At 32.5% G+C, this 502,231-nt stretch overlaps 5 protein-coding genes across 12 annotated transcripts; 3 read left to right on the top strand and 2 right to left on the bottom strand.

Annotated features, from left to right (window-relative positions):
- Positions 1-27,759: 27,759 nt before the first annotated feature.
- LOC130445133 (uncharacterized) lies at positions 27,760-458,299 on the top strand. Of its 4 annotated transcripts, none has more exons than XM_056780651.1 (11): positions 27,781-28,054; positions 58,484-58,623; positions 62,136-62,214; positions 192,978-193,125; positions 218,692-219,055; positions 223,469-223,777; positions 230,236-232,026; positions 422,780-422,964; positions 451,667-452,024; positions 453,257-453,438; positions 456,281-458,299. In XM_056780651.1, the coding sequence occupies exons 5-11, from the start codon at positions 218,724-218,726 to the stop codon at positions 456,550-456,552; spliced, it is 3,429 nt and encodes a 1,142-aa protein (XP_056636629.1). In that variant the 5' UTR covers positions 27,781-28,054; positions 58,484-58,623; positions 62,136-62,214; positions 192,978-193,125; positions 218,692-218,723; the 3' UTR covers positions 456,553-458,299. The 4 variants fall into 4 exon arrangements, with proteins under 4 accessions (XP_056636628.1, XP_056636629.1, XP_056636631.1 ...); XM_056780653.1 differs by lacking the exon at positions 27,781-28,054 and adding an exon at positions 44,947-44,992; XM_056780650.1 differs by lacking the exon at positions 58,484-58,623 and having other exon boundaries at positions 27,760-28,054.
- LOC130445184 (SAFB-like transcription modulator) lies at positions 43,805-71,143 on the top strand. The gene is made up of 3 exons (XM_056780724.1): positions 43,805-44,059; positions 69,622-69,769; positions 69,831-71,143. The coding sequence occupies exons 1-3, from the start codon at positions 43,805-43,807 to the stop codon at positions 71,141-71,143; spliced, it is 1,716 nt and encodes a 571-aa protein (XP_056636702.1).
- Positions 420,015-474,995, bottom strand: LOC130445134 (probable leucine--tRNA ligase, mitochondrial). Of its 3 annotated transcripts, none has more exons than XM_056780657.1 (11): positions 474,812-474,995; positions 474,535-474,750; positions 474,257-474,480; positions 473,669-474,183; positions 471,911-472,103; positions 471,288-471,793; positions 468,780-468,971; positions 467,487-467,719; positions 465,234-465,464; positions 464,349-464,630; positions 420,015-420,278 (listed from the first exon to the last, which is right to left on the bottom strand). In XM_056780657.1, the coding sequence occupies exons 1-10, from the start codon at positions 474,899-474,901 to the stop codon at positions 464,388-464,390; spliced, it is 2,643 nt and encodes an 880-aa protein (XP_056636635.1). In that variant the 5' UTR covers positions 474,902-474,995; the 3' UTR covers positions 420,015-420,278; positions 464,349-464,387. The 3 variants fall into 3 exon arrangements, with proteins under 3 accessions (XP_056636635.1, XP_056636634.1, XP_056636633.1); XM_056780656.1 differs by lacking the exon at positions 420,015-420,278 and adding an exon at positions 461,951-462,330; XM_056780655.1 differs by lacking the exon at positions 420,015-420,278 and having other exon boundaries at positions 464,264-464,630.
- Positions 474,996-475,187: 192 nt separating this feature from the next.
- Positions 475,188-481,488, top strand: LOC130445492 (U4/U6.U5 tri-snRNP-associated protein 2). 2 transcript variants are annotated; one of them, XM_056781128.1, is made up of 8 exons: positions 475,188-475,655; positions 475,710-475,760; positions 475,814-476,065; positions 476,135-476,310; positions 476,745-476,970; positions 478,317-478,603; positions 478,777-478,967; positions 481,047-481,488. In XM_056781128.1, exons 1-8 carry the CDS (start codon positions 475,601-475,603, stop codon positions 481,291-481,293), a joined length of 1,485 nt encoding a protein of 494 aa, XP_056637106.1. In that variant the 5' UTR covers positions 475,188-475,600; the 3' UTR covers positions 481,294-481,488. The 2 variants fall into 2 exon arrangements, with proteins under 2 accessions (XP_056637106.1, XP_056637107.1); XM_056781129.1 differs by lacking the exon at positions 475,710-475,760 and having other exon boundaries at positions 475,467-475,655.
- Positions 481,460-499,669, bottom strand: LOC130445491 (tyramine beta-hydroxylase). 2 transcript variants are annotated; one of them, XM_056781126.1, is made up of 10 exons: positions 499,572-499,669; positions 495,962-496,176; positions 493,660-493,806; positions 492,166-492,432; positions 490,527-490,724; positions 489,061-489,145; positions 486,749-486,915; positions 484,128-484,313; positions 481,844-482,031; positions 481,460-481,738 (listed from the first exon to the last, which is right to left on the bottom strand). In XM_056781126.1, the coding sequence occupies exons 1-10, from the start codon at positions 499,633-499,635 to the stop codon at positions 481,501-481,503; spliced, it is 1,755 nt and encodes a 584-aa protein (XP_056637104.1). In that variant the 5' UTR covers positions 499,636-499,669; the 3' UTR covers positions 481,460-481,500. The 2 variants fall into 2 exon arrangements, with proteins under 2 accessions (XP_056637104.1, XP_056637105.1); XM_056781127.1 differs by lacking the exon at positions 484,128-484,313 and having other exon boundaries at positions 499,572-499,649.
- Between the last annotated feature and the right edge of the window lie 2,562 nt (positions 499,670-502,231).

Below are 502,231 nucleotides of genomic sequence, written 5' to 3'. Positions count from 1 at the left end.
GCGTCTTTTATGTCAACGTTCTGAAAAACTTCCTCACAAAAATAAGTACCAATACTTTTATTAATAACTATCTACAATTTTAACGACTCTCAGAAACATTTAGACAAAATGGAGCCTCAGCAGAAAACATTATATGAATAACAAAAAAATACACTTAAGCAAATGTGGCAATGTATTGATATGACTTCCACAAAAATCTGCCATCGTTGACTGAAAGGTGGAATAAAGGAGGCATATTGTATGTCTATGACTGTGCATTATGAAATCGACTGGACTGGGAAATCACACAGGAACGGACCTGTCTGCACTCACTCTCCAAGAAAACAAATCAAATATCAATGAAAATCACTGAAAATCCTTGTAATGATTACAGTAAGTGGTCGCTCTGATTTAACGGTGGCGTCTGGTAACTATGTAAGTCGGTCCGTGTCCGAAAAATATATAAAATTGAAAGTCCAGCTTGCTATCAATCACAAGACAATGGCAAATCACCGACAGAATAATGCTTCGATAGCGTCTTAAACTAGACGTTCAGATCCGTCTTTAAATTGTGTAAAAGCAGATTAAAACAGGTTGAACTGAGAGGTTTCCTACGTCCGATCTAATACATGAAATAAGAAGAATGAAAATTTTAAAACAAAAATCGTTATTCGTTAAATAGATCATGAAATTCTTAATGGATATCATTCAATAATTAATTTAGTTCTTACAGTTGGCAGATTAATGAAGTGAATTTAAGAGTGTATATAACTAACTTTAATAATATTGGTAGACTTACTTGCGATTACTCAATTGGGTCCTATTAGAGTAAATATACGAAGAAGATAGTTCTTCAAAGACACAGGTAAGTTTAATGTAACTAACCTAACTGCTGTGTAAGAAGCATTTTTTTTGTGTTACTTAAACTGCATTTGTGCCTTAGCACTCAACTTTTTAAGCTGTGGATGAAGTTCCAGACCTTTCAGTAGGACTATTAAAAAGTAAAACAAGTAACAACTATACAGTTTTGAAAGGTGTACGAATATACCTAGTTCTTCACAGGGCTTTCAAATCTTTTGTAAATACTCCGTTTTAAATTGGGAATAATAAGGAAGTGTAGTCAGCCTTTTAAACAAAATGCCAGTAATATGATATTATAGACTGCATGCAGCTCGATGTATTAATAGAAAATCTATTCAATAAATTATTCACTTACCAACTTAGAGATCACCACTAAAAACAAAATACGATTAAATACAATTATTCTCGACTAAACTTGAAAGTTCTGATGTAAACAAAGCCCTCTATTTGATGATGTCACTTTCCGCCTTCGATGCCGTTCTGTGTCGTTGGGCAGCGGGTAGTTGCATTCAACTAATAAATTTTTGTTTGTAACTGTAGCCTAAATGACGTATCTTCGAAAGAAGCAGGTCAAGAACGAGTCATTTAAACTAATTTAAGGTACCCTTTAATAATAACTTCAGGATAGGTATTTATTCTACAGTGCGTTAATAAAGTAATATATGATAAAGATTTATTAACGAAATGTATAATATAGACAAAAATAATGTTGATAGTACAATACAAGTGGATTATTCTTGGAATTTTTTGCAAGCACCAGTGACAAAGAAGAATTTTATAAAGGTCTTATAAATTTCAATTCTAGCAATATTCCTTCATGCGGGAAAACTTTGTTCCAAAAAGTTTTACGCACCATATTTATAAATGTAATGTGGTAAAATGCCACTGAGCCAACTTGTTTTCATTTGAACCAACAGAATGTGGATGGCAACTGAATCAAGAAAATAAATTGGAACCATTGTGGTATAAAGGCCCAGCAGGACCTTCAAAAGTTGAAGAAATTCTTAGTGGCCAATTAAACGAAGAAGAAAGTGAAGAATCAGAAAATGAAAACCGTTATGATATAGATGAAAGAGATTCCGATGATTATCAATAAATAAACTAAGCTTAACAATAAACTCCCGTCAATTATTTCAATATTATTTCATTGTTTCAATTATCTAAAATGATCATTCTCCTATTATTCCTTAAATCATATTAATCCTCATATTCTTTTGAATCTAAGCAGGAAAAAAGACATTTTACAAAAAGCATTTACTCCAAAATAAATGTATTGAACATCATACATTTTGGAGTAGATGCTAATATAGTTTATGCACTTCAAGATGGTATGCGGGTTTCTTCCGGCAGGTTTTGAGTGCACATACCAAGATATTTTTAGAAATTACATAAAAATGACTAAAACAAAAAAAAAGAGTTTCCGGCATGATGGAGAAAAGTGGTTTGCGTGATTTTTTCTAAAAGCCCATAAAATTTATTGTCGAATACATAAAAAAATTCATATCCGTGATGATGGTAAAACATTTTTCCATTTTTTTAATAATTTTTTTTACATTGTTTCGGCAATAGCAATCCACGCATACCGATCTTAATTTATTCCTATACTTACGTTCTATTTATTTAAATAAAAATTTTTTGATTCCGCTATGACGGGACTTTTAGTGTTAGCGGATTATATTGAGCGCATGGTATTTTTTTCTAAATACTTTTGGGTAACCTAGAAGTTAGTATAGTGAAATTACGCTCCTATTTTTCCATCAACACACTAAAACTGATGTTAGCAATACAAATGAGGCCCGAAGAGACGTCAAAAACATAACCTCGCAATACGGAAGTCTTCACTATCTAATGAGCATTAGTTCATTCCATTGTCATTAAGTTGTCTCCCACTTTTTTCTTTTGTAAAAAAACATATATTTACATGGACTATAACTTTGGTCGAAAAAATGGCAAAGCATCTACAGTGATATCGTTAAAAAGATCTTGTCACAACTGATTTTAGAAGCCTATAGAGGTAGATGGGGATATAGACAAAATATTCCATATAATCCTACAATTTTATGTGGATAAAGTGGTCAACTGCCAGAGGGACCATTCAGTTATAGCATGGATTTCAATTATTCGAATAAATTTATTAGATTGGGATACTAATTTCGTATCTTTCATACTAGGTTATCGATTAGTATGATAAACTTCAGTACTTCGTTAGTCCTTTGAAATATCAATTTGAAAATTTGAGAAATTATAGGCATCATTAGTTTCATATTTCAAAATTATTTACAAAGCAGAATGCTGTGCCATACATTTTTTAAAATAAAACACCCTATATTTTTTTCCATATTTAGAATAAGATTAACTTCCTTATTATAATAATATTGTGTTGTGATGTGTTCTATGGTAAAAATCGGAACGAATTCAATACCTTGTAGAATGTAAGAGACATTCAAGAATGAAGATCTGTTGCAGCCAAAGCATTCGGATACTAGTAAAAACTGTGAGTTAGCTATGATTCATTTGTCAAAAACTGATATTTGAATTTGAGAATGTCATGGCATGACAATATATACATTATTGTTTTTTTAATTAAGCATTTTGGTACATTTTTTGGTGTTTTGAAAAACTGCTTGCAGGTAATGAAAACCAACACACACGGTGTGCAAAGAATCCTTGACAATAATAATAAGAATGAACTGAAAGTTTATTTTGAAAAAGACTAGCTTTTTGTAGATGGGCATCTATTTGTAAATGAAGCCACGTTTAATAAAAATGGTATATCACGGCCGCTGAATTTTTGTGGAGGTATTGTTAGGGAATATATAGTAGGACCATATTTTTTTGTAAAACACTCTACTGAGATGTGTTTAGATTTTCTAATAAGCCAATTACCTCTTTCATCGGAAGAAGTTCCACTTCGTACACGTCAAAGGATGAGGTTTTTGTAAAATGGTGCGCCTGCTCACTCTAATCAACTTATTACTGGTGAACTGAATAAACTATTTCCTGGAAGATAGATCGGTAAAAATGATCCACTACAGTGGCCACCAAGGTAACCAGATTTTAATAAAATGGACTTATTTTTCTGGAGTTACATAAAGTGGCTTAAACTTTATAAATCCCCTCTAGAACACTATATTATGGGGAAGTTAAGCTGATTCCAAATATACAATAAAATATAGGGTGTTGTAACGTTGATATGGCACAGCATTCTAGAACACCCTGTAAAATTATAATTAATGTGAGGACTCAAATTTTCAAATTGATATCTCAAAGTACAAAAGAGGCACTGATCTTTATCACACCAATCAATCAATTTGTATAATGCTCTTCTCTTCATATCAGCATGTTTTCCCTATTTATATAAATTAAGTTTCGACTATCATTATAAATTTTAAATGTATTTGAACCACATAGATTTCTTAGATGAAGCCCGCCTAACGACCGAGCGTTAAAAGTAAACGTCAATATGAATGAAATTTCTTTATGGTTCGTGCAATTTTTGAAAGGTAATAACCCCGTATTTTGCCGGTCAAATTTCAAGTAGATTTCAACAGAATATAAATGGATGACTTTGTCTGGACAAGAAATGAAAAAACCAATTCATCGACCTCTTCTATTGATTTTTGTTTGCTAAAACATCGATTCAAATAAATGTTTAGTTGTCATCTTTACGATAATTCATTTATGTTAATTCGTTTGAAAACTTTTCAAAAAAAACACTACAGGTCATTGCACGAAAGCAGTATATCAAAAAATACCTTGACAATTCATTAACTGAAAAGGAAGAGTGTGATGAACTATACGTAATATTTCGAGGACACGTAGAGTTCGTTTATTTTAATAAATCAATTTCTTTCAGTTACGACGATAGACAGTTTTACTTTATCTCGTTACCCAAGAATCAAGTAAATGAAAATTGTAGAAAATTTAACGGAAATTTTTTCCCTTAAAAATTTCTAAAATATATTGATCTTACTTCTAATGAAAAAATATATTTTTATTTCTATATCGTTCTTTTTGTAATTGTTAAAGCGAAATATTTGCTGAAGGAAGAAAATAACAAAAAATAACAATTTTAACATAACTAATTGTATTATAAGAGATAATAACTTATAAAGTACTCAAGTAGAATATTGAAGCATTCTAAAAATGAAAAAGAAAATAATTTACTGTTCATTACGATTTCCGGTGAAGCTTTGGAAAAAAATCAAATAGCTGTAGGTAATGAAAAGATCTAAAATTTTTGTATTCGCACTTTTTACACCTCACCTCAAAATATATCTGAAAAATTATAATAATAACATGATCTCTCGTTTAATAAAAACAAATTTTCAATCGAAAATTTTTTCATCAAAATATCAACTTTAAACAGTTAATGAGCGTTTTGTAGATTGAAGTCTCTACTTTCTGATGGTATAAAAAAATATAACCATCATCATAGTGAATTTCCTCAGAAAAAGCAAAAAAAAACGGAAAGTCTCATCCGAGATTTTTTTTAATAATTTGTACAATTTTTAGTCATTTATTGAAATTCCATATTGCATTGATAAATCTAAGTAAGTAAAGTGTGATATTTTTAAAATTATCTAAAATTTCGAATTCGAGTTTTTTTGCCTTTTCTGAGAAAATTTACTATAGTTATGGTAATATTTCTTACACCACGAGAAAGTAGAGATTTTAATGAATAAAAAACTGAACAACTTTTATAAATTTTGACGGGAGAATTTTCGATTGAAAATAAGGGTGCTTTTTCGATATTAAATCAAGTTAAGAAATAAATATTTATTATAAAATAAACTACAGTGTATTTGGGACATGAAAAAAAATTATCAGCAAAATTCGATGAAAAAAAAAGTTTTTTGTAAAATAAAAAAAATGGTTTTTTGAATTTTTCACATATATTCTGAGGTTATAGGAAAAACTGCGAATATAGAAGTTGTAGATCTTTTTATTACCTACAGCTTTGCAATTTAACTTTTTCCTATAGAAATTGTAGTTTTGCCGGAAATCGACATAAACCGTTTTGTACTCTTGAAATCCCCCCTTCTGAACTCAGGCTCGTAAATTATTTTTCCTTTCATTTTCATCATATTCTTCTCCTTTTACAATGGGTTTTATTCTGCTATTATTTCCTATCACTTTTTTATAATTTTTAAAAGGCTTTTACCCTGGTCTAAAACTACCACTGTCAATAGTGATATTTAAACTGAATATTTTATTCCATGCCAATAATGAGTCGGCTTATTTGAAAAAATCTGTCGACATTTTTTATCTGAGTGATTTTAGAAGCTATTAATTAAAAAAATTCTAAATACTAACGAATAGAGCTCAATTTTCCATTAAAAAACAGAACCTATCAGATGTGCGAAAAAAGTAGAGAAACAAACTTTGAAGTATATCAAACGAATGATTTGATTCATATATCTATATTTTAAAAAATCTTTTCTATGAATGACAGCTATCCTCTACCCCGAATGGACGATACATTGAGCACTGGCATGCTGTTATCTATCTTGGACTTAAAGTCTGCATATTGATAAGTAGAGATGGCCCAAGAAGATAAGGAAAAGACTGCTTTTATCATCGGATCTGAGCTATGGCAATTCAACGTCATGCCATTCGGCTCCATAATGGTCCCGTGACGTTTAAAAGACCTATGGAAAACTTATGAAGAAGGTTATCATGAAAAACATGCCTGGTCTATACGGAAAAGCTGAAGAATTTACAAGACGTATTCAAACGACTCCAATCTGCCCAGTTTATGTTGAATCCGGAGACGTGTTTCAAAACATAGTCAACTAACTAGGTCATATAATGAGTAATGAGTTGGAAAATGATTATTCGAACTAATGTCTTGTAGATTTATCGACAGTCTAAAAAAAAAGGAAACAATAAAGAAGTTATGGAAACCTTCACGACATTAGCTTCATTATTCGACACAGCGTTTTCGGAATATTTTGTCACCAAAGTAGCTTTTAAACCAAAAATTTTATATTAATCTACGTTGCACAATAATAATAATGATAATTTTCTACCTACCTAAGGAAGTTTCATCATATTTTTTTCAAAGAAAAAAATCGAGTAACAGCAACAGTGATGTTATGATGATGAAGATGTTTTTTCGATTGAAATTAATTAATTAATATTTTGGTACACCTAACATAGTTAAATCTTTGGCGCTATGATAAGAATTCTACTTTTTGCTCAGTCTAAACATATAAAAAATCAGGTTATTCTGAAGAGAGATATTTCACATTAAGGACGTACTTAGTTTCATTACGAAAATGACCATGAAACCTTAAGCATAAGGAATATTCTAAATATTATTATAACCTTACTAGATTTTTCTGAGACACGTTCAATCATTAATACTATTTTTTGTACAAAAAACCTTATAACCTAATAGACTTCTAAAAAACTAATGACTCGATAAAAAAAGTAAGCATAACATAATCTAAACTCAAGTACCGACATATTTGAGTGTTTTATCAAAACTTGGTCTTGTAATGCATAATAACAATTAGTAAATTGAGAATTTGACACCTAGCTTATTTGATCAATACTTTTATACTAAAAGTTCTTATACATTTTCTATTTTTTTACAGACTAGACCTTTAGGCAATATATGGTGATAACATCTCAAAATTGATCAAAATGCGCTGTCATCTTATGCATAATTGTACCACTATACCAACACTCACCTTCAGTCTCTAAAGACGATAACTTGGTTATCAAAACGCGTGTCAGACAATGTAATTGTGAGTGTTGGTGTAGTGGTGGTTTAAACAGTATATTCAGTATGAATTTCGCAAACGGCTCCAGAAATTCCAGCTTAGTTCATAATTGCCCTGTTCATTCACGACATGGAAGTGAAGCCGATCCTGTTTAGTTATAGTGGAAGTCTGAAATTTGTTGAATACGCTGGTTCGCGGAATTCGAATTTATAGAAAGGCTTTTTATTTATTTGTTCGTTTGTTTACTTTCTAGAATTCTAGAAATTCCTTTCTGGTGTAAATTCATGCTTGCTTATTAGCAAAAGTCAGTTTATAAATCTTAGTCATAGTGAATGCAACGAAATAGTAAAAAGTAAACTGTGAATTCGTATAAATTCTAAGAGTAGTGGATATTTGATTATATAAGTAGTGATAAATTAATTAATATAGTATCTAGTGTAAGTATGTAAATAGATTAAGTAAGTTAGAGAGAGTATATATAAATTCACCCTACCGTTAGAAATAGTTTAAATAAATAAGGAAAACAGTACGTTGAATATTAATACAAGATAAAATATATTTTATTAATGCATCTAAATGTTCTTGATTTTAGGTCTGTTTTGTTTTAAAATTAGTCGATTTTTGTTTAAGTCATTATCAAAATATTTTGACAGAAGATGCCTAAAATCAAGAACATTATATTAATATATCAAAAGGTCTAAGATATAAGAAATTGAAGAAAATTTTATTATTATAATATATAAATTATATTATAGTTCCATTCATTAAATAAACATAATGAATACTACAATTATCAAGGTAATTTTTTTGCCCGTAATTCGACGCAATCCTTTGAATACCACTCGACCTACTCTTTCTTGATTTTTTGCAGATTACGTCTTGTTATACGTAAAATAGTAAATTATTTTCGAAGCTCCTATAATATCATAATTGATAATTATAACGCATTGTTTTGTACAATATGACCTACAAAAAATATATACTATTTGGTTCATCCAGTATAGTAATCAACACTCGTATTAACAAATATGTTTGTTGATATAATTCATTTTATCAAATTTTTCCATACATTTAATAACAAAAATAAGAATGTTATTAAACTAGATTTTCAATAACCGATAAACTAGATGAATATTTCAACATTTTTTTCTTGTAAATAAATATATTGCACATAATATGTAAATATATCAAATGATTTAATGAATTCAATTGGTTCTTAGGACATTACAAAAAACTTTATTTACTTACTGTGTTATTCAGCATTTCTAACATCAAATTGCAACACAGTTGAAAGTTCATTTTTCAAATAACTAGGAAAAAACCGTGCTTCAAAAAGTAAATCATGGAACTTTTTTTAGCTTTGATATTTGGACGTGAATATTCAATAACAGATGAATTTCGTTTCAGTGTCAAAATTACGTACTTTATCAAATAATTAAATAATTGGTTTTTTTATAGAAATTAATTTTGACGCTGATTCTATTTCGGTCCTTTTCGAAATATTACCAAGACCAAGACATTCAATCTATCAAGTACTGGTAGGATAGGGAGTCGAACCAAACACGGTGGATTGGATTATGTCCACTCAGTATCAATCTACGTGATAAAGCAATAATTGTAAAGCAGGATGATACAAAGTTAGCTAAAGTCTGCGGATACGTTGTTGACCTGGTGATAATATTGTGGAGTCAACATGATAATACCGCAGGGGATCAAATATAACCTGCCCTAACAATCGTTTAGAAACAGTGTGTTAATAAAGGTCCAAGCACAAACCCATCAAAAACCATTCTAGTTCTATTCACATGGAGGAACATGTATGTTCAGAAATTCCTCATAATTAACAGTGTTGAACTAACCTTTAAGTAAGATACTACATAACTCAGGTAATCTTTGATCAAAGATTGCCCAGAAGATAACACTTGGAAACAGTGATGAGGCACAAAACTCATAAGCTTTGCAGCATTTATTTGGTGGCCAAGAACAAAAACTAAATTTGAGGAAACAAACCTGGTTAGCGGCAATAGCAGGCACGTCATTATCAGTTCCCACGGTAGCGCTACGAGTCATTTTGGATTTGCCTTCATGGAAAGTGAATCAGTTAAGTGGGCAATAAAGGCAAAAAAAAATTACAACTACGCCGACGTCCATCTAAGCATTCTAAAAGAATGTATGTTGTCCATGATATGATCACGAATACCATGTCTTCAAGTCAAGCTTTACCAAATCTAGATAGACATGATAACATGTTGATAACAAGGCTCATTGTTATTGTATACTGATGGCTAGAAAATGGCAGTAATATATAGCCCCAGAACCAAACTCGGAAACATAAGTTGTTATGGACCAACGCAACCATCGCAATGCAAAGGTATTTATTCCGACAACAAAGCAACAGCCTCCCAAGCAATTGACTCATATAGATGAGAAAAAACTAGTGTGAGAATGCACACAGTCCTCGAACTCACTGGTAGGAAAAAACAATGTTAATCTAATGTAGGTACTCGATGGAACAAGTCCTTTCATAGGACTCCACAACTTTTTATAGGTTTCTCAAAAAGCCATCAAGTTATGAGCATAAACAGTGGGACTAGAAGTAGAAATAAGAGAATCAAAAGCACGGATTAAGTTCCCTGGTTTGAAACAATGGAAGATGTTTCTATCTTATTCTACCTACTGGTTCCAAACGGCCCTTTTATTAGGCAAAGATGAGACAGAGTTACTGGTATGCTTATAAGATACATTCCGGTGAATTACCATCTAAAGAGCATTGCAGAAACTCACAACTGCCCTTGTCGTTTCTGTTAGAAATGAAAGGAAACCTCTTCTGGGAATGCCATCGACAAAGGCTGCAGTAGTCACACAAAGTTTTTATAGCCAGGAAAGATAAACCACATAGCATCGTGGTAGGTAGCTCATTTGTAAAGTCTTTTCTGTATGACAGGTAAACAGTTAGCCCAGTCATATTAGGTAAAAAAATAGGTCAACCTCGGAATGAAAGATAATAAGCTGTGAATTGGTATAAGCCTTTGTTTTGACGTTCTAAATGTTATCTCAAAAGTCACAAACATTACGTGTTCGTGTCTTAAGATATTGAAGGTCAAAGGTCATAAAAATCGGTTTTTCGCGATTATCTCGGATCCTATTACTTGATATTTGCACTTATTATGAAAGTTTTGTATGAACTTTTGTTATACGATCAACCGTTTTTGGGATACAACGCGGAGAGTGCTGTACAGTCATATATGGGCCAATGCAAGGTCAATCGTGAGTTACAGTTATCAATACGTTGCATAAAGTCAATTATTTACTAAAAAATTATAATTATTAAACGATGCCTATTATTTATGTACTAATTATTAATTATTTATATTAAACTAAAAAAACATAAACTGTCACTAGAGCATTGGAGAAAATTCCCAATTTGGATAAATTTGTGAAAATATTTCAACAAGAAAAATGCCCCATAAAAATATTATTCGAAAATGGAGTGCGCATCTCGTTGGCATTATATAATGCTTCCAAATCTGAGGACAACATTGTCAACACTTCCACCAATAAGTGTAGCAGCTCATCAACATATAAATTATATTTGCTACCAGATTCAAACTTGGGCTGGGTACTCGAAAATGAAATCCTGAAGCCCATAAGAACGTTATTTCCTCCAGCACCAGCCGAACTACTAAACCATATTTTGAAATTGCAAAAATGATTGTGGTTCCCGATGGGGATGCGGAAAATCAGGGATACAATGTTCTTGTAACCAGTGCAATGGACAAGCTTTTCTCAACCCTCAACTATATCCAAGTATTCCCGATACAGAAAGCACTTACCTAAAATTCCTAAAATTGTGGAAATTTTGGAGATGAACACCACCGAAAATGAGGATTATGACAATGAATTGAGCATTTTTGAGCAACAACAAGAAGAAGATAACGAAGAAGAAAAAGATATCTAGCTTCCATTAACAATTTTTTCATAATCAAAATAAAAAAAATCCTCTTAATATTTAAAATCATATTTTAATAAATGTTTAATTTGCAATTTTTAAAGATAAATAAAGATGTGTATTCCCTTTCTGTCTTTGATTTGAAATATAATTTAAATATATGATACAGAATTAATAATATACTATAGTTAGATATAAATAATTTAGTTACTTATTTTATTCAGATAAAAATAATCAATAATTAGTACATAAATAATTGGCATTGTTCAATAATTATAATTTTTTAGTAAATAATTGTCTTTGTACAATGTACTGATAAGGGGTCATCCATATATTACATCACACGATTGTCATGATTTTTCGCCCCTCCCCCCGTCTCTGTCACAGCTGGTGACATTTGTCCACCCTATTATGACGTCACATAATTTGCAAATTACATTTAGAAATTATTGAATGAAATTAGTGGTTCCGAAATCAGTTTTATTTCCATATAAATTATTTTTCAATAAAATTAACATCAAATCAAACAGTTACAAAACAGAAACGATTAATTATATTAATTGAAGAAATTAACAAAACAAAAGATATTAATAGAATTATATTAAAGTTATAAACTTGAGTCCACTCCTTTCAATTATTTGTAACTGACATAGCAGCCACTTCTTTCTCGTTTGGGTTGTTAATGTGGCTTTGTATGGTAAAAAATATAGTCTATAGTTTTTTGTACATTTTAAACTTGTTTCGTAACTTAAAAATCACAAAATAGTAAAACTAAGAACGACGTTCTTTTATACGCGAAAGTCAGTGAATGAAATTGAATCAACTACTAGCGCAATGCGCTAGGCAGTATTTATCAAGGGCGCAAAGGCGGACAGCACGAAACACTAGTAGAGAGAGTGGTTGATAAAACAATTGGTATCTTATATTTACACAGATAAAGTTGTATATGTTTTTGAGGTTTTCGTAAAAGTTTAAAGTTCGTGTTTTAACATTTAGATTATAATACATTTTGAAATGTGACATCACGAAATTAAGAGCCACTCCCATCTCTTTGCCACACAATATCACACTTCGTCGACCTCCGCCCACCTCCTTAACGTGTGACGTAATTTATGGTTGGCCCCTAATCATAACTCACGCTTGACCTTGAATTAGCCAATATATGACTGTACTGAAATCTTCGCGCTCTACCCCAAAAAACGGTTGTACGTATCAAAAAAAAAACTTTGTACTAAAATTGTAGAGAATTTTATATTCTACAACTTTCATAATAGGTCCAAATCTCATTTAAGTAATAGGAACCGAGATATTCGCGAAAATTCAAATTTTTGTGACCTTTCATCTTCAATATCTTAAGGCGCGAACACGATAACATTTGAGACGTTTGAGATAACATTTAAAATGACAAAACAAAGGTTTGTAGCAATTTATAGCTTATTACCTTTTATTCCGAGGTGAAACCCCAATATGACTGGACTAAATCGAATGTACACGATAGATAAATAGATGAAAGTGAAAGCGAGATAGAATCACGGCCTTTACGTCTCATGTGCATCTAATCTAATCCAATATAATCTAATTTTCATGAAGAATTAACAAAGTATCCATCTCACATTACCTTCTAAAGACCCTGTAAAAAAATTCTTCTAAGAAAAAATTATTGTAGAAGAGTTCTGTTAGTCAATATACTTGATAAAAACCTGATATCCACGTGTTAAAATACTCGTATATTCATCACGATTTCATAAATATTATTGTTTTAAAATTACATTATTTTCAGCTATAAGGTTTATACTAATTATAATATTTTTTTAAAGGAAGTTATCAGATAATTAATATAAATGTATACATAGTGCAGTGAACAACGGTAAAAATATGTTATTCCCTCAGAATTCAATCAGGATGCATGGATTTGCATGAAATTTTGGAATTAAGTTCTATTTATCCTACTATGCCATTATTTGCAAATTTTTGTATTGTTTAAATTCAATAAAATTAAAGTTATAGCAGTTGGAAAGTTAAAAAAATATGAAGGATTCAAATAAAGATAGCTTGATATTTTAGGATACGATTTATATGTTACAACCCTTAACCAAGGTATTTAAGTCGTTAAAAATCGAACCCCTCTTATGATAAAATTCAAAAAGAATATAGTACTTTGTTTTAATTTAGATTAAAAGTGTTATTTTTATAGTATTCAACTAAAATGTATTTTTATCACAAAAAAGAAAATTTATAGAATTAAAAATAATACTTATATTAAACTGATATTTTTTGTAGTGCTGGATTTGAGCTAGGTAGTAGATTAAAAATCCATTTTGTAGGAAAATTTTTAATCTTAATCTTAATTTTACAATAAGAAGGTTTGGAATACATCGAATCCTTTATTTTTAAAAGGGAAACGTACAAAGGGCTACAAAACGGTACCAGTTACACGCTACTGTGAACTTTGAAAGGTTATATCTCGGTTAATTCGAAAGTTAAGAAAAAATAAAATGCTTTCTCTATTGTAACCATAATTTTTTTGAGAATCAAGCTCTCTAAACCAATCTTCTTGATTCTATTATTTGTATTCAATTAAAGTGATTTACAAATTTATAAAATTTTATTTAAATTAGGGTGGCAATATCAAGGGTAGAAATGATGTTTTTTCTATGAAATGAAGGGATTCTATCTTATTTTCATTATAAATCCCTTATTTTATGTATTACATAGTCGCATAAAGATTCATTTCAATGGTTTTCAAAGTTCTTTAAAAGTTGAAATACATTTTTCAAATTCAAAATTTTAATCACGAATAAGTCAAAAATTATTGATTTTTCGAAAAAACTTCATCAAGTAATTTGTGCTTGGAATGCTTTTCATATCGATTTCTACTGTTAGTTTTACCAAAAAAATTAACACCCCCTAGTTGTGGTGGTATTCACCGCTAGAGTAAAAGCACATATCGGCATAGGGTTGACTTCCCTTTTTAAGGTATATTTTGAAATTTCAATCAAATCGATGCATTTTGATGAAAATATGAAGTAAAAACCGGTGTTCACTGGACTAGAATTAAATTTATTAATTTGATTGGAAAATAACGTGAATGACCTTGTCTTTCCCTAGAATAATTCACAAGCTGACTGTTTAATCCTACCATTTCATTAACATCATGTATAAAATAAAATATTCTTATTGGAAAATTAATTATAGCTTAGAAAAAAAATTAGAAACCACGCTTTTATAGTGAATCAAATGAAATAAAAAATATAAATGTCACTATTGTCACTGTTAGTTTGGAAAAATTTAAAAACCACACTTATTTGAAATGCAATGGAAAAATTTCGGCGTTAATCTGGGTACAATTTGTCTAAGAATAATTTAGGTACGTGAAAAATTTGCTGAAAGTAAAAAATAACAAAGGAGATTCTGTCACCTTCAGCGGTATCCTATTGTTAAACCAAGTTGTATAATTATAGACTAAATGTTATGATAGAAGTTTCATTTTGAAATATAAAGAAAAATTTATCAACATATTAATTTGAACAGAAAGAGCCTTTGGGCTGGAATCGTGAAATTCATTATTATTTTGGCGATACGGGTAGTAAATGATATTAAAAATAACAAGTCTAAATTTTGGCATGACCTGACAGAAACAGTAGAAAATGCGAAAGGAAAAAAAATATATCTAATAGGGGAACTTAACGGAAGAGTGGTAAAGCAAGATTAAATTTGTAAGATCGTTGGTAAATATGAAGAGGAAACAAGAAACATTAATGGAAAGCTGCTGTTTGACTTTTGTCTTCTACATAACCTGACACTAATAAACATATGGCTCCCAACACAAGGAAAGTGAAGAGCAGAGAGAAAATATATATTGTTCACAACTTTATAATGGAGAGAATAGCTATAACTGATAGTAGAGTTCAACGCAGAGCTGAAATTGACAGTGATCTCTTCTATCAACAAAATAATGACACCATAGTGGAAGACCCAGAAGAAATAAGAAAGAAAAAAGAATCGATATATGGCAAGCAGAACAATAGAAAACTATAATAGTACAAAGAACAGGGAAAAAAAATATACGGTAGTCGAAGCAAAGAAAACGAGTTGGACTGACTTCGGTAAAAAACTGGAAGGAGACAGTAAAGGAAATCAGAAATATTTTGTAAAACAACTAAATCTTCAAGAAAGGATAATAAACAAGACACGAAATATACATAATGGATAAAAATGGTAGAATTTTAACAGAAGAGGTAAAATAATGGAAAGATGAAAGTCGTATTTTAAGCAACTACTAACGGGAAGAGAAGATAAAAGTGAACTAAATAAAGAAATTGATAAAATAATTAGAACATATGTTCACGATTGAAACGAAAAAAGGATAACGAAGGAAGGAGCGAATGAAATGCCTAATAAATTGATAAGATTCGATATTCAACAAAATAACACCTAAAATGTTGAAAGCTAAGGGAGGGAGAAGTATAAAATTCACAAAAATATGCAGCTTAGCTTTGAATAAGTCAAAGATATCAAAAGACGCATTGTTACTACCATTTGTAAGTCCAAATACAGCATGCAATGTAACAACGATAGTTTACGAGAGAATCCTAGATTACAGCATGAGAACAAAAGTAGAAAATACATCAAATGATGGACAAAAAGGATTCAGCACAGGTAGTGTATAAGATCACGTATTTACCATCAAACAAATTATAGATAAAGCTGTCAGCCAAGATATAGATGAATTATTTCCATTTAATGATATGGACAAAGCTGTTGACTAAGTGGCGAAGGAAAAAATATGGGACAATTTAGAAAGAACTAAAAATAGATATTGACTTACGAAATGCAATCTTGAGCTATAAACGAAATGTCAACCATTGTATCAGCAAAAAACTAATTTCAGAGGCTTTTCTAGCCACAGAAGAAGTGAGACACGATGGTGGCTTCAGCCCATTGCTTTTTAACTTATTTATAGATTATTTAATTAATATCTTCCTGCAAATGGGAACAGTATCTGAGGGAGCATATTCTGATTAAATAGTCCTTATTGCAGGAAACATCAAGGATCTACAGAAAAACTTCGATATCTGAAAAAACACACTACAATAGTTTAATATGAGAATAAATGTAGGAAAGCCTGCAGTAATGGCGCTCAAACAACAAACATTAAAGATAGAAATAAAAGGACATAGAATTAAAATGGTGAATACATTGGAAGAGGCATAGAAAATACAGGCAAAGAAATAAGAAGCTAAATATTTATAGTGCAATTCACAGAAACATGGACTCTCACTATAGAAAAAAAATTCGTTGTATGATTCAAAGATAAAATATTCAAGTCTTGTGAGGGGGTTACAGAAAAAGAAAGAATAACAAATAACCAAATATGACAAGATCTGGGAATTATGTCACTCATGGAATTCATTAATCAAAGTGAGTTAAGTTGGTAGGGTCATTTACAAAGAATGACAGAGTTCAAGATCAGTGAGGAAAGTATGGGAAGCAAAATTAGGCAAAAACAGAATTCACAAAGTAATTTTTGAGGTTTTCAGGTGAAATAGAGATTATGCTCGATGAAGAAGCCTTATTTCTTAAATTATTCACAATGGACCATGTTTCTTTAAAAACATTACGAGAATTTGCGAGTCTACTATTATAATGCAAAAACTGGTCAAGTTCCTGTAACAGTTAAGCACATCGTCACCGACTGCAGAGAATATTCTACCGCATATCAACAGTTTGATATAAAAACCAACTTCAAGGAGACACTTAACTGCCCGACGGAAATGCGGAAAATCGTGGAGTTTCTTAAAGCCACCAAGCTGTATGAGAAAATACGACTATAATTAATTTATGTACTGCAATAGATTTTGTAAAAGACCTTTATTTAACTTATGTATCTTATGATTGTTTTTGTGTGCCAATGACCAGCGCTGCCGAGGACGTTAAACTGAAATGAAAAAAAAATCATAATAAAGAGCTAATAAATTATTTTTCATAATGTATTTGATTATTAATATATATGTTTATTATGCATTAACGAGAATTCCTTTATCATAGTATTTTATTGCAGCACAGTTAATATATTTGTATGATGTATCCTTCAATTTTCGGATATTTTTAATACATTGTAATCGTCCTCCTTCCTATCCTATATAACATTATCGTAATCCATTTAAATATATTCGATCTGTGATTCCCTTTAATTACAGGATATGCCATTACAGTAAATCTTACCGCGAATGTAAAAGTCAACTAATAGCTTCTCTATTCGCCGTTAGATGGCGGAGGTTATTTAAATATTTGACAAAATTCACTGATGATAAACACATGTATTAATTTGTCTCAATGGGATTACAAGCTGTAGTTGATAAAACACAAACATACAATTTTGCAATTTATGAACAAAATAAAACAAAAGTTTCCTAAACATTTTTTGTATTAATTTGAAAAAGTGTTATCTGATATTATCATAACTCAAGTAGCACTAGCTTTATTAACGAAAAATAACCGTTTAGATAAAAATTTTCAGAAGCTGAATGGTGTTTAAAATAGTTGTTTATACATTATTTAAATATTTATCTGAATAAGAACTATTTATCACTTTTTACTTATCATTTGAGGGAGTTGCTGGTTTATATAACAGCTATATAAGGTGCATGTGAATAGTATAATATTCAGATTTCTGTTATTTTTTCTCGATCATGTGTGGCGTCTATATAATAAATATTATTGATCATGAAACGTTGAAGAATTCTTTCACCAAAATTTATCAACAAAATCGACTTTACTGGGAAACCCCAATCTTTAAAAATACGACCCCCCATTGAATGTAAGCAAGTCAAATCATATAATAATTCTTCCTAAAAAGGAAATCAAAATGTTAATGCCGTTTATGACTTTCATCAGCATCAATGACAAATTACTCGAAAAATGAATTCGTTCTGAATAAGTAAAAAAAATTATCGTGAAAATAATATGATAACCAACCAAAAGTGTTATTAGTACCATCATTAAGAATTATTTTACATTGAAAGAATATTGCTACAGTATTAGTTTTGCTCTGTACTTCTAAATAACCCTTACACAATGTGAACGACCTAATGCGAAAATGCGAAATCATTATTATATTATTTTTAGTAATGTTCAGTTAACACTTCGGTGAGGAGACTCAAATGGCACTATCACTAACTTCTTTTTTAAGTTCTGATCGTTCTATAATCAATATGAATGCCAATATCACAATGACATCACATTCTGCTGATTTTATTGCGATAGGTCGTGATATGAATCGATTTAGAGAGAAAATGGAAAATGTCGTATAAAGTAAATCTAAGTTAGGTTGATGGAAGCGCCAAACTACAGGTACAATAAAGCTGAAATAGATAGATATTATAGATTGAACAGAAAGCAACGATGCGAGTAACTGTACTCATGGACCTATTAAATGACTCTAACGTTTTTCTTTAATCTTCCAATAAACTAAAATAAAGCTATTTGATGAAAGCTTGGGAATCAGGTAGAATAAACGTTTATAAAACATACACTTATATGATATTTATAAAACAATTCGGTAAAAAAACTGTGTGTTACCTGGGAAATGTTTTTTGTCTTTTGGTTACGTACACTTATAAGTGTATAAATTAGAAATATATTGGAGGAGTGTTTGGTGTATTGTATTCAAGTTTTATACCAATATGTTTTGAATGCTGATACATCCTATGAATTTGTTTTTATGTCTGACTCTCATAGAGGGCGCCAGTTACACGGTTCGTACCAAGTAGTAGTGATATTTTGATATATTGATACTTTTTCAATATTAGATTTATTAAGCAGAATTTCAAGTGAAACTTAAACATCATTCAATTCTAAACCAAAAAGGTACTCTTGATAAAACTCAATAATGTGTACAGTTTTCTGAATATTTTGATTTCAAAATTATGAAGTAATAATTGATGCTGTTTAAGATTGATAAAGTTATTAATTATTATTATTATCAATTAGTAAGCATCATGTGAATTGAAAAGTTGTGTATGTACATAAATATGATTAATTAATAATAATAATAATAATAATAATAATAATAATAATAATAATAATAATAATAATAATAATAATAATAATAATAATAATAATAATTAGTAAATTTATACTTTATACGTACATCGGCTATTTCCTTATAATTTTCAGATCAAAATATTCCGAAAACAGTGCACATTATCGAGTTTTATCAAGAGTATCTTTTTGGTGTAAATTTAAATGATGTTTAAGTTCACGCGAAATTTTGCGTAATAAATCTAATATGGAAAAAGTAGTGATCAATAAGTTATGGTACGAACCGTGTAACTAGCGTCCTCTATGAGAGTCAGACATAAAAAACAACTTCCAAAACATATTCGTATATAAATTTTAATACAATGTTGATAGTAGTTGCGGCAAAATCGTAAGCAACGTGTATATATAATCAAACATCAAATATTTTCCAGTTTTCTATCTATCCTAGAAACGGGATCACCATTTTTTTAAACTCTCGTAGAGGATGCTAGTTACACGGTTCGTACAAGTAGTATTAAACATAACTTTTTCAATATTACATTCATTAAGTAAATTTCAAGTGTATTCAAACATCATCGTTTCCGGTGGCGATGCCTTTCAGACACTAATTCGTGTGAACTGGAGGTCGTATATTATCGGTCGTGAAAATCAAGCATTCGAGTAGTATTCTCGCCCAATTTACGACTTTGTGTGAACCCGCCTTAAGGTTATTACGTTGTGGGTAGATTCATGCACATGGTTTAGGCCACTGAATGAAGCGTACTACTCACAACGCGATCTATACAAATTAAATTCATTATAGGGAATAACGAACCAGTTTGGAGCTGTTGATTACATGTAGTAACTATATTTCGGATTATTATTATTTTCTAAAAAATCAGGGAAACCAATCGCAGAAGAATCATTCTCCACCACGACAATGCGAGCTCTCATACATCAGTTCAAATAAAAACGTTTATGAACAGTCGAAACATCGAATTGTTGGGTTATCCGTGTACATGTTGTTAATCCAGTAAAACGAACGGTTTAGGAAAAGATTTTTTACTGGGATGAAGCAAACTGAAATAACAAAAGTATGTTGCAAACAAAAACGTCGAAAGTTAATATATATATAACTATATGATGACTGTACTTTGTTGACAGTTAGTGTGTCTGTTCACAAAATAAGTATTAAGGTACGTAAAAACTTTCAATATTATTTCAAAAGTATCACCGAACACTTAACATTGATGAAAGCTTACCATTCATTCAACTTTTGAACTTCATAAACAGGAATAACATAAAATATAAACTAGGTTTATCCAACACGAACGTTAAGTTTATTGCGAGAATATTTCAGCTTTGTCGCTGCTAACGGTTTGGAAAGTATATCAGCGATTTGCTCTGTTGGAAAATAATTCAACTGTAGTTTATTATTATTAACACATTTCCTGACAAAACGATACTTAACATCTTTATGCTACTTCACTTGGTTTCTAATGTCTTAGCAATTTTTATATGGGATTTGTGTTTCCCATCGCTATATGTGCCCGTTCAATTCAATATTATTAGATTATAACGGTTTTCATCCAAATCAGTTTATATATAACACAAAACATTCAAAAAATAAGAGGTATCTTTGGAGGCATAATTGTACGACAACGACGTGGATATTAATCAGTAATCCGAATCTCACAATGTATCCGATCCAATTGAACCGCATATATGTAATACTTCCATATGAACAGTTTCTACAAGTGGAACCTGTTCCGACTAAGAAAGATAGAATGGCAACGATTTCTGTATCCTCCGAGGCTCCAGCTCAGTTCTGCGCATTCTCAAGCATGCTCAGTATAGATAGAAGTGTCTCGAACGAGACAGAAAATTAATATTGTCGACACCGTAACATAGGGACGTTTTTTCCAATACCAACTGTCCATATAGGAGTATTACATATACGTTGAAACGGTTATTGGCAGTGGCGCTATCTATAAAAAATTGGCATATTGCAAAGTTTTCGATTTTATTTTACTGGCTTAGACAAGGAAAGAAGAATGGACACATACTAACTATTAAATTTTGTTACCAGCTGACTTCTATTATGTACTACCAGTGGTGGAGCACAGGGTAAAGTGAAGGGTTTTTATTTTCGTGTTAAAATTGTGTGAAAGTAGTGAAGATTTTAGAAATAATAGGCAAATATGTTGATCGAACCAGTTTTTCAACAACTGAAAAATAGAATGTTATGTATGATTCAAAAATTGACCAAATATAAAATAAATAGTATCGGTGTTTCATTTTGTTTCTTATATAAAGTTATGAGTATACTTTGTAGAGGAAAATAAGTGGATAGGAAACAATAAAATAAAAAATATATAATATGACAAGCTTTATTAGGATTATTAAAATAAAATGCATTGGCCCTTGAACAACATCAATTTGGTGTAGATTCACTTCGCCTTTTCACAATAAAATGAATTCTAACCTCTATTAATTTTACACACACAGACTTTATTGAAAAATAAACATGATTTACATCATTTTCAATAATATGCTTATCAGGCGTTTGTAACAAATTTATCCCGATACTATTCAGTACATTTTTACTGGTTAATATATTTACAAATTTTTTCCGTTTTATATTATCTTTGAACATTATAATTTTTCTCATAATTTACATATTTCAATCACATCTGCAGATGGATAAATAAGACCTGTGAGACCTTAGAGAATTTAAATAGTTCTCTCTATTTCCAGATAAAGCAGCAATACCCTTCTCACATTTTATAGTTGTTTGTAACTTTTCAACTAGAAACTTTGCTATATAAATTATAATTTCTTGGCTACAATTTGAAAGCATCGTAGGGTTTATAATATATGTGTGATCATTGAAAATATTTCCAAATGTTTCTACAACATTCTGTACTTCTCTGTGGAATTGTGGTATTATATCATTAACTTTTTTCGGGGCTAACATGGTCGATTTTACCGCTAGATGAAGAATATTCATTTGTTTAAGAGGTATACAGTTACTCATACCTCCAATACCTCCAGTTCTTAACAGTAATTGTCTGTAGGAAGTTCGAAATTGACGTGCAGAAGAGTTATTATTTCAGACACCTCTTGATCTAATTAACGAAGAAAAAAAAACAAGAACCAAGTGGACTTAACTGTTTTTTTGTAGTCTTTAAATTCACAAATTCAATACATTTTCTAAGTCTATTATCAAAATAACAATTCCAGTATGCCGAGAATTAAGTAACTACAAGTTCTCCATTAGAAATTTTTGATTGTGAAGTCATGTAATGAATTCTTTTACATATTCAGTAATAGTATTAATATTTTCTGAGTACACTGCTTTTTTGAAACCCGTATAGCGATCGCATGTCTTCAGATTTGGGAAATTTGAAAAATAATATAAAACTATCTGAATCAATCATGTTATATTATCGTCATCAGCGTAAGAAAAAAAATTTTAATACATTGCCAATGGAAATCATCAGTGAGTTACTTACGCCCATGGTATTTACACTATAATCTTAGAATATAGGCATATAACTTCAGGAAAAGGTAGTAAAAATATCAGATAGATTCGATGCATAAAAAAATGAATATATTGTATATTTTGTAATCGAGCCAATTCAATACTAATCTCTTCATACTTGTAAAACGATAATCCTGGTACTTATTGATCATTTCTGTTTTTGCCAACCATATGCAACACACTGTACCATTGTTAACAAATTCAATAAGTCCAAAATAAATTCTACGTAATTCAATAATCACAAAAATAAACACACGCTACAAGAAAAATATTGATTTCTGAAAAATGACGTCCGTCTAATTTTGGTAACAAATCTTTAGCGTGCTCAGAGTCCAATAATACGTGTCCATTAGTTTTTCTTTGTCTAAGCTTACTGGTTTCCTTCTTATTTTTCTGTCAATCTTATGCTAATTGACTTTTTGCAGGTTATTAATTCTCGATTATTTCTATGGTTTTTACCTATAGATAGATATCTGTGATATTTTTGTTTTGTAGAGCGTTGGTGTTGATGTCGATGGTTGTGAAACGCTATTTAAAAAATGGATAAATACGAAAAGCAATCTTGAAAATCTTATAATTCGAACTGAAAGTACAGAAAAGGAGAACAATCATTTGAAAGACAAATTATATGTGTTGTAAAAATTCAGGTAATAATCAATGGAAAATTACTGATAATTGTCGAAATCTTTTGGAGTAAATTTAATCGGTTTGAAAATATCTGAGCTTAGTTTAAAACAAGAGAAATTTATTATACATTGGCGTCTCTGTCATTCCAATGAATTTTATAAATTGCTGAGGTAGCTCATGCTTATGGTCGCAATACGTCTTCACATTGGAATTTTCCATTCAAAATTGTTATCTCGATAAAATTCTTGATTTTCTTGGCTGAAAGTCTGGTACTGTTGCAAAGTCGTGGTGGATTTATGTTTCAAAGAATGATGGGTACGCCTATTTTCGACAGTCCTTTCAATTAATTCCATATAGTGCCGTAACAGTTTATGCTTATTTGAATTAAAACGAAAACCGAAAATGAATTTGCATTGAAAATTTGCGTGCTCATCATTTTATTTCGAAACATAATTGCATTACTCAGAAACATTGGCTCACACACCACAACTTTGCTAACAATCATCACATGATCGAATGCATAGTTTACGATCCTATGAAGGACATACAGACCAACATTCTTTTTCCATATATATGTTATTGTGAATGTCCGAAATGCAGTATATTTTGAGATACTCTATTGCCTGTTTACTAACATCCACCAAGGTAGTTGGTGAATGACTGTTATTTATCCTTTTCATGACGATTTTGGTCATTCACCGGTGACTGTTATCATATGTAGACCACGACGACTTGGTCAATGTTCATTATGACCAAATTAATGATGCCTGTCTGATTGATATAGAGAAATAATGATGTGTGGAAACAGAAATCACAAATTGTTACAATAAATAGAATCATAAATAAATGCAAATTGTTTATTAATCGAAATCATTGAAGGTAGGTAAATTAGGTTAGGTTAGGTTAGGTTAGGTTAGGTTAGGTTAAGTTTGGATTAGGTTAGGTTAAATTAGGTTACATTTTGGAATTCTCGTATAACATTTTGTATGACCTTGGGGGTTATTTTGTTTATTTCTTCCGTTATCCTAACTTTTAAATCAGGTATATTATCTTGTCTATTAAAATATACTTAAAATTAAAAAAATAACCCCATAAGAAGTAATCGAGAGGAGTCAAATCGGGGGATCTAGCCGGCCATTTAGTCGTTTCTCGGAAAAAATGCGGTAGGGCTCTGTCTTGTCGGCAAATAGGCCGATCTATCTTTATTGGAGTTATTTAAAAAATCTAGATAAACCTCACCAATAACTGTGCCCCCAAAAAAATAAAGGCAAATAATTTTATTATTAATGATACCAGCCAAAACATTCACTTTTTTAGGATATTGAGTGTGAGCCTTACAAATGCAGAAAGGATTTTCTCTGCTACAATATCTACAATTGTGTTTGTTAACCGTTTCGTTTAAATAAAACGTCGCTTCATCAGAAAAAACTGCATATCTGCGTTCATTCTGTCCATCATCAAATCACAGAATTCTGACCATCTTTCATCTTCATTGGAACCAACTGAACTTTGTAAGGGTGGTATTTTTTATGCAAAACTCTTTAAATAAATGATTTTCTTACATCATTACCGGCGGCAAGTTCTCGAGTTATGCGGATTTTCCTGAATTTCTAGAAGTAAATTGAAAATTTCTACCTGATTTTTCAATATTTTCCACATGTCCAGCTTCACGAAACTTTTTTTTAAATTTTGTCAACTGTAGGCTGCGAAATTTGTAGACCAGTGTATTTATTATTAAAAATTTAACAAACCTCCTTTTGAGTTCTTGTTTTATTACTACAACCAATAATAATTGAAATCTCTATTTTCTGAGGCTCGGATAAATGAGCCATAATTAAATTTAATACGAACACAAATATTATACTGACATCTTTTAGTAACTTCCAATACTTAAATGACAGCAGCCTACTAGATTCATTTCAATTGTTTATTTGACTTTTTGACTAATATTTTAGTATCTTCAAATATTTTTTCCTGATGTTTAGCTGAACAGTAACGAAAATAAGTCCTGAGGTCATACACAATGTTATACGAGAATTTCAAAGTCGCCACGGTTATTGTCAAGAAGTATATTTAAGTAATTCAGAGGGGGTGCTGGAGGGGGATTATATTTTCATACTGCAAATTGTCAATTTAAGAATAAAAATCGAGCTGTTTCAGGTTTTTTTCACATAGTACATAATTGAATTTATTCTATACATATGGACCGCATTGTATAAATAGTAAAAAAATATATTTTTCTACGACCGTGTATTTTAATCCACTTTCCCGCACGCATTTTAGTGTTGAAAGTGTCACTTTCCCGCACTAGTGCGGGAAAGTAAAATTATGCACATTTTGACCATATTAGATAGTTTTTCACTTCTGAGATTATAACTATTGTTACTACAGGTAAATAAATATTTACGAAATAGTCCATCAAACAAAATTTAAACCTTTTCTAGCTTTTTGTAGCATTTTTAATTTTTTGAAAATATGAAATAATACAGATATTTTTTATATAACCATGTAATTGTTACTAAAACGTCAAAGTTGCTCAAAACGTCTTGGAAGTGACCGAATAAGTGCAATCTTCTTCTAAATTAAACCACATTAAACCGAATCCGATACAATAATATTAATTCATCATCAACCGAGGAAGAACTTCCCGAAGCCATTTTGAAGGCTGCAAATGAAACTAATTCCTGCCAACTGACTTAAAACCGTTGCCGTCACCGTCATCGTCATCTTTATGCGACCTGCAACCGATGCCATCCATCCTCATCGACGTGATCTACCTTCCAGTTGAAACCAAATAACTCCTCTGGATCGGCAATTCTTACTAGTCTACAGAATGCAACAAATTGTGTTTTCAATATTAATATTTATAATAATTAGTAGTTTTTAGTTACAGTTTTTTATATTGTGATGTTTGTTGGAATAAAATAATTTTTGAAAAATGGGTTGGTATACTTTTTTGTATATACGGTCGTAGAAAAAATTATGTTCCTAACACATGCGTAAAGTGTCTTTCCAGCACTTGACCGCTTGCCCGAACTCCGCTCCGCGTCGTTCGGGACAACTGCAGTCCAGTGCGGGAAAGTAACACTTTCCGCACTTGTTAGGAAAATAACTATTTTCACACTGTTTTACCTTACAAAAAAATAAACATGATAGAGCATAGTGCTTCATTTATAAAAAAAAGTGCAAGTATGTCTTAAAAAACGTGAAATTTCTGTTTGAAAATTTTTAATGTTTGCAAAAAAATTAAAATCAAAATTGTATGTTGTGAGAGAAAAAAATTTTTTTATTTTAAAAACTCATGGACGTAGGAGTCTGATATTTCAGGGTAAGTTTTCTCTTAAGAAGGTGATTTCATGTTAAAAACATCAACATAACTTTTCCGAGGGTCATCAGACCCATGCTTGTCTTGTCATACTCTCGTCATTTCCCGAATACTTCAATTAAGTACAACCAGCGATACTCTAAAAAGCCCTGGAACAGACTAAAAACAGAGTATGTTTCGTCTTTATCAATTATTTTTTAAATAATAAATTGACAAATACACATCAAGTTCATTACTTAAAAGTTAATCACCCTGTATTTAGAATCTGAAATGAAGGATGCCATCTTTATTTTTATTTTTGTGTAATATCTCTTTTCAACATTGAAATATTAGTAGAATTTTAAACTTTTCAAAAATTCTAAGCAATAATTAAAAATTTTTGTACAAAAACAGAAACATTTTCACACTTCTTATGCATGGAAATTTTATTTTTCTATTAATTACATCAAGGTTAAATTCCAGTCTATTCATTTCAAAAAGCAACTCACATTCAGAATATGGAATTTCTATCCAAACAAGTAGTCGTTTTGCCTAGTTGCAAAAACTCTACATTCCTAAAAGGTACCGAATAGAGTACAAAAACAGTTTTTTTTTATATTTTTATCAATTTTTAAAACTATCCTCTCATTCTCATTTTGTAAACGCGTCGGCGTTGTATCCTTAGCAACAGGAAATCGGAGGGGATTGTATTCCAGCACGGACCTTTTGATAAAATAATTTTAGTTTGCGACGAAATCACCGGGAGAAAGTGTATGTATTTTATGTAGCGACATCGTGTATTTGTTTCGTAAACTAGAACTATCACTCTAACAGAGCACAACGAACGCAATTAATTTGGCGGAAAGCTGACAAAAACTAGAATAGTTGGCTTTGAGCTTTATTGGCAGGAGTTAAATTGTGAATATTGTGTATTAACTGAAAAGTTTAGTGTACATTACGTTATTATAAGAAATTTTATCCATTAAGTGACCCGACTAAAAAGACCTGTGTGCTGCCAAAAGATACTCATTAACTTGGTATGTACTTATAACTTTTAAAATTAGTTTTTTATGAATTTCAGAAACGCCAATAAGCTTTTGTGAGGTTAGGTGATACTTATTCACAGGTTTTACAAATTAATTATGTATTTTCATTATTAATTGTTACTGATATAAACTTATTAAGCTATATAATTTGATTTGTGATATCACAATATATTTATTATTCTTTTGGTTAATTTATATAATGAAGCCAAAATTTTTGGATACATCCTTAATGGCAGACTTTTTATATGAAATAATATGAAAACAACAGTACTTAGATGCGTGTTGATGGTTTCTTTTGGTTCAAATTGGTATACGTACCTCATGTTTACAAGTATTTTCACTTTGTGAGCTTCTAGGTAACATGGATAACAAGGTGGTGAATGCAATCTTATGTGAAATTGTATTATTTAGAAGTGTAATTAATCTCTCCCAAATAAATTTAAATTATACATTTTTAAGTTGTGGTGAAGTATTAAGCCATTGTTATTTTTGACAAGTCATATATTTAAATAAGTCAAACTTCAAAAAGCATCATCACGAAATACTCAAATACATATACAAGGTGGTATAGAAATTTACATACAAATATACATCAGGATAATTTCAATTTCATGTGAATAGAAAGTAGTTTATACAAAGTTCCGGAAATAAAATTAGATTACTCATTCAATGAAAGGAACATTTTGCAAATTACCTATAAAATATTAATTTCTCTGTTAATTGAATAGGAAGTATTTTATGAAGTTAACCATTATGTAATTTGTGGGTAGTATTATTCATTTGCAGATGTCTTAATAAGGTTTTCAATGAACATCTCCAAAAGTTTGCATTTCACTTATACAGTGTACAGAAAAAGTTAATTTTGCAAATTGTGCATGGCGCAGAATTATATATATCAAAATTAGGTGAATGTTTGAAAGTGGGTTCACCATATTTTTATTCATAAAAAATCGAAATACTAAAATTTTCAATTATGTTTTCATAATTTTGTTTATTTTTATGGCGTATTTCAGATAAAAATGAGGCTTAAGTTTGAAAACTAGAATTTAAATACGATTAATAATTTTGGGTGAACGTTTGGGTGGGGTCCACCCTATACATGGTCATAAAAAGTTAAAAAATTGATATTTTTTAAAAATTTTTTCAACGCTTTCTTCTATATTTTGCGTGGTTAAGGTTGTTAGTGGAGGTGGGCGTAGTGTTGCATTTTTTGTAAGAGCAGAGAACAGGGAAGTGATCATTGAATCTGGATTCTTGGATTGTTCTCCACGTACACTCCAAAACTAAAGAAGGTGAGGTCATTGTAATATCCGGACAGTTTTTTTATAGATGTTTGGAGTCGGAATGCGAGTTGGTCAGCCATCGTTAAGAATTGTGGGTCGTTCTAACAAATGAATTTGGAGGCAAAGCGAATTGGTGATCAAAAAGCTTGCAGCGGATCGAGACCGTAGCTATAGTGTCGATCATTACTGAAACAACTAAAGCTTTTCATTTGGGTAGGCTTTCCTGAAGCTAGCCAGATTTCATTTAGAAGTACATTATTAACATCTCTTATAAAAGGACTTCTTTGTTAACGCTAAAACTACGAATATTCCATTGAATAAAGTTGTATTTGAAGAAGTTCATTATCGTTGAATTTTGAATAATTATTAACAAGGAAAAACCAAGGAGAAGTACTTAATATAAGTGTAAACATGGGAAAGAAGATTGTCTCAAGGTTTAGTGATGTTATGGTTGGTTAATTATCGTAAATTCAAACAGTCGAGAGTTTTGGGAGCTAGATATAAGTATGTGATTATTAGACGTGAACTGAGTAATAGAAGATGTAAAATCCATATTATTATCTTCTGTAAGTGAAGTTTTTCGTGTATGTATTATTTTTTATTTATGAATCTTTATCAAATCCAGTTATTTTTTGTAATACCGTAAGACGTTGGAAGTGCTTGCGTTGGACGAAGATGGAAAGTGAAGAATGATATATATGGAGTTTTTGAGTTTGGTTTTGAAGGGGGGAAAGAGTTGGAACGCTTCATAGTATGTGGGCAGTCTAGAGGATTTGTACATAGCTCAGGATGAAGAGTTCCACATGTGTTACATCTTTTAGTGCTACGGCAGGAATTCGCAGAATTTTTGCAATGAATGAATGGACTTGTATATCTTTCAACTGTAACTAGAACGGAATAAATTTCAAAATCCCTGGGACGTGGACATCCCTCAAATGTATAAGAACTGTAGTTGACGAGACATATTTGAAGGAGTCATCAGGTTTTGCGCTACTAACTTTTTTATTTAGGAGATGTCATTTTTGTATAATGTACTCTGATGTGATGGAAACGCCCATGTTTTTAACAATTCCTAAAGGCTTGGTTTATCATTAAGATATTATTGGCATCCAGAGAGGCTTCGATGGTAATTCCGATTTTATTTTTACCCTTCTTTTGTATATTTTTGATATTCTGAATGTTCAGTTAAGTGTGTCTTGAAGTAGTGCAGTCTGCGAACTTTAGATCAATTTTCACTATGAATACTACATGTTTTGACAAATAAACACTTCACTTATAACTCATTGCACCGATAAGAATGAAGCTATATAAATTATTACAATTTCTAAATTTGAATAATTCGGAGAAGTTCCGACTGACAATCGCTCTCGAATTCACGATTCAAGTCTCTTCTCGGAACTGATAATATATTCCACAGTTTATTTTATGCCGCGTCTTTTCATACACTTTCATATAACTTGTTCTAATTTTTTATAATATTTTTCTTCAACTAACTTTGAACAAACTTTATGACAGCTGACACTAAAGTTAGCATAGCAATATGAGCAGACAGATAAAACAATAAGCGGAACATTAATTGTTGATTAAATGCTAATTAAGTGCCGTATTACGAAATTTTCCACTGTGCATGTTTTTGGCTGTTCTGCTAACTTTAGAAAACAGCATAGCCGTGTAATGTGCAAAATCAAAAGATTATTGAAGTAGAATTTTTCCATAATCAAATACTAATTAAATGTTCTCCTGTGGCCTCGTTACGGTCGGTATAATTAAATGTCTGCCCCACAAGTCTATAATTCTTCACCAATGGTAGTGTTCTGCTGAAAAAACTGGAGAAAAGTCATTTTTTTCGTGACGTTTCCGAAAAATTCATTTTTCGGCAATACTTAATTAGCATTAGTCCAGCACTTAATTATATAGGCCCTAACGAGGCCATACGAGTCTATAATTCTTCACTATTCTTCTTTTTCCTCTTCCGTGTATTAGACGTAGTCGCCTGTTTTATCCTTGCCTCCTATCATGCTTCAAGGTTGTCGCTCCACCTTTTTCTGGTCGGCCGGTACTCCTTCGGCCCAATGGGGATTTAACGCGCGCTATCTTGACCACTCTGTTGTTATCCATACGACTTAGGTGCTCGTTCCATTCTTTCTTTCTTGATAGAACCCATTCGTTGACGTCATCTATTTTGCAAAATCTTCTGATATTCTCACTTCTTTCCTTGTCCAGTAGGGTTTTTCCGGCTATCCTGCGTAGCACTTTCATCTCTGCTATTTCCATCATTCTTTTGGTTTTCGCCGTTTCTGGATGTGTCTCTGCGGTGTAGGTCATTATGGGTTTTATCGTGGCCTTGTATAATCTCGATTTGGCTTGTATTCCGATGTTTATTTCGTCATATAGTTTCGTTCAAATATGCTGCTATTCTTAAGGCTTTATTTATTTGCTCTCTTACTTCGTTTACTACGTGTTCAAATCCTGAAATCTCGATTTCTAGTCATTTGAATTCCATTACTTGGTGAATTATCTGGTCGTCTACGACTAGTTTACATCTTATCGGAGTTTTGGATGTGGTTATATACTTTGTTTTGGACGTAGATAATATCATATTGAAAGATTTAGCTGTGCAATTAAACACATGTAAAAGCCTTTGAAGATCATCCTCATTTTTTGCGACTAGAACAGCATCATCAGCGTAACATAATATTGTAACATTTCGATCCCCCATCTGGTAGCCCCTTAGCTTTCTTACTTTCTTGATTATTTCGTCCATACTCATATTGAAAAGCAAGAAGCTTAAGGTGTTTCCCTGGCGAATCCCTTTGTGTACTGCTATTTGCTTCGTTAGCACTTCGTTCACTTTGGCTTGGATTTTGTTGTCCATGTTTATATTTCCAATGGTTTTTATCAAGGGATTTGTTTATCATATAGTAGATGTACTACGTCTTTTATTTGTACTCGATCGAAAGCTTTTTGTAGATCTATAAAGCACATAAATGCTGGTAAGTTGTAATTAATCGATTTTCTGTGATCTGCCTGCTGACGAAGATCGCATATGTGCACGACCTTCCCGTTCTAAATCCCTGTTACTCATCTGTTAACGTGATAAGACTGTTTATTTTATTTGTGATGACTTTTGTTGTAAGTTCTACCCAGCAAATTGATTCCTCTATAGTTAGATGGTATTTTTTATCTCCTTTTATGAACATGAGAATCACAGTACTCGTTCTCTAATCGTCTGGGTTTTTTTGATGTGACATGATCTTGTTAATGAAAGTTGTTAGTTGCTTGGCAAGGCTTTCTCCCCCGTATTTGATTAGTTCTTTAGTTATGCCATCTTGACCTGGGCTTTTTCTGTTTTTGAGCTGTTTGATAGCCGATTGCACATCTGTCAATTCAAACTGTATATTATCTATTTTCATCTTCACTCCCGTACAGTTCTTGGAGGTACTTGACCCATACTTCCTTTTGTATTTGGTTTGTCTCGAAGAGCACATTGACTTCTTTTCTTTACTACTTTATCATTCGATATATCTGTTTCTGGAGGCATTAAAAATCATTATTCATCTGTTTGGAAAATCTATCTAGTTAGTCTAGACCAGTCCCTTGCATAAAAAAAATTGCGTTACCATAGCAACGAACAATAACTTATTAGAAGTCTCAGTGTAAAGTTTGAAGTCAAAAAAGTAAACCAGATTTACGCGATAAATTAAAAGAAAAAAGATGAGTATGGAGTCATCATCAAGTATCTGTATTTGAAATGGTAAAGCCGATTTACGAATATATGCTTAATACCGTTGGTGATCAATGTCCTTCGTATGCGACCGTGAAAAATTGGACTGCAAGCTTCAAAAGAGGTAAATTTTCCATTGAAGATGATGACCGATCGGGAAGGCCAATTTCTGTGTCAGTCCCCGAAAATATCGATGCAGTTCATAACATGATTTTATCAGACCGTCGAATTAGTCTAAAACGGATATCTGAAGCACTGAATATTTCATACGAACGCGTTCATCATATAGTTCACGTCAATTTGGACATGAGAAAAATTGCTGCAAAATGGATCCCCAAATGTTTGAATGTTGACCAAAAGCGTGCAAGGGTAGAAGCATCGTGTTCGATCTGTGCTCGATTTGAAAACGATGCAGACTTCTTAAAACCGAATTGTTACTAAGGATGAGACTTGAGTACATTTCTACGATTCAAAAACAAAGCAACAAAGCTATCCAAAGTTGTTTTGTTTTTGCAGGACAACGCCCCTGCATACAAATCTCATGTTACCATGCAAAAAATTCGTGATTTAAGGTTTGAATTACTAGAACATCCCCCTTATTTACCAGATTTGGTTCCGTACGACTATCATCTCTTTCCTCAACTGAAAAAAGTTTAAAAGGACGTATATTTTTTTCCAACGAGGAGATAATAAATGCTGTGGAGGTCTGGTTTGCAGAGCAAGAAGAAAAATTTTTTTAAAGGTCTAGAGACGTTGCAGGTTCGCTGTTATAAATGTATCCAGTTAAGAGGAGAATATGTTGAGTAATAAAATATTTTGACATTGAAATTTTGTTTGGTCCTATAGTAGGCTAAGAATTTTTCAATATATCCTCGTAGCTCTCACTTCCTTACAGAACCATGGTATTTTAGTTCTTTTCCTATTTGTTTAGTTTACTGCCCTGCATCTAAGTACCTCCGATGCCTCTTGTTTGATGTTTGTTTCTATCTTTTTCCAACTGGTGTTCACGATTTGTTTATTTTCATTCTTATGTTTCCCAGTAACAGACTATGTCATTGTTTTCATGAAGTCTCCTAAAAATTCATTTTTTCCGCAACTTTTAATTAGCATTAGTCGATCACATAATTATATATGCCCCAGGTCACACGAATCTATAATTTTTCACCAATGATAGTGTTCTGCAGAGAAATCTGAGAAAACAGCCAATTTTTCAAAATTTCACACAGCGGAAAATTTCGTAATGTAGCACTTAAATAGCATTTAAATAGCACTTAATTTTCCTCTTATTGTTTTTTCTGTCTGCCCATTTTGCTCTACTAACTTCAGTGACATTGAAATTAGTACTTATCGCAAGTATGGAGTGTAAAAACCTTGGTCACTCCATATCGCAACTGAACGAAATTAATAACATTAATTGTAACTGATGAAGAGGTTATGTATGGTTAGTAAAACGAACGCAACTCTGAACTAGTGTTGACTTCCATAATTGAATATACTTCTAAAACCTATTTCATTTAAATGTTGAGTTTGAACAATAATTTTTGAATAAAAGTTAACTTGACCAGATAGGAGCAAATGAGGCAGTAAGATTTTTTTACTCACAAAATTATCGACAATGTTATAAACAATTTATGGTATGGCAATTTATTTAAAAGACAAGCTTGATGTCCATAATATGACCATAAAAAATTCAATGAAAGTATCTCGAACAATAACAATTTTATGATTACACCGATATATAGAAATTTCAACGAATTAATTTGAGTTTACAATACATGTTGTTCCAAAGGAAATTTTAACTCCCAGAAACTCCATAACTATTCAAAATTTAAACAAATACGTCAAATTTTATTGGGAGAGGAAAGAATTCCATTTTTTGGTATGCATTAAAGTTTATCATTTTTTTTACATTTCCATTTTCTGGGGGGTGTCAAGTTTTCGTTGGAACGCCCTATATACCCCGTTTCATTGCATCATGTACTTGCAAATTCATATTCATCATCACTTTCTGATATTAGAGAGCACATTATCAATTTATCCTGCGAAGTGAGGTACATTTTAATTGAATGGATGATAATAGTTTCTGAGTTAATAAATGTATTTCAATTCATTAAAGTATAGAGTACTTTTATGTCAATATCGCAGTGTTTGGATAATTGTATAATAATTATGTGTTTGATCTAAATTCTCCGAAATTATTCCAGTTGAAGAACAAATACAAGCGCTCACATTAAGGTTTTGTTAAATTTCGCCCGCATTCATACTCAACTCAAGTTGTATGTCAATTATTAATTTCTAGTTTTCGAAAGCGCCCGCTTCTGAGTACTCGAGAATTAAGTTTTTTTCGAGTGCGGCAAAATTGCAGTGGCGTCCATTTCAATATGTGTCATTTTAATCTTTCATGATCGTATAGTATTTAGTCGCGTTTTCACAGTTCCTGTATGATTATAGAATATATTGGATTCATCTATTTAAACCACTATTCTCGTTGATTTGAGGGAAGATGATTGGAAATTATTCAATTAAATAGATTCAGTTACAAATATCATTCCCAAATCAACAGTAAAATACTAAATTATCCGAGGTAATTGCACAATTGCATCAAATTAAGCATAGTTCGACGAAGTAGAACTTTGTTTGTGAAAATATGAAAACAAACGATTGCAATTTGGGAAAAAAATCACGTTGATGGAAAAAATTATCTACTCATTTTGATGCATGATTGTCATTTATTTGAATACTTCCCAAATTGAGAGCTAGCTCGAATCAAGTTGATACTTTACTGATTAAAAAATACTAACAGAATGAAATTGAAAGTGAAAACAATAGGGTACTTGGATTTTTCATTTTATTTATTTTTTTTTTCATCTCTCTTCTCTTCAAAGTTCTAGATGTGAAATAATGTTGGAAAGTACAATATTTACTTGAAAGTGAAAAAATAATATCCAAATATTTAATTGAAAATCGCAAAAATTTCAAATTTTTAACTACATAAGAAAACGATTCTCTTTGGTTTTCAGTTGTGACGTTATAGGTTTAACAAAACAAAAACTTTGAACAGTTGTCTCCTTGATGATCACGAGGTTATCGTTGCCGGCAACATAGCGTGTGCTGTTATATTTCAGTTCTTATCAATTGGTTACGTAAAAAGAAAACATTTTTCAATATATAAGGATAAAGTGAATAAACCTTCTATAGGTTAAGCTCCTACATTGTTACATAATCACGTTAAAAATTAAAAGCATAATAAATTTGGTTACTATGAAAGATTAAGATAATCTTGAAGATCACTTACATTAAAATAATCCTGGCAACAAAAATAATTACATCCCACAGGTTTATTAAAACGAACAACACTTTCAAATACAAAACTTTCAAAGTGTTGGTCGTTTTGACGATCGGGAGAGTTCTAATTATTTTTGTTGCCTGGATTATTTTAATGTAAGTAAGATTCAAGATTATTTTAATATTTTATAGTAACTAAATTTATTATGCTTTTAATTTTTAATGTGATTATGTAATAATGTAAGAACTTAATCTATAAAACGTATTTTATGTATAGAAAAATGTTTTCCTTTATACGTAAATAATAAATAAAAACTATATTATAACAGCACATGCTACGTTGCCAGTAATGATAACCTCGTGATCATCAAGCAGAAAACTGCCTAATGTTTTCATTGAACCTATGACGTCACATCTGAAAACCGATGAGAATTGAAATTTTTGCGATTTCCAATTCCTAAATATTTACATATTTTTTCAATTTTAATTAAAAATTCTATTTTCTGACATCATTTCTTATCAAGAACTTATGAAATAAACAAAAAAATAAATAATTGTTAAAAAATGCAACTACCGGTGTGATTTTGCTAAAATTGCACTCTCTTTACAAGAAATAGATTCCAATCTTTTGAAATTTATCGCTGCTTAACAAAAGTTTAATTTCTAATATAATATTCCTCGAAAATTTCCCAACAAACCTTCTTTTAAGTGAGCTGTCTTTTATGTGGCAAATATGAAAAAAAGTTATTGAGAAAAGTTCCATCTAAGCCCATATATCAAATTTCGAAATTAGTTGTCCACAATAATTTAAAATTTTCATTAGAAAACATTCATACTTTGCTTATTACAATAGCATTAACACTAGTTCGTGGTAATTGAATCAAAGGACGTTGAAAACCTCGCTTTAAATGTTAGACTACAATAATCTCTCTCCTGTATACGCGCATTTTTCAATACGTATTCAACGTGACCTTCTTATTCGATTTCCTAGTGAAATTTTGGGATCTTCATACATTTAATTCCTAGCAACTAAAGGACCTGCATCAGATTCCATCATAAGCTTTTGTATCTTTCATCTTATAATAAATATGCCTCCTGTTGTAAGAAATCTATTGATTAAGTATTACTTAAGTATTTGGATATATTTTACTGAACCGAGCAATCACCAGATTTATTGATCCCCAACACCAAATCACATAACTTTTTCTCTGATGTTAACATTGTGTTCAAAATCAATCAAGTCTTATAATGTAGTGACTGAGAGCTTCTTTTTAACAGATTAATATTTTTATGGACACAACTTTGAGTTTAGATGGCAGTCTTTGCTGCAAATATTAGTTTTTGATTTGTTCCAAAAATCAAAAAAAACTTATATCAATAACTTTTCCAAATACTTCGTTTATCAAAACAAAACTTATTTTGGAAATTAGTCTTTAAACAAGCAGTGCTGGGTTCTAAAAATGTAAATTTTTTACAATAGTCGTTTCACCCATCCTGGCACACGGTATACAATACGGTCCATATTTATTGAATAAATTCAATTTTAGCGTTATGTACTATGTGAAAAAACCCTGAAACAGGTCGATTTTTATTCTTAAATTGACAATTTACAGTATGAAAATATTATCCCACTCCAGCACCCCCTTGAAATTATAAGCATCCCCTCGAAAAATTTACATAAGGAAGGGGGTCGTGTGGCACCTTGTTGAAATGGGATTTTAGTCATTTATTTAGCAATACAAAGTTTTTCAATTTTGTGTAATCATAACTAAGAAAATTAATTTTTCAGATGTAAAATTTTGATAATTTTTCTTTCAAAACTTTACGTAGAATGAAGATAATAATGTCGCAAAATATTTAGAATGCGTTTTTCAATGTGTTTTAAAATTAAATTAAATGTTCAAAATGGACACCATTCACTCCTTGACAATAACCGAGGCGATTTTGGAATTCTCGTACAGTTTGTATGACCTCAGTGGTTATTTTGTTAATTTCTTCCGTTATCCTAACTTCTAATCAGCAATACAGGTATTGTCTGGTCTATTGAGCCTCGCGCTCGCTTCTATAGCTACCATGCATGCTTGTCAAACAAGGGGTTGGAACTATTAAAAATGACTGGTTAATGAGGAAATATGATCTAATTATTACCCAACTATTATATATAAAAATCAACTTTTATACTATAACGTAAGTAGAAATATAATTTAATGATCATTAAGGTTGTCTGGCAAGGGGTTGTCACTATGTTAAGTGTCTGGCAATGAATAACGTGATCTTTAAAAATATTATGAAGGCAATACCGAGAAATCACACTTATTGATGAATTTATATCAGTATTTTACAAACCTTTAGTACAATTCACCTGCCAAAATCACGGTAACCCAAACGTTCGTTGGAATCATGCGCTAACAAATTTTTGGCATTTATAAAATAACAAAGGTCTGGGGTTCACGGATTCTTGCTGTATAAGTCGAATAAGAAGCCCTGAAGACCATTTTTGATATTTCCTGGATAAACAGTGTCTTCTGTGTTTGGGTGATGAACTATATCTGTCCCGAGCATCAAACGTTCCAACTTGCACGTTTACTTAGGTTGAACCATTTGCTCCGCCCTTGATTCATGTATGAATCAATACAATTACCATATAATCACGCTAGAAACTGAAAGTGAACCTATTGAACCATGTTTATGTAAATACTTTCAAAAAAATCCGATCCGAACGCAAATTCACAAGGATTTGGAGGATACATTAAGGGAAACTGTAGTATCACATGATGTAGTGAAAAGGTAGTAGATACACAGTAATGTACAGACGAACATGCAGGTGGAGTTCCAGCACACGAAAATGTTCTTGTTTTTGACTATCCGGTATATTGGGAGAAGCCCTATCAAAACATCTTGAATGCAAATATTAAGAAAAGAAATTACCATATCTTTCAAGTTACCATCTGAATCCACTGAAAAAAATTTATTATTAAGAAGCAAGATCCGTCTCATATAATCCCGCTTTTGGAAACCACCCTCTCTTCTACGTTAAGTGTATTTGCGAACGTAATTATCTACCCAATTATCTCGAAAAGTAAATTCATTATAATATTTTGTCAGAGTAAATTACGAAGTTTCGAATCAATTATAAAAAGACAAGAAGATTAAGTTTCTGTTTGTTTAACTTGATAAAATAAATTTCATGGCTAGTTAATGGAAAAAAGGGGGATTACTTAAAACAAAAGCTTTGGCATCGAGTGTTTTTTGTGACACGCAGAAAATGGAAAAAAATAACGCAGTGTCATAGAAACCAGAAATTAATATATTGTATACAAAAAAATGTTCATTACAAAAATCTTGAAACGTATTTAGAATTTTACACTAGCATTAGAAATCTTTCGGCTTCATTTCTTCGTTTGTTGTAAGAAGCTGTCCATTCAAATAACAATATACACCAATTTCTATCTCTAAGAGTATATTACATCTAGAATGGGAAAACAAAACTTAGATTATCAGCAACCAATTAAGTTAGATACTGGTAGAGTTTTTGGCCTTCAGATAGCTGGAATTTCTTTTCAATAAATTTCTAGGATAATATGGACACAGAAAAAACAGAAGACCTGAGAATATTAGATTTGAGAGAGACAGTTTCTCATCGACATTAATTTCAAAATAATACACTTTAACAAATTTCTTTTTCATATTGTCAAGCGAAGGTCGGAACTGTGTCTCAGAAAACTTGAAAAAATCTGTTTATACAAGGGCATGTTTATATTTTGTCGGCGAGTACGATAAGTTAAAATTTGCAAGTACCTACTGACTTGTTTATTATTCTTTAACTGAGGATTACTTCTTCGGTATTCATGATTGTAGTTTAATCCCAGTTAACCCAGTGAGACGCAAGAACGTGCTGTGATTTATACTTTGTAGGCCAAAACATCTTGGTATGCATCCTCTAGGAGATTTGGCAATAGAAAACGTTCAGGGCGGCCTTGAAGGTCTAACCTAACCACAATCGCTGAAAATAAACGTATTGTATTAATAAGTAAACGTGATTGATGACTCCCGGGCCCAGAGGTAGCAGGTGAGATCAATGAATGAGGCGATTGAGAGAAGTGTGCCTTTTTGACAGGTTGGCAGTTAACAAACATCTTTTAAGACGTTAAAATAAAATTAAGAGGTTGCGGTAGGTTCATATTGTCTCTAATTCTTGTGTATCTTGCAAACTCTAGGATGGGTAAATTCTTTTGACCGGTAGTATATGTGCCTGAGTTATAAAATGAAGCCCAGATCAGCTGAATATATGTATGGAAACGATTGAGGAGAAAATTGACATACGACAACCAAATGAATATTTTCAAAATATTGTATGTTTTTCGTATTTATTTACACTCTTTCTATTCGTTTGGTGAACTAATAAACACTGTCTCTTAGGTTCTTTATTTATTTACACACTATACAGTACACATAACTCATAATAATGTATTTATAAATATCAATTAAATAATTTCTACAATTACTTTTACTAATTCGTTTATTTTCACTACGACTATTTATTTAAAACTAACTAACTGCGTCTACACAAATCATTTATATACCTAAATATAATTCTACAAAGTTCTAGAACAAAAAGAAATAAATAAAAAGACATTTCTAGAAATTATTTAGAAGAAATACTGTACCTAAATAAACCGCCTGCTACTAAGAGAGAAAATTATATACAAATTCAACATCAAACGAGTTCCATCATTTGTAAAAAAATTTCAAAATAGTAGCTGGACAGGGCCGGCCTAGAGAACCATTTTGCGAACTTGTTCGTAACAATATAACCACACAGAAATCGGTTCTATTCTGTCCCTTATTTTCACGTAATCACTAGTGAAATTCACATATAATTTTTTATAGAAAATCTAGAAAAGAATCTAAGTTAGAAAGATATTAGAGAAAAACTCACCAGCGAGTATAAAAAATAATCACTTCAAATTTAATTAAATATACTGTGATTTCTTCCTGAGGGGCCTTCTTAAGGACCGCGTTTTTACATCAGGACAATGCACCCTTTCCGACCTCCGCACTGCAATGGAGGAAGAATTTGAAATTCTCCGTTTCTCCGTTGAGAAACGTTGCCTTAAATGCATTGATCAAGATGGGTATCAATTTGAATCCCTTCTTTAATTTCGTTTAATGAAGTCATTTTGATACCACTTTTTTCTTTTAAATCAAATTTATTACCTGACTTATGCCGACCTCTTTATAATAAAATGGATCTAAGCAGCAAGCTGCAACTTTCCGTAAAGCTTGTTGACACTTTTCAATGTATGCATGAATACATGTGATAATGCTTCTTGCAAATTACAAAATCCCTTAATAGAAATCAACAGTGTCCTTCGATTTGTCTGAATTCCGGTTAGCATTTCATACACACGGTTGTATAATTAATCCTTTTGCTTAATGTAGGAATAACTCTTTTTAGTCGAGAGAAAATCCGACGAATTCTCGAATAAAAGGGTAATTAAAAGTTCGTAAGCCCAACGGCGGTAACGCAATCAGTTGTTTTTCCTTTTTTTATTGTGTGACAAAAAAATCTCTCCGAAAGAGATTAATGTGTATTCTATTCCCATTTGAATGAAAACCGTCTACCCTATGTTAGTATTTATCTATATATTTATCCATTTCATAATTAAACAGAAATTGATCATACGAGGGCTCTTTGCTTTTTGACGGGGGGGGGGGCGGCTTTATAATAAAAAAGTTATACATATTACTGTGAAAAATAATCAACTTTTAAATATAATATGGTTTTTAACTTCGTACACTCAGTCTTAGGAGTTCCTCATTTCCACAAACCATCCAAAAAATAATCTGTTGGAAGTTCCACAAAATACGAGTTTGTCTCTGACATCACCTCTTTGTTTGACTGGAATCGCTTTCCACCAAGCCAATGCTATAAGTGAGGGAACAATATATGATTATTCTTCATCAAATGCTATCAAATGCTATCGAAGTTTATCAATAATTGTTAGTAGAGTAAAATAATATTTTGTTACTAAAATTTCATCTACCGTGAAATATCGATTTAAAAATCCCAATAATCGTTCGAAGTTTTAACACGAGTAAGCGAAACTATTAACAACGTCTGACAAGTGACCCTTCTGTGAAACCGTCCCTGTATACGATCGAAACTATATCCATTTCACAGAATGTTCACGGAATGTTCTCGATATATTTAGGTGCTTTCAATTTTTCCACAAAAGAATCTGAAGCCAAAAGTTACAACAAATGAAAATGACGCAAACAATATAAAACGTCCAGTCAAATTGAAGTGAGATTTATATTCATCAAACAATAGTTTTTGAGACGTATCAATTATTTTTTATTTTTAATCTGGCAATAGGTATATACTGGTGTAATATACGTACATACCACATCTACATTACCTCGGGCAAAGTAGTTTTACATTATTGTCTACCGATACATTTTGAAATTATTCATTATACATTCAATCACAGAACATGGTATTTTTTGGTCTACGTATTATGGAAATATTTTGGAAATCACAAAGTAAGCCTGCTCAATATATTTTTAACCAAGCCTCTCTGGAGGTTAGGTTAGGTTAGGTGCCAGAAATAGAATTTCGACACTTAGATATGGCAAAATTTCTCAAAGGCTTGGACGTCAATAAAGCTGCTGGCCTCGATTCGATTCACAAGAAATGCGCATTTGAACTAACAAGTCCGCTATGCATCTATCATATAAATACCAATTGGAAAGTTGCTTCGGTTCAATCCACATCAAAAGAGGGAAAAAGACGGTTCCCAACAACTACCTAGATAAATATGGGAAATCCAGAGCAACCACACTGGGCATATTGAAGACTTTGGCATGACAACCTTCTGAATAAATTAAGATCGTACGGTTTGTGGTCCTGACTTATCGATTGGCTTGGTAGCTATCTCAAAGACCGATCCATCCAGATCACTATCGATAGATACACCTCAAAAAAGTTTGAGGTCAACGCTAGTGTTGCCCAGTGATGCATTTTGTCGTCTATTCCCTTCTGAAAATTAACGATCTATTTGACAAAATTGCAAATACGATCTATAACTTCGATAATAGCACACTGGTATCGCCATTCAAATGAGCCGCCCCAATAAACTGGACAAACATCCAAATCCGCAGCTACAGATTACCATCATCTATACTGATCTTGAAAACATTCTGCAATATGATTGAGTTTAATGCAGCAAATAAGGCTATCACTGCAGATCATGGTTTGGTCTTGTCTGGACATAAAATATCACCATCACCGCAAATTTTCTTGTTGGATGATTAAGTTGGGTGCAATATTTCCTGGCATACTCACGTGGCCTAATTAGCGCTAAGGCAGCTTCATAGAAACTTTGATTCCTCTTAAAGATCAAAAAGCTATAATCCGCAATAGCTTCGGACAGGCAGACGGTGCTCATGAATACCGAGCTCACCAACAGACGTCCAGAACCTCAGAATATATCGAGACTCCTTTCTTTGGAAAAGTGCAAACCTCTGGAATCAATTACCAGGGCAGGACTTTTTCGAACATTACAACCTATAGAAGTTCGGGACATAGTCGAATGTAATAGGGGACAGAAGACTTTACTCCGTCCAACTTTACCGGAAAGTACTGGGTTTCTCTGGCAGATATCCTTGTCTACCCATACTTTATTTACAGTATGGCCTGTGGTAATCTCATTTGAATAAAAAATCTTATAGTTCATATTTATTTCGTTCCTAAATTCACGCAGATATTTAGATCTTCAAACGAGAATGACAATTGTTCTATTCTTGCATATATCCATAGTTTTTACCAAAAATATAATTTCTTCATCAATAAGTCCTTTGGTTGTTGTTTGAATAGGATTTTGGTGTGTTGTTCATAAAAACGTTTTAAGATCCTCCTTACTTACTAGAAGCTTTTGCAACAAATTGTACACATTTGGTTTTATTATCTCTTCGATGATGATATTGCAAGTAAATTCAAGAAAAATTATTCATTTATCTTTATGGGAGGGGATTCACAATTCGCCATTTCAACAGGTAACTCTCGTTTTTCATATTAAAATATTGAAAACATAATATGCAAAACTTCAAAATGTAACTGGATTTAACTTTAGAAACCAGTATGTACACGCTAGTGAATTAAATATGCTTTTTGACTGGGTAATTTCAATATTACGCCATCTATAGTCTTCCTTGTATATAAAAAATGTTCTGCTCCAAATATCCCAAATAATATTTCTTTTAGTACTCCACTCACTTTACATATTCAGTATATATCTCTAATAAACATGTGCTAATTTGGGTTTATTAAGAGCCGATACCAAATTCTCTACTGATTAAAGATAACAGTTATCGATTCTTGTTCTTGTTAACCGTATACCGTCATCAATCAGCAGTGACAAAAAAAACGAAATCAAGCCTTCCAACCTTCAGCATTTTTATCGGATTTCCTTTTTTTTACTGTTGGTTAACCAATTTGTATTTGTTTTTGTAGCATCAAACAGTCCCCGTTGCATGTAAAGTGAAATACACACATGGGTGTTTGGAGGTTTCCATCGGAATTTTTGGAACGGAGAAATACAAAGAGCCCTTTGTTACACGATCACGCCCGTACAAGTATGTACAAATAGAAGGAGGATTGAGTTCGATATCGAGAAACATATATGTGGGATTAAACCGATCAAGTTGGAGGACCTTAACTTAAAAAGGAATCCTTAGATATTTGAACCCTACGTATTTAAAAATCAACGGGAGCCTATAAAAATATTTCAAAAAAATATACTATTCTGTTGAGGTTTTAGGGAGAAATAGAGTATTGTAACTGAAGATTTTGTTACCCATATATACGATAATTGTCTGAAAAGTTGCCGTGATTTTTCTATTTCTACTTTTCAACATTCATTGTCTCCTTCTGTACACTTACTGATTACACTGTTCACACTAACACTCACAATTACACTGTCTTATGTGCGTTTCGATAACCAAGCTACCATCTTCAGAGGCTGGAACTTAAACCTAACTTTAAACTTCACCTACCTACTTATACTAAATTTTCCCACCAATGAACTTCCTCCTGCGAAAAATAATTCCAGTGGGAAAAATCTCTTCCGCGGAAAATTTCATTTCGTCCCTTAACTACCAAACTTTAAAGTGGGGTGCGTAACCTGTGTAAACTGTTTTTTCATTTTACAATTTCAATGATTCCAAAAGTATTTTACATTATTTTACATATTCATTTCATAATTATAACTGGCAATTTTCTCAGCAATATCCAATTTAAGGTCTGTGTATTTTGATTGAGCTTTGTGCTCTATAAACCGGCCTTTAAAGGGTCTATTAGACTGCCCAAAATACTTTCTATCGCAATCATTACAGCTTATTCCATAGATACCATTTTTTACCAAATCTGGTGGTTTATCCTTGGGGTTATCCTTTCGCGATTATAATCGTTGATCTGAGTTGTTTCAACAAGTTTGTTGTAGAATGTTGATTCCAAAAAAAATATTTTTTAGGAATTTTAAGAAAAAGAATTATATAATTGAACTAGTATCCCATTGCCACAACATTTTCGAGAAATCGCTATTACATGAGTTATTCTATCTTTTTCCTAGACTTTTGCGACTGCTTTTGGTTTTTTTAGGTTTATTCTACTTTTTCCAGAGCGGCATAAGGCCGAGAATAAAACTTTTAAAGAGAATTGAAAAACAATTCTAATTTTCGAGTTGTAGCAGCGCTTTTTCGAATTATTACAATTTTAGCGGTTGATTGAAATTGAAGTTTCAATAAATTTCTGAAAAATAGAGCGAGCTTTTGTAAAAGAGAGTAGGGAATCCTCAATGAATCTAGGAAAAACACACAATTTAATAAAGATTTCTCGAAATTGGGGTGGTAGTGACATATTAGATGAATAATGTAATCAATTTTCTTGAAATTTCTGAATTATTTTTTTTTCAAGAACAATATTATAGAACAATTTAGAACAAATTTATAACAATTCAGAACATTGGTTATAATCCAGAAATATCAAAAATGTGATGCAGGTTTAAAAATTATTTGTCGCGTGAACAATAATTTTTTAAAGCTATATTTTGGAGCAGTATAGAGCAAACATAGAACAAAACAGAATAACTGTCAGAATCACAATACCTTGAAAATGCAATACCAGCTTTAAAATCGATTTATTTTTCAATTTGCTCTAAGTTTCATTCTCACCGTATGCCGTTGTGGAAAAAGGAGTACAAACCTTTAACTTGGAATAACATTCAATATGTTTCATACCGCATTACTCATTTTTTTTTATTTTTAAAAAAATATTCACAGTGACTTACTTATACCATTGTCAAACAGAAACTGAGCATCAAAAATTGCTGAAATTTCAGTGACAATCTCTCAACGCATCTCTCAACTTTTAGGTTTTGAATAAAAATCAATATGTATAAATGGATTTAGCTGAAGCGTTTTTGAAAATATTCTCCATTAAGACAAATACACTTTTGCATAAGTTCGAAGCATTTTTTCCATTCCGATTGAGGTACCTCCAAAACCTGTGATTGGAACCCACTCCTTCAGGTGTAGAAAAACGTTGACTGATCTGAGGAAATAAAAAGGAATCGTTGGGTGCCAAACTGGGACTGGGGATGATTCGTCTTCTGCAACTTGTTTCCCCTGATTTTTCCGAACACTTTTGGCGTACAAATGCTGGTGTACTATCCAGAATTGACCGTTGCGTTAATGTAACAGTGGTGACATTTCCAGTTATTCTGAAAAAACACTTGACCATTTTGCTTCGAAGTCGTATATCCATGTCACGATCTTATAGACGTCTTTGAAGTACCACGATTGAATTTTTTCAGAATTTCTTTGCATCAATCGACGCGAAATTTTTTGAACGATTGTCAAATTATGCGTTAACGCGAACAAATGTTTTTGACAGCCAAATACTCATGCAATATTGAATGTATGCGAGTGGAACTAATGCCCAAGTGTACCTCGATCTAACGGTATGTGTCCTGACGATCTTGCAATATCGGTTTATCATTGATATTTTCTGGCACGACAGCCAATTTTGAATGACTTTTACGAAATTCATCCTCTAGGAAAGTCCGACCACATATATAAAGGCTTTAATGTTCAAATACTTTTGTGAATAACCTTTTTCCATTGTGGATATGGAGAAAAAAATAATTTCTACTGATTGAACATTATTTTTCACGTGGAAAAACTTGAATATGGAAATTTGGAAAAGAACAATTGAGTAAACCGGAAAAAGTTATGTGAATGTTATGCATTGAAGGTTTCATAGTTATATGGAAGGTGGATTCCGCGGTTACTTATTGCTGGTCAATAGATCGCTCGTATTAAAAATTCGAACAAAATAATTTTTTCTTTGGATATGTCACAGAACATGAAACTTGGGTGTATCATTATACCTTAGAAACTTAGATACAGTCGAAACAATGAACTTCGTCTGGGAAATGTACTCCAATGAAAGTAAAAATCGTGTATTTTGGCCAATAATGACATAATGGTATGACAAAGATGTATTTGTTTAGAATAAGGGGTCAATGTTTTGCTAATTTACTATCATGAACTAACATTGAGAACATTAAGAAAAAACGAACACGAATTAATCGGATCGTGTTACAACTTGAATACTATACTTTATCTATGGAACTGAATTATGCAAATTTATTGTTTTTGGTTTTGTTGCTTATATGTTGTTGATGTACTAACTGATTAGGGTGGTGTAGAGCTGTATATTTTATTTACTGTATCTGCTTGTCTTGTCGGTGCAGTTATATAGAGCATCTACTAATTCCGACGAACGGCTAAAACAACCCTGCAGATTAATTACGGTAAAAATATAGAAATGCCTTTCCTCGTTGTTCTGAATTTATTTTGTAATGTTAATGTTCATTCTTTGTGAGGTATATTTTCCATTTTAAAATTTAGAGAGCAACATTCCTTGTGATAATATCGGTGGAATGTAGGTGTCTTTATTATGGTACAAAAATTATTATCCGTAATAGTGAATTATTTGAAATTTTTTCTTATATTTGGTACACTTACCAAAAAATGAACCTGTAATTTGCATCGAGTGTTATTCTGTTGCCTGACAAGCGTGCATAATTCCCATTGTTAAGATAACCTAAAATAAATTATGTAGTTGACTAGATTATAAAAACGGCTGAATTCTTGTGAGATCGATATCGAAAGCCTCCATCATAACATTATCCAGCTTCTCTCTTTAATTATATATTCCTCTGACTGACGTTTAAGAAACGCATGTTGTTTCAAATAGTTTTCTATATTGGTACCATTATTTATGTTGAGTGAGTGTTTTATGTGACGATGAGGAGGCAAATAATCATGCATGAACTTGTCTAACTTTGTACATTGAACACTTCTTCCAAAGTACCTTTGTTCAGTTAGGAATTACGTCAAGTAATAGATTACGCCATCATGCTTCCTTTTTGTCCAGTCCTTTACGCTCTTGATTAGCCTGTGGGTCTATCCAGCTGCTCTCTCATCTTTGTTGCAATTGTCGATTTCTGCGGCGATAAATTCTCGTTATTTCGTTTGGTGGAATGGATGGAGCCGATACGGTGCAGTAAGTGCTGCGGCACCCCGCCGCTGCTCATACTCAACCTTATGTCTATATTTTTCAAATCACATTGATTCTCTCCAGATTTTAGCCCTATATGGCTTTGATAGTATGCATCATGTGGCCTTTTCCGACCTCTCCTCCTGACGTGTTCTCAAAACTTCTAACGTCACCCCTAAGTAACTTATTTCAAGTGCTGTCATGACAATTAGACCTCAGAAATTCTCTGGGGTGATTCGACCAATCATGTTGGTGTTTAAATGCACTGCCCCATGTATGTCTGCTGTTGAATCTGTCCTTCACAGCTTCTTCAACACAATATCCTGTCCCCATGGATCATTGTTCACTCATTTCATCACTTCCTTCCTATTGCTTGAGATGGCGTTCCTTAGAGGTATCCTGAAAGTTTTATACTGCTCTAGCTTAGCTTCAAAGTCTAGGGAGGGGCTTCATAGGGGTAGGTTAGGCGAATCTTCTTATTCTAAAGCTACTTTTACGGAATTCGAAAATTTTTTCGTTCCACCATTAATCATGGAGCAGAAAATCCTTAGAGGCGATGCTTTATATTTAGTTGGACAAAAAGTACATATTTTGTTAACGATCCCTTACTGCTCTTACTGATATTCCAAACTTAGAATGTTTTTTGTATAATATGGAAGTCGAGGTAATTGGAGAAATTGCGACTTAATGATGTGGGTGGTAATGATCAATATAGGAGACAAATTTATTGATCATACATTAAAAAATATAAAATATAATAACGAAAATAGTTTGAGTCATATTTGAAAATCCTATCAAATGTAACAAATGTTTTATCTGATGTTAAAAAACTTAATCCTATGTCAATCTCTAAAGAAGTAAGTAAGAAGTTCGTTCAAAATCTCTGCTATTGTTTGGCCAATTTAATTACAATCGAAGTTCCATTAAAATAACGTGGCTTTCCGTTGTAAATGACCCATAAACCGAAAGACTCTTAAATATCCAGGATATACGTACAAGGTTAGATGGCGTAAGACGTGTTGCGGCCTAGCACTTGCGGTAAAGGGGATGCCGTTCCCTTAGGACTTGTGGAAAAGCGAACATACCATAAGTCAGAGGATTCGTCGTAGCACATCGCGAGGAAATAAAACCGAGTCGAATGATACGTACATCTGCCGCAGATGCCGCGATTCTACGGCTAACGTTGAACGAAACTAATTATATGCCGCCCTGGGGACATTATCGACCAGTTGCTGTTCATCAACGAAAGTCCCGTTGTGCAATTTTATTATAAGGACGATATACATCAGGAGAATAACTTCTGAAATATATTTGTTTGGAATTTTTAAAAAGAATATGATTTTGGATGTATGGGACAGATAAAATTGCTTGTATTTGGTGCCCTAGAGCGACTGTTGCTAGAAAGAATGCGAGAATCAGCAGTCAAGAGAGTGGGTCTTGAAATTTTGCTTGCTTTAGTTGATATTGCAACAAATGTCTAGTTATACAAGGTGAGTCATGAGGAACTCTTTATACTTCTATATGTAGAGTCTCTCAGGGATACCATGTAACTACTAAAAAGTGACAACTCCTCTTCTTTATTAATTTAGAGGGTGATTTGTGAAATTGGCGAAATTGGCTAAATTTTAATTGGCTATAGTGTATACACAGCTCAATTGATTTTTCAAATTTTTTAAAGATGCAGTACAATACTATAAAGTATTCGACTGGTATTTTTTTAAATACAATAAGTAATTTTCTAACTACATAAATACCCAATGAAAACGACATTTGAGACCAATTGTCGCATTTTTATAGAATTTTGAGTGAACGATCAAACCTTATGAAAAATAAAACAACCATAATGACGTTACAACCTAATCTAATAAGAATGTACGAGGGCCGTTTTATTTTAAACCTCCGATAGGCTATAAATAAAAGACAAGATCATATAAAACAATAATTTTATTATCAGTACACTTAACCATTCTGTCAACTTGTTGAATCAGGTCATCTCAGACGATAGATTTGCGTCCTTGGCCCCCTTTATCATGGACATAATTATGGTCATCTTTATACTTTCTACACCATTCACGCATAACACCATCACTCATGAAGTTTTCCCCATATACACGATTCATTCTCCGATGGATTCCTGCAGCACTATTGCCTTTAGCATGTAGAAAACAAATCACACTTCAAAATTCACACTTTGAGCATCAATATTGGCGAACATGTTTATGTGGCTGTAGCACAACGCTGACTGACGCCTGAATGTCAGCAATGGCGTAGTATGTAGTAAGAGAGCTTCGCAGTCGCCTACAGCGCATGCCCCCCTTTCTTCTGCCCGCGTAGCGTCAGCACGGTGCGATCGGAAGTTGAAAAAAACGGCCCTCGTATAATCTTTAAGGGCAGAATCAATTGTTTTTCAATTTCGAATTTTCAGGCAAAAATCGAATTGGGGTATTTTTTTCAATAAATAATAATAAGCAATGATTGTCAATTTTATATCAGATAATACGAGTTTGACATGTTTAGTGGTGAGCGTACTCATACTCGTTATACGAGTGCTGTTTGAGTTGTTCACAGCCTACTTGAAACATTCATCTTGGTCTAAAAATGTAAATAAAACGCGAAAATTTTCTAGCTATGATTTTCTTTGACTTTCGACGTGGATTAAACCAACAGCAGTGAGTCGATAAACATATATCTTGGTCGAAAAATAACATCAATGTCGATCAATTCGCTTCGGCTTTTGGTGGTGAAGCACCGTGTTTCACTGGTTTTTCGAATTTAATCGTGATCGTATTTGGCCACAGGATGAGATTCGTGAAAGGTCGTCCAAAGTGATGTGCCAGAAAACATCGATGCTGTGCGTAAACTGAGGTATACTTCATTCATTCATTTGGCTGTCAAAAAGATTTGTTCGCATTTGATGCCGCATAATTAACAATCGCTCAATAAAAGCTCGTTTCGAGTGCGGTAGTTCAAAAGACGTCTATAAGATCATGACAGGTGACGAATCATGGATCTATAAATATGTACCCAATAAAAACAACAATCATCTATTTGAGTCTTTCAAGTCAAATACAACAAAAGTTGTTCGTGCATGAAGCACTTCGAAACAAATGTTTGCTTGTTTTTCTCGGTATAACTGGGGAACCAATCTTAGAAAATGGATAATTATCCACCATCAAGCTCTCGCACCTCAGTTCAAACAAAAACGTGTTTGAATACTCAAAACATCTGTCATGTTTATTTGGCACTCAATTTTTTCTTTGTAATCCCGCAGATCAAAAATTAATTGTCAGATCAACGTTTTTCTACATCCAAAGAAGCGATTTATGCGGTCAAATCACATGTTTTGAAGGTACCTAAATCGGAATGGAAAAAATGCTTCAACAATTGGTTCAAACGCATACAAAAGTGTGTTGATCTTAATAGAGAATATTTTGGAAAACAATAAAGCCATATCCAATTATAAATATTCGTTTTCATTCGTTTATCTCAAAACTTGGTAGCAACCCTCGGAGGGCAGTCAAGTAAAGTAAAATATCGGTTAATCGTGAGGTTAGGTGCATTGTATCTATCATAAAATTGTTGATGAGTAACGTTCAATTAGCATAATGACGTAAAATCTAGATTGGTTCAAGCTTTGATTTTTCTTTCAACAAATGAAGATAATCGATTTATGTTCATCAGATCTGTCAATTTGTATGCAAACACTTTCATTATAGCTTATTTTGAAGTTTTTTTTACAAACTTTTATCCCCTATTCACATTTTTAATTCGAATTTACAAAATTAAAAAATATGTAGTCATTATTTTTTAGTTGTAATTCTACACACACTTTGAAGATCTTAACTTGGAAATAAACGTACACGTACATACCAACTCCTATCGCCAAACATAAAATTGAAAGATCATAATTTGAATTTTGAACAAATTCTCTATTTAAACCATTTACGTGCGGTCGTAAAAGTTTTATTATATTTATTATATTTAGAACTATTGCTCAAATAATGAACGTACGGTGTTAAATTATCGTTGTCCAGTCCAGCATCAGTTACTGAAGGATCTAAATCATTGATATTTGACGAATGGAAACATTTGGAAAGTGACTGTTGATTTGAAACTGTCATTATAGTTGCTATTTATTCTAACATGGATAACGTCTATTTACTAGAAATCTAAATTTTCTTTTTCCTCTCTTAGATTGTAACTTCATATATTGTAGTTCGAGGCAAATGCGCCGAGTAGTTAATTTGTGGGCTCCCATTGATACCGCACCTGCAGGTCTTTACATCGACAAAGTATTGAATGTAATTCGTTTGTTGTGAATTGATAGTTGTCATTAATTCGGCTTTAATAGCATTATCGCCGTATCCGATCGTTGTTCACAGATTGCTGCATTTCTGCTTTTCTATTGTTCAAAAGGGGAAATAAGTGCGAGTTTGAGAGGACTTGGTACCTCAAACTGAATCTAAGTGTCTATCTAACTAGTCTTTAGCTCTTTAGACTAATCTTGCTACTCTAGAAATCACTTCCTATATGAATTACTTATTGATACTTCATATACAAGGATGTTCCCAAAAGTACCTGGAAAATACAAAAAAATTTGAGAAAAAATATATTTATTTTTCAATGTAAACGGAAAATAATCCGAGGCAGCTAAATCTGACGGAATAGCTGGTATACGGCAATAATGCAAACTTCAATTCATTAATTTTGGCCATTGCAATAACGGATGTGTATGCTGGGATCCATTGTCTTTATAAAACAACACTTTGTTCTTAGCCAAATGTGGCTAATTTTTGCTTAATTTTGTTTTTGGAGTTCTTTGGAGCCGATCTCCCTTTTCAGTCCATTGTTTTGATTCTTCTTTTATTTCGAGTGTGAAGTGATGGACTCACTTTTCATCGACGGTTATGAAACGGTGCAAAAATTCGGCTCTATTTCTGTAAAACATTGCCAAATACTCGATGGAAATATCTTCACGACGCTGTTTTTATTCCATTGTGAGCAAACGCCGCACCCATCTTGGGCACAGCTTTCTCATGTTCAAATTTTCAGTTAATATGTGATACACCTCACTTTTTAAAATGCTTACTATATATGCTAGCTCGCGCACTTTCAGTTGATGATCATCCACTACTGGTTTGTGCATTTCCTCCAACATTTATGACCTCTTTTAAACTCTGCTACCCAATATTTTATTGTTGATAATGAAGGAGCAGTCTCACCCAGAGTAGAATCTAGTTCAGCTTTAATATTGGTTGGGCTAAGACCTTTCGAATAAAAGTATTGTATCACATAACTATGAGCATTTTTATCCATGTTCACAAATTCACTGACAACGTTCACTATTGTTGGCTGCCAAACAAATACAAATCAACGTGGCGTGTTCAAATACGAAATATTTTCTTTATAGATTGTGTACTTTCTAATACAGTGGTATTTTTCAAGAAACTACCGCCATCTCTACATCGGGCTAAATACTTCTTGAACCATCCTTGTATTCCAAGTATTTTCAATACAATCTGTCGTGTGTATCATTTTGTATTCAACCAAAGCCATTTTTCGTATCCATGGCTTTTATTCCATTTTTCATGTACTACATGAGTTTTTTGAGCAATAATAATTTGACATCTGAACAAATATGTTTTCATTCATGTTCATATTCTATCTATTCAGTTGAATTTCATTGAAAATTGGAATGAACCTGGTGCTTTTTCTTAACATTTTTTTTTTCAATTTCAATGTCATTTATTAAATGACTTTAATGAAGAACGATTTATCATGACAAAACATTTCCTTCTTTAAAAATTTCAGCTTGATTTAGTATCTCTCGTTTACACTTTTATGTAGGTATTTCAAGAGAAATCAAAAGATTTCAACAACTGTGAGTACACAATGACATATCAAATTCGTAGGATTGAGATTAAGAGATTGAACTATTTTCCTGAAACTCGCAAAGATCTTTCGGCAGCTTTCTCACGTTCTCCATGTTAAACGACAGTCGAATGATTTTTCTTAAACGGAATCGATTTATTCAAAACCATGCCTCGAGTAAAGCTGTTTCAGTTTTCAGTCGGTTGGTAATGTTTCATATCAAATTTGAAATTTAACGAAATGGAAATAGCATGTATTATGTAGAAAATATCATTAGTGAAATCTACAGAACGAAATAATAAGACTACTACATGCTATGCATGAAAACTCATTTTATTTATTAATGATTTAATGATATCTTCTTCCCATATTTCTATTAAAATTTAGTTTTGACATTGAATGATAGTAATATCTATGTATTTTTGTTTTTTTTTTCAAAAATCTTTTAACAATTCACTTCCACTTGCTTTAATTTATTTACCGGTTTTCTAAATCACTTTTTCTGAAGTAATTCGTTTGTTTTCAGCTAACAAAAATAATTTTCAATATTGTTTCTCTTTCTTGTTATGCTTATGCAAAGAACGTTGTTATGTGTATGTATATTATAGTTAAGTGTCTCACCACTGAGCAAAAAAGTTTATCGTTAAACATTGTTTTCGTTCGTGCGGAAATGATAAATAAGGAGGACCAAGTGTGAGTTTGTGACGAAAAAATTTTCTGTAAAAAGGTTATGTTAGGTGTATTGTGTTAACAGAAGAGGAGTTCTGGTAGACCAGTAATTGAGAAAAATGAATTAGGTTTTGCAATTGAAGTTTTTGGATAGAACAATCAATGATAACAGCATGACGAGGCGACCAGCGCTACTCCTCGACAATCGACTTATGGAGGTCGTATAATTTCCCAAGTTTCCAATTTCAATTATCCATCAAATTCACCTTATCTTACACCACCAAATACCTACCACCTAGTGTGTATGGTGAAGGAGAAAGACTACAGTCTTCTGCAGAACTACTTTATTCTCTAATTTGACATAAAATTTGCGACACCGTTACGAACAGTGTATACAGCGCAACGGCGCATATTTTGAAGATGTTTCTTACTATAACAGGGTCCATGTGACCTTGTCTACTGAATAATCCAACTTTCAGCCTTAAGATACCATTTAAATCTATGGTGGCGTCTTATAGACTATATTTCCTCAAGGCATTGCAGGTTGGAGCAAATGGCAATGCGGGAATTTGGACACAGGCTGTAGGTATTGATGGACACCGCCCAAATGGCGCATGAGGTCGTTAATAATAAGGAGTTCGAGGTCTATACTACTGACAGAGAAAAGTAAACGAGGAACTTTAAGTCTGCAATACTAAGTAAAGGATTGCTTCAGGATGAACGTTTTGGCCGGACTAGGTTTCTGCGTATGACACCCTATTGACGTTAAAACTTCAAGCCAAGGTGCCGGATCAGCTTTCACAAGAAAATGCGATTTTGAAATTAGTCACGACAGATCTATTATTAGGAATATATGCGCAACGGTTGTCGAATGTGAAGGTATGAGGGTTGCTACTTAAATTTTGATATATGGCAACGCTTATGTCATTATATTAAAAAAGACTTGGTGACGAATCATGGATCTATGCATATGAGCCCGAAACTAAACAACAATCAACTGTATGGGTGTTACAAGACGAGCCAAATCCAACAAAAGTTGTTCGCGCACGAAGCACACCAAGCCTGTCGCCTGTTTGTTCGTAAAAACTGGACATATCGTCACCGTTCTATTAGAGCAACGTTTAAAGGTCCATTCTGAATGACATACCATCATTAGTTGGACGGAAGTGTTCGGAAAAATCATGGAAACCAAAAAACAATAAAAACATTGAATTAATGTGTCATCCGCCTAAGCGTTTCATGTGATTTTTATTAATTAGAGATTTTTATCATAAGAACAAGCAGCGTCGAACGATATTCGTTCGAAAATTTGAAATATGTTTCAGCCAAAGGGTGAAAAATCGCTAAAACGGGGAGAAGTGGTCATGAAAGTGAAAAATAAATTTAAATAAGAGAAAGAAGAAAATAAAAATGTTGATGAATTTCGATACGATGTCGGATTTATGTTTTTAAATGATTGGGCACGCTGTAACATAAATTTTGCAATTTACCGCATGTCTATAGCACTCATTAAAATTAGAATTTTTTTACTCCGCCCCCATAGCTTGCCGACGTCATCAACGCCAAGTTTCGCTCGTTAAGATACAGCAGCATCAACACCACGTTTTATTTGACCATCCTATCGCTTCGAGCCGTATAAGTCATATTTTTTGTTAGGATGTCGAAGCCTGGATCGGCAAAGGCTCGTTATAAATATTGTATTGTACCAACACCACTATAACTGCACCAAATAAAGTATTTTTAAGTATCCCTAAGGGAAAATAATTTGGGAACCATAAGAGGAACACTGTTTCATGAAAAGGGACTCTATTTTTATCAGCAAATCAACTCTTTGTCGTCAAAATAGCGACAAATCACTCTAACATTTTTTGAAATAGGCCACTCTCCTACACAATTGGCACTGATGATGTAGTACCTATATGGAACGGATCTCGGGCGGTATAAAATATATTCAGACTCCTAAACTTTGTAAGTTTGTAAATACCAATCCTATGGACTTGAAATAAACACCATTATTAAGAATTCTGAATCAAATGAAAATCAATCTTATTTCAACGGTCCGTAGAGTTGCGGGTTTCAATTCCGATTCAGAACTTTCCGAGTTACTACTTAACTCGTTCACTAAATTGACTGAAAGTTGACAAAACCTTATTATATCAATAATTTCTTGGCATTATGTGTTCAATTTCCTACAATGACAGAATCAAATAATTAACGGAGCAGACCAATGATGATTATATTATAAATTTTTCAGGGATAATAATTTTAGATTTAAGAGATACAATATATCATTTATTAATTCAGCTGAAATGAATTATCAAAATGCTGACTTTCGGTTTCTTCACATACTGGTATATTACGTATAACTTTCGGAATAATTCTATTAAATTCAGTCTTAGAACTTCTCATATTTTGCGGTTTATCCACGTAAAACTTTGATTTCTAATAGAAAAAAATCAGAGGTTTAAGATCTGGACATCTTAGGGAACACTTTATTGATCCCCGTCTACTACAGAAAATACTTAATATCAAACTTATCGACCGTTATTAACTCGAATGGGGAGAAGACAGAAGAATTTTAGTACGAAAATTGTTCAGTAGATATTGACCAACTCGGTGAATAGATATATCAAGCCCTGCAAAATATTTGGGTTTGATATTAAGAAAGTAAAAATAACCATTCTTTCTTATCGTTTCTCCGCTGTAAGCAATTTAATCAAATTTGGAGTAGATACACTGTCCACCAATATATTTTGATAAAGACTTAAAGAAAAGTGGAAACATAATATTTTATCTTTATACATAAAGCCGATCCTGCTTAAATGTATTGAAATTCTAAAATTTGGCGAAGGCGGCCGCGGTACCTTTGACTTACGTTTTATTAACCGCGGAATCAGTTTGTTTTTATGTCCGTTATAGCAAGCGGTTTATTTACACATTTGTTTTGTTTTTTATTTTTCTAGAATTCTTGAGAATTTCATTTGGATATATATGCGGGTTCGTTCAGAGCAGTTCAGTTTATACTAAATACTCGTAATGAACAGACCGAAATAGAAAGTAATCGAAGATTTTAAATAAATTAGTAGTGAGTAGAGTGATAGTGGTAAGTGAATTATCATAAGTTATTGTAGTGTATAGTGTTTAAATAATTTAAGAACGTAAGAGACAGTGTCTCAATTCACCCCACGAATATCAATGTGTAAATAAATAGGAAAAACATTACAATATTATAACTGAATATACATCGTTTAGAAATTCTTTAATAATATAGTATTTGTTCCAGTACGAAGATTCATTATACAAACTTGTAACAAAATCCACTTAATACAAAATTCAATTTTGTTTCTAGCGGTAACGTTATATCTTCATAATACCTGGTCTCATTTCGATTTTGAATCCTCGTTCGGAATAAGTTTGTTAAGGTGATAATTGGAAAACCGGATTAGTCGGTTAATTTATATAATCCACCACAGTCAGGTACTAGGAAGGCTATTTGATCAGCTTTACTCTTTCGACGAAAAGTAATTTGGTTAAGTTAGGAAATTTGATAATTGGCAAGTTTTGGGAGTAAGCCTCATTCATTAATAGATGACATGCATGCTCGAGTTACAGTTAGTGGAAAGTTGAAAAATTGATGCTTCGCAAAAGACGACATATACAGGGCTGCTACATATGGGCATATCTCACTAACGGAAAATGATATAAACAAGATTTTATCAATTGTCGCATAGTTGTCGTTCTTTAGAGTAAAAACAGAAGTACACGGCGGTCCTGGAAATCGTAGTGACTGCACTTTATTCCTCTCTATAATGGTTGGCGACCGGTTTTGTATGAAGAAGAAGAAGAATGAAATATTTAACCGGCGTAACTCCCATTATTGGAGTGATGTGAAAGACAGTTTCAAGGGTACTGGAATTTCAATGTTTTTACTGCAATAAAAAATGAAAGTATGCTGGTGGTACATAGGAAAATTTGAATGGTAATCTTACTATTTAAATTTGAGGATGAATTTTACTTCAAATTTTTGTTTATTTCATGTAAGAGATATCTGGAAATATTAGAAACTTATTGACACCCACTAAATCTGAATTGAAATCAGCTTTGGTATCAGCACGACGGAGCCCCACCAGACGGTAGTGCGATTGTAAATAACTTTTTACAGACAAATTCGAAACGCTACTCAGCACGGGTTTTTAAGAAGAATCCATAAAAGATGGGGGTATCCATTTCGAACATTTACTAAATATTTTTTAATCGACTAGAGTATTTTAATTTTTAATACGTTAACTTTTGTTATTCGTTGTTCGCCATCGGCAGGTAACAATTGAAAACCATGAAATTTTCCGTTTTTTTAAGTTTCTACAAAAACCGTTAAATTGAGATATATAAATTTACTAAAGAAGTCCCCTTAATTTAAAACGAAAAATGAGTGTTGCCACTTGAAAAAATTAAGTTTTCGAGGTTTTTAGATAGCGAAATTCGGCATCATTTTCTGAACACCCTATATAAATATTTGTCAAGGTTTTCACAGGTTTTGAAAGCTGTAAGTGTTATTTGTCCAAATCCCAAAAATAGTTTTTTGGTGGAGAGCTGCATGTGTCTAAAAATTTCGCAAATGTGAAATAATTAAAAAATGGTGGACTTTAGGCATGCTATGCCTTAAATAAAGTTGAATTGAAATTTTGCGTAGATTCCAACATTTTAATAGAAACCATAGCATTTCGTTGAAAATAAGGAAGTTTTGGTCCACTTCTGGTATAACTAGTTTCAGGAAACTGAAATTAATTTAGCTGAAAAGAGCATTTCGGAAAACCCATGCAAGAAAATGTTCAGAACACTAGTCGCAGTAGGTACTTGACCATATGCACATCGATTCAGCTCTTCGTGAAGGACCCTGAACATGCCAAGGAAACCGTTTGCCATAAGCCATTTAAAAGAAAACTAATATAAATTGTAATTATTTATTGAAAATACATTTGATTATACATTTGTTGGAAAATTGCTGTTTATTGATGAAGGTGATTTCACACGAGACGGTTTTATTAATTCCGTTAACTTAGATTAATGGGCATCGATTTTGTGTTAATGTGTGGGCAGGATTGGTGGATAATAATTTAGTAGGTCCATAATTTTTCGATAAGAACAGTGATACTTAGAATTTCTCCAAAATTATGTTAAGTGATATTCCTCTGAATTTTCGCAGACATGTGGTGCATGCCTGAGGGAGCCCCTTCCCACTTCCTAAATGATGTACTTTCGCATGGCCACCACGATTCCCTGATTTAAATAAAATGGCTTAATTTTTTGAGGATATCTTGAAAACTGAGGTATATACAACACCAGTACATACAACGAACGAAATAATCGATAGAATAAACTTTCATTGTGATGCTATAAGGTAGAATCTTGGAAGCAAGTTTAAAAAAATATCATCCGTAAACAGTACAAGGTGCCCACTTTGAACATTTATTATACTATTTTTGTTTTTATATGATAACCAAGTAAATTTTTCTACATTTCCATATTAATACGGTGTTAAACAATCTCTCTATGGCGAACGATTTCCTTGGCATGTATATCGATCTAAACGATAAATTTGATCGAGTTGAATAAAGAGTACTTTTTGATGAAAATTCGATTAAAAAATTCATTTTTGCTATCATTAGATTGTACAGGTTGTTCCTGTAATAGTTGCGGAGTGTTAACCATTTGTCATGAACCGCCCCTGGCCTTCAGATAGAGTGTAGAATTATTTATTCCTTCAAACACACTACATAGATGTACGTAATAATCTAGTACAAATTCATAATATAATTTAGAAAATATAAGTTCTGATTTCGCATCTTTGAAGGCATTTAACAAAATTTTTTGCCACATCATTATTTTCACGTCATCTACTCACTCCCGAATTTTTGGCATCAAGCCCTGGAACACTCTGTATATAATATAGATTATAAAATGTATATAGATTAGTAAAAATTCACCTCCATATGTTTTGTTTGCCTGATCACAATTTGACACTAAAAACGTTTGCACACACATTTCAAAAATTAAAATATGTATGTGAATAAATCTAAAACACTTCTGTACTACTGAACAATTGCAACAATGAAGTAACAAGTTGTTGTAAGTAGGCAGTCTGTTCTGTGATTTGCTGGACACTATAGCCCCTAGTGTTACCTAAGTATTAGTTGTGCTAATGTACCCAGGAAAAGCGCTACTTTTCATTTTATCTTATCTTATCTTATCCTGGGTAGGCCCAAATGAAACAAATCGTATGGAGTCATTTTATTGCTCCTCGATACCCTATCTATTTCCGTGGAAACATTTTATCTATTCAATAAGTAGTGCATAGATTCTTTTGAAAAATATTTATTAATGTTTTTGATAATTTCATCAAAGCGATTATGTGATTCGATCATCTACTGCTACTAAGTTAGTTTTGTGGAATTATTTTTGTCCAAGTTAGCATAATCTGAAAATTAGTGATGCTGATTCCACAATTTAGCGGCGTACCTCTACGGTTGAATCGTATGTTGGTCTTTATAAAACAGACCGCTAATAGTAAGTTGGTTCATATCAGTGATTTAATAATTTCGTTTGTTTTTGTTCTAGATTTGATGAGAAACACCCATTAGAACTTAGAAAGTTCTACGTTCCATCCAGGAAGTAGGAAGATTTACAGTTCTTATAAGTATGTAGCTATTAAAGTAATATTGATAATCCTCTCCTTGTTTATTGTTAATATAATTCATAGGCAACAATAAAATAGGCCAACGATATAATGCTGGAAATTCAATGAATGATTTTCAATATTTTTAATATGATGATATCAAAAAAGCGTCAAAAAGTCTTTAGCAAAATATGATATTGACACTGACAATTTGCGTATTTATATTGATCAATAAATCACCTTCATCATAAATATAAAAATAAGAATAAAATCAAAATTGAAAATGTTCTAATAAGAAAAAATTGATTTTTCCTTATATCTCAAATATATAGCAGTAATCAATCAAATTATGGGAATTTTACTTAAATTATTTAGGTCTTTATTATTTATAGCATTTTCGTTTTTATGAATGGAAACCATTTCTGAAAATTCTTTTTTTCGTGTATTAGATTCCGTTTCAAGAATTTTTGAATCTTTATAATTTAATTTATGTTTTTTTTTGACATTTCATGGTTCGTTAACGCAGTTTTATTTTTCTTATCGTATTGATGCCGTTTTAGTCTATTTTCTAAATATTAAGAGTTCTACAATTAGTACAAGGCACTTGATATATAATATTACTTCTTCTGTTTTTTTTTTGTGTTTTAGATTTCAATTTAGTGAAATATTTGGATAACAACAACGTACTACAAATATGAAAATGAAATATACAAACAAATTGATGGTGTTGCTATGTGTTATAGCACAATTTCAAGTGTTATAGCACAATTAGTGATGGAAAATCTCGAGTAAACTGTCCTTAAAAAACTTGATATAGATATTCTATGTTTTTCCGATATGTAGATGATTGCATTACTGAGTACGAAAGAATCAAATTGAAAACATAAATAAAAAATTCAATTCTTATCATAAAATACTTGTGATGTCACATTGTATAAAATTAAAAACATAAATACAGAATGGTATACGAAACCAACTTGGTCATAAAGATATTTGAACTTCAATTCATGTCATCCTATGTCACAAAAATATCATTGACAATAAGTTTGGCCGATAGATCTATCCAACTATCAGATCCTGAATTTAGATGCTTAGCTATTCAAAACTCAAAAACTGCATTTAGAGAAAATAATTATCCGGAAAAAATTATAAATAACATATTCAAGAAAAGGATAAACAGACACTACAATCAATTTAAAAACAAAACAGGAACGAAACATCAAAATATAAAACATTTTTTCTTACCATATGAACAAGGACTATCAAATTATTTTAATAAATATGATATCAGTATAAGTCATAAAGAACATGATACGTTATCCAAATATTTCACTAAATTAAAATCCAAAACACCAAAAAACAAAAAAGTAGTATTATATATTAATTGCCTAATTGTGACGCTGTCTACATAGGGCAGAACTCTTAATAGTTAGAAAATACACTAAAAAGGCATCAATACGATAAAAAAAATAAAACTACATTAACGAACCATGAAATATCAAAAAAACTTGAATTCGATTATAAAGATTCAAAAATTCTGGGAACGGAATCTAATACACGAAAAAGAGAATTTTCAGAAATGGTTTATATTCATAAAAACGAAAAAGCTATAAATAATAAAGACCAAAATAATTTAAGTAAAATTTATAGTTCTATTTTGTAAATTCTAATAAAACTACATATAATTTGATTGATTAAATACTTCTGCATATTTAAGATATAAGGAAAAATCATTTTTTTCTTATTAGAACATTTTCTATTTTGATTTTATTCTTATTTTGATATTTCTGATGAAGGTGATCTATTGATCAAATTGTCAGAGTCAATATCATATTTTGATAAAGACTTAAAGAAAAGTCGAAACGACAAATTTGATCTTTCTTCCAAAAATTATTAAAAAAACTAATTTTAAAGCAGAAGAGACCTAAAATCAAGAATATTTAGATACATAAGCATATCAAAGGGTCTAAGAAAAAAGAAATTAAAGAAATTTCTTCTTGGAGAATTCCAAAATGATTGTAGTTCATCATGACTGATTTAGACTGTTCGAGGAAGCTCTAGAAATTTATAGAAAATGAGTTTATGCATTATAAGCGAAATGTACAGATAAAGTAAAGTTAATTAGTTCATTCTACTAGAAATACTCCATATACACCACATGTTTAGTTGTCGAATAAGTCTCTCAATATTGAAAATAGAAATCTTGTATCTATGTAGTAGAAATTTGTTATGAAATCCACAAAATTTGAAAATAAAAATTTCGATAGAGAAAATCTGGGGGCTGTGTTGAAATCCGTAGCCAAAAATTCACGAGAGTTGAAAAATTGCGGACCCTAAAATGTTTTTTGGCTTCTGTAATATTTAAATGAATAAAGTTATAGACAGAAATCATAGTTAACCTTTACTTTAGCTTAAATTGCCTGTATTGTAGATTCCAATTACAAAATATGTCTGCAAAATTATTTGTTATAATGAATAATTTGGATCTAGAATGAATATAATTAATATAAGCAACTATGGGAAACAATACTCATTTTCTGTAGCATCAAACTTTCCACTATAGAAAACTTGGAATCCCAATAATACGTTTGAATTATTCTAATACGGATTTATTACGTACATGAATATTGCTGAAAGTTTGTTTGAATATTTCAAGAGGATTCAACGTACTTGATGCGATAAATTTCGAAATATATTGAGAACAAAAAGTTAGTTTCTGAAAGGGAAATGGATAAGTATAAAAATTGAAACTCCGGCTTTGCAGGTTTTTTACTGTTTAGTCATAAGTCACTGCATACAGTTATCCCATCATAAAGAGTATTGATCATATTTGTCAAACTTAGGTGCTATTCTATTGAGAATACGATAATACAGGTAGCACATGACTTTTGTTTTTTCTTTGTACCTCTTAATTATATGTTCCATAAATACGACAAAAAGCAATGGACTTAATCCTCCTCATTGTCTCAATCTTTCCTCTGTTGTGGATGTGTTTGACTTTAAGTTTTTGCTTATAACACAATTATTAAGATTGCTTTTGTATATTGTTTTTACTACTTTTATTAGCTTTTCTCCGCCGTAACCTTTCCCAAACTTTTGCTCTTGGAACTCTATCGAACGCCTTTCCCATATCGATAAATGAGAAATGCACACTCCTTTTCGCTGTGAAAGCTTAGTTTATTTTTTTTGTTGTAAAAATGTTGTGTACTTCGGCCTATTCTAAAACCACAAACCCACTTTCTGCTATTGTTGGTCCGAGGATGCATGTTACCATCTTTTCTTTTATCTTTTTGCATACTTTCATCACTATACGAGGGTTGATGTGAATATGTCAAATCCGGCATCATACGAGTGCTATTTGAGTTGTTCACAGATTCTTGATCATTCATCTTGGCCAAAAAATGGACTTAATCGTGAAAATTTTCGTGCGATGATTTTCTATGACTTTCGACGTGGATTAAATCAATAGTAGCCACCATGTTTCGCTGGATTTCCGAATTCAATCTAGGTCGCACTTAGCTACAGGATGAATTTCGTTAAGGTTGTCATTACGTTGTCGAAATTATTTGTTCGCGTTGGATACCGCATAATTTGACAATCGCACAAAAAAAGCTCGTGTTGATTGGTGCATAGAAATACTGAAGAAATTGAATCGCGGTGCTTCAAAAGACGTCTATAAGATTATGAGAGGTGACGAATCATGGATTTATGCATATGAATCTCAAACTAAATAACAATAGACTGTATGGGTCTTTCAAGACGAGTCAAATCCAACACGAAGCACTTCGAAGCAAATGGTCGCCGGCTTTTACGAAATAACTAGATATGTCGCCACAGGTCCATTAGAGCAAGATAGATCTGTCAATTCTAAAGGGTTTTAGGGTTTCGAAAAAATCAGCGAAACCAAAAGCAGAAGAGGAATCATTCTCCACCACGACAATGCGAACTCTCACACATCAGTTGAACCAAAACAATTAAAACATCGAATTGATGGGTCATTCGCCGTTCAGTCCTTGTTTGGCACCCAAAGTTGTCTTCTCATTTCCGCAAATCAAAAATAAATTGCGAGGTGAACGTTTTTCTACACATTTAACATTATTTTTACTTCCCAAGCTTTGTTTTCAACATTTCAGATGTTATTTTATCCTCGCTGACTTTTTCCGTTCTTTAAAGAATGAATTGCTTCTTACTGTTTTCTTTTGTTATCTCCTCATTTTCCTCATGGTCTTTTTTGCAGTTATCTCTTTGTCCTATAGTTTCTTCTTTCTTTATTATATCTTCCCACCGTTTTATTATACTCTTTTCTTCTGTAATCATGTCTCCATTTTCGTTCTTGGTTGCCATCGTGTGAGTTATTCTATTTACTCGTAAATTTTTCAGCACTCTTTAAAATAATTTTTGGTTACCTTTACTATTCAATTCCAATCTTTCTCCAAGCATTTTGTTTCGATACTTTCACCAAATTTTTCACTTTCCTCTCACAGCCTTTTTAATTATGATTAACTTTCTATACACCACACGTTCTTCTTGGAGCTGTTAGTATTGTGTTCCTAAAAGATAACCACAATGCTTCCAGCTCCCTATTACTACCATTCTTCTCGATTTATATCAATTCTTTTTCTACCATTTCGGTAGATTCTCTAGCTACATTTTCATTTTTGAGTCTGAATGATGAAAAAATGAACAAAAAATACAGCGTTCAAGTGGTCAAAAGTATTTACTACAGAATCCACGCAAGCTGCAAACCATATTGAGAAAACTCTTGTATAGTTCACCCCAATTGTTGCTGATGTAATACTACGAATGCGTTCTTTCAGATCATTCAACTACACAGATTTTGTTTGATAAACGAAATCTCCGTGTTTTAGGTTGATACACCTCAACTATATATACCTTGTCCTCTTGTCATTGTTTGCTTTTGTATTAAAAAAATGCTTCCCATTAGTACAGGTACGTTTCTTAAGTAGACATACCCTCATAAAAGTACGTTCCAATCAAATAATCAAAAGATCATCGAATAATTCACACCGCACACAACTGTTTGAAGACAAGTTGTACGAATTTATGAAATTAGAACTGACCAACAGTGCATATTGTTTGGAGACGGAAACAATACTCCATAATATTTGATTTAACAGCAGGTGATTATCGGCAATCGGCAGCGCTTTTGCTTATTGTTAATACACAGATTTAAAAAAAAGTGAGGGGTTGCTAACACAGGGCTTTTCATACGTCATTAGGCATTTATAGAAATAATGCATTAAAATTTATAAAATCATAGAACTGTACATTTTATTCAAATTGTTCAGTTTTTTGTGATTGAGAGCTTTCTAGTTCCTATGTAAGTGAATCATTTCTGAAATGTTTTTTCCTTGTATTTAATTCGGTTTTTAGGCATTAGTATGCAACAAACAACAATTTGAGGATCATGTATTACGGTTCTGGGACTCAAACTGTTTTTTGTTTCATACTAAAGCCCCCAATAGCTGAGTACCCATGATGATTCAACTTTGAATTTTACACAGCAATAACATTTTCTCTGAGTTTGTCATTAAAAACTGTCATTCATTGATAGTTATAACGTTGAGTGAATAATAATTACATTTATGTAACCTTGTTATTTGTTAAATTAGATATTGTTAAATAAATTCCGGTAGGCCAAGACCAACAAGAACCATTTCATACAAAAAATATGATTTTACATTTACTTAATCAAATTCCAACAGTTAGCGTAAGGAATGTGGCAAGACAGACAAATACATCTTCTTCAACTACTTGAAGGATACTTAAGATCAACAGCTACATCCTTATCATTACAGACAACTCCTAGAGCTCTTGCCAGATGATCTACCGGTTAGAGTGGATTTTTTACTGAGCAAACCCCAAATATTTTTTAGTTTTATATCTATCCTAGAGACAAGATCACCTTTTTTGAAACACCATGTATGGGAGTGTTGGTAGATTTAACTCATTTACAATCGTAGATGCTGCAGAAAAATTGTGCATTTGGTTCGCAATTATTGCGATTGCTCGGTACTTGTATTCTTACGAAATAATTGGCTTCCGCTACTGTGTGTACTTTTCTTTTATTACTCTTAACGAGATTCCTTGCTGCTGTGCTGATGAGATCCATAGATTATGAATATCTGTAATTGCCAACCATTAGTTAGGGGATTAAATTCGATATTTGTTGCGCTATATGGTCAAGAAAGTAGTTGTTTGTAATTTTTAAATATATGAGGTGTAATTCTTAACATTCAATATGTTCAATAGAATGAACTAAGAAGAAGATATGGCGAGAAAAATAAACAGACAATCATAATTCAAAACAATACACTAAGCAGTGATGTAGTGGATTTGAATTGGAAGAACAGCTTCTGATATTTTTTTATGTTCGAAGAAGAAATTTTGGAAACACGCCTTTTGATAAACCGAGATTTCTTTTGTTATTGTGCTATCTACATATTCAGATATGCGATCCAGTTTTCCTGAATATTCAATCCATGATACTACATAATTATTGAACGATGAAAATCCATCAAGTTAAATACACAAAGCAGAATTATTTCATCTTGTAGCAGTCTCCAAGCAATAACAAATTCTCCATTGCTTAGATAGTTTGTTTGTTGAGGCCAATCGTTTCTCTGATTTGGAAGGTTATCATAGGAAATTCGTTCGAGAGGATTACCTCTTCTTCGCGATGCGATAAAAAGTTGAAAGGACTTTTATATAAAACAAAGATTGTTCGAATCAAATGAGGAAGAAACTGGTAGTGGTGGACGAAGATTCTCAAAGTGACGAAAATGACGTGAGAGATAGAGTCACATAATTTTTATGAATTTCTGGAGGTTGTTTTTGGTATTTAGATCGCTGGTTGGTTTGTTTTTGCAGTTTTTCTCAACACATGTTCAGTTATCAAGACTACGAGAGCAATCATGGAGGAATGGGGAATTCGATTTTCAGAAAATACTAATAATTCCGAAATATAGGGATATTATTGTCAGGGCAGTTATAAAAGGAAATACTCGTAAGAATGGAGAGAAATGGATAATATATATTTATTCCATTTTTTTTTTGAAGTTTCGCCCAAATAAACTTCGTATTTAAGCGAAGTATGTCATTTAGAACTAACTCTCAGGGGTACCAATATATTGTTACTTCTGAGCAAAAACGAAAAAAGATAAATGATGTTTGTATTTTATTATAAAGAAACTTGTTAAGGAAAAGCTGATTCTGAAGTTGATGAGAATAAAATATTTACTTATAATTTACGCTGCCCCATTACAAATATTTTAACGTTATTTTTCATCGCCACGTATTTGTTGAGAGTGTATCAAGATTTTGATTGTTACCTGGCTAGAAAGGAGGAATTTGAAAATAAATTTTTACTTTTATCATCGTTTTTAACTGTTATTATTTTGTATTCAGGTTAATTATCGAAAATTCTCTATCGAAATCATGCCACATGAAGTTTTGAACCAGGATTCATCCAAAAAACAGGAATCTTCGACCCAACAAGAAGTTGATCTGTTCAAATTAGATACGGAAGATGGCGAAATTCGGGACAACGGTGATGGTAGGGATCATGGGATATTTTATTAATAACATAAAAAAAATCAATGAATTGTTTGTTATAGATTTGAAATTATGTATCGATGGAAATGTCGGTAATACTGAGCAAACAATAAAATTAGATGAGAATAAAACTGAAGAATCTAAATCTGAACAAACTGATATCAAAAAAGTTATTGCAAATAAAAATTTTAAATCCAACGGAATTTGGGTATCCAACATAACTCGTAGCATAAAGGCAGCTGATCTAAAAAATCTCTTCAATAATTTAGGAAAAGTAGTATCCGCAAAGATTTTAACTAATGGCAAGAGCTTATACGGCTTTGTATTGATGGAGAATTCAGAAGTAGCATCGAAATGTGCATCAGAGTTCAACAACACCGTTTTTCACGATATCAAATTAACTGTTTCTAAAAACAGACCTGATATTATAGCAAAAACCCCAGATTCCGGTAAGAAGAAAACTGATAGATCAAAAAGATCGAAAGTTGAACAATCAATTGAGAACAAAAAAAATGAGAAGGTTAGAAACAAAGCCGATAATAGAAAAGATAATATGCATAAAGATCGAAAAGCAAAAAAATCATCAGAAAAATCACCACCAGCAAGCGAAATCAATTATGAAAAAAAAGTTATTATGCTTCGATCGAAAATAGATTCTTTATATCAATTGAACTGTAAGTTGGAAAGAAAATTAGACAATATGCAACGTCTCTACAATGCCGAATCCAAAAAATATAGCAAACTAAAAACAGAAATGAAAAAAATTCAAGATCAGAATCGTGAAGAACGCAGACGTTTGAATTTGGACAGAGAAAATTTCGAAAAGATGAAAAAAATCGAACAATCCAGATTGGATCTCGATAGAATGACATTGAATAAAGAGTTATCAGACACAAAGAAATTAAAAGATAACCTCAAGTACAAACTAGATGAAATCAGATTCGAAAGAGCTTCAAAACGAACTAGATCTCCGAGTCCAAGACGTCGAAGTCCTGTAGGATTAAGAAATGTCGATACATACAAAGAAAAGAAATTCAAACGCGGCGATAATTACAACAGAGACAGAACTCCTTCTCCTCCGAATCTTAGTTCCGAGATATCGAAGAGATCTGGAAATGTGAGTAGTGCGTCAAGTCGTCAAACATATTATTCTGATGGAACGAAAGCTCCTGCTGCAGTTTATCCATTCCGACAAGCCAACGTGTACGGGCAAAACCATTGGGTAGGAGCACATCCGAAGGATCAAAGACGTAATAACGTCATACAAGGTAACAATTTCCATAATTCGAGATACAATGGTCCTTCAGCAGCTCATCCATCATCCTCGGTAGTCGTACCTCCTAGAGCTGGCAATATTTATTATCAGCATTGGTAGTTAGTTTTCGTTTTTTGTAATTTTCATTCAAATCTTCAAGTTACTGTTTAAAATTATTTTAGTTTACTTAGAAATTATGGATTTAATTTAATTTGTCTTAATATTAAATTGTTATTCTATAGTTGATGAATTATTTCACTTCCCAAAATTTTTCACTATAATATTGCTTCTAGACTATAGAAGATTTTTTAAACATGATGATATTGAAAGGAGTTATATGTTAGAAAAAAATTCTTTTGAATGAGGAAAATTTCATACAGGAGTGCCTTGTCAATGCGAAATTTATTTTATTATGAACTATTTCATTTTTTATTAGAAGATCCTTTTAATGTGTCGAAAGTTACGGATAATACATTGTCTTGGTTATCATCTCTTCATTTGTCTAAAGCCATTTTTTACAAATGAATTGTAAGGATCCCAGATTAGGCGAATATGACGGGTAAGGCAATCAATTGTAACGCAGTTTTTCTAATGTCCAAACAAATAGACAACCGCATAGTCGGGATGGAATATAACTCTTTGAACCAATTATTGGGACAATCTACAGAGTCTATGACAGGCAAATATTCTTTTGGGAAACTATAACCAGAGTAGTTCTGCTGAATGTAAGAACAATCTACGAATACTAAAGGAGTGTTATCGGGGCACTGTCGCTTCAATAAACACCTGAAAACGCTAGACCTAGCAGATAATGCGGCGTGCAGATTTTGTTGCACAGAGGTCGAAACCTCTATCCACCTTCTCTCGAAGTGTGAAACACTAAGGAACTCCAGAGCACTATACCTGAGGGGGCTTGCAATAGAAGATGAATAACTATGGCAATTAAAGCCATCCCACATTCTAGACTTTCTAAAATGAATGGGATTGATGGATCAGCTGTAAACACGGGGTTCCCCAGTATCGCACTAAGAAAGGGGAACACATTAGATCCTTTGGGTCGCACTGTATACGAGACCTCAAATCCATACATATAACATAACTCTTTACCCAAAGAATTTGTACGTCCAATTTCTTGGCAGTACGTTCAACGAATAAGTCCGTCGTATCGATTATTTTTGTTTTCTTGGATATAACTTGGATTAAGTTTGGAGTCTCTAAATATCTGTTTAACCTTTTGAGTGCGCAAGGCGTTTTGAGATTGATTCTAGTGGTTGTGTATCTATTAGTATAGATCAGGATATAATCATTTTTTAAATTGAACATTCACAGATTATTTTTTATTCTTCAATAAAAATAGTCACAAATGTGAAGAAAATTTGTGCTCTTAACACCTTACATAAAATCCATGTTTGATAGAGTGAAAAACCTTATAGTCTGGTCAATATATAAATTTAAAATAACAGAAATTCCTGGAAAGCCAAATATTGGTGGAGAGCTGGGGTTTACCATTATAAATAAAGTTTTGAAAATCCCCATCGATCGTATGTGTGCTACAAGTGTTATTCGGAGTCAAAGGTCAAAATTTGAGGTTTTTTGGATTTTCTTGTTTTCTGTTTTGTTAAAAAATACCTCAAACTAAAGTTTTAGATATTAAAATTCTCTACAAAAATGGTCTCTATGCTTTTTTTTCTAAGAGTTACCATTCCTTAAATATCACAAGATTTGCTATGCTTTGATATGTACAGATTTCCACGCCACGTGAGGTAGTGTACTCAGTGCGCTTTTTTACCGTGGTTTTCCCTGTAGACCTTCTCCACTATCATAACAATTTTAGGATAATTTGAAGGAACAATACCCGTCAAGTTCTAGATATTTCCTTATTATTGATATTCATATTGCTATTGATTATTGGGTTAACTATTGTTTTGATTTCTTTAGATATTTTAATCAGATTCATAATTTTGTAAATCTACTTCAACAGTCGTGTCATCTTCGATTTCTTGATGTTCATAAATTGTCCAAATGTGGCTGAGTCATTGGTCTCTTCATTAAAATCACAGGAATCTTCCTCTATTGTACTTAACTGGACATTTGAGCAAGACTGTCCTTGGCAATTGTTACACGCTGAAGAACACAGACGAACAAGACTTTTTTACAACCACATTTAGAACTACAACTTTTTTTGCAATTGAACTTGTACTTGTTACTTGTTTCGCGTTTTTTTTACAAAAGTTAAGTATCGGTATTTATCAATGCAAGTAATTTTTTTGGATCTCCATAAAACGCAAGAAGAAAGCGAATTCCTTTGGTAATTATTGCTTGAGGTGTGGAATCAATTTCTGTAAATACTTTAGCGAAGTCGGTGAAATCTTTTTTTTTTTTTCGAATAATTAAAATACTCACGTTAGGTCCCTCTGTTAATTGCTGACGAAGGTCGCAGCCGGTTATCGCATGTAAAAATAAATTAAAAAGTTTTCCCATTTGGGATAAGCAGTTAGACTTTTTGAAGAATATTTTTCTGTTTGTTATTGAGCCCTTTCAGGTTTCAGAAAATAAATAATTTCATCCATTGGAGTCCTTGCAGAAGAAGTACTAAGAAATCAACATCTTCATCAACTACAATTGTTGTTTGTTGCATAAAATTTTTCTATTGCTGTTTTGAGACACAAATAGGTATTTATATTTGTCTTTAAGTGACTGATATGTATGTACGTAGACTTATATGTGCATATCATGTATAATGTGACACTTAGAATCGCGATATCTCAGGAATGGTAACTCTTAGGAAAAAAATTTGGTTTTACTTTAATTTTTGTTATTTGACCACTATTTTTATGTCTAAATTGACCGAACATTACATCAAATATGTAACTCGATTCCTCATGCTTTTTCTTTTTTTATGGATACAATACAACGTTTTGTCGGGTTCGGTTTTGGTACTGTAGACGGGAATGTTGGAAAAAGTTTATCTGTTAAGCGTAGTAGTGAATTGGCACTTTCTGAACACCTACTGGATTGACTGCGTTTTTAGTGTGTATGTTATGCATGAGAAGATTAAAGCTTTTTGAATGCGGTTTTCTTCTTAAAATGGCGGCTGCTGGAAAACAGGTTCTCAAATCGCGAAAGGTAAACGGCTGACATCACTGCCCTGATCTATTGATCTAAAACACAAATTCAAAGCATATTATCAATCTGTTATCCTTTGGTCATAAAATGACGGATGAGTTTTTCGTTAAGTGAAAATTTCGGAAAATGGCGGCAATTTAAAAAAATGGAAACTTTTCGTTTTTTTTCGCATAAAAAGATAAATAATAATATAAAAATATAGCTATCGAAAAAACGATCCGTCATTCCGTTAAGACATATTTGCTCTCCAAATATCATGACGATATATTAATTACAGCGATCCCGAGAATGTCGACCATCACAAAACATATTTTCGAGGAAGGCGCGTTTAAATATTTTCTAGATCTTCTAGATCCATGGCAATTAACAAAGATTCCTCATATTTTTTGAAGATAATCACTACTAACTCCGAGGCCATATTGACCACATCTGCGCCGGAATAAAGATGTTTGGACGCAAACATCCAAATCATATTATTAAGTGATTCATCACTGTTTTGAATATAAGCAACCAAACAGCCTTCGAGCAAATCGTCCGCCGACAAGTTTTTGTAAATTGTCTCGATAGCCTTCAGAAAAATGTCAATAAGAAAATCATTCCGTTTATATAAAGACAAAGTATCCAACGCTTCAGCTTAACTTCACGTACATCAGCTGTTTTCTCCTGGTTGGCACTCCTGAAACTGTGGTTTTCTATCGCGTCCTTCATGGCTTGCACAGAATGTGAATTTCGGCGGATAGCAAGGTCATAATATTTAGTAAGTTCTCCGATCGTTTTATCTGTGAGTTTGCCTGCTCCATCTCCTTCGAGTCCTCTGGTTCCTATTTTGATACCCCTCAACCTCGTCCCTATTCTTTTTTCGACGTAACCAACGCATCCTTTTTTTTTGACAGTAACGTTTTCATAGGGATTGGTTTCAAGCATTCCTTTGAATGGTTGACTGTCACCTAATGAGACTAGTTACTCCAATGAGAGATGAAAATCTCCTTTTTTTCCACGTGCCATCTCCTGAAACGATTAAGTGATCTTCCTGTAGTCCTCAAGAAAAGTTATATTTCTTCTCTTCTGCTACAACTCTCTTCAGAACCATGCCGTTAATCGATTCGTATATTTTCTACACATGCATAATATATTTTGATCATCCCATAGCAAATGTCCATCATGCCACAAAATCTGCTCAAACCGTTTATTCCGAAGCCTAATAATAAATGCAAAACAAACACGATTCGGCGATTTATTTCATAAGCTTTACCGATAAGTGAATACAAGCAACACTTTTTCCCCCATCTCGCATTTTAAATTCAGTTTGAAACCGATGCCTCATCGGTCACGCATGAAGCAAGCGAATCATCCGTCGCATTCTTTATACAAAACTTATCGAATAAAAAGTTAAAACTAATACGAAGTTCAAAAAGCAGTACTCGGAATCGACACTTAGATCATAACTTACCAATTTGCTACTTTGTAAAATTTTCTGCGCTAATGTCTTTATAAATAACTTACTCTTGAAATTCTCAGTGATTGGGGGGTTATGGATGCGATCTTTTGCGCCCATACTGTGCTTTATCAAATTTATTTGAAATTTCCTTACTGGTTGTTAGTTTGAATTAAGCTGATTATGGAATATTCTTCTTCTTAATAAAAAATGAGAAAAGGTTTTTTTATACCATTTCACTGTTAGCATCATATCAGTCTTGTCAATGGAGTCCATGTGTTTATTGTAATCTAAATGAAGAGTGGAGTGTATTTTTAGCGGAATTTCGATCAACTTCATTAGAAGGCGTCATTTCATAAGTGTGCTTTGAAGATAATATCCCAATATCTCTCTTGTCAATCTATTTGGTTGCCAAGACTTGCTTTCAATGTCACCTGATTTTAATGTCTTGTCCATAAGTGGCATATTCTTGCGACTTGCTTTTCTGTGCCACATGCATTTGTTCTATTTGCAAATATTTCCCAATTTACCAAAATTTGTAGTGCCATATTTTACAATTTCTGTCACCGTGTGAATAATTAAATCTGAAATGTAACTCGTTTTGTAGTTACACATAACAAAAAGTTACACATAACAAAAGTTACGCTTGATGATATGTGTTATTATTATTTGAATAACAGAAGATTATAATCAATATTATATTTATATGGAATTTTCTCTAAATTCTCATTCCAAATGGTCAACAATAATTCTGATTTTACCTAAAAATCCACAGAAATTGTCAGTAGAATGAATTAGCCGCTAAGGCAGCAAATTATTTTACATCCGAGACATTAGAAGATTGGTATTGAGACAACAATACATTTCTTTGAGTTCCTTATCCTTCCAATGCTTGAGACAAGATTGAAGTTTAGTTGGATTTCGCGAGATTAACAAATTCGAAATATTTTGTCACTTTGTCTTCTAAAAAAATTTTTTGCAGCACTATCATTCGGTAGAACCGGCCTCGTAGGGCCAGAATGTCTATCGTGGAAATCATGAATTTTCGGAATCAAATATTTTGCCTCTTTCCATTTATACTTATTCCTTATTACTCGTTCAAAGTCATAACCTGTTTTATTAGATTCACAGGTTTACTTATTAACATCACTGTTTTCCTCTGATGAATAAAATATTATTCCTCTTCGCTATCTGTCTGCATTGATATTTCCTCCAACTCCATCAGCAGGACTTCTTTTTGCATCCACCTTCGATTAAAGATTTAAAAATATATATAATTATATTAATAATGCTTTAAGTGAACAACTTGCAATAAATTGTAGACAATGTAAATATTTACCTATAACTAGTATTCCGATACCTACTTCACAGAATATTAGAGACAACTATTTGTATACGTCTCACTAAGTCAATTTTTCGTTGGATATACGTCTATAGCAGTCAAAAGGTTAATATGAACGAGATTTTAATCAGCATCATGGCACCCAATTTTCAAATCGATTTTATTATTATTATTAATATGTGAATATTGAAGCTGTCAGATTTATATAAAGTGTTGATAGATGACATAAGAGTTATAGCAATATAATCACAATAACGTAGGTATTATTAACCTCTGAAAAATCCCTCTTTCGGCAAACTATCCTCAAACGTTGTATTACTGTGACATTATCAATGAATCTACTTACAGAAATCCAGAGACTGGCTTTGCTTGGTAGTTAAAAATCCTTAATATTAACAAGAACAATCTATAATATGTACTACCGTTTTCGATAAAATGGATTATTCAGGAGGAATTTGAATTTTTAGAATGTATTATGGAGTCTTTGTCATATTCTATGGAAATAGGCATTTTCAATATTAATGTCTAATTACTCATAATTTTTAATACGATTTTGAATGTGAGAATACAATGGCGAGCAAAAAATTGAGGTCACCTTAAAATTATCATGATCTTTGAAATTTCACGTTTTCAGATAGTATTTGCATACTGTACATCATTGCATGTGCTTTTGTAAGCTGAATGTGATACTCTATATTAGAATATCACATTTTTTTCTTGGATTTCATGATTTATTCTGAAAAAGCAACAAATTAACATTTTGGACGAAATTCAACATTTTGTTGTTAGGGAAGATATGGAACGAACAAAATAAAATAAGTTGATACTAATAACGTGTATTCTCTTCTCTTGTATTGATGTCTGCTTGAAGTCGGCGCGACATACTTTGAATTAAGTTGCGGATCACATTCTGGTCGATGTTATCCCATTCATGCAACAGGAATCTTCTTAGCTCCTGGACAGTTCTTGGTGCTGGTGTGTGTCTGCGGATCAGTCGTCCCAACTCGTCCCAGACATGTTCTATGAGATTCATGTCTGGGCTGCGGGCTGGCCAGTCAAACTACCTAATTTCTACTTCATCCAGATACTCCCTGACAATTCTAGCTATATGTGGTCTCGCATAATCTACATTCTCATTCCCATAGTCACCATAAAAGGCATAACATGGTCTTCTAGCACCTCCGTAATGTACCTGTGAGAGCTTGGGGAGCCATTTTTTATGAAGACCAACTCTGTACGAGCTTGTGCAGTGATTCCCGCCCAAACCATATCTGACCCACCGCCAAATGGAAGATGTAAGGCAAAAACGCATCTCATCTGAGAACAATACCCAGCTCCAGTCATCATCATTCCAACGAACGTGATCTCTGACAAATGTCAATCTTGCAGTCCGATGCTGGTGTTGCAACGGGGGACCTGTAGCCATTCTTCTGCATGACCGTCCAGCAGCATGAAGTCTTCTTCTAACGGTCCATTCACTAACTTTGATATTTCTCACTTCTTCCAACTGATTTCGCAGTGAAACCGCAGTAGCTGTCCTATTCCGCAAACTTGTGGACACAAAAACACGGTCATCTCCTTTAGTGGTAACTCTTTTTCGCCCAAATCCTGGTCTTCTAGTGATCAGGCCAGTCTCCAGAAAGCGCAGTTTCACGTTGCCCCCGACCATCTAGTAACAGCGTAACAATTATTGCCACAACAATCGGATCTAAAGGCATTATGGGCTTGTTAAATCACTACACTTTTCAATCATTAGGTTTTACACAAAGAATCAATAGTAAACTGGAAAACAGACAAGGAAAATGTGAATGTTCAATTAGCGCAAAGACACATTTTTCATCAAAATCGTACTCTAATACATCGAATGACAGCTCTCAAGTGTCGGAAAAAATTTGCTTTAACGCCTACTAATCCTTATCAATATTGACGCTAAAATTATTCGCAAAAAGTGACCTCAATTTTTTGTTTGTCAGTGTATATACCTAACTTAAAATGATAACTAACCTAACCTAACTTAAAATGCTATATTAAAGTTTCTGAACAACTTGCTTTTTTATACAGTTTCTGAATTCATAGAGGATATTTTTCACATCGAGAAAAAACCATTTAAATACATGTTGAAGGATTTGACAATTATTGACTATCTTTTCTCTGTACTGTTCACACTGAATGTACTACGATCTGAAAGTTCAACTTCAACCAATGAATATTAATATTTCATTAAAACTTAATAATACGATGTATAACATTGGAATTATAATAATTGTCGTAACAGCATCCGTTTTCAAATTACGAAGCATACCAACAAAGAAAAATAAATTAAAATGCTAGTTTTATCTGGAAAAGGAACTCAAAAATGATTTCGAGAAAGATTTGAAAAAGCTGTGAAGAACATCTCTTATAACGAAGTAAATAACTAAATGAATGCTTGACGAGTATTTGTAACAAGTCTGTTTTACCAAACTTAACAAATCACGTCAAATTTTTGTCTGAAATAAATTTGTTTTGAAAAATCTCAAGTATTTATGAAACTCCAGTTTTATTATCAACATGTTTTCTTAAACCATTTCATATGTCTCCTATATTCGTATTTCGGAGTGCCTCTAATCAAAGACCAGTGGTCTGTAAAGAATTGTTGGTTTCCATTTTCCTTGGTAGTGCTTTTCAATTTTGTCGAATCTTGATGAAAGCACTCGTCACTTAAACTTCCCATAATTTCCGGAAAAACTTAGGTGAGAATGTAAAAAATATATTTTCAAGGACATATTCCATCCCAATTTATAATGTGCATTGAGCATTTTTTTACGAGGAGATTTATAGATACTCAAAAAATTTTCGGTAACTTAGATAAACGCCATCCAAGTTCCTCATTATTTTCATTTAATGTGGTAATGAGTGCCGGATCTCTAATTAATTTTTGGTCGGGCTCAACAAATACATCTTCCCTTATTTTCACATCACTCAAAGAAGCAAATTTGTTTTCAAAATTTGAATCCAGTTCTATCTTGGCCTATGGTTTTTGGAAAATTCTTATTAGCCCTAATTTGATGTGCAAAGGTGGTGATATTTTTTTTTCGGGGTTAACCAAAGGTTTTTTTTGCTCAGTTATTTGCAGTATTCTATTTTTTCACGAGTTCTATAATGCCATATGTTCCTTTCAAATGATCTCCGTAACCTTAGGGTAGTGATGGAAATTGATTTTCGTCATGGAGCAGTGCAATATTTAGATTTGAGGAATCAATGAAGAATCTCTATTCCTCTGACCTATGTTCACAGCCCAGTTTCAACATCAAGCTATCTGTTTAAAAAACAAAAAACATATAACGAATTGTGACGTTTGCGGTACCCAATAACTCCCGTCTTAACTAGATTCCACTGTTTCAGTCCTCTTAACAGTTCAAATTTTTATTTGGGCAAATCCAAATTTATTATGAGATCATTAATTAAGCTACAATTTGTTGATACTTTAGGACGGACAGGAGCTGTAAATTCTGTTTCAATTGCTTCGTTTTTAGAACAGCTTGAACATCATTCAATACCATAATCTGGAACCAATTGAGGTATTGGTTTTGTTGCAGAAGACATACCTGTGTATTTTACTGTATACTTCGATCTCCTCGAAAAGTCTTTGATATTGGTAAAGCAAAAATAATAGTCGCTTATGTGATGGGTAGATTTATGCCATAACCTTACCAAAAGGCATTGCTAAATATTTTCTATTAAATCAATCGGTCAAATTTCTGTGATATATTAGATCTGTGGCACCAAATACGTATCCTGGTTGCGACTATCCAGGTTGAAATATGCATTTTTTTGGCTTTTAGGTGTATATTCACCGCAAGTATAAATAAATAAGTTGGTAGAATTAGCACATTTGCGTAACGTTTTACTTTGAGCGCCAGCCAGTTAAACAATATTTTTATTATATTTAATAGAATCTTCAATTACAATTAAAATATTGATGTGGAATCGACTTGTGTAGAAGAAGCAATTCTTGAAGTATTGTTACTATGTAAGCAAACTACGATTTTTGAAAATAAGTCAAAACAAGTCGGATACCATGTAAATAAATCGGAGATTTTGACGAAGGAGTATGTAGAAAGATTTATAAAAGAGGACACGAAATATTTCTATTTGCAAATGTACGACTTAGTTCATGATATATTTGTTATTTCTTATTAAATAAATCTGTTCTTCTCAATGATAATAGGGATTGGGGAAGCCCACAGATAGGCTGAACTGACGTTCCTACGAGAAGGGGATGTATTTGATGGAGGCATCTTTTTTGAAATTACATTTCTAGAAAGCAACACATACGTTATTCGTGAATTTGTAGTCACTCTTGGAAATATTGCTAGTGTCAATCTTGTTGACCTTCTCCAAAAGTATAGAAATATCTGACCTCCTGCTGTAAAGCGCGACAGATTTCTTTTTCCGATCTATCTAAACCCTTTACAAGTGTCATATGCAAAAAATCCCTTCGTCTTTTTAAAAAAAGTAATTAATTATTATTATTACTTACTGGTTATTACTCCAGCAACCAGTAACTGAGTGGGAAACTTCAAACATTATATTGGATTAGAGATAACGTTGATTTCAGTTGCTGGTTTTTCTTATAATTTGTTCATCTATTATCTGACTTTATCTATTTGTTCTGATAAGTTTTCTCACGTGTTCTTCTTTTGATTATTTCTATTTCTCTCCTTTTCACATAACTAACTCTCACTTATTTTTTTTTATCTAATTTCGCTATCAAATGTGAGACTTTAAGACACTCCTTGACATTACATTTTCCATAACCTTCATATATCAGTTATGTAAAAACTTTACGTCTAAAACAATCTCCTGTGAATCTTTTAGCATTAGATAGATCCAGGTACTGAGCAATCTTTGCTGGTGATTTTCCCATGGTATTTATGCCCACAGGTTGTATGCCACATTTTTCATTATATCACACAAAAAATGTGTCGTGTTCACAGCCGGAGCAGTGACGACAAATAACGCAAATAACGTGTGTGTTGCCTTCTAGAAATGTAATTTTAAAAAAGGTGCCTTCATCAAATACGAATGTCTGATTTTCTATCTGAAGACATTTCATGTAATTACTTACGTAAATATGTTATGAAAAGAGCGATATTGTTCAACTCCTGTAATTTGCAAAACTGGCAGGCGCTGGTTTCGGCACTTGTTGAAAAATATCGCTCTTTCCATAACTAGTTACGTAAATAACGTAAATTATACAGAGTGTTCCTGGACTTAATGCAAAAAACTCGGGAGTAGATGACATGAAAATAATAATAAAAAACAAAACCCTGTATATTTACTCTTGACTACTTGTACTATATAACTTTATTAGATTTTCTCAATAACAAATTATCCATAAACTTATTATCAAATGTTATTAAAGATCTTTTGGTTGCTTCTTTATATTATCAGAAGTTTCTCTTCAGGTACCTTTTGTAGCATTTGCTGCATATATTTATCGTTGTTCATTTTAACTCGACATATTTACAGTATTTCCTCAAATTTCAAAATACGTTACTGCACCTAGATCATAAATCTGCGGTTTATATAACTTTTCTTTTTATATTTATAATGTTAAAATGTGCAAAGCGTAAAGAGGCGTGTAATCGAGGAGATGATTTTAAATTTCATTCCGTTCAATCATATTCTTGCAAGTTATTCACAATTAGATTAAGATCTTCGATATTTGAGATCGTACTTTCATAAACTGATAGAATTTTAAAATTTACGATGACCGATTTCTTCTTGCAAATAATATGATTTCGATAAATTTAAATGGAAAAGTATTCTTTTGGAATTGGAAAATATGTACTGTATGTGAAGTATCAAAAATATGCAATCCGGACATATTACGCCTCGTGTCAGTAGCATGGTAGCAATGGTTCGAGCTTTCATAATTTCTCTAGCCGCTTACGAAGTTCGATCGGTGGTAATGTTTTGGAATACCCAAAGGCCCCTTTCACACTAAACGAATCCGAATCAATCTGGATCACTCTGAATCAAGTTGAATCTGATTCGTAATCTCGATTCTTTCACACCAGCCGAATCAACCTGAATCTATAAAAATCCTTTCATCTGATCCTCATCATCATGAGTACAATATAATTCTTACCTGGAATGTTTAATTCTTCGCCAATTTTCATCCACACAGAAGATATGAGATTTCTGTTGCTGTGATTTTTATCACTGGCGTCATAAATCGCACTATTTTCTTTAACTTTTAAAATTAATAACTCCACGTCCATCTCGTATGGTTGTTGATTCAAGACTGACCGGACGAGGAATCTGACAGGTTGAATCAAGTGCGACCTCGAATCAAACCTGATTGAACCAGATTCGTCCGGTCTGAAGGCGGGAAAAGAGTCCCTTCACATTTAAACGGAGCGCTCGAAGCCGAATCTTGGTCAATCAGATTCAACTTGATTCGGAGTGATTCTGATGGATTTGGATTCTTTTTGTGTGAAATGGCCCAAAGCGTTGCAAGAAGCACTGTTTTCTTTTTAAACTAAAACATCGTTACACACCCTTTATAATTTTTATTTGGGAAGAATGTGCCTTTAAAAATACAAATCGACATGTCCAAGCGATTTTATTGACACGTTCGCATTTATTTATTTAATGAATTTATTCCATTTGGCTGTTCCACACTGTATGTTTGTTTGGTAATTCTCTTGAATGTTAAATGTGTTTAGTGCGTATATATTTAAGATAAAATGGAAAATAACTACAACAAATTCGAAAAAACGACTTGCATTCATGTATTGCCCAACATATGAAATAATTTTAAGTAAAATTAGTTGAATTCGTAGAACTTTTCCATGAAAAATTCTTTGTATCATTTTGAGGTGAAATAATCTTGGTATCTACTAGGATAACATTGTAATGAAAAAGCCGGTACATATTATACCTATAACCGAGATTGATACAAAAGCTAGTAATCAAAATGAATTGTTTCTAGTGTAATCGACTATCATATTTTCCATTAATGTGTCCGTAACGTATTAACGGAGAATGGATGGAAAATATATGACCATTATCAATGATTGATGCTGTGTATTGTTGGCACGAAAATCACCAATTTTCAATCGTGGCAACTACGGAAAAGAGAATGGGTCGATGTAATCTGCCTTATAAGAAAATGCGAAATCCATCTCTACTTAAAGAAATGAATTGCAAAAAAAGTTTAGCGTTATGGATTCTCTGAAAAATGAGGAAAGTTGAAACGAAATATGGGTTTTGATTGTTTTTAGAAATGATTTTAATCAATCACTTCTGAAATATTCTCATATTCCTTTATTGTTTCTTTATGTAAAATTTTCTATTTTATTCATAAAAATTGTATCTTTCAAGAACGAATTAATCATTACAATACTTTTTAAATATTTCTTGAGAAACAAATTATCTTAAAAAACCTTAAAAAAGGCATTTATTTCGGTAATCAATTCCTCAGTGCAACCATAAATCTATTTAACGTGCATTTATTGAGATCTGATAAGAAGTCCCAAGTTTATGATGTCATGTTATGATACTTTTAAAAATAAAACTGGATAATTATGGAGAAAACGAATTGTTAATTGAACGTTATTTTTAATTGGAAAAAAATTAAACCTAGGAAGTTATGTGCTTCATTCCGTTGAATGATTCTCTGCTTATGAAAATGGCCATGATACTGAACGTCTGTGACCATCATTTACTGTTAATAGTGTTGCCAGTTCGCCAAATCTAATAGCCGGATAGACCAGACAGTTTCGCCGGACATTTGGGTAGAAAGGCCGGATACCCTACATTAGTGAATATTCTGTCTCATTATTAATACGGTACGACAGGTAAAACCAAGATTTTTGTATTATTATCTTGTTAAATTATAGTGAAACAAAAACGAATGCCAAATCAGTATTTGGTAGGTATTTTGACATATTTGAATTCTTTTTAAATACTAATGAATGGCCCAAATACTACTTTTTTAACTGAAAAAAAAATAATCAGAAACCTCTTCACTTTAAGTTAAACAATAAAATAACAAAAACTTCTTCTGTTTGAGTTGAGCTCAGTTGCTTTCAAAATGTTTTTGTAACATGTCAAATGTTAAAATTTTAATTCTACGACCAACATTTTGGCAACAGTGTCAACATGTAAGTAATCTGTTACGTTCTTTCGTCCAATGCTGACTTATCAAGGAAAAAGTAGTGAGATAGCTAATTGAGTAAATAGGGGGTGTCCCGCAAAGAATCAATACTGAAATCTATACCCTGAGGAGTTATAGGGTTTCAAAGTAGGACCCAAAACTTCGAAAAACTAATTTCTTTGCATGAGATTGAGTAATGATAAGGAGAAGGCGATAAAACGATTCTGAGAGATTATTAAGGTAATAAGGTAACATTACTCTAAAATTTCACAGAACTTTTCTATCCGTCAATTGGTGTAAAAAAATATTTTCATACCATATATAATTCTATTCTAAAACTTAGTCGTGCCATTTTAGTTGATTCGAAAATTTAAGAAAAATTTTATTTCAGATTCAACAAATTAATAGATACATTTCAAAAGAACAATTTATTCGAAATACAGATTAAAAATATTGTAAAAACAACATGAACATGGATAATTCAAAGAAATTAATTAAATCGCCAAATAAAAAGATGTGTTAGGCTCAACTGCGAGCATAAAAGAAATATCGTCCTATTTAAGTAGAATCGAACTGAAATGTGAAATAGACAAATTCATTTCTTTTAGATATCAATGAAATAGGAAAAATATCTAACAAAAAACTCGACCGGCGTTGTTTGATTAATGTATAATATATTTAATATTCAATTATCTAATATGATATTAGAATAAGTCAAAATACACTATCGAAATAATTTATTAAAATAAAACTCAAAACGCCAAAAAGATATAGTATATATTTAAAAGTAATATTATATGAGGATTAATATGATAATTAACAGTCATCAATACGATGAAAAAATGAAGATATGGTAAAGAATGGAGAGATCCTTGGAACAAAGTCAATGACAAGATTTTTTAGTGTCCATCAATGATAAGAAAGAAATTTGAAGACAATTTATTATTCTGTTTTATAAATTCCTATGTAACTATGAATTTTTATAAATTCCTATGTAACTGTGAATAATTTGAATTGAGATTGAGAATTCCATGGTTAAAACAGATGACCTAATGATATAAGTTTTTAATAAGCGGTTATATCTTGATATAGACCTAAATTAGGTCGAAACTTCTACAATATTTTATATGAAAACATACATTATTTATTGAGAGAGACCTAAAATCAACATCATCTATCCACGAAAACATAAAAAAAGTCTATAATAGAAGGACTACTCACGAGAGCTAAATACACTTCAATGTGGTCCATATTAAAATCGAAATCAAAATAAAGTGGAGAACCCGATGTTTCACACATTCTACCAGTTTATGTTAATTAGACATTGAATCATGACCGCGAACTCCAAAATAACGGTGGAAATATAAACCTAGTCATAAATACCAACTAATGAGAAATGAAATAGCGAATGACGTGACGATTTCCTGAGTTCAAACTGATTTTTAACTTAGGAAATTATTAGATTTTATTGAGGCCGACTTTACTTGCTTTTATTTTGAATAAAGTCGACTTCAAAAATAGAGTTATCGGAAATTCGTTGCATTCGACACCTAGATGGTATTAATAACGTAAAACTCAACTAGCTATCGACAAAAAAACCATTTAAACCCATTTTAATGAAAGTAATGCCTTCCTTTATCAAAAGACGGCACTAACTTTATTAAAAACACTTTATTAATGGTGCCTTATGAGCGTGCGTACCTTTCAGATATGTCACAGATGAATAGATTCAGTTAAAATCTGTGTTTGTACAAATAAACTATTTGAAATTTTCTGGTCCAATTTTTCGTGAAGTATAGGTAAGATACGCTCCTCTTGCTTCTTGTATAAACGCCACTAGTTACAACCAGAGGCGTTAGATAAGGGTAAGTGAAAATAGTGTAGAATTAAGGAAAGATCAACTAGTTTCTTGTCCCGTTATACTTATTGTTTATTTAGCTAATAATTAATTTATCCATTACTTTCATAACATTTCAATTTTTTGATCCTTGATTAGCATCATGCCACCATCAAATGTTTTCTCTGAGGTTTTTTTCATTCATTTTATATGATGTTTCATTATTTTGATAATATATTCTTATGATATAAATGAGGGCGTGCTGGGAAAATCGTTTGGATACGTCAGTTTGTATTTTTAAATGCGCATTAAAAAATTATGTCATGTGACACGTGTGTCATGTGACAGCGGATAATACCAACTATCTTATTTAAAATACAACCCCTTGTATATTATTTATTTTTGGGATTCTCCAGAAAACTCAAGAGGTTGCATATAAAATAAGAACGTTGGTATTGCTCTCATGATACACCCTGTATAATTTTTTTCAAAAAAAGGCGAAAACAAAAGTACAAATTGTATTTTCCTATTACGACCTTGTTTATTTTTAACGAATTTATTCCATTTGGCTGTTCCATACCGTATATGTTATCTATTACAATTTTATATGTACGCATATGAACTCTAAATGCATTTTGGATTCCTTTTGCGTTCTATACGAAAATCCCGACTATCTAGATGATTGAGGAGATCTGTCGGAATCACAAGACAAAAGACTATCGGCTAATAGCTTTGACCTCGACGGAAAGTTATCGGAAAACCATTAGGTGCACGGAGAAAATCGTGGAAAATGGGTTAAGTGCAGTTTCTTATTACCCTTTCACAACGTTCTGATCCTCTTTGTTGGCTTTACTCGCTTTGGTTGTTGTGGTTTGTATAGGAACGCTTTTAAGAGAATATGCTGTGTATCACATAATCTTAAAGGAAGTGTATCGGCCTTATTTGAATTTCGAAAAACTTTCCAAATAAATGAGTGTACCAGTAAATTGAAAGAACGATTTACAATTTTTATCTCTTTCACCAGCGAGCGTACCGATCTATTTGGACTGAATACAAAAAGAATTGATAGTTACGAGGCCACTTTATTATGAAAGCAACAGTAATATAAAACTTATTCTGTCAAAAGTATCAAAATAACACATAGTGTTCTAGTTTGGAATGCAGCAGCTATTTCTAAGGAATTTTAACCCGACTGAGTTTAATACTGTATGTTGAAGTCACACTCCAAATGACGAAACCAACTGTCAGTCAGTCTATTAGCAGTTTTCCCCCATTAGATAGGCAATTAATTGTTGGTGTTGTTGATCATATTTCAATATACATATGTTCTATATATGTATGAAGTCATGTGTACAATACAAATTTAAGGTGGGATAAGATAATTTGAAATTCATATTTTTAAACAAGTTAATACACTCAACAGATGCATGACGTCTGTGGCACGAATGACGGTTGTTTGATAACAATTTCAACTGGGATAACCTTAGAAAACTTTGTGTCTACAGTGCACCGTATTAAATTCAATCGGGATAAAATTCCTTGAAAAAAAAGCCGCTGCCTCCCGTACTATTATTTCAATACTTTTGAACCTTATATATTCATTAAAATTTCATGCGTAGTTAGTCTTGCCTTTGGTTTTATCCACAATTTGTTGAATTCAATGTTTTAGAACTATCTTTCCGGTTTTCCTCAAAATGACGATTAATAAGAAAAGTTAAAAGAAAATTTACATTTACCTTGATGCTAAACTAGTGCTTTTTCCCCGAGTCTGGTGGCTTATATGGTTGAAATATCTGTTACGCCTTAGAATCGACAAGTCTATTATCCGAACAAAAGCAAATAAAAGAAACACAACTTTTCTTTTCCAAATAGTCACGCGTATTCTACTGACAGCGCCAGTTAATACTTATGAGAATAGAGTTTGGCTTTTAAAAATATTTTAAATATCGAAATATTTTATCAAGTACAAATTCTAGACCAAAGTAAAGACAAGACTAAATTCACAATGAATTTTAAAGAATATATAGTATTACAAAAATATAAATATAACACTAAATTTCTGGGTATGTGTTTAGTTTTACTGTAACCTTCATGAAAAGGTGGCCCCGTAACTAGCTGACTAAATGTGATCATAGTAAGTGGTTTACCTAGCACATAGCGTCAATAAAGTAATAAAGCCTGATTATCAATGTACCATAGCCGATGGTATAGTGGTCAACTTAATACTACTAAGCAAGTTGCTATTTGCTAGAAATAGTTATTGCTTTAGAAGCATGAGGTTTTAAAAGATATATATACTTTTAGATCAGTGACATCAATGTCTTGTCAGTCGTTTTATTCTTATGTTAAAAATTATTTTGTCTCGTGTATTAATAATACATTTTGATAATTAAGTAAGTACAAGACGGAGCTTCTAGTGCGCGTAGAGAGTAAGTATTCAGCCAGACTCGGATGGAATTTACCCGAACATCAACGCTTTATAATCACTTACTAGATATTAAAATGTTTACATGTTGTCATTATGTGATTGATCAGAGTAAAATAGGGTTTTTTTATAATATTCCATTCCAAATCGCTATCTTATAAAGTGAAGACAAGTTGTTGGGATTAAGGATTTGGTAACGGTGTATTTATGGAAAAAACTAAATACGTTATCAATTGGAAGATTATTTCAGTTTTACTAAAGTTTCAGAGGTATGTCCTTACAATGTTAAAAATCGGAGAGAACTAAGTACCTACTACCTAAACTTAATATATTATGGTTTTTATTATCGATTTTATATTTAAACTTATACCTGGTTGTGTGACGTGTAGCTCGGAAAACTTTTTTTCCTTATTTTAGGAAATACCGAAATATATTCTTTAACAAGTTAAAAATGTATTTAACAGATATTTTAAAAAGGAGAACCTAACCTAACCAAAATTATTTTTTCTTCTATGATAGGTTCTCAAGGATAGAAAAACGGGAAGCATTGTTCTACAATTGAATATTGTAAATTTAAATTGTACTTTCGTAACCTGTCGCTTATGCCGTACATTATGCGATAATGAAGTTTTGTGAGACCTTCATTAGGTTCCTGTTACACATTAGCAATTGTTTCTCGATTTTGACTATCAATAACTCGTCGAGAATTTGCTTATAAACATATACTTGTTATTATTTCTGCCGAACTGATGTCAAGTTACTAGCTGATTCAAGACTTGATCTAACTTTACTGTGTAAGATATCGTTCTAGTAGGATTGCGGAAGGTTTTTTAGAACATTCATTGGCAGATAAAGAGAATAATGGCTCCTGCATAGATAGCGGTATTTACTGTTGAACCTGTGGCACATGATGATGTCCACAGCCAAATTATTTCAGAAATGTCTGTTTAAGATGAATGTCAAACAGAATTATAGGAACCTCTCAAATACCACAATATAATGAAATTTACTTGTTATATCACATTACGTAAACAATTTATTTCAAGAAATACTTACCCGCAACCTTCTTCATTTGATTCTATCATTTGCTTCCTGTTTAGCCTGTCTGCAGTTTAGTCCTCTCTTTTCCAGGTTATTTGCTATTTCTGCATTCAATTTTCTTCTGGGTCTACCTTTTTCCTTCCTTTTGTTGGTTTCCTGTATCAATTAATTCGTGTCTAATTGTTTCATTATTTATTTTGCCTAGTTTCTCCATCACTTCTATTTGTCTCAGTACTTTTCGCGTAATATTTTCTGCTTTAATTTATCGGTTAGCACCCAGAATTAGCAACTATAGATCAGCATTGGCGGTAGTATAATTTATAGATTCTCGTTTTTGTACGTTTTGTTATAATTTTTTTGTTAAAAAATACTCTGAAGAGATCTACATATGTGGATATTGCCTTATTCGTCATTCGGCGATTCTTCCATCAGGTCTTACTATTCTCCCTAGGTACTTTAGTTTGTTAACACTCTTCTTTTCCAGTTCTTGTATTTGCACAATTGTTTTATTTGGTTTATTTGATATTTTCATTATATTTGTCTGTCTGTTTATCTGCCGTATTTCTTCATTCTATTACTCCACTCCACTCTGTTTTGTAGACCCATACGGGTTGCTAATTAACTTTTGTAGTAGATAAATAGAAACAAATATTTATTATTGAATATGATTTTATTGATCTCCAAAATATTTTCCATACACATTTCTTCAAGCGTTTGAACCAATTGCCGAAGCATTTTTTCCAATTTATTCCAATTGGGGTATCTCCAAAATATATGATTTCTTTTCTTCAAGTGTAGAAAAACGTTGGCCCTATTTTTGATCTGCGTGAATAAGAAGAAATCATTAAGTGCCAAACAAGTACTGTATGGCGGATGATGCATAAAATCGATGTATTGACTGTTCAAAAACGTTTTTATTCGAATTTATGTGTGAGAACTTGCATTGTCGTGGTGGAGAAGGATTTGTCTTCTGTGACTCGTTTACCTGATTTTTTTTCGAACAAACGCTGGTTTACCAGTAGCACTCATATGACAACACATTCTGAATGAGTTCACGTCAATTTTGACTTATCCACATCAGTGTAACAATGTAACAGAAAGGTACTCTTTGTTTAATTCGATAAGATTTATGGTTCGGGAGATATGTAAATTTTTAGATCGTTGTACATGCCAAGGAAACCGTTCGTCATAAAGAGACATTCTAAAAAAAATTTGTAATTTGTAAATTGTAATTAACATTAAAAATACTTACAGGAGGTATTAAAATACAATCAAACATTTCTAATTGAACTGCATACTGTAGAACATCGTGTTACTTACATAAGGAAGAAATTAAAATGTAGAAAAATTTAGTTGGTAAGCCTATAACTCATCAAATAAAACCAAAAAAAACTATAATGAATATTCCAAGTGAGCACCTTTACACACTTCCGGAGTCTACGGAGGATATTTCTTTATACTTGGAAGAGCATTCCAAAATTCTGCCTTGAAGCGTCACATTAGAAGTTTATTCTATTGATAATTTTGTTCATTGGGTTTACCATTGTTGCATATGTGTACCACGCTTTTAAGATATCCCCAAAAAAATGTATCCAGTGTATTATAGTCAGGGAAACGTGGTGGCCATACATGGACCTCCCCGACCAATCCACTTATTGGGAAAAATGTTATAAAGAATATTTAGGATTTGGGGAGGGACACCGTGCATCACCCACATCTTTCTACGAATGTTAACAGGAATATCACATAACATGTGTGGGAAATCATTTTGGAGAAATTTCAAGTATCGCTAACCATTCGGGTTGTTGCAGTTTTTATTTGAATATTCATTTGACAGTAGCCTACTAGATTAAAATTAATCATTAATCTCTTTTATCTCTATTTATTTATTTATTCATCAGTTCTCCAAGAAATGTTTGATTGTGTTTTAATACCCTGTTCAATAAATAATTATAATTTATGATAATTTTTTCCAGATTGTCTCTTTATGGCGAATGGTTTCCTTGGTATGTACAATGATCTAAAAATCTACATATCTGCTAAACCATCAATTTTATCATGTTAAAAAAATTCTTCAGATGGTAGTTTAGAATTATATAGACATACATGATCATCCACTAAAAATTCATAATGTATAATTTAGAAAATATGCGTAAATATATGTTGTGATTTCGCAACATTGAAGACTCAGAAACGAGGGATCGTATGAGAAAGTTTTTTCAACTTACAGCATAATTTTTACGCCATCTACACGCTACCGAATTGTTTGCATCAAGGAACACCCTGTATATATCGAACACGTATGTGCCATTTCAATTTTTTACATGCGACACATATGAAGAGGTTTTCTGAGTTAAACTATGAATCTCTGAATATGTAGTTAGATTGTACTGGTTGATGAGATGTTTTTCTCAAATGCATATTGTTGTAAGAGAAATTTATACGAGAGGTGATGAGTTCTAAGTAGTATCTTTGAAAGTTTTAATTGTTTCGATTCAATGTAGTTGATTTTGTGTAACCCCACCGATCGACACTCTTTCATTATTCTTTAAATTTTATTCTGTTTAACAAAAATTCCCTTATTGCCTTGTAGAATTCACAGACTTAAATATTTTTGTTTTTTCCGTAGAATCGACAAATCATATATTAAATGATCCTTTCTATTTTTCCTCTCGTTAATAATGTTTGTTTTTGCCGATGTAACTTCAAAAAAAATTATGATAATTTAGAAACTTTTCTTCTTATTCATGTCTCTAGAGCCACATTCGACATATTTATGCCTCTAAATCAACATAAAACTCCGCCGCTTCTAAGAGAAAAACAATATTTCCTTTCGGTTCACTAATGAAATTTGAGTTGGTTCTCAAGAAGCATGTAGATTGTAGACGCAGAAGCGTGTTTGTTGGAATTTCAAAATCTGCCCATTGCTGTTCTGAATTAATATCACAGCAAACATTTGTTCAAAAGCGATTGGTAAAAAAATTTATTAACATAAATTACTAAAACAGATACCATGTTTGAAAAAGACCTCAAATAATTTCTTGGTTGGCTAATTATTTTGTTTGTTTTTAAATCAATATAAATTCTGGTTCAGAATTATCGCACTGTTATAAATTTTGTGATTATACGAGGATGGTCCCCGAAGTACCTGGCACCACAAAGAAAACAAAAAATTGGGGAAAAAATATATGTATTTTTAAAAGTAATGTCCCTTTAGGTCCATACACTTTTTCCAGCGATGTTGAATAAGTTAGATATCCTTTTTATAATAAGAATCGACAAACTACTTAAAATAGCCATTAACTGCTAACATAACCCCAACTTTGGAAATTCTTCTACCACTGATAGGATCTGAAGGGGATATATCTGTGGAATAGGGTGCACGAGGTAGCAATTCAGACCCTTCATTCATTAATTTTGACCATTGTCATAACGGATGTGTGAGCTGGTGCATTGTCTTGATGAAACAACACTCTCTTATTAGCTAAATGCAACTGTTTTTGATTGATTTCTTCGCTCAAACGTTACAATAATTGTTTTTCTTTTTTCAAGATAGTTAATGAAACTTATCTCACACGCATCCCAAAAAAACCAACGCCATGACCTTGTCTCCATATGGAACGGTATTTTTCCTCTTTCGAGCCGTTTCTCCCTTCTAAGAGCATTGTTTTGATTGTTCTTTTATTTCGGATGTGAAGTGATGGACCTATGTTTCATGGTTATGAAACGGTGCAAAACTTTATTTCTGTGAAATACTGCCAAACACTCGAAGAAAACATCTTCCCGCCGATGTTTATGTTCCATTTTTAATAAACGCAGCATCCATCTTGCGCACACCTTTCTCATGTTCAAATTTTCAGTTAATATGCGATGTACCGCACTTTTTGAAATATCTACTATGTCTGCTAGCTCGTGTACTTTCAGTCAACGATCAACCAGTAGCGCTTTGAAGATTTTTTTTTAAACATTTCTGGAGTCGACACTTCATTTGGTCGACCACTGTGAGGCTGGTCTTCGCAGGTCGTACGACCTCGTTTAAACTCTGTTACCCAATAGTTTACTGTTGATAATGAAGCAGCAGTCTCACCCAGAGTAGGATCCAGTTTAGCTTTTATATTGTTTGGAATAAGGCCTTCGAAATAAAAGTATTGTATCACATGATGATGACCAATTTTTTCCGTGTTTACAAATTCACCGAATATGTTCCAAATCGATGGCTGACAAGCAAACACTAAACAACGTGGTGTTTTCAAACTTGAAACATATGCAACTATCGCCAGGTACTCGTACTTCTGAGATCATCCTCGTATCTTTATTTTTACAGTCTTCACATTCATTTAGAGTTAGTACAATACTTTCTCTTGCTTCAACCCTTGTATTATGAAATTTGCAAGGATATCATTTTTTGCGTCGATTGTCTAATGAGTCCCGTATGAAGATAACATAAAAACATAAAACATAAAAAAACATAAGACGGATACTGATCTAATTCTAAGTAATTACTGTAATTATGCCTTCATTATCCCAAAATACAAGTAGTACGACCTCCCCTGATGAAGGAACTCATGAGTTACAAGAAAATTTTCTTCATCTTGTTTAAAAGACAACAGCAAATGTCTTTTAGAATTTATTTGAACTCATCTGTTAATATCGTGGTAACCATCATTCAGAAAACTTTCATGTTCACTTATATCATGTACCTCAGGGTGTTATGGATTATTTGTTTGATAGTGAGTCACACCATCTTATTGCACGATATCTTGTATATTAGTGTGTACATAACTATCTACAACATTTAAACTCACGATACAATACAGTAGATTCCCCTAATGTAGTCACTAAATTTTTGTGATTTTAAACGCAAGTATTTAATCACCACTCGTTGCTAGACCCCATCTATTTTGATACTGAAACGCGACTCTCTCGAAATCTGGATTCTATTGTAAGCACGCTTCAATAAGCTCTCGACTCGATAAAGAATTCATTTTAATTTGTATCTGGAAATCAAATTTACGAGGTATATGTCTGCAAATGTCCCTTTGAAGTAAACTTCAACAAAAAGAAGAACGAAAAACCCACTAAGCGTGATAAGGTCATAATTTGTAAAACTGTCCGCTAGTCTTCACATTAAGGAGTCACGGAGCGTACGATTCAAACGTAAAAAATTCATACAGATGGGCAAAAACGTTAAAATGCAGTGATTGAGCTGTAATATACATTCAACTGGAATAATTTCTGTAACTTAATAAAAAAGCTGCCTAATCTAATAGGTATCCTCAATATATCAAATTTTATGTTCTGCGGAAAAAGAGGTTTGATCATTTCTCTAATTAATAGTGGGGTCACAGTCTCTCCCAAATGTTCATAATTAAAAAATAGTTCACTTATTTCTTTTCTTACACTAAAAAGACGAGGAAGTTTTCCAATACAACTTTAATGCAACACATGCTCAAAATTCCCTCCAGCTTAATACTGAAAGTAACCTAATTGATACTAAAAAATATTTTTAAATTGAAAAATAAGCAGATTAAAGGTAAGTTTATGGACTTTATACCAAAAGTATCTTATGATAATATTTAGTGGAAGTATATTTTACAGCTAAATAGGAACACAACATAAGTAATCATAAAAGGTAATTCAATACATGTAAGGGGAATGGGAGACTTAGAGGTATGATGAGGAAATTAGTTCATCAAAATATATAACTATCAAATTAATATTCTCCAAAGTATTCCAATTATACTAACATTAAATCCATCGTTGCGCGTTGGAAGCATTCCTGAAAGGATCCTTCCAAAATGGGTTCCAAGGCTGATGTGTTTAACAAGCAGAGTTTTAGAGATCAAAAACTAACGAACTAAAATCTACTTGGGGCACAACGATTACGACTAAAGTGATGAACAGGATAACGCATATATAAACTCTTTTAAAATAATTTGAATGATATTGGCAACTTTGGTTTTTCATACAAAACACGTATCATTCACGCGCAAGGAGACAAGAATTGTATGTAGTTGTACCACAAGTGTTGGTTCCAGCTTTGTCGCAATGTTGGGCATTCATAAAGCCGTAATATGTACCACTTTTTAATATGTTCAAGAACCTACCTTTCCCTGAAATTGTAGAAAGAGTCACACATATCAATGGAAATTTATTGCCATCTTAGTTAGGATTAAGAACATGCCTATGTACAATCCATGTATTGAAAAACAAACTGAAATCCTTTCCTGAGAATTTGTTAATAACTTATCTTGGTGTGCTCTGTACCAAATTAAAATCCAGAACTCCGTGTTCCACACATTCTGAGCTCCGTGGAACGCTACTAGCAAAACATGTTTTCAACATTGCTACTTATTGCAAATTGAGAGTTTTGTTCAGGAAAGAATCAGTTAATTACATCGCAAAAAAATCCAACGTCCTAACCAGGGACAACATTGATATATTTCTATATAATGAATTCTATTTGTTAATAAAGTTTTTTAAACATGACTTCCAACTGAAATTTATATTTTTAGACTGCTTTTATTTTTGGAATTTCTGGATGTATACGGAAAGGTAAACTTTGAACTTTCAAAGGTATTGATATTAATATTAATCAGTATTAATTGTCGATGTGTCTTTAACTAAAACAAAATAACTTCGATAATTTGTTGTTACCAACAATTCTTATATGATTTGTAAAAAATATACAATCTAAGGCCTACTTGAATGACTAACAAAGATAAAAAATTCAACTATCAAAAAGGAAAATGCACAAAACGATTTGAAGGCATCGATAAATTTGGCAGATTGGTCCAAGACATCTCTAACTTTTTCTAGCTACCTAACCCAGAAAGAAACTTGCACAGGATGCTCGTACAAAAGAACATCAACAACAATTGTCGCCAACAAAACTGGTGATCTTCCGGCTCGAAAACGCCATGGTGACTCTGAAGCGCCATGGTGGATGGCAATCCAGAGTATATGCTGAAGTTCCTCTCATGTATCTTGTTCAAGCCAACCGCAGCCATTTTGTGAACCTACACTTGCATACCAGAAATGAATTGTCAGTCTGATACCTATAAAATTCAAAATTTTGTATCGAGTAACACAAAATGGTCAACAACCGTCTACAAGCAGCACCAATTTATTTTTCAAACTGTGCTATTCGGCTTTAGATTGAAGCTAGAATTTTTTTATCTAACAGGATAATCAATTAATTACACTTTCAATTAATTCCAGGAAAATGATTGGTTTATAAAAACTGCAGAGGAAAATAATGTAGAAAAGGCATCACCAAAAAAAGAAACATTAGGAAAGACGATCCTGGTCATCGGTACATAATTTCACTCTGTCTTTGTAGGGATAACTCCTACGGTGAATCGATTTTCCTTTTAACATATTTTTTTAAAATATGAGTATTGTATAAAGTACCTCCTTCACGAAAAATCAGATAATTCCACTTCAAGGCACGTTTTAGTTTAGAGTTCAAAAAAAATAGTCCACATGTTGGATTGAAAAATATATTGATCTCCAAAAACGATACTGTGTAATGGAGAGTAAGTATTCTCAAAATTAATAACTACGTGATCTTTAATGCTTCAATTCAGTAGAATTACCCAGAAATCTCCTATTTTTTACACGAAATCCAAGTTTATATCGTCGGGAAAGCGTCCACAGTCTATTTTGAATGCTGGCGTTGTTTTGCATTTCAATCAAGCAGTAGTCATGCAGCATTGTACCAGTAAAAACGTGCAGGACATTTTGAGATAGATTTCACGGCGAATTTCTAACGCTGTACTCGTTTAGACATATAAACTGAAATAATTCAATCTCGGGGGGCATTTCTAACATTGATGTACGTTCAATATTTGAAATACGTTCTCTTAATAAGAGACACCGTGCTAGGGGAGTCTATTGGGAGATAAACTCATGCTTCGAAGCTTTTTGTTCATTGTTTAGAAAAAATTAGGCTTATGGATAGTCAGAAGATTCACGTTTTGAAATTACTTTGCAATATACGAGGGTTGATCCCTTTACTCCAATCCTGACCGATTTTAAAATTGGAACAATTGTTAATCATGTCACATTGTAACATATGACGTAAACGCACACAGATTGCAATAATCACAATAACTCAGGCAGGCTTCGAATTATTGGAAAATAAAAATATTACCTTTGCTATTTTGTTATGGTGAGTCAAAGACGTAATAAATGGATCAGTCCTCTACATATAAAGAAATTAATTTCTTAAATAAATCAAATTGCTCTGAGCTGAGAGTTGCTGTAACATCGTTTTTAGTGATTGCTTGTCGTAGCTATATAATTTATAGCTACTTATAAGCTTTTATTAATATTTTGTGATGAAGTATGTTAGTATAATAAAAAGAAACTCTTATTTCAGACACACTGAATTCTATTTTTGCATTTACTATCAAAAGAAAAGTAAATCGTTTATAAAAGGACATTTAAGTGATATATAAGGAATTGGAATGTCTAAATTGAAGTTTTCAAGTTAAGCCAACAGAAGACAGCAATTGTAATTTCATAGCCTTAACCTCGATTCGAATTGAAGAAGATAAAATGTTTTTGATACCGAAGTGTCAGTCCAGTCCACATCCCTTTATAAAGAAATGTGCACTCCAAATAATTTTACAAGAGTGAAAAATACTTTGGATGAGAGATATCTCAGCAGAAATGTTTATCTCGAGAAAAGATATGAAAAGAACATATTTTGGCGATGATGGTAATATCATCTTTCAATATGAGTATCCGGAGAAAGGATATGTGAAAAATACCGACATACGTGTTTGATAGAAAATTTTTCAGGTGCTAAAATCAGCAGAAGTATAATACTTAACACACTATTTACACTACCACTATACCTATACTCACAATTATACTATCTGACGCTAGTTTCAATATCCAAGTTACCGTCTTCAGAGACAGAACGTGAACTTAGTCTCTGAAGACGATACCTCAAAAATCACTAATACAACAAAAAATATGATGTAAGTTATAAACAACTTAAGAACAAAATTAATAGAAAAAAAATTAAAACTTTAAGAAACACGGAACAATTTATCAAATCAATTAAGATAATCAGTGACCTCCTTAATTGAACAATACATTGAGCAGAGTTCCCTTCTCGCCTTTACATAATGGATATAGAGCATATTTCGTTATATTCATCGTCTTGAATTGCTTTGCCGTATACCAGTTGCTAGTAATCAAACCAATGATTAGCCTTAATCGATTTCTCTTCAGTTGGATGAGTTTGTTCACCAGTACCTTGGTAGACGCTATGAAAAAAAAATCTGTGAGTCGCATACCGATGACTTGAAGCCACTTGTTCATAAAGCGGTATCCAGCTCTTCTGTTTACTAGACTTCTTGTGAAACCATCGATTAGGCTAATTGAGGCACCGGTACCCCACGCTAGGTTGGCATAGTTATTCGTCGACACTGTTTGGAGTGACTCGAGACCTGTCATATGGATGTATTTGTTTCTGTGTTTTTGGTTGATTATGTATCCTGCTTGACAGAATGTTGCCAGGGAGTCGAGCCTTTGAGTTTCCACCATTCCCAACCCGTCACTACGAAAAGCTGCCCCCAGTTGTATCTGTGTACCAAATGGGCTATTTTGGACTTAGGACTTTAAGAGAGACATCTTCGCGGTGCCTTTAAATTTGTTTCTGAAATTGTAGCAGTTGGAACGATGACGATGACGTTTTTGCTGATCTCCAGAGTCCTTGTGATTGCATCCTCATCGCAGTTTTAACCGTTAGCTTTTCTGCACAAACATTCAGGGGCCTCTCGTTTAGGATGGCCCTCATTGATAATGTGAGGGTGAAGAATTTTTAGTAGTCTAAAAGTTCACGAACTAGCTATTCGTAATTTGCATCCATATTCATGTCCAAAAATCTCTGATGATATCTGAGTTGTTACGTGGCAAGCTGCTTTGTAAAATTAATATCGCCCAAGAACTTTCTAGTTTGTGGCCCAATAAAAATACCGTTACTTAACTGAGAAAATAATGGTCTCAGGTATTTAAAGTATTCATCCTCTTTATTTATAGCAATGTTCTTCATTTGTCCAATTCTAATGTGAGGAGAGAAAAAGACTTTTTTTGTGTATTCGGTTAAATTTGTCTCACGCAGTGTTCATTCACTGCACGACTCTTCCACAATCACGAAAAAAAGTAATATCCCGGAGTCTCAAAAAAATTTTATTATTATTTTATTTGTAACGTTTAAGGTGCACATTTCCATAGTTTTCTTTCACTTTTTCTGAATCCGCGAGTGTTATATATAGTTTTAAATTTGTATTATTAATTTTCACAGCTTTCAACCTTTCTTTTGATGAATCTATGAACAGGCGCAATTCACAAAAAGATATCGAGTTCCTACATTAAACCATCAGCTTCATTACAGGCCCATAATTAGCCATATAGTAAAATGTGAACAAGTTCCACTCCTTAAGACGGATATTCGATCTTACGCATGTCTTTTTTGAAATATACTTCAGCATTCGTCATACATAAATAGCAATAATCAAAATTGTTGGTGGGTTCTCGTCATGCATTTCAAATTTTATCGTCCACTGAACTTAACAGCTTACAAAGAACACATGAGTTTACTGTTTCTCTTTATCCCCAATAACAACTCCAAACTATATGGAATCGGCCTTTTTTTAGAACATTCTCTAACTTGTGACTTTATCTTAAATTCTCCATATGACTTCTCATTATTGTCGTTAAATAAATGTTCACCATTTTCTCTAAAACTCAAATGTAAACTGGGTCTAGGAGCCTTGAAAATCGGGAAAAAGACGGAAAGTTCGCAGAGTCGAAAAAAACTGGGAATTTTCTAATAAACCAGGAATTTTCTCTGTAATTTTGAGTGCGCCCACCAGGCATAGCAAGTTGGTGTTGCCGTTGACTGATGTCGAAAATCGCATCATCCAATCGAAATAACCTGTTGAACCTCTCTGTTAACTGCACTCTTACGGGCTATGATTGCCTAACTTAAGAGCATTCGTTCAAAAACACTCCTTTCAGACGAGGAATGTTCTTATCCATTACTTGTTGCTCCGAGTTTTCTCCGACATTCCGCTTAGTACGATGGCCAGAAAACATAAACCGGGAAAATGTGAAAACCACCAATGATAAACTGCTAGAAAGACGGGAATACTCTATATTCTGCGCATAAATATGGGCTAATTTAATAACTTCCTACCTGCGACCAAAAAAGGATCTGAAGAACATATTGAAAAGTACGTTTATATATTTTTCCATTCTATGGAAGGTATTAGCATTGTGGAAATATTTGTTATCAACATTGTAGAGGCAAGTGTTTATATTTTTTAAACAAAACCTAACAGAAATTAAATCTTTCTAACAAATTAGTAAATAACTATAACCCTCAAAATAAATATAACGTTTATTTGTATTATCTGCAATTTTGAAATTATCAAAATCTGTATGTAAGATCTTGAAATTTACTTGTTTCATGTGAATGTTAAATTGAAATAAAACTTCGAATAGTATCTATCCAAAGCGAATGTTCTATTTTAGGATGTGCTGAAACTATTGAGGCTTACAACAAAAAGTATTTCGTTACTGTCCACCCGAGGAAGCTTTCGCAAGATTACACACTCAACTGAATTGAATTACGGAAAATGAACTTACTTTCCGCTTTTTTATAGAAAGAATGACATCTTTTCCGTAACAATGGCATCAATTATTTTAAATTGAGAGTAATTGCGTTCATATCAAAAAAATTGCGGTAAAAAGAATTCCCCTCCTCGATCCAGAAACATTAGACCCATATTTTGTTTGCCGAATCAAAGATTTTTGCTTAGTCAGCACCCCAAATTTCCCTTTTTTTGTAACTTCACTCTCTGCCTTCTATATAATAAAATAAAGTTTGCACGTATACAGAGTAGAGTGTAGGGGAGCATAACAAGTAAGCAAGAGGGTAGATGGAAGGCTTCAACTTTTAATAACCAGTTAATGCAACTTTTGCGTAAGTAATTTCAAATGTGAATTGTTGTACATAAATAATTTCGGGAGAATTAGGTGTATATTAGACGGAATGCACTTGTATCACCAAATAGTCGAAATTAAAAACATAATTTGTTTATACAGGGCGATTGATTAGTGTGATAAAGCTCAGTCCCTACTTTATCCTTTGAGATATTAATTTGAAAATTTGAGGAATAATAGCGATCATTAGTCTTTACATTTTAATTATTCACAATCTTATAGGGTGTCCCTATTGCTGTGCCATATCAAAATTAATTTTTTTTAAGAAAAAACCTATACTTTATTGCATATTTAGAATCAGCTTGACTTTCCCATTACAATAATATATCTGATTGTGACGTGCTCTGCGGAGTATATAAGATTTTCTATAACAGTAGTAACAAGTTCAATATCCTGTACAATGTAAGAGAAATTCAAAAATTAGGATCTGTTGCGACCAAAGCGTTCTGGAAAATTATTTATTTCGTTGATATGCATTAAATATGATACAGAGTGAATCAAAATATTAATACTTTAGGATTCTCGGTTTTTCCGAATGAATCACCCTGTTTTATATGTGAGTATCAAAAAGTTCTACCGGTATCCTTTTTTATCAAGCTTTCCTTAAACCTAACATTATTACCTCTTGAGATATTTTCATTTTTCTGTGCAAAACAAGATTATGTACCCACATGATTGGCTATGATCTATTTGTCAAAAACTTACATTTTATCATTGCTGTTTGTTACTGTAGAGGGTGAACTTCAAATACAAAGAAAAAACGAATATATTACAGATTAATAACAGGAAAGAAACAATGAAAAACTATCCTATTTACTTGAGTATAGGTACATGTCTTGATAATAAAATAATTGGTAATTTGTTTACTTGGAAATTTAAATGAATCTCAGCATTCAAATATCCTAAAAAAAATATGGCCCTACCACATATTCATCAACAATACCTCCCCACGCATTCATCGACCATCTAGTTTGACTGTGTCACTATGGATTACTTAATGAATAATAGTAAAAGCTATACCTGTTAACATAGCGATTTCTATCAAACGTGGCTTCATCTCCAAATGAAACCTCTCGAAAAAGTCTCTCTGTTTATTAACTCTTCTTAAAGCCCACCAATAAAATGCTTGCCTTTTTTCAAAGTCAACTTCGGTGAATTCCTGCTGCAGGACTCTTTGAACTCCGTAGGTAGCTCAGTTCTTATTCGCTGGAAAACATCCTTACACTTCTGTGTGTGTTTTCAGAAATAGCCAGCAATACATTAATTTCCGTGTTGTGCGATTGAACCGTTCCATTAATCTCTCCAAGATTGCTTTTGTAGGTTGCTGCCTTTCAAAAAATTTATAGTAAACTCTTGCTGATCGTCATCCGTTTTAATTGAATTCTCCCAATATACAGATCATATCAATCATCAAAATACCAAAAAATGTACCGAATCTCTAAATCTCTAACCAACATTGACATGTCATTGTCAAATATCAGTTTTTGTCAAATAAATCATAGACAAGTCACTTAATTGTTAAATGATTAGGTTGTTTTGCACATAAATCTCCTCAAAAACATTTTTAGGTATGAGGAATGATTATTAAAAAAGAAATATGTTGGTAGTAATTTTCGATACTCAGTAAAATTCAAGATGAACTAAGGCTATAAGATTGTGAATAATTTTTAAATGTTAAGACTAATGATGGCTAATATCACTCAAATTTTCAAATTGATATCTCAAAGGACAAAAGAGGTGCTGAACTTTATCACACTAATCAATCAATCAATTAGATTATCTAAAAATTATGTGGGTGGTGTTATATCCAGAACCAATATAGTTAAGAGACATTTTTGAGTGATGATTAAATCAAGACCTAGTTTTAGAGGGACTGTTTTTGAGGACTTAACTAAGAGCCATTCGTGAGGATTATGGTGATACCGGGTGTAAGAAAAGATGCATCTTTTCATTATTTAGTAAGGGCTATAATTTCTCTCAGTAGTCGTCGACAATCATCGATGTAACATTGGCAGATTTTAACTGACAGAATGACTCGAACATCTCGTATGTCCACCCTTATTTTCTCACCCCCATCGCTTAATGAGTTTCTTTATGAATGCTTTAAATGTGAATAATAAATTTCTCTCGACTAAATGAAAAAGAGTCTATATTCATCTGCTCTAATAGCTTCGAAAGTTGACGACTTCGAACGTACGGCATTAGTTCCCCATGCACACGTATGCTAGGAATATAACTCACGACATTTTTAAGGTTTCTGACTACTCACTTCCTAGATTAATTGTAGAGATTCCTAGCAAGTTACTTTGCTCATCGTTGGTCGCTTTCTTGCGTCGCAATAGAAACCTCAAACAATTCAATTGTGAAAACTGAAATCATTAAGTGAATAACTAATATAAGCTTTGTTCGTGGCTCTGATTCCGAATCAGTTTAAGAACCGATCGCATTTGCATTTTCAAAATTGTCGTTCGCGGGGGAAGTTATCAGAGCCGCGAACAAGCTATTATCAGATATCTGTTCGTTATTATCGTTTCTATTAAATGATGGATATCACCGATATCGCTTCAAGTGGTGTAGAACTATTATTAGAATGTACGCCGGCAAATCAAATCTAATGATTTCAATTAAGTTTTGGTTTATTCCTCTCTATACGAATATCTTCTGTTGGCCTTTTTTATTTATAGTATCGAGGCTTTTTCAAGATTGATAAAACACATCTATATTCCTGTATTCTCGTATTGTTTTCTTCTCGGTTTATCTCCGTATGAATATCGCGTCTTATGTCCATCTTTTGATTCGGAATCCAAACCTTTTTTCTAGTGTTGTTTCTATTTTTTCCGTTAATCTCTTTTCTATCATTCTGAAAATATTTTCGCCATGTTACTAAGGAAGGTAAAGGCTATGTAGTTATTACATTGTTGGTTGTCTCCTTATTTAAATAAAGGTGATATAATTCATATTTGCCAGTTTTTGGGAACTGTTCTGGTTTTCATTATAATATTCATTAGATGTCGTAAATACCTAATAGGTACTGTTTTTATCATTTGTTAGAATATCGTGTCCTGACGCCTCTATGTTAGTAGTTACAAATTGAAGTTTGTAGTTTGTTCTTTTCGCGTTATTTCATATAAAGTAAAAGCTCCTTATTCGCGCTTCCTTCATTCGCGTTCTCACTATACGCCGATTGAAAAAATGCGGCCCTATATTCCTATATTCGCGGCTAAAAACTTCTTTCTTTGCTGATTTAATAAGCAGGTACATAATGATAGAAGGATTCCAATAGGTATCCAACCTAATATCCCTTGTAAATACCCTCAAATGGACTAATAAAAAAAGTAAAATAGATCCTATTACAACTTTGCCTAAATGATATTGCAAACGACTTTGACATAGGCCGCCTTCGCCACGATCTGTGATTTTAAGACAGATTGGAAGCAACTTCTTTACTCAATGAATGAAGTATATTTTTAAATGCTTCTGTTCCGTTCTATGGTTAAAGCCGCATTGCGAGTTTTATTGTTTTATCTTCACATTCGTTAAAAAAATTGTGTACGAGTAACACCTACCAGAGTTCCTACCGCCCTTTTTCTAATTTATAAAGTCAACTAATAAAAATGAGAAATGATTGTTCGTAATCTAAAAATAGAAAAAAAGGGCGTCATTTTGGATCGAATACCGCATCCAAAAAAGAGTGCCCTGAGGGGTCCAATGGTCCGGCAATAGGCAAAACGTCTTTGCGCTCATTTTAAATATCCTGATGGTAGTTGTAGTGGTCAATGTACAAATGGAGGATTTCAAGCATCGGAAGGTTGGTTCAACAAATGTAAGGTGAGACAATAATTGCATAATATTACGATATCTTTGACTACAAACAGAGCCGAAATTACGAATGGAATAGCACGAGATGAGTTCGAACAAATCTAATCAAGTGATATTCAGGAATTCCTTGATTCGCAAGATGAAAATTTGACAGGATTCAACAAGCACTGGAAACGTGACATTTGATTTAAAAAAATTCATTGCCTAAGCTTTAAGATAAGTAATCAAAATGTTCTAAAACTTCAATTAAACTGATTTTTTTATATATTTGTTTCTTTTATTTCCTTCCCTAGGAACGCATCCCTTATACGAGTAATGCCATTTAAATTACCATTCCGTACTCACTCACACTTATTTTATAACAATTTAGAATAACAACACTTATTATATGACTTGATTCGGGCTTCTTTTTGTAAACAATATTTCAAATTTGGTTAGTTGATGGAACATTTTCAAGATTACTAGTCAATTGATGTTGATTTAAAATCAGTTAAGGACAAATCTTCATAATGAATTTCTTGTAACAAAGTTAATAACTCAAACTAAATATGCTCCTTAACTAGGTTTAATTGTAAATAAATAAAAATTTGAAAATATTGAATCAAATTGAAAACCTGGTGTCCAGAGTAGCCGACATATAAGGTAACGGTACGAAAATATGATATGAATGAATAAATAAGTTTAGAACATACGAGGATGCATTGATATCTAGTTAGCCTAGACCAGTTCCATATATAAACAAAATATTGCGTTACCATAGGAACGAACAATAACTTATTTGAAGTGTCAGTGTAAAGTTTGACGTCAAAAAAGTAAACCAGACTTACGCAATAAATTACAAGAAAAAATATGTCCACCGAAATTGTGAAAATCGAACAATTGGAGTATCAAGTAACTGTATTTAAAAGGGTTAGTAAGCAGATTTACGAAGATATGCTTAATAACCTTGGTGATCAATGTCCTTCGTATGCGACTGTGAAAAATTGGACTGCAAGTTTCAAAAGAGGTAAATTTTCCATTGAAGATGATGATGATCGATTGGGAAGTCCAGTTTCTGTGTCACTTCCAAAAAATATAATATGACATGATTTTATCAGACCGTCGAATTGGTCTAAAACGGATATCTGAAGCACTGAATATTTCATACGAAAGCGTGAAAACTTGCTGCAAAATGGATCCCCAAATGTTTGAATGTTGATCAAAAGCGTGCAAGGGCAGAAGCATCGCGTTCGATCTGTGATCGATTTGAAAACGATGTAGATTTCTTAAACCGAATTGTAACTATGGATGAAACTCGGGTACATTTCTACGATCCAGAAACAAAACAACAATCGATGGTATGGCGACACTTTGGTTCTCCAAGACCTAAGAAGTTTCGTGTTCAAAAATCTGCTGAAAAAGTTCTTGCTTCAGTTTTTTGGTTTGCCATGGAGTAATCATGATTGATTTTTTTGGTTATGGTAGAACAATAACTGAAGATTACCATTCGACATTACTGACCACTCTACGGGACAAAGTTAAAGAGAAAAGACGCGGAAAACTATCCAAAGTTGTTTGGTTGTTGCAGGAAAATGCCACTGCACACAAATCTCATGTTGCCATGCAAAAAATTCGTGATTTAGAGTTTGAATTACTAGAACACCCCCTTATTCACCTGATTTGACTCCGTCCGACTATCATCTCTTTCCTCAACTGAAAAAAATTTTAAAAGGTCGTAAATTTTCTTCCAACGAGGAGGTAATAAAAACTGTTGAGGTCTGGTTTGCAGAGCAAGAAGAAACAATTTTTTTGAAAGGTCTAGAGACGTTGCAGGTTCGTTGTAATAAATGTATTCAATTGAGAGGAGTCTACGTTGAGTAATAAAAGATTTTGACATTGAAATTTTGTTTGGTTCTATAGTAGGCTAAGAATTTTTCAACATATTCTCGTATATCCGTTTGACATATTTGAAATATTAGAAGGAACAGTATAAAAACCAAAAGTGAATGAAACTGAAAACTAATTGTATTATTAAATATTTAGGTACAAATAGTGACAATAACCTAAGGAAACGTACTTGCAAAACTTACAATGAACATAAATGTGTTAATAAACAATAGTGAAGCACAATCTAAGGACATACATGTGTATTCACTCATTTATATACAAAATTACTAAGAAATTAAGATAAAGCGAGGTCTACACAGGAAACTATGAACAGATATTAGGTTGGCAGCCCTTTCGACAAGCCAATCCCTATTCATTTTGGTTGTATAATTTCATAAGTAAGTTCATTACTGGTAATAAGAATTTTTTGCATATGTTCGTTGGTTCCTCAAAGTCCTACCTTTAACAAACATAATGCAATTATTGTAATCAAATACAAATTGCGGGGCAAAACAAAATCTTTAATATAGACTGGAAGTAGTCGAAACGTCAAATTTTTCTCTGTCTCTTAAACATTATAAAAAAACTAATTTTATAACAGAAAAGACTTAAAATCTTGGCGATGGAAACTAAAAGAACAGCATTCAGTCCCCATAAAACTGATACAATTCCCTTGGCTCGCGAGCATCTCAAAATAAAGAAACGGAATTACAGTGCAGCATAAAAACAATTGAATTAGTTTTTTATTATTTTCTTGTGAAAAACAAATGAAAATGGAAATGAACTAGTTACTCGGGGTTAAACCTGCAATCCTTAATAATGAGAACCTCATACACTCTTTATGTGATAATATTCATTTTCAGCGACCTCCAAAACCCCAGGACATATAAATTCAGCCAATTTCATAACAAGTTTCCACCGGACCTCAGTAGATGACCTAAATGTTGTCCACCCTGGGCACCAGTACCTTGAATATCCTCCAAGTAGTAAAATTGAACTTTTCTCGGTAATATTTTAAAATTTTTTTAAGAATTCGAAATGCAATTTCTGTAAAAAAAGTTTCCTGAGGCTCTCCCGAATCAAATGCATCTTGATCCGTCTTTCTGCTCAGAAATTTTCAAGTTTTGTTCTGTATTCCTGGACTAATACCACGTACTACAAATAGTGTTTAATAAGCGGTAATGTAGGTTATAACTCACGTACATAAGTTGAGGTAGTGGATCGCTAACTGCCATGGCGCTTTTGTGCAGATATCCACTCACAGCATCTACTAGTAAAGTTACCATCGAGTGACGAAAACAATGCCCTGTTAATTCTGAAAATGTAACGTTGTCCATGATCTACTAAATCTGTGATTTGCAAAGACTACACTTCTGTTGCATTGCGAGATCTACTTCTTTTGTCGCCAGATGATTATTATCAAGAGCTTCGTTTGTGAAATTATTATATTAAAAGAGTTTTTGTCTTCTTATCCACTTGTTTCTTCACATCAACTACATTATTTATGTTGTCAAGTGTGATTTTTGGCATGAAGTAGAAAGGAGCGATGCTTGATATTTGCTGCAAGTTCGCTAAAATATGCCAAAAGTATATTTTCTGTAAAAGGTGACATAATGTGCTACACCAATCTTAAAAATTGTTGTATAAACGTTTATATTTGTTTTTGGACAAAATTCGGGCAACATTTTCTGAATGATAAGGTCTTACTTCCGGAGGTGTATATATTAAATTATTTTCATTATCTGAGTATATCTTTTTGAGAAAAAAATTTCAATAACCAGTCATTAACTTGAAACGTATTTATGCTGAATATTCACAACTAATAATGCTTCGTTTTTTTATAAATATGTATAATAACCTAAATATGACAATTTGAATTTTCCACATTTTATGCCTTCCTACATTACTTCCTTCACAAACACATAAAATCTTTTCTACGTGAAAATTAATATTTTTAGCTTTTGAGGCTTGATATTAAATGTTTTACATTTGAGTCTTGATGTATATATGTTTAGTACTAGTCTTACTTTAAGGGTAATTTAATCTATTTAATTGACGTATTGAACGTTTGAAAGCTCATTTTTATATCTTTTATTTTGTCTGTAAATTCGTACCATCAAAATTCAAACACCCAACAAATATTCAAATATGGAAAAATTGAATTACATCATTTTACTTCATTATTTTCTCCTTAAGATCATAATCTATAGAATCTTTTTTGATTGGACTCAATTAATATCACTACTTAGAACACATTGCGCTAAATGCATATTCTTGTATTATTAATGATGTAATCCCTCTTTGAACGTCGATGCTTTGAAATGAAACAACCTCGAGGAGCTGATGTGCATTCAACGATTCCTACGCCATTCTCCATTCCGGGAGCATCCGACTGTCGTTATTATAATTTAATAGATCGCTTTCCGATTGCGAAATCTAGTGGAATACCCTGAATTGAAAAACCTATTTGTAAGACTCGTAGGTAAAGGAATCAACAACGAACGTAAAAAACGAATTGAATTGCAGAAAAAGCAGGGAGGGACAAATCATGGCGGAAAATTGCCAACTTTCGCTTGATTACTTTCCCCCGTTTTATTCATTTCGTGAAATACCTTCGGAATTCGCATGAAACTTTCAGATTCATTGAAGTCAAAATTACCCTGTAAGATGTTCTTAATGAACGGAATGAAATCGACAAATGAAAAAATTTTTATTTGTAGCGATATCTTAGTTCGAGGAGGAATAAAGATACTAAATATTGTAATCAGTAGAAACTTTAATACGCCATCATCATTGATTTTTCGAATTATATATACACGATGAATAACAGTTTAGTGGCATAATTTGGTAGAATAAAACGCCCAATTTTAGTAGCAATGGCGCTAGACACTATGCAACATCGAGTGTTTGATGTTGATAAATATATTTTAAATCATTTTTTTTTTCTTCTATAAACTCATTTCGTGCGACAGGATCAGTTACAAGAACTACATCGTCGTGTATAGCGTGAACTCCGCAATATGTTGACAAATCGTCAGTCCTCAAACACGACTAGGCGATGTAGCCTTGGAGATAGTACGTCAAAGGCTACAGCTCATCCTATGTCAGTCGAAATTCCATCCTCATGGGATTTGACAATTTAGCAACTTGACGAACGTGATTTCAATCAACGAATTTTTTTGAAAGAACTCTTGATAACGTCTTCAACACCGAAAAGTTATTTTTTTTTTCAAAGTTTGTTAATATATTGTGGAGAACATAAATATATTAAAATTAGCTGCGAATACCTGCGAATTCGGGTTTTGTACTACTTTTGCACGACAAGTTATAAATTCGCCATTTTGTTTTTGAAAAACTGTTGACGGATTCGTAATCAGCTACATCGAAAACCCTCGTATACCGAATGTTGATAAGAATATAATGATTTTTCACCACATTTCGGGCTGCCATTTTCAAGAAGCCATTTAGTTTTTTAAAAAACTGTTGTCGTATTCCTTTAAAACACCGTATAAAAAATCTCAATACTCAATAAATTATCTCGATTTCTTCTACTTATGGCCACGTGTTCGACATTTGGAACCGCTGTGCGTTTTGAATAAAATGATGATGAGTCATGGAATTTACTTCTATTTGAATAGATCTGATAAGCTGATTTGGACAACCTACGAGAATTGCATCAAAAACCATTACACATCCTAGTTTAGTGCTAGATCACGAAAATTGGTATTGTTGGTTAAACTATCGCAGTTAATTTTCAAATGGAAATGCATATATATTTGTGAATCATACAGTTTGTGAATACTTTGATGATAACGTTTGCGGTCCTTCGTATTCACAGTTATATTTGGTTGATTTCCAGTTGCCACGAAATTTTGTCCAGCGTTTTAGTCACTAGTAGCTTTAATACTGTAGGATGATGATTTGTTGTGAACATGAAGAAAATGATGTTGATAGTTGAGATCTCTCTGAAGAAAACATTTGAACTACTTCCATTTTTTATTTGATAAAATTGTCACTGTAGCCCTCCGTAACAAATGAAGATCTCCAACCTTAATGTAACCAAGTTATTGGCACTGGTCCTCCGAAAACAGTGACCTGTATAATGCTCAGAATCAGGCAATTTCACATATAGAGCGATGAAACCTGGCAATTTTTCAATGGGAGATAAGTGTTAAGGTAGTGGGTTTCAGATCAATATATTTTTTTACAATTTCAATCCATAAATCTTGTGTAATTGCAAATAACCTTGACATATTGTTTTTCGTTTTAAATATTATAATCATTATGCCGCTAAATCTATTGAATTATGGCTATTGCTTTCCGCGCCTACAAATCCCTTTATTTGGTTGGTTTAGTTCCTTTGTTCTTTTTGTTACACGTTTTCGTTAGTCCTGACTTCGTTTCTCACTTTTTTGCATTTTGCTTTCCAGTCTGCTATTTCTAGGATTCTGGTGACTTCTTCAATTTGGTTTCTCCAGGTATTTCTTGGTCTGCCTCTTGACCATGATGTATCCTACCCAAGTTAGTCATTGTATTTTTATAAACATTATTATTATATTTTTTTCTCCCAGTTCTTCTACTATTTCTTTATTTTTTTCAATCTTCTATCTCTATTACTTGTAATATTTGGTCAGAGTAGAGTTGTTAATATTTTTCTTTCGATTATCTTCTTTTTATTTATCACTGTTGTTTTAATTATATATACCATAATAACATCAGCTTTTATTCCAAGATCGTCTAAAGACATCTTAGTCAGCTCTTCTTTTCGAGAAGCACCAGCATAACCAATAATGAGAATGAAAGCGAAGTCTTGAATATTTCGGAATATCAACATTTTTATCTACACGCAACAGACCTCCAACTTCAAATATGTAGATCACAAGATAGATGATTCTTTTGCTACACTCGGAATTTTTGTTTGCGTCGCGCCATAATCGAAATTTCTGATAGTCTTTTCTAAACGGTGCGCGACTTTTTTGGAAGCAAATTATTTAACTGCTACCACACAAAATGTTGCAAAATCAACGCATGACTATTAGACCAATAGTTTTACCCGACAAATCATAAAAAACATGTTCGCTCAGTGGACAATGACGAAAATTAACAGATGCACACCACCATACTCGAAAAGAAATTTATATTCGTTTTTATTCGTTTGTTTTTTAAAGCAGCATAAACAAGACACAGAAATGCAATATTAATAATAAAATATCAGTTATGGATCTACCAATAAGTTATGGACAAAAATTCAGGAGGAAAGAGTGGAAATATCGAGATTCATTATTTGTGAAAAAAATTCAAGATGCAATCTTTAACCAAGAAAAATTAATCTAATCGTATTTTAACATGCTAAAGGTGTCATTTTGATAGATTACTTCCATGAGTCATAAGTACAGATGCTTATTATTCCAATTTAGTCCCAAAAATATTGTACTTTCTATTATTAGATCTGTCGCTACAAGCAAAAACTCTAATTGGAATACCAAAGAAATAGCTATTAAATACTTTGATTTAAAAAAAGACTTGGCTAAGCAGGATGGAGACCATAGGGTCAAGAAGATAAAATTAATTTAAAATATAGTAAATGAAAGTCGTCAATCACAAAATAACACACATTTTCTATATTTTTCAAATAATTAAAGTTGTTTTTTGTTGTCGATTCACTTTTATAACGATTAACAAAAACAGTTAGTCTGGTTGGAAATATTCAGATACAAAACCCCTTATTTATGTGTTATATGTAAGGGGGTAGTTCCATATAATGCAAAATGTATAGGTTTAAAACATTTACCTATATATGATTCGCTCACAGAAATAATATTATTAAATTGATAAATTTCATAATTTTGCTAATCATATTTTGAATGATTTCTTATTCCACGGAGCAGGCAGGAAATTATATTCTTTGTAAACTGCACGCGGCCTTTAGAATGTGAAATTCAACAGATAAATTCAATAACCATATAAGTAATACATTTATAGACATGTCTTTGTTTCAAATATTACTTTTTGAATCAAAATAAACTTTATAACAAGTATACAGCATACATTAAACTTCACATTTTGATTCCAACGTAACGTCACTTTGTGCCAATTAAGTGTAAGTGACCCTGATAAAAGGTTATCTACCTGACTCACCAGTATCAGTTAGTCATCAAACGTAAACTGATACACATCTCCGTTGACAACGAACAAGAATTCTATCTGAAAATGAACTCAACAAGTGATAAAGCTTCTCCAGCGTCACACTATTGCCACAAGGCCAGGTCACTCTGCTGTTTCCATAGCTTAACGTCATTAGTCGAAGATGCGGTTCCGGAAGAAAAAATGTGCATACACCAGAGAGATGATCTATTCATTGCCAGCAAATCGCTGAGAAATTGGACTCTCGCTGGCGTTCAATTCCAACAAGAGTTCAGAGAAACACGAGGAATGGCTGTACAGTCAGAAGAAGACTTCAGGTAGCTAACCTTGAGCTCAAAAGGCCAGTTACTAGCCGCATTTGCCAGAGAACACGTTAATGGGGTTTTCTTATCAGACGAAAGCAGTTCGTGCCTGCATGGTAGGGATAGAAGAGGATGAGCCTACAGAAGACCTGGAAAAAAATTCGCGTAATGTTTTTGAGGAGGTTCCTGGATGGTTTGGGCAGGCAATTCAATGGAAGCAAAAATCGAATTGGTTCTTATTGAAATTGGCGGTTGGGCAGGGGGTTTAACAGCGAATCAGTACACAGAAGAAATTTCAGTTTTTTTTTCCTATGTCAGTTTTATCAGCGAAAACTTCATCCTAATGTAGGATAATTCCCGTCCACATATTGCAGGTTCCGTACGGCAGTATTTACAGGATGTCCGAATTACCACCATAAATTGGCCAGCGCGTAGCCTGATATCCTATCAGGCATTTATGGTTTGAAATTAAGAGAAAGGTTTCGGCTAGGAGTCCTGCTCCAGTCATGAAATTGGACCTCAAAACGGCGCTCACTGAAAAATGGGATAGCATCGAACAAGATAGAATGAAGAAACTTATTCGATCTATGAAAAACAGATTGGAAGCTGTTATTAGGGAGGACGGAACACTAAATATTGATTTCATGGTGATTTCAAATAAATTATTTGAACAAGTTTAAGCTTGTATTAACCGTTTTTCATTGTTTAAAGTTCCTTTCCATTTCAAATTTTCTCTATACCAAAAAAGTAACTCACTAACAACATACACCCCTCATTATAAAGCTAAGTCTAATGGTTTTTGAGATGCTTGTACTTGTACTTTCACAAGTGTAGAAGTACTTACACTACGTACAATTTGATTATCTCCAATAGTTTTCCTTTGACCTTAATATAATTTATTTTCATATTATTTTAGTTATTTTTTGACGCCAAATTAATAGTAACGAGGTAAAAAATTCAATAAAAATTCCAACAACTTTTATCTTATTTACAAATTTCCAGCTCTCGGTTTTCACATAGACATAGATTATGTCTCGTTAGTATGAAATATTCAACTAGCTAACGGCGGTAATATATTAACGTTTCCTAAACCAAATAAATCTTTCTGGAAATGGAAGGAAGAACTTCGAATTACTAAACTAGTTGCCGACAATTCGCTGACAACGGACGCTCATTGTTATTAAGTGTTAACATCGCTAGTCATGCTACGATTCTGACTAATCGTTGAATTATAATCGCCCGGCTAGCCGGCAAAGTTTGCATTTTACTGAAAATTGTCATGAAAATGGATTGGATGGTTTACATTCACTATGCAGGTACGAGAGAGAATAACAAATCCACAGAGAACACAATGGACGATCTGTTTTCGATAGATTCAAAAGTAGTAAGAATTGTCGATAAATATGTAAATCAAGCAGATATACAAACAAGCCCTTACATAATATTTTACTCATGTTTATACAGTATTATTGTGCCAACATTATTCCAAAAATAGACTTGTTGTCGTTGCCAATTATTGACTGGGATGACAACACAGCGAAAATAACCACATATAATTTGTTTGACATACACACGCACACATACACATGTATATGAAGATCTATTGTGCGATACTGGCAAACCCATTGTTTACTGCTGATCCATGTATCCCGATTTGGAGATTCATTCAGAATTTGGGATAACTTTAATTTTCCTTATTGTTTCACACTGAGAGAAGATGGATAGCGGTTTCCTCCTCTGTGTAACAAAATCTGCACGCCGCATTATCTTCTAGATCTAGCGTCATCAGGTGTTTGTTGAGGCGACAGTGCCCCATAGAACTTCTGTTAGTATTCGTAGATTATTCTTACTTAGATTGATACATTCAGCAGATCTTATCTGGTTACATTTTTCCAGAAGAGTCTCTGCCTGTCTCAGTTCCTACCTTATTTTCCAGTGCTCTTCCCAATGTTTTGTAGCTGATACCACAGAAGGGTTCAGGTCTCATGAAGGGCTTGTCTGCCCCCGCTTTGGCGAGCTTATCAGCTATTTCATTTCCTTGGCTTCTATGTGTTCCGGAATACATTGTAGGATAATTTTATTTTTCTTGTTTAGCTCGTTTAATTTTTGTAGGCAATCCCAAACGAGTTTGGATTTTATGAATAGTAATGTCATAGGGGCGTGAAACGTAAATTTGTAGACAGTTTTTACTTATAGCTCATAAGTGATAATATATAGAATAGCAAGAGGCTCAAGAAAGGAAGAGGAATGTCGAATCAGATATTTACCCTCAATATACCGAGCTACGGACAAAACCTCAGTACCTTTACAAAACAATGGACATATTAAGTTACTGATGGAGAGACATAACATTAGATAATATAAGACAATGGTTTTACCATAAATAAAACAATAGTGGAGAGCGTTGATCCATATCTATATGGACGAAACCTACATCCATTTTTCTGACACTCATCGAAAATTTGATAACGGAACGTTCCAAAAATATTTTATATTCAGATGATATGCTAAGAGTTGATTCATATAACATCCTTCAGATATTTGAGTCAAGGTTTGAGACATGAAGTTGGTAAAATTTCTCTTTGAACGGCTTGAGAACTACATTTACATTGTCGGGTGTCGTAGATTTAGAAGTTTTTTGACAATTTTTCAACTTTCGAAAAGTCGCTACCAGCATGATCTAAAGGGTGAGAAAGATTTTTCCTACGACCGGTATCTTAAAGTCATTTTACATAAATCATTATTGCTAAGAAAGCTAATATTTTCATTGTCAAGCGGAAACTAGAATGAAAAGGGAAATTCCTGTGTGAAAATGATAGTTCTTTGTAAAAATCAACATATTGATATTTCAACCAACAGAGCAAAAACATTTCCTGACAACTCTTTAAATACCACAAACTCTTTCCAACACGTGCATAACAAATAACTTTTCTTAAATGGGAAACAACTATAGATGTATCAATGGATTAAAATATTATCAATTTTGATATGGATAACATTTCCAATAATGAGGGAGTGGAAATAGTGAATTCGATGGTAGTAACTCTTAGAAATCGAATGTGCATAACATGCAGCTTAAGATTGAGCCCTAACGAGTAAACAGTTCCAAGAACCCCTTAAATATTTAGCGAAGAACGTTCTAGGGTAGAATTCTTTTGACAAAAAACATTTCAGTAACTATATTTAATAATTTCTTTATGTTGAAGCATTCTTAGTTACAAATGTCGTTTAATATTTCAAACTTTTGAAATTTTAAGTGTGTGTAAATTAGTAGCTATCTTAATGAAAGACAAAAAATTCACATACTGAACTTATGTGTTTTTTATTTTGAATAATTTATTAGTTATTGATTATTTGATTTGGAAACTCAAATTTTCATTTTATATGTCACAAAAATCGGCTCAAATGTAACATCAAAAATGAATATCCCTTTCCTATCAGTCATATTAATACGTTCGAATCATTTCATTATCCGAGTTGATTGAAGTGCCGCAAATTCGAAGAGCTACACAGATAAAGGCGTTGGTGCATATATGAATTTAATTTACTGTCATTCTCTACATATTTCCTATGATTAGTTTAATCTATCCTCGACATACGGTATCAACAAGCCATAAGCTTAATGAAATAGAGGGATGGGATGGGGTGATAATAAGATAGTAGTAAATTATTATTATCTATTAAGTCCAAAGTGATGAGTTAAATAATAAAATGCCTGATCAGGAAATTAGAAAAAGCACGTATTTTGGTTGTAATGGCATTTCTTTATGAAAATTATATGTTGTGGTAGGTCAGTACTTTGTGAACTGTATGAATATTGGAAAATATTTTGTATAAAAAGAACAATAACTCAACAAATGAAAATGAAGAAATAATTCGTGCTTCAAGTACGTCACATTGTAGAAAGATTGTTCACAAGTTGGAGCCAATACGCCAAAGATGCCACCGTTGGCGCTCGGAACTATCAATTGGCGTAATATTGGGGCTTCAATATAAAAATCACTATTCTATAAAGAAATGGCTGCTAATGAAATAATAAAAATAAATACAAACACCTTCCATAAAAGCTATAACAGCTGATACGATGAGCTCTACAAACTCTTGTTCGTTTAGGTGCCCGATCATTCAGACAACAGAGTTAACGACGAGGCTGACTCTCCCTTTTCTCTCTACAAATTTTTATAAAAAAATTTACCAATTGGTCAAAAAACAACTCTGGATATAGCAAAAATAGTTGGCTATCTGAGGATGGATAGAGACACCTTGCATGAGCCAAGCTAGAGCACACACGGAAAGGCTTTCTGCCTCTCTTAACAACAACTGATACCTGTCATGGTCAAAGATGCCATCTTCTAGACATCACGAAACAATCGGAATGCCGCTAGTGCATGGATGAGGAAAAAACTGCAGAGGTTCAAACACTTGGACAAGCATCATAGTTTAACTTGTGACGTCAAAAGATTCAGTCCAAAATGCTTGTTTGGCAGCTGGAAGCACATAGTTTTGGAAGTTCCCAGCGGGGCACGATGTCTTAAGAAATATCTGTATATAATATATACTACCGGTCAAAAAATTTTGCCCACTCTATAATCCATTCATTAAATTTTAAAATAATAAACTTTATCAAGTTTTTCTTTTCATTTTGTTAACCAAAAATAACAGTGTCCGTTATTTGTTTATTTTATAAAAGTTATTTATATTTTGTCGATGAGTGCAACAAATTAAAACTTGCAAATACCGGTTAATTTGTTTATCAATCTTTAGTTATGAATTATTTTTTCGATGTTTATGATTGTAGTTTTCTTCCAGGTAGCTCTTTGAGTTGTAAGAACGTTCAGAGCGGCCTCGGAAAAACACAACTGCATGATTAGTTGTGGAGTGGTAGTTATGGAATGATGAGTCAAAGATTGGCGCCTTTGTGTCTAAGAGTAGAGTGTTTGTGCGCAGGTCAAAGGAAGAAACGGATGTTAAATGCATGTGTAATTTCGACTATAAAATACGGCGAAGATTCGGTGATGTTTAAGGTATGTTTTGGAGAAATGGTGACTGCAGATCAGGTAAGAATTGAAGAGATTCTGTAAAAGAGCTACGAGGATGGTCCCAAAAGTATTCTGCCTGACCTGGAGATGGCGGTAGTTGCTTGAAAAATACCACTATATTAGAAAGTACACAATCTATACAGAACATGTTCCAAGTTTCAAGACGCTACGTTGTTTAATATTTGTTTTATAGTCATCAATAGTAAACGTTTTCAGTGAATTTGTAAACATGGATAAAAATGGTCACAGTTACGTGATACAATACTTTTATTTGAAAGGCGTTAGACCAACCAATATAAAAGATTCTACTCTGGGTGAAACTGCTCCTTCATTAGCAACAGTAAACTATTGGGTAACAGAGTTTAAACGAGGTCTTACGACCTGCGAAGACCAGCCTCACAGTGGTCGACCAAATGAGGTGAAGACTTCATAAATGTTGAAGAAAACCCACATAACGGTACTGGATAATCGTCGATTGAAGCTAGCAGACATAGTAGACATTTAAGAAAGTGCATATTAATTGATCACTTTGACATGAGCTATTACACAAGATGAGTACCGCGTTTACTTACAAAGGAACAAAAATACGAGTAGTGTCGTGAAAATGTTTCCATCGAGTGTTTGGTATATTTCACAGAAATAAAGCCGCATTATTGGGTCGTTCTATAACCATAGATGAACGTGGGTCCATCACTTCATATCCGAAACAAAAGAACAATAAAAACAATGGACTGAAAAGGGAGAACAGTTCCATCTGCAGGAAAGGTCATGGCGTCGTTGTTTTTTAATGCACGTGGGATAATTTTCATGGACTATGTTCAAAAAGGAAAAACTATTAACGGCGAGTATTAAGCGATTTTATAGCAAAGTTTAAGCGAAAAAATCAAGCAAAAACGGCCGCATTTGCTAAAGTGTTGTTTCATCAAGACAATGCATCAGGTCACACATCCGTTACCACAATGAACAAAATTGATGAATTAAAGTTTGAATTGCTACCTGATGCACCCTATTTGCCAGATTTGGATACCTCGAATTATTTTCTGTTTCCAAACTTAGCTTGATATGTCATAAATTTTGTGATGTCGGTAGTTAATAGTTATTATAAGGAGCTTGACTATCGAACTTATTGAACATCGCAGCTAAAAGTTAATCTGAAATAATAAAAGCAAAAGGGGTTACATAAGTGAATCAAAAATTCAAATGTGTAACAGTTACATACTGTAGTTTTTTTATTACTATATTTTTATCTGTACATGTTCCTTAAAAATATGAATATCAAAATCGATAGTATTGTTTTTATTACTTATGTAGCACGTAAACTTTAGGGTGGGTAAAAACCTTTGACCGGTATTGTACGTAATGAGAAATTAGTTAAAAATAAAGAAGATCTATAAAATTTGAGAAAAATTCTTATTCTACTTTATCAATTTCTTGTATGTTTCTATCGGTATTTTGATAATTGCTTTTTATATTACAAAATTTGAATAAATCTTCGAAAAATTTCGTATGATAAATTCATATTTGGATTGATAAATTCTTATATATGAGTTGTTTAAGTCAGCTAATAGTTTGATAAAGAACGAAATCATCGTTATGTTAAAAAACTTATCTCTAATAGAAACATTTTGTGCGTTTTCCACACATCGACACCCTGAAAGTTCACTTTATAATTTTTTTCCGTGAAGAGTCTACAAAAAGAATGATTTGAACAATTTTGAATGTCAAGAACGTTTTCTAGCAGGGTTTCAAGTTCATCTCCAGTTATTTATTTCGACCAAAACCATTTGTGTTGTTGATAATGAACCAAGATACTTTTTTCTTTATATAAAAAATTTATTGCTTGTTCGACATACATTATTTATTAAAATTTGCTTTTTTGGATAATAAAATTAAAATTCATCCAATTATTTGGTTTTCACGTGATTTCTGATGCACACGGGGTTCACAATATTAGATTAATAATTTTATAAAGACAAAAGTTAGGCCAGAGCGTTGAAATTATTTTCTTGAAAAGTGGTAATATTTATGAGAATACACCAACATTTATCAAAGAAAATTAATTACAGGTATAACATCATTTTCAAGTGGTTCATTCCGAAATGAATTTAATTTCATTCGTTTTCTGAAATGCCTTTTGTCAGTATAGGACATAAAATATATTTTCTAATAAAATCCCACAAGAAAATTTGATGAAGAAATAAGCATTGAAACGGGTCGTTTTTTCGGAAATTGAGTGAAGGAAATTAGGTACAGACGATAAACATTAAATTGTGCAGGAAATTTATCCAAAAATTAAAAGGTGTAACGTTACATAAATTCTAATTCAAATTTTCTAATTGATCGGAAAATTAAGCAGAGAGGAAGATGAAAAAATTCTAGTGAAAATATCTTGATAAAAGCTTAAAATTAATCGAAACGTCAATTTTTATCTCTCTTTCAAAAATTAATAAAAAAACTAGTTTTGAAAGAGAAGAAACCTAAAATCAAGAACATTTAGAAACACACATGTCAAAAGGTCTAAGAAATGCATTTTTCCTTGCATCTTAAATATGTAGCAGTAATCAATTATTAAAACTACAAATAATTTAATTGATTACTGCTACATATTTGAGATGTAAGATCTAAGAAAAAATTCATTTTTCTTATTTTGATATTCATGATGTAAGTGATCTAGTGATTAATATGAATACGCAAATTGTCAGTGTAAATATCATATTTTGAAAAAGACTGAAATAAGTCGAAACATCATCTTTCTTTAAAAAAATTATTGAAAAAAATTAATTTTAAAACAGAAGAGTCGGCATTTGTTACAGACACTATTACTGAAGTATCACTCACAATTCATTCTGTTATATCTGCTCACCAGAGTTTCTCCAACTAAATTTGGGCGGATTGGTACAGAAACCTTTTGACGGACTTGTAAAACTCGGGGCACTTACTCTGCTCCGTATCTCCGCTATAGACTGCGTGGTTAACGGCTGTTAGCCTTCGCTCTGCTACCGCTGTTTCAGTTCTACTAATCCGTTGGATCTGCGTGGTTTCCGGTCGGGACTTCTACTTAAACGATATTCCTTGGTTGGCTTCTTGCTTTGTTGAGGACGGCGGAACGACTTCTTGACAAAAAAAAAACAACAAAACAAATGAATACATTATCCTATGTGGCCAGTACCTCCATAACCCTTCTGGTCTTGGTACCATCACTTTTATCGCTGTAAGCGCTTCTTTTTCTCTAGCGGTGTGAAAGGTAAAGTTGGTTTGGCTACGGTTTCCTGAGTTTCGAAGCGAGAGATTGAATAAAACTTGTAAATATTAATTTCGGGACCGAACTATATTTTACATTATACCTGGCTATTTCTCTGATTATACTCGAAATGGAATTACATTTTTACGTTGAAAAATAACGGATAAATAAATTTACATTAAAAATGGGTAATGTCATTGCTTTTACGTCTTAGAAAAATAGTAACTTTGTTACAACTTCTAACAACAATATCCAGTAGCGTCCGTTACCACTCGTACGGATAAGATAGACATTAAGGTACCTTACATTAGATAAGATAGCGTGTGGGAAACGTTTTATACTACCACATTGGTAATAATCCTAAATGTCATCATCTTCCTCGACAGTGAAAATATTTAATGTGTTTACCCAAGCGAGTCACGGCGTAAGTGCTGAAACTTACTAGAAAGATGACAAATTTGAAAAGTTTGTTGTTGTTGCAATCCATAACTCACACATTCCCAATTCGTTTAGATTGAAATATATCTCTCGATCTACGCGTGTTAAAAATTGCTCTACCCAATTTATTTGGAAATAAAATTAATGAATACTACTAATATTAGCCTTTTGTATGTTGTGCAAACATGTTTTTATATGCTCACATTAATTTATATATTATTTATTCAACTATTCCTAATAACTCACTATAATGAATTGGAAAAGACTCTTTCAATTATTAACGAACCGAATATTAAGATTTTTCTGTACTTCTGTACAAGCCGATCGAAAATACTCCATTATAGTTTTTCAGGGAAGAAGTGGAATATTTTTGACGTTGTTAAATTAATACCTAATTAATGTAAATTCCGTGTTATTCTCTATTTGGAAAGAGCGTAGAGTAATAAATGCTCATTATAAATGCAATACTCTGAAATTTTTATTACGGTACTTTACGTCCAAAATTTGGAATATTTAAATATGCCAATGATAAATAAGTAACTGGACAGAGATATATTTTTCCCATAATTGACCGTACTAAAATGTAAGCGGTTACCTAGTTAATCCGAATGGCCATCCTTTTCTTTCCACAATTGAAGGATATCTTTATTTCTCTTTCTCTATTTAATACTTTCACACCAACTTCTGAATCTCCCTTACCATCATAGCCGTTGCAATGGGTTTTTCGTAATTAATAAAATATTATTACTTTTTAATATATGCAGTTATTTTTATTTAATTATTTACAAATTCGAGTATATACATATTAGTATGAAAAATAAAAATACAAAATATACTAAACTACACATTCCTATATTATATACAACAGTTTACAAATATTTCCCGTAACATATTTAAAGTATGTACATATTTGCATTATATACATGTATTTTATTCCTAAGAACTAGTGGATAAATTGTTTAAATTTTATATAACCTATTTTAAATTAAATTGTTTTTCCCAACAAAAATTTAGTTCATGTAGAACCTGCCAAAGCTTATTTTTGCTGATTGGTGGCCATCCGTCTTCCAAAAAGCACGGCAAAATTTGATCAATGGTAGGAATTTTCTTTTTAAAGTAAAATGAGTGGGCTTTCCTGCGGATTGCATATTTGTAATCTTCATCGATGTAAACCTTTGGCCATCCTGACCGAGACTTTGGACCACTTAAACCTCCACTTGTTTTCCTTTCCTTAAGAAGTTTGTAGACCATTGATTTTCCTAGACCTGTCAGCTTCGAACACATATTTGTTAGATCATCCACACTCACTGAAGTGTACTGATATTTTAATGCGCCATATACATTTAAGGCCATGGCTTTCTCGTTAACAGATTGCATGCGTCTTCACTTTATTTATTGGAGTATAGTTTTCAAAGGTCGACATATTGAATATTCACTAATGTTTTGTAAATGTTTCTGTGACAAACACTGCGCTAGGTATGCAATTGCGTACTGGGAATTTTCTTTTATAGGACTTTTTGTTATAAACTGAAACTTGTCAATAACCATTTATGTATACCTCATATTTTAATCTTACATTACCCTCTTGCAAAATGAAGCTAATTATCATTTTTCCCAGAAAACATTTTACTAATCGTTTTCAAATCAACCTGTCTGGTATAGGTATATACTATAAAGGGCGTGAAATATTTGCCTGTCGACATCATTCCTCTCTTAAAATACCCCAAAGGAATTGTTTTGGCCGATAAGTAAACATAGTTGGAAATTTGAACTTGATGCAATAAATTTCTTAGAAAATAAATGTTGGATTCATTTGCTAAGGTTCAATAAAATAAAATAATAAATTGTTCTTAAATGTGACTACGGCTATCGCAGCCAGGAGAGGGATTGTTTTTCACTCTACACTCTTTCCAAATGTTAGAAGGGTTAATTCAAATAGTGAAGATGAATTATTAAGTGCATCTCCAGAAATGAGACATGTTATCATGAAAAATGTTTTGCCAAAAAAGTGCAAAAACAAATATTGTTAAGATTGGTGTAGTAGTAAGAACATCGTCGTTTACAAAAATGACCAGGTAAAAACGGCCGTCTGCCATATCTGCCATAGGAACGGATTACATTACAGCTTCAAGGCAAGAAATTATAACAAAAACAACTCCGAAAAACATGTGCCGGGCAACTATCATGTTGTGAGAACATGTCACGACTGGCTAGGTGTTTGTCCTCTAAAAGAAGTGGTAATTCGTCTCTCAAGTCTAAATACCTTTTTCCTTTAACTGCCTCATTAAAATAATGGCCCATTTATTTGTCCGCCTAGAACCCTATACCACAGATTTACAGACCAACGACCCTGATGTTGGATTTCCGGCATCCAACGGGGATTCGTTTCGGACCAGTAGTGCATAAAATGGCGATTTACTCTACCATTACTGTGAAACGTAGCCTCATTTGTCCACAAAATTCGTGAAAGTAATTCAGGATCATGGTCGTAATAGCCATAATAGCCATTTGCAATAATTCAGCCTCATATCAAAATCTCGAACATTCAGACTCTGGTGTTGATCATGACACATTACCTAGTTATCATACCACTAAACTAACCTAGTTATCATTTGAACAGCTGTAGTGATGCGTTTTATTAAAATTGACATAAAATACTTTACAACTTTACATTCAGATAATGCACGTCATGTAGCGGCAATAATGATATTATTATGAGAACAGTTTAATTTTCTACAGGTAGGACAACATAAGAATAAAGTTCCAATTTCCGCTTGGGCCAACCTTAAGATATCTCGGGACAGAAAAAAGATATCGACATGCGGTTTTCTCTATTTTAATATTAATTTAGTTTACTTTTGACTTACCTATGTAAACTGCTTAACTGCACAACTAAAAAAAATTGTTTGTGTCAGCTCCGACGCACGACTGCAGTTTACTCCTTAAGTTCGATAGTCTAACCAGACGCAAAAAGAGTTTATTTAACTTAAAAAAGATTGATACTATATAAAAGGGTAAATTTGTTAATTAATGAAAATAATATCCATATATATATATATATATATATATATATATATATATATATATTGCAATTTATTCATTTCATATACATTTATTATAACTTTTTACAATAGTCAATAATCTCGATAATTCATATTGGGTTGATTATCTAATTTTATGTGTTGTTTTCAAATATATATTTATATGAACTACATCGATAATTATTAAAATATTCAATAAATACAAATTGTACATGCTCATACATATAATACATGAATTATAACGTACCTTGCAACCACGTGTTTGTTAGATGTTCTGGCAATATCAGCTACACCTCTTTCTGCCATAGTTATTTGAAAATACTTTCAGCTCACTTTAGCGGAATACAATGATAAAAATTAAAACTTCACAATAACAATATTAATTATTGATATTTATAATAAAAACAGCAATATAAGTATGTCGACACTGATAGAAATAAACAAACCCAATAACATATAGGTATAGTCGCTTTGCAGTATACCCTATGCACGTGTCCCTTTACCCTACACTCACAACCAAATTAGAAAGTTGCACATCATACGGTGCGCACCAAAAACGTAACGAGTTCATTCATCGATAGATTTTACTCCTCACATTTTTCTCATACCGGGCCCCTTATATATGCAAATCGATTTTTAAGGAGTAAATTCCAATAAATATCATGGAATAATACACGCTCAAAAAACTAACTAAGGTCAAAAGTTCTTGATGATCATGTTTTAAAATTTAAATTTACAACGAACATTGAACGCGACGTTAGGAAACACCAAATCTTGTTCTTAGCTTCCGAAAAATCCCTGAATATTCGCCATTCGCATTCGCGGATATTCGAATATATTTTCATATTCGCATTTGCATTCGCATTCGCAAAATTTCTGCGAATATAAACATCATAATAAAAAACAATTTGAAGAAAATAGTAGGTTAATAAATTTCTTAGGTTTTAAATGCAGGGGAAAGTTACTTAATATCGTGATCAGTCTTTAACAAAGTATGACTTCATATTGACAACTTATATAACATATAACATTTTCTTTTAGAGACCCGACACCAAAAAAATTTTTGGAGAACTCAGGTCCAACGGAAAAAATGGCTTTTCTATGAAATAGTACCCACATCATTATCAAAGAGTATATCAATACTTATATGTTTACTTGTCCTGCAATAGGTCTCGCAACAATGCATACATCTGCTGCGGTTGTCAAGTGTTGACCCACAAGTAGTTTAGTGCCGGCGAATGGGGCCTCCCTGCTCAACTTTCTGTAAATCTCTTTCGGCGCTTGATGTGTATAAACTGTTCACGCAAGATCTTCAAAAATTATGCGAGCTTAGCCGACCAATCAGAATGCGCAGCGCTCTTTTTTCCCAGATGTTGAACTTCCTTCGTAAGTGCACCATTTGCTTTTTGTCCAGTTTATTACTCCCAACATGGATCAGTGGCTAAAGAAAAATCTAGCAACTTCTCAACAACCTTTAAACCAAGGAAACTTGAAATTAATGATGAAGGAGGATGGCCAAATGAAGAGCTACGTCGGATCTATTATGCGAAAACTCTGCAAGTAGGTACTCGATTAGTTATAGTGCCCTTAGGAAGTGAAATATCTAAGACTCGTAAGTGCAACCAAAGCAATTTACAAACGGGCTTTATCATTACAAAGGAGCGTAATACTCGGGGAATATTTCCGAACAGTTCGATGGTTCCAGTTAAGTCCTTGCTTTATTGTTAGACTGTAATACCGGTAATAGCAGAGATTATTAATGTCGAAAACTGGCAATGAATACTTGCTTATTTGGCAATTATTTTCTCCAAATTGAACGAAATAAATACTGCAAGGAAGAACTATAAAAATGTTTACTGCAAACGACAAATTCGAGCGTTCGAGAAGAAAATTTTTGGGCCGAGAGTTTGGAGGAGGAGAAGGTCGAGAGTTTACCTTCTAAACGATTTTTTGAAAGACAAGACATTGCAGCTTAGGAACAATTTGTTCCTTGTAATCAAAGAACACCTTCGAACTTAATGTCATCATTTGGAGCATTGTTTCTGAACAGTTTTCAATTGAAGCTGAATTTTACTAGTTACTGCGCGCTTGGCTGGATTTTTGCCTGAAAAAGGGGTCCGCCACTTAAAAATGTAGGGAAGCCCTGCAGTACACTATTTTGAGGATATGTAAACATCGATTCACCTGATTTTTTATCCTCATCTGTTTCTTTTCAGGGTCTTGACTTTTATTGGATTTCCATTTTCATGTTTCCTATTTCTTTATTCCATATATTCAATAGCTTATGAATCTTATTTATGGTACTTGCTATAAATACTACATCATCTGCAAATAGTAGTGAATTCACTTGTTCTAGTTTCCGAGTGAATTTTATTAGTACGCAAAATCCAAAATCGTAAAAAGCCTCTTATTTGCAATTAATATTCCAATAAAACATATTCTAAATATTTAAGATTTTATTCACAAATGGAAAATCTGTAATTTGACGGACAAAATATGTTCAACTTACACAACGTTTGTGATAAAATATGCTGGCCAAACTGTCCTCGTTATGTACATTCATGAATATTAGATTAATGCAGTTTATAGAGAATAGATAATCATGCAAACTTTCCACTATCCACGGCTCATGTTGTTGCAGTTTCATTAAATTATCACTGCGGAAATTAAATGCACATTAAATGTTGCTGTTCGAAAGCCAACTTACACAGTGAAACGTCCGACAGAGAAGACGAATGGGAAATTTTATTTCTTGATAATTTGGAATAGTAAAGAACGCTGCAATTATTCCGAAAAGTAATGTCTTTATCAAAAAAACAGCAGTGATAATTTTCATGTAAAACTGTCAAGCTTGAAATCAGAATATGAAAAAAAGCAGCTAACAGTAACGAAAATGAAACAAATTTGTAGGTAAGAAAAGTCCTCGAGTGAAACAATGATAATAGAAGACTTATTTAAATTCATATTACTATATCAAGGTCAAATATATTAATGAAATTTAAGTTCTACATTTTAGCAAATACTCTAAACCATTCCTAGTAATTTTCTTGCTCGAACCATGTGTAAAAAAATCTTGTAATATATAACAAGTGAGGATTGCATCTCCCACCCTTAGATATAGAAGAGGATCTCACTAAGTCAGGGTAGCCGTGAATACGAGAGTCTGTAACCAGTTTTAGTTCGATCGTTAGAAATATATATCAATAAACAAAATATATACTAAATACAGTCCTTATCGTTTTAACAAATCAGTCCAAATACAAGCAAAACCATTTGTAAGGATAAAAGAATATTGAAATAAAGAGGTTGAACTCAACTATCAAGTTAAAACTTTTCATTGATCCAAAGTCCCAGGACTAGACAACCGCCTGGCTTCCCAAGGGTAATAAAGAATGTTCTGTCTACACCTTATAGATACATGCATGTTGTATGTTAGGTAGATATTATAACATAAGAAAAGGTGCAAAAACGGACATATTTTCTTTGAAGTTACACATATCGTACCTCCTCGTTGTAAGAATCGCGCTAGTTATTTATATACGCTTTATTTTTTTCCTATAACCTTTTTGATTCTAATTATATGGTGCAAAATATTAAGATAAAGACCGCAATACTGAAAAATGAAGCCACCTAGTACACGGATGGACCCAAGAAGAATGGCTTGGTTCAGGATTCTGCAATGACAACAAACAATAAGCGGTGGAAACACGGCACCGTCTCCCAAGTCGAGGTATTTGTTGTGATGATGAAAACACAGTAATTTCAATCTGCTCAGACAGCAAATGAGATGCTATTGAAACTGAACGTCTGAAATGGTGTACCCTAGGCTTATGCTATAGTAGAACAACTTTGGTGTTGTCAAAAGTTTCTACGAAGATAGATGGAAACATCTGACATAAGACAGTGAGATCTTCTGTCAATCATACTAACCAATTGCTTTATTTGAATAGGTGCGAAATTCGACTGGTCAGTGGAAGAGCAAACCATGGAAGAGAATGTACTGTTGGCTGTTATTGTTTCGACGTATTTACGGAAAAAGCGAAGGAAAAGAAGATATAGTATTCATCCAGTTAACGGAAAGAGACTTTCACGTCGACAGATTCACATATTATTAGGCATTCTAAGAAATCACGAAAAGAGGTTTTTATGTTAAAGAAGGTTAATATAATACTGCTTACTTCGATCCATAAGTTTCCCTTGATGTCTCTATTAGAATACTCCTTTAACTTCACTTGAATTTCATTTATAAATACCTTAGTATTAAGGATAAAACATTTTTTTACTCTTAACATCTCGCGATCTTGCCTGTTAACAGACTGAATAAAACAATGCTCATGAAATGTCGAGTGTCGCTTTGGATCGCTAAAATGACCATCGATATAAGAAAATGTGAAGAGCGTTTTTGTCACAGCGTCCCAAAACGCTCATAAAAGCGTTTTCAAAGTCAGTCGCGGTCGCTGGTTGCGAACATGTCCATTTACATAACAATCAATGCAATTATCATTGCGACCTGGGCATGGCCGTAGACTTATATATAACACGGATGAACCTTACCGTCGCTGGTGAACAAAGAGATATAAATTGCATAATACGTCATCGGGGAATATTCAGTACAAACACACTCGAAGTTGAAAGAGACAAGCCTTACAGTTCACCCAATAAGAGTGCTTCAGCCACTGACTCAACCATGAACTATGCCAATTTATTTAAAAAATTGCGTGAGGCAATAAAAAAGTCGGAGGAAGTTGCACAAAGGTGTCTGTTGCATCAGAAGAACGTACCTAGTCACAGACCCGTCTTTGCAACAACCAAAGTATCCCAGAGATGCTTCGAATTTGCTGGGTACTTGCCATATGCTCCAGATTAAATACCCAGCGGTTACCCACTGTTTTCAAACCAAAATACTCGCGTACTAGTCGATATGTTCATGATAAATGAAAAAAATGGATGAGGAAAATGTCTTAGTTTCAGTATAGGCTATATTGAAAAATGAAAATTATATCTTTCACAAGTTTTTATTTTGAGTGGGTCTGAAGCAGGTCTTCTTTATTAGGACTAAACCAGTGTTTTCACTATAAGAGTACATTTATTATTTCGTGGACGTTAATCTTTGTATCAAAGATAGTAAAGATGTAGCACAATAAACAAAGGTCGGTAACTTAAACAAAACTATATACACAAAAATATATCCAACGAAAGATTAAACTACGTCGTGCGAGCTGAATCTATGGAACGGCGTAGCTTCGCTCGTCGGTCGAGGTCTGATCGCTAATCGACATAAATAATTTCTCCTCGATTCCAAACGTCTCGCCTGACTTCATGTAAGTATGTAACAATGTGAAGATAGAAGGCAGTTATATTGGTTTTTCCCAAAAAGTGTATGAAGTATATCGGGAAGCATTAATTTAAATAGGACATTGAGAAGTTTGCAGGGATCGGATTATCGGTTTATTTAGGAAGATTGTTGGGAGAAATGTGTACCTGTATCAAGTATTTCTAACTGCAAAGTCACATGGTCTGGTCGCCACAATTTTTAGCTAAGATACAGAGTATTTGGTGCATGGACCGTCAGTATTTTTTGAAGTGTTGGGAAGTTCGTGTACTAGTTTTCTCCGATACATAGACACTCAAAATCTTGTCACAAATAAATATTTTTGTATGTCATTAAGCATATCATTGAAAAGTATAAGAACTTAAGAACTTTTTTCAAAGTAAACTGATTTCAAAACAACTGCAAGTTTTTTGCTATGAATTTAGAAGTTGTCACTTTTCATAATATTTAGACAGATTTACGACTTCGTAAACTCAGCTCAGTTTAGCTTGTTTTTAATATGAACAGTATCAAGTCATTATTTATCTAGTATAAGAATATATGGTTCAATAAAAGCATGAGCTATTCCGTTATATAACGATGATTTGAAAGAACGATTATGCTCACTCCCAACAAAAACTAAAAAAAGTATTTCTACATCATATTTGAAACGTAGAGTTTATCTGTGTAAATTAATGTGTGAGCTATTTAACTTACCAAAAAATCGGTTCATGCACCAAACACCCTATATAGCATTTATAAATTAGTTTGAGAAACCCAGTATATAATACTTAAGCTTGTTATAATGCTTGGATCCATTATTTTTTGTCCCAAAAATTATTATTATCAATGTGTACTTTTCTGAGTCGAAAAATACAAAAAACATGTCGGCTATTCTACATTAAAAAGCAGATTCAATTTAATTATTGACAGCGCAAAACGGAAGTTTTGATTAATAGCGGTTTCCCTAATGATACTGGATAAGCCCACAACAACTGCATAATAACTGTTATCATTAATTACAGCGGTATCAAAATCGCCGTAAAGAGTTTGAAATGACAACAAAACGCAATCATTTATAATTTCATAGGAGCCACTTTTTATATTCATAATCGGAATGTCTCGAAATTTCAATCAATTCATTTCATTTGATGATGGGGCAATAGTCTATAATTTTTTTCCTAAAGTGTATCTCTCATCATAAAGCGGAGGAATTGATAATGAAATTGAGCGCTCAGTTATTCAGCTATTATGTCCGGTCTCTATGGAAGACAATTCATTGGTTGTCGCACAAATCATGGAGACCTAATTCGTGTGCTTATAGAACAAACCTATATACATTTATCCCCTTCATGTGTTCTCTCGCACTTCTTCATAGGATATCCTCTCTAATACCACGGATAGGAACGCAGTTGAACGATACGTGGAGTTTTCTCCTTTGCATCTTCGACATTGAGCACGTTGTGTGATGCACATCGTTTTTAGGTGCTGAACACACTATTTACTGCTACCATTGCACCAACACTCGTACCTATACAGTCTGATGCACGTTTCAATAACCAAGTTATCGTCTTCAGAAACGGAAGCTAATCTGTTCACCTGAATATGGAATACGATCACTTTGTTATAGTAACACGCTTCAGATTGTAATCGCGAGTGTAAGTGCAGTGGTAGCAGTGAACAGTGTCTTAATTATGAATATCAAAAACGGTGTCTGAAAATCCAACTTAACGTATACGAGACGCCAGATGATGTCTAATGAAAGCGACAACTCACAGTTTTCGAATTACCTGATCCTTTCTCTCAGTACCTTGGATAGCCCTTTAAAGAGGGTTCTCAACCATTTGTCAAAAAGCTGTCTCCAACTCTTCGATTAGACTTTTGATGAAATCATTGGGTACGGAAATTGGGAAGACAGGTAGCGTCCACGTTGCAACATTTTTTGCAAACCCTACTCCCTTCCATTTCTCTTGACATCTGGATATACAGATACCTACATAAGCTTGACATAGTTATTCATTAGCAATTTCCATTTTTATACCACCCAAGCGGTAAGATTGACCGCTATGACTAACTCAAAAGTTTGTTAGCTATAGCAGCAGGTATATTTGTGTTTTATAAATTGCATATATATCTGCTTGAAAGATTATAGCTAAGGGGCCGAGCATTAGAGCCATTCACTCTAGTTTCATCTCCACACAAAGCTACTCTTGCTTCGAGTTGTGTTTTGTACCTCCTGTACAAAACAACGACTTTTTGGTTTGGGAAAGTCCCTGAAATTAATATTGCTGTACACCTATACCGTGCTGCACTCCAGATTACTTGAGCCTATCACAGTTTTGAAGTTTCTGCATAAAGATTTGGGAGCTTCACGTTTAGGATGACACCCATTGGTAGTGTTTTATCATTCTCGTGATACCATGTAACGCTAGTTGGCAGACCTTATTGAGTAATTTAACATTCACTTCGTAGCAAATAAAGAAAATCCGCAGAAAATAAACAGCGAACTGAGCTGTGTAAAGCTAAGATCTCTCATTTTGGACCACAGTCGATGAAACAAGTTTGCTTAGATAATCTAGAACCCAACCTAATCTAACTCATTTCGTCGCTATTATAATATGTCTAATAATAATCTTTTAGACAAGTTGATGATTTTTTTTGTTGATATAATAGTAAGGTAAGTTATTGTTCGATGAAATAAAATGGCCAAAAAAGTATCAGAGGGGCACAGAACACCAAAACTGAAACGCAAAATTTATAAAGGACATTTAATTCAAATTTAATTTCACTTTCGAGAATTTCCCAAAATGTTATTTCCATTTTTATTAAACAAATTAATCGTATTTTGAACAAAAAGTATTGAACATACTTTTGGAAATTGGTTTTATGTCAATCATTCATTGGATTATTCTATCCCCTCAAAAATGTATAAGTTTCATTCATTAAAACAATAAAACGTTTTTCGTTACTATAAAACTGTATTCGTCTTAACAATTGTATTCATTAATGTTTAATGGATTGCCGTTCTGTTAAGATTTGACGATTATTTTTGATTTCACACCAACGAAACACTAACTTATGGATATCTTTCATTAGCGTCTCTTTATTGCCCTGATAGCCGTCATATTTTTTATGGGTTGACTTTATATCTGATATGCACTTTATTGTAACATAACATTGGGATTATTATTTGGTCACATAAAGGTGGTTTTGTTTTCTTGGACACATGTTAATCAAATTGCTTTCAAATATTACCATTCATTCTTAAAGTATATAGTTGAAACATAACCATATCGGATGAATTGATAAATATTTATTCATACAAACTACTCATAGAATGATCAGAAACACAACTCAATACGTCGTGTGACTGTGTGACACACAGATGGCGCTGCCATTGTCAAGTCCATAGGACGTTTATGAAGTACCAATTTTCAAAAGACTATAGATAAGATTTCGTGACATTTCGATTAGTCAGAAAAAAGTGACAGCGATTTAAGTCATTTTCAAAACAATGGATTCAAAACAATTTCATCATTGCTTCTTGATGAAAAAAAATGTACAAGCTCAGCAATGGCTTCAAAAGTGTTATCCAGACTCAGCTCCATCGAAAAGAACCATTGGTTATGGGTTTGTTCAATTTAAACGTGAATGTACAGACACCGATGATGGTGAAAGTTCTGGTCGTCCAATTGAGCTGGTTACTCCAGACAGTCTACAAATTGGTTATATCTAATCGTAAATTGGAGTTGCGTAAGATAGCTGAGACAGTAAAGATATTAGAGGGCAGTGTGTTCACAATTGTGCGTGAACATTTGACCACGAGAAAGTTTTTTTCAAAGTGGGTACTCATAGTCGACCATAAACAAACAAGGTGTTAATGATTCAGAGTATGGCCGTGATTACACGTAATAATCAGATTTTTTGCGTCGATATGTGACAATGGATCATAGATCTATCACTTCACTCCGGAATCGAAAAGATTATAATCCGAGTGGACTGCAGCCGGTGAACCAGTCAGCTGGGAAGCTTATGACTTCAGTATTTTGAGAGATGCATGGAATATGGTTCATCAACTATCTCCAAAAAGGAGAGACCATCAATAGCGAATACTATATGGATTTGTTGGATCGTTTGAGTGCAAAATCGAAGAAAAACGACCTCATATGTCGAATAAAAAACCACTGATTTACAAGTTGAGGGCAACGATGGTTAAAATGATCCAATCACACTTCGAATTGCTTCCTCATCCACCGTATAGTCCAGATCTGCCCCCCAGTGACTACTGGCTATTTGCTGAAAAAAATTCTCGCCAGCAAGAAATTCAGCTAAAATGAAGAAGCAATTGCTGAAGCTGGAGCCTAGAGACAAAAAACAAATCCTTCTACAAACACGGCGTTGAAATGATTATATTGCCCTTGAAGAAGATTACATTGATGACTAAAATCAATTTTTGGCAAAAAAATGTTTTTTTGTTAGTTAGTCAGACGATTTATGTTACCTTTAATTTGTGTAGCTTCCCATTATAATTTTCAACTTTTCATAAAATCATCTTTTTATCTTCCAATATTAAAATATGACGCCACTGAATTACATTCCAAATTCTACTTCAGAACCGTATTTTTTGTGTGTTAATTTTAGTCTGTGATTTACTAAAATTAATGCACTTCTCTTTTCTAACATATCATTATGAAAAGCAAAATGCACTGGAGTTTACTACTGAAAACAATTGCCATTATCCCGGAAAAACAACATAATGTTCTTTTCAAGTGCAGTATACTAGACTATGTAGCACGAGTTCCGCTAAAAGAGAGGGATTCAAGTGGGTTCCCAACAAAATAATAAAAAGAAAATAAAAAGTCAACCGTGGCTCTATCAACACGCTAACGTTGAAATAAAATTGCTCGAAGCTCTTTCATTAAATTGACCTACATGCATTTCGTTCTCAAATGAGTACGAGGATTGATTTTTATTTAATTTCTGGACGGTTATAAATAAGAAACGTATCAAAGTAACAATTATTTTCTTACTAATTTTCACAGTCATAGCTACTAGTATTTTCTTAAAAGCCACTATAAAGACATTTATATACCTAAGACAGACCAGCTATTCTATACCATCCGTTAGGTTTTTATAGCGTCTTCAAGCTTTTCGTTGGTAGAAGCGTTTTCCACATAACCACGCCTGCATTTCTCGGAAAATATGATTTCACCGGGTGCTTGATACGGACTTTAAGGTGAGTAATCAAGTCTTCTTACTTGTACTTGGCACTACTATGTGTGCAATTATTATAAATCATAACTACTATGCCTCTCCATTTGTCTTGTATCTCTCTTCAGATGTGTCGTAGATACTCAGAGTCAATTGCATGTTTTACTGTTTTCTCAGTTTCATGGAATCTAGAAGAAGTACACCTTTTTTGTCCAAAAAACTATAGCCATTCTGTTTTTCTTGACCAAACTTTGTGCGATTTTGGTTTTTTCCTTGGGAATATGCTGAAGTTTATCGTTTGCTCGTGGCTCCAACAGCGGTATGAATTGGAAGGAGAAAGTTTTTTTTCCGTAATATTAACCCAGATGAAGCTTAGATGCACCACTATATTACGGAAAGTAATCGCGCGTCTATGGAGTGGAGGAAAAAATATAAAGTTAGAGCAAAGGTTAATCTGTCATCGAATAAGGTGTTGTATACCGTGTTTTGAAACATGAGAGGAATAATTGCAGTTAATTTTCTTATTGAACAACGAACTGAATGTGAAGCATTATAGTAGTATCCTAAAAAATACGGTGAACCTGAGTAGAGATCAAAACGATGCGATATTCCAGTCCGTAGTGCGATATTGCTGCAAGACAACTCCATACCGCATACTGCTTACGATGGAAACTTTGAACGGATTGGGTTGGGAAACACTGGAACACTATCCTCATAGTCCCGATTTATCGAATGCTACTATTATTTGGTTTATTGACATAGGCACTTGGCGGACTGCGATTCGAAGGCACCGAGAGGTTTTTACGAAGAAGGCATCCGAAAGCTTAAGGATAGGTGACAAAAGTGTGTAGAGTGTGACGGAGACAAACTAGAAAAACTAAAAAAATTCAGTTCTATAACTTGATAAGAAAATAATAAGATCCGGCTGCTGGATTAGTGCGATAATCGGTTTTTTGCTAAAATCCATATTTTTGTGCATAGTCATAATCAGGTCTATTTCTACGCTGCCAGGTGTAAACAGGTGTGATTTCGATACATTCATACGTTCATAACGTACATTATTTAATTATATATCAAAGTAAAGATAATTGTTTTCTATTTATTATCATACATGATTACCTAATTAAATCCGGCTGCAAATAAAGGTTGCTGGCTATGATGATGAATATTTAACGTAGAGTGAAAGAGAATTAGCGCGTAATATCATTTGTCATACGAAGCAGCGATTGCCCACTATTTAACGCTTTTAAGCTGTGTTCACCATCTAACGTAAAAAGCAAAGTACTCCACTTTGATAATGCATCAATCAAAAAGTGCTCGCTAATGTTATTGTTTCGTCTTAAAAAAAAATAAAAATCATGACTAACTAACATACTTTTTTGGAAATAATATGAACCATTTTTTAAATTAGTGAATTCAAAATTTAATGTTTTTGTAATTTCGAGTATATATTACTCCCTAGTAGTTAAAGACACTTGCATTGGACGCATGCGTAATGGATTAAAAGCGTCGCTTTGCTGGCAATCACTAACTTCGTCTGACAAATGAGACGATGCGCCAACTCTCTGTCACTTTACCTTAACTATTCATCATCAACAGTCAGCAACCATTATTTGCGGACGGATTTAATTAGGCAACCATATATGATAATAAATGGAAAAAAAATAGCTTTAATTTGATATATAATTTATAAAAGTTACAATATGAACGTATAATTTTATTGAAATCATACCTGTTTACACCTGGCTACGAAGAGGTGCGGCCAGGTGCCCAACGGCAACCGTAATTTTCTAGAACCCTTATATAAATTGCCGTGATGTAGACGAGATTTCATTTTGTGTTCGGAATTTCTCCCAAATATAGAATAAAAATAATTTAATGAAAAATACTAGTGGACAAATTTTTATATATATACTACTAATTATAAATATTGATGGCTTATTATAAATTTGACAGTACTAGAGTTAATCTTGTAAAACTCCTGACATGACAATTAACGTCTAACAAAACCCGAGGGAGATAACTAAAAATAATCAATGACAAAAACAGTAATGCGATAATTCTCAATGGAAATCTTGTTTTAGAGTGCTTTTTAAATTTGCAAAAGTTCCCTTGAGCAAAAACCGCGGAATTTAGAAAATTCTCTTGTCATTTACACCGAAAGAATAAAGTTGACGCTTTATTTATAAAAGACGAGAAAAGTGATTCTCCCCGTTTTCTATTCACTCAATACTAACAAGGCGTGATAGTTTTATCCCAGGAATATCATCCCCATTAGCATGAAGTGTTTTGTTTCTAGCTCCAATTCGAAAACATTATTCACAAATATAGCTCTGGAGATGACGAGGCATAAGCCGCTGTTTTGTATCCGACCAGAGACGTTACTTACAAATATTTCATAAGGGAGTGCCTACTTATTGTGGCTCTGAATGTAAACAAACCATCAAATTTATCTCCATCATCAACCATTATCTCTGAAATGATGAAATGATCTCTATTGTGAGTACATTGTTATCACTTGATTATGTACCAAAGAGACATTAATTGAATTCCATTCATGAAGTTTCGCTCCAGAAGTTTTGTTTTTTTGAATATTGACAGTGCCAATTTGAGATTTATTATATGTATAATGTAAGTACGCTAGTCAGATTATCAAAATTACTTTATTTATTTTTTTGCTTAATAAATTCGATTAATAAATTAAATCGAACGTAACAATTTTGTTCCAAAGATTGATTGGAAATCGTTCGTGAGTGTGTGGATTAGATTCCTAAGAATCGAGAATCTCATCCATGGAGAACCACTACGACTTATCACAACGTCTAGCATCTGAAGTTGCTACGAACAATGCTCAGCCTTACAAGGAATTATTTCACTTTGTCATTCGATGTCTATCGATTCTTTCGGTGATTCAAACTTTGATAACTTAATCGATATTCCTAGACCAGAGAAAGAAAGCTGTTCTAGGTTCAATGAAAAATTAAAAAACATAAATATTTAATTCAAATATAATTGAAATAATATAGCAGATTTTAAACCAGTTTATTTGAACTCCGAATTGTTAACCTATTGAACTCAATAGATACTTATCTGTAGGCGAATCACTAATTAAGAATTTTTATCATAGAGAACCAAATCATTTCCAAAACTTATTTTTTATAAATGCTATCTAGATGTGAATATTGTAATAATTTCTAAATGTAAATATTGTAGTTGTAAATATTTGTATATCAAAGACACGAGGCCTGTTTAAATCGTGATATATTTATAATGAGAAAAGAAAATAACGAACGACCTCAATATTTCTATGAGAGAATTTTACAAATTTTCAATTTAATTTGCAGTTACGTTGAGTTACATGAAACAACACATCATGATAAATTGTTAAAAAAGGATAATAATTTAGCTTTGAAAACCTTCCTGTCAAGTCTCAGATAGCTGCTTGGAACAACAGTACGCTGTATGAAGCCTGACTCTCTCAACCAAGACTTACAATATGTTTTAGATGAAGATAATATTCAATATTTTCAAAACCAAATAATAACTTTAACAATAGGAATACTTTTAATAATCGAGGCAATTTTAATAACAGAAATACTTTATACAAACAAGGTCATGGTGTACAAACTGCAAACAATAATAATTTTCCGAATAATAATTCCTTTCAAGCCCAAAACTATTTCCCGATGAAACCCGTAAATATTCAACCAAAGCCACCAAGAAACCAAAATTTTATAATCAACTTCCAATCTTTTAATCAAAATAGAAATGTCAACGTGTTTAAACTCAATCAAATACCCAAATTTACGGAATCCAACGCCAATGTCCGTTTCAACACGTAATACATTTCAAAAAGGTATCAAGAACGGTATAAATTTTGCAAATTATATTAACCGAAATCAACATCGAAGAAATTTCTTATCCAAATAATTGTTCAATGCAGAATTTTATCCCTATAATCCACATGTATATAATTCTAGAAATGATCTAATGGATAATAACGTTGGGGAAATAATTTTTCAAAGCTAGCCTTGTAAGAACCTCATAGAACCAAAAATAATAATATAAATATGTAATAAATAATGTAAATGGAAGTGAATTGTCCTATATATATCTTCCTGAATACAAATTGAAATTTTTAATAGATTCTGGGTCTTCAAATTCCTTCGTTGACCTAAATGAAGCACGTTATTATATATAAGTTATTTTTATTATCTAAGCATATTAAAAATGACCCATTTAACATATCAACTGTTCTTCAAAAATCTGTTCATAGATATGGTACTTTAATACCTATTTCGAACATATTTAAGTTATCAGAACCTTTCTTTTTGTTCAAATTTAATGGTACGAGAACGTATTGATATCTAGTTAGCCTAGACCAGTTCCACGCATAAATAAAATATTGCGTTACCATAGCAACTAACAATAACTTATTAGAAGTGTCAGTGTAAAGTTTTGACGTCGAAAAAGTAAAGAGAGTTACGCAATAAATTAAAAGAAAAAAGATGTCCACCGAAATTGTGAAAATCGAAAAATTGGAGTATCAAGTAGATATGCTTAATACTCTTGGTGATAAATGTCTTTCGTATATGACAAAATTGGACTACAAGCTTCAAAAGAGGTAAATTTTCCATTGAAGATGATGACCGATCGGGAAGACCAGTTTCTGTGTCAGTCCCCGAAAACATTGATGCAGTTCATGACATGATTTTATCAGACCGTCGAATTGGCACTGAATATTTCATACGAACGCGTTCATCATATAGTTCACGTCAATTTGGACATAAGAAAAATTGCTGCAAAATGGATCCCCAAATGTTTGAATGTTGACCAAAAGCGTTCAAGGGTAGAAGCATCGCCTTCTATCTGTACTCGATTTGAAAACGATGTAGACTTCTTAAACCGAATTGTTACTATGTATGAGACTTGGGTACATTTCTACGATCCAGACACAAAGCAGCAATCGATGGAATGGCAACATTCTGGTTCTCCAATACCTAATAAGTTTTGTGTGCAAAAATCTGCTGGAACAGTCCAGATTTTCTATTTTTTAAACTATTCAAAAAATATTTCCGCAAAATAAGCGTTTGATATCGTTTTCCACCAAGCCATTTTATTGAGTATGGGAACAGAAAGTAACGGAAAGCCGTATTGCCTTGTGAAAACAAATATTTTTTCTTCAGAAATTGAAATGACATTTGGCCTTAAAATGTGTCAGAAATTTAACCATATTGGGCAGTTATTGTTTTCTGTCTGCTCATAATCTTTGAATATTTCACGATTGGAATCCCAAAACACTATGGCTATGGTCTTACTAGCTGAATTGGGTAGTTATTGCTTCTTTTGTAGTACATTCCCTAGTTGCATACCATTCTTCCGACTATATTTCTGTTTTCAGGTATAATAATTTACATACATGTGTTTCATCCACTGCGATGTATCGATTGGATCACGTTTGGAGATATCCAAACAGTCGTTTGAATTTTAAATACGTGTAGTGTAGCTTTTTCATAAATAATCTTTTATAAAAAATAATACATATCCGTTCGGTTAAAATGTTTACTTTGTTATCCATCTTCCGAAGCAAGTGGAGAATACCACAATAAAAAACTGGCGTTCGAGGTAATCCTATACCTGAGCTAAGGCGTCAAACCGTCACGTAACGACGAAAGAGCGTTCGAATGTATGATTATTGCCAATTTTCGATCTTCAACGTCCAATTCCACTTTAAGGTGGTATATTGTCCTTCCCCTGTTTCAGATATGCCGATATGTACCTGAAACAAAAACATTTTCTTTACACTCTGTAAGTATTTTGAGATTTTATCTATCTCTTTCATAAATTCCAGAAAGCAATATCCATCAAAATATCAGACTACAGATATATCGAAAAATGTTTTTGAAAACGTATATCTCTATTTTTATTATCGCTCATACGTAGTTCTGCAGAAGAACGAACTCTTTTCAAGCTAAAAGATATTTACACCGAACCGAGCAACTAGAACGGAAAGATTGTGAGTTGTGAAGGATATTCCGGTTTATCGTTCACCTGCTCATTTTATTTTGAAATAAAGAAAGCGCCGAAGAATTATTGGTCGTGTTTTCCGCGTGCTTCCTGCCATTCTTTGAAACGTGTAGTGCTGTTTGGTCCAGATAACAATTTTTACGATCTCTAAAATTTCTGTGTACACTTGAAAATTCGAAGGAAAATATGTAAGGGAGCATTTTACGATGTATTTTATATTTTGTGAGTAATTTTTGTTAGATGTATATTTTATTACAAAGGTCTTGTAGGAGTTATTAATAAATAAAACAAGCTGAAATTTTCGCACGATATTACAAAGAATGCTGAAATTATTTAATTCAATTTTTTATAGTCAATAATTTATACAATTTGTATGAGAATTGAAGTGGTTTTGTTTCGAAATAATTTTCAGGCACTTATTACTTTCATAGACTATCAGAAGGTATTTCAGTCAGTTTCAGGGGCACTATCCAATAAAATTCACCTAAATTAAAAGTTATTTTTACTGTAATTTACAAAAAATCATTAATCAGACAGAAAATTTTATCTGTTTGAAAGTTATAGAGGAAACCAAATTTTTCAAAATGAAATATTCTATACAAATGTGGAAAAATAGTGTCATGGATATTCTATATCCACTTTATTGTTTATTGTCTACTTTTTGTTTCACAAGATTCGCACAATGTCAACTACAAAGTGAATGAAAATCACTAAAGCTTCATATAATGGCCGAAATTCTTTATCTAAACAGTTTGAACATTATCGCTAAAGAAAAGTTCAGGGAAAGGTTTCTACGAAAACAATATTTTATATAGGAAATATTTCGAGGAAGCGAAACCAAAAAATTATAAAACTGACAATTCTACCGGTACTTTTTTGCATAATGAAAGTACCAATAATAAATGTGATTTTCGACAGAAAGTACTCAATAAATTGCAGGTAGACAAAAAGTTTTTCGAAACGAAAAATATGAATAAAATTATAAACGACAAGAAAACTAATAAAGAAAAAATGTCAACTAATGAGTGAGTATTTTTCAGTATATAAGTGGCAAATTTTGCTCTTAAATTTAACATTTTCTTTTTGTTGGATCCTTGTTTATAACTATTTGGATAATACTAAATTGGAGATGAATATCCAACTTAAAATAGTTCATAGTTGAACAGTGGGCGGTCAGATGCCTAAGTGTCTGAACTTCGCACGTGTGAGTGCTTCAAATGCAGTTTATTCTTCTTCCTTCATGCACCAGCGACATTTCGGACTTCCTGTAATCCCTGTAGCATGGAGATAGCGTCCTATATGATCGCGTTTAGTCAAAAAGCCATTCACCGGCCGAATGTGAATTCTTCTCTCCGTTGTTTGTTGGTGAATTCGAAATCTCACGTCAAAATTTTAATTTTGATGTACCTAAACATTCAAATCCTTCTTCAAACTTAAAATACTTATTTCAAATAGATATAAGTTTTTCATTTGCATTTTATAAATTGATGAATCATTCAATCTTTAAACACAATAATCAATTAAAATAAGTACGTGAAAATGATTTTTTTTCACAAATACGAGTATCTACTACACAAACTTGATGTTCAACCTATCACATTTGACCCTCAATTGATATTATATATGAAGAACTGAATTTATTGAGATACCTTTCCTTTTCACTAAAATAAATTAATCTTCCTTTAATTACGGAAAAAAATACTTCACAAGAAACAATAATACCCTCGACGTGTAGTGTTTATACTGGTGAATTATACAGTATCCTTCAAGCTTTCAAATTTATCTCTTCACGACTGTCATTAATCTTGATTTAACAGTCTAGCTTCCATCGCACACTGGAATCGCTGGAAACGTATCTGCAGATCGTCATGCCAAAAAAAACCGCAAAGAATTTTCCTGAAATTCCAGTTCACCTTGCCAATGAGGACTTCAAAAACCTCATTCAAGAATCTTGGCGCGATTGATGGACCAAGAGTAATACAGAATTACTTAGTACCCATCTACTTCTCACCTGCCCCTAAACTTTCTAAGTAGGAGGGAAACTTTGACAATAAGAAGACTCCGCATCAACCACACAAAACTTACTCAAGTCTATTTGATGTCGTCAGAAAGTCCCCCTGTCTGCCATAGATGTCACATTCCTATGTCTGTTGAGAACATTTTCTTTAGAAGAAGAAAATACTCTACTGCTTACCAGCAGTTTGATATGAAAACCATCCTCAAGGAGACACTTCACTGCCCGACGGAAATGAGGAAAATCGTGGAGGTTCCACCAAACTGTATGCGAAAATACGACTATAATTAATTTATGTATTGTAATAGATTTTGTAACAGTCTTCTATTTAACTTATGTATCATATGATTGCTTTCGTGTGCTAATGACCAGCGCTATCGAGGCACGTTTAACCAAAAATTTTTAAAAAAAAAACAAATATTCTTGAGTCGTTATTAAATGTAAATCTAATTTCTCGTAAACAACAATCAGTTTCAAAAATTATGGAGCTGGCTAATGTAAAGAAAATTTCTTATGCACAAATTGATGTACATATATATAATTTTCAATACCTGGCCACAGACATTCCTTATAAAAAGTTTCTCTTCAGATAAGTATCTTCGTTATACAAAAAAAGTTGAGGAAGAATCAATTTCCAGCTGCGATTCTAAGGAAAACGAAGATGTCATTTGCATGAGATTTAGTATGGTTATTTTGTGTATGGAAATATGAAATAAGGTCAAAAAAGAAAGGAAAAATAGTTAAAATTCAGTGAAAATAATAAAAAAAATGCTAAGCTACATGAGAAAGGAAAAGAGTATTTAGGGTACAAGTTAGAATAGAAATGGCAAAGTTGGTCTTCTTTGAGTTGAGATAAAAAGTTTTTTCATTGCTTTCAATATGAAACACCAAAAAGAAAACTATCACGTAGATATGGTAGTTTTCATGACTTATCATTCAGACAATTTTTTGAGCACTTTAGGTCTTTCTGCTGTTCAACAATGGTTAAAACAAATTGTGAATGATGGAAGAAGGAAAAATATACCAAAAGAAAATGTAGAAATGACCGCGTTGAACAGTTTAAAGTACAAAGTCGAGTTTTGGATGAAGAATTGCAAGTATTACCTGATCAACCTTTTTTCTAAGTAAGATCATTTATGAAATAGTTCTTTGAACTGAATGGAAATACGTCTACTGAATGAGATTTGGGTTTATATTTCAAAAATAGGGTCGGTGTGAAATCTCTATTCAGTATGAACAGGGTAATTATCTAAAAAAAGAAGATACTCAATAGATAACTATTGATTGATGATAAATTTGAAATAAACTTTTCATATCAAAACCTAACCATTTATAATATTCAAAACTATAAAGCTTGTTACTGGTTCACAGAAATTGATGAAAATTTTTAAATGCTTCCATCTTTGTATCCTGCCTGCTCGATTATATAACATAAACCTTCGTACCACTCTATTTATCATAATATATAGTGATGGCTCACTTTCTACAATCGAACTTCTTATTTTCTCAACGATCCGTGATAAAGAGTGTCCCAAAAGCTTGGGGACCGCTGTACGAAAATGTCATCCAAAATGTGGTCGGTACAGTGTTTTAACTTCGTCAATTGAGAAAATATTGAAGATAAAATTTCAGGAGATGGAATCCATTCAAAATGCCAAACACACTAGTCGTCCAAAAATCATTCGTTCAAATATCAATATCGGAGCAGTTCGTGAGAGTGTCGATGATAATCAGGGAACCTCAATTCGGCGTATACTCACTGAAGTTCTGCGTGTTAACACAACATCTGATCTAATTACCACGCACATCGAAGAGAGTTTGTTGAGTGACCGAAATGTGGTTTCAACAAGACGGTGCCATATGCTATACAGCCCATGAAACTCTTTAATTAGTGCATGAGATATTTCCAGGTTGTGTACTCTCTCGTTTAGGTGATTAGAATTGGCCCTCTAGATCATGTAATTTAACACCATTAGGTTTCTATTTATGGGGTTATTAAAAATCACAGATCTACGTCAACAAGCCCACAACCAGACGTGTATTAAAGGGGGAGATTCAGCGTTACATCAATGAAATTCAGTCATATTTGAAGAGAATGGTCATGAAAAATGTTTACAAACGATTGCGTATGTGTAAGAACAGCCATTTGTCCGATGCGTTTTCCATAAATAATCCTCCCCTATGTTCTTTATGATTCAATGATATAATTACTGTAGAAAGACCAAAAACTGTGTTTTCTATTTGATTCGAAGCTTGTATTCATTTTGGGTCACCCAATATATCCATTATACAAAAATATCTAGAAAAGGGGCAGTCTCAAATAGTTGTGAATTCATTTCACTGCTGCTTGGAAGAGAATCTATGAAAATTCCAAAATTCACTTATCTAGTGATTATTTGAAAGCAACAGGAGAAGCGCGAACATCCGAAACTTCACAAAGCTATAAAGCCAGAGTAAGATTTTTTTAGAGATTTACTCTCAGGTTGAAACTTTTTGATACACTTCTTTAAGACTGCGGAAAAAAACTTCAGATCCATCAGTGACGAATATTTTTACAATGAAGTATTGAAATATCAATTTACTGTTTCAACTACATTTTAATGAGGACTGGGAATTGCTTTCTCTTAGAGTTATATATCCAATTTTGTTATAACTTCAAGTTCAACTCCACAATTTCCTACTAAAAAAAATGTTTATATTTGCATAAATCAAAAAGTGTTATTCCACAAGACTTCTTCGTATGTTGAAATTCTTTGTGTATTTTAAGTGAATAAAAAAATTTAATTGCAGATATTTTTGGTTTATTTTTCAAAAAGATAGTTCGATTTTTGTATTAGTATTAAAATATTTTACAATAAATTTGACAATAAAGGGTCTAAAAGTTTCAATCAAATATAGTAATATATATTACTTGAAATCAATATTCAAAAACTCATTGAATTTCCAAAGTCCGTTCAGAATCCTACATTATTATTATAGAAAAAATATGAATGAAAAAAATATGAATCGCTTTTGTCTTCTGAAACATAGAAGATTTTTTCACATCACTGACAATATAATGTTTATTGATAATCAAAGTGTATTTGTAATTTATTGACATACACGAGGGTTGTTACTTAAGTTTTGAAATATGGCAACACTGATGTGGATATGTCAAATCTGCCATTGTAATCATAAAGTTGGCATTTTTAATAGTGAACGTGTTGTCATACAAGTGCTATTTGAGTTGCTCTCAAATATTTGAAATGGAATTAAATCGCGAAGATTTTCTATAACTTTCGGTGTGGATTAAACCAACAGCAGTATGCCGATCAACTCGCTTCGACTTTTGGTGATGAAGTATTAACTCGAGTCATCGTGCCTCGGTGGTTTTCTGAATTCAATCGTGGTCGCACTTCGCTACAAGATGAATTTCGTGAGTGTCGTCCAAAATTGGCTGTTGCACTCGAAAACGTCGATGCTGTGCGTAAATTGATATTGCAAGATCGTCATATGACATACCGTGAGATTGAGGCATAATAGGGCTGTGTGTAAAAATTGCCTTCACATTCAATTTTGCATGAATATTTGGCAGATCTGTTCGCTTTGGATACAGCATATTTCGCAACCGCTCAAAAAAAAGTTGAAAGATATTAGTAGGGTATATAAAGTCAGGAAAACCACAACGCCGAACAAGGAAAGTTACAGAAACAAAGAGTTATTGGAAAAGAAGAAATGGAGACACAGGAAAACTTGGCTGATACAAGTTACACAGGAAGAAGGTAGACAGAGGAAGACAATATAGTAGATGAATGAGGTACCAAACAAACGAAAAGAGTTCTAGAGAAGAAGTAAAAGGAATTTTTTATTTTAGATGATAATCTCGGCGTTCGCGTCTATCATTGTAAAAATGCGTTTTCCGGTCTGCAAATCTTCTTGCGCTATCACACTGCTCATTGTTGAGATCCCAAATAACTAATAAAAAAGTTTCGCGCGCGCACGTTCTGAGGTTTTTCAGATGAGTTTTTCGGTAATTCCGATCACTTCTTACGAGAGTTTTCCGGCCTGCAAAATTTCTTGCATTATTACACCGCTCTTATTTGAGGTTTAAACCGCACGTTACAAAAGGTTTCACGCGCGCCCGTTATGAGGCTTTTCAGTCAATTTTTTCGTTCGGGAAAACCGGCTGGCATTTTCATATCTGACCTGTGCTGACTTGACGTTTGATGATGTACTAAGTTGGGGCCGCCACTTCACAAGTTAAAATGGCGCGCACCTTATCGACCCTTTTTTTTGTAGCAAAAATATTGACAAAGAGTCGATATCCACGATTATATAAGTATTGAGTATTATAAAGAAATACTAATATTGATATCGCATAATTGCAAAATACGTCTTGTTCCTGAAGACATCTTATAATTCTCTAAGCAACTATCCATACATTGGAGAAAATTATACTTGCACTTTACGAAGACAACTAGAGACACTAAACTGTTGATCAAAAAATCAAGTTCTAGAATTGTAGTTCAAAACTACTCATTTAATATTGTAACACACTGTTTATCTTACCACTATACCTACACTCACAATTACTGTTTGATGCGCATTTCGATCACCAAGTAGTCGTCCTGAGACACTGGATGTAGACTGTAAACAAGTTTGATATATGAAGAAATTCAATCGGTATAATTGTAATTGTAATGTTCTTATTTAACTAAATAGTTTTAGTCACAAAATGGGTGGTATTAATTTATACACATAGGATGTTAATAACGTTATTTTGTTATATATATATATGTTATATATATGTATAACTGCGAACAAAATAAAAGGAGGGAGAAATTTTTTCAAAATATAACTAAACAAAAATCTGTTCTATTCTATTCGTTCTGTTCCCCAAATGAATAGAAAATACGAATTTATATGAAAAGTGTCGTACAAAATTTGCTTAAAACAAAAGGAATCCTTAGACATTTGTGTGAGTACAATAAAAAAAGGGAACAAAAACTCACTAACCAATATAAAGAACCAAATCTCCACAAATTTTCTAAAATTCACTTTGATGGATATAGTGTAGATAGGTAGAGGAAGAATTCGAATCAATTTCGAGGTTTTATTGAATTTTTTTAATAAAGTGGGAGGTAGATAACAAATTAATTTCTTCAAAAACTCAAATTTTAGAATAAACACATTCGAAGTGACTACTTTGCCACAATACTGGAACAAAGGAATATTCCAAATGTTGAAGTAAAACGCATGTTACACACATGATATAAAATTGTACATTAAATCCCTTGCTGCTAGAGATTTATTTTATATAGTATCATCACATCTAGAATCTCCGTTTCTGGGAATTACTAATTTACCGCAAACAAACGAAAATATCATTTTAGAAATTGTCTCTAAAAATAATGTAAATATATCACAAATCATAATGTAAATACAAATAGCCAAGCGGGTCCACCAATATATTGGAACAGGAACAAAGTGTGCTTCATGGTCTATATGCAACACTCACAATTACACAGTCTGCCACTTAAGACAATAACTTGGTTATCTAATCGCGCGTCAGACATTGTAATTATGTGTTAGTGGTAGTGTGTTTCGGTCTAAATATCACTAATAGTTCTAGAAATTCTAACTTAGTACCTACACATGTTGAGTACTTAGTTGTTGCTTCACTTGTGCTAGGCTGATATGTTGATTCAATAGATATGTCACCTTACCCAGCTATGAACGAATTTGTTGTCTGATTATAAACTTATCTACATATACCTAGTTGTTGTATATTGTAGACTTAACGGGATTATACTTTGCAGTTACCCACACTTCCGGGAAAATTGATCTGTGTTACGAACTAAAAATAGTTTTTTTCGCTGTTTAAGTACGATTTTATATCATTGCCTTAATTTTATATTAAAATTTGATTACATATAAATAATATTTCATCTTATTCTATTGGAATGAAAACAATTTTGAGTTGAATCCTAAACCTCTGCCTCCGCGACGTCCATGTAGAAAGCGATTTGAGCCTACCTTTAACTTCATAAATTTATTCATGAGCATTCATCTCTTTGAGATACCATCTCATTGTTTAACACTTCTAAGTAAATAGAGTTTATCATCGCCTTATATAAATTTACAAATAACTGCAAATTAATTCACAAATTGAGTTATTCCTCATATTTACATAACATTTGGAATAAATACAAAATGTAAGAAAGAAAACAAATAGCAAGATCACCTTTCAATTTGTATCTGTTTTATCTCATTTGAATTTGGAGAGATAGCTGTTAAGATATTTGTTTTATAAATATGATGTGTTCGAAATAATGAAAAAAAGCTCTCTATATTATATGCTCATAGCGCCATAGGGTCTCATAAATATTCCAAAAACAATCTGTGCCTTCTTTTCAAGTCTGTTTTATGTAAACTTGGGGTGTTTTTGAAATATCATTGATGATTGTGGAAAGTGATTTCGATTCGCCAAAGGATACTTTATAACTCAAGGTATACCAATCAAAAAGTTTAGTTACACAATTTATTTTATAATGCGTGCTCCAAGTGAGAACCAAACCTATTAGATAGGCAACCAACCTCATGTGCTTTTATATTTATACCTTTTTGAAACAATATATACGTCTCACCTACTAATAATTAATTTCAGGGTTTTCTCTCTATATAGCCGTATGTTTCCTCTTTCTCAGCTGCTTACGTACATGCGTTTCGTTACTCCAAACAATAGTGATTTTGTTAAGTACTTTCAAGTCATTTACGCCTGCTTGGAATCATTGAATTTCCTTAAGATAATAATTGATATGTTATTAAATAACTTAGATTGATAAATAAACTCGGTGAATATAAGTTTTACTTTATGTTTTCTCATCAAAAGATTACCTCAAAATTATACATAATCAGTTGTATCGGTAGTATTAGGATAATTGAGAAAAGATATAGAAAATAGAAATGATGTAGCAAACAATGAGAAAATATCAGTAATTGTCCAATACGCGGAAGCGAAACGCTATCCTTAAGTATAAATATTCGTTTATAATCATTTTTTCCGCAGTGCTTCACCATCTTCAACAAATTCTGTAAAGTTTATTTTCTTTTTGCTCCCAGTTACTTAATTTTCTAAATTTCCGTTCACAATTTCTTTCAGTGCCTCTACTTTTTTTCTTGTTCATTTCTATCACTTTATTTTACGATTCGTCTTTACTAGATACATGTATTTTAAAGAGCTGTCTTTGGGCATAATCCACATCGGCGTTTTCATTCTTTGTTCTTGTTATGTACCCTATCAGCCTAGAGACTGAATCTTTCATATAGTGCCTTACAAATGGTCTTTTCTGAGTCTAGTACTAAACCCACAAGTATGCCAACCTGTTATAGTGAAAGTTGACAGATTCCTTTGTCAACCCAATCAATTTTAGATATTTATTGAGTTGGAAATGTTCAAGGTTCTTTTCTACCTGACAAGATATGTCGTCTCTAACGGGTTTGTAAGTCGTATCCTGGATATAAAAGATGAACATTGGATGTTGTTGAGCTGATCTTTGTTTCTGGTCCTTCTACTGTAGACGTTAGTGTACAGCGCTTATATCCGTGTTAAGACCTCGTATATTGCAGATGCCTACCTTGAAAATTTTTTTGGCTGATCGGCCTCCACCCGGAGATTCGAATAGGTGGCAATTATAATTCAATAACCTTTTGGTGTAGAAGATGCCATCACGTCACCTGGATCCGAAGCGGTGGAATCTCACCGGGAAAGGCGATTGGGCCATATCTACCACTCCTAATATAATTGATTTAAATACATTGAAATACCTACCTTATATATAATCATCTCTATATAATCATTATTCCTATATAAGTTCAATCGAAATTTTTTAATACATGGCACTATTAGGGTATTATAACTTTTTTCCTGCATTTTTTAAATAATTCTAACTTGAAGCACAATATCTAGAAATAGTTCTATCTCTCAAAATCGGAGTGCGTCGCGACACACTGTATTACAATCATTCACAAACCCATCAGTGTGAAATTCGCGATTAGAATTCCTCTGTGGACAGGGCGATCCACCAACGGGTAAATAAGTAATATTGATCAAATTTTTAGCAGATGTTGCTATCAGAGGTTAACATAACAATTTGCGCCGCACTCAGCAGAATTTGGTAGTCATTTAATGAGAAATTTATAATAAAATAAAATGTTAAAGTATTTTTAGTTTGTATGTATTTCAGGAATGGGACAATTCAATCGGAAGTCTATATTGAAATGAAAGCGTTAAATTTAATTTATATTTTGGTTCCATATACAAATTTCCAACTTCAGTTTTTCAATTTTCGTTTATCGTATTTTTTTGAGGTTTCACTGAAATTCTATTTTATATAACATGGAGAAGATTTTGGTTCAACAGGTTTACATATTGGAGGTGGAGGTACACAGGTAGGTATAGGACAAGGAGGGCGTGCAGGGCATGCACCTAATAATTGTAGTAGCTCAGACATATCCTTCAAAAGCAATTGTCTTTCTTCTTGCAATTTCTTTTTGATGTCTTTCATTTTACGTTTCGTTTTCCTTATTTTACGTGTTAAAATTTGCTGGTATTCCTCTTCTTGATTCAGGAATTTAGCTAAGCAGCTATTTTCATCTAACGAATTCATTTCTATTTATGGATTTCTATTGCTTATATATTCAGTGATAAATGGTGTATTTGTGATGCATTTTTGATGATACAATTTACGTTTCAACTAAACATCGCGCTGGAATTTTGAAAATGATGTGAATGTCAATTTTATTCTGTCAAAATTGATATTTTTGAAAGTTATTGAAGACTAGAAGTGAGTAAGTTAAGCTAGTTAGACTGACAGTGTTCACTTCGGTAAGAAGTATATGATATACCACATGATATGAGAGACCACTATCTTACAACTTGAGATCAACCATTTTTTTAACATTTTCATGTGTGGTAGTGGTTATGAAAGCCTCATCTGCATCTTCTTCTGTACATAACTGTCTACCAGTTTCTCACTATGTCATGTGTTGTGTATATACTAAATCTTTCTCAATTTGCACTGGAATCAACTTGTCCATCGCTCAAGAATTTAATCACTGCGTGTTATTTGAGTATTATTTTTATAGAGTTAATATTAGAGACAGAGAGAGCGGGATATGGGAGTGCTGATAGAGAGAGAAATAATATCGTTATACCACTTTCTATTTTTGTTTATGGAACGCCATGACATCGAAGTATCGAGTGTTGGAAATAGTTGGAAATTCGGAGTTTTAATCTCAAAAACTTTTCTGAAAACAACAAAAACAAGGATTGAACAATTTTTGTGATACTTGTATGGATGTATAGTTTCTTCTATGTATCCTACTGCTACGTTGGAAGAACGCCACCCTCTTGCCTTTTTAGAGGGAGTAAATCTGCGCCGCTTTCCATCGACATGGTTGCCGTAGAACACTTTAGCCCATGTCCGGTATTTTCTTCGAGATTTTTTAGTTTCAGGTATTTTGCAACAAGTTTCAAATGTACATCCTTCATTGGTAATGATAATGAATTTTCTTGACATACGCTTTTCTCCAGCTAGCAAAAACACAACAATAAAGTATCTTCCACATCGTCTAAACTCAAACGAATGAAATCATCTCTACGATTTACGCCAAAGATTTCAAACACCAAAATCACTTTTGCCAGAAGATATTGTTCACGTTAAAATATGATCATTTGTTTTGCCGTTAGTACCCTGAACTTTTTTGGTATAAAACCAACAGTCAGACGCTTTAAAAAAGCAATCTTTTTTTTTTGGATATTTTGTGTCGCCAGAAATTTCTTTATAGGTAAACAACTTATGAGCAATGAGAACCAACTCCATAACATGAAAGATTTCATATTCTTGGCTTTTTTAACAAAATAAACTAGAATATCGTTACCTACAATTACTTACACCAGTACAATATAAAATAAATTGACAGAAATGGATTTTTCCGTGCTTGTATGACTTCCCGTCGAAAACGAAGCCGATAATTTAACCCGCGCACACAGAAAAATCCTTATTTCAAGAATGCTTATGAAATATACTTTCCTATATTCCAACTCTGAAGCCCTCCCACAAAACCGTCTATATAATCAGTTTGTTGTTTTCTTTCCAGTTTTTCAAGCTTCTTCTATTGAAAACTCTAGTTTTATTTGCTACAATTAGAGAACAAAAGGCTATGAATAGAAACCTAATTTCTCAAGTCTTGATATCCTAAAAAGGCCACTTTTTCCTCCTGGTAACACGCCAAAGATAAGAGCTCGATAAAGACTGTAACTAATGAGAGACCTCTATATTCGAAGTATGGGCGAGAATGCTGAGACCATCATCAGATTTTTTTGCGAGAGAATCTTTTTTATTTGTGAAACGATAATTAGAAAAAATATCATCATTATGAACAGCGTGGTCCAACAAGAAACGCAAGTTAATTATTAGGGACAGCTCGTATCGAATTTTTATACTTTTATGCTAATAATAATGTGTGTACTGAATAAATTATTAAATAAATTTATTGAAAAATAATAAACTCTGATTTATTTTTAATAAAGAACAGAGACGTATCGTTGGAAAGCAGCCCTCTACTGAGTTCCAAATTGTTAAGTAGGGTTTTGATGTAGTGGTGCAGCGAACTTCCATATTGGCAACTGTAGAACTACAGAAAAAAAAATAAAATGTGTAAAGAAATGGGAACACAGCTGGAAATTACTAAAGAAGGAACAAGTAAGTAGAACAGATTTGTATTAAAGGGAGCCCATGCTCGAAACATGAATTCATATTTTTTAAAAGATAACCATACAGAAATCTGTTCTATTCGTTCTGGTCCCCAAAATAAATAAAAAATACGAATTTATACGGAAATAAGCATACAAAATATGCTTAAAATGACAGGAAAATATGAAAGATAATGCATATTTTGTGAGCACTACATATAAAAGAAAAAGTTTAATAGATATTTGAAAAACTTAGAAGCGAATGTAAAGAATAGTATCACCACAAATTTACTTTGATTTTAACCTAAAGTAGGCATTGTAAAATGTAGATAGAGGACGTTTTAGATGTTAGAAATAAAATAGAAGTGAATACTGAGCCACATTGAGTGAACAAATGAATAATCAAAATATTTAAAAAAAAAGGTTTCGGTCCGAATGGTATGTTACGAAAGTTACTTGAAAATTCAAATAGTGAGATTGTTGAAGTATACTAAAATGATTGCAGGAAACAGATTTGCAAAAAGGGTCATTGAAAACAGGAACAGAGGCGAAGAAAGAACAGGTATACAAAATAAAAATGGTTGGAAGATATTAGAGAGGTAGAGCGAATGTTCAGAATCGCAACACTTGGAGATGAATTGTGACATCAGTTGAAAACCGATGGGAAAAGAAAAATAATTCATGTGCCTTAAAGACTTACTATAAATAAATTTCTTTATAGTTTCTTTGCTTCTGCCCACTATAGCTCAAGATCTTCTGCTCTTTCTGCTTCTATAAATTTTTCATTTGCTGATCTCGTATAATGTATATTCTCATCATATGTTTATCAATTCATATTTACTTCGATTATTACTACAATCTTTTGTGTTTTCTGCCATTGAAATAATGTTTTAACATAATTGCTTCCATTAATTCTCTATGTTTAATTCTTCATTTTTAATTCAGTCTACGAGACAAAAGAAGAGGAAGACAGGAGAAAATGGTTGGAAGCAGCGTTGTAATATATTAGAGAAATTCAGCGAATTGGAGTGCGAATGTTCAGAATCACAACCTATGGAGATGAATTTAACAGTCGAAAAGCGATGAAAAAAGAAAAGTAATGGGCATTTAAGATCTGTATTACTTTTAATAAAATTCTTACTAGTTTCTTCGCTCCTCTCTGTTCCACTATAGCTCAAGATTTCTCCTATTTCTCTTTTTATAAATTTTGCTTTGGCTTATTTCTTATTTTGTATATTCTCTTCTTTTTTATCAATCCTTGATTTACTTAGATTATTACTGCAGTCTGCCATTGGATGTTGGAATGTAATTCTTTCCATTAATTCTCTAAGTTTAGCTCTTCGTTTTTTTCTAATCCTGGGATTGTTTCCTTCTTTTAATAAATTTATGTTTGACTGTTTCATTTTTAGCCCTTGCCGAATGTCAGATCACTGTTCTAAATGATTCTACCTATGTCGGTCTTCCTCAAAATATTTTTGTTGTCATGTATTTCTTTAGCTTTGTATATTTTCTATTCCTCTTGCTATTTTAGCTTGTTTTTTACTAGCGTCTCCTTATAAATCTTCAGAAATATGTAAATTATTTAACAAGGTATATTATTGCCCAGAATTGTTAATTGTTTTGCTTCTTCTGGTGTATATCCCATATATTCTAGCTCTATTCTGGAAGATTGGTTTCCAACCATCTTAATAGTATTTGTAACTCCCTTATTGCTGTGGCCACCAAAGTCCGGTCATTTGATCGTTAGATATTGGTGATTATTTCGAATATAGCTTCCAATATTCTATAGTCTCGTATTATCTCCTCCTACACTAAACTGAAAAGTACTGTGGATATAAGATCTCGTTATTAGGGTGAAATTATACATTCACTCTTGTCGATCTCAAACTTGCTTCTGTATAAAAGACATTTATACAAACAAATCTTTTTTCACTTCTAATCTCTTTTATTTGTTTCTCAGATGTTATTTTCTCACAGGAATTGCGAACGATTAAGGAGAAGCAAGAAGAGAAATGATGGTCGATTGTATAAAAACTATGTATTTTTTGTAAGAGATGGAAAATTAGGTAACAGCATATTTTGAAGTGAATATTTAAAACTCCAACTTGATATATATGGTGTATCAAGAATAAATGAAATGAGTAGAATCTGATCAAGACACTGGTTCTATAAACTTCTTTTTTATATTATCATGAAAAGACCTCAACTCATGCACGTGGGAGTCTAGAGAACTAAGGTGTAGAATAAATCTGAATGCTTTAAATTATGAATATAAAATTTGTATAGAATAAAAAAAATTTTGCGTAAATCTTGATAGAATTGGAATTAAAGAATAATTTAAATTATAAATGACAAATTTATAAGTATATTGTGACTATATAAGTAGAGAAATGTAAAGGAGAGCTCTAGTAATTAGCTGAAAATCTTAAAAATCAGTCTTGAGTCCCACACTCCTTGAATTAGCCAAAAATGATATGATATGCTCTTCAAGTAACCCTCTATTGAGATCTCTGCATATACAGTGAAAATAATCAAACCCCAATTCAAAAATCTATAAATTCAGCAATGTATAAAGACCTCACATATCTTCCAGTTTGGTACGGACAAACATTTGTAGAACCTGGGCTCCCTCAATTGGAAAATAATGAAAAAAATTCCTGCTACAGGTGTACAAATCCCCATTCGTACTAAGCAATTCATAAGTTAGCAAGTCAAACTGATCAAAAACTCTTAATTAACTATAGATGCTGAAAGCATCTATAGTAAATCTATTGAACCCTATGGCTGAAAAAACTGTACAAAAATTTTAGCTTTACCTGATAATCCACATTATACTCTAATCAAGTTAAAACAGTTATTCTGGCTCCAATTAGTTCTGCCAATCCTATCACTATTCATAACCAATTTATCTGAAACTGTCATCGTTCCTATCTCATCTTATTCTATGCTAAGTTAGATAAAACAACGATCAAAAATCAATACATCTCTAAATATATTCCCTAAGCAGCTTTACACATGTATGGAATAAATTCAATTTTAGCGTTATTATGTACTATGTGAAAAAAACCTGAAACCCCTCTGAATTATAAGCACCTCTTTCGAAAATTTTAAATAAGGGAGTTGTGTGATACCTTGTTGGAAAGGGATTTGGTCCTCTGTTCAGCAATATGAAGGTTCCTAAATTTGGTGCTATCATAAGTAATGAAATTAATTTTTAAGATGTGAAATTTTCATAAAGTCTATCACAAAACTTGAATTCAATTGAATGTTCAAAATGACCACCATTCATTTCTTGACAATGACCGAGGCGATTTTGGAATTCCCGTACAACCTTTTGTATGACTTCAGGGATTATTTTGTTAATTTCTTTCGTTATCCTAAGTTTCAAATCAGCAATATTGTCTGGTCTAGTAGAATATACTTTAAAATCATCAGGTATTTTCGTATCTGTTCTGCTAAACATGAGGAAAAAATCTTTCACTCAAAAGAAGGTATGTAAAATTTCTAATAATAAATACCCTGGTTAACATGTTTCGCAGTCTACAGTTAGCAAACCTGAATAAAAGTTTCTTGAAACTAGACATGTAAAAAATATTGAAAATCAAAGAAGGGCTCAATTTATTGATGAAAAAAAGGTTGATATGCTTCTAGAGATTGAGTAAAATCCGTATAAGACAACTCGAGAACTAGTCACCTACAATGATGCAAGTAAATCATCTATTTTGGGAGTTTTGTCATGTCATCAATACCACCCTTACAAAGTTCAGTTGGTTCAGGAGTTAAATGAAGATGATCCTGATAGAACGCAAGATTTCTGTGAATTGATGATGGACAGAATGAACGCAGAATCGCAGTTCATAAACAAAATAGTTTTTCTGATGAAGCGACCTTTCATTTAAACGGAACAGTTAACAAACAGAACTGTAGATATTGGAGCAAAGAAAATTCTCACTGAATGAATGAGGCTCACACTTAAAATCCTAATAAAGTTGACCTTATTTTTTTGAGGGCATAGTTAATGTTGTGGATTATCTAGATTTTTTTATTAACTTCTCAGTACCTACATTACAAAGACTTTTTCTTGATGTTAATCATCCAAATAAGATAGATCGATCTATTTACTACTAACGAGACGGAACTCCACCGCAAATTGCACGTGGAACTATCGAATGGCCGGCTAGATCCCCCGATTTGACTCCTCTCCATTCTAAAGTATATTTTAATAGACCAGACAATATTGCGCGAAGTTTAAAAATTAAATTGCTCAGTTACGATTTCACCAAATTTAAAAATAAAATTTAATATTGCTGAACAAAAGACTGAAATCCCTTTCTAACAAAGTGCCACAGGACCCACTTCCTTACTTAAAATTTTCGAGGGGGTGCTGGAGGAGGATAATATTTTCATACAGTAAATTGTCAATTTAAGAATAAAAATCGATCTGTTTCATGTTTTTGTCGCATAGTATATAATAACGCTAAAATTGAATTTATTGTATACATATGGACCAGCATTGTATATTGAAACAACGATTTCTTAATATTATTAATTGAACTGAATATAATAAAATTTTTTATAATAATACACCCTATTCTGAGGCCGGCATAGGCTCCATCAATTAATGAAATAAATTCGTGTACGCTAGCGTCTACACAGGAGAATAGTATTCGATTCTCCAAGCTCTAAACTCTCTATCGCCTTACTACAAATAATGACCTATTTATACAGACTCTTTTACGTTAATAAACTCTACATTCAAAACAAATATAACCCGTACATCCTATTATTAAGAATATTCACTACTCTATGTTCCGTCTTACAAGTTCTGGTGTAACCATTACTCTAATCTAGGTACTTACACTGGAATACGTGGGAATGAACTTGGGGTCATACTGAAAAAAATCCTCCACGGGGACCTGATACCTAGGAAAATACGTTCCATACGGGACCGATCATTGAGAAAGTTGCGACACTACCTAACCAAAAAATTCAACGGTTCATAGGATCAAGACCAGTCACATACCAACAAGTTGTTGACAATACTTCCATAAACGCCATAATCACTAGCAAGGAAATTCGTTTACAAGAAATATCAAACATTCCGGAACAGTTACCACGCCTAATCCATTATTTCAAAGGCATTAATATAGGTAATGAAATATAACTTCTGAATATAATCTTAACAGTTAATCTTGATGTGTCGTAGTTAAATTGTAAGTTAATAATTGTATCATAACTACGAGTGAATTATCTCAGTAATCAAGACACATCAATTCAAATATAAAAATTAATAGCATCATCTTCTTATTTTCCTTTAGTGCCATGTATAAGTGAAATTTCAAAGTTGGTTTTGAAAGCTTTATAAGACTTTTATACATATAAAATTTAAATAATACACGCGATATTATTAAATATTCCATCATTTCATTTAATCAAGAAGGTCAAGTATGCGACAATCCAACTTAATAGGATGAGAAAAGTAAAAATCAAGTTCAATAAAAAAAATCACTAGAAATGATACTGAATGTAATACCAAGTAATTAAATAATAGTTTTTTGTAAAATTCGAGGCTAAATCTTTTAAAATATGAAATGTTCCCGTTTTCATCAGTAAAAACTAATTGTGTGATTCTCTTTTGTAAGAGTATAGTTGTAACTACATTTTGCAAATAATTAAAGATTTCTCTTTATCCAAGATATTTTTTTACTTTATAAATTGTGGAAATTATACCAGTGAAATCCGGTTTCACAAAGAACAGATAATCAGTACTGACTATCAGGCGCAACGGATCGTCGGAAGCAGTTTTGTTTCCACATTATCGTGTATGGTCAGTCGTTAACATGTTCTTGACGAGACCACAGCATGGCGCTGTGGTTACTGTGTGCGTAATAAAGCGATGACTCATAGAGTGACGAAAACTGGAACCGAAGTCCAGAAATATTTGGGTTTAGAAAAGTCAATAAAAACTGGTTTGAGAAAACATCCACGCATAGTCCTCGTGTATTTTCGAATGTACGTGGCTTATGTTGAACTATTTTGTATTTCTGTACCATATCGAAATTTCTCATCCGTCATTTTTAATTTTGGAAAACACAAAATAACCGACACCGTATTTAAAAATGCTACTGATGATATACCGCATCCGAAAACTCATATTTGTCATGCGATTCTTTGGATGTGAAGCTGCGCCTCTTTAGTTCTATACGGAAATGCTATTGATTTTTGCAAAAAAAATATTTGAAAATCGTTTTGAAAGTATTAACGAGAATTAGGCATCTATTCTATCTCTCAGCGACTTGTACCCGCTTTTTTTCGCCTTCTCTACGGTGACACACACTAATGATGATTGTTTTATGCGTGCAACTGAAAATTTGTTTCATGATTTCAAAAATAAAACAGAAATCTAATAATGTTAAAAGATTTGTCATTATCCGCTAAAACAGTAAAACATGGAATATCTAAAATGTGTTCAAATGTAACATATTTACTGGTGGAAGATATTCTACTTTCTTTATCATTTGCTATCGATGAGTTGTTACATAAAAGATACGACACAAGTTGCTGTTATTGTCAGATATATGTCTTCACAAAGTACAAAAGAAGAAATACCGCGCCTTGGACAAACTAGAAGGGAAGATATGGCAATTGCCGTGAAAAAATGCCTTGCAGACAATGGGGTCAATTTAAATAAAATCTTTCCAATAGCTATTCATGGAGCGAGAAGTATTACAAGAAAAAATTAAAGGGCGATTCTTCAGGGCAAAATAAACCACGAAATTCATAAATTTCACTGCATAATACACCGATAATCGCTTTGCGGACAAAATGGTTGAGGTTATGAATTTGGTAATTGCAATTGTTGATATTATTTTGTCAAAACCAACACCATTGCCAACAAATAGTTGCAAAAATTTCACATTATGGTAGATATCACAGAGAAATGAAATGGACTAAATCTAAAATTGCAAGGAAAGGGGAACCCAGCCCATGTTTTGGTAGAAATATTCGTTTGTTTTCAAGAAAAAATTCCTTTGGTAGAAGATATTTCATATCACTAAATTACTTCACTTCCAATTTTTAAAGTTATATCGCCAGTGAAAATGTTGACACGAATTTCTTCAGTATACTTAAAAATTAAAGATTTATTTGTTGACAGATTTGAACAATTCAAAATGAACAAAACTACACTAGCATTCATAGTAAATCTTCTCAATACAAATAGTAACGAATTCTGCATTGAGACATTCGGCATTGAAACTAGATCTTTAGATATGCAATTAATCGATTTAAAAAGTGAAGAAAAAGTGAAGAGGTCGAGAAATGTATGTACGTAATGCAACAAAGGTAGGTAGCTTTGAAAATATGCAGCGAGTTGAGGATCTTATATTCAACGCATTGAATACTGTTCCAGATTGCTACAGTGAGGTAAAGTTAGCATTTGGAATGAACTATCTTCGGATCGATATATTCGTGCATATAATTAAAAGTAAAGTAAGAAGCCAACTAACAATTTAAAATTTAGAGTCACGTTTGAAACTTTAAACAAGTTATGAGCCAAATTTATCCAAACTTCTCAAAACCATGCGAAGCCAACGCTTCCTTTGAATTTGTTTGTTCAAATATATGTTATTGTTTTTTTTTTATTTCAAGTACAAGTTACATTGTTTACATTGTAAAGCTTAAATTTTCTACTCAAAAACCATGGAAAACCATCGCCCCTATTAGATTTGTTTGTCCAATTATTTTATGTTCAAGTTGTGAGTAAATGTTCAGTTGTTATATTTCTTTACTTGACTGATACGTAATTATCTAATGATTCCATATAAATATGTACGTATACTATTCAATTTGTTGTGAAAAACACTACAAATTTATGAATAAATAAATATCTTTTCCTATTAATAAAAGATTAGTTTTTCACTAATAAATTTTACTTATGCGAATATTATCTATTATATTGGCAACAAAAAAATTGGCTCTTTGAAAAGTTTTGTTAGTTGTAATTATTGATTCTCCTGACTCAAAAAGTTGTCGATCCCTGGCCCTGTGGAAACAAGGCAATAATACCGCACGGATAATCAGCATTGATTGTCGGTCCTTTTTGATACAGACCTTAAGACTGGGTAAGTGATTTATACGATGTTCCCCTCAATAACTATGTTCATAGAATTTCAGAGTCAAAAAAAAATATTGTTATATCTTCCTATAAAGTCACAATTCATTACACACCATCGAAGATATTGGTTTTAATCTCAGATCATTAATAAAAATATGACATGACCAAACAAGTCTTTTTTTCATCGTATATATTTTTCTGTAGCGGAAAAATTCCGCTTTTTGACCAATAAATTTCATCCTTTATGACGCTACGTAGGTACAATAGAATCGAGTATTTATGTTTGATGGGACATTATTTTTTTCCAGAGCGGTCTTTTTGTTTATGGACTTTTCCGTACACTAATAACGTGGATATTTACCGGGTTATGAAACACATAAATAACGTTCCGTGTGCCTCATTTTTCAGGTAAACGTGTCCTAAAAGAAATACCCAACATTCCATAAAACGAATTCGATTTTATCTGTGAACATAAAACGTGAATCAACAAACTATAATGAATTTTTTGCTTTCAATATATTTTGTTGAAAATTATTTTCAATTTTCTGTCAGAGTTCCTAAGGTTCTAGTCAGCGTTGTTATAGAAAGGATAAGATTTTCATAAGCTCGTTGTCAATATAATTTCGTTAATATAGGATCATCTGAAAATTATTTTCCAATTATCAATTTTTCAATAAAATTCTACTTCAATGAACATCAATTCTATTCAAGTACGAATGTGCTATTATTCTTATAATAGACAGATCGATTTTTACTCTTAAACTGACAATTTGCAGTATGAAAATATTATCCCCCTCCAGCATCCCCCCTTTGAATTATAAGCACCCCTTCTGAAATTTTATATAAGAAAGGGAGTCGAGTGGCACCTTGTTGGAAAGGAATTTCAGTCCTCTGTTCAGCAATAAAAAGTTTTTAAATTTGGTGCAATAATAACTGAGAAAATTAATTTTTAAGATGTAAAATTTTAATATATATATATATATATATATATATATATATATATATATATATATATATATACTTTAGATTTCAAATAACCCCATAAGGGTAATGGAGATGAGTCAAATCAGGGTATCTAGCCGGCCATCGATGGTTCCACGTCTTCGAATCCACTTATTGGGAAAAACCTCGTACAAATAATTTCTTGCTGTACGGTGGAGCTTCGTCTTGTTGGTAGTGAATAGATCGATCTATCTTACTTGGATGATTAACATCAGGAAAAAGTCTTTGCAATGTAGGCACTAAAAAGCTAATAAAAAAAAAACTAAATAAATCTTACCGTTAACTGGCCCTCAAAAAAATAAGGGCCAATAATTCTGTTAATACCAGCCCAAACGTTCACTTTTTTAGAATATTCAGTGTTCGGGTGTAATTCGGGCTTTTACTGTGCATATGTCAACAAATCAACACTGTAATTTGCAAATAATTTCGTTCTCGTCAAAATAGTGGCTCTAGCCAGTAGAATTTTGTAAAACAAGCCGGTCGTTCTCATACACAATCGGCGCTGATGACGTACTATCTATTTGGAACGGTTCTGCGGTATAAAATATATCCAGACTTTATAAGTTTGTTAATACTAATCATATAAACTTTAAAAAACAACCATTATTTTAATAAAATTAAGTTGTATATTTATTTTTGTTGAAGTCGAATTTGAAAGAATAGGATAGACAGAAGTCTAAGCCAAATGTTTCGCACACATTTGACCGAAGATTAGAATAATATTTGTCATTGGGTGCAAAAAATGATGAAATAAGAAATCCAAGAATATTTATTCCATTAATTTATAACAATGTTTCCAACTAAAACTTAAAGAAAATTTTTAATGAGCGATAGCAATTTATAAACATGGCTCGAAATACCGAAAATAGACTTAAAACCATAAGTATTCTGAAGTAATTTTCTTCATAATTAGTTTTTTTTATCGATTTATCAATGCGGATGAAGTTGGAATATCTGGGACTGTTGGTGACCTTCATACTAAACACACTATTTACGTTACCGCTACACCAACATTCATAATTACACTGTTTTGTTTTGATAACCAAGTTATCAGCTTCAGAGACGGAAGTTCACCTTTAGTCTTTGAATTAACTGTAAAGGAAGGACTTGCTTATTCACAAACATATGAATGCAAAATGCTTAAACACTAATAAACAGTTTTAATGCCAAATGAAAGTTATGCCAAATAACTTTTGCAGTGAAATATATAGAGAGGAGACTGCAGAACACAGTTCTCCATATTTGTCAATATGAATAAGATTTCAAGGACAAGCTCGTTGGTTTTTGTTCTTAAAAACATTGAAAAATGGTAGTTCACTACATCGGGAAAGGTGTGCTCCTAAGTATAAAGATCAATTATTTCCTTAATATTACTTTCAACAAATAATGTATTCATGAAAGTGATACATTTTCTAGTTGACAAGTCTTTATTGAAAAAAGTATAGTAATATTTTTATCACGTTTTTCTTTGTAACATCTATCATTTTTATGTAGTTGTCGTCGTATATCCATAATCTGGAAAAAATTTTGAATATATAAGTTTTGTTTTTGCCATTGCTGAACATAACCAAAGAAAGGCATAAAAACGCCGTAAAGAATATATTGCTTTAATATTTCAGTCTCTTATAAGTCACCAAGAGCAACAAACTGAAAACCCCCACAAGTTTATATCAGGAAAACTGTATCCATAAAACGTTTTATTCAAATTCATAGGTAAGGCAATATAAAATTATATGTTAAAATATGCTCTTTTCGCATTCAACTCCAAAAACTTGGAATCATGGAATCGAGAGTTATGGCTTTAAAATGAAACTCTTGAGATATAAATCATCATTCACTTAACGCCTTTTTATACCAGCTATCAGATTTGCAAGAGGACACTGATGGAATAACGGGTTTCCCTTCAGTGGAATTTTTCAAATTACATTCCGTTCTATCTCCTTATCTTCCATAAATCTTCCGTAAGCTTTATATTTGACACTATTAAATATCTGAAACTAAAAATTCCAGCTTTTTTATTTGTAAATAAATTATAATCTGTACGTATAAGTGGGCAGAATCTCTCGAAAAACTCATAGTTATAATATTCTCACCATTTGAAAATACTGTGTGTTTGCGAGTTTCGAACCAAACCAATATGTTACGTCACGAATATTTATTAGTTGGGTTTTTAATGCATTAAATCACTAGTGTCGTTTGTATAGGGCTATCCAGGAATTGACTGGAACTTAACAATTATGCGAGTCAGTATCAGAAACAAACATAAAAGAACAAGAATTCTGATTATAAATTTCTTTATGGTGTAAATCGTATGTCTGTCATAGCTACAACAACTCAAAGTCGTCCGTGAAAGAAGTCACTTTATTTGAAATACGTCAAAGCTTGTTCACATTGTTTACAAGTTCTAAAAATTCCAACCAATTACTTGAGATTATTTACTTTGAAATAGGTAAGTGACAGACAGGGACAAGTAGCAATAAGCATTTTTTTATTGCTAGTATTGGTTCTTAGGAATCAGCAAACTGATGTAAAAGTCTCTCATTAGACTACAGTGAAAATATTCATCTTAATATTTTCATCCCTTGTGTGTATCATATACCTCAAATCAATATGAATTAAGAGACAACATTTAATAGGAGTTTCAACATATCAGTAAATTGTGCATAGCCAATGTTTTTTTGTATTCTGATAATGAACTATCAGATTTAATAATTGAGCAAAGTACAACAAAAACTTTTGTAGCTCAGGTGTTTCTTTGGTTTAAGGTCTTTCCTGAAAGATAGAAAGTTATACCACGCAGCGGACAACCTACAAGAATCGTTTCAAATGTCGCTAGAATCCGATAACTTTTCCGTTCGGATCGTCATTTGGTGATCGGGGAACAGTTGATTTCGAGTCACTACTGTTCACCAGATTTATACTAATGAATTGGACTTGAAAATTTTCTGCACAATGTCATTAAAACAATAAAATCATCTTTATGGCTCCTCAAATACCTCATCACATAACTTGAGTCCTCATGACTTTTATCTTTCCTCAAAAGAAAACTCATCTAAAACGACAGAATTTTGTGATATTAGAAAGTATTCAAACTTTGTATCCGACCAACCGAAACTATTCCAGTGGAAGAATCATAACCAATGTTCCGTGGCTTCATAAGGAAATTACTGTGAAGGAGAAAACACCCAATTGTAAATCTAAAAGAATGAAAATAATTTGAAAAAATAGTTTCATTCCTCAATTTCCACACTTTGTACAATAAGAATTCGATGTCCACCATGGAATTATAATTTCACCAGAAAAAAATATTATATAATTAATGATTTGGATGGTTATATGACAAGTAGGCACCTTTTTTGTATAATAATGAAAAGATTTCTAAAAACTTCCATCCCTCCAAACTCTGTGGTAATTGTACCGATGGTGTTTTGATCGACAGTTACGCTTTTTACTAAGCCATAGCTTCTTTGTGGGCGCTATCTCTGAATAGTAAACTTTCGCGTGCTATAATAGCTAGTGTTGTTATTGTTGATGTGTCTATTCACCAAAAGTTTATCATCCGGGGTGGATACCAAATATTTAACTCCCTGTTTTTAATCCCTACACAATTATATTTTTCTTACTGCCGATTTATCAGGGTTTATCAACCAAAATATCAAGCATTTATAGTGTGTCAAACTTACCAAGTTACTTACAATTCAACTTTAAAAGAAAATAAAACATCTCAAAGTAAGAACTTCGTAGCTGCAAAACTTGAATAAACTTATAATGGAAAGACCTACGGATTTTGTAATACCGACGGAGCTGTTAACAAACATTCGTTAAAATATCTTAAGATGCTTGAAGATCTTTCCCACACTGTAATGGTGGCAAGTACTTTAATTAAACTAGTTGTATCCGAGTTGAAAGTGTAATAATAATTACGAATTTAAGGAGATGTTTGTGAAGACATTATATTCATGATTACTATAGTTTCCATTATAACGCCATTGCTCTTATTTTATCTTTCTTCGTATTTAATTTGGCCATTCCAATAATGCCGAGGATTTATTATCTCACACCCATTCTGACAATTACGCATACGTACGAAATATTTACGTTGTATTAGTATAGATTATTCAGAGACTTTGATAATATAAAGGGTTTACACATTCCATCACTAATTGACATTCGATATTCTTTTGGCTCCTCTAAAAGTATTTTCGGAACTATTTTTTCACACCTTTTTCATTGCAAAATCTTCAGATAGAATTCGTTGAAATCATTATGACGCAATTTTTGTGTTATCATTGTCATCAGTTGTAATAACTATTTTAAAACTTCGTTGTCACCAGTGTAATAATTGGTAACCACGGTAATAATTCTTGGATTTGACCCTATACAGCAATCAAACCCTTCCTTCCTGTATAGGTTGGCAGCTGCTGTGACCAGTGCTAGAATGGTACAAGTGAAAGATAATAATCTGTTACCTCTTTAAGTAAAAAGTGAGCCGTTGAACCGAGCGAAAAGGGAAATCGTTAGGGGGTTTCTACGCTCTCAACGAAAAAGTTGTGGGTCACCAAGGCTTACAAACGCCTTGACGCGATCTCTATGGTTCCTTGACGAAGTTTTTTACTTCGCCCTCACTTACCTCACCCTTGGTAATCTAATGATAACAATTATATAGCAACGATAAAAATTAAATAAAAAAACAAATGAGCCTAAATGAAAGATACAAAAAAAGAAACAAAATCTACAAAGTTATATATATCTGGGCCGAGACTAACTGTTGAAATCTTCCTTTGGGTACAAAATTCGTACATCCCTGTATAATGTTATAACAACTCGAAATAAATTTCTTCGAAGCAACCTTGACCTAAGTCGATTGTTACCTTGTAAGTGAAAAACTTGTACATGTATGTACATGTGCATGTACAGATAATAATTTTTCTACATTTCAAACTTATTATTCGATTAATCTACTAAACATTTGAAAAACAATTATATACAAACACTACCTAAGATGTCCCGCTTGTGAACATTTAATTTTGAATTCTTTCTTTAAATTATTCACTCAATATCTTACAAAATAATATAGGTATAAATATACGGGTACTACTTCTCGTAAATATTCAATCTTCAATTCTTTCTTTGAATTAATTATTCAGTAAACGCAACAGAATATGTATATATAGATATGGTTATTCCAATATCAATTGTAGAATTAAGAAATAAAAAATAAGGTTTACCCCCCGTATAAAATTCAGTAAACATTTAACAAACCGTCAGTCCACGTGGACTCACCTTCTTCACTGTTTACTAATGAAAGCATCGAATTGTAAACATAAATGGATTTCTATTTGCCGAAGGTGTATGTACAAACAGCTTGCGATAAACATTGACGTTCATAAATTTCTTCAAATAAATAAAAATATGGCGTTCTTTAGGCCACGGGCGCATGAAGACAATAACAGAGTAGCACAGTGTAGTGAGAATAAGACAGGTATGAATTTAATAATAAAGATTTAGATATACAAACACATCAAGTTATTTTAAATATATTCGAATGCTTGAAAAAGGAAAATATTCAGCAATCTGATAATGCAATCATAATAAGAATTGCTGAATTAACTAGAATAAATGAATTCTCCATTTATCGAGTATTTACGAAAGGGGTTGCAGTGGATCGTTCACAGAACCGAACAAATAAAGAAAATTATACCAGTTTAGAAACATTGCGTCAAGTTTTGTTAGAATGTGGTTTTAAACACAAAAAAAATTAATGAACGGCTGGCAATAACCGAATCGTCAAGGATCGTTCGATGACGACATGATTATTTTCGTCAGATAAAAGACTACCGAAGTACTAATACATACATAATTTATCTAGATGAAAAATGGTTTCACAGTCACGATGAGCTAAATTTCCAATTATTTGAAAAGTGGTTTATTGAACAGCTTCTACCTAACATTCCACCACAATCAATAATCGTTAAGGACAACACATCCCACCACTCGCGGCAACTTCTCAAGATACCAAATAGTAGTTTTAACAAAGCTCAAATTTTAGCATTTATGTCTGAAAAGAATATCCCTTTTCCTGTCCGCGATCGTGAAAAAGGCCCAACAAACAAATAATTGCTTACTGAGCGAACGTAAAATAGTATTACGAAAATGTAACCAGTCTACAGAACTGAGTAAAGAGGTTGTTGAACTCGTAAAGAAATTTCTAGCATCATACAGCCAATAGATTTGGAAAAACTGGATTGAACATGTTATCAAAGAAGAAGATGAGTATGTGGTATCATCCTCTTTACAACCCATCATAATTCAATCAAATGATGACTCTAATTCAGACGATTCTGACTATTATTATTATTTATAAAGATACCTTGGAACTGAAATGTTTTTTTTCTTTGTTTTATTTGCAACGAATTTATTTTCGTTTATTGTTTTTGCTTTGAAATTCTGTTTTCCAAAAAAAGCGAGTGGGATACAAAAAGAGCTCAGTTCACGTCTGGTACCTTGTTTAAACCAAACTCCCTTACAAACAGGTACATTTTACTCGTCTATTTACGTTTAAAATTTAATATTCAGTTGTAGCAGCTTAACGAGGTATAATATTGCTTATTTTCTAAGTTCTAAGTAGGACTACAATTAAGTGCATATGTCTAAATAACGTCGCTTAATACCGTCCAATTAATAATGATTCGATTGCCTTTTAACAAATACTTTCTTGCATAAGATATACATATTTTTAAAAGTGTTTATAAAAATAAAAAATTAATAAAATGAGGTACTTACGCCTATAGTAGATGAAACAAAATTGTCGGCAAGGGTTTTTATATAAGTTTTCATAATCTGCAATTGATACTGGAAGAACTATAATTCTTAAGGTGCACCCGTTCATAAACACGGACATATTTAGGTATATAATTCTGTATGAAAATTAATCTATCAAAATAAAATCTTGTGTATTCGCCTGTCCAACGAAACTATATCAGCCTAACTAAAAAAATTTCAAATTCAACTTACATGAAATTCCTCCTGTATGCTACTGAACTACTCTCGTGTTCGCCCAAAAAACTCATTGTTACATCACCACGAAAACTGACCTCTTCTGGGATCGTTTGCAGTCGCGAAAAACTGACTCTCTTGCAGTCGCGGAACCAACCTTTTTTTTCGGAACTTACATTTTATAGAAGAACTTTTTGCTGAATGAGATAACCGTGCCATTTGATTTCTTGGGAAACGTGAAATACATACTTATCGTCAGTTGTTTAATAACAATCCTTACTTTGTTGATATATTTCTCCATATATGTCTAGTATTTGTGGGGAGATGTCGTGAATCGAATACTAGCTCAACGAACGATTGGGTTCGGAACCTAGTTATTAGTCTTTTAGCGAGCGAGAACACAATTGAACAGAGATCCAGGAGATTAACTAATTTAATGGTAAGCTTAGGACACCATACCGAATATTCAGTTTAAGTTTAATAATATTAGTACTATTAAGAATACAAAATTACAACTAATGAGAAGTAACAAATCTTGGACAAATACTAATTAAGACAAAGCTGTAGGAAATAATTGCAGAAAATTGGGAATGATTCCGGAAAAGGATAAACAAATACGATAACCAATTAAGAAATAAACCGAATCTAAACATTAAAATGTGTGACATCTTTCTCTGCGATATGTACAAGAACTTTGTCAACAATTCTTGTAGTTTACAAAATGTACCTTTAGCCGCGTATTTTGTGGTTGATAATATTAACTTGAGAATTGCTTTTGTCAAATGTTATATGAACAGAAAATATGTGTTTAAAGATAGAAGAGGTAGAAAAAGTATATCAGAGTTTATGAAAAACATCAATTTTGAGTAGGTATTTTGGAATAATCTTAGATAAAAATGAGGAGGAAACAATTTTCACCAATTTTCTCTTCATATTTCTTATTTCATTTGTTGTTAACAATCATCTGTTGATTTTTTAGGCAAGTTTCTCACTTTCTACTCTATAAATGTGGTATTTGGCCATAAATCAATATATTACAAAAATCCTACCTTCTTCTTTAGCGTTATTATATATATTACAAAAATTCTTATGCTCATTATGATTAAAACATTTAAAAGAGTTATGAGTCCAGCCGTACACACTGACAAAAGGGACGTCATCGTAAAAACACTGAACAAACAAATGGCGCTGCCATAGTCAAATCCACGTTCATGGAGTACCACCTTTCAAAAGACTGTGTAAACTTCGATTAGTCAGAAAAAAGTGACAGCTATTTAAGTGAAGATACTTTGGTTATTTACAAAATAATGGATTCAACACAATTTCGTGTGATAATTTATCATTGCTTCTTATTGCCTCCATCGAAAAGAACCATTTGTTATTGGTTTGCTGAATTTAAACGTGGACTTACAGACATTGATGATTGTGAACGTTCTGGTCGCTTAATTGAGGTGTTTAGTCCAGAAAGTTCACAATTTGGTTGATGATTCAGAGCAGTGCTGGCAGAGCTGCATGTTTACACGTAATAAATCATATTGAATGAAACATGGATCCATCATTTCACTCCGGAATCAAAACCTTCATCATCTGAGTGGACTGCAGCTGGTGAACCACGTCCAAAGCGTCCGAAGGCACTACAGTCAGATGGGAAGGATATGGCATCAGTATTTTGGGATGCGCATGGAATATTGGAAAGACAATCAATAGCGAATACTACATAGAGTTGGATTGTTTCAATATAAAAATCAAGGGAAAACGGCCTCATAAATCGAAGAAAAAAATCACTGTTTCACCAAGCAATGTACCGATTCACAAGTCGGTAGCAACGATTGTTAAATTGAATGAATTACACTTTATTACAGGCCTCAAATAATTATTAAAAGAAATTAGTGATTCCATTTGACAGTTGTAAAGCTTTCCGAATTTCGTCTACTGTTGGTGCTTCTACTTCTTGGTTATCAATTTGAATATCATTATACCGTAATTCAAAGTATGTTCTCTTTTCCGTCAGCATTTGTTCGTAATGATCCTTATATCGAGGATATATTGATAACTTCTTAGCCTACTGTAGAACCAAACAAAATTTCAATGTCAAAATATTTTATTACTCAACGTATTCTCCTCTTAATTCGATACATTTATTACAGCGAACCTGCAACGTCCCTAGACCTTTCAAAAAAAATGTTACTTCTTGCTTTGCAAAGCAGACCTTCATAGCTTTTATTAACTCCTCGTTGGAAGAAAATTTACGAGCTCTTAAACTTTTTTTCAGTTGAGGTGAGAGGTGATAGTCGGACGGAGCCAAATTTGGTGAATAAGGGGGGTGTTCTAGTAATTCAAACCATAAATCACGAATTTTTTGCATAGCCACATGAGATTTGTGTGCAGGGGCGTTGTCCTGCAAAAACAAAACTCCTTTGGATAGCTTTTCGCGTCTTTTCTCTTCAATTTTTTCCCGTAGAGTGGTCAGTAATGTAGAATAGTAATCTCCAGTTATTGTTCTACCCTTATCCAAAAACTAAATCATGTTTACTCCATGGGAATCCCAAACTGAAGCAAGAACTTTTCCAGCAGATTTTTGGACAAGAAACTTCTTGGAGAACCAGAGTGTCGCCATGCAGCAATTTTTCTCATGTCTAAATTGACGTGAACTATATGATGAACGCGTTCGTATGAAATATTCAGTGCTTCAGATATCCGATTTAGCCCAATTCGGCGGTCTGATGAAATCATGTCATGAACTGCATCCATCCAAGGACTGACACAGAAACTGGCCTTCCCGATACAGATACTTGATGATGGTTCGATACTCCAATTTTTCTATTTTCACAATTTCGGTGGACATCTTTTTTCTTTTAATTTATTGCGTACCTCTGTTTTACTTTTTTGACGTCAAACTTCTAATAAGTTATTGTTCGTTGCTGGTCTAGGCTAATTAGATATCAATACATCCTCGTATATGTAAAAGCAAAAATAAAAACTTTACCGCAAGTATAAATAATAATATCACCACAAACAGTATTACACGGAAGTGAAAACTGTACTACAAAAATTGATTAACGAAACGAGAAAAATATTTGACTGAAAGTACCTATTCACAAGTTCTTCAAAAACCCAAAACTTAGTGTTTGAAAAAAGAAGACTGGTAGAGTTGCAGTTAAGAGGTTGGAGAGAAAAATTTTTACTGGCACAAATACGTCAAACGTTAAATTATTTCAGGTGGTTCAGCTCTTTTTTTTTGTATTATTCTATGTTCGAAGAATAGTTCCACTAATCATCCTCTCATTATATCTTCACAAGTCAATATTTAAATTTCATAAATATTTTCCTCTATTATAGTTTGTGCATTCGCAAACAAACAACTTTAGAATCGTCGGCTTAATTCTGATTTATTGTATTAACCACTCTATTCATAAACTCCGCTTCAACTTCAAAAACTTCACTGGGTCGAATGTTTGGTATTGTTCCGTCAGATTTATAGGTTAAGATTTCTTAGCATAATCCTGTTAAAGGAGAAATTTATTAATATATTAAAGCGAATTTTATGTAAATAAACAGGGATGTTGTGGGTTCTCGCATATATTAATTTGCTTCTTAACTCAAGCGTACAGAATATGAAAACGTTTCCTGCGAACTGTAATTTTTTACCCAGAGCGAAGCAGAAAATAACGCTCGAATTTATCTTAGGGGTTGATTATAATTTAAACTGTCAAAAAAATATCTAAATTCTCATTTTGTGTGAAATATAAATTGAATTTACTTCACGATTACTAATGTATTTTACAAAAAAGTTAAAATATGAAATGCATCAATCACTTCTAAATATACCTGTTACTTCAACGAATTCTTCTCATTTCTGTTATTTGAGTTGGTAGTTCAAGATTTAATATTGTACTGGCTTCAGTCTTCTCTTTTGGGACATTGATTTAAATTTTGAGACTCGTTTTGGCCTTTAAATGCCATAATAATTATTTACTTTATCCAAATAAGTGTATTTCGTTAGGGACTACATACAAAAATATGCATATTTCGCGGCGAGAAAAGTTTTAATTTTTTTCTCCAAAAATTTGAGAAATTAAATTCAACACCAATCACTATTTATAATATAAATATCAACACCATAAACTTGATATAGCCGATAATCTCAAAAAGCAAACATATTGTCTAAATAGAAAACACACCCGTGATTCTTATAAAGATGTTGGAGTATATCTAAAAGGCACCAAAAATAGTCAATAATCTCCAAATAGTAGTGCCCAATATCAATGAACCAAGCTGTGATTAGAGAAGCTTATTGAATGAAGCAGAGTTACCAAGTATATGTGGCTTTCATAGGGGTGAATAGCTGGAGACCAGCCAAATATAGAGAAATTCAGGATAGAATGCGAAGGAAAATGCTATAAAACAACTTCCACGAAAATTCTACAAGTTGTAGTCAACAAATTACCAGTATCTTTGATAATAAAGAAAAGAACTGTCAATTGTAACGTAGGCAAGAAGACAAATCTCTAAAAACATATGTAAAAACAAGTGGAGTAGATAACCAAGTCGCACAATGGGCTAAACATGACTATATATAAATAATCATCGAAATATAAAATACTTTCTTGCTGAATAAGGTACCTGAGTCGAATACGGACAGGAGGTTTGACTCTTATTTTTATAAGTTTGAAAAAATTTAAACATGTCAAATTTATGTCATTCTATAATCTATTTATTTAGCTTTAATATTACATTAAAATATTCAGCACACACCTTTTAATTATTTATTCTTTATGTTTTTTTAAAAAAGGGGGAATTCGACGAATTTTCGATGGGGGCTGTAAATAGGCCCATAGGTGTGGCCATTTTTACAGTACGAATAATTCAAATACACATAATACCAACACTGTATTTAAATAAAAGAATTCATTACTAGCTTCGACAATTGAATAGTCTAAGTGGCATTTTGCGCCATCGAATACAAGAATGCAAGTTTGAATCCAATCTACTTTGTTCCCCGTGCAGCCAAGACTTGTAGTGCATTGTGTAACTGCCTAACTGGCATCCTTCCTCGACAATATTAAAAATATTGTGCCTTTCGTTTACTGATATTTTTGTAACGCGTCAGAAACCCTCTTAGCCAATCGCGACCGATCATCACTTCTTTGCATTCAACGTTTAAATTATTTTGATCGCAGAATTTCTTGACGCATATACGTAATACTTTTTGTATCCTTTCCTGTTCAACGTTTAGTAAAGGCCTTCTACCCAATTCTTTGTTCTCTTTATATCTCTCTATATCTCTTTATATCGTTTCAAAGTTCGAAGTGTTATTTTATGTTTGGCGGCCTTATATACTTTCATCACTCCTCTCTTAACTGCTAGTATAGCAAGGTTCATACCATCTTCCGTCCAATTTCCCCAAATCCCCTTGCACTTATATCGTCCCATGACCTAAAACAAAAATAAACAGATATTGCTTAAGTATCACTTACGAAATTTATTGATAGGCCAGTAAAAAAAAATATTCTTGGGGAGTTTGAAGTGTGGGTAGAAATCAAAACTACTTAATGTACAATTTTTAATAACTTCAAATATAAATAGAGATAGACGGGTAAAGAAACTTTTTATAAAAAGGATACAACTTGTTTTTCAAGTCAATAAATGATTTTCAAATTTTCATACTGAAAATCCGGCTAAACGACAGCCATATTTACGGTCAATCTACATTTCGTTTTGATTACGATATTCACAAATCACTTTGAGCCGTTCGGATACAAGCCTCGACCGCTAACAATTACTGCTGCGTTTAGTTTAAAATGGGCTTTGGCTACAGCAATACTGGCAATTGGCCATACTGATCGGCTGGCCATACTCGACCCAGGTACGTTATTCATCATATCATTCATCATATCATGCCTAAAATGTTCAGATATAAAAGGATTTATATATGAACTGTTAAGCATTTGGGTAACCATTAGCCTTAACCAACTACATAAGAATGAACAAAGTTCGTCAAGAATGAATTGGGATTTGAAGTTGTAACTTTCTACCGTGAATATATACAATGTACAGCAATAGTTAGGCAACCAGGGCCAACCTACCGGCGGTACTAGAAGTAATTTTGAGTAAATCTTCCATCTAACCATATTTAAAATGTTCAGAGAAGGACAACTCAAAACCACCGTCAAAAATGACCAAATCTGGATCATGCTCTGGGATGATATATCGAAAAAGTTTAGCTTTGAGTAAAGATTTAGCTTATAACTCAGTTGTAGCTTTCAAATGGTATACGAACAGCAGATGAAACCAAACACTTGGAAAGTTTGAGAAATACACCAAGTATTATAAATAAATACAATTGGAAAATGTGTACAGTTCAACTTCAGAATTATCTCAAATAGGAGATTATTATCTTATTATATATTATTATTGGAGCTTTGAATTCTGATGTCATGAGATCTAAACTGGTTTAGGAATATCTGGGCAAATTGAATGAGCTACGCAAAACTAATATATTTACTCCCCAAATGATTCCAGAACTGAGTGGAGTGGAGGAAAATGGAATAGCGGACAACTAATGAAGCTAACGGAAAAACCCTTCGTTGGATCTGAACACTCTTCTGAGGAATTGGCTACAGAAAAATAGAGAAAAAAGTAGAAAATTGAGATAGGAAAATAAGTAGTTACAATGGAACAATCTTCAGGGATTGATACAGGCTGAATTACTCCTGGAAACTATAACCAAAGAAGATTTATCGAATGTATCAACCTAAGTTAAGAATAATTTATGAATATAAATAGGAATCCTGTCCTGGAAACTATAGTTAAAGAAGATTTAGGTATCTAAGTAAAAACAATCTGTCGGGGAATTACTGTGTCAATGGACACCTGAAGATGCTAAGTTCAGCAGACAATCAACCGTGCAGAATCTTCTACGTAAAAATGCTTATCCACATTCTTTTTAAGTGTTAAAGACTATGGAGCTCCAGAGCATTACACTTTCTGAATTTCTGAAAGTAGTGGAATAAACAGATCATCTGAGAATCTTCAGTGCCGCAGCAAGAAAACGGAACCCAATAGATGCTTTGGGTGGCAGTGTATGTTACAGTCTAAATAACATACATACATATATCTAAGATTTATAATAAATCATTGATAATGATACTTGAAGTAGAAAAAACATACGAATATGTATAATTGAACTTCCAAGAACTGATTTGTAAACACTCAGCTGAAATTTTGTATATCCGTTTTCTTTCAAGGACTAGTCATACTCAATACTCATGATGGCGGGAAGTTATTTTTAATGTATTTCTATAATATGGGTACTAATTGAAAATATTTGATGAGAAAGAGCATCCAAGATGGCGAACTAGTTTTTTTAATGCATGTCTACAATATCGGTGTTACAACTTTTACAACGCATCGTCGATGTTACAGGTTTTCTGCAGTTTTTCTGTAACCTGGTAAACCGGTTCACATTCCAAATGGCTTACGATACAAAATAACGTAGCTGCATCTATACCCACTCACCCAACTACCCTTATTAAAACTATAAAATACAAAATAATAAATAGCAAATAAAAACATATAACAAAAAAAACAAAAAAAAGAGAAAAAGGAAAGAACAAGAAAGTAACAAAAAATAGATGTCTGAGAAGAACCATTTTTTTTGTATAGGGCGTCCCTTTATTCTCTTCTTCCCTTCGTTCTAATTGTTCGTTCACTCTAAAACAGTGCAAATCACACTACCATTCACCATAAACCCAGCTCCGCAGAGGAGTTATCCTTATATCAGGGTCAAACTTAATAAATTCCATCCTCATAAAAAATTATCTCAGCCTAACCAAAAACACCAACATACCTATATTTCCCTCCTGTCCAACGTAGCGGTTAATGAAAAGTGGAAAATAAATTGAAAGTAGAAAAAAATTCAAAAATGTACCAAAAGGAATGAAAGAACATTTGTCGTAAAATTTCTTTAGACAATTTATATGATGCAAAAGTTTGCGAGTTTAACCTCTGTTGATAAATAAGTAGATTGAATAACTTGATATAATTTTCTTATTTTCCAAACAAAGTGAATACGAGTACCTAGGAAGGTTGTCTGAAAAGTTTTCGACTTCTATAAACTCAGTTAAGTGATGTTCTAAACTCTTTAACCCTCCCAAATAATAATAGCAGTCTTCCTCCTAGTTATTTACGATAAGTCCCCGTTTGATAAAGATCCTTTTCCTAAAAGTGGAGCTTTAAGGCTAGGAAATAGGAAACAGTCGTTAGAGAATAGATCTAGTGAATACGTTGGGTGGTCAATCAATTCAAAGTGCAATTCGTGAATTTTAACCATGGCGATCACCGAAGTGTGAAAAACTGTTTTGTCCTTCATCGCCATCACTTTTCTGGTCCATGAGACCGTCTTTGCCCTTTGCGCCACAGTTATAAATCGACGCAAAATAACCGATTTATTTTGACAAAAACCGCGTCAATTAGATTTGGGAAATGTTCATTCGAATACGTTTTTGGTCTATAGTATATCAACATTATTCTTCAGACTATATATGGCAAATTGGCTATTTTGTTATACCCATAGCCTTGTCTGACGTTCGTTCAGTAGGTACCATTTGCTGAATTGTTTTGATACTATCGCAAGTTGTTGCATTTTTTATCGTTCCGAGTGCTCGTTGCTAGTCATATAAGGCCTCGTTTGAAATCAGCTGCATAACATTTTACCTTCGTGAATGATATTACAGAATCTCCTCTTTTATTTCACAACGACTCATTTATATGATGCATTATAATTTAAATGAAATGTTTTTATTTCTAAATTTTTTACATTAAATCTATTTATAACAGATTTTGGTATCAAGTCAAGTTTATCTAATTCTAATTATGCTGCGGATAACCGCTAATGTACCTCCAGATTTTATGAAATGTCAGAATAAGACAATCTTCTCATCCAATTTTTCTGCGTGATGCTACATAACCCTCTATCTGTTTGGGGATTACTCTTTAACCCGCCTTACTCCGGTTTATTTCGGATAAAAACGGCGAACAAATCTGCTCAACGAATTAGGTTAATGCATCACGTCTGCTATAAAATATTTCCAGTGACCTAAAAAGTTCTGAATGAAAAAATCATCATCTCTCTTTCGACTATCACGAAACCAGTGTTTCGTTACATCTCGTGATTATATACTAGAAGAATTGGAAAAAGTCACATATTTTGTCTTTCTTTTGGTAATAAAACGCAAAGTCCTTCGGGCGTATCGGATACGATTGAGTAAAAAAAAATTTACGTCAAACTCTACAGAATTTTTACGCGTGGAGCAAACCGAAATAATCTAGCCTAGTCTAACTATAAATTTCATTCGTTATAAAACACTGCTGTAGAATTTATTCGTACAATATAATACTTGCATTCAGATAAAGATAAAATACCAGCAATAATATAAAACACTAATTTCAAATACTAGAACTTATACGAGAGTTATAATTTATGTATCAAGAGATGGCAACTTTAATTTTGCGTGGTAAAATATGTGATTCTCATTTTAAAGTTATATTTTACAGTATACGAGAGACTTGAGGTTTGAGATAGACGAATAAAAACAAATATTTATAATTTATAATGACTTCATTGTTTTTAAAAATATTCTCCATTAAGAATAATACACTTTTGCATACGTTTGAACCAATTGTCGAGGCATTTTTTCCATTCCGATTGAGGTACCAAAAACGCAATTTATTTTTGATCTGCGAGAATAAGAATAATTCATTGAGTGTACCAAACAAGGACAGTTCGGCAGATGATTGATTAATTCGATATTTTGACTGATTTTCGTCTTCTGCGATTGGTTTCCCTGATTTTGTCGAGCACTTCTGGCAATCAAATGCTAGTGTACCTCAGAATTGGCCGTTCTAAGTTGCTCTAATGGAACTGTGGCGATATGTCTAGTTCTTCCAAAAAAACAGGCGACTTTTGCTTCGAAGTGCTTCGTGCGCGAATAACTTTTGTTGGATTTGGCTTGTACTGAAAGACCCTTACAGTCGATTGTTGCTTAGTTTCGGATTCATATGCATAAATCGATTATTCGTCGCCTGTCACGATCTTATGTACGTCTTTTCAAGCACTGTGATTGAATTTTTTCAGCACTTCTTGCACAAATCGACAAGAGTTTTTTTGAGCAATTGGTAAATTATTCGGTACCAACGCGAACAAATCTTTATGACCACGAAATGTGCAATATTGAATTAATGTGGGTGAAACTAATGCCAAAGTATGCCTCAATCAAAAATCGAAGCGAGGTGATCGATACACTGCTGATGGTATAAAGTCGAATCGAAAATCATAGCATGAAAATATTCGCGATTGTTTCAAATATCTGTAAACAACTCAAATAGTACTTGTATGAGAACAGATTCTGAGTACGTATGCCATTAAAAATATCAAATGATGGCAATTTCAGATTGACGTATCCACATCAGTGTTATCATATCTCAAAACTTAAGTAGCAACCCTCATAATTCCTACAAAAGGGAAACTAATAGTAATGTCGCTGCTAAGAAATTTTCAACAACTTTTGAAACACAAGACAAGTTACTCTAATAATTACTATCATTAATAATTACTTTCTCGACAGAAACATGGCTCAGAAACAAAATACGGAGCGGTGAAATTATATATCTAAGAATGATAGACTCTACGAACCAAGAACAGTAGAAATAAAAAGAGAAACCAAGATAATCTTGGACTATGGAAGTAAAGTTGAAGAAAGCGTTGAATAGAATGATTCTTAAGTCTTAAGGTAAATATTGTCATAAAAGTTTTCCCTTCCATGGAATGATTTAAAAGTGGATATCTGCTTTTAAAAGAGATCGTATGGTTGAACTTCCGGGACCGTCTTTTACTATAGCTATTCCAGGATTGATTAATAATATCCGATCCCTTATATTCAGCAATTTTGAATGGAAGTACTTTAGAGAGATATTTCCAACCTGATTACATTGCGCAATGTTGATCAAGAGCTAACTTGCTTTAAAAATTCAAAAAAATTTTTGGATTTCTACAAACTAAATCCAAGTAAACGGTTTCGTCAATATGTTGAAATTAAGGAGATTATGTCGAAAGAAAAATTTTTTACGCTACTAAGTCGAATTAAGTCGAAATTTGCTTTTTCTATTAATTCATCTCGTACATAAAAAATTTAATGTCGTTAATATATTATAAATTTACAAATTATTTATTGCGATAATATTTCAATGTACTAAATTTGATCAAAATGTATAATTCCATTTTGTAAATTTCAATGTTAATATAATTGATCATTTCTTCTTTTTCATATACTTCAAACAAAATGCACTTCATTTTCGTGTAGTGAGTAATTTATAACAGCGATTCACGATCAAACTGAAAGGGATTATGTCGAGCTACAGGCGGTGATTAAATTCTTGCGCTTAAAAGAGTTTACCTCAACGCAAAATCGTTGAGATTTGGTAGATACATTTATGTATTCTGCAGTATCATATGACATAGTGTATTGAAAGTATTGAAAAAGTGTATTTTTTAGTTGATACTTGTATATACAATGTGTCTCCGTGTAGTAGAAGAGATAAAAAATTGTCGATTCCAACTTTTATTTTTCAAGGATTAGTCCTGCCTGACAAAAAATTAACGTCTTACTCAATTTTTTAAAAATGAAGGAAATTTCCAAATATTTCTCTATAGTGAATTTTACATAGTGCTCTCTTAGCCTAACATTAAAAGAAAGGTCATAAATTGTGATCATTTTTCAATATATAAACCCTTTATTTCCACATACTCTGACTAATACTTCTATGCCACTATAAAAATATGATGCATTTTTAGAAACTAAATGTTTCATCGTCGTTGCAAACAAAAAATAGTCAGACGGGGTCAGGTCAGAGCTATATGATGGGTGTTCAATCTCTCTGAAGTAACATTTGTGTATAGTAGCCGTGGAAAGTAGTAAGGACTGGAGCATTGTCACGAAGCAAGCAATTGCTTTAGTAAATCAGAGTAATATGCTGCATTCGCGCGGATTCTACCATTGTTTTGGTGCTATCAGTCACCTTTACACTTTTTTGCACGGGAAATGACAAATACAAGTCACCATAAACAGTCTCCTATCTTTATTTGATTTGTGTGTTGATTTGATAGCGTGAAAATCAATTTGAGACATTTTTCAAAACAACTTGACTTAGTGATCGTTTGAGTTATAATATCGTCTGCTAAAATAACGAATGTGAAAAATCGCGTTTTTCAAGTTCGATGGTTTCCCGTAGTACTAAAAAAGGTCTACATGCCTACCACAGTTAAACAAATGAAAAAATTTCCCAAACGTTATATTCTCAACTAGCGACAATGCCAGTTTCGTTAAATTTCGTAAAGGAACACATAATGTCATTTCCAGCTGTGGAATCACATTACTGTAGGAAATACAGATACTAAGATGCAGATCTAAATATTACATCTATGTATAATTTTTATAAGGATAAGTGTCATGCTGAAAATAATATGAAACCTTGTTGTATGGAAACATAGCGTAAGGTTTTTAGAACTTTCAAATTAACATTTCATCGACCTAAAAAAGACTTTTGTGAGACATGTGTAAAATTCGGTGAAAGTAGCCAGAGTCTCTCATAATGCTCATTTGCATCGTAAGGAATGCGCCAGAATACGTAGGTATGAAGACAAAGCAGCAGCAACTGAGGATTTTAAAGCTCTTTCCTCTAACTTTGACCACCAGTCTGTTTTGTCCACGCCTAAAGGAGCAGCTGGGCCGTTTTTTTACGTGCGCAAGCTTGCTATTTATAATTTGACTAGATATATTTTGGGGAACACAGAAGTCAATTGTTACACCTGGACGAAACTGAGGGGAAAGAGGGGTAGTATTGAAATTTCTACATTAATTTTTGACCACCCTGAAGTAACCAAAGCTCGCATGATGTCAGTTACGGAAGGCAAAAGAAAAATTTTAACTTTCGTCTGTATGCGTTACAAGTACACCTTCATTTAGAAACTATTGATCATGTTTATTTTGAGTCAGGCCATTCGCAAATGGAGTGTGACTCGGTCCCCTCTAAGATTCAAGCTAAAGCAAAAAATATACCAGTACACATACTCTCTGACTAGAACCAATTGATCAGATTCGCGCGTACAAAACCCAAACCTTTTAAATTTTAATCCTATGAAGACAAATTTGTTCCAGAAACCACTGAGAAAACGGAAAACCCGAAAAGTTTAAATTCTTGTGTGTGATTTTAATAACAGAAATCTGAACCGAATAAAATTTTTGTCAAAAGTAATTTTGATGATATTGATTTCGATGTTTTGATCCGAAAACGGAAACGAGGGAAAAAATCCATTACTCTCAATGATATCCCTCCTGAACCTTTTATGCCATACGATAGTCAGATTTGTATATCAAAGGTTAAAAAAAAAAGATTTATGGCAACTATGCAATCAAAGGGCTAGCTCCCAAGGCATCCAGGTCTTTCTACGAGCAGCTTCCGAGTTCCAAATCAGTCCGCGATTCTCTGGCAGAACCCGATAATACCGAAATTGAACAGTAAATTTATTTTTTGTGTATTATGTGTTGTCGAGGAATCGTTTGTAAAATGTAACTAATTTACTTAACTGATTATTCACTTTCCATTATTTATATTATATTTTTAAGGATTTATTGCCTTATCTTGTGTTCAATAAAAGTTTTTCTTAGTAAAAAACGTCTTTTTATCTTGTTATCCATTGTTATTAATTTTTATAGCAATTTTGTATCCTAGATGAATGTAAAGTATCGAAAATGAATACCATGAAACTTGCAAACTATTGAATATTTTCTATAATTTCATATTCGATACTTTATATTCAATTCAGTGACTTTCGCCCAAAAATGTCCATTTTGGTAAAGTATCGAATATTTTTAAACAATTATTATTGATGATTTTACAAATAATTAAAATTAAAATGATACCTTCGAACGATAGTTTTACACTTAAAGATATCATTGTATTAAAATTTAAAAATTGGAAATATCCAAATGCAAAAAAATTATACTCAGTGTTTTGGCTCCCCTGAAAAGTGCCAATTTTAACATTCGTAATTTTAGCATGGTGCCGACGATATATGGATCAAAGGAATCGAAGCAGTAAATTAAAAATTTTTGTGAAGCTTGTTGGGTCATGTCACTAACGCATGAAGTAGAATTTTTGTGACAAAGAACTCATGGAACGCACTATGTGTTTGGCGAATATGTAAAAAAGTTATCAGGAAAGGTTATTGAGGTTAAACATTTATATCCATATACCAAATTTCAAAATTTTTTCAATTTTTTATAATGAAATTTTCGCACTTATTACTACTGCCCAACAGTAATTAGTGATAATTAATTAAAAGGCCCCACTAATCCTCTCTCTATATCTGAGTATTTTTCAAAACGTTTCCGGGGTTGTTCAAAAGCTGTCTTTACTTGTTTTATAGTAATTGATCGCACTGCTTGACTGTTTTTTAATATTTCACTATCATTCGGAATTTGTTCTTACCATAACATTTAGTTTACCCTTCGCTATACTGCTTTCTTGCTTTAATCAACTAAGTGGAATTATCATTTCTCCGATATTGATTGAACACCATTTGTGATAAAATTACTTTCATCAGAAAAAAACAATAATTTATGAGGATTCCTGCATTAAAGTTACGTCCTGTAAAGACAAACAGAACTACAGTTCGCCTTGCTTCGTCCCCTTTTTCTAAAGTGTGACAAATATTTATTCGGTAGTGATAAATGCTGTTAACTGTACTGAAAAATCATATCTTCACCAATTTTTCATTATGAGTATAGGTAGAGCAATAATATAAGCTGCTATGTTAATACGAACTCGAAATTATATTAACCTCAAGAACCCGTCGAGAAAAGTATACATCTTATTCTAATTTTTACTTTACACGATCATAATCCGAATAATAAATTAACTTGCTATCTAATATTGTTATATACCTACAACTAGAATTAGGTATTTGGCTAGCGGTTCCGATTTCGGTTATGAATAAGAGGAATCTCGATTCAATGTAATCACAATAGTTGATATTCCGAGCATATAAGAGTAGTTTTTAGATCTGGAAAATAAATTTGCCGTATTGTGTGTGATAAATGTTCTCTTGTACAAAAATTATTCAAATGCTTCATCGAACGTCATTGAAGAGAAGTTTTTTAACGAAAATTTCTCTCGCCCAAAATCTGAAAAATTCAATCGTTATGAATTTAGTCCCGATTCGGAGTAGGGGTTTCCACTAAATTACTGTCGTAATCTCCCAACCTAAATTTCAACTAAACAAATGATGTTTTAAATAAAGATGTATATAAAACCTCGTGTAACTTTATAAATGTACAAAAAATTTTTCCAGAAAAACGCCTCCCGGTTCTACAAACTGGGGCGGGAAAATCAACAGATTAAGGTTATATACATGCTTCTGTTAAATTCAATTTTTGAGGGTTATGTGTGCCCCAAGCGTACCTTACATCACGCCTCACAATCCTGAAATCAATTCAACCTACCCTTAGGATGTGCTTTATAATTTTATTCATAACTCTATAACGTTCCTGGAACGACAGGTTCGTATTTTAAGTTAATATACAGGGTTTATCGAGTTAATTCGTCATATATGTTCACTGTACTACTATACAATGTTCTCGTTAATACAAGGATATTTCAAATGACTCAATGACTGATGGAAGTACACAAGATACACAGCCAAATTCTTCAATATACTTCCGTAGTATATCTCTCAATTTGCTTCCATTGTTTAAAATATCAACCGCTTCGGCTTTAACCTTTTCTGCAGCAAATTTTGTGCTCTTCGCCGTTGACTCAAAAGTGTGAAATAGAGAAAAAGTCTCGTGAAAATATAGGGGAATTATCCAATACTATGGTGCTGTACTATATGAGGAATGCCATCACAAGGTTATTGGTAAATGATCTTGGGCTTAGTCCTCCGCAAGTCAGATATTCGTCTAGTCACGTGCTACCGCAGGTTCCTAGAATCGGAGTCGCTTAACGCCCATTTTTCCAATGTGTTAAGTTAATGAGCTATCAGGATCCGTCATGCACTTCTGCTTTTTGATAGGCCCGTTGTAACCTAGTTAAAACTACCAAAAACCAATGTCCTTGGAAAATCTGATAAGAACATCAGCTTGAACTTTAGTACGTCCCTGGAAGAACTGTAAAGATTGCTCATGTGCTTGTACTTCGCACGTATGAGTGTCATAAATGACCGATTAAAATACCAGTCGCCAGTCGAATATGGCGCGTGTTTAAGAGAAGCACTTTATTGGTAAGACTGGCATAGTCGCGTTTCCCAGGAGAGTTGTGTGTGGCTGAGCTCTACCAAAACGATGAATCCGGACGTCGAATGTCTTTTAGAACAGTCGAAAACTTAGACTGTGTTACTTGGTCTGTTCTTGACAAGTCTGACATGTCTATTCGGAAGCGTGCTTTAAGATTTGGGACTGCACACCTACAAAATTCAGTTGGTACAAGAATTGAAACCTTAGGATACAGCTCTGTAGATTGATTTCATAAACTAGATGATTGAGCGCTTTGTAACGTTCACCTACATCTTAATTTCGAATGAGGCTCATTTTCATTTTAATAAATACGTCAAAACACAAAATTGCTGCTACTGCAGAAAGGGTACATACAGTTACAGTGATTCAGAGCGTTATGTGCAGATGTTAGACGACTTCTTTGAGTCTGAACTACAAAAATTCAATGAATATAACCAAAGAACCTGGCTCCAGCAGGACAGAGTAACTTTACACGCGTCAAATAGATCTCTACCACAAATTAATCTCCAGGAGAGGTGACTTAAGTTGGCCTCCTCAACAGCTATGAATTTTTTATCATTGGTTATGTTGAATCTAAAGTCTACGCTACGACAAATCGATTTCTGTCGCATAATTAAAAGAAAATATCTGTCACGAAATGGCAACAATCACGGAGAATATCGGCCGAGTCGCCATAGGTAATTCTAGTGCTCGGTTTACGGTTTACATTTGCACGACGAAATGAAATCCTAAGCAATGTATTTTAATATGTGATGAATTTTTTTCAAACTCATTACTTTTCTTAAAATTATTTTTTTAAATGAGAACTTTCTTTTGAGTAATTGTTATTCCTTCTATGCTGTTTAAAAGCTATTTACTAAAACAAAACAAACCGTGAAGCTTTTCCCTAAGCAAAAATCTTGCCAAGGGAAATCGAGTGGGTCAGTTAGATTCCAATTCATTAAGTAATTGACTCTGATTTGTTCATCAACGTCAACTTTGAAGGGTATGTATGTAGGAACAGAAAATTGTTGAAGCGAAACACGTCAGATTTTCAATGCCTTAGGGACGAAATCGGGGGCTAAATTCATGTTTTCACGTTCTTCCCTTCCTTTCCTTTCTCATAGAAACGCTGGTTTAAATGAGAAACTGTCTAATGTGGCGTTCCGCATCCTCCGAAGTTCATGCTACGGAAGTTTATATGACACGTTCATAGAGAAATTGTAAAATGTTTTCTGAGCATAGGTAATCAGTTTCGGTGATAGTTCGAGCGGCTAGTAAACGGATATACTAAAATTGATATTAAAACTGCTCAACTCGATCTCAAATATAATTAAAAGGGAAAATGTAATTCATTATTCAAAATACAGGGTAATCAGAAAAGCTATCCTGGATTCGAAGTATAATAAAAAGAATTATAAATGGTGGAATATTTATATTCGTTCATCAAAAGATGCCCTTTTTGTTAAACTATTTTAAAATCATATAGTAAGGATACAAAAAAGAGTTCAATAGCATCAAAACAAAATTTCTCATTGGCACAAAACAGAATTTGCCGCAATCCAACAATCAGAAAATGTACTTGCCTTTCTGATCCAGTGTAATGCATTCACGATATCATCTTAATATCTAAACGCACGGCAAGACCACCATGTTATTAGTCTAAGATCTCAATATAAAACGGGGTACGTCGAGTTACGAGTGAAAAATATTAACAGATTATCTTCGATTTCGAATATCTAGCGAATTTATATTTTTCGCAGAATGCCGAAAACTGCTTCCAAACCTTTTTAATCGTGCTTAGAGGCATTAGAGCTCCAATTACTTAGATTATTTCTAAGCTTGAAGCTTTTTAGAAGCAATTGATAGTGATTTTAAGACGTTTTTTGACTTTTTGAATGATTTTAAAAGGCGAATCCACCGAAAAAACGTAATTCAACCGCTTATCGTTGCGCTGTGATCAATTCATAATTTATAATGACAAATTTTATTATGAATTTAATCATATAAATTACTCAAGAGTACCGAAATGACAGGATGATATTCTCCTTCAACCTAGGACGCAAAGATATTGAAACATTTCATCGAAAAACTAGCGATTACTCCCAAAATTGTAATTGTAATAATTTTATCATTTCAAATCAATGAATTAATATATTTGAGTACCTCTAAGGGACATAAAATGCGACAAACTAATCTTTCATATTACTTAAATGAAGTTACTGCTTTTGCTTTGGTAAAGGTATTGGAGTACTGCAAGAAACATAGCGTCATTTAATTTCAGTCCGCCGGTTATTTCTAGTTCCTGTTAATTATGATAAACTGCATAATTTTTTCTGTGTTTTAATGATTTTGACGCAGTGAAGTCTAGATTAAGGCTCTATAACTTAATTGCGTTTACATGATTGAGGAAAAGTAATCTTACACGTATTGAATAAATCAAGTCTCTCCCTATCATAAACATAAGAATGTTGTTATTTTGTTGTATCCTCGTCCCCCTCATTAATTAGTAACAATTTTATTGTTAAAAAAATAGAGCCGACATGATTTTACTATATGAGCAAAATAAATATATAATACTTAATAACTGATTGTAATAAATAAATAAATATCAATTACAAATTATTCTAATGAGTAAAATATGTAAGTATGTGTGTAATATGTGTATACAAAATGAATTATTGAGAAATTTTTTGAACGATGATACTGAACTTTATAACCTTAGAGCGGTGAACAATTAATATTAAATTGGACGCCACCAGCTTTTCAACGAACGACGTTAAAAGTTAATAAAAAAGGCGGAAAAGCTGGAAACACCTTATTAATTAAATTAAGAATAAAAATTAAACAAACTCAATATATCTCCGAACACGATTATCCAAAACGAATAAAAGCAGTTATAAATTTGAAACATATATTAAATATAAGACTGGGACTTATCTAAGGAAATCTGGGATGGATGCAGTTCTCAACCCAGATGTTTCTTGTGGTGTATCGGTTGAGTTGAAACTCCAACCTGGTAGATATAGAATTGCGGGAAAAAAATAAAATGAGGAAGGAAACACAGATGGAAATTACTGAAGAAGTAATGAGTAGAAAGAACAGATTTGTATAAAAGGAATCTGTCTATTCTATTCGTTCTGTTATAAAATCACCACAAATACACTAAAATTAACTTTGATAGGTGTAGTGTCGATAGGTAGAGGAAAAATTCGAATACATTCCGAGGTTTTATTGAATTTCTCGAATGAAGTGGGAGGTCGATAACAAATTAATTTCTTCAAAAACTCGAATGTTAGAATAAATAAATCAGAAGTGACTACTGTGCCGAATGCCAAGTTACAACTTAAAAGCAGTTCTACCTTGCTGGAAAATATATATATATATATTTGTTTCCTTTCTATTTACTCAACGTAAAGAATACATACATTCCTGGCATGTAAAGATAAACAGTATTGAAGGTTCAAAGTCTCTTCGGTGCTTAGGGAGAAGTTTAGCTTTTAGCTTCATGAGTAAATTAAAAACTAGAAAACCTCCATATAACTTCTCAAAATAACGCAATAAAGAAGACTTCCAACTGTTAAGTAAAAGCGGTGAATCAAGCAGAAACTTAAAAATCTACATAAATAGCCAAGTAGCTTTAAAAACAATATCATCAAAAGAAACTCCAAAGCATAGAGGCACAAAGATAGTGGAGGCTGAAGAAACAACTGTTGCCGCAAGACTTCAAAAATGTGGAGTGACAACTGAAACTATTGCAATAATTGTAACGAAGGAGAAGAGACGATCAAACATCTTTGCTGGTACTCTGTTGGTACTTTGCCTTGACGGAAGAACGACATCAAATTCTGGAAAACGCCGTAATAGTTTCAAAAAAATAGTAGAATAAGAAATAGAAAAAAAGCATTATTCTGGTTTAAAAATAATAATGAAATAATAAAAGAAAAAGATGGGGGGTTGTTAGGTAATTAACCAAGCTTCCAAATTGCAGAAAATAAAGAGTAATACAATAGTTTCAAGCATTCTAGTGAATCACGACTAATTTTAACTAAAATATATCTAGAAATCACGCATGATGAGAATTTATCATTGCACAGTCTAATAACGAATTATTTAACTCAAGTATTTCAATATCAAAACAGAACATAGAACCCGAAATGAAAAACTACAGTTTAGTAATAATAATATTAAATATGTTCACATTCTTTTTTCATGTCGTTGCTAAATCAACTTCTATTATTTACAAATTGGGGGTGTTTAGGTTAAAATTGGCGTAGTGCTTAACCTTTAAATACGGCCAGTCCCGCACGAATCCTTAGAGAACGTCCAAAAAGGCAATTCTATTGGGGAATTAAGATAAGTAGTCTACTGAATGCGGATCCACGTCCTTCAGTTCTTTTTCTACGCATAGAAAACGTGGAATTTAGAATCAAAGAGAATTTAATTTGTAAACATTGATTCATTGAAAGACTACTTTTAGTTGCTTTTGCTTATATACCTTAAACATTCAATTTACTGTTACGAGTAAAAATATGTGAAGGAAAAAATGGGAGAGTAAGAAGTTATAAGAATTTATAGTACATCAAAAATGCCAATATATCGTCTTTTGGTTGATTGTATTTCCGTATATAAAATTTATGGTGATTGAAGGGTTTTTCTAGTCAGACTTTATGAAAACAATAATTTATCTGGTTCTGAAATAATTGTCAAGATTATTAAATCATTAATAATTGTAGGACTAGACGATATTAATTTATGTATTGATTTTATCGGCTGCCATGGTAAAATATGGAAGAGCAGGTTCGGCTCAAGAAATAGAATTATTAATCTAGATTTCTGTTAAATTAGAGCAACAATACATAATAATTGATCCTGTGCTACTATATAAATAATCAGTAATTAAAAAGATTTAAATTCGTTCTAATAGCATTTCTATTGTTTTCAGATACCCAAATAAATCACTGTCCCAAGAAAATGCTGACAGTTTTTCGCCTGAAAATGTCCCAGAAGTCATTAGTAGCGTCCATCAGGAGAATTACCTCACAAATTCTACTCGCAATTTACATGGAGAATCACTTCCTATAAGACCTCAGGTAATTTCCAGTAATATCCCGTTTTGGGCGTTTCCCATTATACATAAATTTTCCAATGTACCGTTCATGTTAATTGGAAAGATGGAAACTTAATGGAATGCACTGAGAGAATTTCTAAATAGTTTTATTGGCATTGAACGGATTCATTCACTTTGTTGTATCAATAAGTATTTATAAATTGTTCTATAATTAAGAGTATTTCTTTTAATGATATTATTTATCAACAGTTATTTACTAACTTCAAGAGCCCTACACCATGGAAAAAAAAAGTTATACAATCATTAATAAGCAGAACATAATACAGCAGAAGTCAAAATCCGCTGACGGAATAATATTGGCAGGGTCCGCGACAAAAACATGTTCGGTTAAATGAAGATGGTCCCAGAAGTACCTGGCCCAACAAACAAGACAAACAAAAATTTTGGAAAAAAATATATTTATTTTTCAAAGCAATGTCCTCATAACACCATACACTTTTCCCAGCGATGTTCTATAAGTTCAATACCATTTTTATAATAACTGCCACTTTTCCAAGTCTGGAAGCAGAAAATCATCCGAGGGGGCTAAACATGGCGAATAGGGTGCATAAAGTAACAGCCGTCTTTGCTTAATTTCTTTGCTCAAGCGTTGCAGTAAGTTTTCATAATACTCGCCATTGATAGTTTTTCCTTGTTCTAGATAGTTAATGGAAATAATCCCACGCGCATGCCAAAAAACCGACGCCATCATCTTGACCGCAAATGGAGCCGGTTCTCCTTTTTCAGTCCATTGTTTTTTGTTCCTGATGTAAAGTAATGGACTACGTTTCATCCATGGCTATATAAATTCGGTTCTATTTCTGTGAAACATTGAAACACTCTATCTGCACGACGCTGCTTTTGATCCATTGTGAGCAAACGCGGCGCCCTTCTTGCGCACAGCTTTCTTATGTCCAAATTTGATTTCACGAATGATTCGTTAGGTTGTTGATTCTATATTTTGCGTTGCGATGGCTTGATCTCCAGTATCTTCCTCCTCCATCCACCAGCGGCATTCCGGATCGCTCGTGATGTTTATACTGTTCAATTGAAGTTGTTATTGATTGTAAGAGAGGCAAAAGGTTCATCTATGTGTGCCTAAGCTTGTCTCCTACCAGGTGCTATCATCCATCTACCATTTTGCATGCAGATTTCTTAGAGAGTACTTTTGGCTACACCTAAAGCTGGATTTTTTCGCCGTTTCATAACCAAGAATGGAACATGGGATCATTACTTCACATCCGAAACAAAATAATAGACTGAAAAGGGAGCACCGGCTCATTACGTCGTTTTTTTTTTGGATGCGCGTGGAAAATTGACTATCTTGAAAAAGAGAAGCTATCAACGGCGAGTATTATACGAACTTATTGCAACATTTGAGCTAAGAAATGTTGCTCCATCAAGATAATGCACCAGCTCACACATCCGACCAAAATTAATAATAAATAAAATTGCTACCTCATGCACCATATTCGCCAAATTTAGCTCTCCCGCATTATTTTCTGTTCCCAGGCTTGACAAAAAGGCTTCTGGGTCAAAGATTCTCCAACAATAATTAAATAATTTCGGCAATTAATAGCTAATTTGAGAAGCTTGACGTTTCTAATTAAAAAAGGTATCGAACTTATTGAACATCGCTGCGAAAATTGTATGGAGCTAAAAGGACATTACGTTGAAATGTATTTTTTTGAGTTTTCTCTGTTGGGTCAGGTATTTCTGGGATCAAGAAGTGAAGTTAGAAATAGTAATTCTATCAAAATATTTTTTAGGGTGATTTTCTTTCACTATGTGAGGATTACTACCCTAGAATTGTATTCTGAATTATCACATGCACTTTAGGGAAGGAACATATTCAGGCTTAGATGCGTGGAAATCACTCAAATCACTTAGAGTTTCACTCGCCTCAGCGGCATATCTAATATACTATAAGTTATTTTAGTCAAGTGACCCACGAAGACATTCATGAGATGAGATCATAGTTCGATCAAATTCCTATACTAGAGAAGAAATTCATATATTATCCAAAATTGTAGTCGTGAGCTTATGCTGCATCAAACTCTTTATTTTTAAATTACCGAAAAGGTTAATGCGCCATACAAAAAGCGTAAATAAATTCGCTAGTATGGAAAAACAAATGGTATGTTTCTAAAACTTCTGATTCAGTTCACATCCCAGCTGTGAAAAAAACTAAGAGGATGGATATCAACCGCAGTTACTCAAGGTTACATCGACGGCAACATAAACAACAAATTACAACAAGGAAAGAAAATTGGGTAAAAAAGTGATTAACAAATATAACTTAGAGTGGTTAGGCAAAATATTTATCTATATATTGAAAAAATATATTGTCAAATTTGAGCTCTTTTAATATCAATTTTAAGTACTTACAATTTGAATAGTTCTACCATTTAGAATGCATGTAAAATTTTATGCTCTTTGGTTCACCAATAGGAGAAAATGTTTTTTTCAAAAACTGTGTTTTAACGACTCCTATTGGTGAACCAGTGCAAGTTTCACAAAAAAACTGAAGCGATTCCAAAGAGAAAAAATAGCACACAAGGTCCATCAAACTGATTTGCATTATTGTAAAAAGTGAGCTAGAAATTTGGAAAAAGAAATTTTTTACATGCATTTTAAATGGTAAAAAATCCATATTCTAATTATAAATATTTAAAATTAATATTAAGAGCTCAAACTTTGTGGGAAGCTTTTTTTTTCTAGATGAAGATTAATACTTTGCTTGAGCAAATTTTTTTTTCAGTAATGAACATCCCTATAAAGTACCATACAAAGTAGTACAAGTACTACACATAACATTTGAAGAACATCCACCTATAACTTTCAACAACTGTTGTAATATCAATATTAATTATAATTTGTTCGCAAAGATTAATAATATATTGTGTTTTATCTGTAGTATAGTATTCTATTTAGGAGTAATAGCTATTACTCGTTCACTGAATACTATAATATTTTTATATTTGATATCGTTATAACTATAATTTATAATATTAATTTTACTATATTTTTTTTCGTTAAGTTTGATGTCTCAACTTTGACAATTAAATTGGTGAATCGTCCGATCCCGTAACGTAAATTATAATACTCATAATAGCACAAATCGTAATTGAATAACAGTTTGATTGAACAAGAAGTTAGTAGAAGGAGTTACACCTACTTTGAATCCCAAATAGAATTTCTCTAACATTTATAGTATTAATTCAGACATTCATCTAAATGGAAACATGTATATTCCTTACCTTTGTAAACTCGCGAAATTCAGATCTTCTATTCCTCCCCTTCTTCCATAAACTAGAAAGTTTCTACAATACGTTGAGCGGTGGTGATGTCGTTAACATCCGAATTAACAAAATCACTTAATGTAATCTAAGAGCTCGGAATTCCACTGGCGGGTAACGGAGCCTTTGATGGTTTTGCTGTCGGACGACTGGAGGTTCCCACAATGATTTGAAAAAAAATATTTTAACAAATTCATAGCGAAGAAAATCGGAAATTATATTTTTCTGTAACAACGAGGGAGCAATGTTCGTGCAGGAACTAAAAGCTAAAATTCGGGGACGAGGGGGGCAGAGCTCATGTACTAAATGAAAGTTGTAACTCAGGATAGTGCTTCTGAATACACCAACAACAAAGCTACCAACTAAAACCCTTAATCTCATCAACTATTTGGGAATGACTGGCTACTCCTGGATTAGTCTTACTTCGGAGTGGTCTCTTTTTTGTCCTGGTCCTATTCATGCTTTGATTGGTTTCTCTGTTGTAAAGCTTTGACAGGCTTCTCTGTTGTATATTATTTCGACACCTTTTCTTTGGAGTTTTCCAATCTCTCTCGCATTCTCTGTTCCATGTCTTTGAGCTTGAGCAATACAAAGGTGCTTACAGCGTCCCATATATCCTTACTTTCTATCATTTGTCGAATGACTGTCTCAAGGGTAAGTCCCCTCCCAACGTTACTTGTATTCGTCATCTATTGACTTTCCGACCTGTCTTAGAAAGCACCGGAAATACTCATGTCCCGTTAGGTATTGCGTCAAAATGTTCCCTTTCTATCCAGTTTTTCGCTCTTCTGATTAGCCCGTGAGTCCATTGTCTTCTAGCTTCGCTAATCTACTATTCTGCACGCTTAGGAGTATTTTTTCTTCGCCTCCTCTTTTCTATGTTGCAATACTCGTTCTGCGTCGTTCTTTCTTCTATCAGATGATCTATTGGGACAGTGCTGTTGTGTGTTACTTTAATGGCTGGGACCAATACGGAACAGAAACTGTATAGGAGTGTTGTATTCAGCATAAGTTTAACAAATTGTTGCTTGAATATGAAATTATTGTAGTGGAGTTATTCCAAATATTATTCCAAAATAAAAACTGCTATAACGTCATCAAAAAATTTTTCTTTTCAAATGGAAGACAAAATTTTTTCATATGATTTGATAAAACTTGTTTTTTGCGTTTTAAAAAAAATCATTTAATTAGGGATAACATCAAAAAAGCCAGAAAATTGATTAGAATAACCAAAACTATTTTATAGAAAATTTTCAAACGGTGTCCTTTTCACTATCTGACATAGGCCAAGGCGATAATAGATCAGCTTTCCAAAGTTTTCGATCGTCTGCGGAGTTCTACGAGTCATTATACATTGTCTTTTAGTCAATGTCCTAACAGAAAAAAATCAAGTGGGGTAAGTTCAGGTGATCTTAACCACGACTTCAAATCCACCTTCCATGGTTATTCAGAAAACCTCGAAAATTAAGAAAAAAATGTGGTTGTGCACCATCTTGTTGGAATCTAATACTGAGATTCAAGCTTTCTGGATCTAGAAATTCTACAATGAGACCATACGAAGATATTTCAAATATCGCTCTGCTCTAAACTAAAATGTAAAAGTAATAAGAGTCAATGATCAATCTTCTCCTGGCGGTTTCTACCCAAACATTCATTTTATGAGGGCGCTGGATGTGTTTTTTCTAAATCCAATGGAGAATTTCAAAAGCACAGTGGTGACAATTGTGTCGATTCACTTCAAAAAAAAAACGTGACCTCATCTGAAAATACTACATTACAAAACCTTACGAAGATTTCACAAAATTCGAAACTTCTGTTCAGATCATCTGCTAAGAGTTGATTGAACTTTGTATGGGTGCAGTTTTTCTATTTAAAAAAACTGAATTACAAAAGACTGATTAACATTTTGTTTGAAGAAATTCCTGTTGCAGTTGCATGAGGGTTGTGTTTTAATGACAATAGAATATCTAACTTTGCATCTTCTGGTCGTCCAAATTTGGGAGCATTCTCCACACTTCTCGTTCCAATAAATTTTGCAATAATTCTGCTTACTGTGCTTATAGCAATTGAAAGTCTTTCAAAATATTTGACAGTCCGTCGTCGTAGCTTACTGATCGGAATTTATATTCTTTCTCTTCAGGTTAAAGGAGCTATAATAATAAAATTGATATGACGCTAATATTAAAACAAACAGTTGTATAAGATAATTTGAAAAATTGATAAAAACAAACATTCTTACTAGATAACTCATAGGCTTCAACAATAAATTCAAAATAGCTATACTTGGTGAGGAAGGCTGGAAGGCGAGTGTACCCGTTCAGGCGGAAAGAACTTGGTAGACGGAGTATAAATATAAATACTTTGGGATCAAATTAGTGGCTATCCGAAACGGCCTTACTGGAAACTTCAACGGTATAAGTCATGACTCATATTACTGCTTGTTAAATATATCTACCATTACCCTTTTGAGTTCAGTTGTGATCTACGAGTAATTCATTGTTTTAAAACTTATAAAATTTCAGCCACTAAATTTTTCAATTTAATTCATGACTTGTGCTTAGAGTTTGATATTTATTACAAATATGAACTAGCTGGAACTTAAACAGAATTCCACAACACCGACTTTCATCGTAACGTTTAATACGTACAATGTTTTAACCATCTAAAAGATAATACTTTAAGCAACATCCAAGTTGTTGAAGCTATTTAGATTACCGCTTTAACGTTGTAAGGCACAACTGTTCCACTTTCGAAGTAAAGTCATAACATTAAATAATTTTAGATTGACCCACACTTGTACCATACAAAGTTTGACCGATCAATAGATATTTCGTACTTGTGTTGTTGATACGAATGCTTTATTTAAATTTTGGTATTATTTAGAGTGACGCCACATGAAAACATTTTTCTCATTCAATACCTTAGTTGAATAAATTGAATTCACTTAAAGTAAAATTAATCCCAAACATATGATACATGTTATAAGCTTAATTCCGATATAATGGACTACTTGATCGCGCGAGATATCAAATCGCGTTCCAACAGAATCAAGTTATTAAGTTCAAACAATGGATGAAAAGTTTCACATTACCAATTTCGCGAATTTTTTGAAATATTCTACGTCGAAGTTATTGCTCATTTCGGCTTCCCAACCGTCATCTGATATTTTTCTGCTCAATCACCCAAAATTCTTCAATATGGCGAACCTGGGGAACATTTGTGGGATTATCTTTTGTGCACAAATGGTATGTCGTGAGGCACTAACCAATCTCTCGTTATTGTGGCATAGTAACAAGAAATTAGATCCGGCCAATATATTATTTTGTCATTGCAATGACCAACCAATTTTGGAAGACATTACGGGAAATGCCTACTTCGGATATGGCACATCAGACCAAAACTTTATCTTAAAAGTTCTTTTTGAATTTATATTTCACATTATTGGGACAATTTTCACAATTCATTATAGCTTTTAATTTCTGAATGTGATAAGTTGATTAATTTACATCATCCATGATCACAACTTTGTTCTCTTTGAAATAACGTCTTCTTAATGCACGGCAGCATATCGGAATTCTGCGCAACTGATTTTCAGTATATGTTGGACATTTCTTTTCTTTTCCAATATTTAAATCCCTTCTATTATTTTGATAAAGCGCAACAGATCGAAATGTCTAATTTTTATCTGTCTTTAGTAAGCCAAAATCAAGACAATTTAGAAACATAAACTTTTCCGGGTATCTAATTTGTGTGCTATAACTAAGTAAAAAATTGACAGAAATTGACGATAATTGAAAATTGAAACATAACAAATACTGTAAAAATTAGATTATAAGTTATTTTTCTTCAATATCTTATTTCTTAGACCTTTTGATATGTTTAAGTATCCAAATCGTCTTGATTTTAGGTATCTTATAATTTAAAATTGAAATTAATTATTAAAAATATATTTTGATAAAGATCGCAACAACTCGAAACATCAAGTTTTTTTCTGTGAAAAATTATAAAAAAATATAATTATATATCAGAAGAAACGTAGAATCAAAACGATTTAGAAACATAAAAATTAAAAGTTATTTGGAATTAAAGTAAGTCAACGCATTTTTTCCGAAAACTTGTGATACATATTGTTACGAACTCGTCCCTGAAATGAAGCCGGCCCTATCCAGTAATGATGGAATTCCAAAATTTAGCGTACTCGCGGCATGCTTGAAATATTTTTTATAAACAGCGGAATTCGTTTGAGGTTTGTGTTCATATAACAGGCGGTTTGTTGATATTGCTTCTTTTCAATTAATTTCTAGGAAGGTATTTTTATTTATTTGTTTTTGTTTGTTTACTTGCTAAAATTCTTGAAATATCGTTTCTTGTATATATATCGAGCATGTTTAGAGAAAATAGTTAATTTATAATCAAAGTTCATAATGAACAGAACGACATAGAAAATTAACCGATGAATTTAAATAAATTATATAAGTTAGTTAAGTATTAGTGGTAAGTTAATTATTATAATCAGCTAAGTCTAGTTTAAATGTTCAAATAAATTAAGTACGTTAAATACAGTGTGTATAAATTTATCCCATCGTTGAAAAACAGTTTAAATAAATTAGAAAATAAAAAAAAAACATTACAATACGCTAGTTATGTATCCCGGCAGATTAAAATAGCTTTAAAATCGAATGGTTTGCGTTATCGCTTATTATTATCTGGAGAATAACGTTAACCGAATTATAACTAGGAGTGGATAAAACTGCCTCGAAATAATATTAGTCATAGGTGGGTTACCTGAGGGTAACTCACTCCAAACTGTAGAAAATCTAAATAAATCCGTATTTTTGTTTCAAATAAGCAATCAAATGTACTTGATATTACCAAGTCTATAAAAAATCAATTTCAAAGTATTATATTTGATTCTAGTACCTAACCTAACCTAACCAAATCCGTTAAAAATGAAATTCCATATTCTTGTTTCAGTTCGGCTTGAGCATGGTATGACCGAATCCATAAGAAATCAACTCAAAGTACTTGGTTCAGTTATATTTGAATGTAGTATGCCTACTGAATAACTCAATCGAACTTATAGTTTCCGATATACCATCATGACCTCCACAACTGTAAAAAGCAGAAGATACTTATCTTTCACATTTTTAAAGAATAAAAGTTCAATTTTTGGTTAGGTCTTAAAAGTTCTGTTTTATCTTTTATTTACTTATATATTTATTTTTAACCGTCAATATTAAAATGTTGGGAACATTTAATTCTGTATTATTTGATCTGTTTCTCAAAATTTAATATCAATCATTTCGTATTATTTGCTCAACTCGTGACATTTCTAATTAACCATCGCCAAACTGATATCATTCTTTGTCGTGTTACTTCACTCTCATAGCTGAGTCGGTAATCGGTATACTCTCGAATGAAAAATGAAAGGTTATCGTTACGTCTTTGAAAATTAAACGTTTGCAAACTTTGAACTGCATAAATACTTTACAAAGATCAAAAGAGATTTTCGAATTAACTGGATTTTCTGCTTCTCAGTTTTTGTTTTTCAAGCGTCCTTGATATTAATAAGCTGAATAGTATTTTAAGTGATGATCGTCTCCAAATAGAAAAATAATTGGAAAGTTTTCGCTACTTCATAGATAAAGGCGACACTAGATTTAGTGAAACCTGCAGATTGTGTGTCTGGAATGAAATTATTCTTATTCAACCAGTAATTGAAAACAACAAAGGTGAAACGCGTGAATTGAACTTGGAACATATCTCTAGTTAGCGAAATGAATTTTTTCCTCCATCTGCTGCAACCCTATCTGACTTTTTAAATTCTATAGGTTCATTGTTCAAAAAGTTAGTTAAAAATTATATCGCCATTACCCTTACCATTACAATTTTAACTTTTTCATTTATTATGTCCCCTTACTATGTACCAGTCAGGAAGAAACGACTTTACAAAATGTCTGAGAACTAGGTGGCTTACCTTTTCTGGCCTTAAGGAGCTTGAGGTATTCGTCTGTTTTCTTCAGTTCCTTACAGAAACGAAAAGAGTTGTCGGGAATTTATTTTATTATTTATTTTACTTACTCACTGAATAGGCTTTTTGGGACTAGTTGGTACAATAAGAAAGAAATCTCCTCGATTGTTTCAGACCTGGGGTCTTACTCCATGCTGATTTTTTCTTATTGTCCCTATTTTTATAACCATGACTACAAAGGATAATAAGGTGGAAAACACACGTTTCAGGACAAAAAACGAGGAATATCATTTTGAAAAAGTCCTTCGACTAGCTAGGTGTGTTGATTGGGGTCTTTAAAAAAAGCAGCGCTTGTCCTGAAAGAAAAAGACTTCCTGCACTTTTACGAAGAATGGAAGATTCCCATGGAGCCATGTAGGAATAGAAGAGGGGTTTTGAAGGTGATAATTTGATATCACCATTCTTGTTATTAAATAGCCACACCTCGTATTACAAAGTGTTTTCATATCTGAAACTCATAAAAAAGGCCAAGTGCGATATATTCAGAGAAGTAGTTAAACGCTCTTTGAAATGAGGTAACAGTGAATCCCCCTTCCCATTTAGGATTTAAGGGTGTGCTCGCCCTCGAGGTTTGATGTAATTTAGTTGAAAACCAGCCTACAAACCGTCCCTCTTAAAAATAATTGCGACGTGGCTTTGTATTTATTTGAATTTTCTATAGGGGGTGAAATATAGAGAGTGGTAAATTTTCAAATTAAAGGATTATTAATGTGGATAAACGGTAATGGAAAATAAATAATAATCAATTAATCTTTTATTTCCATCAAGATGGTGTAGTAAAAATCATGTACTAAAAGCAGCCATTTAACTTTTAGTTTTGTCTTCTTTCTGAAGTGGATGTGTGCTAAAATAAAAGTGCTTCTTAACGGAAATATCTCATGGACTGAAGTAAACCTTGTTTTTCGCAATGCTTTCTTTTGTAATCGATCTATGTAACAAACACTTGTTTGGTGTTTGGCACTCCAGCATTTTCTCTGAAACCCTCAAAGTGAATAGACACTTAAACGAGGAAAACAGCCATTTTATAATGAAACACGAGTCCGAGTGGCTTTATTTTTGTGAATATATTGACAACTACAACTAAACATACAAACGAATAAATTGAAATGAAATTAATAGCTAATTTTACGACTAAATTATGGAATGAAATTATTATTTCGGAGGTGATGTATGTTTTAAAATACTTAATCATCTTATTTAAATTTTGTAAGTAACCGATGGTATTGTGGTCATGTTATAGTTAGTTTTTTTATAATTTATATTCAATAGAAAGATTTGTAATTCTCCATTCAATTCCATTTAAGTGTTTAAACTTGTTCCGCTTAGAATAATAGGAACCAAAACAACGGAGTATATTTTAAATAGATAGCAGTGAAGAAGGGACTTCAATCCCGTAGTGATTAGTGATACTGGGCTTGATCTTGCGGCCTTGGTCTTGGTCTTGCTGAAAAAACATGACTAATACCAGGACAAACATTTTGCGGTGCAAAACTTACCAAGACCGAGTATGTAAGTCTCTTTAATTTGCTCAAATATTGTTATTAATTTTAGGGTATAAATATACAAGAAAAGTTTCCTTCAACCGTTTATCAAAAATGTATACATGAAGCATCATTCTGGCATGGGTTTTTCACATAGTATATATTCGAAAAGAATATTTGGGATTTTGTAAATTATAAGAGAGAACAAATTGTTAAATGAAAAACGTTGTAATAATTTTATTTTTATAATAAATTTATAACTCATTTCGTAGTGAGCTTTTATTTTATCATTTCTAAAAAAAATATTTGGAAAAACTATTGGTTTTAAATAATTTTCAATTTTCATCCTTAACTTGTCTTACGCAGCAAAACATTTTAATTTGGTTGCTGTTTTTTGATTAACAACAGTACTTGAAAGGTTTTTGTTTTTTGGCTTAGGCTCCCGTTTCAAATTATATACAGGGTGTTTCGAAAGAAGGTGATCCTGTCTCTAGAATAGATAGAAAACCGAAAAATATTTGGAATTTGCTCAGTAAAAAATTTCGTAACACTATATCTATCAAGATAAAGGGCTTTGAAGAAAAAAAAATATGCTACACATTTTTACGATTTTGCCGCAACTACTGGCAACATTGTATTGAAATTTTATAGTAATATGTTTTAGAAGCTGATATATCCAATGAATCTGTTTTCATGTCTTACTCTTATAGAGGGCGCTAGATACACGATTCGTTCCAAGTAGTACTGAAAATAACTTTTTCAATACTTGATTTATTAATCAAAATATCAAGTGAGCATAAACATCATTCAATTTACTCCAAAAAGTTACTTTTGATAAAACTCGATACTGTGTACAGTTTTTGGAAATAATTGAGATTTGAGAATTATAAAGTAATAAGCGATGCTGGTATAAAGTATCGATAAAGTTATTAATTATTATTATTAATTAGTAAGCAGTATGTGAATTGAAATTTTTTTACCTCTTGCACTCTGGTATCTTCCATGCAACTCGTTTCAAGAGTCTGTCTTCGTCCATTCGTGCTAAATGACCTAGCCATTGTAACCTTCTTGTCTTTATAAACGATCTGATTGGCGACTTATTGAAAACTGTGTAAATTTCATTGTTTGATCTTCTCTCACATCCTAACTCTGTCTGCTTTCCTCCCAAAATTTTTCTTAGTATTTTTCTCTCCCAGATTTCCAATTTTTGTTTAGTTTTATTCGTCATTATTCAAGTCTCACAGGCGTGTTTCAGAGTGGGTAACAAAATTCAAATTATAAAACTGAGTATTCTCGAGGTAGCATTCTACTCTTTTCAGAACCATAAAAATTAATATGATTCGAGAAGTTGGCCTGAAAAATAATCCCACAAACACGTGAACACTGGTCATTGTTAATACAATTTCTTCAATCTATAAAAAACTCCTAGAATTATCCTATACACGACTTGACTACACAATACTTGACTTTTGTATGCCATTATTGCTTTCAGTTCATACCACCACAAAATCTCACTCAACTCAATTCGTCAGACTCCAATATATCACTAAAAAGCCATAATTGGTCTGAAGAGGAACACAATCCACTACAAACAGCAAGTTCCCACTTTCGTAGCTATCGCAAGACGGCTGGCTAGTTGTGGTACCTTCTCGATAGATTTTTGAACCATTAGAATTTTGTAGTGACCAGAATAGTTTCACAAAAAATGATGAAAGCTCACTTCTATATACATATATTCCGAATTAGAAATTAAAACCTTTATTTATTTTATTTTAAACAAAAATACGGTGGCTGTAATTTGCCCAATGTTGACGTTGTTACTTCAAAGGTTATAGATGAAAGAGAAATCAATTAATTGATAATTTATATCAAAACAAATGCTGTTCCAAATTTGCAAAGTTGTAACTCAATATCCTTAACAGCTTGTATTCTCTAGTAAGTTTCTGACCCGTGACTCTATTTTGTTTTATTATTGATAAACTATTAGTAACTAAGAGAGAGGGAGAAGCTTTACATCATGTAAGTGTTACTATAAGCAGGTGTGCCAAATTAACTAACAAAATTACCGCGCTGCAGGGATTGGAACTTTAACAACGCAAATTGAGCGAATAAAGTTCAGTAACTGTACGTTAAATAAATGTTCCCTGTACTCCGGATTAAAATAGAGAGAAATATTGAGTTTAATATTGTAAACTGTAAATTTACAAGACATCTGCGTTTAATAAGCCGAATAATCATTCTAAAATGAAGTAGCTGTTCTGTAGTTAACTGAAATACGTTATAAGTTTTATATTTAGAACCATATATCACTCAACATCAGCCTACAAGGATTAATCAGTTTTGTTTATATCGGAATTCTTCAGAATTTCTCAGTTAAGTAATTTTATAAGGTTTGCTTAACAATCAGGCTAGGAAGATCCAGCTAAAATGAGTTATTTAGAGCGTTGTTTAATTTCTACAAATAAAAGTTCTGTAAGTAAATATTTGTTTCGAAAAATATCATTATTAAATAATCGCTTATTTACTGAGGTCTTGAAGTGCAGATAAAAAATCTCTTTCTAAGTATTTATGAACGCAAATGTGAAATCTTGGAATACATAAACTTTTGTATATGAGACTACACTTTAATAATTTTGGGTAGTGAATAAAAAAAATTTTCACCAAACTCAGATTTGCATCAAATTTTAACAGATCTCTTGACTAGAAATCATGCATATTTTCTCACTCTTGATGGTAATAAATGATTCAATAAAAAATATTGAAATTTTTATTCACATCGCATACGTTGATTCACTAAATTCGAATATGGAACAGAATGTTTTAGAATTTCTAAATCATACTTGTAAATTTCACAAATAGATGGTGCTATATACTTTTGTATATATCAGCTCTACAGGCCTATCTGGCCCCTTGGCTTCGAAATCTTCCACTCTGTTTTTCCGATTTTTTTTTCAGTTTTCTTTCCTCTTTTTTTCATCCCCTCAATCCCACTGATCTTGAATCTGTTCACTTACTCCAACTACTTTTTCTTCGGTCTTTTTCTTTTTTCTTCCACCTTCTCCACCATCTAGTACTCTTTCTGTCAGAAGATAGATGGGTATCTTCTGTCATTCTACCTCTATGTGCCAACCATGTCGCTCTTTGTGCTTTTGTTATATGAATAATACTTGGTTGCTTGAGTCTGCCAATTCTCTATTTTCACATGCGGAGGTTACTTATGGTCTTATTATTGTTTGGTATATTCTTATTTTAGTAATTCGTGATATATCTTTTGGTTTCAACATTTTTCATACTATTTGTTGTCTCTTGCTATTCTTTTTACTATTTCCATCCTTCCGTTTCCTTTATTTGTCATACCGACTCCCAAATATTCGATTTGTTTCACTTTTTCTATTCTGTTGATATTATTTCTATTACAATTTATAGTCAAATCGGTTTCTTCATTGTCTCTTCTCACCAGGTATTTTGTTTTTTCTTCATCGATCACTAGAAATATTCTCTCACAATAGTTTAGACAATTTCAAGTTTTTTACTGGATCTTGCCAGAGTACTATGACGTCGGCAAATGCCAGTTATTGATGTTTATTTCTATAAATTGAAATTTGTGTTTTTATACCACTTTCTCTTTCCACTAGTCTCCTCAATTTATCTGATTTATTCCAACTTTTCCACTTTTTTCTCTGAATGGGGCCATATTTGTAGGTTTCTAAAAATTGGAAAAATTCAAAAACTGTATTGCAAATTGTCTAATTCTAATAAAAGTCATAGCCTAAATCTTGACTTTTGTCTAACTTCTGAATAACACTGTTGAAAATATCTTCTTGGTTATTGGAATTTTCCTTGAAATTGACAAAGTTTTATGGAAAATTACAACAATGAAAAACGTTTTGAAAGCAAATTATCCATGGTATCAAAATATAATTTTTTCTATCAACTGGGATAGTTCGATTGCTTTTTTCGAAATTTTTGGCCCAACTTTGAAGCCTTATAACTCTTCAGGGATGCAACACTTCGGATCTGTGTCGGCTCTTATGGGAAACACCTTGTTCATCGATAACTAATAAGCAGTAATAATGACTGTATTTTGATTCTGGTCCTTGTTGCCCATTTTAACATGCTCTTTCCATCTTAAATCTAACTTCCGATGTTTAAAGTCATACCTCAATATTTCGTACCCTGTCTATAAGTAAAATTTTAGTCATTTGGTTGCAATTTGGGTACTTTTCATTGAATATGTGAGCTATCTTATTATTAGGCTCAATCAACCGCTAGATTGGAGTCAGCCTAATATCCATTCTTGGTGTTACTATTCCAACTCTCAGCAGTCTTCTCGCAAAGCAGGCTATGCGGAAATTAATACCTGGTATGGAAAAAGATAAGGCACACATAGATAGGCCTTTGCTTCTCTTGTCAAACAATTGCTCCACTTAAACAGTTGCAAAACTGCTAGCAGGCCTTTTAGCTAAACACGGTCATCTAAGACTTCATCTCCACACTATGGGAATCACAGAAGATCCGGAACGTCGCGTGTGAAGAGATTCAAGCCTCAGTTGTTCTAACGCAATGGTCTCTGGTAGGCTTTTGTACTAAATAACACCACCAATGACGTCGCTGAATCTGTAAAATTCTTAGGGTTTGTTGTAGACAAGTCTTTGAAATGGGAGTTACATATCGCCAATTTTTCTAGAAAATTGATTTCTGTCTGACTTGAGCAAAAATCAGTTCCAATAGAAATGAACTTGACCTCTAAAGCAATTTATTATGCCCTTTTTGAGTAACATCTCCGATATGTCCTTCCCTTTTGGGTAATTTGTTGTCCGATTCATTTTGAGCGATCTTCAAACTACAAAGAAAGCTATTAGATACTCGTACTTACTCAAAATATTGACCCTTATTTATATTTGAATACGTTTGCTTAAGCACACTCTCCTATTTTAGAAAGGCCATTGCACAGCTATCTTCCTAGGAACGCGGAGCACGATCTTTTTCTATCTACTGCAATTTTCAGAGTTAGCTAAAGGCTCAATACTGTAGAATGTAAAAAATGCACAATAATTTGCCAATTGAAATCAAATCTATTACATGTTTTCCCACATTTCGCTAGAATTTGAAGGAATATTTACTGGAAAGTCACTGTAAACAACATGTATTATAAAACTGATTCTACATATTAGTTTTATATATTGATTGTTAATATAAATTATTATACGGATTGCCGTATAATAATTATAAGGTTCATTCACATAATTGAATTTGTTTTGTTGTGACAATGTACGTTTTAAAATGTTTCCAAACGCTTGTCTACAAATTGTAACACTATCATAGTATTGTATTGTAACACATCACCATAACCTCTTATCATATATCGCAGTATCTACAATAAATTTATTAAAATCAACTGAGGGTAGAAAATTATAATACTATCAAAATAAAAATTTTCAATAATTTGGCCTGAGTTATTCGAAAAAAAAAACAATTTCAAACCTAATAGATATCAAAATATTACGTTACCTAATAAACACTCTTTATTTCCTTTTAGTTGGCAATTGAGTTGATACACTGGCCATCATAAACTGTTCTATAACATCTGCATTACTAATTGCCAGTAATCGTTAGGTCTGGTACCACTCAGTTTTAGTTGGCAATCTTTTTACTTCTGGGGCTTAATATGACAGCGAGTAAGTTATTTTCAAAATGCCGAAACGTTAAAAACCATATCGATAAAACAAAACACGTTATTTATTGAAATAGATCGAAAATCAAGAACATATAACTATATAACTATAAAAAAATTTATTGCAATTTCTCTAACAAGAATTTTAGTGTTACGGTCCTGAATTCATATATTCCCAATGCTCTAAACCATTTAGTCACTGGTTACTTTAGATAGAGGATAACGACTTTATGTCGATTGTGAAAGATCCCTTTTATCCCCATATGCAGGGGGAGAAAAAAGGAAATTTCCTATTTAAAGGATTATTTTGTTTTCCTTTCCAATTTCGTTTCTACACGATCAAGCGTATACTCAAAACGCTCACTTTGATGGAGAATTAGGATGAATTGGGAACGATTATATTGAGAAAATAAGGAATTAACTTTGTCATTATATAAAACCATTTTATGTGCACAGTACTGAATTCATTTGCAAAATTCACAAACATCTAATCCAGAGAAGTATTATACATGAATATAACAAAAAAAATTGATAAACAAAATAACAATGTCGCAGTCTTGCTTGTCTACGTTAGATTTTTTTCAAGAAGTTGTACTATTTGCAAAACCTTTGAAAACCTACACAACTAGAGAAGCGATTTTAGATATGATCAATGGATTTTTGAATGGAATATCTGGTCTTATTGTGTGAGTGTGAGTACAGATGGTGTAAAATAGATGACAAGAAAATTTTCTAGTTTTGTGGCACGGGTGAAGAAGATCAACGAGAAAATTCAATGGACTCAATGTTAAACTCATAGATAAGCTTATAAAAGCGCGTGCTACAAATTGTCAACTATTCCGTACGCTTTGTAAGGATTTTGGAAGTTCACACGTTTTTTTACTACTTCACACAGAAGTTAGATGGCTTTTCCGTGCAAAAGTTTTAATGCGTTTGTTTGAATTGAAGTCCGACGTTTCTTATTGATCATCCGTTTTACTTGTCTTCTTGTATATCCAATGTTTTTTGGCTGTAAAAGCTTGCTGACATTTTTTGTGAACTGAATGAATTAAATATGTCTTCACAAGGCGAGAGTGTCACCATTTTCAGTGTACATGATAGAATTGGACTATGTTGAAAAAGATCAATTTTTGGCTTCAATTCCAGCAGATGTGTGGATGTTTCCATTCAGTCAGCACTTTTATATCAGAAAATTCAATTAAACTTGACAAAAATATTATAGGAAGTATATGTGAACATCTGGAATATTTTTGATTAACTTTCGATGACTATGTTCCCAACAGATGTAATTTATCCATCTCAAACTGGTTACGTAATCCATTTCAAGGAAATGTAAGTTCAGAAACCTCTCTATATATACTGGAAAAAAAACTCATAGAGTTATCTTGTGACAGTTCTCGAGAAGCAATTTTTAAGGATCAATCTTCAAATAACTTCTGGCTCAGTATACAAAATGAATATCATGTTCTGACAAAAAAGCCATTGAAGTTCTATTACCATTTTGCACAACATATCTATGCGAGAAGGGATTTTCAACATATACTTATCTGAAAGATAAACCCAGAATCTGATCTAAGACTTAAATGTCAGATATTAAGCCTAACTTTGAATTGCTTTGTTCTATCATAAGCCACAAATAGTTTTTCCAAATGTAAAACAGAAGAACCAGTTTCACGATTAATATAAACAATATGACAAATATATATTCTATCAAATTTTATTCCTTCTATTTATCTGTCATTAACGACTACATAGTGGGTTCCTGAAATTTTTTAGTTTCTGCTGTGTACGTCATTATGGGTCTGATTACAGTTTTGTAGGTTCTTGACTTGGCCTGAATAATATCTAGGTAAATAAACAATGTTTTAAACCTAGGCACATTATATGGAACTATCCTCTTTGAAATGAATGCAACAAACACGCGCTAAAATAAATAACACATAAATAAAGGGTATCTGAATATTTCCAACCAGAATGAAAAAGTTTTTGGTAATAATTCTACGAATGAATCGACAACAACATAAAATAAGTATAATTATTGGAAAAGAAAAGAAAAGAATTTTTTTGTGTTATTTTGTTATTTACGACATGGATTTACTATATTTTGAGTTAATTTTATTCTCTCGACCACAGGGTCCTATCCACTGCTTCGTCTTATTTTTTTGGAAATCAAAGTATTTAATACCCGTTCCTTTGGTATTTCTATTAGTATTTTTGCATATAGCTACGGCATTATGATCTCATAATAAAAAGTACAAAATAATAATAGTTAGGTTAGTTCAACTCTATAATAGCTGCCGACAAGTGTATCTGTATCTTGCTAAATTGCTGCTCTTTCTCAGTTTGTTTAAGAATTAATTGATTGTTATGTTTTATGTTGATATCTTGCTCACGAACCATTAAGCTATTGAAGCTATTTTAAATATATATAATTTAAGTCACAAAATATCGTTATGAAATTTGTTGTTGAGCACAATCTTCATATATTTAATTTAGTTCATAATATTTAACAGCCAACAAAAATTTAAATGGTGCCAATGCTATTAATATACTTAATTTTTTTTTCATCGTTTCATTCAATTAGAAATATCACTTTAAAATTAGTAACGCTGTATTGAGTTTGTTTCTTATATTACCATCTATTGGAAAAAGTTTGATTTCAAAATTCTTCAACAATCTGTATCATATATTTATTATGTTATTAAATATTTCACCAATATTCATATTAAATCATGAATTTTGTCAAAGATATCGAGAAAATATGCGATATTTCATGTCGATATGTTAATTGAAAGCTGGGGAAAATCAATACAAATTACCTATGAATAAATAATAGAAATAATATACAATAAAATAATATAATTAATTATAAATTATGTATAAATTGCCGAAAAATTTTTCACACTGGATAATAAATTACATTTTAATGTGATACATGGCTGTATTATGGGTTGCATGACCAGAAGGATAGGATATCATTTTTCAAACACCGCTTGGAGAAAAGTAGGATGTGTGTCAATGATCAGAAGCGAGAGTGACGTACAATGATCGTTAAGTCACTTCATTTCAATTTAATATAATAATTGACATTAAATTCAAGTGAATTCTTAACTTACTTAGGACAACAGATCTTTATTTTTGCATATACTTACATCTTATTTGATTCCGTTAATGCAATGTATACAAAAATTGTATCAAACGGTTCTGATCTTGCATTTATTATTATTATTTTTTGGTTGCATCTGTAAGGTGCGTTTAATATTGACTATATAAGAAAAGTGACATTTTTAAAAAACTAAACTAAACAGTTGTACCCCCTAGGGTGTAAGTACATGGAAGGAATTGAGAAAAAACATAAACAAGGATTAATATATTCCAGTCCCTAAGATTAATGAACATTATATTTGTTAATAATAGGATCTAATACATAAATAATAATGTATTTGTTTTCTTATTTATTTGTACGATTTCTGTTTGTGGAGTTAATTAATAAACACCGTCTTAATTTATTTAAATACTATACGCCACACTTAACTAACTAATAATAATTCACTTATCACTATCAATTAAATAAATTAAATAATCTATTCAAATTCTTAGATTACTGTGCTAATTCGTTCTGTTCACTACGACTATTTATTATAAACTGAAACTAAACTGCGCTAAATTGAACGGTTTATATATCCAAACGAATATTGAAAATTCTAGAAAAATTAAGAAACAAAACAAATAAACAGATACTCCTTCCTAGAAATTATCGAAAAGAAACCATGTAAATCAACTGCTTGATATAAAAACGTATATTAAAAAACAAACATCAAACGGATTCCGTGGTTTATAAAGAGTAAGTCAAAGGCAAGCTTTCGCCGAATTTTAGAATTTCAATACATCTTGGCAGGAACGGCTCTAGGGCGGAGACACGTTCGTAATTTGGATAGACTTCTGTAGGCTACCCGCTCTAGAATCATAATAGAAACAGTAAGTTAAGCCTTCTTAAGGTCGAAGAATCCATTTATCGAGGTCCGAAATGTCGGTAATTACTCCGGTTTTACAAATAATTGGATTGCCTCCGGTTGCGCGCTTTGAACTGAATTTTATATTAAATAGTAGGTTTTATTTTAGGGGGACTATTTTTAAGAGATGGAGCTTTATTGAAGAGAGGAATATGACAAACAGCAAAAAAAGTCAAAAATAATTTCACCTCACTTTATTTGCTTCAAAATCAATACATGCAGATCCCATCATATGACTCAGAAATTGCTTCTACTCAGGCCAACTTCACCCACTGTCCAGAATAGACTTGGTATACCCTGTTTCTCGCAAACGAGGCTCTAGCAAACCGAATATGGGCGGTATAACCCTACATCAATGATAGAGGAAATACAATCATGATGCAAACATGTCACCCTATCCAACCCACCCCAGCTAGCCTGGTTGGTAGGAATAATTATTTCTCATATATATCCTAGAAATTCATGGCTCTCAGACTTCGATGGCCTGATGATTTCCGAATAAGGTAGCAGCCGGATCTGTCAGGGTGAGAAGAATCCCCTGGTTAAACCAGGCTAAATGAACGAATCACAATTCACTCAAATGTTTTCTGATGCACAGAAAATACGTTCCAAAAGTTATACAGTTCAAGCACATTAATAACTAAGTGATATATCTTTTCAACGAACTTGACAATAGAGACTCTTTGAAAATAATAATAATAATAAAAGTCCAACTGCATAGATAGTGGAATAGAAGATTTTCAAGAAGACGTGAATACAGCACCTTAATCAATACATGCTCATTACATATTAAAAATTTGGAATTTAAAAAACTGGGTCATAGAGAGGTACTTAATAGGGAACGAGAGAATGTGTTTGTTGTTCTGTTTGTCTCTAGCTAATTTTAGAAAAAATAAATTTCAATAATATTATTCTTTCTGAGAAAAGGACTTCTACTACAAATGGTGTACCATCTTTACAAAACTGTTGGAGCAAAGGCAATCCTCATTACATAATCAAAACAATAAGGCAAAAAAAATGAATGTTTGTTGTGCTTTGTCATACGAGCTAGGAATTACCAGACATTCCTTTATTGAAGAAACATTAAATCAGTTAACTTAGAAATTCTGCAAATCTATTGACGAACTTTCTTTAAATATTAAACAGAATCATTTCTTTCAACATTACGGCTTTTTCTTTACAAACGATTACTAACTGGATAACTAATCAATTTGGTGAAAAATGGTTTGGGAAAATGAATGTGACATAATGGCCTTAATATACCCAGACCTTGAAATAATGGATTTCTTTGTATGAGGAAAAATAGATAGTTCAGACAGATAGTTCAATAAGAATATAGTCCAAATGAAAGTGACATATTAAAAAAATAATATTTTTCTCATATTTGCTACAATAAAAAGAAAGAAGATAAAAAGGTTTTCTGATAAATTTACAGAGGTTTACTGGATTTTCCAAAACTTAAATTATTCTTTTGTTGTAGGACTAAACTTCAAAAAATTAAAATTAGAATCAAGAATTTTTTTTCTTTTATCTGGGTACACATTTTACTATGTATGTAGAATTTTCCACAAGCTTGAAAAATATTTTCTGTACTATTCAAAACAATTTCATTTTATTCAGTGAACATCCTGAAATTCTAAAAAATACAAAAATAGTATTATACAGAATTCCAACAATAAAACAATAAATATTACAGTGTATTTAATTAAAAAGCGAACACATTTTCATCGGCTGACGTGACGCGTTATTAATTATAAATTTAAAATTTATTTTTCATTAAATTTTGACGTGGTTGAATGACTTTGTGAACGCTATTAATTAAATATGTTATAGAGTGAAATTTGGATCAAGCAGACATATTCAGGAGCTGCTCATTTTAATTAAAATGGTTTTCAATACAGTGTCGTAACCTGCGACATTCAACAGATAATCCACACCAACAATTTTAAGAAAGTTCATTATATACATATTCTGACTCTACTAATTGGAAACATGACGTTCTCTCTCTATCAAATGAATATCTATATTGAGTGTGAAGTAATCAAAATTTCACTCAAGCACTATTTTTACCACACTTTATTTAACTTATTCAGTTTGTTTGTCTGTTAGATGGAATTTTATAATCAAATTTTCATTCACTTTTAGTCAAACCATAGACTTGAAATTTCGCTCATTTTCTCGCTTTTCATGACACCACATGAGCCGATAATAAGTAGGTGAAATATACGAATTAATTACTTAAAATCTTATAATTTGCATTTATGTTAATTTACAGGTTACTCCGGGACTTGATGTAAAGAATTCGGGAGTGAGTAGATTGCGTGAAAAAAATGCTGTGACATAAAAACATTTTGTCATACGATCCCTCGCTTCTGAGTTATAGGCATTAAAAGTTGTGAAAGCAGAACTTTATTTTCTAAATTATACATTCGAACATTATGTATTTTTGATGGATGATTACGTATGGCAATGTACTGTGTTTTTCGGAGTAAATAATTCTACACTACTAACTGAAGACCAGGGTTTGCACTTGCTGTAACTACTACAGGGACAACTTGTACAATCAAAAAATAGAGAAAATGAATCTTTCAATTGATTTTTCAACAAAAATGTACTGTTTGTTCAACTCCATAAAATCTATGGTTTAGGAGTTATATAGATTTATAAATCGATGTACATTCCAAAGAGAGATTCTGAAGGAAATTATCATAACTTGTAATTATTTATTGAAAATACAGGTTGATCGCAGCTTACGGGAAACAGAAGATCAACAACGAACTATACCAGCTTCAGAGCAAAATACACTTGATGTAGTTGATACTTATCCCACAACTAGCGTACGTAAAATATCACTACAATTTAACGTATCAACGACAACTATTCATAGAATTCTCCAAGACCAACTTCTCTGTCCCTTTCATATCCCTTTTTTTCATGGCATGTACAACAATCTAAAAATATACACATCTCCTAAACCAAAATACCTTTTTGTTGACAAATCTATTGAATATTTCAGTAGAAGTTACGAATTGTTAACCATTGGGCATGAGCTGCCCCTGGCTTTCATATAGTGGTGTAGAATTATTTATTCCGTCGAAACACACTACATGGACATCTTCCATTAAAAATTCATAATGTTCGAATGTATAATTTAGAAAATATATTTGAATGTAAGTTCTGATTTCGCAGCTTTAAAGGCCCATAACTCAGAAACGAGAGGTCGTATGAGAAAATTTGGTAATTATCTAGATTATGTTACACACACCCCACCGATATATATATATATATATATATATATATATATATATATATACATATATATATATATATATATATATATATATATATATATATATATATATATATATATATATATATGTAGGGCGCGGAAATCAATTCTATCTCTCAATGCCGTTTATAGTAAGGCTTGACCATAGCGGCGATCTGTGCTTTGTAGTAAACGACTGATTCTGAAGAAGGAATACTTTCAGATTCAAATGCAGTTAAATATTATATTGTTACAAAAGCAGAGCAACTTTTCTGCACACCCTATAAATACAAGGTACATGTTTGGAGAATTTTATCATCTTAAACATCATAAACAATTGAGGGAACACCCTGCAAAATTTATGGAATATATGATGATGGAAATAGAATAACTAAGAAAAACACATTTTTTTTGCAAAAAATCGATTTTATTCATCAATATAATCTTCAGGAGCAATAAAATCATTGCAACGCTTCTCTAACTTCTCGGTGACGTGCTTGTAGAAGGATTTGTCTTTCGCCTTAAAATAGGCTTAAGTTTCAGCAACTGCTTCTTCATTTGACCTGAAGATCAGTAGTCACTGAGCGCCAGATCTGGACTATACTGTGAATGAGGAAGCAATTTGAAATTAATTCATTCAATTGAACCATCTATGCCATCGACTTGTGAATCGATGCATTGTCTTGGTGAAACAGTGGTTTTTTTTTTCGACATAGACCAAAATACTAAAGCCATAACCTTCCCAGCTGACTGTTGTGCCTTTGGATGCTTCGGACGTGGTTCACCGGTTGTAGTCCACTCAGATGATGCTCGTTTTTATTCTGGAGTGATGGATCCATGTTCCATCTATTGTCACATATCGACACAAAAATCTGATTTATTACACACTACAAAACTGCTCTGGATCATCAACACGTTGTTGTTTTTGGTTGGCTGTAAGTAAACGCTTCACCCACTTTGTGAAAAGCTTTCTCATGGTCAAATATTCATGCATAATTGTAAATACACTGCCTTCTGATATTTTTACGGCCTCAGCTGTCTGAACCAATTTCAATTTACGATTAGATATAACGAATTTCTGGACTTTTTTATGTTTTTTGGAGTAACCACCTCAAGTGGACGATCAGAGCGCTCTCCATTATCGGTGTCTGTACCACCACGTTTAAATTTTTTCGCTATTAAAACGCTAATATCGTTTATCGCAGCTCTAACATAAACACAGCTTAAGACATGTACCTGCCCATACTAGTAGTTGCATAACTTTTCTATAAAGATAATTTTGGATAATATTGCCGAAAATTCCTTGAGGATAAACTTACTTCTGCAAGTTCTTATTATCCCACACTTGATAAAGAACAAATTTCTCTTCATGTTTATGGTGCATGATGACCTTTTCTACAGTAAAAAAGCCTCACTAGTATATTAAAACGTTAGTAACAGAAATGACTAATAAGATTGTAACCTTGAATGCTACCTGTGAAAACATGCGACAAATTGGCCTAATCGGATTTGTGCTTCTCGATAATGTGCCATTAACATTTACTCTGAAAATAGGAAATTGATTTTTAGATGATTTATTACTATGTATACGGGATTTTGAGAAATTCGAGCATAATTGAATTACCGTTTTTCTTAACCTTCAAGATTAATCGTTAAAAACAATGATGTCTCACTTTTTAACGTTGCTCTAAATTTAAAAGCGGAGCTGTACCCTTTCTTCTTCTTCCTTATTAAATTTTTCGAATTTATATCAGAATTCTAATTATTTCGTTTTTGTTTTCAGAAATGATCTAATTAATCAAACCCGATGATTAAATGGCAACTTTCAGTCAAACCCCGGAAAAAGGCCGTCCGCCTGATTCCCCAACATCGGCTACGGGTTTAAAACTATTAAACAGGAAATCGAGCTCGAAGTCTACATGGCACAGTAACCCGAACGACAAACATTCACCGTATCTTTGTTCGAACTCGAATCCATTGCCTAGAAACTTCGACGGCAACGAGTTCTTTGAAGTAGAAACGAAATTGACAGAGGATCTCAACAAAAATGTACAGGTCGCCGTCAAAAAGATGGAAAAAACTAGCTTAAAACAAAGTTTACCTAAATTACTTTGTTTGACTAAGTCGCCTGTTCGTTTCAATAAAAGGTAATCGAAGAGATAATTATATAGGAGAATTATTATCACTGATGTTAGAGCTTTAAAAAAATGTAGTAGAAAACACTTCTAGAAGTGTGATATCAATTTTTTCACCAATTATTTTATTGTTATATTTCGATTTACTACAGAACGCGGTTGAATCCTATGAAATTGGTTGGCCCATGTCAAAAAATAGAAGGCTTTTAGGTGCGCAAATCAAAAAAAGGTTTTGAAAAATTAAAAAAAATGTTAACCAGGTTAACTAAAAACAATTTTGTGCCTTTTGTTTCACATAGGAATTGATTGCTTATAAAGTGCAACAGATTTTTCTCAGCAAGTATTCCATATTCAACTTTTAACAATTTCTTAACAGACTTTTACTTGGATGACATCACTAGTGGTGGATCTTGATGAGTCGGGTGCTTGTTCCAATGTCAATGATCGTAATTAAAATCATTCCATATTTATTTTGTTCCTTAACTCATAATATAGGTTAGGTTAGGTTAGGTTAGGTTAGATTAGGTTAGGTTAGGTTAGGTTAGGTTAGGTTAGGTAAGGTTAGGTTAGGTTAGTTATCTAGCTTAGTTTTCTAGCTTTTGATATTTAATCGAGCATCATCCAATGGTCTAAGCAATAATTCATTCTAACAGGATCAAGTGCTCATTGAGTGTTAGAGATTCCAGTCAAGAATAATTTTACATTCAACTTGTAGCCATAAAAGATGACACTGGAACATGTTTCAAAGTAAAATCTTATTTAAAATCGATTTTATATTGGAATAAGCAACCGTCTCATCAAGATCCACCAATTATAGAAAGGTCATCGAAACAAAAGTCATTTAAGAAATTTTCGAAGTTAAAAGTTGAATATAAAATTCTTCTCGCATTTAATGAGCACTTAAGGCTAACCTAACCGAGCCTAAATTATGAGTTGAGGAAAAAATCAAGATCCACCACTTCTTGAGAGGTCATCGGAGTAAAAGTCATTCAAGGAAGCTTTGATGGTTAAATGTTGAATATGGAATACTTTTTGAGAAAAATCTCTTGCACTCAATAAGCACTTAATTCTTATGTAAAGCAAAAGGCACAAAATTATTTTTAGTTAATTTTGATGAAACAGATTAATTATTCTGCCACTAATTCATTTTAGATAAAAAAGTGTTGGTAATGAATTTGGCAGTAACATTTTTAAGTGCCTAATGCTTATACAGGGAGAATCAGAAGTACCTAATATAATTTATTCAGAGAATAGTTGTACAATAAAATTATTGAATAATTAATTAATTAGTACATAATAGTTCTCCTCTAATATCTACTGATATTACTCCAATTTCGTTCTAAATTTTTTGAGTCTTACGTACTTTTCTGTCATATCTATTCTTGTAAATACCAGTTTTGGTCCCCACTTCTAGAATTGCATTTCCAAAGAGCTTCAGAGTTTGAATATGTTTTTTCATATGGATCAAATTACTAAATTGTTCTAAACATGATTTATTATTCAATTTTGAGCTTTTTTGTAATATAAAAGCTCTTATAATAAATTAATGAACTATTTATAATTTAATAAAACGATGGTGTGATTGTAGACGTCACTATGCTAGTTGCCGCAGTTATAAAGATAATTTCTCTCATGCTAACAGTTTCTGCTCGACTCTTTCAATATAGGTTAATAGAATAAACCCGATATACACATTTTAATTATAATAATTAACAAAATTGTTTCACATATTCCACCAATAACTGCTTCATACAAATGAAATATTGAAACAAAAATGAGACATTATATTGACATAGGAACGTCCCGCAAAGTTGGTGTTAATATCCCAAAATCTCAATTTAATGAGTGAAGATAATGTGTCAATTTAAATTCTGCTTCTGAGAATTCTTTTTTGAAGAAACATTGGTATCCACTTTTCTGAAGTAATAAGGCGACTCAGGATCTACTCTGCTAAAGGAACACGGAGATACAGAATCTGCTCATCTGAAGCAATACTATGACACAAAACCTGAACTGCTAAATGAAGACGGGGACATAAAATCTTCATGTATCAGCAGTAATTTCGATTTAGATTCAACTGTGGTCTCCAGAGCGCGATTTGGGAAAAGAGTGAAATTTAAATATTTCCTCCAGGTTTTTGATGTTATCTATACAAAAAGATTTTTTTCTACATTTATTATAATTATTTCAAAAACTTTGCAGTTTTTTAATTTTTTAAATGAGCTTACTTCTATCTTCTAGTAGCTTGAAATTCTAAGTTTTCCATAAATTTTCCCTTTATCTTAACTTATTATTATTTCATCTTATAATTAGAGTTTTAATTTCACTCTAGTTTCTTCTAACACTTTTGGATTAACCTCAATATTTTTCAAAAACTGTCGTATTATAATTTTTCTTCTTATAATTTGTAGATTCAAATTCCAATTACTTTTTAATGTCTTCTAATATTTGTGGATGAACTAAAATGTTTCACAAAAGTTTTTTGTAGTGGACAAACGTTAAATCACTAAGGACTCTTCCACTAAACTATTGACTGCGCCAATTAAGGGTTACTGCCCCTAAAGTCATTTTTTAACAAGATACTTTATTGAAACAGTTGTACAACATTAATTGGATTACAGTGTGAAATATTGATTATAAATCAATCTTATATACGAAAATAAATGCCACCAAACTAAACTCAAAACACACAATTCTGCGAAATCATCAGTTCAGTGAAATAATCAAGTTTGTTGTATTTTGACTCAGCAACTTATATTTGTTATGGTAGCTTAAAGTTCGATACCTTGTACTTGCCTTAGAAAACACAGATTTGATAATGTTTCAATTTTCATATGTCATTTGAACTTTAACTTAGTTGTGGCGTACAAGTTAGATATCCGGAGACGTATATACAGTTCAGTTGAACAGTGAAACTGACATTGTGAATATGTTTAGAGAGTAGAAAATTGTACTTTCGATCGTTTATAAAACAATAAGTGAATGTAAACAAGAAATACCTTTCAAAAAGTGGGCGGCATAAAGCTTTGACTAATTTTCAGTCAAATAGATTAGTGGAATGTGCAAAAGACAAATTAGGAACATTGAGATGAAGGTTGGCTCTCCGATTTCAGGTTTGTCACATGATCTTCAGTCGAGAACCAATGAGAAAGGGATTTAAACATCAGAAAAGAAAGGAGTGTACAAAATATACTGAAAATGAGTTAACAGAGAACAGAGTTGTGATCATGGATGGCGAACAATATTTCACCTGATCACATTCAGAAATTGAAGGCACAGAGGGATTTTATAAGGATGACATGTCCCAATGAAGTGAAATATAAAACGAAAAAAAAATTTAAGATATAGTTCAACCCAATGACGAAATAACATTTTGGCCGGATCCAGCCCCTTGTCATCACGCTAGAATAAGAGGAGATTGGTTAGAGGCTTACGACGTACCATTTGTACTGAAAGAAGAAAAAATTCCCTCAAATGTTCCCCAGGCACAGGAAAAGTTTTGAGCAGAAAAGTGGACGGTAATTGACAATGACACCGTCCCGTAGATGATGCAGCACGTTAAGCATAAAATTACGAGCCATTGAGGAAAATGGCCCTTCAAGTATAATTCCAATTGTGTTTATTTTTAACTATATACCATGAGAAAAAATGATGATTAAATGAATTGTCAATATTATTTCTTTGTTTCATAATTGCACTCTACAAGTTTTTTCCGAAAACGTTTGTTACATACATTATTTAGACATATTTAAACCCAACATAACCTAACGCAAGTGAATGTTTCTGTCAATCTGTTACAGTAGATGAGTCTTAGGTACACCATTCTACCCAAAAAACAGCAGAGTTCTAGGAAAGCAAAAATTGTTTTTCCGTCAAAAAGTTCATGGTCATTGAGATTCCTAAGGTGTAATCTTAATGATTATTTAGAAAAAACTGAAACGATAATTGTCCAATATTATGTTGATTTGCTAACATATTTTGATGCCGGATGGAAAAAAACGACTAAACTTATAGAAGGAAAAAATTTTGATGATGACAATGCGCCTCCCTATTGTTCCTCTATCGTTGTAAAAAACTTAGCCAAATTACGTCACGATTTATTGGCTAATTAGCCATAGTCACCTGATATGCCTCCTCCTGCTGGCTATCAAATATTAAAAGGTGGAAAACTATTTCAGAAAAATGAAGAAGTGACACAAACGTAGATATTTTAAAAAATTATTTTTGGAATAGATTTGTAATCAATCTTGCTGGACTTTATGTGTAGAGTTGAAATTTTTTTTAATATTTCATTGAAAAGTAACTTTCGGTCAAACAGCCCTCGTATGTGGTTTAATTGTTGACTTAGGTATCATTGAGGTTATTAATTTTTTTATTTATTTACGTATCTTGGATCATTTGAGTAAATTAGTATTTTTTTTGCAGAGAGACGACCAACATAAATGCAATGAAAACATTGAACGTAAAAACTTTGAGTATGGACAACTACGAATACGACGAGTATATGAAAAAAAGTGCCTCTGGTTATCTGAATAATTCAAATTCGGTGAATGACCAATGTGATAATTCAACAAATACGTCGTCTCAGTTCTGCAATAACAGTAGAATAGAAAATTCGAAGAAAAGCAGAAATAGTTTTCATCAAAACGTTGAAGAAGCTTTAAATTCTCTATTGTGGCAGCCCTATGAATACCAGGGAACTACGAGAAATTCTCCGTCAATTTCTCCGTTTAGGTGAGTTAACCAAATAAGTATTAAAAAACTGGTATTTTTAAAAACAAAAAATAGCTTCTAATTACATAAGCATTTTAAGTAACATTTTATTTTGTGGATGAAAAGGTTGCGAAAAAAACGAAGAGATTCAATCTATTTTATTAACAAAATAAAATTACTCTTAACACAAATATATCACACAAAGTTTTTTGTATAACTTTCGTATTATGATATTGAAGATAAAAGTTATACTCTGTTTAAAGATTGTAAATCACTTCAATTGCCAATTAACAGTATTTTTTACAGTTCACGCATTTTTTTAAAAGTTCTTGCTAGTGCTCAATATTAATTTCACATAATTAGGCATAGTAATGAATCGTGTATTCCTGTTGATATTAAAAGGCATTAAAAGAACTTCATTAGAATTATTACTGAAAAAATCGACTCAGCAATATGTTTATTGTATATTTCAATTTTTTCAAGTAGTGTAGAATGAAAAAGTTTTAAGGAAAATTCGCTGAACTCTTTTGTGGTATATGTAGTAGAGACATCAAAAGTATGGATCTCGTTTTCGTTGAATGTTGTCTCATAAATAATAACGGTTCAACTTTCAATTTATTTTTTCCCTAAATTATCATATAAAAAAGCCTCAGTATTCGAAGTTATCTATAGCTCTTACCCAACGTTCAGCGAGCTGTTTGATACTTTGGTAGAACCATTGTTTCAGCTTGGATGCCAAAAATTGACCCACAACTTTTGAATTTCAATTTTTCGCACGCAATAATTTAGCTAAGAATGCAACCACTCCTGAAATTGCTTTAGTTATGATGTGTAACTTCTAGATCGTACTCCTCTTCTTAATTTTGATTTTTATCCGGTGGTTTGGAATAAGAATGTAACCGTAACTTGTGGAATTACCCGTAATGATGATAGAAGTTCACCAAACTGGTCACTTAAGTTGCGAGATATAAATTTTAGCTCGTAGGGATTTATGGGTTTTATATTGGTTTACAGTTTTTGCTGCATGGGTGACACTTCTGAGATAGAATTACGTTTGTGTGGTTGAGGATATAATTGAGTGCCTTTAGCTGTTACTGGTAATTTGTTTGTGAACTTTTAAGTGGGGAAGGGAAAGACTTTACCCTCCGTTTCTTTTGCATAGACAACTCGAAATAAAAGTAGAAATTTATTAGATATATTTTGGGTCTTATTATATAGGCAAACCTCTATACAAGTGAGGACATAGTTCGAACGAAATGTTTATTGTTGGTGGTGGAGATCTCCATCGGAGAAAGTTGCAAAGGACAGTAAAACTTGATCTTTTCCGTCTTAGTAATGGAAGAAAAATATCAATTTTAAGAAGTAGTTGAAACTAGGCATTGTGGCATCGCTCGGAGGAGTTTTTTTCAGCCTTTCTTATAAAGGAAGTAGACCAGAAACACCTATATAAATTTCACAAGTTTTGATATCGCTTTTGAGTGATAATTTAGTGGAGAATTTCGACTCGAAAAACCGTTGTCACGGATTGGAAAATAAATATTCAGACTTCAGACAAAAAAAATTCGAAAACATACCATAAAGGGAAAGAGGTCTCCAAAAATGTCACGAGGGTTTTGGTAACTGATTGATTTTCCTTTTTCTTCCATCCCCTGATGCTATAAAGCATATAAAGTAACTGTACTGGTCAAATTTTTTGAGTTTCTGAGAAACCGTCCTGACCAAGTTTTGGTAATTTTTTTATATAGGGTACAGTAAATGATACTTGGCTACATTTGTATTATTTTTTTTTGTATAGGGATCCCAATATATCCTGATTTATTAATTTTCTGTGGGAATTTATTATATTCCATTCGCAAATTTTACATCTATTTTCAGATCTATTTTTTCCACCATGATTTACAGGGATGTGGAGATGGCGTCTTAGATGACAGAATCCGGTTAAAAGTCTGGTCACTAGTTGTATTTCGCGCCCATTTGGAGCAGTTGTTTGGTTTAAGACGCACAAGGTCCATCTATGTGTGCCTTCGCTTGTGTATTGCCAGATATCTCTGGCGAGCCCACCTTGCAAGTGGGCCGTTAAGAGAGAGGCGATAGCAACACTCTTGTGAGTGAGTTCTCCGACCCCAGTCTGATGAGTGAGTCCACCTCGTCATTGCTTTTGTTGCCCGAGTGACCGACCACCCAAACGAGCTGGATCTTAGAGATTTTGTAAGACTTTCTTGCACACCAGCACTAACCTAGAGCACACCTTTTCGGCCGTTATAGCTTGTATGGAAGCGTGTCCGTGTTCCATCACAGAATACTTCGAGTAAGACGGCAAAATGTTCCCCAAGCGAAAAAGATTCGCTTATTTTGGGGTGTCCTCCGCAGATGTTTGCTCCGGCCAAGCCATTCCTCCTGAAGCCGTTTGTGTACCATGTACCTTGGCCGCTACAGTCTCGACAACTACGTTGTTTAATTCCGCCAAAACTAGGCTGATTGAGAGCATTGCCCTTATCCATCTTAAGAAACAGAGTTTGTATTGTTTAAGTAAATGTTGTCGAATGCCCCTTCAATGTCCGACTTTTCCACAGCTTAATGAGCTCTCCATTTTCTTCACCTGAGCCAAGTCCGTGGATTTGCCAAATGGTATTGTTGAGCATGTAATGGTATTACGACCAACATATTTTCCTTCAAATACCGATCCAGTAATATCTCTATTATTTTCAGTAGAGGCTGATTGCTCAATACGCTTTGGGAACGGTGTAGTCGTTCCTTTCTGTTTTTGGAAGTTTCCGATAATGTCTTTAAGAATACACGAATTTCATGTTTAACACACTCCGTACTATTTATTATGAAAACGTACTGCGTCCTCAATAAACAAAAACAGAATGATTAGGAGCAAGTAAAGCGATTGTACTACTCTTCATAGAATTAGTAAAATATTTAAATTGAGGAATAGGAACTTTCACATATGTAAACCGACATTACTTATGAAATATCCTCTGTAGTATTTTTGAGTGGGCAGCGAATTTTATGTTCACATAAATATGTCGTCCCCGGGTCAAAACAAAATATAGGGTCGAATAATAATTGTCTATTGTTTAAATTTTGTAAATCCAAAACGTAACACATTGGTGGTTCTCCAACATATCCGGCACAGAACGTTGTTACTTTTTTTGTTTTATTCTGACCCGCCTTTCTTCCATCTCTTTGGGATAATATAACAGTTGGAACAAAAACGCCTCATTATATGACTTGATGTGTAAATGATGTTTTAAATTTGATGTAGTTAATGGAACATTTTCGATATTACAAGTCAATTGCTCGACAAGATATTTTTTAAAATCAATTATGGATATCTTTGTATATATTTGCTGCTGCTGAGTATGTTGTACTCAGATAATGACATCACTGCTCAGTGAATGAAAGGAACGCGTAATAAAATTCACTATTATCATTGGTGATCCAACTGTCTGTTACTCGCAGCGAAAGAAACGACGTAATTAAAATAATATTATTTAAAAGATTATTTACATCAATGACAGTTTGCAATCATTTAGTATTATGTACGTTACGTACTTGCTTATTTTGATGACAAAATATGACAAGGTGACGTCCTCAACCTCACTTTAAATCTGAGTTCACAAAACTCACTAAAGCACACGGTCTGAAGCTTGTACAGATTGCTGGTAAATCTCACTTAGGAGACTGGAAAGGAATGTAATTGAACTGAATATGATGCCATAAGTGAGACTAATCTGAGTTTTGATGTAAAGGAAAGCAGCTACTATGTTCATTTACTACTAAGTAGTAATTCAAAAACTAGTTTTTGTCACCACTTTAGAGATTTACCTATGCTAAGATTTGTTGCACTGATTTATTTGATCAGAAATATCAACTTCTTTACCTTTATTATAATCTAAAATAATTTTAAGTTCTAGCTTAGTTCTTTCACTATATCTACTTCTTGTTGCTCTGTTGAATGTCTTATGTACGTTTCTTTGAGGTTTTGAAATTAAAATTGTTATCCCATGTTCATTTCATTTTCGTTATTATAGTATTTATCTCTTTTCTTCATCTTCATGTTCATTGCTACCACGCCCTTAGGCAAATGTGTATTATCATGTAATAGTCTATTAGCTGAGTCTATCAGTTACCATTACTCTACCCTTATTCAGCAGGTCACCCGCATTTTTACCATCATAAACTTTTAAGTTCTAGGTGTAGCCCATACTACTACGTATTTTTGTAATTTGAACACTTTGATTTCGTATTCGTGTTTTAGTTCATTGTACTGTTTCATAATAAGTCGTCCTCTAAAGGAAAACACTGTTTTATCCATGCAAGTTGACTGCTGTATACGAACATATCGACTACTGTTTGTATTTTATATAAACTACCTCCTTCTGGACATTCTTCGTTGTTGAAGAAATGAACTATTGTTAAAATGAATTCAAATCGATCTAGAGACGTTTTCAATTTACCAAATCTAACTTCATACGTAGATTTTTGGCTCCAGTAGTCCCTACCAGGCTGCAACTGTAGATACCAATCTCATTCATAGTATCAGTCCACAAAATGTCTTCATTTCAGCTTCACTTACCGGATTCCATTCGTGTAGGCGTCATTGTGGAGCGATATCACTATCCATAAGTTGCTGAGTTCATAAAAATTCGTCTGGTTAACGTTAACAATTATAATTTGAATGCAATCATCAACAACACTATTATGAATATAAATAGTTCTACGGTTTCTTAGTAACCCAGCAACATTTGGATCAATACCTCCACTACCTTCAAATTGTTTTAGCTTAAGTTCATTAACTACATTTAGTATAAATTGGACATGTCAGGGAAAACAGGAAAAATCCTCACTTCTGAAGAAGTTTAAAGGTTTAGACGCCAGATGGAAAATTCTCGTTGATATAAAAGATGCTACCATTTTTGATTCATTGATTTTACAAATTTCAAATACTAAAATGAGTATTTTACGTATTTCTAAAAAACGATCCAAGTATTTCAAGAGTGACTGAGAAGCAAACAAGGCGCGGGGGGCGCGCGTTTTTTAAATTTTTAGTTGCCATCATGACGTACTGGAAACACTATTGGCGAAATTCATCACGGCCGTCCAAGGACAGCAAGATCGCCTGGAAACATTCAGTCAGTAGCAGATTATGTAAGCCGAGAGCCTCGACTCAACTGGGATTATCAAGAGCGACAATTCATCCCATACTGCGATTTGAATTACACCTAAAAGCCTATAAAATTCAGATTGTGCAAGCTCTACATGAAAATGATTACGTTATAAGATTGAATTTTGTGAATGCAATGTTAGAGAGATTTAACAATTTCAATGTTCTTCAGCGAACAGGCACATTTTTATAACTTTTCAACTGCATTGCATGAATTGTTCCCAGAAAAGGTGATTTCACGAAGAATTGATATTGAATAGCCCTGACTTGCCCCACCTGATTTTTTCTTGTGGCGTTATCTTAAGAGCGTGGTCTACCAGAATAATCCACGAAAGTTGACAAGATTCAAGAAACAATATTGAAGAAAAGATAAGGAGTATTCCTCGACCACTTCTTCAAAAAGTTTTTGAAAATGTACACAAACGGTTTGAAGAGTACCTTCAATGTGAGGACCGTCATTTAAACAATTTTGTGTTGAAAAAGTAAAATGTTTCTTATCTTTTCATTTATAATATATAAATACATATAAAAATAAGTATAATGTATTTTTTTTTCAACTAAAGTAGTTAAGTAGTTATAAGACACCCTCCTGTATATTGACTATTGTAATAAATAAGATGAATTGCGTCCTATTTTTATGAATACACTGCAGTACGTCCTTTTTTCCTGGAATACTCAAATTATAAATGTACTGCGAATCCAGTTGATATAAGTACGTCAGGAAAAATGCCCTTCTAGAGACTTTCAGTAACTTACTCCATTTCTATTGTTTTTATACATATTATTGAACCTAAAAATCTGTTCATATTTCCAATTTTCAATAAAGTTTGTTAATGTACCGTTTAGAATATATTTCTTATTAGGCATAGCCATATTTTTCCTTCTTAGAATTTCTAGATTTTTGTCATTATTTCCCTATAGTTTTATTTTCAAGGTTCCTTTATTTATTTTATTATTTCTATATCAATATTGCCATTATTTCTAGTATTCTAAAGCGAACTATTGACTTATTGATAAAAAGCTGAAAAATTTGATTCCTCGATCTCTCAAAATCAAAGTTTTCTCTAAAATGGTATCATGGATTATATTTATATTATTCATAAATAAATTTATCACAAAATTTTATCGTTAGAACCATAAACTTACTATCTATTACTCGTTAAATTATTCCACTATGATTTTATTCATTTTCTAACAACTTACTGAATAATATAAAATAACCCCGTATAACACATCAATACGCATGTTGTGATTAATGAAAAACATGAATAATTTAAATATAATAATAAAAAAATTTCTCTTTCAGCTCTTATAGTAGTCCATCTTCATCTTACAACGACCTTGAAGAGCTTACAAAGAATGATGGTACTTCAGAGCCATGCAGTTTTAGAGACCTACATCTACAATCGTCGACTTCGGATTCAGAAATGGTTATTAACCTGCGAGAACCCATCGTGACGCACCAATCACAACGTGTATTTACGTCACATGACCCTCGTACAATTCGTTCAACAACTCGACTAAGCGATGTATTCAGTTTAACGGAGATTGCGAGTCAGCGTGTTTCACGAGTCGACGTCTACGGCGATAGTGATGTAAACTTTTGTGATATGCAAGTTAGTGTTCCGTTAAATTCGTCCTGTGCGCCAGAAATCGACGCTTCACCGGTTCCAATTTGTGACAATGGGGTGAACAATAGTGTTACGACGCAAACTATTTTTCAAAATATTAACGAAACAAATTTAAGTACGGCTAATGTCGTTGGATTACCGAATCACGCGAGATATTCCTCAGTGCCTGTTAGTACTATACAGACCAGAGCTACCAATAGTAGCACTCTAGTACCGAAACACTCAAGGAATATATCGGAACCATCTAATCAATTTTTCAAATGTCAAAACAACGTCTTCGGTTCTCAAACCACGAGTTCGAATATTTATAGACACACTACACAAATTGATCATCCGAACGTACAGCAAATTAATACTTTCAGAAGTACTTCAGTACCCAAGAATGTGCCAGTCATACCGAGACATGAAAGTACAACGGTTACTACTACCACGACGGTACCCAGTACTTTTATAAATAATTCTAGATTTAGTCAAAAAATAAATACGCAGGTGTCAAACGATGTCAGTAACGTCAATGTAAATTTTTATAGAGCAGTACCTGTTAATGTCATTTCTTCGGTACCTACTATTCATTGCTTAAATACTTTAAGTAATGTACAAGGGAATGAAGTATCGAATGTTCAAGTACTTCCACTAGGAAATCCCCCAAGTTTAGTATCTACAACTAGCTCTCTTGTGGTCGGTACTACCCAAGTTATTTTACATAATACTCAAGCTAGTATCGGCAATATCGATAGACCGAATCTTTCTGGTTTGCAGAATAGTTCTACTTCAACTAACACTAGTACTAATACTAATGCAGTAAATAATTTCTATCCTCAAACATCGACAAATCAAGTGATTATTCAAAATAAACCTTCACATTGTACTACCGTTCCTTTTGTTAATAATCAACCCATTTTAAGAACCAATGTTCAGGTTGAATCAAATGTTCAAGCTTCTCCCGTAAGGCAGCAGGGAAACGAAAATAGATCCACCACTAGAACATTTACGAGTACTGAAGCACAAACTGATGAAATATCAATACTTCCTCCTACCAACGAACAACCTACAACGAGCAGGGAAAACAGACGAAGAGAACGACGTGAAAGAAGACACCAGAGGAGATTAAATAATAGATACTCAGTGGATAGTAGTACTCACGTTAATAACCAAAATGATAGGCTTCCGGATTTACTTAATAGTCATCTACCACCCCCTTATTCACCTGTTACTGGTAGCTCTGGTCCTAATATTGGCTCGGTCAGTCCAATGTCGCCTCTAATGGCAAATTCTGGAATATTACCGCATCCCCATGGCACAGTTCTACCCACTGTGGTACCTAGTAATATAGTGTCTCCTAGTGGATTTGTATTTCAAGGTCCTCCACCTGTTGGACAAGTGCCTCTTGTTCAAGGGCCAGCACCTGTAGCGGTGCCACCTCCGACTGGTTTCAGATTCCCATTTCCTGCTACTGGATTTAGAAGGTAAGATTTTTAATCATTCATTTCCGGGTAACTATCGGAAAAGCCTAAGAAGCGCAGCAGTTTTTTTAATTACAAGCTCATTACACAAGTATTTATAATACTATGTGATAATAACAGTGTTGTTATATTCATTGAATTCATTTTCAGGGGAAATGTGATTATCTTTCATCTGTATATATAAGAAGTGGAGTATTTGTTATTAAATCGATCAAGTATTTCAAATATATTAAAATTATTACATTAAATATTCACATCTGTCGTAAAATAGGTTTGTAGATCTCGATTTTTCAAGTGGGACTTCACGGGAAGACATAAAAAATAGTTCTTTCTTTTTTCTTCAGGTTAGTACTATAAATTTACTCCTTTTTAATATTCTTTTTGGTTTCTTTCTAATTTCATTGTTGACGATAGTCCAGCTGTTTTCTCGGCCCTGGATCCTTGGCTGTCAGTTTCCTCAACTGGATGTTATAGTGGAACATCTGCTTTTATTAGCAGTTTTATTCATAATTTCTTCTATTTTCTCTTGATCCAACTCTCAGTATAGATTTTTTCACAATCTAAAAAAGTGACAAGCCTCCAGTTGATATATAAGATGCAATAGTATAGACTTTACCCTTACATTTGTACCTTATGTATGGTCCCAACGTCACTCATTATCCGTGTCAGTTCATTCCGAGACATGTAGTCCGGGAGGCAGCGTAGCAAATCACACAATAATTTCAGGTCGATTAAGTCACATTAAAGTTGAATGTTTATTATAAGTTATACAGTGTTTTGAAAGTCAGCAAACTCCAGAAGGGTGGGTGGGCTTGATACAAAATTGTGGAAACTCCCCTGCTCACCACCTTAGCACCTTCAAATAACTGACTGACATTTTTTTTATGAATTAATTGGTAAAACGAGTCATCTGTATTAATTTCACACGACCTGAAATGAATCGAAGGTAATTTTTTCTTAAATCAGGTGTATAAAGACAGCGTACATATAATCTCTTCTATGCTGATGATTATTTCGAAAATTTTTTATACCATCTAAACAATGACTCAATAAATTATTGAGCGACAAGAAAAAGTTTTTGTACTTTTTCTATTTTCAAACGATCAAAACTTTTTATCTAACCCACCCACATTAGATACGCCTGCTGAATTCTATTCCATTATCATAAAATTGATCGCAGTGAAATCATCATGAAAAATGCAACGTTATCTCCCGGACTAATGAAACAGTGTGTATTATAAAGTTCGATAATGTCTTTTAAATGTCTACCAAATGGCCCAAATGTCTGCCCTTTGAGGCAAAAATGATAGTGAAAATACTTTTCATTGAAAGAGGCTTCAGCTTTACCGAGCATCCTGAAACTACAGTTATAAAACTTATATGAATAATTTGACAGCTCCTAAAAAAATCAAAAGAAAAAAGATTTCTTTGAAGAAGACTCAAGTCGCCGCAATCTTCATGGAACGTATGCATAACAAAAAGTGCCAATGTGATTATCGTCTTCACGGAGATTGTTCCAAGAAATTGATGGAGAGATTAGTTATTCCCCTAAAATATGTTGTACTAAAAGAATTGACAAAATAACAAGTAATAATGAAGTCACAGCGCTTGCAGAAACTCAAAATAGAATAACTCGAAAAAATATATACAGCTAGATGGGAAAACCGAATGATAATCTACTTAGATGAGACTTGGTACGACATTCATGATACCACCAGTAAAGGATGGATTGTTGGCTCAAAAAATTTTACACGTAGCTCCGTATAATGAAGGTATATTACATGTGGGGTCAGAGAAGGATGGATACCAAAATGTCAGTTTTTAGCAGCCAAAAATATTTCGATTTCCAGACTCAACTATCACTGCGATACAACCGCGGTAGCTTTCGAATATTGGTTTCAAAATAAATTAACTCTGTACCACTGAATAGCTGTATTGCTCAAAAAAATTAAGATACCAGCCTCCAGTAATAAGAAAAGTGGAAAACAAGACTTTTTGTGCGGACGTGACATAATCTTCCACGAAAATTATAATTTTCAACAATTGTTGGAAATTGTGTAAAGTTCTAAAGGATCACGTTTATGATATAATTTCAAAGGAGGCAGGTCACGAAGCAATTCGTATTATTGTATTTTTAATCCGGTGGAGTTGATATGAAATAAATTAGTCTAATGTACATGATCATGAATATATGAGCATAGAAAGTAAGACGCGAATCTACAAGACCTGTATCAGACCCATACTAACCTATGCCGCAGAAACAAGGGCAGACACAACACAAACAAAGAGAAAAATGAGAACAGCAGAGATGAAGATATTACGAACAATAAAGGGTACCGCACTCCACGATAGAATACCCAACACAGATACCTTAAGAGAACTGGGAGTACAAGATGTCGTTAGATGGGTAAGAGCAAGACGCCACCAATGGAGAGACCATGTAGAACGAATGGCTCCAGAACGGATTGCCAAATGGGCCAAAACACAGAAACCAGACACAAGACGCCCAATCGGTAGGCCCCCAAAACGCTGGTACGATAGCTGGACATCGGCGTCACAAGAGGGCAGATGACAGACCTGACAGGACCTCGTCCTACTACAAGAAGAAGAAGAAGAAGTACATGATCACAACAAAACACCTTCTTCAAACAGTGGTGTGATCGAGTTGATAAAGAAGGAAGTTAAAAATGTAACCGCTGAAAACTGGAGAAACTGTATTCAACAGGTGAAAAAAATTGAGTTGGATGTTTATAAATATAAATTGCTTAGAACTTATTATTGATTTGCACTATAATAATATCTTGTAATAAATAAAATGTAATATATGTATTTATCTATCAATATATGGTGTATCATTTTTTAGATTTAAGATTAAATTCAACAGTCCCATCATATTGAAATTTTAAACCCAACAATGTGCACCAAATATACCCTGTATTAAAATCAAATGAATCTAATAAAATTCAAATTGCTCTTTAAACTATGATGACAATGCGAAAAGTATTATAATATTATAGTGCGACTCTGCACAATGCCCTCCTAATAAATTGCCATAAATTTACGACTTTTGAGTCTTACTGAATTTTACTATACATCTGTTCATATGTAATGTGTTAATTATTCTAAAAATAAAGATATTTTACCAGCTTCGTATTATTACGTCCATTATTTATTTAATTGAAGCATTCATAAATGATTCCACAGCTCCATTGACAGAATATTTTCAAAGTACTACTTTGAAAACAGATCTATTAATTTTACGTTTTTTAATAATAATCCCTCCCAGTAATTTTATAATAAACAATAATATTTTCATTAAAATTAAGTCTGTATTCTTCCCATGCTCTAATTGTTTGTGATTCTATTCAATTTGAGTAGATTTCTTCGAACATTTTTCTATGATTCTGCCTAAGCCACTAATCATTGAAATATTCGTCCTCTCACTTTCACATAGATTTCCAAAAAAACTATTTTAAAATGTGAATTAAATTCGATTTCACTTAAAACTATTTACGAGGTGACTGTGAATTATTTAATTTAGGAGTAACTGAAGAGGTTACTTAAAATTAGAGTCAATCTCCATCTTTCACAACACACATTGCAAAGAAAATCTCACCATTAAAGTACAAGACATTTAGATCAAAAAGATGCAGTATAAGTACTTATTGTTTTGAAAATTAACAATTGTAACAACAAAGATTTTCAAAACAATAAAAATGTACAAATTTCGTTTATATGTGGTATATATAGGGTATAGGATTTCCTTGTAGGTAACGTTCAAATTTTACTGATTTTGAACAGACCTTCTGCAGCTACTTTACTAACATTTTCCAACAAACCAAAAATAATAGCGTTTCTATTATTGTTTAACCATGAATTATTTCTTCGGTGATTATGATTGTAGTGTAGTCCTAGTTAGAGACGAAGACATCTTTTTGTGAAGTATACTAGAAGACTTGTTATCGTTCTCGCAAATTCAGATTTGTGACTATCAAAAAGGGTAAACCAAGGAACTATTATTCGAAACTCGAGGTAATGGTAGTCCAAGCAAAAGTAACCGTACCATTCCAGCCGAATTAAAAATACCGACGTACCTTGGACTGCAACATGAAAAAATATGCATCCACCAGAAGCTTTGGCGATATAAAATGTCCAGGACGGCCTCGAAAAACCACAACCGCTGATGATAAACGTATTGTATTGATCAGTAAATGTGATCGACGACTCACGGGCCCAGAGATAGCAGCTTAGATCAATGAATCAAGGGATCTGCCTTTGAGTAATTCTAAAATGAAAAGGAGATTGATAAAAGCTGATCTTTTTGGAAGAGTGGCAGTGCAGTAACCTCTTTCAAAACGTTAAAATGAAATTGAGAGGTTGCAGTCTGCTAAAGAAAATAAATAAAACATAAACTGCTGATTTTGAAGAAAAAAGCATGACAACGATCCAAGCATTTTTCGAGTTGTGCATTTGTGTATTGTACATTGTGTATTAGAACGAATGGACCAAATAGACGACGATTATTTGTCGAAATAGTGACACAGAATGCTAAAATTATACACTGAAACAATAAAAATAGGAGGTTACATCGATGAATCAAAAATTTATATATGTAACAATTACATCTGTTCCTCAAAGTATTAATATCAAAATAGATCATATTGTTTTATTTGTGGTGTATCACACAAAATATAGGGTTGGCAAAAACTTTTTACCGGTAGTGTATAAACGCTATTGCAGTAATTATAATTTTATTGTTGACTCTATGGATTGCTTGTACACCTTGTATAAATTTGAAAAACTTTTTAACTAACACATCAAGGGAAATTTGAATATGGGGTCATTACTTTAGAGTGACTCACTCTATATGTTTCATTTAAAAAACAAAAAATAGTTTATGTTTAAAAATTGGTTGTGTAGGAATTCCCATATATTTATTTAACTTATAACAAATTTATGGTACTTTGTATAAACAGGAAAAAGAGACTTATTTGATTTAGTACATTTTCGTTTTGTTTGTTGTAATATATAGAAAAATTTTGTATAACATTAGGATGTAATAATAAGTGTATAAAATAGAAATATTTAGTTCCATATAAAAATTATGGAATTTATGAGTCATGAAAAACTGTCAACTGGTATTTTTACATATAATAATAACACGCATATACTTAATACTTAATATATTGTTGTATAAAAAACAAAGGAATATAAATATTATTCGAAAAAAGTGATTAAATAACCGGAAATCTGTTAAGGAAATAAAAATTTCTAATATTCATTGATATAAATACATAATAAATTGCCTTTGAATTGACCATCACTTTTTTTTGTTTTCTTATGAGCATGCGGTTCCACCAAGAGAGCCGATGGATATGTGAGTATCCCGTAGCCTACCCACTAAACCGTCATCTTCTGTCATCTCCGTCCAACTTGGTGCTATCGCGATATTACTTCTGGTTGGTGGGTCTGCCGTGTATGATTTTCCATATGTTACGCTTCTATTATGATATCTTCATACCAGGCAGCCGTCTACATTCTTTTGCCTAAGAATTCTCTCTATATAGTTAGCAATGAGTTGCCAACATTCTACTTTGTGCAGTATCACCTACTCGATATTATTAGAATTTATGCTGCCGACAGTCTCCTCTACCTCCTCTCTTTAATCTCTCCAGTGGTTACACGCGAAGAACGTGTGTTCGGCATGTAGAAGTTCACCTCTCCAAACTTCTTTTCGGTCCACAGTCTAAGGTCTTTTAGTAGTCGTCACGTTCATTCAGCTGATTTCTCTCCTATCCATCGTTGTTGCTACATTCGTATTGTTCTACTGCGTGAGATGGTTGCCGCATCCCGTCTGGTTAGATCAGAGCTGCTTCTGTATATCCTCTTACGCTAGAAACCAAGAGGTCTACGGGAATTATACCCGCCACCACTAGGACAGCTTGTGCAGAGACAGTCCGGTAGGAGCTGGCGGTTCTTAGTGCACTTTGTCTCTGCACCATCACCATCATGTACTGTCATCAATTTACAGAATTTTTCAATTCTCAGGGCGTCTGACCAGACCTCTGCCCCATATAGAAGAATTGATTGAGTTGTCGCCATCAGTAGCCTCCGTTTCTCCAGCCGTGGTCTGTTAATATTTGCCATTAAGCAGCTTAAAAGTGACCATTACATCGAGAAATTCATTTATTAAAGAAATTTTCAAACGCATTTTCAGAAATCGATTCAAGCACTCACTATTTTTTTTTTCTATTTTATAACTTCTACCGACTTAAAGCGGGCACTTAAGATTTGTAATTTGAGTTCTGGGAATATAAAAAAATTGCTAGATCTATATCATGGAAATAATAATAGTGTCTCTCTACCTTTTCAGTAGTATGATACTACTTTATAAGGATGATGTTATTAAAATGAGGTTATTAGAAATCAAATGAATTTAAATGAAATTTTAACCAAAATATTTGATTCATATATGCTTATAAGTTGATTCTTGGCAAAATTAAGTGCAGGTTTTTTATAAATTTTGATACAAATATAGTTTCTTATGTGATTATGCTAAAAATGACACTTATGTGCTCAAAAGTCATCAAGATGAAAAATTTATTATCTTGAACCCGTCATCATATTTCGTGTTTTTCAAAAACGTTTCAAATATTTATTTCAACAAATTGACTCTAAAAATTTAATCGACTATATTATTTCTCAATTCTACTTGAATCATATAGTCCAGTCATTTTCGGTATTTTTAACCCCAATCTGCAGAACAATTCTTAGTGAATTGAATTTTTGTATACACCTTTACTACGGTGCTGTAATGAAGATGTAGAAAATAGACATCGATATCGTACCGGCCAAAAAAGTTATAAAGGTCAATAGTTTACGAAAATCAGTTTTTCACAAATATCTCGCGATCTATTGCTCTGAGGTCAATAGAGGTTATTATAAAAATTGTTCTTAGTAAAATTATGTACGAAAAATTTCTTTCTTTTTATGTAAAATCAACCGTTTTGGATACAGAGCCCTGAGAAAACAATTACATATAGTATTGTATAGCATATACCAAGGCATAAACTGTATTTTTTTATATATACTTATCTTAATTTACTTATCTTATAGAGGTTTAGGAACTTAATGAAATCTACTATAACTTATCCAAATGACCTTCTCTGGTAGATGTTGCGATACCCGTCCTTTTATACCTGCTACTGCTTCAGTGCAGTTGAAAATTATTTCTTGAATGTTAAACACGTTCTCATAATGAATGATACATTGGTACACAAACAATTGATCAACCTATATCCTTTTTTTTATAAAAACAGGAAAAACAATGTTGAAACAAAAATATACTTGACCGATAGCCTCAACAAGTATTCACATTGTAAGAAAAATATTCTGTTTCTACATGCCATGACCGGGTGTTATACAACTTCAGCACTTTTTGGCAAAGTAAAATTGTTATGAAGATGTTTGAGAAAAGACTCGATTTGAACAATTTTGCAGCAATATTGCAACAAGAAAGCTGCTCTCAGGATATCATTGTCCCATGCTGATGTACATTCTTTACTAGCAATATACGGTGCTACAAATTCAGAACAATCGATAGATAATTATAAATACTATAGCTTTCCTAAACAAACAAGACAAAGTACAGCTGTGAAATTTCAATCATTCGCCTACTTCTTCAGCAGTTCATTTGTAGAGTATATTATCAAATACAACCCTGGTTAGGAAAAGAAATTGATCCAGAACAATGAGGTTGGGAGGGGAATAATACACTACAGCCAAGAACGACTTTATTACCACCAGTGCACGATTATCTGCTGAACACTATCTTTTGTAATTGTACAAAAGGTTGTGGCGACATTGCCGTGGCCAGTCATGCTTAAACGCAGGTTCAACAAATGATGGAAATGTCGAAGATGTAGATGTTAATTTAGAAATGAATCCACTCTACCTTTGTAAGTAACTATTACTAATAGAGAAATTGTAGATATCGAATTCCAATTCCAATAAAAATTATTGATTCTTGAATAATGATACCTTTTATTGAATATCATGGGAAACTACGGGGGAAACTATGTAAAAAACGCGGCATGCATCCTACCTCGTAGGCGATGAGGAAACGAATACATCGTCATGTTATAGTCATTTTTTGTTAATATAAACTATCAACAGTCGTTTTAATGTAAAAAATATGTTACCAAAATCAATCTTTGCTGCATATTCACCTATTTGTGTTTGCATGGGGAATTGTTGTGGCATTTTGAATTGCATTGAACTTTATGTTTGACGCAGTTAGGTTAGGTTAGTTATATTAACTATTAACTATATGGATATAGAACATATATAAAACATATATAAAAACGTCATTAAACAATTATTCGAATAATGAGTATTGTACTACTTTGTTACCAAATGATTATTAATAAGTAGCATTATATTACGTGAGCTGACGTCTTCTAAATCTAAAATAATTTCATTCGGGTTCTATCTATATCAGAACAGCCACAACACATTCTGGCAAACGCATAGCGCACAGAACGCGTTGTGGCTGGCCACTGGCCGTTTTCGGTCTTTGAGCGTAACATATACAAAAATTCAGCTCACTAATAGTGAACTAATATTATACTTTAGGACTGTGGAAATAAAAATGATTGTATAAAACTTATGTATTTTCAAAACACCACTGAAAACGTTTTTCTACTTTTTTTAACTGTTTATATTTTCAATTGATTTTTGAACTTGTTGTTGTGTACAACAATTATTATTTGGAAAATGGATGTACTAGAGTGTTCCAGAACTACTGAAGTTTGAAAAAAATTTAAGTCAATGCATAATACATTAATGGATTACTCATTGAAATGATTTAGCTGAGTTGTGTTCCAGATATACTGGTATTTGTGAACCAAATAGATATCTAATTTCGAAAAAGAAATATGCCGTAGAAAAAATTTATAATTAAAAGTAAGAATTTTGAGAAACAGCATAAATCATGGTAGATATTTTATTGAAAAATGGCATTTGCCTTACGTGCCTATTATAAATAAAACAACAATTTGGAAAATTTTGAAAAGTTCATTTTTTATTATGGTAAGGTGAATGGAGGTTAAAGGCCATATGATCTCCAAAAGTTTGGTAAGATGCGAACATTAAAAGTTCTCTTCAAACTTCTATGAAAGGTTGGTGAACATTGATCCCAGTAAAAGTTTGCTAAATAACTGTTTTACATAATGGACGTGTAGAATGATTAGATTTGTAGCCTTCTGGGATTTGATTCGAAATAATTAGCTGCATTAGAAAAATAATTTGAAAACATTTTGTCACTCTTTTATCGATTATAGAGGTGGAACTTGCACCTTTATCGTCTTCGGAGACCTTACCTCGAGGTAAACTTCAGTCTATGAAGATGATAACTTGGTTATCGAAACGTGCATCAAACAATGTAGTTGAAAGTGTTTGTGTAGCGGTAACGTAAAGATTGTGGTCAGAGTGAATACAACTAACGGTTCCATAAATTCCTACTTCGACTTAGATAATAGATATAGATAAAAGTTTACAATTAAGCGAAGTTGAATAAAAGCTCGGATAAAATAATAATATACGAGGACGGTTTCAATTTTTCAATACGCTCATTATATATATTGTCAGTTTCTGACATGTGACAGATAGATTAGTTTTAATATTCATACAAAGAAAACTGTTTTCGTAGTTGGGTAAATTTCGAGTGCATAATTGAACATTGTTTTGCACATTTGAAAATTAAATGAAGAAATCGTGTTTAAAAAGCTATCTCTAAGGTGGGCGATGCGATTGCTCAATACTAATCAACATTTGGCTTGAATTAAATATTCTAAAAAATGTTTGGATATTTTTAAGCGTGAATTTTTTTTCGCAGTAGATATGGAAACATAGTAAAATATTTTCCATTGAAAATGAAGTCTATTAGTTGTAGATAACTTCATTTAATCACTACTGAATACGAGTAATTACAAAATTACAAAACGATAAAAAAGTTTTTCTTTATGTTGAAAACAGTGCTGCCAACACCATCCACAGAGGTCTGTGGTCTGATAACTATAGTTATAGCAACTGGAAAATAGAATTCAAATGAGACCCGGGATTAATTTGAACAAAGCAAGATTTTCTGACATACAAAAATTATTGTGTTTATCATATGGCTTGACAAATAAACATTTATCACTTGAGCTACCATATCTGTTATTGGTTCTTAAATTTCAATTGATTGCACTATAAAACAAGTTGAGCAATTCTAAATTTAAATGGAATTTATATCAATAATTTTATTTAATTTTTGTACAGCATTTAATACTAATAAAATAGGATTTTGTATTTCTATTGTTAATTGTAATTTGCAAAGATTTACCATTTTATTCGTAGCGCCTCAAAAATTAACAGAAAAATATCAGTTTTTGTGATAAATAATAGCCAAGAAAAAGGTTATTACACCTTTAATTAAGAAGTGCTATCGTACATAGTTCAACCTGGATATTCGCAACCAGGATAAATATTGGGGCCACATATCTGCTGTATCTCAAGTCACAGAAATTTGACCGGATGATGGACAATATTCAGCTATACCTTTTGGTTAACCAGAGAAATGGCACGAATCTACAAATCACATAAGCGACTGTTACCTTTGCTTCACCCATATCAAAAGTTTTTCGAGGAAATCGGAGTTCGTGTGCCTTCTGCATTTTATGGTGTTAAAGAAAGTTCAAGCAGTACTAAAAACGAAAAAATTGAAACAGGATGTACAGCTTCTGTCACTCCTCAAGCACCGCATTTGATTGACCAATTATAGCTTAATGATCTCATAAGAGATTTGGATTTGCTTAAAGAAAAAGCTGTCTCAAGTTCAAAACAGAAACAGTGGAATCTGCTTTAGACGGGAGTTAAAGTTACCGTGTATCATAAACTTCACACTTCACATGTTGCTTTATTTTCGAAAGAGAATGACTTAGTGTACTGTGATGACATCAAGGGCTTAATGTTAAAACTGGGTTATGAATATAGGTCAGAGGAATGGAGAGTTTCCTCAAGTCAACTCTAAAGGCTGTACTGTTTCATAACGGAAATAAATTTCCTTTGCCACCTTTAGCTTACGGAGCTCTTTCAAAAGAAACATACGACATTATAAAATTAGTGTTAGAAACGATAGAATACTCCAATGGTTAATTTGTGCAGACTTGAAAGTTGTTGCCTTGTTTTACTTTTTATACAAATGGAACAACCAAGAGAGAAATGACCATAATGTACGAGCAATATGGCCAAGAACCGTTTACGTTTCTAGCCAAAAAAATGTGAAAAATGAACTTTCAGTTAAATTAGGGTTCATCAAAAATTTTGTACAAGCCATGGACAAGATGGAAATGGTTTTAAATTTTTAAAACAAAATTTCCTTCTTTGAGTGGTTCTTTTCAATTCAAAGATCCGGTATTCATTGGCACATTAAGTGGAAAAGAAAGAGAAGCTTGGATGGCGTTTGTCAAAGTTATTGGAAACTTTTTGGGTAACTACAGATCTTCTTTATATTCTAACCTCATCAAAAAAATACTCAATGCATATTATAAATTGAGATGTAATGTGTTCTTGAAAATACACTTTTAACATTTCTATCTCAATTTTTTTTCCGGAAAATATGGGCGCTTAAAGCGACGAGCATGGAGAGTGCTTTCATCAAGACATTGCCGTAATTGAAAAGCACCAAAGAAAATGAGAACCAACAACGCTTTCAGACTACTGATGGTCTTTAATTAGAGACACTCCGGACATGTTTTTTGGTTCTGATATTTCTGATCGAGAGTTTCATAAATACTTGAGATTTTTCAAAACAATAAATTTAGTTCTCACAAAAATGTGACGTGACTCAATATTTCTTTTCGCCTTTTTTATTTATTTTTTTTATAAGAATTACGAATCACATGATTTTATCCACGAAAAAATTTTTTTGTTGCCTAATGTTATCGTGAAATATTTGTAAAAATAATTGTTTAATAAATATTTTTGAATTCCTTGTTTGCATAATCAATTAAAGAGTGATGGATAGTTGCAATTATTGAAATATTTACATTTACAATTTAATGTATCGGTTTTATCTCATTCTATACTATGCACATTTAAATCAAATGATACGGTATATGTGCCTTTTTTAAAATATAAATATTTAAATTAGTACCAGGTGTTTAATGATCTCCAGTGCTACCGTTGACAGAATATAATGTCAATAAAACTAAACAAACAAAAATATGTTAAACATTCTGGCCTTATTTATATTAGTTTTGCTTCCTCACTCATTGAGACAGGAAATAAATGTAGTATTAAAACTAAATTGGTGTTATTAAACTTACACAATATCTGTTATTACCACTAAAATTGTTTTTATAAATATTTTTAAATGGTAATGTATTTTATAAGCTATTTGTCAAACACATAAAATATTTTGTTTTTGAAGAGCAATGACCATTGGAAAAAATATTACTCCGTGTGGAAATATTGATTTACTTGCATTCACAATCTATTTCTGAAATAAAAATACCAATTAAAAGTGTTAATAAGCAAATATACACAAGAAAAACTTATTGTCTTCTATGCTTATTCAGTCATCGATTTAGGATACTGTGTTTTTTTCAACCTGTTTTGTATACATTCCTTTTCCCGAGAAGTACTTTCATTTTCTCGAAAGTTTTCCTTTCATTTCGACGTATTTCCTCTACATGCTCAATTAGAGATATAAAATTCTGGGTAATAATCTTTAGGAGAATATTCGAGAAGATTCCCACAAACTTTATTTATAATACTAATATCCTTTTGAATATTTTATGTATTAATTACTGACTAAAAAATAAAATACGGGGCGTTTATAAATTCTGAAACATAGTTCAGGAGGTTATTGCTCTTACCAAGATGGGTTCACACCTGCAATGAAAATTTAGTGGTCCAAAAGAACCACCTAAGTTATAATTTAGTGGTCCAAAAATATAACGTAGTAGACAAAAGTAAAAAAATTAATATATGCATGCTACACACACTTTTATACATATTTTTACGGCATATATAAATTCTTTTATGCAAAAACAGCACAGTAAATATAAAACATAGGTTTTTTTAAAAATATTTTGGGCGACAAATTTGTCGTCGATGTGTATGATTTTGGCGACATTTTTTGATGATTTGGCGACAATTGTCGCTATTTCGCCATGCTGGCGTGAACCCTATCTATAACAAAATTTCCTTAGCACACCCCTTTAGATATCACCCTTAAAAAGTTTTAACTAAAATTGAATTTTCTATTCTTTTTCTAAAATTTCAGTAAAGCTAAAAACCACGGGTATATTTTCAATATTCCTGTTACATTATAAGGGTTTGAAATTAGTTACCCCTACTATAGTTCATATCAAAAATTATAACTTAAAATCCTTTTTTTATTTAAAAATATTTTTTATTGTTAAATTTTTCTCCAAATCCAAAAGCTGCAGATAAAAAAATAAACACCATAATTTACAATTTTTTCAATCAATAAATTGAGTGGAGAACAGAAAAGATGTAAAATGTAATACGATTCATAATAAATATTGGAAATGTAACAAGAATATTAAAAAAAAAATACCCGCTGTTAGTCCTTTGCAAGTGTACGATAATTACAGAATTTCAAGTTGGCAGCTTCAACGAAATTCTATAAAAAAACTCAATTTTAGTCACCAGCTTTAGATGGTAATATCTCGGAAAGGGGTGGGATGAGGAAATCTTGTTATGGGATAGACCCATTTCAATTTCACATGAGCAATCACCTCTTGAATTTTGTCGCATTAATTTAGAAACCCTGTATATGTTGAGAAGAAAAGGAATTTTCTAAAAAACAGAATAATAAAATGAGGACCAAACAATTTCATCACATTGTTTGAAAAAATATATTATAACATATAGGGTGAGTTATATGAAACTTTACATACTTCTACTAGGGGGATATCACGTGGCTATTAAAAAGTGTCTCCTCTCTTCTTCTCTATTATTTTACAGGGTGATTTGTGATATTGATCATAAATTTTAATAAATTTCTCCATAATGATTGACACTAGTATCAAGCATTAAACCGGTATTAGTTAAATTAGAGGACCGGCTTTGGATCATCATATCATATTATAAAAAAAGTGATTTTCAAACTATATAAATAACCTATGAAAATGACATATACGGAAAAGTTGTCGAATTTTTATCCAACTTTTAGTAAACGATCAAATGTTATCAACCATAAAACAACTATAATGATGTATCAAATAATGAGGTGTTAATTTATATTATATAAGTGTTATAAATTTCGAGTATTTTAACTAAAATATTAAACTGTATCGAATTACAATAACGGCAAACACCAAACAACAAAAAACAGTAACTAACAACAATAACGAGCAATAATTTCAAAACAATAACTAAAATTATGTAGTTAAGGCGTATAAATAAGAATAATAATTGTAACGAAATCAAAATAATTCAAAGTAGATTCTCGAAGTACAACCCTGCAGCCTCAACACATTTTTGTTGCCGAATTATTAATTGCCGTATTGAGTTACAGATACTCTTGATATCGTTCCTAATAGTATTACAAAAAAGTATAATTCTATGAATTAATTGTTGTCATTTATGAATATTTTCTATCGTACCCACGTGTTGTCTAAACATTATTTAAACGTTGTCTTACTCCCAGTGAAAAGTGAGCTGAAAACACATCCCTCGGATTACTTCTCCAATCTCCCATGATAATCTCTAGCTACAGTTCTATTACCATTACAGAACCCATAAACAAAAATTATGTTGGTATATTCAGTGGTCGAAAACTCATCTGGCATTTTGAACGAAAGTAACAAAAGCCTCAATTGCCTTAAAACAGTTATAATTATACCTCTGCTTCTATCATTTCTGTTTAAATATAAAATACCTACCTACGCATAATTTTGGGTTTTTAAGTAACAAATGCACAAATGATGTTATAGTTTCCCTCCTAAATGTCTACTCCAGCCTAAAGAGCCATCACTCCACTGCAACAACTTTTTGTAATCAGTGAGACTATCCATTGTGCTAATAATATTTTAACAAATTGCCGTACTACGGTTTCAGGGGAACACATCTCGTATGGTTTAGGTCATACCTCATCAAGAAGTCAGCTTATAAGGGATGGAGTGCCCCAAGTCTTTTACTAGGCCCTATTTAGTTTCTTTTGTTAATACACGACATTGCCTATCTAGACATCAGTGGTGAAATATGTGTTTTTGCAGACTATACTAGTTTCTCTTGGAGCAACCCTGATCTCACGGCACCTCATAGGACTAATCTAGTGACCTAATCACCCTTAAATTGTAAAATTCTTAGGACTTATTGTGGACAATTCCTTGAAATGGGAGTTACATATTGCCGCCTTATCTAAAAAAATAAGTTCCTCCTTTTTTAAGCTGAGATCAGTTCTCAGAGAACTGAACTTATCTACCTCCTTAACAGTTTATTATGCCCTTATTGAGTCGAATCTCTGATATGCATTTCCCTTCTGAGGTACGTGTGGTGCGACTCAATTTGAGCGAATCTCCTAACTACAAAAGACTTTTTTAGAAGATTAGAAATTCTGACTCTTCTTTCTTTATTCATCTTTGAATCCGTTTGTCTAATTCGTAAGCACGCTTCTCCAATTTCAGAAAGATCGTTGCACGGCTATCCACTTAGAAACGCGGAGCACGACCTACTCCACGTTCAGAATTAGTTGAGGGCTCAATATTTTACAATGCAAAAAAATGCACAATCACTTGCCAATTTAAATCAAATCGATATCATCTTATCCCGCATTTCGCAATAATTTCAGGGCATATTTACTGAAAGTGCCTTCTACTCTGTAAACGACTAATTCTGTATATTGAAATTTAATTTTATTTATGTCTTTATTTAGTTATTTTTTATCGTTTTGCAGAATTTACAAGCTTTTGTGTACAAATTGTAATAACCCCAATGCAATTTTTCCCTAAAAATTCAAAATAGAAAACATTGATTCTGTCCTTGGGAATAATACAAAGTGACAATAGTGACGACAAAGATGTCGTTGAATTTATGTTGTAGATAACCTTTTCAGTTAAAATACGTTACGTTTTCATTGGTTATTTATCTAGTTGGAAAATCAATTATGGCATCAAAAAAATATCATATAAGGTGTAATATTCAATGCGAATTCCTAAATGGATTGTTCCAAAGCCCGTCCTGAAATTTCAGTTCAGTTTAGTTATTACCAGTGGAATGCTTGATGGTAGTGTTTTGCATTATGAAAAAATTTAAAAAGCCAAATCACAACTGAATTAATAAAGAAGAGAAGTTAATATTTTTTAATAGCCTCATGATGCCGTCCCTGAGGGGCTCTATATATGGTAAATGTATGTAAAGTTCCTCAGGACTCACCCTGTATAACTAGTTGGAAGCCAAACCGTTTGAGTTTAGAAGTTTTTTTAAAATGCTTCTTCAGAAGTTATTAAGTTATTGAAAATACTTAAATAAGAAACTTAACATAAAACTATTCAACAATCATTGCGCCGCTTTAATGTTTGGCTTTAGAATATATAATTTAACTCTGTTAAATTAACTTACTATTTCTTACGGGCAATTTAGCTAAGGATCGTCAGGTGGTTATCGGCATCATCAAAATAAATGTGGATCTATCTTTCTCTAAGCCTACAAAGCTTGTTTGTTCTCGTGTAGGTAAATGAATACCTCTGAAACACTAATGAGCTATTCTTGCTTGTAAATTGTTAGCTCGAAACTCAAACTGTGAAAAATATAGAATGAAAGATCGTTTACATACAATTAAATCATTTGTTATAGAATATTTTTATGGCGTTCTATTCATAGCATTTATTAAAATTAAACGATTCGGAATTGTTTGCAGCGATCATATGAAGGTGAAAAAAACTAGAAGGAAATTGAATATGCTTAAAGTTGAATCACGATATTGATATAATTATTTTTTATTGATCTATATAAATGGTTATTATGAAGTCAAATTATATTTTAATACGACTAAATAGATTCATATACAGTGCTTTTCAGATAAAAGTATCCACCTTTAATAAATTTTGTAATACTGGTATTTAGAAAAAATCCAAAATCACGTCAATTTATGTTGGAAGGGGCAAGCATTATGGCTTATTTAAACTTACTGGAAAAGCCACCCCCTCACCCCTAGCAGCATCCCCTTTATTTTTTTAAATTACTTTTCATATTTTTTATGTAAAATTTGGATACTCCTCTTTGAGCTGATTTCAAAAATGTATAATACTTGTAGGTTAAAGTGGTTAGTTTATGAGATAAACAATTTTTCTTTTAAGAGCACAAATTTTACTTATTATTTACTTTCACCTTATTTGCCTGTACTAAATTGGGTTGAACAACAGTTCAAACTCTTTAATCTTTTTAACTGTGCTATTTATTCTACTTAAAAAATCCAAACAACAAAAAACTCTACTTTTTATTAAAGTTTGACATTGTCAACTAGAATTTGTAGTCACTATTGATAGTGTAATTTGATACATTATTTATTTTGTTTCTCTGAAATGGTTTACTCTTTGCAAGAAAGAATTGAAATTGTAGGTTTATACTACCAAAATAATAATTGTGCAAGAGCTGCTGCTAGAATATTTAACGAATTACATGACGGAAGACATGCAACTCATAAGTATGTAATTCAACTGATGGAGAAATTTACCACAACAGGGTCTGTTTGCAATAAAGTGCATAAGCGAGAGGGACTCGTAAATAACGAAGCAATCCAAGTGGCAATTTTAGGGCAAGTCAGCTTAGAGGCTCAACAACCCCAATCGTGGTCAACAATAAGTAGAGCGATCGGTGTTTCATCTTCTACAGTTTTCCGAGTTCTACATAAATTCAAGTACCACCCATACAAAGTTAAGTTGGTGCACGAGTTGAATGAAGATGATTTTGATCGTCGTCTAGAGTTTTGCGAATCAATGACGCAAATTATCAATAACAATCCACAATTGTTAAACAATATTTGCTTTTCTGATGAATGCTCATGGTCATTAAATGGCTTAGTAAGTAGGCATAATTGTAGATATTGGGCTGAAAGTGATCCACATATTATGCGTGAATTCCATTCACAACATCCCCAAAAGTTAAACGTTTGGTGTGGTATCCTAGGTGACCACATTGTCGGACCTTTCTTCATCAACGGAAATTTAAATGGTTTAAATCATATCTTGAGTTACTCAGGGAAGGGGTTGACCCACGTATTACAACAATAATAGAAAATGATGATAACCTTTCCGAAGATTTACTGGTATTTCAACAAGACGGAGCTCCTCCACACTATGCTATGCCTGTCCGACAATTTTTAAACGAAACATTCCCCGCTCGTTGGATAGGTAGAAGGGGGCAGATGATGGAGTGGCCACCTAGGTCACCGGATTTAACACCCCTAGACTTCTTTTTATGGGGGTATTTAAAAACAAAAGTTTATGCTACCCAACTAGAATCTCTGGATGATTTACGAGAGAGGATAGAAAATGAATGTCGACAATTAAATCCAGCCGTATTAAGCAATGTCAGAGAGGCATTTCAAAATAGATTATACCATTGTATGGAAGTGAATGGTACTCATTTTGAACACTTATTGTAACTTCATAATAAATAGCACAGTTAAAAAGATTAAAGAGTTTGAACTGTTGTATAACCCATTTTAGTACAGGCAAATAAGGTGAAAGTAAATAATAAGTAAAATTTGTGCTCTTAAAAGAAAAATTGTTTATCTCATAAACTAACCACTTCAACCTACAAGTATTATACATTTTTGAAATCAGCTCAAAGAGGAGTATCCAAATTTTACATAAAAAATATGAAAAGTAATTTAAAAAATAAAGGGGATGCTGCTAGGGGTGAGGGGGTGGCTTTTCCAGTAAGTTTAAATAAGCCATAATGCTTGCCCCTTCCAACATAAGCACTTTCCTCGGATCAACATCATTTTATACCCAAATTTCATCTACTGTGATATATCCGTGGAAAAATTCACTTTGAAATTATCCATTCTTTTGATCAGCATTAAGTAATTGCGTCACCACACTCAGATAACTTTTTCATATGTAATCTTTCATGCAAAATTTTGCACACCCGTTAGGTTTAATCAACGATAGATAAATACATGGTTAAGCATTTTATTAACAATATCTAAAGTAGTTACAGTGAATGACGAAAATAGACGTTCACCATCATCCGTGTTTTTTAGAGAAAGAATCATTCAATTCGATCGACGAGTACATTCAGGATGATATTTGCGTAATTTATATATTTACACAACTAATAAAACAGTTGTCTTTATATGAGTAATAAGAAAACTAATGAGATTAGTTGAGTCATGTGAAATTTTCACAAGGGAAAACAGTGAAGCGCTAGTATTGTCAACCTAAAAAAGTCGCTCTTTTCTCAAACTTCCCTCGTTATTATTGATTTAACTAGCTGAACCGGCAGATTTCGTACTGCCTCAATCGATAAATAAAAGACCTAAACTTTGGTATAAAATAAACTCAAAATAAACAAAAAGAATCCTTTTTTATTGAAATTAAAAATGCCCGGTATGAATACAGTTTTATTATTATTTTCGATTAATTACACATGATGCTGCTTACTTACAAAATAGAGTTTTCTTGAAATACTGGTTGTTTATAAGGTTTTAATTTGATATTGACAGACACACACAGTTATGATACAGTCTGTTAATCAATTTAAAGCTTTCTGATAAACTATATTTTTTTGTTTCGTGGTGCGTAATTAAACAAAGATGACGGTCTTAGGATGCGAAAACACGCGACGTATAATTGTCCATGCGCTAAACAGGGAAACTCCAAGTTGATTCCGCAAACATCCAACGATTGGTCTTGCGATTTATTTATGGTCATCGCAAAGTCCAGGCGTACCGGAAATTGTAAACGTTTAAAATCGAATGGTAAATCCGTCGGTATACGGGGGATGAAGACATCCCAACATCCCTTTACGATTGTTGCCTCAATGACGTTATTCATCACCGTTTTGTACAGCGTCTTATTCCATTGTTTATTAATATTACGCAGCATGATGACAACGGATCCTACTTTTAACTGCAAATTATGAGGTGGTAATCCAGGAAATTCCAGTGAATTTAAAAATTCCGTGGGAGAGTTGACTACGTCATTCTGATTCATAACATTGTCGACTGATTTAAAGGAAACCAACTTACCAACTATTGAACTGTATATGAGAAAACACCCTGAATAAGCTCCTGTTCTGAGTCTGTGATGTGACAGATATCAGTAAATCATTTCAACAGATGATTTGCAAATGAAACGTGTTAGTACTAATTTTGTTCTAAAACTTGCGATGGTTGAACAAATCCCGATTTAATTTGCTAGAATTGACAGATCGTCTTCATGTACGTAATGGTCATTATTTCATTCATTGGTATATTGCCAATATTCATTCTAAGTCGTTCAACTGTAACTGAAGGTTTTACTGGACAGTGTCTCCTCATTCGCCTTATTCATCAGATTAATATAATGCGACGTTTGGCTCTTCTCGAAAATAAAACGTGTTTAAAATAAAACTATTACTTATATCGAGAAGGCCACGATAAATGCCATTTTGAAAAAATGTTCCACCTAATATATAGGGTTAACAAAATTTTTGGAAAGAATCACAATCTTGTGGCAAATTTCAATCTTTATATATAAAAAGTAATTGCTGTTCGATAGTCCCATTAAAACTCGAAAACGGCTGCACGATTTGGCTAATTTTAGTTTTAAATTATTTGTGGAAGGCCAGAAAGGTTTAAAAGGTGAATAAATATCAAAATGCTCGGAATTAAATGAAACCAACAATTTCATTATGTTGATCTTTTGTGATAGTGACACTTTAATGCTAAGTGCGCTAGAACTTTTCTTCTTACTTTAATTAATTACAATTTACGATGCCGAGGAGAAGACCTATCGTGCTAACTGCACTGATATCCAGAGAGAGACAGATCAAGAAAATAGTCGTATTGCTATGTCAGAGTTACGTTCTTTCGTAAGTGACAATGAAGTAGATAGGCTTAGAATGCAATAATAATGAAGTCTCACTGGACACCTCGACCGGATTCATCACATTACCCACAGATTTCTGTCACATCACAGAGTCAAAAGAGGAGCTTAATCATCGCCTTTTCCCAGATACAGCGCAACAGTTTAATAACCATAATTGGCTGGGTGAATGAGCAATATTTGCGGCCAAACCAGGATAACGTAGTGAACTATACCACGGAGTTTTTACATTCACTGGAATTTCCTGGATTACCACCTCACAATTTGCAGTTAAAAGTAGAATCAGTTGTCATCATGCTGCGTAACATTAATCAACCTCGGCTATGCAATGGAATAAGATTGGCTGTGAAAAAAGTGATGAATCACGTCATTGCGGCAACAATCATAAAGGGAAAATAAAAAAGGAGAGGATGTCTTGATTCGCGTATACCGATAATTCCAACGAATTTACCATTCGATTTTAAACGTTAACAATTTCCAGTACGCCTGGCTTTTGCGACGACTATAAATAAATCGCAAGGCCTGTCGTTGGATGTTTGCGGAATCAACTTGTTTCGCGAATGGACAATTATACGTGTTCGCGCGTCGAAAAACAAAACAAAAAATATAGTTTATCAAAAAACTCTAAATTGATTAACAGACTATAGTATCATAACTGTGTGTGTGTCTATCAATATCAAATTGAAACCTTATAAACAGCCAGTATTTCAGACAACACTGTTATGTAGGTAAGCAACATCATGTGTAATTAATCGAAAATAATAATAAAACTTCATTAATACCAAGCATTTTTTTTATTTGTTTTAATAAAAAAAGTTTGTTTCAAGTTTATTTTACACAAAGGTCTTTTATTTATAGATTGAGGCAGTACGAGGTAAAGAAAGCTGCATCTACTTTCAGTCTAATGATTTTCTAATTTTGAAGATATAATAATGAATTATCTTTGTGTGAACTTGATATATTGTAAATAATACGTTATTTATACTTTCACTACCATAGAAACTATCATCAACTACTTCTCATCACATTTTATTGTTTTAATATAATTTCATATGTCTGAAATCGTATTTACTTCTTGAAAACATGATTAAGATATTAAGATTACCATTAAAGACTACCTTTTCTGTAAGTTTTCTCCTTAAATGCTAGTTTTCTATCGGAAATGCTCATGCTAACGATCATCTCATACAGAACAATTATATGAAACAGAAAATACGAAATTAGTTGAAGTTGGAAAACGCGATGATGAAAACGAATATTTAAAAATGGAGAAAGGGCACTAAATGAAGTGTTAAATAACGAAATCAGGGGAATGAACATTGAAAAAGCCTGGAAGTTGAGGAAACACAACAAAGTGCTTGGACGAAAAAGGACGATAAGAAAGTCCACAAGGGAATATAAAAGAACTTTGCAAATAGGTATAAAAACACTGTAATAGTATTAGGGAATGTGAATGAGAGAATAGGAAATGAAATGGGAAATTTTCAAGAAGTAACAAGTGAAGAAAATGGTACGAGATATTTGTGAAATGATGGAATCTATATTTATAAATTTGTGTAATTGATATTATTACGAGGGTTGCCACTTAAGCTTTGAGATACGACAATACTGATGTTGAACGTACTCATAACGTGTTGTCATACGAGTGCTATTTGATTTGTTTACATATACTTCAAACATTTATCTTGGTCAAATAGTGGAATTAAATCGTGAACCGTAAATTTAATCGCGGTGCTTCAAAAGACGTATACAAGATCGTGACAGGTGACGAATCATGGATCTTTGTACATGAATCCGAAACTCAACAACAATCGACTGTATGGGTCTTTCAAGTCGAGCCAAATACAACAAAAGTTGGTTCCCCACGAAGCACTTCGAAGCAAACGGTCGACTGTTTTATCGGAATAACTGGATATGTCGCCACCGTTGCATTAAAGCAACGTAGAACGGTCAAGTCTGAATGGTACACCACCATCTGTTTGCCAGAAGTGTTCGAAAAAGTCATGGAAATCACTTGCAGAAGACGAATCATTTCCACCACGACATGCGAGGTCTCACACATCATTTCAAACAAAAACATCAAATTGATGGCTCATCCAGTCCTTGTTTTGCACCCAATGATTTCTTCTTATTCCCGCAGATCAAAAATAAGTCAACGTTTTTCTACACCTGAAGAAGTGGATTCCAATCACAGGTTTTGGAGGTACCTCAATCAAACCTTCAACAGTAAATTCAAACGCATCAAAAAGTATATTAATCTAATAGACAATATTTTGAAAAACATATCCAATAGCTATCAATTTAATCTTGTGATTTGATTTAAAAATGTTAAGTTATTTTTTATACTATAAAGTAAAAAATGGCTCATTTTGATTTTTATTGACTCCAGCGGAATTAGTAGAAATACTCAAAGTAGCGTCACAAAAATTATTGAGATGAATGATAGATGAAAAAACATGATTTGGAAGATGAAAAAAACATGCAGGTATTTTTCGGAGACGGTGTTATTGGCTTATTTTTCGAAATTGACATAACAACAAAAGCCATCAACAGTATTGTCGAATTATTCAATGATTAAAAATATGTTACGATCCAATAATAATGTAGACATTTCAAAATATTTCAAACTAATTACATTTCTGAAACAAAATGGGAAATGGTACCAGTCCAAGATAACTGCGATTTTTACGAGTACTCAAATTAGTGGTTTTTAAAATAAAGGTCAAGGTTGTGGTTGTGGTTGTATTTCGGAATGCAGGAGCTTGTCGAATTTGTGAAATTAGCCAGGTAACATTAGATTAGTGATTCTCAAAGTGGTCTAGGTGCACCCCAAGGGGTTTACGGTAAGCTCTGATTTTTTAACGAGTTGGTAATATGGTGTAAATGTATCAACTAAAACTAATATTTTGAAAGTGTTAACGAGGACATAAGTTTGGGAACTTCTACTTTAGATGATGTTGAAGATTCGGGAACGTTATTAATTGTGAAACTTCAGGGAACAAAGAATGATGTAAACAGGAAATTTATAGTTACTAAAAATATGTCAAATTTTACCGAATGTACCAACCCTTCGTCCAGCAACAGCTCCCTCCCGTTTTATGTATATCACAATGGAGAATGTTTTATAAGATTCCCTAATTTTCTTAAACTTGCTAACTGCTATACAGATCATTAATTTCGAAGATCGTCTGCATCACTTTTAGTTGAATCTGATGGAGACTTGATGACAATAAAGAAACATGTCGGTTGGAAGTGCTTAAGTCCGAAAGGTATGTTGATGAATCGGTAGCACACATGACAGCAATAGCTAATAGCTAAGTGTTTACACACTTGTGGTAATGCTGAAGTTACAATAGATTTACGTCCAAGCACATCAACGAGAGTTATGATGGCAGGACGAAATATAATTTCAACACATGAAGATTCTACTGTTGTAGTGAATAGATGCAATACACATTTATTAATTGTACTTTTGATATAAAGGAAATGTAACTTTATTATATGATAAAATATTTTAAAATTAAATATCTACCTTTGCTTATGTCTTCATACAATATCCAGGAAAATAGTTATTTATATACCAAGGCACTAAAGTTATACTTTGTGTCACAAGGCTTGTGATTAGTTGAACGCCTTGCTAACTGACCAGTCGAGTGAAAAAAGAGACTTTAGTGTCGTGTTATATATTAATTTTTTTTTTTTCGAAATTGTTCAGATTCAAAAATACTTGCGATAATATTTGAAATTAAGGCGAGCAGAATAGGTTAGGATTGTCGCGTTTAGTTACATATTTTTTGAAAATCAGCATGTTTATCTCATTTCTTTTCATTTATTTATATTAATGGTAACAGAACAATTTGAATTTTCATTGATGTTAAAAGGCTGACGTGTAATCAACTGCGGTCGATCATGCGGCACTAAAAAGCGATTACACTGCTGCACTCTTTCGACCAATCAGCATTAATGATTCACTTTATTGCCGATTTCGGAAAAAATAATTCTTTTATTTTGTATGTTGATTATTGTAATAAATCTGAAAACACTTAAGATAGGTCTAGGACATTGTACATGAATTATATCTATAATTTTCTGAAGAATCAAAATAATGCATAATATACTTAAAGTTCCATTTAAAATAAGGAACTTGGTATTGATTACTGGTTACATGACACACTCTGTATAATCCGTTTCCGAAACAATACAACACGCCTTCATTTATTTATTAACGAATTTATTCTATTTAGCTGTTCCACACTGTATAGGAAAATACGAAGGTAGTTTGTGAACATCCAACGAATAAGTTATTTTACTGTAGAAAATATTTTATTTTCAACTTTACACAGTTAGTTCAGCAAGCTTATTTTCAATTGAATCAAGTGCTTTCCAACAAGCCATTTCTTTGACAATGGAAACAGAAAGTAATCTGAGAAGGACAGGTCAGGTAAATATAGAGGCTGAGGGGCTACATCTTTTCTAGCGGTTCGGATAAACGTGATGGAACAAACGCGGCAAATTAACATAATATTCATCAGTTATCGTTTTTCTTTTTACTAAATAATCTATGAAAACTAACTATAAATAAATGTATACGTATGTTCAGTATATTTTTAAACCCACCCAGTATGCGGAAATGTTTTAGTTGAAACTTTTAACTAGAACGAACGAAACACGATTAAAATAAATGCGGGTTAGCTGCCGGTTTCTATGCTTCTAGACACCCTAGGCCTGCAAAGCATAAATCACACCCTCTTTCTTTGGTGTCAAGCGCACACAGATGCATTTTTTCAAAATGCGGCATTATGTTTTAGGCCAGTTTTTACAAGAAATCGAATAATAACTTTTTGTTGAAAGATTTATTGTGAAATATAGCCCTTATTTGGACCTATACTGACTCTAAATGTATGTAATATACCTATTATTAGAAAACGGGATACGGTAGTATCAATGAATCCAATTTACGTAACAAATAAACTTTTCTTTAACCAAAAATGCAGTACTCGAACTTTGTTTTGAAAATTATGAATTAAAGATTCTGATTCATGGGAATGATTTGGTTTTAAAGCTAACTTTTTTTCACTTCCTCCTATGTTAGCAGTAGGTAAATATGGGTGAACGTATTTCATCAGTTTCCTAGTCTAAGAATATACACTACCCGTCAAAAGCTCATTAAATTTAAAAAATACACTTTAACAAATTTCTCTTTCATATTAGCAATTGAAGGTCGAAACGGTGACTTACAAAACAAAAATAAGAGTATCCGTTATTTGTTTATTTTATACCAAGGAATTTTTATAATTTTTCGATGAATGCAACAAGTTAAAACTTGCAAGTACCGGCTGATTTGTTTAGTATTATTTAACTGTCAATTATTCCTTCGGAGTTTATGTTTGTAGTTCAGTCCCAGTTAGCCCTGCGAGACGGAAAACGTGCTGTGATTTATACTTTTTGGTCCAAGAAATGTTTTACTGAAGTATACTTATACGAATTGTTTTCGTTTTTCAGTTTTGTAAGTTTTAAAATAGGTAGAACCAAAGAACTATAGGTATAAACTCATGAATTAATCTCAAGTCTTCATAATCTAAGTAAAAGTAAGTATAACTGCTGCCGAAAATTCCTCAATATACCGTGGACTACAGCGTGAAAAAATATGCATCCACCAGGAGCTTCGGCGATAAAAAACGTTCATAGCGGTCTCGAAAAACCACAAGCACTGACGATAAACGTATTGTATTGATCAGTAAATGTGATACAGACTCACGAATCCAGAGTTAGCAGCTCAGATCAATGAATCTAGGAATCTGCCCTGCCTTTAAGTACTTCTACAATTTAAATCACATCGAGATGGCCTTTTCGGAAGGGTGGCAGTGAAGAAAGTTATTTCGACGTTAAAATAAAATTAAGAGGTTGCTAAGAGGGTGCTAAAGAACCAAACCAAAATTTGATTATTGAATGGAATCCTACAAAACAATTTGAGTGCTACAGTTTAAGCTTGACATAGGTTAGAATGAAATGATTTATTATATGCCGAATACAATAATCTATAATATATTTTCTAACAGATTCACTCTATTTTTCATTATTTTATGAATTGCTCGTAAACATTTAACTAGGAAAAAACCTTTTTAATGGAATTTATAGTTCTAATAAAACATAACGATAAAACAATAATATGGCAACTAAAACGAGTTACGGTTATGGTTCACAGTGGTACTGGTGATTACTATAATTAATCAAAACATAATTAAAATGGTTCGGTTATACAAGGATACACAAATATTTTTCAGCATAATCTTTAACTATTTTAACAGTTTCTTGAAATTTCTTTCCAGCAAGGAATTTTTCTCACCATTTCTTATCTTTTTATTAGGTAAATCAGCATAATATCGCATTACCCTTTTTTAACTAATCTATTAAGATTATCTACAGTGTGGGAACCCAAAAACATTTTAGCCATCAACTTATCAGGCGAAAGAAAAACTGTCTGCTTCCTCGGGAGCACGTTTTTTGTGTCGAAGTCCATTGTTTTTGGGGTGTAATGGTAAGGTTAGGTTAAAAACACATCAGTAAACGTAGCAATCAGTTTTATAGAGTATAAACATATTAGTTGCAAAGCAGCATATTTATAACAGATAGTTTTGACAAAAATGTGTCTGTCTATTTGACCATGTCACCAAATCTTTTTACTGCAATAAAATTTTGTTTCTTCTTAATGCTCGGTCTAAGAGCTTCAACATATTCAAATTACAATTTATGAAGGTACCTGATTCGAAATGAAAAAAATGCTTCGACAATACACAAATGTGTATGTGTATGTATTTTGTCTATCCCGAAACTTAAGTAGCAACCCTCGTACATTATTTTTTTGTTTACAACTAAAATTAAAATACATTGTGATTCTTTGAAATGCGTTGTTCTTGTTTATAATTATCCTTCCTAGCCTTCACGTATCAATCACAAATTTTGCAAAGTGTTAGAATTAAAACAAGTAATCTCAACAGCCTCGTCAAATTATATTAGTCCAGTTGAGGTTTCAAATGCAAACATAGTTGAGTACCTTTCTAGTATAATGAGTCAAGTGATGTAATTTCAACATTTTGTTATTCATAAAGACAGTAAATCTTGAAACCATAAGTAATATAATATTAATAAAATGACATAATTTTCACAACATTTTGATGAAAACTATGGATTTTATTTTACTACTCACTATGAAAATAACAAATACATATACAAGATATGTCATTGGGGAAACATCAGGAAAATATTTCATAGGAAGCTTCCAATCCTCATTAAAAAATCTATAACTCATTTCGAATGAATGACATGTAAGCCAATCTTTTTTAATGGATCGACATATGGATTGAACAAATTACTTGGATTACGTTTCATGATACATTCGTTCGAATTTTTATTGTGTGTTATTGCTGCACCCATCTGACAATTTTTTTCTTATATAATCTTCCACGCAAAATATTGCATCCCCCTTCGGTTAAAATATTCACTTCATTAGCTATCTCACATACTTTTTTTGACTATCACTTAATATAAAGCCATTTCTGGAATACTGGTTGGCAAACGTAGAAAGACACCTGAAATACGCAGAAGATAAACAGAGAGTTCAGCTGTGTAGAGGATAACAAGTCACTATGGGAAAGTTTAGTCCATGAAACAAATTAGGAGTTTTCGCCAAAGTCAGATTTCGTTGCTATTCTGAATTTCAATAACAATTGTTTACTATTTAAAATATGATTATAATTTTTTGGTGATATAATTATAAGGTAAATTATTGAAATCGACAAAAAAGTATCAGTAAAACATAGATCCAAAACCCAAACTTTCGTAAGAATAAAAATCGTTTTTAATATTTTTCTATTTAATTTTAATTTTCTTTCAAGCCGCTGTAGAAAGTAAAGTTATTGTATTAAAAAATTAATATTTTTTGACACAAATTAAAGTGTAGTTTTGTACAAAAAAAAAGTTATTTGATCACAAAAAAGTGAAGCCAAAAGAAATTATTTCTTCTCAAAATATATTACTTAAAATGAGGAAAATGAACAAATTGGGGGAAAATAGGAGGAAGAGAATGGAAAAGGTTTCAAACTCAGAACTATTATTATACAAAAGGATGATTGAATGGAATTAGAAGTAAACCGTAAATGAAATTGTTTGAAATAATTATTAATTACCTGCCTATTTCAACATATTCAAAACTTTGATTCATTAACAGAACCCACAGGTGATAAAACCGAACTTCAGTGAAACCTTATGTTTGTCAAATTTCCTCTTTCACTTGTGGATAGTTTGTTTTAATCGGAAAGTCATTCAATGATTGATAAATCTGAATAATCACCATTTTAACTGATATCGTTGGCCTAATCTTACTTACTTACGACATTTGGTTTGGCAAATCACTTTTGAATAATATACAAACTAAAATATTTTTTCCGAAACTATACCATCAATACGAAGTGCACGAATACAAATTTAAAATGCATTTACAAGATACTGGAGCTGGTTTGTCCACGCACATCAAAAGCTCAGGTACCTGCGGTAACTAGCAAGTTATATCACAGCTATGAAGTAGGAAGAAACAGAAACTATTTTGGAACAAACATGTGATAAAATCTAGAACGAAGAGGATTGTGATGAAACTGATAATCTCATTCCGGACTGTGACTTCGATTGGTTTCACAGACAATTAATTCGCTCTATCAACGGTTGATACATAAATTGTAGGTGACTATTTTTATCGTAAAAATCTGCTTTTAGGCGCCATTTTTTCAATATAGCAGTGCGAGTGGCAGAAAAACGAAGTGGTAAAGCTGAAATTCGGAAAGAGCACATCAAAATGTATGAAATTAACATTTTCACAACTTTAAAGTAACCAAATGACTGTATTAAATGAATGGAACAATTTTTGAATTCATTGAAACTGAAAAATAAAGACGCAATCGTTCTGATGGAAGAACTCTCTTTCAATCTTTTGAAGGATCACACTGAGCGAGTAATTATCACTTTGGTAATCTATTGAAATGTTTTTCTAAGTTTTATCGTAATTTACAGGGCAAATTCTAATTTATTATTCATATTTCTTCAATACATAAAATATTATCAATTTATTCGAATTTGAAGTAGAGGTAAATAGTTTACTTGTAATATTTTAATGTTATTGTTATTTTTGTATGTTTACTGTCGTTATTTCATCTTCTCATTATTATAATACGTCATATCCTGTATTCACAGAAGCAGATGAAACTAAAGGGGAAGCAAAAACGTGCATCTGCATTGGCTTTAACAGGCCTACATACATAACGGTGTATAGAATTTTTTCCATTCGTTGCCTGGTTGGACTAAATCGAAAAAGATACACGTGGAGAAGTGACCGACCGACCCTTCCAGCGACGTAGATGGCAGAATATTCATTGTAAAAATTTAGAATTCCGAAAAGGGTACCATAAATACAAGCCTCATTAAATTTTATTTTTAATTTATTCTGAATGGCTGGTTACAAAAATACTAATACAGATACGGAATGGGAAAATGTCATAAAACCGCCAAAGGTTGAATAAACAAAATAAATGACAAATATTAATAATGTTAAACAAACAAAAATTTGAAGTGTCGTCGACTTCCGCATTTTGGAAAGTGGTGTTACTGTCGAAGACCCTTCAACGTCAACTGTTCGTTAACGTTCATGAATTTGCCTGACACTGGATGACGTTAGAGACAAACTGACACCACTTTGTTGAGAAGAGGCCATTTTAGAAATTCCAGGGTCACGTATTATTGCCCTGTGAAAACGAAGCTTCATATTGGGTTATATAATAGGTTAATTACATTAGGTAACTTCAGATCTAGCGAAAGAGTTGAAATATATGTCAGTCAATCACATAGGCAATCCTATATTACTCCAAGACTCAGTATTTGAAATAATCAAAATACTAACACATTATTTCAATTAATTTATTACGACCGACCATGTTTCGTAAAAGCGAACAAAAGCCTTGTATATTTTTACAAACAAATCACTGCTAATGTAACATCTTGTTTAGAACGGTTTAATGCTTTTTGTGTCCTACTTTTTCTATCCAAATAAAAATTAGAAGTTGCGTGTTGCATTTGAACAAATGTCTTGTATGTTGACATCACGTACATTTGTTACATTATGTTAACGATTTAAAAAAAAGGCATTAAGGTTATACGATATGTAAACCATTTTTGGTATGCGGGAGAATCGTAATAAGAATTTTTAATTGTTACATAATGGTGTTATGATTAATATATATATATATATATATATATATATATATATATATATATATATATATATATATATATATATATATATATATATATAAAGTTACGTACTTAAATTAGCAGTTTTCTCCCGATAAAGAGTCAATATTATCAGTTATATAATTGGATATACAATCATATCAAGCAAACATTACTCTCTATGTTTGCAAAAAGAATATGGGGTCTTTCTTTTGAAATTGTGTGCTGGGTCTGCATAGCCATCGCCCGACCCATAATAACTTACAGTTCTCTGGTATGGTGCGAGGAACATCCACAGTTTGTATTGTATTTAACTAGCTTTAAAGAAATACAATATTATCGGGGTACTATCTGCAATCATTGCCTTGCACGTAATTCTACCACCTTTAGATATTTACAGCCAGATTCAGACCTTGGTCAACTATTACATTAGACCAAACAGCTCTGGTGAAGAAGAACTATATGATATTGAATTTCTAAAAGTTACAGAACAATAGAAGAATCATTAGAAAAAAAGTATAGAAAGAAGGAGTAAATCAATTACTAGAACAACCTATAGAGACAGAGACAGGCAGACTCTTCTGGAAAAATAAAACCAGAGAAGATCCGCTGAATGTATCAGCTTTAGTAAGAAAGATTTACGAATACTAACAGGAGACCATTCGGGGTACTGTCATCTCAATGGACATTGAAGACGCTGGACTTAGCAGATCATGCTGCGTGCATATTCTATTGCGCAGTGGACGAAATCTCTATCCATATTCTTTCGAAGTGAGACACTACAGAAAACTACACCTGGTAGCGTATTAAATAGAAGACGAAGATCTCTTGCAGCTACAGTCATTCCATATTCTGAACATTCTAGGTGAATAGGGACAAACAGATCAGCTGTTTATATGATACCACAATATATACACACATACTCTGCCACTTGAAAGTTTCAGGCCACATTAAAACAACATAATTATCTACCAATTTTAACAAAATAAATAAAAGAAATGTACAACTACATATTCAAAAACCTGTGATTATTTTTAAATATATTCTCCTTTTATATCCAAATACTTTCCAAAATGTACATCTAATGATTTAAATGCCACTATAAAAATTTATGCATCTTTTGATCCAAAATATTTAATTCCATGGTCGCTGTTAAATACTTTACCCCTTAACATGGGCTTTGCTAACAAAAAATAGTCGGTCTGGGCTGGACCATTACTATTTGGTGGGTGTTCAGTCTCTGTGAAGCCATATTAGTGTACAATAGCCTTAGACAGGACTGGAACATTCTCATGGAGCAAGCACAAAACTCTGCTGATTCTGCCGCGCCTTTTGTCGATAATTTTTTGACGCAACTTAGTAAGTCAGAGTAATATACTGCGTTAACAGTTGTATTTGATTCCTTGAATTCAATCAAAAGAATACCCTCGCAGTCCCAAAATATTGTGTCCATCACTTTTTTGGTGCTTTTCGTCACCTTTGTTTTTTGACAAGGGCTCTCTTTTTTATACCTCTCAATGTAATCTCTTTTAAATGTTGAATCATAGTCAAAGACATAAATTTCATCAATCGTTACAATTGATCGGATTACACTTTCTTTGTCCCTACGGCAAAGCTCGCTCAAAACATTCTACTCGACACTGTTTTTACTTTGCGTTAAGAAGTCGATGCACTCATTTTGCACTAATTTCAATCGTATTTAAATGCTCAGGTAGGATCCTTAGAACACTGTCGTTGGAAACGCCGGTCTGTGCTGTAATTTCTTTCGTTTTAAGGCGCCAGTTACTTGAAACAATTTGGCAATGATGGCAGTCACCGTAAACTGCCTTTATTCTGTTTTTTATTTGTATTGGTGTTAATCCTTCTTTAGTCAAAAATTTCATAACATCGCGAAACTCAAGCTGAGATATGTTTCAAAACAACTTTACTGAGTGATATTTCGATTTCTACTATAATAAAATAGTTCGAAGCAACACGATGAAGCTTTGTGTAAAGATTGTTGGGTCTTGTCACTGACACGTGCATAAATATGTTTGCGAACGCACTCTATTTACTGAATGCGTGCATCGAGCGCATATTTTCAGATATAAAAACATTGAATCGAATGAGTTTAATCAATTTAGGACAATTTGCAAAAATGGCCCAAAAAAATTTACGAAAAATTATCGATATTTTTAAATTTGTATCTATTTCCGGATCGAGGGTACTATTTTTCTATTTAACTATTACCTTGTTAAACAAGTTAATTAAAAAAAGATCATTTTGAAGTAGAAAAACAGCACTTGAACTACTTAGTATGTGTCACAATTTCTTTAAATGGACAATTTTTCCGTTTACCATCTCACAGTCATCTTGGCGCCAAGCGTATAAACGTATAAATATATTTTGTATATTTTTAGTTCAGCCACATGGAAGATAGATACTAAGTGAAAGTTAATAACATGTTTATTAAGCAGATACAACAAAACTTCAGGTTAAATTAAACTTTCACAATTTTTTTTTATATTATAATATGGCGTGAAGAAACCATGTCAACTAATAGACAATGTTCAAGTAAAATAGTAACACTGAAGAATTACAATACTGCGGTTTTGGAATTTCTAATAAAAACTATGGGGAATTTAACATAACGGTCCAACTGGTGTCGATTTTTGAAACGTTTGACATTCTAAAGTTCAAAAAGCAATAAAATTAGTTCATACCAGTTGTAATTCTGAAGTGCTTGCTGAAAATATTTTGACTAATACATGTAATACATCACAAATAAGCGGTACTTATAGTTCACGCCATTATAATTGTGACCCAAGATGATTTATGTGCTCTTAGAGCCATTATTTTCCACGAGGAATTGAATAAACAATTTCATTTCAGAATAATCTAGGATTAAGAAAATTTATAGTAGACGAAGGGCTTGGATAAACTTTATTAAAATGGAAAAACTTGTAACTAGATATATAGAAGGAGGTTTCCTCCTTTTCAACAACTTATGATATCTATCTGCTCTATCATGGTTTTTTATGAAATCTTTTTATAATTGTTCATCAAATCCGATCGCTAATTTGCTAACAAAAACCGCAAATAATTATTTATTTTTTCTTATATTGGAGTATTTAATAATGATAATGTTTAGAGAAGAAGTCATCGGAAAATAATCAAAAGTGGGACATGCTTAAAACAAAACAATGAAAAAGTTTAGCTTTGAGAACAGATGAACCTCAAAACTGAGTTGTAGGAGTGAATAGGATCGAAATACATCATTAGAAATAAACAGAAATGCCATCATATGTTATAGAAATGGCTATAAAACAGCAGACAGAACTGTAATAGGAGCATGAAGGTTGCGAACTAACCTGGAAGCTTGGAAAGGAATTATCGCAAATTGAAGATTATCATCATGTTGCTATTAAGGCATTGAGCTCCAATTCTTTGAAAAATTGAATGTCTTGGGATAAAAAGTTACCATACAATTGATTTTATTACACACCGTAGAGAAGGGCAATGAAAATAATGTAATGGAGGAGAAACCAATTGTACGACCGGAACCCCTCTGTAGAATACACTACAGAATAATAGAGAAAATAATAGAAATATAGGTACAGACGAAAAAATCAGGAACTGGAAAAATATATAGGGATTGAGACGGGTAAACATTAAGACCCTATAACCAAAGATCTATTAAATGTATCAACTTATGTAAGAATAATTCACGAGCATTTACAAAAGTGTTGTCAGGGTGTTGCCGCCTCAGTGGACACCTGATTTACACCTAGTTTTAGTAAAATGTGCAACGGGCAGATTCTACTACGTAGAGGGCAGATTCCTTTATCCACATTTTTGAAAAGTATGAGAGACAACGGAACTCCAGAGCAATACTTCTGGAAACGTATGAAATAGGAAATTACTATCTTTGGTAGCAATACACATCTCATAACTTGAACTGAAATGAGAGAATTAATAGATCAGCTGTAAACACTGAGCATTCTCATCAAAAAAAAGGGACACAGTAGTTCTTGCTTTGGATCCCATTTTATATGGCACCGTAAACTAACATAACTACCTAAATATAAAACACTACATAAAAAATATATAAAAAGAGTAATTAATCGAAAATATGTAGTAAAAATTCGAAATAACTTTCGTCACTTTGGCGCTAGCATTTCAATTCACAATTCAGATACAACTTGTATGTATTCTGAGCGTTTCATATAAAATATGCCCAAATTTCTGAAAAAAATTAATACTGCGTAGATGCCGAATTTTCCTTTTTATATATTATTTGTATAGTATTTTCATTATAATTCATATTAAAGCTCAAACTAGTGTATACCGTAGAACTGAATATGGAACTCTGCTGTCTTCCCCAAATCTACTTTCCTAAAAAGGGAGCGTCCGTTAAAGTAAAGACGCCACGTTGTTTAGAATTTGTTTGCTAGCTATTAATAGTGAACGTTTGCAGTGAATTTGTAAATATGGTCATCGTTATGTGATACAATACTTTTATTTGAAAGGCGTTAGTCCAACCAATATAAAGCTGAACTAGATTCTACTCTGGACTAAGACTGCTCCTTCGCTATCAACAGTAAAATATTGGGTAGCAGAGTTTAAACGAGGTTATACGACCTGCGAAGACCAGCATCGCAGTTATCGACCAAATAAGGTCACGACTCTAGAAATGTTAAAGAACATCTACAAAACGGTACTGGATGTACGCGAGTTAGCTGACATATTAAACATTTCAGTTAATATGCGGTACATCGCATATTAACTGAAAATTTGGACATGAGAAAGCTATGCGCAAGATGAGTGCCTCGTTTGCTCACAATAGAACAAAAACGTCCTGAAGGTGTTTCCATCGAGTGTTTGGCAGTGTTTCATAGAAATAAAGCCGTTTCATAACTATTGATGAAAAGTGGGTTCATTATTTCACACCCGAAACAAAAAAACAATAAAATCAATGGTCTGAAAAGGAAGAACTGGTTCCATCTACAGGCAAGGTCAAGGTTAGGTTAGGTTAGGTTAGGTTAGGTGTCGGTTTTTTGGGATGCGCTGGGATAATTTAAAATATGGGCTTTACGAAAAGTTAATCAACAGGAAGACTTTTTCGACTATGATCTATTTGAATATGAGGCCATGTTAAAAAAATGGTTGTATTAACAGGCATAACTTTCACTATTATTCATCAACCAATCCATATCACATAGTGACACATAGTTGAACTGGATGGTCGTTGAATATGTGGAAAGGTATTGTTGGTGAATATGTAGTAGAACCATATTTTATGACAAACATTCAAATGCTAGTATGAAATAAAGTGTGATTAATTTAAAAAAACCGAGAAAATAAAGTATTAAGTAGAATATTGATTCACCCTGTATTAGTTTCTCTTACAGGGTACAGGGTATTGAAGAATTTTTATAGAGAATTGGTTATAACTTCTCAAATACCCCGTAGAACGTATAACAACGTAAGTAATTTAATGTTGGTGATGATTACTTTGACTATTGTAAACGAAGGATCAAAATTATTTTCGATATTTTCTATTGTCAACTTTTCCTAATGTTGGTTTTCTTATTTTTCAGGTGAGCAATCAGTTTATAGTATAACAATATAAAGTAAGTTTTTATAGTTGATAATATTCCATTTTTTTTAATTAAAATTACAAATATTCAGACAGGAAGGATCATTGTTATTTCATGATGATCATTAATGCAAAAAAATAATAGTGGAGCTCTAATAATAATTTGTGTAAATAGTCAATATGTGGAACACTATGTACGTTGATTCTAGGAGAGCAGGTCAGGTGAAAACGGTATTTACCATCTAGCAGATTGGATTATAATCGTAGTTTGAGAAATAAGTTGTCGATGTATCAGTATGCAGAAGTATATATGCGCTAGATACATGTACCGGGTGGATAACTAAAACCCGCTTGCAATTATGCAATACAAGATGCAATATTTCTGATCAAAAAAATGCGCAGATGAAATTCAGCTAATGCTTTCATACAAGATCTCGCACTTACAACATTATCGATTTGTGCCGTTTTTATTGCGTGCAATTCTTCTAGTTACTTTTTGCATAACAACCAACCTGTTCATCGAGCTGAAACCTCAATGTTCATTTTTTGCTTATTCATTTCACTTAGTTTTGTTATTTTCATATTTAAACCGGTAACAAAATATTAAACAAAATTTGACGTTAAGAATTTGGTTAGTTTACTTATGAAATATTTGTTAGGCCATGATGCAGTGAGAGAGACGCAAACGACGTGCAATGTTAATCTATGAATTATTTTGACTTTTGAAAAAATTATATGCAATTTTTGCACGTTGTCTTGCACCATGTCCAGCTGCCTTGAGAACGGCCGACGAAAATGCTAAAATTACATTGTTTCCACAAACCCATAGTTGGGAGCGAGGTCTCCTACTTCCAGATAATGAGATTTTCCTATTTCATTTTTGGTTATGCTATTGTGCTTTGTCCCTTTGGGCGGCACTGTACTTTAATCGATTCAAGGCTCTCCAGTATTACAGCAAGAAAGGGGGACACATAGATCCTTTGGGTCGCAATGTATACATACATACATACCTTTATCGGGCTTTAATCATTTTTATTATTGGCAAATATTAATTGATTCTTATATATTCCTTTTTATCCTCTACACGGCTTTTGATGCTTTTAACTTATTTTTATTAAAAATCCATTTTAATGTATAAACATAATTTGCACCTTGAAAACGCCACTCAAACTTTACTGAGCTTTTGGTTAAAAATGCGTTCACAATCACGGAATAGAGCATCATATAGTGCCTAATTGAATAAATGTAAACGAAAGTCACTCTTAGGCCGAATACTTAGGGATCAACTCAAAAGAATCTCATTTCTGACGAAAATCTCTAACCAGTTTGCAATGAGTAACAACCTTTGTAATAGAATGGGGCAACTGGTTGCCAACCAGTCGACAACGCGTTGGCAACCGGCTTAAAGAAACTCGACCTGTTGATTCGCAAGCAACTTGATTTCAAGCTGATCACGACAACGCGATTTTTTCTCTTTAACAGGTTATTAATGCGTTCTAATAAAATTACTGTCTTTGCTATTTTTTTATGTAAAAAGCAAGCACAAGAGAGTAGACCCTTTTACACTCGACTGATTCGAGCGGTGCCTGTCGTGTGGAGATACCTGTCGATATTGACCTTGAGCTTCTGTAGATTGTAGTGTTCGGAGAAGACGTGTCTTGGTAGCTGATTCCATAGAATTGTAATCTTCCAAAGAAAGGAGTCTCGATAAATTGACGTTCTAGGCGTCTGGTGCTCATGAGCCACGTCTGTCTATCGAGTAGGTCTTGCAAATACTGCTAAAGGTGGGGTTAAGTTGGACAGCTCAGAAGTGCATCTGCTACCGGTAGTACCGGTAAAACACGTCAGGTCAGTGACCTTTCTTCTATGCTCCAAGCTGTCCAAGTTTCTGGTCAACTCTGGATCGCCTATAAATCGAATTGCTTTCTTCTGTATTGGTCGAGCATCCTGAGAGTATGATTGGAGGCGAGGAATATTCCAAAGATGGACAAATAGGATAGTTTCTAGATTTGCAAGAGGAGTTTGGAGTGGATTTTCTGGTTTGTCGTCTTTGTCTTTTATATAGTTAAACTTGAAAACCGGATGTAGATTAGCTCCAGCCACTTTGTTCATATTACACAATATATATGTTGTTCTAATAAAAGTATTTATTATTCATTTGAAAAAAAGTCCGGAGAGCTCAAAATTGTTGAAAATTTTAATTACCTCAAGTTGTCATAAAATAAAATGAACTGTTCACTTTTGAGTCAGTCACAATTGAGTGCGGTGTGTGCAGAAATATGTCACTAATCAGTTGATAATCAGTTAGTGACTTCAGTCACTTTTAAGTTCAGTTTATTCTCAGTTGCTCCATGTGTAATGGACTTTAAACTTCAACGACAGTTTTCAGTCACCAGTTATTTGATTTTGATTTGATTCAGAACGACGCAAATCATCCACCATGTTGTCAACAGAATAAATGACAGATGACTGTGAAACTTCCTATAAGGATGTTGCTTAATCGACAATTCCTCTCACTTTGCTTTGTAAATTATTTGTCCCATTACTTTCGTTACTATAAAATTCATCGTTTATTTTTGGAAAAATTTTAAAAAAGTTACTTTGGTTTATATATTCTATATATACAAAAACATAACGGTTATATCGACATCTGTTATGTCGCAAACAAACATTATTTGGGTTTTATTGAGGTCGATAATTTGTAATTTAGTTTCGTGTGCAGAAAACTGTTATGTCCATAGGTAATTGCACTTTTGTTTGCAATTTAAAAAGTTAGGTACCATCTAGTTGCGACAACGCGAATATTTTTTTTATGTTAACCCAGTTGCAGCGTCGGTGATAAATTGAAACTATATGTGACCGTTTTATTGCTTTTTTGGTAATAAATATTAGAGTTTCCATTAAATTTGGCCTAACCAAGAGAATAAAAATTTTACGAACATTTAATGTCTATTATAGATCAGCTGGAAAATAATCAAGCAGATTCGGACGAATCTTTATCAAGTTTGAAATACTAAAATATACCAAAAATGTGTTTGTCAAGTTAGCGGGCCAACTTATAGAGAAATAAATTCTGACAAGCTCAACAACTGCCGTTTTTAGTCATGTAATTACAATAATTTGCTGTTAATTACAAGAATTTACCGTTAATTACAAGAATTTGCCGTCTAATTACAAGAATTTGCCATTAATTACAAGAATTTGCCGTGAAATTACAAGAATTTGCCGTTAAGTACTTTTAAAAATAAAGAGGTGGACCGCCAACTTGAGTATTAAGATAGCTGGCCATCCCCTAGAATATGGCTACCCTTTTTACAATAACTAGAACTATTTACATAGATAATTGCTGCTGGGTTTGCCGTTCAAGAAAATATCATTGCTGACATCGGGACATACCTATTTCTACGAAGAATTTTTCAATGGTAAATTGTTTTTTCTCGATTTGCCCCGGATGTCGATGCGCTCTGATGTCGGCCATGTCATTTTCTTAAACGGCAGATAAAGCGTCAATTACCTACTCTATTAGTTTCAGCTATTGTAAAAAGGGGAGCAATATTCGAAGGGGTGGCCGACTATCTTGATACTCAAGGTAACGGGTCAACCCATTTTTTTTAAATAATTAATGGCAAAGGCAATTTTTCAGCTAGTGAAAAATTATTTCTAGTTTATTTACGAATAGTTTATCGAAAATAACAGAGTTAGGCTGTTTCCTAAAGTTCACGTCGTTGGGTCTTGATTTGCATCATTTGATATTTGGGGGAAAATCTCATAGATAACTCGATCAACTAAGTTCAGAGTTCTTGGTGTTTATTATTTGAAAACTCGCCTGTCGCAGAATAGATCTCGCCAAGCAGAGAAAATGTAGACCCGTGCCCAACACATTTCCCAGGCCAGATAATAATATTTTCGTAAATGGCAAGAAGAGCGGCAATCATTCGATTATTGATAATGCATGGCCACACGAAGAAAAGCAGCACGGCAGAAAGTAGCATGCCGCGCTGATAAGCACAAACAACCCAAATACCTTCTCTTCTTTTTTCCTCAAATACCAGCGTGTCGTGAACGTATCTTATTGAATGGCAATTGAAGCGGCAATATCTATGATTTCAGTTTGAATATCATTACAAAAGGAAGCAATTTTCCAGGGATTGACCAGCTGACTTAACTATGAATGTAGCGAGCCACCCCCTGGAATATGAATTCCCTATAAAACAAACTCTACAAGTATAATAAATCACGAGGATAATTAATGTCTTGATTTATTTTTTATCGCTTGATATCCGTTCTACTCTACTTCTTTTCACCACTTTAATCTTCTTATTTTATTTCCTGGACCCCAGGAACTCATAATAGCTACCGTGCCTTCACATGCTCTTCACAGAATCAATCTAATTCATATTTTTATTTTTCATATTATATCTTTCACTTGAGGTTTATCCTTAATCATATAAATCATACGTTGCCTGTATAAATTTTCATAAATCTTGATTGATCCTAATTCTTATTATTTTTCTTTGTTATCTTATCATTGTTTTGTGAATATTCATTTTGGTCTTCTTATTTATTATTGTGCTTCTCAAGATCTTATTTACATGATATGGTCTATTAGTTACTAATATTTTTCCTTTTATTCCACTTTTCTCAATAATGTTTGTTATTATTTCCAGAAATTTGGAGCTTGATACCTCTTCACATTCTAATCTCCTATTCAATTACTTACCATGCTTCATAATTCTTGTTTTATTTTCATTTATTATCAACCCTATTTAGTCTCCCCCTTTTAACAGTTTCTCCAACATACTTTCCATTATTTTTCTTCTTTTTGTAATCGAAACTATTTTATCTACGTCTGCTATTATTCGAATCTGTTTACAAAATTTTCTTCCCTTATATTTCTCAATACGTGCTCTAGCGATAGATTTAATAGCGTTGCAGATAGTGGCTCACTCCACTTTATTAATTGGAAATTTTTCAGTTCTCCTTCCGCTGATCATTACATTTGCTTCTGACTCTTTTATAGTCATCGCGATCAGTGTCAATTTCGTTTCTATCCTTTGGTCTTTCAAAGCTTCAACATCTTTTGTTATCGATTAAGTTAAAAGATTGTTGTAAATCTACAAACAACATGTCAATATCGATGTGGTTTTATGTGTTTTCTAACTATCCGTTGTGTAATTTATTGCTTTTATTATGGATTCAACTTGCATTAAGCCACATTGATATTTTCCTACAATATGTTGTGCTTTAATTGAAAAGCGTATTTCTATTAAAATAGACATTATTTTAAAAGCTACATTGAGAAACGGAATTCCTTTGTAGTTTTGGCACGGTTTTTGATCTCGTTTGTATGTATTATAACGATTGGTTCATTTTACCTTTCTTCTAGCGATTGAATCTTTTAGATTTCGATTCTCCAGTATTGCTAAAATTAATTCTATTGTGTTGAATTCACAATGGTAAGCGGACAAACATACCCTGAGTTGTGTAATTGCAGCATTCTTTTCGACATTTCTAATTTCATTTTTATAAGTCTTCTTTATCCGTCGTTTAACTCCGCATGTTCACGTTCCTTTTTCTGATGTGACCCCTACTTGAAATATTTTTCTATAATGCAATAAACAAGCTTTATCAAATAATGTGAAGAATTCTATTTAAAAAAAAGACGCAGAATAAAATAAACTGTTTGATATGCTTTTACATTTTTTTCAAAAACGAACATCGTACTTCTGTCCATTATTTTGTCATATGCCTATCATATAATTTTACTTTGAGACGAATATAAGAAGAATGTTGGAAAATCAATTTTTAATGTTATTTTAAATACTAAAACGTTCAAATGTTTCAACATATATCTGCAAAAACTGCTCATTTTTAATCATAAAATACTGTAGTCAGAAGATGAATCCTTCAAAAGATAATAAAAAAAGCTTTTAAGTAATTTATTTATTTCAAACATCCTTTGAAGTCTTATTTCATCATTCCAAACGCTAACATTTACGTATCCCTATAAATCAAGATCCCCGATTATTAAAAGCGATCAAACATTGTTTCAATAATATTTGCATATCAAAAGTAATTTGGCCTCAATAACAAGTGATTCGGATTAAATACCTACATTTTATTTATCACCTATTCAAAATGCACTAGTTTGTTAATATATAATCTTTAAATTATTATGTGTAAAACAAAAAACAGGTTTGAAATAATCAGGGCTCAAGATTCACTTGTACTTACAAGTGATGTTGCCACGTCTATAGAAAAATAATTGTTTTTAACCCAATAATATAAACGTGTAGATACAGATTGAATCTAATTAGAAGGAATATCTGTATAATCAATAATTCTTTTATTAAAAACATAAATATGACTTCCTTATCATGCCTGTGGCGGAAGTGGATTGGGTTTTATATAACTTGCAACCATTCATTGCGGAAATAAAAGTGATTCTATAGTTGTAATTGGTGAAAAAAAGTAATTAAAATCGCATAAATGGCAGAGTTTGAACCGATACTAGATTGAGCCTAACCTAGCCTAATCTAACCTAACTTAACTTAACCTAACCTTACCAAACCTAATTTGACCAAACCTAATCTTACCTAACCTAACCTTACCTAACCTAACCTAAATAATATTAGTTCCTTTTTAAATTTTAGATTCGAACCCAGAACTTCAGGTTACGCAATGTAAAGCCCCTTTATCAATTTTGCTATGTATGTGTTAAATGATATTTCTGTGCTAAATCTGTAGAATACGGTGGATGGGGCACCAATATAGTAAATGCAAAAGCACAGCCGTTCGATAACTACATAAAATTACTATACAAATATACTAACTAACAATATACACAGAAATATATACAAAACGTAAAAAATTGTGCATGCTGAATCGTTAGGAACAGCGTAGCTCCGGTAATGTTTATTCATTGTGGATGTACTCCCTTCGCTGTCCCGAGAAAGAATGAACAACATACTGTGTCATCAAGTATATTTGTATGCTGGCTTCTACTTAAAGGTGCTACTATGTATATCGTAGAGGAGAACTTGCTATTAGAACATTAAGAAGGTTGTTATAAAAGAAAGATAATTTAAAATTCCCAAAAGAAGGTAATTTGGAGTACTTGTTGAACTAATTTTTGACGTTCGTTATTGGAGGAGAACAGTTACCATATACAGCATCCAAATGCAACGCGCGATTTCTCTTCCAAAAACAAGAATTAAATCACCGATCGATACTCATATTTTTTAATTTTTCCTAGTTTAACCTAACCAATATCCACAGATTTTCCCGCTTACTCAGCCCACGGTAGTAACAAAACTACGAGTTCGAGAAGTCCGGAATTTCGACACTACTGAAATTTTTGTTTGGTGTAAATTTCATTCCCCGAATCACAAAATTTGATGACACGTTTCTCGACATTTCGCTTCTCCATTATTGTGACGAGCTTACACATGTATAAAACACATAGCTAAGAGAGAATTAATTATCGCAAGTAGTTGATGTATGTATAGAGTGCTAGATGCTACAATTTTCATCTATCCATGTTTACCTCAAGCTCGCAAAAAATTGGTCTTATCATTGAATATTGTCGTAAATAAAAGTTTCTGCAATAGTAGTAGATGAATGGAGTGATACAACAGAACTCCTCCCTCCAACAAATGTGGTTTCTTTTCTTATATTCACCCTACGAGTTTTTGTAAACTCAAGTTTCATCTACTATAACGTATCGACAGACAAACTGCTTTGATATATATCCATTTCATGTATTTTTTTTTTCGACAATCACAGTTTTATTAACTAATTCTGGAGTAGATGACGTTCCCGGAAGTTGGGCATAATGAAAACTTTAAAAATCAGTTAATTATGTATAAATCATTCCATACGATGCAGCACTTTCACAGCACTGTAAAATTTTTACATTTTGGTATCAAAACCTGACGAAAGTCATCTTCTGAAACATTATCTTCCGTCATTGTATATTGTTTTATTTAGAAGCAGATTATTGTTTAGTAACCAATAGATTTTTGGTAGTAACGTATTTTTTACATGTCCGTCCGTCTGTCTATCTGTGTGTAGCAGCATTTCTGGATAGCTGTAGATGTGCCGAAACGAAAGAAAGGTTAGGAATTATTAGAAAAAAAATTAATTGAATCAACCAAAATGTGATCCCATTAGCCAAATGACCTCAAATCACATGAATTGACGTGAATCAACATCAATAGACATCATAAGACTTCGATTAACATGAAATGACAAAAGACGACAATTGGCTTCAATGAATTTGAAGTTATTTTTCATTTCATAAAAAATTATTAGGAGAGTTGTCATTATTAAATAGATAAAATTATTTATTTTGTCTTGTTTTATTTTTCACGGAAACTTCGTTTTGTAAATTAAATTTCTTAATATCTACTGATTGCTAACGGTAGATAATGCGCTAAGTCTGTCGCGCCGAAATTGCGACGACTTTTTTACTTATTTATGATTAAAAATCTCAAAAAAAACTAGGGAGGAAATTTGTTTACTCGGCAGATAATCTAATTCTTCAGTGAAAATTATAGAAATTCTCAAACCCATTTCAGTTTTTGAATCCAATAACTACACTTACATTTATTTACATGTTTAGTCGCTAAATAAATATGTATTAGCAAAATTGGAGCCGACTATCCAGATCATCGTTGTTTAATTTGTGATCTAATCTTACCTTTTAAGGGTAAAATTTATGGGATCTCGCAATCCGATGAACATTAAATGCTAATACACCAGATGCTCGAGATACTTACCTAATGGATTGTCAGTTGACCGTCCCAATTCAATTATAAGATGTAGCACTGGACGTTTAGTTTTATGTTGATAAATGAAACTCGTCATTCCACTTTTATTCAATTTTTGAAACCATAAATTTTCCTAATCTCATAATATGTGAAATGTCCATTGCTCTTTATGTTTTTTATAGTAAATTACGGTCAAAAATACAGTTAGCTTGCAAAAAATATATATATATTATTATTGTAAGCAATAAAACTTGATAGGAACGCAATATAGTCATTATTACTTGAAAATATCTTGGTAGAATAAATATCAAAAACTCCTATCAGCTCGATGAACACGTGCTTTCGTTGTTCTTTCAAATATTGGACTTTCTCACGATCGGCAACACTGTAGTGTGGTTAGATTCATTCAAAATAGTTTCGTGAGTCACAGTCGTAATGCATACATAGTAGATGTGGATGTACTGGAGGAACTGGTTTTATGGTTTACTCTATACTTGTTCGTATATATATCGGCAATCTTTTATTTCGATTCTGAATAGCCGTTGAATTTCAGGTTTATATGAATTATATCACGGCAGCAATCAGCGAAATCCTCTTTTATATGCGGAAATGAAAATATTCAATTGTTCTTTTTTACGTTTGTGAAAACTTTATCTTTTTACCAAATTTTATTATTCGCCACTTTTTTCTACTATTCACTTTTAATCAATTGAATTGTAGCTTCGCATATTTTCTCGCTCTTGATGACAATACTTGATTCAATAAGAAATTATGGAATTTTTTGTAATTTCATTAATTAACATAATTTTTATATTGTTATAGAATTTTAAATTTTAACTTTCAAATATAACTAATAGATGGCGCTACGAGAAACAAAGATTTATAATTTTACCAAAAGGTAATAATACAAATTTCAAAGTGATATTTACTAAGAAAAAGTCGCTCAACGATTTATGACAAGAATGCGTTGACGATCGAGTTGTTTGGTCGTCGACTTTGTACAATTTTGCATTTTTGTCATTCTACAATAGTATTTTTAATAACACTTGACTCAAATCAATAAATAAACAAATTAAGGAGAATCCTGGGAAATTGTGCTACACACAAATGATATTCCTAAATTCGTACATATTTTTTTTATAATGAACATTTTTGGAAAATTGTGATCCAGAAGGTTTTCCGCATTTCATACTTTATTCCTAGTTAATGAAGAATATATCTATGCAACACACATTATATTTTACTACAGCTATTCACGTTATCAAGATGTTTCGCTGTTTCTCTTCAAAACAGAATCAGACATGTGTAAGTACTCATCGAAACAAGTCTAGAATTATATTCTAAATTTCTTCTTCCCTATTTTGGCTTATGAAAAATCTTTTCATTTTCATTCTTTTTATTTTTTTGGCACATTTATAATAAAAATGATACTTAAGTTTAAAAATCAAAATTTCAACATTTTTTTGGTCCATTGGTTTTGGTTGAAAAAAATAAAAATCGTTACTAATCGTATTATGACTAAGAAACAAGTTTTCATACACTAATTGAGTTATAGTGAAGACCATGTAATGTCATCAAGAAAGCATGAGGCACGAGGAAAGAGAATTTTATCCTAACATAACTAAAAAAAATTGATAATTCGTGAAAAATGTTTACATTATGATATTCAATTGTTTTTTTAAACCAATACGACATTCTTCAAAAAAAGTACAGTTTTCGAAAACAAATCGGGAACTCTGTGGTTTTTGGATTTTTAATTGGCATCATTTTGTTTAAAGAAAGAAGTACCAGCAAAATCATAGAGTTGCACAGTAGTAAAGAGCAGTACTTGTCAATGTAGTACCGTTAGCATTTTGTAAAAGTACAGTCGCTTATCGCAACCTTTACCGCCACTTTAGGAGAGTGCAGTGTTGTCCTAAAGGTTTTCAGAAGACAATTTTGCTTAATCTGAATGAAAATGCGTTTCTATGCCGAATATTTCGAAACTATCTTATCCGATGAAGTAGCTAATACTCAATTTTCAAGATCTCTGTAATAAAAATCTGTAATCAGCATGTCGTTTTCGATAAATTCAAGGCCGCTGCACTTTCTTGGACCGACGAGAATTAAACGTTAGAGGCACTAATACGCTATATATTTTCATAATTTTTCGCAGTGCTGAGCTGATCCTATAGGCTTCGTATCCATAGAGGCACATACATTCCTAATTAAGCTTGTTTAAGTATGTCGTGGAGGGAATAATAGGCTCGATATACACCTCAAAAAAATGATTATTATCGTAAAATGATGAAACGCTAAATCGTTCGATTGTAACTGATTTTCAGGTCCCTGCTTCGATTTTCTATTTAACCAAACGCCCCCATTCCCACTACTTTCCATAATATTTGTCAAAAATATGGGAATATTAAATAATTGTATGAGATGACCAACTACCTAGTCGGGGACGATTACAGCAGAAAATATACATTTGTGTTATTCCATTATTGTCTATTGGATTTGGAAACTCAGAACGCATAAGAAGTTGAGGCAGATCATCAACAAATGACAATGAATTTGTCAAAAGAAAAGGTGCGCCCTACGATCTTCTATATACTCAAGGTCGGTTTAAGTGAACAACAAAGTCTTTAACGGTTGCAGGTGGTGGTGTGAGGCAGTCCTCACATGGTGTATGTAACATCTGTGTAAAAAATAATAGTATTGAAAAAATAATTGAAAAATTGCTGTGCATTACAAAACACCGTGATCTTTTATTTAAATTGAAAAATATTAGACGGATAGTAAATATAGAAAAATGTCTATAAATATATAAAAGAATTTGCTTAGAATCCTCAAGGATGACCAGTGAAATGTAAACAAATGTGATACATGATAACTGCAATAATGAAAATTGCTAAAATAATTGAGTATTAAGATGATTATCTAAAATGAAATTGATAATAATCAGATTGTTAAGCATATCAAAATTATTTAAAACTTCCAATTCTTATTTTTTTCATAATTTTTAGGCACCTATTGATGTAGTTATTCAAACTTATGACATAATTCTACAGGCACGTAGATTTATTATTATTTCAATTTCTCATCCAAATCAACAATAATTTTTAATATTACAGATCTACCCCTACCGTTTTGTTACATTTATTTGCTGTTCTTGTGTTTACAATTGTAGCAGAAGATGTGAACATGCTTTTTATAAAACCCAAAGAGTGCAAAAGACCAATCGTTAATTTCCTTATTCAGTTATGTTATTCTTAATGTAAAACATATATGTAAACATATACTACTCATTACTCCCTTTTTTACCGTCACTGCATTTATCCATTAATTCCTCTTATCCAATTTCCACCCCGTTACTGTTTGCACTCAACAACGCAACAACTATTATGAACTATTTGTTTCCACGTGTTTATTTATATTAATAGCACGATTTGATGATAATTTGACCACATCGAGTACTGTGATCGATTCAGTGGTCCCCAGTTTATATTTCAAATTCAAAATTCAAAAAATGTTCTTCGTATGATCGAAGAAGATCCAACGTACAATACATCGTGGGATTGAAGCAACTCTTTGTGTTAGATCCGCAACAGTAAATTCATTTTTAAATGATCATCTAATTTTGGTGGACATCAAATTCTTATAATAGTAACAGATGTTTGAGTATACCATTTTATGATCTTCTAACTGCCATAAGAGCCGTGTGTGGATTAATACAGGATTAAGGAAATCAGTCGATCTTGAAGATCAACGTACAGTTAAGGCAAAATGGTACACCACAACATGTTTACGTACAGTCATTGAGCCAGATTATATTTGCAGATATATGTTGCACAACAGACATTTGAATTTTCCCATAAAATTCCTTGAATAAGCACCCAATTCGCATGATTTCACCATGTGTGATTTCTGTTTGTTCCTTAACTTGAATGAACGATTACGTGGTCGACGTTTAAAGTCTTAGTATGAGATGGGTGAAGCTAATCATATGTTTTTTGAGAGCATTAAAAAACTTGACTGGCTTTGAGCTTTAAAGTTGTAAAAGCTACTTTTACAAAAGTACATTGATATAGGTGGTGGTTACTTTAAGCATAATTAAAATCATTTTCCTAAAAAAAGGGTTACCCTCGTATTAAAAAATATAATAAAAACCGAAAATAATTGAATTACATCAGATTTATATAAGAGGATGGAACCGACTGATGCATGATGATGTTAAAATGTGAATGTCCTATATACCTCCGTTTTCATAAGACATTCAATAACTTTCCAGTCTCTAATTTCAAAAATATCATAACAGTTTCAAAGTACAATAAACAATAACCATTAAACTAATCTCACTCTTTTCATCAGGGCGGATGTGTATGCGTCTTCTAACCAATTAATCAACATTAAAGTTGAGCAGGTATTTGGGTGCGTCTCTGTGCATGCATGCGGCTATTAAATGTATAAAAAGAAGGGTGGATAGAAAGAACTGTAGTTTAAACAAGAAGCTCTAACAGTAGAATCACTAGAAAATTAATCGCTTCGTTCGGTTGTGTTGCATAAAAGCACTTAAATATAATTGATAAACCCTTTTTTAGCTACACTTTTAACTGAAATAATGTTTACTTAAAAATAATTTCTTGGACACAAAATCGTTTTGAATCAAGTCAAGTACTTGAGACTAATATTAATATTTTTAAGTAAACATCTTGAAGGAAAATAGAAAGAAGTTTGTCTATTATTAATTTATTTATAAGTTATACATTTGCTACTGAGCTCTACATAGTATCTTTAAGGAAAAATATAATAATTCACTACTGAAAATATATGCTACTTTTTCTATAACTTTTAAACTGATTTTTATAGAAACCAGACCTAAAATCCTGAAAATATTGGAATAATTTCAACGTTTTCTAATTAAATTAATACCCAATGATTCTAAATATTTTACTAGAAAAGTATAATGCAGATAGCGTGGAGAATAATTATGTCAAATTTCAGAAGACTAGGACGAGTGTTGCCGATCTAATAAAGAAACAAGACATTTTTGTCTCATGATTATTTTTATTTTTCTACATATTCTCCTTTTGAGTCTATACAATTTTTCCAGCGATGCTGTAAGCTTTTAAACCCTTCCAAATAGTGGTAGACATCTTTCCCCACAACATAGATGTTTACGTATGCAATAACATTCTTGTTTGAAGAAAATATCTCACTTGCAATTGAAACTTTGAGGTTATAATACAAAAAAAAGTGGCCGGGGACCGGATCTCACGAATACGAAGATCAACAGATTCGAAATAGTGTTTGTTGTTCACGATAATCTCGTTTGCGAGAGACTCGTCTCGCTTTCGGGGAAGTAGAAGTGATTGTTTGTATGTTATGATTGATTTTCATTTTTTTTTCTAGTTATATTGTTGGATTACTATGTTTTTGTTCATTAAAAGAAAAAATTTATCTGTGTATTTTAGTTAGATAGGAAAAATATAAAAGAGATCTCTGCTTGATATGAGACGAGACTTACCACAACGAGATTGCGTTTCGTCTCGAAGGTAACACTAATTCGAAATGATAAATAGAAAAGCACTTTTTTCTTCAAATGCGGTAGATTTTTCAAAATTTCTTCCTTCACTTTATCAAACGTACAACTGTACTGTTATTGTTATACTTTTTTGAAGATGTTGATTGAGCTCAATCCCATAACTATCCCAAAAAAGCCATCCTTTTCCGGTCGATGAAATTTACTTTACCTTTTTCATTCATCCACTGTCTAGACTATCTTCACGTTACCAGGTCTAATCTATATTTATATGCAAAAAATCCCACCAATTTTGCTTAAATCGCGTTAATAAGACCTGGGAAATGTTCATTCGGATGCGTTTTTGATCCAAAGCAATCAAACGCGACATCCAACGCGCAAAAAGCTTACGCATGCCTTATTCGTCACTCAGTATGTAGCAAATGCTTTCTTTTAATTCCTTTTCGGCTGATCTATTTCTCTAACCTTAATGCGATGATTGTCCATTACAATTTGGTGAACTTTTTCAATAACATCGCTTGTTGTCGTAGTATTTGTTCCTTCAAAATAATATATCATAATTAATAAAAACAATTTTTGCACCTTTTTATATATATAGCTGTTTTTATAATTTTTTTCTGTTTCCGAAAAAAAAATATAACGTCTGCCAATATTTGTTTATAACCAATTTTTAAACTAATAAACAATAAAATAATAAAAAAATTGTTTTATCCAAACTATTTAAAAGTGTAAATTGTGATTTTTAAGAGCAAAATTATCTCTTAACTAAACAATTAAAGTTGAGTAAATTTTTTTTTAAATCATAATTTTCTCTGGACAACAAAATAGCAAAAAAAATTTCCAAAATATGGAATTTCTTTAAAAACAATTTCATAAACAAATTACTCAATTACTCATAACCTGTTTATTATGGCGATTATTTAATATGAAAATAGGTATAGCTAAATATTAATTGAAATTTTTATCAACATTTTTTAGATTTGTAATTTTGGAATAGGTATAAGAAATCATAATTAACAAATGAATAATCTTTTATGAATATTTATCGTAGGATATTATTAAGCATATGTATGGAAAGGGCTCCACGAAGTTTAAAATTTATAGGCCACTTATTTATACCTTTCATCCCATTATTTATGGCTACGAAGATTAAAAGAAAATTTGTTAGTTAACAATTGAATAACTGTTTGAAAAATAGTGATTAAACTTTTTTTTTCGAAGCTCGATTCTTTCATGTATTAAGAAGTTATAAGAATTTTTTCAAATTTTTAAAATGACATTTTATCTTATGAAAAAATGATTTTTTTATGAATTCTCTTTAGTAGACGCACGGAGCCCTATTTTGAACATAAAATTAAACTTATACATAATGGTGATAGAGCTCCGGGAGTTGGGAGTGTTTTATCTGAAATTTCCTCCACTTTAACAAGCTTTTTTCAAAAGTGCTTAGATATCAATATTTTCCGAGCTATTAACGGAAGACTAAATACAATTTTTTCATCTTATTTTGTTAATAACAATTACAATTTTTTACCTAAATCTTTCAAAACATTCTTCTATCGGTGATTCTGAATGAAATGAGCTATCGCTCATATCTTTATGACTTTTGTCTGTATTTTTCACGTTTTTGAACTTGTTGTCGAAAACTTTCAAGTTAACCCTCGTAATATTCGACTTGTGATAACACAAACTTCATCTGCGTGAGTTATAACATCACCACTCTTTAAATAATGTACTTTTACAGACGTTTGATAGTACCTTCCGTAAATAACGTGATTTTATTCAAATAAAATATATATAAAAACTATAAATATCAATTTTAATATAGTTTCTCTACTAATTTATCACCTACCAGATGTTACTGTTGTACAGGAAAACTTCGGCACAAAATACGTATATTATGTAACTTAAAATACTTGTAAAGAATATTTCTCCTTCTTGAGATACAGAGTGTTATATTATAAAAATCAAACTCATTTAATTCCTTGTTTTAAAATCTTACTATAGTTTTTGTTTCGATTTATCAAACAGTTCACACATGATACTTTGAAAAATGTTTTTTATCACCAAAGGAGTAGGTACTTCCTTTTTTCCTTTTATGTCCGATTAAGACTATCGCAAGGCGTCTTCTAGAGCATCTCGACACAAGTCATAGTGAGCGGAAGTGACAGGAGTGCCGAGATGCGAGGCGAGTGAAGGCGAGTGGAGACGAAAGCACTGTCCCCACACTCGCATTCCTGTATCCTCGTGAAAAGTGTGAAGTGTGGCATTAGAAGTTTGAACCTATTGCTTGTCAATCTGCTACTATAGCCGATTTTTGCGTTAACATTTTATCCATGAAAAAGCTTTACTAGAAATGATGATGATTTAAGGCGTTCTTTGGATATGTTTGAGCAGAATAATCCGTGAGAATGAATGTTAGATAGATTAATTACTGCACTCTCAAATCAAATAAATCATGAGCAAAGTGAGAAGTAGCTTATATAAGCCACGAAGCCACTCAAATTGTACAGAAACCCAAACATCGAATGAAAAGGTTATGACATTCGTACTTTGAGCCTATAACTCAAATTTAACAAATTGCTTGACCACTCAGCGTATTCTCCTGATCTGATTACTACCTCTTCGTAGATCTCCAAAAAAATTGTTTAGGAAAGGAGGTTTGGTTCCATTTGAGTCCAAAGCAAAATCGTTCTACAAAAAGCTATTGAAACGTTGGATTACGTGCATCACTCTTTAAGTACAAATGTGTTTTTACTGATTATGCCCTGATGTACTAAAATTATATAAAATATATACTCCATTCATAATTACTTATTCTTCTTGTGTTTATTTAAGGCTATCCAGGAAGTGTTAATTTAATGAATATAGAAAATCAAGTAATTGCGTGTACATACCCACGTCATTATATAATTTTCTTCAATTTAGGAAAAGTCCTTAATTAAAATGTAGAATTTAATTATGGAGTAATACACGCGGGACTAGTAATTAATAGAAAATTATTTTAAAAAGTAGCATCGATATCGACTTATAGATAGTTTCTTAAATTGTACCAGCTGTCTGATTACATTACGCTCAAGTCTATGGACATTATGTTTATAAGATTCCCAACTGTTTAAAAAAGTATTTCCTTAGCCCGCTTTCCAATAACTAACTAGGGATTTTCCATTGATCATACTACTTTCACTTCACCATCTCTAGCAATTACACACCCGCGTTTCGATAATCTAGTTATCTTCTTCAGAAACCGAAGATGATAACTTGGTTATAAAAATGCGCGACAGACTTTGTTTAGTGGGAATAGTGAATAGTGCTCAGCACTAAATAACAGTTTTGAAACAATTCATGATGACATTACAATTAATCCAAGTAATGCACATAGCTAGCAATTCTGAAATCATAACGGAAAGCATTTTTGGAAAGCTTATCTGTTCTATTCGTTAGATTTTTTTTTATTTTCAGTAAGACTCATAAACCATTGTGCTAATTTCGCAGACAATATGGACAAAAATATGTATAAAAGCAACTCGTGGATCGGTGTTATGTAACCCATAAAAAGGAAAGCTGTTGATCTATTGTTCAAGTCTCATTCTTAAATCATCGTTTCCAAAGACTTTTCAAATAGTTAGGCGTCTAGTTAAACTAACAAATATTTCAACGTATTGCACATTTTCATCTGTTTTTGAAATCGAACAATGTGTCGGTCGTTCTTCGTCCTGAATTTACCAATATCCATTCATAAATCACTCTTGCCATTACTAAACAGTTCTCAAAGTTACTGTATCAATATTATAGACAGTTTTTAACATTGAAATGCTACCTATGAAACGAGCATTAAGTAGACTCAATCAATTGGAATGGCAGGCCACTATTTATAGATGTTCTATATCAAAATTCATTCACTGTATTTTTCACCCCTATAAAATTGGTTGACCCAAGTAAAAGAATAGACTAAAAATTTATCGTAAATAAGGGGCTTTTTGGTGCTATTTAGGTGCGCAAATAAAATATAAGTGCATTTATAGTTTTTTATTCAAAAAAAGTCTACCCAGTTTTTAAAGTATTGCCATCCGTATTTAAATAAAATTAATTTTCTTCAATTTCTTATTTCTTAGACCTTTGGATATTTTTATGCTTCTAAATGATTTAGTAGTATCTTTTATGAAATTTTTATGTGTTTAAAAAATTATAAAAGAAACTAATTTTAAATCAGAAGTGATCTAAAATCAAGAGCATTTAGAAGCATAAAAATAATTTGTACCTTTTGTTTCTCATAAGAATTAACTGCTTTCCATATGCAACAAATTTTTTTCAAAAAGTATTCGATATTCAACATTTAACCATCAAAAAGTTCTTAAATAACTTTTGTTCCAATATCAAATCGATTTTGAATAAGATTTGATCTTGAAGCATGCACACATCAAGATCCACTTCTAGTAAGGTCATTGAAGAATTTTTTATGGTAAAAAGTTGAATGTGAAACTTTTCTCTCTCGCACTTAAATCCCGTTTGATTGGATTGTTGCTGAGACCATTAGACGAGAGATGGTCAATGAAATATCAAAAGCTGAGTGACTAACCTAACGTAACCTACTCTGACCAAATTATGAGTTAAGGAACAAAATAAAAATGGAATCGTTTCTAAATACGATCATTGATATTGGAAAAAGCATGAGTCTCATCACTTGTAGTGAGGTCGTCGAAAACAAAAGTCATTTTTTGATTGTTAAATGTTGAATATGGAATACTTTTTGAGGAGAATCTGTTGCAATTAATAAGCCTTTACTTCTTGTGTGAGACAAAAAGCACAAAATTATTTTGAGAGCAGCCCTTCAGGGTGCAATTCGCGCTTGTTAAAATACAACACTTTGAATGGGTCAAGAATAACTTTCATCTTTTTATAATATTTTTCTTCTAACAGTTTACTTGTTAAGTTCCCCATGGTTTTGACCGTAGTTTCTTTAAATTCTGTATCATCTTTTCTTCTCATGTTCAGAGCCCAATTCTTTAAACTCAACTCCAATTCTTCCGCCGTCCAATTTCCATTTAATTGATACTTTCTATCATTGCATAGTCCATAAATGTTTTCAATACAAATTTTTTACTTCAAACGGTATTTTTTGATACTTTTCATTCTATAATGTCATTATCATCATCACTTTAGCCGACTACTCTGCCATATTTCTTATTTCTGACCTCATCATGATGATTTTAGCACACAACTAGTATCGAGACGTATATACTTATAATTTTCTAATTTATTTCTCAATTGTAATTGATTTCATTGGATTTTTACTGGAGCACAAAATTTTCAATAAAATAAATACTCTTTCCCGCGGCTTATTCATGATAGTTTTGTCTAATTTTCTATAAATAAAATTTAATAGTGTAGTTTCATGGTTTGAGAAAAAATTAGTTTTGGATAGTTTATATACAACGTTTAATAATAATTCTCTTTTTAATTCTTCGATCAACATTTATAGAGAAAAAAATTATTGAAAATTAAAAAATTTGTAGGTAGTTTAAACATTTCAGTAAGGTCGCCATATGTAGTGACGTCATAGGTATAAAATAAACACTGAACGTATGATACAAAGTAAACACTACACTTATTCTCTAGGTTAAACTTAAATAAGCGTTATTATTAAACTTTGATTAATCCGAAAAATGGTATATAAATCGTGTTTTGTGCCAGGATGTAAAAATACCAAGACTAAAACACCCGATAAAGTTTTGTATGATACCAAGAAATTTGTATATACATCAAAAATGGTTTGAGTGTTGGTCGTTTTGACGATCCTGCGAGATGTATTTATTTTTATTGCTAGGATTTTTTTAATGTGAGTAAAATTCTAGTTTATTCTGATATTTTATAGTAATTAAGTTTATTATGCTTCTAATTTGTAACGTACTCTGTAATAATGTAAGAACTTAACCTATAAAAGATTCATTCATTTTATTCTTATATATAGAAAAATGTTTTATTTATACGTAAATAATAAATAAAAACTGTATTATAACATCACACAACATCCTACGTCGTTGCTGGTAACGATAAACTCGTGATAATCAAGCAGACAACTCCTCAATGGTTTTATTAAGCCTATGACATCACAACTGAAAACCAATGAGAATAATTTTCTTATGTAGTTGAAAATTTTTTCGATTTTCATTTAAATATTATTTTTTCACATATAATCAAATATTTTACTCTCTGACATTATTTCATATCAAGCTCATAAAATAAAAAAATAAATACTTTTTTGAAAATGCAAGTATCCTATTGCTATTGCTATAGATCGTCATATATATCGTCTAATATTCGTTTATTGGGAAAATTAATGGATTTCATATAAACATTTATTAATGTTCTACATTTATACATCAAATACAGATAAATCAATTTTTCCACATCATCCAAATTCAATTAAAACCGCATTCTATTCAGCTACTCTACTAATAATAGTTATAATATCTATTATTATAATAAAATTTAAATATAAAAACCCTTAGTTCACCCACATTTGCATGTATTATAAAAGGAAATGACACGTCAATAAATAATTTTGATAGAATTGACATCAAAGAATATCTCATTATGAACACGTTTTGAATTTAATTAAAATAATTTAATGTGTCATGTGATTGATATTATTTGTGTTTGTTCATTACAAGGTTTCCTTCTATAAATGATTTCGTTTTATGTAATCAATTTCGTTAAATGAATATTCAAGTTCGTTAACACACATTCGATTACAAACTTGCAATATAAGGAGAAAATGTAATGCTGCCTTGTTTCGATAAGGACGTAAGACTATTTTGGTTGCGTGTCAATAAAAAGTTTGACCTTTGATGACCAGAAATGCGACGAGTACTGAAATTATTCTGTTTCCTAATGGGAGAAAGTGATGATATTCATTTGCAATTACAATTAATTATTAAACACAGACAAAACGTTGTAATGCAAGAATAAAAATTTTGAACTTATCAATGCTATATACTATATGTCCCGCTCTGATAGATGAGTTTTTGTTTTTTTCCGGTGAAATTCCGTCGTTGTTTCACGAGTTTTCTTTGCAGCCAACTATACGTCGTAAAGAGAGTTCATAGTTGTACATCGGTTTGGACTCTTTAACGTCATTAGGCAATTTTGTAAACCCTTGTGAAGTTATATATTCTTTTACAAAATAAACTAAACTTTTGCGAAAAAATGTCAATATGGAGAAATATAATGATATCATAATACATATTTCACGATTCTGAAACGAAGCTCCAAAATTTATTCAAATTTTATTCAACTATTGGAAAGGTCACTTAATAAAGAAACTATTAACAAAAAATTGTGATGTAGGTATTTTTTTTAACGTCTCAAAAATTTAATTAAGTTTACGTTTGAGCGCTGACGCACATCGTTCGTTTTGATATAAAACCTTAAAAATTTTGTAAATTTCAATAAACTATTGCAAAGGACATTAAATAAGGAACATATTAACAAAAAATTGTGATGTAATTATTTGTATTTAAATTTAATTATTACATAATTCACATATATGTGTACACTACGTTACGTCTTTGTTATTTGCATATATGTAGAGAAATACAAGAAACGTATTTTATTTTTTCCGTTTTATTCACAACAGTATAGGCATTTTTTTGATACAGCATCCGTGCTCAAATGAATGATGTATTTCAAGTATTGCCGGTAGTCATTCGGGCTAAAATCCATATCTACAATAATATTTTTTATAATAATTTCAGCGTAATATACTATATACACTCCACAATTCCAGGCATATTTGTGAAAGGGATAATTAAAATGTATTAATTCTAAATTAACATATCTGCCGTTTGTTGGACTATTGTTATTGCTATTATCCTTTCAAAGTAATATTTTTACTTTTTACAGCAACTGACCAAAGGGTAAAAAAAATTAACTACATTCTCTTCCATATTTATATAAAGCAACATCCAATGATAACAAATTAGAATTGGAAATACCTTTTTTTTCGTTTCCAGGATTTCATGTCTCAGTATGGAAAAATTTTGGGGCTTCTATATTAAAACGGACGATGCGCATCAGTACTTAAACGTAAACATCATGAATTTTTGTTGACATTATAAGAAATACTTACATGATAATTTTCTGTTCATAACTTCCTTATTAAGTGTCCTTTGTAATAGTTATAGTAAATTTAAAAAAAATTTTGGGGCTTCCATTCAGAATCGTGAAATATGTTCAAAAACGCGTGTTTTAAAAAGTTTTATTTTTTCGCAAAAGTTCAATACATTTTGTAAAAAATATTCATGGTAGAAATCCGTGGACAACTTCACACGGTTAATTTGTAAGGCCAGCTCAAGTGTTAGAAGCTCGCACATGTGAATACTGGACACCAACCGATGCTTAAAGCATGACCATATCCAATTTAAAAAACCGTTCACCAATCGAATTTAACACCTGTTTAAATGTTGTTTGCGATGACAGGTAAGGATCCATTTATGTATGCCTTGGCTCTTCTCGTGCAAGGTGTTTTCATTTCAAATCTCTCAAAAATGTGATAGTTTCTCTTCTGTCAGAACAGACTACGATTACTGTTTTCATATAGTATCGATTAGGTATCGATAGAGGGTAGAATTTTTCCCATACGAGAAAAATTCGCTTATTTTGGGGTAATTCTTACAGAAGCCTGCTCATGCAGACATTCTGGAGCTAATTCGTTTATCATAATTTAGTATTTCGAGCTTAGAATCCCTTATCCACTATTCTATGTTGCTGGCTTCGAATTGTATCGTTAGGTCCAGTCAATCTTCAAGGGCATTAGTTGGGGTCGTACGCATGAAGATACGCGAAGCGCTAAATTCTACTGAAACTGTTTGAAAACGGTTCTTCCACCACGTGCAGGCATAGGTACCGCATGGTTACGCTGCTCCACGCACCTTATTCTCTTGATCTGGTCCCGTTTCACTTGTTCTTATGTTCACGCATGAAAAGAGGTATAAAATAACACCGATTCGACATCTAAGATGTCAATAGAACATTGTGAAAGGCTATCGGCCATTTCTATAGATAAGTACAAAAAATACTTTGAACAGTGGGGCAAATTATCAATATCTGGAAGGGGATAACGTTGGGGCATCATTTTTGGAAACCAAAATATATATCGCTAATGCTGAAAGCTTTAATATCTTTAAAATCATTCAATTGACCAAATTTACGTGGGTAGATCACCTCAAGACTTACGTAGAGAAAAATTTGTTTACTATTTGATCGAACCAAGTTTTCTTTTCAGAAGTTGTTTTATTATAAAATGTCTCTTGCAAAGAATATGAACAGTGCATTTTTTGTCGTGTTACTAGAATGGGCGAAGAAAAAAAGATTTTTTTCAAATCTTGCCGTAGAAAACCTGCAATAACTGAAAACAAATTTTTAAAACCTTTTTCTCCAATTAAAATATGTCCGTATTTGATTAGTAATCAAATTAGGAACTTGAAACATATAGACTGCAGTCGTCCAAAATTTGCATTATTCTTTATTGGTAAACCGACTATTCAGTTTTTTGGCTTAGATAACAAAAATTTATATACTGAAGTTTTCTTTGTTTTTGATATTTAATTTAAAAGTTATCGATTTTTCATTCCAATTAGTCATTTCCCAACTAATATCAACAAATTATTTTTATTTGATGACCATCGATACTAGAAATGTTTGTTGACCTATTTTATGTTGGCAATTAGTCAGAATATGCAAACAACACGATTAAATGTTGAGAGTTTGTTTATATTGCTATGAAGAGAAAACAAATAAATTTTGCCTTACAGACATAGACATAAATAACGATTTGATTTGCAAAATGTTGATAATACTATTCGTTCATTTTGCATATTCTTGTTGAAATTGTAAGTAAAATTATCGATATCATTACATGAAATGAGAAAAAAAATTATATACACTAATAAATACAGACAATCTGAATAAATGAATTTTTTCAACAGCTAGTACTGGTTCCACGTCTTTCGAAGCATTGACAAATTGTGATCTATCTAAATTATGCACTTTTTATGTTAATCTGATTATCAGTACGTTTTATCAGCACTGCAAAGTTGAAAGAATTTGACAAATTTACCTAAAACAGACGAAAATCACACAAGAATGTGAAATATGGTTAATGGTAACCTAAATCATTTTAGATATTAAGAAATAATAGAGATTTCCTCAATTTTTCACATCTTACACTCTTTTATATGTTTTTCTTAATAAATCGTCTTGATTTTAGATCTGCTTCGATGTAGTCCGGTCTTTACCAAAACAATTTGCATAACCTATGTTATGTGGGGCAATTTTGAAACAATGAAATATTGTTAACAATCATATAATTAACAAGAACCACAATTCAAATTATACTTGAAGGGCCATTTTTTTGTGCTTAAATTTTGTTTAAAGAATTGCATCATATGCTGAACGATGTGTTTGTCAATTTCGCAAATTTATTGTAATATTCTACATCGAAGATGTTACTCATTTTTGGCTTCCAATTCATTCAGTTTTCTACTCAATATTATCAAAAACTCTTCAATAGGGCGAACCTGAGGAACAATCCTGGTTAATCTGGCATGGTGAAGAGAGGCTAGATTACGCCAAAATATTGTCATTGGGATGATGTGTATTAACATAATCAATCGTTTTTGGCAGACATCTCCCTGTATAAATATGTGCACCCATCGCTTCACCTCTCAAATACTCGACATAAGACGTGAAATGCCTCATTCGGATACACCAGATCGAAATTTCAAATATCACGCCATTGGGATCATATTCCATATCATCAGTGTAAAATTAGTCATTGCCTTTAATTTCTGTATTTGATAAGGTGAAATATTTTCAGTCTCTATGATCACAACTCTATTCTCTATGTATAAAATGCACTTCTTAACGCACTCTTCTTAATGCACGGCAGCATATCGGAATTTTGCGCAACTGATCTTTAGTATATCCTGGACATTTATTTTTTCTGGTATTATTAATTTACCTTCTCTTCACTTGTAGACCGATGGTCACTTTTTGGAAGGTTTAAACATAGTATTCCTTATTTGTTTCATACATCGTCGAAAGTGCAATATTCTGCTCTCTAAGTATATTCACAATGTCAGTTTTTGACAATCGTCTAACTAAACTGTATGAAGATGGTCCCAGAAGTACCTGTCATGATCAGATAGGCCGTGAACGTTTTCAGTGAGTTTGTAGTAATGAAAAAAAATTGTAATACAATATTTTTATTTGAAAGGCATTAGCGCAACTAATATAAAAGCTGAACTACATTCTACTCTGGGTGAGACTGTCCGTGGGTCCATCATTACACATTGACTATATTTAAAAAGGAAACACTATCAACGGCGAGTATTATGCGAATTTATTGCTCCTTTTGAGCGAAGATATCAAGCAAAAACGACCGCATTTGGTTAAGAAGAAAGTCTTGTTTCATCAAAACAATGCATCCGTTATTGCAATGGCCAAAATTAATGAATTAATGTTTGAATTGCAATCTCATGCACCCTATCCGGCAGAACTAGCCTGTATCATTTTCTGTTCCCAAACTTGAAAAAATAGCTCGGTGATCGAAGATTATCCAACATTGAAGCAATGATTTCGGCAGTTAATGGCCATTTTGAGGAGTTTGACGATTCTTATTATAAAAAGGGTAACGAATTATTGAGCTAAAAAGAGATTACGTTGAAAAATTGATAAATTTAGAAGAGTAGATGTCACGGAGAATAACGACGCGATAATCGGTTTGGAGGGCTATTACTTAAGGTAGCCGATCACTAGTGTGTCTATTCAGAGCAATATGAGAATATCTTGTTATGTAGATGATATTCTACAAACCACTTCACTCCATCGTCTAACTTTTGTCAAGTTATTGTTTTGCTGTGAGATGAAGAGGGGAATATCTAATTTACACTACCACATACTTTGGCTGGTGTTAATTCAAGTTAAACTTGCTAGGAACGAGACGTTACAAGTAAATATCGACTTTTGTTGATACCTAAACGTATTCAGAAATGTATCCAGCTTCGGATTCACCTAACACATTAATTATTATTTTTTCTAAGTATAATTTTGTTCAAAAAAATTAGTTAATAATTTTCAATGAATAAAATTATTGAATAAAAGAAAAATTTCCGATTTCGAAACTATAACTTCGGTTCGGCATGGACGCCTAAACCTTTGAAGTTGCTAGTATATCATTGTAAATATTTAATATTTAAATATTTAAGTGGTTATGCATATTTGTCTTCACAATGTTTTTCAAGGTTAAAGATAAAATAAAATACACGAAAGTAGTAAACCGATATTAAAAAAAAGTGGATAAATATTAATTCTGAAACCATCACACTTCATATCTGATTAGGTAATTGATTCTATGATATTTAACGTTTTCCAAATAATACTTCTGGTAAATATATTATTGACTTGTAAATTGTAGATTGTTTGGGGAGTAACCTTAGGCTCTAGACCCCATGTCTTGCCAACAAGATTACGACAAGACCATATAGCTGCAGTGGTTCTTGAGATTTCCTTGTCTATATAATTATTCCAAGTATCTGTTTCATCCGAAATGACTTATAGATATTTTACTTCATTGCAAAGTATCATCATGGAACTACCATTAGGGATAGATGCCCTTAAATTATTGCATTATTATTAATCCTTTTTTAGAACGATTTAGTAGGAATGTGTAAACTTTTTGGAGGAAAGAGAATATTATGAACAAGCTATCTATGAATGTGTAGGAGTCCAAGAAAAATACTTGTCTATATGATTTAGTAAAATTTCTCGATTTTTAAAAATTTATTTATTTTCTATTTTTGATATTTTTTAGTAATGTAACTTAAAAGATTCACTGCGCGGCGATGCGTTTAAATTCTGATACGACCGAGCCGAGTCGATTAAGTGCATGTCGTACTTTAGTACTTATCGAACTGCTCTCGTATTTAGTATCGTCACACAGTACGCGTAGAGGTGATCAAATTATTTTTAGGTAGAAATAACAATAAACATGTTTATTAAAAACGAAATTGTACTCTCATTAGCAAACAATATTATACGAATCTCTTTTTATTTAATTCTTGTAAGATCCTCAGCCATTTCATCCTCTCACTCAATTACTTCCAATTTTAGAATATCCAGATTAATTTTTCATTACTAGTACTAACTTTTCTCGTGGTGAAAAATCCCAATGTGATGTGAGCGTTTGTGAGTGAAAAATGAAATAACTCACGGTGTTTTTTGTATAATCGGCTTATTTTGATAATAAATAGGTAAAATTAGAGAGAAATTCAACTTCAAAATGCATTTTAATATTCAAATAATCACAAGGTTGTTGGGAATGGTAAACGTTGCCAACGCTATGGTTGCTAACAAATGCTTGTTTACAAATAAAAAAGACACTCTCATTTAAATTGCGATCTTCTCCAATTTTTATTTTTGGTACGTTACTGCTTAATATATTTGTCTATGGAATAAATAATAGAAGTGTTGATTTGGTTGTTCCTGTGGATATTAAATCATACCCAAATATCAAAAATTCTCATAAATGGATAAGTTGAGTATTTTCTAAACGAGACCCCATATGAGAAATGAAGATATCGAAATAACAAATAAATCATTGGTCGTTCTTTTTGTATTATTTTATTATATTATAGTTTATTGACTATTTCCGTAAGTACATGGCACTGTATCCTTTTTTATCAAACATCGTCGTTTTTTCCTTAAATACATGTATAAAAAATACTCAGCCAATCCAGTTGGTATAAATACATTTGGGAAAATACCCTCTATTACTGCCAAATTTTTAAAATTGTCCGAACAAAGCACTAGACAGGTCACTGTTTTAGTAGATTATCCGCTTATGTGCTAGCAGAACATGAGCAAATATTACCGAAATAGAAAAAATATATAAGTTATAGCAATGCCATGCGGTGTAAATTCTCCCAACCTCTAACAACAACAGATTTTAGAAAGTAATCATCCTCATCAATTCATCATTGCTAGATATTGATAATAAAAATTTGCAAATTCCTAAAATCATCATAATTTTATCTGATTCCATGAATATTTTTAACACTGTTGACTGACATGAAAAGTATAACTTTTAATGGTAGTTGTACAACAAACTTTTTCTCTATCCAAAATCGTCTGACGGATATAGTATTTATCTGAATTCAATATTTAATAAAAAAAATTAGCTTTCATAATGATGAAAAGCAATTTAATGGGTGTTATAAACCAGATTGTGACAAAAGAGTAAAATACGTACCAGAAATTAGAAATCATGTAAATCCTTCTTTTAATTGACTACCCACCGAGAGTACCTTGAACTTTTCATTCTATTTTTGTTGCTGGTTCAATAGATTGGAAAGTGAATGTATAGAACATAGAACCTGATCATACCGCATTCTATTGCATTATTATAACTGGTGAATTAAAGTCGGCGGTACCACGCTAAATCTTATATTATACAGTGGGTCTCGAAGAATATTCCTTATAGTTTTGATTGATAGAACTGAAGATCGCAATTGGTATTAGCCAGGGCACAATGAAAAAAGTATCAAGCAAGGCAGAAACTTTAAAAAGGGTAGAGAACATCGGTCCATACAGACAGCTCATACTCTTAGACGCCTACACCTAATGGTTGGTGAGGACTTGGAAATTGTCAGTTTCTACAAAAGAACTAACAGCAAGTTACTTAGGGAGCGACTTAACGTTAGAGAGTTAAGGACTATATTTTACGAGGAATAAAAAGTACTGTGAGGAAAATCGACTCATTATATACATGGAAAAAACGTACACACTTACATTCTTCTTACTCTAATGAATATTTTGTTCTGATAACAGACAGTGTCGAAAGGATAGCATTTAGTCAGAGTTCATGCAGGATGGAACATGTTCTTATCTGTTTCGGTATTAGAACAACGTTATTCTTGAAAGTATTTTCGTGTAAGAATGGACTCCATTCTTGAGGGATTTTTGGTAATTCTCTGTTGTGGTTGGTGCCCGTGAATAACAGTTTCATTTTGACAGCTGACTGGACGATGTGTAAGGTTATGTCAATTTTAAGATATAATTTACAATAAATTATAATAAGTTGAGAAATTTCTTGAAAAGATCTAACCTTAAAATGAATAGATGGATTAATACATTGAAATTATTATGTGTCACTATCTAAAGAGGTAAATTATTTATGGCGGTAGAGGCCAGGTCCAATTCTGGTGGTGTAAATTGAAGTGTTTCATCCGACATTCCGCTTACAGGATGATTTTTTTCCTGACTGCTTGAGTCTTTTTGAATCCAAATAATGTTTCCTAGTCATCTGTCAAATATGAATCAGTGCTACCAACCGACCACCTACGTTACGGTGAATATTTAATATTTCTATGAATAAAAAGTGTGCATATAAACTAAATCAGAGAATATGAAGGTATGAAGAACTCGTAACAGAAGGCTACCCCACTATTCTTTCTTGACTTTTGTTACTTGTATTTGAATATACTATTCTCATTTTTAATCAAGTAACAAATCTGGTGATTTTCATGATGACATTAACAGAAAATTGTGTCCAAATTTGGAACTCTTGTTGGGATGAAAAGCCTTCTGTTACTTGTTGTATTTTAATGTACTATTCTCATTTTAAGTCAAAAAGCAAGGCTGCTGATATTACAAAAAATGGTATTCAAAATTCACTACCGACACTACCGCCTATCAAAATATGCAGTTTAAAAAATCTCCTACAATACGTTCCATAATATTTCATTTTCATATGATACGCTGAAAAAATCGAACGCAAGAAAGTGTGAAGATCATAGGCTAATTAGCCACTCCCTAAAAATATTTCTAAAAATAATACATCAGAGATTACATAGAAAATGTGATAATAATATAAGCGACTCGCAATTTGGATTTAGACAGGGGTTAGGTACAAGAGAGGCAATAGTCGTAACACAGGTCCTTGTACAGAACTGCTATGACCAAAGAAAAAATGTTCTATGCTTCATAGACTACGAAAAAGCTTTCGATAAAGTTCAACATCACAAACTTATGCAGGTCCTTAAAAAATTGGATTTGGACGAAAAAGACATTCGTTGTATCGAAAATCTGTACTGGCACCAAAAAGCGCAAGTCAAAGTAAATCATGGTCTAACTGAGCAAGTTCGGATTCGCAGAGGAGTACGTCAAGGTTATATATTGTCGCCGCTCCTGTTTAATATATACTCTGAAGCCATCTTTCGAGAGTCACTTGAAGATAGAGACATTGGGATCAAAGTCAATGGAGTCTGGGTCAACAACATACGTTACGCCGATGACACAGTACTGATTACAGATAATATAGATGACCTACAACAACTAATTAATATGGTAGGCGGACATAGCCAAAACATGGGATTAAACATCAACATCAAAAAAACTAAATTCATGATTATCACTAGGGAAGCGAATACGTTTAGAAAATCTGGAGTAACATATAATGGAAAACCTATAGAAGTACATTCATAAAATTTAAAAATGTATTTACATGTACCGACTTTGTTCTTGATCTTAGACTGAGACTTGTGCGGTGCTAAGTTTGGTCAGTGCTTCTTTACGGGATGGAGGGCTGGACCCTTAAAGTAAAAAACATCAACAAATTAGAGGCATTCGAAATGTGGGTATATCGTAGAATCCTGAAGATACCATGGACTGCCAAAGTGAGGAATGAGGATATTCTCAGGCGTATCAATAAAGACCGTGAACTCTTTAACATCGTGAAGAAACGAAAGATTGCATATCTTGGCCATATAATGCGAGGCCATAAATATCAATTCCTTCAGCTCATAGTCGAGGGCAAGATTGAAGGTAAGAGAGGTTTGGGACGGAAGAGGATGTCATGGTTACGGAACGTGAGGCAATGGACGGGTATATAAGATATTCAGACATTGATCCATACCGCTAGAGATAGAGAAGCCATGAAAAATGTGGTCGCGAACATCCATTAATGGATAAGCATTAAAAGAAGAAGAAGATGCTGAAGGTAGATCTATAAAAATTTGAATTCTGAGACATAGCATGTGCATAACATGTTGCAACTCATTGTAATGGATATGCTGATTCAGCCCCAACCTAAAAAGTCAAACAAATCGTTTTTCTTCCAAGGAAGGAACAGGTTTTCCCTAAAACATTTGGTATTATTTTGGTGAGGAACATTTTAGCTTTTCATAATCTTAGCTAGAAATGTCAACTAATCTTTCATCCTTCTACATTTTATAAAATTTAGTTATAAAAATATAATAATATAGATTGAAAACTGAATATTTTCATTTATTTTCATATTTAATATTTACATATTCAAAATGGATTATAATGTAGAAAAAAAAAAATTAAGAAAGGATAAGAAACACGTATCAGAGAATCGGCTATTCCGAGTGAGAATTGGCGAGAATAGAGACAGCTTTAGCAGTTTTCTAGATCCTTTGAAAAGCACCTGCCCAACGAGAACGTTAAAATAGAAAAAAAGTATCTAAGTGAAGCATTACCCTAAAGAAGACAAGAGGATAGTCATACACTTACCACACTAATAAAAACCGGAAGAAGAGGAAAGAGCACTAACCACCCCATCCAGGAAGCTTTTCCTGGAATGCATTGTGTATTGAAGAGTGTAGTCTGGAAGGGAAGTGTATGGAACGCTTCAGATATTCAGAGAATGTCCTAGAGATGCTGATATTGAAAATACTGACGTCGACTCGTATAAAATTTTTAAATCTGCGAAAAAAATTCGAGAGTGGCTGAATATTACAAAAACTGTTCGTATTGATGTCCCCAAATAATCTAATGATAATTGTGAAAGACATAAATATAAATTGATGCTGGATTATTTACAATGAGTAACCCGGTACATTAACTTTATTTCTATTTTTATACGGCATATCTTGGTAAAAACATTACAAAAACATATAACATATTTGATAGTGAACATATTACTAGAAGCACTGGTTTTAATAAAGGAATTTTAACTTTTTTCTACTTTCCTTTTATCTCATTGCCTGTTCACTTTTTTTTTAATTGAAAAAGTATTCGATGAAACGAAAGTCTTGTAAAACCGATTCAATTTTAAAAATCAAAGGAGTGGAAGTAACTAAGCGGAACGGAATCGATGATGGCTTGGGATAAAGCTACTCATACACTACAAATCGTATGATTATTCGTATTACGCTGTCGCTGTGATTTAAAAACTAGTATGAAAGTTGAGAGCGATTATAAGTTATACCTTATTTGTTTAATTTCATTTTTATTTACGCAAAAAAAGTCTTAGAAATTTTAATTCTTGTATATGATGTGTCCTGTAAAATTTTTATACAAATGGACAACTTTTTAGTGATATATCGTTGATATATCTGCATGATCTAAATTTCAAAATGTAATTATCAAACATCAGATACATGGAGATTTGTGCTTTGACTTCCAAAGTCACCAGAAATTATAGAACTCGCCAAGGGGGTAGAAATTGTGCAGATCCTGAAATTCCTCCCGATTTGCCTATATATATAAGGTTAACACCAATCAGGCCAGAAATTTCAGTAGTATAGCAAAGGACAAGTATTTAAAATATTATGAGTGGATAAAAAACTGCTGGAATGTAAACTGGGCACTACATAAAACATATGAAGCAATAGGTAAACGCCTTCTAATATATGCAGTGTAATACATATAGTTACCGTTTTATGGGAATTTGTTCATTTCCTCATTTTCATCATTTAATCTCATTTCATCATCAAGCCGTTTGTCAAATTCTTTTCTTTCATACTGATAGTGTTATGATGAGTTATGCAATGTTCACGTTCAAATTTGGTATGTTAGGCATTATCAATCAATCAGTGTTCTTCGTTTTTTGAATTTTGTGTATAGTTTTTAAAGGTGTCATGTCTTGATAATATTGGGTAAGGAAGTTATTCGTATTTCTTTGTTTACATGAAATTCATAATTCTATCTATGGATAGAATTTAATCAAATAGCAAGCACTTGTTTAGAAAGGGACTGTAATTGTGGTCAAGTTTTGGTGTATTTTCGTATGTTTTTAACAAAATTCTTTGATTTTTCCATTATTTTTAATAAAAATTTTGCATCATATTATACTCAATAATTCTTAACTTCTTCTGTCCTAGGTGTATAGCTAATATGTTTTCAGTTTAGTGTTTAGTTTCTTCTTCTTCTTCTTCTTCTTCTTATTTTAAGACTGTGTCTTGTGTTTTCAAAGAGGCAGCCTAAGTTGTGACTGCGAGGACCAGCTCTCATACCAGAGCTTTGGTGGTCTTCCAGGCGGTCTACTTGTATTGGGTCCCTCTTCCTTTGCGATTTTCGCCAGTCGATCGTTTTTCATTCTATTGACATGATCTCTCCATGCTCTTCTTCTAGTTCTGGCCCATCTCACTATATCCTGAACGTCACACATTCTTCTGATTTCATTGCTCCTTATTCTGTCTTTTAGTGTTTTCCCTGTGATTGAGCGTAATGTCTTCATCTCGGTTGTTCTAAGAATCCGTTTAGTAGTTGCAGTCTCCGCCCTCGTTTCTATGGCATATGTCATTACTGGTTTGACACAAGTTTTATATATCCGTGTTTTGCTTTCGATACTTAAAAATTTATTCCTCCATATCACGGTTCGAAGGAATCCTGATATCCTAGATGCTGCTGTTGTTTGCGTTTTGACTTCTTGTTTCAAGTTCCTATTGCTCGTGATGTTAACCCTTAAATATTTAAAAGACATAACCTGTTCAACACTTTTATTATAAATTGCCAGTTTGCATCTTCTTGGTTCTCTCGCTATTGTCAAGGATTGTGTCTTTTGTTTCGATATGATCATATTGAATTCTCCTGCAACTGTTTCAAATCTGTGTAGCAGTTTTTGCAGATTATCCTCATCTTCAGATATCACAACCGCGTCATCAGCGTAGCAAACTATCTTAAACTCATGTTTTCCCATTCTGTATCCTCTGCCTGCCGTTTTGACTTCTTTTATGATTTCGTCCATTATAATGTATTGGGCTGAGACTATCTCCTTATCTGATCCCTGTTGATACTGGCATTTTACTGGAGAGTTCGTTGTTTACTCTTACATATGTGCTATTTCCGTTGATCATGTCCCGAATGATGTCTATTGTCCTTTGGTTTACGCCTCGTTTTTTTAGTAGCTCAATGACGTCATGTAATCTCACTCTGTCAAATGCTTTTGTTAAGTCTATGAAGCACATAAACGCGGTTTTATTGTACTCTATGGCCTTTTCGGCAATCTGTCTTAAGATGAATATAGCGTCTATGGTTGATCTATTTTTTCTAAATCCCTGTTGTTCTTCGCTCATGCCGCTACTGTTTAGTTTGGTCCCCTTTTTTGTTCAGGTTAATTGCGATTTCCTTACTAAATTTCCTTCTTGGTCTCTCTCTTTTCTTTTTGCTTATTTTGGTTTCCCATATGAACTGTTTTGTTCTCTTTTATACCGACTATGGGTTCAAATCATCTCAACTGTTCAATTTTTGCACTACACTCACTACGTTCAATACATGTTGTCTTATTGTTTGCTTTTTTTTGCTGATAAGATAATTTATTTTTCGTTGGAAAATAACCTGTACAGTGTACAGTCTTTGTTTACCACATCCAATATCTGTTCCTAGATATTTGAACTTGTTAACGCTCTTCTTGGTCTTTTTTTTGTATTTGCATAGCTATCTATTTTGGTATAGTTGATTTTTTCATTATTCCTGTCTTTTATAAGTTTATGTGCAGTTTATATCGTTCTATTCCATTACTTCACTTCCCTATTCTGTTTTGTAGCTCTTCCTTTGGGTCCTCTTAACTTAGTTCGCTTATATAAATTGTTCTCAGTATATTTTATCCTATGTTTGTTATCTTCCTTTCTTTCTTTGCTAACATATTTAGCATCATGCACAATTAATGGAATCGGCTTAACGCGACTCTTTTTCTTACTCCTCTTTCAGTTACAAAACTACTTGCCACCTTTCCTCCAACTCGTACCACAGTTTATTATACATATTATTGACTATGTCTATCAATTGTTTGTTAACTTTTCTATTTCTCATTATGTATATTTCTTTGTGAATATTAGCTTCACCAGTATGTTTGTTTGTTTGTAACTTTTCTTTGGACTAAGAGCAAGTGACTTTAATAAAAATTTAGTTCGACAGAGGATTCGAACCTCCGATCTCAGTGTTGGAAATCAAGTATTTCGACAACCTTACCAACTACACCGCTTTGGCTCGATACAAGTTTCGACGAGATGTATATGCGATACGATGGTGGTATCAATTAAACAAATATAGTTTAAAAAACCAAAAAATATGCTTTCATAGCATATGAAAATTGAAAAATAAAAAAAAAGTATAACTTGAAAAAATCTAAAAAACACGCTTTTAAAGCTAAACATTGTTGAAACATTTTCTTTAATGAACTTAAAACAATAATAAATGAAATACTAGTATTGTGAAAAAAGCGTGTAGCACTGTATTCCATAATTCTCGTACATCCAGCGGCCGACGCTTTTTTCAAAATACCCTAGGGTCTCGGTAATCCGGAGAGGCAAAAACAAGACTCTTTCTATATTATCTAGGCATTCGGATTATAGTATGCTACATTTAATGGTACTGAAACACATGTTTAATCTTAGTTTCTTTAATCAATTTTTTACATTGAAGCATATAGACAAAAATATACATGTTCAAAATTACAACCATGTAAGAAAAACATTAAGTTGATATTAGTTAGAAAACATTAGTTAATTCTTCTTGAAAAGATCTGAAATACTCTTTTATTTATAATCATCAATATTGTACAGAGAGCCCGGCCTCTAAGTCGACGTAGAAACATAACTTTGCAGCTATCAAATTCGTTATCTTCAGACCATTTCAAAGCAATGTTTAAAGCTCCTACTGTCTCTGAATTACCAACTTTTTTAGAGGCGAGAACTTCAACGCTATTGTCCTGATCTTATTCATCGTCCACACACAATCTCCTCATCAATTAACACTTCCTATCTTTGTAACTCGCTTTCAGCACCACCACCAGCCCATTCTTGAGCTTCTGCCTCACAGCAATTAGCCAAAAGTAAAACGATGTTCTTTATAGTTATCGATTTCAATGAGTCCATGAGGTTTTCAAAACATAATGCAAGACAGTTGACCAAAAGTGATTTAACTTTACATGTATAACCTTCTTATCCATTGGTTGTATAGACGCTGTGATATTAGGTGGCAGGAACATTGCAAGAGACAACTTGATCTGGTGATGGATAGACAATTATCCAATAATAACAGTACATGTGGAAGCAAGTTAACAGACAAAAGGTGGAACGAATTTTGTTTTAATCCAATCAAGAAACAAGTCTTTCGTAACCCAAGAATTTTTTTGTGCACGATAAAAAATAGAAAGATGTGTTGTTTCAAATACCCGCGGGTTTTTGTTATTTTATTTTTATTTTTATAAAGTATGATCTGGCAATAATCTTCAGAAAAAGCCAGATTCGTTAGCATTGTAAACCTGTTCCGCTGTTAAATTTTTTCCATTCCATTCCAACTATTGGAAACTATTCCAACTATTTTTCACCGGCCATTTTTAAACGTCTTATTCCGTGGCGTATAAAAAATACAAGCTTTCTCACAAATCATATGACCACTTACAGGAACATGCAATCGCTTTTGTTACAAAAACCACGTAAACAAAGCTTTTTCTAAAACAGGATTTTCCGATTTCTGCAGTGTTTCATCGGGACCACGTTCTGTTAGGCTAACAACCTTTAAGATTTTGTTTTTGTTTTTCTTTATGTCACCTACAGGTGACCTGCCTATACGATGCTTCCGAGCAATGACAGAGTAGCTATCACCTGGGTCTAACATTTCTATAATCGGCAATTTGTCTTTTGATGTTAATGTTGAAGCATGAGCCCGAATTACCGAGGCCCTACTGTAATAATATATATTTAATTTTTTACTTTGATGTGCTTTAAGTGTGTGTTTTTTTATTTAGTTTTTTAAACTATATTTATTTTTTTCTGTTATTTGCATCGAATAGTCAATATCTGGTCTTGCGTTGACCTGTTGGATCTAATTACTAATTAATCTGAAAGTAGTTGATGAAAGAATGACCTGTTAGATCTAATTACCAATTAATTTGAATGTAGTACAAAGTTACGATATCCCTTTATATAATTTGTGCGATCGTTATAACTATTTTTATGAATAGTTGTTATTATCACCATTTTCTACCTCTCTAGAGTTATCATATTTAACTGTATGTTTTTCATCGGGGCTTTTCTACCTTATAAAAAGATGTCTGGTATAGATTTTCCTACGACCGTTTTTACAAACATTTGAAAGCGTTTTACTTACTCTTTAGCATAAATTAAAATGAGCAAATGGATTTTCCTTTCGAGCCATACAGAGATTGTATATAATATAACTTTTTTCTCAAATTGTTAATGCCAAATATATCTTTAGTATACACATTTCTGGAATAAACTGTCGGCAATGTGTACTTTAGGAGTAGATGAAAGAAATACATATTCTTTGGTAAAGCAAAGTGTATACATAACATGCAATTCATGATGTTATTGCAAAAACGAAGTTGTTATAAAAATAAAGGTGAAATTAAGTACTAGAAGTTAAATTGGTTCTTAGTTTTTTCTCTCCTGTTTTGAATCAAGTTTTTCGTATTTTTTTAATGAACCTTACTGATTGCTACCTTGATATGAGACGCATAGACTTGAAATAAGTAATAGTCGTTTCCTGACTACATTTAAAAAGTTAACATTTCTCACTTGCCTCGTTCTTAACAATTTGCGAAAAAAGTATATTAATAGTGGATTCGGTAAGGGGTTTCTATTTTGAAATAATATATCATTAATTCAAAGAATCTGCGAATAAACTATATAATTTATAATAATATATGAAATAATTGAACCTTATTTTTAAATCGGCAATGTTTATGCTGAATAAATGATATTGATTACATCAACATTTTAATTAGTTCAGGACGGTGACAACGCAAAAAATAAAGATGAAAAAACAATAGATATTGTTGGAAATTATTTTAATATATATAATACTAATGATAGACTAATGTTCCTCATAATATTACATACAATGTACAAGAAATTATGACTAACAATAATGTTACTTCTCACTTTTTGAGGCTTCTTTACAGGGTGTTACGGGAGTGAGTAGATAACATGAAAATAACTGTGATATGAACAAAATTTCTAATACGACCCCTCGTTTTTGAGTTATAGGCGTTAAAAATTGCGAAATCAGTACTTATATTGAGTATATTTTCTAAACTATACATTCGAATATTATGAATTTTCAATGGATGAATACGTATGCCCCTGTAGAGTATTTGACGGAATGAACAATTCTTTACTGCTATTTGAAGGCTAGGAGCGGATCATGCCCAATGATTAACAAACAGTAACTTTTACAGGGACAACGTGTACAATCTAAAGATAGCAAAAATGAATTTTTCAATCGATTTTCAACCAAAAGGTACTCTTTGTTTAATTCGATAAAATTTATGGTTTAGGAGATATGTAGATTTTTAGATCGTTGTACATGCCAAAGAAACCGTTCGCCTTTAAGGGACATTCTTGAAGGAATTTAAAATCGTAATTATTTATTGAAAATACTTACTGGAGGCTCTAAAACACAATCAAATATATCAAATTGTACATGGTTTAAAAAATCTTGCTAGTTGAAAAATTTGAAATTTAGAAAAATGAAGTTTGTTAGCCTAAAACTCATCAAATAAAATAAAACTGCAATGAATGTTCGAAGTGGGCACCTACACTTCCGGAGTCTACGGAGAATATTTCTTTGAACTTGGACTAGCATTCCAATATTCTGCCTTATACCGTAACAAAGGAAGTTCATTCTAACGATGACAAAAACCATGTAAAATTGTGTGAAAGTAAAGTTTGGAGTGGCGGCAACGGTTTGGAGTGGCTCAATCAGAGCGAAGTTGAAGGAGCAGATGATTTCATTGAAAATTATTTGGATATGTTGGTTCCAGTAGTCACTCTTTAGACTGTGCACGAGTCTCCATGGACTGAATTAGAATAATCTTTTATTAATTTACGTTGAAGTATTTATTATTTAATTTCATCACAGTGATTTTAAACTAAGGCAATATTCTCAAATCACAATTGTATACTAGTCTTTAATAAAAGTGATAGAACCATTTGTTTTTTTTGTATTTTTTCTAAATCCAATGCCAGCCAAAAACACATTATAAAAAATCTCACGTGAGATTGGGGGAGGGTGAGGAGTGTGAGGAGGTAGTAAAGGAAAATCTTACGAATATTATTATTGTGGGTGTTCATGAGTCACGTCTGCCTGTCGAGTAGGTCTTTCAAAACTGCTTTAGGTGGGATTAAGTTGGGTAGCTCGAAAGAGTATCTGCCTAGGTAGAATCGGAGAAACATGGTCAGGTCAGCGACCTTCCTTCTATGCTCTAAGCTGTTCAAGTTTCTGTTCAACTCTGGATCGCCTATTAGTCGAATTGCTCTCTTCTGTATTAAACCGAGCATCCTCTGGGTTATGATATTATGCCTCATCCGTAATATTCACTTGATCTGCCAATTTTATGTTCCCAAATTCAAAAAATTGCTTGGTAGAGAGCAGTTTCGGACACATGAAGATGGACCAAGTGTGTCGAGTTATTTTTTTTTCATTGAAAACGCCCTTATATTGAAGAATTAGCCACGCCACTGCTCACTTACAAAATTAGAAAGGAATTGTTTGACGATACAATATTATCCTTTAGATGCACACACCTACTCGCAGATTCTGATATTCTGCATTCGCCATTTACTATTTAGTAATAGCAAATTAGTAAGGTTGGCCGCACACGATATGAAATTTTATTGAAAGAATCTTATGTACATATCAACATTATCTTAAATGAATAAACTTTTGTTTTACTACAGTAATGCGCTACATTAACTATAATAATAAAATTCAATAATTTATATCATAGAAAGTAATATTATAAATCATATTTTTGTTTGAAATATAGTTCTAGTTATAGAGCTCAAGAAATAGTTGTTTTTTCTTTAGGAATTTATTGAAATTTATGTTCAAGCTAGATTTTTCAAATAAGTACAAAGACAAAAATACGCTCGTTACTATTGTTGATACTCAATAAACGATTTTTTCATGTTTCCTTTATATTTTGCTACTAAAATTATGTTCTCCTTTCGTTATGGATCAGATCAATATTTCTTCTTCTTCTCTTACAACACTAGGTATGAGAAAGAGAGAATGCTTTGTTCATTATTGTATAAAAATTGCTAACAATTTGTAGACAATATCTTGTAAAAAACTAAAAAACAAACATGCAAATAACTAAATAAAGACACAATTAAAATAAAATCTAAAGTATTCACCAGAAAACTGCAATGAATAACAAAAGTACCTTTGACAAATCTACATTAGAAAATTTTTATATGTAATAAACATTACATGTACGAGGATATATTAAAAAATTCTTAGCCTACTATAGAATCAAACTATCAATGTCAAAATATTTTATTACTCAACATATTCTCCTCTTAATTAGATATATACATATAATAGAGACGTCTCTAGACTTGTTTCTTCTTGCTCTACAAACCAGACCTTCGCAGCTTTTATCACCTGCTCGTTGGAAGAAAATTTACAACCTTTTATACCTTTTTTTCAGTTGAGGAAAGAGATGATAGTCGGACGAAGCCAAATCTGGTGAATAAGGGGGATGTTCTAGTAATTCAAATCCTAAATCACAGATAATAAAACTTACTCCTACTTACAATCCTAAAATAAGTAATAATTTATATTAAAAGTCAGTAACAACATTAAACCAGTGCGTAGAATAAAAGTCGTTTGTAGAATAGAAGGTACTTTCCAGTAAATATCGATGTTACAGATTTGATTTCAAATGGCAAATGATTGTGCATTATTTTTGCATTGTAAAGTATTTAGCACTTTACTCATTCTGAACGTGGAGTAGGTAGATAAAGGTCGTACTCCGCGTTCCTGAGTGGATGAAACTCACTGCAAAACAGACATAAATTAATTTTTTCAATAAAACAGCAAGATGCAACTACCATTTCTAAGAATTTTCTACAACAAGCCCTAAAAATTTTACAACAACGTCAATGGTGGTGCTATTTAATACAAAAGGCTGCAAGTATTTTTATATGATAAAACTTTAGTTTTAAAAACGTTGAGACATAGAAGAGTAGAATCGAACCATGGTTTAAGAGGATGAGGTCACTAGATATGATCCCATAGAGTGTCGTGAGTTCAGGGTTGCTACAAGAGAAACTAGTATTCTCTGAAAAATGATAGATTTATGTCTAGGTTATTTATATGTGATGAAGTAATGTACAAAATTTTTTTCTCTCTCTTATTCTTGCTGTAAAAATACTTTCCATGTTATTCTGGACCTTCATCTTATTTGTTTTTTGTCCAACTTTGTTTTCCAAATCGTCTTTCCTGTTTTCATTCAGTTTTTCAAAGACCAAATTTATTGTGTTCGATGCTCGGAATAATATTTATTGAAATTCCGTATTACTTTACTTTTCATTTTATCAATTTTAGATTATATTTGGCTGTTTCTATTCTGCTCCGCTTTTCCCTTTACGTCATAACTCAGAGTTTTACACATTTCTGTTTTCATTTATTTGCATAATTTTCTGTTAATAACTATATATAATTCATAAAGAAAATACAACACCTACAATATAAACATTGAAAATCAAAGAATTTTCATCAAAATTTCGTTGTGTCCCGAGATACAGTCAATATATAGAAGTTTCTTCGAGTCTATTGGATATTTTCTATTTTTTCATCAAAATTAGTAATGTAGTAGCCGCCCGCTACGAAAAGAGTACGAAAGGTGCATGGAAATTTTCTTTTTGCAATTAGCAGATAAACAATATACCCTGTGTATACAGAGATCAATGAATTCTACTTAATCTCGATCCAGACGGCTTTCGCCTGGTCTAGTATGTTATATGGTGTAAACGCTTTCTTGATGTTTACTGTCTGTGTTTACTTTCAGGACTATTCTGATATTTTGTGGTATGGACGTGCCTTTTGAACGTCCTGATCGTTAATTATCTTTGGCGTTTGCTCAGCCACGTATAAAATCCTCTTACCATTCAGTAATGATTGGTTTTCCTGGAGAAAAGTAACTATACAACGGTGCTTTGTTTACAAACAATGCTTAATAAACACCCAGAATTGTTTTTTTCCATTTTAAAAAAATCTCAGTTATTTTAAAAAAAAAAAAATCCCGACAGTTAAAAATGGTAATGGGTAAATACAAAAATATGATTTATAATGACCTATGTACGGCAGACAAGGTACTCATTGCTTCAAAGATTGCTTATGCGTATTTTTTTTATTGGTACCTTCATTCCAAAGTTTGTCTTAAAATGTGTGCTGTTGTATAAACTAATTTAGTGATAAAAGACATTTATTCTCTTGTTTGTTGAAGTTTTCCAGTGAACCTTTCAATAATTGACACTATTTCAACTCAACATTCCACATTCTACTGATTTCTATACTGAGGTATATGCATTTTAGGAATTTCTCAGCTTTTTAATGATTGAGGTGGTCTTCCATTTATTCTCTATTAGTAGGTACTTATAGTTCTGTGTGTACGTATTGTTGGTCTCTGCTGTTAAATTATGTTGGTATGATATTGTAAAGATATACAGGGTGCTTCTAAATTCATTCGTCAAAATTCAGGAGGTGATTGCTCGTATGAAATTAAGATGACTCTTTCCTATAACAGAATTTCCTCAGCCCACCCCTTTCAATAATATCACCCTTGAAAGTTGGTCACTAAAATTGGGTTTTTATTTTTTTTTCTAAAATTTCCGAAAAGCTAGAAAATTGAAATTCTGGAATTTTCGTGCACTCGTAAAGGACTAACCACGGGTATTTTTTTCAATATTCCTGTTACATTACACAGGAGTGAAATTAGCAACCCTTTATTTAATACCAAAATTTTGGAATGGAATGCTGAAAATGTAACATGAATATTGAAAAAACCCGTGGTTAGTCCTTTGCGAGTGCACGAAAATTACAGAAATGCAAGAAAAATTAATAAAAACTCAATTTTAGTCACTACTTTTTAAGGATGATATCTCGGAAAGCATTGAGCTGAGGAAATTTTGTTGTAGGAAAGACCCATCTCAATTTCTTTCGAGCAATCACCTCCCGAATTATATCGCATGAACCTGTATTTGTTACACAATTACCAGTGAATATAAATGCATACTTTTATGTATTCATTTGTGTTTGTCTCCTGATCTGTCCATTCACTAGGCATGGAAATGTAATAGTTTTCGCCTTTAGCTCTTTCTATTTGGCCTAGAAATTGGTGATGAACCTCTTTTTTATACCATTCCTCATTATCGTTATGATTATTTTTATTTAGATTGGTTTGTTGGTATCTCTCCTTAGTTCTCGCTTCTTGAACTCTTAGGTTGGTCTTCTAGTATTTAAGTGTCTCAAGTGATGGTTTTGGTAGTGCTAACTGCGCTTAAATATGCTAAAACTACAATTTTTATAAACTATCTCTTAATGTTCTTAAAGGGATTGTATAAATTTTTGTATATAACTTTATATTTGTTTTCGTATAATACCGGGCAATTCATTCTGTATTCATCGGTTACTTATTTTATTTCTAAAGGTTCACGTGATAATTCATCATCCTTCCTGAATTCATCTTTTTTAGCATAAAATTTCAATGATTGGGTATTAACATGATTTGAAAACAGTGAGCCACCTTGATAATCGATTCGTAAATTATTCCTATTTATTATAGCGATACTATTAATTGTTGAAACGTAGTTGAATTATTTATATATAAATTAATAGTAGTACATAGAATATTTTTCACTGTAAAGTTACTTCTTTATTGGAAAGTCGCTCTTCCGTCAAACCACTCTTGTATTTCCATGCATGTTAATCAAGTCCTCATGGACTATCGCATTCTTGGAATGTATACGGGTAGTCAACATTAATTTTCGTTCTGTTACCTCGCATAATATCCGTTCGTGTTAATTTTCTTATTCACTTTATAAAAACAGCTTCTGCAATTGATAATGAAAGCACTATAAATTTTTTTCCAATTATATTCGTCACCGTTTAATTTCAATATTATCGCTAAATACGACCCCGCCTATGGCGCCTCTGCAAACAACTTTTTGGTCTATTTTCCAAGAACTGTCACCGTGTTTCTCATCCATCCTCAAAATAACACAAAGTGAAAGGGATATTTAAAGTTAAATGAATTATTAGTACGGTCAAAGAAACGTCGGAACTTGATTAGATAGGCAGTTTCGTTTTCAGGAAACGAGCTAAACAAACATTAATATTATCCATTAGGAGAATAATCACTGTTGACTTTTGCAGATACCTCTTTTGAGTTCGACTGTTTGTAATTAACGATCTTCATGGAAAGTAGACTTCAATCGAAAAAAAAAAATATATCATTTTAGAGAACGCCAGTAGTATTTGAAAGTGCTTTGGAATCACGTTGATACGTATATACAATCCATGCAAATAATCGTCGTCTGTTTGATTCCATTCGATTTTCAGAATATTTTTCAAAAAGTGAAACGGAAGTATGATACTGCTTTGTGACTTTCCTGTACAATTTGTTCCACAGTAACTCAATCGGCCAAATAATTACTTTTAGTATATTCTTCCTTTCCAATTCTTTCGAATACTCTTTGCATAACTTCGATGAATGCTTGGGATCCTTATAAGTTGGAAGATTAATTTTCTTCAGAACAGACGCTGACCAGAACGTACTACATTCTCCTTCATATCTTTTTATAGCCTATCTTCAAAATCCTCCCAATTTTCAATTTATTTTTTTAACATTCGTTTAAGATCTCACACAAACACTAAAACCTAAAAGCCTCAATATGACTATGATTTTATTTTTACATATTATAAAAGGGTTCTTCACTGCTACTCTTTCAAAAAAACCAACTTCTCTTAATCTCCTTTTCATTTTAGATGTTCTCAGAGGCAGATCCTTGGAATCGTTAATCTGACCTACTATCTTTGGACTCGTGAGTCGTCGATCATGTTTACTAATCCTACATATTTTTTCACGTTGTAGTCCATGGTTTGTTGAGCTGTTTTTGATTGGGCGGTAATGGTACAGTTACTTTTGTTTGTGGACTAGCGATTAACGCACGTTTGATAATCGTTAGTTCCTTGATGTTACCCATATTTAAAGCTACAAGCCTTCACAAAAAGATGTCTTGGTCCAAACAGCATAAATCACAGCACGTTCTTGCGTCTCACAGGACTATCTGGGACTAAACCACAATCATAAACACCGAAAAAATAATTCACAGTTGAAGAATAATAATCCAATCGGATGGTACGTGTTAGTATAAATAAATAACATACACGTTTATTTTTGATACGTAAGACAACGTTTCGACCTTCGCTTGACAATATGAAAAAAATTTGTCAAAGTATGTTATTTTGAAATTTAATGAATGGATTATGGGGCGAGCAAAAATTTACCCATGTGAAGTTATCCACGGATTTTCGCCACGAATATTTTTTTACAAAATAAACTGAACTTTTTCGAACAAATGTTAATAGAGGAGATATATAATGACATTATAATAGTCTACATAATTTTACTACCAAAAATTGAAGATTAAGTGGATAAAAAGATGTTTAAACATGATTTTTTCTGCATATTTTACGATCCTGGACCGAAGACCAAAAAAAAATTAACTATTACAAAATTAACTTGATTAAAAAACAATTAACAAAAAATTGTGATTGATGAGTATTTTTTGACGTTTTAAAAAATATATCACAACATCACAATTTTTTGTTAATTGTTTTTTAATCAAGTGAATTTTGTAATAGTGAAATTATGTAGGCAGAAATCCATGGGTAAAAACTTTTGACCGATAGTGTACATACCATCAAGGACTTTTTTCCTTCTTACAAAGTTTTTCCTCAGATTTTTATTAATTTAATTAGATACTTCTAGCATAAAATTATGGATAACTTTCCTTTGTTTCTGTAATATCATAAGCATTGTTATTATATCGAGAACTTCAGAAATGATGTGCTCCCGCCTTTTAATAAATGAAGATTTTATTAATCGGTTTATGGTTCCCTTTTTTTTTAAATCACTGGCTATTTGCCTATATGATATAAAAAAAAATCGGTTTTAATACATAATCAAATGCTCGATGTTTGCTTCACAGTTTATTTTTGTTTTTATATTTTTTATTTGTATACAAAGTTCAAATTTAAAAGATTTTCTTTTCGCTATGAGAACGATATTGTGTTTTTAAAGGAAATCGTGTCTAATAACCATATAGTTAAGTCTCATAATTAAGAGGTAATCCAAAACAATTTGGATGCTCTTTTATTTTAATATTTTTAAGTTACAATAGTCAACTGTTGCCTATTGTCACAAAATAGTTAGACTTGCCTATTAGAAAAAAGGATATTTTGATTAGGTTAGGTATTTTACATATATATAGATATATAGGGTGCATTTTAATTATATCTCAATTTTATTAGTGTCATTTTGTGTATGCTCACCTTTGATATATCAAGTGAGAAAAAAATAAACATTAATTTTCACCACTTTATAAAAAGAAAAAATTTTAGGTTAGAAATACCTACTACGTGTCGAATGCGACAATGTTTCGATAACTCTATTTTAGTAAAAAGTAAAAGCATGTAAAGCACGTGAAGTCGGTTTTAATAAAATTGCCATTATACCGATAATTCCTTAATGATAATAGCAAGGAAGTCGTTAACTTTCTATTGATGTAATTCATCCTTTATGCTTTAAGTGTTTCCAGTTACGTTTTGAAGATATTTCTGATCATAAAGTCATTAAAAAACGTCAAATTTCTAAATTATTCGCAGATAAATGCCCAAATTACGAACATATAATAATAGAAATTGCAGCCATTACTTAGAATGAAATAATAGCACGATATTGTATTTTCCTTGTAGTCAATAAAACAAGTACTATATAATTTTTCTAAATAACGCAATAAACAAGAAAATTATATTATTTGCTGGCCTCTACTTCATAATAATCTTTTTCTCGATTTAGCATTAACCACAACTAGTTATTAGCGATGTAAACTACTACAATAAATCGGAATTAAATATCATTAATGATATAGTAATTAGTTAATATTTCGATTAAGTTACAAAAAAGTGTTGAATGAAAGGGTTTTGTAGATAATTCAGGCTAAATATATAAATCAATTAGAAGCAGCGTCACTCACAGTTCACCTCGTGAATAAATTTTTTGCTTTTCATTTATTAAATTACCAAAGAAAACTACATTTAATAGTGCTAAATATAATGAATTATTCCAGTATTTCACTATGTTTACCAAACAGTAAAAAATTAACGAGGATGAACCCAGAAATACCGGGCCTAACAAAGAAAACACAAAAAATTTGGAAAAAAATATATTTATTCCTCCACGTAATCTCCTTTTAAAACTATCCACTTTTCCCAGAAATACTCAATGTGTTCGATATTCTTTTTATAATAATAATCGTCAAGCTCCTCCTAGCATTAAACTGCCGACATCACCTCTTCATTGCTGGCAAATCTTTGACCACAGAGCCATTTTTTCAAGTTTGGTGATAGAAAATAATCCAAGGAGGCTAGATTTGGCGAACAGGGAACATGAGGTAGCAATTCAAATTTTAATTCATTAATAACAATAATAAATGTGTGAGCTGGTGCATTGCCTTGACGTTGCAATAAGTTCGCATAATACTCGCCGTTGATAGTTTCTCCTTTTTCTAGATAGTCAATGAAAATCATTCCAAGCGCATCCCAAAAAGCCGATGCCACGACCTTGTCAGCAGATGGAACTGTCTTTGCCTTCTTTGGAGCCGGTTCTCTTTTTTCAGTCCATTGTTTTGATTGTTCTTTTGTTTCTAGTGTGAAGTGATGGCCCCAAGTTTCATCCATGGTTCTGAAACGGCGCAAAAATTCGGCTTTATGTCTGTGAAACATTGTCATACACTCGGTGGAAACATCTTCATGTTCCATAGTGAGCAAACGCAGCACCCATTTTGAGCACAGCTTTATTATGTTGAAATTTTCAGTTAATATGCGATGTACCGCTCTTTTTGAAATGCCTACTATGTCTGCTAGCTCGCGCACTTTCAGTCGACGATCATCCATTACCGCATTGTGGATGTTCTCCAACATTACTAGAGTGGTCCACCTCATTTGGTAAACCACTGCGATGCTGCCCTTCGCAGGTCGTACGGCCTCGTTTAAACTGTGCTACCCAATATTTTACTGTTCATAACGAAGTAGCAGTCTAATCCAGAGTAGAATCGTAGCTCTCAAAGAACATAGCATCTCCAAATTTGAAATTTTATGCAGTATAGATTGTGTACTTTCTAATAGAGAGTTATTTTTCAAGTAACTATCGCTATCGCTAGGTCAGGCCAGGTGCTTCTGGGACCATCCTCGTATGGTTCCAGTAATCCCGAAAGAACTTAGAACTAGCTGATATTTCTATCATTTGTATCTAAGTCTCTGACATATTACCAAAATCGCTGGAAAAAATAAGTTCAAGTAAACAATCGCCTCTACATTATAATTAAAAATTAAAAATCCTTGTACGCTTATTTTGAAGAAAACCCTTTTACATCCATTTGAAAAAATGTATTAAACATGATAGTATAAAGTGACGCTACTTCAAGAATTATCTGAAGATGCGAAATCGAATTTTGAAAAGGTGAATACGGACCCTCATTTTACAGTTACAGATATTGAAATGATAATACTCTTAGTATGATAGATGGAGGAATAAAGTTAAAGTTTGGGTAGGTATTATCACTGTTATTGGTCCTGTACAATAAATAAAATTGGAATTATGCGCTCTTGATAGTTGTATTTGCAATTAAAAAATTGTTAAAAAATTTGTATCATTTACATCAATATAATCATAATCGTCTATGAGGGTTATCTGAGAAGTTTCCTACCTATCAAATAAACAAAACTCTGTTTCCAAATAAGTTTTATTTTTCAACATAGCTTATATACTTAGTTAAGTAATGCTCTAACTTTTTTTAATTCTCTTAAATAATAGTTGTCGTGAAACTTCAAGATTCGGAAACAGGACAAAGTCGCCGAGGGCCATATCTAGTCAATACGGTGGGTGATTAACCATGCCAAATGCAAATTGTGAATTTTAGCGATGGCAATCACCGAGTCAGAGAAGATGCGTTGTTCTTTTGGAAAAGGCCTTTCTTTTTCTTCTAATGTGATCGCTATTTTGAAACTTCTCTTTTCACACTATCAAATAATGATATGTTTATTGTTTTACCTTTTTGATGATGGCATAAAAACACAATCCCATTAATTTCCCAAAAACCGGTCATCCACACTTTTCTGGCTGATGAAACCGTCTGCCTTCTTCAGAGCAAAATTGCACCATGCAATCCACACTCAAATATGAAGTGCTGAATCCAGTTAGAATCGATTTTTTCTTAAACCGCGGTTTTAGTCCAAAGTGAGCAAACGCACCCAACGCGCGTTTAGTTTGTGCATACATAATTCTTCACTTAGTATATAGCAAATGCGCTCTTTTGATATGTCTTTCGATATGTCGATAGCTTCTTCGATCTTTCTAACCTTAATCTGACGCTCGTACCATTTGATTAACTACTTTGATAATATAGCTGTTTGTCACTCTTAACGCAAATATAATCGTTGCTATAATTTTCTATGCTCAACGCTTTCATACCCACTCCATTGCTAAATGTAAGGTTTTTTATTATGCGGACTATTTCTATTGGTGGGGTGAATTTATACACACTGTCTCTTACTTACTTAATTTATTTACATACTTACACCAGACTACTCACTATTAACTACTCAATACTTATATAATTTATTTATATTCACCAGTTATTATTAACTAAACCGTTCACTATGATATTCAATTATATACTGACTATTTAGCTCATAAATAAGCTAGTATTTATACCAAAAAACATTCTTAAAGATCTCTAGAAAGTAAACAAGGAAATAAATAATTAAAAGGGACTTCCTAGAAATTGGTTCTAAAAAAAAAGACAAATCATTGCTGTGATAAAAACATGTAAACACAAGGGTACATATCAAACAATGCCACATTCGCCAAACTTAGGCTTATCCATCATAACCGAACAGGACCGGCTTCACGGTCCATGCCGTGGACTAGATCGTAATAATATATTTGACAAATAAATTAGGAAACTATAAATACATAGTTATCCGTACTTTAGGTAAGCTAAAATCATCATGTTGAGGTCAGAAATAAGAAGTATGGCAGAGTAGTTTGCTAAACTGGTCCAAAATACTATTGAGATTGTTGAAGTAGTGAGTGATTGAATTTAAGACAACGACAGATACCATAGGCTGTTTTCACTGTCACGTTGCCATGGATACATATTAATTTATTTCGATTTTCAATATGTCAAAATTGTAATACTGATGAAATATTAATTACATTATAGAATCAAACGTATCAATACCTTTTGAAGTAAAAAATTTGTATGGAAAGCATTTATGGACTTTTGCAATGATATAAATTAACAATTACATGGAAATTGAACGGCGGAAGAATTGGCGTTGATTCTAAAGGATTGGGCTGTGAACATGAGCAAAAAAGATGGTACAGTAATAAAAGAGATTACGGCCAAACCCATATGGAACAGCTTAACAAGTAAGCTGTTACAAGAAACATATTATGAAAATGATAAATTTTTGGAATGAAAATAGCAAATTTTATTATATAGCTGCGGTAGAATTAGCTTTGCGAGGTGTGGAAGCTGCTGCTTGCTTTTGTATCGAATCCAACAACGATGGATCTGTAACAAATCGAGTTGAATATTACCTTGTACCCAGCAAAACTTGCTAAGGTGGTTTAAGAATGTGTACTGAAAGCATATTTTTAATAGAAAACAAGGATAGCAACGTTTGTCTTGTCAGATTATTTAAAAAAATTGTGTCAAAAAGGGGCCTAAATATTTCTAAAAATAAATCGTCACTGCTAATTCGAAAATGATCACTAGTGTGATAATTGGAAGAAATACGATTCAAAGTTGGACAACATCGTCTGCCGAAGCGATTGACTCGAATAGCAAGAAAAAAAAATTACTAATATTCCAATAAATCGACTGCAGTTAGTCGATTGGCCAAAACTGGTGTATAAGAGCAAAAGCTTATAAAAATTACGTTTCACAACAATACCAACTCAATTAAACCCTACGGCGCCGGTCTGTTTCCAAGCAACAAGCTTTCGAAATCTATTATAAAAATTTTTCCAACAATTTCAACAATGTCTTTGGGTTATTACTACTGAAAAATAAATGAAAACAGTAACGGGAATATCAGTTTCTTATCGGATTTATAAGAAGCGTTATTTTCTTGATGTACTATGAATCAGAAATTTAATATTGGAGGTATAAATTTCTCCAACATAGACCATTATAATAATTTGATAAGATAGGAAGAAATACTCTTAACTATACCATTATCTCCCAGACAATGGAGGAAAATGAAACTAGAAATTAGATTACGAACCTCTAACTTGAGAAAAATGTTAATTACAACCCTAATATGAATCCCGGGTATCCTTTTTTATATTTTTGCTTATATATCTTGGTATTCAAAGAAAAATTATCAAATTCTTCTAGATACTCCTTATATGAGTATATTATTGTCGATTTATACATTGTGTTTAAAAAAAAAAGATGTAGAGCATCGCGTGAGAGTTACGGCGACAAAGCTATAGGTTATGTTCAACTAAGTCGTAAAAATAATATTTGTATTGTAAAAGAACGTGTCCAAAACACCGAGTTTGGAGTGAAGTTTGTTCCTCTTCTTCTCTTCTTCATCGTACGTTAGGACTTAGTCCTGTGTTTTCATCAATGGTTGCCTTGCTGCAGCTGGGATGATGAAGACCAGTTTTCATACCATCTTGTAGGTGGTTTTTTTTCCTTTGCAATCTTTGCCAACCTGTCATCAGACATTCTGTCCATGTGGTCTTTCCATTACCTTCACCGTTTTCTCGCCCATCTCACTACATCCTGGATGTTCTGTGCTCTGGTCTCTATCGCTAATGTCATTACTGGTTTCACACAGGTCCGTATATTCTGACTTTGCTCTTGGTAGCCAAATATTTATTCCGCCAAATTACATCTCTCTTGTACCCTGATATTGATGACGCCTTTGTTGTTTGAACTTTCACTTCATTCTTTAAATTTCTATTACTTGTTATGTTCGCTCCTAGATATTTTAATGACAGCACTTGTTCTACAATCTGATCATATATTGCGAGTTGCCATCTTTTCGGTTCTCTGGATACTGTAAAAGATTTGGTTTTCCTCAGGGATATTTGCATGTTAAAAGCTTTCGCTATTTGTTCAAATCTATATACTTAGTAGCCTTTGTAAGTTATCTTCGTTTTCTGATATAATGAAGCTCATTCAGTTACCTTAACTATTAATGAAAAGTCAAGAAAAATTCAAGATGTTCAATGCCCTGACTGTGCAGCTTCAGCAGGTAATTTATACTCCGATTAAATTGTTTGATGTTATAAGTAATAATAATCTTTAAAAACATTTCGTCGTCAATACTGACATTTGCAAATTTTAATATTACAAAATTAGATAGATCAAAACACTGTACTTATTATTTCTTTATCAACTGCAATCAACATTAAGACGACACGTGCGCTCAGATTTGTTGGGAAGCTGTCGGCGTGTCTTCGGTGCTGAAAAATTTATATATGATCTTTCCGTTTATCACAAAAATAAAACAATTTTTTGGTCAAAAACTTGTCAAAAACTTATCAAAACAACAAAAACTTTTTGTTCATTCAAGTAATCAGTTACCAAACTATGGTACAACCGAACAATAACCAAAAAAAAATTTCCAAAACAACTTAAAATTTCGGTAGTGACCCTAATTTTATACTTGGGAGAGTATGTTTTGCACAACTTTGTTGTAAACCAAAAATATGTTTATCTACTACCGTGCGAACTACAGACATATTTTTGAGTGCGTCAAACTACACTCTACACACTAGTGCGTAAAAAAAGTATTATTAAGATCTCCGTAGTATAGTGGTTATACATTTATACATGCCGAAGAGAAGAATTGATAAATTTAATAACACAAATTCTTCTCTCTTTTTGTGTATTTGTTCTAATCTTGAATAAAATGTTCAAAATATTAATAAACATATTATATATTTTATAAGGAAAATTACCATCAAACTTATGTATTTAGATCAAATTTCCACTAGTAGAAAAAGTATTGTATGCAATTCGTGTGTAATAGCTTTTTTCGACAATAACCACATTCGTTGAAAAAAAACTACTTCACACACTTGTTACATAAATAACTATTTTTTCAAATGAAAATCTCAGTATATTTTTACGAGTCCAGATTACTCTTATTTTTTCAAGTCTTTGATGTTAGGTTTTTTAGGTCATATTTAAGAGGTTTGGACTCGTTTATAGATTATAATCAACTGTGAATATATTTTTCTTTTCATGTAAACTAGTACAAATGAGACTTAAACTGACGATTTTATTCCAAACTCCACCATTATACCTGAAACTGCATACCTAAATTATACATATTCTTCCATCAATTAATAGTAATTGACATTATTAATATTTACTTTTTCAATAATACGACTGGCCTACAATACCAAAACAAGAACATCTAACCGATCTCACGCTGTAATATTAGAATGTAGTCTCTTAACGTCTCCGTCTTTTTCTAATGCGTTCTAAGTGACGGCATTATCTTTGTTGTCTATTATTGTACCCTTAGGCTATGTTGACCTGACCACATTCGAGAACCAAGTTAAAGAAACTCGAGAAGAATTAACAAGCGAAAAATTTTATGTCTGTAGTTTTATAACTGCCCACTATAACCTGTTATTATCGGGGAAATGTGAATAAATACTGAAGCACTAATTTCTTGCTTGTCTGTCCTATTTATACAAAAATATTTATGTGGGTTATAGAAAACAGTCCACCCTGATATTTCACAGTATTCGTTATAGTTTAATGAAATGGAACGTCGAATTTTAGGGTTTCATCTCTCAAAAGATAAAAACGGTATCTTTATAGCATCACGTAGTTATCCGAACGTCCGTTCTTCTGATATTCAAGACCCTTTATCTCGGCAACGCGTATAGGTATCAATTTGAAATTATAACCATATACTCTATACGCTATGAAAAATTAAAACTCGCATGTTAACGAAAAAATATATTGACTTTTTATGCCGTAAAAAAAATTATTATTTCTACATTATCAAGGAATTCAAAATTTACGACTACCCACTTCCTTTGCTTTCTTCTCCTCGTTCGGCAAAAAATATTCCTAAAGTCGACAACTCACTTATCGTTTTCAATAAACATGAGTCTTCTTGACTTATTGTAAATGAAGCTTTTTTAGAAGTTCTTCATAAAAAGTCCTTTGACTTAATCCTTTATGGTGATGCCTCCAAAACTGACTTCGTTGTCACAAACTTATTATTCTTTCCGCTCACCTTCGATGTGTAGGTATTGTTTACACTGGCAAACAATAAGCCATTCTTCAGGATCTCAAATATATATCCCATATGGTCTCTCTTCCGTCCATACATGACATCTACTGAACTCTCTTTGCTCATTATATATCAGTATCTCTCTTCTGGCTCTATCGCACACTGGAATCACTGGAAACGAATCTATTTGTGAATAGTTAAGGTTGACTATGAAGTCAAGATTTACTTCAAAAACCTCATCCAGGAATGTTGGCGTGATATATGGAGCTAGAGTACAGCAGCACTAAACAACATATCTACCAACTTCTTACCTTCCCCTGAAGTAGGAGAGAAGTTGTGGCAATTAGAAGACTATGTATTAACCTAACCAAACCAGAGAATCACGTTCCTGTATCCGTCAAGCACCTTCTTATCCATTACGAACAATACTTTACATATAAAAAACATATAATTAGATCAATCTGAAATCAACTGTCCCACAGGAATCAAGAAAGTATGAAGCAACTATGCGTAATACTCTCCTGTAACTGTTTCACCTTTGATGAATACAATTCCATTACTATCCCGATAAACCGTCTATGAAACAGTCCTCAATTTTTCAGATCAATTTTTGCCTTTGTAATTTACTCTCTTAACTATTTTTTTTTTTCATACTTGGAGTGTAGTGGTGAATCGAGGTTTCATCTACAGCTAAGAATCGACGCGTAAAATCCGACTTATTTTGCTTGAATGGCGTCAATAAGACCTAGTCAAAAAAAATCTTCACATCGACTCATCTATACGAATTCAAACAGAAACTAAAAGTACATAATAACGAAAATTTCAACGAGACCACGCCAATATTTTTCCTCATGTGGATAAGTGCCGACATGTTCGGGTTGGTATTGGAAACTTTTCGGACAACCCTCTTAGATAACAGTATAGACTTTGATCCCTGTAGATCCTATTTTGTTATTAGTTGCAAGTTAATTTGGCGACGGTTTCACATTTTTCAACTCTTAGTAATTTGTACTGAAGGGAAAAATTAGTAAACCTCATATTTTTATCAATTTACAGTGAGAATAGGGTTTTTATACAAAAAAGCAGTTTAAATTTTGAACTGAGTTGACCGTGTCATATGAAATATTGTATAAAAGCATTTCATTGGCACAAGCTCAATAGGTTTTTGATTATTTTCCATTTTTCAGTTACGTAAATAGGAATTTGCGTCAATAAACCTGAGGGTCTGTAATTGTGTCATTCATTATTCCTGCCAAGACATCGATTTTCTGATGATATTGAATATGACCTACAGTCACCAAGAAAGGATTGTGCAAACTCAAGTATTTTGAAATTTTGACGATTGGCAAACCATTTAGGAAAAGTATAGCCTCATCAGAAAATATGGAACGTTTGTTACATAAATCCTACAAAATGTCACTTTCTTAACTGTTTCTGGAGTGTAGGTATGAATCCAGTTAAGAATCGATGCATAAAATCCCACTCATTCTCCTTAAATCTCATCCATAAGGCCTGGCCCATCTTTAGGTAGGTATCGGAAACTTTTCAGACAACCTTCGTATATGACAGCATAAACTTTAATCCCTGTAGATCCTTCTTTGTTATTACTTACAAGTTAATGGTTCTGTTCAGTGTTTTTTATTTATATATAGTAGTGTTGACAAAATATATACTTCCACTTACAGATATAAATATCCTGAAATGAAAAGAATTATTTTTTTCCATGAGGCGATGAAACCATATTTATAACTTCTATTCATTCATAAGTAAAAAACGTGCCTGTTATTCGAATCTTATTAAGTGGTTGGTTTTGTTAAATATCAGGAGATATTCTCATAACATCCTTTTCCTGTTAATTTAGCAGTTCATAAAATATCTAAGCACTTCATGTCGGCTTAATAAGTCCATTTTTTACCGCATTCGCTCAAGAACTTTTCTAGGTTCTTCTCTCTACTAAAAGAGTAATTTTCTTAACAAATTCGTTCGTGTAAAATTTAGAAAAGATGGGTATGTTTTATTCATCGTTGCTGAATACAAGATGCAATATTGAAATAATATTGACAGTATGAAACATTTTACACACACAAAATTATGCATTCTTGGTACCTTCAAGCCTTCCTCCAAAGAATATCGACTGCTATTACAACCTTTGGATATATGAAACAACTTTTTTTAAATACATTTTTGGCATAAGGGTTTGTACGATGATTCTCTTTATCTCAAAAACCTTTAAGAAATAACACACTTCATTTATCAATCTAACATCTAACAAGATAAAACTGCTAGATTTATGTTTTGATAACTTTCAAACCCCAGAATATGATTTTAACAGATAGTTACCACTTTCTATTCAATTTCGGTCTACATATGTTTTCCTTCTTAATATAATTTGGTCAAATCGGTTAATGAAAATTTTTTCCTAATAACGAAATGAAATTATTACCAAAATGAGAACTCTATCATAAATATTAAACCTACAAATTTTGAATGTATGGTAATAATTTGATAATAATACACAGATTTAATAATCCAATAAAATCGAATTTATTCCATTTGTTTTGATTTAAATCGCGATTATACTGTTAAATAAAATATTATTAATAATAATGCGGATGTAAATCCTTTTCAACGTTCAGTTGTCTGACATAAAGCAGAAGTGGCTCTTTTCTCATTCTATTCTTTAGGCGTTTAGCTGGAAAAGTCATGAATTATTAAATGTAAAGAGAAATCATAGTAGCAATCCCTGCTAAGGTGACAAATGACGAACGTCTCTAGAGAGATTCTCTGCGCTCATCCATCCCATTCGCTTCAACCGAATCATCTAATTTATCTTTGGGGGTTCTAGACATGGCCATTCACAAATTGTATGAATTTTACAAGGGTTTGGGGAAAGAAAATGGCTTTTCCGTACCTTACGTTCCGTTTTGATATTATATTTGTGATTGTCAAAAAAAATAATCATAAAAAAGTTTTCTTATCTACTATAGTTGTCTTTTATATGTATATTTTTCAAAGATGCTTTTTTATATTCGCTGTACAATCATGGATGACTTGAGAAGAATTTTATTTCAGGAAAGAGAGAGAATACACGCTTTTATTATTATCAAAAGCGTTGTTTTTTCATTATAAAAAAATGGAATCTTCGGTTGTAAGAGAAATATTTCAAATTGAATAAAAATCTTGAAAAACACCAGATACGTTTTCTTTCCAAATATTTAGATTCAATTGATAAAACCTTTTCGAGTTACAGATAAAAGTAAGAAATACTGTCACTATTACAGCACGCAGTAATTTCAGATCGTTATGTATATATAGATTTGGGGTCTCATATACACTGCGACCCAAAGGATCTATTGTGTCCCCCTTTCTTGCTGCGATACTGGACAACCCAGTGTTAACAGCTTAATCTCACTCCTTTTAAAAAGTCTAGAATGTGGGATGGCTTCAATTGCCAGAGATCTTCGTCTCATATTTCAAGCTCTCCCAGGTATAGTGCTCTGGAGTTCCTTAGGTTTCGTCCTCTGTGCAACAAATTCTGCACACCACATTATCTGCTATGTCTTCAGGTGTTTGTTGAGGCGACAGTGCCCCGAACAAACTCTTGTATTCGTATTCTAGATCTACTTTGGTTATAGTTTCCCAAAAGAGTCTTTGCCCCTGTCTCAGCCCCTGTAGGTTGTCCCAATAATTGGTTTTGATTCTATCTACCGTCTTTTGCAGTGCTTTTTCCATTGTTCTGTAGCTGATACCACAGAAGGGTTCGAGTCCCATGAAGAGCTTGTCTACCCCCGTTTTAGCGAGCTCATCAGCTATTCCATTTCCCATCATTTCAGATCGTTGAAGCGGTTTCTATTGTTTAATACAAAGCTTCTTCGCAGTTAAACTCCTTCAATTTTATTCATTCACAGAGTCGGTTACCTTAAAATATTCCCCTATGATACGATACGAAGTCACTTAAGGTGACGAACATTTAACACTCGCAAAATTTCGTTGAGGATTGTAATATCATAAAAAGAATGGTTCCTTCGGTACATTTCACTCTTTAGAGACCTTAAGGTGGTGTTTTCCAATCTGTCCTATTTGAGGCTCATAATTATTTATCCCCATACCACCTCAAGTGAGCACCATTTGACAAATCATCTGAAAGGATAAAACATTCCAAGAGGGTTAAAACGCGCAATGTATAACAGTTGTTAATTACCACGGTCTAAAATCCATAGGATTAACAGAAAGGGCAGAATATCTCAATGTACCATGGAAAGGATTGAACTCGACATCGAAATAACGTAGGACCAGACAAAACAAAGAGATAAAGTTCATACTGGGTAACATTTTGGTGACCTTGACAAACAAAGAGAAGCATTATAAGAACAGTTGGAGACAAAAGAGTGCGAATAAAACTAGAAAATGTTTATGGTCGACACAGAATGTCATGAGGCCAAAGATGAAGGAAATTTGCAATATAAAAATATACCCGCCAACTACCCAGTTATTACTGTGATAACTGTTTATAACTAGTGGCAACCTTTGTTCCAGAAACCATAGCGGTTATAAAAAATATATGAGAAAATGTGGCGACCTCGCCATGTGCACTGACATTTGAAAATACATAATACAGGAACACTTTCATTCAAAACCTTTTTTCCTTCGACCGTTCTCCCGAACAACTACCTATCCTTCGACCCCTGATTCACCACTACCCAGTTTATTTTGGGAATTTCAAGTCACTTTTTTCATAACTTTGTCAATGTCCTAATAGCATGCAATTGACTTAATCCTCTCCGATATATCTGGTAGCACGCTTTTGTAAAAACCAGCAACTCTTTCTCGGGGCAGCAAAATGAGCGGATCTCGAACGTCTAGATATCGACGGAGCTACGCTGCTTCTAGAGATACGCAACGCGTTTCCGTTTTATATATATTTTTGTGTATATTGTTTTGATGGTATTTATGTATATATCGTAAATTTATGTAGTTATCGCACTTTGATTATTGTCCTACCTATTCGCAATCCTCGACCCTAACACTAGCGCCCATACAATTGAGAGTACTTCAAAGTATGACTATGCTGTCTGAACACCAAAAATCGTAGAACCTGACAAAATACAGAGAAACGGTCATATGAGATAACATTTTGATGACTATGACAAACAAAAAAGAGTCTAGGGAAACCAAGAAAGGGATGGATTCCAACTAATCGGAAATAACCTTTTGCCCACCAGAGCCGACCCTAGAGAGTGTACAGCGCGTTTGGCTCACGCAGGTTGTCATAACAATGGGCAATCGGTGGCCGCATCTTGTTTCAACAGTCAAGCAATATTCTTTATCTATTTCTCGAAATGAAATTACTTAGCTCGAATAAATCGAATGAATTTTAAATGTTTATTTATAAATCAACATACCCTAGTCCTATTTTCTGTCAGAATATAGTTTCGAAAAATTTAGATTGTAGTGCGAAAAGAGAAGATCCATTATCATCTAGTCTTTACACACATTCTGATTTGTTAGAAAAATTCATGACAGAGGTGGCAATAATTACAATTTTTATTTCTTTTAGCGGTGATATTGACGTCGGCTTTTGATGAATCATCATGGATACTTGCTAGAGATTCAGATATTGATACTAAATTTTTAATCTCGAAGGCCAGTTTTTTGCCAGCTTTTTATTTTGCAATTTTTGATCATGCAAATTCCTCGGCAAATGGAAGATTTACCTCATTATCTAATTACTATTCAATATTTGCTGTTTGTACGAGTTTCGTAATCTTATAAAATCCTGAAGGAAATATAGGTACAGGAAAAAGAAAGTGTCGTAAAAGATAAAAAACGGTATACAACTTTTCAATGGAATAAGGTTAAAGTTTTTTTGCCTGGTGCAAAACAGCCAACTAAACTATAGGATATTATAGTCAAAAATAATCTAATTCCCTGTTTTCCAAATTTTGCTCTGGCATTAAACATTTTTTCAACCTCACCTGTCTCTGCGGCTTCAGGAAGTTGTACATAAGAAATAATATGATAAAAGTAAGGCTAAAGTTATTTTCTAGTTATAATATTAATAATAATTTATTAGCTATAGAAAGTCTTTATTGAAGGACTGATTTATATACATTTTTTTTGTATTGTATTTTCTAAGTGAATATTTTTATTCAAAAAAGTTATATTTTTTAGTGTATTCACTAATATAACTTGGCTGTCTGAAAAATGGAATTTTTTATTTCCAAATTTTGTTTTGCATTCTTATCAATGTTTTACGAGGATTGTCCCAGAACTACCTGGTCTGTCCAGGTAGTTGCTTGAAAAATACCACTGTATTAGAAAGTAAACAATCTATACAGCATATGTTTCAAGTTTGAAGACGCCACGATGATCAGTATTTGTTTGGCAGCCTTCAATAGTAAACGTTTTCAGTGAACTTGTAAACATGGATAAAAATGGTCATAGTTACGTGATACACTACTATTATTTGAAAGGTGTTAGCCCAACCAATATAAAAGCTCAACTATATTCTACTCTGGGTTAGACTGCTCCTTCGTTATCAATAGTAAAATATTGGGTAGCAGAGTTTAAATGAAGTCGTATGACCTGCGAAGACCAGCATCGCAGAGGTCGACCAAATGTTGAAGAAAATCCACTAAGCGGTACTGGAGCGCGAGCTAGTAGAAATTTGGAAAGAGAAAGGTGTGCGCAAGATGAGTACTGCGTTTGCTCACAATGGAACAAAACAGATGTTTCCATCGAGTGTTTGCCAATGTTTCACAGACATAAAGCCGAATTTTTGCGGCCTTTCATAACCATCGTTGAAACGTGGTTCCATCCACACCCGAAACAAAAGAACAATCAAAACAATTGACTGATAAGAGAGATACGCCTCCAAAGAGAGCAAAAACCGTTTCATCTGCAGGTAAGGTTATAGCATCATTTGAGCGGAGACAAAGACCGTTCCATCTACAGGGAGAGGCATGAATAATTTCCATTCATTGTCTTGAAGGAAAAATTAACAACGGCGAGTATTATGCGAACTTATGGCAACGTTTGAAAGAAGCAATTACGGAAAAACGGTCGCATTTGGCTAAGAAGAAAGTGTTTTTTCATCAAAACAATGCACCAGCTCATACATTCGTTATTGCAGTAGCCAAAATTAATCAATCGCTGTCTCATGCACCATATTCACCAAATTTAGCTCCCTCGGATTATTTGCTGTTCTCAAAATTGAAAAATAGCTCGATGCTCGAGCAAAAATTTTCCAATAATGAAGAGGTGATTTCAACAGTTAACTGCTATTTTGAGGAACTTGACAATTCTCGAAGAAAATCACGAATTGACAATAAAGTTAAATCTACCATAGAAAATGAGGAAAGTGGTCCAATCTATCAGTCGATATAACTAACATTTAGTTGATTGTTAAACCAAAAGTAAAAATTTCAGCAATAAAAATGATATTAAACTGAACGGAGCTCAATCTATACATGCTTATATTCAAGTCATATTGCATCACATGTTGGCTTACCTCATGTCATGAAATATTAATATTGAATATAGTAGGTAATAATACATTTGTTTTAAAATTGTGTTTTGTTTATGCATTCAACAATTTTTTGTACCTTTATCAATTCTCAAATTGTGTTATTGCCAGAAACCGTCTCTTTATGGGATGAGTACATTCGTTTCCAAGCAACAAATCGTATAATAGGATGAATCATATAAAGACCGATATACGGAACAAAAAAAATGTTAAGCTTCAATACATCACAAAGAAATATATCACGTGCATATACCTTATTCGCTTTCAGATTATGTTTGGGGTCGCTATCTTTCCTTTTAAGTTCAAATTTTTGGGGTGCTACGAAATACCCCGTCCTTCGCCAGGTAAAAGGAAAAAATCGTTAATATGTGCGTGGGTCGTCTGTTGACTCGTTTTAACAAAGGATTTTGCTTCGATGGCAATAGTGCTGAGGTATCAAAACTGTTAAACTGTCTGGTTTATTTATATAAGGATTTATATACAGGGCGAGTCTCTAGTGAGCATATGACATGACATTTTAAAAATTCCCCATTCCAATCTCTGCCAAATAAAACAAATAAATAGATATCAGTAAAAAAATCAATAACGACAAACTGATCACAATCTTTCATAATACTACATCAAATTAAAATGCCAGGTATAACAGGTTCCTAATGCGAATTTTAATTTCCTTTGTACTTTGCTCAATGTTTTTCATACGTTCCATAAAAAAGAAAGTGTTGACAGATAATCATTTCACAGCAAAAGTCGTAGAAAAAGATGACGAACAAAGGAAAATATCAAGAATCAAGAAACTCGATATTAAAGTCATTGGGAAGCAGCAAATATCATTTATGTCTACTGGTTTCTAAAAAAAATATTATGCTTCACAAAAGAAGAAAGTGACATCATTCTATCGTATTTAATTAATGTTTAATCTTCTACTTTGCTTAAATTATGTATATCATCTCAATTATAAGAATAAAAAAAATGAGTTTGAATCGCTTCTCAGCTTGAATACCAATGCTATTCTACAGTGAGACAATTTATCGAAGAAAAAATAGTAAACCGAAACATATTAACGCATAGTGCACGTGATCAGGGTTGAAAACGTCAAAGCCGCACATTTAACAGGGCTGCACTTACGAAATAATTTGTGGTTTCTACAAATATATAAATTATGAATAAGTACGCACAATTATTATTACAAAAATATATAATGTTAACGTCATCAACAGTCTTGTCATCAATTTCTTGCATTCAATTTTTATAAATTCTCGACTTTCACTGCTTCATTGCTTTTTGCCACGCGTTAAAGTAGATTTCTCAAAACATTTTCAACGAATCCGTAGCCGTAATCGATAACAGTTGTTGACAGTGTAACATGCCATTCGACTTGTTACGTTTTTTTTTTTCAAACATTCTGAATTTTTCCATTGTCCACGTACTGTGGCACAGTAGTCACTTTTAGTAGATTTATTTATTCTAACATTCGAGTTTTTGCAGAAATTAATTTGTTATCGTCCTCCCACTTCTTTGGAATAATTGAATAAAACACTAGTTTCGTTGCTAAATCATCCTCTATCTATCCTTTATATTCACTATATATAATAATTAAAACTTCTTGAGCTCCTAGGTTGATTTTTATTTTATTTTATCTTGACGTATCGCTGCTGATCATAAGCATTACCAAAAGACTTATAATTGAAAATGATTAAAAATAATGAAGAAATGTTATATAAATTCGATGAAATGTGAAATAAAATTTTTGTTAAGTTGTCTTGCAGAAATATCGCAATTCGGATTGGAATATATTGAAAAATTCTTAACCTACTGAAGAACCAAACAAAATTTCAATGCAAAATACAGCGCACCTGCAACGTCTGTAGTTTTTTCTTACTTTGCAAACCAGACCTCCACAGTTCTTATTACGTCCTCGTTGGAAGAAAATTTACGGCCTTTTAAACTTTTTTTCAGTTGAGGAAACAGATGATAGTCGGACGGAGGCAAATCTGGTGTTCTAGTAGGTAATTCAAACCCTAAATCACGTATTTTTTGCATGGCAACATGAGATTTGTGTGTAGGTGCGTTATCCTGCAAAAACCAAACACCTTTGGATAGCTTTCCGCGTACTTTTTTCTTTAATTTTTTCCCGTAGAGTGGTCAGTAATGTCGAATAGTAATCTCCAGTTATTGTTCTACCCTTATCCAAAAATCATCAATTATGATTACTCCAAGGCAATCCCAAAAAATTGAAGCAAGAACTCTTCCAGCAGATTTTTGGACACGAAACTTCTTAGGTCTTGGAGAAGCGAGTGTCGCCATTCCATCGATTGTTGCTTTGTTTCAGGATCGTAGAAATGTACCCACATCGTTTTCAAATCGAGCACAGATCGAACGTGATGCTTCTACCCTTGCAAGCTTTTGTTCAACATTCAAACATTTGGGGATCTATTTTGCAACAATTTTTCTCATTTCCAAATTGACGTGAACTGTATGATGAACGCGTTCGTATGAAACATTCAGTGCTTCAGATATCCGTTTTAGGCCAATTCGACGGTCTGATAAAATCATGTCATGAACTGCATCAATATATTCTGATACAGAAACTGGCCTTCCCGATCGGACATCATCTTTAATTGAAAATTTACCTCTTTTGAAGCTTGCAGCCCAATTTTTCACGGTCGCATACGAAGGACATTGATCACCAAGGGTATTAAGCATATCTTCGTAAATCTGCTTACCTCTTAACCCTTTTAAATACACGTACTTTATTTTCCGTAATATAGTGGTGTACCCTAGTCTCGTCTGTAATGAATAAATTCTGCCCTTCGTTTTCATACAGCTCAGGAGACGGGTGCAAACTTCCCAGCGTATGAATTTCTGCTCAAAATTCAGAAGCCTTGGCACCCATCTAGCACCAATTTTGCGATTACCGATTCGTTTATGAATTATTTGATCAATACTATATACGCTGATGCCCGATTCTCCTCCAAAAATGAGTTTTTCTATAACCCTGAAGCTTTCATCGGTAACACTTGTTCTGGGGTGCTGCACAAAATACTCTGGTAGATCCTTCTCGATGTAATAAAAAGCGAGGTTACGCGGTCCCGGCTGTTCTCTACCATCGCAGCACACCAGTATAACATGTAGTGCATTCAAAAATTCCGATATATTTGAACCACCCTCGTATGCAACAATAGTACTGTATTAGAAGGAAGAAACTTTTGTGTTTAAATTTATCCTACCTATCAAAAAGTGTAACTTAATAAGAAAACATCACAATATTTTGAAGGTAATAAAGAGAATAAAATAAAAGATTTCTAGAAATTAGTATATGAAAGTTTTGAAATAAATAATTTATTTTGTATTGATTTTACGTCTACTTTAATTGAAATTTCTTTCGAAAATTGATAAAATCTGGACGTTTCGATCTACTAAAGTGAAGACAACTCATCACAAAATATATATAAAAAACTCTAAGAAATAAAAAGTTGACAAAAAATGAATGATTTATACAGGGTGTTATATCTCTTTGAAATCAATATAGTCCAGGAGCTGACAATCTAAATAATTTACTACCAATTTTCATAAAATTGATGGTATAAAACTAGGAATTGAAAACGCGAAGTTTGCGTGGATTTGCAAAGCCGGAAAAATTATATTTCCACAGAGAAACTTTTATTCTGGATTATATTCATTAACTATAATTCTATTTATCGAAAATGAGTTCGGAGTCAATGGATTTTAAGTTGATATTTCAGGCCATTTCTGAGCCCGCATTTTAGCTTGACAGCTTCTGGACTCATAGGTTTGATTTCAAGTGATGAGAATTGCTTGTCGTTGATGTGTAATACAGATGATTTAAAAAAATTACCATTATTCATTTTGAGGAAAGTTATTTAAAAGACGTATAACTTAGTCTAAGTTTTTTTCCTATTAATTTAATTACATCCCAAAGAGACTATTGTACCTAAAATACTGAACAAAAAACAAGTTTTTTACCTGGCTCGAGAATATCCCACGATACGTCGACTATTAGTTCCACCCACATATATTTCGAGCAGACACCTATGATGAAATTACAAAATTAAAGAGCAGGTGGTTAAGCTTTTTTCTCAGCTAAAAATAGCGCTAGTAGAATGAGAAAATTTGCGAGATATGTTTGGAAATACATACTTTAATTATACAGTAACGGATAATCTAATTTTCTACCGTTCCATTAAAAAACTGTATAATTTTGAAATAGTTTAGTTGATTTTTTCGATTTGAGGCGTATTATTATAAGAATGGTCGATCGATCATCGCCACGCAACTTGCATTCGTTCTCCATTTTAATATGCCTCGTTGCGGCATTCGCGGTTTCATGGGTAAACAACTTTCGGACAAACTGGCGATGCGATTAAGAAGAAATTTCAACGTCGTACGTACAATGACACTACAAAACATCAACGTTTTGAGGTTGAATTTCTGGAATATTCTGCTCGGAAGTATATTGCTTCTGTTATTTTTTTTACTCTTTCTGAATTGACATTTCTTCTGTAAAAATTTTATGGACTGCAACAGTTTCATCTCGCTTGTTTTTCACAGAGAATTTAGATTTCTTTCAAGAATTTGTAGCATACTTCCCCGGCTGGAGACCTCAGGAAGTGGCATTCGGCAGTTAAAGTATATAAATAAGTGGTACTTAGATGGGGTGAACAATTAATATTAAATTGGAAGTTACCACCTTTTTAACGAACTACTTTAAAAGTTAATTAAAAAAAGGTGGGAAAGCTCGAAACATCTTATGAATTGATTTAATAAAGCTAAATAAACTATTATCTCTAAATAGACCATGGTAGAAAGCCCTTAATAAATATAAAAAGTGAAAAAAATAATAGAAAGATTAAACCCATTGGAAAAGGAGGAAAATATAATAAAAATGAAAGAAAATAATTTATGGGTGATCTGAGGTCGGGAAGGAGAAGGATTTGTTTTGAAGCGGTTATCCCGATTTCCGGTAAAACTACAATTCGTATGAAAAAAAGTTGAACAGCTGTTTTAGGTAATAATTTTTTTTTTAATTTTTAAATTTTAAGTTTTTAAATTTTTGTCTCTTAGAAAAACATTCTTTTTTACGAAATTTGGTGAGAACTCACTTTTTTATGTCTCAAATACACTGTAATTTATATATTTCATTTCAAATATTTATTTTTCAGCTTTATTTTGATTTAATACCAAAAAAGCACCCTAATTTTCAATCGAAAATTCAACCGTCAATATGTTTTTTTCAAAAAAAAACTTTGAGACATTTTTAGTATTTGTAATTTCCTCTTACTGATCGTGTATAAAAACATTACCATCACCATGTTGAATTTTCTCAGAAAAGGTAAAAAAAAACGAGAAAAAATCGCATCCAAAAATTTTTTTAAATCATGTACAATTTTTAGATATCTATGAAAATTTTTATTGGTCATGTTTATCAATGTTACGTGGAACCTGTTTCGTGTAATTATAGTGTAAAATTTTAATAAATAACTATACAAAATAACTGTACAAATGAAACAATAATCGGATATGATATTGTTTCGTTTTTCTGCCTTTTCTGAAAAAATGTACCATGGTGGTAGTAATATATTTTACACCATCAGAAAGTGAAGATTTCAACAAACATAAATCGTTCTTTTAAAAAACGCATATTTTCACATTAGTGTTTTTTCGATAAATCAAAATAATGTTGAAAAATAAATATTTCAAATTAATTAAATTGCAGTGTATTTGAGACATATAAAGGTGAGTTCTAAGCAAAAGTCGTGAAAATAAAAAAAAAGTTTTTAGTAAAAGATAAAAGGAAAAAACTAAAAACTGTGGTTATGTGAAAAAGGATTAAATAGATAAGTGGTAGATCTTTCTATTACCTACAACTTTGTTATTTAACTTTTTTACATAGGACTCGTAGTTTTGCCAGAAATGAAATAAAACTTTTTTTACCTTTAAAATTTCACCCCTTTCCTTTTCGATCTTATATCGCCCGTAAATTATTTTTCCTTTAATTTTTATAATATTCTTCCCCCTTTTTCAATAGGTTTCATCATATTATTATTTTATTTGGTTTCAAAAATTATCGACCCTGGTCTAGAACCTGATTCTCCAAATTAATATTTGTTGCAGAGAACAATAAAAAAGGTTTCAGCAAATATAAAAAAGTGATAAAATTTGCATTAAGTGCGTATCCATGAAAGCACAACGAATAACAGCAGTTATACATTAAAACCAACTCGATTTATATATTATGCTAGAGATAAGAACTTATCTATGGAAAGTCGGTATGGTTAAAGCCCCCACGAGTTCCAAGTTGTTGGTTGTTGGGAGTTGAAATTGTATTGTAAACCGATTGAGTCTTTGGTAGGAGTCAAACTTCAACCTGGAACCTGTAGAACAGCGGAAATAAAACTAAAATAAGGACGGGAACAGGATGGAAATTATTAAAGAGGGAACGAGTAGGTAGAACAGATTTGACTAAAGAGGAGCTTATGCTCTAAAAAAACTGAATATATACATATTTTTAAAAAGTATAATGTGGGGTGCAAATATTTCCCCTTAAAAAAACACAGGAACTTTTTTATTTTATTTTTAAATTTCTATAGTTCAGTCGAATTTCATAGTATTGCTTCGACCATAGACGGGTTTCTTTCAGAATTGAATTTTTCTGTGTTTTATCGCATTTATCTCGTGAAGAGCTAGCAAAAATTTGAACAACAAACTCAGCACCAAGTGACTTTTGTAATTTCAAACATTTATTGAAAATGGAACGATAATAAAATATAAATAGTCATAAATATGTGAAATATAAAAATTTCATTAATAAGCAATTACATACGCACTTCTTTCTTCTCGTTACTTATTTTAGTTTTAGCTAAGATCTTATAAACTACAAAAATTACTAGCCTCTCAACTTATCTATAAGTTTAAAACCTTCTCACAGTCGAAATTAACTTATTTCTGACTAGCTATATTTTTTACCGTTTCAAAAAAAATCTAAGTTTTAAGAGTGTAGTGATGGATTATAAATATGGAATACTTTATCAATAAATATCTCCGGAAATATTGATTTTAGCAACTTATTGTCACAGACCTTTTTTGTAGAAAATTGAATTTTCTACAAGTTTGTTTTTCATATTTTTCTGTTATTCACGAGGTAGGTAAGCCTCAAACCTGTTTGAGTTAAGCTTGGCTGCAACGGATACTATTGTAGTTCATTCAAGTCTGAAAAAAATCCGTCCATGGTCGAAGGGTTGCTAGAAATACCACGAAGCTATAGAAATTTAAACATTAAAAATCGTAGTTTCTGGGTTTTTTTAAGGGTAAATCTCTACAGCCCTTGGTGGAGGAGCTAATATTGATATTAAGGGCCCAAAATTTCAAGGAATTTTTTTTAGGGTACTTGCAACAAAATTTTCCGATGGACGAAATAATAGTTAAAAAAGGAGGCACATAATTTGTTGTATTCTATTCTTTCTTTTTCCCAAATAAATAGGAAATACGAATTTACACGATAATAAGTATATAAAATTTACTTTAAATTATTATATGAAGAGCAAAGTAAATAAGGTATTGGAAAAAATTACCAGCGAATATAAGAAATAGTATCTCTACATATTTACTTAATTTACTTGATTTCAAACTTCACTTAGATAGAAGTCGATAACAAATTCATTTCCTCAAAAACTTGAAATCAGAAACGACGACGGTGTTATATATAAGTTGGTCTGTGTTGATCCTGCATAACAAATTGAAATTTATTCATTACAAATAGGCTGTAGTGTAATAGTTTAACCTACATGATTTTGTTACTCGGAATTTGATTGAAGCAGTGTATTGACATCTGCCTACAACGTGAATATAAACATGTACTCGATATTGCTCACGGAGTAACAATTACACCTGTATTACTTTTTCTTATAATAAATTCCCAAATAAAGAAGTTGTATCTGCTGTCTGTTAATTATAGTAATTAAGTTTACATGAGAAGTTGAATAATTGATAAAGTACAAAATTATTCTATTTATGGAAGACTGACTCTTATATAATTATATCATATAATAAGAGGACTTGCTGAAGAAAGCGCTAGAATATGTCGATCATATGTTTTGTTATCCTTTATTTAACATTGTATTTTTCATGTTATAATATATTATCTATATTAATATGATATAATACCATTTTCGTATTCTATATTCAACGCTCTGAATATTATAAAGAAAATGATTTTTACAAATTTATCAATAATAAACTATTGCCTACCGAAAGTATTCAAAAAATATGGTATAAGCGGAAATTCTAAGAAAATAATTTCATTATTGCCAAATATGTAGTACTTCTATTTTATATATATTCATCCTTTGAATAAAACAAAACGATCATAGCTACAAATACAACAGGTGGAGTTTACTAATGTGACTTGTTGTTACTTCCCAAATATCAATTTGACAATAACGCCTCTATTTTCAAGATACATATGAAGCAGAAATTCCAAAAAATAACACCTGTATGTACGCTAAATCATACTTTGCAATAACATTGATAGCTAATAATAAATAAACGTTAACATTATATTCACATTTAAATTGATGTCATTGTCCATTAAAAAAGAGGGCCTCTACCTCCCCTTGTTGTACTGAGCAAGCTTGATGCATTTTTAAAAGTAGGTTACGTTGTTTTGAATAAAACTTGAATGACAAACAGGCCATTTCACCTTCTACCTTAAAGAATATTATTTATATTTTAACCTAATAATATATCCTCCATTATAATTGTAAACTTTCTATTTCTATTTTCAATTTTCGAACCACATTTTCCTCTTCGGATGGGAGCATTTGTAGAGGGCTGCTTTTGGAATAACACTTTCTTGATGTCAGTGCTGAAACATCTCATTTTTAACACATATTAGGAAAGAACTAGAAATCGCATGCTGCATAATATGGTACCTAATCAAATAGAACAGAATTCTAATGACAAATGACAGTTTTTTATGAAAAAAGATAGATTCCAAAGACAAATGATTATTTATTAGAAAAAAACAGGTTACAGAGGCTTATCGCAGTTTATTTTTTTGAAAAGACAGTTACTAAACGCAAATGAGAAATTGTTTTTGAGAAAGCCGATTACTGAAAACAAACAACGGTTTTTTGGGAAAACAAATTCCAAAGACAACTGATGATTTAATAAAAAAAACAGTTTACAGACTTGACGGTTCATTATTTGAAAAAAAAAAAGAAATGAATTGCTTTCGAGAAAGACAGTTAACAAAGACAAAGAACGGTTTGATTTTGATAAAGACTGTTTCTAAAGACAATTGATGATTTATTAAAAAAAAATTTTCAGACTCTATTGACAGTTACTTATTTGAACAACACAGTTACCAAAGGCAAACAATCTTTTTTTTGACAAAATAAAGACAAAGGTTTATTTTTGAAAAAGACAGTTACCAAAAGCAAATGAATTGTTTACGAGAAAGACAGATACCAAAGACAAACAACGGTTTATTTTTAAAAAAAAAGTTTTCGAAGACAACTGATGATTTAATAAAAAAAAGTTTACAGAGACTTATGACGGTTACTTATTTGAAAAAGACAGTAACCAAGAGCAAATGAAGAATTGTTTTCAAGAAATACAGATACCAAAGATTAACAACTATTTATTTTTGATAAAATAGTTACCAAAAAAACGGTTTGTTTTTGTGAAAAGACAATTTAGTTTCTAAAAAGGCAAATGACGGATTGAATTTGAACAACACAGTTTCTAAAGACAAATAAAAGTTTTCTTTGAAAAAGACAGCTGCTAAAGACAAACAATCGCTTGGACTAAATATTTATTAACGACAAATAAAGGTTTTTTTCACAAAAAGACATATTACAAAGACAAATGAAGGTTAATTTTGTGAAACAACAGTTTCCAAAGACAAATGACAGATTGATTTCGAAAAAATAGTTACTGAAGACAAAAAAATGTTTGTTTTTAGACAAAACATTCAGTAAAGACTAACAAAATAGTTTTGTAAGGCAAATGAAGTTATTGATTGATGAAATTTCAATCATTTACATATTACGAACTTGATATGTATGCCTATTATTACAGAAACATAATAATTTTTACGAAAAACACCTGAAATTTCTATGTCAGTATATTTTTATCATCAACCTATGATGTCATAAGTTAGTGACAATAACAATTATGTAACATATACAGGATTAAAATAAAAAAAAACAATGAATGTATAACCAATTTATGTGATTATGCATATTTATTACTGTTCTAAAAAAACAATATTACGTAAAGTTGTCCCATTTGGTATTTCTGTCACTGTATCTAAACAATTATTTAAATTTTCTTATTAGTTGTTTATAATTTCAAATTTAATTACTGAATAAAGAAGAAAAATCTGTTGAAAATGTTACGTATTAAAACAATCACTTTAATCTCCTATTTCGATTTTTGTCAACACAATCCTCTGCACTGAACACATTGTTCATCACTACTCCAAAAATCCTCACATTTACTCGCGATTCTATAATTGATCTTCATTAATATTAACATTGCCACGACGTGAGAATTCGGCCATTGAATTTCTCATTTGCTATATGGCAATTGACACAGTCCTGTTGGAACCACATATCGTCTAGTTCTATATTTCTGGCTATAGAACCATTATCAACGCGCGATAGCCACCAACTCATTTTGTCAACAGTTACTCACTGTGGATGCATCGACTTTTCAACAATCAGTTATGGATTCTCATTTGATCAAACGCAGCTATTCTACACAACGCAATGCATCATACTAAAGACGAAGTCACCATCCACTTATGTCGGTGCAACTAACCATTATGCGTATTGACGACGATTTAAATTGTCAGTGGGCTCCAGCTCCTGAGTCAATGAACCTTGTAATTTGAGTCATTATTCAAAACTCGCATCAGGGATGTTCGTGAAATGTTTAATTGCTTAGTAAGAGAGTGAGTCAAGATTGACGGCTCATCTGCCACACTATTGCGAACGGCAACGATGTTTTAAGCAGAACGAAATGGACGGGCATGCAGAGACGTTATAACATGGACACATTTGGTTGATATGGCAACCAAAAACTTCAAGCATTAAATGCATTTTGATTTGCACTCTCACTTTCATAAAAGACTTTAATAATCTAAACGAGTTGTTCAGTGTGTACATTTTCTAGGCTGAATTTGTTAACTGCAAAATTTTAAGTGTGACGCACTATATATTTTATATTAAATAATAACATTTTAGTTGATTGAGATAATATCTGACAGTTAGCAAATCGTCTTGTAGAGTATAATTTAATATCAGTGTCGTGTTGAAATAAGTATAATTATCCCCTCGTATTTTTTGTCAAATTACGTTTGCGTTAACGTCACTTTTAACAACAGTAAATAGCTGTAGGTATGTAAGTATACTTATGTTCAGACCATATTTCCAAACAATTTTTAACGTGAGGACGTGCCAGACAGTATTAAAATTAGCTTTAGTTTAAAAATAATCGGGAAGCTACAAAATAAAATGAGAGACACAACAAACAAACATCCTTGTTAAAATCTCGTTATTTCTTTTATCGTGGCAAATGAAAGATATAACAGCAAAGTTATGAGAAATATTTATTCTCGTCTAAATTTGATACAAGCACCCAAAAACTTATTGAAATTGAAAAGGGCGGTATAAATAGACGACAGGTCAATGATCTCTACATTTAGTATTAAATACATATATTATCGACAAAGAATGGGCATAAGATTAAAAGCGATAGCATTATGATTTAGAAAGCTGCTTCTTAACCGGATCTTGCCAACGTTATCTAGCATTGTTTTTGCCTTTTTGTTATACTTTTATTTGTGAAATAGAAAACGAGGCTGCTTCATGTTTTCCCCTAACTTAAACTCACTGGAAATTCAAGTCGAGGAGCAGCTGAACTCGTCCACAGAGTACTTTACTAGCAAAACACTAGATGAAGTACATCTTATAGATAGCCAACTCGAGTTCTTGTTTCAGCGCCATCTCTTGGTCCATGAGCTCTACTAAGCGTACATGAAACAACAGTTTCCTTTCTGCTTTTGGCAACATACTTCAAATTCAAATTTTGAATTTAAATCTTTTGTCCAGTTATTTTTCGAAACAGTTGAATGGTGTATCAACCAAAACACTCACGATCATTTTCATTCATTCACACCTTCACATTAGTGTTAAAATAAACAAAACACAAGTGGAGTGAACAGGAAAATGAGGAATGTAAAATGTAATGATTATAAAAATAAACATAAGCTAGAAGTTGCACATTACAGATGAGATTCTGCCAATATTCCGTGCCCAAACTTAATAATTCAAGATGTGAAAAATACAACATTAGATCGACTAATTATCAGGAATTAAAAGAAGTAAAGGATTCATAGGGCACTAGCATTGGGGCAGTCGACGTTTATACACCGAATATTAAGTGGTGCGATACATTACATGCAGTTATGCAGATGGTTGTGCCAATAATAAAAAGTATGCTTTGTCAAACAACCCAGTATCATCAATGTACTCGCATAGAAAAATTATGACAATAAACTAGCATGTGTGAATACCAAATCACTTGCTAGTGATTCGCGCGCATTTTACTCTGCCGAGTACACTGGCATATATTAGCCCCAGAGCTGGCTACAAAAAACAGGGTCGATAAGGTGCGCGCCATTTCAGCTTGTAAACTGACGGACCCAACTTAGTACATCACCAAATGCCACTTCTTAAGGTCAGCACAGGTCGGATATGAAAATGCTAGCCGGTTTTTTCGAACGGAAAAATGGCTGAAAACTCATATATGAAAAACCTCATAACGTGAGCGCGCGCGAAACTTTTTTGTAATATGCGGTTTAAGCCTCAAATAAGAACGGTGTAATAGCACAAGAAGTTTTGCAGGCCGGAAAACCCTCGTAAGAAGTCATCAAACGGTGCCGGAAAACTCATCTGAAAAACCTCATAACGTGCGCGCGCGAAACTTATCTATTAGGTTTTTGGGGTCTCAACTATTTTGATCAAAATCAATTGATAATTGGCACAGTAAATGAATTTAAAAAAAATTTGAAGCCAGTTTTTCATGATTATATTTCAGCGAGTTTTCATCGTATCCTGATGATTTTTTTTTTAGTTTCGGGTAGCTCAAACAGATATTTTGAATATGGACATCAAAAGTAATTTTCCATTAAGCAAAAGTTTCGCGCGCGCATGTTATGAGGTTTTTCAGATGAGTTTTCCGGTACTTTCGATCACTTCTTACGAGAGTTTTCCAGCCTGCAAAACTTCTTGCGCTATTACACCGCTCTTATTTGAGGTTTAAACCCCACGTTACAAAGGGTTTCACACGCGCCCGTTATGGGGTTTTTCAGCCAATTTTTTCATTCGGGAAAACCGGTTAGCATTTTCATATCTGACCTGTGCTGAGCTTAAGAAGTGGCGTTTGGTGATGTTAGGACCGTCAATTTGCAAGCTAAAATGGCGCCCACCTTATTGACCCTGTTTTTTGAAGCCAGCTCCCCGTCTAATGATTGAGCCTTTAATATAAATATTCAACGTTATTTAAAAATTTGCACATCATCCAATTGACCTCGCATTGAAATCAAATAAATACATCTGACATATAAAGAAAACTGTTTTCGCCGAGGGTTAAATATGGGGAAAAAAATTTTGAGTATTGATTAATATTTTTTGAAAAAGATTTATGCACTGTTTTTTGTATAACTGCCCTATTTTGATAATAAAATAGGCGAATTTGGAATGACGTTAAACTTGCATTTTAATATTCGAAAATCACAAAACCGCATTAAAAATACACGAAAAAATAACTTTTAACACTGTTTGCTCTCATTTAAAGCGTCCTTTTTAATAGCTGTTGTAAAAACAATTTTTACGTTGGAAAAAAATTGAAGAAACTGAATAAGTGGATGTCTATTTTAAAAAATTGCGGATGTTGGGGAACATCCAGGATCTTCATTTACCACCAGAAATAGTTAACAATATCGGCGACTGATTGCGATTGATTTTTGCGCATGCGTTGAGATTGTTTCACTAAAGCTTATGGACGCTAAGTTGCCGTTTGACAATCGTTTAAATGAACCGTTGTGAAGATTTCCCTAACAATGAAAATGAGACGAGTATCGAGCTGTCACTTAATATTTGTCTTTGAAAGGTTATACGCAAATGAAAGAGAAGTTAGACACCTCGTAAAGAGACTCTGCACTTTTTCGACCGTAATATTTTGAGAAGCCTAATTCCAACCGGGCTGTATCAACTTTCTTGACGACGAACGTAAAACACCCTCAAAATCGCGACCACCAGTGTGCTTTCGAAAAAATTCACAATATGGCACTGGGTGACCGTTTGATTAAAGTTGGAGAGATAGAAGAGGCTTTTGCCATATACTGATTGAACTAATTATGCGTGTGTAAGCTATCCGTGCTGTAGGGTATCGGGTTTGCACACTTTGGAACAAAAGCGCACTCGATAAACTGTTCCTCACGTCCTATTCACAAGCTTTATGCAAAATGGTTATATGCATCGATACACATAACTGTGAATGAATCCTGGATGCACTACTACTTTTTGTCAGTTAAGATAGTGGGTGGAAACTTCTCCGAAAGAGGCAATGACGGATTTAATGACCAGAAATGTGGTGAAGACCAAAATTCTTTCCCATCAGGACAACGCATCCTCTCACACTTCGGTGATAGCTGGTCTCCAGCGTCTTTCATGTTTTCTTAAAATTACACTTCCGTGAGATGACGATATCATATACTTAAATGCTTATTTTGTGAAGAAAGGCGACTACTATCATTTGGAATTATTCAAAAGTTAGGCATCGCCAGAAAAAGAAAGAGTATGACCTGAAAGGATACTATGATTATTTCAACAAATGTTTTATTTCTTCATTAAGTCGGAAACTTTTCAGACGACTTTCATAGATCGTGAAATAAAAACACGAAAAATCGAAGTAGAAATATTACTATCTCCAGTGGTAAGTGCTTACTACAAAAGCTCGGTTTTTAAAGTTTTAGTAGTATATGTACAAATTATCTAATTTAAATATTTAATGTATTTTACAAATCACAAAATTTTTGTATGTTCATTTGTATCTATTTAGTTTCAAAAAAATTTGAATATATTCCATTATTGTTTCAGGTAAAATATAATACTGCAAGATATCGTAAGTAAACTTATGAAATTATTATTTTTAAACACTCGATAGATTTAGAATTTGGTCTAAATTTAGCCATACATAATTTATGGGTGATATTATTTCTTTTACTTGATGGGGGAAATTGTTTACAAATCTTTATTGGTTATCCTACTAATAGGAAACAATTTGTCAAATAAGAAGATGAATGTAGTAACAAAAAAATAATAAAATGTGGAATTCCTTATGTTACAGAACTGATTTTTTATTGACGATGAGGCAAGAAGTGTTTATGCACGAACTAAGAGGTGTAAATTAGAACATTAGATTCGTAGATAATAATAATAATAATAATAATAATAATAATAATAATAATAATAATAATAATAATAATAATAATAATAATAATTGCTTAACACCTCTTGTTGGGGTAGATCACTCCCCATCATGCTTGTCTAGAGCTTTTCGCTTATTTCCCGCCAAAAATTTCTATTTCCTGTCTCTTTCTGCCAGTTTTTAACTCTGTGTAGGTCATCTTCCACCACTTTTAACCATTTTGTCCTATGCCTATTGCGTCTTTTTCTACTTCCAGGGTCCCATAAATGCTCCAACCACTTAAATTGCTAAGTTTTGATTTTTTTACATCTTCGCTGGTTCGTTCTTATCCTATGTTCCCTTTCACTATTTTTTACTATTCTCATTATTGTTTGTGTTATTGTTTCAGCTGAGTATGTTATTTAATGTTGAATCCATCGGTTTTCCCTCGGTAACTATCTCGTTTAACATTGTCTTCATTATAGATCCCTTTTGGTTATAAGTACTATATTATTATCAATAATTGTTGCCGATAGCGAGTCGCCTTGCATTCTTCCTTTGTTCACACCCTGGATACCCAGAAACTCCCAAATATTAAGAGGGTAATGTAGTGGTGCACCATTTTGTTAGAATCAAATACTGAGTTCCAAGTTTTCCCTAATATTTGGATCCGGAAATGCCGTCATTACATCTGGAATCACTGCTATATTATTATGTTCCAAATATCGGTCAACTGCTATATTCCCATGGAAGAAATAAGAACCAATAAATCTTCCCTTGACGATTCCAACCCAAACATTAATTTTTTGGGGGCACTGGGTGTGTTTTGTTTGGTTCCAGTGGAGATTTTTCCGAGCCGAGTTACGACAATTGTATCGATTCACTTTACTACTCTCCTGAGAGTTCGTGAATAAGTTGGACTATGGGTGCAGGTTTTCTTTCTTTAAAACTGTACTACTAGCGACTGACTAACATTTTAATGTAAGGCATTTTCTGTTGTAGTTGTGTGAAGGTTGTCTTCTAATGTCAACAAAATTTCTAATTTTACATCTTTGATATTTCCAAACTTTGAACAATCCCTCACGCTTCCCGCTTCATTAAAATTTTACAACAATTCTGTTTACTGGGATTATAGAATTTAGTTCAAAAATGCTTCGTTAAAAAATCGGTTTGCCTTGATAGGATAAATATATGTTCTTTGAAATCATTTTTGCGTCTATATAGTTACGGAAAAAAATTATTCAAATCTCATTGAAATTGAAATTCTACAGAACATATAATAATTCGAAGATAATTCAAATATTATTTCCGGAAAATTTTTCATCTTGATCGTCAGGAAATTTCCTCTTTAAAGGCCGCAATATTTAGCAAGCAAAAAAGAGACGAAAGGAAACCTGGTTTTATATTATTTCCTCTGGAAACATTCAGCCAGAAAATTGCATTTTTGCTAATGAACTTTCAAGCTCGGGAATATACCTCAAAACCAAGAAAGCTACTTTACTCGTAATTTAAAATAGAAATTGAAGTACATCGTTTTGGGATTTAGAAATTATATATGTTAACGAAATATGAAATGCAAAACGGTACAAATGAAATAATTTTACATACAGGGTGTATAGAAACCAAGAGGTCAAAATAGTATTGAACTTTTAAATAATGTAGCGAGTAAAAAAATCTAAAGAAATTCATATGATGTCTACTGACATATGAAACACTTCATTGTTTAATCTAGTATGGCCTAACCTTCAATTGCCCAAATGCCAATCAAGCTTTATTATAGAAACGTGAGAGCCAGCGGCATTCCAAAAACATTTATCCAAATTCATATCAAGAGAAATTTGATTTTACTAGTTTAATATACCACTTCATTCAATTGGCACTGCTTTCTTGATACAAGTGTATCAATGTTCCATGCAAGTTCAATAATGGAAAGTTTCAAGCTCCATAGACGATAACACTGATATAAAGAATTTAAGCAGTTTAGAAAAAAGTTTTATCTATTATCACAATTCCAACTCTAGAAGAAACGATCTGCCTGAAGAAAACAAATTGCTACTCACTCAGGAGATGTCTACGAGCGCACCTGCGACGCGAACGTGGTTGAGAACTTGTAGAAATGACAAGTGGTGGTGAAATATTCTTCTTAGGTATCCATCCATGGATTTACCAGGGGGTAGATTCTTAGAGAGATGGGTTGGCCTTAATAGACTTTTGCTTTTTGTCATTATTGGTGTTGGTGACTGGTAAATATATCATGTTTCATCCTAAGTGTAAGTGATTTTTTTTCACATGATCATGTATAATCAATTGAATTTACTATCGCGAAACCGACACCAAGAGTTGCCTCAAACTTTTGATATGCTTCCAACAGTAACTGTAGAACAAGGCCTACCAGCACGTACTTCATCACCAAGCGACATCCGTCCTATTATCATAGTTGCTTGTGAACGACTTTCATAAATAAATGAGCGTTTTAACCGTTCATAATTTTGTTGTCACTTAAGTCCTCTAGACAAATTCATATTTCGATGGCAAATCCAATTTAATGCGTGATAACCGCGACTTTATTGCAATTAGAGTTGAGAATGGTAATACTTTAAAAAGTAATTTTACCAGCTCTAGCTCGTGTTGTTTCGTTTATCTCAAAATATACAGAGTGGCCCTCGAATAAATATAAATATAGACATACATAAATAGAAACATTAATACAAATCAATGGAATCAAATCAAAGAAGACTTGATTATATAATGATTTTTCATGTCGATGACATGTTCTTGTAATCTCTCAGTATCTTCTTTAATAAATTCTGTTTTTTGGTTTTTTCAATATAAATGCCTTCAGCTTTCGTTTATAGAGTGGCTTGCTACATATCCTTCTTGATCCCTAGGTTTCTCTTCATTATCGCTAAATTGACACTTGATATGAGTATAGAAATGATAGAGCTGTCTAAAATCGAGATTAATTCTTTAGACGGGCGAAGATCTATTATTGGTCGTGAACATTTTTTTCTGGGAAACTTCTAAAGGGTGTATACAGACTTACAAAACGGAATCCCTTACTGTTCAAATTTATATAATATAAATTGTATTCTAACCTTCCTGGATTCCCTCATAGATTATAACAATGTCGTCTACATATCCTATAACCACAATAATCTTATATAGACAAATCACTTATAGATTAAATAATAATGGTACAAGTAAGAAGGAGGAAGACCCGGCCGGATCCATCTTCTTTTGGGATGAAACGTGGGCACAACAGAGAATGGGAAGGAGGAGATTAGAGATCTTACAAGAATTGACGAAACAAAACAAAAATTTCTCAAGGGGTTAATAGGACTAAATTAGAAGTATTGGGTAGTTCTCATTGAGCTTAGGTTTTAAGTTGGAGTATCTACGAGATCATATCAATGCGGTTTTGCACGCGGTACATGCAATAAAGAGCATAAGAGCACCAGATATACTCGTATATATAGAGATGCTCTTAATCGATTTTCAATAGGCGTTGTACTCAATGAAAAGACAGCACTGAAAGAGCAAGAAATGAATGCAAAACTACGAATACTGATAAAGATGACTATGAGCGAAGCAGGGTCAGCACACTAACACTTAAAGGATTATGTGGATCAAGTTACGTGATCTTGATAGAACGAATTAGGCATACGTAAAATTCGCAGATGATCTCATTCTGTAAATGAGGTCTACCATCGTCTTGACCTTTGTCAAATAGTGAACAGGACAATTTCTGTAAGAAGTAGTGTTGTTCAATAGACTGTTCAGTTAATTTGAAAGTTATTACTAAAATTAAGTTTATTTTCTTCAACTTTTTAATACTAAAACTTTCCTTTATATTTTTATCAATATTTTCATATGTGACTACTACTTAAATTATTTTTTCATTGGGTAAAAAACCAAGCTTCTTAAAATAATATAAAAAAACCTTCATATTTTGAAAAAATATCGATGACGTCAAAACTTTGATAAATTTAACGTTCTATTTTTTCAACTTATGTCCAAATACGCGGAATAAAATGAACTGTTCAACATGTTTTAATATTTTCTGAAAAAATTAACATTGTACGTTTCTATGAATTTTTCCTTATTACTTTATCATAACCCAATATATACCAAACAAAACAATATTTTTTAGTATAATTTCACCATTAAAAACGAAATGGATTAAGACATTTCTTTTGCTATTAAAATTCTACGAATGGTCGTCGACAAAATATAAAATTGGTTCAGAACGGCTCTAAAGGAATTAGCATTTCTGAGAGTTCTTACTCGATTTGATCATTTTGATTGAGAAAAGTGAGTTAACGTGATCATAACTAATACAAATACATAAATAATTATGTATTTTTATAGATATTTTCCTGTTGCAATGTATGCTGAGAAAGCATTTACTATTTTATATTATACATGTTACGACCAAAGACTGAAAACGGCCGTTTTAAACAGCCACAACGCGTTGTGGACAACCACGTTACGCCGGGGCCCTTATAAAAAGCCACAACGCGTTCTGACCGTTTAATATAAAACAAAATTGGATGTAGCTGTTTTGAAAGAGTCGCTCGACGAATTATTATATGAATTAAAATTGAAATAAAATATCATAATCTAACCTAACCTAACATAAATTAGGCCGGCAGTATTTAATCGGATTATCGAAAATTAGGTTACATTAGGTTAAATGAGATTAGGTAGTAGCTAATATTTTATTTCAATACAATTTGGGAGGTGCACGGCGCAACGTGGTCGTCCGATGTTCTGAGAGGTGGTCAACGCGTTGTGGCTGCTTAAACGGCCACTGGACTTTTTCGATATTCGGTAATATTTATAATTTTTCGTAAATTTGTAATTTTCCTCATTTGAAACTTTTCCTTTCTCGACGATTGATTCTGTTCTATTTCATGATATGCTAATCATTGATAATTTCCAAATTGTAATAAACAACATCGCAAGTATCCCAAAGATCTTTGTAAACGACGTTTAACTTTGTTTTTAGATGTATTAAAATATTTGTTCATATTTACTAAAATAAGATACGAGGGTTGTTTGAAAATATCAAATTTCTTTGTCATAGTATATTAAGAAAATAACGTTTTTCATTAATTCAATAAGAAATCAAAATTCCCGTTTATTTGGCCATATAAACACAGGGAAAAAAAGCTCCATGGATACTTCAACAATCTCAACAACAATCAATTTCTCTATATATGTTATTAGTAAGTATTATAGACCTGTTTAGCAGATTATTCAGCCATACTATTTATTCAAATCAGCAATCGGTTTAATACGGCAAATTTTCCATAAATCTCAACTTATTGTTTTTGTAGATTGTTTTGGGGAGTCGTTTTAGCTTTACAGCCACTTCGCACCTATAGAAAATATTTTGTACAATCTCAACCTAATCTGAAAATAGTATACTAGTGTTGTCTCATGAAGTGGCTATTGGTATATACAAAAAACGCATTTTTTATATACTAATCGAAGAATTATGCATGTGTATGTCTACACGTACATATGTACTTTTCGAGAAAACTTTTAGAATTTCATCTAGGTATCTCAAATTCTTATCCAATTTGATTATTACATTTGTTGGTGAAATGAAAAGTTGTCTTTTTGTTTTTTTGTCATCACTTTAATCTTTCGATACAAAAGTTTGATGTGTTCTATTTGTATTTATTTTCATTAATCAAATATTTTATTTCTTTCAAGAATTGTATTTCATACAGTAATTGTGAAAATGTATTACCTTTAACGAAATTACTGAATTTGAAGAGGCGAACAAAAACTTTGTCGTGATTAAATTCGATGAAGTGTTCGCAAATTACAAACCCATAAAAAATCCAATTTGGATCCCAGCTAGGAAACAAAGAGAAATGTCATTGAAAAAGGAAGTGGAATATAGTCTTTGATTAAAATCCGTTTTTCGAGTGGTTTCCGTTTCACGATTCTGATACTATAGTAATTTTTTATTGAATTGAAATTTCTTACTTCATCTTGTTATTTGAAATTGTTTTTAAAAAGAGTAACAAATTGATTTATCGATAGATTTAAAACAAATTGCTTTTCACCAAGGGCTGAATAGAAGGAGTGAAATGGATTAATAAACGTTTTCGTTAACTTTGTTTGATAATACCAATTTTAATGTTACTTTAAAAAAATGAGTCTTTTAAAATTAGAAATTTTACACCCAACTGTGTGTATTAGTTGTTTTTTTTTCATTTTCTTCATCCTTTTAGCATTAAGATATTTGGTGAAATATAAATCATAGTTGTATAGAATGGGTCCTAATAGAGGAGAGCTTTATACTTGTGGACTTTACAAAAAATTGAAAACAATGCCAATGAATTTTGTGTTATGAGTACGTGTCTTAGGATCTGGGACGATGATGGGGTAACGCAATAATCAAAGTACGTAAAATTCTTATATACGATGAAGTTAAAGACATGCGTAAAACTTGAGGATATAAAAAGTGGAAAACTAAAAGTCACTTAGGTGATGTTTCTGCATAGCTCGACGATGTATTAGGTGTGTAATAGAGATGTTGTCAAGCCAATGCGGGTGGACCATTGATTCTGTCAACCCTTGGATCGGCAGCGTCCCGCTTAGGTTTATCTAAAGAAGTATGTGGATGGGATAGGGTGTCATAAATGGTGGGGAAAGCAGAGGGATGTGGATATACTGTGGTACAGACTTGTGCAATCTACAAGCGTTTAATAATCATAATTTGGATAATGATGATAATAATATTATTATTATGTTGTTAATTACAGTAAGAGTAAGATCAAATATAAAACTTTATGTTTGTTTATTTTAAAAATCAAAAAAATCATATTGAATGGAAAATAAATAAAGAAATGAAATAAAGATAAAGAAGAAAAAGAGTTATGTAATGAATAAGTCTTGGTATTTAACCTTGGCCCCGTCCTGGCAGTTAAGCTTGGCCCAGCCCTGGCATTTAAGCTTGGCCCAGTCTTGGCGACCAAGCTTGGCCCATCGTTATCACTCCAGAGTTTTACCAAGACTGGGCCAAGCCTGGCTCACAAATTTGGCCCAGTATTCTACATAGTTGGGCCAAGCCTGGGCCAAACTTGGGCCCTCGGAACTTTTCAGTGGGTTTTCAAGTGCACATTGCGTAGTCCCCATGTGAATGTGAATTCTCCATTAATGAGGGGGACATCAATTTAAGCATCAACTGTAGTGAACGTAGCAACTCTGATTTCAACGGAAAAAAACCTTATAAAAATTTGTTTCATGTTTCTAAGTGTTAAAACAATAATGAATGGGAAATACTAGTATCATTATGAAAAAGCGTCGGGCGTTTGATCTACAGGAAAGATGGAAGAAAGCGACCCACGTTTTTTTTTTCGCAATTTTTAACTTTTTAGTTTGATGTTTGTTAAAAGCTCTTTGTTTTCTTAAATTATATTCATTTTCCTCTTTTTAATTCGATTTATGGTCAAAAATAAATTTTTTCCTCAAGTTCTAATCATTAATATTGTGAATCTCCAACAGATGGATGTAAAATTCTTTTCGAACAACATAATCAAATTACTTGTGTTAAATTCTAAAGTAATACTGATGCAGGTAGTTTAGTAAATCTCCAACAGAGGGCAAACAATTGTAAAATCTGTTTCGAGGTAAAGAGAAAATGTGCAGTGCTAATTTGTAAAAAATATGCCAAAAAAACATTGAACGGGATTTAAATCCACGACCGGCCAGTCCGGGGTTGACGCCTTAGCGCGCTCGGCTAACGAACGCAATTAAACTTGTTGTATATTCTAACAGTAATAAGCCACAAATGAGAGTTACAAACAAACTCACAAACCCACATACAGGTGAAGCTAATATAAGCGTGTTAAAATAGATATCGCCGAATTACTATAAGAGAAACTTTTACAGCCGTAGATCAATATACAGTTTGTCTTATTAACTTTTCTAAGTAGTTATTTATTTGAATTTGGTTTAATTGGCAAATTTCAATTCCTTGGTTCAAATACTTTTGTGATATAAACTGAGCACAATCTCGTGAGTCACATGTATAGTATTTGTAAATTTTTATTTACCTCGAAATCAATTAGAGAAAGGGAAATTTGTGGGAAATTATATATCTTTCTTTGTTGTGAAAATTTAATCAAAAATATTGGAAATAATTAAGTTTGTTCTAGTTCCCTCCTAGAAAACTTGTGTGCCCTTAAGTGTTAATTTTTAGAACTTTATCGACTTTACTATGCTGTGTTGGGTAGTTTCGTGAATCACAGTAAACCAATCATTAACTGAATAATTGTCTTTCGTTGTATCGTGATTATATTTACCAAAACTTTTATGAATAGATTTCCCATCCATTTTCCAACACTTTCTATTGTTCAGGTTAGTTTTCATATCTGCGCCGTGTTTTTCTTAGCCCAAGGCTTTTATCAACTTTTATGAACCTGCTAATTATATCCAGTACAATTTATTTCACCGGAAACAGAGTTAATATTTCTAAAAACTGCATTTAAATTAACTCATTTTAATAAAAGTTTTTCCTCAACTTTCCGCATAACATTCATCACATTTTCACAAAATGACCTAAATAAAACGCCTGCCTTTTAGCTCAACACTCACTGCCTTTTCTTTTTGGAAATTATTCTGTCACATTTACGAATAATATTCATTTTAAAAGTTGATAAATTAATTTATTGCGGTAACTGTTTATGTAAACTGTCGGATTTTATTATAAAGTTAATAAAAAAGGGAAATTGGTCCCAGTAAACATACAAATTTCAATTATCATATACATGTCATACCGCAATATATGGAGCTTATTGCCATCATGGGATCAGCAATGTTTCGACTGAGTGGGAATTTTTATTATAAATTTTATAGAGCCAGTCATACCTTACATTCAGTTGGTTATTTTAACATTCATATTATAGAAGAAATAGGCTACTTCACTAAGTCATGGGCTAAATTGGAATTTTTGGAAGCGTTGATGATATTCATACTGAATACACGGTTTACACTACCACTACACCAACACTCACGATTACACTGTCTGACGCGCGTTTCGATAGCCAAGTTATCGTCTTCAGAGACTGAAGGTAAAGTCTTTCCATCGAGTCATTTACATTAAAGTTGATTATAGTCTCAGTATTAAGTTCCTTTTAATGCAGTTTTTGCTTTTCGGATAGCTAAGCATCTAAATTCTGGATGTGATAGTTGGAGTTCTCTATCAACCAAACTTATAAATACGGATTTTTGTTGTTAGGATGATATGAATTGAAATTTAAATATCTTGAGGAAAAAGTATATATAAATGTTCAATTCTTTTTCTGTTATGTTGATGATTTCATTGCTGCTGTACCAAAAAAATGAAATATTATATATACTATCATAAAAAACTTCACAATTGAACATTACGAGTATACAAAACTAACTTGGTTCTCAAGACATTTTAAAATCAATTTATGTCACAAAAAATGATTAGAAGTTTGGCTCATAGGTCCTGAATAAAAGAAACTTTCTATCCTGAAAAAATTATAAATAACATATTCTAGGGAAGGAAGAACATACATACTATAATAATTAAGGAACAAAGCAGAAACTAAACATCAAAAAATAATAGTTATTATGTGAGTGATAAAATTGATGTTTTAATTTTTAAGTGAGAAAATAAAATCAGTTTTAACAAAAATGTCATGCAATGCTTTTTTGTACAACCGCCCTATTTTGATAATAAAATAGACGGAATTGAAATTTGAAATGGAAATGGAAACAAAATGCAGTAATTATTCAAATAATCACAAGTTTGCTGTTAATGGCAAAAATGAACAACGCTATGGTTACTAACAAATGTTTGTTTATAAATAAATTTAAATTGTGTTATTGTTAAATTTTTGTCTTGTCCTATGTTTATTGAAGAGTCTGCACTTACAGTGTTAAAAATATTTTTAACATGCTTCCACGTAAACAATCACTTTAAACACTGTTGGCTGTCATTGAAAGTGTCACTTTTAATTGCAGTTGTACAAACAATATTTTTTCTTATGATATGTGCTGGTACTTCCGACTACAATCGAATTATTTGAATAAATATATATTAGTATAAGTTATAGATGACATAATACATTATCAAAATATTTCACTAAACTAAAATCCAAAACACCCAACAACAAAAAAAGTAATATTATGTATCAATATGATTTGTCAAGGAAAAAATACTGTAATTATATATTATGTATGTAGAGAATCATCTCTATCCAAATTTTCCCTTTTTTTCCATTTAGTTATAGTTTTTCGTTTTCTCCCATCTCTATTCTTTTCACTTTAACTAAGTACCCAAGTAGTTTTTTATGTCAGTCGACATCTCATTGTAAGAGGGTCACATTATATTATAATAATTAAATAAAAAGCGTCGGAGAGTTAGTTGCTTAAAAGACCTGAGCGATGGTTGTTTATGATATTCTGTGAATCCGAAAGACGTACAGTTTTCGTACGTCGTTCAATTTGTTCTAAAATAAGCATTTAAAACCGATCGAATGGATCATATCAATAATACATAAATAAAGTTAATTGCAAGTGGATTACAATTAATTTCAATTAGGGTGGTAATGGCGAGGGTAATACATTTTTCAAAAACAAGAAACCTTTTTTTTGTTATAAATCAGTCAACTCTTATGCAAAGGTCTTTTGACAGTGCTCATTTTAAAGTTTTTTCTATGTGTTTCGAAAAAAATCTCTTGAGTTTTTAAGAAAAATTTCATCAATTTCAAGTTATTTCAGTTTAAAGGTTTTCAATTTCGGGGTTCCCTAAAAACAGCCATCCTTCAACGAGCAATAACTCAGTTATTATTGAATGTAGAAAGTCCTTAAAAAACTAATCTCTTTGTTTTGTTATCAACTACATTTTTGTTCATAATGATTTTGCTGATAAAATGAAAACGTTTTAAGGTATTCATGAAAAACGGTAAAAAAATATGTGTTTTTTCAATGAAACATGGAGTTTTAATCGTTAATAACTCTAAAATTACCAATTTTAGAAAAAAAAACTTTGTAGAGTGAAAGTTGCTTAGTATTAGTCAATCTATCAGCCTAGGAGTGGCTTTTACCGCTAGTGCAAAAACATCCTTCGGCACAGAGTACATTTTGAAGAAGCGTATGAATAGTACCTTCATACAAATTTTCAAGAAAATCGACCTTTATTTCAAAATTTCACGGGAATTCGGCTGGTACCTGGCCTGAAAAGACGTAAAGACAACAGATCGCTTAAATCTCAGACTTAGACATGTGGATGAACCATTATTTTATTTCGTTACGTTTATATTTCCATTGTCATTTATTTTGTTTTAAACTTTATATCGTTACCGTTTTTGTTGTTATAAACATTATATCTAATCTACTGACTGTTCCATTCTAAATGACACCCTAGGCAATACGAACTAGATTAGAACGCCGCATAAATAATTCAGAACTCTGTGCTACTGGCGCTCGAATTTGAATGTCTTTATGTACTAACTATCAAAAATGCAACTGATTAATTTCGTTTATTGTTTGTTAGACTATAGGCTATCGGCTCTGATGACGTAGTGAACACCACTACACCAACACTCACAATTAGTCTGCCTGATGGCGTTTCGATAACCAAATTATCGTCTTCAGATACTGAAAGTAAACTGTTTTTAGAGATCGACTACTCAATATAGAAAAAAAAAATCCAACAGTGCCAGACTCTCGTAAAGACGCTTCTGGAGAGCTGATTTTCGATATTAAGAGGATAAGGAATACAGAATCAAGTTGTAAAGTAATAAAGAATAGAAGTGATAAACGGTGGCGGTCTTAATTGGTTTCGTCTGAAAGATAGTCGACTTTCCATATTTTTAATCATATTTCAAACTTTTTCATATTCAATTATGATGATATTATTTTTCAATATCGCCGTTGTTATCTCAGGGGTATGAATATTTCCATAAAAACCTATATACGATACTTTTGGAAAATTCATGGTTTAATTTTGATAATTATTTCCCAACATTGTTATCTTTTTCAAGAGCTGAAATTCATTAAGTTTACTCAAGTGAAAGTAAATTCATTCATTAAATTACTAAAATACAAATGACTTCTTCATCTAAACTATCAAAAAATTTTATAGCCTAGCCTTTCCTCAGTATATTTTACGAGGGTTACAAGCTAAGTTTTGAGATATGTTAACACTAATATGAATATGTCAAATCTGACATTGCCAGCATTAAGTTTGACATTTTTTATTGGTGAAGAAACTCTTGGTCTATGCCAGAAAAATCGATGCTGTGCGTAAACTGATATTGTAAGATGGTTATGTGACATACCGTGAGATTAAGGCGTACTTGTGCATTATCTCCACTCGCATACATTAAATATTGCATGAACATTTGGCAGTCAAAAATAATTGTTTGCCATGGATGCCACATAATTTGAAAATTGTTTAAAAAAAGCGATGTCTATTAGTGCAAAGAAATGCTGAAAAAATTCTAACGCGGTGCTTCGAAATACGTCCATAAGATAGGTGATAGGTGACAAATCATGGGTCTATGCATATGAACTCGAATCGAAACAACAATCAACTGTATGAGTCCTCAAAAAAGCCAAATCCAACAAAAATTGTTCGAGCACGAGGTACTTCGAAGCAAATGGTCGCCTGTTTTTTCGGAATAACTGGACATGTCAACACAGTTCTGTTAGAACAACGTAGAACGGTCAATTCTAAATGATTCACCAGCATTTACACATCAGTTCAAACAAAAACGTATCTGAACATCGAATTGATGGATCATCCGCCGAACAGTTCTTTTTTGGCTCCTAACGATTTCTTCTAATTCCCACAGCTCAAAAATAAATTGCGAGGTCAACGTTTATCTACACGCTTAAACAATTGGTTAGGTTAGGTATGGATCTTAATGGAGAATATTTTAAAAAACAATAAAGCTATATACAATTATAAATATTTGTTTTTATTTATTTATCTCAAAAATAAAGTATCAACCCTCGTATTTTATCTTAATTGTTTTTTCAGTAAAGTATTGAAATATATTACGGTATCCTGTATGAGGTTTTATGGTTCGATATTAATAACGATTTCCAGATTGCGCCATATGTTGCACGTCATGAAAAACGTGTTTTTCTCGCTCGAGGGAAATTTTGAATACCTTACGGGTACGCCTCTATTCGTGTATAATTATTAATAAACGACCGTCCAGGGATAGAGGCCGATGTATCCCACAAATTTCGGCGATCTGTTCACTATTCACGGGCCAAACTTGACCTGCATCATGTCATAATTTAGTGAAATGTCCCCCAAGAGACATATGTATCATTCGTCAGAGCAGGGATGTTATACGGTTGACAGCAGATATACCGCCTCCCTGAGGGGCCTGTTAACGCAACCCCAACAACTACAGAGGATCCTGATGAGCTCGAAAATATTCCGTATAATGGCAATTTCCATAACAAAAAAGTTTCACTAAACTTTAGTTGGAAGTCAATAGAATTGTTGGTGACCGATTATATGCTGAGCGTAGCGGGGTTAGTGATGACAAGTACGTGCTTATCAGCGGCTTAGTTTAAAGGGAGGTAATTTTAAGTGGAAATAATGATATAGATCATAAATGAGACTAAACTTAAATAACTATGGTTTTTTCCATATTTTTTATCTGTTAAAGAGATATTATTACCAAAGTTTGTGTCCAAATCACGACAGTTTTCAAATTCAAGTTTTAAATTTCATTAAAAACTATTAATTGTATTAAAGAGGAAATGAATACACGGAAGAAATTCAGAAAATCACTTCTGCATTTATCATTGATTCAAGTATCCGATTTAGCATTTTCCTCTTTAAAATTATCGGCTAACACATCTTCCGGTTTTTTCAACAAGTTAGTCCTTCGAGAAATCGCTTCAAGAAAAATTGATATAGAAATTTAGATTTAGGATGTGTTCATATCTTCCAGTGGACTCTCAAGTCCAAGGGATATTTTTAATTCAATGACAACACCACAAAAGGACATTAAAAAGCAGAAAAAACCGTAGGGGAAATGAAAAGTAGCTAAAACTGGATACAAAAAGCAAAGAATAGGAGGTAACGTATGAAAATATATCAGAATATAGTTTTTATTTATTTGTGTATGTAACCATAAAAGTTGAAAGTGAAGAGTATATCCATCTTATAGGAAGGTAATCTTCTTTTATTCATACCGATGTCCAGATTGCTACTAAAAATAGCAACCGCATTAGTGTAAACATCTGCATAGACAGAGCAGATTCGCAAATGGTATTGACAAGCATGACTACCGATAAAAGCTGAGTTTTGAATGTTAAAAGGTACTCTGGATCCATTGACATAGGGGACTCTTGAAAAAGCTATTGGTGATAAGATGGCCAAGTTTGGAGCTGCTTAACCGCTAACAGGGCCCACATCGCATATGTGGAGAAATCCCTTATTCGGAGATAAAGAAGAGATCAAAGAAACATGACTCCACTCATATAGATATATACAGACCAAAACCCTCATAATGAGTGACGGAAATAGCTAAGCAGAGGGAAAGCAAAAACTAATAGGTCTAATCACAGATACAATAACGACAAGGCTACTGACTCAAAGTGCTGGCTATGTGGAGTAGAAAAGATAACTACGATAGATATTTTCTGTAATTGACAAGCTTTTATTAAAACAATTAGAAAATTCCTGGGATTTGATCTGGTAGAAGATCCTCACTTCGAAACTAGAGATTCCCGGATGATTCTAGAGCTTTGGAGAATCTCCATGGGTTAGTACGAGGGGCAGGCAATAAGTACCAATAATGTCTTCTCGTTTCTATTATAAGTATTTAATCTTAACGAACTGGTTGGAAATTCTTCCTTGGGTAGCGATATTTGCGTCAGTTAAAGCGTAAACAATTACAAATTCTGGGAAAAGTTAAATAATCGAAACTCATTCTTAAATTTCACCATTACTTACTTTACTCAAACAATATTTTGGTCATTATTATCAATTGAAAACCAAAAAAAGGTTTCAGCATTATGTATTCACATATATACTAGCGAATCCGACGTTGTTCTGCATGATATATTATGGGATTAGGATATTAAACAAGGTATGAAATGAAAGAAATAATATAATAATTTCAATATTCCTTATTTTGAAAAATATTTTTCTAGTAACAATTTTTGGCCAATTTTATCTCAATGCGAGCTGTTGAACAATATATTTAGTCAATTTCTGAGAAGTATAAATGAATATACTTGACAGTTTTCCAACGCGAGAACACGTCGCATATAATTAGCTATATAAAAAGACAGTACTAAAAAATTAGAATGTCATAATAACGAAACAAATTTCAATATAATACACTAAAATTAAAAAACTACATTCAATATACACAAAACTTGAAATAGTAAAACAATACCAATCTATTGATGTATACGTCGAATACAATAGTAATCAATATTAACTGGTAGTAGTATAGATAAAAAATCCGAAAATCGATCCACTGGTATGCACACAAAAAAGCCTCGCTACCTACTTACGGTGCTGATTTAAGAATAAAAATTTTTCAAGTCCCCGCATACACAAAAATTCAGTCAAGTCGATCCAGCCGTTTAGTTGCAATTTAGATAAAGGACCTAGATACCGAATGCAGCGCCATCTACTTGGCTGAGTTGTGAATCTAAATCATCCTGAGCGATACCCAAACGCATACATTAAAAAAATTCATTCAAATCAATGCAGCCTTTCTCAGCTTGAGCTCAGTGACCTACACACATACAGTATATATATATATATACACTTTGACGCAATAATAAGAAATGTGTAGTGATTTTGAATGATTATTAATGAGTAAAAAAATAAAAGAACATTGCAATAAAAACAAATTTTCTTAAAAATAAAACTTGCATTCTAAATAATAATGTCCCTTTTTTTAAAACGCTAGTAGCATGTATTTCCGCCTCTGGATGTAATTGTTGTTAACATTCTCCTGGACATGCTTTCAATTTGGTGCTGTATCACTTCTTGAGGTATGTTCTCCCATTCCTCTAATGCCGCTTGCTCAAACTCATTCAAATTTTGAGCAGATGGATTTCGACGACGAATGCGGCGTTTTAAAATGTCCTAGACATACTCGATGGGATTCATATCTGGACTTCTTGCTGGCTAGTCAAGGGTATGAATTCCTACTTCGTTTAGGTAATTCAGAACATCTTCCGCAACGTGTGGTCTAGCATTATTTTGAATTAAACGAAAATCATCATCAATAAATGGCCCAAACGGAACGATGTGATTTTCAAGAATGTTAGTTATGTATTTTGCTGCAATAAGGGCGGGTCTAGGAAGAACCACTAATTCTGTGCGGGCATCAAAACAAATTCCTCCCCAAAACTGATAGACCCTCCTTGGAACGGCCCCCTGGGAATGATACAAGACTGCGCAAATCTTTCTCCTCGACGTCCTCGAATTGCATTAACTGCGTGCTCAAAAAAACACAAGGAATACGTAGAAGTTTTAAGATTAAAATAACTCTAGTTTTAGATATACAACAGATAAAAATATGAAACTGATCTGGAAGAAGCCTGTTGGGCTGTTTACAGCTCTCATTAACTGTGTTCCAGGATTGGCAGTTTTTAACCGTTGATCTAGCAGTACTGTTTTTCTACCTCGCTCTGGCAGCTACAGGCTGCAGAGCAACAAGTACAATAATAAATATCACCATATGTTTATATTAACAAAGGATAAAAGAAATAATCAATAGAGGGAGCATTAAATTGCACTATACTGGGATATGGGAGTAAAAATGGATATTCTCAAATACTATAATAAATATATAAGAAATATGTAGAGATAAAAAGATAAAACAAATAAAAAAACTAAAGCCAAAAATAAGAAAAAATAATGAGAATGAATGATATATATATATATATATATAAACAGACATAATCCCTAGAAGAGTGATAGAAACATACTATAAAGAGAAGAAAAGGTATGACGAATTTCCTTTAAATATTCGACAGCTTACCTTCAGTTTCTGAAGACGAAAACTTGGTTATCGAAATGCGCGTCAGACAGTGTAATCGTGAGTGTTGTTGTAGTGTTAGTGTAAACAGTGTATGCAGTATTAATATCGCCAACGGTTCCAGAAATTCCAGCTTAATTCGATAGCTTAATTTCTTTCGACACGACAATTACCCTGCTCATTCTACAAAAATGATTACTCTTTGGCTAAATAATTTGTTCGGTGTAAGATGCTTCGAGAGAATGGGTGTGACATGTTGACCAGCTAAATCCTCAGACATTAAAATAATGGATTATTTTCTATAGGAAAATCTGAAACAAATTATTTTTTCGAGAACATATTCCAAGGATACTGAAAAATTAGAAAAAAAAACAGAATTACTCGCGCAGTTTCATCAATTGCTATAGAACAAGTAAAAGCAGCTGTTTGACAATTACGATAAAGTGTTGAGAAATGCGTAGGATGGAGCTTAACATTTAATCTGAGGGTTTCAACTAACTTTCATTCAATTATCACTAATTAGTGTTGAGCCGTAGCATTAAGTCAAGTGTGATTTTTTTCTTATACAGCGAAGATGTAAAATGTAATACGATTTATAATAAATGCCTTAAATAACGACCTCTAGTCAAAATACATGAACGTAGACAATGTGTCATGGATTGCCGTACAATTTCATATATTTGAGGTATATTCCTTATGGTGTCACACGCTATTTGAATACAATTCTTTAAATCGTTGATATCAACTATTTTTGTCGTGTAGACTAATGAGTTAAGGTAACGCCATAAATAGAACTCACAAGGATTCAACTATGGAGATCGCGGAGGCCAATGTTGGGGTTCTCCTCGACCAGTCCAACGGTTGGGATATGTTGTATCTAAATGTTGCCTAGAACTAGGACTAAATTGTATTGGAGCACCATCGTGCATGAACCATATGTTTCCTTTGTTATTGAGTGCGATGTTTGGAAGTAGTTCAGGGATACAATTTTCTAGAAAACTGGTGTAGTAATTCCATTTAATGGCCGAAGCAGAAAATGTGGCCCAATTAAGCTATCCGATGAAATACCAATCCATACGTTCACTGAAAAAACATTTTGAAATGGTGCTCTATAATCCCATGGGAATTCTTGTCTGCCTATACGTGATTATTGTAAAAATTTATGATACATACCCATGAAAAATGTGCGTTGTCCGTAAAAAATAAAAAAATCTAACTCATTGAGGAAAATCTCTAGATAAAAGAGCTTGAACCCGTTAGATGTGGTAAGGATAAAACTGTTGCTATTTCAAAACTCGTCACATAGATGAATGGCTGGTATTTAGGGTGTTTGCAATTTTTCCAGTGGTTATTTCCTGCTGTACATCAATTTCATTCCAAATTGCTTGTTCCACCATTACATTTCTAAATATACGGAAACGACCAGTGTTGATTGAATTTCCAGTTTCGGATAAGCGGTTGTGAATGCGTGCAAATGCGGAATAATGAGGCGTCATTCGTTGCGGAGATTTTTCAGCATAAAGACGTCTAGCTTGTCGTGAATTACCATTTACTATACCATACACAAAATACATGTCGGCCATTTCAGCGTTTGTTTACATGTTACAATACACATATAAAACAAAAATAACAAACTTACAAGTAAACTTCGATTGGTAACTATCAGCAACAATGTTTAACATCAACCTAATACAATTTGAATAAACTTTGACCAAATACTTTGTAATTAGAAACAAGGTAGAGATGGTCATTTCCAGTATTTATTTTGAATCGTATTAGATTTTACTTCTTTACTGTTTTCTACTCAGTTTATTAATAAAATAATAAATTATGATGTTTTTTTTCTATGTAGCTATTAGTATTAGGAAAAAAATTGAGGATAAAAATATTTTTTAATAAAACAAGTTTATTCATTAATACAGGAATATTGAAAAAATAACTGTAGTTAGTCCTTTGCTAGTGCACGATAATTACAGAATTTAAAGTTTGCAGCCTCACTGAAATTTAGAAAAAAAATAAATAAGAATTCAATTTTAGTCACCATCTTTTAAGGATTACATCTCGGAAAGGGGTGAGCTGAAGAAATTTTGTTATGGGAAGGACCCATCTTGGTTTCCTTCCAGCTTTCACCTCTTGAATTTTGTCGCATGAATTTAAATGAACACCCTGTTGCTTGTATTTGAAGAATCGATTTGTAAAAATGATAAGGACTGTATTTTGTTTATTGATGTATATTCTTGTCTTTACGACTACCCTGACTGAGGGTGAAATCCCCTCTTATATCTAACGATGAGAGATACAATCCCCATTTGTTACATATTACAAGTAATTTATACACACCCTATATATCAAAAGTGCTGGCTGGCCAAATAGGAATCTATAGAATTGCCAACTTAAATTCAAAGCAGTTCTCCTGTTTAAAAACAGTGTATTAAAATTAGTGAATTTGTGATGCACTGCTGAACTATTAAAAAAGGTGGAATCGAGAATTTAAATCTTTTCAAAAGTTGTTTTACCTATCCGAGGATACATTGTAGTTTTGTGGTAGCTTGACCATCTGATATCTTGATAAATATATGAGCACAAAAATGAAAAAATGAACTCAAAAAAAATCGAAACTGTTAGTTATGATTTGAAACAATCTTATTTTTATATATTTCATTTGAGTAACGTTGCTCCGCATGTGAAACGAATGGAGTATAAATTTAGTGCCTTCTTTATCAAATCCTACATTTTACTACTGTATAGTTCGATCAAGAAACAACTTGAATTATACTGATTTGTAAATATCAAATTCAAAATCTAATTCAATATTTCCTCATGACATTGATTTGTAATTATAGTAAAAATTTTTATAAATGAATTCTATTTTACTATGGTTTGCCACTTGAAAAAAATAACATTATATCCATTGGAAACCTTTGGTTTGACCTTCCTTAACCACGAATACCAAAAATTAAGAGTTTTATGACCTTTAAAAATCATTTTTATAGATACCGCAAATTTTAAAACTAAACAAATTTGTTTCCTGTAAGACCTTCACGTTCCATTAGTTTTTATTGGTGTTATAAAAACAAGTATATTTTCAATGCTACTTGGTGGAAGTACCTACATAAACTTTTATTCGTTATTTTAGTTTAATTAATAATAGATTCGCTTTTTACAAAATTATGATTAACCGTGATTATTTTCATCGACAATTAATAAACAGAATATGCCAGGTTTCTCCAAAGTAATTAATTTGATATTAATACGATAATCTCTTATGACATTTGAAATAACATAAAAAATCTCGCAACTCAATTCTTCTATATTAATAAGTAGTGGGATCCATGATCCGTCGATCAATTTATTCAGCCCATATTTAAAAATCCTTCGGTCCTAAGTTATTTCAATGGTGAACGTACTCCGAACGCGTTTTCATTGGAATGCTTACAAATAGTTGGAACATCTTGGTTGGAATTAAATCGCACACACTGTAGTGCGATAATTTTCTATCTTTCCGAATTCAATCGTGGTCGCATTGACGCGTACTTGTGCATTAGCTCCACTAGCATACATTCAATATTGCATGAACATTTGGCAAAAAGGTTTGTTTGCCTTAGATACCAAATAATTTGATAATTGAAAAACGACCGTGTCCATTTGTGCAAATTAATGCTGAAAAAATTCAATCGCGGTGCTTCAAAAGACGTCCATAAGATCGTGACAGTTGACGAATCATGGATTTATGCATATGAACTCGAAATTAAACAACAATCAACTGTATTAATCTTCAAGACGAGCCAAATCCAACAAAAATTGTTCGCTTACGAACCACTTAGAAGTAAATAATAATTGGATATGTCGCCACAGTTTCATTAGATCAACGTAGAACATTTTTGAACAGTAAAAACATCGAATTGATAAGTCTTCCGCTGTACAGTCCTTGTTTGGCATCCGATGATTTCTTGTTATAATAGGTTTCATCCTACTACCATCTTTTTATGTCAAAAATGCTTCTATGTCTATTGTAATCACAAATTGAGGTTTCCGCAATTTAATACTTTAAAAGTCGACATTGTAAATTTCAATAGTGCCACGAATGCTTGACCGGATGTGAATAGAGCAGAACCGATTTCCATCAATGCATTATTTAGTCTTTAACCCTGACTTGTGTGTAGTTATAGAAGAAGCTATACATAATATAGGAAACTGTTCATGATCTAGAAAACTGAATCAAAATTGCAAAACATTTTAACTTTTTTTGATTTATACAATGTATTCTAAATTTGAATTTCTATGTTTGATAGAAGTGCCTTAGAATTTTGATGATGGATCAGTCAGTCAGAACCTGAGTGACAAAATTATCAAACATTGACCAGCTATAATTTTTAAACTCCCTTGTTTATAGAATGACTACTTTGTTACAGAAAATTCAGGCTTCTATACGAAATTATGGGGGGGGGGGGGGTAAGTCGAAAAAGGCCCGAAAAGACCGGGCCGTGTCACTTGTTTTTGATCGACTTGGAAGTGTCGTTAGATATACATGACTGATGTTAGTTAGTTAAAATGCTTTTTTTGTAATAAACGGGTTGTAAGTCCATGCTAAATATTATAAGTTGGTTTTTATATGTGAAAATTCGTATGTTCCAATGTTAACATGCTGTAACTTGACTAATCTCTTATTCTATGAAGAGTACAATTTTTTATAGATGACGTTGTACGTTATAAAAATAGATAGTATGAGATGCGATAAATATGAAATTTCAGTGTTGTTAAGACATTAATGGAAACGAAAGCTTAATACAGCCATGAATGAGGGAAGCAATAGAAAACCAACCTAGTACTGACACTCTTTGATTATCGGTTTCTTTGGACCTTCTAAGATACTATATATCGCTATTGAATACCCTGTTTACACCACCACTACACCAAACTAAATCAGTTTACCTTCAGTCTCTGAAGACGATAACTTGGTTATCGAAACGCGCGTAACATAGTGTAATTGTGAGTGGTGGTGTATTTAGTATGAATATCGCCAACGGTTCCTGAAATTCTAACCATATATAGCTATTTAAAATCATTTGATAAGATCTCTCAAAATTGTCGCATAGTGTCATATTAATTAACCGAGATTTAAACGAAACTTCGAGTAGAGCGGTAACTTCTAACTAACTAACATTTCTAACGTATCCAACATATAGTCCGGATCTTGTACCATCAGATTACTATTTATTCAGATCCATAACGAAATTCCTTAGTGGAAAAAATTTCAATGAGATATTGAAAATGCAGTGGGACAATTTTGTGCTTATAACCTCAAAGATTCGCTTTACCAAGTTATCAAAGAGCTTGCAGAACGATGAGTTAAAACCATAAGAATTCAAGACTTCGATTCTGTAGGATTATTTAATGAACAAAGTGAACATTGGAAACTGACATTATTTCTTGAGTACACTATAAATTTTCTACAGTTCTGCTGGCTGAATGGTGAATACTGAAACGTTAACGAATGAAAAAATGTTAACGTGCTGCCCTAAAACCTTGGATAAGTGAAACTGAGAAACGGAACAACTGCTTCTTCATCTTAGCAACGTGTGTAGCCAAAATTATAGCTTCTGTTTCGACTAAGTTGGAGTTTCTGGAACCGTTAGTGATATACTACATACGCTGTTTACTACTACCAACACGCGGTCCGACACAAGTTTCGATAACCAAGTTATCGTCTTCGTCTTCATTTTACGATAACTGTGGTTGTAGTAAACATTGTTTTAAGTACTTTAGAAATGACGCATGTACAATACATGTAATATGGAACGCGGTAGTTGTAAAGACGAGAATAAGTAACTAATCTAAGTCGATTATTAGAACTCTACTTGTAGTAAACAATATATATTAATCAAATATAGTCCATGTCAATTTAACAAATCGATCCTTCGCTTACAAACAACAACACAAGACAACAGAAATACGCCATTTCAAAAATTCATGGTTGGGATGAGTGAATTAGTAATCTACCCCTTGGCACAGATCAATTCAAACTTCATATCAACCTTTTCACTTTGTTTTCAATTAAATAATTCACCGTATTTTTTCATTACACCTCGTAAAGAAATTCGACCATTAGAGTATGATTCAGTCGACTATGTTGTTTTGGCCTCATTCTATGAAAAGCTCTTCAACTTTCAACCTAGATACATATAGCGATTTCAGAGACGGGTGAGGATGCTTTAAAATTTTTGTTATTGTAAATTGACATGGAATTTATTTTTCAACAACGTTTTGCATCGGAATACATGACGTTTTTGATTTTCCTGCAACTTATATTCGCATAAATAAATAAGGAAAGCGAAGGAAAAAGATATTTTCGCAACTAGTTCGCAAAATGCTTGACCGTTTTTTCTTGAAATACACAATAATGTATTGAAATTTATAGGAGAGGAAGCAGAATTTGGTATGGCATTAATTTATTTGGTAAAAATGCAAAAAAAGGTTGAGAAAATCAGTAGGTATTAACTACGGTATAGAAAAAAATATTATCAAGCAAGAAAACAATTAAAAAAAAATATATCATATAACAAAGCAGATATAAATATGATACAATAGCTTTTAGCGAAGAATGATTTAAACTTGTTATGTATAAGAAAAAACAACGCCTACTTTCTAAGGCGAATCACAAAATGTTGAGAAAAAATTAGGGCTCGGTAGTGGAAAAGACAATACGTAGTGTGATAGGTAAAATAAAACCTTATCGCAAGCTACTAATAAAGCTTAATATTTCTGTGCTTAGGACATATGGTCGAAATGTACATACATTCCCCACACAATTATCAAAAAGCTTGGTCTGATTACTCTAACGAAGGGATACGAAAAACCGTATCCAAGAGGCAGCAATTGGTCAGAATTAGGTACTGCAAACGGAAAAAGCGAAATGAAACAGTGGTTACTTTCCACAAATATTTCATTCTCAAATAATATGTTGAGAGTAAAATTATATTTTAAAAAGCCGAGGTTCAAGACTTATGAAGTTTAAAAAATTTAAAAGCAATACGGTAACAACACTTCGCCACAGATCGCCACCATATCGCCCCGTTCTTAATCCCATTGAACTTGTTTGAGAGTCTCTGAAACGATACTTTGCAAATAAAAACACTAAATTCAGATTGTAAGATGTTACAAATTTGCGAAAAGAGTTTTCCAATAATTAGAATGACAAAGTCGCTGCAAACTTGGTCTGGAATTGCGAAAAATTTTTTATAAATTCGAACCAGCTATAGCTATAGCAGGGTAAACTTGAATGTTTATTAATTTTCCAATGATGTTGATTTAGTAAATTCTGAGAATGAAAACGTGATAGTGATTTATAAAAATAGAGCATAACACGTTGCAGTCCCTTAAAATCGAAATGATTTAGCCCCAGTGTACAAGTTATATAGAACATTTTAAAGGAACTCTTTTCAATGTAGCGATGGACAAAGTTTTCCCAAAAACATTTTCAGCTAGATACTAATATAAACTAATATTTCAAGTTTTCAAATTTCATAAAGCTTCAATACATTACTATCTTCAATATGATCAAAAAATTACTGTACGCATTTAACAGTCAAATTGAAATTAACAAGGTATATTTCGGGTACGAGTTACAAACAAAATTTTTTAAGTAATAAATTGGAAATGTGATAGTGAAACATCTACTAAAGTTTAATGCCTAAATTGTTTATTGTTTTTGGAGAACATCGCCTACATTTCTTGCATGTAGGGGTGTTCGAAAGATACATGGTTTCAATAATAAAATTCAAATATCACATAAAATTTTGGACTTTTAGATAGCAAGTACTAATACCAAGTTAGTATTCCAACCCTCAAAATTAAAAAATCACGAGATGAAGTTGAATTACCTAGTTTAGGAATAAATATCTGGGGTGGGCTCCAACTACTGACGGTTTTTAATCCGTTGAGATAAGGATGAGCCAACTCGGGACAAGGATATTTCAGGTAAACGAAAAGGTAGTTCGAGCACATAATACAACTCGTTACGGATTAATTCATTCGTCATCATCAGTAAATTCATTAAGAGTATTTTCTGGAATTAGTACCTATTCTACTTTGTAAAGGTGGAAAATCCCAAAATTAAAACTTAGAATTTCTAATTTTTTTCAATTGCCTTCCAATATTAGGTAGGTACTAAACAATATACAATAGAGAAATGAATTTTTAAAACTTGTGGAAGCCGTAATTTGTAAAATTCCATATAATATGATAATGCACACTTGCAATTGGTTAGGTTAGGTTAGGTTAGTCATATAAAATAACAGAATATGAATTTGTGAAATAGTTCTCTTATAGATACAAAATGTAATTTGTTTGTATGGTTTTTTATGTGATTTCTTATGTGTTTAGAATGTAAAATATTCTTTACTGACAAGCACTGTACATATACGTTTTATTTTTGTTTTTCATTTCATAATTAAAATCCCGGGCTGCATAATCATCCGTCACGAGTTGTCTAATATTCATGACAACCACGATCACGAGTTGGCACATTGTAACAGAAGTTAAAATTTTATGGCGGGTATTAAAATCACGAGTTTGCGCACACCCAATATCGTTTTGTCTTCTGCCCTCTATTAATGTTAAAATTATAATTAATTCTCTTGAAAAACTTGGAGATAATTATGAATATCCTCACTATATCTTCTGCTAGTATCAAGAGCTAAACTTTTGAACAGCTTAACCTAGTAGGTTTGGAACTGTTTTCATATCTTGTTTGCTATTTTCTTCACTTATTTGGACCCTAAAATGCTACAGAAACCGGACCTGGCGGAAACTTTATCGTCGAGATAGGTAGGAGTATTTTATTTGGAGAACGGCCAACGAAATTTATCAGCATTTGCGTTTCAGCGGTCAAAACTAGTGGCTATTGGGGCGTAAGAGACTTTAGGTAAATATTTGGAAACGACTTTTCATCATATTCCTTCTATGGAAATTCGAACTTTCCCGTCTAGTGAACATATTTCGACTAAATGTGGACGCTCATTCAAATTTATTGACAACCTGACTAACGAATTTGCCAGGGGTTTTAGTTAAGTACGCTCGAGGAGGCCGTTCGGAGCACTTTGCTTCGACTAACTGTTTTATTACGTTTATTATGTAAGCAATATATATATTTGAGAAGCCGAAAGCGGTTTTTTGTCCCGCAAATTTCACGTATATATAAAAGTAAACTAATATTTGAAAAAATCTCGATTTACGAAGGTTGTATGAACAGTTTCCGACCTCAACCTAAAGATATCCGCACCTACCAATATAAATTGGAAATATATTTGCGTATATATGTGTCGTTGTGAAGATTTTTCTGAAAATTGAAAAAATACAGTATCGAGCGATAATTAAATATTTATTTTTGAAAAGCAAAACGTCTACGCGAATGAAAGAGGAGTTTGACACTGTCTATCAGTAACGACCGAAAAATTTGGACTACTGAATTCAGGAGAGGCAGTAACAGCTTGACTGACGATGAGCGTTGCGAACGGTCATAAACTAAAACAACCAGCGATATCATTGAAAAAGTTCACCAAAAGGTATTAGAGGGATAGAAGAGGCATATACTGAATGAAAAATTATGCATGCATAAGATATACGTTCGTCGGGTATTACGTTTGCTCATTTTGGACCAAAAGTACATTCGAATCAACAGGCCTTATTGACAAGGTTTTAGCAAAACGGGTCAATTATTTTGCGCCGATCCATAATCCATGAATTGCACTTCGAATTGGTCAATCAACTACATTATGCACCAAATCTGGTTTCCAGCGAATTTTTTCTGCTTGATAACCTAAAATTTTCATTTACAGGCGGGAAATTCTCAACCTATGAGGACATTGTCGCTTACTTAAATATCTATTTTGAGAAGAAAGACAGTAAATATCATTTAGAAGGATTGCAAAGGTTTAAGTATCGCTCTGTAAAGATTTGAAATGAGACTCGCACTATCATTAAATATTACTCAAATGACGAGGAGTTAGACAATGCGTAAGGAAACTGCACCATCATTTTGGGTAGTTAAATTCACCCGTGGCCGTATCAGCTTGACTGACGGCGTTCCTGAAAGCCAAAAAACCGCGACAACAACCGATGTATTTAAAAAAGTTTACCAAAAGGTATTGGAACAACGTCTGATTAAGGTTAGAGGTACAAAACAACCAAATTACTATTGACTGACATGCGTAAGCTATGCGTATTTGAAATGAATTTAATTCATTCAACTGACAAATTAACAGCAAAGAATATTCAAAAATTCATGTTTATATAGTAAGGATTATCTATAGATAGAAAAGTAATAATTGATAGAATAAATATTGTCAAACTTGGTTATTATTTTGTAATAATCCACTAAGATAAAATATGAAAAACTCATTACTGCTACATACTTTTAAATTATTTTTATGTAACGTTTCGTAATCCTTTTATGTTTTATATACTCTCAAATATGTTTATTTGTCAACACTCTAGATTTTTTACAATTTCTAATAATAATTAAATAGAACAATAACAGTGTTGTCTTTGAGGTTATTTTAGCAGCAAATTAAGTTTTTATTTGAAAAACTCGATTCTTAAGGTCGTACAAATATTAAGTGTGTGCACAAGTATTACCCAATAATGTATAAATAAGACGACTTTACGTCTCGTAAATATTTATAAACAAAAACTCACAAACCAGTAAATTATATTTTAATGAGCCCCATTTTAATGTTTTTCACTTTTTAAAATATACCTATGATAATGAAGATAGATTTTTTAAAGAACGAATATTAATATTACGGAGATACGATCATCGTGTGACCCAGTGGCACACTTTACTAATTTCTTTCAGTTCTTTATTTGCACTCGTATGATTTGATTATTTATGTTTCCGTGTGGGTTTTAAAATATTTAATATCACTTCTAGCCACAAGGAAGAAAAAATACAATTTACATTTTTATACCAATAGTGATGATATCAATGTTCGAACACATATGTATGATAGTAAACAGGGTGTAGAAAAAAGATGGGTTATAAATATGTGCAATTTCTATTTCTTGTTGTCCTCTTTTGCCTTAAATCTTACGTAATAAGAAAAATTACAAATGACTTCCTTGCAATGCTCACTCGTTCCTCACATCTTGGTTATAATCCAAGTTACCGAACACACTGTTTACACTACCAGTACACCAACACTTACAATTACACTGTCTGACGGGCGTTTCGATAACCAAGTTACCATCTTCAGAAACTGAAGGTAAAATAAAACCTATTAACTAAACTTACCTAGTTTCTACTGAAATTTCCCACCAATGAATCTTTTGGGAGTACCTCCTTGGCGGGAATCTTCTCATGTATTCCTTAACTACTAAACTATAGAGTGGTTTGTAAGGAATAGGCCCTTTGTCCCTATTTAAACTGTTCTTACATTCAACTTTTAAAATGCTTTCAAATGCATTATTCAATTTAGTATTAGATACATTTTTTAACAATTCTACTTTATTTTTATTTATTTCATGATTGTGACTGGCAGCGTGATCGGCAATACTCTAGTTTTTGGCCGGTCCATATTTTGAATGAGCTATGTGCTGTTTAAACCGGATATTAATGGATCTCTTAGTCTGCCCGACATACTTTCCATCACAATTATTACAGCTAATTTAATATCTACCATTCTTTTCCAAATTTGGTTAGGTAAAATCCACTCTGTTGCAAAATTCCTTCCAATCCCTTTGTATAAACAGGATTGAGAGGTACCAGAGCAAATTTTTCTTGTTTTTTATTTCGATTTTGGATATAGGTGGTTTCACAAAGAGATTGCTTGAACTTTTGACGATTAATTAACCTATTTACCATTCTCTTAACATAATCGTTGAGTACAAGTAGGTACATCCTCAATAAAACTCCTCTCCTGTTCGTATCTTTCGATGTTAAGTGGAAAATGAATAAAATGATATACCAGAAAATGTAGACTGGCCCTTTTATGTTGGATACAATGGAAAGAATCAGCCGGGATGTACCTGCAAGTAGCGTAATGTTATAATATATATGTTATAATATATATGTTATTATATATAGATATACCTAATTACGAGTACTAGTCTCTAAAAATGGTAAATTTCAAATATTTTCCATTTCTTAAGTGAACTTTATAGATGGACATTTTGAACTGAGTTCCAAAATGAAATCTACTTTTGCCTTTTTCGTATTGAATATAATATAATGAAGATATCATCCACAAAGCTGTACCATACCCTGGGAAAATACTGGAACTCTTGATTAATGTGCTTTTCAAAATGAATAATTCAGCTGTCAGCTCCAAAATCATTAGATTTCAGTAAGTCATCTAGGTACTTCGAAGTCTGCGGGATGGGCACGCAGGGACAAAGGGCCTATTCCTTACAGCCCACTTAATAGTTTTATAGTTAAAGAATAAATGTGAAGATTTCCACCAAGGAGGTTTTCTCTCTGAAATTATTTTTCGTTTATATAACATAAGTAAGTTGATAAGTTTCAGTTAACCTGAAGACGATTACTTGGTTATCGAAACGCGCGTCAGACACTCTAATTGCGAGTGTTGGTGTAGTGGTGGTGTCAACAGTGGGCTCAGTATTAATATGAGGGAGACGATTGGAACAAGATGAATTGAGAAGTGGAATGAATGCTTTATAGTCAGGCACAGATCTGCTGTATAGTAAGGGCAAAAATACTGTGTTGGTTGGGACATACAGCCAGAATGGAAGAAACCAGGTGGGTGAAAAGAGCCTTAACAAGTGGAGAAGGTGTAAAAGAAGAAGAGGGCATCAACGTAGAAAATGGCTAGATGCATGTAAGGAAATTTTACATTAGTTAAGGATAGCGAAATGGTGCAATGCAGCCGTGAACAAAAGTAGTTGGAGACAAGCATTAGAGAGACTTCAAGCCGTGGGCCTATAAGACCAGCTGTGCTGTATATACTTACGGCTTATTATGTTTTGAAAAGAAAAATGTAAAACAAAACATTCCACGTTAATCAGTTACAATCAATTAACACTCATTTGTCAGTCATTTTATTTCAATATTAAAATTATCTACTGTAACAGTGAAATCGTGTTTTTTAATCTACAATGTATTTATTTCTCGCTGTCAAAATTTCCTTAAATATAAATAAAAAAATCCAATATTTTCATTAATTCCTTATTACATAACGAAAATGTTGAGCAAACGACAACGGGTCCGTAATTTTTTTCGCAATTATTAACTTGTTGAAAGGATATACTTTAAAATGCTTCAGCAAACAATGCAAAATGCAGCACGTTTTCTAAAGTAGATATCAAATGTCAGACGGAGCAGGCAACATGTATATATTTTTCAATCTGATCGATACCCAGTGGCGTTCCTATTTATATTTTCAAAAGAAGAAAACATTTTAAATCCATTCATTATAAGTGCGATAGACCGTTGTGAGTACCGACTGTTCGAGCTTCTTCTACTGATATCTGTTCATCTAATCCCGATTCGTGTTGGATGGAGATTCTTAAAGTTTTTACAGCACCAAGCAGCCTTTGAAATATGCAATGAGCGCGAGGAACATCTATTTAATATATTTTTTTCTACTTCTTCATTGCTACTATTAACGAGTGAGCTCGGGAAGATAAAGGAATATATCACCTATGTCCTTAAACTCAGACTATCTACTGCAGTGGATAATATGTAACAGCGTCTTTATGTTTTGCAATGTACATGATACGGTGTATGTCTAATCATTTGCATATCATATGAATATAAACGACATTCAATTTTACTTTCGCATCTTCTTCTCTTTTCGCTACATTAACAAAGGTAGATAATCCCATTTCTTCAAATGCCTACCATGTACAAACCTCTGATAGGAGATCCCTTATAAGAGCGATATAGTTATTTCTATACCCTCAAAATTAGAAAAACATTTGGAAAGACCTATGAAAAGAGTGAACATCTCATTCTCACAATACAATATTTATTTGGTCGTGAACCTAACATACAAAATTTCCTATTCAATATGCATTTCAATGCTGCCTCATTCCTTGATTGGAGATTGGAGATTTGAGAGATTGTAATCAGTTTAACATGGTGGCTTATGAGATATGAGACTTGCAATCTAGCGTTCAATACAGCATCACTGGAAGCAAGTGAATTGGAGAAGCGATAGTTGATGATATAATGGACATTCAGTTAAGTTTGAAGTTGATCGAGTTGATAGGTTATACGTAGTCATTGTTTTTGGTCAACGGTATTTGAAAGTGTATTCTAAAAATTAGTGGCATTAATTTTGAGGAAGATTTAAGGTATTTCCAGGACGATAGTCGATGTAAGGTGAATAAGGTCTTTAACTGCAACGGTAACAGGTAACAAAATGCAAAGCAAGGAAAAGCCCACACAAAATACCTCAGTGCAAAAAAACAAAAATGAGCTAGTCAAATATTGAATGCATCCTAACATTCCGGTGGTTCCTATCCCAGTATTCGTGCTCCAACCCTATTATGGAGATTAAGAGAACCTTTCCAACGCGAGACACCATTTAATTGTAACTACAATCGAATAAAACTAATTTAAAATATCACTCTAATCCCCACCTTCTAGTCCTAATCTTCATTATATCGATTTGCTTATTCACTCCCATTCCTTTTGGTTCCTTTGCTGCTCATCTTGTAATTCGTACCTCCTTAGTTCTTCTAACTTGTTCAAGTGATCATTATGGCGTAGTATGTAATTCTTCCTTCCATACTTGTCATATAATTTGACTCTTTACCATTTTTTCTATAACATCTAATAAGTCTAATTAAATAATGTTTTTTAATTTTACGTTTCGATCTTTATTGGCTTTTCTATATCGTTCTTTGCGTCTTTAGTCTGTTTATCGTTATTATTTTTCTTATTCTATCAATGTCAAAATAGGAATTATTTGTTCACATAATTTTTTGCTTTCCCATAGTTTTACATTAGATCTAAAAAAAAATATTACAAAATAACTCAGTTGGTATTATATCAATATATGTTTTTAGAAATCATTTTTATATAGTTAATACTGATATAATTATATATATAATAACATTTTTTTTAAATTTCTTTTATACATTTTTGAAAATTGGTGATTACTGTCATATTGCCAAGTGACGCAAGTGCCTAAATTTAATGACCACGCATAGAAATGAGAGTTAGTTAAGTGGATCATTGACAAGCGAAAATGGCTCAGTGCATTGTAATTACTGTTTTCGTTACCGCGACATAATTATACGAGGTGTATGCGAAAAGTAGTAAGAATTTTCATTGAGGGGAGGCCCTTCAAAGTAGTCCTTGAAGAATACCGGAAGTTGCCAATTGATGGTGCTTCCAAACGATGACTATTCGGAAACTATATTCCGGGTTCAGGTAGATTACCTATCAGCTGATTGCAGATCCTAAACCAGAACGAGATTTAGATCACAGTTTCCGAACGTGGCATTCAATTTTTCGTAGAAATTTCAAATGTAACACACAATCTACAAGAACTAATGTGTCTTATCACTTTTTTGTGCGTTAATTCCCTCATGATATTTATTTAGTTGTATAACAGATTCTATATGTTTAATAATTGTTGTTAACGATGTGGGGACAAAAAATCCAATCGTTTTTGGACACCCTAAAGTAGGCGCTGACTGAGAATGTTCTTAATTGTTGTTTGTTAGAAATTTAGTTTCAAGTATGGAAAATCTAGAAGAAAACGAACGAACGAAATCATTCACGGTTAATCACTTTTTAAAAATGGAAATAGCCAGACAAATAATTAATATCTGTCGGCGTTGTGAGAGGTATTTCGAAGGAAAAAAGGCAGAATTAGGTAGAAAAGCAAAATGCCAAAAAAAAAGAGAAAAGTTTCGATTAAAGGGGTTCACTGAAAACTGTGAAAACTGGGCAGAAAATTGAAAATCGGTAAGAAATATGTAAGCAAAATTCAAAAATGAAGAAAATCGTCCCTCAAATATTCTGAGAAGCCACAAATGGAACAAAAATCCAAACCTAGAAGTCTCAGTGACTTTCGCCCTCTAAAGGTTTGGACAAGTCATATTTTATTTTCGAGGGGAGTTAAACGGCGAATAACAAGACTAATAATTGTCAGAAAGGCAAGAAAGTAAATTCAGAAGTGTATTTCAAAAGGCACAAAAAATTCAGCTCGAAAGTGTTGCTATGATTGGCGATATCTTCTCGTGGTCGTTCTTCAACATACATTTTTCCTCCTGGAAATTCTGTGACAGTCAAAATATATGAAAAAGTAAGTTATATCTAGAATAATGCAGTTAATAAAGAAAAATCATCCTGAAGGAAATTTTGTGTTTTGACCCAACTACTCATGTTGTGGGAGCTTTTGCAGAGTTGAATCGAGAAGTCTAGGAGTGATTCTAATGTGCATCAATGAGACAATTGAACGTTTTTGGTTAAATTGGAATCGAAACATATATTCTGACGATTGGAAAGCAACTACGCAAGAAGACAATTTTGAGCAAATACCGGCAAACGCCACATTCAGTACTTCCAAATTTAAAAACAAAAATTAGGAAAGCGAGTCAAATCTTAATAACGGATACTTTTATATGGCTACGCCTCGATTAACTCGATCAGTTTCCTAACAACAATGATCGTAATCCGAATATTCCGATCGTGATCGGGTTAACTCAATAACAGTTTCGGAAAAGTACCACGATCGGTAACAGTATTTTCTTATGTTCCTCAGAGTTTCAACATGACGTTGTTTTTCGCCTTCGATTGTCCATTTTGGTACAAATATGTCTCATGTCCAAATCTTATGCCAAAATTTGAGAAATATTGGAAGTTTAACTGATTTCTTTTCATTAAACGACGGTCTCATCTCACACATTAACCGTTTTCTTCAGTTTTTGAAGTTGAAGCTCTTACAGAGCGAGGTTCTACAAAAATTACTTTTCAAAATTTATATTTTCAAGTTCGACACAAAACTTTGCTCTAAATTTCAATGTTCCAATTTTGTAGCACAATTTCACTGATGGCACTGTCAGAATTAATGTATTAGCTGTGCGGAGCTGGAGGAAATGATAGAGATAAATAAAACATTCTAGCATCGGTCAACACGTTTCTGTATTGCCAGTAGTGGTGCCATTTTCCATGTTCTCGTATAATATTTTTTCAATAAATAAATATCCATCAATTCATATACAGCAAAATATATTTCCTTTACTTATATACATTGAACTTCCACATAGTGAGTACCGAGCGATTTCGGGTTATGGGATGATTCGAAATCAAAAGAAATTTATCACTGTATGAACGAAATTATCTTTAACAAATAACAGTTAGTAGTTGTTCGACTATAGCATCCACCTTTTTCTGGGTTGCCCTATGCTTCTTTTTATATCACGATGCTTGAAAATGTTACCCTGTAGATTATATATTCTCGTTTCATTCTCCTCTGTTTTCAGTTGCTTTTATTCTTAGTTCTCTTGCTATAACTACCATATATTATATCCATATTTTTCTGGGTGTCTTCCTATACTTTTTTCTGTTTCTCGAGATCTCCAAAATGTTACTCGGTATGTCGAATCTATTTTTCTCTTATATATCGTATAATCCATACATCTTTTCTTGCATTTTTAATACTTCTTATACAGTATATATATTTTTTGGTTTTCCGATGCTTCTATTTGTCTCTCGAGGTCTCCAGAATCTTACTCTATAAGTCCATGTATTTTTGTCTTCTAGCTTCTTCCTTCTCGTATTTCTCTATTTTTAGTTGCAATTTTTTTCGAGATCTCTAAAATTTTAGTGACTTTGTATGACGTGCTCTACCCATTGCCGCCTATGTCTGGCAAATCTATCTCTAATATCGTTTATTCTATTTATGATTCTGCCACATTTCTGTCGTAGTTTGTTTCCAAACCATCATTCGTTATGAAAGTCATTTTCCATATTATATAATACATACTTCGTGTACCTTTATAAGTCTACTTTGAATAAGAAAACCAATAATTCATAATGCGTTTAATTTAAGTTTGAGATACGTTTATATATTGATGAGCCTCTGATTAATTCTATTCGTACGTATATGATGAATACAGATTCATGGAAATATCTCTCAAGTTTATTGAGTGTGCAATCAACAATTATCTCAACGGTATACCGCATATTTCGCCCAAACGTGAAGATTTTAAATATGAAACGTGACCAAAGTCGAACAAAAATGTATAAACTGTGGATTCCTGTTCAGATATGAGAATCAATAAGATAGAAACTCGTTGAGAATTTTTTTAATTTGTTTAAGAATTGTTTAAAATTGAATTAATATCATTTTAGATGGTTGTCATACAGAAATTTGTTTCCTCTGCTGGGCTTGGGCTGGATTGGTTTGAGTAGGGATGTTTTGCGTGAGTGGGGTCTCAAGAGTATCGGTATCTTATGAGGTTAGACGATAAATGGTTTGCTGGAATAATTGAGAGATATGCAAGTACCGCGGTGATTGTCTTATTCACTGTCCTAGACCATTTGGTTCATGAATAAATCCACCATGTTACCGGAAAAACGCAGACAATCTGCAATATCGACGACTAGAATAGTTTCCGAACTAGTCAGTAAGTAATTAAGGATCGCTATAATAAGTGTGCTTGATACGAACAGTATTTTATTTTACCGCGAAACATTTGATAGGTAAAAGGTAAAAGTTTTTACTATATAATCAACTAACTAATGATATTATTCATTATTGTTAAGATTAGTCAGCCTTTCATCTTGGCCACTCAGCACTTATAACTCCTTGACTTCATTAGAGCGCCGTGTTATTAATCCTAACTCTGCAGTGGAAAACCTTTCCTATATAAGGACCACCCCAAAAATGAATCAAATCCCTTACAAAATTTATTCTATTTCCCAAATAAAAATAAACCAATGAGTATCTCCCTCTTTGCTGGCCAGCTCTTCATTCTTGGAAATAATTGAGAATCACTTGGAACAAGAACAGGATTATAGGAAGGATGAGGAGTATCTCTTATGAATGAACTAAGGAATTTCTTAGTGCAGTATGAGGTCGGAGGTTGTCATACAAAAACAAAATTAATAATTTTCTTGGCGCTTATTTTGATAGTGTGGCTAAGAATTTATTGGGAGACAACGTGAGAGAAAAGTGATCAGAACTACACTCAAATAAATTCGTCATGAAATTCGATGCGTTGTTTCCTCACACTTGACATTACCGATAAATTTCCATTGATTCGAGACAATATAAACTGTATCCGAAACTCTACCTCTCTTTTGTGGGAATTTTTAATTGCCTAGCACATTTTAAATGTGAAGATAGAAAATACGGACACCGGCACCGTTGAAATGTTTCCTTTGTATTGGCTAGACGCCGACTGACCTGCCGAGCTCGCAGACATAATATAAGAGAGACCAAATTTAAATGAGTATATTCGTAATTATGAGAAAAAAACGGTTCCCATACATGGAAATAAATCTACTTAAAAATACAAAAACATACATTTTCAGAAAAGTAGTCCTATCCTTAGTTAAAAGAACAAAAAATACGCTAAAAGTAAAAAAATAACAAAGGATACTGCCGCTTTCGACGGCGTCGCATTAATAAAAAACTGAGTTGTATTATATTAAACATAATAGAATTTTTATATTAGTATTCTGAGTAGGGTATTGAAGCTCTTAAGAAGAAATACTTTGCAACTTGAAAAACTATGTTTTTTACTCACAATTTGCTGTAGTCATAAGTATATGGAATTATTGAGATTTTTTTAAGATAACTAGCTCGAATTTCATTTTAAATTTTGTATTTTTATTAGAGAAGAAATAGAATTTAAATTACCGCTAACAGAATTCACTAAATAAAGCAACTGTAAATTGGAACTACATCGCTTTAAATCGACCTACATCACTTATTGCACATTTGCTTCATATGTACGAGGGCTGCTACTCAAATTTTTACATATCGCAACACTGATGTGAATATATCAAATATGACATTGCCATCATAAAGTTTGACATTTTTAATGGTGAACGTACTAAGAACGTGTTGTCATACGATTTCTATTTGAGTTGTTAAAAGATACTTGAAACATTCATCTTGGTCAAAAAATGGAATTGAATCGCGAATATTTTCGTAAGATGGCTTTCCATGACTTTCGACGTGATTTAAACAAACAGCAGTGTGCCAATAAACTCGCTTCGCCTTTTGGTGATGAAACACCATCTCAAGACACTGTGTATCGCTGGTTTTCCGAATTCAATCTTAGTCACACTTAGCTACAGGATGAATTTTGTGAAGGTCGTCCAAAATCGGCTATTGTGCCAAAAAACATCAAACCTATGCGTAATCTGATATTGCAAGATCGTCATGTGATATACCGTGAGAATGAGGCAAACTTTGGCATTACTTCCACTTGCATATATTTGATATTGCATGTATACTTAGATGTCAAAAAAAGCTCTTGTCGATTAGTACAAAAAAAATGTTGAATAATATTCAATCGCGGTGCTTCAAAAGACGTCTAGCAGATCATAACAGGCGACATGCATATGAACCCGAAACTAAACGAACAATTTCCAACAAAAATTTTTCGCGCACGGTACACTTCTAAGAAAATAGTCGCATTTTGCTTCGAAATAACTGGACATGTCGCCACCGTTCTATTAGGGCAACGTAGAACGGTCAATGCTGAATGGTACAGGGAAACCAATTGCAGAAGACAATGTGAGCAACACATGCACACAACGTTTTCTACACCTGTAGAATCGGTTGACGCCGTTCAAATCACATGTTTTGGAGGTACATCAATCGGAATGGAAAATGCTTCGACAAAGGTTCAAACGTAATCAAAAGTTTATTGATCTTAATGGAAAGCATTTTGTTTTTATTTGTCTATCTCGAAACTTAGTAGCAATCCTGGTATAATTTAATTTCTATATTATAATGTATTAGCAAGATTTTCTGAAATTGGAATCGTCAATATTACTTATGAATATCCAATTTCTTTCTTCATTACATGTTAAACAGAATTTTTTATACATCATTATCAAATTTTGATATAATTTGACTTTTGTTTCCAATTACTACTGCTCTTAAAATGAACAATTATTTTTTCATATCTTTTAGGACCTTTTTCTGATAGGACGGTCTTAATAAGGTATGTCCATGAATCTTCCAAATTCTATCAATAATCAATTCGGTTTCCAAATTTTTACTGTTTAATTTGAAGAAACCTGTTTGTTTGTGGGAATCTTCCTAGAAATATTTGTATTCTTAATTTTTATAAATGTAAATATCTTTTTAAAAGTTGGTATAGGCAAGGTTGAAAAAACGGACCTTTTTTCAAATTATTGAAAGAGTTCATTTGTTATATACGAATAAAACAAAAAATTATTTTTTTCTACTACCGTGTATAAAGTACGTACTTCAGACACATTTTCGTGTGCGTAAAACTTCACTTTACGCTCTAGTGCATATAGAAACATATTTTAAGAAGAAAATTAGTTTTAAGGTCTCATTAGCGCAATGGCTACAGAACAAGGTTCCAATGCGGAAGGTCCCAGGCTTAAGTCGCACTCATTCCGATTTTTTTTATACGTATGTGGTAATGATTATTTTTAGGTGGCATTTATGTATGACGAAGAAAAGAGTTAAAAAATTTAATAACTGCACTTTGTTTTGTTAATTTATTCTAATCTTGAATAAAATGTCCAAAAAATATTAATAAGCATATTATATTATATTGTATATTATAATATTTTTATAAGGAATCCATAAAAGCGTTATAGTTTCTTCTAACATAAAATTAAACTTACTTTCCGAACTAGTGCATAAAGAAACATACTTTAGCACAAGTGCGTGAAAAAGATTACCCTTAAATTTCTGTCTTTTGATCAAATTTTCGGTAGTACAAGAAATATTCTATGCAATTCGTATGTAAAGGCCTTTTTTTGATAGTTATTCACATTCGTCGAAAAAAGACTACTTTACACACTTGTTACATAAATAACTATTTTTTTGTGAATAAATGTCTTTTATCGAAATAAAAAGAATTATATAATGATAAATATAGAATAAAAAAATAATAAACAAAATTGTTTATCTTTTTAAAACTTTCATGACGTAATTTAGGTTTCTATATATATAAGAAAGGCTGCAATTGTCTAGTTCGCTGGAAAATTGAAATAAAAACTTTACAACGGAAATTGATTCTCCAAAGTGTTTAAATTACACCATAATTGACGTACTTGCTTTCGAGGTGGTGCCCGCAATGGCGCCCGGAAGGCTATTTTCAGCGTTTGATTAAAATTATAAATAATGGGAGTACAGTTTTGAAGATCGGAACTTTTTTTATTAAATTCCTCCTCTCTAAGGATATTTTTTAAAAAATTGGAAAATATCTATACTTACCTATCCTTACCTAAGCAAACATCACTATTTCTTAAGGTATTTAACTGTTTATAACTTTTGAAATTTGTTATGGGATAATTAACTTTTTACGCACATTGATACAGACATTATTTCGGTTCAAATGAGCTAATTCACATAATTTGCCTTATAGTATGTCGAACTAACACCGATTTGAACTTGTAGACTCAGACTTATATAACATAATATGGTGGCAGAATTTTTCCTTGAACTTGTAAACTGGTGTAACAGAATATGTTGTTGTAGTTTTTCGAAAATGAACTTATGAAAAAATCTTACATTCTTTTCTTTTTTATTCACAATGATAGTAAGTAGCTATTCTTTCAGTTCATAGGATCCTGCCAGCGCGAGATATAAGTGTATCTCCATACAAAGCAAGTGATTCATGTCTTTTTCTTCTTGATTTTCATTATATACGAGGATATATTGAAAAATTCTTAGCCTACTATAGAACCAAACAAAATTTCAATGTCAAAATATTTTACTACTCATCATATAAATTGAATACATTTATTACAGCGAACCTGCAACGTCTCTAGACCTTTAAAAAAAATGTTTCTTCTTGCTCTGCAAACCAGACCTCCAAAGCTTTTATTACCTCCTCGTTGGAAGAACATTTACGACATTTTAAACTTTTTTTCAGTTGAGGAAAGAGATGATAGTCGGACAGAGCCATGGTGAATAATTACAAATTTTTTGCATGGCAACATGAGATTTGTGTGTAGGGATGTTGTCCTGCAAAAACAAAACACCTTTGGATAGCTTCCCGCGTTTTCTCTTCAATTTTTTCCCGTAGTGGTCAGTAATGTCGAATCTCTAGTTAATGTCTTCCCCTTATCCAAAAATCTTTTCCAACAAATTTTTGGACACGAAACGTCTTAGGTCTTGGAAAATCAGAGTGTCGCCATTCCATCGATTGCTGCTTTGTTTCTGGATCGTAGAAATGTACCCAAGTCTCATCCATTACAACAATTCGTTTTAAGAAGTCTACATCGTTTTCATGTCCAAATTGACGTGATTTATATGATGAACGCTTTCGTATGAAATATTCAGTGCTTCAGATATCCGTTTTAGTCAAATTCGACGAAGGACATCTTATTTCTTTTAATTTATTGCGTAAGTCTTTACTTTTTTAACGTACAACTTTACACTGACACTTCTAATAAGTTATTGTTCGTTGCTATGACAACGCAATATTTTGTTTATGCATGGAAGTAATTTTCAACCAGATGCTTGACATATTTCATCATTAAATCAAATTCTCTCATTTTCGTTTAGAACAGTAATTCCCAAACTGGTTTAGGTGGACTCCCAAGTAATCACCGCAGACTAGACAAGTGTCTACGTGAATTTCTATCATCAAATATGATCTGAAATATATGGGCAAGGGGTTCACTGGAACCAGTAATATTTTTAAAGTAATCCATGAGAAAAAACGGTTGGGGAACTTCTGGTTTAGTAGTCATTTAGATAATTATGTTGGTTGTGTATTTATTTGAACATTATCTATTACGTCGCTTTATCAGAAAATGTGCATTGGCATAATGTTTATTCAATAAATAAACGTTAATGGTAGCTACAAAGCCCAACACCTCTATTAGTTTCTACGAGTATATTTTTTACGTTAAAATCAAAATATTGAATGTAAATTACATACCGCCATATTTTAAGCGTCATAAATCGAAAAAGTAATTGACCAATATATTTTTTGCTACCCATTTCCATTTTTTTCTTATTATATCAAAAAAAATGTCCTATATTCGCTCTCATAAAAATGATATATTATTTATATCGCATACAGAAATAACAATATAAATTTCGCCTCTCTGATATGTTCGTTGACACTGATAAATATTCTTGTATGGGTACTAAATATTTTATATGCAAGCAAATGATACGTCATTTTCCGAATATTGACAAATATGACACGCAATCAGAATAACGAGCATTTCACACTAAATTTAACAGTACCGTAAATATGATAGAATCAACTTTCCCAAACAATAAAATGGCCTATTCACACTCGTAAATAAAAGCTTACCATGACGAACTAAAACTCACAGTGTGAGACTCAAAATCCCACTATGCTAGATTGAAACAACTATGTCTTCAATGGCTATGATGATTTCTTGCGTAATTTTCTTCTTATCCATACGAGCTAACTATTACACTAACTATTCACTAACACTTGCACGATTAACTGTTCGCTAATTTTCAATTTTTGTACCCAATTAATATTTAATTCGAGATTCATTCGTTGAACCTCGAGATGTCGTGAATAAATAAAAAGGTCTCCTCATAAATTGCCACAAAAGGGTAAAAACGCCAAAAAATATACCGCAGTCGCAAACCTCGATAACATATTAGAACAGAACCGGCTTCGCGGCTTATATCTGTGGACGAGTTCCTAACACTTGTCTATAGAATCATCATCAATACATTTTAAACTTATCAGTATTATTCCAATAATCTAGACTCAAATTTATTACTAAAATCGTTGGGAAGGAAAAAAATCCCTTTCCAATTGCAAGAGTTGAGTTAAAAGATGAAAACTATATTTAAAAAAAATACTTATTACTTTAAGAAATAAAAAGGGTGGTAGCTACAATACGAGATAATGATGACTTCAGTCAATTATTCTACAAGAGCATATTCATGGGTAGTACAGATAGTACACTGCTCGGATGTTTACTATACCTTGAAATAATTCGTTTCACCTAATTTTTTAGCTATTCGCAGATTTCAATCCGTTCTAATGTCAGTGTAGTGAGAACAAATGCCACAATAGATCCAAAATATGATTCAAAGTAAAATCACTACATACAAAACGTACAAATAAGTATCTAGAAAGTATAAATTAAAATATGTTCAAGCCATATATACTAAAAACTTGAACTAGATACTTGAGAAACGTTCAAATTCATTTTCGGAATATACTATATCCCACCCGCTCTAACCCCACACGGGTAGCTGAACATATTATGCCTACATGTTTTGTCAGCTGTAGGGTCGCATCAGCGTAATGTTGACAAGATTCAATTATAATAAAATGTATACTCAAAGTAAGTTAATGATTTGGTTATATAGAGATTATAAACATAAAAACAAAATATAGTTTTTATTTATATACATTATTGGTAACTTCTGCATGATTATGTACCAAAATGAGTTCAATTATTATAAAATTATCGAATGAAGAGAATTAATGTTGCTCAAAAATATTGTGTAAATAAGTTTGGATATTAGAGATCGCCATTTTTTGTATGTTTTATATCTTTCAGGATACATTATTTTCTTTTCGTATCGTTGTCGCCTCAGGGTTATTTGTTATTAATTTTATGTTAAGTTTTGCAACTTCTTTATAGGTTGATTCTGACTAATCCAATTTTTATCGATAAATAAATATCTGAGAATGACTCAGAAGAAGAATCGAAAGGGTTCCTGAATGCCATTATCAAGTAATAATTATTCTAAAACAACACCTGCACACGTTTGATTCTGTTATATCCAATTTTCTCGATTTTGAGAATATTCGGGTTCGAACATGTATTCTGTTTTTTCAACTGTATAATGTACTAAAGGGATAACAAAAATGGAGACGAAATCCGTAATTATTCGATATGGTCTAATCTATATCATTGTAATTAGAAAATAAAATTTAATATATAAGTAATTAAGTTTTATTTTAATAACAAATTTTGTCAAGTGCCTTGTTCCATCCCTGAGCTTTCTGTGTTCAACCGATTCCTGGGGCCGCTATTTTCAGCTCGATTTGGTTTTCTTAGGTAAACATTGCTAATTTACCTGAACCAATAGTTAGATTTTATTGAGTAGGTTGAATTTGTGTTGTTTGTTTTTCTTGTCAAACTACGCCCCTTATTTTTTATTGTATTCTCGTGTCTGGGGTATTGTACTGAAAATAATCCTATGTGATTTAATATAAAAACTATTTTTAAATCCCTTTTTGGCAATATGTCACTTTTATAACATCTGTATTTTATTGTTTTATTATTTTGTTTTTCGCGTATAGCAAATCTGGCAGCTAACCGCCACTTAAGCCGCTTGTCTTTTTCTCATTAACAATTTTTCTCTTTTCATCCAAATTACCGACGAAATTTCCTTCTCTCGTTTTACCAAAATTCACCACAATTCTTCCAATTACCAATCAACAATATTTTCGTAAATACTTCGCTCTGATTTCATGTTCATGAGATTTCAGATCGCAAAAACCAAAGGTATTAATTTTATCCATCCAAGTAAACATCAATGAGTATCTTCTGCGCATAATGCGACGCTAAGAACGAAAATTTTGGAAAGTCTAGTTACACAGGGTGAAACACATTAAAACCGAAACTGGGCATAGGCGGGTGCGCTACAATCCGTAAAGATTTTTAATTCGTTGAGATTAGGATGCGCGGGACGAGGATGTTTCATTCCATAATACAACTCGTGACGGATTTATTGAAAATTTCACCTGGAATTTAGTATCTATTCCACTTTGTAAAGTTGGAAAATCGGTAATCAGTAATTTTTAAAATTCCATATATAACATAATAATGCACATTTGCAAATGGTTAAAATTCTACTCCCAATATTCCCACCAACCTTTGTCAAATTAAAATAATAAATTCGTCGCTCCCTTCTTCATTCTTCAAACAGATAACGTGATGTGGGTGTTTGTAACAAGTTAAAAATGGCATTAGTAGTAAATTTTATGCTGAGCCATAGTTAGGTTAGGTTAGGTGTTTAGAATGTAAAATATTTTCACAGAAATACACTGTAAGTATATATTTTATCTTTGTTTCCATTTCACAATTAAAATCCCGAGCTGCATAATTTTCCGTTACCAATTGTGTAATCTTCGAGTTTTATGGGGGGCAGAGGCTAATGGGAAAGTCCAAAATATGATGATTGGGGGCAATTTTCCTCAGTATTTGTTTACTCCAATTATGACAGTTATTCTATACAGATTTTAGATTATAAAAACTGTTTTATGGGTATTATAATGTACCAAAGTATAAAAACTGAATTAGGACACCCAATAAAGTGTTTTTTCATGTTCCGAGACAAGCGAATACATGAATGCAATGGTGTAAAGAGATGAAGTATCTTCAAAATCATGTTTGCATTGTTGTGATGATTATTTTAATGCAAGGATTGCTATTTCTCAATGGCAACGCAACCTAATTAATAAAGATAATAAAATTTTCATACAAAGACCGTACGTAGGTTTCTTAATGTATACCTTTCAACCAATTATAATGCGTTCGCTTATTTTGCACTCGTTAATGATTATTTTTTACAATTGAGAACAAATGAAATCGAGAAATAATTATTTTACGATAATATTGTGACTATAATGTCTCTGAGGAAAAATAATCGAATGAATTCATCATGCATATTCCCTATTGTTACAATTATATATTACAACTTTTGATTCACAAGAAATTTCATCTATTTCTGAAAATTTTAAATTCGGTTGTACAACCGATGTAGAAGGATATGATGGATCCAAAAAATTCTGGGCTACGTCAATTTTGTAACTAAATAAACCTTAACGAAATACATACCAAACACTCTATTTATGCATACACATTTAAAGAGTATTTTTTGAGTTTATTGTGTACAGACGGACATAACCGACGTAGTAGAAGGATTTACAGAATTATCAAGTTTTTAGTTTATGTTTGAGATGAGATTAATTTATCTAAGAGGGGATATTGAAAATGGAGATAACTACTATAAACAACCTTTTGTAAACTTTTCGTTTCAAAAATAATGTTGTGATAATAAAATCGTGATTTTATCCCATAAAAGAAGGAAAGTCGTGAAAAAAAACAGTCGGAATCTCTTACAGGTTTTATTTATGTCACCTGTGAGAATGACAAACAGATCCGAAAGTACTTAATCTAATTGAACCTAGTGTCTAGTTACCGACAGTGAAAAACGGGCAAGTCATAAACTTGGAGTTTTATAGTTGGTTTGAGAACTGAAAGGTTTTAAAACAAAAAAAAACTTATAAAAGACAACGGTTTAACATTTTAATACTTTCGTCACTGACAAACACAACGAAGATTTTGCGAAATAATATCTTTGTCGTTTATTTTGACTGTTTCAGTTTGTATTTATTTACATAGAAACTGTGTGGATTTTTAAAAATATGTTACTTTATAAATTATTGAGCTTATAGAATGTGTTTCCAAAGTAAATCGACATATTCATTAGGTGATTTCCTATTTAATTTGAAAAGGATACGTTTGTAGGAACATCTGTGATACATGTTAATGAGTTGGACGTTGAAATGTTGTAATGAAATTTGTCTGTGACATTTAAAAAAAATCACTCACATTGTGGCAAACGTAACCAGACAATGGTAAAAATGATTTGTTCTAAAAACCACGGTGGAAAATGCATTAAATAATAGAAAATAAAATTTTTTGCCTCAATCTCAATAACAAATTACTACTTTAAAAAGTTTTCTGTGATTATATAGCTACAGAAATTTAAAGACATGCTGGTAATATTACTTTTTAATAATTACCTAAAAATCCGCTATTAGGTAAAGTTAAAATCCATTGTCATGAATACTAAATTTCAATGTAATGAAGTTAAAAAATTATTTGAAGAGTTAATGGGCATAGTAATGCTATAAAGTGTGGGCTCTTGAAATGTTATCCTCTCGAACTCCCAATACAGAGTGTCCCGGGACGAATGAGAAGCGAGAGCGTATAGTATAAGCCAAAATAATATTAGTACTTCATATAAACTTTCCCATTACAGGTCGCCGTTTTCGAAAAATTTCTAATATTCCAATTTCAATTTCGTGCTTCATTCTGTTCATTTGATCTTCATAAATTATTCGTAATAGATATCAATTTTGCAAGAATAACACACCCTATATGAAATTATCGAGAATGACTTCCTGACACTTTAAACTAACAAGCATGTAGTCTTGTTTGAATTGGATAATATAAGCCGTTTGGCTCATATTTTTCAATTCATTTATGCACTAAAGGACAGTGGTCAAGATCTCACACAAGAACTTATAAATCTTGAACGCAAAATACTGCAACATTGTCAATTGTCAGATAGATGGCGAAGCATTCGGATAACTATGAGGGGATAAATCTGCCAAAAACCAAATCTAACCAAAAAATTAACTTGATCACAACACTAGAAGACCTGCAGCAAGGATAAAAATCAGAGAGATACTGCATATATGCAGTATTCACCCTACGATAACCAGTTGTCAAATCCGTAGAATATAGCAAACCAGCATTCCTGGTCGAATCCATAAAAATGGTGCGGCTAGGCAACGATTACAGAATAGGTGTTAGAGAAATCAAAATGCTGTGTTATGCCGATGATGCCCTTTTATGTGCCGAAAATGAAGAAGATATTATTAAATACCATTAATCTCACAGCAAAACGCTATAATACGACTATCTCGACTGAAAAAAACATGCAAAATAGTCCATAGAACTATAATTTATTCCAGAAAGATATACAGTAATAAAATCTCATTAGGTATTCAAAGGGAACACAGAGTGACCCAACGAATATTTTAGCCACTTTCATAGTTTGGCATTGATTTCATTGTAAAATTCTTTCTTTTTATCAAGTGCAGGTAGTACCAGCCGGGTTGGGATCAATATATGGGCTTAGTCTATTATTATCCATTCACAAACACTGAAAATAGTGTGCCAAAAGCGTGCCGATAGGATACTCTTAAACAGGAAAGCCGAATCTGAAATAGGGTTTGAATTAGGCAGAGGTACTAATAGAAGGTTAAACGGTACCTGTTAAACGCAAAACGTAACTGTATAATCTACTACCTAAGTAATCTCTACACATTATTTCGATATTGACACTTAAGTCCAGAAAACATACTTTTCCTAATTCTCTTACGCAATTACTTGAAATTTTAAAATATTACAAACAACCGAACTGGACGGAATTCTCCATTTTACTACTCTATACCTTTCTGAAATAAACTATAAATAAAATTCGAGTACTCTCAAATTGACATGAAGTGAGGGTCAAGTAGCCAGAGAAAATAAGATTGCGGAATGTCTTCAGAATGTAGTATAGCAACACAAACCTATAATGACCTATACATCAAAAATAGTCAGAAACATTAAAAACAAAATAGCTCTTGGAGACCACAGAGATCGAAATTCTCAGTTAAATTTCGGGAAAAACACTGTCAGACCAAGAAAGAAGCGAAAACATCAGACGTATGACGTAGATAACATAACGAATGAGTATCACAATAAAACCAACATAAAATCCGATTGATGGACGATAGACTGGTGAAAATCACAAAGGTTAAAACTCCCATGGAACACGGAGTAGAATTCGACCACTAAAGAGGAGGAGTGACAACTTAGAACCAGGATGAGGAAAAATATAAAAGATGGAACAGGCGTTAGACCTATCATAGAAGAAAGAAGAAGTTTAATGGACTAAATACAAGTAATAGAACATTTAACTAGAACTACTTTTTAACGAATAAAAAAACTAAATTTAATCTAACAAATTTTCAATATGATCTCCGTATACTTCCAAGCACTTCCTGAATCTATGAAGGTTGTTTCTTTGTACTTGAATGAGCCAATCCATATTATGTCTATAGTATTGCAATGTGACACAATTCCTTTGATCAAATTTCGCCTTGTTTTTACAAGTGCTTCCAAAAAGATTGTATTGATGTCTCCTGATCGCGGTGGAAAGGACCTTTCTGAGCACTCCTATGTCTATTATGAAATCTTGTGTTCAAGTGTTGTTATACATCTAAATTAAAATGAGATCCATCATGCATGAACCATAAATTCATTCAAGTGTCACATCATCACAAGTTGCAGAACTCGTTTTGCAAGAAATACAAATATATCTACAGTCAAATGATTGCTAACTATTTCTACCCAAACATTTACTATAAATATTTGCCGGTTCCTTGTTTGGATAATGCCATATTATGGATTCCCAGCATTCTATAAGTGGATATTCTGAAAATTAATGACTTTACCTCTATCGAAACCGTAAAAAATACGAAAGCAATGAAAATATCGTCGGCAGGATAGTCAGCTGCTGTCATACTATGATCTTTATGTAAGTGAAAAGGATATCACTTTTGTTTTTTTTATGCAAAATGCTAATTTAATGTTAACAAACATATCTCTCAAAACAAAGATTGAAATTTCATCTGTAATTATATTATAAATTGTAATTTTCAAGAGAATAAATCCAATGACAAGGTTCTTTTATTGAAGCGGACAACTCACTCGAAATATAAATTAATGCTAGTAAAATCCAATTTAAGGCAATTTTCAGTTTATCGTCTCTTTGTTTACAGTTGCAGCTGAAACGTGCGCAGAATGAAACTTGAGTGATTAGGTGCAAAAGATCTCTGGGATTTTGTAGAAATATTGTGAACAATATATCGAACATTTTACGTAAATTGTGATGTCTAACAATTCATATTTTTTACCGTATTCCATTCGACACTTTAGAATGTATTTTTTTCACTAAACACATTTACTACTTATATATCTGCAAGGTGATTTTTAATTGAAAAAATTCACTTTAACGGCGAAATTTCTCGTACTTTTCAGTAAATATTTCCTGGGGTTATATAAATAGGAATGCTGTTTCTATATACTGTGTCCCCGGATAGGTGAATCGATTCTTGTGAAAGATAAAAAATTCTGGATTGAATTCAGAGACTGTAGACAATTCACCTTAAGTCTCTGATAACTTGATTATTGAAACGCGCATCAGACAGTGTAATTGTGAGTGGTGGTGTGGTGGTGGTGTAAACAGTGTGTTCAGTATGAATATCACCAGCATTTCCAGGTATTTCAATTTAGATATTGGAAGTAACGAATTCCGTATTATAAAAACGTCTTGCAATTGCAGTCATGAGCTCGACACCATTAAAGAAGTGTCTTTCAGCTCACCCTAAATTGAAAAACGGCCATGAAAAACAGACAGCAATGTGAAGTAGTAGATAAATAATATTATCCCAGCGTTTGGGAAAACAAAGTCGCTGAAATACATCCGAAACTCGTGGGTTTTGTTCTAGATAGAACATTATCCAGCTTGACTATAATTTTCAATGAACTTCTAAACAAAAACAAAACAAACTTATCTAAAGCCCACATTTGTTTCTTGTATTGTGAATTCCTGTCCAGAATTAGCGTACTACTATAAATTTGCATCAATTTAAAGTCGGCACAATATAAATGGAAGTAATTAGACATCATAAAACATTTAGTATTAATTAAAGTTCGAATATTTCTACAAAAAAATTATCTATCGGGTATAAAAACTTGAAAATTATGCAAATCTTTGCAAAGAGAATTTCGACATTACCAAAGAAATTAACTTGATAGTAGAACCTCCTCAAGCTCTTATAACTTCGTATATTTGTCGGGGTAAGTTTGTTGTAAGTTTTCCCAGGTAAATGCTCGCTCTTCCAAGTTTTTTGAAAAAGATACAAGATATAGACTTTTTAGATACTGGTAGATACTCATGGCTGCGCGGTGGCCACTCTGAGATTTGCGTGTTGATTTTATTTCCATAATAACCTCTATAATGTAAGATCTTACATTATAGAGGTTATTTTATATTATATTTTATATTATATTATATTTATAGTCAAATCTTGCTCTTAATATACGAGGAGGGTTCCAGAATTACCTGGCCCAACAAAGTGAACACAAGAAGCGATGTTCAATAAGTTCGATACCCTTTTTATAATAAGAATCGTCAAGCTCCAAACAATAGTCATTAATTGCTGACATCACCTCTTCATTATTGGAAAATCTTTGACCACCGAGCCATTTATTCAAGTCTAGGAACAGAAAATAATCCAAGAGGGTTAATTAGCAATTCAAACATTAATTCATTAATTTTGGCCATTGCAATAACGGATGCATTGTTTTGATGAAACAAGACTTTCTTCTTAGCCAAATGCGGTCGTTTTTGCTTGACTTCTTCGTTCAATCGTTGCAATAAGTTCGCTCTTTTTCTTTTTTCAAGGTAGTTAATGAAAATTATCTCAAGCGCATCCCAAAAAACCGACTTGGCTGCAAATAGAACGATCTCTGCCTTCTTTGGAACCGGTTTTCCCTTTATAGTCCATGGTGTTGATCGTTATTTTGTTTCGGGTGTGAAGTGATAGACCCACTTTTTATCCATGGTAATGAAAGTAATGAAACACTCGATGTAAACATCTTGACAACGCCTATTTTGGATCCATTTTGACAAAACGCGGCACCCATCTTGCGCACATGTTTCTTATGTCCAAATTTTCAGTTAATATACAATGTACCGCATTTTTTGAAATGCCTACTATGTCTGTTAGCTCACGCATTTTCAGTTGACGATCATCCAGTACCGCTTTATGGATTTTCTTCAACATTTTCTGGAGTCGTCACCTCATTTGTCGACCACTGCGATGTTGGTCTTGTATAGATTGTATCCTTTCTGATACAGTGGTATTTTTCAAACAACTAACGCCATCTCTAGGTCAGGCCAGGTACTTCCGGGAGCATCCTCGTAAATTAACTCGTGAAAACTAATTTAAAATGGTTACAAAAAATTTAACATTTTTTTACATTTTACATTTCCAGTTGCTGATACGAAACTGAATAAAAGAAACAAATGAATAAATTCAATGAGGAGAAAAAAATTAGTAGTTTTAACTTTATTTTGTAGCGTGTTAAGAGTAATTTAATATTTATTTTGTAGATGTACTCAAAATTTACATTAAAATGTAAGAAATATGTTTCACAATGTCTCGTGAGTTTATTGTCGTCCCGTATTGCATTTAATTGATGAGGAGTACTCCCTTCCGATCCCAAAACACAGTCGCCATATTCTTTGCTGCCGACTGCGTTTGATGCAACTGACGATTTTGTTGTTTTGTTTAGGGGTATAACGAAACACAAACGATTCATATCTTGTAACGATAGACTTCAACAACTTCTCCTTGTTGCCTACCCTCTCACATTGTTGGAGATTTTTGTGATTTTTGTGAATTTTAATAATGTATCCAGCAAGTTTACGGACAGTGAACCTCCGATCTATGAGTAGCTTACTGTTGATCATCTGGAAAGCAAAAGCACTACAACATTTGCGGTTATAAGTGACCGATGAAACTTCCCGGGCGGTAACTTCCTTACGTAGAGAAACCAGACGTAATAAATCGCGGACGGGGAGGCTCGTGAATGAGAAAACCACTGCACACGGCACTGTTGTTGAACTTAGCTTAGCACATTTCCTCGAGTCTGTAGTTGATTAGGAACCTTACTTTTAGTACAACCCTCTACATATAAAGGGTGTGTGCTTGCTTAATGCTCATCAAAAGCTCGCATTCAAAAGTGGATATCTTCTAACCTTATTCAAGTGAATTTTATCGACAATATCTTACAGTGAACTAATGGTGGATACGGTATTACATTTCAGGAACAAAAATATAATCGACAGAATGGAAAGTGATATTTTTATTGAAAAAGTACTCTCCCGACAAACTGAATCCACATGCTACATAATATACGTTTGCCAGAATATATATTTAATTGTATTCTATTATTTTATGCCATTATTGTGTAAGCTAAATAATGCATGAAACATATTCCCTCAATATAATACGTTGATGTTCCTGGCAGATGTTATCTCCCACATAAATATTTCGAACTGTATCACAAACTTGCGACAAACGTTTTTCTATACAGGTGGTAGGTACCTTACAGAACGGTCAAGGTCACGCACCTATATTGCCGTTGTCTCAGTACGTAGGTGTACACTAGTCATACTGCAGTGGCGTACTTCAACGATAAGGTCATTTACGGTCTAATTTTCGAATACGATCTACATTTTTACAATTTGATTGTCGAACTGATCATTTGACGTATGCGCTCCAAACCGCAATAATGTAACAAAAAAAAACTAACCAAAGGTTCGCGTCTATTCGTTTTGCATCTTGTTACAGCGTAGACCCGTATCGAATCTAATAGACTAAGAACCAGTGCCTGCCAGACATACGTTAAAGTATAAAAGCTGAAATTTTGGATGTTCTCACTGGTGTAGGGTTTCTGATGTAATTAACTTAAGAAGGTTTTATAAACTAGGTTTGAAGTTTTGTTATCCAATATAAATATTGTAGGTATATTCTTGGATGTCAATATATTCCTTATTACAAGCTAACTTATACTTACGTATAAGTATAGTTAATATATACGAGGTACGAATAAAAAACAAGGAGGTAATATAAAAATCAAATTCATCTTCTTTAAAGTACTTTTCTAATACTTATACTAACGAACAAAAATCTATGATTGGAACAATTTTTGGGATTCAGGATTCACTTATCTGCTCTGGCGTGGTATGTGCAATATCGCGAATAGTGTGAAAACTTTTCCCTATCAGAGCATTTTTTTTTATTTTCGAGAAGAGCTGAAAGTTGCATGGTGCTTCATCTAATAAGGCGAATGTAGACAAATAGTCCAGTGCCCCATTCGCATGTTTGAATGAACAAGTTTGTCTACTTCTGACTACTCTTCATCTATCTTCGAGAACTAAGAACGTCCCGCTTCTTCGTTTGGCGGAAACCTCGAATTACAGGAAAAAATCGCTTTTTTCATGATTTTTTCATACCGTAGATTCTTGATTGATCATCTTGTCAATAAAACGTCCATACAATTAGGCATGGATTTATCGATAAAAAAATTATCTTTTATATATTTACCCCCAATAAAATGCACTAGTAGGCCTATAATATCTTTTTTCTCTTCTCTGTTTTGTAGGATATGAGTAACAAATACCAAAAAGGTATTGATATACCTTAACAACGGGTTTGAAGTCAACTTAACATCATTATCATATAGAGCGAGCATCTGATTAACTTAAAAAGCACCTTAAATTCATCAAGTATCAACTACAAACATAGAAAATATTTTTAATTTTTTATTAATATTAAGTGATATGAATTTTAACAGTACAATCATCAGATTTATGAACATTATTTATATTTATGTTTGAAGTTTGGTATGCTTAGAAATATTTATGATTTCCTCTATAAAACGGGTGGATTTCAGCATGAAATATTCACACCACGAGGCTTGATGGAAACTTTAATGCAGTAGATTTTTCGTGAGCACTTTTTCTGAAACTGCTGTAACAGTCTTTGTTTGGCACCATTTCGTAAACCATTGATACGTTGTTTAATACTTTTCAAATTTTTTTTGTAGTAACAACAGACAAGCGATATTTTTCGATTCTTTTGTTTGTTTATAAATGTCGAAAATTCCAATTTCTCTCATTTTTTTATTATAAACTGTTACCTTGACATTGATAAAATAATAATGCTTATGATGCTGTAGAAACCGGTCAAAACTTTCGATAGTTTTATGCAAAAATCAATAAAAACCGAAAAAAAATGTAATACAATCTAATTTTTATTTACGTAAGACTATATTTGGTCTATTTACACAAATTTAGTCAATTAAAAAAAGTATAGTACGTTACACGAGTTGTAACCCCATTACGCACTCGTGAAATTTATGGATTCGTCGCTGCGCTACGGCGCAAAATCGTTCTTGACCTGACATCCCTCATCCTGTGAATTCAATTCTCCATTTTCCAGTAAATTTTAAATAAAATGTTGTTTTGGAAAGTGATGAGGATGAAACTTTCTCAAAAACGTTCGTTATCTGGTAACATAAGTTCTTTATCACTGTCATAAGCAGTATCAGCTTAACTGACGACGAGCATTTCGAACGGTCATAAACTTCAGAAACAAGCGATATCATCGAAAAAGTTGGACGACCGTTCAATTGCAATTGGAGGGATAGAAGAGGCATATACTAACTGAAGAATTATGCACGCATAAGTTATACGCGCGTTAGGTGTAGGGTTCACTTTGGACCAAAGGCACACGAATTAAAATCTTCCACGCCGTATTAACACGGTTTAAGTAAAATGAGTCAAATGTTTTGGGTCGATTCACAATCCAAGAATTACACTTCTAATTGGTAGATCATCTACCGGATCTGATTCTCAACGATTTTTTCCTGCTTGATAACCTTAAATATTCATTTACAGGCAAGAAATTTTCATCATATAAGGACGTTGTTGCTTAAGCAAACGATTTAAAAAGAAAGACGGTAACTATCATTTAGAAGAGTTGCAAAGGTTTTATTTTCTCTGAATAAAGTGTCAAGACTTGAGATGAGACTTTGTTGATGGTTATAGAAAAAATATTAGGTCGTACGAACAGTGTATTTAATGGGTTCTGATAGAATTTTGTTCTTTCTACATTTATTTTTCGATTCCTACTTTGAAATGCGCCTTCACAGAAGAATTTAAAGACGCATTCAGATATCTGTATAATCATATTCCCATAACTCACCGTGAATTTGTTTACCTGATCTTTTACCTCTTTCATCATTAATCCATCATAATTCCTCGTTTCCTTTTTTATACTTTCGATTAAACTTTGATTTACTCTAGTCTACTTTTCTCAAAAAATTTAAAGATAAAGTTTAAACGGTCTCTATTGTATATATCCATATCATCGAAAATGTTCACCAAATGGAACTGGCCCACCGCCGGATTAAGGTTAGAGAAATAGGGATATCGGCATAGGGAACGTCCATAAACCACGAAGCTCGGCCAAGAGGGGAAGGATAAATTCAAATCCTGACCCACGTGACGGGGAGGAGGAGGTGAGAGTAACACTACGTTGTTTTTTTCAGATGTCAATGATTTTATTTGGCACAGAAATACTAATTTTTCAGTAAGAATCTTGAATACATTGTTCAAAAAATAGTGAACTGTTAATAAATTTATTTATTTGAGAGTACATACATTTATTACCAGTTAAATAATATTTATTAGTAGCTAACAAATATATATTGATAGTTAATAGATTGTATTTTATGAATGATTTATCACCTTTTACTAAATATTCATCAAGTCTTACGATACATTAAAAAATTGTTCAATAAGCGTTAAATATTTATGAATTTTTCTACCAATATTTTTATTAATTTAAAAATATTGGTTACTTTTATATACTAACAAAATAAATGTTATTCATTAACAGTAATATATTTATGTAATAAAAAACGTAAAATATTGTGAAACGAAACAGGTGGGAGAAAAAGACTACATTAGGTTACTTTTAGGGAGGAAGGGGTGCCAAAAGGACGATAATATGACCACGTGATTCATGGATGCTCCCATATCAGAACGCATTTGCTATATACTGACAAAGACGATTTCATCGACCGGAAAAGTGATGGCGACCGTTTTTTTGGGATAGTGATGGGATTGTGCTCATCCACTATCCTTAAAAAAGTAAAACAATTCCTGGAGAGTATTATGCATCAGTGCTTGATACGATTAAGGGAGAAATTGCAAAAAGCGATTGCATTTGATAAAAAGAAACGGCTTTTTCATCAGGACAACGCACCTTTTCACACTTTGGTCATGACCATAGTTAAACTTCACGAATTGCAATTAGAATTGAGTGACCACTCATCGTATTCATCATATATGGTTCCTAGCGACTTTTGCCTGTTCCTTAACCTCACTGTTTTACTTGGAGGAGAGAAATTTCTCATTAGACGAGGTTTTTATCGCATACGTAAATGCCTATTTTGAGGAGAAAAACGGCATCTATTATTAGGTCTTTATTAAGTCGGAAACTTTTCAGATCATCCTCGTATGTAACTCTCTCGTTATGTCAATTGGATGGCTTAACCGTCATTGTGACTGTAATAAAATAAGTACGACTCAATACGCTCGAAAAACATATAAAAAGATATAAGAAGTAAAAAAAATAAAGAAAATTATACGCTCTTATTTATAGTTTATAGGAACTTGCCTTATTTCCGCAATAAATTGCTAACCTAATAGAATAGTTTTCAATGGATTTTCTTGTACAAGGATAGTCCCAGAAGTTCCCGGCTTGACCTAGAAATGGCGTTAGTTGCTTGAAAAATACCATTGTGTTAGAAAGTAAACAATCTATACAGCATATATTTCAAGTTTTAAGACGCCACGTTGCTTTGTATTTGTATGGCAGCCATCAATAGTGAACGTTTTTAGTGAATTTGGAAAGATGGAACAAATTGGTCATCGTTGTGTGATACAATACTTTTATTTGAAAGGCCTCAGCTCAACCAATATGAAAGCTGGACTAGATTCTAATCTGAGTTTAAACGAGACCGTACGACCTGCAAAGGCAGTCGTCTATCAAAGGAGGTGACAACTCCAGGAATGCTGAAGAAAATTCACAAAACGTTACTGGATGATCGTCGATTTAGCAGACATAGTAGGCATTTTAAAAAGTGCAGTACATCACATAATAACTGAAAATTTGACCATGAGAAAGCTGTGCGCATGATGGGTGCCGCGTTTGCTCACAATGGAACAAAAACAGCGTCGTGAAGATGTTTACATGGAATGTTTCTCAGAAATAAAGCTGAATTAATGTGCAGTGTCATATCGTTGGATGAAACGTAGGTCCATCACTTCACACCCGAAAGAAAAAAACAATTAAAACAATGGATTTAAAAGAAAGAACCGGCTCCAAAGAAGGCAAAGACCGTACCATTTGCTGGGAGGGGTATGGCGTCGGTATTTTGGGATGCGTGTGGTATAAACAATCAAAAACGGCGGCATTTGGCTAAGAAGAAAGTGTTGTTCCATCAAGACAATGCACTGCAGTTGCCAAAATTAATAAATTAAAGATTGAATTGCTACCTCATGCACTCTATTCGCCAGATTCAGCCACTTCGGATTATTATATCTTTCCAGGCTTGAAAAAATGGCTCGGTGGTCAAAGATTTTTCAACAATGAAGAGGTGATGTCGGCAGTTAATGGCTATTTTGAGGAGCTGGACTATTCTTATTATAAAAAGGGTATCGAACTGATTGAACATCGCTGGGGAAATTGTATGATACTATGATGTTTTTCCCAAATTTTTGTGTTTGCATTGTTGGGCCAGATACTTCTGGGACCATCCTCGTAATTACTTTGTTTGATTGCTTTCATTCCTCTGACTACCCTTTCATGAATATGCGTTATTAAAACAAAAACACATATTTCAAAATATATTTTGAAAGTGAAAAAGTCATAACTAGATCATACATTAATGAAATCACGTTTACAAATCAAATATAAATAGCACTCAACTTTTCTGTCCTCAACCGTGCGGAAATTCATTATATATATAAAGCATCGACCAGCAATTAACTTCGTTAATAGTGGAACTTACATGTTTCTTAATTACATAAATTCCGCGAATCTGCTGAAAATAACGTAATAAGTTGAGACCCTGTAATTATAACTAGACAAACGAATGCGGAACGTTTCTGTGGAAACGATGAAAACATCGTTTAAATAATTGAGTATTCATTTGTTCTACCCAGCGAAACAAAAGCATTCCATAGCCGGTCGTTATTTTCTCATCATCGCGAACAAGGAACTTTTTTTCAATAGTCATTGTTCGGTTAATGTTTAAATTTTCATCTTTTTTTTTATTTTCACCCGTTCTTTTGAATCTTTACTCAGGAATTTTCCCTGTTTTTTGCTTTTAATTACGATAAATCAATTAAAATGGAAATAGTTAAAAAGACTTATCACTCGATGAGTTCCGAGCCTATACATTTTCTCCTAATAATCCGGCTTTATCCATAAAATTATTAATATTTTTTCTCTTTAACTATTTGTCTTCACTTTTACAATAGACTCTATTCTTGGCAATCGCTTATACAATATAATCAAATCTATTTCTCTGAAGCAATATTTCGAGATCTGTTAAAAACCATCTGTCATAGGGGAAATACGCTTGGTGATCAATTCATGGCAATCTTTTGATTTCTTATTCATTTAAACACATTTTCATCATTTTCTGAACTAACGCTATGCAAAAATCAAGTATTTCTTCTCAAAATATGGGTGACGTAGCCTTAACAGCTTATTTTTGAGTTGTTCTATATGAGAAACTTTCAGCGGTTGTTGTCCATTTAGTTGACGATCTATAGTGCGGTGAGGAATCCATGTTACATATGGTTGCAACATTTCTTGGTTATTTCGGTATAAATACCGCTTCGAATTATCGATGCGTCGTTTGTTTTCCATTTTTTAAATTTTTTAGAACGATTATGAAATTCTGACTACTAGAGTGTTCTCCAAGAAAGAGAAGAATGAACCAGAAAGATGCTTTTGATTCTTGTATCCAGAAACATGCATGTCATATTAATTTGCTGATGCTAAAGGCATCTTCAAGTCAGTGGTTCAATGAACGGTAACAAAGTCATTAAAATTGTAGTTAGCATTATCAACATTTTGCATAAATTGTTTATTAACTGGCTTGTCTTTACAACTGCCAGCGTAACAGCGGCCTTAATGCTGTTATTGAACATCTATTCTATTCACCTTATTTGGTCATGTGTCATTTCTGGTTATTCTTTAATCTAAAGAAATATTTACGTGGCCGACGTCTCATGACGCAGAATTAGGTAGACGAAGCAATTGTTCCCAAAGACGCTTTTCAAATTGTGCAAACTTGGTTTGCAAAAGTGTATTGATATATAATGGTCAATTAGACCATGAATAAACTCATTTTCTTAGACATCGTATATTTTCACATAACCAAAATTTGTTTCTTCGTAATCGCGTGTTGTATTAAAATAATTTTATTAATATAATTCAACAATTAGACAATTTCATAGCTTACCATTCCTACAATTTCAATTTAGTTGAAATTAATCAGTTAGAGAACAATTAATTGTGACTAATCATTTAATTGATTCTGAAACCGTCGCTTGTGGCAGTACAACTAGTCAGACACGTTTAAAATGAGCTAAACGTCTTGAGAAACTGATTTCCATAATTCTCAAATGGATTCGTTTGTTTTTGTAAGCTTATAGAGTATTCTAAGGTTCGACGAAACTCAGATAAACGCAAGTAATTCACTTGAATTACAATATTCTGGACAGGAATGGAGTTAGTCACAACTCTATTCCTCCTTGTGGTATTCTAGAAATATCAAATGTACTAGGAATGTTTGACGGAACAATGACTTTTCATTGACTTAGTAACTTTACTACATGAAAAAAGTATTCTAACATTATTTTTTCTCCAACAACGGCAATAGTTTTCTCTATATAAGTGTAAACACTAATCCATGAATCAGATATTTGTGAAATTTTTACAGATGATTAAAAAATATGGTGGAAACTATCAAATATAATCATGGAAGCGAAAGTGTTGTCAACCTCTGAAAAGTTAATCTTTCGCCAAACTGTCCACGTGTAATTTTTTTTTTGAAAATGAAGATGGTTCATTCGAAAAAATATTATCACTTCCATATTAACAATACCAATAACAACCTCAAGATGTCAGTACTTATCAATATAAGTTGAGAAATAAATTTGCGCATACGTTGAGAAATTCTCACGAAAAAATTCAGCCATTTTGGATGCTTAGCCTCTGTTTGGCAACCGTATAAGTGAGTCGTTGTAGACATTGTTCTGGAAATTAAAAAAATTGTTTTGCTAAGTCTGAGCAAAATGAGTCGAATTTTTTGCATTGATTCAAAATTCTTGAAACAAAAAAACAGTTATTTTAAGAAAAAGAAAGTACTTTTAGGTAATCGCTTTACTAAACTGCTATTCGAATTGGTTCATCATCTACCATATTCACCATATCTGGCACTGAGCGATTTTTTTTAACGTTGAAGTTTCATGATAAGAGGACATCGCATACTTCAATGCCTATTTTGAGAAGTAAGACGGCAACTATCATTTAGAAGGGTTAAAAAGTTAAGAAAATCACTGAAAAAAAATGCAAATACTCTAAATGAGGCTATGTTGAAAAATAATTATGGAAAAAAGTCTTGTTTCATTGTTAGGCAATTGTTGTATATTCACAAAAGAATCATTTTATCTTATCAAAACCTGATGAAAGCTTCCCTCACTGCTTTCTATCAAGTCGATTCGTCTGAAAATGCCAACAGTGTATTCGATGCTTCTCTATAGAATATTGATGTTCGCCCCGTTACCATTACTTTTGTTCTCTCTACATTTACTTTTAGATTTCTACTTTGAAAAGCTTTCTTCCAGAAGTCTAGATTTTTTTGATGTTGTTCCTTGTTGGCTTATATAAATAAGTCATCAGAAGAGGCGCATTCAAGTATCTGAATAACCTTATTTCTATAACTCACAGTGAGTTTTTCCATCTGATGTTTTACCTATTTTATAATATTATCTATTATTACATTGAACAGTGTGGAACTAGAAATTTCGCATGCTTTAAACCCTTTTTTGTTGTAAATACGTGATGTAGTAGATTTTCGGGTTCTACTTAACTCCTCGTTTTTCATATTTATTTTTATACTCTCGATTAAACTCTGGTGTACTTTTGACTACTTTAGATTTTCTTGTTTTCCAGATTATGGACACTGTTGAACGCTTTCTCTATATCAAAAAATGGAACAGTTTTTTCAACTGTATTTTATTTAGTAATTCTCTTTATTTTTATGTGTTTTCAACTTTTCCCCGGTTCAGTACCTAACTCAAGCATCAATTCCTAGTTGAGTAAATTTCTACAATTTCAATTTCATTATCTTATGTAACTATTATCAAGAGTAAAGTTGTCCGCCTTTTTCAATTGATCCTGACACCGAAATTTCCACTTAATAACTTTTATTCTTTTCGTGTTATTTATAATGAAGTCTCCCTGAGAATGGGAAGAACACTTCCCGAAAGCTTGAAATAGTTCTCATTTCGAAATTGATACAAACCGTACATGTGGGCATGTATGCATCATACATGGTATGATTCTAAGTTTTGTTGTTCTTTTATTTGCTCTTGTCATCTTCTCATCCATTACGATGTTAAATAGAAGTGGACTCAAAACTGCTTCTTTCAATGGAAAAGTTTTTCTGCATATTATCGTTTCTGACATAATATTTTTTCGAACATAGGCTCATTATTACTTGGATTTCTTTGTGGCATATTTTTGTTCTGCAACCCTTCTCTAACTATTTCATTTGTTATTTGGTTGAAAAATTTTTTCAGATTTTCAGATGCTTGGTACACCTTGACATTTATATTAATTGTTTTCTCTATAACTTTTGATATACTTATATACTTTTGATATTGAATGAAATTATACCTCGGTGATTGTCCTTCTTGTTTTCTTTCTTTTAAATGGAAACATCATTTTCTAATCTCTCATTACCATTTCTTTATTCCGTATTCTATTGTACATTGTTACCCGTAATTTAGCTTTGCAACCGGGGCCATGCCATCATGCCCAACAGCTGCACTAGAAGTGATTCTAAATCTCCATTCTCTCCATATAGTACTGGAAAGCGTGGAGGAAAAAACGTTCAGAGACGGAATTAACAAGGAAAACCCGTCCTCAACAAATGACCAAAATAATGTTCCTCAATACAAAGCTGCAGAAGCAATTGGGACGAAAAAACCATACGAAAAATTAACAGAAATGTCATCAAATGGTATACAGGCCTACAAATAAACACCATGAAAGTTTGGGCAACATACCAAGCAGAAATATATGCAATGGAAACATGTGTTCAGTTCAATCTATAATTATCGCAGAAGATCATCATCCTGTCCGATAGCCAAGCACACACTAGAATTCTAAGCTCCCTTGTCATAAAATCCAAACTCGTTTAAGATTGCCTGGAGAAGCTAAACCAGTTAGGCAAAAAATATAAAGCTACCCTGCAATGGATTTCAGGACACACTGGAGTAGAGGGAAACGGAATATCATACTAACCTTTCATAGGACCGGAACCCTTTAGTTGTGTCATCTACAAAACAAAAGAGAAAGCATTGATAAAGACGGTAGATAGGAGCAAAATCAGTTACTGGGACAATATACAGGGGTTGAGACAGGCAAAGACACTCTTGGGAAGCTATTACCAGAGAACTACTGAATCTACGAACCTAGGGAGGAGCAACCTAAAAATACTAACTGACGCCTGAAGACGTTAGACTTAGCTCTCGAAGTGTGAAACACACATCGAAACTCCAGAGCATTACACTGGGAGCGTATGAAATAGAAGACGAAGATCTCTGGTAGCTAAAATTATCCCACATTCTGAATTTTTTAAGAGAAGTGGGATTAATAGATCAGCTCTTAATACTGAGGATCCCCAGTATTACAGCGAGAAAGGGGCACACAATGGATCCTTCGGATCGCAGTGTACATGGTACCCTAATATACAATCATATAGTAGTTGAGCTAATATTCTGCCCATATTTCTTGCACCATCTTGACCAGCAATCTCTCCTAATTCTATGTCATCTTCTTTTATCTCAGTTATTCCCATAGCTTATGCTTCTTTCACTCTTCATAGATCTGGTGATTAAGCTTCGGAAGTAGGGCTTCCATCTGTCTATCATTATTCTATCTTTATTTATTTATCGCTAGTCTTGTTCCCTTTAGCTTTCATTATTAAAAATTCAACTTTATTTTGTTGTAATTTCTGTTCATTTTGGTTTTTTTTTTTGTAGGTATTGTTTCTATTTTTCTTTCTCAATTTCATTTTCCGTGTGTTCACAGTTCCACCATTCCGTATGTTTCCAGGTTTTATATATTTTTCCTATACCACATACTTTTTTGTATTATCTTTTGTATTTTCATAAAATTCCATTAAATTTCTTTCCTATTTCATGCATAGATTTCCAACGACGTGGTTATCTGGACCCGGTGCTGTACAAAGGTCCGAATTAAATTATTGTAAACGAATTAGTCGGCAGAAGGGTTAATTTATATATTATACGAGGCGCTTCGCTAATCAATTCTAATTTGCAAACTAATTTTCTAATAATTCGGTGTGCTAAATTTCACAGTATTTGTTTCACTTTGCCAATAAATTTCCATTATTAGCCTCGGATTATTGAATCTGGATAAGTCGTAGTTTAAATTACGAGAGTTTACGTTAAAACGCGAAGATACGTACGAATATGCATGAGGATTTTATTGGGAATTAGGTGTTAGTCAACGACTTGAATATCGTATTTTAGTTTTGGAATATGTAGCATTAAAATAAATCCAGGATTGTTGAAATTTGAAAAGGACTTTGATTTCAACATTAGAAAAATGTACTGCTGGATCTCAAAAGTGGTTATTACCATCTCCAGAAAAAGTAGCAAAAGAATATCGATTACTAAGAACGTGGATTAACTAAGATTACATTTAGTACAAGCCATAGGCATGTCGTTAAACAGCCAAATCAGTATTTTGACTGAATTCTTAGGTTACAGAAAGATATTTGCAAAATGGGTGCTGCATTCGGTAACAATGGAATAAAAACACATATGTAAATTTCTCTTTAGAGCATTTTTGAAAGGAGAAAAGTAGTGTCTGCGTAGTTTTATAACTGAATATGTGACATAGATCTACCACTATAGTTCTGCACCTAGATAATAGTCTTATTATTGGTTTAACTTCGGTACTTCATCTCCAAAGTAGTTGTTGTTCAGAGATCGCACAAGTGGGTGTAAGTTTTGTTCATGCTAAAAGAAGTTTGTTATTGGTAAAGGAATAAACCCAGAGTATTATTGTATCATTTGACCTGGATACCACAAGAAAAATCTCTGTTTTTTCATGTATTTTTTTTGTGCTATTAGGCTGTAGTCGACAATAACTACTGCTACTGAACGTTTCGCAATCCTGCAGTTGGCATCTTCATAAAAAGCTTGCTGCTTCGAGGTAGCGAAACGACAAGTAGTTATAGTTATTTTTGACAATGATTTAGTGGTTCATTCAATAATATACGACATTCAAGCACCTAGCACACAACAAAAAACTATTGAGACAATCAGCAAGGATTGTTCGCTAAACTTTGGATATAGAAATCCTTGAAGACCTGAAAAAAGGGAACACAAGTTCGTATATTACGTAATATTATTATTAAATGTATTCATGAGAAGGAGTTCCCACTGCTTCTAAAACAAAAGTTTTTGCATCTTCTTTTTGGTAGACGTAGTGGGGCTATTCTATCCATGAATAAGCCCTATAAAAGGTGATCAAGAAACAAGAAGCTATACTAATTGAAATAAAAATAGTTTAAACATCCACATTCAACAAACTAGCTATATTACGTCGGCTGATTAATCTTAGAGTATTTTATGATAGTAAAAGACACAGTAGAAAGGAGCAGATGGTGCTAGGTAAAATGAATATTTGAGACTAGCATGGCTCTTGTAACTTTGTTGTTTCTTGTCCGCCCTCCAATCCTCTATGATCGTATATTTTGCATTGAAGAATTAACTGGACCAAGCCATAGCGATTGTTATTCCTTGTTATATGACCCAAATATTCCAATTTTTTTGATATTATCAAAATCTCACATGATTTAATGTTAGAACCACTTCGAAATTGGTAACCCTGTCCATCCTTGATATTCTTAATATTCCCTTACACAAGAATCAGAAAATTTTGAGAGATTCTCACAAAAAGTTTCATTTTTTTGATGCTTGATTTCTGTTTGATATTCGTATGCCTCTTTGTGAAGATATTTCTGGAAATGGATGAAATTGAATATCGAGCTGTTATTGAATATTTGATTTTGATAGTCAAATGAAAGGGGTGTTGGAAACTGCGTATGGAGACTCTGGACCATCATTTATTACTGTAAAAGTTTGGACAACGAATTCAAACGTAATCAACAACCTGCGATATCATCGAAAAAGATCAACGAATTACGGTTAGATAAATAAAATAGATAGAATAGAATATTTCTGCGCGTTGGGTGCCGCGTTCGCTCATTTTGGACTAAAAGCGCATTCGAATCAACATTTCCCTGTCTTATTGATTCGGTTTGAGCAAAATGAGTCGGATTTCGTGCGTCTATTATTTGTAAATGAAATATGGATCCACCATCACGGTCCAAAATAAAAGAAAAACAGACAAGAGAGCAGATTGCAAATGTGGAACCTGCTCCGAAAAAGGCAAAGACTGTTTCATACGCCCGAAATGTGATGGCGACCGTTTTTTGGAACCGTTCTAGGATTATATTCATCGGTTATTTCCTAACCTTGAAGTTTCACTCGCAGGAAGTTATCGCATACGTAAACGCCTATTTTGAGGAGAAAGGCGGCAACTATCATTTAGAAGGGTTACAAAGAGCTGAATAGAAAAGGACAAATCACAGTTAATAACGTACAAATAGATTAACAATTAACTTTGCATGTAGATACGAGCAAGAATAGCCAAAGCGAGATCAAGTTTCATTGAAGTCAAAAAATACCTTTGCAGCCATGATCTCAACCTTGATCTATGTTTGAGAATGATACGATCATATGTCTTCCCTCTGCTCTTATATGATCACAGAAAATCTGCTCAAATGTTTGGAAGCGTTTGAGATGTGAGTTAACTGCCGTATTTCAAAGAAAGTCGGGTCAATAGAGTTACAAATTCCGAGGTTCATGAGGTCATAAAAAATACTTTAGAAATAGTCAACACTTTAAAGCGAAGTAAATTAGAATATTTTGGTCATGTGAGACTGAACCCTGTAAAGTACTATCTAGTACGCTAGTATACGCATCGGTAAATAAAGCAGTGATAGTCAATATGATTGCCAAAATTGTATTTTCTAATTTTTTGAAATAATTCTATTTTTTATCAAACATGTTGAAATACTTACAAAATTATACTAGTATATCTAAACCCTATTCAAAAATTATATCTAACAACGTCCAAACATTTGTCGAAATCACTGTTATAAACTACTTTTACGTGTGTAACTCGCACTTTATTTAACGGCAATCCTTTTACGGAATAAGTCTGATATTGAAGAGGACGTTTACTTCTTCTTTATGGTACGTTAAAGAAACGAAAGTGGGACAGACACTTAAAGATGAAAGATCAACTTTGTAAATTTATGCATGCAGTTGGTGCATGGTTGCTCCATTGACCTACGACCTGTTTACCTTTCTGTTTCTATCGATTTACGTACCTGCTAGTTGTTTCTCGGTATTGATGTTACTTTATCTGTTCGAATAAGCGAGTATTCGAGAAAGTTTGAAATTTTTTTGTGAAGTTTCTCAAACAAGAAATACTCAGATTTTAAAGTTTTTCTCTCCATATTGTTTTAACGAAACTTCAAGTCTAATAAGATGAAATCTTCGTTGATATAGTACATCTAAAGTCAATGTGAAGATTTATGGAAAGCAAGGTTGCCATATACATTTCCTTAACATGCCAATTATATAATTATTATATTATTTAGTGAGCTGTTAGCTCTTGACTCTAGATAAAAAATTTGTATAGTATATGTAGTATATGAGACTTGATGCAAAAAATTCGGGAAGTACATGACGTTAAAAAAATTGCAAATAAATAATTCTAAACTACTATCTGGAGGCCAGGGGCGGTTCGTACCCAATGGTTAAGAATCCGTAACGTGAAAGGATCACTACATCGTCTGCGTATGCCAGTAGTTGCGTTGTTCTTGTTTTTAGTGTCCCTGTTCTATTCAAACCGATTTCACGTACTATCCATTCTAATACTATATTAAACAGGGTAGTGTATAAAGGATTTCCCTGTTTTAGTCCTGTGTTGGTCTGGAAACATTTAGATATTCTTTGATTTGGCTTTACCTTCGTTTTTGTATGCTCGAGTGTCATTTTCGTAAGCTTTTTTGGAATACTAAGATCGTCCATAACGCTGTACAAAAAGTATCTATTCCCATTACCGTAAGCTTTTTGGAAATCTATGAAGACTGAGTAAATTGGCAGATCGTATTCATACCCGTTTCTTTGCGTTTGCCTCAGAGTGAAAATGTGGTCTATGACTGATTGGGCGGATGTAATTTGGGCGCTAAAGGATTAATGTACTTTTTACAACATGTAAACTAGGCGCCAAGACCGAAGGATCATTTTAATCCTATCTGTATTTTGGGCGCTAACCGACTGAAGTACATGATTTATGAAATACAGTTATTTATTAAATCGCCGACATTTATAATAAGATATATTTTGGTATTTTTAGATTTTCCTATAAGAGAAATGACCTATTATCACTTAAAATCTGAAAAAATTTACCGTTATAGGGGGCTACTTTGCACTTTTTTAAATGAAAAATCTGCCCTTAATAAAGTTTCCTCACAACACTCTACAGAATAAAGTAAATTTTATATTTCTTTACATTTTTATTTAGTACTTAAGTACATATTACATATAAAATAAGAGATTTACATAACCTAACCTATCAACTTTCCCTCTATTGGGTTATTTTATGACTGGACCTACCTGCACTTCTTATCGCCGAAAATACATGTCGGATTATCTACCCTTCTTGGTCAGACAGGTAAAGAAGGATGGTTAGCGCCCAAATTACAACATATCATAATTAAATGCAACATTTGAAAACTTGGAAAGTGAGCCGACTAGGTGCCGATTCAGTTATATAAAATTTGTGTAATTATATTGCAGTAACCATTGTTTCATAGAGCAAAGTGCAATTAATCAAATTAAAAAAAAAAACAGTTTGTACGGATTGTTCGTCCCCGCGCCCGTATTTTGACATAAATATTTTTCTTAATTGTTTTGGTGAAGTGATCAAAAACCATGATAAGCTATATTAACAAGTTCAAGTCATACTCTTATACGAGGATATATTGAAAAATTCTTAGCCTACTATAGAACCAAACAAAATATTTTATTACTCAACATATTCTCCTCTTAATTGGATACATTTATTACAGCGAACCTGCAACGTCTCTAGACCTTTCAAAAGAAATGTTTCTTCTTGCTCTGCAAACCAAACCTCCACAGCTTTTATTACCTCCTCCTTGGAAGAAAGTTTACGACCTATTAAACTTTTTTTCAGTTGAGGAAAGAGATGATAGTCGGACGGAGCCAAATCTGGTGAATAATGGGGCGTTCTAGTAATTCAAACACTAAATCACGAAGTTTTTGCATGGCAACATGAGATTTGTGTGCAGGGGCGTTGTCCTGCAGAAACAAAACACCTTTGGATAGCTTTCCGGGTCTTTTCTCTTCAATTTTTCCCGTAGAGTGATCAGTAAAGTCGAATAGTAATCTCCAGTTATTGTTCTACCCTTATCCAAAAAACCAATCATGATTACTCCATGGAAATTACGAAAAACTGAAGCAAGAACTTTTCCAGCAGATTTTTGGACACGAAACTTCTTAAGTCTTGGAGAACCAGAGTGTCGCCATTCCATCGATTGTTACTTTGTTTTTCAATCGTAGAAATGTACCCAAGTCTCATACATAGTAACAATTCGGTTTTAAGAAGTCTACATCGTTTGCAAATCGAGCGATGCGCGATGCTTCTGCCCTTGCACGCTTTTGGTCAACATTCAAACATTTGGGGATCCATTTTGCGGCAATTTTTCTCATGTCCAAATTGACGTGAACTATATGATGAACACGTTCGTATGAAATATTCAGTGCTTCAGATATCCGTTTTAGACCAATTCGACGGTCTGATAAAATCATGTCATGAACTGCATCGATATTTTTGGGGACTGACACAGAAACTGGTCTCAATCGGTCATCATCCTCAATGGAAAATTTGCATCTTTTGAAGCTTGCAGTCCAATTTTTCACGGTCGCATACGAAGAACATTGATCACCAAGGGTATTAAGCATATAATCATAAATCTGCTTATTTCTTAACCGTTTTAAACACAGATAACTCTGTTTTACTTCTTTGACGTCAAACTTTACACTGACACTTTTAATAAGTTATTGTTCGTTGCTATGGTAACGCAATATTTTGTTTATGCATGGGACTGATCTAGACTAACTAGATATCAATACATCCTCGTATATTATACTAAATCGTAATTGAAAGAATACCAAAATATTTTGAAATAATAATAACTCTTGAACGCAATTTTTTATTTATTCTTCTTTTCAAAAACAGCATATTACAAATTATACACTGACTTCCCTTGTACAACTTATGTATTTTAAGAATGATTTTGCCGCGGAAGATATATTGTTAGAACCCCGAAAATGAAAAGATAATAAACGAATTTCCACTTGGTTGGAAAGCTTAAAATGAGTTATTAATATCTAGAACCGAAAATCTCATTTTCGGCGATGTGAACTCAAGTATGATGAAAGAAAACAAGGAAGAGTAGTTTCTACTCTATAAATTTATCAAAGCGTAAAGCTATGACAACTAATGTTTTTTCCTTATTTTTCTTTTGAATCGAGTGTAATAATTTGAGATCTTTTGAACTTCAGACAGAAATACAAATATGGTAAATAGAGTCCAAACAGATATTTAGTTATACTTAGTTCATTTGGATGATAATTATATTTTTTCGAATTGATTTCAAATGTATCAAAAGTTGACTATTTCTCTCAAACGTCACTTTTTTTATTATAAAAATCTGGTTTTTATTTTTAATTTTAGAGTTTATATGTAGATATTTATTGATGGCTGAATTACCAATTAACCTTCTATATTGTGGTGTTTTTCTGGCAGTCGCTTTATTGTTGTTTCCCTACTTACTGAGATTGCCTATTTTTCCATATATGGGTGTTCCAGGACTTGATGCAAAAAATTCGGAAGTTAATAGATGACGTGAAAATAATGCTGTGATTGCAGTTATAGGCATTTAAAGTTGCGAAATCAGAACTTATATTTAAGTATATTTTCTAAATTATACATTCGAACATCATGAATTTTGACGAAATAATTAAATCCACACTACTATCTGAAGAGGCGGCTCATGCCCAATGGTTAACAATCCGTAACTTTTACAGGGACAACCTGTATAATCTAAAGATAGAAAAAATGAATATTCTTATTTCGATCGGTACTATTATATAAAATCTAGTTTTACTTTTAATTTTATTAATTTTCAAGCACTTTTCTTAAGACTTGACTTTGACGTTTTTTTAAACCAGTTCCAACTTGTATCCTCTCCTATTTTTTTACCGAATCAGAAATTTGTTCTCAGCATCAAACAACCACGGTATGTCTTCTCTTGGAACTTCAACAATACAGTTGATCACTTCTTTAAATGCTGATCGACTCCAGTTGCATCTTCATCTATCAGTCAGCAGCCATACACCATATTTTACCTCAAGACCTCTCCAGTTACGTCTGCTTTGAGCTTCTTTGCAACAAATCTCATTTTACCTCTGAACGGGACCTTCTCAAGTGTCTGACCTGAATACCTCTGCAGCAGCATCTTGAAGCCAACCATCAAGTGCATTTCCTCATCTCACTACCGAATAGAGCATAGAAGTGTTTGAAGTGAAGACTTTTCTAGGTATATCTTCTCTGAGATTGCTTGCTCCCAATCCCCAATCTTACTGGAATCTCATTTTACTACAGAACGCAAATGACTCACTTGAGTACCTCTACAATCGCATCTGTAGACCAAGTTCATTTTCCTCATCTCACTACAGAATAGAAGGCGTCTAATCTCTCCAGTGGCACTTTTACAATATTTGCCCGTACTCGAAGGAAAGCTTCCTGTGCCTACCAGAGAAACATAATCACATTGGTCTCCAATGGCCCTCATAAAACCGCCAATTGACTAGATTTAATCGACGCCGTCAATGTTTATAATGGGCAATTTTTTTCTACCTTCTGCTTTTTCTGGATACGTCATTGCCCTTTATCCATCCATTTGACATTGTCGCTTTCTTTACCATTTTCATCGACATATCTTATCGGAACTTCATGGAGCTCAACCAAAACGCTACATTACTGGATCCATTTGAAGTAGCAACTCAAATGCGGCAATTTTCTTATCTTATCGGTTGCAACGCTCGTTCAGCTATCTTCAGAGCTGAGTCATCAACATTTTAATAAATTCCCTGATAGAAATCTTCACTTCTTACAAAAAACTTGTTACTCCGAACTAATTTGTAACACACCTTCCATCAATTATTTATTCCTACTACAATCATTTATTCAACTTCCCTCTTATCTTTTATAGCCAATTCGGGGTCCTAAAATATTCCTAGAAGTTCTTCGGAATAGTTTGAGTATATTCGATGGCTGCGTAGTCTCATAGGCGAAGGCTAACTTAGAGAGAAAAGGGTATAACCTATGTAACCTTGTTAGAGTATTAAAAATGGTTATTCAAACCGTATATTCTGAATATATAAAATTCTTACCTGGGCATTCATTTCTTCATTCGTGTCAAATGTAACGACAGTTTATAAGAGTTATTAGAAAAATAGGAAAAATGCTTTTTTTACACCCTGTATTATCTATTCATTATATTATTCTATATCATAACGGTTGCTAATTGGCAAAACTGTGAAAGTCGAGCAGGGATTATTGAAAATTATTACTTGTCACACCGTTACGCTTTGATAAGTATGAAACCGTATTTTTTGATTATTATATTCAATCTTTATGATGTCTTTTTTTATTTGTTCGTATTTGAGATGTGTGCCACAAACTTTGCTGCGAACTTTATAAATTTTTCATTTTCATAAAAGAAAGTTTCTCTATTACCAATCATTGATAGTGCTCTTGTAAATACTGCAAATATACAGGGTGTTTCTATATTCGAACGCTCTACCACAGAGACATATCAATAAATGATTCATTTTGATATAAGAATACGAATCCTTACGGGGTCTAGTTGCTGAGATATAGGGTGCCCAAAATTTTAAATCAAAATAAAAAATTTGCTTAAACGCAAATTTCTACAGCGGTCATTTTAGCTCCATAAAAGGTTATTAGTTTTTTAATTAAAAATAATCAGGCAATTTAAAACAAACAAAAAAAAAAGAATTTGCTCCAGTGGCGTAAAAATAGGGGGATAAAAGTGACAACTAACCCTGACAGCTCGCAACAATTTTTCCAAAGTTTGTTTATGTCAAAATATTACTCTGTTAAGGAGCATATTGGTCACCAAATTTGAAAAAAAAATTAAAGTTGTTCTTGATTTATGGCAAATTTTGATTTAAAATTTTGAACACCCTATATCTCAGCAACTAGGTCCCGTAAGGGTTCCTATTCGTATCAAAATGAATTGAGATCTCTCTGTGGTTGAGCGTTGTCGGTCGAATATAGAAACACCCTGTATGACACGCTGAGAGGTAATTTACATATTTACATCCCCTCATTATGACTAATGTTAACGGTTTTTCACTCACATTTTTTGAACTAAATGATTTTAATGAAGGTTTAACAGAATTTAGAGCTAATGAACTCAATATTATAATAACAGAAATCTTTCCAAAAATTTAATTTATAAAAGAGAAAGAATTATAATTTCTACAGCTATATACTTTTTTGTGCGAAATTGAATCTGGGATTTATCAGGTATTGAAAAACTCTCTGGCGAAAATAAATCGACTACAAGTGAAGTGAAAGCTGGACTTTCATAAATTTGAATGAAATGAGGTTTCAGTGAATTTGTAAAGTTTGGTTAGTTTTATAATGACTTCACATGCATCTAAACAAAAAGTGTATACAAAAATTTAAGCTCTATTGGTAGAAGATATATGCTTCGAAATTTAATTGTTAATTTATAGTTTGCGTGATACACAACAAATAAAAACAATACTATCGATTTTGATATTTATATTTTAAAGAACATATGTAGACAAAAATATAGTAATAATAAAACTACAGTCTCAAAAGAGATTTCTTCTATGCCACCTTCCAAACAGGCCAGCTTCTCTTACTTTCACTGTAGAGGTACTCAAAGATAGATCAATAGATTCATTGATCTGAGCTGCCATCCCTGAGCCTGTGAATCTTCGATTATGTTTCCTTCAGCGGTCGTGTGTTTTTGAGGCCGTCCTGAACGTTTTCTATTGCCAAAGCTCCTGCTGGAAAAGTGTATTATTTCAAATTTAATGAATAGATTATGGGGTGGGCAGAAACTTTTGACCAATAGTGTACATCGCAAGTGGACTAAAAGCTTCTAAAAATCAGTTTGTTTCCAAAGCAAATCTTAATATTATAAACATAATATAATACCAATAGAAGGTAAAATTATGTACAAATACCTAGATGTGAAATAATTTATTTGCAATTAAATATCTATGGATTTTATTATACAAGTTTTCAAAATATATTTTATTTTTTCTTCTTTCTTCCATAATCGTTCCTGTTCTTTCTTCGATATCTTTCCTCATCCTGGCTCTAGGTTGTCACTCCATTATTTTTGTGATTGACCTCTACTTCATTTTCCATTTGGAGATTTATTAATATGCATAATTGTTATTGTTAATAGTTATGTTGAAACATACATAATGACGTAATTCGTCCAGCAAGTAAGCGAAGACTCGTCCTTAAAGGGTTAAAGCGGCATGTACTTATCATTTTCACCGTAATTGAAATTATGTTGTTGTCATTTTCCTCGAAAAAAATTCAAAATTCGGTAGTTTACTTGTGTTGTTGCTGCGTAAATTTAATTTATTTATAATATAAAATAGAGGATTTAATAAGTAAAAAAACAATCGCGATAATTGTTGCGAAAAGTTTCTAAATATACTTTCCACTATTTGGCAAACAAATGATTTCTATTGAAATGCGAACCACCTTGATAATTGTAAAGCATAAAAAATTATTCCGGTTCGACTTGAGTAACAATTTTAGAGTATCATACTTTCACTGTTCATATTAAAATTGCTATAATTATACTAATCTATCATGAATAATTCATTATCTCACTTAATGTCAAGAAAATCACTTTTTTGTGTAAAAAAAAACACATTTTAAAACATTTTTCCCGCAAAAAAAATGAAAAAGTACAAAAATTATCAATTCTCGATTATATTCTAGTCTGAAAAATTATATAAAACGCGGCCCTAATTAACTCGTACGAGTTAAGGGGTTAATTGATTAGTTATTTCTTACTTAAGAATCGTTTTACAACATTTTCAATACCTATCTTCCTATCTTCCGTCTTGAATCTTCTTTTGATCCAACTCCCGGTAAATTTTGTTAATCCTGATGAACTAAGAGGTGTTCCTTTTTTTTTCATATGCTGATGTTCTGCTGAACTTGAAGCTTTTCACGATAACTCTTGGTAGTTTAACCTCACGTTGTTAATGCGTACATTATGATGGGGATGAAGGTGGCTTTGATAAGTTGGAGCTTAATCTTTAGTTCCACCTTGGATCGTATTCCGATTTATTCGACCTCGTCTTGACCATTAGGTAGATGACGTGGTATTAACATCCAGAAGGACCCATAACTATTCATCATTGGTTTTATGATATATACCTCGATATAAATTTTTGTTGATAAATCTTATTGTTTTTAGGTCTCTTTCGATTGAAAAATGACAATTTGCATAACTTCAAAATTCATTGATTTGATCATCTACAACATAAATATCAAAATAAAAATCTGTTTTGACCACACTAATTAATTTTTTAGTTATCATCAAAATAAGTAGCAATCCGTATTCAAATTATTCACAATTGCATTGATATTTATAGAAATATAAATTTTACTTAAATTGTAGATCTTTTTTAACATTGATAACTTTCTCGTTGCTATGTATTTGACTCAGCGTCAAGATTTTTTGAATTTTTATAATTCAATGTACGTTTGTATAAAATTTTATAGTTTGTTAATTTCAGCTCTATTACTGAGATGTCTGCTTTATGGAAAAAGTGTCACAATCACTATCAAGCTGTTTGCATAGGGCAGACAACTCAGTATTTGGAAAATAGCTTAAAAAGTCATCAGTACGATAAAAAAACTGCAATAACAAACCATGAAATATTAAAAAAGACATGAACAATTTGAGTCAAATTTATAAATCTATTTCATTTATATATATTTATAAATTTTAATATAACTATGAACAATTTAATTGGGGGATACTACTTGTTTTTGAGATAAGCCAACTGAGAGTAAAATGTTTAAAATTTTTAATGTGGTTTAAACAGATTTTCATTTCACATTCATATTTTAGGTGATAAAAACCGAACAGGTCGAAACGTCAATATTTTTTATAGATTTAAAAATTCATTTTCAATTAAATCAGTCCTAAAATCAGGACAATGTACCGATAAATTATAATGTTTTAATTTTCAGTGGTTAAATTTAATTTATTTCGTCGAATATCAGAGATAACATTTATTTATAGAAACATGTTTCGGCAGAATTTCAACCGTCATCAAAATATTTATAACATTTATACATAATTATTTCGATAGGGTTGGCGAATTATTTTATATAGAAATTTATTTTAAATCTTGTTATGTTATTCATTATTCTCTATATTTATTTATTTATTTATTTTTCTCTATATCCTCACTTTTCTTGTAATTATCTGATTTGTTTTAATTAATAATATGTACTTTCATTGCAGAGGGCGATTTTCGGAAGATCCACCTAAAGGATGTTGTGGATTTCTTTCATGGAAACCGGGTTCGCTGAGGTGGTTCATCGCACTTATAGCTTTAGTTGCTGTCTGCTGCGTTTTGGTTGGTACGGCATTGGGGGCCATGAGACCATCTGGTCGAGATCATCTCACCGTATCTTTACTCATGATAGGTAAGTGAAAAAGTTCATCAAGTCCTAGAATAAGGTAGTATTCGGATGAGATCGAGTGCCACAGTGTTAACAATTTTTTGTTTTCATCTCTCATTGTATTAGCTTCCGTACTTGATCCCAATATATAAAAGGACATGTCCTTACTGACTGATTCATCATCGCACATCGGAAACCACTGAAATCACGAAATTTGGACAGTATGCTCATTTTGTAACGTTACTTTTCAATAAGAAGGGTTGTTGGATTTTCCACTCATCAGAGATTTAAATAGAGGATGAGAATTCGTTTGAAAGTCCGGAAATTTTGGAGTCTTCTAATTTTGTGTATGCACAAGATATTAAAAAGTAATGAACATATATGTAGGGATTTTTGGTGTGTTCACCTTCAAGGGGTGAAGAGGGGATAAGGTTGTTTATAAAAAGGTTTTCAATATCAATTTACAAATCATCACCCAATTTATTAATTGGGCTTATGATTGGCTTAAATATTCACAAATATCTATGTACTAACTTAACATCCAATTTATTCGGATACATCGTTTAGTTCACTTGTTACTGTCTCAATGTATCCGCTATGCCATCAAATTGTGGACGGGGGCCCTGATATAGGAATTGCTCCTCTGCAGGGGGTTGTCGTGGTTGCATGGGGTTGTGATTGCTTAACTTTTCTGGAAGAAAAAAGCGGAGATTTTGACTAGAAGAAAGCGAGAGGGAACTTGCAAGCAAAACGGCCCTTTTTTGATGTTTTGAAAAAATTTTGTTTTTATGTTTACTTTTTTTATTTTTTATTTATTTCAAATTTAAAAGGGAGCAGGCGGGTACAGCTGCGGCTGCGTTACTCCCTATCGTCGGCCATTTGTCTGGAGAACCGCTTCACCGGGTTGCAGGGAAACCGCAGAAAACCTGCAACACCGAGAGTTACGGATGCTAGACCCTCGTTTTATATATCAATATCACCTTCAGAAACCTTCGAATCTTTGAAACCTCTATATTGCCGCCAACAAACAAAATGGCATTCTTAGAAATTGCCACAAGGTAAACAGACAAAAAAAGTCCCGACTCACCCGCCAAACTAAATCTTCGAAACCATATTAGGACAGGCCCGGCTTCACGGTGGGCGAGTTTGTAATTATACAAAAGTGCGCGAGGGAGCGGGTACCATTTAGTTTATGGATATTAGTATGAAATGTAATTCAAAATAAAACTGCTATTTTTTCTTCTCCGGAAAAAACTATTGGCACAAGTAGGAGGACCGATAAAAATACGACGAATTATTTTATGAAGAAAAAAGTAAAAAAAATTAATCGATAATCCTTCAAAGTACTACCGTTAACAAAAATGTATCACTAAACAGAACACGTGTAATCTGAGGCGTCAGCAATCAGAGTTTCGCATGCCTATATTGGAATGATTAGAGACTTTTGTGTGAGATTGTGTGAGTTGTATATACGAAGTTTTTGCACTTATCTTTGAATCCGTAACTGGAAGCATATCTAGAAGGTTTTTCTAAATCTAATATTTTAAAAAATAACTAGAATTTGTATGGTATTATATCTGGTTAGTAAGCTAGACGTGAACACACAGAAAGGCTTGTAGTGGCCAAAAATTCGTCAATCAAGAACGACCCTTGGCGTTATCATGATACAGGAAGCAGTTTTTAGTTTTTAAGGTCTCTTTTTTCGCTTATTTTTGCAAATGCTCCCCCAATTACTTGTTTAAAGAAACGAGCATCTCCTCTTTTTGTAGATTTACATTTGGTTCTTCAAGTTTACTGCATCATCACCATAGATAAATTTTAATATTTCCCGGAACTTCTTCAGAGTTTAAATAAACTTTCAATGCGTCGTTCCAGTTGTATATTTTAAAATAGATAGTGCAAACACGATCTAAGTAAACCGACTATAGTAACAGATTGTCAAACCGGTTGGTGTTCGAACATATCACAGCTTTTCAAACCACATGAGAATATGAGTGTTTTTGATAAAACCTCGTACATATTTCTGTTTTTCTGTTTTTTTTTTCGCCTCTTATTACATGAATTACGAATACAAATTATCTTTACTGCCCAATTCTCTTGAAAAATTACATATTTTGAGTGAAATTAAAGAGAAGAAGATGAAAATATAAAATAAATCATCATCAAAAAAAATTATTATGAAAAAGGCAATGTCATACTTTTTCCTTTCTATTGATCAAAGGCATGAAATCTATTTGTTGTTAAATTAGTATAAAAATAAATTCTGAGATCCGGTTAAGGAAGACCGGCTCGTATAACGAAACTATCTTCTTCCAGCCACCGAGGAGATTACAACACTTCATGATAAATATTAAAAAGTCAAAATATTGTTACCAAAATTTTCCCACATGACTAAAACTCTTGCATATGTGGTGACCCATTCTGAATACAAAAATATTTCGGGCTTCTCTTTCCCCATTTTCTATCTTAATTGCTTAGTCTCAAAGGTAAAGAGATCTTTTAAAGAGATAATTGTAACATACAGTTTGCATACGAGCACTGAATCTTAATGTTTATCTTGATGTCAAATCTTATGTAGACTTTCGGCATCAAACCGTACCCGACTATTTCAGTTGGTGAAATTTTGGCAATAAAAACAAATTGGAAGTATTAAGATAAAATTATTGTTCTTGGGTTTTGTTTTTTGGCTTTATATGCATGTAGATATAAAACAGGGACGTAGTTCACACGAACATAATATATTCCTCTATATCTGGAAGTGTTATGGTAAAAATTTCCATTATACGATTACAATAACGATATTGGGCAAATGATAAACGAAGGAGAACAATATAGTCGCAGTTCTACTGTACGATAACACCTTGTTTAATTTAATAACTCAACCCAGTTCCAATTGAATACAAGCATTCTGTAAGCCACGCCAAACAACACAAAAAAACTTGTTTTATTCAAGCACTGCAGAGGAAACAACAGGGCAGAATCCACCAAAAATTACCTTTGAAAGATTTTATGTAATTTTCGTTTATATTCACGAGACAAAGTAATGATTAGAATTTCGTAAAAATTATCTACGATTTTGCCCACACTTTATGGTATTACTGTTGTTCCTCAACTATTTTTTCACACATAACAACCATTTGAACTTTATCATATTGAACGTTAGTATCCATGATAACTTAACGGCCAACTTTTTAGTTAATTATTAGAAAGTAACATTTTTTTTTCGGATATTTTTCTACACATTTCTGTCCCTTGATGTTTTATTCGCGCGTTCACGAATCATTCAGCTATCGAAGCTAATTTTATATTTGAAATTTCATTTGGCCGAAGGATCATATAAATAATTTATGACAAAAAAATCCTTATGATTTTTATAGAATGAAACAATGAAAAATAGATTTTAGGTCCTCATCAATAGTTATAGTGTCGATGGTGGTAGTGTTGCAGCACTTTTTGAGTTCGTCATTTTTTGGGATATGAGAAGTTGGTTAGGAGCTATGTATATATTTCTGTGGTATTAGTATAAAATAGAATATTACCTAACCAGAGTTGTAAGTAAAACATTACGCATGAAGTAAAAAAATTTATGCATTCGCGCAGCGGCAAGTGCATAAATTTTATATTTGCGTAATGGGCTTAAAACTCTTACTATACTTTTTCTACAGCCATTCATTTTTTTCCATTAAATCAAAAACATCGCAATTATTTAAACTTAATTATAATAGTTGTTAATAACAATTTAACAATTATTGTAAATGGATTGTGCCTTATTATTTAATGATGATGAACGGTTATTTATAATTGTAGTACTGTTCGTTACATCAGAAGACGAATATTGATAATTGGTAATTGACTTCGATATTCGTAATGCGTTGTCATTTTTATTTTTAAGAGATTGATACACATAGCCTTCCGCTACTGTATAAGATTACCAGACATCAATTCGTTTTAATGATAGCATATCACCTCCTGCATCAACTAACATAGTGGCTGATGATCTTCTGAAACAATGGCCGGTATATTGCTTTGGTTCCGGCAGCTCAAGATATTCAGCAATTTTACGTGGTGTATTACCGATTGTATTTACCCCCATTTTATGCATTTTCCATTTCTGTAATTAAAAAATAAAGGAAGTTCCATTTCAGCAAATTCATATATTTTTGACATGTGATATAAAACGTTTCTGGTACTACAAATGAACGTCTGGTTTTAGTTTTAGAATCTGAAATATCAATTATCAAGGATTTTCCCAGGTCCTGAATGTGTTGCATTTTTAAATTTCTAAGTTCTTGTTTACGGCAAGCCCCGCTTAATCCAATAATGAATTTTTTACCTTTGACAACAAATGTTTATCGTCTGGGGCATCTTTCAGAAACTTTAATTTTTTTTACCCTCTCGGATATACTTATATAATTCTCAGCATGATAGTATGCTCCGATTTCCGTTTACTACTCAAGTGACAATTTTCAGAAATTATGGTTAGAGGTAAGTCAAAACGAAATAACTTGAGAGACCGAATTACATATATGTACAATTCAATTTTCTATCGCTAAGATTTGTCAAAATTTTCAAGCAAAAAAAAATGAAATGAGGCTTCAGGTGGTAATACAAGTCAGAAGCCTTTTATTAACTTCGTCGGTTTTATAATATAATACGAGGGTTGTTACTTAAGTTTTGAGATATGGCAACAATGATGTGAATATGTCAAATCTGACATTGCCATTATAAAGTTTGACATTTTTAATGGTGAATATACTCAGAACGTACTAAGCTGGAATACACTGTTTACACCACTACACTGTCTAACGCACGTTTGGATAACTTCGTCTTCAGAAACGAAGGTAAACTTGCATTTCGATAAGTTGGTTAGCGTCAGACAATGTAATTGTGAGTGTTGGTGTACACAGTGTATTCAGTACTCAGAACGTGTTGTTAAACGAGTGCTGTTTAAGTTGTTTATACATACTTGAAACATTCATCTTGGTCAAAAAATGGAATTAAATCGCGAACTTTTTCATGTGTTGATTTTCTATGGTTTTTGACGTGGATTAAAACAACAGTAGTGTGCCGATTAACTCGCTACGACTTTTGGTAATGAGTCATCATGTCGAGCGTCGCTGGTTTTCCGAACTCAATCGTCGTCGCACTTCGCTACAGGATGAATTTCGTGATGGTTGTCCTAAACTGGCTTTTGTGCCAGAAAACATCGATGCTGTGCGTAAATTGATAGCGCAAGATCATAATGTGACATACCGTGAGATTGAGGCATACTTGAGCATTAGTTCCTCTAGCATACATTGAATATTACATGAACATTTGTCTATAAAATAGACTCGCATTGCATACCACATTATTTTACAATCACCCAAAAGCAAGCTGGTGTCGATTGGTTCTAAGAAATGCTGAAAAAATCATGGATTTATGTATATGATCCCGAAACTATACAACAATCGCCTGTATGGGACTTTCCAAACGAGCCATATCTTACAAAAGTTGTTCGCGCGCGAAGCACTTCGAAGCAAATGGTCGCCTGTTTTTTTAGAATAACTAAACATGTCGCCACCGTTTCATCAGGGCATTGAGATCGGTCAATTCTAAACGGTATTCTAGCATTTGTTTGCCAGAAGTGTTCGAATAAATCATTAAAACCAATCGCAGTAGACGAATCATTCTCCACCACGACAATGCGTGCTCTCACACATCGGTTCAAACAAAAACGTTTTTCAACAGTCAAACGTTTTTCTACACCTGAAGAAGCGATTGATGCGTTCATATCATATTTTGGAGGTATCTAAATCGGAAGGAAAAAAATGCTTCGACAATTGTTTCAAACGCGTGAAAAAGTGTATCCATCTTAATGGGGGATATTTTGGAAAAACATAAAACCATATCCAATCATGAATATCTTGAAGTGCTCAATTTTTGTTTTGAAACTGTTCCAAGAACTTTTTCCAGCGTCTCGGATTGACTATAAAACAGTGCATGATAAAAAGAGACGAGAAAGATTACCAAGGTTGTCGGCCGAAATTTTAGTAAAAGTTTAAAACCTTGAATATATAAAACCCCTGGTGTGGTGTAACATTTCTGGTCCTATATGTTCCATCCTCCATTAACTAACCTAATTTATTAGATGTAAGCAAAAAATTGATATAAATAAGAGATTTTGGCGCCACTGGACGTGATATAGTGGCGTTATATTTTAAGAGAGGGAACAGGTGACCCCGGGGGGCACAACTTAATTATCACATTATTAAAGTGGTGGATTGCAGAGATGTGGTCTCCATGACAACAGGTACGAATTTAGTCAACAACGCTTATCAGGGGAATGATAATGGTGCATGATATTCCCGCGAAATTAGTCGGGATTTTCCGCGGGAAATTAAACTTGTATTCGCTCTTCCCGGCTTCACCCTTTAAACTAATTAGGGAAATATGGATGAATTTGAAAGGGTAGGGTCGTTGACAGGATAGAGCCGTAATACGCTTGGGATTAATTGCTTTTTAGGTTATTCGAAATGCCAGTACTGAGAGTATTGAGGAAATTGATAAATTTTTTCAATCCCATTTTTATAGTGTCCATTTTTCTCTTGCTAGATTGAACGGATATGCCGATCGTCACTGAATCGGAAAACATTATGTTCGATATAAAATCAACCAATCGGAAGTTGTTTCGCAAGAATTCCGAGTTATTAAATTCCAATGGCCAAACTTCTAATTAGTAATTTTGTATTTGTCGGCTGAAGAAATTGCTATATTAATATCCTTATCAGCTACATACATATGAAACTCGATACTTCAATATAATGAAAATTGTTTTGTGATACAGGTGCATTACCTTCTGGCATACTGAATGAAGGGACAAATGTTCCTAGCAGGAAAAGCAAAATTCTGGCAGGAAACACATTTCAATAAACAATATCAAGTGGACGATTGAGCTTCAAGCCCTGAAAATCACCTAAGAAATACAGCATTTTTCCTGCATTGCTTCGAAGTAATGAAGCTTTTTGAAGCCAGCCTGATTCTAGGCTACATACCCGCAATATAGTGAGAGGCAAGAGTAGTGTTTATACCAAAAACAGACAGAAGACAGGAAGATCAACCAAAATCTTATCGATCGATCAATCTCACCTTCTTATTCTTTAGAAACTATGAAGTAAACCGTAAAACAAAACCTCAGAATCCTGGCTGTCGCAAGAAAATTACTTCACACTGAACAATTTGCTTATAAGAAAGGCAAGTCCACTAGAAGTACCTAGTTAATGACAACACTTGACATCAATCCACCAAAAGGACATTAACATCGTATAGTAACGTCAGAAATAAACGGAAACACTTCCATTGTTACTGAAGTGAAAGGTTATCCACAAAGCGGAATCATTGACAGTGGACAAAATCCTCTTAGCAGCGCTATATTCACAGTTTTATGCTATGCGGATGATTTAATAGTGGTAGTAAGGGATAAGCATGATTTTCAACAGATTGTTTCAATCTATCTCAATTAAGCTGATGAATGCTTCAATGATCAGCAAACCCATGACCGTTTTATCATCAATTCCAATTCAAATACTTTGAGAAGTGTATTAAATTGACAGGGTTATGTGCAAGTAACGTTTCCAAAATCGGGGCAATTGCTTGAAAAATGCCACTGTATTATGAAGTACACAATCTATATAGCATATGTTTTAAATTTGAAGGCTCCACGCTGTTCAGTTTTTGTTTGCCAGCCATCAATAGTGAGCGTTTTCAGTGAATTTGTAAACATGGAAAAAATTGGTCATTTTTATGTGATACAATACTTTTATTTAAAAGGCATTACCCCAACCAATATAAAAGCTAAACTAGATTATACTTTGGGTGAGACTGGTCCTTCGTTATCAACAGTAAAATATTGGGTAACACAGTTTAATGTTGAAGAAAATCCATAAAGCGGTACTGGATGCTCGTTGACTGAAAATGCGTGAGCTAGCAGATTTAGTAGGCAATTCAAATGGTGCAGTATATCGCATATTAACCGAAAATTTGGACATGAGAGAGCTGTGCGCATGATGGGTGCCACGTTTGTTCACAATGGAACTAAAACAGCGTCGTGAAGAAGTGTCACAGAAATAAAGCCGAATTTCTGCGCTGTTTCATAACTTTGGATGAAAACTGCGTCAGTTACTTCATACCCGTAACAAAAAAACAATCAAAACAATAAACTCAAAGAGGAGAACTGGCTCCAAAGAACACAAAGCGCGTTCCATCTGCAGGCCAGGCCACGATGTCGGTTTTTTGGAATGCGAGTGGGATAATTTCCATTGACTATCTTGAAAAAGGAAAATTATCAACGACGAATATTATGCGAACATTTGAGCGAAGAAATAAAGGAAAAAACGGTCGAATTTGGCTAAGAGGAAAGTGTTGTTTCATCAAGACTATGCACTAACTCACACATCTGTTATTGCAATGACCAAAATCATTGAATTAAAGTTTAAATTTCTACATCATGCACACTAATCGCCAGATTTAGCCTCTTCGGATCATTTTCTGTTTCCAGACTTGAAAAAATGGTTGATGGTCAAAGATTTTTCAACAATAACGAGGTGATGTCTGCAGTTAATGACTATTTTTAGAAACTTGACGATTCTTATTATAAAAATGGTATCGAACTTATTGAACATCGCTGCAAAAAGTATATAGAACTAAAAAAAGATTACGATGAAAAATAAATATATTTTTTCCATAAGTTTTGGCTTTTTTTTGTTAGGCCAAGTACTTCTGGGACCATCCCCGAATATGGTAGATGAAGGAGCGATTTGTATCCTAATTTATAGAATTTTCTCATGTCTGCACCTATGCATTATTGTGGTATACAATAAAGTTTTTCTTTGCAAAATGCGAACATTTTTGCATCCTTAAATTAACCCAGTAAGGTTGCATAATGTTCGCCATTTATTGTTTCACTCTTACCAAGTTAATAAATGTGGATTATACAGGTTTATAAAAAAACGTCGACACAAGTTTCTTAGTTTATAAACACCACTATTTATTTCTTTGGCACCGATTCATCCGTGTTTGGTTTCTGGCATGTTGAAGTGGATTCTCGCTTCATTCTGGGTTATCAAACGGTGCACAAATCGTCCATTTTACACTTAAACAATATCAAACGATTATGTTTGTGGTTCATTGTGAGCAAATTAGCGACACCCATTTTACTTTGTCAAGTGACCTTTTCGAATAGAAATCATTTAGGCCTAAATACATACTATTTATCAGGGTTAGCCTTGATTTGACTGATGGTTTTTCCACAAAATATACGCAGAAGCGGTGTTGTCCTTTCAGTTAAAAGTTGAGGAATGAAAAAAAGTTAACTGTTATCCACCGATTTTCGACACCATCAAGTTAAAACAGAATGACAATTTTTCAATTATTCCATATTGACTCGTCGTAAATTATTAGTATTAGATGTCAATCCCGCTATATTATAGATGAAGTGCAGAAATTTAGAAAGGTCCATATCAAAAGGAATAGAAAAAAGCCGATACAGTATTTCAACTGTTTCAAGGTAGGAAAAGGTAGAGTGAATTATAAGTAAGACATAAAAACGTCAATCAATATTGAAAAAGGACTTTTAAGGCTAAATCTCCCCGGAAATGAATGACGTTTACATTTTGAGGTCACTTTAAAATATGCAAAGCGTTATGCGTGAACCAATAAATATGAGATGTATCCAGATTTATTTTGTTGATAAGGAAATTGGTTCTTACAAATTTGATAAATATCAGTCCATTAATAAAATAGTATCAATAATATGGAAAATATAGAGATGTTTGTAAAAAAGTTGGTGTTTTCCAATTTTGAAAATTCAAAATGGCAGCCACGTAAACTGGCTTGTGATACACAACAAATATAAACAATAGGATCTATTTTGAAATTAATATTTTGAAAAACATATGTAGACTAGAATATAGTAATATAATAATACTAGAATCGTTACAGATTTAAATTTTTAATTCATCGATGTAACCCACTTCTCTTATTGCACAATTTTGTAATTCTCTGTAACAATTTCAACAAAAATCGGCGTCTATTTGGTTCCATTCCTTTTTCACAGTATTCCAAAGATGTAAAGGAGAACTAGGACAATGCTTTATGACTTCCCTGTCCAATTTTTTCACAGCAACTCTATCTTGTTAAGGTCGGGCGATTGTGAAGGCCAAATCATTATTCTCAGTATATTCTTCCTTTCCAATTCTTTCAAATACTTATTGCACAGCTTCGAGAAAGCTTGGGATCTTAATCATGCTGTAAGATAAATTTTCTGACGCTGGGCAGAACGTACTACGTTTTCCTTTGATATTTTTTCAAAGCCTTTCTTCAAAATCCATTCAACTTTTATCAAATTTCCAACTATTTTCTTAGACCTAAAGCTTCAAACTTTGACTCATCACTCCATAAAACTCTCTCCCGCTTTAATACGTTCTATTTTTTTTTGTTCTTTAGCCCACTGCAACGTCTTAATTTCATTTTGACGCTTTAAAAGAGATTTCTTCACTGCCACCCTTTCAAAAAGGCCAATCTTCTGTTCACCGTAGAAGTACTAAAAAACAGATCCCTAGATTAATTGAGTCGATCTGCTATATTGAGCAGATGATGTGAAAATAATTTCTTATACGATCCCTCGTTTCTGAGTTATAAACCTTTAAAGTTGCGAAATCAGAACTTATATTCAAGTATATTTTCTAAATTATACATTCGAACATCATGAATATTTAATAGATGATTACGTATGTCCATGTAGTGTGTATGACGGAATAAATAATTCTAAACTACTATAAGAAGGCCAGGAATGGCTCGTGCCCAATTGTTTACTATCCGTAACTTTTACAGACTTTTACAGGAACAAAAAATACAATATAAAGATTGCAAAAATAAATTTTTCAATCGATTTTTAACCAAAAGGTACTCTTTGCTTAACTCGATGAAATTCATTGTTTAGCAGATATGTAGATTTTTAGATTGTTGTACTTGCCAAGGAAACAGTTCGCCATGATGAGACATATTAAACATAATGAAACATTTTTAAGTGAACTGCATACTGTCGAACATCGTATTACTTACATAAGGAAAAAATTGAAATGTAGAAAAATTTAGCTAGTTACCCTACAACTAAAACAAAAAAAAACACTTCTACATACTCCCGGAGTCTACGGAGGTTCTGCCTTATAGTATCACAATGGAAGTTTATTCTATCGTTTATTTCGTTCCTTGTGTTTACCGGTATTGCATATACCAAGCTTTTAAGATATACAAAAAAAAGAATCCATTGTATTTAATTCAGGGGAACGTGGTGGGTGGCTATGCAAATTGACCTCCCCGGCCAATCGACCTTATGATTCCAGTGTTAATTTTCGTCTCTGAGAGCTTTGGAAAAAAATTTTTCAAATATTTGAAATCTTTATGCATGCATATTTATGCATACATTAACAGCCTTTACAAATTATTTAATAAGACCCAATTTAATATGCAATAGTAGCATAATTATAGTTTTGAGATCGACAATTGCTTCCTGTTTAACATTGTATTTTCCTACTTCGTGCTCAGTACGTGCAGGCCAATGTTTTAGTCGATAGTGAGCGGCATCATTTCTACTATCCCACAGACATAGATAACAAGAGTGTTTAGTAGAACCACCTTGCATTTCTGTCAAAAAACACACCATCTTGAAATCACCAATAACTTCCCACTTTTATTCCATTTATTTAATCGCAGTAAGTAGCATTTTAATATTGCCGTAACTCTCTTTGAGTTGTACGAAATGTGCTAAAGGAATCGATGGAAATTTGATTCCCATTGTGTACTAGAATAGCTCTCAGACTTTCAGTTGAACTATCAATAAAAAGACGCCATTCAGATATATGACATGGAACACCGATGTACAGAATTTTCTTCTGTATGTGGTATTGGAGAAGATGTGGATGGTAGGATAAGTTATATTCTTCGAATTTTTAGTAGATTCACAATACAAAAATAACAATCAGTGTAATGATCACTGGGTTCCCTCCAAATTATCGGCACTGCAAGCTTCATTGCTGTTTTCTCACCTCGGTACCATCCTACAATAAAACGTAACGTAACGTAAACCTAGTTCATGCAATTATATAATATTAGATATATAATAATTATATTAAATTATAATATAAAATTATATTACAAAAGAGAAAATGAACTCATTGTCAAGATTGTATCTGCAAGAGTTACATGATACAGGTGGAGCCCATTTTTTGTATTGATTTTTGACACGTACATTAAAGTAAGCTTGATATGCCTCACAAATCTTTGAATTTGTACTTAAATCATACTTTTTCTTCCTCACTTTGATAAATTGGCTGCAAATATAACCAAACGAATCAGCATCTCGTTTACAACCTCTTGTAGCCATTTTGCACAGATTGATACAGTGAAAAATGATATGAAAGACGTTATGTCTCTGTAATATTCAATCACCAAATGTCGTACACAACGAGCGATGCAAGAAACACTGCTTACACGCCCTCTTATTTATCTTTCTACACCAATAACGCCTCGAAAACCGACATTGATTGGGCGCAAAAATCAAACATTGTCAAATCACCGTAAGTTCGTGAGAAGCAAATATTTTTAAATTCTAATCCCATTTATTTTTATGTATATTCTTATATAATCAGAATATATTAAGTAAAATCCACGCGCAAAAAATTGTGTGGATATGATTCGTATTCTTATAAACTTTTGTTCTTAACTTGATTCTCACGCATAGATCTTATCGTCTATGATTAAAAATGACCCTGGAAAGAAGTTAGTTCTTAATAACAGTTATTTCTTTATCTGCATCACTTTCATTACGATAATATGGAGAATAATCTATTAAAAACGAAACTCAGTATAAGTCTTATTTACATTAATTGATGCGCCTATGAAATTATAAGAATCTCTATTGCTTAGAAAAGCGAGTGCACTTCCTTTTGGTTTAGATAGAAGAGAGAAATTCAGATCAAAAATAACCCAACCCGTTATAACAACACCAATACTTAGATTATCTGTCTTGGATTTATTCAGGACCGGCTCATTTTACTGCATATATTTTTATTCTAATAAATAAGAAATTCAAACGCGACACCATCTTTTTAAAAAATACAATCGGTCTTTAAGCAAATTAAAACAAAAATGTTATTAAAAGTAAATAGAAATTAGTCACAAAGCGTGTACTTACAGTACCAGTACTTTATTTATTTATGACATACTATCATGATCATTCAAAGAGTTGCCTTGTTCGGTAGTTTCAACAACGCACTTGCTGGTGTGATATATAATTCAAAAGGTCTCTATAGTGATTGATCCATAACATATCTATTGGTACTAATCTTTGAAGAAAATTTCCGTCTTATCTATACTGTGTTAAAAAAAACGACTGCAAATCTCTTTTTGTGTTTGTTTTGTTTGTGTGTATCTGTTAATATTCCTGGTACTAATATTACAAAAAAGTTTGTTTTTCATTTCGATTTTCGATTTCGGCAGTATATATATATATATATATATATATATATATATATATATATATATATATATTATGTACCACATGGTATGAAAGATCAACTACTTGTCTAATAGTCACACATCAATATTACAACAAGATATCATTTGCGTGTCTTTTAAAAACAAGTATTTAATCCTTATGTAGCTTCACACAATCCATTTTGATACTGAATATGTCGAATTCGAGTTTCTACTTTAGGCGTGATGATAAATAATTGTTTTCATTTATAATTGGGCCAATTGTTACATGCTAATGTAGGTCTAAACGTTTCAATAAAAAAAATCATTAGACTTGATGCCATGTATATCATTATACAAGGATGATCATAGAGGATCCTGGCCTGACCTAGAGATGGCAGTAGTTTTAGAAAATACACAATCTATACAGTATATGTTTTAAGTTTGAAGACTTCATGTTGTTTAGTATTTGTTTGGCAGCCATCAATAGTGAAGGTTATCAGTGAACTTGCGAAGACCAGCTTCGCAGTGTCGACCAAATGAAGTGAAGACTCCAAAAATGTTGAAGAAAATCCACAAAGCGGTACTGGATAATCGTCAACTGAAAGTGCGCGAGCTTGCGCTAGATAGGTGCTGCGTTTGCTCACATAAAACAAAAACAGCGTCTTGAAATGATTCTATCGAGTGATTGGCAATGTTTCACAGAAATAAAGCCGAATTTTTGCAACGTTTCATAACCATGGGTAGCAGGAAAGGAGAACAAAGAAGGCAAAGACCGTTCCATCTGCAGACAAGGCGTCGGTTTTTTTGTATGAGCGTGGGATAATTTTCATTGACTATTTTGAAAAAGGAAAAACTATCAACGACGAGTATTATACGAACTTATTGCAGCGTTTGAGCAATGAAATCAAGAAAAAACGGTCGCATTTCTTCTTGTGCAGCCTATTCGCGATATTTAGCCCCCACGGATTAGTTTCTGTTTCCAAACTTGAAAAAATGTCTCGGTGGTCAAAGATTTTCCAACAATGAAAAGGTGATATCGGCAGTTAATGGTTATTTTGAGGAACTTGATGATTCTTATTATAATAAAGGGTATCGAATGGTATATGAACATCGCTGAGAAAAGAGTATGGAGCTACGTTAAAAAATAAATATATTTTTTTCCAAAATTATCTTGTTTTCTTTGTTATGCTTCTGGGACCATCCTCAAAAGTACTTTATTCAAATAAATTCGATTTTTCAATGTGAATACCATGCTTTGACTTTGAAGTTGAAACATTTACCATACAAAGGAAGTTAAACTAACAAGGAAGACTTTATATAAGTTAATAAGATATAGAAAACGATATATAAGATTAATTATAGAGCGGTCTCAAATGAAGATTGATATTTTTTAATATACCTACTATGAACGTGAAATTATAAAAACCGTCTCTGTCTACGGGAGCGCAAGTGCTGCAACATCTGCACGCAGTTGTCGATCTGTGATTTTTTTTAATCTGTTGCTCGTTGTTCACAACAAGAAGCAACGACGGCGGTATTAAGAGCACAATGAGCGGAGATCGTTGCCGTTGATTGAATCGAATAAATTGAAGTTACTTGTGTAGTAGAACACTACAGATGTATACAAAGAAATATCTGAGAGAATCAGTGTCGCGTGAAAATAGTTTTTATAATTCAAACCAACTTCATACAACTTATATACAATTTATATTTTATATATTTTTTTTAATTTTATTGCGATACGTAGACAGAAATACAGAAATATTAATAAAATCTTTTCAAATTGTATTGAGTTAAACTGCATTAAAAGATGCATTGAGCAGGCAATCATTTATTTTATCTAATTCCGCTATAAAATGTGACACTTTAAGTCACTCCTTGACATTATGAATCGTCACATTTTTCCTACCTTCATATATCAGTTATGAAAAGTAGTTATGTAAAAACTGTACGTAACTGTTTAGGTTTCAAAGAATATTTTATTAATTACTGTAAAAATTAACAATTATTTCATTATTTAAATTGACAATTAACTCATTATTTTAATTAAATCAAATTTCAAGATTTATAATTTACCGAAAACAATATTGAAGACCCAATTATTCGAAGTAAGTCCATTTTCTGGGTGAATATTCTCTTGAACTTCTTGTCTAATGTTAATTTCATTTGAAGTTGTGAAATCTACATGTATGCCAGGGGCTTTGCCCAGATTGTTATCTGAAATTCTTCTCTCATTTTCTAATGAACTCTCAATATAGCCCCCGGCTACACTTTCCATCCTCTGCGTTGCTGTATTTTCCGAATTTTCGCTCCTGTGTGCCAGGAGAGACGCTGACGAGCATCTGAAACAATTTCCTGTGTATCCTTTAACATTAGGTAGACCCAGATACTAAGCAATTTTTGCTGATAATTTGCCAATGGTATTCATGCTCACGGGTTTATATGCCACATTTCCCATTATAATATTGTACAAAAAATATGTCGTGCTTTACAGCAGGAGGACTAATATTTCTATATTTTTTAAGAGGTTGACATTAGCAATATTTTCAGCAGTGACCACAAATTTACGGATAAAGTGTGTTTTGATTTCTGAAATTGTAATTTTAAAAAAGGTGCCTTCATCAAATACGTATCCTTCTCATAGAAACGTCAGTTCAGCCATCCTGCAGGCTTTCACAATCCCTATTATCTTTGCGATCAATGGAACAAATTTATTGAATACTAAATTAGAAACATATCGTAAATTAAGTGGTACTTTTGCAAATAGAAATATTTCGTCTTCAGCTTGTTTTATAAATCTTTCTACATTTTGCTTCGTCAGAATTTTTTTGCATGGTATCCTGAAGACCGTCTCTTCAACCAAGTCAAAACCATAGTGTACTTCTTCATATCGACATTTTTGCGCACGGTGAGCTCAAATCTCAACATTGAATATGTAGTCAACAAAACCGCCTTTAGTGTTCTAAAATTTTCAAAATAAGCAAGTAGTGCCGTTTCATTGTTCTTTATATTTTTCAAATCGCACCATTTTTCAAATTTATTGATTTTTCTTGATAATTTCACGTTTCCGAAGTCTCAGAATCTAACTATATGAATCAGCAGTTCTCCTTGATTATAAAAACGTATTCATCTCAAAGAAAAAAATTTTTCCCGCCTATTAAGATAACCCAATGAAAGCCAACCTAACCTAACCTCCGATTATTTCGTAAATCCAGCAGAGTAAGCCAAACGTTAACCAATCCACACATTGGTAACTTAATTTTTGAAAACTCTAAACTAACGTGTTTTATCATGATACTAAATCGGGCAGCATTGTTGGATAAATCAGCAATTAGAGTTTCACATGCTGGTATGTACTCGTTTTTGCCAGTATTTTTATGTGATTTACTTTTCCTCTCCTGACTCAAAGCAGATAATATGATTGAAAGGATAGCAAGGTTAGAATCTATAAGACTTGTATCAGGCCAATCATGACATACGGAATAGAAACCAGAGAGGAAACCAACAAAACGAAAAGCATGCTTCGGGTAGCCGAAATTAAAACGCTCAGGAATATAGTGGGAAAACAAGAGTAGATCGAATGAAGAACATTGACATCAGGGAACAATGTGGAGTGCAAGACATGGAAAGATGGGGGAGACAAAGAAAAAGATATTGGTACGCCCACGTGAGAAGAATGGAAGAGAGTAGATTGCCATGCATCGTACTTGAAGGGAAACCAATAGGGAAAAGAGAACCCGGACGACCACCTAAGAGACGGATAGACAGCTGGAGGTCCACCAACCAGGAATTAATACAGAGGAACCTGTAAAACAAACAGATCATGAGATCTTAAAAATGAATAAGAAGAAGAAGAACTTTTCCTGTTGTATGGATGGGAAGAATACAACGCACAATATGTTTATATAATGCCAAAGCGAATGAAAATTTGCGAGCAGAGCGCTCAGGAGACTGTAAGATCGTCATACACATCAATTTTATGTGGAATTCAACGATTCTTTGAGTCCCGATTCTCTTCCTCACTACACTGTCATCACAAGCACGCATTTCTCCGTTCCCAATCGCATGTATTGACGGTCAGGAACCTCATCGGGATGGGTACTCGAATAACGAGATTAGGTCAGAAGAATTTAACAATATATATCACAACTGATGACGGTACTAACAGAAAATTACATGCACTCGAACTATTTTCATAGTGGGTATTCTTTTTTGAGTAGCTGTATAGGATTAAATGATTTTTCCTATTATACCTTTCTTAAATTGATTACTTCACCTTTTGGAGCTTGAAGATTGTTTTTGTTTCCCTTGGCGATTAAAAGGTAGTAGCCAATAGTCTAGATTGCTTAGAGCAGGGTTCCTAACATTTTTCAACAATAATTACTTGGTATAAAACATGTTCCAATAGTATAAAAAACCACCACTATTCAAAACTTCATGGTACGGGACGTTGGTAACCACTGATTTATAAGAATTTCCACAATGGTAAATTGTCAAAATCAAGATATTTTTTGGCACTTTATTTTGTATTTAAGAAAAATCAATCCAGACGTTCAACATTTCATTATTTCCAAGCAAGCGTTTGTTTCTCATTAAATCATTCTGCTGGATATCATTGCAAATAAAATTTTTGGCAATATATTTTTCGTAGTGTATTTCTTCTGAGCAAACAATTTTTGTTTTATAACAAAGGCCTATGTTACGATACAAGCGCCTCCGTATGCACCACCATTTTTAGTAGTGCTGTTGAGTTATTTATAGCTCCACTTGTTCCTTGTTGTTAATCATAATTTTGTTTTGAAGCCGTATTGCACAGAATATTAAACAAGCAGACTCAACTCAGATTCTAATTAAATACATGGTCACTTTATTATCCGTCGATTATATAGTATCCCCGAATTGTATTTGTCACATTCCTTTGTGACCTTTGTCCCGCAACCCGGCTGGGGGCCGCGACCCAGTGTAGAGAATCCCTGTCTTGAAGGAATTGTTAAAGATTGTCAAAACTAATAAACGATATTCCTTTTTCCATATTCGTTTGTGAACTAATGTGATAATCCAACTAAATTACTTACCTTGTATTCAAAAACCTCGTTTATAGCTTGGTAATAATAATAATTTGATTATACCATAACTTGAGTTCGTATAGCCGTCTATCTTCACCCTACGCTCCTACAAATCATCCAGGAACATTTTAGTAGAAGACGCGATGCGTTATATACTTCAGTAAATAAACATAATCAGAGCAAAAGAGCTCCATGCATAAAAGAATTTCTTCGTAATATTTTGTGTGTAAACTATACGTGTTAATAAGATTTATTATTGAAATATTGTGAGCTCAATAACGATTGATTTCGACTGAGGATTTTTCTGAACAAAATTTGGTTAAATTTGACCAATAATTAATTTTTTCAAATAGAAATAAGTTTCTGTTCATTTTACTGTAATATTTTTCTCATTTATTAGTATTTGTACCCAAAAAGACTTTCTCAATAATTCCAGAAAGAAAACAAACAAATAACTAAAAAGGCCTTTCTAGAAACGAGTTCTTAAAAACAATATAAACAAATCGCCGCTATGATAACATCAAATGAATTCTGCGAATCGGCGTATTCGTCAGATTTTAGATTCAATATTAATAACTCAACAGGATCGGCTTCGGGGTCCATGTCGTGGACGAGTAACATTATGAACATTAACAGTTTTGAAATGCGGTTTGCTGCAATCGACAGTTATGGTTTAATAGGAAATATGATGAAAAATTTTAGAATTTTCTTGACATATTTTTATAGTTTTCCCGATGCCTTCAAAAACAACAAGTTTTGAAGGAAAAAATTTAATACCGTCATTAGAAGTCGAGACAACGAAAGTCTAAGTCCGATAAATACTGACAGAATACTATAAAAATTTTGAATTCGTGATTGATTCGTTAGAGTATTGTTATTTTTGAATTTAATTCTCATTTAGTGGTCAGTTTTGTCAAAAATTGCTTTTTCAAAGTTTAGCTTGATCAAAATTTAATTTGGATTTGAATATCTAAATGGGTTTAATTTTACCAATAATTCGAGTTATTAGAAATTGACTATTTATAGTTCAGTATCATTAGAAAATCAATATTGCGCTCGAAAATTGGCATTTTTTGAATTTAGCTCATTCAAAATTTGACTTCTCTAACTTTGGATTTGGATAGAAATCGATTTAATTCAGCTGAGTGTTCTGAGCTCAATGCGGCCAAAAATGTTTCTCTATTTAATTTAGTTGAAAGTTACCCTTTGTAAGTTGAATTACCAAATAAGTTGACTATTACCAGTTAAGTTGTGTCAAAAATTGGTTTTTCGAGTTTAGCTCATCCAAAATTTTACTTTTATAACTTTTATTTGGATAGAAATTGGTTTCATTTAGGAGATAATAATTCAAATGATTTGGAATTGACTTTTGATAGTTCATTTTGCTTATACAATATGTTTCGTGAATTCAATTTAATTTCACCAATAATAAATCATTTTAAAATATATTTTTATACCTCATTTTGATATTAAAGTCATTTCTGTAAGGCGTAAAATGGTTTCTTGAATATTAGTCTGGGTAAAAATTGCTTTTTCTGAATTTAATTTGTCTTTTATGATTAAATTTAAATTTCTGGTTGGTGATATTCATACTGAATAGTTTCCTTTCAGTCTCCGAAGAAGATAACTTGGTTATCGAAATACGCCTCAGTGAAATTGTGAGTGTTGTTGTAAACAGTGTATTTAGAATGCTTTTTATGAGTTTAATTTTTCTATTAGTAAAGCTTATTCAAAATTCCACTTATCTAATTTTGATTTGTATAGAAATTGCTCTATTTAATAATATATTATTTGAAAATTACTTTTGTGGGTTTGAGTCTCTCCAAAAACGAATTTTCCACGTCAATGAGCTCAGTTCAAATTTTAGCTTATTCAAAATTTGACAATCCTAAGGTTAATTTGGATATAAAATCATTTAATTTCTTCAATAATGACTAAAATTATTGGAAATTTTCCTATCATATTTCATTTTGATCATAAAATGGCTATTTTAATTTCAAAGTAGCCACAAAGTTTGTTAAATCTAATTTAGTCAAAAATTTATTTTTCTTGAAGAAAAATTAATATTTGAGTATTGAATTTGGTTAATATTGATTTTTCTTTATTTTTTTTTTAATAAAAATTTGATGCCTCAGGTCTCTATCAATGTAACCATTAATATCTTTATCCAACATTTTGCGATCAAATAGAATCTTAAAAGAAGTTTAAATATAAATTTATATCTTAAATAAATTATCGAACATACAGAAAGCAATTCAAATTAGCTTCGAATTTACTTCCCTCTTTTTCCTTATCTCAAAAACGGCATGTCTGAAAAAAGTTTTAAAAGTTTGTTTATTCTTCGATTATTTGGATATCTCAAGTATCTTCGCTGCTCTTCACGATCGTTGACAGATTGATTTAGTTTGAAAAGTTTTAACAGGAAGTTTAAGTAGAATATTTTAAAAAGTTTGATTTGCCCAAATTCAGTAGCGGTTTACTAGAATCAACATTTGAATAAGTGTTTATGAATTATCCGTTCATAATTGTCAAAGCTTGAGGCTATAATCAGCACGAATGTATAAAATTGTTTAGAGCAGTGTAGGATAAAACTAGATTTTTAAATTCTTTAAAAATCATTTTCATTCTAAACTTCAAATGTCTTGAATTTTTCCACATTTTAATTAATTGATTAATGTCACCTGTGCAAGTGAAGAGGACTCTGAATTACCACAAAAGTATATTTTACTTTAATCCTGGGCTAAGAACAAGAGAAGTTATTCATATTAGAAGAACGTGGTATCATTATGATTTTAAAAGGTCTATTATTACTAAGATTGTCAGTTCCATTTGCCTGGGTAATCCCTTTTGCTTTAGATCGCTCTCACCCTAATCTATGAAGACTCGCAATGTGTTGACAATTGCCGATTGGTATCATATTTCTTTCCTCTATTTCACAGAACCGACTTAAGGTTTGGCCTGGGGCTTGGGTAATCGTACGATCGGAGCCATGTCTTTTTGTTTTATCTTTTTCTACAGCAAATCTGGACCCTGTCGGCGGTTGATTGGTGTCAAGTTTTATCTAATTCGTGAGCAATTTCATTATTTCTAAGTTCCATATGTTCAGGTAAATCAGAGTAGCTCTCATTTTTACCAGCCATCCCATTTCAGATTCCAGAATCAGCTTTGATTCGATGGTCATGCGATGCCAGTGCTACTAATCTGTTTGTACAGATGTCTACAAAATCATTTTAATGCCTTCATAAAAAAACAAAGAATGAAAGAATTTTATTTGTTCTAAATAAACAAACGTGGTATCATTCTGTTTCAGTGCCTTATTGAAACCTTTTTTAAAGAAACAAAACTAGCAGCTTATTGCTCCATTCTGTTTAAACCATATTTTTACTATGTTGAAATGGAAAAATTACGTAGCCTTTCCATATATCCTTGAAAATTGCATTAACCTCTTTAAAGAAATAACCAATGCCAATTTTCGAGACCCTACACCAAAGCATAACTTTAAGACTGTGGCGAATTGCAAAGACATCAAACATTCTCATACAAAAATCATGTAAGGATGCGTTGTAGGGCTCAAAGTGATATCGCAAAGGTCGGGATACGTCGCTTAGTCAAACGGTGAGGTCTTCATAGAACTAAGATTCTGACATTGTTAAAACTTTTTAGAGTTCGCGACGTACGAAGATGATTAGTCGATTCATTTTTTGTAACTGATCCCGTTATTGTTCAAAGCGATGTTGCACAGTCCACTGCGAAATTGCTACAGACACTGATTGCTTTATCCTACAGAATGGCGTTACTGGCAGCTCTTTTAATCAGTGCTTGTACGGTATACTAGGGGATGTTATTGAAGAAGAGCCACAATATTACCTCTCAAGTCATGGCTTTGACTCCACCGTACAATATCTTTAAAAAAAATTTGATATTTAGGCATACCAGTAAATGATACTATTTTCTTTTATGTAAGGTGGTTATTATCAAGACTTGAAATTTCATGTCTCAAAATAAATATTTCTAAAATAAAAAAAAATCAATATATAAAGTAATTCACAACAACGCATTCTATTAATATCACGTGGCAACATTGTTTGGGTTGATTCGAATATTTAACTTTCTCCTGAGCTCTTCTTAAGTCACAGAGCTCCAGCTCTCATACCATCTATTAGGTGTTTTTTTGCTCATTTTGCAATATGTTTGTTGGTATTCTTTTCGACATACTTCATACGTTCTTTAACCTATCGCACCACATCTGCATAGTAGACGCTATCCATGATAATATTGAATAGTGTAGGGCTAAAGATTTATCCCTATCATATCTCGGTCATCTATACTTCTTTGGATAGTTATATTCTGGTTTAAATACTTGTTATATTTTCGCTGCTCAGTTCTGTACTAATATTATGATATTAATGATCTATCTGGTCCACAATCGTACTTTATCAAAAGCTTTTGTAAGGTCAACAGAAAATATAAACATGGATTTGTTGAACTCTATTGATTTTTCTATTATTTGACGTATTACAAATATTGCTTCCTGTTCTGAATCTCTACATTTATTTCGTTTTCGTTTTATTGTTATGATTTTAGTGAAAAGTTTTAACTGTGAGCTTAACAAAGTTGTTTTTAAAATTATCCTCCCTTTATATATGTAGATACGGTTATGGTTAGCTTCCACTATGACACCGGATATTATAATCTTTTAAAATAATTGACGAGTTCCTTCGTTAGTTATTCTCTTACATACTTGATTAACTTAATGTTTATATTATCAATTCCAGGTTCTTTTCGATTTTGTTATTATTTACTTCTAAGAGAGAGCGAGAGAAAATGCTTTATTGGCAAAAAATTGCTTATAATTTGTAGACAAAAGCTGATAAAGATCTGAAAAACAAAAACACAAATAAAATAAAACTTATATCTAAAGTATATACACGAAAACTACAATGAAAAAAAATAATATCGTTTGAAATGTGAAATATTCGTAATATATGCAACAATCTTCGACTTGTGTGCCCCACGTTAGGCGCCAAATAATTGTAATGTTGGACGAAGTCTATTGAGTGGTTGAGAAGAAGAAGAGGAAACGTTTGGCGCCAACGTGACGAATTATCATACACGATATAAAATTTAAAAAACAACAAATTTAATGAGGATAGTTGTAATATTTATACTGTTTGTACAATTTTTATTTGCCCTGTATTCTAAAAAATACCTAATACCTATTAACAGATTAACGATACTTGAATTATTAGACGAAGAATACTGTTTCTCTCCGTGGGTTTTATAATAGTATGTAAATTAAATTTTGCTTAACTATTCTAAATAGTGTATTGTTTCGAGGACAATGATCTAGATCAAATATCAAGAAAACATTATTATAAATTGTCGTTATTCTGAATCTGTCATTTGTTGAAAGATACAATCAAATTTTGACAAATGTTTTAATCATTGATTATCATAAAAATTGATTTGTACTAAGTAACGACACTTTATATTGTAATGTTAGATTCTAAAGGGAACTATAGCCTATCTAGGTTATGTTTGATGACAATACTCAAGTATGAACGACGCACATACGTAGATTTCTAGGAATTAGGTGGCCATAAGTCGAAATTTCAATAATCGACTATTGACAAACAATTTTTTTCCTGGAATAGTAGGCTACGAGACGAACAATAGCCAACCCCACCCACATCCCTAGACTGCGCGAGCGCGCTGCATTACTAGTCGAAACTTGATTGTCGCATATACTGCACGTGAAAGTTCTTGACGCCCTTTTCGTATATCATTTTCTTCGGTGAATATTTTATGTGTCGTGTCATATTTGCTTGTTTAAGTGATGGATACCAATAATACAGGTAAGCCTTTATTAAATTAATATGAAATTGTATTAAATATATTGTCAATAAATGACTTAATGAGCCGTTAATACCCTTTTTTAGAAATGTTTTTTCTTCATGTTTCAATTTCAATCGAAAAAAAACTTCCGCACCTTTTTGATTTCATTATATAGTATAAAGTCTTATAAAGAAAGCTGCTTAAAATCAGCGGCTAGTTTTTGCTAGTTTTAAAAATAAACGAGTTTGAAATTTTTTTGACAAAAATAGGAAAAAATCGGATTTTATGTTTTTGTGTTAATATTATTTTTTTATTGTTATAGGTTAACCTGGCTGCTCGGGGGTGAAAATGTTGACTCGTAAACACCTCTACGAATTGTTTGTGGTGACGATAAAAGTAAAATCTTGTGGCAAAATCCAACTCCATCTTCAGCTAGATAGTTCCATGAGAAAGACCAAAAAAACCGCTTCAAAATTATTTTTGCCTGAGACAATGCAGCTATTAATTCCTGCTGAGCCAAACCGACCAATGGAAATTGATGAAAGCGGCGAAAATTTAAATGTAGATGAATAAGTCTCCAATGTATGATTGATTATTTTTAGTGATTATCTATTTAGCTTATCTAACTTTAATATTGTATAACGAATGTAAAGATCTTTTTAATAATATATTTACTTACTTATTAGAACAAAATAAACTTTGTTTTATTTAATAATAGACACCTGAAAGTATTACTAAAACGTAGACAGCTGACCCTCCTTGGGGGAAGCCGTGGGTATGTCATATGTATTTTCAATATAATATTAAAAAACACTTTGAACTCAACTACGATCTCGAATAAAATATTTTTTGATAAAAAATCACAAGTAGGTGCGCCTAACCGCCGTGCACCAACAAATCATTTCGATAAGTTATTCCAAACACAGAATTCTTTTTATGTAACTATTTTGTAATATAAATATCATATAAAATAATTTTGGCCGCCTAAATCCTGGAAAACGATCTATGTGCGACGATCTAAAAGTGATGAATGTTTATGTTTACAGATTCTTCTTGACAATTCAATCCAATATGTTTCCCACTACACGTACTGGATCTTTTTATGCTTGGGTTTTCGTATTAACTCACAACCTTTTTTTTCGCCTTTTTTAGTTTTTTGAGCGATCGTCACTTTTTTATAATTGTTTTGTTTACGATTTCTGTTCTTTTATCATACTCTGAGAATGATCTCGTACTTTCTTCTTTTTTTAAAATTACAAGGTTACAAATTTGACAATATAAGATTCAATATTAATTTATAAATTAAATATGATTGTGCTATTTTTAAGGATTAATGTTGATTCAATACATTACATGTATACATTGTCAAAATTAAACCAGATAATAAAATTGACTATACGGAAATCCTAAAATATATAATAGATTGTACTAAAAATCAATATTAACCCTAATCCAGTGTGCTCAGAATTACATATTGGTATTAAAATACAAGTCGTTTACAGCGTCAAAAACCACTTTCATAATATGCCTTCAAATTCTTGCGAAATGCGGTAAAAGATTTGATTTCAATTGGCGAATCATTGTGCATTTTTTTCGCATTATAACTAATTCTGAATGTGGAAGAGTTAGATAAAGATCGGACTCCAAGTTCCTAAGTGGATATCTGTGCGGTCACTTTTCTAAAATAGTACCGATTCAGCGACGTCAATGGTGGTGTTATTTAATACAAAAGGCTGCAACGTATGTTATATGATGAAACTTAAACTTTTAGAAATGTTGAGATAGAAGATTAGAATGGCACCATGATTTACAGGTGATTATGTCGCTAGATATGGTCCTATGAAGTGCCGAGTTTCTCCAAGAGAATTTAGTATCGTAAGCAAAAAGACATATTTTAACGATGATGTCTTGTGGCACTCCACATTCCATTGGCTTGCACGAAAACATCGTTCTATCAACCCTTATAAGCTGCTTCTGTTGCTATGGTATGACCTAAACCATGCGAGAGATATTCTTCCTCTAAAACCGTTGTACTGCAAATATTATGATTTACATAATCGAAAGCCTAAGAAAAATCACAAAAAGTTGTTACAGTGGAGGAATGTTTGTTTAGGCTGGAACAAACTATATTTAGAAGGGAGAATATAACATAATTTGTGCATTTGTCACTTAAAAATCCAAATTGATGAGTAGGAAGTATTTTATATTTACACAGAAATGATAAAAGTCTTTTTTTTTTAGTATTAGTACATAGTACTAGCGCACTCATTATTATTATTATTATTCTATTCACAAATCTCATTTTGTATCACTTAAAACTTTGTATACTTTTAAAACAGGGTACCGTTCAATGGTAGTAAATTTATTGCTACCCGCTTGTGGAGCAACGATAGTAACATCACATTGGGGAGAGAAGACCAAACTTATGATAAGCATAATGATGGGTGCGAACCAATCAAATATGTTATCTGTCTCGCAGGCAGTTTCCTTTCAGCAATTTTTGCAAGACTAGCCAAGTTTTAAAGTAACATAATGTCAATACCTAAAAATTGTGTCAAAAAATAATAAAATTGTTTAATAGAAGCTCAAGTTTTATTTTGTTTGAAAGATGAATTAGTTATTTTGGAAAGTGTATATAATTGAGCAAAAATATGATGAAATTCTCTATAAACATTCGAAAATCTGTCGCTTTTTCTTGCTTCTGTTGGGTTGCAAATTTACCATATTTTCATTATATGCGGAAGAATAGGTGGACACAGGTGAACACATCTAGTCAAAGCAACTCTTGTTGAGTATCTTTATATTCCATTGCCACTACATATTAGCTTTGGATAAGATATTAATAACATTTTTAACAAACTCATTCTTCAAATAACTTCACTGCAATTCACTGTACGTATAGGAAATAAATTCTCAGAAAAAGGATACTATTTAAACGACGGTAATCTCACTCTCATTTTATTAGTTGTTTTGTTAACTGTTTAATATACAGTCAAACAGTCAACAATTGCATGTAAAAAAGATTTAAGAAAATTCCTTCTATTATATGCAAGCGTAATAAACCCACAGCTTTGTTAGAGACAGACAATATAAGTCACACCATAGATGTAAATGCTATATTTAACTTCAACCGTAAGATCTATCATACCCTCTATCGATATCCAAACCTCGCGTACCAGTCCTAAGTTCTATTAAACTCCAGTATATGTGCTGGCTTCAAGGATGTCATCTCCTCGCTGTTACCACCCTTCTTGTCTGAAGGATTCCTTACGTATACTTACGCAACTAGGAAGGTTGTCTTAAAAGGTTCCGATATAACAAAGAAATAAGATATTTATTTTTCAACATAGTATCCTCTAATGGCTATACACTTAGTGTATATCCTTTAATCCTTTCAAATAATATCTGTCGTCTCCTCAACATAAGCGTTTATGTATGCCATAACGTTTTCCTCTGGTAAAAATCTCTCTTCATCAGGGATCAGATCTGGTGAATATTTTGGGTTGTAAACCAATACCTCGTGCAATTCGGAATTTTAGCCATGGCGATCACCGAGTGTCAAATGGTGTGTTGTCCTTCTAGAAAAGCACTTTTTTTATCTTTAAATGCAGTTGCTTTCTCGCAACTTCTCTTTTTACCTTACCAAGATATGATGCGTAGTACTCTCCTGTTACTGTTTCATCTTTATGAATATAGTCGATGAACACAATCCCATGACTATCTCAAAAAACGGTCCCCGTCATGTTTCTGGTCGATGAAACCGTCTTCACATTATATTATATATTGTATTATAAATCGACGCGAAAAATCCAACTCATTTAGCATAAACTGCGTCAATAAGACCTGGGAAACATAGAGTCGAGGGAACTTTTCAAACAAACCTCGAAGGTCAACTGGGATTTCTTTCCTATGACCACGGATCATACATAATATAAACTCCTTCCCGAAGTAACGGTGTCCTATGAGGAGGAATGAAGAGTTGTATCTGGATTTTACTGAAAACCAAATAAATTTTGGATATAGCCATATTAAAGGAATTTTTCAGTGATTGATTCTAGTAAGATACTATTAGAGCCCCAAATACTCCAACACCAGCTTCTGTGGCGGTTTTTGAACCATCGATGTAGCATTTCATAGTTCTGTTTGGATAGTGTATTTACTTTCTTGGTCTTTTTTCCTAGCATCATGGTAAATATCATTTTGATACTTGTGGGGAAGTACTTATTGCGCATCATACTTATTTCCTGTCCATTTCTTCATTATTTTTATACCATGCTGAACATATTTTCAACTTTAATATTGTTTTTTAGGTGTTGGAATAGTACTCGTTACAGTTAGCGGAGTAGCATGGCGATTAACATCGCACGATTCCTCGACTTGTCGATCGATGCTTGGATTAGGCAGTACGGAATCGGTTGAAGTTTGTCCACGACGTTTCGTTCCGAGACTTCCACCCGCTTATGGCCGTCCTCATCATCCGTACGCAGCAATGATGTATCCAGAATTTCAATACAGACCTCCACCGCCTAGTTATCAAGCTTCGATGCAAGAATACAGGTTGAGATTGTTACTGCTGGAAAGAGGCAATACCCCACAGATACACAACGGGATACAAAACGCTATTTCGCCTCCTCCGACTTATAGAAGTCAGTCAGGAAGTTTATTAAGGTCAGTGTGTACAATGATCATAAATTCGTTCATTAACCATTTTGCTCACTACCTCCATGGTACTTATCATACATAAAAGAAAGTATCAGCCTATCCTTCTCATTGTTATTTCTTTCTGATGAATAGGTAGTGGGAATTTGAAAACTTATGCCTAACATACTTCATGACTAATACTTTTTATTTTTGTCCCTTCTTCATAACGTAAAATATCGATAGAAAATTAAAAACTTATATAAGGGCTCAAAATGAGGTCAGTTAGCCTTCAGGTTTTGATATCTTCCATACGGATAGACCAAAGAAGGCGACCTGGTGGTAGCAGGAGTCTTCAACCGAAAAGTGGGTGAAGAACTCCTAGGAAGGTACGCTTCTGTTGTGCCCAGATAATAAACACATTAGTAAGCACATATCCTGCAAAGATTTTAATGGCTTCACAAAACATGACCACCGAATCAAAGCTGATTATATATGGGACTAGAATTAGATCATCTGGTCTTCAGATGGTGATATCTACTATAAGAATAGACTAAAGAAGGTAAACTGCCAAAAGTAGGAGTTTACAAGCAAAAAGTGGGCGAAGGATAAATCCATTCCCTAGAAAGGTAAGCTCCTATTATGCAGACCGAGCTAGTGGTCTTCTCGTCATGGCCGAGCTTAATAAATACATAAGTATACACAGTCAGTACAGCCACTTAAATGGGTCTGCAAAGCATGATCATCGAATGAAGCTGATTTTGTAATGAACAATAAGATAGAGTACGCGAAAGAAAATTGTAGAATTTTATTCAATGGAAGAGCCTCTCTTTCAAGCCAATGGTGCCCGGAGAATTCTCAAATTATTAAGAGCTGTCAGGGGTTGAGATGAGTACGACTAAAGAGATTACCTAGGCAACTAAGACCGACAAGGCCGCCACCCAGTCTTAGTTTTAGTATTATTAAAGTCAAAAGCTATTCGTATGCCCAAATACCACTCTTATATGAAACTTAACGTACAAAGGCGGCTGTTATAAAGAAATGTATACAAAAATTACGCATGTCAAACATCTTAGTTTCATTCTACTGTATGTCAGTATCTTTTAGACTGGCCAATTTGGACTACCCTTCTCTGTACGTTGAGTCTAGAATAATATTAGTACATTGTAATTTGTACCGGAAATATATAGGACAGTGAATGATAATTGACTATAATTTTGTATATTAATTAATACAAAAACTTTCATTTTGTCTTGTTATAGGGCACCAGTTTCTAATAGACGTGATGCTCAATCAGAATACAGTTGTCCGCCTTCCTACCGATCCCAGAGCACCAGACCTGGTACTATACAGTCAAATTCAGTACTACATAGTAGAGAGCAGTCATTGTCGTTATCTGAATCAAACCATGGTGGATCAATGGTTAATGTAGTCAATATACTTAGTAAGTTGAAATATGATGTTAAGATGTAAAAAATGTCACACTTTGATTATACTGATTTTTTCTTGTAGAATTTTCTAGTTGCATTAATTCGCATTATTTTCAAGAAATTGAAATTGTCTAGTCTTTCTTTGCTTCAGAGTTTGCTCCGCTTTTTTTGCTTTTATTACCGCAGGTAACATTGGTCGCATTCAGCGGACGAAACTGTTGTACAACCCTGCGGAATCGTTCGGTGACACATTCGCTACAAACTAAACACGTTCTCGAGCGGACGCCATGTTTCGGAGCGTTTTTAATTTGTGTTAGGTAACGGTAGTGGAGCTGAAACGAGAGGAAAGTGAGAACAAGACAAGAAGTTTGTTAAATCAACTGTGTTCTGTGATCAAAGATTAAGTTGTAGCCTGCCTAGAAGAAAAATGCTTGAATTCTGTCAAGAGGTTGAGAAAAATGTATTTTGTAACTCCATGATTTGTTCGCATAATCTAGTTTAAAAATAGTCAAAAACTAATATTTAACATGAACCAAAAATGGCTTGCTAGCGAAAGTTCAACACGTTCCCTTCCACTACCGCTACCTGCCGGCAGAGGTATCAGTAGAGTATCATCTAGCTCATATTTTTTAAACCTTGCAAGAATTTATGTTTATTCTACTTCTATACTTTATTCTCATTATTTTCCAAAATGATGTGAAATCACAGACCACAGATACTTCATTGATAATCTAAAGACGATCCAACATAGTTTATGAACAAGTAATGAGTGCAAAAATGAGAGGGTTATCCTTGTCAGCTTAGAATTGCTTTCCGGCAACGTTGCAAAATACGTACCTTCTTATGTCGCCAGTAATATACTGGATATCGACCAATTTTACCATTAATAAAACATTTTGTAGTTATTTTATGAACCATTTCGTTTTTTTTTAATATTTCGATTGAGCTAAGGAAAAGATCTTATGTCGAAAAGGAATAGTTGATTAAATTTGAAAACTTGGTTAATTATAATCTTTAATATCTATTTTATCCCAAATAAACCAAATTCTAAAGAAAAAGCAATATTTACATTGCATATTTTGTATTTAAAAAAATAATTTAGATTTCCCTTAAAACTCTGAATAGTGTCATGGCGTCTTGAATGACGTCTCGGCATGCAAAACAAAACTGTTTAAATCTGTGTCAAATGTTTTCTAAAAATGAATTCTTCGTTTGACAAGTACTGTATAGTGCCTCAGTGTAAGAGCACAACAATAAAACCTCCAGACAAATTATTTATATGTTACAAACAACCAACCCAAACGGGAAAAGTGGTTAACACTGCTAGTAGAAGTGACGCTCAATAAATAGAGGTATCTATTTTTGTGAAGTAGTACACACGATAGGTAATGTAAATGTAAAATAAAACTAATTTATTTTGTCCAAGATTATCAACATACTTGGTATTAAAAACGTAAAACAACGGAGTAACCTGCTCTATTGTATAAAAACGTCATCCACTACAATGAAGTTTTGCTTGAGGTAACGTAACATTTTCTGATTGATTTTCGCAGTCACGTAACTTTTTTTATCGAATATATTTTCTAAAAATATTGATAATCATTAATTTTTATAAGGAACAAGCTGTTTTTTTACGTCCCTTCATTTATAATTAGAAACTAAACCAAAAAATTCGTTATTAGTGAACGCAAGCCTATTGTATTGTGTAATTTAAAAAGGAAAGTCAAAATAATAAAATAACGAGATTTATTTAAAAAAAATTACAAGGATAATTGCTTATTAAGAATCGTACTTATTATTTTTTCTGGGTAACAAAAATATCCAAGAAACTAGTACTAATAATAAATGCCATTAAATGGTATACGGACGGATAAAAAACAGCAGACGGAACTGGAATAGGATTTTTCGGGCCCAGAATCAAACACTGAAAGCATGGACAGCGCACAAAACATTTTTTAAGCAGAAATCTATGCAATTGAAAAATGTGTTTAGTTCAAACTAGAGAGGAACCATTGCAAACATAATATCATCATCCTATCCGATCTAAATCAACTATTGGGACAACCTACAGGGGCTGATATAGGCAAATACTCATCTGGGAAACCATAACCAAAGTAGATCTGCTTTATGTATTAATCTAAGTAATAACAATCTACGAATACCAACAGGAGTTCTATGGGGGCACTATCGCCTCAACAAACACCTGAAGATGCTAGACCAAGCAGATAATGTGGCGTGCAGATTTTGTCTGACAGAGGTCGAAACCTCTATCCAAATTCTCTCGTGTGAAACACTAAGGAGCGCTTGAAATAGAAGACGAAGTTCTCTGGCAATTAAAGGCGTACAGCAATCTAGACTTTTAAAAGGAGTGGTATTAATGGATCGGCTGTAAACACTGGGTTCTCCAGTTTCGCAGCAAGAAAGTGGGACACAATAGATCCTTTGGGTCGCAGTGTATACTAGACCCCAAATCTATATAAACATACATATATTTTAGTATTATTTCATTCTTACTTGCTCTCAAATAGTGTCGAAAAATTAGAAATTATCTTTTTTGTACTATTGGTGCTAGAAAACTTGAAAATTCTATCTCAAATAATGTCATGTAAATAGTTACTATTGCGGCAACTTTGTCAGTAACTAACTTTTTCGAGTTATCATCCGGAAAATGAAAAACGAAGTTAGATTTAATTTCAAAAGCTTATTACTCGACAGTTTTTTTACTTATGACACTATTTGAACGAGTATATATTCTCAAAAGCACTAATCGATTTTATTTATACTTAAAAAATACTGTTGGTTCGTCAAATAATTTCTTATAGATTCAAATACCTGATTTATTATAATTTTTATTAGGTAGTACTGAAGAGGACATAGCTTTGGACAACATAACATTGGATTCCTTAAAAATGGAACCTGAGAATGATTTGAATCCAGTGAAAATGTTGCTGAAAGGCAGTTCTGGTGATCTAGAAGGAAGCAAAGATGGGAATCTTGTCACTATAGTTCAAACCAGTGACCAGAGTCCGGTGATAGTGACTGTAAGTGGTAGTTCCCAAATAGACAGTAATAATTCTGTTCAGATAACAGAAATACCTTCGGGAATGGAAATTTTAGCACATTTATAGTGTTCTTCATGTGTATATAAATAAGAGTCAAATTGAAATTTGAATTTTTGAAAAATAGTTATATTGTTACAGAATTAAGATATTTTGAAAAAAAATTAATATTTGGAAAAGTATCGAAAATTATTTTACTGAAATTTGGTAAGAATCTTATATAGATTCGATCATTTCCACTTTTCATGTAACTACAAATTCAAGAATTGAAAAACAGTTTTTAACATCAATTTCTATTATATAGAGTACCAAATTTCAGCAAATATATAGAAAACTTATAAACATACCATATTTTTTAAGAAATCGTCTTGTTTTGATTGAGTTTGAAATTCAGTAATTTAACTAATCGGTATAGTTCCTGAGATATATTGTTTATTTTCGAGGTTTAAAATTTCATGATTATTATCATTGGTACTCTGCCTTTTAATTATAATCACTTTGGATCCAAACAAAAATTTCTTATGCAATACTAGTAAAGAGACATATTGAAGATATTTCAACTCGAATATCTTGTAAAAAGGCTGTTGAACAGTATAACTAGAACAAATTCGCTTTATATGACGATTTCTTACTTCCTTGCTTGATTAATACAACTAGTATTAAAGCCCTAGCAGACTACAGACTTCGTATCGGCCGATTTTGTATTACGACAAATTTAACTATCCTGAGTCTGCCCTTTGTTTTTCCTTATAATGCCTAATATAATTAAATCAGCTTTTCCGCCAATTCAACAGACATAAACCTTTTGTCCATGGTTATATTTCTGTTGGTACCATGAACAGTTGCTGTTAAATGTTTCACATAGTAATTAGCTAAAGGCAGACCTCCATGATAAGGCATCTTTCCTACATATGGCTCGGCATTTATCGTATATTTTGTCACAAATCATTACAAGCATCGGGCCTTACTTAGACGGTTTGTTAGGAATATACATTCTGAATGCACATCGACACAATTGTTCATCAATTGTAATATAGGATGTTGGTGTGTATGAAGTTTTGAAAATAGATATCAAAATACCCCAAATTTCTCTAGCTGTCACAAATGGATCGTTTTGTAATCTTTCTGTGCGAGTAAGTTTGTTATCAAACCGTAAGTAAACTAAGAGAAAACGAAAACAAGAGCTACTCATTGTCACCCTGTACAAACTTCTGAAAGATTGCGGTCAAATAACTTATTGGCATTCATATGATTGTTTTTCATAGCAGCTGTAAGAATCAATAAACCCAAAAGAGCCAAAATTTCTTCTTTAGATGTTTCTGAAGTCAGTGAATATTTTGTTTTGTTTTTGGCTGCTTTACGCGAAAATTCTTGATTTGTAAATTCAATTATTTTTTCAACTATCCCTATCATTTATAAGATGCAAAAAAATTTATTTAAGATGTAAAAGATTCTAAGCTGCACCCTTTGGCACTTGGATAAAATGAATTATATTTCTTTTAGTTTTGCCAGGTTGTATTATCATAGATTTCTTGACAAGGCGAGACAGTGGAATATTATTCTCTTCATCTCCGTTCGATCTACAAGTTCCATTATTTGAATCAATCACTTCATCTTCATGTTGAATAAAATCATCCACGTCCAAGATTTGATCCGATATTATTGACTTCTAAATCATTACTATCCTCAGAATCATTTATTGAATCATCATCATCCCTACCATTCATTATTTTTCCGTTTTCGACAACCGCAATTTCTGCATTAAGAGGTATTTTGATGTGGTTGCCATTTTTTGCATCTCACTTGGAAAAGAAAATATACTCCTCACGCCAAAATGTAAATGAAACACTCATCTTTTACTAAACCAACTAAAAAAAATAGTGTTACCTTAACACCAGACCGTCATAATATTTACAAGGAATAGTCAATAACCTTAAATTGTCGAACTCACTAAAAAATTTAACAATAGCAACATATAGTTTCCCGGATGCAAAGAAGCTACTTAAACCATCAAAATGCTACTATAAATAAGTCACCGGGGAGAGGTAAAATTATGCGCGCTTTCGTAATAAATTACGACAGTCTGGTACTATAGGGTTAAGCACAATTTTATATCTCATGGAGCCCAAACATTTATCTGATGTTTGAGGGGCAAGGGGAAAACGCAACTATACTCGACGCACAGATCTTCAAAACGTGGGTTTGAAGCATTGCGTACCCATGTGCTCGATTGGATACTCAAATTTTGTAATTGGAAAGCGACTATTAGCGTGAGATGGTCGGATGGAATATGCGCTTTTTTATCATGGCTTCGCTGCTTATTGAAAGGTGCGTTGCTAATTTGACAGAGGAGGTGGAAAACGACCCACACTTGATAAAAAAAAAACTTAAAAGTGTACTCTGATGTGAATCAGAAGAAAAAACTATAGGAGGAAGTTTGTGAAGCAGTTGTTCCTGATTGAAATTAGCTTAGTGTCTTGAACAAAACAAAACAAAGTACATATCAATGTATATTTTTCTTTATTTTTGTAGACGACAAGTACTGCCTCACGTCAATCTTTTTATGTCTTCCTCGGTTGTTTTCATTTATCGTCAACCTATTGTAGAGAGTATCTGTAAATTTTACTCCATCTTTTATTCATACATAATTGTGCAGGACACAGCAACCTTGCTGAAGTACATTCAACCATGCGCCGAGGTCTTGTATGTCTATAGTTAAAAATTCGCTTGGTGTAGTTTAAATTCCAAGTCCAAACGCTTCATTGCCTACGACAGAGAACGTAATAACATTTCCGTCATCATCATTGGGGAGATGCCTATCAGAGGGAATAATCAATCGGTTCTCGGAAAGTTGTATTCCCAGTTTTAAAGTTTTTAAATATTTCTGAATCACTAGCTGTTCTATAAGAACTGACATTTATATATAAAAATTTGAAATCTGCATTAGTCCAAGCCATTAGAACCCAAGAAAAGAACTTTTTGTAGTTAAAATATGATGATCCAGAATGTTCTGGTTGTAGGATCCGTATATGTTTGTCATCTATCGCACCAATAATATTTGGAAAATTTCTAGGATTCTAGAATTCATCTGCAATTTTTATCCAGTCATCTTCTTGTTTGGTTGTCATATACAACGGTTGAAGTATGTTCCATATTTGTTGCATCATACCAATGATAATATTTCTAGATATGTAAGTTCATAACGACAATCTCTCTCGTCAAAAGTCGATTACCAACTATCCAACAGGTCGAAAGTAGTTGGTCAACTGTTGTTTGGTTTGCGCACTGACCAACCAAACTATCGACCGACCAAAAGTCTGTGGTCTGCAGGGGCTCTTACTGTATACAGAAAAAGACTTCTTGATTTTGAGATAACAAAATGTGATTTGTTCTGCAAGTGATTTTATTTAAGAAAATATAAACGAGTACAAAAGTTGAGTTCAAATGAAAAAAGGATAAATTTTTCCTGCAACCAACTTAGGAATAAAACTAATAAAATTGTAGATAACAAATTTATTCATATTTTGATTGCTAAAATAGGTTTTAAACCTTATAATATCCTGGACAAAATTAACGCACCACTTTAATCAATCTAAATATTTACAATATAAACACAAAATAAAACTAAGTTATATTGAAATAATAATGACCATCTACAAATTAGTGGATTATGACCTTAACATAACCTCAATTCGCCTTATTTTTTCCATAAGAGTTTGTTTTTGCTGGAAATGCATAAATAATCTATCATTTCTCCAAATTGAAAAAAAAAATCAGTAAAAGAGAATAAATGTATATGGGTCAACCCTAATACCGCGTAGGCCCCCCTCTACTTCTTATCACTGCATTCATGCGTCGCAGTATGCTTGACATCAAACGTTCAACAAAAGCTTGCGATATATTCTCTCATTATTCAATAGCGTTCGCTATGAGTTCATTGTGATTAGAAACAGGGGAAGTATGACTTCAAATCCTCTTTTTGAGATAGTCCCATAGATGTTCTATAGAATTCATATCCGGACTGTTAGGTAGCCACTCTAATAAAGAAATATTGACACCATGTATGTAGCCAATAACCTGTCTAACACGTAGGAACGAGCGTTATCTAGCATTAATAAAAAAATAGGTCCAACAAACGGAGCAAAAGGCATTAAATGTTCGACAATAATGTTGTCTAACTAATATTAGGCATTCATAGACCTCATACATATAGGAACCAATTCCGTATGAGCATCGAAGAAAATTCCTCACCAAAACATTTTAGAGCCACCACTAAAAGGTACTTTAGGAGAGATATTACAGCTTTCTCCTTGCCTTCACCAGACACGCTCACGTCCATCTGGAGCTTTGAGACTAACTTTAGTTTCATCGGAGAACAGAACCTGTTTCCAATCATTGATGGTCCAATTCTGATGTATTCTTGCAAAATTTAATCTCTAATGTTCCTGTTCTCTGGTAAGCAAGGGTTTTTTGGCAGGTCTTTTGTTGCTTTACTCTGCTTCATTTAAACATCTTAAACATCTGGTGAATCATTTTTTATCAGATTGCTGGTGACTCTCCTATTTCTAAGAGCACATTGTCTCTAAAAACAATCATCAATTTGATTGGATCAAAGTTTTCGCCCTTGTCCTAGTCTTCTATGGTACGAACCCGTTCCATTATGTTGCCACACTATGCGACTGATGCTGGAATGATGTCTTCCTAACAAATCAGCATTCAGGAGAGTTGATGCTTGCACTGCCACCTCATCGTCAAATTTCTCTGGCGGTTCATTTTTACTCCAAAATGAACTTCCAAAAGTTCATGTAATAAAAACAATTACAATCAACAGCTTGCTTCAAACACAGACTTTGCTTCAATCAGTACATTTTAAGAATGTTAACACAGTTCAAGTCTAAAGCGAAGTTTAATAGGAATTACTGTCAAACAAGATCCATGGCCTATTTGTCGTTCAATAAGTTATCAATAAAGAATATCCAGAAAAATATGAGTGGTGAGTTAATTTTGTCTAGAAGTTTATTTGGTAACAGTTTCGGTTTTTCACCAAAAGATGATTAAGTAAGTTGAATAGTGTATTTCAATTAAACTTGAGGCTTACACACTTTTCATAAATGAAAGTGTCGAAACAAAGCTGCTCACACCAAAGGCATCCAACTAAAATAGACGTATCAATTCACTTTTAAATCCAAAAAGGAACGATCTGTTATGAAACTCATGTTTTCGATTGACAACAATGTCACATTATAATTGATTTGATGTCTTTGTTTTTCATTTAAATTAATCAGTTACCAATAAACAATGCCAAAATGCATTGACTGTTTTTCTATCCCACTTCGTATATTTTTATTTCCACCATTTTTGGCGATCGAAAATGACACTTGTTACCTAGCTGGATGAGTGCTATCAAGGAAAAGGTATTTGAGAAGTAAATGATTGTGGGAAGGTTGCAGAAGAAATATGTCTTTGGTTTTTTCTGTATACAAATATATGTTTATTTATTTTGAAAGTTGTTAAATATCTAGGCTAGCATATGTTGTAAAAATAGCTAGAAATGATTTGATTCTTATCATTGAAACTCTACAGGCTTGGTCCAAATCTTCTGTTTTAAAATCAAAATTTGATTTCTTTTTAATTGTGATTATAAACTATTTCTTTTGCTATTTTTTCTTTTTAATAAATTTTAGTCTTTTATATATCTCAAACAAAATAAATTGAATTGACAACAAAAATATTTCGTAAAATTGTGCAAAAATTTCAAGGAAAAAACTTTCTAAATAATGGTGACATCTCAACTATTTTCTCATTTTTGATATTAAACTAATTTCACTTTTCAGTTACTGACCCAATCTGAAACCAAAAATAATGATTAAGGGAACGAGGATTTTGTATTTAGATTGTTTTCAATCCCATTTCTCAAGGCAATTTCCAAATCAAATTTTCATGAACATGACACACACTACTAATTTTCAATATTTCATTACATTGCAATTATTAATGACTTCTATATGCATTAGATTATACTTGTGAAAGGAAATTTATCAGAATCAATACAAATAATATTTGCTCCAATTTAGTGAGGTCATTCCATGATTTTTTTTCTGACATCACCATCAGTGAAGATGTCAAGAATGTATAATTTCAAATTTTAAATGTTTGATATGGCAATCATTAATTGATGATAATACAATTGAATACAAAATTTTCTACTGAAATACATACATATATATGATGTTTCAATTTTTGACTTTGGCCATGAGAGCTTTCGTTTCTTCATACAATGTTTGGAAAATGCACAAATTTTCTTTTTTGTTTTTAAGTACTACTGGAATTGACAATATACCTACTCCTATTGAAGAAAAAAAGTACTAAAGCAACAAAGAATATTGTAAGTTGACTTTTAATTTTGTTTGTGTTTATGAAGAATCATTGCTTATATAATGAAAAACAAACAAATATATACAGAGTAAACCATCGAAAACAGTCCATCAATCTTTGAAAACAATCATTTTCTAAACAGTATGTCTAGAAATACTTCTACAGATATTAGATGTGATTTTATCTAACCTAATTCTTTAGTATGTCTTTATAAACAAAATATTTGCATCAGTTTTGCAACTCCTTGTATAATGTGTTGTAGCTTCATACAATGAGAGGAGGTCATATATGAAAATAGGAATCCCAGAACCAGTATAAATTTAAATAACTGTATAGATATCTAGAACTGGAAGCAGCCAAATTATCTCACTATATATAGAAAAAAATTTGTTTAACAATTACATCTGAAGAGATGTTGAAACAAATTTAATGTCATCAAGAACCTTCCAAGCTTTGTTATCCAAACTCAAATAAAAAATAAATATAGAAACAAACTACTAATAATGTTATGTAAAATATGATTGCCTTTCTAAGTAAAATTAAAAGTGGTTCTAATAAAAATCTTTTTATTTGAACGTGGAATAACCATTCAATACCAAACACTCTGTTTACTACCACTACACCAACAGTCTCTATTGTACGGTCTGGTTTTTCAAGCCAGTTATAAACCAACAACCTATAGAAGGCTCAAACGATCAGACAGACCAACTGTGTTATTGTAGTGATGGGAAACAGTACGATTAATAAGAATATTACCAACAGTTACTGTTTTCAATAGTTCACTCTATAGATTCAATACCACTCTGTTTACTACCACTACAGCAACAGTCATTTTTGTACGGTCTGGTCTTTCAAGCCGATATAGACGAGATGTAAACCAACGACCTATAGAATACTCAAACGATCAGACAGACCAACTGTGTTATGGTAGTGGTGGGAAACAGTAGTTTAATAAGAATATTACCAATGGTTAACTGGTTTCAATAGTTCACTCTGTAGATTTAAATGTGACCTAAGTATTATGATTTATTTTTCAACAAATGTATTTTGTTTTTACCATTTTTGTGTATTGTTACTACTATTACAAAATATAAAACATACTAATGTGTTTTAAAAATACTATAGTTTTGTTTTTAGTAATTAATATACTGTTATATTCTGTATATTTGCGATATTATGTGCCTATAATGTAGATATATCATAAATAGTCTCTGTATATTATATTTTAAAGTGTATAAAGTTTTTTAAGTACTGAATTATTGTTTTTCTCGTCCCCATTCATACACAAGAATACCTTTTAAGAAATTTTGGCTCATACTTAAAGAAAAATCTTTGAATTATTTATCCATAAAAACTACAAAGACTAACTAAAACATAAGAGAGCAGGTTTCTATTGAATAACTTATTTTTTTACTGTGATATATTATTTATTTAGGTATTTTCACCTATACCGAGACCATAATGACAAAATTCATGTCCCTACAACCTACCTGTATTAAAATGCCTATTCTCTATATGCAAATTGTACTTCAACTTGTCCTAATTTCTTCTACTATTTGTTGTTTAGTCTTTGGCGGTGGTTGGTCTGTTATAATATTAAGAATACCATCGAATCCACTGTCAACAGTATACTTTACATCTAAAATATTTCTTCTTGTCAACGTTGATTGGACTTCTTTTTGTTCTAAAGCCATTTTCAAAGCTTCTTCTTTTGACAAATTTTCCAAATCTCGTCTAGTTATTTTAATACTTGCATTTTCATGTCCGTTCACCTAAAATGAAAATTTTATCAAAAACGTGATTGGCGCAGTCAGTAAGATCGCGGAAGAGTCCGCGTCGTGGAAACTCGTTACTTTCAAACGTTTATTGCGATCAGAACATTAGTGAGAAAAAGTGAAAAGAAATAAAGAACATTCCTGGGGACAGCGTTTCAGACTAATCTTGAAAATTGTTCGACAAATTCTATCTGGTAGAACTACACTTGACGTACATATGTCAGATTTCTCTGGTTCCAATCCCAGTGACCTTTTGGCAGATAGTTTAACACTTTTGATTTCAAATTTAAATATCTCAGAAAATAATCTCCTTTACAATTTGATGTAAAGAATCTTTGTATTTTACAATATTTTGATGGAAACTCAAGTGATATATGATTTTATTAAAGTTGCCCCAATTACGTTTTTGTTTTTTAAAAATTTATTTTTAAAATAAGGTGCGAGCTCTATATCAGATTCACTACTAAAGATTTTTAATTTACTTTGACTTCAACTTCTGACAATACGTCTTCATATTTACAGATAAAAACTTCGCTAATAATAGCCAACGTTCGCAACTGATAAGGCAATGAAAGAAGAAGAATAGCCATAATAAATTACCTGACACAATAGATCTAACTTATAGTCCATGTCAGTTTGTGGCCAACTTTGTTCTAAAACGGTTTTATTCCAAAATATTTCCTCCGAATCATTTAATCGGTTAGGTGCTGCAATAAATCCGCTCCATAATTCAGAAGCGAAGCAAGGAGCCATCGGTGCCAACATGATAATCTGCGCTGCTAATGCTCTCTCGAATTGTTTACTATGAGCTATAACTGATGCTGGTACTTTCTAAAACAAAAGCAAATGGACAAATTGTCAGATTAATTTTCAAGAAGATACATATGTAGAAAACATTTTGTGGAAAGGTAATAAATTTTTCTATTCTCTCTTTTGGAAGTTATGCTTCATCATTTACATATTTGAAAGTGACATACATAGCGACAAACATATTTTCGTTTGAAAAAAAAAAATGAAGTAATTTCTTGTTATAGCGTTTATACACCTAGGAATTAAACTGATAAAACTTCAGGTCTGAAGGTAATTAATATATTATTCACAAGTGTATAATGAAAGTTATTATTAACGAGGTGAAGTTTACTATCACGAGCGATAGGGAAACTACTTTGACTCATAAGTTGTTTAAAAAAACATATTATTTTAAGAAACAGATATAAGATATGTACTTTCCAAGTTATTGATGGCTCAGTGTAGATCTTGTGATTTCTAACTGTGGGTGAGTCTCGGGTTCAAATCTGGTCTTCACTTTTTTAATTTTTTTTTATGTGTATAAAATTTTAAAAGCCAATTTTTGTTGCAAAATAATATATAGACAAATTAATGAAGCGTCTGACAGTAGTCATTAATGGGTATTATTATCAAGGTTGAGCATTATACAACTGTCGTGGATAAACCCTATTTCATGCACTTTAGAATGATATTGGAAAGTACTCCAATAGACTGGTTGTCGACTCTCTTAAATGTCAAAACAAAACAACACCAAGTTTATCTTAACTTTTTTTCCCAAGTATTTCGCATCAACTATGTTGCTTATTAGCGATGGATTTGGTAATATAATCACAACTTGATAATTAAAGACGAATTTAACAGATACTTATAGATATTATACACGTCGTAATTCTTTCCGAGTGTAATTTTTATGTCTCATGTACAATCTAAAAGTATATGTCTTACAGTAAGTTCTCGGTTAAAATTTGCACACATAGGTTTGTTACTTATACGTAGTAAATATTCGTACGTATTTTAGTATGACCTATTCTTAGTCTAGTTACTATGACTTGTTTTGGGCGATTACTGCATATTCGCTGCCACTGTTCAACACTTCCCTTTATTTATTTTAGTTTTTGAAATGATCTTTGCCCTTCATATTGCCACTGAAGATTAATTTTCATTTTGATATATGCTTTCACGTCACTATATACCGCACTATTTATTATATGTACATCACTGCAAATTGTAGCGTCGTTTGCGCGTTTGTCAGCATCTTCATTTCCTTGTATTCCTTGATGAGAGGACACCCACAAAAACTATGACATCTAAGTTGTTGCTCTCGCTCTATACATTCCGCCATTGTTGACATTCAAGCGTCAGTCGGCGTTGTGCTACAGCCACGTAAACATGTTCGCCATTATTGATGCCCCCGCCTAGTGTGAATTGTGAAGTGTGATTAATTTTCTACAGGCTGAAGGCCATAGTTCTGTAGAAGAATGAGTCGTGTGTATGGGGAAAACTTCATGAGGGATGGTGTTGTGCGTGAATGGTGTCGAAAGTTTAAAGATGGTTGCAATGATGTGCATGATGAAGGGGGCCGAGGATGCAAATCTGTCGTTTCAGATGACCTAGTTCAACGAGTTGACAGAATGGTTAAAGAAAACCGCAGATTCACCATTACTGCTTTATCTATGGAATTTCCAGAAGTTTCAAGGTCTGTTTTGTACTCTATTGTTACTGAACGATTAGGCTACATTGTCGGCAACTTTCTTTGAAGAGGATATTGAAAAGCTTGTCTATAGATATGACAAATGTCTCAATCTCTTCGGTGATTATGTCGAAAAGTAACCCTAAGTGTACCAATCTTCTGGGAATAAAATTATTGTTTTGTATGAACTTGTTTTTCATTTATAGCCTATCGGAGGTTGAAAAAAAACGGCCAAGGTAGGTGCAATTGTTTCTTGATTTTTAGTTCAAGAGGATTGTTGGTATAGATATTTTTTAAGGAGCTCAAGGCATTTAAGGAGTCTGTTATAATTTGAATTTTTTCTTCAAGTAAAAAAAATACTAGAATAAACTTACCCTAAGACTGTTGGTTAATCCTTGTTGCTTAGAAATAGCCACACTGATCTGTTGAGTAATCAAATAATTATATGACACACTTTTCACAAAAAAATTTCTTGCATCAAACATGTAATCATCGTGAGTTTTCATTTGATTTTCTGATAGTAATGGTGGTACATTATTTCTATGCTTCAAAAATTCTCCTATTGTTAACCAAAGTCTTTTCTGCCAGTTTAATATTCCAGGAAAAGCTATAAATCATAAAATGATTGTCAATACCTAAACTATAATAATTCTATAAGCTAGTTTATTGATTTGGAAAATGTTTCGGATCCTCGTTAACATCCAGATACAATTTGAAATTATGAGAACAGCATATAGGCTGAATATCCTCATCGAAATTATCAGCTGGAGCAGCGGGTCATGCAAAAATCTTCACGCGAATGTCTAATCATTTTTGATGAGCAGTAACCAGTAAGTCTTGGAGTCATATAATACTGACAGAGAACAAACCACGAGACTATGTGCTACCATCTTTGGAGCCGAAGTATTTGCTATTATGGGAAGTGGACGTGCGAATTAATCAACGCCATAAAAACACGGTAATATCAATTTGCTCAGACAGCAGAACTGTCATAAAAGCCATAACACATAAAACAGTGTGCTGCTCTATATTTTCAGTGGTGTGCAAAAAAGTCCTACATGAACTGCTAAGTGATAACTTCAAGGTTCAGCTCGGTAAAGTACCTGGTTACGTGGGCAAATATGGGTCTGATTTTCTCATTGGATCAGCATAACCAGAAATGGATTTAGAGCATCTCCTAAGACAAAGTCTGCAGAGGTGGATGGAAACATCTGGCATGAGACAAGCTAAGACACACATAGATAGGCCTTTTGCCTTGCCAATCAACTGCTCCACTTAAACAGGCGCGAAATTTAATTGTCATTACAAGTGATCTGGAACGCTGCTGATGCATAGAGAAGAAAATGTAGACTACATTAACTATGAGTGTCCAGTACTAACAAGTACGAAGTTCAAACACTTGAGCAAACCTAACAGTTTGCCTAGTGATGATAAAAAGTAAAGCAAGCTTTTCAAAGGTAATTTCAAGGGCTTATTAGAAGAATTCCTGACTATCCACTAATCCAACTATGAGACTTTTCAAAAGAGAGGGGGCTCCTCATTATTTTTCAACAAATAAAACAGTATCAAACACATATCATCACTAAATGCATAACTAATATGATAATTACAAAATAATAGTAACTGAGAATAATTAGTATACAAATAAAACAAATGTTCTTACTTACTATTATGGTTCCAGTTTCGATGACTTGTAGGTGCTACATTAGCTAAAATAAGTAATCTTGTGGTATCGGTACCGTATTCTGTAAACATATCTTCAGGATCAACGCCATTATATTTCGATTTGCTCATTTTTTCCCAGCTAATCACAACGGGCTCATTTGTATTTTTAGTAACAGCTTTGTATTTCTTTTCATCTTGAAAAAAAAATGTCTAGAATTACTTCCTAATAAAATAGACAAAGAGTAATATATTACTACTAAAATGAATAAAAGTTGAAAGCAATTAAATTGGTACAATTTCTTTATTTTTCAAATAAAAAATTTGGCTACTACAGTGTTGGAGACATTTTTACAGAACATAGGAATATCAATGTAAAATCTTTAACTGACTACCAGTGTTTTAAATTGATTCGTTTTGTAATTTTTATATCTTCTAATCAATTACTGATTAATTTAACAAAAATAAAACAGCTTAAATTTAGAAAATCATATGTTTATCAGGTTTAAAAGAAAAATGAAAATTATGTAACTAAAATCAATATTTAGTTAAGCTCCTTCAGTCACTATTGAAGCTTTCATTCAGCGCGGCATGCGCAGATTATACTGTCTCCTGCATTTGAAGATGGTGATTCCACACATGGAGATTGGTGATCACCTCTTCAGCCACTTTCCTTTGCATCAGCTCCCACACATTTTTAATTGGGTTCATATCAGGATTATTACATGGCCAATTCAACATAGAGATATTTTCTTTTACCAAAAAAGCTTTAACCGAGCAGTGTGATAGGGAGCTCCATCTTGCATAAAAGTGAATATTTCCCCATTTGGAAACCATTCTCTGAGCCGTGAAATCAACCAATTTTGTAACACTTCTTTGTACTGATCTTGCCTCATTATTTCTCTTATGATGTGAAGACGTCCAGTGCTTTTGCCGCTGATAACTGACCAAATCATCACTTTGTTGTGATGTTAACCATTGGGACAGCACAGTCAGGATGATACTTTTCTCCATGATGACGCACATACAGAGCTAAATGTCACTGAAGCAGACCTGTCACAAATAGAAAAATAAATAAATGTCCATCTTTCTTTGTTTTATTTAATTGAAAATGATAATGATGTATCAATTTTTTAATAAATTACAATATCTTACCGATATTTAGTTCAAATCTTTGTCAATGCCATTGTATGGTCCACTTTAGGCGCTTTGTTTTCATTGCATCTGTAACCTTGGACATCCTATATTCGAACAGTGTGCTCAAAAGAATTTATGCTAGCTTCCCGAGAGACACGATAGATAGAACATTAGAGGGATAGCACGGAATAAGGTGGAGTGATAGAGATGACTGGGTCATCTCACGCTACAGAAGACAACAGAACTGTTAGGCTATGGGAAAGCCTCGATCCGAAGGGTCGTAGCTGTGATTACCGGTCACTGCACAGTAGGCTCTAGACTCAGGAAAATGGGTATCAGAACCGACACCTAATGTGTCACTGCACAGTATTGGCGTCGAAACGACTACAATGCATGGGGAGTGAAACATTGGAATGTCTGGAAGAAGCAGCAGAGCATTGTAAACTGGAAAAGCTTGGGAAGGGGACAAGGACCCGGCAATGGAAGAGATAGGGAAGTGGAATGAAATGGTGCTGACTGAAAAGTCAGCAAGGGCATCACAATGGGCCTAGTGCATCCGAGTGGATCTCGGCTGAAGAGTGGAGATCACCCTGTTAACCTAACCTAACCTTCCTAGAGTTGTGATTTTATCACCTTTGTGGTAGCGAATCTATTTTCTAGACAAATTGGAGTGAAAATTGATTTTCTACCGCATCTTTTATTTATTTTCGGGCTTATTTCTTCCTCAGACTCAATTTTCTTGTTATGCGTCGTACACTAGTTTCATAAGCTTTAATCTTAGTTTGTAAATGTTTTCGCAATGACAAACGCCTTCACAGCTTTTTTACTGGGCGATAGATCGCGTATTCTACCCATAATAAAAATAGTCCAATTATTGTTTAGAAAACACTGCATTCAAAATAAATTAATAACTGGGTAGTATAACACTTCCAAACAAACAATCACAGTCCATAAAGCCACTTCCGTACGATTCCGATACAGGTTTGTACTTGTTTAAGTTCATGTATCACTTCATTAACACAGTATTGCCATATTTTAATATAGGTGGAACACAAAACCCCCCAAAAATATCTTCCAGGTATAGGCTGTAAAGCCAAAATGACTCCCCAAACAATCTACAATTAATTCATCATAATTTATGATATATATTTATTCATTTATTAGTTACTTTTATTTGATTTCTAAATCTCCGATTACTGAGTATTTGGTACATATGCTTTAGGTTTCTATAATAGTCATATTCCATCTTGTTATGAAGGATTTTTGTTCTGCTCAACTCTTGTTATGTTTTATATTTTCAAATTTGGACACTGACATATATGCTTAGAGCAGTGAAAAATCACAAAACAATGTAGGAATATACAAATTGTATTTACCTATAATTTTAACTTCTGATTCTGGAACATACTTCCCGCTTCCTTTGACTCTGTAACTTTTTCCCATTACCATACCTTGCACTAGTAATCTTTTAAATGGTTCCCGTTCTGGTACTAAATTTAAACTGTGTAAAAAATGCATAATAAATCTTGCATAATACATATGTAACACAGCATGTTCCTTTCCACCAATATATAGATCAACTGGGCTTATTTTGTTAACTTTTTCTTTAGAAAACATTTCTTTTTCATTTTTAGGATCAGCAAATCTTAAAAAATACCAAGCACTATCTACAAATGTGTCCATAGTGTCTGTCTCACGTTGAGCTACCCCTCCACATTTAGGACAAGTAGTATTGAGCCAATGGGATAACTCTGCTAGATGGGAGCCTAACTTTTGGGAATCTTTGGTTACACTTGGTAGTATTACCGGTAGCTGTCTTCTGGGTACTGATTGTGTGCCACATTTTTTGCAATGGATCATAGGTATTGGTGTACCCCAGTATCTGAAATTTTTTAAAATTGATGATAAAAATAAACATACTCAATATAAAATGATTTCAAATTTTTTAGAAATTTTTAGTTTAGGATTTAGGATTTATTTGTTATATTGTATGTTTTACCTTTGTCTAGAGATTAACCAATCTCTTAATTTTGCACTTGTCCAATATCCACCAGCTTTCAACTTTTTAGCTTGTTCAATGATTTTTCCTCTTTCTTGAATAGCTTCTGTATCTTTTAATATTTCTATATTATTATATGACAGATTGTGTTTTTTGGAAAAATCCGTTGACTCTTTGCAGACGCCTGGGATTCCTAAAAATTATATCTCAAATTAGCTGGACAGCAATAACTATGAGATTAAGTTGATTTTTATTAAGCAGAAGAAAAATACAGTAATTTATTCTTTAACGAAGAAAAAGCTCAGTATTATCGTAGTAAATAAAGTCACAAAATTCTTTGGTCTAGTAGTTACAAAAATTGGTTTTCAAAAACGTAGCTTAGAAAGAATAATAACGCAAAAAAATAAAAGGGAATCATAAACAATTATGAAGGATTTAAACTGGTATATCTGTCATTGTCTAGATTTAATTCATCATATATCTTCATAATTCATAGTAGATACTGAGAAAAATAGCAGGGGTGAAGAGATTCCATAAAATAACAATTTAGATGATTTGGAGACATAGTGAGAATTAATGAGGGCAAAACTATTAAAGTGATACAAGAACTGAAACAAACAAAAAGAAGAGAAGAGGCAGACCCAAAAGGAAATGGAATGGAGGAATAGCAAAAAAACCTGAAAAAAAGAGGACTGAACTAGAAACGGGCAAAGAGGGAAGCAACAGATATAATTAAATGGAGAAGAAATATCACCTCTACACCTATGGTAGAAGAGGTTGCTGATAAGAAAGTAATAAAGTTCATAGTAGAATAATGGGCGGCCAAGGAGCATTGAGCTCAGAAGCCTTCTGATAGGTCCATTGTGCCCCACTTGACATTATTTGAGAATTTGATCAGGCTTGAGCCTTTTGATGTAATTAGGCAAGGTGTCAGGCTGGCCCAAGTGTTTGAACTGTCCTAGTGTTAATACTGGGCACAGATGATATGGTTTGCAGTTTAATCCTCCTCCATGCACCAGCAGCACTCTGGGGTCAAAGGTGATGCCCATAGTGTGGAGATGGCATATTAAATGACCATATCCATGTAAAAGTCCAGTCATTAGTCAAATTTCACTTCAATTTAATTGAAGCAGTTGTTTGGTAAGAAATGCAGAAAACCCATCTATATGTGTGTTAACTTGTCTTATGCCAGGTGTCATACCATTCCTGCCCAGGCTGCATGGATGTAAGCCATTGAAAGATGTGAAAGCAATGCCAAGAATGAGTTATGGGCTTATTCTGTTTGGTGAGTGAGTCTTCTTTGTAGTTGCCCGAATGACTGTGTACCCAAACGAGCTGGATATTGTAGCTATTGCTCACAACATCTTGTAGGACTCTCTTACACTTCAGTACTAGCCTGGAGCACACCATTTCAGTCCTTATGGCTTTTATAACAGCTCTGCTGCCTGAGCAGATTGAGATTACTGTCATATTGAACACACAATTTGCATTAGCACTACACAAACACTCTGAAGAGGATAACTTCGTTATCAAAACATGAGTAGACAGTGTAATTTTGAGTGTTGGTGTAGTGGTACACAGTGTGTTCAGTATGAATATCACCTATGATTCCAGAAACTCCAACTTAGTTGAGATTAGTACACATTTCTAAGAAAAACCTTTTTATATTTGGTTACAAGAGATCTTACTACAAAAATAATTCTTTTGAAATGTGGTTTGGTTCATGTTTCATATTATTTGATTATTATTTATACTCACCTAAATATGAATCTGTAAAAGGCAGGAACTCAATTTCATTGGTAACAAACACGGGAATTCTTTCCAAAGTAAACGGATTTATCAAACGAGTCTTTAACTCCACACTCATCTGTTCACTATTTAATGTAATATTTTCTTTCCTAGCTAAGATATTGTCACTGGTCACAGCCACGAACTTAACATTTTTAACATATTCAGGTAAAGATGTCCAAAATGTTAAGACATCCTTGTCATTTCCTACTATTTTAAAATCAAAATTAATACCATTACATTCACCTATCCAATGTTTTTGTAATTTTATTATGTCCCTCCAGTCTTGTAAAATAGGATCACTTAAACCTTCTAAAAGGCTCTTGGCAAAAACAGTTGTTCTTATATACCATTGTTTCAAAATTTTCTTTTCTACTTTGGCACCCGAACGCCAAGAATTGCCATTTTCATCTACTTGTTCATCAGCTAACACAGTTTGATCAATTGGATCCCAGTTAACTAATGCTTCTTTTTGATACACCAAGCTACAATAATTTAATAATACAAAGAAATGAAAACAAAAAAATTAATCTGGTTAACTGTTTAAATAATACTCACCCTTCATCAAATAATTTTAAAAATAATTCCTGGGTCCATTTATAATATTGAGGATCGCAAGTCTTGAATTCTCTATCCCAATCAAAACTACAATTTAACTTTTCAAGTTGCTTCTGCATGTATTCAATATTTTGTCGTGTCCAAGCATCTGGAGCTATATTACGGTCTATAGCTGCATTCTCTGCTGGTAAACCAAATGCATCCCAACCAATAGGATGAAGTACCTAAATAATGTATATGTAATGAATTAAAGCTTTTTGATAATGTAAATGACTTACATTTTTACCATTCATTCTTTGGTACCTTGCTATAGTATCACTTATTGTATAAACTCGTACATGTCCCATATGCAACGCACCTGAGGGATATGGAAACATTGGCAATACATAATATTTTTCTTTATTTATACTATTTTCATCAAATAAGTTTGATTTTAATTTTTCCTTCCAGTGTTGCTCTATTTTATGTTTTATCTCGGGAGAAATTTCTTCTTCCTAAAAATAAACTATATAAAAATTGAAGATACCAAGTTTCAGCAATATTTAATAAATGTACCCATAAATTGAGTCCTGAAAAATGACGAAAGGACCCTACAAACATTGTTTTTATTTTTAGATGAAAATAATACTTGTTTAAAACAATCATTTCAATTAATTTTTTCAGCAATTAGTTTTATTTACACTCTTCGGTAAAAATTTAACCTCAAATTAGTTCAACCTGAAGTCGGTAATTATGTTTTGACGGCTTTTACGATGTGGGGTGCATTCCACTAAACATTCACACGAGAATGTCACTCATGACGTCATGACTAACATTCATGACGACTCTTGTCAAGAGGTGGGTCGAAGTGAGCGTTGAAAGAATTAGCGGAATTTTCAAAATTTAAGGAACACAGATTGCAACCATGAGAATCTAATTCATCATTTGATGCAGTATGGGATATTATAAGTAAGTTTGAAATATTTTTATGATGCACCCCCAAATATTTTATTATCGCCGCAGAAGAAATCTTGATTTTACTTTAATGTAAAACAGTTGAGCACCCCACTAAAAAATTCAATAACTTACAAATTACAACATAAGCTATTAAGGCTTTCTCTTTATTTTTTCTATTTTGTCATTCGTTAATATTTATCTCAAATCTCAAAACGACTAATAAGCCATTCCACTTGAGATTAGCTATAACGTACTGGACTACGCGGAACGGGAAAGCTTGAGGTCGTGAATGTGATTGTCGAGAGTGCTTAGTGGAATGTTTGGTTTTTGAAGCTCAACCAAACATTTACTATAACCTTCAAATATTTATAAGTATATATTATTTTCGTTCAATTTACGTTTAACAAAATGAAATCCTATAATGATGATTACCAAACGCCGAGTAAAATACGAAAAATAGAGGGTACGATTTTTTAATAAGTATATTTTAATGATCAACTAATATTGGATTTTTCAGAATCCAACTCTATTATTAAACAAGAAAATATTAACAAATCTGGGAATACTGGTGAATATTTAGCATAACAAAGTGATATTGTGTAATTAAATTTATAATTTTAGGCTCTACTACAAGATTATGTCCTTATCTTGATACAATTAATAGACAGTATTTAGATTTCGACTTTGAAAAATTGTGTTCAGTATCTCTGACGAGAATAAATGTCTATGCATGCTTGGTGTGTGGAAAATATTTTCAAGGAAGGGGTACTAATACTCACGCATATACTCATTCAGTAGCAGAAGGACATCATGTTTTTTTGAATTTACAGACTCTGAAATTTTATTGTTTACCTGATAACTATGAAATTATAGGTGATTATTTTTTCTATAAAATTTAAATGTACATATACTATTCACTAGTTGTGTTAATTTTGTTCACAGATTCCTCTTTGGATGATATAAAATATGTTCTAAATCCAACATTCACAGAAAATCACATAAGCAATTTAGAAAATACTACTAAATTATCAAGGGCTATAGATGGTTCACTTTATGTTCCAGGGATAGTTGGTTTAAACAATATCAAAGCTAATGACTATTGTAATGTTGTTCTACAAGTAAGTTCTCCATTCACACGCTTATAATGCTTGATTTTGAAAGTTTTTACAATGTTTGTTTAGATATAAGATAATTATCTAAAATGTCTCAATTGAATCATCAAATAGATTTAGTTTGAATCCAAATATACTTCACTGCAAAATTCATTGACATTATTTAACATTGATAAATTAGCGCCTATAAATAAAAAACATTTCTTAGGTTTTTTTCACATAATAACGCTAAAATTGAATTAATTCCATACATATCTCGTCATTTCTGTTTAATGACGTGTGTGTACATTGTACTAGTAAGGACAATTTATTATTGTTATTATTATTATTATTAATTTCTGGAATTTTTCTACACAGTCTATATTATGCTTTAACTTGAATATATTTAGATCTCGATAAATTTATATTATTATGAAAATTATATTTCTAATATTCTTTAGGCTCTATCTCATGTAACACCTTTAAGAAACTATTTTTTAAGAGAAGAAAACTATAGTAAAGTGAAAAGACCTCCAGGTGATTCAGCATATCTATTAGTTACTAGGTTTGGAGAACTCATGAGAAAATTATGGAATCCTAGAAACTTTAAGGCGCATGTATCACCACATGAAATGTTACAGGCAGTTGTTCTGTGGAGTAAAAAGCAATTTCAATTCACCCAGCAAGGTATGCAGGATTAGTTGTAGTATAATTATCAACCATTTTAATCCTTCAAGTAAGGTTATGTGATACTTACAAAGTATCAATACTTTGATATTGAAATAAACCATTATAAAATATTATACTTACAAAAGTAATTTGTTATTACCAAATATAATAAAAACGTCGCTGTCGGATTATCAAAAAAGCTGTGTATACACATGCACAGACTCAAGAAAAATCTACTATCTTTCATTATCAACACCTAGGCTATGAAAAATAAACTCACATAAGGCATTAATTTTAACACAAAAAAATCTTTTATTTTAAGCATTGAATTTTTTTCTGTTTTTGGCTTCTTCTTGAAGGGATTTAAGAACCAAAATGTTGTTGAAATCAAGTTCTCACTCTTCGAACCCGCGTATTACTACATTTGTAGGCGATATAGTTTTGGTATTACTAACAAAATGTTTAGCGTTATGAAGCTCCTCTAATGTTTCATCTTCTCTAGATGTAATTTATTTTACTATATCTCCGTCTGTAAAGTCGGCGCTGAAGTTATCTTCTATAATCCATCTTCTAAGGTTTCTGAAGATCCTGAAGGAGCGTTAATTTTATCGCAAAGTGTGAGTGATTTTTACTCGAAATTACAAATATTAAAAAAAACCACCGAGCTGAAACACTTTTCAAAACAAAACAAACGCAAATGTTTGCTATTGGAAATACATAACAGAAATTAACGGTATAACAAACTAACAGCCGTCGATATGTCGCCTATTTTCGTTCCATTCCTTTAAATTAGTTAAAGTATCATTTGTTATATCTACAACTAGAATAAAGAAACATACATAAAAACCAAAAAAAAAATATTGTTTTATACACAAAAGGCTGAAATGTTTTGGACATATTTTAAAATTTCTTGTTGTGTTGCCAATAAAACCTATCCGGGTCAGCCAAACACTCCTTAACTGGGCATCAAACCTAAAATAAGAAAATTTGTAACATAATTAACTAACAATTTTCTTTTATATATATAATAAAGAAATATAGGTCAGTAAATATTTACATGCTTACAGTTTGGTTGCCTGACTAAAATTTGACACTAAACACTTTTACACGCCCATTTCAGGTATCAAAATAACTCTTTGTACATGAATAGAACGAAAATGCATCTGCATAACATGTGCAACAATAATATTAACATATTTATATTTTTCCTTCACTTCTTCCCTTCATTTAGTTACCGCTGTTTGGTTCTCTTGCATATGTGATCTCTAACCTAACAGACAGAACAGACCTAAAATGTAATTTTCATATAAAATTTATTATAATTGTATTAAATTAGTATTATTTTCATTATGTTTAATTATTAGGTGATCCGATAGACTTCCTATCCTGGTTTCTCAATGCCTTACATAAAGCTCTTAATGGCACAAAGAAGAAAGACAGCTCGATAATATATAAATCTTTTTTGGGTAATATGAAAATATATACCAGAAAAATACCTTCATTAGATTTGAATGAAAAGGAAAAGAAAAGTCTCTTAGCCACTCCAGATTATCAAGAAGTTGAAACAGAATCACCATTCTTATATTTAACTTGCGATTTACCTCCACCACCATTATTTATAGATGAATTTAGAGAAAATATAATCCCACAGGTAACAGAAGCATAAATATTAAGTAGAGAAATCATTCAGTCATATTGGACCAGATTGATTTAACAAAATGAGAGAATCGTTTATGAATGAGTGAAAACAGAGCTATTCTTTATTAATAGTATTTCTTTATTTAATAAATTAAATGCTGGTTGTTTATATACAATTATTTTCAGGTTAATTTATATCAATTATTAACAAAATTCAATGGACAAACAGAAAAAGAGTATAAAACGTATAAAGAAAATTTCATGAAACGCTTTGAAATTACTAGGTTACCACCTTATCTTATATTGTATATTAAGAGATTTACCAAAAACACTTTTTATGTAGAGAAAAATCCAACAATTGTGAATTTCCCAGTGAGGTGAGTGAGTGTTTATTATATTTATTATAACTTATCTCCACTTAATACTATTTATATTAGGTTGGCAACTAAGTACTTTTGCTTTTTACTTTTAGAAAGCTTCGACCATTTTAGAATAACTTTGGTTTTGCATGATTTTTATTAAAGCTTGATATTTGGGTTCTTCACGAATTGAAAGAACTTCATTTAATATAAAGAATCAATTTTTACGATATTCAAAAAGAATCATCATTGGTGATGAAAAATGGGTCCTTTACAGTAACATAGTTCGAAAGAGATCATGGAGCAAACACGATGAACCAGCACAAACCACATCGAAAGCTGAAAAAAAGGTGTGGGGTTTTTTGAGCTGCTTCTAAGGAACCTGACTATCAATTTTGGTGTTTACTGTTTACAATTAATGAAACTGTATTAAGCAATCAAAGAGAAATGACTAGAATTGTCAAATTGGAAAGGTTTAGTGTTCCACCATGATAATGCAAGGTCTCACACATCTTTGACATCTCCTGGGAAACTATTGGAGCTTGGTTGGGAAGTGACGCCACATCCCCAATGCCGCCCTGATCTGGCAACATCCGATTACTATTTATTTCGAAGTTTGTAGTATTCTTTGAGTGGTCAAACATTCACAAATCACGATAACCTTCAATCACATCTGGTTCAGTTTTTTGCTGTTAAGAACCAGACATTTTATGAGCCCAGAATCTTGAAGTTGAAAGAAATATGGCAAAAGGCCATTGATCATATTGAAAAATAAAATAAAAACTTTTTTTTCATTTGTTTATGACTGCCAGATGAATTTAAACATAAGTTGTATGATTGGAATAGAAAATTATCACATTTAACTATTTTTCTTCTGAAAAAACTCTCAGTGGTTACAACCGTCAATTACTCATCATGTCATTACATATATATGCCTTAATAAACTTCTTACTAATACTTCTCGACTTCAATTCCCAAGAAAATGTATGGATATCCTTAATAGGGGTTTTATGTACCAATCTTAGACAGTTTGAATTTTAAGCAAAAATATAGTACACTGTCATTGAAACCTCGGACTTGCTACTGCCCTCCAGTAATTGGTAAATGATATTCCAAATTATATACAAACTTGATGAATATATTGATTATTAACAGTAGTGACTTTATTCCGATGGGACATTTTCCCCTTATTTTTTTATTCATTCTATTTTTTTTGTTCACATAACAGGGAGTGATTTATTCCTTTTACATAAGGATTTTTGTACAGACTTTCTTAATAGGTTTGTATCTTTCTTCTCATTTCCAGTTATGACACACAATCACGGTGGCTTTATTTCAATGGGACATATTGTTTATTCACACATTTTCAAGAAAAATCTCATTTAATGAAAAACTGACTAAATATTTTTGTGTTAGAATAACATATTTTGAAATATTTATATTATTTATTCAAAATTATTCTGTTAAATGAATCAAGGTATGGAAATCTGAATTATATAATATACTTCAGATTTTAAGATCGAAGGATCTAGCCGGCTATTCGATCGTACCACGTCTTCCAATCCACCTATTGGGAAAAACCTCGTTTAAATAATTTCTGTATGTGCAAAATGCGGTGGAGCTCCGTCTTGTTGGTAGTAAACCTCACCATTAACTGTGCCCTCAAAGAAATAAGGGCCAATAATTTTATTGTTATTACCAGCCCAAACGTTCACTTTTTTAGGATATTGTGTGTGAACCTCACACATCTAGTGAGGATTTTTTCTATTCCAATATCTACAGTTCCGTTTGTTAACCGTTCTGTTTAAATGAAACGTCGGTTTTCCTCAATCTATAGAAGTACATCTAACTCTTTTTCATCGGTAAATTGAACATTTCTACCTGTTTTTTCAATATTATTGTCGATTATTGTCATGAAGTGGATGATGGTCATTTTGAACATTTCATTTAACTGTAAAGTACATTAAATAATACATTATAAATATTATGCGACATTATTACCTTCATTCTATGTCAAGTTTTGTGATAGACATTATCAAAATTTTACATGTTAAAAATTAATTGTATGATCAGTTTACATATGATTTTTCTTTCTAGGAACGTTGATTTCTCCGAGTTTTTGACACCAGAAATAAAAGCAAAACACAAACATACTATTTATGATCTGATTGCAAATATTGTACATGACGGAGAACCTAATAAGGGTACTTACAGAGTACACATTTTACAGAAATCAACTGGTCAATGGTATGAAATGCAAGATTTGCATGTCACAGATATTTTGCCGCAAATGATTACTTTAACTGAAGCTTATATTCAAATATATGAGTTGAGGACGCAATGAAAATAAAATTTATTTTAATTTATGTCAAGAATGTTTTTTATTTGGTGGGTCTTCAAAGTTTATCCTATATTGTTATTTTTTCATTTACTTTGGTTCTTTTCATATTTTTTAGAGGTTTATAGTATATACGGAAATCAAATGAGAATTATATAATAATACAGAAATGTTTCAGATTATATATTTATTTGGATTGTTTTCCATGTTTTTTTACTTAAACTTTTTGTCACAGTATCTAGGAGGAGGGCCAAGAGTAGTAGATAAATATGGCAGAGGTGCATTTTCCCAATATCCAGGAAACCTGTCACCACTCGACATATTACATTGCATGCTTATTGGAGACTCGTTGTAAACTTCATCTAGAAGCTGTATCCTCATCCTGTTCCATTTGATTGCTTTATAGTTATCAGAAATTCCATTATCTGGTAAGGTATATTGGTTTTCCCATCTAAAATTGAGAAAACTAGTTTTGAATCACAATTTACCGTTTGTAATGAGATATGCAAGAAAAAGAGGCGAAAATATTCCCTGTAATAATTTTTAAATCACTTACTCGTTCATGTATCTAAAGAATGTATGCAAGGCTTGATCACTAATGGAGCTTTTGCATACTTCTAGTTCACTAGCTGGAAAATAATGAATATAATTCACGCACATTTCGTCACTTATGCTAAATCCTCCAAGCGTTATGTTTTCTCTATCTTTCGTATTATAATCGCATTTGGTGATTAACGTGTGTCCCTAAAATCAATAATCAATTTTCAAACATTAAAAATCATAAAGAGAAGATATATTATGAACTAAGTTGAAATTTTTGGAACCTTCTTCTTTTTCTTGGTAGCATTCAAGTCTGTTTCAAGGGTTTTTTATCACAAGACGATCAATGACTTTGTATGAATAGCAGGCACAGAACATATCCTAAGAAGGAATGCAAACTTAGTTGTTATTCAGTGGCGGATTTTCGATGTCAGTGCCCTCGATGGTAGGTGGCAGAACTAATTTATTTTCGCCTTTCATTTAAATTTACAACAAAGAATATCTACTGTATTCTATATTATTCATTTCCACATAGTTCCGATTTTGCAGTTTCCTAAATTCACGATAAAAAACACCTTAGAACCGAGACACGTTTATTGACAAACTAATATTTACATACCTTTTTACTGAACCAAGGATTACAATATAACTTCTAAAATAAGAACTAACAAAATACAGATTTTTCCGACAAACAAATTGAAAAGTGTAATATGTAAATAAATACTAACCAGAAATAACATAGTAAAATAATATCATTGAGCATTGAATTTTACAAAATTTTTCCTATTTAGATCACACATCAGGAAAGCGTTTGGCAAATCGAAAAAAATGTTTATTTATATTTCCTTCCATATATTTACTATTGAAGGCTTGAAATTTACTGTGTCACCTACCTTCAAATCCATCCTGAAATATTCAATGGATAATTACATAGAAAGATACTGTTAATCCTTTGTCGTTTAGGGCTATCCTCCCTACCTGACTATAAAACAAATTCTGATTAATATAAAATTGCAGCCTGACTATGCTGAGAAATATATATTCTCCATTCAAATTGATTACAACAAGAAATCATAATTATAAATTATATTTCTAATAATATTACCTACCTGCCGAAATTTGAAGGAAATGTGGCGGGAATTCAAAGATTGATGACGAATGACATATTTACATTGACAGTAATGACACATTTTTATTACACTAGCGATTGGCAGGTGGCAGAACGAAATTTGTATTGCCGAAATTTACATATAAGTTGACCTTCTTATTGGTATGTTCTGTGATAGCAGGTATGATCGAATGTTAAAAATTGAATAAGATGTGACATTCTTTCATACTTTCTTATGGAGTATCATTTAATGTACACCCGTCTTCAAAGTAGGCTGCCAAAACAGTTAAAAGTTAGGTAACAATTTTTTTTAACTACAAAGTTCAAGCTTTCATTTCATGCTAAAATCATGCTTTAACTAATAAGCTAAGCAACTAAACATAAATTTAAAAAATCAAAAAATGGTCTAGTCAAGTGACTGGCATACGTAAAGCAGATTATCCAGCGCCTATTGTAGGGGCTGAAAACCGGCGCCGGCTTTTCTGCTGGTGCTTGCACAAACGACGCTGATTGCCTGCCAGTGACAAAGCCGATTTCATTGGGGCAGGGTGTCTTGTTCATCCTCAGATTAAGAGTTTGTGATACTAGAAAATGTGTTGTTACGAATACAAAGAGTCGGGCACAGAATTTATCAAGTGAATCAAGACCGAGCAGTTTATGGAGAAGCAAAATTAGTAACGCTTTTGACAATACAATAGGGAGTCTTCTAAAACTTGCAGCGATAAGCATTTCACTATCCATCATTATTTAACAATCATGTGACCACACCCAGCGCTGACAACAAGCGACCAAGAATTGAAAATTCATTCGCGTAAATTCGTCAGTGTCGGTTCACGGTTGTTGCAAGTTCCGACAAGTTTTGTCTTTGACCATAATCATTGACGAGTTACCTAAATTAGCGGCACTATTCTTCGCCGGTTGCAAGCAAGCAGGCTGCTTTTTTATGTGTGCGCCCTATATCATTATTTTCTTCTATTTGAATACTACATTTTCCAATAAGCGGTCGGCTCTCGGACTAATAGTATAGTGTCAAAATAATTAGGTTTTGTACAAAAATCCGTACAAAAATACGATAAAGAACAAAACAGGCTTTGGACTATTTTAAATTTAATGAAATAAATCATCAATATTTCTACTTCTCAATACGTATAATTCTGTTGCTTCCTTTTGTAACGAGAATTATCATACTTACCGGTAAGATTTGTACGGGTGACTTGAGAATTCTTATTTCTTGAAAATGAGTACTAAAATGGTTATCTCTGTTCAATTCTGGCAACTCTCTTCCATATGCATCAAAATGTCTTGTGACAACTCGAATTCCTGTTAAGTGAGTATGAAGTTGTGATCCAAAAACTGTTATCCCGCTGACAGGCAAACTCTATAAAGATATACATACATATTTTATATATTTTCTTATGCCATCTAGAAACTTTCAATCAATATAAGAGGGTACTTCGTCAAACCTAAAACAGTTTTTTCTTTCACAACTTTTTTTATTTCGATGAATTAGTAAGATTTCAATAGGAAAACCTCAAAACACCAACTCGAGCTTGAAATTGTAGATGACATATCGTAATGCGTTTCGAACAGACACAACTCGTTGTGGATCTTTTAGAACATCCGCAACTCGACGTGGATAACCACGTGGCCGTTTTACAAGAGCCACAACGCGTTTTGGGCGGTTCATATTTGCCAGAATCCGGTGTAGCTGTTTTTGGAGAGGGGCGCGTATATGAATTAAACTTGAAATAAAATATTAGCCACTAATATTGGATAATCCGATTAAGGTCAGCAGGCGTAAGTTAGGTTAGGTAGTGAGTAATATTTTTTTTTCAATTTCAATTCTTGTAGCGACGTGGTTGTCGACGTCGCGTTGCGGATGTTCTGAAAGATACACAACGTGTCGTGTCTGTTCAAAACGTCCACTGGTCGTTTTTGATCTTGGGTCGTAACATACATAGAAATGAAAGCCCTACATGGGTGTCTTTTAAGCGTAGAGGATGTAAGTGATTTCCTTTCGTTCCGTCTTATTTTTTACCTTCGGTTTTTATTCCTGAACTCTCTTTTTTTTACGTTTTCATTACTTCTATATACAATTTTTCTTTGATTTGGTTTGTTCTTATTCTTTCGTGTTCTATGTCCATATTTCTTATCCACTCTACCCTTTTGGACCATGCATTTTTGCTTAGTACCGTTTCTGTAAACGAAGTCTATAGTACAGATCTAGTTTTGTGTTTTTGGAGTTGTTATTAAATTCAAAATTTTTAGTTGTTTATTTCCTTTCATTAGCCCTCGTTTTAAATTTTTTCCTTCGTCATTATTGTCTTTGATAACCATACCAAGATATACATAGCTTTCAACTTGTTCTATATGTATTACTATTTATCTTTAAGATCTCTGGAGAATTCCTCATGGTCCCTTTGTTTTTTAATGACATTTTCATAAATTTAGCTCTGTCTTCATCGATTCATAGATTGACTATCTGTGTTAGTTCTATAAACGTTTTCTATAAACGTTTTTTTTTTCAATGACAGTAGGACTTTTGCTTTCGTTTTTAGTTTTTATGTTCTCTTCATACTGGTTCATCATTACCTACTCTAGTACAATTTTCGATACATAGTGGATGTCCGTGTTACAATCCTGATTTAATATCGAAAATTTCTGATATCTTTTGGTTTATTGTGTGTGAGGTTAAGCTGTAAGGGTAATTGTCGAGAAGAGTTTCAGACAAATAGTTGGAGTTTCCAAATAAACATTCTGGAGTGGGGTGGAAGCAATCTGATTAAGTTCAGCAAAGACCCAGGCTGTTGTTTTTACAAAGAAGCTCATCCTATCTGGACATAAAATATCATCATCACCGTTAATTCGCTTGTTGAATGTTGAGGTTAGGAACAATATATCATATATATCAAAAAGCTATACAATTTCCAACATCTCCTAATCCTCTATAAGGCCTAGATTCGTCCATCTTTGGAGTATTGCTCGTACATTTAGAGTTTGGCTTCCAAGCATATCCTGAGTGTAATCGACTCAATACAAAATAGAGCGATATAAAATAACAGCATAGAACAAAGGTCGCTGACCTGAGTTTGTTTTACCGATACTACCCATAATCCCACCTAGATCAGTATTTGCACGACCTATTCGACAGGCAGACGTGGCACATGAACACCGAGTTCGTAGGCAGATGAACAGAACATCAATTTATCGAAACTCTTTTCTTTGGAGAAGTGCAAGCCTGTGGGATCAGCTACCAAGGCACTTCCCGAATACTAAAACCTACAGAAGTTCAAAATGAATATCCACAGACATCACCACGGGATAGACACCACTCGAACTACTCGAGTGTGATACGGTTTGCCCTCTGGTGGTCGCTTTTTTACATAAAAAAGAGTTGAACTTATACACGGCAAAAACTAGAAAGAAAATGTTGAAAAAAAAGCAATGGTGAAGATGCGTGGAGGCTGTATTATTTAACTAGAGATGGGTAGTGAAGTAAGGAATTACTAGAGAGAAAAGGTGAGGAAAAACAAGGCTTAAAATAGGTATAGAGTTTAACAAAAAGAACATGGGATATATTTAAGCTTATGTTAACGTTAAATAATGGGTTCCAAAGGTATTTATGTGTATTCCGCTCATCTAGTAAATTTTTCAACTCAACATAACTTCAAAATTACATTACCATATTTTTTTTTCGACAATAACCATATATCTATGATTCCCTGATCATAAAATAAAACCTAGCTGAGAATATTATATTGGAACAGTATCAAACATATGTATTCCTACAAAAAATATTTCCAAAAATCGTACCATAGCTGTACATGAACTGATACAGTAACCAGTTAGAGAAAATGAATCTTGTCCTGGAGGAATTGCCATTTTGTCAGTGTATTCCAGGCCTAGTTCAATAACTCCAGCATCCATTTCTTTTAGTTTTGAAGATATGTGAAATCGAATCCCAGAACTGTCTATTATACCTGAAATATTATACTGTTAAGTTGACCAATAATTGAAGGATTAAAAGTGAATTACCCCAACCTACAACAAAATTTATGAAGATATTAAAATAGCTAAGCAATTTTACATGCTGATTTCAAAAATGCAATTTGTTTTTTTCTATCACATCTTGTTAAATTACAAATAAATAGACCTTCCTGAAAATTATTCAAAAGAAACAATGTAAATAAACCGATTGCTATAAAATCTTCATTAATGTTGTTTTCAATAAATTATAAATCTTGAAATACGATTGAATTAAAATAATCAGTTAATTGTCAGTTTAAATAATGAGATAATTGTCAGTTTTTACAGTAATTAATAAATTATTCTTCAAAATAGTTGCGTAAAGTTTTTACACAACTACTTTTCATAACTGATATATCGTATATCGTATACTGTTTTCGGTTTTAAATAAAAAGCAAAATTATATTAAAATATCAAATGTCATATTTGACAATTTTACTGAAAAATAGTTCTTTTGATTATTCTCTTATTGTGTAATAAAATAAAAATTAACGGAAGCTGGCGTTTGTTTTGGCAAATTATCGTTTGTTGGACAATACCGCTCTTTTCATAACTAGTTACGTAAATAACTATTATCTATCTGATTTTACATACTTCAAAAGGCCCCCATGTTTTTTTTAAATTAAAAATTCCTCCTTCTATTCTATTCTATTCATTTCCATTCATACAACTCTGTATACGTGAACTAATATTGAAAACAAAGTTTTTGTTGTGTGACAAAACGCATTTTTTTTCATATTATACATATCATAGTCGAGTGAAATTAAATTTTGAAATTGTACAAAATCTAAACGTGATAGAGAAAATCGGAAAGAAGATGTACGAGGATATCTTGAAAAATTCTTAGCCTACTATAGAACCAAACAAAATTTCAATTTCAAAATATTTCATTACTCAACGTATTCTCCTCTTAATTGGATACATTTATTATAGCGAAGTGCAACGTCTCTAGAGCTTTCAAAAAAAATGTTTCTTCTTGCTCTGCAAACCAGACCTCCACAGCTTTTATTACCTCCTCGTTGGAAGAAAATTTACGACATTTTAAACTTTTCTTCAGTTGAGGAAAGAGATGATAGTCGGACGGAGCCAAATCTGGTGAATAAGGGTGGTTTCTAGTAATTTAAGCCATAAATCACTAATTTTTTGCTGGCAACATGAGATTTGTGTGCATGGGCGTTGTCCTGCAAAAACAAAACACCTTTGGATAGCTTTCCGCGTTCCCCCTTTAATTTTTTCCCGTAGATTGGTCGTAATCTCCAGTTATTGTTCTATCTTTATCCAAAGAATCAATCATGATTACGCCATGACAATCCCAAAAAACTGGAGCATGAATTTTTCCAGCAGATTTTTGGACACGAAATTTCTCAGGTCTTGGAGAACCAGAGTGTCGCCATTCCATCGATTGTTGCTTTGTTTCTGGATCATAGAAATGTACTCAAGTCTCATCTATAGTAACAATTCGGTTTATGAAATCTACATCGTTTTCAAATCGAGCACAGATCGAACGCGATGCTTCTATCCTTGCACGCTTTTGGTCAACATTCAAACATTTGGGGATCCATTTTGCAGCAATTTTTTTCACGTCCAAATTGATATCTTTTTTCTTTTAATTTATTGCTTAACTCTCGTTTACTTTTTTGACGTCAAACTTTACACTGACACTTCTAATAAGTTATTGTTCGTTGCTATGGTAACGCAATATTTTATAACTATATACATATATATATATATATCAATACATCCTCGTAAGTTGGGCAACACAATCTGCATCACAATATTGGAAGCAATAGGAAGCAATTAAATTATTAAATTTTTTTCACCTGGAGAACGTTAGTTCAAATCTATTAAGAAAATAAAAGATGTAATATTTAGTATTTATATATGAGAGTATATTACAGTAGGAGGTGATTTGTTTGAATTTAAATGTTTTGTTCTTTAGTAATTCATATTTGTAAAAGACGGGTGTAAATTTTGAGATACACTTCATCTCTACAATATAAAGGTTTTATGAATTTAGAAGTAGATTTTGAATGGTTAGGATGTTGTTTTCGAATTATACGTTTCCAATAAAACTGCGATTCTCCTATTTTGAAACGTACCTGTTCTTAAATCCGGATTGTTATAATGTACCTCCAACATAATATAAGGATTGAAGTTTTCTCCTCCAATAGGTAAACTTGCTTCCTAAAAAAATACATATTCTTTTAAATTCGCTAAAATTGGAAATGAAGCGATAGATTATGAATTCGTTTTACTTTTTTGGAATTTCCTTTTTAGCTGGTCTGATCACATCTATAAGTTTGTTTAAATTGGTTATATGAAATATATATTTTTTTATTAATTTGATTGTTCCGCTGAACTAAAAAATTTACATCTTTTCGACCTCTTTATAGTGTGTATATTTGAAATTAGATATTTCTAATATAATGGCGAATTTGTGTAAATTTCAAATTTTCTTTGGTTTGGTTAAAAGAACAATACATAACTTATGAACAACGGCATTGCACCTATTAGCACAAAATATTACTTTTGTCAAACCATAATACATTTAATCTTGTTTGTTTTTCTTGCCTTGCAATATAAAGTATTAATGAATATTTTGTGCACAGGTTCCAATGCCACTGCACAATGTTTGCGCTTTTTGGAACCCGTAATCGCTTCTTCTTGGCTTACAATGATAATGTTTGAAGCATATCTTGTGTACTGGCTTTTATGCCATTGCATCTCGTCAGCACATAATATATATATATATATATATATATATATATATATATATGTTTTTGGAAATCCGTAATACTCTTCTTTATCATCACGGCATCAAACCGTGGACTGGTTTGATGCCGTTGCATCTCTTCAGCACAAAGTTTGTGTTATTTTGAAACGTAATACGCTTCTTTTTGTTTTACAATGAATTGACTGATGTAAATCTTGTGCACATCTTCAACACAAAGTAAGTGCTTTTTGGAATCCGTAATAAGTTTCTTTTTAATTGGTTCTCTCTGTATTCAAACAAAATGTCTGATGTATATCTTGTGCACTGGCTTTAGCATCATTGCACATCTTGAACATAAAGTGTGTGTTTTTTTGAATCCGTAATGCGTTTCTTTTTAGTTGTCTCTCTCGGTTTAAAATGAGAATGACTGATGTTTAACATCGCATTAGTATATTTCTATTGAATATGATTTTAATTCAGTTTGTGCAGAATTTGCCACATTAATTAAATGTAGGTACCAAGTCAATTGTAGCTAGACCAATAGAAAGTTTATCCTTCAAGATTCAAGAACTAATTTTACGTAAAGTTTTGATATCATCAAAACATTATTAAAACGTTTTCTAGTTCGAATGATTCTCAGGGACATCTTCGGCTATAAAATTTATAATGGTTTTTCTTAGATGTTTCAACGTTTCTTTCAGAATGGAACTGAATATTTTCTTTGGTTGATATTGATACAATATTTTGCGTAATAACAATTAAAATGTTGTTGAATATCTCTAATAGTCACTAAAGCGGTTATAATTATTTTGCACAAAGTAAAGGTGTAACAAACCTTTAATAAATAAGTACCTTGGGATATTTAAATGGTGGTGCACCCATAGCCCAAGCTGCTAAAACCCTTTTACAAACTTGTGTTTTCGGTGGTCTATTTTTTCCAAAGCAATCTCCATTGTATAATGGAATTTCTTCATCGACTCCTGTTTGACAGTGAAAAACTTCCATGTGATGTACAAGTCCTTCACTGGTTTCTTGAATATTAGCTCCATACTGAGTGGAAAAAATATAAAACAATTAATAATCATGAAACTGTATAGCAACAAAAAACTAGAAAACTTAAAGTATGTTTGGGTATGCGGTATTTTTTAATTATTCTATTAGTAATATTTGAAAACATCAGTTTGGAATTGAGGCAAATTTTTGAAAAGTTACTATATAAAATTCAATACATGCACAGAAAATTGTTTAAATCGGTCTTCTGCCACAATTATGGATAATGCTGAGGTAGATTTAATTGCTTTAAAGAGGTGTGGTTTATGGCAATCCTAGATATTTTCTGAATTCGTTTCAACACATATATATATGATTTAGGGTATCACTAGCACTATCTAGATAGAATCTAGATTAATTTCCAGATATTTCCCCTTTTGTTTCCACTCAATGACTTACCCGTCCAGATTGATAGGGTTGAGATGGAGTTTTCTCTTCATAGTGAAAGTAATAAAGTAGGTCTTGTTCGAGATGACATTCAGTCCCCACTCCTTCTTGTGTACTTGAGTCCTCTTTGAACATTGTTAAGAGTCCGTTTACTACCAGGCTCTACATAAATGGGAAAGCAACTCTCTTATTGATATCCTCTATTAAAGCCGATAGAAATGATGTCTTACCCTACTTTTATTTCAGTTGTTCTAGTGGCTAGTAGCACCTATATAGAAGTTATCCCATCTAGTTCTCTCGCATCTTATACTATTTTGTTAGCCTCATATGGAGTATTGACAAAGGCATCCACTATATCCAAAACTGCACATGTTAACTTGTTCCTTGTTCGTCGGAGTATTTTGAATTTCGTTTGCTAATTATACCAATGCAGTCTCCGTATATTTGTCTATTCGATATGCACAGAACTTCCAACAAGATGGTGCCCCACCTCACTGGCATACCGATATACGCGATTGGTTGAATGTCATTTTATCAGACGGCTAAATTGGTCGCCTAATGACAGATTGTTTTGTGTCACCATCACGTTTACCAGAAACAGGATTGAAGCAGCTGCTGCAACAATTACTCAAAACATCTGATCAACGTTTGGGACTAACTCGGCTGAAGACTTGATGTGTAACTTGTGACAACTGGTGCTCACATTAAATACTTTTCAGATTTTTGGTAGAACTGTTTGAGTTGCTTTTTCATTCGACATATCATTTATAACTGTAAGTTTAATGCAATAAATATTACAAAGCATTAAAAACCTGATATTTATTCATAAACAACCGGTAAGTTAGTATGTTAGAATATCATTAATTTTACTAATATATTAGAATTAAAAACTTACGATACCTAACAGGGTGTCATACAATTTTTTCCCATTTCAATTATTTAGCGTGGCTAATAAAAATGATATCCATTTGACACGGAAATTATTTGAATAAGTGATTTGAGGATTGTTTAATTTTATATAAACATAAAATAAATTTTGAGCCAAAAAACTTACTTGGTAAATATGATGCTTTTTCTTAAATTCTTCTGGTAGTTTGATAATTCGACACCAATATGTAGTTTCTTCAGCAGGAACTTCCACTTTATCATTTAGAAAATCGAATATCTTCACGTGAGATGGCAAATAATAGTTCACTTTAGTATTTTTCAGAAGATTTACTCTTACCATTCCATGATTATCAGGAGTAAAACTGATATTTATACCTTCTGGCTTATATAGATTATGATTCCCTCTCGACCACACAATATGGGTTGTGCCTTCCTAAAAAGTACAACGAGTTCTAGAAACATTTGAAAAATGTAAAATGCAATACTAAGCTTAGATATTGATACTACTTTTATCCATTTTTGCGCTTAATGTGCAATATGTAATATCGATTGGCACTCGATTCAACAATCTCAAAAAGTAAAAATTCATTCGCCAAAAGACAAAGCTTTGAGACCCATCTTCAAACTGTGGTAATAAGTCATATGCTCAAGCACAGATATGGCACAAGAAGGTCTAGTTTAATTAAACTTCTTCAATATAACACATAGAGCTCAGCACAAATCAAATTTCCATATATTTTCCCTTGAAGTATTTTATTTCAAACGATAAAATCAAAATTCCAATTCCACCCATTCCAATATATACAAGGATATATTGAAAAATTCTTAGCCTACTATAGAACCAAACAAAATATTTTATTACTCAACATATTCTCCTCTTAATTGGATACATTTATTACAGCGAACCTGCAACGTCTCTAGACCTTTCATAAAAAAAGCTTTTATTACCTCCTCCTTGGAAGAAAGTTTACGACCTATTAAACTTTTTTTCAGTTGAGGATAGAGATGATAGTCGGACAGAGCCAAATCTGGTGAATAAGGGGGGTGTTCTAGTAATTCAAACCCTAAATTACGGATGTTTTGCATGGTAACATGAGATTTGTGTGCAGGTGAGTTGTCCTGCTAAAACAAAACACCTTTGGATAACTTTCCACGTTTTTTCTCTTTAATTTTTTCCCATAGAGTGATCAGTAATGTCGAATAGTAATCTTCAGTTATTATTCTACCCTTATCCAAAGAATAAATCATGATTACTCCATGGTAATCCCAAAAAACTGAAGCAATAACTTTTCCAGCAGATTTTTGAACACGAAATTTCTCAGGTCTTGGAGAACCATTGTCGCCACTGAGTGTCGCCATTCCATCGATTGTTGCTTTGTTTCTTCATCGTAGAAATGTACCCAAGTCTCATCCATAGTAACAATTCGGTCTAAGAAGTCTATATCTACATCCTCGTAGTTATAATTTTATAATGTTTCGAATTTTTAAAAAAATGACGGAATAATAGACTGGTAAGGAGGCGGATAAGTTCAGTTCTTTGGAGACTGATCTCAGAGCAAAATAGGAGGAACTTAATTTTCTAGATAAGGCGGCAATATGTAACTCCCATTTCATGAAATTGTCCACAACAACTCCAAATAATTTTACAAAGGGTTAATACCTCAATAATGTAGTCTTGTTGGTCACATGTGTCGAATCTTCTTTCAAACGCGAATTTTGTAATATTGCCATTTCTCTTGATTTTGAAATTGTTACAGTCTTCTTGTTTGTCATTATGAGTCACTCCATTTTCATCAACATATGCATCCTATAACATAACATCATTTAAATATACATATGAAATTAAGAATTTTATTTTATTATACAAAACATTTTCTAAAGGTGAAATAACTACCCCTATAAGTACAAAGACAATAAAATGTGAGTAATAAATGGGAAACACTTTCCAAATTAAGTTATAGTCTATTTTTATTGAGTAAGAGAGTAATAAAATTTTGAAGTATCTGTAATTCATAGGCGTGTAACTTCTTATTCACTTTAGTAGACAGTTAAAATATTTTCTCAAGTAATATCTACAGTTGATATTGATAGTAAAGACATCAGAATCATACAAAAGTTGTATGCAGATCAAACAGCGGAACTGAGAACTAGCGGCTCTCTAATTACGGAACACCTTCAGATACTTAGGGGAGTCTGCCATGGATGCATACTCTCACCCATGCTATTTAACAAATATGTAGAACGAATTTTTCAGCTGACAGCGAAGCTCAATTACTGGAAATAACATAAAGAGCGTCAATAAATTTAAACACCTTGGGAGTATGTTAAATAAAAAATGGGATTGCGACGAGGAAGTTGAAACTCGGATAGCAATTGCAAAATCAGCTTTTACAAAGTTTAATAAGTTCCCAATCCACCGATAAGTCCCCCTTAACCTTAGATTGAGGGTGATAAAATGTTATTTATGGTCAATCTTTTTGTATGGTGTGGAGACATGGTTCCTGAAAGTGAGATTCTTAAACAGAATAGAAGCAATGGAAATGTGGCTGTTGCGCGGATCCCATGGACCGAGCACATGAGGAATACTGTACTGAGGTGAGCGGGTGTGGAAAGAGAACTGATCTTATTTGGGGCACATCCTACGAGGACCGATATATTCAACTCTCAAGTTCATTCTGGAAAGATCGACGGAAGGAGAGGACTAGGGCGTACACAACATTCCTGGCTACGGAATATAGATAGAATAGAATAGAGACTGGTGTGGCATTCAGGGTGCGGCAACAATTTTTCGTCGTGCAGAAAAAGGATGCCTTCAGATAATAGATTAGAAGTTTTGGACAAGAGAACAACTACATGCTGCAAAGTATATTGTACTTGTACAAATTAAGTTTAAATAAGTATATCGGGTGCACGCTTATGACTTATGACCTAACCTAACCAACAGCTGTATGTAAAAAAGTGTAATTTTTTCTTAGATGCTTTATTTTATACAAGGTATGAAGATTATTGTGTCATACTGGTTCTATAAGTATGAAGGTTTAAACTTTGATTTTTAAATAACCTTCCGTTCATAAAGAAATATTTTAAAAGTTACTAGTATAAGAAGAATCCAAATCAGATTATCCCTTGGGCACTTGAAGTTCCATTAACGTATTAAATAACTCACTTTTATTTTATATTGTGGCTTTAAACGAACAAAATATCCATTTTTATAATTAATTATAGCTTTTGTATATGATTTAGTATTTAAAGCAGCTTGTACACGGATACTAAGTTCTTAATAGTTTGACTTGCGTCGAGAACGCTTTGCTTAATCAATAGTTTATTCAAAGTAATTTACTGTTATTTAACTCACTATTTGAAACATATTTAACTTCTTTATTAACTCTTTAAATCGTAGATTTCCCAACACCAAAGGTCCTACTAACTATTTCCACTGTGTCATCAACACTTTTACCTGAATGTTTGTCTGTAAATTATTTAAAACAATTAAATATTAATGTTTATTCATTTACTGTCGAAGGACCGTTTTTTCGAAGCTTATACGCCCCATCCAAATTTTCCGTAATCATACTAGAAATCACAATAGATTGCAGATTGCACCTTGCAAGTTGCAACGAAACGAAACTGTTAAGAATACATAACGTGTATCTTCTTATTATATGGAAAAACTTTATTGACAAATAGGTACCAATAAAATCCCGGAAACTTGTATTAGCTCGGATAAATTTATGAAAAATTTAGGAAATATTTAGATTATTCTGTAATAATGTTTAAAATGATAGATTAGTAAGTAGGTTTAATACTCTCTCCTATATAAAAATTGACTGTAATTGAGGGCGACCTTATAATATAAATTTGTAATTTGGCATCAAATTAAAGTTAACAACTTAAAAAGTAAAAAACCGAGAAAGTATCTGTTCTTCATTTGAAAAAGTAGCTCCTCCTCTATTTTATTTTACCTTTAGGTGGGATATTCCTTTTAAGTCTCGCCATAATAAACAGATATCTGAAGGAAAAAGATTTCCTCTGTCTGAAAATCCAATAGCGAACCAACCATAATCAGAAGGTATGTGAATTTCAAAAATTACAGTTTCGGAATTGTAGTCCAAAGACCAGTAAAGTTTGATCGAATTGTCACCTCTTAAACTTACATGGTAAATTCCATTCCCGTTACCTAAAATATTTTAAACATGTGAAATAAACCTGAAACAGGTTGATTTTAAGCTTAAATTGACAATTTACAGTATGAAAATATTATCCCACTTCAGCACCCCCTCTGAATTATAAGCACCCCCTCGAAAATTTTTAATAAGAAATTGAGTCTTGTGGCACCTTGTTGAAAAGGGATTTTAGTCCGCTGTTGAGCAATAAAAAGTTTTTTGAATTTGGTGCTATTATAACTGAGAAAATTAATTTTTAAGATGTAAAATTTTGATAATACCTTGATCACAAAACTTTACGTAGAATGAAGATTCGTTGCATAATAGCTAGAATGTATTTTTCAATGTACTTTACAATTAAACAACTATTAAATAAACGATAACCGAGGCGATTTTGGAATTCTAGTTCAACCTTTTGTCTGACATTAGGGGTTCTTCTGTTATCCTAACTTTTGAATCAGCAATATTGTCTGGTTTATCAAAGTATACTTTAGATTTTAAATAAAATCATAAGAAGTAATCGAGAGCAATCAAATCGAGGGATCTAGTCGGCCATTCGATCGTACTACGTCTTCCAATCCACTTATTGGTGGTGGTAATTTATAACAGCTGTACGTGGAGATGTGGAGATGTCTTGTTGGTAGTAGTTAGATCGATCTATCTTATTTGTATGATTCACATCAGAAAAAAGTCTTAATAATGTAGGCACTAAGAAGTTAATAAAAAATCTAGATATACCTCACCATTAACTGTGCCTTCAAAAAAATAAGAGCCAATAATTTTATTGTAATTGATACCAGCCGAAATGTTTAGGATAATGAGTGTGAGCCTCACATCACATCCAGTGAAGATTTTATCAGCTCCAATATCTACAGTTCTGTTTGTTAACCGTACCGTTTAAATCAATCGTCGCTTCATCAGAAACAACTATTTCGTTTATGAAATCCGCGTTCATTCTGTCTATCATCAATTCAAATTTCAAAATGTATTTACCTATGCTTTTAACGCTTATCGTGGAAGAATTAGTTTCAACTTTCATTTCAAATTATGAAAGAATAGGCCTTTCAAGCCACATAATTTGAAAAATAAATTTGTCCTTATACATTTTGATATATGCTTGAAAGCTATCTACGAGGATACGACAATTTCGTTGGACATCTTTTTTCTTTCAATTTATTGCGTAACTCTGGTTTACTTTTTCGACCTCAAAACTTTACACTGATACTTCTAATAAGTTAAATTAAATTAAATTACAAATTAAAGATCTCCACCGGTTTCGATTCAAATTTTTTATTTATATTTTTCATAACAAGTTGTGTATGACAAAGCAACAACCTACATTAGAGTTTAAAGAATTACGATATGGTGTAATAGAAAATTTTAATTTGTTTGCGGAACCAAAGTCTAATAACTATAATAATGTTTTATTGTCACCTGTTCCTCCTACATATGAATACTGATATTCAAAGTTATATACCTAGAATGTAATAATACGATTTTAATGCTGCAATCAATAAAATTTGAACTTTTAACAGCATGCTAACGGAAATCACTCATAAACATTTAATAGTATATTATTCACAAGTGTATAACGAAGGTTATTATTCACGAGGTGAGGTTTACTGCCACGAGTGAATAAGAAATCATTCTGCGAACATGACAGCACTGCCTGTAGGTCGTGTACTGCTACGACGGTTGAATCTGTGGTTTCCTTGTCTGTCGTATGTTGTTTCGTGTTTTGGTATACGAGGATATATTGAAAAATTCTTAGCCTTCTATAGAACCAAACAAAATTTCATTGTCAAAATATTTTATTACTCAACATATTCTTCTCTTAATTGGATACATTGATTACAGCGAACCTGCAACGTCTATAGACCTTTCATAAAAAAATGTTTCTTCTTGCTCTGCAAACCAGACCTCCACAGCTTTTATTTAGAAAATTTACGACGTTTTAAACGTTTCATTGGTAAAAGTGCAGCGGCCAAACATGGATTACAAAATAACATAAACACCTACTTCATCTCAAAGTCTAAAGAAGAATCAACTTGTATTTCATAAAACCCTCTAAGTAAATTGTTGATTCCAGTAAAGTCAGATAAATAATACTCGTGTTTATTGTTATCAAATAATCTAAATGTAGTTTAATTTAGTTATTAATTTTTTACTAACTAACTTCTTAAATTAGAACAGTGATCTACAGGGTGTTTACATATTAATAGGAAGTGTTAATAAGGCTACAGCATCACCAAACTTAACGTAAAAGGAGACTATGTTAAAAACTAGAATGATTATAGAAGAAATTGATGACATTTCGATTAGTCAGAAAAATGTGACAGCCATTTAAGTGAAGCTACTTTTGCTATTTTCAAAACAATGTGTATCAATTTATAATTGCTCCTTGATGAAAAAAATGTACAAGCTCAGAAATGGCTCCATCGAAAAGAACAATTTGTTATTGGTTTGCTGAATTTAAGCGTGGTCGTACAGACACCGATGACGGTGAACGTTTTAGCCGTCTAATTGAGGTGGTTACTCAAAAAAACTTAAAAAAAGTCCACAAATTGATTACATCTAATCGTAAACGATCGCCATATGAGTGAACTGCAGCTGGTGAACCACGTCCGAAGCGTCCAAAGGCTCATCAGCTTGGAAGGTTATGGCTTCAGTATTTTGGGATGCGCATGGAATATTGTCGATCGACAATCTCCAATGAATAGAGAATACTATATAGAGTTGTTGGATCGTTTAAATGCAAAGATCAATGAAAAACAGCCTCATATGTCGAGGAAAAAACCACTGTTTCAAGTCAAATTGAACGAATTACACTCCCTCATCCACCGTATACTCCAGATCTAGTCCCCAGTAACTACGAACTATTTGCTGATCTCATCGGTAGGAAATTCAGCTCAAATGAAGAAGTAATTGCTGAAATTGAAACCTTATTTGAGGCAAAAGACAAATTCTTCTACAAGCATGGCATCGAAAAGCTAGAGAAACGTTGAAATGATTGTATTGCTCTTGAAGGAGATTACATTTATGAAAAAAATCGATTTTTGGCAAAAAATGCGTTCTTCTCAGTCACATGATAAATTGAGTGATGTGGTATCGTTACATTAGAAATTGTTAGTTTACATCTAATTTGAAGATATAACAAAAAGTGTTGAATTATTAAAATTTTGAGGCGTATTGAGTACAAACTAAAATACCTTTACATTAGAAATTTGTAGCTAATTCGAAATTGTAATAAAAAATTAATGAATTTAAACTTTGAGATGTATTTATCAAATCAATTTAGGGAAAAAATTGTGTTTGTGGTTAGCAAAGACAATGTTTTTATGTGAAGACTCATCTTCAGTTTTTTATCAACCTGTAATATACCAACAAAAAAAATATATAGAATACTCACCGTTTTTTATGTAAGAAACAAAAACTACACATATAATGAACGTTTTTCCACAATTTTTCCACATTTGTTATACGTTTAATGCTTCTGATGACTATCTCGAATATTTTGAATTTTCCTTAAATATAGGAAGGACGCGCAAACGCAATACTCATAATATAATAGAATTTGACGATCGAAATTAACTATCGGGTGAATTTTGTTAATTAAAGATATACTATGAAAAATAAAAATGAAATAAAATTTTAGTATAATGAGAAATATTATAATAATCTGTTAATTAGAAGTATTACATGAACATGAAAATGAGTTCATACACAATTATACAAACGGAAACACAGAAGATGATGTCTTCATAGCCGTTTTTGAAATACTAATAATGGAACTCTCATCCCTTAGTGGACAGTGGAAGCATATTAACAATATTATTATTATATGTGCAGATTTAAATAATTAATCATTGAAGGACATTATTTTAATCTGAAAAAAATTATATTCATTTTAGATCTAGCTCAATAGTATTTTAGAATAATCCAAATGTGATCATAAAACTAGATCAGGACTTTATATTGCAATTGAAACTTTATGTCCATGACATTTTAATTGCAAGTAGTTACAACTAAGGGAAAAATTTAGTTCCTTTTGATTATAGTACATTCAAATGTCAATAAGATAAAAACTTCTTTATAAAAAGAACTTTCTATAAAATGTTTCCCATTTCCCATTGCTTCCACACGTTCAAATCGGAGAATTTCTCACGCATTGTAATTATGAGAATTCCAGTCAACCACGAATTATTACATGTCGAATTGTTACGGCACATTTTCCATGTTGACCAGGCCACGAGAATGATTAGCATACAATATTTACTTGCCATGAAAACATTTTCCATAACAACACAACCAAAAGACTGTACAATTTATTATAACTTTCTAAATGGGAATAGTTTTATTGATGTTTTTTTTTTAATAATAAAACACTTTGTTTAATATTGATTATAATGGAATACGAAGATTTAGACTTGGAAAATGCACTTCAAGTAATTGTTCAGAAAGCATCCAATATTTGTAATTATTCGCTTACCAAACACATCAAAACCAAAATATGAAATCGATCATAGCAACTTCATAGATTAGAGAATACAAGCCAAGAGGAATTTTGTTTTTTGGAAAATACTCTGTTCATTTATATTAAGAAAATTATAACTTGTACTCTTTATTAAGGATAATCATAATTATCAAAAACTGTGTTGATATATCAAAATAACGCGTATGATTTTTAACGAATTCGGAAAAATATGTTCACCCGATAAAAAATATTAGCTGGTACATTTATGTCCAAAAAAATCTTGTGGAAGATTGTATTTTTTTATTTTAGTTTTAGGCTGCCTCGGTTATTGCCCTTAGAGAGGCATATCATTGTCAAAAAATTGAACAAAAAAAGTATGTGAAGCTTCGACCACGCACGGACGGGACACGCTTTTTAAAAAATACTAACTACAACAACAGCAACAGCCTGTAATGATGAATAAATTTGGCACCATGACAAAAGATATAACCAAATTTGTAATTACTGAATCAGGAATTATACAAGGTCTCCAGAAGTACCTGGCTTGACCTAGAGATGGCGGTAGTTGCTCAAAAAATACCACTGTATTAGAAGGTACACAATCTATACATACAGCATATGTTGCAAGTTTGAGGACACCACGTTATTTAGTATTTGTTTGGCAGCCATCAATAGTGAATGGGAAAAATTAGTCATCGTTATGCGATACAATACTTTCATTTGAAAGACCAGCATCGCAGTGGTCTACCAAAGAAGGTGACGACTCCAAAAATGTGGTTGAAAATCTACATAGCGGTACTAAAAAGCTGTGCGCAAGATGGGTGTCATGTTTGCTCTCTATGGAACAAAAACAGCTCTGTGAGTGTTTGACAATGATTCACAGAAATATTGCACCGTTTCATCATCATGGAAGAAACGTGGGTCCATCACCTCACAACCGAAACAAAAGGACAACCAAAACAATGGACTGAAAAGGGAGAACCGGCTCCAAAGCAGACAAAGACCGTTTTATCTACAGGCAAGTTCATGGCGTTTTTTAGGATGGGCGTGGGATAGTTTTCATTGACTATCTTGAAAAAGAAAAAACTTATTGCAACGTTTGAGTGGAGAAATCAAGCAAAAACGGCTAAAAAAAAGATGTCGTTTCATCAAGACAATGCACCAGCTCACACTTTCGTTATTTCAATGGACAAAATTAACGAATTGCTACCACATGCACTCTGTTTTCCAGATTTAGCTCCCTCGGATCATTTTTTGTTGACTTGAAGAAATTACTCGGCGGCCAAAGATTTTCCAACAATGAAGAGGTAATGTCGGCAGTTAATGACTATTGTTAGGAACTTGACGATTCTTATCATAAAAAGGGTAATGAACTTATTTAACATCGCTTGGAAAAGTTTATGGGGCTTAAAGAAATTACGTAAAAATATATATTTTTTTCCAAAATTTTTGTGTTTTCTTTTTTGGACCAGATACCTCTGGGATCATCCTTATACAAATACAGGCCACTGTTTCCGAAAGTCATCTGCAACTATTCTAGTTAATGCAGGTGCACATCTTTTAACGTTAAAACGCCATGAGGGTAGGAAAAAAAC

The sequence above is a fragment of the Diorhabda sublineata genome, chromosome 6 (assembly GCF_026230105.1).
Source record: "Diorhabda sublineata isolate icDioSubl1.1 chromosome 6, icDioSubl1.1, whole genome shotgun sequence".
NCBI classification, from domain to species: Eukaryota; Metazoa; Arthropoda; class Insecta; order Coleoptera; family Chrysomelidae; genus Diorhabda; species Diorhabda sublineata.
Note: the sequence above shows the minus strand (reverse complement) of the source record. Positions and strands in the feature narration are given on the sequence as shown.

What these genes read in the sequence shown, in the direction of transcription:
- LOC130445184 (XM_056780724.1), top strand. Translation starts at nt 43,805, where the DNA reads ATGAATACCGAGCTCACCAACAGACGTCCAGAACCTCAGAATATATCG. An exon ending in TATTTACAGTATGGCCTGTG is followed by an intron (nt 44,060 to 69,621) that starts GTAATCTCATTT and finishes TTTTGTATTCAG; the next exon opens with GTTAATTATCGAAAATTCTC. An exon ending in AATTCGGGACAACGGTGATG is followed by an intron (nt 69,770 to 69,830) that starts GTAGGGATCATG and finishes TGTTTGTTATAG; the next exon opens with ATTTGAAATTATGTATCGAT.
- LOC130445133 (XM_056780650.1), top strand. Translation starts at nt 218,724, where the DNA reads ATGGCAACTTTCAGTCAAACCCCGGAAAAAGGCCGTCCGCCTGATTCC. An exon ending in CCTGCTACTGGATTTAGAAG is followed by an intron (nt 232,027 to 422,779) that starts GTAAGATTTTTA and finishes CTTTCATTGCAG; the next exon opens with AGGGCGATTTTCGGAAGATC. An exon ending in TAATGTAGTCAATATACTTA is followed by an intron (nt 453,439 to 456,280) that starts GTAAGTTGAAAT and finishes AATTTTTATTAG; the next exon opens with GTAGTACTGAAGAGGACATA.
- LOC130445134 (XM_056780657.1), bottom strand. Translation starts at nt 474,901, where the DNA reads ATGATTGTTTTAAACAAGTATTATTTTCATCTAAAAATAAAAACAATG. An exon ending in AAAGAATGAATGGTAAAAAT is followed by an intron (nt 474,481 to 474,534) that starts GTAAGTCATTTA and finishes TACATTATTTAG; the next exon opens with GTACTTCATCCTATTGGTTG. An exon ending in AGTTAGATCTATTGTGTCAG is followed by an intron (nt 464,631 to 465,233) that starts GTAATTTATTAT and finishes TTTTCATTTTAG; the next exon opens with GTGAACGGACATGAAAATGC.
- LOC130445492 (XM_056781128.1), top strand. Translation starts at nt 475,601, where the DNA reads ATGAAATCCTATAATGATGATTACCAAACGCCGAGTAAAATACGAAAA. An exon ending in TAACAAATCTGGGAATACTG is followed by an intron (nt 475,761 to 475,813) that starts GTGAATATTTAG and finishes TTATAATTTTAG; the next exon opens with GCTCTACTACAAGATTATGT. An exon ending in ATTTCAATTCACCCAGCAAG is followed by an intron (nt 476,971 to 478,316) that starts GTATGCAGGATT and finishes TTTAATTATTAG; the next exon opens with GTGATCCGATAGACTTCCTA.
- LOC130445491 (XM_056781126.1), bottom strand. Translation starts at nt 499,635, where the DNA reads ATGTGGAAAAATTGTGGAAAAACGTTCATTATATGTGTAGTTTTTGTT. An exon ending in CAATCCGGATTTAAGAACAG is followed by an intron (nt 486,916 to 489,060) that starts GTACGTTTCAAA and finishes ATAATATTTCAG; the next exon opens with GTATAATAGACAGTTCTGGG. An exon ending in TTCTTTAGATACATGAACGA is followed by an intron (nt 481,739 to 481,843) that starts GTAAGTGATTTA and finishes TCTCAATTTTAG; the next exon opens with ATGGGAAAACCAATATACCT.